Source organism: Gorilla gorilla, chromosome 15 (genome assembly GCF_029281585.2).
Source record: "Gorilla gorilla gorilla isolate KB3781 chromosome 15, NHGRI_mGorGor1-v2.1_pri, whole genome shotgun sequence".
Lineage (NCBI taxonomy): Eukaryota > Metazoa > Chordata > Mammalia > Primates > Hominidae > Gorilla > Gorilla gorilla.
The window spans coordinates 67,821,788-68,398,503 of NC_073239.2; the positions used below are offsets into that span (position 1 = coordinate 67,821,788).

Below are 576,716 nucleotides of genomic sequence, written 5' to 3' on the forward strand. Positions count from 1 at the left end.
CTACATATGATTATTTTAAAACTCCTCTCTAGGGGCAGGTTGTTCCTTGCATGCTAAGCCAGGCCATGTGAAGATAATGAAGTCCCGCCTCAGGCTACCGGACACCGTTTGTACCATCAGGCCAGCCTGTCCAAGTCTCCTGGGGTCTTTGCCTGCTTGTTTAAACACTAAAGGCCAAGATGAAAAAGTACACTAATTTCAAGCTGTGCTGGGAGCACATATACACTCGGACATGAGCAGGGGAACTGAGGAAATGAAGCTGCTTTCAGGACCATCTTCGGAGATTCTCTAAACGATGAGGAACAGATTAATTCAAACTGATGGCAGGGATTCAGAAAGCCCAGAATTACAGACCCGTCATCTTTTAGGACTGAAAACCAGTTCCTGTTTACTTTATCTACAGCTGTGACTTTTTTCCTGTCTTCACAATTTCTTCATGTGCGCTTGCATTAACGGGAAGATATTTTTACATCATCTTGCTTATCTTTTATAATAGCTTTTCCTGTTGAACTTCAATAGGCTAAAAATTCAGTGTCATTATTTATCCTAAGACTGAAGAACTGCACATCTTGGAAACGCCCTTACTCTGAATTTATTAGAGGGGCATTTAAAAAAATAAAGAGAAGTCAAGAAAATAAAATAATCTCTGATTGGGAGGCTCTCCCTGCCTCTCTGTCTCCATAATCCTAAACCAGCTGCGGTGTTCCCAGATCACAAACGTTTAGGCTTGTGTCCACTGTAAAGGTTGCTTCAGAATTTTCTACCTGGATGTCTGTATATCCAGATATGAAATGACTGGACACTGTAGGTGGTGATAAATTCTTCCACCCTGATTACTCATGAAGCAGAAATAATTAGTGCCTACCTAACCTGTGAATAACTATTTGAATTCTGCTATTTTCAAGGGTAAGTGGAAGAACTAGTAACCCAGTTTATAACTACCAGTTGGCCCGATCACCTTTGCCTCAAAGACCTGCCCCTTGGGATGCTGTGATAGGTTTAGTTTTTGCCAAGTACCAGTGCTATTTGATAGTCTCACCTTGCCTGCTCTTTTGTATAAGTGTAGCCCATGCTGTGCATTGCACGCAGTGGGTACTCAATAAATACTGAATGAATGCAGCTTATCATCCATCATTTGGTCTGTTTCGGTCTCAGTTTCCTCTATGTAAAGTGAGATTATTAGCAAATGAGTGCTTATGTATTTTGCAGCTTTAACATTCTATGGGATCTCTGGATAGCCATTTTAAATTACCTCGTATCTCCAAGGCTGTTTCTAAGCAACACAGTAATACTTCCCTGGAATCCTTGCCTGACCTCTTCAGCCCACACAGGTGTGTCTCACTGGGCCTTCTTATTATCTGGTGGTACTCTCAGGTTGTTATTTAGCTTTTCATACATGTAGGTCCTTCCCTTGCAATTAGAGTGTAGGCTTCCAAAGCTAGATACTATATAAAATATACAAATAAAGACATATCACCCAAAGGCTTAATCTTAATGTTTTCTAGAGGGAATCAAGATAAATGTCAAGTCTGTGGTTAGGGAAACTTGGTGTATGATGATCCTGTTCTTCAAGATAGGGAATTCTGCAAGTGGTACAGGTTTGGAGAAGGAAGGAGAGCAGATGACTTTAGTGAAGTGCCACATTCTATACCTTTTTCTGGGAGACTCTCAAAGATCATTAAACAAGAAAAGATTTTGAGATATGAAATCTTGGCCAAATGAACATATTATTACTGTGTTTAGCCCAGAGCTTCTCAAATGATTAAACATAGTGTTGATCTAAAGAAAGAAACTGAGGCAAAATTAATATAGGTAGTGAGTTTATTTGGGCCAAGTTTGAGGAGTGCAGCCTGGGACACAAAGGAAGTGAGAAGGACGAATAAGGAGAGGGGGCAGTTACAAAGGTTGTTTGCAGGGGATTCTCATTGGTTTACAGAAGTAACATTGATTAGTGATTAGCTATACATTGTTGAACTCTAGGGTATGAGTTACGGTGTCCAGCATGTGGGATTGTTAGGTTAATTTATGGCTGCTTAACATCACTCAGTGTAGAGCCCACATAGCAAGAAGAGATTACTTAGCTCAAGGGAGGAGTGAGAGGTGACTGCTGTCACATTTCAATGCCTCACTGGGCCAGATAATTCAAAGGGGCTCATACTTCTCAGATAAAAAGTTTCCTTTCTTTCCCAATAGCTTTTAAAATTTTTATTATTTTTTTAATTGAGACTGAGTCTTGCCCTGTCACCCAGGTTAGAGTACAGTGGCATAATCTCGGCTCACTGCAACCTCTGCCTCCTGGGTTCTGGCAGTTCTCCCACCTCAGCCTCCTGAGTAGCTGGGATTACAGGCATGTGCCACCATGCCTGGTCAATTTTTTTATTTTTAGTAGAGATGGGGTTTTGCCATGTTGGCCAGGCTGGTCTTGAACTCCTGACCTCAAGTGATCTGCGCACCTCGGCCTCCCAAAATGCTGGGATTACAGGTGTGAGCCACCGCGCCTGGCCTCTTTCCCAATAGATTTGGAAATCCTGGTGTATACAACACAAGAAGAGAAGCAGAGCTAGGAAGGAACCCTGAGAACAGCTAACTTTTAAGGAATGGCTGGAGGAATTTGGAAAGTAATACCCAGAGAGGTAGGAGGGAGTTGTGACTGCTGTGGTTTAATCCCAGCTCAGTTCTTCCATAGATATTAGGAAAACCAAATCTCATGTCTTACTGTAGAACAGCAAGGACCCTATGAGCCATGTCTGGGAATGTGGAGAGCTCTTTGGAAGAAACAGCGTACCCAATGTACTCAAGCACTTCCAGTTTCAACTGAAAGGGGCCCATGACATTATCATTTTCTCTTCTCAAAGAAACCACCCCTTTAGCTAAAAGGAAACCCGTATTAACACTCTCAATTCTAAGCACATGAGAATAATCCAACAGCTACTCTTGAAGCTATAATGAATTGTCTTAAAATTAGATCTAATATAGAGGAAGACAATCCAAAACTAACAACATAGAAAAATAAATATTCTGAGTGAGTTAGTTACATCATTCTTTCCCTATCGTCTGGGACTGGACTCAAACTTCCCTTTAATGGTTTATTTCAATCTCAACAATATTAGATTAAAAAAAATTCCTACCTGTGCATGGAAGGCTGAGAAAGGGTAAAAAAGGTACATGGTGCTTATGTTGGTGGGATTGTATAATGGGGTAGCCACTTTGGAAAACAATTTGGCAGTTCCTCAAAAAATTAAACACAGAGTTACCTATATGACCTAGTTATTTCACTCCTAGTTGTACAATAAAGAGATATGAAAACATAAGTCCACACAAAAATTTGTATGCAAATATTTATAACAACATTATTTATAATAGACAAAAGGTAGAAACAACCCAAATGTCCACCAACTGATGAGTGGATAAGCACAATGTGGTATATCCATACAAAAAAATATTATTCAGCCACCAAAACGAATGAAGTATTCACTGAGATAGCACATGGATGAACCTTGAAAACACTATACTGAGTTAAAGAAGCCAGACACAAAATGCAACATATTGTTTGATTCATTTATATGAAATGTCCAGAATAGGCAAATGCACAGAGCCAGAAAGTAGATTAGTGATTGCTTAGGGCAGGTGAAGGGAGGAATGGTGAGTGCTAATGGGTATAGGATTTCTTTGGGGGCGTGTGATAAAAATTTTCTAAAGTTATTGTAAATAATAGTGATAGATGCACAACTCTGTGAATATACTAAAATTACTGAGTTGTATACTTTAAAATAGTGAATTTATAGTGTGTGAATTTTATGTCTCATAATGCTTTATTTAAAATAAAAGAAAACACAAGAGGGATGCATACTTTCTTTTCAAGATATCTAGGTCTTCAACACCCAACTGCCTTATTACCAGCAGTTTACCTTCACAGTTGTACAGCAGCTGAGAGGTGGTCAGTCTTATTCCTCATTCCCTGTTTTTCCAGAATAATTTTAGGTGGTCAAATTAATCTGTCTCCAATCAAGATTTATTTTTCTGCTAGTGCAAATAACATTCAACTGTTGGTTTCTGATGTATTTGTACCATCAGCTTTGTCTTAACATTTATACAACATGACATAGGACATGTTCATTTATATAGTTTATCTGTACATTTCTTAGGTCACTTTTCAAAAGTCAGGTTTGTTGAGGTATAATTCATATTCAGTCAAATTCACCTGTGAGTTACATGCATTGGCGGATATTTATAGTAACCACCACCACACTTGAGATGTTGACTATTCCCATCACTCTAAAATGTCTCTTCGCACCCATTTGTAGTCAACCTCCCCTCCCCACCTCCAGCCCCTGCTATCCCCTGATTTAATCTCTACCCTTAAGACACTTTTCATTTCCTGTTCTGTGTTCTCATGGTTCATCCTGAAATTAATCTCTACCAGGTGGGATCCTGATTTGTATCCCTGCAGTGCCCAAGGTGGTACCTGGTACCTAAAAGGTGCTCAGTAAATGGGTGCTGAATAAATGAATGCATATTTTGTTTTTCAGGTTCTATCAAATCATATTGGAGACTTTGTTCTCTGATTTCCAGGATGTGCCATTTGAAAGGGGCTATTTATATTGGGAAAGACCTTCTTGCAGAGTCTTATGCAACCTTTCAAAAAATGGGCCATAGTGATTTCCAATTTCAGAGATTTTTGCTGAGCATTTCAAACATATCCCTAGACTTGGGGCTTACAACTTTGTTCATCCAGCAAGTAGATGGAAATATCCTCTCTCAACCTGAGCAAGTAGATGGAAATAGACTCTGGGACCATATGCGGCTGTTCTTCTCTCCTCCAACCTCTCCTCCCCATCTGTGATCCCTCCATCTCCACTTGGCATGGCCCCAGAGTCCCATCCAGAGCTTCCCTGAACAAGTTCTGGGAGATTCCAGACCAAGTTTATGAAGAACTCCAAGGGTAGAACCGACATCTGCTTGAAGCTTTCTCATCATGCAGGTTGTGGCTCTGTGAAAACCCACCTGCTGCTGGCTCATCAGTCAGGCTTGGATCCCATTGGTCCTTTCTGAGCTAATTCCTCTTCTATCTTGATGTGTGTGAATCAGAAACTGAACATTCCAGCCAGGTGTGGTGACAGAGACCTGTAATCCCAGCACTTTGGGAGGCCGAAGTGGGAGAATTGCTTGAGGCCAGGAGTTTGATAGCAGCCTGGGCAACATAGTGAGATCTCATCTCTATACACACAAGCGTGCGCACGCACACACACACACACACACGCGCGCGCGCGCGCACCAGGCATAGTGGTGCATGCTTGTAGTCCCAGCTACTTGGGAGGCTGGAGTGGAAGGATTGCTTGAGTCCAGGAGTTCAAGTGAGTTCAAGTACAGTGAGCTATGATTGCACCACTGCACTCCAGCCTCAGTGACAGGGTAAGACCATGACAAGAAAGAAAGAAAGAAAGAAAGAGAGAGAGAGAGAGAGAGAGAGAGAGAGAGAGAAAGAAAGAAAGAAATAAATAAATAAAGAAAGAAAGAGAGAGAGAGAGAAAGAAAGAAAGAGAGAAAGAAAGAAGGAGAGAAAGAAAGAAGAAAGAAAGGAAGAAGGAAAGAAAGAAAGAAAGAAAGGAAAGAGAAAGAAACAAAGAAAACAAACATTCCCAGAGCAAGTATAAGAGTATTAACAGGCAGTGAACAAAATCCCCCTTTGCCCTGACAGTTCCATGAAATGAGCTAGTCCTCAAAGAAAACTTCCCTTTCTTGAAAAGTATGGGTATTTTCCCCCAGACCGTCTTACTATCTTCAAGCAGATGGGTTTCCACGCACTTTCTGGTGCTGACAGCCCCCTGCTGTGCCCTCTGAACACAGACACTACGAAAAACCCATTTCACCTCTTAAGATTTGCACCTTGCCTCCAAGATGAAGCCTTGATGCTGGCATCCGAATGTATCCAAATAAAACCTAATTCCCTTTCTTCCTCCTTTGTCCCCACACACGCAGGCCGTGGCTTCCCTAGAGCAGCTCTGGTAGACAGTTCCTGCTCCTAGGAGACAGTTGCACAATGTAAACCTGCACCAAGATGTAAACCTGTACCAAGGTCAAAGTTTCAAGGTGTGAACTCCTTGGTACAATGGTGAGGTTCTGCTACATGCTGCTACGTAAACAAAATACCGAAAAGGTCTTAATTTTTTGCTACATGGAGTAATTGTGTTCATAACCCCACGTGGACAGACAAATCATTAGTAAATCAAAGGGAGCCAAAGAAATTCTTTCTATAGTAAAGGTGACAGGGTGGGGGGCCGTGAGGATTTTGGGGGTGGATGGGGAATTGGAGACAAGGAGGCTTCAGAGAAAGAGAAAGAGAAAAAAGTGAGGTCCAAGTAGAGGAAAGTTTATATTCTTCATGAAAATCAAAAGCTGCGGCTGTCAAACTTTTGTGTTAGTAGTGCCATGGTGAAAACATATTTTACTGCGTTGTGCGCGCCTCACACCCGCACACACACACAGAAGTATAATGGAAATCAATTTAAAATAAAATGTTGCATAGCTAGCTATAAGCTTAGGACATCTGTGTGTGTGTGTGTGTGTGGCCGCGAACAGCCTGACCCGGGCGAAGCGCACCCTCGGGCCGCGTCTCCCCCGCCGTACCAGCCTGCCTGACCGCGCGGAGGAGGAGGGCGGGCGCGATGCCGCCGGGGCGGGAAGGTCGCGGGCGGCTGCTCCGGACTGCAGCTCCCGCGGCGGTGGCGGCGTCTCGGGACACGGCGCGGGATGGACGCGCAGGACTGCCAGGCGGCCGCATCGCCCGAGCCGCCCGGGCCCCCAGCCCGTAGCTGCGTGGCCGCCTGGTGGGACATGGTCGAGCGCAACCTGCGGTGAGTACCGCCCGGTCCACCCCTGGCCGGGCCCCGACGGCTCGGGCTGCGCGGGGATGGGGCAGGGGGCCAGGGCGCGGCCGAGGCCGCAATCCCCTCTGCTGGCCCGGGCCCAAGGCCCAGCATTGTGGCTTCCGGGGCACCTCGGCGGCCCCCTGAGAACTCTAGGGCTCTTTGGTTGCCCTTGGTATCCTCAGCCTCAATCCCAACCTGGACCAGCGAGACTCTCAGGTTTGGTATTTCAGGAAGTTATAACTTTTGGGGGCTTCCGAAATACAGATGCCAGGGAGATGGTTGAATTCCTACACCAATCTCCATTATCTGACCATTTTGCTAACATACAAGATGGATCTGAATGACATTAGTAATAGTGACAATAGTAATATATGTTGTAATCTTGGACGGGATCCTCTTAGGTCAAGGGCCTATCTGTGTAGGTGGAAAAAAATCAGAAAATCCCTGCCTAGTTCCCTGAGTGTGAACTCCCTGGCATGTATTTAAAGAACACACCTCCAGTATGCTAAAGATGTACATAGTGTGTTGAAACCATAACTTGGCATTACCTGTGCCAAGTTCTTATGTTGTTTAAGTCTGAAATGTATCAGTGGGTGTTTTGGGTTTTGTTTCTGTTTTCTTCCTCCCATGGATCCTCGGTTTAAACAGTAATCTTAAATTACCTGAATCCACCAGCAACATATTGCCAGTCTTGTTTGCACTGAAGCCAGGTATTGGTTGGAGATCCTGGACCCAGGACACGTGGGTATTTCATTTAGTTTTGTTGGTGTGGGAAGGTATTGGCATTTTTACTTCCCTCTTTCTATTCCTTTTGTTTAATTTGTGCTGATTAGAAAATATCCAAAAATTACATCCAGACACAGGAGACCTCACTTTGGAGTGCTCAGAGTGATGATGACAAACAGGGATCTTTTCTCTCTCTCTCTCTCTCTTTTTTTTCTTTTTTGAGACAAGGGTTTCACTCTGTTGCCCAGGCTGGAGTGCAGTGGCACAATCTCGGCTCATTCCCAGGGCTCAAGCGATCCTCCCGTCTCAGCCTCCCCAGTAGCTGGGACTACAGGCACCCGCCACCACACCGAGCTAATTTTTGTATTTTGTGTAGATACGGGTTTTCACTACATTGCTCAGGTTGGTCTCAAACTCCTGGAGCTCACAGGTTCCACCTGCCTTGGCACCCCAAAGTGTTGGGATTACAGGTGTGAGCCACTGCACCTGGCCTCTTTTCTCTTCTATTCCTTTTTATTCTCATTGCAGACAACAGAGTGCTGGCAGCTCTGCAGGGGCCCAGTCACCTAGAACCCATGCCTCCCAGCTCTGGGTTGGATCTGAACAGTGCCAGAATGTCCTGATTGCACTTGTCAAACTGCATATTAACAGGACTTCTCTCCCAGATGTGGTGATTCTGGGAACATTGACATCTAATGTTTCTCACTTTGATGGTCTCTGTGGAATTGATGGCTGATTATTTAACATTTATTTGGCAGTAAAGGGCATTTATTAGGCAGAGAATCAAAGTTGCATGTCATACTCATAGAGAATAACCCACTTTGTTGATAATGGAGTGGGAGATAGGGAGTTGGGGACCATCTATTACTTGCCTTACTAATTAGTGAAAAAAGTCTCAAGAGACACTTCCTGAAAGAATAAAATACTAGCGTATGTCTTCATCTGAGCAGAAGATTATTGGCTACCATAAGATGTGCTGAGGCTGAGGTCCAGACCCATTTCCACTATCCCAAGTCCTCTTTGATTCTTGGAGCCGGGTTCATTTAGGTGAGCAAACCTTCATGGAGGGCTTGCCATGCCCCTGGCCCTGATCATGGCACTGGAACTAGTGGGATGTGTTGTGAGACCCAAGAACATTTCATCATATGATTTTTTCAGTGGCTATTTTTTAATGCCTTGGGAATCTAGTTATTTATTTTACAAAAATTTTTATCGAATCCAGTTGCTGCTTAAGGTGGGTGGGCCAAGGAGAGTAAGTCTCCACTTTACAACTGGTTTTCTTTAAATTAGAAAAATGAGGCCAGGCATTGTGGCTCGCGTCTGTAATCCCAGCACTTTGGGAAGCCAAGGCGGGCAGATCATGAGGTCAGGAGATCGAGACCATCCTGGCTAACACAGTGAAACCCTGTCTCTACTAAAAATACAAAAAATTAGCCAGGCGTGGTGGCACATGCCTGTAGTCCCAGCTACTCCGGAGGCTGAGGCAGGAGAATTGCTTGAACCTGGGAGGCGGAGGTTGGAGTGAGCCGAGATCGCACCACTACACTCCAGCCTGGGTGACAGAGCGAGACTCTGTCTCAAAAAAAAATAATAATAATAAAAGAAAAATGGAAAATGTGCTCCAGAAGGAAGTTGGGGGAAACCAAAGGTTTATTTTCCTCCTCATTTCCCCCATTCCACCCCAAGTCATTACAGTCCTAGATAGTGCTCAGAAAATGTGCAGGAGTAGGCTGATAAATGTGTTCATTCTTTCCACAGCGTTGGTTCTTTATTATCTATTGGACAGTATTCTAGTCTTGGTCACACAACAGTAAATAAAACAGACAAAATCCTTGCTCAGTGGAGCACACATTGATTCATTTGCAATTGTAAGTAAAAAAAAGAAAATGAAGTCCTTCCTCTTTCCTCTGAAGCTACCAATAAATGTTGCTTCCTTCTCCCTTACAAAATAAATGCACTCTCTTTTTATTTTCAACCTATGCGTCAATATTTACTGAGCTCAGCCCTGGGCTAGACAGAGGGAAATGTAAAGGAAGCATTCTATGCCATGTTGTTCTTGTTGTCTGTGGCCTGATAGAGTGGAGAAGACAGGGCTAATAATGGGAAAGCCATCAGAGAACAATTCAAGGCCAGCCGAGGCCCCATTATTATTTGTGGGAGGAAAGACAAGAGAGGAGAGGTCACCATGGAATGATCTCTCCAGGAGACTTTGACAAAAAAGAGATACTTCCATGGGTGTGAAGGAAGAGGGGATTTGGTTGGGAGGGTGTCTCCTAGTGCTTGGTGACAAACACATGTCGACTGAGTGAATTGGCACACAGGTTGAAGGTACCTGTCTTAATATTTGAAATAGTAAATGTAGTTAGATTTGGGCTTCCCAAAGTTGGTTTGCAGGAACCTCTGAGCATGAGTGATTCACCCTGTAGCAGCTCAGACTCCACCAGCTTTCACCAGTAAGAATCATCCAGTTAGGTTCTGAGTCCCCTGTGGGACGCTGTGCGGTTACAGCTGCAGCTGATCAAAGGGCAAGTGAAAGAACACCAAAGCACCAAGGTGGCCGTTTGATGTGGCTGGCCGTTAGCGGGGATTGGGCTGAAACTGCATCCTCCGCTCAAATAAGGTCTATTAGCCACTGGTGACTTTTGATCCCTTACTGATCTAGGGGAAGTCAAATTGACAACCCCTTAGTTAAAAGAAGCTGCTTTGCATTATTGATGCTCTGAGGATCTGGTCACTCTGTTCTCTTCCCACAGTGCATCTCAGAGAAGTGCCTCGAGCTATTTGAGAGAAGGATTGTGTATGAATTATTCCTTAAAAAACAGACACACATTTCCCTCTACTGCCTCTGCTTCCCAAGCAGACCTTCAAAACATAGCTTAGCGGGAGACTACCCTGCCTACCTTCAAAAGACAGCTTAGCGGGAGACTAACAGGCAGGGTGGAGGTGAGTGAGGGGAGCTTAGAAGGAAGCCAGCAGGAGCCAGCAGCTGGAAGGAGGCACAGTTCAGCCTTGGGTTCAGTTCTGTCCATTTGGGCTTGATCTGTGGCTCAAAGTGGCTTCTCTGGGTTTTGATTTCTTATCTCTAAAATCAGAACAACAATGTCTACTCCTTCCTGCCGCCTTCATGGCAGGGGTGGTGGGGTGCTATTTTAAAGTATTATGAAACAATCATTTTCATTTCTTTCTTGCTGATTTTATGAGTAGGCAATTGCCAGTGTATGATGTATTCAAAAATCTATCCATTACCCTTAGCCCACATATCTTTTCCACTTCTTGCAGAACTGCTGGAAATTCATCAGAGATTCATTATCTTCTCTCTTCGTGCCTCTTCCAAACACATATAAGTGCTCTGATTTTTAAGTCATTAACACTTCAGGGGGAATTAATTTTTTTAGAGGTCTTTCTTTGATGACTTTGTTATCAGAGGGCTCCTGAGAATACAGGAGCAGGAAGGAGGAAAGAAGAAAGGACGGGACCCTGCTGAGAGGGCTAAGGTGCAGAAGGAGATCTTAAAACAAGATTGTCTATGAGCAGAATTTTGCCAGAGGCCAGCTTTGTTCCTGGGGTTCATTTCTGCTTACATGGATGTCACCAAGACTGTGACATCCTGGAGATCATTATAAGACTACGGGATCAGACAGACCTGGGTATGTGTGGCTCTGCCATTCATTGACTTGTGACCTTGGAAAGATTACTTAACTTTCCAGTCTCATTTGCAAAGCAAAGGTAATAATTATCTTCCAAAAATGCCTCTGGTCTAGCATAGAAATCAGGGCAGGGGAGACAATTTATCAAAAATGCTTTCCAGCCCCTCAACCTTACCATTTGATTATATTAAACAGTTTTAACAATGACCTCTTACAACGTGGAAAGGGACTTACTTAATGGATAATGTGGGCAAAAACTGGAAGCAGGAGGTGATGACATTGACCTCCTGTATCCCTCACCTCTCTAAGACCCTCACAAGAGAGGTGGCTTGAGACAGAGGTGTCCTTAGTGACCCCTCATGGACAAATCGTCACTTGTGTGCTGACAGCTCCTGATTGCGTGGTTTGTGTCACAGGCAACAATAGTGTAGGCAAGATGTGCATGCGCCCATCCCACTCCCTGACCAGGCTCCAGCCCTGTGCCTCATGGGTCCGTCTCTTCCAGGGATCTCATCTCAGAAGTGGGGTCTTCTAACACTGGCTCATTTCTTCCTAAGATACGTCCAGAATACAGAGGATCTAGGGATTATTCCCTCACTGCCTGAGACTAATGATAACAATAGCTAACACATATAGTGCAGAATTGTGATATAATTAAAAACTGCAGCAACTGTTAAACTGTCTGAATCCTGTTTACTGGTGACTTTGGGGTCCAGCCTCAGCCTTCTATGGGGCTACAGTAAGGGACCAAACCTGGCTGTGGTGCGAACATATCCCTTCCCCTCCTGTCCCTGCCATGTCCTGGCTTTTTCAGCTACTGGTTGGGGCCCTGCCTTATTACTCTCCTTACCTGGTTTCCCCTTAGTCCCAGTCTTGACCTGCCGTGTAGATAATTCCTTGTCATTGTGTAAAAGATTTTGCTTAAATGCCATCTGACCCGGAATTCCCAGTGTTAGTCTCTGAAATTTGGGGGCGGATCACCTGAGGTCAGGAGTTCGAGACCAGCCTGGCCAACATGGTGAAACTCTGTCTCTACTAAAAATACAAAAATTAGCCAGGCATGGTGGTGGGTGCCTGTAATGCCAGCTACTTGGGAGGCTCAGGCAGGAGAATTGCTTGAACCCGGGAGGCAGAGGTTGCAGTGAGCTGAGAACATGCCATTGCACTCCAGCCTGGGCAACAAGAGCAGAACTCTGTCCAAAAAAAAAAAAAACAAAGAAAAAGAAAAAAACAAACCAAGACAAATGGATTAATTTCTAAAACCTTGTGTGTTTCCCAATATCTTGCAGATATTTTCCACACTCCTGTTCAATGCTCAGAAGAAAAATTGCTGCTCTGTATGACAGCTTTACTAGTAAATCCTTAAAAGAACACGTTTTCCTTCCTCTGATAGACATGCTAATTTATTTTAATTTTTGTAAGTATGGACCTTCCATAAATTTGCCTATATAATTTTTCCCAAATAAAGACCTCAGTACCCTTAAAGTTGTGACGTAGTGAAAAGACATGTCAGCTGTAAAATTGTGGTTAGACTGAAATGGTCTGAAACTTATTTAATATTGACTTTGAAGTCTAGCAGGAATCCTTGCAAACTGTTGGGAGTAAAGAGAGATGCATGGCCTTGTAGGTGGGGGTTCCATTCACAGTCCTTCTAGTTCTTACCTGCTTGCCTCCTGGTAAGCAGGTAATTCTGGACATTTCTTGCCTTTTTGCTGATGATTAGGTTTCACCGAAGTAGCAGAATACTTATTATTTTCTTCTAGGCCTTTTTACCTTCTTAGGGGAATGGTCTCCGCTGCTTTTAAAAAGCTGGAGACAAGGATAAGGATTGAATAACTCTGTTTCTCTATTATGAGCCATCACACTGATGCTATTTTAAAATCTAGCTTTTAGGTTTTTGTTTTTTGCCCCTCCTCTGCAGGCTAGTCCTAGCTGATAAAATAAAATGCTCTGCTAGGAGTTTAGTGTAGTAGCTTGCAACTTAGAAGCCTGTTAACCTATGTAGGCTAATTCCTTTCTTTGATTGTGATTAAAAGGCATGGAATTTGATTCTTGAAGTTGATAATGATTTTTACTTTCCAGTCAAAGCCCCATTTCTTGTGGATTTAAAGAAACCGGAGTTAAAGATTCCTCACACAGTGAACTTCTACCTGAGAGTTGAACCTGGGGTGATGCTAGGGATCTGGTGAGTGCACGGATGGGACACCGGGTTGCTTGATGGGGCAGGTGTTCCTGTTAGGACTCAGAGGAGCAGTGCTGTGTTACCTGCCCATGGAGAGGTCGGTGCTCCTGGAGGCTGTTTCCTACACCTTCCTCTTCTGTTGATTTGCTTGATTTTGCTTTGGAGTATAGACTTTTAGGTGTTGCCCTTGGCTTCTGGCCTTACCCATCCCTTCTGCCTTATTCCATACCACCCTTGCCTTCATGCCCTTAACTCCAGACACACTGTCCTCCTAGGACATGCTCTGCCCTCAAGGCTTCCTTCTATTTCTCAGCTCCCTGCCTTCCCTCTTCTTGCCTTGCTAACTGTTTACTCATCTACTGGATCTTACTTTAATTGGTAATTTTCAGGAAAGCCTTTCCTCACTGTCCGTTTTAGGTATGTGCTGTCATGGCCATCTGTGCTTGTCCCTTTTGACAATTATTCCCATTGTCATGAAATAAATGTTTGTGTGATGATTTGGTTAATATTTGTCTTCCTTATAAGACTATAGCTTCAGCAGGTGATAGACTTTGTTGGTGGGTTTTCATTGCTTAGCACAATGTTTGGCACATAAAGGGCATTCAGTAAATATGTCAGATGAGGTCATGAACAGTCTATTGTCTTACAATGCTAACCTTAACATTTCTTCTGTTTAGTTGTAATACTCATTCTTGGCTGCCAAGTTTCCAGTGACCTGTTTTCTATTTCATCTCCCTGAGTTCAAACCTTTGATCATAAAATGTTTAGGACCAACCCATAACTTCTTCCTACTCTGCAGGGTACAGTTCACCCAATAGTGTTGGAATTTAGAAATCTTTTTATTCTTTGCTTTTGCCCCACTGGTCCTTGGTTTGGTGAGTCAGCTATCTCATCAAGATCAGCTCATCCAGCAGGCAGCAGTGCCTATATTTGGAGTACAGAGGCCCTGGGGATGATGGCAGACTTTCTGTCCTTAAATGATGGAGAGGACAGAAGATTTGTCACCCTTAGCCAGTTCTCCGCATCCCATGGTGACATGTCATAAGGCAGTGTTTGCATTTGCAGCATTCACTGGTTTTACAAAGTGGAGAAACTGGAACTCACACAGATGTTTAAAATCACAAGGTTACTTGGTTTCTGGAGCAAAATAGTTTAGTGTTTTAGTTCTTTTCTCTTACATAAACTGGTTTCTCTTTAAATTATTTCCTACTTATCTCTTCAGCCGAACTCATGGCAGATGGTAAACATCTATTATCTTTTACTTGTTTCCCTTTTTAAAAAAACAATTTCAATGGGCTGTACCTAAGAACTGCAATCTTGGAAAATTAGCAGGTGTAGAAGTCAGAAGAACGAAAACAGTAAGTCGTTAAAAGGCATTGTCTCTGTGCATGGGGACATGGGGTAGGGCAGTTGTGGTTCTCATCATAAGACTTTTTGTGGTGTTAGATTTTTATTTTTGCCATGTGCATATATTACTCAGATAAAAAATTAAAATATATGTATATATATCATAAGGAGACTTTCAGCCTTTGGAAAGGATGGAGAATTCCTCTTTGTACATTTGTTTAAACCTCCCTTGCTCTTCAGGCACACAGTCCCCAGCAGCCGGGGGGAAGATGCCAAGGGGAAGGACTGTTGCTGGTATGAAGCAGCCCTTCGCGATGGGAACCCAATTATTGTTTATCTTCATGGCAGTGCAGAACACAGGTCAGTGGCTCTGCTTACACATTTTTTTTTCAGGAGATTGAGAGCATTTCAGCCCCATGGGGGAATGAAGAAGGACAGGGCTCTGTTTTTAACTCTGTAGGCATGCCTTCTCATATTTCTTCTCCTTTGTTGAAATCTGAGGGTGTTCTGGCAATAAGCTTCACTTAAAAAGATTATTGTATATGTAGAATAATGTGGATCCCTAACTGAGGAGAAAAGAATAACTCTTCCAAAAGTTGGATGTTGATTTCAAAGAAAGTGATGATTCCTTTGCTCCCGAAGAGTGTCTGAAATGATGGATCGAACCCATGAATGACAGGAAAGGGAATAGGCACGCATTATGGGGGAAAGGAAGAGCCATTTCCAGATCAGAGATTTTTCAGAACACTACAGTGGAGAGTCCTTTATTTAGCTTTAATGTTATTAGCTAAAAATATGACTCCTTAAGAGAGGTCACACGGAATTCTGACCACAGGTACTGGGAACCGTCTGACTAATTCTAGAATATTTACACCTCAGCCCATTCTCTGTAGTCCCAACCTCGCTTTGTAACAAAGAACGTCTCCCAGCAGTCTGGCTCCCCTTCGATGTGCTGTCCGAGCCTTTTTGGGCCTGTATAATTATGTTGGGTGATGATCATCGGCTGTGACTGTGCCCCTTCAGCTTGGGGCAGGGGCGATGTGCCTCAGAAACACACAGATCTCCACCATCTTGGGAGGAGCACCTGCCTGTGACTCCCTTCTTCCCTGTCTTTTTCTGGCAGGTGACTCGCCTTTCTCAAGACTCGACTTTTCTCAAGGGGCTTTTTTGATGTGTCCATTTTAGAGCCACATTTGCTGAAATTTCCTGTGAAACCCAGCATTTTTTTTTTTTTACATTTCCCCTTCTCCTAATTATTTATTCCTCCAACCTGAAAGAGAAAGGTGTGAGATCAGATACCAGCAGCACGAGAGTGATTTTTATTGAATTTGTTATCATCGTTCCTAATTCTTGCTTTTCTTTTTTTTTTTTAACTTCCTTCACAGGGCAGCTTCACACAGACTGAAGCTGGTAAAGGTATGTCTGAAGAGGCCTCAAAGCACCCATTTCATAAGTCTGTTCGATATGTCATAAGATTTTCCTCAGGCCCTCCGCGTGGTTGTTTTTTGAGAGGTCTCCAGGGTACTGGTCAGGGTGGGTTGTGGTGTCTGGGGCTCAAAGTCCCACGGGTGGACTTCTGCTCCTACACTGATCAAAACAGAACCGAGCTTCTCTAGGTCCCAAAGTACCTTCGTGAAGTTAATAACCTCATTGCCAAATGGAGGTGAAGACATTTTTATTTGCTTTCTCTGAGGGCTGGGGGATGGGTTGAGAGAGTTTTTGTTGTTGTTGTTGTTGTTGTTTGAGATTCTGTTGCCCAGGCTGGAATGCAGTGGCATGATCTCCACTTACTGCAACCTTCACCTCCCAGGCTCAAGCGATTCTCCTGCCTCAGCCTCCCGAGTAGCTGGGATTACAGGCACCAACCACCACGCCCGGCTAATTTTGTATTTTTTAGTAGAGACAGGGTTTCAGCATGTTGGCCAGGCTGGTCTTGAACTCGTGATCTCAGGTGATCCACCCACCTCCGCCTCCCAAAGTGCTGGGATTACAGGCGCGAACCACCTCACCCGGCTGACATTTTTATTTGCTTTCTCTGAGGGCTGGGGGATGGGTTGAGAGAGTATTATTAAGGTGCAAAATGTTCACTCCTTTTAAAAGAATCAACCTTTTTAGTTTCTAGTGGTTATAGGCTAAAGACACAGAATGTCTGCTTTTTTTTTTTTTTTTTTTTTTTTTGAGACGGAGTCTCGCTCTGTTGCCCAGGCTGGAGTGCAGTGGTGCTATCTTGGCTCACTGCAAACTCCGCCTCCTGGGTTCATGCCATTCTTCTGCCTCAGCCTCCCAAGTAGCTGGGATTACAGGCACCTGCCACCACGCCCAGCTAATTTTGTTTTTGTATTTTTAGTAGAGATGGGGTTTCATCGTGTTAGCCAGGATGGTCTCAATCTCCTGACCTCGTGATCTGCCTACCTTGGCCTCCCAGAGTGCTGGGATTACAGTCATGAGCCACTGCGCCCGCCCAGAATGTCTGCTTTTAAAAGGCATTCAAGGCTGGGTACAGTGGTTCACGCTTGCAGTACCAACACTTTGGAAGGCTGAGACCTGGAGTTCAAGACCAGGGTCTCAACTTAATGAGACCCTGTCTCTACAAATAATTTTAAAATTAGCTGGATGTGGTGGTACTTGCCTGCAATTCCAGCTACTCAGGAGGCTGAGGCGAGAGGATTGCTTGAGCCTGGGAGTTTGAGGTTGCAATAAGCTAGGATTGTGCCACCACACCGCAGCCTGAACGACAGAGTGAGGAGACCCTGACTCAAAAAAAAAAAAAAAAAAAAAAGTCATTGACACCCTGGCTTCAGCCCATGTAAGGCTTTGTAGAGTAGCATGGTGGCCACACTTGCTCTCCTCACTCCCTGCTGCATGACTCTGGTTTGTTGGGACAGCCCCTGTGTTTCCAGGTATGCAGAAGATGGCAGGCTTTCCACTTAGCCATATCTGCCTCAGAACCGGTTGAACAAGCCACCTGTTTATCCTCTTCCACCCTCTGGTTAGGTAATCTCCGCTGCTGGTGACCGGCTGGTGACCACAGGGACTTGGTCTCTCCTCCCACATGCTGGCTCCCACTTTGGAGTTCTTTCCTGATCAAACAATATTAGTGGGGCCCAGAATCCTGGCAGTACCGGTATCTCCAGTGCTTTCTTCATCCTCTCTCCCCTGTGCAGACAGGAAGCTCCTCTCCTGTCCCCTCCCCTCATCCCCTCAACACTGCCTTCTCAGAGCCAGTGCTTGTAGAGTGGCAGGGGGCTGGGTGCAGTGTTGCCCAGGAGTACCATGTTTATTCATTTTTAGGTTTGCTTTCCCCTCTGCACCCTGCCCTTTGCATTCCCCACGTGAAACGTGGTAAAGCTAATGTCCGTGAGAATGTGCGTGCTTTTCCCCTCCCACTCAGAGCTGTCTCAATGTTGCCAGAAAGGAGAAGAGCTGTAGGTGTGAAATGCAGCCAGGTGATCCTTGTGGTAGTTAGGGTGGGTGGGGAAGGAGAGTGGCTGGTATGGCAGGACTTTGCCCCCAGGCAGATCGTGGGCATCAAGTGCCAGTGCCATCATTGCCCAACAGGACCAAACTTCCTTAGCCCTTCCTTTCCTCCTCTGGATAGGTGATTTCTTTAAAACAATAAATTTTCATTATTAAATTTTCATTCATTCATGTATTCATCACTGCAACAGACTAATACAGCTATTTGCATTTATTTGCATTCCCACCTAGTTTTTACTTCTCCTTATAAAAGGCTTTTGTTACTATGATTGTATCTATATATACATTTATGTTGTGCTCTTTTACTTCACACTGTTTTATAGACATTCTTCCATGTTTTCACAGTCATCATAGTTAGCCAGTTTAAAAGGTTATGTCATTCTCCATTATATTTATAAGCAATTGTTTACTTAACTATTACACTGCTATTGGATATAAGATTTTTTCTCCCTGCATTTGCTTTAACTAATATTGTTTCAGAAAACTATAAACATCTAGATTTTTCTTCTTTCATGTCTTTTTCCTAGAAATGAATTCTTAGGAGTAGGGTTTGTTGCAGTTGTGGTTCTTGGGTTGTATTGCCTAGTGGTCCTTCAACACGTGCTGCAGCACACATGCATATTCCCATTTTCCTGCATGCTTAGCCGCCATGTGTCCTGGCTAACTTTCTTGGAGGGAATGTAACAGATACGTAAAAGGTATATTTAGCTCCTTGTTGTTAGTTTAATTTGTATTTACAAGTTCCTAATGAGGTTTTGCCACCCGGATATAAAATGCAGTGGGAGGAAGCACAGTATTTGGACAGAGGCAGACCCAGGAGTGAATCTTGGTTCTAGTTCTAGCCAGTTGGGTGATCTTAAACAAGTTACTTAAGCTCCGCAAGGCTCAGTTTATCTGTAAAATGGGGATAATATCTACTTTACAGTACAGTTGTGAGGATTGAATAAAGTTTCAAAAGTGCCTGCACAGTAAAATTTTGTCCTTTTTTATCTCTCTTTTCTTTATCTATGATTGTATTTCTTCCTCTTTTTTTTTTTTTTTTTTTTTGAGACGGAGTCCCTGTCACCCAGGCTGGAGTGCAGTGGTGTGATCTTGGTTGCTCACTGCAACCTTAGCTTCCTAGGTTCAAGCGATTCTCCTGCCTCAGCCTCCTGAGTCCTGGGATTACAGGTGTGCACCACCACACCCAACAATCATTGTATTTCATTTCATGAAAAATTATGTTTTCATAGTCTCTCCTTCTTTACCTACTAGAAGCTTGGCAGTGGTCTCATATATTACAGTGATCTCTTTATTTTTATTGAAATTAACTCTTTATTCATATTTAATATAAATAGCTTCCCCTTTTTGATTGCTTCTACTACAACTCTGTGTAGTTCTTATTCTCAAGGAATTTTTGAAAAGAGACATTTATAGACCTAAAGGAGACTATTATTGTTTCTCACTTTTCAGAATAATATTTACATATGTAAATGTTAAATAACTTGGCCAAGGTCACACAGCAGGTAAGTGGCAGAGCCAGCGTGAGACCCTGGGTGTCTGACCCTGCTTAGCCTTCCTGCTCTCCGTCTCTCCCACTGAGCCTCGGCTTCTCAAGTTGGAAGTCAAACACCAGATTTCAAAAATACATCTTTCCCACCTGTTAAACTTGTGTGTATGCTTTGAACATACAGATACCTAGAGCATCCTAGAGATGTTTCTGACAGTGCAACAAACTTTCTTTTTAATCTTCATTGAATATAAAATAATAGCTGTTTTTCTATTAAAACAGCTGAGTTTTAATAGCTCAGAGTTTCTAACAGTGCAACAAACTTTCTTTTTAATCTTCATCGAATACAAAATAATAGCTGTTTTACAGAGTTTCTGACAGTGCAACAAACTTTCTTTTTAATCTTCATCGAATATAAAATAATAGCTGTTTTTCTAGGTTCTGCAGTTAAAAAAATACTAATGAACAAGTTAAAATTACCTTTGAAAGAGCCCTCCTTGTGATGTGATATGGATAGATATAGGGAGGAGAAGCCTTTTCTGTTTTCATCTTCTAATTAAAGTGATAACAGCTCCTTTGTTACCTAGGTGCTGAGTGATGGTGGCTTTCATGTCTTGTCTGTTGACTACAGAGGTATGTGTTAAGAACGGTGTACAAAGATTTTTCAGTAAGCAGGGGGCCTCTGATGACCCCTCATTTTGAAGGCAGTGATACTGTGTTTGCCTTTTCTTGCTGCCAGGATTTGGGGACTCTACGGGTAAGCCCACAGAGGAGGGACTGACTACGGATGCCATTTGTGTCTATGAGTGGACCAAGGCAAGAAGTGGCATCACTCCCGTGTGTCTCTGGGGCCACTCTCTGGGTACAGGGTAAGTGAGATCTGCAAATGTGTCTTTAGGCAGGTCCTTGAGGCTTTAGTGTCCTATCAAAGGCAGCAGCCAGTAGTGGAGGGAGCACTGAGTCAGAAGACAGGGACTCTTTGCTTATCATTTTCACACACTAGAAGTGGCTGAAGATCTTGCCATCTTACCATGCTATTTGTAAAACAGAAGGTCCCTTCAGCTCTACGGTTATCTATTACTTTGAAGTCCAAGTATTTCTGAGGGTTTTAAAGGAAAGGATCCTTGGCCAGGCGGGGTGGCTCACACCTGTAATTCTAGCACTTTGGGAGGCTGAGGTGGGCCGATCACTTGAGGCCAGGAGTTTGAGACTAGCCTGGCCAACATGGCCAAACCCCGTCTTTACTAAAAATACCAAAAATTAGCAGGGCTTGGTGGTGCGTGCCTGTAATCCCAGCTACTCAGGAAGCTGAGGCAGGAGAATCACTTGAGCCCAGGGAGGTAGAGGTTGCAGTGAGCCGAGATTGTACCACTGCACTCCAGCCTGGGTGACAGAGTGAGGCTCTGTCTCCAAAAACAAAAAAACAAAAGAAAGAAAGAAAGAAAATGACCCCCTTAATATAGGGCCTGTGGAACCCTTTGAAATAGTGTGCAAATTTTGTGTCTATATGCATTTTTCTAACCAGAGAGCCCAGAGGTTTTATCAGATGCTCATACCAGAAGTTGCATTTTGTACTGTTATTGCTTAACACATGTACTAATTTTCATTGCTTTACAGAGTTGCAACAAATGCTGCAAAAGTGCTAGAAGAAAAAGGTAATATAAAATGCTTAAGTGGTATAATTTCCCATCTTCAGATGGGAAAGTAAAAACAGTCAAGAGACTATTGTGTACACTTTGAACATACAGACACCAAAAGCATCCCAACTTTAGGTGGTTTCTGGCAGTGCAACAGACTTTCTTTTTGATCTCCCTTTAATATAAAACAATAGCTGTTTTTTCAGGTTCTGCAGTTAAAAATAAATATGAAGGAACAAGTTAAAATCACCTTTGAAAGAGTCCTCCTTGGCCGATGCGGTGGCTCACGCCTGTAATCCCAGCACTTTGGGAGGCCGAGGCGGGTGGATCACGAGGTCAGGAGTTCGAGCCCAGCCTGGCCAAGATGGTGAAACCCTGTCTCTACTAAAAATACAAAAATTTGCCAGGCACAGTGGCGGGTGCCTGTAATCCCAGCTACTTGGGAGGTTGAGGCAGGAGAATTGCTTGAACCCAGGAGGTGGAGGTTGTGGTAAGCTGAGATTGCCACTGCATTCTAGCCTGGGTGACAGAGCAAGAGTCTGTCTCAAAAAAAAACAAAAAAAACAAAAAAAACAGAGTCCTCCTAGTGATATCATATTAATTTAAATTACAGGATAAAAAATACTGTATCATTAAATGATACACAGAACTGGCTTTCTGCAGCCCTTCTTAGTAATATTTATGTCAGGTTTTCTCAAAGTGATCTAACTGTTAGTATCAGAATCTTCGACCCTAGCTGATTTGAAGAATTAGAATCTCTGTGAACAGGGTCATTTAAAAAAAATTAAAATTAGAATTTGCTCCTTATATAGAGATGCTATATAAATGCAAATATTCATTACCCTAATGCCATACAATTTAAACATTTACATTACAATTATCTGCTTTTGTGTGTGTGTGTTTTGCTCATCTTTGTATGGCTATTTTTGATTAAGGGCTACACGTGGTTTATGGAAAATCATAGAAATGATTTGAGGTTTGAACTGATATTATCTTCTTCCAGATATAATTTACTCTTCTGAAAGGCAGTTATGGTAGGGAGAGATCACCTTAATCTAATTAGAGATTGAGCTGATCTGAAGCTGGTCTTCAGTCTTTATGATGGCTGGTCTATTTCTAGTTCACATTACTCCTAGACTGTAGTTCTTTGAGATCACAACCAAAAGCCTGAGAAATGTACTAGGGTCCTCTTTTTTGTCAGATCCTGAACTCTAATTGCTGTCATTTGGATTTTGTCAGAATGCTGAAAGTTTTGTCTCGTTTCTGATTCTCTCAGCCACCACTATAGCTTTCAACTGAGTTGAGGGAAAAGGCAGCTCAAACTCTCTGGACTTCTCTCTTTTGGTATTGGTTCTGTAGTTTCTCACTGACCACTAGCCCCCATATCCTTTCAAACATATACGTATATATACCTTAACCAACCACATCTTTTCTAATTGTTCTTAGAGTCAGTGTTGACCAAAACAACCTAGTCAGCCTCTGGCACATTCTTAGCAACGGACTGCATGGACTGCAGAAAACCATCTTCCTGTAATACTTTGCTTTCTTTTTTTTTTTTTTTTTTTTTGTGGCGGAGTCTTGCTCTGTCGCCAGGCTGGAGTGCAGTGGCGCAATCTCGGCTCACTGCAACCTCTGCCTCCTGGGTTCAAGTGATTCTCCTGCCTCAGCCTCTCGAGTAGCTGGGACTACAGGCGTGCACCACCACGCCTGGCTGATTTTTGTATTTTTAGTAGAGATGGGGTTTCACCATGTTGGCCAGGATGGTCTCCATCTCCTGACCTCGTGATCCGCCTGCCTTGGCCTCCCAGAATGCTAGTATTACAGGTGTGAGCCACCGCGCCTGGCCTTGCTTTCTTGTTGTCCAAGCCATGATGACCTGGTTGTGTTCTTAGAAGAAGGTAGTGGTTTTCAGTTATCATTATGTGCACAGAAACCTCTTGGGGAGGGGAGGGTGGAAGCGTGTTAAAATGCACATTCTCAGCCCTCACCCTGGAGAATCTGACTCATAAATATGAGGTGGGGTCCAGGAATTTGCATTATTAATAACCTTCACAAATAATTTTGATGCACATACCTCATGTACAAGATCTTGAATACCCCTTATCTAGGAAAGATGGTATTTGAATAGGGGAGTTACTGATTCCTTTCTTTCTTTCTTTCATTTCAAGGATGCCCAGTTGATGCTATTGTCTTGGAAGCTCCATTTACCAACATGTGGGTTGCAAGTATCAATTATCCCTTGTTAAAGGTGAGACTCTGATTCTTCTTTACAAGGGATCAAAGTAGGCTATTTTGATACAGTGTAGGCTATTTCTACACATGTATGTTTATTAACAGTCTTCCTTTTCTTAAGTAGTTTTATATGTTTTTAAGTTATTCTAATCTGAGACAGTTTATTAACCAGTTACCACAAAAGGGAACCCATGGCTGTTGGATTTGATATTTCCTTCACTTTCTTCTAACGATATCTGTTTTATAATTTTGTAGTAGATAGACTTGCCTTAAGTTTATTCTTTATTTTTATTTTCTTCTTAAAAGTGAAAACAAACGTTTCATACATCATTTTTGAGCCCTATGAATGTCATTTGAATATCTTTCATAACTTTATCGTAAGAAAGTTTCTAGAGAATTTAAGAAAGCTGCGAAATACTTTTACACAGTGTGCCAGATGAAGACAAACTTTCTAAGAAAATAAGTTCTAAGGCCGGGAGTGGTGGCTCCCACCTGTAATCCCAGCACTTGGGGAGGCCGAGGTGGCTGGATCACAAGGTCAAGAGATCAAGACCATCCTGGCCAACATGGTGAAACCCCGTCTCTACTAAAAATACAAAAATTAGCTGGGCGTGGTGGCACGCACCTGTAGTCCCAGCTACTCAGGAGGCTGAGGCAGGAGAGTCGCTTGAACCCGGGAGGCAGAGGTTGCAGTGAGCCGAGATCACGCCACTGCACTCCAGCCTGGTGACAGAGTGAGACTTCGTCTCAAAGAAAGAAAAAAAATCTATTGTGTAGACTATCCTAACTTTATAATCTTATTCTATACCTAATGCTCAATTGTTTATAGTTGTACATACGTGTAAACGTTAGCAAATGAGAGGCGGGGAGAGAGAGAGAGCGAAAGTCTTAGAGGGATACATGGCCTCAATTTAAAAATTATTCTACATTGTTGTTTCATACTGTAAGACATCTTGGAGTATGTTACTCTAACAACTTTAGGAATTTTTTTGTACAATACGCCATCATAGATAGAATTCCATCATACACAGAATTTCTGAAACTCACTTAACTATTTTCAGGGAAAAGTAGCTCACCACTTCCTAGGACAGCGAGTTCACATAATCACATACTCTTGAAAATGGCTTTAATATCTAAGTTTAACTTAATATAGGAATCCCCTCTACAATGCAAAATACTGAATGCTGAGTAATTTAAGATATAATAAATATTTTCAATTGGTTCTAGAAACTGAACATTCATTTTAATATAATATAACCATTAATTGCATATCTATCATATTACTCTAAGTCACTACCAATAAATTCATTAAATTGTAGGTATGTAACATAAGTCAAATACAATCTTTTTATTTAGTTTGTTTTTAAAAATGTGTTAATGTTGAAATTTAGCGAAATAAGGAAAATACATGATTTAATGAGCAATTATAAACTGAACACCCATGTAACTATTACCTACGTCAAGAAATGAGCATCACCCACACTCTAGAAGTCTTCTGTATATTACTTCCCAATCCAGTAAGCCTTATTTTAGATGTAATCCTTAGTCCTTAGATGGAATTCTTAGATGAATTTTACGGTAATCATATCTGTGCATTTATTTATAGAGTTACCACCTGTACATGCATCTCTGAGCAATATTGTTTTGTCTGTGAACTTTATATAAAAGTAAAATTATATAGAATATATTTTATTTTTTTCACCCAACATTATATTTGTGGGATTGTATTCATGATGTGCATAGTATAGCTGTAGGTTGGTTATTTTCATTGCTATATACTATTCCATTGTATGTACATACCAAAATTTATTGATCTATTGTGTTGTTTATTATATTTGTATTACTTTCAGTTTGGGGAAATTAACAATATTGTTGTTATGAATGTTCTTGAACCTGTATTCTGTAAACATGTACAAGAATTTCACCGGGGTATACCCTAGGAGTGGAATTGTGGGGTAATAAGGTATCCATATGGCCAGCTTTAATAATTATAGTGCAAGTTTTCCTAAATGACTTTACCACTTTACTCTCTCACCAATCCTGTATGAGAGCTCCAGTTGCTTCAAATCCTTGCCCTCATATTGATATATCAATATGGTTGTAATTTGCATTTCCCTTATAACCAGTGAGGTTGGGCAACTTTTAATATGTTTATTAGCCATTTGGATATCATCTTTTGTGAGGTACTTGTTCATGTCTTTCGCCCATTTTTCAGGTAGATTTTATTTCTTTTTATTTGTTGAATTTCTTCATAGATGCTGGATATGAGTCATTAGAACATTATTTGTATTGTAAATATATTGTATTATTTTGTTTTGTCTTTTCACTTTCTTAATGATATGTCATGATAAAGAGACGTTTCTTTTTTTTGAGGTAGAGTCTTGCTCTGTCGTCCAGGCTGGAGTGCAGTGGCGTGATATCGGCTCACTGCAAGCTCCGCCTCCCAGGTTCACGCCATTCTCCTGCCTCAGCCTCCCGAGTAGCTGGGACTACAGGTGCCCGCCACCATGCCTGGCTAATTTTTCTGTGTTTTTAGTAGAGACGGGGTTTCACCGTGTTAGGCAGGATGATCTCGATCTCCTGACCTCGTGATCTGCCCACCTCGGTCTCCCAAAGTGCTGGGATTACAGGTGTGAGCCACCGCGCCCGGCTGATAAAGAGAGATTTCTAAATTTAATGTGGACCAATTTACCAATATTTTTCTTTATGGTAACTTTTGTGTCATTTATAATAAAACTCTGCTTACCCAAAGATTATCAAGATACTCTTCTATGTTGTCTTCTGGAAACTCTATTTTACCTTTTACATGTAAAGTTATAATCCACAGGTTTAGATTTTTGTATGGAGGCAGGGGTCCACACGAACGTCTAATTGGTCTAGAGTCATTTATTAAATGGACCTTCCCCACCACTATGCAGTGCTAATGTTTGCATATATCAGTGTCTATACATATAGAGAGAGGTCTGGTGGTAGGTTCTCATTTCTCTCCATTGTCTATCTGTCAATCTTGATATACTATGGTCTTTTAATTACTATAGCTTTATAATATGTCTTGATATCTGGTTGTATAAGTTCCTCAGCTTTGTCTTCTTATTCAGGATTGTCTTGGCTATTCTTAACGCTTTGCATTTCGGTATACATTTTGAAATACACTTGTCATGTTCTACAGAAAACTTGCTGGGACTTTGGGATTGCATTGGATCTATTTGGGGGACTTGAGATCAATTTGGGGGACTTGGTATCTTTCTAACATTGAGTCTTCAAATTCATGAATATTGTGTTTTATTTATTATTTATTTATTTAATTTTACATTTATTTCTCATTTAGGTTTTGTTTAGTTTCAGTTTTGGGTCATATTCTCCTAGAAGCAAAGCCTGAGACAGAGATTTGGTGTGTTTGATTTATTGAGGAAATGTTCTTCAGGAAAAAATCCAAAAGGGAATGAGGGTAGTAGCACTGGAAAGGGGGAAGAGCAGAACAAGGACGTGACCTCAGGCAAAGTCTAGCTTTGGCCTGATTCAGGCAGGGTGCTAAGCTTTGAAGCAAAGGGCCTGTTGTTTCTGCCCTCCGCTAAGGTAGCCAGTGGAGGAGGGGCGGGAGGATGGCGTAACCTTTTAGGAGTGATGGCTTCTGTCATCTAAGAATAAGGAGAAGCAGCCAACACTCACAGCAGAAGTTAATTAATTTTGTCAGTCTTTTCAAAGAACCAGCTTTGACTTTATCTTCTGTGTTATATGGTTTGTATATTTTTAATTTCTGGTTTTACCTGTATTGTTCCCTTTCTTATATGTTCTTTGGATTTAATTTGTTGTTATTTAAAAATTTCTTTAGGTAGTACTTAATACCATCTAATAATTTATTTTTACTATTTTTTTTCTAATTTATGTACTAAGGCATACTTCACCTAAACCACACTTCAGCTGCAACCAAATTTTGAAGTGTGTTCTAATTATCATTTAGTTCAAAATATTTTATAATATTATTGTGATTTCCTCCTTGACTATATGGATTATTTAGAAGTATGATTCATAACTTCTATGCATTTGGGCATTTGATTATGATTTTTATTGATTTTTACCTTAAATCTCTCAAGATCCAAGAATATGCTGTGTATGATTTTAATCTTTTGAAATTTGTTGAGACTCGCTTTGTATACTAATGTATGGTCAATTTTGGCAAATTTTCCGTATGCTTGAAAAGAATGTGTTCTGCTGTTTTTCATGCAGTGTTCTATGTACGTCGATTGAATTGGGATTATTAACCATGCTTAAATTTGTCAGGCCTCTGAGCCAAGCCAAGCCATCACATCCCCTGTGACTTGCAGGTATATGCCCAGATGGCCTGAAGTAACTGAAGAATCACAAAAGAAGTGAATATGCCCTGCCCCACCTTAACTGATGACATTCCACCACAAAAGAAGTGTAAATGGCTGGTCCTTGCCTTAAGTGATGACATTACCTTGTGAAAGTCCTTCTCCTGGCTCATCCTGGCTCAGAAGCTCTCCCACTGAGCACCTTGTGACCCCCACCCCTGCCCACCAGAGAACAACCCCCTTTGACTGTAATTTTCCATTACCTTCCCAAATCCTATAAAACGGCCCCATCCCTATCTCCCTTGGCTGATTCTCTTTTCGGACTCAGCCCGCCTGCACCCAGGTGAAATAAACAGCCATGTTGCTCACACAAAGCCTGTTTGGTGGTCTCTTCACACGGACACGCATGAAATTTGGTGCCGTGACTCAGATCGGGGGACCTCTCTTGGGAGATCAATCCCCCATCCTCCTGCTCTTTGCTCCATGAGAAAAATCCACCTACGACCTCTGGTCCTCAGACCAACCAGCCCAAGAAACATCTCACCAATTTCAAATCCGGTAAGCGGCCTCTTTTTACTCTGTTCTCCAACCTCCCTCACTATCCCTCAACCTCTTTCTCCTCTCAATCTTGGCGCCACACTTCAATCTCTCCCTTCTCTTAATTTCAATTCCTTTCATTTTCTGGTAGAGACAAAGGAGACACGTTTTATCCGTGGACCCAAAACTCCGGCGCCGGTCACGGACTGGGAAGGCAGCCTTCCCTTGGTGTTTAATCATTGCAGGGACACCTCTCTGATTATTCACTCACGTTTCAAGGGTGTCAGACCATGCAGGGACGCCTGCCTTGGTCCTTCACCCTTAGCAGCAAGTCCCGCTTTTCTGGGGAAGGGGCAAGTACCCCAACCCCTTCTCTCCTTGTCTCTACCCCTTCTCTGCTTTTCTGGGGGAGGGGCAAGTACCCCTCAACCCCTTCTCCTTCACCCTTAGCAGCAAGTCCTGCTTTCCTGGGGCAGGGGCAAGTACTTCCCTCAACCCCTTCTCCTTCATCCTTAGTGGCAAGTCCCGCTTTCCTGGGGCAGGGGCAAGTACTTCCGTCAACCCCTTCTCCTTCACCCTTAGCGGCAAGTCCCGCTTTCCTAGGGGGCAAAAAACCCCCAATCGCTTATTTCTGCACCCCAACCTCTTATCTCTGTGCCCCAATCCCTTATTTCCGCACCCTGACCTCTTATCTCTGTGCCCCAATCCCTTATTTCCGTGCCCCAACCCCTTCTCTGCTTTTCTGGAGGGCAAGAACCCCCCACCCCTTCTCCGTGTCTCTACTCTTTTCTCTGGGCTTACCTCCTTCGCTATGGGTAAGTTTCCACCTTCCATTCCTCCTTCTTCTCCCTTAGCCTGTGTTCTCAAAAACTTAAAACCTCTTCAACTCACACCTGACCTAAAACCTAAATGCCTTATTTTCTTCTGCAATGCCGCTTGACCCCAATACAAACCTCACGGTAGTTCCAAACAGCCAGAAAATGGCACTTTGAATTTTTCCATCCTGCAAGATCTAAATAATTCTTGTTGTAAAATAGGCAAACGGTCTGAGGTGCCTGACGTCCAGGCATTCTTTTACACATCAGTCCCTTCCTAGTCTCTGTGCCCAGTGCAACTCATCCCAAATCTTTCTTCTTTCCCTCCCGCCTGTCCCCTCAGTCCCAACCCCAAGCGTCGCTGAGTCTTTCTAATCTTCCTTTTCTACAGACCCATCTGACCTATCCCCTCCTCGCCAGGCCGAGCTAGGTCCCAATTCTTCCTCAGCCTCTGCTCCTCCACCCTATAATCTTTTTATCACCTCCCCTCCTCACACCTGGTCCGGCTTACAGTTTCGTTCCGTGACTAGCCCTCCCCCACCTGCCCAGCAACTTACTCTTAAAAAGGTGGCTGGAGCCAAAGGCATAGTCAAGGTTAATGGTCCTTTTTCTTTATCCCAAATCAGATAGCATTTAGGCTTTTTTTCATCAAATATAAAAATCCAGCCCAGTTCATGACTTGTTTGGCAGCAACCCTGAGACGCTTTACAGCCCTAGACCCTAAAAGGTCAAAAGGCCGTCTTATTCTCAAAATACATTTTATTACCCAATCTGCTCCCGACATTAAATAAAACTCCAAAAATTAGATTCCGGCCCTCAAACCCCACAACAGGATTTAATTAACCTCGCCTTCAAGGTGTACAATAATAGAAAAAAGTTGCAATTCCTTGCCTCCACTGTGAGACAAACCCCAGCCACATCTCCAGCACACAAGAACTTCCAAACGCCTGCACTGCAGCGGCCAGGCGTTCCTCCAGAACCTCCTCCCCCAGGAGCTTGCTACACGTGCCGGAAATCTGGCCACTGGGCCAAGGAATGCCTGCAGCCTGGGATTCCTCCTAAGCCGCGTCCCATCTCTGTGGGACCCCACTGAAAATCGGACTGTTCAACTCACCTGGCAGCCACTCCCAGAGCCCCTGGAACTCTGGCCCAAGGCTCTCTGACTGACTCCTTCCCAGATCTTCTCGGCTTAGCAGCTGAAGACTGACACTGCCCGATCGCCTCGGAAGCCCCCTAGACCATCACGGACGCCGAGCTTCCGGTAACTCTCACAGTGCAAGGTAGGCCCGCCCCCTCCTTAATGAATACGGAGGCTACCCACTCCACATTACCTTCTTTTCAAGGGCCTGTTTCCCTTGCCTCCATAACTGTTGTGGGTATTGACGGTCAGGCTTCTAAACCTCTTAAAACTCCCCAACTCTGGTGCCAACTTAGACAATACTCTTTTAAGCACTCCTTTTTAGTTATCCCCACCTGCCCAGTTCCCTTATTAGGCTGAGGCACTTTAACTAAATTATCTGCTTCCCTGACTATTCCTGGATTACAGCTACATCTCATTGCCGCCCTTCTTCCCAATCCAAAGCCTCCTTTGAGTCCTCCTCTTCTATCCCCCCACCTTAACCCACAAGTATAAGATACCTCTACTCCCTCCTTGGCGACCGATCATGCACCCCTTACCATCTCATTAAAACCTAATCACCCTTACCCCACTCAACGCCAATATCCCGTCCCGCAGCACGCTTTAAAAAGATTAAAGCCTGTTATCACTCGCCTGCTACAGCATGGCCTTTTAAAGCCTATAAACTCTCCTTACAATTCCCCCATTTTACCTGTCAGTCCTGAGAAACATCGCCCATTCTCCCTCCATACCACCCCCCAAAAATTTTCACCGCCCCAACACTTCAACACTATTTTGTTTTATTTTTCTTATTAATATAAGAAGGCAGGAATGTCAGGCCTCTGAGCCCAAGCCAAGCCATCGCATCCCCTGTGACTTGCACGTATACGCCCAGATGGCCTGAAGTAACTGAAGAATCACAAAAGAAGTGAAAAGGCCCTGCCCCGCCTTAACTGATGACATTCCACCATTGTGATTTGTTCCTGCCCCACCTTAACTTAGTGATTAACCCTGCGAATTTCCTTCTCCTGGCTCAGAAGCTCCCCCACTGAGCACCTTGTGACCCCCGCCCCTGCCCACCAGAGAACAACCCCCTTTGACTGTAATTTTCCATTACCTTCCCAAATCCTATAAAACGGCCCCACCCCTATCTCCCTTTGCTGATTCTCTTTTCGGACTCAGCCCGCCTGCACCCAGGTGAAATAAACAGCCATGTTGCTCACACAAAGCCTGTTTGGTGGTCTCTTCACACAGATGCGCATGAAAAAATTTTGTCTATTGTTACTGGTTTTTTGGACTGCTTGCTTTTTCAGTTACTCAAAGAGGATTATTAAAGTACCTCATCATGATTGTGGAATGGTTTATTTCTATTTTAGTACTGTTAATTTTTGTTTTAATTTTTTTGAGGTTATGTTGTTAGATACATAAGCCTAATAATATTATGATTTAGTTTAGTTTTTTTTTTTTTTTTTTTTTGAGATGGAGTTTCACTCTTGTCGCCCAGACTGGAGTGCAGTGGCATGTTCTCAGCTCACGGCAACCTCTGCCTCCTGAGTTCAAGCTATTCTCCTGCCCTAGCCTCCCAAGTAGCTGGAATTACAGGCATGTGCCAACACACCTGGTTAATTTTTTGTATTTTTAGTAGAGACAGGGTTTTACCATGTTGATCAGGCTAGTCTTAAACTCTTGACCTCAGGTGATCCACCTGCCTCAGCCTCCCAAACTGCTGGGATTACAGGCATGAGCCACCATTCCCAGCCTATGATTTAGTTTTCTTATCTTCCAGGTGGATTCATCATTTTCATCATAAAATGTCCACCTTTTTTGTGATCAATATTGCTTCTTGACTTAAAGTCAACTTTGTCCAATATTTGTATATCTTTGTTTTGATTAGTGTTTGCATGGTATATGTTTTTCTATCACTTGATCTCAACAGGACATAAATAGGAGGTATAAAGTAACAACAGGGATTTCTACGGGTCTCTTTGGAATCAGTTTTGTTACTCAGAATCGAAAGGCAGCATGATGTTGTGGAAAAGAGCATGGGCTGTGGAGCCACTCAGACTTGGGTTCAAATCTGTCCTTGGCCACATACCCTTTGTGACCTTGGTAAATTGTTTCTCCCTAAGTTTTCCCATTTTTTTTACCAAGGGGTTGGCGAAGACCACTGCACAGGGTTGTTGTGAAGATTGAATTAAGTAAGATAATGTATGTAAAGTACCCAGCTGCTAGTAAGCACTAGACAAATACTTGTTCCTTTCCGTCCCTCTTTCTGTTACAAATTAGGCTACAGTGTTATGTATGGCAGGAAAAGGCAGGGAGAATTCAAGGCAGGGAGAATTACAGAAGAGAGAGGCTTTGCTCACAGGTGTGGCCAATGAAGACTTCACAGCCTATTGGACCTAAGCTGCTTTCTTGAAGGTGAGGGAAAGCAGTTAGGAAACAGAGCGAGGCACAGGTGAATGTCAGCTCAGACCCCTGGCAGGAATGGGGCTGTTCTATGTTATAAACTGCCTGAGAGTTAATAGAGGACTTCCACACAAGTCTTTCGCACTCGTTATTCTTTTAAATCCTCACAGCAACTCTCTGAGTTTGTCATCATTGCTTCCACTTAGAGATGAGAGAAATGGAGACCTATAGGTTTGCCTAATTGTCACATATCTTATAAGAAGAAGAAATGAGACTCAAACCTACATCTTCTAATTGCAGGCAGATAGACTGGAGTTGAGCAGGGTTTGGAATGAAAGATTGTGGCCAGATGTGGATGGGCTTGCTGTCTAGTTGTTGTTTTCAGTAGATAGTGTGGCATGCCCAAAGCTTTGTAACAGCAGATTTAATATAACTGGTATTTTAAGGATGTTTATCTGGTGGTGTTACAGAAGAGAGAGGAAGGTAGGAAGACCAATTAGGACAGCCCATTGCCATGGTCTAGGCTGGAGGGGAAGGTATGACCTGTGAGTCTCAAAGGGCACTCCTGGCTGGAAGGGAATGAGGAATAATGAGAGTAGATTGACCGGGGTTTGCTTTCTTCCTACTCTTTCAGAATTTGAGATGAATTGCTGAAGGACTTCTCTTACTGAATTCTCCTCAGGGGAGTCTTAATTCCAGGGGTGAGAGTACCAGAAGACAAAAGAGAAAACAAAACAAGAAATCTTGCCCTTAACATGGAAGAGGAGGGAGAAGAAAGAGAAGGAAAGGTTGTGTCAGGAAGTCCAGAGCACACCTGAATGCAGATCAGTTGCTATGAGACCAGGCCAAAAAGTTCAGGCCAGACAAATCCCACAGAACCAAGGAGATTCCAGCTGGGCACGGTGGCTCGCGCCTATAATCCCAGCACTTTGGGAGGCCGAGACGGGTGGATCACCTGAGGTCAGGAGTTCAAGACCAGCCTGGCCAACATGGCGAGACCCTGTCTCTACTAAAAATACAAAAATTAGCTGGGCGTGGTGGCAGGTGCCTGTAATCCCAGCTACTCAGGAGGTTGAGGCAGGAAAATCACTTGAACCCGGGAGGCGGAGGTGCGGTGAACCGAGATCGTGCCACTGCACTCCAGCCTGGCCAACAAGAATGAAACTCCGTCTCAAAAAAACAAAACAAAATAAAACCAAAAACCAAGGAGATTCCTGGGGGAATAGCAGGCCTAAGCCAGAACTATGAAGCAGCAATTTGTATTTAGTGGCACTGGCTTACCTATTTTATACCCATTTCCTTACCACATTCCCTAAAATGACATCAATTACTTTCTAAAATCAGAAAAATTGTATTTAAGTTTATTCTATTTAGAAAGTCTCTATTCTATTATTACAGTTCATAGTAGGAGACTATTAACAAATGACATTATAGCCATCGGGCAAGTTTTAATTTCTTTTTCTTTTTAAAAAATTGTGAAGCAGAAGTTTGTATTTATTGGGTCCAGCCTCCCTATTCTGTGCCTATTTCCTTCCCTTGGCCATGTCCCATTTACTACCCCCTCTACCCCTCCTCTCTCAGGCACAACACGAAAATGTATAGTACTTTGCTTATTTTTCCTCTTTGCAAATTTATTGCAAAGATTTGTAATCCCAGCACTTTGGGAGGCTGAGGCAGGCGGATCATTTGAGGTCAGAGTTCGAGACCAGCCTAGCCAACATGGTGAAACACCATCTCTACTAAAAATACAAAATTACCTGGGCGTGGTGATGCATGCCTGTAGTCCCAGCTACTTGGGTGGCTGAGGCAGGAGAGTTGCTTGAACCCAGGAGGCAGACGTTGCAGTGAGCCAAGATTGCACCACTGCACTCCAGCCTAGGCGACAGAGTGAGACTCTGTCTAAAAAAAAAAAAAAGAAAAAAAAAACCTTAAATCTGGGCCAGGCACTGTGGCTCATGCCTGTAATCCCAGCCCTTTGGGTGGTCAAGGCCAGAAGATGGCTTTGAGCCCAGGAGTTCAAGACCAGTCTAGGAAACATGGTGAAACCCCTTCTGCACAAAAAAATTAGTCGGGTGTGGTGGCACACCCCTGTAGTCCCAGCTACTATGGAGGCTGAGGAGGGAGGATTGCTTGAGCCCAGGAGTTTGAGCGCTGCAGTGAGCCATGAGCACGCCACTGCTCCCACTCCCAGTCTAGGCAACAGACTGAGACCCTGTCTCAAAATAAACAAACAAATAAATAAAATAAGTAATATCTGAAATTCAATCATACTAAGATGAAAATGACAGATAATAACAAAATGTACGCCAGGGATATTTGCACAATAGACTCATTTTGTCTTTAGCAAATATTTATCAAGTGTCTATTATGTACCAGGAACTTTTCTACTTTTTGAGGACACCACAGGGAATAAGAAAGTTGTGGTCCATTTACCTACAAAGTTCATATTGTTGATGGAGAAACAGATAGAAGATAAATACATTAAAAAAGAAATCCAACAGTGAGAAGTTCTGTGAAAGCACCAAAATAATGTGATGGAGAATGACTGGGTGGTGGGGGCAAGGTTTGATAGCTGGTTATGGAAAACAGCTCCGAAGAAATAGCATCTGAGCTGAGACCTGCCTGAGATGAAGCCAGCTGATGGGAAAATATAGAGATCTCAGGCTGGGGTAAAAGTAAAGACAAGCGCCTTGAGGTGGGATCAGGCCTGACATGTTCCAGAAGCAGAAGGCAGCAGAGCCAGGAGGTGGACAGGAAGGGGCTTAATGATAGGAGATGAGGCTGGAGAGGGAGGCAGGAAGCCGCCGGATTCTTCAGGGCCTTGGAGGCCAAGGTGACACGTTCAGGTTTAATCCAATTGCCTTTGGAGGGTGTTAAGCGAAAGAGTGCTACGATCTGATTTGCACGTTAAAATAATCATTCTGGTTTTCCTGTGGGAACTGGATTATGGAAGGGTGAAGGCAGAAGCAGGGAGCCACTTGGAATTGCAGCTTAGTATAAGCAAGAGATGAAGGGTGGCTTAGGCTAAGTGATAGTGGGGATGGGGAGAAATGAATGGGTTTGGGATATAGTTTTGGAGGCAGGATTCAAAGTTTGTGAGAAAGGTGCAATATTGCTCAGAGTTTTTATCCTTTACTCCTTATTTCCAGATAAAATGGATATTTCTAGGGCATATAAACTAACTTACATGTTGACTCTGTGAGTCAAAACATTGTAAAAGTGGATTTAGCTAGCATTCTATTTCTTAGATTTTGCTATTAAACAACAAATTTAGTATGTCTAGAGTGAGCATTGTTATATCTGTAATCCTGCGGTCATTGTTAAAAACTAAAATGTCTTTTAAGGCATTGGCATATTAAATCATATTCAAAAGTTTGTAATGTTCAAATTCTCTAAAATCAATTTTCTATGTATTGTATATTTTCATCAGAATTTTTGACTAATCAGAATATTCTGTCCACCAGCTAAACCAGTTATGTTCACAGTAGAAGCAATTTTTAGGTTTTGCATACCACTGCTTCTATATGGAGAAGTAAGAGTTAGTGGTGCCATTTGTAGGAAGTGAAAACAAAATGTTAACAATGATGGTCTATGATGGCAGAATTATGTGTGCTTTGTTTCTTCTACATCCCTTTCTTTTTTTCCAAATTCCCGACGTGCATTACTTTTTAAATCGTAAAAGTTTTTTGTGAAGTTTACCTTATTTAGAGAGTCACTACTCTCTGTGTTACCCTGGTTCATAGTGAAAGACTATATAACAAATGGCATAGCTATGGGGCAGATATTAATTTTTTTTCTTTTTTAAAAATAGATTTACCGGAACATTCCAGGATTTTTACGTACACTTATGGATGCCCTGAGAAAAGACAAAATAGTCTTTCCTAATGATGAAAAGTAAGTTAATGATGAAAAGACATGCATTATTACTGTATCCAAAGGATTCTAGGGGCAACTATCACGTGACTTACTGGATGGTAACATGAGACACCCTGAATATCATTCTTATTCTTAGAATATTGTTCTGCGCTTCTTAGATGGGCACTAAGATTTGGGTAAAGTATCTATGAATTTTTAGTATTTGCTATTTTCCTCATGTCTAATTCAATGACTTCACCAATTCAGTACTCTCTCTGAATTCATAAACGAAGTTGTATATCTATAGCCTATCAAGACCTTTTAAAGGGCTGGTAGTGTTAGCGTATGCCTATAATCCCAGCACTTTGGGAGGCTGAAGTGAGAGGATAGCTTGAGCCCAGAAGTTTGAAACCAGCCCGGGCAACATAGGGAGACATCATCTCTACCAAAAAATTTTAAAATTAGCCAGGCGTGGGGGCACGTGCCTGTCATCCCAACTACACGTGGGGCTGAAGTAGGAGGATCACTTGAGCCTGGGAGGTTGAGGTTGCAGTCAGCTGTGATTGTGCCACTGCACTCCAGCCTGTGTGACAGAGTGACATCCTGTAAAACAAACAAACAAACAAAAAACCAGCCTAACATTTCTTGAGGCATCTCTGACTTCTAGGCCCTTTTCCCCATATAATGAAAACTTGTCTACCATCCACCTTACTGATGTGACAGCAAATCCAATGACTAGAATTTATCAAGTTAGCCTGTTACAGTTAGCAAATTTAAGAATGCTTCCAAATAGACAGTTGTCAATATATTTTTCTATGTCAACACACTTGAGAAAATCCAACATTCTCAGGGGTGTCAGTGAGTCACTGTGGCAGAGATGGATGGGTATCAGAATTTTGGGGGGACAGGGAAGCATTGCTTGAGAAAGTAACTGGAGTGGGAGACAAGACATTCTTCATGCCATAGCCCTTTTGAATTAGCAAACTAGGGGGTTGACCGGGAAGCTAATCAGACCTGTTAACTGCGTGTCCATCCTCTACATTTATGGAGAAAAGTAAACAAATTGCTACAAAGAGGTCTCTGATTCTGTCATAGTTTTTGTTTTATTGAGGTTTTGAGTTTTGTTTTCTTTTTTAGTCTTTTAATAAAATATTTCAGATGTTACAAAATAGGTGGAGTAAAGAAGAATATAAGGTTCTTCTAACACTGTACAAAATCAGTGTTTCAGTGTTGTTGTTTTTTTTTTTTAGTATTTCCAAAAATCATGCAGAAGTAAATTAATTAAACAGCCAGTTAAATTGCATGAGTAAATGGGAGAGAGGGAAACTTGCATGGAGAAAAAAAGCTACTATGTGACTATGTGAAATTTTTAAATGTATGATATTGTTATTCCTTGGAAGGAAGGAAAGAAATTTCTTGTAATTTAGACAGGCCTCATGTTTTGCTAAAGCTCTAACTTAGAAGAGGAGAAATCTCAATGTATAATTCTTTAACTGAATGCTTTTCTTCTACTTGTCCCTAGTGTTAAATTCCTTTCTTCTCCTCTTCTCATCTTACATGGAGAGGATGACAGGACAGTGCCTTTGGAGTATGGGAAAAAGGTAAACTAAGGGCTCAATGCTGACTGAAATATACTATACTCATTTCACCTTTTTTTTTCATTCAGCCAAACTTTGATTAGAGCCGAAAGGAGGGTCTCTGACATTATAGGAGATTCTCTACACCCCTAAATAGCTTCTATAGGTTTATAAAATGGGCATCAGCATCCTTGGCTACTTAGCTCAAAGGAGTGTTTGTGGCAGAGCCTGGCTCCTCATCTGGATTGTGTGGAGCTGCAAGTGTAGGGTATCCCAGGCTGCTGTGGGAACCTCCATGTCGTCTCTACTGTAGTGGCTCTAAAATGGAAGACGCAGACTTTTTCCTTTTAAACAAACTTCTACTAGAGTGGGTCCATAGCAATTCCTTGGCATTTTGCAGGGAGGTTCAAGCAGGGAAGGATGAGGTTTTATCAGTATTCTATATTAGCTGAGCAGCATTCAGATCTTTAGCTATAGAGACAGGCAACTGGGACATGGAGAGTTTTCTGTCTCTGACTTAATGGAACAAACTCCCCAAGTTAGCTCTTTCTGTACACTTTTAGGGAAATTGGACTAGAAAAATCTACAGCTTTGAATGGCCATCCTTTGAGTCTCTTTCTGTCCCTTGCAGCTCTATGAAATTGCACGCAATGCATACAGGAACAAAGAGAGGGTCAAGATGGTTATCTTTCCTCCTGGCTTCCAACACAACCTGCTTTGTAAAAGCCCCACACTGTTAATAACCGTGAGGTAAGAGTTGCTTTGCTAAATGTATGTTGCCCTTCAAGGCAATTAGGGCTGCTCTGGCTTACTTAGGCCACAACATGAAAATGTATAATATTTTGCTTATTTAGGTAGGGAAAGGGTGTGAGCTGATCTGGGTCCTTTTTCTACAGAGATTTCCTGAGCAAGCAGTGGTCATGAGTCTGGGAGGAGTGGAAATCTTCAATGAAGACTTGGTCCAAACACCACCTGTGATGTATATTGTTTTAATGTAAAATTGTACTGGGCTGGTCGGATGAGCTGAGGCCATTGACTTCTCTACAAATCACTTGCCATTTTAACAACAGAAAGTACGAATGTTAGGCAGTATGGAATGTTCTTATTTAGCTTATCATAATCTACTTTGTAAAACATGCTGAAACTTCACTGTGGAGAACCAGAATTTGGTAAAATCTAGATCCTATCTAAAAATATGTAGTTATCAAACATTCTGTGGATATTTGTGAATAAGGTAGTTGCTATGGTCCGAATATCTGGGCCTGCCCCCCCAAATTATGCTGAAACCTAATCACCAGTGTGATGGTAATAGGAGGTGGGACTGAGCTCTCATGAATGAGATTAGTGCCCTTATAAATTATGACCAAAAGAGCTCTTCACTCCTCCTACCATTTGAGGATACAGTGAGAAGCCTTCATCTATGAACCACAAAGTAGCCCTCATCAGACACTGAATCAGCCAGTGCCTTGCTCTTGGACTTCCCAGCCCCCAGAACTGTGAGAAATAAATTTCTGTTGTTTATAAGCTACCCAGTTTATGCCATTTTGTTTTAGTGGCCCACAGGGACTAAGACATTGGTCTTTGGTTTGGACTCAGATAGCAGTGTAAGAAAGTTGCTTCTACATAGTTAAGTTTTTTGTATTTTAGTTTAGTTCATTTAAATGGCATTTGAAAGTTCTAAGCAGTTTTCTAATTTTATGACTAGTTTTGGGGTAAATCCTAGCAGTAGCAAAGCATCACTAGATTTGCTATAAAATAAGTTTTAGCACTCATGTAGCCCTTGGAAATTGACACTTTATTTTTAAGCTCTATTACATATAATTTCCCTCCCCATTCCCAGAGATACTCAACTATTATAGATTATTAGCTAACAAAACAAAAACCAGTGAATGTTGTAAAAATGTTCAAGTTCAGTAAGAAGCTATGTTTTCTAGAGACATTCTAGAGTTCAATTTCCATTGACTTTGTTAGATTCATTGGATAGAGAAATCTTTAGATCTGAAGGTTCCACGTTCCAGATGTTTTGGGCATATTCTTTAATTGTTCGGTCACTGGAGAATTTCCCCGAGGCAGCTATGTTTTTGAGTACCATTGTGTTCCAGGCCTTTGGATTCTGTAAACAACATATGCATATACAGCCCAGAGTCCCAGTACGCAGTGAGCTTTATAATAAACATCAGCCAAGCACATCCAAACACATTTCATGAGGGAAAATGACAGGAATAAATTATAGTAAATTACAAACATTCTTGTTTGTCTGTTGAGAGGTAGAATAGAATGCACTTTTCTCATATTTAGAGTATAATTCTCTTAGGAATGAAAAAAAGGTATTTTTCACTCTAAGAGAAACCATGGATGTACATTGCCTAGTTGGCAATTCCTGCTATGGTTACAATGTTTTGGCATGTAAGCCATATTTCCCATGCTTTCTTATGAATGAAGATACTTCCCTTTAAACTATAGGGGAGGAATCCATTGTCTGCTAAATGCCATGTCAAGAGACTTATCCTATGGCTCATAGAGTTTGAAAAACACTACTCTAAAATGTTAGCTATAATGCAGGCAAACAATTGAATGAGAGGCTTTATTGACCTACTTAGCTTTTCTTGTTCTTTCTGAAGGTACGCACCCTAGTAGGCTTACACTGAGTCCCAACACTCCACTGGGGCTTCAAAACAGGGTCAATTGAGTCTTTATCCTTAATAAAAATATATCAAAATCTCATAATTTTTATATAAAAGAATATGATAAGAAGGAATTTATTTTATAGCCTCTTAATTTTGTAAGGAACTCTAAAAGTGTATTGGAAGTGAACAGAACATTATTCAAAAATGTTATCAATGCATTATAAATGCTTACAAGAAAGACTAAAACTACCATCATTCCTTAAGGTACAGCAAAACAGCATCTGAAATTTGTTTATTCAGACTTTGGAAGCTTCCTGTAATAAGAGGAGGATAAAAGCTTTCTCTCTTCATTTTCTTTAACTATTTAAATGGATAATGAATAGACTTCCCAGCCATATGGGTCATGTTTACTAAGTCTCAACAGTACAATCATTGTTAAGAGTAAAAAGCTGCAATTTGCACTAATGAACAAGAAAGACTGAATCAAATGCTGGGTTTCTAGATGAGCATCCTTTGGATTTGGGCCATAATTTTAACAGAGGAGACATTCACATTTATCCTTGCCCTTGTTCATATTTTTCTTTCCTGTGCTGTTTTATTGATCTGTCTTGAGGTGGCCATTCTCTTCCCTGTGTCTTTGCATTCTTGCGGCCTGTATATGGCTTTTCTCTCCAATGTACAGGAAGCAGGTAGTGAGCCCCTGAGCTTAGCTCTAGCACTGCCCTGCTTGTTTGTAGCCATTAACTTGAACTTATTCTGGTCTGTATGCCACTGGGGGACTGGCCATTATTCTATTAGAAGATAAGGGCTGTAAAGCAGCACAGGCGTTGAATGATCCTTTTTAAAATCCCAGTGGGACATTTAGGATGACTGTAGGAACTACCCTTTTATCTGCCTTGGGAAAGGAGTAGAAAGAAATGTTAGTAAAACCCACCCTGGAGTCTTGGCACAGAGCTAGCCCCCTCCAGTATCCATTCCTCTAGGGTATCTGAAATTCACTAAAAGTCTCTCCTATCAGAGATGATCAACCTTTTTACATATTTACAAAACACAGCTAGAGAGTTGTTTGATAAAGCGTATAACTTTGCATGCGGAGGCTTATTCACATGGCTGTACCCATCCCTTTTTTTTCCCTCAGTATAGTGTTGTCTTCCTTATTCTTTCTTTTTTTAAAAATTCAATTATGAACACCTTTCTCTTTCTACAAATTTATATTCTATTGATACAGCCCCCTCCATGAGAAGTCCAGAAGAGGTACCTATTTTGCAATTTTCAGAGAATAGGGGTCAGTCCTTATCTTAAAAAACCATGGTTTAGCCTTAGAATCATCATGGCAGGTTTCTCAAATACTGATGACCCCACCCACTACTGGGAAGGAATCTCTCAGTGCGGGGGCTGGCGTCTGTACTATGATGAAGCTACCTTGGTGATTCTGATGTGTACCTCTGGTTAAGAATCTCGATGTTCAACAGGCTCCTTGAGGGAGGGGAGGGAGGGAGAGACCTCAACTTTGCTCATGCTGTGTTCTCAGTGCCAGCACAGTGCCCGGCATAAAAAAGACGCCTAATGCCCCTCTGAGGCTTTATTTCCTTAGCTTCCAGGACATGTCTGCTACAGAGTGGGTGCTCAATAAATATTGAATTATTTGTGACTTTTAAAAAACTTGGATATTAAAAAATTTACAACTGGCTGGGCATGGTGGCTCACACCTGTAATCCCAGCACTTTGGGAGGCAGAGGCGGGTGAATCACCTGAGGTCAGGAGTTCTAGACCAGCCTGGCCAACACGGTGAAACCCCATCTCCACTAAAAATACAAAAATTAGCTAAGTGTGGTGGCACGTGCCTGTAATCCCAGCTACTTGGGAGGCCGAGAGGTGAAGGTTGCAGTGAGTCAAGATCACGCCACTGCACTCCCGTCTGAGTGACAGAGCGAGATCTGTCTCAAAAAAAAAAAAAAAAAAAAAAAAATTACAACTCCTGCTGAAATGTCAAATCTCAACCTTGGCCTGAACTTGGGAAAAGACAAGGTTTTTTTTTTTTGTTGTTGTTGTTTGTTTGTTTTTGTTGTTTTTTTTTTGATTGCTTAATGGGGATCTGATATTACATGGGGATCTGATATTTGCATTTAATTAAAAAACCCACATTTTAATGAATCATAGTAAACTGGTTTTCTTTATAAATCTTGGCAATTTACTCACCATGTACAGCTGACTCACTTTATCTTGACACTTGACATAGGCTTCATAGTCTGCAAAGACTTTAAACCTTTTATTTTGTGAGTGGAAGAGGAAAAAAACAGTCAAAATCTTCATTAATAGATATATGCTAAAATTCCATGTAAAATCATCTTTTGCTTAATATCAGGCATGGCTGATTTACCAAATTCATATTTCTGTTTGTAAGACTTTTAACCAGCCCTCAGCCTTCTTATGGTTCTCACATGTGAGAATGTCATCACTTGGATGCATTTGGAAGTTGGGAATATCAGTGGAAGGAGAAAAAGAGAACCAGATTTGTGTGTGTTATTCTTAAACCTTACTGGCATCGTTGGTGGAGAATATCTAACTTTTTCCCCAAGCCTAAATTACCTGAGCAGATCACGCTAATCTATGCTAATCTACATGAGTGGGTTTAAGTTGGTTTAAGATTGGTTTAAGATTTTCTTGTTGGTTTTAGAGTTGGTTGGTTGAAGATTTTCTTGTCCCCCTTTCATGATCCAAATAGCACCATCTTCTTATGGGAACTCACCTGTCATGATAAAATAGCATGTTGATGATATCTTTGAAGAGGTCAGGCTGCTTGGGAGAAAAAAAACCATTGTCAATTTGATCAATGACCAGCTTCAGCTCTGGAAGTGCCTCATAGTATTCTTTTGCCTCGTACCTGTGGGGTAGGGGTGGGTGGGTGATAAAAAAAAGGCTCTGTTATTGTGTTGTGTGATTAACAACACACTAGACACTGCATTCACTGTGAAAAAATACATTCAGAAATACTAGCATTCAAAGAAGTCATTATAGATTTCACCATGAGTATATATAATTTTAACTAGATCTGTAAGTTTTTCTTCCTGTAAATTTGATTCCTTATAACCAAAGACACTAAGAACAATAGATAATGAAAACTCTAGTCACAGATCAAGAGTCTGATGTGGTAGAATACAGCAAGGTCCATTTCAAAGCAGACTTTATGGCTTTAAATGAACATTGTATTAAGTAGATCAGTTGCTTTTTGGATCCACAGATTCTCAAAAGTTGTTGCTACTGAGTGAAACTGACTTCCAAGGGTCAGGAAGTATATTCAACATCCTCCAAATGTTACTTCTTTGGGCAGTACTCTTTATTTTGTGCTTGAACTCAGGTTAATAAACCCATCCAGATATTAAGTGAAAATAAATGTTTCCAATTACTTCTGTACACCCGTATCTATTCTCTATCACATTTTAGTGCATTTCTTTGATATCTTAAAGGAGCACTAGATCATGATTTAAATTATAGGCAACCTTCCAACTAGAAACTGGTTCATCTTTTGATCAAAGTAAAAATCATACATATGGAGGAAAAATAGCTCTTTGAGGCCAGCTCTGCAATGGCCGATAACAAATAGCAACTCCTCCATGTGTCTGTACTTTTATTTGCTGGGTTTAATAATATTAATCTGTGGCCAGGAGGCTCTCCTGCCTCATCGTGGGGGATGTTCTGCTGCCACCTCTTATGTGATCCAACTTCAGTGGGATATCGGTGTGGGCAGGAAGCCCTCTGAGGTCACATACCTTCTAGGGGGGAGGGGCGGTCCTGCCTAGCAAAGAGAAGCTATTCTCTTACCCTTTCTTGTCCAAAGCAGCCACATCATCTATCCTCATGCCAAAGATGAACAGGTTCTCTTCCCCGGCTTCTTCTGCCATTTCCACATTGGCCCCATCCATGGTCCCGATAGTTAGGGCCCCATTTAGCATGAACTTCATATTGCCTGTCCCTGAGGCTTCGGTGCCTGCAGTGGAAATCTGCTCTGACAGATCTGTGGCTGGAATGACTGCAAGAAAGGTAAGTTAAAATTAGTAATTTTGTCTGTCTAGATCTGCTTGTATTGTATTGAAGCATTTATTAAGTTGGGCTGTTTTGATAATTAAAGTAATACATGCACATTAAGATAAACATTCAAATGGTCTAGAAGGCAGATCACACTCTTTCCCCTTGACTCAGGCAACCACTTTTGTCCATTTTATATGCTTGTATCTTTCTCGAGCTATAAACTTTGAAGAGTATCTACTGACTGTGACAAACATTGATACTACATTTCTCTTCTTCCTTTTATTCCTTCCAATTTTTGTTACGGTTTTATTTTTATTTCTTCTACTTTATAAAATATATTGAAATTTTTCTTTTTTTCTTTCTTTTTTTTGGTACAGGGTCTCACTCTGTCACCCAGGCTGGAGTGCAGTAGTGCAATTACAGCTCTCTGCTGCCTTGACCTCCTAGGCTCAAGCAATCTTCCTGCCCCAGCCTCCCAAGCAGCTGCAACTACAAGCGAGCACCACCACGTCCAGCTAATTTTTTAAAATTTTTGTATGTATGGGGTCTCCCTATGTTGCCCAGGCTGAACTTCTCTCTCTTGATCCATAACATTCAGAGTGTCCCTCCAGGACTCCTCTTTGGCAACCTGAGGAGACTGGATTGTCTGCATTCCTTCTACTTCTCACCTCCTTCCTTCCACTTTCCCTGCAGGGAAATAAGCCACACGTAATTGAGGTGTGCCTGGGGCTAGACATCTAGCCTCTGACCTTTCAGGCTGATTTGCACGCAAATTAGAGCTGCCTGAAGCACTTCCTTTGACTACAAAGGTCAGGACCACTTTTCTGCTTTACTGTGAGAGCTTATTTGTGGATTAGATGTATCTTCTTTTGCATCCCTAGGAACCTGGCTCTTTTCTCTTTATGCAGAGAGTTCTTAAACAGTAACATCAGAGGACCTAAAAACACCACAAAAAGAAAAAGCTCCCTTTCTACCTTTTCAGTTTGGGAAGTGGGTGAATACACAGTTGGGCATTTGCATGTGGATGGTGCTCTGTGAGCTTGTGACCCAAATAACCAAAGGTCCCAGTGGAAGAGAAAGGGACACTGGCTTCTTGCCCATCTGGCTGTCCCCATATGGGAGCATCATGCTTGATGCTGAAGTGCCCATGTGAGGCACATCTAAGCCTTGTGCTTTGGCAGCCTGACATCTGCCCTCATTTATTATTGCTACAAGAGCAAGTGACAGCCCTTCTTCTCACAGGGTGACCAAAGGAATATCTGAACACTGGGGATTTGGTGTTCTCTTGCAAAACTGGGGCTGGGAACTGAAGACCTTTCCTCTATTTTATAGAGCGGGTTCTGAATGATGCTGAAACCTCAGGGTTGCCTCCCCCAGCACATAGCTCTCACTGGCTTGGAAGAAAATGGACTTGCAAGTATAATCCTGTGATACTGACTCCAGGACATCAATTTCATTGTGACTTGGGTCACTTTAAAACCTCTTACTGTAGGCCCTTATTCTGCACAAGAGTGACACCTTCTATCCTAAGTTACTAGCTCCTGGAGGTTGGCTGCCCCATCTTTCATACCATGTAATCTCTAGAGTTTGCCCTGGCCCCTGCATATTTTGCAATGAGGGTAGTACCTTTTTCAGCAAGAGATACTCTGTAGTTCTCCAAGAAGATGACTTTCAACTTGCTTCCAACCATAGGGTCATTGTTCACCACATCTGCCACTGAAGTGATCAGCTTTATGATCATTTTGGCCATGTGATATCCTGGGGCAGCCTTGGGGAAGAAGGTCAAACGCATTGACAGAAGGCAGCCATGATGAAGTAGAAGAATGGCAAGAGATTAGAGCCCTCAAGTCCCCATTGAATAGATTCAACTTACTTTACCACCAATGATAACTGTCCTTGGCACGAATAACTTCTTAGGGTCTTTCTTAATGCCTGAAAAAGATGGAGAAGTGGATGAAATGGAAGACAGCTGACGGTCAGGGCAGTGAGACCTATGCTGAGTCTGCTGCTTCCACCTGCAAGGGGGCTTGTTGGCTACAGGGCTGACTCACGGTTGTACATCGTGATCACATGCAGACAGTTCAAGAGCTGTCGCTTGTACTCGTGTATCCTCTTCACCTGGACATCAAACATGGAGGATGGGTTGATCTTCACTTTGTACTCCGTCTCCAGGAACTGAGAAAACTTCAGCTTATTCTCCTGTTGAGACAGTGCATGGTGCCAGAGCTCTTTTGGCCTAGAAGCATTGGGTGGTCCGGTTTTTCTTTTTTTTGAGACAGAGTCTCACTCTTTTGCCCAGGCTGGAGTGCAGTGGCACGATCTCAGATCACCGCAGCCTCCACCTCCCACGTTCAAGCGATTATCCTATCGGGGATTACAGGTATACGCCACTACTGCCTGGCTAATTTTTGTATTTTTAGTAGAGACGGGGTTTCACCATGTTGGCCAGAGTGGTCTTGAATGCCTGACCTCAGATGATTCACCCTCCTTGGCTGCCCAAGTGCTAGGATTACAGGGATGAGCCACTGCGCCTGGCTGGGTGGTCTGTTTTTAAAAACTACAGGATAGGCTGGGCGTGGTGGCTCATGGCTGTAATCTCAGCACTTTGAGAGGCCGAGGCGGGTGGATCACTTGAGGTCAGGAGTTCGAGACCAGCCTAGCCAACATAGTGTAACCCTGTCTCTACTAAAAATACAAAAATTAGCTGGGCGTGGTGGTGGGCGCCTGTCATCCCAGCTGCTTGGGAGGCTGAGGTGGGATAATCGCTTGAACCCGGGAGGCGGAGGTTGCAGTGAGCCGAGATCGTGCCACTGCACTCCAGCCTGGGCAACAGAGCGAGACTCTGTCTCAAAAAATAAACAAACAAAAACTACAGGATAAACTCTCACAGTGAGTGCCCAGGAGGGGACCCACACCTGGAAGGCTCACCTGCTTCACCTTGGCGAGTTCTCGGAGGAAGACATCATCACCCAAGAAGCTGTGGAGCTTTGTCAGCTGGCTCAGGTCTTTCACATAGTCTTCTCCAATTTTCTTTCAATTCAAAGGAAAAGGTGACTTCAATTTGGGGATGGTAATCAAGTCCAAATGGGCAGTTTCTGTCAGTATTTCTCTCTGTCACCTACCACAGTGTAGTTCACATATCACACAGAACATGGGATAGTTTGACTCAAAGAAGAGTCTATAAAGTCTATGTGGGAAGAACACTTTTGCTAGTATCTTAAATGTAGCTTCAGCAGTTTTTAAAAATTATTTTTATTTATTTATTTATTTTTATTTATTTATTCATTTTTTTTGAGATGGAGTCTCGCTCTGTCGCCCAGGCTGGAGTACAGTGGCACGATCTCGGCTCACTGCAAGCTCCGCCTCCTGGGTTCACGCCATTCTCCTGCCTCAGCCTCCCGAGTAGCTGGGGCTACAGGTGCCTGCCACCACACCTGGCTAATTTTTTTTTGTATTTTTAGTAGAGACGGGGTTTCACTGTGTTAGCCAGAATGGTCTCGATCTCCTGACCTCGTGATCTGCCCTCCTCGGCCTCCCAAAGTGCTGGGATTACACGCGTGAGCCACCGCACCCGGCCTAAAAATTATTTTTATTTTTATTTAATTTTTTTGGAGACAGGATCTCACCCTGTCACCCAGGCTGTAGAGCAATGTCGTGATCATAGCTCACTGCAGCCTTGACTTCCTGGGCTCAAGCAATCCTCTTGCCTCAGCCTCTGAATAGCTAGGATTACAGGTGCATGCCACAACACCTGGCTAATTTTTTTTTATTTTTGTAGAGACGGGTGGTGGTGGTGGGGGTGGGTCTCATGTTGCCCAGGCTAGTTTCAAACTCCTGGCCTCAAGTGAGTCTCCCGCCTAGGCTTCCCAAAGCACTGGATTACATGCATGAGCCATTATACCCGGCCAGCTTCACTGGTATTAAAGTGTTAAAAACAGGAAATCTACTTATAAGAGTGACCAGGAACCCAGGTTCTGTTAGTTATTTATATGAGCTTTATTATCCTCTTTTTTTTTTTTTTTTTTTTTGAGACGGAGTCTCGCTCTGTCGCCCAGGCTGGAGTGCAGTGGCGCGATCTCGGCTCACTGTAAGCTCCGCCTCCCGGGTTCACGCCATTCTCCTGCCTCAGCCTCCCACGTAGCTGGGACTACAGGCGCCCGCCACCACGCCCTTATTATCCTCTTTTACTAGAGAAAACCATCTTCTATGTGAGTGTCCTATGAATACTGTTAGCTGCAACTAGCTACATAATTTGCAGGACCTTTTGTTCAAAAATTAAGAATTTCAAGATGACGGCTATGTGTGATGGCTCATGCCTGTATTCCCAGCACTTTGGGAGGCCAAGGAGGAGCAGATAACCTGAGGTCAGGAGTTCAAGATCAGCCTGGCCAACATGGTAAAACCCCGTCTCTACTAAAAATACAAAAATTAGCTGGGCATTGTGATGTGTGCCTGTAATCCCTGCTACTCGGGAGGCTGAGGCAGGAGAATTGCTTGAACCCAGGAGGTGGAGGTTGCAGTCAGCAGAGATTGCACCACTGTACTCCAGCCTGGGTGATAGAGTGAAACTCTGTCTCAATAATAATAATAATAAATAATTTCAAGATGACTACAGCAGAGAATTAAACCCAGCATGGAGCCCTGTGTGACTGCACAAACCACATGCTGAGGAAGCCAGCCCTGCTGCAGACTGGATTTACAAGTTACAAGTATAGTCATATGCCTCTTGCATTCGAGTCAGGCCTCCTTTCCTCTCAGCACTTCCCAGTTACCTCTGCTATGAGCTCTGCAAGTCCTGGGTTGCAGAGTAGGAGCCAGCGCCTTGGAGTGATCCCATTGGTTTTATTCTGAAACTTGTCAGGTTCTAGCTCACTGAAGTCCTTGAATCTGGAGACGGAGGAGACACATCACTGAATTTGGCTGAAACGGCAAAGGGTCCTGCATACTGGACGAAGTTCGGAGTTATATTCAAGAAGCCAAGTGCAGGCTTAGAAAGGTTAAATAAAGGTGGAGGGACAGGCTGACAGTAGCTGACAGCCTGACAGCCATAGCTGTCATTTAAATAGAACTTCATTTGCAACTCAAAAGAATTACCAGAAAAATTCCAAATCTAGTCACTTCCATCTGACTTCTTCACACTGACATATATACTACACTTTCAGTAGAATCGTTTTTGGTATTTTGTTTGTTTGTTTTGGCTCCTATGTCTAGAATTAAGATGGCTCTGAGAGGAAAGCATTCTTTTCTTTCCTTTTCTTTTCTTTTTTTTTTTTAGAGAAGAGTTTTTTGTATAGAAGAAAATACTTTCAAACATTTGAACAAGGCCTTTCCTCATCCCTAAGTGCAACCCTGCATTTAGTAGCATCATTCCATTAATGGATCAGTGTCAGACCCACTGCCAGAGTAATGGAGGCTCACACTTTAGTCTTCACGATGTCTGAGTGGATTTTAGCCACGCCATTCACAGCATGGGAACCGACAATGCAGAGATGGGCCATGTTGATCCTTTTGCTTCCTTCCTCTTCTATCAGAGACATCCTTCTCAGACGGTCCACATCTTTAGGAAACAAGGCCACAATTCTCTAGCCAAAGGAAGAGAAAGCCCTTGCTGGTCACTCAGGTTTAATGCAACATTGGGATAACGCTGTTCATGTCTTAAGCAAAATCTTCGGTGTACTCAATATAAACTTCACTACCACGGGGAGGGGTTGAGTTAGCTCTACAGAGGTGCCATCCCTCCATTTCAGCACTTTCAAAAAGCTGCCTTTGCTGGAGCCCCATTCGGACTTGAGTACTTTTGCTGTATCAATGATTGAAAGATGTTTGGTAAGAGGGAACACTGTAGCCATCTGTAACACCTTAAGACCTTATGCTCATGAACAGAGAAAATCTCTCAAAATGACTTACATCTAAATGCTTCTGATTTATCTCATAAATGATTTCCAAATGTCGAGGGAGCAGCTTCTCCACCAGGTCCACGGGCCAGCGCTCCAGGGCTTCTGGGAGCACTGTGTGGTTGGTGTAGGCGAAGGTCTTCTCGGTGAGCTCCCATGCCTGGGGGAAAGGAAGGAGTCAGCTGCTTGCCCTGAAGGTGGGCACCCCACTGCACGGGCCAAACCCTTCTTCAACCCTGCCCTGTCTGCAATAGGACAATTCCAAGTGTGCATAGTCAGAGCACTCAATTCCACTAAGTTCCTGAATAGTCCAGATAATAGAAACATGTTCTGGGTGTGAGGGGGAAGCCATTTGTAAAGCTACTGGTGAAACTTAAGACAGCATTCTGATCAATCTATCTACTATCCTTACGTGTCTTTCACTTATTAAATACACAAAGATTGAGGGATAAAAACGTAAATAGTGCTCTCAGCAAGTACAAAGTATGTAAAATGCTGACTTCTAAAGCTATGGGGACACTCAATTAGCTGTCTTCTGAGGTTAGATAATTTAATTTTTAATCTTTTTCAACACAAAAATGGTAAACACAATATAAGCCTTAATACAGCTATTGATTTGTGTCCCATTAGGAATGTACTCATTTATTTTATAGTCTTACTCCCTATAAAACTCTAAGGATGGAAAATGTCAGCGTCAGGGAAAATATACCTTTAACTGTTGAAAGTTAGCAACAATAACTTACTTTGAAAAACTAAAAAGGGAGTTTTTGGCAGTCTTTCAACTGCAGCCATTCTGGTTAATTAAAGGAAAAAGAAGCCAAACTATCCAGACCTTGGACCAGGGCAGTTTTTCAATATCCACAAAAATCCTCATCAGCTCAGGGATCGCGAGTGCAGGGTGAGTGTCATTCAGCTGGATGGCCACCTGGGTGGGGAAAGACATCAACATGAAGGCAACGGGTGGCTCAGGGTCTGGCTTCTTTGTCCTAACACATCTGGAGAAAGCACTGGATGATATGCCCACCTTCTATGAAAGGCTTGATGCACACTATTTCTGCTCAACGTTTTTAGCACTGAGAGAGAGGAATTAATCTGATAGGAAATCCCAGTCAATCCCTCAGTGGACCCTAACTGCATCCACAGACTAAATACTTGCCTGATCCGGGAAGGCATCAAACACAGTTCCTGCACCACGGGTGGAGCCAAACTTGGAGGCTTTGAAACGGCGGATGATATCTTGCAAGGTTGCAGCCACCACAAAGTATTCCTGCTTCAATCTTAGCTCCTTCCCTTCGAAAAACTTCAAGCCAGAGAGATAGAATAAAAATGGTTCATATTGTAGGTGTGGCCAAAATGTGACTGGTGTCTCCTGCACTGGGAACTTTAAGACTAAGGCCCATTGGACATCTGCTGAGGGGTGGTGGTTTGAATGCCAAACTGTGAGCCTTTGCTCTTTCCTGAGACCCCATGAAAATGGCAGTAAAAGGATTCTCTAAAGGCATACAGATAAAAGATAAAGAGGTTGGGATAAAGACAATAGCAACAACCTTTTAGAGGCTGAAAAACAGATGCATGAGCGGTAAGTGATTCAGAAGATCCAAGACAGCCAAATCCTGACCTGGTAGTGGGGAAAAGCCAAAAAGCAACTCAGTGTGTACATTGGAGCTCCCCAAGGCTCAGGAATTGGTAGTACCAAGTACTCGGAAGCAGGGAAGAAGTGAAGGAAAAGGTTAATGACAGCCTGAGGACACTTGGCCTCCGACCTTATCCCCAGTTCCTGCAGCTGAGCACAACCAGCACATGACCACCCTCCTCCTGGCAGGCAACGTATCAGGAAGCACTGGCAGCCACGGACCATGTGGAGAACCACGACTAGCTGAGAATGCCCTACATGACTGCGAGACAGGATTGCAGCCAGGCCATGATGTGCAGGGTGGAGGCCTTAGAGGCCATGATGGTGGCCAGCTTCCAAGTTCCTCCCACATAGATTTGCTGTCGGTCACCTCAACCGTGTAAATGTCACCAAGAAATGGTCCTGACCCTGAGCCATCACACTTCGATTTTTATAGATCACGGAGCTGCCCTGTCTTTACCTGGTCGTAGAATTAAAAACTGTAACTTCTATTAAAAATGTGAGCCTTGACTAATATCCAGAATCTACAAGGAACTCAAACAAATCAGCAAGAAAAAAAAATCCCATGAAAAAGTGGCAAAGGACATGAATAGACAATTCTCAAAAGAAGATATACAGCCAACAAACATATGAAAAAATGCTCAATATCACTAATTATCAGGGAGATGCAAATTAAAATCACAATGAGATACCACCTTACTCCTGCAAGAATGGCCATAATTAAAAAGTCAAAAAACAATAGGTGTTGGCACGGATATGGTGAAAAGGGAACACTTTTTACACTGCTGGTGGGAATATAAATTAGTACAGCTACTATGTTAAACAGTATGGAGATTCCTTAAAGAACTAAAAGTAGAACTACCATTTGATCCAGCAATCCCACTACTGGATATCTAGCCAAAGGAAAAGAAGTCATTATGTGAAAAAGACACATGTACACACACGCGTTTATAGCAGCACAATTCGCAATTACAAAGATGTGGAATCAGTCTAGGTGCCCATCAACCAACAACAATATGTGACATATATATACCATGGAATACTACTCAGCCATAAAAAGGAACAAAATAATGTCTTTTGCAGCAACTTGGATGAAGCTGGAAGCTATTATTCTAAGTGAAGTAACTCAGGAATGGAAAACCGAATATCGTATGTTCTCACTTGTAAGTGGGAGCTAAGCTATGAGGATGCAAAGGCATGAGAATGATGTAACGGACTTTGGGGACTTGAGGGATAAAAGACAATTTATTGGGTGTACACTGCACAGGTGACAGGTGCACAGGTGACAGGTGCACAGGTGACAGGTGCACAGGTGACAGGTGCGTAAAATCTCAGAAATTACCACTAAAGAACTTATCCATGTAACCAAAACTACCTGTACCCCTAAAACTATTAAAATTAAAAATTTTAAAATGATGAGCACCCCACCCCCCAAATGTAAGCCTTGGACCAGAGTCTTATTAAAACTAATGAATATGAGCATAGAGGTCTGCATATAGAATATCTGGGGCTCTGAACTCCCTAATACTTAAAAGTATAATCACTGACCTATGCCAGGGCTATGGCCAAGTTGAGGAGAAGAATGAATTTGTTATTGTAATTACAGTACAAAAGGATTTATCAGCTTACTCTTAAAAACAAACAAACAAACGAACAAAAACATGATCCTGAGAACTCCCTTTTACCCAACAAATCTAGTCAACTTTTTACCCCATGCTAACTTAGTATATATTGTCAGTTACTGCAGACGATTATTTCCCAGTAAAATTAGTTTTGGTCCTTACTGAAGACAGGAGGATGAATTTCAAGCCCCTGCAGACCGGGTTTAGGTTGGCAGTATGGTCCCAGACTTGGAAGAACTCTTCCTTTGACCCTGACATAGAATAACTTTTTGCTTTTGGGTTAGAGATTTCTCTGAAATGTACTGAAGCCACAATGTTTTCCACAAAGGAATAATAGCATATACCATTAGGTTCCTAAAAATGCTCCAGCAAAATCCACATAATCATCTTCCCTTCTGAGAGATTATGATTTAACACCAGGTGGACATCTGGTATTAAGGACTATTTATGTCCTAGTCCCCCTAAGATCCTTGTCTTCTGCCATCTTTGTAAAGCAGAGTGCTAATTTTATTGCTTCTGAGACCACTTTAAAAAAATCATTACAGCTTCATGAAAATGATTTTACCCATAGAGAAGTTTAGAGTTACATATATTTAAAACAACTAAGAATCAATAGCAGTTATCTGAGATCCAGTTCCAAGTGGTGTGTGTGTGTGTGTGTGTGTGTGTGTGTGTGTGTGTACGTGTGTGTTTTGAGAGAGTCTCACTCTGTCACCTAGGCTGGAATGCAGTGGTGCAATCTCGGCTCACTGCAATCTCTGTCTCCCAGGCTCAAGCGATTTTCCTGCCTCAGCCTCTCCAGTAGCTGGGATTACAGGTGCCTACCATCACACCTGGCTAATTTTTTTGTATTTTTAGTAGGGACGGGGTTTCGTCATGTTGGCCAGGCTGGTCTCGAACTTCTGGCCTCAAATGATTTGCCCGCCTCAGCCTCCCAAAGTGCTGGGATTACAGGCATGAGCCATTGCACCTGGCCCCAAGTGTTTTTTTTTTAACTAAGCTATATTTACAATACAATTAGAATAATTGACTATAAGAAAAAGATACAAGTCAGTGGCAGAAGAAACAGATGTTTGTTCATGGGTCTGCCCCAGGGTCTCTGACTCCATCTAGCATCAGGGCAGAGGACCAGAAAGAGCCTAGTCAGTGAGAGAAGAGGCGAGGCAGAAAATATTCAGTGACTTCTGACTTTGCAGATAAAATTTCTATCTGGAAAGGAAGCAGTGCTTCACCAGTGATTTACTTCATCTCTTATATCCAGGTTTTGTTTTAAAACACATCTCTAGAACTTCCCAATTAGTGATGGGGTCACTAATCAAGGGCAAAATACCAATTCTGATTTCATGCACTATACAGATTTGTTTTCCTTACTTGGTTGGGAGGAGAAATCTACACAATTCAGGAAGAAATACGGGGCTTGTTCTGCACATGGAAAAACATCAATATTAAATGTGTTTTATAGGTTACTGAACAGGCTCTTGTGAAATAAGCTGCTTCTGTTGCCACTAAGAAAGCAACCTTGATCACTCACATTGTCATTGGGATAGAGGACCCGGGAGATGTTCTCGGCCAGGTTTCGGTCCAGCACAGCCTGAATGTAGTCTCCAACATTAACTAGGGGAAAGTTAGAGAAACAATAAATAGAGAAACCAGCCATTGTTGTTGGAAACCTCTTGATCTCACTGGCTTTTGTGCTGTGTGTCATGTGGGATTCCTAAAATTCCTAAAAATCCCAAAGGATTTCAACACACCGTCATGCTGGACTTCACATGAGAATTGCTTTAAAAATGCCCTCCCTACTTCCTCCATACAACGCCTGCTTAGTCACTGAAGTTCAGATCAGAAACTCAAGGCTTTTTTGTTTGTTTCAAGCTCAATTTGGTTCTAACTACCAATCAAAAAGATTAAGCACACGCATAAAGAAACCAAGGCCTGTGCTGTACTCACAGTCTCTGAGGTTAAAGTCATTTGGTGCCCGAGCAGACCAGAGGCGCATGGTGTTGACAGTGTTATTCATGTAGCCGGGCACCGGGGTGTCATATGGCAGAGCCAGGACCACCTGTGGGATTAAACAGAAGCAGCTGCTCATTGTTTCCCAAGTGTGATGACATAGGTTGAACAAGGGGCTGGGAGACTGCAATGGAATTCTATTCCTGGCTCCATTACCAACTTAAATTGTGTGAGGCCTAAATGAAGAAGAGGGTCTCAGGGCTGCAGAGGGTATTAGAGGAACATGTGGTTCCTCCCCCACCTGGTACAATCTAGTGACTGAAACCATCCACACTGATGGTCCATTACAGTATTTCTATGTTAAATCTCCATGTGCCCTTGCCCTGATATAAATGCAGTGGAATGGAATGATATGGTATTGGTATTCAAAAAAGTTTATCTTTTTTTTTTTTTTGAGATGGAGTCTCGCTCTGTTGCCCAGGCTGGAGTGCGGTGGTGCAATTTCGGCTCACTGCAAGTTCACACCATTCTCCTGCCTCAGCCTCCCGAGTAGCTGGGAATACAGGTGCCCGCCACCATGCCCGGCTAATTTTTTTGTATTTTTAGTAGAGACGAGGTTTCACCGTGTTAGCCAGGATGGTTTCGATCTCCTGACCTCGTGATCCATCCACCTCGGCCTCCCAAAGTGCTGGGATTACAGGCGTGAGCCACCGCACCCAGCCAAAAAAGTTTATCTTTCATGTTTCAGATAAAGCCATTGCTCTAATAATAATAAAATATGATATGCAAACAAAGTGACAATGTGAATCTGTACCCACCAAAAAATAGCACTTAGAATATGTTTTGCATAGGTTTTTTAGTGATCTGATTTCAAGTATGATGAAAATAAATGGAATAGGAAATTTATGAAGCTATAACATCTCGTATAATATTTAAAATGCTATGCTAGATTTTTAAAGTTGCATAAGGAGTTATTTTAGTGATTCCTACAGTGATCTGCCAAATCAGCTGATAATTAGCTGAGTTGAGTCTAAGAGGTAAGCTTTGGAAAATCTCGCTTGATCTTTGTGACAGTCACTGAAATAGAGAAGAGGAAGATTAGCTATGTTTCACAGTGCATCGAAAATTCAAGTGAGAAATCATTCATTTTTATTCCCGGCCTCATCAGAGTCAAGCTCGAAGGAAGGAGAATGACAGAATAATTGAACTGGAGGATGCTGGATCTCATTTAGTGCAACCCACTTATTTTGGACATGAGGGAGCTGAAGCTGAGAGAGAAGTGACTTGCCCAAGGTCACAGTCATGGCAGGATTGAAACCTAAACATGCATCTCTTTAATTTGGTCTGCTGAATTGTGAATGAATGAAGCATTATGGCCCATATCAATCACATATATTCAGTCATACTTTCATGATCACCGCGACCTCAAAGTAATAAATCACCCTCATTTAAATATCTTTCATTAAGAGATAAAAGTCTCTGGACTTTTAAAGCAAGTTGTAATCAATCAGGGGAAGTCATTTTCAGGCTGGGATTGAGTCTCGGTTCAAACAAGAGTTTGACCCTTCTGACCCTTGAAGCATAATTAAGGCAGCCCAAGAAGTGCACAGCTTAGATCTTCTTTCAGAGAACCTCAAAGAGAACTTGCTCCCTCAGAGCTCACACCAAAGCTGCGCTCTCTGGGACACTCCATGTGGCTGGGACACTAGGGCCGAGACTTCTCTAATGGGCAATCTTTAGTGTCAGGCTCCATCAGCCTGGCCACTTGCTCAGAGTGGCACTGTGGTCTGAGGCTCTCCCTGAGAATGCTGCTTCTTTCCCCTTCACTTTTCACAGGTGGCACACCTGTGTCACAGTCTGAAGCCTTCCCACCTCATCCTGCTCCCTCTCCCCTTTATCTTTCATAGGCATCCCCCAATATGTCACTTGCACTTCTCATTCTCTCTGGTGTCTGTTTCCTAGAGGACCTAAACTGACACGTGACTGTGTCATTTGACTTTATTGGAAGCCATCCCATGCATGCACAGAGCACATCTGGACTCATGCTCTGACATCACTGGGTACCAGTTTGGGGTTAATTCATGTGATGACTTCAATCTATGAAGCTAAGTTACACGGCTTGGGCCAGCTCACTTTTATTACCTCTGCCCCCTAACCTTGCCTCTGTGGGCTCAGAAACACACACTCTCTCTAACTGAATTTCTGGATACATTATGAAAGTATCTAGAGGTGCTTTGTAAATACAAGTTAGCTCAGCAGTGGGACCCACAGTGTAAATAAAATGCTTCCAGGATTGATTGTGTAAACTGCAAACTTTTATTTTTATTTTATTTTATTTTATTTTATTTTTTTTGAGACAGAGTCTCACTCTGTTACCCAGGCTGGAGTGCAGCGACATGATCTCAGCTCACTGCAACCTCCACCTCCTAGGTTCAAGCGATTCTCCTGCCTCAGCCTCCCAAGTAGCTGGGACTATAGGCATGGGCCACCACTCCTGGCTAATTTTTGTATTTTTAGTAGAGATAGGGATTCACCATGTTGGCCAGGCTGGTCTTGAACTCCTGACCTCAGGTGATCTGCCCGCTTCGGCTTCCCAAAGTGCTGGGATTACAGTTGTGAGCCACTGCACCCAGCCAGGAATGACATTTCAAATTATTCAATTTTGCTATCAACACCTTAATATAAAACCAAAGAGGTAAGCATGCTGGTTACTATAGAACTGACAATTTTCTGGCAAAAAAAAAAAAAAAAAAAAAAAGAACTGACAATTTTCTGGCAAAGCTGGTTGCAAAATGACCCTTATAAAAGTCACTCCTCTCTTGGCCTCAGCTCCTTTGTCTCCAAAATGATGGGGCTGCGCTAAGAGAAGTAACAGATTTATTTACAAAAATACATTCTATTATTCAATACACGACATGCCCTATACTCAATATCACCACTATATGCTACATAGTCAATGTATTATCTACTGTACTAAATACTATACAAAACGCTGGCTATACGAGCACTCTGAATACCTGAGTGTCAATCCACTTGGTCCCGGTGTTGGTGTGTTCTACTTTTCCATAGAAGTGCACAGGCAGCATGAATTCTGGGCGGGACTTCTCCCAGGGGTTTCCATATCTGAGCCAATCATCTGCTTCTTCTACCTGCAAAAGGATACAGTATTGCTTAGAATTTGTTTGTCAGGAAATATGAACCTAGCACTTCAATTATATTAAATTTAAAACATCTTTAACTGAAACAACTTATGAATACTGAGTACTGTTTTGTAACTTTTTTACAGCCTACATCAACAATAATAATACTTGCTAATACCGCTCTAAATATTTTATATGTATTACTGCATTTAATCCTCACATTATATCAACCATATAGGAGGGAACTATGATTCCTCTTTTAAAGATGAGGAATTGTAACTGCTCAAGGTCAAATAGTAAACGGTAGAGATAAGATCTCAAGGTCAAATAGTAAATGATAGAGATAAGATCTGCCCTTAGGTCTCTGTGTTCCAGAGCCTCTGTCTTAACATCTGTGAATCCAATTGTCCAGCTTCAGCTAAAGACAGAGGCCTTACAGGGATGTTTATCGTTGGATACCTGGGCCTGTTGAGTCCTACACAAGGGGTTCAGTCAAGATTCTTGTGGCTAGAATATACAGAATCAGTTAGAAAATGCTACTTACAGAACACTCTTTTAATCAAGCTTATTGGTATAGGTACAGAACATTATTGCATTATGTAGTCTTTGCTTATCTTAATCCTTATGTAATTTTGATTTGATAATGAACTATAGATTATAGTTTATTTTAAAAATAACATATTCTAAGAGGTAATGAACTTATTTTATTGACAATTTCAATATTTTCCTAGGTATTTATGTCAATTTATAACAAAATATTTCTTATATACGATTTTAAACTATGGTTTCTATTTAGGATATCCTGGACATCAAATACATTTTCATGTGCAACAAACAAACAAACACATCAAAATACGAACACCACCACCACCAAACACATTGGAGGGGGATGTATTTTTAAATTATTGAAACCTTTAAAATATGACACATACAGTTGTGGATTGCTTAACGACAGGGATACATTCTGAAAAATGTGTTCTTAAGCAACGTTGTCATTGTGCAAACATCACAGAGTGCACTTACACAAACCCAGATGGTGCTGCCTACTACACACCTGAGCTATATGGTATGGCTTCCTGCTCCTAGACTACAAACCCGTACAGCACGTTACTGTGCTGAATACTATAGGTAATGGTAACACGATGGTGTTTGTGTATCTAAACACAGAAATAGTACAGTAAAAATTCAGTATAAAACATAAGAAATGGTACACCCATAGGGGGCAGCTCCATTACCATCTTATGGGACCACTATTGCATATGTGCTGTATTGTTGACTGAAATGTCATTATGTGGTGCATGACTATACATTAAAAAATGGAATTGTGTTCTAGCCAGAAGGGGGTAAAAAAAGCAGCTTTGTCAATGAGATCATCTCCAATACGGTTATTTTACCTATTTGATACCTCATATTCACCTCTTAGAAAACTCAGCTTTAGTTTTAGAAGATACTGCTTAAGAATTACAACACAATGTTGGACATCTCATGATCACCTAAACATGAGTGTAATGCCTGTCTCAGGAACAGTGTGAAGAGATAAAAATAAACACAGCCACTATCTTTTGAGAATTTAGACTAAACATTATTGTCAACAGCCGGAGAAATGAATACAAGGTCACTTATTCAAATTTTGATAGTGTTGTTTATCAAGAAAGCCAGTAAGCTTCCCACTAATATTAACCACCAGTGTAATGATGAATGGAAATGGGACTCATAGCAACAACATCTTTAGTTAGAAGAGCTAGGAGTTAGAGAGCCACTGGAGGAAGGAGGAGGTATCAGATGCAAGATGAACCCTAGGGAAGGCTGGAGAGAGACCTGAGCTCATCAGAAAGTCACATCTTCTTAAAATGCAGATTCTCAGTAGGTCTGGGGAGGGGCCTGAAATTCTGCATTCCTAATAAGCTCCCAGGGGCTCCTGATTCTACTGGTCCCTGAACCCCACAAAGAGCAGCCAAGAGCTACAAGGCAATGTAAAGTCAATAACTGTAATCTGTAATTCAGAATTAAAAACTAAACTTCCGCTATCCCAGTCATAAGAGAACAAAGATAAAATTTTTTTGAGGCAGGAAGGTTGCTTGATCCCAGGAGTTTGAGAGCAGCCTAGGCAACATAGTGAGAACCTATCTCTAAAAAAAATTTTAAAATTAGCCAAGTGTGGTGGTGTGCACCTGTAGTCCCAGCTACTCAGGAAGCTGAGGTGGGAGGATTGTTTGAGCCCGGGAGGTCGGGGCTACAGTGAGCTGTAATCATGCCACTGCACTCCACCCTGGGTGACAGAGTGAGACTCCATCTCAAAAAATAAAGTAAAATAAAATAAAATAAAATAAAATAAAATAAAATAAAATAAAATTTTAATAAAGAAACAGTTGAAATTTGCCAGTTGACAAGAAGCTTGTTAAAGAGTCCATTAACTTGGCCAGGCGTGGTGGCAACGCCTGTAATCCCAGCACTTTGGGAGGCCGAAGTGGGCTGATCATGAGGTCAGGAGTTTGAGACCAGCCTGGCCAACATGGTGAAACCCCGTCTTTACTAAAAATACGAAAATTAGCCGGGCATGGTGGCGGGCGCCTGTAATCCCAGCTACTCAGGAGGCTGAGGCAAGAGAATCACTTGAACCTGGGAGGCAGAGGTTGCAGAGAGCAGAGATTGTGCCACTGCACTCCAGCCTGGGAGACAGAGTGAGACTCTGTCTCAAAAAAAAAAAGAAAAAGTCCATTAACTTGGGTTCATAACTAGAAATGCTATAATAAATAAAATGATGACATCAACAAAGGATCAAAACATCTTGACTTAACAAAATACTTTATGCTGCACTTAGGCAAGGGCCAATTTTGGGTTTTAAAATACTGAGCAATGTGAACACTGCTTCCTGTAACAGGAAAGAACCATAGGCCTGTTTGCCTCGTTTCAGCACGCAGGGCTGTTGTAAAACCCATCTGAAGGTATTGTATGAAATAGGAAGACGATGAGGCAGAAACAGTTTTCCTCTGAAAACTCATGACCACGGGAGAACCGATGACATATTTTTTTGCTGAGAAATGCAGCAGGATGATATACTGTCCTGCCCCCAAGAAGCCTGAAATGCTCAGATAAGAGAGGATGGGCACTGAACTTCCTCCTGTGGGCTCAGTCCCTGACTCCTGTGGAAGTCAGAGGTTGCATTTACTCTTTTTATTTTTATTTTCATTTTCTTTGAGACAGAGTTTTGCTCTGTTGCCCAGGCTGGAGTCCAGTGGCACAATCTTGGCTCACTGCAACATCTGCCTCCCAGATTCAAGTGATTCTCCTGCCTCAGCCTCCCAAGTACCTGGGATTACAGGTGCCCGCCACCACACACAACTAATTTTTGTATTTTTAGTAGAGACGGGGTTTCACCACGTTGACCAGGCTGATCTTGAACTCCTGACCTCAAGTGATCTGCCTGCCTCGGCCTCCTATAGTGCTGGGATTACAGGCGTGAGCCACCACGATAAGCCACATTTGCTCTTTTGAGGGTACACTCTTACATGAGATTCTTAATGCCATCAAATGTTGGTTGAATTTTTTTCCTGCCAAGTAAATGATTGGTTTTAGCTTCATGGGGCTAACAACTCGTAGGATAGTTTATCTGCTTGCTGTTCTTTATTGTGAATCTCCCGCTGATTCAATAAAGAGTCGGTGAATAATTCTATCAGTTTTATAAGGCTTGTTTTTAAGGTAGATTGAGAAACAAGTGTTTCATAACAACAAGTTGACCTGAGTAGATGTGAGGAGGAGAGAACTATCCCTTGCTGCCTCCACTAAATCTACAGAAGCTGCAAGATGGTGATAAACCTTCTCTCTACCTTGCTTTCTTCCAATGAATTGACAAATTGATCTGTAAATTTAGGTTTCCATGTAGCCAGTGATCCCCAAATGCACTAACATGCCAATCATATGAAGGGGTAGGGGTGGGGGGCCAAGGTGGGAGAACTTTCATCTACATCCAAGTGAGCTGTCAGAGCTGTTTCATCCCAGAGGCTGCACGGGGCTGAAGAAAGCACGCGTGGATCTGTGGAGTAAAAGAGCCAACCTGGGTGCAGGTGGCAGCTGGACTAGGCATTTCTTTAGAGGAATGACTCAATGGAATCTGTCCCAGCCAGCAGGGATGGAGAGGTCAGCCCAGGGGACTCTGTCGACTGAATTCTAAGAAATGCTCTTCTCTGCACCTGTGGGATACAGAGTCCACAAAGAACCAGTGAACAGTCATCAGGAGAGCCCATGAACTTGGCTTTCTGATGTTATAATAACTGATAAATGTTTCTGTGGCACACCAAGAATTCCACAATGATAATTAGAAGCTTGCTGGGTAATGTGAATCACGCATGACTGGCTGTCACGAACTTGGTGTGGGTGCTAAGAGGCAAGAGAAGGGTTGCAGAAGCCACTTGGATCCAGCTCCGAGATACATACTGTGAGTGCCTTTCCACCCGGGTCTTTGGTGTGATTGTGAAACTTCTGTGAGGTTGTTGCAATTGTCTTTCTCCCCACTTCCTCCTAGGGGCCAGCTATTTTCATAGAGGACTGTTACTGCACTCCCCATGAGAGGAGATGGTAAATATAGAATTTTAGCAATACAATTATTTTCCTCAGGGGGTTCATGATGAACACTCCACACCTGCAAATCTTCCTTGAAGAGACTCAAAAATTAAAAGCCCATCAACCTTTAAAAATCTTCCCAGCATGTGGAATTTTCATCAGCCTTCTCCAAATCTGCCTTTGTAAGAACAGTGTTACGTGTGAGTGGGGGCATGACTATACTCTGAAAAGGCCTGCTGCTTTCTTGACAGATGCTTTTTGCTTTTTATGGAAATAATTTCTTTTTTATGGTATGATATATTTTATGTTTGACAGTTAAATCCCAACCCAGTAAACAATGGAGGTGGTAAGTAAAATTATATACCCTTCTGATTCAATTTCAAGTCATAATGAAAGAAGTGATGATGGTTGATAAGGTTAGCTTTGGAATTTATTTTATTTTATCTTATTTTATTTTATTTTATTTTATTTTATTTTATCTTATCTTATCTTATCTTATTTTATTTTATTTTTGAGATAGGGTCTCACTCACTTGCCCAGACTGGAGTGCAGTGGCACTATCTCAGCTCATTGCAACCTCCGCCTCCCAGGCTTAAGTGATTCTCCTGCCTCAGCCCCCAAGTAGCTGGGATTACAGGCACGCGCCACTAACTCCTGGCTAATTTTTGTATTTTTAGTAGAGATGGGGGTTTCACCATGTTGGCTAGGCTGGTCTCGAACTCCTGACCTCAAATGATCCACCCACCTCGGCCTCCCAAAGTGCTGGGATTACAGGCGTGAGCCACTGCACCTGGCCAGCTTTGCAGTATTTTGAATGAGCAAAACCTATTTGGTCTTTCTTTATTTTTCTTTTTAAAGAACACTGGAATACATGCTTTCTTGGTCTGATAGGAGAGAAAGAGATAGTTTCCTGGAACAAAGATCATTTAAAAAGAGCAAAGGTAGGTGTGATAACAGTGACCCTTCATAAAACGTAAGGGGAAAATATACCTGAGACAAAAAAAAAAATTGAAATTTGTTTTCTGAGTTTCTTTTAAATCTTCCATCTGACAGTAGTTAAGAGATAAGAAACGAGATCCTTGGAAATTCTGGTGTATAGTGAGTAGCACACGGTATCCTTTTCAAAGGCTAAAATTAGATACCATGTGTTGTTTGGTTAGGTTGTGTCAAAGTGTTGGTTGTCCTGGACATGCTTGCTAAATAGGCTCTCAACACGGAACTCTAGGTTACTCCACTGGGGAGAGGAACAACCTATTTCATTTTTATAACTTTTAATGATTACAAAATACACATTATTTATGGAATCTAAAACATGTAGAAGAGTAAATAGAAGATAGTATATATATTTCTTACAGAAAATGAGGTATGTAGAAGAGTACATAGAAGACAGTAAAAGTTGCCCATCTTCCAGAGACAACTTCTGTTGAAGCTTTGATGTACTTTTTTCTAGCACTCTTCCTTTATCTTTCTGGCCTTCTCTGGGTAGCTGAGGTTATATTACCCTTATAACTCTATATCCTCTACTTATAGGTAACACAATGATTTCCTATTTTGTTAAAATTAATTAAAAATATAATATGAATGGCTTCACTAATATTTTATTATAGAATTGCACAATTTATTAAAGCATCCTCCTTTTCTTAGGCAAAATTAGCATTTTATTGTGTGCTTACTAATATTAGCATTGTATTGTGTGCCAGATATTTTACATGTTTTTATAATAATTCTGTAGCGTTTGTATCTCCATTTTGCCATTGAGAAAACTGAGGTTCAGGGAAGTTTGGTAACCTAATTGAGGCAGCATACCTCATAAAAGTAATCAGGTCTCCTAAGCTGACATTAGGTCTCAAATGAGAAATTAGGACCCAGGCTTCTCTTCTACAAGATGCTGCCTCTCAGCTTTTATTTATTTGGGGGTAGCTAAAGATGAACAGCTCTGGTCCTTAGCAAAATGTGGAAGTTTGTCTTCCACTCTATCCCTAATATTCTCCTGAGCCTTTTTCCTTGGCACATTCTCTCATCAAACCAAATTTTTTAGTTCCTCCCTTTTTTGGTTCACAAAGAATCCAAATACTGAGGGAAGGGAAAGAGGGCAGTGGTGACACTAAACTCATTCTCGTCGGGTCATCTTCTTTTATCCTGGCACAGCCTAGGTCTCTGCATCCAGTCCCTGAGCGTTCTCTTGTTGGACTCATCTCATAAGTGTGGGAAAGGCTCAGAGAGCTCAAGGTTTTTGGAAACTGAAGATATATATTTCTGTCAATGGTGTAGGTATGAGACAAAAATAGGGAGAGAGAAAGCCTAAATCACACTTAGTATTAGCAAAAACTGTCCACACTAGGGCGACTGTAGACTCAAACAGTTACCAGAGATAAAAAAAAAATAAGTACCTAACAATCTGGTTTGATTATATAAAATAAAAGTAGTGTCATTTGGATAGATTTGTACAAATTTCTATGGGGCAGTGTAATTATACATATTAAATGCGTGCCAGATTTATTTGCTATAACAGTTAACAACACTGTCTGATTTCATCTTATAAAAAAATCAGGACACTTGGTTTGTATCTTGTAACCATGGCATATTAAAGAAGGCAAGACTCTGAGTGTAGAATAGAATACTGAATGTGGTCCTGGGAATCTGGGGATACAGACATGTATTGGCCAGCAGTGTGATCTGAGGTAACTTTACTTCCTCAGAGACTCAGTGTTCTCACCTACAAAATGGCAATGTGCTTCCTATCATCAAGGGTTCTTGGTTGAGATCATGAGTCAAAGATGTGCTCCTCCATTATGACTGCTGCAGAGAATGGAACATCACACATTGTAGGTGCTCCACAATCAGGCAGTCAGTGATAAATATTTTCAGAGCACCCTGTGCGTCAGCCACTGCCCTCAGTGCAATGGATCTGGTGATGAGTGATACTGGAAGGCTCTCTGTTCTTGGGGAACATACATTCTGAAGTGGGAAGATGGATAGATAGAACTCACTGATACCAACCAAATGCCAGAGAAATTAGTACAGCTCGATGTTAAAGGTCCATATATTATAAATCATCCAGAGCACCATGAAAGAGAAGTACTTTAATGACAAAATTTAAAAAGATGGCTCACACACCTGCCATCCATCTCGGATCTTCTGATTGAAAATCCCATATTCATACCGAATGCCGTATCCATAGGCTGCAAGTCCCAGGGTTGCCATGGAATCCAAGAAGCAGGCTACATTCAACAGAGCACAGGCAAAAGATAGAGTCATTAAGCTGAGTCAAAATTTCCAGTCTTTCCCTAAAACACATGGCAGCCACAAAACATTGCTATATGAAGAACCACATTTGTATTCTAAAGCACAGATACTACTGTACAATGGGTATTGATTTTTAAAAATAACTCATTTCTAATTATAAAATTAATACTATAGAAAAGTTAGAAAATGCAAAAATGTATAAAGAAGAAAATCTCATCTATGACCTCACCATCTAGAAATAACTATTGTGTACATTTTGTTTGAGAACAGATAAGGAAGCCAACCTGCACCAGATAATGTCGATTATTGTCCCCACACTGCCTTTTCTAAGGGAAGCTGTCTCTATCCTCCCCTAAGACTCACCCCACTGGAAAAGACAGTCCCAGGAGAGTATAACTTATATGTGTCCCATTCCCTTCCAGCAACTGACTGACAAGATATTCTGTGGCCAGCTCTGTTTCTTCCTGGCTAATGGAATTCCACTGTTGTTCAGATATTAGGTGATCATATGCTTCAGGGAGGCTGAACCAGGAAGTGAATCTTGCTCGATTGGTCTAATCTGCTAAGCCAATCATAGCAATTGTATTTCCTTCTCCATGGGCACACGATGACATTCAATCAGATGAGAGGTGCTAGAAAGTCTGTTGGGTATAGGAGAATTCTGGGAAAGATTTTCCTTGCTGCCACTGTCTTTTTTCCATGAGGGGAAAGACAAAAGGACCAGAGACCTGGAGTCCTGCTATACTCCTGCTGCTGAATAAACCAGTCTTGGAATGGCCTTACTTCTGGAGTTCTTGTTATGTGATAACACATGTCCTTTTTGATTGAAGCATTTTTGCTAGGTTTTCTGTTATTTAATGACAGGGCATCTGATCCAGAACAGTTAACCAACAGGCTGGGTAAGGATCTGTCTTGTGGCTGGATGAAAACTAAGGTGTTACACTAATCAGGTTGTCCCTCCCAGGAATTTAAGCTGAGAAATATACACAGAATGAGGAAGTGTACAGTAGGAATTAAAACTGACAAGATATTAAAAGCTGTAGATCAAACAGAAAGGGACTGAATGAGGTTGGTGGTACAGCCCTTAAAACAGAGATCCACAAACACAAATGGCCTAGGCTTTCAAGTTTTTCTTACATCGCCAATCCCTGTGCTCACATATGGCCTGGCTCTGCTCCCACTCCTGTTCTCTTTGAGCTGTGGCTCTTCGGCTTTTCCTGAGTCCTGATCAGATTATCTTTAGAGGGGGTCCCAACTTAGATGAGATCATCTAATGAGAATTCTCAGCTTCATCAGCCTCTTCACTCTGACTTCATCAGTCAACTCAAGGAGCGATGTCATGAATGTCAGACACAGAGTTAACCTAGCCAACAAAGACTGAGGGCTCGGGCTTCACATAAAAGGTAGGCAGGCTGGTTCTTATTCTCAGATGTGCATCAGCACTGCTGGCCTTCCTGCAGCCCCATAGAAAGCCTACTAAATTGTCTGATAATTAACTTCACAGGAAGGTGGCAAGTATCCCACAGGCATTGTTTTATTTTGTTTTGTTCATTATTAATGGCAATGTTAAGGCACACTGTGACTAATGTACTAAGGATGAAAAAAATGAAACAGATGCAAATGGCTTTCTAGTAACTTGAGTGTATGCAAAATCAGAAGATTTTTGAACAATTTCTAAAAGAGAGGAGATAATTATTTTTCATAGAATACAATCTGATACATGTGTGGTAGTACATTTTTATTATTAAATTTAAATTTCACAAATAATACATTAATGCATCTTCCTTAAAAATATTAAAAGTTACAGACAAAAAAATTTATTATGCCAGCATCCCCTTTGATCGCTATCCCAGTTCTGCACTCCTCCCTACAGGGGGTCATAGGGAACAGTTTTGTATTTAAAATTCCAGACCTTTTTTTCTACATATTCACATTATATACATATGTACACACACACATATATACACACACACACACACACACACACACACACACACATATATGTCTGGAATATATATCTTCCAGATCTTTTTCCTATATATTTACACACACACAGACACATACATATATATTCACAGAAAATATTTAATTTTTAAAAAACAAATGGTATCACATTGTATGACTTTAATGCAATTTGATTTCTCTTTTAATTTGGAGATCTATCTAGGAAAGTACATCTAGGTCAATTTTGTTCTTCGACAATCAGTGTAGTACTTTTATAAACTACACTGTAACAATTATTTTCCCCACATGTCTTCTTATGTGTGTGCTTCTTTAGGGTAGATATCAAGTGGAATTACTTGGTTATAGAGATGTGTATTTTCTAAACTAATGGAGCTGATATTGTATTTTTAGTGCTTTCCTATATATTTGCTGAAAAATTATTCCCTGAAAAAAGCAAAGAACTCAAATTGTATCCACACACAAAAAGGACATTATTAACAAAATCATACCAATAATATTAGTGTATCATTGCCCACTAGTCAATCAAGCAGTCAAGTGCACAAGGCAAGACAATGGTTGACCAACTGGGGTCATGCCTCTGACCTGGAGTCTACCACTGAAAAAATAAAATAAAATAAAACAACAGCAACTTAACTTAGGTCATGCCACACAAGGATGTGAATTGAGAAGCTTTGAACAAATAATAGCGAAGTAAAGGCACTACTTTTGACCTAGACGTACTTTCCTGGATAGATCTCCAAATTAAAAAAGAAATCACATTGTATTAAAGCCATACAGTGTGATACCATTTATTTTTTAAAAAATTAAATATTTTCTGTGAATATATATATGTGTATGTGTGTGTGTGTGTGTATGTGTGTGTGTGTGTGTAAATATGTAGAAAAAAGGTCTGGAAGATATATATTCCAGACATTTACATGTGTGTGTATGTGTGTGTATATATATATGTGTGTGTGTGTTTGTGTGTACATATGTATATAATGTGAATGAATATGCAGAAAAAAGGTCTGGAATTCTAAATACTAAACTGTTCCCTATGACCCCCTATAGGGAGGAGCACAGAACTGGGGTAGTGATCAAAGGGGGTGCTAGCATAATAAATTTTTTAGTGTGTTAACATTTAACATAATCTTAAGTGCATAGGAAGGATCTGGTTAACTGAGTTTTAAGCAGTGTCTCTTTTGTTCAAGTTCCCGTCTCTATTATTTGTCTAGAATTGATCAAACCAAAGTGCAAACTCAAGAACAAATACATCTACAACCAGGTCATACCTTGTGCTTCTTCTAGGAAGCCTGCCTGGTTCTTCCAAGCATGGTCATGCATGGCATCTGAGATGTCTTCAATCGGCCAGACAATATAATACACTCACAATGTCACTTACCAGCAAGTCTCCCAAGACCACCATTGCCAAGTCCAGCATCTTCTTCAATTTCTTCTAACTCTTCTATATCCAATCCAAGCTGGTAATGAAGGGAAAACAATATTGGAAGCAGATAAAAATTCAGGCCATTCAGAGGGACAGCCATTTCCTACAGCTCTGGGTAAAGGTATTCAGGTTTAGCTGTGTACCTAATCTAGCGTCAGCTCCCTTGCAGCTTGTTCTGGCATCAGATACTGACTGCAGAGACAAACTGTATGAGATGGTGCAGCTGCAGCATGGAGAAAAGTGTAAGCTCTAAAAGTCCATTATTGACTCTGTTACTTCTTACATGACCCTGGGCAAGCTACTAACTCTATGCCTCAATTTTCCTATTTAAAAAAGTGGAGGCTAACAGTACCTACCTCACTGATGATTGCCGTGAATTAAATGAGATTATACAAACAAAGCATTAGAACTATTCTTGGGCAGATATCCCTCAATAAATGTTAGCTATTATCATTAAAAAAAAATTGTGTGTGTGTGTGTACAGTAGGGTTAAAACCTCAGAAACAGTCCAGTACCAAGCTGATATTAATTGGACTGAGGGATTTTGAAAATGACCAAAAGGTCTCAGGTCAGACGTTCCAGAATGGACTAAAGTTCATCTTTTCATGACCACAGCATATTTACTCAGTAGGGTCAAAAGTTGTTAACTCAAAACCAGTTAGTGGGTCACTGCCCCGGAGACCTGGGTCCTGACAGCAGGCAGGGAAACCGCAGTCCTGCAATCCAGCTGGATGGGGTAAAATCCTTTACTTTTCCCTGGGGTGGATAAGAGGCTGTGGGAAGCCAAATAGCAACTGTGAACTTGGGCACGGATGGGACTGATTGCCAGCCAGCTCCCTGCCCCAAAGTGCTGGGGATCACACAGCAGAGTCCGCAGCACCACTGGGCACTCGTGACAGAGCTCTGCAGCCCTGGAGATCACACTGGATTGCTCATTTTTACAATGAAAGAATTGTTGGTCAGGCAAATGACTTGTTCCATCCTGACTAGATGCTAACCTAGCCCAGGCATGGCTAAAGGTGGCCTATTGTGAAACAACCGGGTTCTTATCTGAAGTTAGGCAACCCATGAAACTGGGTATTTTTTTTAAATGGAAAAATAATTTGCACATTTGAAGACATATGTGGAAGATGCACCAGTGCTTGAAGTTGTGCCTCAGTTTCCATGGAGCCACCTGTTTGGATTCCTACCTGTCACACAGGTCTTGACAACTGTATCTTATGAGTTCAACCTTGGTTATGCTTCTGTTCAGTGTTAAAGGGTCTTTCAAATTTGCTCTCTGCAGATTAGAGCTTACTAGGTTCCTGGTGTAAGCCAACTGCTGGTGCTAACACTCAGAATTTTTAAATTCTAAAAACGTAAGTCTAAAGCGTGATATATGCTGGCACGGTGACTCACACTTGTAATTCCAGCATTTTGGGAGGCCAAGGTGGGTGGATCACCTGAGGTCAGGAGTTCGAGACCAGCTTGGCCAAAATGGCGAAACCCCATCTCTACTAAAAATACAGAAATGAGCTGGGCAAGGTGGTGCATGCCTGTAATCCCAGCTACTCAGGAGGCTGAGGCTGGGAGGTGGAGATTGCAGGGAGCCGAGATCGTGCCACTGCACTCCAGCCTGCGTAACAGGACGAGACTCCGTTTCAAAAAAAAAAAAAAAAAAAGTATGATATAAATTTTGAGCAAGTAGACATGGATCACATCACCCTGCCTGGCTATAGGCTACTCCAAGGGAGAGATGTTATTTTCAGCTGATATTAGGGGAAGGAGAGGGAAGGGACATGGAGAGGACCTGCAGGGGTTCTTTCACAGGAAATACTCCACCTAACCCACATGTATTTGAGTTAGCTATGACCTGGTTGTAGACGTATTTGTTCTTGAGCGAAGGACACATGAGGGGACAATCCCATGGCAAAGGAAATGAAAAGTTTGAACAGTCTCTCACTTAGAATGTGTCTTTGCAAATACACATTTCTCCTTTCAACCACATCAAAAAGGTTAAGGGCTACCTGTTTTGGGTATGAAGGTGCCTGAAGCTCAGGAAAGAAAAAGTTAAATATATTCATGAAAACAACTTAGCACATTAGGGTTAAGACTTCAAGCTTCTCCTTTAAGGAGGAAGTGTATTTTACATCTCATTAAGCAACAGAGAAAGTATGACAACAGAATTTTTAAAGCTGATCATTTTCACAAATTGCCTTGATACATGAATAACAAAGTTTGATCATTTCTTAAAAATGAGATAGAAGCCCAAAGTAAAGATTGTGATTCTGATAGCAGAAGACTCAAGTACTTTTAAAAGGCTTGTTCAGACACTAATTTCTGAAATGTAATTTGTGAGGAATGCTGTCAAAGACTTTGATTGCAAAAGAAAATTCTCATGAGTCATAACAAGTTATCTAACTTTTTCTGGCTGTTCCTCTTAAATGAGAGATTACCAGTGATGTATATTTCTAAAAGTTTGTAATAGCCACATCTATAGAGGCGATTTTTCACTCTTATTTTACTTTATTTTTTTTGTGCAATGTCCCCAAGTTTCCTGAAGCGCACATGAAATTTAAAGAGACAGGATGAGAGAAATCTAGGAACAATGTACCTGGTAAATGGCCTCATCACAGGCATTTTGCAGACCGAGGTTGATCATGGTGTTCTGTAATGTTCGGCCCATGTAAAATTCCAGAGAGAGGTAATAAACCCTCTGAAATAAAGAAAAGAGAGATAATGTTTCCCCTAAGAGATCAATCTTACTTAATATAAAAACACAAGGTCATGTGTTAGGTCACCAATAAGAAACAAACAGGCAGGACTATGTCACCACAGGTTCGAATGAGACTCCTGTCAGAGGTGTTTGAACCAAAGTGACTCCATCTTGAATAGGAGCTGGGTAAAATAAGGCTGAGACCTACTGGGCTGCATTCTCAGAAGGTTTGCCATTCTAAGTCACAGGATGAAACAGGAGGTCTGCACAAGATACAGGTCACAAAAACCTTGCTGATAAAAGGTTTTCTTTGCCTCCTTTTTAATAATTCCAAATTAGCATGGACTTAAGATATTTAAAAATATTTCAAAATCTTTTCTTTTTTTAAAGACAAAGTCTTGCTCTGTCACCAGGCTGAAGTGCAATGGTCCAATATCAGCTCACTGCAACCTCCACCTCCTGGGTTCAAGAGATTGTCCTGCCTCAGCCTCCTGAGGAGCTGGGACTACAGGCATGCGCCACCATGCCCAGCTAATTTTTCTATTTTTAGTAGAGATGGGGTTTCTCCCTGTTGGTCAGGCTGGTCTCGAACTCCTGACCTCAGGAGATCCGCCCAACTCGGCCTCCCAAAGTGCTGGGATTGGAGGCGCGAGCCACTGCGCCCGGCCCCTTTACTTTCTTAATAAACTTGCTTTCACTTTATTCTATGGATTTGCCTCAAATTCTTGTGCGAGATCCAAGAACCCTCTCTTGGGGTCTGGGATGGCGACTCCTTTCCGCTAACACTCCTATAGAGATGTATGAAGGACTAAATAAAAGTGTTACTGACAACAGGTTTTGGCAAAGCACTATTTTTGGTAAAGTAATTCAGTATTTTTTACCCCCGGGGAGAAAAAAAGCAAACTCATCTAAGTAGATTGAATGTTTTGCGTTTTTTCCCTCTCCTGATCATGAGCCTCATGAATAAAGCATAGGTTTTGGACAAACAGAAGTCAGATGGCCATAGCTCACCATTCATTAATAAAATATTTATAGGGCACCTTGGTGGGTGCTGGTAAACTGAGTTGGCTATGACTATCTGAAGTCATCCAAGAAACACAAAGATTAACTCCCACACACCGCATGGGTAGAAAATATTCCTCCTTGGCTGATTACTGTAAGAAATTTTACAGTTTTATTAATTAATTAATTAATTAATTAATTGATGGATTGATTGAGACACAGTCTCCCTCTGTCCGCCAGGCTGGAGTGCAGTGGCGCGATCTCAGCTCACTGCAACCTCTGTCTCCTAGTTCAAGCAATTCTCCTTCAGCCTCCTGAGTAGCTGGGACTGCAGGCGCCTGCCACCATGCCCAGCTAATTTTTGTATTTTTAGTAGAAACAAGGTTTTGCCATGTTGGCCAGCCTGGTCTTGAACTCCTAACCTCAGGTGATCTGCCTGCCTTGGCCTCCCAAAGTGCTGGGATTACAGGCGTGAGCCAAGCGCCCGGCCTACAATTAATTTTAGAATCAAATTTTTCTATAAAGTCTATTTACTGGCAAGTTCCTTATGAACAAGAAGACTACCTAAGGTTTATTGGTGTTTGTTCTTATTGAAATTGGAAATTTCTCTATTGACTTAGACATTATTTGCCTTTGACATGGTAAAAGTCAGGCAAATATCATCAGAGTTGAAGGTGAGAGGTACAAAGTTCAGACCTGCTGAAAACCTTCTTTATATACAGCACAGTTTACTAATTAAAAAAAATAGCACCAGTGAGTAACTTCATTGCCCCCTTTTACAATATCTTATTCTCCAATCATTTATCCTCTCTTCTCTACTAGACACAAAACAAAATGGCAAAAATCTGTAAATGCACCAATATAGTTACCTCAAATTTTAGGGATTGCCCCATTTCCATAAGATAAGAAGTAAAAAAAGAAAAAATAATAATTTGGCCAATCAAAAAAAATTGTGAATAGAATTCAGTATAATAAAGGCCTATTATCATATTTAACATACTAGTTACACATACATATTTAAAACAAAATATTATTTGAAAATGTCAACTTGGAAATTTCATTCTTTCCCATTTTCCTTTTATGAACAATTGAGTTCTAAATTTCACAACAAATGGTCAACATCCATGACCTAACGGGCCACCTAACACTGCTTTCCAGAACACATCAACTTCGTTTTCATCCAAGTTGTTTGAATGTCTATAATGCTGTTACTAGAACCCTCACCAGCTATTAGATACCTTTGAATGATTGGATAAAAGTACCTTCTCTGGGGCAGACATAGGCAATGGATGGTGCTCTAGTACGTGATGACTGCTGTCACAGGTAATAGTATCTTAAGCCACAAATACCCATTTGCACAGTATTACCCAGTTTAAAAAAATCCTTCCGTGTGTATTTTCATTATCTCTATAACCATGATGTTTTGCCTTTTTCTTTTAAGTAATCTACAAAAAGCTTGTTTATATAGTATATATTCCACACTTGCAATTGTGAGGTTATACCCCCAGGAATAATGACTACATCTGTATTAAATTTGCCTCCTTTTTAATGATTCCACATTAGCACGAACTTAAGTCTTCTTAAAAATATTTCAAAGTCTCTCTTGAGAAATATGTGGTTGCTCAGAATAAAGTAAATGAGAAAATACTTCCTTGCATGACAGACTTTATAAGGACAGGAACGTAAGGTGATTCCCTGTTTTCTCACAAATAACTTTTTAGAGGTAATCTCTCCTTATATTTGGGAATATATAAGACTTCAAAAAATAGATCTTGGCCATACTCTTACTTACTGGTCTCTAAATATTTGTTACATATGCCTGATAGTAAAATATATGAGCATCTCCAATATACTTTATAAATTACACGCATGTACCATGATTACTAGTATTTTATGTAAAAGGTGGATATTTTCAAAAGGCTTGTAAAATAAAATAAAGAAGATACAACAAATATTTTTAAATTGTATGTTTTATTTTTATCCCCAGCATTAGTCAGAGGGCTTGGGTACTTCTGGAAAGACCTCTGGAACACCTGTCAATAAACCTGAGACTTGCAGGACAGGCAAGAGTTGAGCATAGAAATGTGGTAGGAAGGACACTGCAAGTGAATCGGGGGCCCAGAGTGGAGATTGGTTTGTTGGGAGAGCAAGGTGGGTACAGAGGGTAATGGAAGATAACAAGGGAAGAACAGGCCCACCTGGACTGAGAAGTGCTTTCGAATACTTGCTTAAGTTCTATGGCAGGCAAGAGGAGCCAATGATAACTGAGCAGGGGCAAGATGTGTTGCTTTAGGAAGCTTGAGCAGACCACAATGCACAGAATGAGATGGGATCATATACTCAAATGCCTTCAGGAGCTAGGCAGAGAAAATAAATGTGTAATTGAGGTCACATAAAACAAAGAAGAGTACTGGGCTAATAAATGGAGTGTGCAAGTCCTGACCACAGGCGCTAAACATTAAACTCCTGAAAAATGTCTTGGCCAACAAAGTATGTCTGCTATCCTTATTCAGCCTCAGGCTGCCAGTTTTACCACCTCTGGAAAGCAAAATAACCACATGAAGTCAGTTGCAACAAATGGGTAGCTAGAGCCTCACCAAGGCAGGAAGAGATAATGGAGGAGAGCCCATCATTCAAGGGAACCTACAGAAATCAACAGAAATTGGCAAACAGTTGAACGGCAAAAAGTGAGACTCAAGTTTGCGTCTGGATTGTCAAGATGACAATGGCATGAAAACAAAAAACACAGAGGCCAGTCGTGGTGGCTCATGCCTGTAATCCCAGCACTTTGGGAGGCCGAGGTGGGTGGATCACCAGGTCAGGAGTTCGAGACCAGCCTGTCCAAATGGTGGAATCCTGTCACTACTAAAAATACAAAAAGTAGCTGGGCATGGTGGCATGTACCTGTAATCCCAGCTACTCAGGAGGCTGAGGCAGGAGAATCACTTGAACCCGAGAGGTGGAGGTTGCAGTGAGCCGAGATTGCATCATTGCACTCCAACATGGGTGACAGAGTGAGACTCTGTCACAAAACAAAACAAAACAAAACAAAACAAAACAAAACAAAACACAGAAGATAGGGCAGGATTGGGAGAAATAATGGTTTGAGTTTTTAACGTGCTGAGTTTGAGGAAATAGGAAGATATCGAGATATGTTCACTAAACACTCAGAAATGTACGCATAGAGTTAGAAAAGGAATTCAGACTAGGGATCCATATTTGGGATTCATCTGCACAGTTATTGGAGAGCAAGGGAGGTGGGAGAGGAGCTTGGACACACCTACTGGCTCTACTTTATGAGGGCAGGAACCATCCTGTTTAGACAGACGACTGTGATGGAGTAGATATCTGATGAACACGTGTGGAATGAAACATGTTCATTGTTGTATCCCCAGTGTATTGCTATCAGAATTTACACACGTCGGAATTCCTGGCTTATACCTGCACTCACGTAGAAAAGGAGAGCCCAGTGAAGAAACTGGCCGGAGAACCAGGAAAACCATAAAGCACAGCATAAGCCACCGAAGGAAAAACATACAAGATTCTCTGGTGCTCTATGATGCTAAATGCTACAGAGGCGTGAGTGTGTGTTTCTAATATATGCTCAGTGTCCCACCCTTCCGCTTAAAATTGTTAAAAATAATTTTTAATGAGAGGCGCAGTATGGTGCACTTAGTAGCATTCCCTTTGTGTAAATAAATTTTTAAAAGATAGTGGCCGAGTGTGGTGGCTCACACCTGTAATCCCAGCACTTTGGGAGGCCAAGGAGGGAGGATCATTTGAGGCCAGGAGTTTGAGAGCAGCCTGGCCAACATGGTGAAACCTTGTCTCTACTAAAAATACAAACTTAGCCAGGTGTAGTGGTAGGAGCCTGTAGTCCCAGCTACTCGAGAGTCTGAGGCAGGAGAATCGCTTCAACCCTGGAGGCGAAGGATGCAGTGAGCCAAGATGGCGCCACTGCACTTCAGCCTGGGCGAGAGTGAGACTCTGTCTCAAACAAAACAAAACAAAACAACAAAACAGTAAATATATGTATACATAAAGTGTTTTCTAAGGTGCATTTAAATTTTTAAGGATACATTTTAGCAGTTGCTACCTTGGTGGAGGCTTAGGTCTTTGGGGTGAAGAAGAGTTACTTTCCATTTGAAAACTGTTACAGTTGCAATTTCTTACTATGAGAATTTACATTCATTTCCTTTCTTAAAAATTCCTACGGGGTTTCTTGGGCACTGGGATTATAGACCATTTTTTTTCTTCACACCTTTACATAATTAAAAAGTTCTAATAAATGTTTATATATATTTCCCACTGCCCCTGGGATGTATCCCAATCTTTTATTCTTTCCAATATGTCTCCACCTGGCTTCTCCAGTTTCCTCTCCCAATACAGACTCACACCCGCCCTCACTCCAGCCTGCACACAATCCCTCTCCCTGCCATGTCCTCCCCAGTCCTTCCCCACTGCCTCTCGCCCTCTTCGCAAACTGTCAGGCAGAGATATTGTCCCTCTGTAGGTCCAAAATCACCCTAAGGAGGTCTCTGCTCCCGCCCCCACGCCGTGTATGGAGGTGGTCCCTGACCAGCCTTCCTCAGCAGCTCTGGGGGCAGGCCTCAGGGGTGGAAGGGCTAAGGGTGGGGGGAGTGTGTGTCTTCGGGAAGTACGAGTCCAGGGCATTGCCTGGCCCTGGGCCGCCTTTGCGAAAGACTCACGGAATTCCAGGAGCTACATCCACTCAGGAGAATGGGTGGGCGGCGCTCTACGCTTGGAGCGGGACCCTGCCCCTCCTCTGCACCACACTTAGCCACTCCCAGAGGCCTGAGCCTTACGACGTTTTCCCAGCTCGGCGTTTGTCTCCCCTCCCAAAATACCAAGCTCCAGCAAGGCAAGATTTTTGTCCCTTTTGTTTAGGGCTGAGTGTCCAGGGCAGAGAACAGTGTCCGGCAAACAGGAAAAGAGGCCCCCGTCACCTCTTGATTAAATGCTGAGAGTCAAAGTTCCAAAAAAGTTTGTGAAGCGGACAGGCGAGAGGGGCCTGGGCTTTTGCCCACCTGGCGGTTTCCAGGGGCGGACGGCACAGTGGTTTGGGCGGGACACTGGCGGGTGGCACCTCGGAGACATGAGTTCGGCGTCTGTGGGGAGGCCGAATCTGTCCCACAGGCTGCCCGCCCACAGCCTAGACACGTCTCCTCTGGACTTCGGGGCAAGGACCGGGTGCAAGGGACCACTCTGAGGGGTTCTCCACCTCGTCCCGCCCGGCCGCGGCCGGAGACTCCGACTCCGGGCTGGACCCCGGCCCGCCGTCCCGCCCCCGGTTACCTTGGGGCACTTGTCGTAGTAGTGCTGCTGCGTGCGGATCCAGCGCCCCACCAGGTGGTCGCGCACCGTGTGCGCCAGCGCGAAGTAGTAGTCGCGGGTGGTGGCCACGTTGCGGTCCTTGACCAGCGTGAAGTGCAGGTGCCGGTTGAAGCTCTTCTTCAGCTCTGCCACGTTCTCCACGCCCACGATGCCGCGGATGCTGATCTGCCGCCGCTTCTCCTGGTCCGTCAGGGGCTTCGCCATGGCTGGGGCGGCGGGCTGCGCGGCGGGCTGCGCAGAGAGCTGGCTGTGCGGCCGGAGGCGCTGGGCTGCCGGGCAGGGGTGGAGTCCGCCCCGCCGCGCCAGCAGCTTTCAACCAGCACGAAAGTTTGGGGCCCGCCCCCTCGGGCGGTGCCGTCCCGGCTGCATTCCCACCGCGTCCCGGCCCCTGCCCCAGGCCGGAGGGCAGAGGAAGTGCCCGGCCCCTCCCGGGGCTCTGGGGCCGCAGTGGGCTCGGGGGTGGGAGCCGAGGTCCAGGCGCCGGCGAGACCCCTGCCAGCCCGGGACCTGGGCTCGGAGGCTCCCTTCCGGATTTCCAAAATCTGCGGAGGCAGCATTTGTCCCGCCTCTCCCCTCTAGAGTGTGGAGACAGGAGGACGTCTGTGTAGGGAAGCACGTCGTTGGCAGACTGCTGTTTTGCCGATGTTTATTTGTTGTGCCATTATGACTGTTAGGATTTCTCACCTGGAGTGGCTTCCGCCATAAGCGCCGGGATCGGGAAGGACGGCACGTTTGACTTCTGTTGTCCCAACCTCACTTGCCAGCCCTTGGCACCGCCCCAGCTTGGATCCTCAGGGCGCCTCTGTTATTTTCATTCATTTTTTTGAGGACTCCAGGGTTCAGGTTTCTTAACTCCTGGACCAAAGTTCGCCCGCTCGTAGCACCCTGTCGCTCATCCTTAGAGGCAGGTTACTAAGAATCAGAGTAGGTGAGGTGAAGCTCTAGGCTCATTTTGCGGCAGGGGCTTTTACCTTAGGCTTCTTCTTCGAATTACGTTTTAACTGCAGTGGAGGGTGTGGGGGGAGGAGGGGGAGAAAACAGAAGGGTATGTGTGTGGAAAATGAAGGGATTACTCACTGGACTAGTTGCCTTCTTTACAAAAAACAACCCAGTCTGTGTTACTGTGCGGTACAGACTGATCTTTGCACCTCCACTTTGGGTGGTATTTGAATATGCGTGTTTATGTGTGCTTAAACCTTGGTAAAGGCAAACACTTGGCATTTTAGGATGTCAGAGGTTTTTTCTTCCTCATTAAGTAGTATTAATATATTATTTTAGAAACAGTCCATTGCCAGACTTAAGTTTTCTTTTTCCTTTTTCTTTTCTTTTTCTTTCTTTTTTCTTTTTTTTTTGAGACGGAGTCTCACTCTGTTGCCCATGCTGGAGTGCAGTGGCGCGATCTCGGTTCACTGCAAGCTCCGCCTCCCGGGTTCACGCCATTCTCCTGCCTCAGCCCGGCTAATTTTTTGTATTTTTGGTAGAGACGGGGTTTCACCGTGTTAGCCAGGATGGTCTCGATCTCCTGACCTTGTGATCCGCCCTCCTCGGTCTCCCAAAGTGCTGGGATTACAGGCGTGAGCCACCGTGCCCGGCCAAGTTTTCTAGAAAAATCTTAGTATACTTACATTAATATATTTTGCTTTTTATAATAAACCCAAGTTGATTATTTTGAATTCACACATGGTGGTGGTGGTGGTGGGGGGGGGGGGGTAATGGATTAATTGATTCAGACCAAATGTGACTCTCACCATAAAAGTGAAAGCTCAAAGCTCATAGTTCTGACAAAATTTCCTGAATCCTTGTCCTCCCAGATTCTGAAGTTTGGACTTGAGCTTTTGGGGCAGAGACTGAATTGGGCCTTATGCAACTCTTGCAATACCGATGACCTGCAAAGGACAGTATTTATGGAAGAGATGAGCATTAGAGTTTGGATCTGGATGGGGCCACAAATACCCTGAATTAAGAGTGGGAAGGGGGGGCCCAACAAAATCATTGATCTTAAAAATAAGTAAGGCCTGTGGGGTAAAATTTGAAATAAAGCAGAAAGATAAGGTTCTTTGATTATTATATAACTTAAAAAGTGTTTATCAGCTTTGAATACCCCCAAGATGGTCACAGCATTAAGCCAGTTATGGGTCATTCGTATGTAAGTGTGAAATTAGTCACTCAGCTTTAACAGCTGGATGAAAAATAGGGTAGAGCCTAGGATGAGGGAATACCAGGTCTGAGTAGGTCTTCCTCCCAAAAAGGTCTCTGAGCAGGAGAAGGCATCATAATGTCTGGGCACTGGGGAGTGAATAATTAGGGGGCACACAAGAAGGGATGAAAGACACCAAAAGCAAGCTTACTCGGTTTCTTAGTTTTGCTTAAGACAGTTTCAAATAGATGGCTCCCAGCTCCGCTGTCTACTTTCCTGTAGTAAATTCTTGTTGGAAACTCAGGGTAATGATGAACTAATGAACACACTATTCTTGATTCACTATCCAGTCGGTGAGCCTGCACCCCCGACTTGAACAATTCTCTATGCAGAAAAATCATGAACTATAGAATGCTAAATATATAGAGTATGGGGAAAAACCATCCATCTCCATGTTAAAAAGAACATGATGGAACCAGGTGGTTTAGGGTGCTCCATAGACCCAGTCTTAAACGACAATGAATTACATTGCAAGACAGTTATTCCCCTTTCACTTTTCTTTAAGTCTTTCTGGAAAGTCCTTTGTGTTAACATGTTAGCATTTTTAAATCCATATTTTTAACAGAATGCAGGTACAGACTCTAAAAGTTCTTGAAGTTTTAGCATCTAACTAGAATTTAATACAATTATCTTCCATTTATGGTAAATGATACTTTTTCAGTTGACATTCTGATATAAACTTTGTTTCATCTGCTTGTTCTGTGCTAGTCTAGGACACTGAGGCCTTGAGAGGTTAAGTTACTTGACTAAGAAAATTAATATATTTAAAAACCTTTCCTTTAGCCTCTCTTGACCAGAAAGAACCAGAAACTATGGATCCCTGAAAAAGTATCAGATTTCAGTGGCTCACGTGTTTATAGCAGCCTTACTCACAATGGCCTATATTATTCCTGCTTCTCATCCACTGCTTCCCCATGGCTGCTGTAACGAAATGGCGTTTGTAAATAGCTGAACAAACAGTCCAGAACTCACAGGACAAGTGTAAAAAAACATGAGAAAGTAGTGTGTTAGCTCGGGTCTTCAGAGAAGCAGAAGCTAAAGCAGGATTAAACATGTTAAGATTTTTTACTGGGGTAAATGCTTGTGGGAGGGAAAAATAGGGAGTGCTAGCCAGAGAGAGCATCAGACTGTGATGCGAGTGTGACCTAGAGTGAAGGGGAGAGAGAGGGAAGGGTAGAAGGGCATATCTCAGACAGCCCTGTAGTCCCAGGAAGATCCAGCAGTGCTGCTGGGCAGTTCTGGAGGGCATCTGCTGTCAGGAGTCCACGGTACTCTGCTCGGTCATTGGTGGGAGCATCCTCCCGGAGGCATGGCCTCTGCAGGGCTATCTGGAGCCCTGGGTCGGTTATGCTTCCTGCAGCTTGGGGCATCTATGAGGTCCTTTCTAGTGACCACCACAGGAAGATATGAGATAAACAAATACAGGTTAATATCCACTATGTTTCAAAGCAGGGCCTATTGTGGTGGCATACCACTTTCAGATTATCAAAATGGCAACTAGCATTTTCCAAGGACTCTGGCAAGGCCTATAATGTGCATTACCTCATTTAATCTTCTCATCAGCTCTGTGGGACAAGTTCTGTTTTTCTTTCCATTTCACAGATGAGGAAATCGAGGCTTAGAGAAGGTGAGTAGCTTGCTCAAGATCACCTCACCAGTAAGTGATGGAAGAGGTTTTCAAATCCCTTAATGTTGTTTCTCCTCCCCTGAAACAGGATTTGTGATCTGTTAAGTAAACCTGAATTCTGACTGCATCTCAGCTAACCTATTACCCTACTCACTTGGTTTGTTTTGTTTTGTTTTGTTTTGTTTTGTTTTGTTTTGTTTTTGAGGTGGAATCTCGCTCTTGTCGCCCAGGCTGGAGTGCAATGGCGCCATCTTGGCTCAGTGCAACTTTTGCCTCCCAGGTTCAAGTGATTCTCCTGCCCCACCCTCTTGAATAGCTGGGATTACAGACGTGTGCCACCATGCCTGGCTAGATTTTGTATTTTTAGTAGAGAGGGGGGTTTCGCCATGCTGGTCAGGCAGTTCTCAGACTCCTGACCTCAGGTAATTCACCCGTCTCGGCCTCCCAAAGTACTGGGATTATAGGCATGAGCCACCGCGCCCGGCCTGTTTTGTACTGTTTATTGGTTTTTGACCATCTTCTAATCAGTTCTGCAATCCAGGGAAATGCCAGAGGTCCACAGTGGCCCCACAGACAGGTCACTAACAGTCTGGAAAGGGATGGTGTAAAACATGGGCTGAGCTTTATGCTCAATGAGGGAATTTGAGTACACTGCACTCAGCATATTTAATGTATGAATCTGTTAACCAAGGTTGTTATCCAGGCTCCGCTGTTTCACATATTTAGAAAGATGACTGAGGGCCAGGTGCGGTGGCTCACACCTGTAATCCCAGCACTTTGGGAGGCCGAGGTGGGTGGATCACGAGGTCAGGAGATCGAGACCATCCTGGCTAACATGGTGAAACCCCGTCTCTACTAAAAAATACAAAAAAAATTAGCCAAGCGTGATGGCGGGCGCCTGTAGTCCTAGCTACTTGGGAGGCTGAGGCAGGAGAATGGCGTGAACCCGGGAGGCGGAGCTTGCAGTGAGCCGAGATCGCCACACTGCACTCCCAGCCTGGGTGACAGAGCGAGTCAATCCTGAGCCAAAAGAACAAAGCTGGAGGCATCACACTACCTGACTTCAAACTATACTACAAGGCTACAGTAACCAAAACAGCATGGTACTGGTACCAAAACAGAGATATAGATCAATGGAACAGAACAGAGCCCTCAGAAATAATGCCACATATCTACAACTATCTGATCTTTGACAAACCTGAGAAAAACAAGCAATGGGGAAAGGATTCCCTATTTAATAAATAGTGCTGGGAAAACTGGCTAGCCATATGTAGAAAGCTGAAACTGGATCCCTTCCTTACACCTTATACAAAAATCAATTCAAGATGGATTAAAGACTTAAACGTTAGACCTAAAACCATAAAAACCCTAGAAGAAAACCTAGGCATTACCATTCAGGACATAGGCACGGGCAAGGACTTCATGTCTAAAACACCAAAAGCAATGGCAACAAAAGCCAAAATTGACAAATGGGATCTAATTAAACTAAAGAGCTTCTGCACAGCAAAAGAAACTACCATCAGAGTGAACAGGCAACCTACAAAATGGGAGAAAATTTTCACAACCTACTCATCTGACAAAGGGCTAATATCCAGAATCTACAATGAACTCAAACAAATTTACAAGAAAAAAACAAACAACCCCATCAAAAAGTGGGCGAAGGACATGAACAGACACTTCTCAAAAGAAGACATTTATGCAACCAAAAAACACATGAAAAAATGCTCACCATCACTGGCCATCAGAGAAATGTAAATCAAAACCACAATGAGATACCATTTCACACCAGTTAGAATGGCAGTCATTACAAAGTCAGGAAACAACAAGTGCTGGAGAGGATGTGGAGAAATAGGAACACTTTTACACTGTTGGTGGGACTGTAAACTAGTTCAACCATTGTGGAAGTCAGTGTGGCGGTTCCTCAGGGATCTAGAACTAGAAATACCATTTGACCCAGCCATCCCATTACTGGGTATATACCCAAAGGACTATAAATCATGCTGCTATAAAGATACATGTACACGTATGTTTATTACGGCATTATTCACAATAGCAAAGACTTGGAACCAACCCAAATGTCCAACAATGATAGACTGGATTAAGAAAATGTGGCACATATACACCATGGAATACTATGTAGCCATAAAAATGATGAGTTCATGTCTTTTGTAGGGACATGGATGAAATTGGAAACCATCATTCTCAGTAAACTATCGCAAGAACAAAAAAACCAAACACCGCATATTCTCACTCATAGGTGGGAATTGAACAATGAGAACACATAGACACAGGAAGGGGAACATCACACTCTGGGGACTGTTGTGGGGTGAGGGGAGGGGGGAGGGATAGCATTGGGAGATATACCTAATGCTAGATGACGAGTTAGTGGGTGCAGCACACCAGCATGGCACATGTATACATATGTAACCTGCACATTGTGCACATGTACCCTAAAACTTAAAGTATAATAATAATAAATAAATAAATAAAAAGAAAAAGAAAAAAAGGAAAAGAAAAGGAAAGATGACTGAGAACCCAGATTTATTTTACTTTTGAATTCCCTTAGTGTCTGCAGACAATGCAGCTGGCTGCATTGCCGTCTCTATAATTGGCTGTGACAGTGACCATTTACTCGTTACCTGAGTATATTTGGCTTGTCTTGAAACAAGCGGATGTTCCTGACACTTTCAGGTCCTGTCATATTTGATTTGCTCATTGATACAGTAGTTTGAATTCTTAGGCATAGTCCAGTGGGAGTTCCTGAAAAGATGCAAATACTTCCAGCCTATCTTCTTCCTCTCCCTCAAATCACTGACAGCCTTCATATGCCTATTGTGGAGTATGCTGAGATTGCAGAATCACTTAGTGCCTTGATTTCAACTTCTGCAAAGTAAGGACAAAGATCTCTGTCCTTCTCAGTCCCTAAAATGGCTAAGTTCGGCTGAGTGCGGTGGCTCACGCCTGTTATCCCAGCACTTTGGGAGGCCAAAGCAGGTGAATCACGAGGTCAGGAGTTCGAGACCAGCCTGGCCAACATGGTGAAACCCCATCTCTACTAAAAATACAAAAAATTCGCTGGGCATAGTGGCGGGCGCCTGTAATCCCAGCTACTCGGGAGGCTGAGGCAGGAGAATCGCTTGTACCCTGGAGACGGAGGTTGCAGTGAGCTGAGATCGTACCACTTACTCCAACCCAGGCAACAAAGTGAGACTCCGTCTCAAAAAAAAAAAAAGATGGCTAAGCTCAAAAGAGATATGAGTGGAGAAGTGCCAGGAAATGGTAAAAGCATTATTAAGATGGAAACTTCTGGGTTGGGATTATATTTTGACATATTAACCAGTGTTTTGATTTTCTCCTGATGGTTTACTTTTTCCCTATCTCCCTTGGGGAGCTGCTGTAGCACCTGAGGTGCTTATAATCTCTGAGGAAGATGTGAGCCTTCCTGGTTTTGAACTCCAAATTAACATTCAGGAGACACATTAAGAGTGAGGGCAAGGGGCTGAGGAGAGTGGGGCAGTAATGAGAAGATGGCATGGAGGTGTGGGGAGTAGAGACATCACTGGTCTTGGAGTCAGGATCCTGGAGCTGGCTTGCTTCCTTGATCAGGTAGCAGAAATCCCAGGCAGGCTGAGTATCTGAGAAGTGCCCAGGACTTTGCTCTGCTTCCTGAGAAGAGCCCAACGAGGAAGTGACTGCCTGGAGGGTCTCAGTAGTCAGGGCTTGGACAAGGTTCACAAAGGCTCCTCATCCCCAGGGAGGTGCAGGGCAGCCATTGACCAAATCCCCAGCGCTGAAGACTAATTCAGAGAATACCCAAGGGAGAGGCATCAAGGCTAGAGACTTCTCTCCACCGGCTCCTGCCACCAGGGCCTTAGCACAGGGAACCCCTGCTGAGGGGTCCTCAGTTGAATAGACTGGTTGACTGAATTTGAGATCAAAATTCTTCCCTGGAGGAATGAGAGCTCACATTAGAAGTTAAACTGAAACTGTTACAGGCCAGGGCAAGGTGATTCACAGCTGTAATCCCAGCACTTTGGGAGGCTGAAGCCAGTGGATTGCTTGAGGCCAGGAGTTTGAGACCACCCTCGGCAACACGGCAAAACCCCATCTCTACTAAAAATACAAAAATTATCTGGGTATGGTGGTGCACGCCTGTAGTTCTAGCTATTTGGGAAGCTGAGGCATGAGAATCACTTGAATCTGGGAGGCAGAGGTTGTAGTGAGCCGAGATGGTGCCACTGCATTCACTCTAGCCTGGCAACATAATAAGACTCTGCCTCAAAAAAACAAAACAAAAAAAAGCAGTTAAACTAATACAAAAAATATAAAGCTGCATGTCAGGCCTCTGAGCCTAAGTTAAGCCATCATATCCCCAGTGACCTGCACGTATACATCCAGATGGCTTGAAGCAACTGAAGATCCATGAAAAAAGTGAAAATAGCCTTAACTGATGACATTCCAACATTGTGATTTATTTCTGCCACAACCTAACTGATCAATGTACTTTGTAATCTCCCTCACCCTTAGGAAGGTTCTTTATAATCTCCCCCACCCATAAGAAAGTTCTTTGTAATTCTCCCCACTCTTGAGAATGTACTTTGTGAGATCCACCCCCTGCCCCCAAAACATTGCTCCTAACTCCACCGCCTATCCCAAAACCTATAAGAACTAATGATAATCCCACCACCCTTTGCTGACTCCTTTTTCAGACTCAGCCCACCTGCACACAGGTGAAATAAACAGCCTTGTTGCTCACACAAAGCCTGTTTGTGGTCTCTTCACACGGACACATGAAACACTGCATTCCTTGCATATCTGAGTTTATACGCTGTTTGTATTTGCATTGCCCACTGGAGTTATTACTAATGCAATAAGACATGTTCCAGAAAAAGCTTTCACCTTTGTTTTTTGTTTGTTTTGAGACAGAGTTTTGCTCTTGTTGCCCAGGCTGGAGTGCAATGGCACAATCTTGGCTCACTGCAACTTCTGCCTCCCGGGTTCAAGCGATTCTCCTGCCTCAGCCTCCCAAGTAGCTGGGATTACAGATGCATACCACCACACCCAGCTAATTTTTGTATTTGTAGTAGAGATGGGGTTTCACCATGTTGGCCAGGCTGGCCTTGAACTCCTGACCTCAGATTATCCACCCACCTGAGCCTCCTAAAGTGCTGGGATTACAGGCGTGAGCCACCGTGCCTAGCCAAGCTTTCACCTTTGTATGGGAGCAAATGAGGAGAGTAATTCTGGACAATTTTGCAAAGAGATATGAACAAATCCTGACCAAGGAAAGGAAGTGAAAAGTGTGCTAAGCACAGGGTTTCAGCAGATAATCATGATGCAATGTGCACAAGGGACAGCCTCTTTGCTGCCTTGTCTCAGGGTCTTTGTCATGCAAACCCTCCGTTGAGCCCACATTTTGACTTGCCCTTTGTACATGATTGATTAATTGCAGGCTTTAACTACATAAAACATATAGGCTTCTATTAAAAATATTATTGAATTTTAGAGTTTTGTTCCCTTATGGGGGTAAACCTAAGGAATCACAAACCCCAAATTCTCAAATGCCAAATACTTTAACTTCTCTAAGCTGTTTATCCATCGTTAAAGTTCTAACTAGTAAGGTGCTTAGATAGTGAAGGATAACATGTGTTAGCTTAAAACATATAGAAATGCCGGAAGAAAATAACTTCCTTTCACTTAATATTTCCTAGGATGGAGGCTGGGAGTCTGATGATATACTGTAGGCTGATCTCATATACAAATGAGGGCTTTTCTTTTTGCATTTCTTGTATTAAATAGATTATAGTTCATTGAGCATAGCTTTGCATAGCATAACCTACCTCTGTTTTTCAAATTCAATGTTTCTAATTTATTGATTTATTAGGAAAATATTTGTTAAGTACCTACTATGAGTCCAGCATTGTGCTGGACACTTAACAGTGAACCAAACTGACTGTAGAATAACAAAACACCTTGTCTCCCCAGGATCCTATCTTCTGAGAACCACCCTCTTCTCTTTATCTTCCTGCTTCTGGTCTTACCTTTAAGTACAAGTCCCTATACTTACTGCAGGAATGGCTGTTTTACACCCTGACCCAGTTTTTACAACCATGACTATAGGACTCCTGTAGGGTCATGAAAGAAGAACTGGGCATTAGCCAACTTGGGATATCAACAATGTGATCACTGAATGGGTACTCACTGTGTACAAGGTACTGTGCTCGCTGCTAATGGTAAAACAATTCAGTTCATGGCATCTGCCTTACCCAGAACCTTTAAACTACTTCAAGGCACCATATTCGCATTAAGGTACAAGGCAGACTATGCTAAAGAAAAAACAAGTAGCCCAGATCTTAGGTGGTATCTGAGGTCACAGGAAGAAAAGAACATCTTGCATTTGTCTAGAAACCAAATGATAACAGCCATTTCTCTATCTTCCTAGAAGTTCCATTTCCTTCTCCACCTTATTGAATGATAGTTTCTTAGTCATTGAGTCATAATACGTTTCCAGCTTAAGATGAAAATGTAAAATTTCTCCCCACTCAGAATTTTCATTTTATGTTTTTTAGGGAGTTGATGTGTGAATTGCAGAGACAGGCTGATACCAGCAGGTGGAAGAATTCACCATTTGAACTCCACATCATAGGCTAGTGAATGGTTCAGCAGGATGTGACTGCAATTTTAATCAATGCTTCATTTCCCTTTCTTTGTTCCAGATATTTATGCACCAAAACCCGTGAGAAAATGACCCATAATCTGAAGAAGATAAATAAAAATGGATTATTTTTATCACTCTAGACAGAGCATAAAGAGATGGCATTTTCTCCGTTTTAAAATCTTAGATGTAAATACACTGAAATCTAAAGAAAAAAATTATTCTGATAAATTGGAGAAATTTAAAAATTATAAAAAAGTATGGGGTTTCAACATTCTTATGATAGATTTAAAGAACACTCAAAGTTTGATGTGCTGGTGGCTTGGGCCTTCCAGTGAACCACATGAGCTTACAGGATTAGGGTCGTGAAGTAGAGGGAGCGGCGTTGGGGTCCAGCACAGGGTTTCAGGCCTGTCTGGGCACACCTGTGAACTGGTAAGACAGGCCTGGGCAAACTCTATGTGCCTAGGAGAGGTGGAGCCATCTGGGAAAGATGTCAGATCACACCCACTGCTGGGATTTAGATGTATGCGGGCATGTCTAGCAAGCTGTGAGGGCTGAGAAGCTTCCTGGGTGAGAACTCACCCTAAGGGCAGGAGTCTGCTGATTCACTTCACCCAGGAAGAAGCCTTAGTTGTCAGAGGGGAGCAGTAAGTATGACTATGGCATGGTAGCAGTTTCTGGATTCTGTTCCCTGGTCCAGCTACCTAGAAGCCTGTATACCCTGTGGATGTAGAGGGCTGTCAGCAAACCCTGAAAGAATTTTCTCACCAAGCTTTGTAGAAAATACTCAGACTCAGAAACAGCGTCATACCTTCTAACTGGAAGAAGTGAGTCATTCTCTTGTATCTTAGAGGAGGATCTGGATGAACTGTGATGACCAGTGGGGCAGGGCGTGGCCAGCAGGACTGGGAGCAGCACATGGAGACACCTCCTGGAGACTCCTAGAAATACAGGACATGATAGTTAGAGGTTTGGTGAGACAAATGGGAGTGAGAACTACTGGCATTTGTGTTGGAGTTAATGGAATGCCCTCTGATTCAAAGACTCAGGGGAACTGGAGAGGTATGCATCTCTCTTTCACACATATTCACCACATATGCACATCTCACATCTCATATATGTGTGTATATGTGTGTGTGTGTATATATATATATATATATATATATATATATATATATGTCAAGTTATCAGAGTTTTCAAACATTTACTAAAAGAACTTTATTTTTTTTTCAAGGCAGAAGAATTTTTGTTAGTACAGAACAAAATGGAGTCTCCTATGTCTACTTCTTTCTACACAGACACAGTAACAATCTGATCTCTCTTTCTTTTCCCCACATTTTCCCCTTTTCTATTCCACAAAACCGCAATCGTCATCATGGCCCGTTCTCAATGAGCTGTTGGGTACACCTCCCAGACGGGGAGGCGGCCGGGCAGAGTTGCCCCCCACCTCCCGGACGGGGCGGCTGCCGGGCGGAGACGCTCCTCACTTCCCAGACGGGGTGGCTGCCGGGCCGAGGGGCTCCTCACTTCTCAGACAGGGCGGCCGGGCAGAGACGCTCCTCACCTCCCAGACGGGGTGGCGGTCAGGCAGAGACATTCCTCAGTTCCCAGACGGGGTCGCGGCCGGGCAGAGGCGCTCCTCACTTCCCAGACTGGGCGGCCGGGCAGAGGGGCTCCTCACATCCCAGACGATGGGCGGCCGGGCAGAGGGGCTCCTCACTTCCCAGACTGGGCGGCCGGGCAGAGACGCTCCTCACTTCTTAGACGGGGTGGCGGCCAGGCAGAAGCTGCAATCTCGGCACTTTGGGAGGCCAAGGCAGGCGGCTGGGAGGTGGAGGTTGTAGCGAGCCGAGATCACGCCACTGCACTCCAGCCTGGGCACCATTGAGCACTGAGTGAGCGAGACTCCGTCTGCAATCCCGGCACCTCGGGAGGCTGAGGCTGGCGGATCACTCGCGGTCAGGAGCTGGAGACCAGCCCGGCCAACACGGCGAAACCCCATCTCCACCAAAAAATACAAAAACCAGTCAGGTGTGGCGGCATGCGCCTGCAATCCCAGGCACTCAGCAGGCTGAGGCAGGAGAATCAGGCAGGGAGGTTGCAGTGAGCGGAGATGGCGGCAGCACAGTCCAGCCTCCCCTCGGCATCAGAGGGAGACTGTGGAGAGAGAGGGAGAGGGAGAGGGAGAGGGAGAGGGAGAGGGAGACCGTAGAGAGAGAGGGAGAGGGAGACCGTGGGGAGGGAGAGGGAGAGGGAGAGGGAGAGGGAGAGGGAGAGGGAGACCGTGGAGAGAGAGGGAGAGGGAGACCGTGGAGAGAGAGGGAGAGGGAGACCGTGGGGAGGGAGAGGGAGAGGGAGAGGGAGAGGGAGAGGGAGAGGGAGAGGGAGAGGGAGAGGGAGAGCTTAAAAGAACTTTAATAAATGATGTCTTTTTATGTGTGAGCTCTTTGTAAACCCTCTTTTTTGGAGAGGGTAATATTTTTCTATCAGTAAAACATACTTATTAAAATGTGTGGAAATCTTAAGTTTGTGTCACAATGAATTTCTCCAAATGGATGATGACTCATGTTCCGTAGACAGACTGAGCTACAGAACATTACGAGCAGCTCAGAAGCCCCTCCTGTGCCTGCTTCCTGTCACTCTCTCCTAAGGGTAATTGCTACCCTGATTTCCAATAAGGCAGATTACTTTTGCCAGTTTTAAACTTTGTATAAATGGAATTATACAGTATGTCTCTATTTGTCCGACTTCATTTACTCAACATTGTAAGTTTCATTTATGTTCTTGCCAAATTTCTTATATTTTCATCATTATGTAGTATTCCATTATATTAATGTAGCACATTTTTTTTTTTTTTTTTTGAGATGGAGTCTCACTCTGTTGCCCAGGCTGGAATGCAGTGGCACGATTTTGCCTCACTGCAACCTCCGCCTCCAGGGTTCAAGCGATTCTCCTGCCTCAGCCTCCTGAGTAGCTGGGACTACAGGCGCGCACGCCCAGCTAATTTTTTGTATTTTTGGTAGAGACGGGGTTTCACCGTGTTAGCCAAGATGGTCTCAATCTCCTTTCCTCGCAATCTGCCCGCCTCGGCCTCCCAAAGCACAATTTTATATATCCATTTTGCTGCTGATGGACATTTGGGTTGCACCCAGTTTGGGTTTATCATGAACAAAGCTGCCATAAACCTATTTGTACGTGTTTTGTTTTGTTTCAAGACAGTCTCATTCTGTTGCCCAGGCTAGAGTGCAGTGGTGTGATCTCAGCTCACTGCAACCTCCACCTCCTGGGTTCAAGCAATTCTCATGCCTCAGACTCCTGAGTAACTGAGATTATAGGCATGCACCACTACATCCAGCTAATTTTTTGTATTTTTAGTGGTGATGCGGTTTTACGAAATTGCCCAGGCTGGTCTTGAACTCCTGGGCTCAAGCAATCCACTCACCTTGGCCTCCTGAAGTGTTGGGATTACAGGCATGAGCTACCATGCCTGGCCTGTATATGTTTTTTATTGCATGCATGTCCTCATTTCTGTTGGAAATATAACTGCTAGATCTGATATATAAGTTTTAATGCATTTTCTTCTGTATGTGAAAAATGTTGTTTGGGTACAGATGTACTGTTCTTTAGAAGTAAAGTATTTGAAGTAATGAAGAAAGTGAATTTGACTAGAAATCCAGAAAGAAAGAGGGATGACATTATTTAGAGTAGCTGGGTACTGATAATTTTATTTATGTATTTATGTTATTTATTAATGTCAAATCTTGATTAGTTATCATAAGTTATAATAAGTGGTAACAATGTAAACCATTTCATTGCTCATGACAGATATAAAAACTTGCAGGATAGTTTTTTACTGCTATCTAGAATCTTTTTAGAATGCCTCATCCTGCAAACTAATTATTAATATTAACCCCAGGACAATAGGCTTGGAAAGTAATTTTTAATTAAAAGATTTTCTTCCTATCTGTGCAGATGGTTAAAAGCTGATTGTGGCACTCATAGTTTGTAGCCTTTACCACTAGAAACCAGGAAAAATCAGTGAATCTTCTAAATTTTTATTTAATAAGTTGGCAAGTTTGTTGTAAGCATTGACCACCGTGTTTCATGAGCTTAAGCTATGAAGACTGAATGAAAAGGAGCAACACTAAGTCTGGGTCCTAAGAAACAAACGTTTTGTGATGTGGACCTCACTCAGAATGTCTGTGGCTAAAAATATCCCTGGGGGGTCAAAGTTATCCAGTGGATCTTGGCTCAACCTTGCGGATTGGGCATCTAATCTACAGGAGCATCGTTTAGCAGATTTGTTAGAAACTAATATTTGTTTTATTTGTTTTCTAATAATAAAAATAGAATGTGTTTATTCTAGAAAATTTGGAAAGCATATACAAATAGAAATAAAAATTATATGTAATAACATCATCCCTTCTTAATATTTTGGAGTATTTTTTTCAGTTTTTAAAGCACCCCTTTTTTTTAAACAGCTCATTTGTTCAACACATATGTTTCTGAGAACTTCTTGTGTATAGATGGCAAAACTGAACAGAACCAGAAATCCTGCAGTCCTTTATAGGGTCTCCAAGACCATAACTTATACAACAGAATCCAGAACAACTCTAAGGTCAGTGGTGGTAATGGAGAAGCTGCAGAGGGGGATCTCTGGGTGACTGTAATGAAAAAGAGCTAACATAGCAGCCCCGAGACAGCAGACCTCAGAAAGGCCTACTTGCAAGGTTGACCCATGCCTAGCATCTGGGAACTTGGCTTTCAGGAGTCTTCCTACCATTCCGTAATTGATAAGGATGGTTTACTGTGCCTAGACTGTTTGTACAAACAATATGGTTTATGCTGAATACCACTGTCCTGCTGGAAGTCTGAAATTTTATATGTGCTAGGCAGAGGGTTTCTATGACCAGTCCCCAATAAAAACCGTAGGCTCTGTTAAGTGCATCCTGTGCCATTTTACTGGGAGGACCCTGGAAGCTTATGTCTGGTTTCCTTTGGGCTTTGCCCCATGCGCTGATTTTGCTTTGTAGCTGATTTTGCTTTGTATCTGATTTTGCTTTTGCTGGTTTTGCTTTGTGTCCTCTCGCTGCAAGAAACTGTAACTGTGAATACATTTACTTCTGAGTCCTTTGAATCCTTCTAGCAAATCACTAAACATGAGGGTGGTCTTGGGGGCCCTTGAAATGATGACCCACTAGGAAATTAAGTTACCAGATGAGTCATTACCTCTACTTTCACAAAGGCCTTTAGGATAAAGTTGGGCATATAACTCTTTGAGTAGGAGAAATATTAGAGGAAATGTGTTGTTTGGGCATTGGTTTATTCACAATCAACTCTGCCCATATTGGCTTACTCACCAATCCTCAAATCACTTAGTCTCAATCATACAAGCACTTTTCACTTAAGACTGACACTGGTTTAGGCTGGGCACAGTGGCTCACGCCTGTAATCCCAGCACTTTGGGAGGCTAAGGCTGGCAGATCATGAGGTCAGGAGTTCGAGACCAGCCTGGCCAACATGGGGAAACCCCGTGTCTACTAAAAATACAAAAATTAGCCGGGCGTGGTGGTGCACACCTGTAGTTCCAACTACAGGAGGCTGAGGCGGAAGAATCGCTTGAACCCAGGAGGCGGAGGTTGCAGGTGAGCCGAGATCGCACCACTGTACTCCAGCCTGGGTGACAGAGCGAGATTCCATCTAAAAATAAATAAATAAATAAAATAAAAAAAAGACTGACATTGGTCTATATAAATTAAAGAAGGCTTTTCAAAAACTTGGCAAGGAGGGAGGTAATGGAAGAGAATAATCTCACAGAGCAGGAAATGCCTTAAAATTGGATATCAGACATCCTTGCACCCAAAGTCCATTAGACAAACACTGTCCAAGGGAATTCATTACTGGCTGTTTCTTTCCTTGGGTCTTACTCTGCTTCCATGTTTCTACTGACCATCGTTTTGGAGCAGAATGGCTTTTACCATGTCCTCTTGTCCTGAGAACTCCAACTGCAATCTCTGAGCTTGGCAGGAGCAAAAAGGAGTACCTTAAAATGAAACCAACCAGGCCGGGTGCAGTGGCTCACGCCTGTAATCCAAGCACTTTGGGAGGCAGAGGCGAGTGGCTTGCTTCAGCCCAGGAGTTCAAGACCAGCCTGGCCAACATGGTGAAACCCCGTCTCTACTAGAAATACAAAAAAATGAGCTGAGTGTGGTGGTGGGCACCTATAATCCCAGTTGCTCAGGAGGTTGAGGTACCAGAATCACTTGAACCTGGGAGGCAGAGGTTGCAATGAGCCAAGATTGCACCACTGCACTCCAGCCTGGGTGACAGAGCGAGACTCTGTCTCAAAAAAAAAGAAAAAGAAAGAGGAAAACAACCAGCCTCCATTCCCAGATGCTATCTGCACAAAGATGAATTACTGCACAGAAAAATTTAGTTCCGCATTATCTCAGTCATCTCTGCTGAGCTGGGCTGGGGTTTTCCTTTTGCATAATCAGAGGTTCCATTAAACATTTTAAAAACAAAAGCAGGCAGGGAGAAGAAAATAAGCAGTTTTTTTTCTGAAAACACCCTTCTAGTGTTCTCAGTGCAGCAATGGCTGGAACTTAAAAATTCCCATCCTTCTAGCCATTTTACTCTCAACTCCCCTCTTTTGTTCTGCTACACCGAGAAGCAAAATTTTTGTCCTCAAGAATGTGAGCAAAATGCCCTGAACATGGCTGACCTTTGAAGATCTTGCATTTCAGCCCTCAGATGCAGCAGGCACAGTGTATCCACTGCCTCCAGCCATGGTGTCACGGAGAGGGACAGTCTTCACTGGATATGAAAAGAGAAGGCAGGGTGCCCTCTTGGCTGCAGCAGATATTCTCATAGCTGCCTGGGTATTATTTTGTGCAGGTCTACATTTCTGAGCTGGCTGTTGATACTGGAGTGACCCAAGCTCCCTTTTCTCTCCTTCCCAGGTGACCATGCTTCTCTGTCCCAGAGGGTGCAGCCTGTTTATTTCAACAAATTCCCTTTGCACACAGTTCTGTTTTGCAGTCCAGCCTCCTTTATGCTGACATTGATCTAAATGCTTTTTAGGCACTAGTAGGGACATAAGTGACTTTATTTTAAATGCTAATCTGCTGACTAACCCCAAGTCTGGGAATGCCTCCAAAATGTCTAGGTGATGTATTAGTGTTTATGTAGGAACAGTTATTCATTGTAAGTTTCCCTCAAAACAACCCTTGATAATGTTGCAGAAATCATAGGCTGTGATGCTTATAGCCACCTACATATTCCTTCCAGAGTATAGATACTTTTTCCTCAAGATACACATCCTGGGTCTGGGCGATTGCAGTGCAGAGATTTACCTGTCTTGTAGCCAGCTGCCGAAGACCAAGCTTCTGTTTGTAAGTTCCCCCCAATAAATCAATTTATTTTATTTTTATTTTTTGAGACAGAGTCTCACTTCATCACCCAGGCTGGAGAGCAGTGGTGCGATCTCAGCTCACTGCCACCTCCACCTCCTAGGTTCAAGCAATTCTCCTGCTTCATCCTTCTGAGTAGCTGGGACTACAGGCACGTGCCATCATGCCCGGCTAATTTTTTTATCTTTATAGAGACGGGGTTTCCCCATGTTGGCCAGGCTGGTCTCAAACTCCTGACCTCAAGTGATCTGCCCACCTTGGACTCCCAAAGTGCTGGATTACAGGCGTGAGCCACCATACCCAGCCCCCAATAAATCACTTTATATCAACAGACTGAATTTGTCTGCCTCATTCTTTGGTGTCTTGGCTCCTTTGGCATTTGGGGTCCACTTTGCATTTATGACCCTTTCATATATGCCCTGTCAAATGGTTGACAGGATTTCTAATGCTATTGAAACTTCTAAATTTTAAGAAGCTCAAATGGGTTTCTTAGTGGGAAGTTGTAAGAAATTGTATTAGAGATTATTACCTTGATCAGCAATGACCTGAACATTGAAGACTGGGAGATTTAACTGAGAAAACAGAAAAGAGATTGAGCTGAGGATGGCTCTGGAGGCATGGGGTAAGCTGCAGTATTGGAAGCTTTCCACACTTCGGATACTATATTCCTGGTGAGAATTTTCGGGCACAGAAAGTAAAGTGAGGGGGTGCCAGAGAGGCACCTGGCTTACTTGGGAGCTTTGCCTGAGGTTGGCCTTGTTCACTGTCCTCCAGGACACTTGGTGGGGACTAAGACCCTACTCACAAGAGTCTCTTTTATACCATCTTGGTGATCCTCTGGGAGGGCCAGGGCCAGCTTGCAGGGAGACCAGTTCTCTATCAAAATTTCTTCAGGTCCTGGACATAAACCATTTCAATCTATTCCAGCAAATGGGGGAGAAAGACTGATTTCCCTCTCCTCCAAAGCCACTCTTTGATCCCAGTTGATAACATCTTCTTTAAGCCATACATGCCAGTGTAGTGAGCAGATGGAGCTGAGAAGCATTGCTCAGTATTTAGTATTAGAGGTGTGTGCATGGGCAGTTGTGGTTGGTTTGTTCACGTGCACATGGAACAGCTTACAGGGAACAATAGGTGCATGGAGTCATATTGAAGAAGACATGGTCTCTGCCTCCAGGTAATGCATATTCACATAAATTACTGCTAAACACAATTTAAAACTTGAAAATCATTCAAATCTATGTTTGAGGACCCACAAAATACACACAAAACTGGAATTTTAATTTGTTATTCCAAATCCCAAGTGGAACAGCTTTGCATATGAGGACGGAAGGGAGTTGAGCAGCTCGCTGGGGAATGTGTGGATTCGTGCTTCTCTGCTATGTGGAAAGTATGGTTAAGAGTGAAGGCCCCAGGGCTGGGTATGGTGGCTCACTCCCGTAATCCCAGCACTTTGGGAGGCTGAGGTGGGCGAATCACCTGAGGTCAGGAGTTCAAGACCAGCCTGGCCAGCATGGCGAAAACCCGTCTCTACTAAAAATACAAAAATTAGTTGGGCATGGTGGCGGGTGTCTGTGGTCCCAGCTACTTGGTAGGCTGAGGCAGGAGAACTGCTTGAATGCTTGAACCTGGGAGGTGGAGGTTGCAGTGAGCTGAGATCGCGCCACTGCACTCTGGCCTGAGCGACGGAGTAAGACTCTGCCTCAAAAAAAAAAAAAAAAAAAAGAGTGAAGACCCTAGAACCGACATGTAAGGGTTTAAATTCCAGCTCTGTCAGTTACCAGCTGTGTGGCCTTGGGCAAATACAGAAACTTTATTTGCTATAGTTTCCTAATTTTTACAATGGGGGATAATGGTAATCCAATGACATGACGTTGTTGTATAAATTAAATGAGTTAATAAATATGAAATGCTTCAAATAGTGCCTGACACACTGAGCACTCCAGTAACAGTAACTGTTACTATTAATACCTGCCCTAAGAACTATCGGTGGGAACTATATTCCAGGACTATAAATCTTTTTAAGTTACTCAAAATCAAAACCTGTTGTAAATCATTTTACCCCTCCACATCCTCACTGTGAACGTAATAGAAATGTATGTTTAATTATATACTGACCATTCTCCATTGCAAGCATAAACAGCTTAAACAAGAGGAATCTCCGTGAGCTCCTCCTGCACTAGACACAGCATATTTTCTAACTTAATCCTCACAACCACCTTAGGATATGGATATTATTATCTCTAGTTTATGATAAACTAAAACTATTGTTTAAGGTTAATTACCTTGTCTAAGCTCACATCTAGTAAGTGATTGACCTGGGCTGGGAACTGGGTTTTTGTGACCCCAGAGTCCACGAGACAGATTTTCAGGTGAATAAGATTCAAAGAATTAAAAAAATTTTGAAACCAGTTGTGTAGATCTTTATATCAGAAAAAAATTCCCAGCTCAGTTTCTGGTAGCTTAGAGGCAGCAATTTCTTGTGTTCATTTCTTGGGAAAGACGTGTCAAGTCAAGTTGGCTGTGGTCCCAGTTTCTACTGAGTTGTGGAAGCTGTGTTGTTTTTTGAGCTAGATCAGCTGTGAGCATTTGACATTCTGAGGCACAAAGTCAATATAGAAGAGAACCTCCCCTCTCACTGTTTATTCTCTGCTACGACTGTAAATGTCTCCCAGCTTTCTGCCATTTCCAAAGCATTTACTTTTGTTAAAAAAAAAAAAAATCCCAGAAATTAAAGGCCCAGACTAAACAGCATTTATTCATTTAAAACATTACGTAGATATAACCTGTTGCTTCACTTTGCTTAAAACCCACCAGTGGCTTCCTGCTACACTTGGAATAAGCCCAAATACTTCATCATGGTGCAGGGGACCTTGCTCATTTTGCTGCCAAGCCTCCATCCCTACTTTTCTAGAAATAGCACTCAAATTGGATTCAGTGGCTGGAATTCTAAGTGGTGATGTCCTGCCTTCCCTCAGCTAAGAGGTAGACCCAGGACCCAAGCAAAACCAGACACCATCTTTCTGGAATTAAATCTTGAGCAGTGAGACAATAAAATGAGGATGAGCTGGAGCTTTTGCGCCCCCTTGGCAGTCTCTGATAAGACCCGATATTCATCAGTTCCTGCTACCTTGATCCCCAGAGCTGCCCTCGTTCCCATCTTTCTGGGCTGCCCCATGTCCTTCTCGCATATTCCTTCTATGCCTTTAGGTCAGCCACAGTCAGGTTGGGTGTTTTTGTAGCCAAAGATTCCTACCTGGCACACCTGCCTGGCAGGGTCTCCCTGCAGTGGTCCCTCAGTGTCTGCGGGGGCATTGGTTCCAGGACCTCCCTGAGATACTGAAATTCACAGATACTCAAGTCCCTGATATAAAATGGTGTAGCATTTTCATATAACCTCAGCAGGCTGGGCTCTCCACCCTCCTTCCTCTCACTGCATGCACCTCACCCTCACTAACTCTTTGACTTACTGGGCTTGTTCCCGCCTCAAGGCCTTTACCCCTTCCCTTGGTCTTGGCTTCTTCAACCCAAATATAACCCCTTCAGAGAGGTAATTGCTGACTTTTCCATATCTCTCTATCTCATAGCCTGTTGGATTTCCTGTGTTGTATTTATTGAGACTTAAAATGATTTTGATCTTTACTTATTATTTCCCTATTAGAATATCAGCTCTAAGAACGTAGGGACCTTGTCTATTTTATTCACTGGTATTCCCAGTAATAGCATTGTTACAACAGTATTTATCACTTAATAGGTGCTCATTAAATATTAATCGAATGAATGGGTGTGTCGTCTGTGGTACATCCTATGTGTAGCAATCATATGTCATATAACCCACAGGTTAAGAGCCTGTGTCTTGGAGTCAGTCTATTTGGGTTCAAACCCTGGCTGTCATACTTGTATACTGTGTGACTTTGGGCAAGTTGCTTAACCTCTTGTGCTTCAGTTTCTTCATTTCTAAAATGGTAATAATAAAAATGCATAAGTAAGATGAAGGGTAAGTAAGATGATTCACAAAAAGCCCTTGGTACATTGCCTGGAAAACAATAAGATTCAATATTTGGCAACCTACATTATTAGAGCACGGTTGTCTCTCCGTATCTGTGAAGCCTTGATTTCAGGACACCCCTGGGATACCAAAATTCACAGATAGTTAAGTCTCTGATATAAAATGGTGTAGCATTTGCATATAACATATGCAAATCCTCCTATATACTTTAAATCTCTAGATGACTTATAATACCTATGCAATGTAAATGCTTTGTAAATAGTTGTTATGCTGTATTGCTTTTATTTGTATTATTTTTCTTGCTTTTTTAATTTCCTTCCCAGTATTTTCAACCCAAGGTTGTTTCAATGCAACCATGTGGAACCTGCGGATATGATGAGTGATTGGATTTCTCAATTGTAAGAAGTTCTAGTTAGAGATTGTATGATGCACTACTGGCTTAATAGTAGCTCTTTTGGCCGGGCATGGTGGCTCACGCCTGTAATCCCAGAACTTTGGGAGACCGAGGCGGGCGGATCACCTGAGGTCAAGAGTTCAAGACCAGCCTGGCCAACATGGTGAAACCCCGTCTCTACTAAAAATACAAAAATTAGCCTGGCATGGTGGTGTGTGCCTGTAGTCCCAGCTACTCAGGAGGCTGAGGCAGGATAATTGCTTGAACCCGGGAGGTGGAGGTTGCAGTGAGCCAAGATCACACCACTGCACTTCAGCCTGGGCAATAAGAGTGAAACTCTGTCTCAAAAAAAAAAAAAAAAAAAAAAAAGGAACTGTTTTGGAGAAGACCAAAGCCAAGTTCAACATTTAATATATACCACTTGGAAAAACTCTACTTACAATAGCATGCATTATCTGCCACAATACATGCTACTTTGCTCTTCAGACTAACAAACACAATTGGGGCCCCAAATACCTCTGCATCAAGCAGGGCCACTGGCAGTTATATGTAATGTAATGATTACCCTTGCACGAGATCTGGACCTTGCTAGCATATTTGTGAGGCTGCAGAATAATTTAAAGAATGCAGTGGGATTATGTGTGTGTTTTTTTCTTTCTTTCTTTTTTTTTTTTTTTTGCATTTCTCTTTTGGCTATTTTGTTTGTATTGCTACTGTTAACTGAATTATAAATAATAGGAAATAAAGAGCTTCTGGGAAGTAGCTGGAAGCTTTTGACAGATTTAGACATCTGAATGATAGCTCTTCACATATCAGTTGGTCCCAAAAACTTTTCCTAGATTTCAAAAATTTGTGATTTGTTCTCAGCATCTTGACAATTTTATTAATTATATTATCCAGTGTATGACTATTTCAATTGTATATTATCCAGTGAATGATTATTAATTTTATGCATGTACAATATATTTTTTCATTTCTATACTGCATTATAATGGAATCTTTTAAAAGACCTTTTAAGTGATAATTAAGATGTGAATTTAAGTTTATCAACTTTCAAAGGAAATAACAAGTAACAGAATGATGAAATTGTTAGCTGGTGTAATGCCTCTGTGACATAGCTGAATTTCTGCTCTGCCCTAACACTGCTTTGAGAAACAGGATGCTTGCAATAAAAAGTTCCCTTTGTAACCAGAACAGTTGAGACTGGTTAGAACCAAAATAGCTGAGCAAATGACTTCAGAAAGAACTCGGGCTTCATTATAATCTCATTTCCATGCTAAATGACACTCTGACCATCACCATAACAGTGGACAATTGCTAGGACAATGACCAGAAGAAGCTATAAAAGGACAAAAAAGGAGGAAGGCATCACTCCAGTTCTGGGAAGTTCACTGACCATTTCCAGAAAAGACCTGAGTCTTCCTCTTTTCATTTTTCTTTCTCTTTTTTTTTTTTTTTTTTGAGACAGAGTCTTGCTCTGTTACCCAGGCTGGAGTGCAGTGGTGCCATCTGGGCTCCCTGCAACCTCCGACTCCCAGGTTCAAGTGATTCTTCTACCTCAGCCTCCCAAGTAGCTGGGATTACAGGTGCGTGCCACCACGCCCAGCTAATTTTTGTGTTTTTAGTAAAGAAGGGGTTTCACCATATTGGCCAGGCTGGTCTTGAACTCCTGTCCTCGTGATCCATCCGCCTTGGCCTCCCAAAGTGCTGGGATTACAGGTGTGAGCCACCGTGCCCGGCCCCTCTTTTCATTTTTAATGTCCATCCTCTTAGTTAGAAAAACTCTTTATTTTCACCCCTCACCCCTCACTGGTCAAGAAGTTGATTTGTGAGCCATGCTTCCACTTCTTAATTCCATGGCCATTGAATAAAGCCTGCTCTACTTGACAATTTTAGTTTTGTGTATTGGCTTCATGACACTGAACATGGAAAGACTTCATGTTTTGGGGGATCCACTTTGTTGGTTATAAGATGATGCCCCCCATCTTAATGTTTTTCCAAATGTGTAGGCAATAAAAACTTCACTGAGTATACACTACCCACTCATTCCTTACCTCTGGGCTGTCAACTCTAGACACACATTAGAATCACCTTACAAATTCCAGATTCTCAGGCTGCATCTTAGACCAACTAAATTAGTAACCTGGCATCAGTATTCTTTCCTTTTTTTTTTTTTTTTTTTTTGAGACGGAATCTCGCTCTGTCGCCCAGGCTGGAGTGCAGTGGCGCGATCTCGGCTCACTGCAAGCTCCGCCTCCCGGGTTCACGCCATTCTCCTGCCTCAGCCTCCCGAGCAGCTGGGACTACAGGCGCCCGCCACCACGCTCGGCTAATTTTTTTGTATTTTTAGTAGAGACAGGGTTTCACTGTGTTAGCCAGGATGGTCTCGATCTCCTGACCTCGTGATCCGCCCTCCTCGGCCTCCCAAAGTGCTGGGATTACAGGCATGAGCCACCGCGCCCGGCAGCATCAGTGATCTTAAAGTTCCGCAGATGATTTCAGTGTGCAGAGGAGGCTGAGAACCACCACTCTATCAATGGCTGAAGAGTTTTTCTTTTCTTTTCTTTTCTTTTTTTTTCTGCGACAGAGTCTCGCTTTGTCACCAGGCTGGAGTGCGGTGGCACAATCTCAGCTCACTGTAACCTCCACCTCCCGGATTCAAGCGATTCTCCCGCCTCAGCCTTCCGAGTAGCTGGGATTACAGGCATGCACCACCACACTCGGCTAATTTTTGTATTTTTAGTAGAGAGGGGTTTCACCATGTTGGCTAGGCTGGTCTCGAACTCCTGACCTCAAGTAATCCACCCGCCTTGGCCTCCCAAAGTGCTGAGATTACAGGCGTGAGCCACCGCTCCCAGCCTAAAGAGTTTCTTTTGACATGTGTTGTAAGATGTGTCTTGATTTGAGAGATGTTAAGGTGTAAAAAACAAAACAAAAAAACCAGCTGGGTCTGGTGGTTCACGCCTTTAATCCCAGCATTTTGGAAGCCCGAGGCAGGAAGATCCCTTGAGACCAGGAGTTCAAGACCAGACTGGGCAACATAGCAAGATTCCATCCCTACAAAAAATTTTAAAATTAGCCAGTAGTGGTGGTATGTGCCTGTAGTCCCAGCTGCTCAAGAGGCTGAGTCAGGAGGATCCCTTGAGCCCAGAAGTTTGAGGCTGCAGTGAACAATGATCATGCCACCGTGTGCCAGCCTGAGTGACAATGTGAGACCTTGTCTCTCAAAAGAAAAACACAAAACACAACCCTTGCATCTGAGAAATAAGAAAATTGTAATTGCTATTATTAGTCTAGCCCTAGAAGGATTCAGACCATGAAAAATATCATCTTGGGTCAGATCAATTTTGTGGGACAACTGATGTTCCTTAGTTGTTCTCCTTTTACAGTGCCTTTGACATTGTTTACTAGGAGTGTACCCCAGGTATTATAAAGCTTCCTTTGGTTACTGCCAGACACCTGGCAAGAGCTTAGAAATGAAGCTTGATGCATAAAGAAAAAAAAAAAGGAAAAAAGGGAAACAAAACAAAAAGCATGGTGTGTGATGCGTGTGAATCTCCTGGTCACTGGGTGCACCCTTGTATCCTGTACCCTTTTGGGCCCCTGATTTCACATCCCAACTCCCCTTGGAGTTTGAGGTCAGCCTGACCAACATGGAGAAAACCCGTCCCTACTAAAAATGCAAAATTAGCTGGGCTTGGTGGCACATGCCTGTAGTCCCAGCTACTTGGGAGGCTGAAGCAGGAGAATCGCTTGAACCTGGGAGACAGAGGTTGCGGTGAACCGAGATCATGCCATTACACTCCAGCCTGGGCAACAAGAGTGAAACTGTGTCTCAAAAAAAAAAAAAAAAATAGACTCAGTGTTTCATCTGATTCCTTGGGATTCTCTCTTTCCCCATCCCTAAGGCAAGGAGAGCAGATGCTCAGATTCTCTTAATATCAAAGCAAAGTGTCCCCTTAGCTAGGATGACAGCTAGCTTAGCCTCAGCATATGTGTTAATTCTTGGTCTGACTTGAAATCTTGAAGATGTGGAATTTGATAGTGGCATGGAGGTTTGGCTGGACCTCAGAAATTTTAAAGACTGAGTGATTTCATTCCTATAAAGAAATTTGTGGTTTTCTGCTGGTATATCAGGTCTTAATACAACACTACACCTAGATAAAGTTTGCATATTCTGCAAAGCCTGTTATTTCTGCCAAAATGCCAATGATAAAATCAACCTCTTGAGAAGCTACAATTAACCTTCATCTAGTCATCATTTCAAGCCTGCCCAACCAACAAGCCTGCAGACATATTTCTTCACATCTCAGAGAAACAGTGCCCACTAGGCAATTAGGAAAATACATTGAGATCACATATGAAAATCAGCATTATGGCAGGAACAATTAGGATCCTCATTTACTGCAGGTGATTTGCTCATTTTAAACTAATTAAACTACTAGGTTGAAAACACAGTTCAGAAACAGAGTGTAGAGTAGTTCATATTTAATACCTCCATCTTTCCTTAAAAATTGTTTGTTAAATGGCAGCCTAACAATAAATCAAAAAGTCAATAAATCTTTGCTACTAGAAGTGGGTTTAGATAAGATAAAGATGGGTCCATTTAATTAGGGAAGAAAACAGATGGCTGTGATGTATGAACAAGGATAATACAGGAGGGTTTAGAACATAAAATATAAGTTGGAGAGGAGCTTTAGAAAATTGAGAAGCTTATTACATCTGGACAGGTTTGGGGAAATAGGAGCAGACTATTATGAGTAATTTGATGGAGGCTGGAAGGAGAGAACTCATGAGACTCAGGGTCCAGTCCAACATGGCCCCACAGTGACCGCATTACAGCACAGCCCTGGCAAAGGGTGGCATCCTGCCTGATGGGGCCTGAGACAGCGCTCCTGCACTGTCCATGTACTTTGCTTCCTGCTGAGTGATCCTTGAGTGTTGTCACGGAATTTTTTTTGTATTAAGATATAATTTACATGCCATGTAATTCACCTTCTTGAAGTATATATTTCAGTGGTTTTTCGTATATTCACAAGATTATGCAACCACCACCACTATCTAATTCTGTACTGGAAATTTGATAAAATGTTGATCCTTTTTCTTTTTTCCCAGTGGCCCAAACATCTATTTCTGGTTTTTTTTGGGTTTTTTTTTTTTTTTTTTTTTTTTGAGACGGAGTCTCGCTCTGTCACCCAGGCTGGAGTGCAGTGGAGTGATCTCGGCTCACTGCGAGCTCCGCCTCCTGGGTTCACGCCATTCTCCTGCCTCAGCCTCCCGAGCAGCTGGGACTACAGGCGCCCGCCACCATGCCCGGCTAATTTTTTTTTTTTTGTATTTTTAGTAGAGACGGGGTTTCACTGTGGTCTCGATCTCCTGACCTCGTGATCCGCCTGCCTCGGCCTCCCAAAGTGCTGGGATTACAGGCGTGAGCCACCGCGCCTGGCCACCACACATCTATTTCTGTAGTTTTTCTTAGCACAGCCATGGTAGGGTGAAGAAGTAACAAACTGAAAGGCCCAGACTGAGGTTTCTGTACATCTATTTAGGTGCTTTTGTTGTTCACTCATATTCAGTGCTCCAAATTCTGTGTTTATCCAAAAAGTTGGTTCTTCAGATAAACACAACATTTAGGTAGCCTCAGTTGTATGTGATGTATTATGTCAGATCCACGCTTCCCTAAACATCAGCCTTAGTGGAAATGGCTAGCACATATTTTGAGAAATACATACAGGTGTCTTTAGTGTGTTCACATAAATCATAAGGTAGTGTGACCAGAGAATTTGTTTATTATAGTTCCATTGATTCATAATCAGAAATCCGGATTCAACAGCAAGCCCTCCTTTCTTCTCAGTGAGTTGAATAAATAGGCAAAAGATTAATGCCTACAGTAGAGGGAGGAATAAAGGGACCTCATTTCTAGAAAATAAAATTTCTTGCAAATCACTTAATCACTCCTATAAGGAAATATGAGGAATTAGAAGTTCCATTAACTTTAGTACCACGAGAAGAGTAAAACATAAGTAATGTGTTCCATTAGGTAGTAAACAGAAGAGCAGAAAACCAGAACAGAGATGGGACCAACAGAGGAAGAAGAAGAAAGTATCATGGTAGTGGAAATGATGGCACCAGCGGCCCATCTGGAGCCACTGCTGCAAAGACTCTGGCTGCAGGGGGCAAGGTGAGCCTGGGGCTGTCTGCTCGACAGAGCCAGTAGGGGCCGGGAACAGGCGAGAGCCCTGCTCCCTATTGAGCTGGCAGGGCGAAAGCCCCATAATCCCAGGCGCAGCTGCGGCAGCCCAGCCATAACTCTGGACTTGGGCATCCCTGTGCTCTTGGGGGCCTGGGAAGCTCCCCTCCCCCCGTAGGCTCAGAAGTACCTGCTCCTGCTCCTTGGCCTCTCCCTGCTCCTGGTGCCCCCTCCGGGGTGGAGCAAAGTTGTGGTCAAGCCTGGGTGCTGTCGGAAACCCCCCAGGTGTGTGTGTGCTCGGGACAGCACTGTCACACCAGCCTTCTGCTGCCTCAGCCCCCTCTGGACTTTGGGTGCTGATGAGCATGGGAGGGAGGCCGAGGTGGAGCCGAAGATAGCCCAGTGCAGGCCTGCAGGCACCCCTCAGCACAAACATCCTCGGTACTGTGGAAGGCATGTTGATGGCGGCAGGAAGAAGTCATGCTCCTGGACAGAAAAGGGCAGGTCCCTGGTGAAACCCCTACCTTCAAGCCAGGGATGGCCTGAAGCCTGGGTGCCAGGCTGCCAGTTCTGGGGTGAGTCCGTGGCCCAGAGTGAGAACTGATGATGCTGTTTCCAGGCCCATCCATGCCTGCCTATGGATCATTCAGTACACACTTCCTTCCTTCTGAGCCCATAAAAACCCTGTGCTCAGCCAGACGTCGACACTACCAGCTGCAGGAAGGAGTTACCCACTCTGGGTCTCCTCTCTGCTGGGGTCTGCACAGACATCAAGGTGACCTGTCTGTGGAGGGAGCTACCCACTTCAGGTCTCCTGAGAGCTGTTCTGTCACTCAATGAAGCTCCTCTCTGCCTTGCTCACCCTCCAGTTGTCCAGGTACCTCACTCTTCCTGGATACAGGACAAGAACTTGGGACCTGCTGAATGGCGGGACTGAAAGAGCTGTAACACAAACAGGGCTGAAACCCTCAGCCACCCCCCTCAGCTCGCCATGTTGCAGGTGATGAGAAGGAGAGAAGAGCTGTGGCCCTTCTGGGAGCCCATACCTAGGGGCTCCTGGAGCCAGGGCTGTGACACCCTCTTTGGGGCTCTGTGGTTCCTGGTATCTCCAAGCTTCCGGGTGCCACCACATACCCTTCAGCCAGATGCATGTTCCTGTAGTGGAAGCTGTGTGCAGTACATCTGGTCCAGCCACAGCCATAGCCTCTTACAGAGCCAACAACTTTGCTGGTGCCTGGAGCTGCCTGCCCTGCCGCAGCAGCTGGCCTGCCTGGCTGTGTGAAGTGGCCAGACCCAGAGCTCACTTCCCCACACAACCCTTGCCACTCCGCACCTGACTCACCCTTAGCAGGTGTGGGATCCAGGCTGGTAGTGTGAGCCGAGCGCAGCCTGCCAGGCCGAGTGGGCAGAATGAGCCCAGTAGGTGCAGGCAGTACTCAGGCAGAAGGCGCTGCCAGCCATAGAGGTTTTTGGCTGGCGAAGTGACACCCCAAGGATCCCGTGACAGAAAGAGGAATGTGTAGAAACTGGAATCAACGGAGAGCAGCAGCAGCTACCAACTGTGTACTATTCCACTCTGTGAGGTTATAACTCAGACCATATATTTGTAGGTAATGTTTTTCCTTTAATCAAGAAACAAACCATTTTTTTAGTGGCTAACAACAATGTTAGGTAGATGAATAATGTTGTAATTATTGTTTTGCCATTCAAAGAAATGTTAAAGGAGCTAGGTTTGAAAAAGTCAGTGACACTCTGTTTTGCAGTACTATAAAATTGCAAGCCAAATTTGTGGCTTTTTAAAAATAAAGTAGGCCAGGCTCACTCACGCCTGTAATCCCAGCACTTTGGGAGGCCGAGACGGGTGGATCACAACGTCAAGAGATCAAGACCATCCTGGCCAACATGGTGAAACCCCGTCTCTAATAAAAATACAAAAAAATTCGCTGGGCGTGGTGGTGTGTGCCTGTAGTCCCAGCTACTCGGGAGGCTGAGGCAGGAGAATTGCTTGAACCCAGGAGGGGAGATTGCAGTGGGCCAACATTGCGCCACTGCACTCCAGCCTGGTGACAGAGTGAGATTCCGTCTAAAAAAAAAAAAAAAACAGAAGTAAATCCCCAATACTTGGAGGCAGACCCCAAACATCTCCACTGGACATTTCACATCAGGTTAAATTTCATATGAGTAAAACCAAAAGGCAGTGCCACATGCCCAAGGAAACAAGGGAAAGAATACATGCTCTCCAGAGCTCTGGGGGCCTTTCCAATGAGACCTTCCTGAAGAAACATTGCTCTGACAAAGGTGAATTGTCATCCACAATAGATAAGAACTAAGAAATTCTAGAGACATTTTATTCTCTCATAAAAATCATTTATTGGCACACCAGAAATGACAATTTTTTCTAGTATAGTAGTTGTATGCATCTGTAATTGCAATTCAGTGTAAACTACGTTACAAGTCACTAGAAATCTAATTAGCAGGATGAATTTAATAAAGAACAAGAGGAACTATGAGTCTACCACGGCCCAGCCATTGAGTCTCATTGGAGAGTAAATCAAATATCAAACTAGTGTTGCCCTGCAACAGTTTTTCTGTAGCCAAGAAAAACCAAGACACACATAAACAGGATAGCACCCATTCCATAAATTAGGTACACTTAACTAGAAAAAGATTGTAACTGATAGAAATAATCTAAATAAAGTAAGCACAAAAGTAAATAATTAGCTATTTACATATATTCCTTTTTGCCAAAACTTTAATTTGTTAGCTTTCCCATCCTATCTCTTCCCTTCTATTTGTTAATCTTGTTTTTTCATGGTGAATTTCTTGGCTCACTGAAAAATATTTAGACAACTAATTAGAACTTCTTTCCGGGTCCTACCTTTCCTAAAACTTTATGACAAACTAATGAATTTCAAGGGTAACCTATGTAAGTCTATCTCTATATAGAAGTAAGATGCATTATTATTCTGCTATCAGTCATAGTAATGACATACAATCCCATGTTTTTCCAAACATTGTTTGGACTACTCCAGAAAATTAGGCTGTGAATGGCAGCAGAGTGGATGGATTTTTCATTCATAACAGGCACAGATAGTATATATGGAGACAAGCATGTTTATCCTGAGAATGTGAATGCTGTGGGCTGCAACTCAAGATCTCCCATTACTGAGAATGGGTCCTTTGCCCTCTGGTCACTCTTTTTTTTTCAACTGTCAATTTTTAAGGCGTGGTATCATAGCAGCATCAGCAAATAAGAATGCTGACATCATTTCTACCAAGAAGGGCTCTGTGATGAGTGGCAGCAGGTACCATAATTAAATAGCGCAGCTGAAAAGGCATTGAGTTGGTACATTTCTGGTGCTATGGCCAGAATGTGTGGATTTTTAGCATCATTCTAGGAAGCCTGAAAGATCTTGCCCATGAGTCTCTTTGACCCTTGCCCATTTCCTTTCTAGTGCATATGACCATTTATAATTATTTTATTTTTGCTTTTTCTCCTACTGGAATATAAGCTCCGAAGGGCAGAGACTATGCCTGTCTGTTCACCACTGTGTCCCCACAGTGTCTAGAACATAATGTTCTAGTGTCTTGAACAGTGCCTGGTCAATAGTAGGTTCTCAATTAAAAGCTTTTACTAAGTAAACAAACCAAATCATTAAGTCCCCTGGTTTGCCTGTGTCTTAGAGACTTTCCAATTTTATACAGTGGCCAGGGTTCTGGCCTATCCTAATTATAGAGCCATCCTAACGATCCTACCCTGATGTGAACCTGTGTAGCGGATATTTTTGTGCTTCAATGAGTAGTAAAACTTCTCAGTGATAGATTCATTCTCCCAAAGCTTAGCTCTGCAGAGCTAACGCTACAGGAGAGGTAAGAGGGCAAGAACATTCTAGGAGGTAAGCTGTATGCTACAAATTCAGCTCATTCTTCCCTACCTCCCCCTATAACCTTATTGTTTGACAGAAAGCTTAAGAAAAAATGTTAGCAAGAGAATTTTCTCCTGGCAGTGCCAGTCCAGTAAGTCACCAATAACCTGATCAGAAAAGAAAGAAAATATAACTCACCTACATAAAAAATTAAGTTAAATAAAAGCAAAATCTGGGAGTGGGAACCAAGTGACTTGGTGGGCTGTCTAGGTCCTTTGTTGGTTAGAATTGTTGGAGATGGAAGCGGAAGCAGGCATGACAGCAGAGGAGAGGTTGAAAGGGAAAAGGGCAGAGCTGTGGGTGTGAAGACTGCAGAGGACCAGCTTTTCTCTCCTCCTTCTCCCACTCCTGCCAACTCTGCACCCCACCATGGCTGGCTGAGCTCCTTGCTGTGGCTCTCGCAGGCGGAGGTAAGAACAGGCAGCTGGCGCCTCCACGGCACATCCTTAGGCTATTGATGCTCTGCTGGAGTAGAAGTCAGGGACTGGGAGCCCGGTGTGCAGCGTGACCTGGGGAATGAGACTGTGAGTCCTGAGAGGCATCGTGCATCCCCCTGTCCCTTTACACAGTGTACCGTGGGTGTGTCCCTAACTCAAAAAGTGTTCTGTTTGCTTCTCTTTAAACATCTAGGCTAGCAGGTATTAAACGGAATTCAAGAAGAATCCTGCCTATGGTAAGAGGCTGCTCACCATGGCGGGCTCTCAAATCCTGGTGACATTTGATTATATGGTTCTTAGTCACCTGCCTATTTTAAAGGATTCCGGGGAGATTGTGTTCCTTATAACTGAAGACACAGGCCTTGGTTTTCAGATAGAGGAGCCTACTGGTCACACCACAGTGACCACTGCCAAATCCATGGATAGAGGACAGATTCGCAGAGACAGCACTTCCCTTATTACTTGTCCGCCAGTTATTGTAATTAGGGCAAACATTTCTTTCTGGGGTCGCATAGATGATTGCCAGTTGTGAAAAAACATGGCATTATACTATTTCACCAATTTCTGTGTATCCCCAAACCTCGATGGATAGCTATGGATAAAACTAGAACCATTTCATGCAGTTCTTGTCCCTGTCTTCTCCAGCCCAAGAGTCTTTATCAATAGAAAATCAGAAGGTCCTGAAAACCCCTGAAGAGCCTCTAGTATAATATTCTTTGAAAGGGAAATGGCTAATGTGAAAAACCTTGAATGGGGTTTTTCTGAGACTCGCTTCTACGGTAATTTATGGTTTTCTTTCTTAAAATGTAGAGGCTGAACTCTGAAAGATTAGATTCCAGCCTTCTAGAAAACCCCATCTCCTTGCAGGAAGAGAGAAGGGCAGGGGCTGCTAGTTTGCAATCAATGTTACTGCACATACTGAAACACAACAATGAATTTTGATAAATAGTTTCCAAGGCTGGTTCTGGATAGGGCAAAAGTCATCAGTAATTCTCAAGCCTTATCTCAAGACAACCATTTGTGGAATGAGGCTCATAGTTGTTAATGAGATGCCCAGCTCAGGAGGGAAGTGAAACCCTAAGTCCTGACAGCAGCTGGCAGGGCACAGCTCTTCCCCCATGCATGGCTCTGGTCCCCCTTCCAGGCCCCAGCCCAAGAGTCTCTCCACCATTCCTTGCCCATGCAAGGCCCCTCATGCCTTAGAAACTGTGCACAGGCTGTTCCCTCTGTCTGGAAGGCTCCACGCAACTCACTCCCTCACTCCTTTAAGGCTCAGCTCACCGGTAACTGCGATAAGCCCTACCTACGCTGACCATCCTACTTAAGACTGCGGCTGCCCTTCCCAACCACAGTACTCATGGGCCCTTGGTCTTTTCTCCACTGCACTAAACGCCTTCTGACACACCATCTGATTAACATTGTAATTATGCTTATTATTTATTGTCTGTCTCCTATCACTAAGATGTGAGTTCTATGAAGGCAAGATTTTTATCTGTTTTTTTTTTTTCACTGATGTATCCCAAACACTTATAACTGTGCCTGGCACATTAAAGGCATTCTATAGATATTTGCTGAATGAATAAATGAGAAGCTGTTGTTTTATTCTATAATAAATAATAATTAACTAAGTTGTAGGTAGGACTATGTTTTCTACCCCTTAGGACCTAACAGAGCCAAACAAGAGTGCAGAGAAGATGCTCAGATTTTCTGATAACGATACTAATGCTTCAGTCTTACACCCTCACCTCTTCTCAGGCACTCCTGAGCTTTGTTAAGTCATTCCATTTGTTTTCATGCCAGTTGGTTAAAGGCTTTCATTTCTATTTAGAGGTGAAACTAGAGCTACAGAGATGATCATTAGCCAACCATGAAGAGAATTCTAGTTTCCTATGTGCTATTAACTGGTCTGTGTCCAAGTATAAAGAAGGTGCTTATGCTTGGCGTGGAATAATATAAGTTGTCAGCGCTGATCCCTTTCTCTCCTCCTCTCCTTCATGTCTTGGTCTGAGCCTTACGCTGTCACCTTCCCTCTCTCCGGTTGGATTGAACGGCCCTGGGCAGCCTTTGAACCGGTAGCCAGCAACAGCTGTTTAACCTCAGGGGCAGGGTGCTTACCTGCACGTTCCTGTTCAGGCTGACCGCAGGGAAGAACAGGCCCTCCACGTTATCAAATGCTATGGGACCTTGTTGTTCATCGTTGATAAAAAATGTCAAGTTTTTTCTATTTAAGTCGAGGAGGACCCCAATTGTGGCCCCTTTTGTGATCCCTCCCTCAGTTCTGTAGGAAAAGAGAAAAATTGGGGTTCATTTCCTTGTGGTCACTCTAGAAGCTCCCCCCTTTTGTGTGGTGAAACCAGTGTCTTGCAACCTGTTTATAATCATCACTACCCCAAAACCTTTTCCCTAATCATCCCTTGCACATAAATTTTAATACCGCAGATATACTGTATACCTGTTGGTACTGTGTGTATATCTGTGTTTTATACATAACAAGAGTATGATTTTTTGCTCCCTCCCTGCCACCATCAATTTTCACTTCCTAGGGGGAGATATCTGCCCTTGTGAGTCGTTCTGCTGTTGCTGAGAGTGAACTCATTCATTAGGGTCTCTACCACTGAGTCACAGCAGTAGAAAACCAAACATTAAAGACTAGGCAAAAGTCACCTTTGGGCTATCAGAGCTCTGACTCTAGGAATATTGCACACTTTGTATAAATGGTGTGAATTAAATATCATTAAATACAAAGTGACTTAATTTGAAAGTCAAAATAAGAAGCACTTTGGTTGCACCTAAACCACACGCATGAGAAATTGGATTTGGGGCCTTATGTTATCCATTAAACAGAAAAACTCATTCCAGAAGGATAGCAATTTTTTGGCTTGTTGCATTTGAATTAAGAACTTAGAGGCTGTCTGTGAAATGACAGCACTGAAGAAGAGGCTTCTTCTCTGTACAGTGAAATAATTATACTCTGAGATGTAGTGATTTTAAGGAACCTGCATACAAATGCCATTTTACAAAGAATTGTGTCTTATGCTTCAATTGATGGTTTCACAAAATGCCATTAAACATGGATGATCAGATTTGTCCTTCCCATTTTTTTGAGATCTAGCAATATTGAACTTCATCCTCATCTCAGCAGAGCACAGGAATTTGTGTCATTCATTTCCTCTTGCATGCAGGATACAGACTGTACATAGTCATTAAAAGACAGGTTTACAAATTGCCTCTTGCTACTTCACAGGTTTAACAATGAAAGCACAAGTGACATGCAGGTTGCATGCAAGCAGATGTGTTCAGCATTAAGAATGTGTTTCTCTGCATAGTGTGATGGTTATGTCATTATTCACTCCTGCACTTCAAAACAAAGATGCTAAAAGGGAAAAAGTAAGTGTGGCATCTGGGTGATAGCACTGAGAATCTATTGACAGAGAGTTCCCCAAAATGCCAATCACTGAAGATAACCACTTATCTACATCCAGTAGGATTTGCTTTCATGGTGAAATGGTGTGTGTGTTCACTTCAAGTGACAGCGAATAATACACACTTGAATGCTATAGAAGCTATCCAAGGGAAAAGGAGGCTTTAGGAGTCTACAGGCTGGGGAAGGGTCAGTGATGAGCATACAGAAAAAGATAAAACAGTGGGGTCCAATTATCCTACCAATGTCTGACTTGCTTTCCCTTTGATCTGGTTGAACACTACTGTATTTTTTTTTTTCTCAGAGACACTAATGAGAATGTATCCTGGGGAAATCCTGGAGCATAAGGTGGACCAGGGTCCACAGTAGAAATTTCTCTGCCTAGGAAATTTGTGAAAAATACATTTGAGGAACACAATCAAATGAGAAAGGAAATCCATTATAGTATGTGTTCAATTATAATGATCTATATTTTGGTGGTAGAAGAAAACCTCAAGGAGATTACTATATTTCCTTTCCTTAGCAAACTGGCTGCTCTGGATTAATACAGTAATAAGAGAGTTCTCTCTAAGTAGAAAGCCATTCAAATTGGCATCCATAAGCTTTAGTTTAATAAATCGTAATAAGAACAATGGCTACTATTTTCAGGTGCTTCCAATGTAAGGCATTTTCACATATTTCATTTAATCTTCAGAAGATTCCCACAGGGAAAAATTTTATTGTACTAATTTGATGGATTTGGAAACTGAGGTTCAAAAAACGAAGTAACTTGCCCAAAAGTGCTTTTCTGATAAGTTGTAGGTCTGGGTGTTTCAGCATCCTGGATCGTTTTCTTATAATGGATATCCATTGGGATTCTTAGTTTCCAGCCATGGGTGAAATACAGCAATGAAGGGAGTAGGAAAGTACTCAAGTCTCTATCATTATATAGAAAGTAAACCACCAGCATGGACTCAGCTGAGGCTCATAGATTGCCTGTGCTACTTAATGTAGACCACCTGCTTGATTTCCTGAATGTGGTCTATGTAATAGGTTTTTGAACTGGGGCTCTCACTCCTGATCAGAAGCCAACGTGAAGAAGGCTTGGTTTGGGGGCTGCAGGGTACCTGTTGGTGTGCGAGTTGTTGTGCATGAACCAGCTCCGGTTATTGTCCACATACATTGCCCAAGCTTTGTCGTCTTTTCCTAACATCACATCCTTCATCACGTCCATGCGAGCCACGCCAAAGGCAGGATCAGGGTGGTTGTCATAGCGATCTACCGTGAGCTCCCAGTAGTGGACGCCCTTGGAGAAGCCAGTCTTCCCTAGCACCACCCGGTCATCATAGCTACTACAGGTCACTGTCAGGTTGTCATTGGAGAGGATGATGTCCGAGTGCGCCGAGCCAGGGTCGAAAGCAAACCAGGCCACTGGGAACAACAGAAGGGAACCAGGTTATTAAGACAGACCCAACAAGCTCAGCACCATAACATACTCCTGGGCGGGTGAGGAGCGTTGTGTAGCGTTTTCATGCTGCCATGCAGGAAGGAGGCGTCCAGGGCCAGGGCAGACAGGGGCACGTCCTGGGAGTTGGTACTCTCTGCACCAGAAGCAGACGGAGGACACACGACCGATTCAGCAGGGGTTACCTGGCTCAGACTGCACTCCCAACCAGGTGATCCGGGAGTGAAGTGGCATCGATTTTGGAAGGTGCAAGTCCCTTCACCTGGTGACTGGCAGAACAGTGCACCAGAGACATAAAGGGAGAGGGGATGCGCTAAGATGCCTGTGTAACCCCTGAGGCAGGGAGGCTAGGAGCTAGAGTCCTAGATGGAGGAGGGATAAAACACATGGAGTGAAATCAGGAAATATCCCTTCGGCAGAAGTGCTAACATCTAGTCGCTTTGAAGTTTTCCTTGGCTCTAGTGAAAGCTCACAAGCTGCGAAGCTATAAGCAACATAAACTAATATTCATGAGTGATTGTGACTTGCATGTAGGACAGGTTGCTGTCTGCATAACTTAAAAAACACAGTTTGCGTGCTACTCCTGAAACTAACACGTCAGAAATTTTGCTGGAGCAGTAGGAATTTTGGACATTAGGTGCAGATAGAATGATGTCTTTGTACGCATTGTTACGCCCCAAGTTCTAAATGCCACCTATAAATATCCCACTCGAGAGAGGTAATTGCTGATTTATTGAACCTGTGAGACACCTCACATGCACTTTGGTCTTTGCTATTTGGTAACAGAATAAGGTTATTCCATACCTGCCAACAGCTTTTTAATGTCAACTGTTGTCATTCCAAGTGAAAGGCATGGGGGAGAGAGATAGGAAGCAAAATTGACATGGATAAGAAAATGTGTCTCTCTTGATAAACTAGTACCCCAAAAGGACTCAATTTAAAATGCCACATATACTAAACAGGTGCTCTCTGACTTGTACCTTTACCTACATTTAGTGCTCATAAAGAGTGTTTTGCATTGATGTATATGAAAACTGGGGGAAAAGTAAGCTTTGAGGCATAACATTAAACACTACAGGCATCTTTTCCATTTTTTAAGAGTTTGAGAAACTGCTATAATAGGGTTAGAATGACAATTAGACAATTTTATTGACATAAGACAAGTTGCCGCCATTTATTTTGTGAAGGAAATTGAGCACACCAACCACGTAAGTAAAAGATAATTACAATAGGTATACTTGCCTAATTGAGAGTAAGGTGCAGATTGTGTCTCAAAATTGCATCCTATAAAGAGATACTACACATCAACGCTATGAAACAACAACCAGGTTGATAAAAATTACTTGTATACACTTAAAAAGCACCAGTTGAATATAGATACCAGAGGCCTGATCCATGAAAAAACAAAGCCCTTTTTATATTATTTACTTTGAAGAGCCTCTCTGCTCTTTCAAAATGAAAAGCACATCTTTTTACCATTTAATAAATCCTCCTCCAATTGATCCTAAACTCTGTAGCTGAATTTTTCATCTTCCAAGTTCAATCTTTTCCTCTAAAGTTTCCACAGTAAGAAGGCTAGCTGTTTTAAAAATGGGGAAAATGTACTTAATTGCAACGGAGAAATCACTGGATTTTGATAAAACTCTGCTCTCACTATTCTATGCACTTCTAACTCTGGTTATGCCAAAAGGTCTTCATTGTGACTTGAGCCCAAATTAAATATAACTAAATGTGTAATGTAATCCATTTGTGAATACATACATCTTATTAATAATTATTAATAATGACATGACGAATGTGTTAAAACTGCCTTCCTTTCCTTCTTAGGAGACAAGATCCTTCTCACCTGAGGGAGGGGAGGAGGGATGGTAGGAGTGAGTGTGGTCTCAGAGATATATTGGAATCCCCTGTGGAACTTTTTCAACCATCTCCCTTCCCTAAGATTTGGATACCTGTACCCCATGAGAAACTACATTGTGTGGAGGAAGACTGCCTAGTCTTAAAATGTTCAAAAGTGTGTGACCTACAATTTCCAGTGGTTTCGAGGACTGATCTAGAAAATGTGGTTTTGATGAGCAATGGGGGATAAAGAAAGGATCATTTTATTTTCTTTTCTATTTAGTAAGGCCTTTATATGCTAATTCCTAAAACATTTGCAGGATAATGTGCTGACTTAAAAGAATTTTACAAGAATTAAAAAAGCAGCTTACTATAAAAAAGGACTAATGGCTGAGTTAAAAACAAAATATAAAAATTATGATCTTACTTTTGGTTAGTTTGCTTTTCTCTGGGATGAATTCACATGCAAAAGAATCATTTCCTCCCATCTCATGGCTGATTTTTATGTTTTGTTTCTATCAATTATCACTTCAATTCCTATTCATGTGTTAGAGCATAGTGAGTATGGAACACCTGGAGTTTTAAAACTGACTCTCATATTCAGCTTGGAAATAAGTTTGTAGAATCTGAACAGGGCTTTAAAAACTTTTAAATGAATCATGCCTTGTGCAACTCTTTTTCAAAACAAATATTCTGAAATCTTTTTACACTACTTTATTATCGTACATTTAAGATTCAACAATACAACTAGAATAATGCTCTTAAATACACCCATCAAATATCCCAAAACTCACATTTCATTTTATTCTTGAGACAACGTACATTACAAAGACTGTAACAATATTTCAGTACATTAGACACAAGGGAAAAGAGTTTCATAACAAAGCATGTTGGGAAGCCATAGTGCACAGAAAAACAATAAGAAACATAAAAGCACAAAGAAAAATGTCATTTTAAAGACAGCTTGAAGTCCCTGCATCCTTTTTGCACTGTCATGCTGTGGCCTTCTTCATTCCAGAATGTGGGATGAGCAAAAAGAATAAAATAAAAACCAAAAGAAACCTTTGGAAATGTGAAATGTGCATCATGTGTATCCATGATTACAATATAGTCCTGAAGAGATCAAATAGGTCTGCATCTTAGATATTTTAACATTCTATTTGCTAGGCAGTGTTCGCTACAAAGGAACACAAGTCTAGCTTTGCTGAAATCAGCCTTAGGCTCTGTCACAACCAGCTTGGCTGTGGGAAACTTCGAGGAGTCCAGACTTTTTGATTACTCAGATCTTTGGTCATTAGGCATTAGGAGTTAAGGGTTTCTAATTCAGCTAGCAGTGATCCCACCCCGTTGCTAGGAAAACACTCAGCCATGAGCCCCACTGTCCTAGCAGTGAGCACAGGCTTTTGCAGAAAATGCTTTCACTTTATGCTCTCTGGATTGCCTGCTTTATAGGATGCTTTCTGCTGTTGGTGTGTTTTTACTTTTATTGTACTTTGTCAATAAAGATCTCTTGAGTCTATGTTTAATCAGACCACTCCAGGCTGGATGCACTGATCCAGTCTCCCAGACACTGCTGGTTTCCTGGATACAGAAGGGCTGCAAACCTCCACATTATTGCCATGGCCGCCACTCAGCCAGCGCCTGTGCCGTGCTATGCCACTGCATGTGATGACAGAGCGGGTTATCCATGGTGGTACCAGCTTGTGCAAAAAGAATAACTTCACTCATCACTTTCTGATGCCGTAATACATAGACCACAGCTCCATGGTTGCTCCTTCCACCACACAAACAAGAACGCCACAAAGCTCCACCATCCCGATGCTCCTCATACGGAAAGCAGGCCACAGACAGAGACTAGCTCATCCCCCTCACCACGCACATGAATGGCAAGAACAAGACACGCGTTTCAGAGATGCCTTCAAGGCACAGAGATCAAGGGGAAAGGTCTGAGGAGCTCAGCTCACCCGGTGCATTGAGAGACTGTAAAGAGGAATGCAAGCTCAGCTGGTGGGGTGAGGATCGGAAATCAAAGTAGGATCTCCCGGGGAAGCTGGGTTGTAGATTAAGGGTGGAGGAGAAAGGACTCATTCTACGGAGCGGCAATCTTTCCGAAGGCACTGGAAAAGGGAGGGTCTGTTCTTCTGAATCTGTGTCTAAATGTAAGATCAATGCAAACTAGAGATCAGAAGTCTGCTATTATGTCCCCGTGCACGGTTCCCCAAGACCTGCCTTAACAATGCATTCATACAAAGCCTCATCTTTCCCACAGGGTGCCACACTCAGGCATTTACAAAACCAATGTGCCTGGGGGCAGGGAGGGAATTTTCGGCAGATCAGGACCCAAGACCAGAGGACACCTCGAACAACAAAGGCAATTGTTGTCACTTTCCCGATTTTTAGTGGTAGAAAATTGGAAGGTTTCCTTTTAATTAGATAAAATATTTTTAGAATTGAATGTACAAAATGTAAAGGCAAATTTTACCTATTGATGACCAAGAGGATATTATTTTACCCCCTTCAGTTGTCCTGGGAGTTACTACCTATTCAACAATGGCCTCTTAAAGGGTTTCTATTTAAGAGATGGTGATTTTTTACAAACTGTTTCCTATTCCATATTTTCCCATTTCTCTCCTAATGTATATTTTTCTATTAGATGGATGAGCTGATTTTTTATACTAGCACACTCCAGACTCTATCTTTGAACAGGAGAGGAAATGTGGTGTGGTCTAAGGAAGACAGGGCTGGACAAGTAAGCAGGGAAGGAGCCTTACCTTTGTTTCTGAATTATGATCAGACTCTAGGGATGTCACTTGACCATCTCTGTTTCTCTAATGATAAACAGACTGTAGGCAGTGGTGAGGTGCATTGGTGGCAAAATATCTGTTTCTGTTCAGATAGTCAGGTTTGGCCTGAAGATAATTATTATATCAGACTAAAGACTTAACAATTATTTGATCTGGTTTTAGAAGGGCATGAGTTAGTTTCTCTGAATTACTAAAATTGCTCCTTTCTATTTTGTCAAACAATAGCTGGTTCTATGCACGGTGTGGTCTAGTCAGAGGTGGATCTTTCACCAATTGAAGCCTTCTTAACATTCAGTCTAATAGCAATAATTTAGGAAATACAGATGGTAGGAAGGTAATATTCCATGTCCAAAATCTCAAAGGAACTTTCTTCTCATTGAAATAATAATTTTGTTTCTGTGACCAGAGGGTATTTCCGTGAATTTTTTTCTGGTTTGAATCAGTTAGCAGCAATTCTTTGCTGGACATAGACTTCTATCAAAATGCTATTCGCATGTTGAAGCAAAAATAACTGGAGTGTGTGTGTGTGCAGAATATGATCCTATGTGAAGAGCTCAGAACAAGGGCATTGGCAAGTTTTAATTTAATACCTCCAAGAGTCAGCCTCTGAACTTACAATATTAAAGTTAGCTTTTCAGGCTTTAGACTTATCTGTAGGGGGATGACTTTTAAAAAATGAAAGTATAAACCAGATCTCAGAGAAAAGGAATTGCTATTTATGGAGTCAAGACTTTGTGTTCCCACTAAGAATACATTTTTCTCCTACCTAAACTTCATATGGTTTGAATGACTTAATATCATGTATTATCATTTCTTTCTTCAGATATGATAAATCAAAAATTATTTGTTATAATCATCTTAAGGGGAAATTAGCCTTTGAGTATAATAGAAAAATTCAAAATACAACACCCAAGCACCACAAACTGGCATGGGTTTCTATTATGGAGCGAAGGCATTTACAACTATATTTATATCAATAAAATATTTTATTTATTTATTTATTTAGTATTATTTATTATTTTTTGAGACAGGGTCTCACTCTGTTGCCCAGGCCAGAATGCAATGCCACAGTCTCATCTCACTGCAACCTTTGCTTCCTGGATCAAGTGATTCTTCAACCTCAGCCTCGAGAGTAGCAGGGACTACAGGCATGAGCCATCACGCCCAGCTAATTTTTCTATTTTTTGTAGAAATGGGGTTTTGCCATGTTGTCCAGGCTGGTCTTGAACTCCTGAGCTCAAAGTGATCTGCCTGCCCCAGCCTCCCAAAGTGCTGAGATTACAGGCGTGAGCTACCACACCCGGACTAAAATATTTTTTTATTAACAAGAATTTGCTTGGAAATGTATTTTTCACTAGGTGTGACAGTCAATTCAGTATATTGAAAATATTTGTTGCTTTAAAATTTAATGGAAAGGACATATAAAATAATATGAATTTCAGAGAGCATTGAATTCCCAAGCAGTTATCTGAAAACCAGTGAAGAGATGTTTACTGAACACAGACCTTGGGTAGTGTATCCAATCCCATCATAAATTGTACTCACCTTTTCTATTCTCAGCACCAAGAAGAACTTAGAGTAGGTGATGGCACCCTTTATAGGGTGGGGACTGAGGGTAGCTACGGTTATTCACGGGATTAGTAACTTGGCACTAAGATGGTTATGGCTCTTCCTATCCTTCCATGTGGATCCATTGTTTACTGATGACCCAATTTTCCTTGACTCCTTTCACTCTAATCAGGCAAGTTTATTTAACATCCATAGTGTACAACCATTTCACTTTTGTTTTTGAGTTTTTTCCCCATCTATGACCTCCCATTACCTACCAGCTGGGCTTTTACTGTATTTTCTCTAAGTAGCTGTTAACAACAACAACAAAATCCTACCTTGCAATGAGAACTTTTCAAATGAATTACAAGAGAGAAACACTTTCCAACTGATCCCAGCTTAGCTAAACAAGCAATTCTCCCTTCATGCCCTTCCCCATGGGCATGTAGTGCACATGCTGGGTCAGCTGCCTGTAAGTCATCTATACCACTTCACATTACCTTAGATTTCAGGAGTCTTAGAGGGAAGAAACTTAATATCATCAGAGGAGCTGCCATCAAGCTTCCCCTTGAAGTCCCCTGGGGTGAGGAACTCATTGCTTCCAGCCAGCTCCCTCTAGTTGGCAGTTATTGCTTATATTGGTCTAGACATACCTCTTTGGGAGCTCCACTCTCCAATTGTAGCGTTACTATCTGGGGCCACATGGAACAGATCACTAGTTCTTCAAGTATTTGAGGCCAGTCACCAATCCTCTTTAAATCTTCCCTTTTCTGGGCTAAATAGAGTCAATGTCCAACCATTTCACTATGTATGGATTCCAAATCCTTTACTCTCCTGGTCATGCCCTCTGGACACGTTCAAAGGCATGAATCAAAGACAATATGACAACATTGAGAACAGTATTGCCACTCCCTGGTTTAGCCGAATCACACTTAACACACATTGAATGTGCACACACCTACTTAAGTGTGTATTCTGCGTTATGCCCATGAGATGCAGGAAGAAGGCACACACTACTTCCTCACCTCCCCTTCAAAACACAACTATGGAGAAGGCTTCTCAGCCATTCATATTCTATTATTAAGGACTAAGAGGAATGAGGTTGTCATTTTTTTTTCACAATACATGATACAAAGCTATGTTTCAGGTCACAGCTAATATGCAGGATAATAATTATTATTAATTTTTAACTTTATAGATCACTAGAGAAAAATGAGGAGCTCCTGAGGAGACTTTTAACATCACATCATATTTCATCACATGCAGGAATCCCGTGTGGTTGCAGAGCTTTGCTGAATGAAAGCAGTTTAGCAGGAAAGAGCAATGGAAAACAGTATGTCAATGGCCAAATGTGGTGACTCTAGGCATAACTATAACTCTAGGACGGGACTGTGTTCGTAACGAATACGTATCAAGATATGCTTTCCATCAACTCTGTCAATGACCATCATTTTCCTCTTGCTCTTTCCTGGACTTCTTTCCCGGACTTCTTTCCCTTCCTCACTAGGATTGGCTGGAGTCTGGAATTAGGGTCTAGATAAGGGCAGAGACCTCCGCTTAAAAAAAGCAATCAAGAATCAACAAAGCAAAGATTGGCTGGGGACCACTTGTATTATTGACTGAGAATATCTAGGTGATGTACTCCTGTTTGGCCACCATATATTTCTTTTGTTTCTTTATTTCTTTTTTAGAGACAGGGTCTCACTTGGTCATCCAGGCTAGAGTGTAGTGGTGTTGATCATAGCTCACTGCAGCCTTGAACTCCTGGGCTCAAGGGATCCTCCTCCCTCAGCCTCCTGAGTAGCTGGAACTACAGGTGCATACCACTGCACCTGGCCAATTTTAATTTTTTTTTTGTAGAGACAAGGTCTTTTTATGTTGCCCAGGCTGGTCTCAAACCACTGGCCTCAAGCAGTCCTCCCACCTCAGCCTCCCCAGTGTTGAGATTACAGGCATGAGCCATGGCACCCAGCCCATATATTTCTTTTATTTGTTCATTAGCCAACGCTATTGAACACCTGTCATGTGCCAGACATTGCAGTAGAATTGAGCAGTTGGGAAACATAAAGTTGGCAGGAGACTCAACCATAAGAAAAATAATAATTTAGAGAAAATCAGTGTCATATATTATTGATTGGTTTTTACACTTCTGGGGGTGGAATTTCTTGACTGACTCCAAGGACAGAGTACTAAAGATTTTTGCAGATGTTGTAGAATATTTGAAAAGGTAGCCTTTGGGGTGTTATTTTTGGAATCTAAAGAGGAAAAGCAAACAGATTGTGGTTGCTTATGGTAGTGTATACTAATCCAGTGTCCTCTGTGTCCTGGTAGAAGTCTGGGTTGTCCTCCTGTCTGGCAGTGAACAACTTCATAACTTAAGCAGCCCTTGAACCCAGGTCCAATAAGATGGTTGTATTTTGGAGCACGGTAAGGCAAAACATGTCACTAAGAATTGTACGGTGTTAAAGATGAGTTTCAACTCAATTATAAACCAGCTGTAAAATAATTTGCTTTTGTTGGGAAGATTTTAAAAGAGACAAAGAAATGAATGAAGAATGAGGCTGTTTTCGTAAATGGTCTTATAAGCAGCCAAAGTCACAATTATGTCCAACTGGTACATAATTTATAATAAAAGCGTTCTTAAGTGTGGCATTTTAGGCGTTCTTAAGTGTGGCATTAATTGCAATTGAGAAGTGAGAAACAAATCTGTTTTGAAAACCTTCTTTTAGAAGAATGAAACAGCTTTTGCCACCCCAAGGACAGATGCATACTTCATCACCAAGTTCTCCACTCCAATTTAGAATACCATGGCATTATTTATAAGGAACTATCATCAGAGGAACTGAAAATTCCTGTATTTCAATTACATACAGAGGATTCCAAAGAATGAAACTGCTTTCCAGAGTATCAGTTGCAAAGCACACTTCCCAGAACCAAAAATAGGGTTCTGAATCTCAGTCCTATGGAAAAATGCAAGAAATTCCCTGGGATATCATGCATGTGTCAAAATTTAAAAGAACAAAGTATCTCTCTTTTCTGGGCTCTGAAACCTATCATTATGCCTCTCACCTTGGATTTTGTAAAATTTACCCAAATATGGTCAGGTATGATTACCTACCTTGAGAACTTTGTCCTGGAAATGCATATTCTTCTAACTATTTTTGGAGAGGCCCAGATGCTCTGGGTCAGGAAAAGCAGAGACAGAAAAACCATCTTTCAGTAGACCATATACATTTCCTTATATGATCCTTTATCAATCATTTTCTATTAGTGTTGAATTTTCAGTATCATAGGCATAACTTTAAGACTCATTATGACCCTTGGAGGAGGCAGGAGGTATCTAATGCTGCTTCATAGCATTTTCTGAAACAACTTTCAACAGCAGTTTTAGAGAGAGAAGCCACAAAGGTACTAATTGTAAAGACTCAGAGGTCCTCAGCTCTAAGTCCATGGTTTTAGAGATGAGAAAACTGAAGTCCAGAGAGGCTAACGGACATATCCAAGTTACACCACAGCTGTGGAGGGATACAATAGAGACTCAGGTAGGATCAATTCCTGGAGGATAAAATTTTGGGGTGACAAGACTATTGCTGCTCCTTTGTAACCTAGAAATATACAAAAGGTAAAGCTTATGCCACTGGCCCCAGGGCACATTTCAGTGGTCTCAGTGGGGACCAAGGTTTGTGTAGAGGACCTAATAAACCTCAACTGTGTTAAGGATACATCTTTTCTTCTCTAAATAGAGTGTTTAGTTTATGTAGTGGTTAGGGATTGGAAAGGCACACACATCACTGTCCTCCTTGGAATTTTGGCTAGAGGGATTAGATGGGCTGAGGTGTTCCCTGTAGTTGTTCTTCTGACAGGTTCTTTGTTCCTCACAAGGTTACAGCATTTCTGGAGGTCTCATCACATCAGGGTGCAGTACTTATGCTGGACCAAAATCACTATTAAATATGAGCAAAGGAGCTGGGCACGGTGGCTCATGCCTGTAATCCCAGCACTTTGGGAGGTCAAGGCATGAGGATCGCTTGGGGCCGGGAGTTTGAGACCGGGCTGGGCAACATAGTGAGACCCTGTTTCTATGGAAAAAAAAAAAAAGCCAGGTGTGGTGGCATGCCTATAGAGCCAGTTGCTAGGGAGGCTGAGGCAGGAGGATCACTTGAGCCCAGGAGGTCAAGGTTACAGTGAGCCACGATCGTGACACTGCACTCCAGCTAGGTGACAGAGTGAGACTCTGTCTCTGGAAAGATAAATGAATGAATGAATGAATGAATAAATAAATAAGTAATTGCAAAAAGATTCTGGAGAGATGCATGAGGCCAATTTGCATTCAGACAAATGGAAGCATAAGTTTGTATTTTGTCTGCACCATTACATCTTTTCTGGGTGGTTTCCTTCAATGCACAGAAGAAGGAGCCACTGCAATGAAAGGGGCAGCGTGATGCTGAGAGTCTAATCGGGGAGAAAGACATTTTAATCTTTATGAGTAACATTGTCTAGGCCCACTTTTTAGAAAGCAATTTTTAAGATGTAGTTTCAAGAATCCCAACCTATTTGTCATTACATAAAACAATCCTGAAAAATGCTGGGTAGATGGCTTGAGAGCCAGCCCTCTTTTCTCTAATTATCACTGACTACCTTCTCCCCATTTTCCCTCACAGTTAGGACAGGCAGGGCTGGAAAGCTGCTGTGAATAAATGGCTCTGTGATGTCAACCCAAGCAGGGCTCTGAGTGCCAGACCTCATTTGGTAGTAACTTTCATTTGGTAGTATCAGAGCCTCAGAGATGTAGCTCTGATATTCCTTTTCCTTCCCGGGCAAATCTCGTCACTGCCAGCCAAGAGTATCCACTGGTACCAGTGGGGGAAGGGCCTCTCTAGGTGACCTGCTCACCTGGGATGGGAGGGAGCTGGAGGAAATTTTTGCAAAGACATGAAAATGAGCACAGGACCTGATATAAAGAGTTTGGATATTATGCTGGAAATGACGGCCACTCCCACATCTTCTTAAAGCTGGAACGCTACTCTTTTCAACAAGACTCTTTTTTTTTTTTTTGAGATGGAGTTTCACTTTTGTTGCCCAGGCTGGAGTGGAATGGTGCGATCTCAGCTCACCGCAACCTCTGCCTCCCAGGTTCAAGTGATTCTCCTGCCTCAGCCTCCCAAGTAGCTGGGATTACAGGCGCCCGCCACCACACCCAGCTAATTTTGTATTTTTAGTAGAGACGGGGTTTCTCCATGTTGGTCAGGCTGGTCTCGAACTCTTGACCTCAGGAGATCTGCCCAACATGACTGCAAGTAGTAAAGTCCTCCTTCTGGCTGGGATTTCTGGATGAGCATATGAGGCAGCTACACAGCGCTGCTTCATTTTGACAAGGTGTTTTCAGTCACCTTGCAGACAGACTTTGGATAGTTTTCCCTCTCTTTCTTTCCATTTGGTTGAGGGCAAATAGCACTTTTCTAATGTTAGCACCACAGCGGACTGTGCTGAGCATTGGCGGCTTAAAGTCCTGGATCTGACATATTATTATACTTAACCTCTCAGCAGCTCAGTTTCCCATAAGTAGAGAAAGATGACAACAATAATACCTTCCTCATAAAGTATAGTACTAAGAATAATGGGCCATCTAAAAATGTCCACATCTGAATCCCCAGAACCTGTGAATATGTTATTATCCATGGCAAAAGGGACACTGCAGAGGTGATTACATTAAGGATCTTGAGATGGGGGGATTATACTGGATTATCCAGGTGGGCTCGAGGTAATCACAAGGGTCCTTATCAAAGGCAGGTAGGGGCTACATGGTGGCTCATGCCTGTCATCCCAGTACTTTGGGAGGCCAAGGGAGGAGGATCACTTGAGGCCAGGAGTTTGAGACAAACCTGGGCAACACAGCAAGACCACATCTCTACAAAAAATTTAAAAAATTAGCCAGACATGGTGGCACATGCCTGTAGTCCTAACTACTCAGGAGGCTGAGGTGGGAGGATTCCTTGAGCCCAGGTGTAGGAGGCTGCAGTGAGCTATGATTGTGCCACTGCACTGCAGCCTGGGTGACAGAGTGTGACCTTGTCTCAAAAAAAAGGAAGGTAGAAAGGTCAGAAAGAGATTGGAAGATGCTACATGTCTGGCTTTGTAGCCACAAAGTCTATCTAAATAGACTAAATAGATAGACTTTGTCCTACAAAGTCAGATGTCTAGCCCCTACCTAAATAGACTTTGTAGGCAGAATCTACTTAGATAGGAAGAGGGAAACTAGAGAAAAATAAACAGAAAATGTCCTATCCTGTTCTCAACCCTGTATGATTTTTTAAAACAGGAGTACAGCTTGTCTCACACATAGCATAAACCTTAGAACTCTGTGTATTAAGATGGCCTTGCTGTGTAATGTTTTCAACAGATACTCTTTTGCAGATGGTTTCAAAGACTGTGGCACAGCCATGATGGCTATTAGATGAATTAATTTAAAGATACACATGACCAAGTTTTGGGGCTTGGGGGCCTTATTTTAAAATTTCATTAAAATTCTTAATTGCTTACAGTTATATTTCATCTTAAGTCAGTGTAATTTGGTTTAGATGTGCAACTGGCGTTTTTTCCATGGGTGTCTTTGATACATCTCCAGGAACTTTGCTTTCAGAGAACTAACCACACTTGGACTCATATAATAATGCATTCTCCTTTCCTTTTCTCTGTCTCTTTTTTTTAAGATGGGGTCTTACTATGTTGCCCAGGCAGGATTCAAACTCCTGGGCTCACAGGATCCTCTCGTCTCAACCTCCCAAGTATCTGGGATTACAGGCATGAGCTACGGCACCTGACTCCTTTCCTTTTCTCTTAATAGCATGTTCTTTATAATTTCCATTGAATTTAATTAATTTTCATTGTTTTCCTAATTCTCCTATAAAAATTTTATCTTCCTGCTAATCCCTTTTCCCTTTTTTTCAGTGTTTATCACAATGTGTAAAAATGGAACTGTGTATATGTTTATTTCTCTAAGGCTTGTTTCTTTTTCTAGCTTGTAAACTCCAGGACAGTAGGGATAACGTCTGTTCAACACTCTATACCCACAGCCTAGCACACAGTGGTCACTTATCAAGCACTGCCCAATAAATAGATAAATTTGCTTTCGAAGAAAAAACCAATCAAAATTTATAGTAATGTAGACATTTGATCTCCCCTGCATAACGTTACCTTTAGATCAGCAAAAGGTTTTGTGAAAGCTCACAGAGTACAAAAGATGAGCAATTTAAACCCCAGACTAAATGCATGTGATTACAAGTTAGACTTGTTACCGCATATGAAATTTTACCTTTCTGTGATACAGAATTTTTGTTTTGAAGTTTGAAAAGAGATTAACTCTTGCTAAGAAGAAGGTGAAAGATTTTGTTACACTAGAAAGCCAGAACGCACCACCCCACCACCCCCAATACCAGCAAGAAAAAAAAAATCTCTAAAGCAAACCTTTCTGGAAACTGTAGGAAATAAGATTAATAAAGCATAAGTGCAGTGAATGTACCAAAACTCTGTTAATAGCATTTTTCTCACTGATTTCTAAAAAACAAACAAAAAAGAGATAATTATTTAATCCTATAGGCTTTGTCTATTGTTACAGATTGATCATATCTTTTTTTTTTAAATAAGCTATTCACTATATTTTTTCTTGCTTTCTAAATCTTGTCTCACTGAATGTATTAGAATGAGGGAGAAACAAATAGAACAAACCAAAGTTATGGAGAAAGTATGTGTGTGAACTTTATTTCATCATGAGAAAATTACTTCTGTGCAGTAACAGAGAATACTGATATCTATATGATGATAGGCTTTTCTTTGTATTCAGATACATACCTTATATTTGTACACAATATATAAAATTCATGGAGGAAATTAATTTCTACAGTACAGTTTCTTTGTTGGAAGAGAACTTGTTCCGTTTGTTTCATCTAGAAAATGACCCCCAGTTCTGTGACTGTGGTACCAAGGATCGCAGTTCCAATCCTGTAATTTATTAAATTAGACACCATAATCTTATGAACATTAAAATAAACTGAGGCGCTACATCCTCCTGCAGGATGAAACGAGAGACATAAGTGCTCAGGCTGTTATGCTAATAACTGATTTTTACCAGAATAGTATGATTCCCATGATGTATTATGAATAGAAATAGTTTTCCCGCAGATCTGATAACACATATTAGCAACATTGCTACAAATTTCTCTCTGCTCTGCAGGCATGCACTTCACTCTTCAATCAAACCACCTTGTACACACATGGGAAATGAGGCCATCACCAGTAAGGGCCTTCTGCTTTGCATCTAGGAAAGACTCTTGGAGGGCTTTAGCAGTTAGTATGGTATTTTGAGAAAAGAGGCAACTGCTCTCAAACTGATAGGTCATCCCTGAGAGAAGGTGCTAAAATGATAATTCTGGGGGAAGCTGTAGCTACCACATCACTGTACTCCAAATGGGAACAGGTCATGTGGGCATTTTCCCTCAGCATATCCTTCTCTTGGAATAGCATCACTCAGACTGACAACTGCTCCCCAAAGCACTGTTTTCACGGCTAGGGGCCTTTCATCCTTGCTGTAGGATTCAAAATTGTGCTTGTTTTTAACCATGTGAAGCATTTTAGGGTGACTGGCACATGTTGAGGTTTGTGGGAAGTGGGAAAAAAACACCACCATAGATAGTTCTTTTAGCTAACATCTTGAACTTGAACAAAATCAACATAATAGTTCTGCAGAGGGAAGTTATGGAGAATCCCGGTGAGGTGGGGGGTGATTTCTTTGATTAAAATGACACCCCAAAGTGTCAGAATGCTTTGGCACCAGCCACAAATACCTCCTTGTAGGTTTAATTTCATGTGTCTTGCTTACTCTTAAAATGAAAATGTTAAAAGCCTCAGAGGTTATGTCTGGCCATCAAATTCAAGCCTCTCATCTGAGACACATTACTTGTCTTTGATGACCAAAATATTTAAAGTATAGCTAAGAAGCAAAAATTCTCTAGAGATGAACCTTGTATGGTGGCTCTAGGTAGCCTAGCCAAGACTGAAGGGACTGGCAAAGATGAAAATGGCGGGTAATGCGAAGTTGCTGGTCTCTTCCTGTTTGGTGCCCACAGGAAGTCTCAGTCCTGGTGCTGACAGCCTCCGCTTTGGGGATGATATGGAGGCAGTCTAAGTGGGTAAGCCAGGAGCAGCCAACAGGCCCTCTCTGAACAGCTCTAGCACCCCACCACCCATTTGAAACACATTCAGTCATACAAATCCACAACTGGAAAGAACCTAGGTCCCACCCTCAGAACAAGCAAGTACTACAGAGTAATTTAGAATCATCTGGGCAAAACTGGCACATGATGTGTATCGGTGGAGAATGGGAGCCTGCTCTAGAGCCTAGATACATTTGTCTTACACACCAGGGGCACATTCAGGCCTTCATTTTTCAGCTTCTTCAACTGCAGCTTATTTAGATTGTTATCAAAGGAAGCCGCCGGCCCAAGCCATTGGAACTGCCGATGTGGAATCTTTGGTTTGATCACATCCACATACCATAGGCTCTCTAAAGGCAGGAGAGGAACAGCGGCTCTGTGCAGAATGCAGAGCAAGTCATGGAAACACTTCAGGAATGTGGGCAGTGGTGGGGTTACCTCCGGGCTTGCCAGCCACTTTAGATGCCACGCAGTTCTCGCTCTGAGGGATACTGCTGAAGGGCCTTACCCTCAGACGTTTGGAGGACCAGGGTCTTGCTGTACGGGCTGACTCCTGTTTTGTTGAAGGCCTTGACCCGAGCGTTGTATGTGCTGTTGAAGTGAAGACCATCCACAGTGCACATTGTCTCCTTCCCCACATACACCTCCTGAGAGTCAGCAAAGAACAGGACAGCACTTAGCCTGCACCCTTTTGAGGGGCGAGGGAGGCAGTGTCGCTCAGTGGTTAGGAGCAAGAGCCCTGGTGTCATTCTAATCTGGATTTGAATCCTGTGAGATATTGGGCCATTTAATTTACCTTTTTAGCCTCAGTTTCCTAATCTGTAAAATGGGATAATAATATCCACCTTATGAGGTTGGTGTGAGGATTACTTAATGTTGTATATGCAGATTAGCATCATGCCTTGTATTTAGCATGGGCCAGGCAGCCTAATGAATGGTAGTTATTAGCAGCTAGGGCTTAAAAAAAATAAAACTGAGTGCTTATAGTTCAGATTACACTTACTAACTTGGGATTGGTACATTATGTAGCCCCTACTGAGCTCCTTATCCATCAGTATGGTTTGTAAAAATCATGTTTGAAACCATGAAAACAGGAAGGTGGTCTCTATCCTATGTTTAGAACTCCGCTGATAACTTCAGAACTGTCACAAAGATTACACTTCAAGCCACGGGGGATAGGTTTTCATCACAGTACAGAGGGAAGGGGGAGGAAACAGGGAAAGGAGGAAGAATGACATTTCAAAGGCTTAAAATAAATCCTAGCATAATGCGTCTTTAGCATAGGTTAGGCATTTGCCTCCCTCTTCAGCTGTACACATTGCAAAATTATGCTGATGTAATGAATAAAAATAATTTGCATTCAAAGCACAGCCTTAAAATGACAACTCTCTGGTAGGATACTAAGAAGACCACGGCCTTGGATCACCCATCAATTCATTACTCCTGCTGGAATAACAAAAATTGGAATATTATGTCCTCTCATTCAGTGCTTCTCAAACTTTACGTGCATATGAATCACCTGAGGATCTTGTAAAAATGCAGTTGCTGATCCAGTAGGTGTCTGGGGTAGGGTCTCGATTTTGCATTTTTAACAAGTTCCCAGGTGAAACCAATGCTGCTGGGGGAGGACCGCACTTTTGAGTAGAGGAAAAAGTCAAGACAAAATAAGATAATTATTTAAAGAATTGGGAAAACCGGGAGAGTTACTTTCCCAGGAGAAAAAAAAGATAATAAAGGGAAAAGAAAGGCCCTGAAAATGACACAGGAACTGAAAAGGCAAAGTCAGGAATGAGAAACTGACAAATAGGATTTTACACACACACACAACACACACACACACACACACTCACACACTCACACACACTGCAAAAGACATGAAATGGAACCTGAGGCCCTTATCTTAGAAAGAAAGAAATTAGATTTTATCATGACAATAAATCAACATATATATAAATAAGGCTTCTCTATCAAAAGAGAGAAACTTTGTCCTTGAGGAGAATTGTAGAAGACACGGCCCCTGCTCTCAAGTACTTAAACCTAGTGGGGGATCAAAAACACATTCAGGAAAAGGGGGCCTTGAGAGGCTTTGCTCTTGAAAGCCAGTGGCTCAGGTTTGGCTATTGGTGACCAGAAGAAAGCCTCATCCTCACGGGCCTGAGGTTTTTTTAGACAGGGGTCTCCTCTTCATCAGTGCAGGAACTGGCCTCAGTCCCCAGAACGGCTGCTCCCTTAGGAAGCTCCAAGCATCAGAACTTCCAGGCAAGACTAGGGTGGAGAGGATGGAAAGTAGGGTGGCAGGGAGAGGATGGATGAGAATGAAGCTCTGTATGAGAGAAGCAGACACATGCCGGCAGGTGGTGGCACATGAATCATCAACCTGGTGGTACCACAGCCGTGTCTTACCAGGAGGCCATTCTGTCCTGCCTTCAGAGGGCAGCATGAGCTTCTGCATGGGGATAGGGCTCCCTCGCCTTGGGAAGGTAGCAATCTTCTGGTACCAGTTCTATCTGGTGAAAGGCCCAGAACAAAACTATAGAACTGGGGAAACCTTTGCTAGAAAGGCTGCTTAGAATAGGGAAGCTATAACAGGAGACCATGTCAATTAAGAGGAATGCCAATGAAAGACATTAGAAGCTGTGGATTGCAGAAATAAATCTTGGACAACGGTTAATTATATTATTAGCAATAAGCAATGATGGTAATAATAATAACTAATAATGAATGCTTGCCATGTTCTAGGCAGCATGCTAAGAATTTTGTATGAATTATCTAATGGACTCTTAGCAACAAAGCATGAGATTCACGCTATTGTTATCATCCCTCTAGTTAATAAATGAGGACCTGAAGACTCAAAGGGGTGATAATTAGGCATTGTCCACATAGCTAGGGTGGAGGAGACCAACTTGAATGCAGGCAGTCTGACTCCAGTATGTCCTGTCTCTTAAGAAGGGTAGGGCAGTTTCAGAGACTGCTCCACCCACCTTCATGGTAGAGGGAGAAAGCAGGCTTCAGGTGAAGGGCAGGCAGGCCCTGCCAGGATGGTCTGTCCCCAGGAGAGACGGGGAAGCCAGCCTTGAGACTCCCTGGCAGGTCCTCTGACAGAGTCACTGCTTTGGGTTAACAAGTATGTAGTGGGCTGTCTACTGACCCGGAATTGACCACCGTTGCCATCATCCAGCTCCAGAATGTATCCATCGGCGGGCACCGTGGACAGAGGTGGCTGTTTCCAGGACAACGTAGCGCTGTTGTTGTGGGTACAACATTCCTCCAGCTGTAGGATAGGGGTTGCTGGGACTGGAGAGGAAGCTAAACAGAAATTAGTGTAACTCTGGCTTCTGTTAAGCTGCAGACATTCCAGTATCTTAGAATGACAAGCATCCCCCTGATAAACACGTGGTTAGAAGTAGCCAGAATGGGGTGCACAGGGGAACTGAACAGGATCCTTCACAGAGTCCCCAGGAGTCAGACTGGCTCCTGATTTGCTGTGAGGCCATTTTCTAAGCGCACAGTGGCCCTTTCCACCTTCATTGTGGCGTTGGAGGGGAGACAGGCAGATTCACAGAACTGTGTTCTCATCCCCTTGAGCATTGAAGACATTATCCCTAAAGGAAACGTTTTACATGGAGGCTGGGGTTCCAGTCCAACCCACTAAAGCATATTTAACTCATAACGTGCCTGAAGCTGTGCTAATAATTTTTTTTTTTTTTTTTTGAGATGGAGTGTCGCTCTGTCGCCCAGCCTGGAGTGCAGTGGCACAATCTCGGCTCACTGCAAGCTCCGCCTCCCGGGTTCACGCCATTCTCCTGCCTCAGCCTCCGGAGTAGCTGGGACTACAGGCGCCCGCCACCACGCCCGGCTAATTTTTTTGTATTTTTAGTAGAGACGGGGTTTCACTGTGTTAGCCAGGATGGTCTTGATCTCCTGACCTCTTGATCCGCCCGCCTCTGCCTCCCAAAGTGCTGGGATTACAGGCGTGAGCCACCGCGCCCGGCCGCTGTGCTAATAATTTTATCATAAAACTTATTCTGAGGTTGAAACCCAAGTTAATAAACCAGAGACTGCCTATTCTGAGAAATAGCTCTAAAACCACTACATTTCCAATATTCCATCATTTTTTTTAAAACCAGTGATTCTACTCCAGGTCTTGTGCACATAAGTAGCTACAACAGTGGATTTTTGAAAATTTGGATCCAAGTGAGATCACAGTGATCTCTCTGTTTCAAAACTTCCGAGGAACCTGATGTCATTCTCTCAAGGTAGCTATACCTCAAAAACAGCACTAGGTCAAGTCTACTCATTTTCAGGTATAGAACACCCACTGTGAGCCTGGTACGTGGACTAGGGGCCTGGAGCATGACAAGGAGGCTCAAGATGTCTTTGCAGCTGCGTGAGAGTCTGTCATGCTGTTACGAGTCATAACACCACCCTCCACATTTTATACTGTGACTCTTTTCTAGTACTTAAACTGCAAATTAGTTGAGCCTTCAGACACACATAGAAATATTAGTTACTGAATAATCCCAGTTCTTCATATATAAACTTAATATATGTAGTTGGGAACCATGGTTTTGTGTGTGTGTGTGTGTGTGTGTGTTTCTTTTTTTTTGAGACGGAGTCTCGCTCTGTCGTCCAGGCTGGAGTGCAGTGGCACGATCTCGCCTCACTGCAAGTTCCGCCTCCCAGGTTCGTACCATTCTCCTGTCTCGGCCTCCCGAGTAGCTGGGACTACGGGCACCTGCCACCACGGCTGGCTAATGTTTTTTTTTTTTTTTCTTCTTTTTGGTATTTTTAGTAGAGACGGGGTTTCACCGTGTTAGCCAAGATGGTCTCGATCTCCTGACCTCATGATCCACCTGCCTCGGCCTCCCAAAGTGCTGGGATTAGAGGTATGAGCCACCATGCCCAGCTGGGAACCATGTTTTTGCCAGCTGCTTAAAAATTTTTTTTCAGCACCAAAACATTGATTTATTACTATTATTACTTTAGTACTTTAATAACAGGAGAGAACAGCTTGGACCATATCCAGGGACATTTAGATGAACAAATGTTCATAATGGAACACCTGGTATGCTGTACCAAAATTGGACTCTGTGTCTTGTGCACTGAATTAAATCTATGCCTTGTCAGTCATCCCAACCAAAACAGTGTTTAATTTTACAGCAGTTTAGAAAACAGGTTCTATGGCAGATAACCTAGAAAACAAAAGCAGTGACTGTAACATAAGAAATGAGAAGGTGAAGCCGGTCAATTGTCGTATACTTAAGAAAACACTGTGAGACATTACAATAAAACCATGTCTGAGCTACTAAATCAAACATAGCTAAATCAAAATTAGTGCCTGTTAAAACTGCAGGCAATTGGTTTAGGAGAAGAAATCATGTTTTAAGCTTCAACGGCACAGGGTTTGGATGAAATCTTATCAAAGAGCTACAGCTACTACAGGCTCAGAAGCCCCAGAAATCCAGATTTGGAGGAAAGGAAATAAATTCATTGTCTTGCTCACTAAATAAACTACAGGACTGGTTGGAAAGAGGACACAGAAGACATAATGCCTTCTAATGAGAGTATCTAAACATAAATAGGCATCACCCAGGAGTCGTAATTGCAGGATTAACTTTAGGTCATTGTAACTACTAGGGACTTTCCTTTTTATTTTAAATTTGTTTTCTTTATTAAAATACATTTTAAACATATTTACTATGGAAGATAAATATAACAAGTTTTGGGAAACCATTCTTCAAAGGGCTTGTAGAGACATGAAAGATTCCCCCCGGGGGGTATTTATTCTTAACTGTCCTTATTAGTTAGCGCCCACCATGAAACAATTCCTTATGCTCTTATTTCATTAGCTCCATATTAGTCTTTCTTTTTTCCTTTGTTCATGTTTCAGGTAAGTCTACATTTCATCAATTACAAAAATCAAAGAATAAGATCACAGATGGTTTCAACTTAAATCATGCAAATGCTTACAATGTCTCTGATAAGAAACTCAAATGTACCTGTGTAGACATAGGTATAATTAAAAGAGTAACTGAAATACATGATGTCATGTGTAATTAAAACATCAGAACTTAATTTATAAGCCCTTGGTGGATACAGTTTAAAAGACCAAAAGGATAAAAAAAAAAAAAGGCTAGACTCTCAATAATCTTCAGATCTTGATATTGTCCCAGATTTAGACAAATTAGCAAATGGACAAAAAGTCAAAGGGAGTGGAGAGGAAAAAAAAGAAAGAACTAACCCAGAGATATTTGCATCTGCCTGAATCTATTCCTCCATGTGCTGAGAATTAGTTTTCCGTTTTCCTTATTTACCCCCAGTGATGTTGTATATAAAAGGTAAATGTGCCAAAATTACAGCCTCATTAGCAGAGACTCAGGCTGACATTCTAGAAAAATATATTTTATAGTGGGTGTTATGTTATCCTATTTAACTTCATTAGGCACAAAATAAATGGTCTACTAGAAATCCAAAGTACTTTCCAATTAATCTATCTTTTATGGTTTGGAAAAGGATAGCATTACAGTTTCTGGACTGAAATCTAAGGAAGAGCATTGTATTTTACTGGAACTCCTGTTATTGGGGCTGTCATAGCTATCTTGATTTTTACACTTTCATGATCATTCTGGGGCAGCTTTTGTTTTTTCCTTAAGAATGAATTTCCCCTGACCTGATCAGGGTTCCAGCATTTATCCTTCCTTTAGCCTGTAGAATCAAGCTTTAAGCTAAAAATTCTTCTCTTAAAATACAAGGGGGCAGCTATTCTCACTGACTTCCTTGAAGAGGTCTGGCGGAGCTGTGGTTCAAAATTAAATTTTCCAGTAGCAGCTTCTTATACCAATGTTTTCAAATGTCTTCCCTTTTTAAGGCCACTCTATTTCAAATTCTATCTCACATTTTATTTGTTTAATTTTTTTTTTCACTGATCTTTCAGATAGTGAACACTCACAACCATCCAGAATTCCTCTGTGAAAGTACACAGGAATGTGGCAGGGACAAGTGAGAAGAGAAGCTGGGCTCCCAACCTCAACAGGGAACACTAATCATAAGGGATGCTTTCAAGCACTTTACTGAATGCCAGAGAGTGTTGTGAGAGGTTTACAGGTATTCACTCATTTAATTTTCACAATAATCCTATAAAGAAGGTATTGCAATTATCTTTATTGTGCAGCTGAGGAAATGGAAACACAGTAAGGTTTTACAGCTAGTAAGTGGCAGGACTGGCATCTGAAGCCAAGCAGCCTGGCTCCAGAGGCTGTGTGCTTAGCATTGCATCATACTGCCCCTCTCCAGTCCGGTGTTTAGAAATAGTGTACTGGAGGAAAGTCTGCACGTCTAATTCCCAAAGCTTCTTTCTGTTTCCTATAATGTGAACAATAAAGATTCCCCAAATAGAGATTCTACCTTCACAACTATGTGGTTGGGAATGCAATTTTACTGTGTTATCTTCTCTGAAGGCTCATTTGTAGACTGTCATTCCCCTTTATGGTGGCTGAACAATACAAATGGCATCTGAGGAAAGTTTAGACTTTAGCAGAACTACAAGCTGTTTCTGGAAAGCTATTACCGGTACACTGTTAAAGATAACCCTGAACGCATGTTTTGAGTCCATGCATTTCAGGCTATCAGCATTAACAGATTACATGCAAGTGTGTGTGCTCATTCCATCCCCGCTAACCCTCTGGCAGCTTTCCCCCTATGATTTATAGGGGACTCTATTCAGATCACACTGTCCTTGCCCATGACCTTGGTGCATACTCAGGGCTCTTATATTCAACTTGAGTCAATAAAAATAAATACACCCTTAGGTGAGTAGAGGCACTTAAGGGGATTAACAGCCAATGGTCTATGTGCTAAAAAGGCTTGGTGAACTGTTAGGTCATTGTTTCGTCCTGGTTCAGAATGAACAAACTGGCATTTCACTTCAGTACCATGACTCATGAATCTTGGGATTCTTTGTGTACTTAGACAATTCTGGGTTAATATTTATTGGGGGAGGAAGTAGGTATCTGAAATCTATTCTCAACCAAACAGTAAAGCCCTTGGCTGACTAGGAGAAGACTTAAAATTTCCTTCCTATGACCTGGAAAAGAGCTGATTATACAACCTTAGAATTAAGTGGAAAATGTTTTTTTAATTACTCTCTAATAAAAGTAGAAGACAAAACGTAATATGTTGTTTTCTATAAAAGGAAAGTCTGAAAGATCAAACGCCACTTCCAGTTTTCTGGAAAGAGGGTAAGATGATTTTCTAATCAAAATACAACCAGAAAACGTGCCATTACAATTTAGGGATATTTGAAAAAAGGTACCAGCCTTCTCCAGATTGATCCCATTGCTTGAGGGTGGTGTGGAATCAGAATGGGTCAGTTAAATCCTTAGCTAATAAGAGAGTAAAACTTTAGATAGTGCATTCTTGCTGAATAGCAGCTGGTCTGAGTGAAAATATGTAAAAGCCAACTGCAAACCTACTTTCTTTTTTATCAACAACAACAACGAAAACAACGGCAACAATAATGGCGTCTATGATGAGCTTTTGAAACCAGAGATGTTTGATAAAATTCTGAGTCAAGAAGTAAACAGATATTTTAGTTATGCTTTTGAGTCAGAACTTTAAATGCATACTTTAAGTAAATTTGAAAATATTTTAACTCCCTCCTGTAATCAACTTAGCACAATTAGAAAATACATATTGAATTACATGTATTGTTAGTTTCACAATGGACGGATTACTTTAATACCACTCCAAATGCTACTTCTTTCTTTGAGGTGCAGTTTCTTGACATATTTTTTACTGACAAGGTGTGAAAGGGCAATTTATTAAACTGACGAAGAATATCTTTAAAAAATAAAAAGATTAACGCCACAACAGGAAGAGTTGTGTATATATTAACAGATATTACAGAGGCCAATAGAAGTCTGAACTCCAGCCAATCAAGTTCTATTGTGTCATGACCTTTGGCTTTTTCTTTCCATCGCAAGCATCTGACAGATGAAAATTATTCAGATTCTAAAGAAGCCTAGGCTCTCACTGAATTAATTAAACTCAATGAGCACAAAGCAAAGCATATAAATTAACCAGGCAGAGTGATAATAATCAGAAGTAAATTAAATTAGACAAAGTGTTAAAAAAGAAAATGAAAATGGAAGACTATAATCCAGTATTATACCAAATGGCCTGTTAGGTTAACTTCATGAATCATTGTTCTGGTTTTTGTGTGGTTTCAGATGGATTTGTGCTGGGAGAGGGTTCTGTGTTTTGGCCCTGAGAATACTTGGTATTCTCTGCTGTGTGTGCAGACTTGAACAGACTGGACAAACAGCCTTGTCCCTCTTACTTTTGTGCGCAGTCCTAAGTGGCCAAGTGACAGTGCTTTAGAAATGTGGTCTGTGATGCAGAGAGCATGAACTCGCAGTTCCCATACCCAGTGAAGGGCCTGTTCACTCCAGCTCAATCTTTACCATCCTGCCAACTGGCCTGGACTCCACCGTGGGCAGATGGACATGACTCAGGAGGGCAATGAATGGGGGAGGAGAGGATTTTGACAGATGATTAAAGCATTTCAAAACCCTGAGGCTTTTACCCTCTAACTGCCTCCTCCTCCTGCCCCCTCACTGAGGCTAATTGGGTTAGCTCATTTTTTCCTCTTTCACCAAAAGCCTTTCTATTGCTCTTTTGTGACATATTTTTTCCTTTAAGCTACTTGTGACATACCCTTCAGTGATTTTTATCTCATTGAAAGAATTGGGAATAGAGAGAGGCTGATCCAGGGGGATTTATCTGGGGCTCTATATTTTATTAAGGATGGGTTTATTTTACAGGCTACCACACTGGTATTAAAAATATTTTTTTAAACAGCAAGAAAGAATTTCTGCAACAAAAATGTAGATTTGTTAATATTAAGAGATGAATTCACTTATTCCCTGAAGAAGTGGCTCAGTGTGGCACCAGCTTTACAGCACAAACTAGAAGTTGTAGGAGTTGGTTCTATAGCCATGCTCCCTGACTTTGAATCCTGGCCTTGCCACTCACTAGCTGTGTGAGCTCAGGCAAGTAACCCAGTCTTCCTGTGCTCCAGTTTCTTCAACTGTCTACTAGGGTTACGAGAATAAAATGAGTTATACGTAAAACACTTTGGAGAATGTCTGGTTTGGTTAGCACTCAATAAATGCTAAACATTTTTCTTACTGTAACAAAGCATACTTATTTCCAATCTATATACTACTTCAAAAATTTATGAAGCCATCTTCCCAAAGCAACACATATTAAACCAAAAAAAAAGGACAAAATAAGAGAGAGCAAAAATCCATTAAAAGGCTGAGAGATGTACACATACCAAGTACAGGAACGCATTTAACTGCATCATGTGGACCCTAAGTAGACAGCCCTAAGACTCACCGGCTTATATAATCTCTCTTTGATAAAAGCATGCAGGTAGATTTTTCTTAAGAAACAAACCTTTTAAAGCACTGAATGCTAAGAGTCATTTACTATACGGATGCTTAAATCAGGAGTTGCAAAGAACAAATCAATTTCAATTTAAAAAATCAGCAAATGACAAAACTATAGAGATGGAGAAAAGATTAGGGGGTTTCCAGAGATTAGAGTTGGTGGAGGGGAGGGCTATGACTTTAAAGGGGTGGCAGGAGGGAGGTCTTCATTCTGTATCCCGATGCAGTGGTGATTATAGGAATCTGTACATAGGATAAGATGGCATAGAACTATACACACACACTGTTAAGTGTCAACTTCCTGGTTTTGATATTATATTATAGCTACAAGATGTAACCATCAAGGCAAGCTGGGTAAAAGATGAACAAAACTTCTTACTATTTTTGTAACTTCTTGGGTATTTCAAAACAAACAGTTAAAAAGAAATATTTTTCAAATGGGTATTACACTGCCATAAAAATGTTGTTGCATGGTTGGCTTGAGTTGTTATTTTTCTTTGAAAGAGCTGTTTTCCTTAAAATATTTTCAGCCCCCACCCAAAATCTCAAAGAGACCTTGCCATATCCCTTAATCACATAATCAAATTTTAAAGTTTATATCAAATTTCAATTTTCCTTCCAGGCTTGCATTTTTCTGCCAGTATTGGCAGGCCAACTGTGATCCTCTCAAATTCCCACTGATCCATGCTCAACCATTTGCTTACTATCTCTATCCATGTGGAAGCAATCATTTCAATTCTGGACTCCCCTGATTTATATCAATGTTTCTGGATTCCTTTCCATACCCAGATTTTATTTATGTATTGTGATGATCTCTTTCTCTCTCTGCTTTCCTCTTTTTGTGTCAGCTGTTCTCTGGTGCTGAGCACTTGAAATCTCTAAGACTCTCAAAGAGGCAAGCATTGAGTTGATCTGAATTTATCCAGCTTGCTGAAAGGTAGGTCACACATTTATAAGGATACATTTTCATTACATAAGTTAGAAGCCACTCCAGATTCTTGTAACATTAGCCAAAGGGGTACTGATCCTGCTTCAAGCACCAGCATCCACTCAGGATGTTGCTCTCTGACTTGGGGGATGCAAGGACATACCTTTCACTTGCACGAAATCAAGCTGGTGGATGGATTGCAGCAGAGGGCTGTTGTCCAGACTCAAGTCAAAGTCCGTGGTCATCCTTGGAGTGAGTGTGCCTTTACCCCACTGATCCTCAGTCAGGTGCACTCTTCTTATGAGGGCGTCAGAAATCTAATCAGATAAGGAAGACCACAGCCTAAGAAATACACCACCACACTTGAAACACAACACTGCCCCTTGGGTCTCCAGGAGCATTATTCCCAAACTGCCTTGAGGACTCATACCCTGACTGCCTCAGTGCTGTTGGTGAGGAACACCCCATTAGGACTAGGGTGACTCATAATTCATCAAGCAAATCTGAACACTTTTGTGAGTTGGGGGGCACTATAAATAATTAGCAGGTGTTAACTGATTTATTAGACAAATCTGAATATATGATCATGCTATTTATGACAGATTTACTAAATGCCAACAATTTTAAAGGATGATATGTTGGAAACTAGTTAATTTCTATTAGAATCAATAGCTCAACCCTTCTAATTTAAAGTGTGGGTATCCTATCAAGACTTGGAAATGAGTTTCATAAAATAGTTTAGTGAGGGTGCACATGGAATTTCTCACATTTTAAGCACATCATCTTCATGTGATTATCACTGTATTCCTTGGTAGAAATCTCTTTCATTTCTTATGTTCAATCTCTTTCTGTCACTCTTGGCCAGTTTAGTAGAGTGTGACTTGGAAGAGATCTACATGTTCCTTAACAAAAGGTTCCTTATCATTGGGATCAAAGCTTAAGTAAAACCCAGCTTACACCATAGCATCTCACTGAAACAATTAACACTGAAGAATGAGAAATCTCTGCGTTTGAGAAATCACCGACTTTCTGGCCAGCAGAAGGTGTCAAGAAGGTAGACATCTTACAAACTTAGACACTTAGACATCTGACAAAACTGCCCAAGAGATATTAATGAATAAGGACCGAATTCTTGGGCAAGGCAATAACTCCACTTTGAAAGAACTTACAGAGAATTATGTTTTCATGATTAAACAAAAGAAGAAAAAGAAGAAAAAAAAAAAGAAAAAAAAGAAAAAGAAAAATGTCCATGCACCTCTCAGACTTGTAGTACATGGTGCCAGAGACTTCCAGGAAGTCAGCGGAGTTTATTTAGCTGGCACGTACTTCCATGTACACTGCAGTGTGAGGTAGGTTCTGTTATTGAGGGACACAGGCCCACCCAGGGCTGTTGGAAGCCTGACTTAAGCATCCTAGACTATGTCCTATGGGACATTTAGAATCTGACGCAGAAACTAGTTAACTCTTACCTGCAAAAAGCCACTAGGATCATTTTCCTTAATCACCTCCAAGCAGTACTCCATGAGACCTGTGGTCTGGCGCAATTTCACTGTGCAGTGAGAGATCTGATCTCGAACCACCTAGGATTAAAAAAAAAAACAACAGAACAGTCCAAGATGGCAGAGGGTAGAAGAGAAGCAAACTGGACCATTGGAAAGCTTCTTCAAACCAGAATCCATTCCATTCTGGAATGGAACTAAATTTATGAGAATATTTTCTGGCAGTGTCTGCTGGGGATAAGGGCTCTGGAAGACAGATGGGATAAGATTATCAAAGGAAATTGGTAACAGGACCCATCAGAAGGGAAGGCAGGTAGATCTTGGAACCCTAGATCTGGTGACCTTGGTGCATCAACGAACACCTTCCAAAGGTCACTTTGCCCTGCACTTTTCTGTGAAACTGACTCTGCTGAGCGATGTTTGCTGGGGGTCTGTGGAGGAGCTATAGTTCCCCAAGATGCGGCTGCAGCTGTGCTTGGTGACACTGTCCACCTTCAGTGCCCTCTACTTTACTTGTAAAGAGCAGACATCACCATCTGAACCCAGTTCCTTTCCCTTCCTGCCCCTCCCCACAGCCCTACAGTCAATTGTTCTGCATCTTTTTCCTTGCGTGGATGGTGGGGGACCTGGAAGGCCAAGGTGGAGCTTGGGAGAGGTAATGAACTAATGAAAAGCTGAAGAAAGAAGACGGATGCAGAATTAAGTTTTAAGAATAACCCACTGAAACCACTGTCTCATTTGGAGAGCAGTTGTAAAGGCTGCTCATTTGCCAAGCTGTGAGTCTGCTTTAACCTAAATAGGCATCTCTCTGAGCAAGTGGTTTCTGCTTCTAAGAAGCTGTCTGTGCTTGGTGATGAATGCATGACATTCCTTGAAAAGTTTTTTTCTTTAGAGGCATTTGTCATATGTGTCCTCTGCTCAGTAACCCAAATCTTGAATGCCTATATATTTTATTTCCAAAGATGGGGTCCTCCCATGTTGCCCAAGCTGGTCTTGAATTCCTGGGCTGAAGTAATCCTCCTACCTCAGTCTCCAAGTAGCTGGGACTACACTGCAGCTATCTTTGAATGGTTTTTGAAGCGTAGAATTGAAGAAGGGTTTTCCAGGAACCATAACTACTCACATCCCCAATATTTATACTACTTTGCAAAAGCCTAAAATATATCTAGTATTTTGGATTTTATGGATAATAGCCAAAAGAGAATCTAATAATAATTATTTTAAAATGTTCCTTGTTCCTTCTTTTCATTTTTGGTTATAAATTTATTTTCCATTAATATTATTTCATCCACTTTCCAAAACAAACAGGAAATAGATGAGAAAAAGCAAATACTCTTATCATTCTAATGTAAATTTTTAAAGTACTTTGACATTTCTTTTTAGTTTTTCTCTGGAATCAGACTTATTTATCATTGCAGTCATTGTATATGACAATTTTACCTCCCCTTTCCCCCAACTTAATACTGTATCACAGGCAGTTTTCATGTTGCCACAATCAATGGTTACAAAAATATCCCATTGAGTGGGTAATCTTAATTTGCTTAATCATTCCTGTTCTCTTATTATTGGGCATTAAATTTCTATCTAATATTTTGATAACTCATTCATTCATTATTTCTGATTTTTTTGTTCTTAACGTGTTATTGTGGCAAAATATACACAGCATGACATTTTCCACTGTAACCATTTTCAAGTGTGTAATTCCGTGGCATTAAGTACTTTCACACTATTGTGCAACTATCACCACCATCCATCTCCAGAACTTTTTCATCTTCCCAAATTGAAACTCTAAACCCATTAAACAACATCCCCATTTCCCCTTCCTCCCAGCCCCTGGCAACCACCATTCTACTTCCTTTCTCTATGAATTTCACTATGCTAAGAACCTCTTACATAAGTGCAATCATATAATATTTGTCCTTTTGTGACTGGCTTATTTCACTTAGCATAATGTCTTTGAGATTAAACCATGTTGTAGCATGTGTCAACATTTTCATCTTAAGAACAAATAATACTCTGATGTATGTATATCACATTTTGTTTATCCATTCACCCATTGATGAATACTTTTGGCTACTGTGAATAAAGTGATTATAAACACGAGTGTACAAATATCTTTGTAAGTCTCCGCTTTCACTTCTTTGGGGTATTATACCCAGAAGTGGAGTTGCTGGATCATGTGGCAATGCTATGTTTAATTTTTTGAGGAATCACCATACTGTTTTCCATGGCAGCTGTACCATTTTACATTCCCACAGCAATGCACAAGGGTTCCAATTTCTCCACATCCTCACCCACACTTATTATTTTCTGATTTTTAAAAATATAGCCATCGTAAATGTATAAAGTGGTATCTCACTGCGGTTTCAATTTGTATTTCCCTAATGACTGGTGATGCTGAGCATCTTTTCATACGTTTATCGGCTGTTTGTGTAGCCTCGCTGCTAATCAGGTCTTTGCCCATTTTTAAAATTCGGTGTTGTTGTTGTTGAGTTGTAGGAGTTCTTTATATATTCTGGATATCAATCTCTTATCAGATATATGATTTTCAAATATTTCATACTGTTGGGTGGGTTGCCTTTTCACTCCTTGTGTCCTTTGAGACACAAATATTTCCAACTTACCTATATTTTCTTTTGTTTCCTTTGCTCTTGGTGTCATATCTGAGAAATCATTGCCAATTCTAGTGTCCCAAAGGTTTCCCCCTGTGTTCTCTCCCAGGAGTTTATAGTTTTAGGTTTTGTATTTAGTTCTTTGATCTGTTATGAGGTCATTTTTGGATATGGAGTTAGGTAAGTGTCTAACTTCATTTTTTTTTTTTTTTTTTTTTGCATGTGGATATCCAATTTTCCCCACACCACTTATTAAAAACACTGCCTTTTCCCCATTGGATAGTCTTAGCACCTTGTGAAAAATCATTTGAGCAAGTATGTAAGAGTTTATTTCTGGATTCTATTCTATTACAGTGGTCTATATATCTGTCTTTATGCCAGTATCCACTATTTTGATTATTGTAGCTTTATAATAAGTTTTGAAGTTAGGAAATGTAAGAACTTCAAATTTGTCCTTCTTTTTCAAGATTGTTTATTTACATCGCCCAATTTTCTGATAGATGATTTGTTACTGTTTTTTAACTTTTAACAATAATTAAAAAGGAAAATAAAATGTGGGATTTAAAATCTCTTTATTGTCACTGGTGAAAGGAACCAACTCTGATGGAAAGATTATTTTTGTGAGTTTTGGGGTGATCAAATTTAAAATTCACTGGTTGATTTATTTTCTTCTGACATCCAGTATGCCTGACAACCACCACCACCATATGTTGGTCTGGGTTCAATGAATACAAATTATTTTATTTTTTATTCAGAAAATAACAGGAAGGTTAGGCTTCCATTTCTTGGGGAGGAAAACCCCACAAGTAAAACATTTAAAAATTAAAGAGAGGTGACCCACAGCTAATATGCTATTCCCCTCTGCTGTATGAGGCTGAACTAACTTGTTTCCAGGATGACATTTTTATATTTTGGTAGCCAGTGTATTGGTGCTGCCAGGTAGCAGACACCTCCACAGTCATCATTTCATTATCCAAATGACATCTGCCCTTGACTACAGGTACTGGAAGTCCGAATAATAAGGACAGATCAAATCTGAGCACTATAACCCAGAGTCAGTCTGCTTTTGAGATAAAATAGACTGAATTGTTGTGTTTCCTTTCCAGAGGATTCAGTTCAATGATGCATTCATGTACTGAAATAAATACATTACTCAGTCCTCATAAAATTCCACATTTGCTTCTATAAATTTCCTTATCAAGCATGGTTTATTGGGTGCTGAAGGAGCTATCTGAGTGCTGGGGCTCTCTGCTGACTCTTAAGAAGCTTAATTGTTGCATTGCCAAAGAGCCGGGGAGTTTCAGCAGGGGTTTGCAATTGGCTCCTGCATTCTATGACTCAAGCTCCTTGGAAGGACTCAATATTCTTGAGTTCCTGGCTCTCAACCCCTCACTCTTGCTACAGTTGATTTTGGTCCACCTTTTTTACATTTTAATCAACCATTCACAATGATCACAATAGCTTGTGATAAAATCACTGCGAAAAATTAAACTATGGGGTTCCCAAAGAAGCATTTTGGGTGCCCTGTAATTAACTTAGAGTTTCTGAATTAATTTAGCAAGATTTCCCACATTATAGACATCAGGCAGATTATCTTAAATCAGATCTTTTAAGAGTATAAATACTTTCTCTCCAGTTGTCTTTATCAACTCTCTTACTTGCTATCTTCTTTAACTTGCGTTACTCATACCACATTTTGTGCTCATTTATTTCTACATTGAGTTTTTCATAGAAAATGATTCCTGGAAGCCAGGCCACCTCACTGTTGTCTTTGAATGACACATTTCCGTGCTTTGGCTCTGATGTGCCAGAGAACCCCTTGGCATCACGTGTGCAGTGGGCTGGATTCAAGAGGTCCTTTTCTCAGGGACAGGGCAAGTTGCAGGAAGGACACAAATAGGGCCTAGGAGAACAGTCTTCCTGCTTTCATCTGCACTAAAGCCTAAACCAGCTCCCACAGGACAGTGAATTAATCTGTAGTCCACAGTTTCAGAGAAGGCTTTTAAAATTTTATCAGCGGAGCCACCATCTGTTCTGGATGGCAAGTGTCTATTGATCATTTGAACAGTTTTATTTTGTTAAGTGGCAAATTTATAAAGGTCATTTCTTGGGTCAGGATATGACACTGATATCTACTTGTTAAAGGAGAGTCTGAAGGACTGTTGTGTCCCTTTGAATTCTCAGACATTGTCAGTAGCACAGAGCAACTCAGGAGAGAGTACACAATACACAGGTAAAATTTTGTCCTGCCTGTTCACAATTACATTCCCATCACTAACAGAGCAATCTCCTTCCTCCAGGCAGTTCATGTGACACAACCAGAAGCAAGACCTGAGGTTAATTAGGAGAATTTCATTCTTAACCCAACCACGACCTTGACACCTTCCCCCACCTCCATTTACCTCTCCATTTTACATGTGGTTCTTTTAAAATTTTTCTTTATCTTTTTTAAATAAATGCTTTTTTCTTTCTTTACTTTTCTTTCTTTCTTTTTTTTTTTTTTTTCTAGATAGGGTCTCCCTCTGTCACCCAGGCTGAGTGCAGTGGCACACTCACAGTTTACCACAGCCTCAACCTCCTGGGCTCAAGTGATCCTCCCATCTCAGCCTCCCTGGTAGCTGGGACTACAGGCACATGCTACCCCACCTGGCTAATGTGTATATTTTTGGTAGAGATGGGGTTTCGCCATGTCATCCAGGCTGCTCTTGGTGTCAAGTGATCCTCCTGCCTTGGCCCCCAAAGCATTGGGATTACAGGTGTGAGCCACCACACCTGGCCAGTGCTTTTTCCTATAGTACTCTCTCTCATCATAGGTTTTGATGGGATATCACTAATGAACTGCAGCCTAAGTAAACACTAACATTCTTTCTCTACTATTTCAAAAAGTTCTTTCTTAAATATAAGCTATGCCTTCCCATTATAGTTTAAAACAATTTCCCCCAAGCATAAGGTAATCCTTTAATCCTTTTTGTTTAAGGTCTGGTACAGTTGTCTCCTCAGTATCTCTGGGGGATTGATTTCACGATTCCCTGAGGATGCCAAAATCCACAGATGCTCAAGTCCCTGATATAAAATGGCATGGTACTGGCATATTACCTATGCACATCCTCTTATATACTTTAAATCATCTCTAGATTATTTGTAATACCTAATACAATGTAAATAGGTATTATATTGTATTGTTTAGGCAAGGGCAGGGGTCCTCAACCCCCGGGCCGTGGACTGGCACTGGTCTGTGGCCTGTTAGGAACTGGGCTGCACAGCAGGAGGTGAGTGGCGGCCACCTCCTTTCAGATCAGCAGTGGCATTAGATTCTCACAGGAGCAGGAACCCTACTGTGAACTGCGCATGCAAGGGATCTAGGTTGCCCACTCCTTATGAGAATCTAATGCCTGATGATCTGAGGTGGAACAGTTTCATCCCAGAACCATTCCCCCCCACCCCCTACCCCCCTGCAGCTCTCTCTCTCTCTAAAAATAATATTAATAATAACATCATATCATTAATAACACAATAACAGTAATTATGTTATTATTAACATATTAATTATATTAATACTAATAACATAATATTAATTATTACTAATAACATAACATTAATGATACTATGCCATTTTATATCAGGGATTTGAGCATCTGTGGATTTTGGTATCTGCAGGGAATCGTGGAATCAATCCCCCAGAGACACTGAGGAGACAGTTGTACTCCATGGAAAACAACTGTCTTCCATGAAACTGGTCCCTGGTGCCAAAGAGGTTGGGGACCAGTGGTTTAAGGAATAGTAAGAAAAAAGTCTGTACATGTTCAGGAGAGACTTTTGTTTCCAAATATTTTCAATCCATTGTTGGTTGAATTCATGGATGCAAAACCCATGGATATGGAGGGCTGACTGTACTTTTAAGATGCAAGTTTGAAGTGTTTGTTCTCCATGCGTCCTTTTGATCAGGAGGGAGTTTCTATGTGTCCCATTGTGTCCTAAAGCATGATGACCAACTGATGCTTTGAATTAACTGTGTGAATTAAAGGTGAAGTGCTTTGGCTGTTAGATCTTTCTGACAAAATAAAGAATTCTCTTGTTTTTTCCAAGAGTAGAACATTATCTACCATTTCATTGTCACGTTCACTAAAACTTACAGCATTTAACTTAAAAAAGAGCATTTTAAATTTCTCACATGCCACCACTCTCCCTCATAGTTTAAGGCAAATATTTTCCCCGTTCTCTTGATACCACCTTCTATACTAATGTTATTGATTTACCCACACTGGCAACTAATCACTTCAAAGGCAAGTCTGAGGCTTTGCGTTTTTAATCAAGAAAAGGATCATTTAGGCCTTTAAATAAAACACACACCTGTTTTTAGGAAGTCTTGAGATTTTTAACAGTAAAGCTGTGAAATTTCTATTCTAGAAGTGTGAATATCACCAATGCCTTACCAATAAACATGGAGTGGAATATGCAAAGCATACTCTTAATGTATAGAATACTGTATCCCCGTACAGAGAAGTTAATAAAAGAAGAAATTCAAGACATTGGGAGAGAGAAGCATATTGGGCAGTCCCAACCACACAAGAGAACATTTACCACTGAAGGTGGGTTGCAATAAGAGTGAAGCAGTATGATGTTTTGTAGCATGTGAAGAGTAGCAAGGTATAGTGGATTACTCCATCTCCTCAAAGTATGAGTTAGGTGCCTTCTGGAGATAAGAGATGTCACCCATATCTGGGTTGAAGCAAAGAGTACTAAGGAAGCTCTGAGACTGACTTTGATTGGCATTGCCAAAGTGAGTGGGGGGGCTGTTCAGGGGTGTGATTTCTAACCTAGAGGAACTCCAGCTGTGTATGGGGCTTCCTCGTGATTCCATGGGTAGCCTGGGCACCCTATCCCATACAGTCTCTCTTGTGATTTTTGCTCTTATGTGGTGGGAAGCAGAAGACTGCAAAATATGCCAAATGAAACTCTGAAAGGAATTCATCATTCATCATGGGCTTGTAATCAATCATAATTGTGGTTAAATAATTAGAATTGGCTTCTACAGACTTCTGCTGAGGGCAGTTGAAAGCTTCAAGTTGTTCCAGTGTGCCTAATTTTTCCAAATGTCTTCATTGTAATGGAATAACTGAGTTCTTTGTCATTAATTTTACAGGGATTGAGGTGGTTCTTGGCTTGAATTAGTTGCTTTTTTTTTCTAGTAATGACTGTAGCCAGTCAAATAGTATCTAATTATTTTTAATATTTTGTGAGCTGGGATGGCCTGCCTGCCTGCCTGCCTTCCTCCCTTCCTTCCTTCCTCCCTTTTTTCTTTCCTTCTTTCCTTCCTTCTTTCTATCCTTCCTCCCTCCCCCCTTTCTTTCTTTCTTTCCTCTCTCTCATCTGAATCAAAGGATTATTTGCCTGTCATAAAACGATGGCAAAATAGCTGCAGTAAGCAGTTCATATGCCAATAATATCCGTAATGTAAATTTGTGTTCTTAATATGTGATATAATTAATTTTTGGCAAACATAATGGGATCATAATAGGCAATACATGGTAAATAATAACAAAGATAATGGTGAAAATAATGATAATTATTCTAACAAAACTCATAGATTACACTAGGCCTCAAAATCAAGCATTCTACAGATAACTACAATTGGCACACGGAGGCCCTCAGTAAATATTAATATGAAGACTGCGCAACATGGTAAGCTTTATCATCAGCCCTCAGCATCCTTGCTGAGTAATTTTGTTGGTATGTTAAATTTACCAACCACACATGGAAACTGAAAACTAGAATTTTTCCCCAGAATCATTTGGAATAACTGTAACATTTTTTTTCTTTCAGATTATCTTAGAGTTCAAAGGTAATCAAGAAAATACATATCGCCTCTTACTATTCAATGTGTGAATTCATTCTAAAATATTAGAGAGAACACATTTAAGACAATTTCAGGGTTATGTCAAATTGTGAATGTTACATAAACAAAAAATAATTTTCAGATATGTCTTTAGGCTTATCAAGAGAAAGTGGCATATGTAAAGTTTCTGAAGAAAGCATAGATCTCATTAATGGCACAATTTAGTTTAAATGTTGTCATAAATTCCCTGTGAGGAGCACAGATAGGAAATGTAGGCTTTCTTCAGCTAAAGCAGACCTGGGAAGGATGTTAACACACTGGACAGACCGAGACAAGAAACCTGGAGGTCCAGTGTGCTCTGCTGACTGTTGGAATACTGCCCAAGTAGTTCCAAATATGAGTTAGTAATATTTTTATTGGAAGCTCAAAAACACTTCTTCCCTCAGTAGCTTTCTGACATTCGCATTAGTTCACCACATTCTGAAAATAGATATTTGGCTCCCAGCATCTTATCAAACCACAGAGTAGTATTAACTATAATTTACATTTCAAAGAGTTTTCCTCAAACATGTCCACATCTGCATATGTCTCAAAAGCTTTTTTGCTTTTTTTTTAGCTCATCAAACTTTGTGAACTATTTTATACAATGATCAATTATGAATTCATGCCACTAAAGAATCTCCCAGGTTCATGGATAATAACACCAGTGTATGAGCTAATTCTAGACTATGAATTATGGTATCATAGAAAACAAGCCCCTGGAAACTCTTCTTCAGGGTGTTGAATGAAGCCATATTTCCAGTCATTCTCTCTCAATCACAACAATAACAGTTAATATACATTAAAGATTATACTAAGTGCTTTGCAATGCCCTATGAGGTACCACTTCCAGCCTTATTTTACACACAGATGAAATAAACTTTTGAGCCACAGACTTGCTCAAGATGAGAAACCTAGTAAGTGAGAAAGTGTGTCCTCTCACCCCAGCCTCTGTGACACAGAACCTGGGCTCTTTACCACTCAGTTCCATCTTGCCTCAGAACCAGAACTATTAAATCTGTTCAAGCAATCAGTGCTTTCAGAGAGGGACATGAGTAGATTATAAAGACTGTGTAAGTACACACTCACTTTCCAGCATTCCTAGTTTTTTGGATTGCTCAAGGAGAGAGAGTTGCCCAAAAAATACACACACAACTCCTCTCTTTGTCAGCAAAAAGCAGGCCCTCAGAGAACTCAGTCAAAGGGAAGCGGAAGAACATAAGATTATCCCTGCAGGACAGTGAGTGATGGGTTAGCCAACAAAGATAGAAAGAAGTATTGTGCTTGGCAAGTGATGTCTATAAAAGGCCAGTCTTTTCTCACAAATCTGAGTAGCAACAAGAGTGACAAGAAAGGGAAAAGGCAGGGGGAGAGGAGAGCAAGCGAGCCGTGGAGGCCTGTATCAGTGGTCATGACAGTGTGAGTGGCACTGGTGGCTGTTTTTGGAAGCAATGACAGATATAATCAGCTGAAAACAGCAGAAAAACAAATCACTCGAGATAGAAGACAGAACAGCTTTGCTGCTGTGGGGGACAGCCAGCCACCTGTCTCTGGTTTCTGCAGTCCTTTGAGGTCTGGGCAGGAAACTCCAGCCTGGGCAGGGTGGAATGAGGGCAGGCAGCTGCCTCTGCTCAGCAGCCCCCAAATGCATCCGCATTCCCTGCTGGGGCAGCCTAGCCAGTACAGATGGACCATCAGAGGAGGGAAGAGGACATAGTCACGCGATGTGGCATCCCAGCGATGCGTGAAAGCCATTCCTGGGCAATGACATCTGCAGCCACAGCACAGTCCTTAACTGATTTTCACACAGTCCTGTTCTGCAGAGGCAACACTAAGCAGGAGGGCAACGGGGCTTCTCATGCCTTCTGCCATTCTTTGATAGGGATAAATGATGCATTCTCAATCATCAAAAAATTCCCCCTCCAGATTGCTGCCTTTATGTCTCTCCCATATAGAAAGGCTGGAGTTGCCCTACCATCACCATGTGACTGTTGCAAACTGTTCACCATATTCTGTTAAAAAGTGCCAGGAAGTGTTCGCAATGTTTCAAAAAAGATATTTCCATTAAGAAGAAAGTTAAAATGTTATGGCTAGGTACTTAAATAGTTGTTCCACTATTTAGCGGGGAAAACTGTTCAGTTTCATTTCCCAAAGACATTTGTGGTTTTATTTTATACAGTTCTATGTGATTTGAATGATATTTTGAGGACTGCTATAACAATAAAAGTTTTGGGTTTCTGAAGGGTGCTCAGATTGAAGGGCTATAGTGACAGTTTTTTAGCAATGTTAGGCCAGGTGCTGGATACAGAAAACATCCCTTGGTCCTCAGGCCTAACCAGATGGAACAAGACCACAGTGCACATGTGCTAATCACCCACTTCTTCCCTGACAGCTTTGCCGATTCCTGCAGGTAGGAATGTAAGTGGTCATTAACACACACTTCCTACAATTTGGACTGCTCAGGTGCCAGCTCTTGAGGTACTCTGTGACCATTTTAACTGCAAGTAATTTTGCCCTGTCACAACTTCTATGACACTGGGCACCTCTCTCCTGGAAGCCCACTCTGTACCTATGTTGGAGTCAGCTGTGGGTATAGCTTATCTCTTCCATTGAACTGTAAACTCCATAAGGGCAGGACTCCTTCTGAACCACCTTCATGTCCCTCCCTCCTCCTGCTCCCCTGCCAGCACTATGAGCATAAGATCAGACCTCATTTCTTCCTTCATCCTAATACCATATCAACACTGCACACCACATACCCACCACCCACCAGTAGCCACTCTGAAGCCTGCTGGCCACATGTGTGGGCCTCAGCTGATTGTCTACTGCTGGACCCCTTCTGGTTTGCTCTTCCCATCCATTCATCCTTCCTCTCACATCTTGTTGCCCTGCACCAATGGGGTGATAGATGGAATATTAGATGTCTCCTGGAGGACCAGTCCTGCCAATAGGGTCCCATTCTAATAGCCAGTTGATTCCACCATGTCATGACAAAATTCTTTACAGCTTCCAACTGTAAAGTTCACTTGAGAAGTTAAGACAAATCATGCTCATTTTCTAGAAAGTACAGATTCTATTTTTCAATTCAAAAACACATTTTTTGCCTGTGTATGGCCACCCTATCCAAAATTTCCACCCCTATCCCCAGTACTCACCATCCTCTTTTCCTACTTTTAGAATTTTTCTTAGCACTTTTTACTAATATACTCCATATTTTACTTACTTATTGCTATGGTTTGAATATCTCTTCCAAAACCCATGTTGAAATGTAATTGCCATTATAAAAGTATTAAGAGGTGGAGCCTTTAAGGAGTGATTAGGACATGAGACCCCTGCCTTCATGAATGGATGAATGCTATTATCTTGGGAGTGGGTTAATTGTCATGGGAGTGGGCTCCCAATAAAAGGTTGAAGTTTGGCCCTTATCTTCCCATTTCCCATGCTCGCCTGTCCTTCTGCCTTCTGCCATGGGATGATGCAGCATGAAGGCCCCACCAGAAGCCAACACCATGCTTTTGGACTTCCCAGTCTTCAGAACCACGAGCTAAATATAATTCTATTATTTATAATCACCCAGTCTGTGGGATTCTGCTATATCAACATAAAATGGAGGAAGACACTTATCTTGCTTATTATTTATCCCTCTTGATAGAATATAAGTCCCATGAAGGCAAGAATTTTGATTTCTTTATTATTCCTGTGTCCATTGCAGTTCCTGGCCGAGAAAAGTCACCCAACAAACATTATTTGGGTAAATGAAGGAGTAGGTAGTGAGTGAAGGGAGGTGTCTGTTCCTTTCTGGCCAGACCACTGGCTACCCAAGGCTGTGGGCATCCTCTCCTCCTGTCCATGGGAAGGAATTCTCCCAGCCTGTCCATCATGCCCCTCAGGAGCCTGGCTTGTTGGCTTTCTGCTCTTCCCATGATGCAGCACTCACCTTCAGCTTGTGCTCATGCTCCTTGTTGACGCGGGCCAGGAGCTGGGCTTTTCTTCTGTTGAGGGCATCGATGAGGGCATCACATTGGGCCACCAGACAGGCTTCAAACTCCACACTGTTCTCCTGTATAACAGAGCACATTTCTCAACTGCAAGCTGCTGGGTGCCTCAGGCTGCCAGAGAAAACAGAGCTCCCCTATCCTGCTGAAGGGAATGAAAAGGAACTCTGTCCACAATGCACATTTGGTAATTTTAAAAAAATAACTGGATAAACTTTATTCTACAGTGGTCATGTTTTGCTTTAAATTTAGATTAAAAGGGATAAATATTTATCACTTAAATTTATCAAAAGGAAATCATCTCCACAATTTGAATTCTATTAAGCAAAACAAAGCTTTAGTTCATAGAGTTGTTTATGAATGTTTTTGAGGGCCACATATGTTCAGCTATGTATGGTGGAAGCTGGCATTCAAAAAGGCAATGAGGAGGGAGTGGGGCATTGCTGAGGCATGAGAAATCATTAAATTCAAAGGAATAAAGAAGAAAAAGGATGGCACTGTCTTCAATATTAACAATAATCCAATGAGAACAGAAGTTTATAAGATACGAGAATAATGGGTAAAAGTACTTGCCCCTTTCATTAAGGAAAGCAAATAGTAGGCAGATAAAAACAATCAATGTGTGTAACAGGAATCACCCTGCCATAAAAATCAGATATGACCCAACACCTTGCAGGGGAAAGGCAACTTCATACTAAATGAATTATAGCTTCCCTATGATGTTTAAATTAAATGCTGGATATAACCTTTTTATTTGATTTAAATCTGTACATGCCATAGACATTTATTTTAAGCAATTCTTTCAATGAGTTATATGCAGTTATTAAGGATAAGCCTTTCAATGAGTAATATATGCAATTTTGATTCTTAACTCATAATCTGAAAAAAGTAATTTACAGTAAAGGAAAGCTAAATACTCACATATACGTTAGTAGTACTTAAAAAACACCACCCAGTTGAGTAAACTGTAAACTTTTGGGGCTGGCAAGAAAGGCACAATTTAAATTTATTTAAGGCACAAATTTTAATTTATTACCAAAGTCATAAAGAACTGTGTCTTTTTATATAATAATCAACTGGTAGGCATTTAGTAATTGTTTTCAAATGCAAGGTCTTCGTATAAGGAATGCATTAGTAATTGCTTGAGCAATGCTAAATTTTGGCTTTCACGGCAATTGCTTTTGAACTCTCAGAGAAGGCCTTTGGAAAACATCATTTAAGAGCTCTCTATGCCACATGCAGGGTAATATTGGAGGGTGGGGTGAGGGGAAACCTTCTCCTTGTAAGCTCTGTCACTGATTTAGAGCAGAAAGAAAGCTTTGCTCTGATGAAGAGGCCCGGGCAGAGGCAAGCCTGGGGCTGCACATTTTATGCCAGCAGAGTAAAGAAAGAACTGATTGATAAACTCTATTGCTTTGGAAAACAGAAGGAAGTATACAAAACTGCTAGGCTGTTAGGGAATCAAAAGTTTAACATGGGCATGTGTGCCAAAAAAAGGCAAAGAAATCAGTGTGTAATTCTTTGAAAGGGTGGCTTACATTTAAAAATCCATTTCTGCCTTAACATGGTTAAATATGAACTTAGTCAATTTACTGGAGGCCAGAACTAAGGTTATTTCTGTGAGGCAAACCTCAAAACATAAGAATGCTAAACAGTACAGAGGGTCATTATTTTACTGTCTTATACAGTTTATGGTTTTTCTCCTTCAGCTATAGTGGAGAATTTATGAGCTCTTAAATGCTGGTTGAATTGCTGGTCATTGTGTCTAGATAAAGCAATCTGAAATTATAGTTGCCAGGGCATCATGGTTGAAAAATATTTAAATGTCTAAGCAGAGGAGAAGCATTATTGTGGGTCAGGGAGGAAGAAAAGAAGAAAGAAAGGCAGAAAGGGAGGAAGAAAAAAGAGGAAGAAGGAACAAGGGAGGAATGAAAAAGAAAAAAAGGAAGGCAGGAAGGAAATGAAGGAAGAAAAGAAGAGAAAACTGTGGCCTGTTACCACTAAATGATACAATTATTACAAGGTGTTTTGGAAACCTACAAGGCTTTACAAAGTCAACAATAAGGACCCTGAGTTTACAAAAAAATAGGCCTCTTTCTGAATATTCAGTAGTAGAGAATTAGGACCTCAGTGTGGAAGACAGGAACCAGTTGGAAAATCAGGCTGTGTTTCCGGCTTGTTGGCAAAAAGTAACTACCTCAAGAAGGGGTATGTTTGAAGTTGATCTCTATGTGTGTTTGTATGTAAAGAACAACAACAACAACAAAATAGGAATTTTCCCACAACACATAAAAATAAAAGAGGAGAAGGAAACTCTCCCGCCACACAGTTACATATTAACCGGCGGGTTTCCTTGCGTCCCAGGTAACACCCATACCTGGATCTGCTGGACCATGTTGCGGAGCTGTACCAGAAACTCCTTGGCTTCTTTGGCCCTGTCTGACAGTCCGTTCAGCGCCTGGGAGAGCTGGCTCTGCAAAGACAAAGAAGGAAGCCATGGAGCTGTAATCACAGGATACACCAACAAGGCCACACAGGTGTTTTCAGCGAGACTCAAAACTGAAGAGTCATCAACCTCCTCAGATTCCTCTTGTCTGAGGTTGGACCTTTTTGCTGGCATTTGTACAGGTAGATTCTGGTGTCGAAACTCCCTGTGCTCCTGAGTAGTTTCTCCTTGGAAGCAGTGAACACTTCTGACCACAGCAGTCAAAGGCCCTCACCAGCTGATATCAACCTAGAATTTCTTCATCTCCTCCTTCATTGATTAATTAAACAATCATTTATTGAATACATATTTGCTAAGGACTAAAAAAGCAAAACAAAATAGTGAGTCAGATGATCTAATTCTTATCAACGTTACTTAGCACAAAGGGCTATTGGTCTGGGATTAGGGCAGAAAGAATAAAGAACAGGATGAAGGAAGGGGTAGGTACTGGTGTGATCCTCTGGGGCCACTTAAATATAATCACAAATTCAATGGGCAGGATGACATTCCACTCCTGCCTCATCCGTGTCCTCTTCCTTCTCCCAAGTACAGCCCTGCTGCCCTAGCACATTTGTGTCCTCTCCCCACTAGCCTCCGACACCAAGGCTTACTCTCTTTCTTTCTTCCCACACCACCCCATCCATATGAGGAGGCAGTTCTGCTGGGTTGGCAAGGTGTCCAGGTAGGTACTCGCTCTTCCAGCCTCTTCGTCCGCTGGGGAGGCCATGGTACACAATCCTGACGGACGAGCCCTAAGTGGAAGTCTGCTGGGGACTGGAGGGGTCTGAGAAAGCTTTTGCTTTTCTGCTGATACGGAACCACTGTGATTGATGCAGTCTCTCCACTGTGGTTCCTGACTTTAGGATGGATGTGATGTCTTCTGGCTCACATGAGGAGAAGGCCAATAGGGTATGGGTGGAGGGATGGGAGGGGAAGGAGCTAGGTTCTGATGGCATCTTTGAGCAGCTGAGCCAACACCTGAAACCTTCACCACTAGCTTTCTTGTTATGTGATAAAAATTAACTCCTATTTAAGTCACTGTTCTGGAGTCTTCTATTGCTAGCAGGAATTTATATCAAGTATCACTGTACTTGATACAAATTCCTTCCCCTCCTAGCAGTCTGGGTATACCCTTCCGTACCTCAGGTACAGAGACAGACTCCCTTTCCTGCACTGTCTTCTTTTCAAATTAAAGCCTATTCTCCTTGCCAACACAATGATTCATCTACCCTTTCCTTTCTGTAAAAGGACAGAACCTTAAAATTATATCTCTTGGTGCTGTGAATGCTTTTCTCTTATATTTGTCTTTTAAATACAAAGTTGGGCACTGACTCTCTAAAAATATGCACACCAAATGCTTGGTTGAGGCAATGTGGGATGGTAGAAAGAATACAGACTTTGAAAGGGTGCAGATTCTCGCTCTATCCCCTATAAGTGTGACCTTGAGAAAGTTACCTTTGTCTGAATTACTCCAGTGGAAAAGGTGGGAAGAATAGTAATACTTTGTAGTTGGGTTATTGTGAGGATTGAATGCATTAATGAATGTGAAAGCTCCTGCTAGTTAAGGGGACAATTCTGAATTCAGAAATGCCGCCAGTTACTGGCTGTTCAACCCTTTATACATTGTTTTACCTCATCCATAAAATCAGAGGAAGAATACTATTCTTGGGTTTTGTGGGCATTGCATAAGATACTATATCTAAAGCCCAGAACCCTTTTACCCTACTGGTGCACAGTGCATGATGCGTGCTTAATAAATGCTGGCTGTTAACTTTTTTTTTTTTTTTTTTTTTTTTTTTTTGAGACAGAGTCTCACTCTCTCACCCAGGCTGAAGTGCAATGGTGTGATCTTGGCTCACTGCAATCTCTGCCTCCCAGGTTCAAGCGATTCTCCTGCCTCAGCCTCCCGAATAGCTGGGATTACAGCCGTGTACCACCACACCGAGTGAACTTTTGTATTTTTAGTAGAGATGGGGTTTCTCCATGTTGGCCAGCCTGGTCTCAAACTCCTGACCTCAGGTGATCCGCCCACCTCGACCTCCCAAAGTGCTGGGATTACAGGTGTGAGCCACCATGCCCAACCAGCTGTTAACTCTTATTTGTTTTCTTCATTCTTGCTCACACAAACACCTGCTGACTGGAGGGATTCACAGGACAGATTCCTGGAACAGGGTCTGTTGGAGAACATTTTCGATCACCTGTACTTTGCTCTATGTATTCAGGCTCCAAGAGGCAAGACCAACACAACTGAGTAAGATAAAGCTCAAAGTGAGCCTACAGTTGCAAAATTCTTTATGATTGGGTCTCAGCTACAACATTATTTGGAGTAAAAGTTTCTCCTCAATAACTATTAATATTTCCAGGAGCCCAAGGGATAAAGGAGGGAAAAACGGTCTCATTTGGAAGAGCAGGCAATAATATGAGAGGCATATTTTAAAGAAGAAATTTTTTTTCATTGTTACTTTAGAACTCATCTTTTTTTTTTTTTTTCCTGAATGAGTAAAAGTTTGCTGGACTACCATAGTTTTCTTCCTCTTTTTATTATAACCTATGTTTAGTAACCACATTTAGATGTTTCAGTACAGAAGCAAAATTGATTTGGTTACACAGAAGTGAAGCTGCCTGGTGTCTTGTATTCCAACCTTGCAATTAATTGTGTCTGTATAAGACAGACTTGATACCCACAGATTTTTTGACCAGTTGCTGCTGTATACTTAGAAATACAATCATTCCTAGTAGTAGACAAAGAGTTTTGGCCCCATCTAGTCCCAGGATTTTATATGACAAAGCAGTAAGTGAACTGCAAAAATCAATTTATTTCCAATTTCCTCTTTGTGTTTATGGTCCGTCCCAAGAATGCCTTCTACCTGGCTGATGATTGTTCTGGTATTTGATAAAAAATTGCATTATAAGATAAAGATCTAGAAATCATTCTCTTAAGCTTTGTCCACTTGTAGAAATTGAGGAGACAATGAAAAATCCTGGAAAACTATCACTAGAAAGTGCTCTTATTGTAAGGATTTATATGCACATTGTTTTTATAGGATGGTATTTTGATCACATTTATAAGCTCCATCTGATGTAGAAGAACATTGTTATTGACTGATTTTGTTTCCCAGATGCATTTAAATTCCTACTCTGTGCTAACAAAGATGTTCTGTATTCAGGACCACAGAGCAGTGCTGGAAATTTATGACCAGAACAATGAAGATGCAAATATGTAGTATGTGTTTTCATCACGGCATCTTTGGCGGTACAAGCAGCCATTTAAGGGAGAAAGGTACGTTCTAAAGCTGTTTATAATGCCTAAGCAGTGACATTCAGATTTCTTGGATATTTGTTTTCTAGGTTACTGAAAAGGTGTCACGATCTGAAGGTGAATGAGAGGAGAAAAATGATGCAGCTGAAGCCCTGATCTCCAGTCAAGTTGTTCTTGGCTGGGAGCATGCTGAGAATCACCGAGGTCTCCCAGAAAGATGACAAGTTGTTCAAGCCTGGAGGAGAGAAACAAAGAACTCTGCCTCCTCCTTCCCTCCTTGCGTGGCTTTCGTTCTCAGCTTCCACCCTGACCCTGGCTCCCCTTGCCTCCCCAGGAGGGAGAGATCAGGCACTTACCCTGGGAGTGACTGTGGAGGACGTTTCAGGACCTACTTCTCACGCTCAGCAAATGGGTAATGCAATACAATCCATCCCGCTCAATGCCTCACTTGCCCAAGCTGCTGAGCGTGCCCAGGCAGAAGACAGTATCTTCTTTCCATTTCCCACTGTAAACATTCTTCACGTGGCCTTTTCCCCTCAATTCACCACAAATATTGGATAGAGATAAACTGGGACAAATGAAAAGAAGCTTTCTGGCTGTCTCGGATCTGAAGTTACAGGCACAGGATGGGTCAAAAGGGTCACTCGAAGAGTTGGTACAAAACAGATGAGGCGGCAAACAAGCACTGGCAGCTTGATGGCTCAGAAAACGACCCAGCTGCCTCCCCGGGCGTGGGGCACCTTCTGGTGCTGTATCACAGTGCATGCCATTCAGGCACCGCAACACCACTGGGCCCAGGAGCCAAAGCCCACTCTCGCTCCTTCCCAGGTACAAAGGTAAACACAACACTCAGGAAAAAAGTGATCATTGATGCAATGGGACTTTGAGGGAAGGCTGCCAAGGAGAATAACAGTTTTTCTGATGAAATATTGATCTCTGGGTCACATTGCTCAGCAATTACTCATTGCCGGTTACTCAGTACATTGCTGACATAGTACAATCAAAAAGTGTAAGCAAGAAATTCTAATAATTGTAAGCAAGAAATTCTAATAATTGTAATACATTGGTCATTTCTTATGAGCCAGGAACTCTGATGGGTGCTTTCAATGCAATCCCAATCACCTCCCTGCCATTTTGCAGAGGTGCCGAGAGGATACCCCTGAGTGAAGGTTTCACCACTCACATACGGAACAGCTGGAACACAAACCCTCATCTGACGGCAAACTCATGCTCTTTGCTCCAGCCTCCCAAAAAAAGAGAACTCTCTCACCCTCACAGGCCAAAACAATTGTTTAATTGTTTAATCCACGGTGAGAGCATGTACAACCAGAGAAGGTGAGAGGATGACTATGATTGATTATGAGGTGGTCTGATTATGCTTAGCAGCCAGATAGTATGTAAATTACAGCATGACTAGTTAACCTACGAAACATTCAACTTTTTTCCTGCATGAAGTTTTCTGGTGATTTTGAAAAAGTCCCCTAAGAGAGGAGTCTCATGGAGGAGGGAAGAAGCTTTGGATTCAGGTCCACTGACAACTTTGTCAACTACTGGCCTAAGATCTTGGGCAGAGATTGGGTGAAGTGGGAATTAAGTAAAGGAAGGAGACCTCACAGAGTGACTGGTACTTGGGGAACCATCAAGCTGAGCTGTCCAAGGGTCCTGATTCCCCTTCTAGGAAACGTTTCTATTCCTCCTGCTTGCACCTTTAGTGCCTGCAAGAATGGATCCCTTTTCTGGTTTCTCTGGTGCTGGAAGATCCTGGATATACCCCAACCCCAGTTCACTATAGTCAGATGGACAGGAATCCTCCAAGACCAGCTGGTCTGCAGATGCCAATTTATCTCTAAGCCCAGCAAAGGGCTGGCGCAGTGAACAGGCTATGATTTGCAAAAGAGTAGCTGGGCCTGGGAATGGAAGCACACAGTATAGGGACAAAGGATGTGTGTGTGTGTATGAGTGTGCATATGGTGTGTGTGTGTATAAGTGTGCATGTGCCTGTGAGTGTGTGAAAGTCTATGTGTATGTGGATAAGAATGTGAGTTTAAGAGTGTGTAAGTATGTAAGAATGTGTATGTGTATGTATGTGATTGTATGTGAGATATGTCATCAGTGGAGTATGGGGAGGCTCTTGGCTTTGGGGGAGGCTCTTGGCTTTGAGCAAGGCTGGTATCAGAGGAATCTTATGGGTAGGGATTTGCTCCATTAAACTGCTGCTTATTGTTAATTGGTTATAAGAAAGATTCGAGGCCGGGCATGGTGGCTCATGCTTGTAATCCCAGCACTTCGGGAGGCCAAGGCGGGCGGATCACTTGAGGCCAGGAGTTCAAGATCAGCTTGGCCAACATGGTGAAACGTTGTCTCTACTAAAAATACAAAAAGTTAGCCAGGCATGGTGGCGGGTGCCTGTAACTCCAGCTATTCAGTAGGCTTAGGCATGAAAATCTCTTGAACCTGAGAGGCGGAGGTTGCAGTGAGCTGAGATTGCACCATTGCACTCCAGCCTGGGCAACAAGAATGAAACTCTTTCCAAAAAAAAAGAAGAAAGAAAAGAAAAGAAAGAAAGAAAGATTGATCCTATCCTTGACCAAGTTATAGCCAGGGTCCTCTGAGCCCTCTTCTTACCTAGGCCTCAACCTTGGCCTATAAAGACTTGAAGAAACACACAGTTTCTAACAACTCAAGGCTGAATTCCTAAGATGACCCCAGCCTCCCTTAAGGTACCTGTCTGAGAAAATTCAAGGCTGCCAAAAGAATTTGATGTTGTTCTATTGAACACCTGAAGAAAGGGACTCTATCTGCCAGTCTCTGTGAGAAGGTAGGGGTCTAACTTCAACAAGCACAAGTTAGCAAACCCAGATGGATTTCATACAGACTGATTTTCTCCTTCCTGATTTTTGGAATTTTTTCACTTCTCTAACTCTGAGCCCCTGCTCAACCCCTTTCCTATTCCCTCATTCCCCTTGTAAAGTGCCCAGTCACCTCTGTACAAATCGAAGCTGAGTTCAGTTCATGATGTACTCTTTTCCCTGTTGCAATTGTATACTGATTAAAATCTGTCCTTTTTACGCATTAAAATCTTTCCTTACCAGTTTAACTAGTGTCCAGCTAGTTAGTGACAGTTGCTAGCCCTGCTGCTGACCCAGGGAGAGCAGGGCAATCTCTGGGCAATGAGCTGACCCTTCAGCAGGCCAAGGTTACCTTGAAGGATAAGTGAGGGAGCACATCACCAAGGACGCAAATTCCTCCACCTAAGCCAGCACATCTCTCATATACTAAACAAATCTCACCATTTTTATTGTGAACCTGACTCTATGAGCCATGTGGAGGGCAGAAAGGAGGAGGGCTCTGTGCTTTTATTCCAACACACTGTTACATAGAATCCCCTTTCCCATTCTTTGTTGTTAGACTTGCATGCCCCACCACACAAATATTCACACCAAAAGCTAATGCATAGTGACATTTACCTCTTTTTAAATAATAATTTAAGTCTAAACATGCTGTTTCATTCTTTGAACCACAAAAAATGTATCAGACATGCCATTATTCCATCAGATAGTAGGAATTGGGCCAGACAGAGCAATGGGGACCAACATGGCATTGGAGTTAACAGGATAGACTTCAAAGTCAGACGGACTTGAGTTTCAGTGGTGGCATTTCACTAGTTGTGCGATCATGGACCTATTACCTAACTGTAGTGAATACTGTGGTGCTCTACCCAGAATATTCTCTCAAAGACTATGCATCCTTCTCCCAGCTGCAGGGAATATCAGCTGTTGATAGATTACCCTAGGAATTGCTCTTGGCCACAGGGAACTAACTGCCTTACTGAAAGCTATGTCCCCTTCTGGGGATGTCCCATGGCAAGTGAATGGCTGGGGCCCCCTTGCTTCAATTTTGGACAACCCTGAAGAACCATCCCAGATCTAGAACTTGTAGTAGGATTGGTTGAGGCCATTGCAGGTTAGCTTCAGCCTCAGTTCAACCCTGGCTTCCTCACTTCCAGGTGGATCTACCAAGAGCACACAACAACTAACTATCTCTCAGAGTCTGTGTCCAGGGAACCCAGTCTAAAATACTAAGCTTCAGTTTCCTCATCTGCAACATGGGGATAATAAGAACCTACATCCTAGGAATACCATGAGGATTACATGAAATCATGTATATAAAGTTATACGCAATGCCTAGCATATTGTTAAAATTCAATAAGTAGTACAGGTTGAATATCCCTGTTCTGAAAATCCAAAATCTGAAACATTTCAATGAACCTTTCCTTTGAGCGTCTTGTCAGCACTCAGAAAGTTTTGAATTTTGGAGCACTTCAGATTTCAGATTTTTGGATTAGTGATCCTCCACTGGTAAGTATAAGGTAAATATACCAGAATCTGCAAAACTCAAAATCTGAAACACTACTGGTCCTAATCATTCTGGATAAGAGATACTCAACCAATGTTATTTTTATTTATTTACTTATTTATTTATTTGAGATGGTGTCTCGCTCTGTCGCCCAGGCTGGAGTGCAGTGGTACGATCTCAGCTCACTGCAACCTCCACCTCCCGGGTTCAAGCAATTCTCCTGCCTCAGCCTCCTCCTGAGTAGCTGGGACTACAGGTGTGCACCACCACACCTGGCTAAATTTTGTATTTTTAGTAGAGACGGGGTTTCACCATATTGGTCAGGCTGGTCTTGAACTCCTGACCTTGTGATCTACCTGCCTCGGCCTCCCAAAGTGCTGGGATTACAGGCTTGAGCCACTGTGCCTAGCCCAATGATGTTTTTATAGTAAGAATAAAGTTAAAATATACATACATAAATCACGAAAACACTTTTGTCATACCACGTCTTGACTGAGGGTTTGGTCAATTACAATTATTCAAACAGTGGGGTAGACTGTAGTATTGTTCAGAACAATTTGCTCTGGTCCCATTTTGTCACATGACTTGCAGTGCCTCCTGCAGATGGAGCATGTGTCCCTACCCCCTTGTCATCCTTGGCCATACGGCTTGCTTTTTAGCCTAAAAAGGCACTGTGATTTTCTGCTAGCTCTTTTGCTCTTCCTCTTTGTCACAAGAATCAGTGGTGTGCTGATAAACCAGCTCTCAAAAAACAGAAACCAAAACAAATTTTTATTTGTAGAAATCATCTATTTATTTTAGAATATTATAGATCAGGCAGATAAATAATAAGCAAGAATACAGGTTGTCTGAATAATCCAATTAACAAGTTCAGTTGTATTTATATGAATGTATTCCAAAGGTTTATATTATGCATATTCTCTTTATATTATACATAGAAGAGAATATACCCATTGAATGTTTACCAAAAGCTATCATATACATGTATCTGTCCACAAAATAAGTATAAATGCTAAAGAATAGAGATTCTGTGAACTAGATGCTCTGACCATAATCTATTAAAACTGGTAATCCATGACTTTTCAAACTGGTAATCCATGACTTTTCAAACTGGTAATCCATGACTTTTCAAACTGGTAATCCATGACTTTTCACTTCCTCTTCAACAGGCCACCTGAATTTTCCGAATTGTTTTCCAGTTTTTGGCTTCTAAGGCTTTCTTGGTGGTAAAGCCCACCTTGATTACAAACAGTCATCAACAGTGAGAAAAAACCACATTTGTTTAACACACACTTAGATAGCACTCTATGTGCCAGGACCACTTCTAAGTGCTTCACAAATAAACCCAATGAGAATTTAGGCCTTAACTAGGAAAAGAGCAATAAGAAGTTTTTGAAAAAGGGTCCCTTCTCCTCCACATACTGATAATTTTAAGAGGTAAATTTTAAAAAATGAGATTCCATTCTTTGCTTATCAGATTACAAAAACAAAATACAAATGAAAATATTTAGAGTGACATACAGGAAAGAAGTACACTCATCACCTTCAGCAGGAGTGTGCATTGGATTGACCACTCAGAAGGGCATTTTGGGAGTATGATTTTTTAAATTCTCTAAATTTGAAAGTTTAACGCAGTTTCACCTCGGGAAACAGGAATAATCAAGAATGTGTTCAAACCTTTGCTACATGAATTTCATTTCAGCTCTTTGCAACAAGATGGAAACAAACTATTCTAAAATAGGAGATTAATTAAATAAATTATAGAGACCTATACAGTGACTTACACTACAGTTTAGCAGTTAATAGCATGGATTCTGGCCCCAAACTACCTAGTTCTGAATCTCCGCTGTGTTTCTTAACAGATTTGTGACTTTGGACCACTTAACTTTCCTTTCCTTAATTTTTCTTGTCCTATTCTATCACCTATAAAAATTCTGAATAATAATAGTACCCATCTTGCTGGGTTGTATATGTATAAAGCCTGGCAGGCCACCCTGGCACATAGTAAGTGTAATCTGAGTATTATGTAGCAATTGAAAGGGGGTAGTAACATATTTAGTCATATGGGAAAATATTTATAACACATTAAGTGAAAAGAACAGATTTCAAGATAGCAATAGATATATGACATGACAAATTTTGTTGACATATAGAGACATGCATTATCTCCATATAAATGTATAAGATGTTTCAAAGGATACACATTAAGGGTTAATTATCAAGGCTATTCGTAGTGTATTTCTGGTGAAATTCAGGGCTTTTTTTCTTCTTCTTAAAGTTCTTTTGATTTTCTGATTTTTCTGAAATGAGAATGTTCTGCTTTTGAAATAAAGAATAAAAAGTCATTTCTTGAATAAAAAAGCCTTATTGACTGTATAGATCTAAATGGAAACTTGAGGGGTGAATAAGAAGTCTATCCTTTCTTAGCACTAATATTTGAGTCTCTGAAAGAGTGCAGTCAAATAATTTTTATATGAAAAATATTTATCTGATTTTTCACTTTAATACATACATTTCTAATACCATGTTTTAAATTATTTAGTGAAAAAACACTATTTGTAGAACTGAAATTTTCTATCTAAAGAACTGAAAATAATTGGATCTCAAAACTGTTTTGCTTATCTTAAAACTGTTCCCTGGTAGTTTCAGACAAAGGAGAACGCTATACCACCTGGAAGAACATGGTGGCCCAGTGTGGACGTGAAGGCAGCCAGAGAGATGTGTAGAGAAAACAGCTTTCTGGAAAAAGGACTCATAGACTGCTGGTTAGGGCTCTTCGAAAAGAGAGGGTAGCATGTGCAAAAAGGAGATCTATTCTGTAGTCCATCTCTGGAATGTAAAATCCAATATTTACACAAAGGCTTAGCCCAAGGAAGGCATATTTTTGATCCTCAGTTGTAAATACTTGGTAACTGCCTAACAACGCACATAAAATGGTTTAGAATACCCACAGAAAAGCATGCTCCCTGACAGAGCCTTGTGCAGAGTGGTAGTGACTTCACAGCCTGTATCTTTGCCACTGTATTAGTTTCATGCCTTCAATCACAATTGCTTGCAAGAATTCTATTGCCTCCAGCACTCTAGGTAAAAGCCACAGAGACTTGGCAAATCAATTTTCCCCCAAGAAACGATGAATATTGTGTGAGGCAGCAGTTTCTTTTTGCCATGCCCTGAGGCAAAAAGTGGCTCTTCCATCTCATTGCAGTGAAAACCTGCCATGTTGATGAGCCAGCCCACAGCACAAAAAAGCCAACATCTCTTCCATGTTAGCAACGTCATGTTGGTAGTGTAAAATCAACTATGTATTTACACCATAGAAATTGGCAAACACTACAAATAAGAATTTGTTTTTGTTTTTTTTGAGAGCCGGTTTGTCAGCACACCACTGTATATACTTCAAGCTTGTCTGACTCGCCTTATTTTGTTATTGTTCGTTTTGTTTTGTTTTAGGCTTTTAGCAGCTTGAAGCCATGGATTTCAGTTTCTGTCTCTAGTGATAAGTGGAAAAGGGGAATGGGGAAAGGGGCTTTACCAGCTTAACCAGAAACAGAAACTAAGAGCCCATGCCAGTATTCCCTCCCTTGGACAACCCTAAATCATCTCTAGATTACTTATAATACCTAATACAATGTAAGTACTATGTAAATAATTGTTACACTATACTATTTATGGAATAATGACAAGGAAAAAAGTCTTGACATGATCAGTACAGGCTCAATTATTTTTTTCTCAAGTATTTTCGATCCAGTGTTGGTTGAATCTATTTACGCAGAACCCATGCATACAGAGGGCTGACTGTATATCCTCTCTCTCACTCTCTGGTATAACTGCCCATCATTTATTTTAAAACTAGATTTGTTTTTAACTTAATCTGACAGTTTTTCCCCTTATCACAGGGAAATTTGGGCTATCTACATTTATTGTGTTAACTGACATAGTTGGCTTTATTCCATCCATATTGTGTATATTTCTAGTTGTAATAAACCATTTTTTCTTTTTACCTTTTATAGGTTTATATTTCCTTTAATAGCTTAATTCCAAATTGCCAGTTAATTTGGATATTTTGCTATGCTTCTCCATTTTGCAAACTGTTACCTTACTATCTTTCATCCCATGTAAACCAAGATTTGTCCATGATTAAGTCAAAATTAAATAACTGTGATTCCCCATCACCTCACTACGTTCCTCAAAATGCTTTACTTACTAGTTACTATCTCTTGGAAATTAAGAAGCGCCATCCTAAATAACTCCAAGATCAAATAGGAAATTAAATGTATAAATTATCTAGCTATTAATACAGAGAGCCACTTTATACAAATGTATTGCTTTTAAATATGATTGCGTAGGTTAGCTAGGAAACCCAAGTGTAACATGGTTCCCACTAGGAATACTATTCTTAGATAGAACTTGGAAAAACAGGAAAAATTATTTCCCTTTTCCTTATCCTGCATGCATGACCTAGACCCCTGATAAAAACAAAAACAAAAACAAAAACAAAAAACCTCTCAGCCTCTCATACACTTTAAAAGCTAACCCACAATGGTGATCAGATCAGAAAAGAAAGAGGGGGCTTTTTTTGCACTTAAGTGCATACATCCAGGATGGCTCTGGTGGACTGTTGTTAAGTTCTGAACATCCAATAATTTCAGGGTGTCTTTATTCCAGTATTAAGTTACAAATTTCATTTGGAAATTATTAATTAATAATGAAATTTATAACTTAATACTGGAATAAAGACACAGAGACTCTTTGGCTCTTTAAAAAAATTTTTTTCAAGAACATGAAAGCAACTCCTGTATCTAAGATTAAAGTCACAAGTTGCCTTTAAACTTTACTGGAAGATAAATACAACCAGCGGCGTTACCATCTATTCCTTAGCCTGCAGGACGCCTTGGGAGGGTAAAAGCCGTTCTTGTTACATGTACACCATTAAGCAGCATTAGTACATGTTCACTTCAAGGGAGCACCTGTGGCTCAGCAGCAGCAACACTGAGAGTCAGGTTCAGCCAATGGAATCAGGGTGACTGGGTTCAATCTCCTGCATGTGAATTCTGCTTCTTGATGCCATAGGCAAAATAATGGTCCTCTAAAATGTCCAGGCCCGAATCCCCAGAACCGGTGATTTTGCAGATGTGATTAAAGTTATAGACCTTGAGATGGAGAGATTATCCTGGATTATCTAGGTGGGCCCAATTTAATGACATGAGTCCTTAAAAGCAGAGGAACTTTCCTGACTGTGGTCCAAGGGAGATGTGATGACAGAAGAAGGATCAGAGAGAAGCCACATTGCTGGTTTTGAAAATGGAGGAAGGAAATGGATTCTCCTTTAGAGCATCCAGAAAGGAACTCAGCCCTGTTTGTTGGACTTCTGACCTACAGGAGTGCAAGGTAAAAAATCTATGTTGTTTTAAGTTGCTAAGTTTTTTGTACTGTTTCATGGCAGCAATAGAAACCTAACACACCTGAGAAGGCAGTTGGTTAAGAGCTGGATGCTTACCACCTTTGGCGGTGGTCGGATTGCTTCACCTGATATTTTGTAAACCTGTTTAGAATATGCATCTCCTGGTCTCCTTTTAAGTTGGAGAGAGGAAAGCCTTAGAGGAAAGGCAAAATGACCACAAAGAATAAACAGAATCTGGCCCACTGCAACAATGTGAACACATTTCAAGGTTGAATTAAGGAACAAGAATGGGGTATTCAGTTCTTTTCATCCACATGTGAAGTATGTAAAGCATCTGACCACCTGATGAACTAGGAATTCTGTGAGACGGAGCTGGTTCAACAGCCCCTCCTGCCAATCACCAAGAGTGAAGCTTCTCCGTCAGTCTGGAATCAACTACTAAGTTTCAATAACATCTTAAAAGTAGGGACAGGGAGGAGATTTTAGGTTTCTTCAGAGCAAGTGGCTATTGTTCGGTTCAGAAGCCTAAAGTGATGTATGTTTTGGATACTAAAGTGGTCCATTCCAGCTTAACTGTTCTTATCATCAGCTAATGTCTTCCCCTGAAATACCAGCTTATTTAAACTTTTACTTTATATTAGAAAAAGCTACAGTTTTCTCAAAGGCATGGGGTCATTAGAAATGACTGGGAAATGTTAATCACAAGATCTGAATTTAGAAGGCCTTACCAGGCCTTTACAACACCGATGCAAAGATTGGCACAGCTTCTTTAAAAACAAAGGGGGGCACAAGTGAGAGACCACTACCCAGTAGTGGACTGACAATTTGGAGTGCTGGTCAGCACATGGAACATCTAGACCCTCACATGTTGCTAGTGAGAGAGTTAAAATGGTAAAACCAATTGGGAAAACTGGCTCTTCCTAATAAAGTTAAACATATCCCAACTCTATGTGATAGCATATGTCCACGAAAGACTTGCATACGATGTTCATAACAGTTTTATTTATAATAGCCCCAAGCTGGAAACAGCTCAGATGTCTACCAACAGTAACATGCATAAATAAACCGTGTGTATTCACGCGATTCAATACTGCTGAGCAACAAAAAAGTGGAAGCTAATGATACATGCAAAATGTGAATGCTTTTAAAAACACTATGTTGAGCAAAAGAAGCCACACAGCCAAATAGTACATGCTGTATTTAAATGAAGTTCAAGAACAGTTTGATGGCGATGGAAGGAGGCAGCAGGTTGACTGGCAAGTGTCATGAGGGGATTCTCTAAGGTATGGAATGGCCTGTCTCTTGATCTGAGTGGTGGTTACACAAATAATTTTTTTTAAGTTTATGTAACTGCAAACCTCAGATTTGTATATTTTATTATAAATTATATTTTTAAATAAACTTTTTTTTTTGAGGCGGAGTCTCTCTGTCACCCAGGCTAGAGTGCAGTGGCGCGATCTCAGCTCACTGCAAGCTCTGCCTCCCGGGTTCACACCATTCTCCTGCCTTAGCCTCCTGAGTAGCTGGGACTACAGGCGCCCACCACCACGCCCAGCTAAATTTTTTTGTATTTTTAGTAGAGACTCTAAATTTTAGTTTAGAGTATTTTTAGTAAACACGGGGTTTCACCGTGTTAGCCAGGATGGTCTCGATCTCCTGACCTCCTGATCCGCCCGCCTCGGCCTCCCAAAGTGCTGGGATTACAGGCGTGAGCCATTGCACCCAGCCAAACTTTTAAATATATAACAGGATAAAGTATATGCAGATAAAGTCTCTTTATTAAGACCTCAACTGTGCAAGAAAAAGTAAATATTTCCTCGGATGGTCTTATATTTTCAGTTGGACCTCTGAATTTAAATAGATATTCACAAAATCCTCAAGCCATTTATAATTGACCAACAGAAATAGTTGACTGAATTTTCTTTAATATTTAATGCTGGGGCCCCTCACTCAGAGGCTGTTACTGCATTTGCTGAAGACTCTACCATCTCTCATGCCCTTCTCCTCTGGCTATGTTGTCACCTTTTCTTCTGTTGCCTGTACCCGGCAGCACCCGACATCTAGTCCCATGGTAACTGCCTACTCTGGTCTGTGCGCCCTCCCACAATGACATAATTTTATTTATGCCTACTTTGAGAAGTGGCAATTCCTCAGAGGGATCAGGAGTGACTGGAGCCCTGGAGTGAGGGATTGGACAACATGTATCCTCTGCTCATACTTTCACCCACTCTGAGAAGTGTCCTGCTTTTTAGAAAGATTCGAATGCCGTAAAGCTTGTGGTACACATCTCCCATTTCTAGTCAACTCATGATGCCCTAAGTTTTTAAGAACTTGTGTGTAGATGTGCATGGTTTCTTTACTTTGATTATGAGTTTGAGAAGCGTGTGAACCTTTCATATTAATGATGAACCACAGATTCCTTCTCTGTTAGTACTAACATTACATTTACGAAGCCTGAATTTAAATGACCCTTAACTCTTCCGCTTACTACCACTGCTTCAATTATTCTGAAAATAAAATACAACCTTATTCTAATATCTGATCCTTTTCACTGGCAAAGGAGAAACTCTCTGAGAGATCTCAAATAGCTTCTATAATAGATTTAGGTTTTTTCATACCTAGTGTTGAAAGGCTTATTAGGATTCAGTACTTATAGGTCAATTTCCTTCCACAACAAAATTAGTAATAACTGTCAATATTATTCAGAAAAATGAATTTAAGCCACGTCTGATTTCTTTTCACCCTTTCCCTCAGCATCATTGTCAATCCATTTCCATGCAGTGAATTGCAGCTCCAGCCTAGGGAAAATAGGAATGGTTTCCATGACAACAGTTTTCTCTCTGCTAGTTAGAATCTAAGATTTGACTCCCATGAAAATAAATCTCGCCATGGGAATTAGTTGATTTTGTAAATGACAAAATAACTGTGCAATCATTTCCAAAGAAAAGGCTGTGATAAGCTTGCACATGCAAGGGCGGGTTACACAAGGTGATTGCTGAAGCTGCCGCTAACATCACACACCCAGAACAAAGTGCAGGGAAATGCCTGCTTTGACCTGCAGCCCACTCTGCTCCTCGCCCAAGTGTGAGCCCACAGCCTGGCCCTCTTATGAATGTCAATGATGTTTCAATCTCAGGTGTAGGGAATAGGTTTTAAAGCATCTCATAGCAAATGACAAGGATTAACCCCCAACTGCCTTTCGCCTGATTTCCAGCAACATTAGTTCCTTGAAAAGATGAGACTCCCAGAGCAGTTCTTAAGGCAGCCAGTATGGTATGAATTTAATTTCTCATTATCTATTTCTCTGTTAAGATTAGGTGCTGCTATTGTACAATAGCACTCTTTTCTCTTTACTATTATTTCTTCTTCTGAGTAATCTGTCTTATTTTATTGCTTAAAAATACATAGAACCATTTTGTTTTAAAAAAATTTAAAGCCTAATATGATGTTAAGTGTTTCAAATAATGTTTAATAAACATGTTTTCCCAATAACATTTATGTAAAGAATAATGCCCACTTGTAAGAAAAAACTGCTATCAATCTAGTGGTACAAAATTAATAAACTGAATTCCATGTAACCTTGTATCGCCGAATCCATTAAGCCAGGGTTTTCTTCTGAACAATGTGGCTCACTGCTGGAGCAGGAAGCTCTGTCGGAGTGAGGTGGCGTCCTCAGCACAGGTCTGAGGGGGATGAGTGCATAGTTTTGAATAAGGATGTGAATATTCAAGACCATGATGCAGGCCCTCTGCAAAATGCAAACTTGATAGCTAAATCAACTCCCTCACTCCAGCATGATGATGCATTATGCTAAGTGAGCTGGTTTTTCAAAGCCGTTGCAAGTATGTGACAGAAATCCCTCAAGACCCAGCCTGTCATTGTCCCTACCCAGCAGAAGATAGTTATGGCCAAATCTGGTAAAGCCTGCATCTCCATTTTGTGCACTTCCCTTGTCCCCTCAGCCTATCCTCTGGTGCCAGTCTCCTCTTCCTTCCTCCTCTCAAAGCTTAGGAAGGATCTGAAACCTGTCACTTAAGAATGATTGGCCAAATACCCCATTCTTCTTTCAGTGAAATTCACTCACATTAAAATTTTAGCTAAACCAAAGATTTCCCTTTTAAATCTTTTATTTCTAGTTGTAAAGTGAAATACTTTGTCTGTAATTAAAGAAGTAATTTTCATTAATGTTGAGAAGAGTGGGAACAGTTTTGGTCGGCAAAGGGAACCTTAAAATGACATTAATTTTACCCTGATGTTACAAAGGTAAACCCAATATTATCTTTTTAGGATGAAGTCTCTCTTTTCCCATCCCTTACATTGAACATCTTCTTCCTTGGGGGAAGAGCATCCCTCTAAGGTCACTGGAGGCTTAGTCCTATTTGCAGGTAGGGGTGGAGGAACTGGTGTCCCTTCTTCATGAGCTTTGCCAGGACCCCAAGACCAACCTACTCTGGTACACACCTGCCTCCTGGCAGTTCCTCTTATTCCAGATCCATTCTCAACCTTCCCTGGGTAAACACAACCTCCCCTGCCTCCTTTAACCTTCGTTCTACTCTGTTCTAGGAATGTAGGTATGTAAATATACACACATACATACATGTCTCTATATATCTATTCCTGGCATAAAATGTTATCCAAGCTGGTGGTTAATAATGTTAATAGCATAACTTGCTTATAAGAGGTCCTAAAATGTATACATGATATAGTGTTTCTTCCTCTGAATTTCTAAGAATGTTGTTATTGGACTGCTTCGGTTTTGTGACAATTGTCTTCCCAAATGTCTTGTACTTAGAATATCACCTTTTGCTCATTTCTATTATATATTTTGAATGACAGAACTCAGATATGCTAATGGCTAATTAACTGGAGTTACGTATAAAAAGAAGAGAGGAAGAAGGAAAAATGGGGAAGGAAAGAAAGCTCAGAGTGTATAGACTCTATGGCCTTGAGAGCAGAGGGCAGCTGAGACATGCAGCCGGAGGAAGGAGTTTCCAAAGGGGGTCGGCGGGGAATAGTGGGAAGAATGAAGGGCAGAGAAAGGTCAAGAGATACACAGAGAATGGAGAACAAGTTGGAATCAAATATTAGGCCAGCTGGGGTAGTGCTGAAATGCCTGTTGGCCCCATAAACACACTTAAGCAGTTCTATCTACAGCCTATCTGTGGCCCAGAAAGCTAATTAGTGTGTCCTCACCTAGGACCAACTCTGAGGGACTAGGGGAGAGTGATGTCACAGAAGTTTATATGAAATTTGGATGGGAAACTAAATATTAGGATTCATGACCTAGAGAACTTTTATCCCTTTCTATGGGATATGCACAGAGTTAACAGAACTGTGCAGCTCACTAATTATATGAATACTTTTTAGTTCTCTAGCAGCAGAATGAAACTGAGAAGAGGTGGTAGCCGAGATATGTGTCAATGTAGGAATTTTCCAGAATTTCCTTTCCAAAGGCATAGGGCAGTGGTCCTGTTTGGTTTAACATTTTTATTTTAATGCAGTATAGAAAGCTTAAAGCTCAAGAGGCCAAATACATGCGCATACATTTAAATTATTATTATATTAAATCTGGTCATATTGATTCTTACTGAATCAATGCATATATTTAAGTTAAATGACATATTTAGGATCCAAAGAGATTCTAATAGACTGGAGCAATGGTCTAAGTTGAATCAGGTTACGTGTTCTGTCCATGATGAAATTAAATTTTTAAACAATTTTTAATTTGTTTTTAGTTTTTAAAAATTTAAAAAATTTGCACAAGTACTAGATTGTAACATGATTTTACAGAAACATGTAAGAAGATTTAGTGATTTCAAACAGCAGATTCAACAGGGGTCCACAGAGTGATATGGATGCAGAAAAAAATTAGGTTGCACTGATGAAGGAGATATCCTTTGGAAGGGTCAACAATCCAAATTGTTCCAGGGGCTACCAACTGCCTTCTAAATATCCAGGAAGAAAGCCTCCTCTTCTTCCATCCTAACCCATCCCTATATTATTCCAAGCAGCAATGTACCTGGCTAAAAATAATTTCTGAACCTCCTCTGCAGCTAGGATTAGCCACTGAAATGTAGATGATGTTTTTGAGAGGGGTTTCTGAGAAAGTCCTTTAAAGGGAACTGATTCAGATGGGTGGTGTTGGTGCCATTTTGGCCTTTCCCCATTTTATTCTTTCTGCCCTCTGAGTCATGGCCTTAATGACTGGAACTCAAGCAGCCATTGTGAACCATGAGGCAACTTAGAGAGTGGAAACTTCAGGCCAAGGATTGTGGACCAGGAAGAAGTAACCTAAGTCCCAGATGACAGTGCGGCCACTGTATGCTGACTTCCTTTCACTGTATTTATATTATGTGAGTGAAGAATAAATCATGAGTTTAAGCCAACCTTGTTTTGTTATATGGCTAAACCTAATCTAACTTGTACAAGAGGCCAGTAAAAAAATGAATGAGATGGGCTAGATAAATAACTGCCACTCCCACCACTCCCTATCATCTCCACTAAGTGAGAGTTTCTGTCGGCAGTCATTTTTGTTTTGTTTTTTTCTTTTAAGAAAGAACAATCCAGGCTATCCTAACATCAGCCTAATATTATAGCTGTAGTATACCTTAGGGTTGGTGAGGATGGTGTTGAACTGGAGAATTTATTTGTCTAAGAGGGCGGTTGGTTCTCAACTTCTGTTGATTGTCATGTGAAAATATGGAAAAAAAATCAAATACTGCATAGTCTGACATTGTCGGGAGCTGTTCAAGACTCATTTGTGGGCTTGCTTCAGCCTGCAAGCCTCCAGCTGCTCAGCTGGTGAGCTGGCATCTGTGATGAGAAATCAGAGACTCCTTCCCCTGTGAGCATCATGTCTGGTCCTGGAGATCCTCCTCTGAGAGGAACTGAGACATATGGGACAGAGTGAGATATCAGAGTCATCTCTAAATATTTGAAGAACACAAAATTTATCTTGTGTGTCCCTGTGAGGGTGACACTCAGACACATAAAACAATCTTTCTTATGACAAGACAGATTTCATTTTAATGTAAAATAGAACTTTCACCTTTTAGAGCTGCCAGGATGGGCTGCCTGAAGAGGGGCTGAGTCACCTGACCCTGGAGGTTAGGGACAGGATGTCAAGTTTCAGTTGGAGTATTGTAGAGGGCATTTAAGACCTCACTGGTGTGGGTTACCTGGAAGGTCCCTTCCAACTGGTTGTCCTATGATTCAAGGAACAATGTAGCATAAATCCACATTGGTAAAGAGTAAATGTGAGGTTACTGTCATTATTGTGGCATTGTTTGCTTTATCTTTAATACCTTCATTAAAAGTGAGAGGGCAGATCTAGTAATCTGGATGTTTGTCAGAAAAAGGAAATTCAATGGCCCCAATCAGATTCTTCTATGAGCTTGATTATAACAAATAGGTCCATTATTTGTAATAAATAATTTTTTTCATTCACCTTTCTTTGGTCATTAAAGGCAGACCTCAATTCAAGTGCAAAGAAGCAACAGCATGCACAAGGAGGCATGTTCATGGATTTTTTGTAATGGTGAAGAAAATCCAGGAATCAACTTCAATTCCATCAACAGAAAAAAAAAGATAATAAATTGGAGAATACCCAAACAGCAGTTACAGCAAACGAACCAGTGCAACACACATTGATGTAATGTATAATACTTGAAAATACAATGTTCGTTGGAAAAAAAAGCAAATTGCAATATGATAGGTAAAAATGCAGGCTTTGGAATGACCGCGTTTTAGAAATGCAGGACAGTTTAGTAGTAGCCAGGGATTAGGGATGGGGACAGGGGTGATGGGGTGGGGGTTGAACCAGGTTGGGTGGGCTAGAGAGAAGTAGGTGTGGTTACAATAGGGCAATGCAAGGGACACTTGCGGGGCTGGACCTAGTTATTATCTTGACTGTGTGGTGGCTACACAAACTTACACAGGTGATAGAATCATTTTGAACTCTCTCTCAACACACACATGCAAATGGGTACAAGGAAAATTGGGAAATGGGAATAAAATCAGTGTGCTTTATCACTGTCAGTATCCAGCAATATTGTTACACTGTAGTATGGTTTTGCAAAATGCTACCACTGGGAGAAACCGGGAAAAGTGTCGAAGGGATTTCTGTACATTAATTCTTATGATGGCATATGAATCTACAGTCATCTGAATTCAAAAAGAAAGAAACACCACTTCAAATGTGAAAAGCCTGGAAAATACTCTTGGTCTTCTATTCTATAATGGAGAATTTTAAAAATTTCATTCTCAGAGAAAAATAAGGTGAATTTCATTAACAAAATGACCTTAAAAGCCAAGGATAAAGAATGCAGACTTTGGAACCAGACTCCTGAAACTAAATTCTGGCTTTCCCATGTATTACCCGTAAAACCTTGGGCAAATTAAAAACTCTATACCTTCATTTCCTTCTTAGTAAAGTGGAATAACAACAGGATCCACATCATGGAGTTGTGAGGATTAACTGGCCAATATATGTACAATGTTTTCAACAGTGCTTGGCACATCTTAAATGCCAGGAAAACCGTTGGCTCTTATTATATGAACATTATAAAGTTTGAAACAGGTGGTACTAGAATATGGAAACATGTATGTATAGTAAGACTGTAAAGAAATGCATAGGAGTGATAAACATAAACTCAAGATAGAGTCACCTTTGAGGATGGGGACGGGGATACATGGAGTGTCATTTATCTGCACAGTGTGTTGTTTCTCGAGTCCTGTGACGGTATCTGCCTCTGCTTGAGCTGGGGTTGACACTTGTGTTTACCATGAAGGTCCTATGTGGCTTTAAGTCTCTGGGCCTTTTAACATTCTGTCCCTTTTTTCCTAGAATTCCCTTTCCCTGTCTTCCCAGCAACTCCAATGTCATCTTTCAAGCCCTAGCTCAAGCATTACCTCCTCTGAAACTCTGTCCTTGACTTGCCCCACCCCAGGTAAGACAGTCAGTCATCACTCTGACAGCATCTGGGCCACAGCATTCATTTCATCATGGCTGTTTCCCACTGGAGCTCCTTGAGGAAAAGGACAGGTGTGTGGACCCATAGGTGACTTTTGAGGAATGAACACAGAGCTTAGAAAACCATTCGGTGCAATGAGGACACCATAGGACTGATTTGCTCCCAGAGATATTATAAAGTTAGAAACCAAGAGAGGACACTCTGCAGCAAGTTATTTGACTTACCTCTGAGGTAAATGTTCATGATGCACCTAACACTTGCAAAGCAGTGATCCAGACTCTGCAGTACAAAGGTAAGTAGGATAAGGCAACATACCCAAGGGAGGTATGGTCTAGTACAAGAAAGAAATGCATATAACAATCTGTATCAGGTAAAAAAGAAAATGGCCAATGAAGAGGTGCCAACCCAATGCTATGGGCAATGCATCTTAGAAAACAAGAACAAAGCTTTCAATTGGGGGAACACACAACTTTTTAACACAAATTTATACTTCATTCACATTAAAAGAACAATCCATTTTTAGTATAAATATTCTCATACAGTTTATCTTTTTAGAAACCTCCTTAGCAGTGAGCCAAGTTCGCACCGCTGCACTCCAACCTGGGCGATACTGTGAGACCCTGTCTCAAAAAAAAAAAAAAAAAAAAAATCCCCTTACCAAATCCGTTAAGTGCATAGTAAATGCCCGCCTTTAGGTATGTAAAAGTAATGTTTTTGGCTCTAATTAATAGCTTGCTCCAAGGTGCCATTTCTTAAATTCTACTCACACAAGACTGTTCTCAATGTTAGAACAATGAATATACAGCCACACCAAGTTAAACCCCCAACTATCTGAAAGTGCAGAGGTTTTCAGGGTTAAACAGTTTCCTAAAAGCTTTGGGAAAACTCAGTGCACGGGCAATCTCTGCCTTGTGAATGTCTATCTGTACAGGCTTTAGAGGCTGTGCTGATACCATGTAGCTCTGTTCCTGAGACCAGTCCTGACAGTTCTCAGCTTACAGACCCTGTGGATAGGAGCCACATTCATTGTGACGGTCTAGGAAAAGACAGTGAGCATGGTATCAGGATGCTGAGTAAGTGTTTCTTTATGCTTTCTTCTTGATGGAACACAGTTAAGAAAGTTCATGTGTTTGTCTGCCTGTCCATCCATCAAATCCTGAGTGTGTCCTAGTGAAAGTCATTGGTTAATTACTAGGGACATAAAGGCCAATATGACCCAGACTCTGCCCTCAAGAAGCTGGGGATCCAGAAGAGGGGATAGGCACATAAACAAATAAAAGTGTTACTGTGCTTTCATAGGTGTGTGTCTAGGGTGCCGTGTAATCAATGAAAGGAAGCACCTGGTTCTACTTTGGGTGGGGTGGTTTAACAAAACATCCCATCTCGGGGGCCGGGCGCAGTGGCTCACGCCTGTAATCCCAGCACTTTGGGAGGCCGAGGCAGGCGGATCATGAGGTCAGGAGATCGAGACCATCCTGGCTAACACGGTGAAACCCCACCTCCACTAAAAATACAAAAAATTAGCTGGGTGTGGTGATGGACGTCTGTAGTCCCAGCTACTCGGGAGGCTGAGGCAGGAGAATGGCGTGAACCCAGGAGGCGGTGCTTGCAGTGAGCCGAGATCGCACCACTGCACTCCAGCCTAGGTGACAGCATGAGACTCCATCTCAAAAAAAAAAAAAAAAAAGGAAACATCCCATCTTGGCCTTATCATTTACATGAACATAGTTTAGTGTAACCACCATTATGGGCTTTTCTTGTTCTTTTTCAGACGGAGTCTTGCTTGGTCACCCATGCTGGCATGCAGAAGCGCAGTCCCGGCTCACTGCAGCCTCTGTCTCCCAGGTTTAAGTGATTCTCCTGCCTCAGCCTCCTGAGTAGCTGGGACTACAGGCATGCGCCATCACACCCAGCTAATTTGTTTTTGTATTTTTAGTAGAGACGGGGTTTCGCCAAGTTGACCAGGCTGGTCTTATTTTGTTTTACAGATTGAAAAGATTATACCAGGTCTCACTGTGACTTGCAGTACTGTGAATGCTTCTTAGCAGTTAGGGTCTGTGCGTGCAGTGGAGTCTTGCCTTACCTAATCCTTTCAGGCACATCTACTACAGGGCTGCCACGATTGCTCAGCACAACTCAGGAATGACTTTCAGAAAGAGTTACCATCCATTTGTTTGTTCATTCCTTCACTCAACAAATATAGTGTATGTGTAAGTGTAATAATATATAATATAGGCCGGGCGCAGTGGCTCATACCTGTAATCCCAGCACTTTGGGAGGCCGAGAGGGGTGGATCATGAGGTCAGGAGTTCAAGACCAGCCAGGCCAAAATGGTGAAACCCCGTCTCTACTAAAACTACAAAAATTAGTTGGGTGTGGTGGTGGGTGCCTGTAATTCTAGCTACTTGGGAGGTTGAGGCAGAGAATTGCTTGAACCCAGGAGGCAGAGGTTGCAGTGAGCTGAGATTGCACCACTGCACTCCAGCCTGGGTGACAGAGCGAGACTCTGTCTCAAAAAAAATAAAATAAAATAAAAATAAGAAGATTATTATTATTTATAATAATCTGGGCAGAGGAAATGGCTCTGGTATGTGTAAAAGGTGACAAAAAATGTGTGGCTGGAGGGGTTGGGTGCGTTAAGAGTGGAAAGAAAGGAGTTCAGAGTGACAAGCTAAATCACACAGGGATTTGTAGGCAAGAAATTTTGGAAGTAAATGATGCAGAGCCGTGAGACAGTTTTTAGTGGGGGATTGATATTGATCTGATTTACTAGTTACATACAAAGAGTATTAAATCACCATATGGCCATAGGACACCCGTCTTACAGAAGACTGTATTTTCCAAAGATGGCCATACCTATGTATTTATCCCTTTCCAAATGTGCCTGATATGGTTTGGCTGTGTCCCCACCCAAATCTCATCTTGGATTGTAGCTTCCATGTGTTGTGGGAGGGACCTGGTGGGAGATAATTGAATCATGGGGGCAGTTTTCCCCATACTGTTCTCATGGTAGTAAGTAAGTCTCATGAGATCTGATGGTTTTACAAGAGGAACCCCCTTTCACTTGGTTCTCATTGCCTCTTTGCCTGCCACCATGTAAGACATGCCTTTCGCCTTCCACCATGATTGTGAGGCCTCCCCAGCCATGTGGAACTGTGAGTCCATTAAACCCCTTTTTCTTTATACATTACCCAGTCTTGTGTATGTCTTTATCAGCAGCATGTGAACAGACTAATAAAATGTCTTGAACAATGTGACCCTCCAACAGCAGAGGGTCTATGTTCCCCTTCCTCAAAACTGGGCAGTGGCTTGGGACTGTCCCAACCAAAAGAATATGACAGATATGATCCTATGTGCCTTCTGAAGCCAGGTCATAACAAGGATACAGCTTCTGGCTGGCTTCTTCTCCCTCACTCTCTCTGTTTTTCCCTCCATCCCCCTCTCCACCCGTCTTCCTTTCCCTCTCCTTTTCTCCCTCCCATTTCTTCTCCTTGGATGCTCCCCATTGGATCTCAGCCAGCACCAACCACCTTGCCAGCCAAGTGAGTGAGCCACCTTAGACAGGGATTCTACAACCCTACTCAAGCCTTCAGATAACTATAGTAGCAACTGGTATCTGAATGCAACCTCACGGGAGACTGCAACAGAACCACCAAGCCAAGCCAAGATGCTGCTGATTCCTGGGCACAGAAACTGTGAGAGATAATGAGTTGTTTTTAGTTATTAAGTGTCTGAGATCTAGATTTCAGGAAGGCTTTGTAGTTCAAGGTAAGGATCTTAGATTTAACTCTAAGCATGATGAAAAGTCATTGCAGAGTTTTAGTAAGGAATTCATATGTTCTGGTTCCCCAGTTACAAAAAAATATTATCATACCCAGATAACTATAGGAAACCTTCGTTGTTCCTGAAAATTTCCTATATCTTTTGTCTTTGCAAGAAAGGAAGAGAACAGTGAGAGAGGGGAGAGAAAGAGAGCTCAAAAGACACAGATTGAAAAGAGAGCAAGGAAGGAAGAGATGAGACAAAGAAGCAAGAGCAGTTATTCTTCATTCCCTCTCTCTTTGGCCTGCCCAAGGACCCTCAGAGGACCTGTGATCCTCTTAGCCAAAACTAGCACTGTGGAGAAAGGGTGGAAGAGGAATTTGGGCCAGGTTGGGTGAGGGCAGGCAGTCTTACCTCATAGGCCTTTGCTACATGTTAAGGATGGGAGATTTTTACACAAAGAACCCAGGAAGAGATGCATTTATATAGCTTGCTATTGTGGGTGTAATTAGCAGAGGAGTATAATGCAATTAGCTATTAATAAATCACCCTAAACTGAGATTGATAGTGAGCTATACCATGGGATACCCAAAGAAAAAGATGGAATAGGCCGGGTGCAGTGGCTCACACCTGTAATCCCAGCACTTTGGGAGGCTGAGGCGGGCAGATCACTTGAGGTCAGGAGTTCAAGGCCAGCCTGGCCAACATAGTGAAACCCCATCTCTACTAAAAATACAAAAATAATCCAGGCATGGTGGCATGTGCCTGTGATTCCAGCTACTAAGGAGGCTGAGGCGAGAGAATTGCTTGAACCCAGGAGATGGAGGTTGCAGTGAGCCGAGTTTATGCCACTGCACTCCAGCCTAGGCAACAGAGACCCTGTCTTGAAAAGAAGAGAAGAGAAAAGAGAAGGGAAGGGAAGGGAAAGGAAAGGGAGAGGAAGGGAGGGGAGGGGAGGGGAGGGAAAAGAAGAGAAGAGAAGAGAAGAGAAGAGAAGAGAAGAGAAGAGAAGAGAAGAGAAGGGAAGAGGAGAGGAGAGGAGAGGAGAGGAGAGGAGAAGAGAAGAGAGAAAAGAAAAGAAAGGAATAGTCGAACCATCCAGACTTAGGATCTTTTATATGACAGGCACAATGATCCAGCTACTGGATTCCATTAATATCATTATCCGACTTAACATTAAATTAATTATCTCAATATGTATTTTTCCAAAATCATTAATATGGGGGAAAAAGACCTATAAATAAATGTTGCAGAGCAAACTACCAACTCCCTATCACTTGAGGGGACGCCTTAAAAATAACAAAAGAGTCAAGGTCAGCGAACATAATAAGAAATTACTTTATAGTTAGTAACACCTCTTCCAAAACCTTTTTACCGCCTATTGTATATCTGTAGGAATTCCTCTTTTCCTGGGAATTAAATTTGATTATCAACAACCCCAGCCCTTGGAGTTATTTATTTTTGGCTATTGTTGCTATTAGCATCATTTAATTTATGTTTAATCCCTATGGATTTGATGTTAAATGGGAAGGAGACAGTGATCCTGATGGCCTGAAGCAGCACAGTCTGTCTGACATTTCATCTTTTCAATGATATGAGCCTCTGATTTAAAGTAGGAATTCTGATGCAGGCAGAGGCGGCCAAAATTCTATAACATTCAGTTTAGCTGCAGGCACCATGCATGCAGACCTCATTACTTACACAGATTCCTTTTTAGCCCCCTCTTTTTGACTCCAGACACAGACGTCATTGCCCATAAATCACTAGTTGTTGTGAATTAGAGTTTGGTAGGTCTCCTCACTTTACTGGTGCACTATACGAGCCCCATACCTCATTGCTGCCACTGATGGAGAAAATTTGCCATTAGGCCAAGCATGGTGGCTCATGCCTATAATCCCAACATTTTGGGAGGCTGCGGTGGGCAGATCACTTGAGCTCAGGAGTTTCAGACCAGCCTGGGCAACATGGTGAAACCCTACCTCTACAAAAATGTACAAGGACAACAGCCAGGTGCGGTGGTGGGCACCTGTAGTCCCAGCTACTCCAGAGGCTGAGGTGGGAAGATCATTTGAGCCCAGGAGGTGGAGGTTACAGTGAGCCAAGATTGTGCCACTGCATTCCAGCCTGGGTGACAGAGAGAGACCCTGTTTCAAAAAAAAAAAGAGAAAAGAAAAGAAAAAGAAAACTTGTCATTTTACTATCTATAGAGTAAAAACAAAAGAAAAACTCAAAAAGAATCTTAAAAAATGTCTTACACAGAGCACTTTTATTTCATATTTATGAAATGCTTAATTAATGATAATAAAATGAGTTTTATTTTAGGTCCTCTCACAGTATTTATCAAACCTTAAGAGTCCTAAGATGAGTCAGTGCACACTCATGATAGGAGATGCTTCAACTCAAATGCAGAAAAGTTCATTCAATACTCAGTTTGTATCAGTTTGTAGTTCACACTCTGAGAATGTCTCAGACACACAAGCTCAACTATAAAACTGATCAGAACAGGTATTCTTATGGATGGTAAGAATTACAAATTATTGCCCAAAGAAAAGACTAACTATAAAATGAAAAGAAATATATTATGGGTAAGAGTGAATCTACAATGGTTTTGCTGTCTTAAAATCACTAATAAAGCGTGTTATCAGTTTAATCAGCTATCATCTCTAAAGATAGATGAGTGGCCAACATTAACTTTTAAAATTGATTATCTTAAAACTTAGTAATTGAAGTCCAGAGGCTATCACAGAATTAATCTTTCTTTAGAAATCATTTTGACATCATTAAAAAGTTAAAAAAAATTTTAGAGACAAGATCTCACCAGGCTGGCCTGGAGCTCCTGGGCTCAAACAATCTTCCCACCTCAGTCTCCCCAGTGGCTCGGACTATAGGTGTATAGCACCACGCCCAACCATTGACATCATTTGAGAGCGTGATTTATGACTTATACAGAGGAGAAAGAATTGAATCCTATTTATACTCATTTGTTGTTGTTGTTGTTGTTGTTGTCCAGGCTGAAGTATAGTGGCTCCATCTTGGCTCACTGCAATCTCTGCCTCTTGGGCTCAAGCCATACTCCCACCTCAGCCTCTCGAGTAGCTGAGACTACAGGCGTAGGCCACCATGCCCAGCTGTTTTTTGTATTTTTTTGTTAGAGATGGGGTGTCATTATGTTGCCTAGGCTAGTCTGGAACTCCTGGGCTCAAGCAATCCGCCTGCCTCAGCCTGCCAAAGTGCTGAGATTGCAGGAATGAGCCATTGCGGCCGGCCAATGCTCTTTTTTGTTTTTTTTAGAAGGAGTTTCGCTCTGTCGCCAAGTTGCAGTGCAATGGCGCGACTCACTGCAACCTCTGCCTCCTGGGTTCAAGTGATTCTCCTGCCTCGGCTTCCTGAGTAGCTGGGACAACAAGCGTGCGCCACCAGGCCCAGCTAATTTTTGCATTTTTAGAGACAGGTTTCACCATGTTGGCCAGGATGGTCTTGATCTTGACCTCGTGATCCGTCCGCCTCGGCCTCCCAAAGTGTTGGGATTACAGGCGTGAGCCACCGTGCCCGGCCCTTATACTCATTTTTATATTCATTTGGTTTATTACTTTGAAGTTATGATATTGTTATTTCATTAAGTCTAAAAGCCATCAACTGTAAGACACACCATTATTTTACATTCCAATAAGAAATAAAAGCACGGCCAATTGAAACATGAAAAAATGTTTTCTTATCACGTTGATTACAAGATATATCCTTGTATTCCACATTGATTGCAAAGATTATAAAATGTGTGTGGTAGGTAGGATAATGGCACCCCAAACATCATGTCCACATCCTAACCCCTGGAACCATAAATAGGTCACATGGCAAAAGAGAATTAAGGTTGCAAGTGGAATTAAGGTTGCTAACCAGTAAACAGGGAGACTATCAAAATGTAATCACAAGTCTCTTAAAAGTGGCAGAGGGAGGCAGAAGAGAGTCAGGAGGGGATGTGACTATGGATGAATGGTTAGAGAGAAACAAGTTTGCTGGCTCTGAGGATGGAGGAAGAGGCTATGAGCCAAGGAATGTGGGTGCCTTCTAGAAGGTGGAAAAGGCAGGAAAATGGGTTGTCTCCTAGAGCATTCAGCTCTACTGACACCTCGATTTTAGCCAGCAAGACCCATGTCAGACTTTTAGCCTACAGAATTGTAAAACAGGATAAATTTGTGTTTGTTCAAGCTACTAAGTTTCTGTGATCTGTTATGACAGGGATAAGGAAACTAATACAATGTACATTTTAGAACCCATGAATACAATATAACTTGCACAAATTTGAAGTTACAATATTTATGTTTTACTAGATATATAAATTCATGAGCTTTATTAAGCTATTATTCATATAAATGTTTTAGAGAATCTTGAAAAGTATAATGATGCAATCCTCTGCCACAGAAGACAACCTTCATCAGAATGTATAAATTCAGATAAGTATGTCCAAAAACTAACCTCACTACTCAATACTTCACCCATGTCTCTGATGTTTACTTCACTTCTATTTATTACAGATGTACAAAAGCAGACCTCTACAATGGTACAAAAATTATGCATATGGATTAATAATCTTTGATAAGAAATTAGAATAAGAAATTCAAATATTCTAAAACTTGTAAAGCCTCTGTAACCAGACCAGAAATTGGTCTATAATCAGCAATTCTTTATCCTGCAAGAGAATGAAAAATATTAATTGGTATTTATTTGTTTTTCAAATTAAAAAAATAAATTCATCGTGTTAACTGTGGGTCCAACCCACTAGAAAGTAAGTCTATACAAACATATGGTTTGCAACTATACTACTAAATACAAAGGTGAATTTCTAAAAACAAAACAAAATAAGCAAGTTCATCATGAAATAATCCCCAGTGGCAGATATGCTATGCTCTAGATCCCAGAGCTCATAATCTCAAATATAAAACCTGACATTCAACAAATAAGTCCAACATTTTCCAGGCAGTTTGGAAATGTCACTTCACATGTGCACAGTGAGCTATCCATCAGAGGGCACCCACTCTGAATACAAAATGAATGACCCAGGCAGGTGGTTTGCGTCAACAGCTCAGCAAATCATCTAAGAAAACTATTCTTTTGCTATTCTTAGGCCATTATCCTTACTCCCAGTTTCACAATTCCAGGATCATAATTGCAACTGGCCCAAGATCTTGATATGTCTGTCTGACAGTTTTTCTTCTTATATCTTTGTTTTCTCTATCATTGCTGTCTCATCACACAAATACAATTTGCTGGAACCTTTCCCTTATCTTCCCTCAAATCAAAGGTCACTGTTTCCAGCTTCTGGAATCATGAGGCAGATATTTATTAAGGCAAAATAGAGATTTCAGGCAATATCTTGTACCTGTTAATATTCATCTGATTTGGTTTAGCTTCTGCCCATCAGAAAAAAGAATGAATAAATGAACCCATCTCCTATTCATTAACAAAATCATACTGGAGCCTTCTTTTTGAAGCATTCATTTGGGTAGCCAGCATAGGCCCTCAGACATATTATATCTGCATGGCCACAGATGCTGTGCTCTCAGCTCTCCAATTCTTATTTTCATCACCCTAAAACCCCACAATTCTTTGGTAGACATTGCTGCTCACTATTTCAATGAGAAGCAGATTATCTGAGTGGCTATTGAAGCAAATGACTGAGCTAATGAATTGTTCTATTACTGCTATTAGCCTGATTATTATGAGTGCTGCTTTTTACAGAATTAAAATGCTGCTTTTGTCTCCTAAAATAATCCAAATTACCAAATTACCAAAGTAATTTACAGATATTTCCTTAATTTTCTTCAAGAAGGTTATAATGGAAGTAATATTGTGTACTCTTGTATATAAAAGGATTTGTTTTCTGGAAGTCACCATAATTAGTATTATTAAAACTTGAATTTCCTATCTTTTATAGTATATTATATCTGCTAAAATAAAAGGTACTAAATTGAAAATAATTTTTTGTCATTCGGCAATTTTCTAAAAATTTTTAATCTTTAAAATCTGCTTGCCAACTATTTATGGTCCACCCGAAATATGAAATACATAGGCAAAAATATTACTGCACATTATAAATTTCAGAAGCCATGAAAATCATGTTTTATTTTCTTCTCTATTTTTGTGGTAAAAATCAAAATCATGGCCTTTTAATCTGAATGTATTCATCTTTCTCTAGTAATGTAGCCTATTGACTAGAAAAGTAGGTCAAGCTTATAAAATCCCTATGTTTTGATTTTTGAGATGAAAACATTCATATAAGAAACAGGAGGTAAGTGGAAAAGATGTCTACAGAGCCAAGTCTGTACACAAGTTTATCCACTAAAGATCAGTTAAAGACAATTTATTGAAAGGATAGACTTTTGGGCTCTTATTCCAAGCCAGTTTACTCTGATTTTAAATTAAATTCTAACAAACCTGATTATTTAGCTTCTAAGTCTTCAACTGATTGAAAGTAATGCTTCTATAAACAGATTATAGTAAGCTGACAGCCTATCAGTAACTGACAGCCTATCAGTAAAGAGACTGAAAAACAAATGAAAAATTAAAGAAAAGTCCCATGGTAATCTAGCAGCCTAAGCCAGCACTAGTCAGTCTCCCAGAGTAGTCCTGAGAGTGTCCCTGCATTACAGGACAGCACAATCATGGAACTCAGAGCCAAAACCTAAGTTCATTCCAGACATGACCCCTTATTATCTGAACATCCTTGAGCTAGTTACTCAGGTGATGTGAGGCTCACATCTACAGAATGGAAAAGGTATTTCTGCCTTGCCTACTCTAACGACATTCTTGGTTGGGATGCCTAAATGAGATCTAGTAGTATTAGCTAGGTCATTGATTCAGGTACTTGTGAATTGTCTTCACCCAGAATAAAGACTGCATTTCTTAGCTCCTCTTCAGCTGGGTGTGGCCCTGAAACTGACTTCTGGCCATTGAGATGTGGAGTGGGGAGTGGTACATACATCCTCCAGGCCATACCCTCCCGTCATCTGCTCCCACTGTGGTAGTGAGAAGGCCACTGGGGTGGTGCGCTGGTGAGCCACCCTGGGCCAGAGGATGGCCCCAAGACCACAGCTGCCTAGACCTCCAAGGATGGCTTCAACAGAACAGATATACTCAGCTGCCTTTTACGTGAAAGAAATAAATTTCTATTACGTGTAAGCCCCTTCAATTCAGCTGCACATGGTGTGACTCACTCTATCACACTAATTCAAAATGACAAATGCTCTGAAGATTATGGATGGGATTTGTTATAAGCTTTTGGAAGAATAAGAAAAATATTGCTGATTCTTAAACATAGTGAGTTACATTCTTAGCTCTCCACATACAAGCAAGAATTCTCATGTAATGTTTTGCATTTTTCTTCAGGGACTATAGAAGGAAAGAAGGGTTGCGGAATCTTGGGCTGACTACACAGTTTCTCTAAGTTCTTTAGGGCAAGTTAGAGAACAGGCCTGTAAAGGAAGAGCTAATGAAAGGGAGGCTTAGTCTGCCAGGCCTACGACCAACCCCAATATCAGCACGAGCTTCCCTGCTTTGCCCACCTCCACAATGGTCCTGGGAAATCAGTTCTTTCCTCCAAGGAGGGAAACAGTGAAACACCGATCGGAAAACAGAGGAAGGGCAGAGATTTTTCATTCCCCCAAACAGCACTTCAATAACTTTCCCTCATGTTACTATGGTTACCACATGACTTCTGAATTAGTTTCTACAGAAACAGCCATTGTGGAAGCAGATAGGCTAGCATTTACCCAGGTGCCTTCATTAATAACAGGAAATGCAGGGCATCCATTAAAATATACAGATGATAGGGTAGTCTATTCTTTCAACATTTACTTTTTTTTGTATTTGTTCACCAATTTTCAAATTGGAAGCATAGCATTGGGAGCACAATGAAGAGAATGAAAAAACAAAACAAAACAAAACAAAAAAACCTGCTTGGCTGGGCACAGTGGCTCATGCCTGTAATCCCAGCACTTTGGGAGACTGAGGCAGGTGGATCACGAGGTCAGGAGTTCAAGACCAGCCTGACCAATAGGGTGAAACCCCATCTCTACTAAAAATACAAAAATTAGCTGGGCGTGGTGGCATACACCTGTAGTCCTAGCTACTTGGGAGGCTGAGGCAGGAGAATCGCTTGAACCTGGGAGGCAGAGGTTGCAGTGAGCCAAGATCGTGCCACTGCACTCCAGCCTGGGTGAAAGAGTGAGACTCTGTCTCAAAAAAAAAAAAACAAAAAAACAAAAAAACTAAAACAAAACAAAACCCTGCTCTATTCTTCTACTAGGAATATCTGACCATCAGTGAAACTTCTTTAGAATATTGGCTACTACCACGGCCCTAAAACCAGGTTGCAAATAATGCATTAAATGGAAAATATGATACAAATTGTTTCTTAAAAATGTGTTTTATCCTAATTTTAAGGTTTCTGTAGGTCATTCATTCCAAAAGTAGATTCCACCAAACTGGGAGTCACAGATAAATCACCTCCTGCCTGTAATACTTCAGAATTTATAATGGGCTTTCTAGCTTTCTGTTGTTTCTTTCCACAGACTGTAGTTGGCTTCTAGGATAATATTTCAGAAACAGCATTTTCATCATATTATTTACGTGGTGAGAATCTCAACATTCTTATTTTGTAATTGGTCAATTCTTACCACCTTAGCCTAGCTGTCCAAGTCTTATATCAGCCTAACTTCCTATGACCATTTAGCTAACCCTTTACTCCCTCAGTATTCCTTAGGGCAGCATCCTAACATTCTCTCCGTATGTCATAATTTTCTTATATTTATACAACCACACAGTATGTATTTTGTGTCAGCTGCTGTCACTCCACATAATGCATTTGAGACTCATTCTTATTTATTCTCTTATATTCATTCTCTTTTTATACCTCGTGATCTGCCCGCCTCGGCCTCCCAAAGTGCTGGGATTGCAGGCATGGGCCTCTGCACCCAGCCTACATTCATTCTCTTATAAGAGGCAGATTGATTCTTACATGATTGCATATACCATGACAGCATTTGTATTGCTGAATAGTATTCCATTAACTTTATGAAAAATTGTCAGCTTTCCAAAAATCATTTTATTTTCCCACTAGCAATGGTAGAAAATTCTAGTTACTTCACATTCTTTCTAACATTTGCTACTGTGAGTCTTTTTCATTTTAATAAGTTATATAAAATGGCATCTTATTATGGCTCTAATTCACATTTTCTCGATAAACAATGATGTTGAGTACGTGTTCATGTCCTTAATGGCATTCCTACATTTTTTGTGAAGTGTCTGCTCGAGTGTTCTGTCATTTTAAAAAATTGGATTGTTGGCTGGGTGTGGTGGCTCATGCCTGTAATCCCAGCACTTTGGGAGGCCGCAGCAGGTGGATCACCTGCAGTCAGGAGTTTGAGACCAGCCTGGCCAACCTAGTGAAACCCTGTCTCTACAAAAAATATAAAAGTTAGCTGGGCGTGGTGGTGGGCACCTGTAATCCCAGCTACTCAGGAGGCTGAGGCAGGAGAATCACTTGAACCCAGGAGGCGGAGGTTGCAGTGAGCTGAGATCACACCATTGCATTCCAGCCTGGGTGACAGAGCAAGACTGTGTCTCAAGAAAAAAAAAAAAAAAATTGGATTGTTGACTTTTTAATGTAAGGATTTACATATTGAATTTAAGTCCTCTGATACATGTAAAATTTTTTCCTAGTCTGTATCTTGATGATTTTTAAGCTGTAATTTCTTTATTTTTTTGTGGTTAGCACTTTTTGTGTCCTGTAAGAAATTTTTGCTCATTCCAAACTGAAAATATATTCCCCTATATTTTCTTCTAGGAGCTTAATGATTGTAGCTTATACTTTTAGGCCTATGATCCAATAAAAATTAATGTTTGTGTATAAATTGAAATAGAAGTTGAGGTTCTTTTGTTTTTTATTATGTATTCATTTATTTTTACATACACAATCCAGTTGTTTTAGCAGCATTTATCCTACTCAGGGTTCTGTAAGCTTTTTGGATCTGTGAGTTGAAGTAACTCTTCATCTTTGGAAAATTCCAAGCCATCATATCTTCAAATATTTCTTCTGTCTTATATCCCCTCCCCTACTATTGCAGGACTCCAGTGATATGTATGTTAGGCCATATGATATTATCCCACACGTTTCAGACCATCTATTCTGTTTGTATTCACTTTTCTTTCCTCTTACTGCTTCAGATTATTTCTGAAGTGCGTTAGATTATTTCTTCTTAAAGTTCATTGATTCTTTCTGCCGCTATATCCAGTCTGCTATTAAGTCCAATAAATAAATTATTTATTTATGATATTGTGCTTTTCATTTCTAGTATTTACATTGGTTCTTTTTATGGTTCCTCTCTCTGCTGAAATCACTCAACTGTTTATGCATGTTATTCAACTTTTCTACTAAGTCCTTTAATATACTTACTACATTTATTTTGAAATGCCTGTCTGTCTGATAATACCAACATCTGGACCACCTTTGGGCATGCCATGTAGACTGCTTTGGTCTTGATGAGGTGGTCATATTTTTCTCGATTTTTTTGTATGTCTCACAACTTTTTATTGTATACCAGAAACTGCACTGTAAAGAACAATAAAAGTACCAGTTTCACTCATGGTGGAGTAGCCTTTACTGAAATAACCCTCATATAAGTATCAATTATAAACCCTGGGGAATATATGTAGATATTTGAAAACTATTTGAAGGCATTGGAGAGCAACCCAAATCAGGCATAAATGGAAGAAATTATATGTAGATCTATGTTTATAGGGATTATTTTGGGGGGGAGGGATATCAAGGATAGCCAGGAAAACCTGAAGATTTATTGGCCAGTGGTGAGGGAAGGCAGAATTTTAGCTGCAAGACCAGCTGGAAATTGAGAGGGGAATCCTTGAAATCTATATTTAAATTCCACCTGAAATGCTTGGCTAATCCCTGAACTGTGGATGCATGGGAGAGACTCCAAGGAGCTCAGCAGAAAGAAACAGCTGTTAACAGTAAAATAAATAAGCAGAGATATCTGCATCTGCCAAGTGAAGAGGAGTTAGAGCTTGAGTCCTATCAGTATGAATTACTTTATAGATACCTTGGAATTTCCAAAATCCACCCTAACAAAGTAGAATGCTAAGCCACATGAGATATGTGGAGAAATAGAAAATGAAATCCATAGTTTAAAAGAAAAAAGGAAGAAAAATCAAGCAACAGAAACACCCTGAGATGAGCCAGATGTTGGAATTAGCAGGGAAAGGCTTCAAAACAGCTATGATAAAGATGTTCAATGACTTAAAGGAAAAAATGATCATCATGTATGAACAGATGGGGAATTTCAATGAAGAAATGAAAGCTATAAAAAAGGCATCAAATGGAGATACTAGAAGAGAAAAGTATATCTATAATAAGCATCAATTTAATGGGCTTAACAATATACTGGAGTAGGCAGAATAAAAAATTCTGAAGGCATCAATAATAATTATTCAATCTGACGGAAAGAGGAAAAAAGTTTAAAAATGAACAGAGATTCAGTGGCCTGCAAGAAATAATTAATCAGCCTAATATACATTTAATTAGAGCAGAACAAGGAAGGGAAAGCAAGAATCATGCAGAAAAAAATATTTGAAGAGATGGTAGTAAAAATGCTCCCAAATTTGGTTAAAAAATTATAAATCCAAGAAGTTCACTGAACTCCAAGCAGAATAAAATTTTCAAAAAACAGCAGAACTACACATACATATGACAGTCAAAGTCCTAAAAACCAAAGATAAAGATAATATTATGAAATTAGTCACAAAAAGACATATATACAGGGGAGTGACACTATAAGTAACAGCTGACTTCTCACCAAAAACAAAAAAGGAAAGATGGTAATGGAATCAAATTTTTAAAATACTAAAACAAAAATAAAACTCAGAATTTTACATCCAAAGAAAATATCCTTCAAAAATTAAGGGAAAAGAAAGACATTTTTAGATAAATAGAAGCTAAGACGACTTGTTTCCAGGAGATTTACACTACAGGAAATGTTAATAGGAATATTTTTAGTGTCAAGCGGATTGAAACAAGATTGCAACTTGAAACCACAGAAAGGAATAAAGACCATCTGAAATGGGCATAAATACATATATGTGTGTGTGTGTGTATAATATATAACAGATTGTATAGTTTCCTTCCTTTATTTAAAAGGCATATGATTATTAAAGGCAAAAATTATAGCACTATATTATGGAACTTACAACATATGAAGATTTCATATATATGATAACAGCACAAAATTAAAGGTGGGAGAAATAACTGAATGGTTGCAAGGTTCTGATATTTGATGTGAATGTTAGCTGTAGGCAGACTGTGATCAATTAAGAGCATAGACTGCATATATTGACTATGATCGATTAAGAACATATAATCTCTAGGGCAGCTAGAATAAGTACTGTAATATATAAAATACTGTAATAAATAAAAATTGTAACTAAATACTCAATAGATAAATTATAATTAAATAGTAAAAATTACAAACAAGCAATAAGCAGGTGGAATAAATAGAAAAATGGTAGCCTTAAATCCAACCTTAGCAATAATTATATTAAATTCAAAAGTCTAACTACTCCAATTAAAAGGTAAAGACTAGCAGATGGAATAAATAAGTCCCAACTATAATTATCTATAAAAAGTGTATTTTAAATATAAAGAATCAAAAGTTAAAAATAAGGGGAAGAAAAAGGAAAGGATATAATAAAGACTAGAAATCAATGAAATTGAGAATAACAGAAATATTTCAAAGTTGGTAGTTGGTTTTCTGAAAAATACTAATCAAGAAACAAAAAGAAAATACACAAACTACTGACAACAAGAATGGAAGAGAGGATATCACACACAAAAAAAGTCCTATAGATATTAAAAGGATAATAATATTATTAATAGCTTTATTACAATGAAATCAACAACAGCCTAGATTTTAGAAAGGCCAAATTCTTTCAATATAATGAACCAAATGGAGACAAGAAGCAATATAACTTCTGAATATCCCATATCTATTAAAATATTGAAATCATTATAAATCATAATAAATCATAAATTATATCATAAATCATAAATATTGAAATCATTATAAATCATAAATAAAGCTTAAGGCACAGATGATTTTACTGGTGAACTCTGACTGGCCCCTCACTTTGGGCCACTGCAGCAGGCTTTATGATCCAGCCAGCTGGCTTTAAAGTCCTTCAAAACCTAGGGAATCAAGAAGTTAAGAAATTCTTCTCAATAATATTAACAATATAAAAAATAGCTCAACATTTTGTGGGCTAGTTTCCTCAGAGCTTTGTGTTACAGTAGGATCCATAAATTTAGGGATTACATATATGAATCCCTGTGTGTATATGTACATGTGGGCACGTGCATATTGCTTCAATATATGTGAAATGTTCCAGGAAAATGAAATCAGCCTCTTTAAGAAGTCAACTTTGAAACCGTTGAATGTCAACAAAGGTGGAAAAGCTGGTGTTGAGTACATTTTACTGGCTGCTTGGTAATTCCAGTTGCTCTTTAGAGAGAAGGCTTTGGTAAAACCAATAGTCCAGAAAATCCTCCTTGATGGATAATGGATGCTTAAGAGAGTCCAGGAAGTGCAATGTATGGGGCAGTCACAATATGTCATCTTCCAGCCAAAATCTAGCTACATGGAACACAAAGTCAAGGTTCATTTCTGAAAAGGGACAGGGAAAAATAAAGACAAATCCTGAGCTAAGTGGAAGAAGTAAGGACACACATTTTTGCCCTCCTTTGACAAGTGTAGACAGTCTAACTGCTGAGTTGAGATGAAGGTTAGATTTAAGCTGATGAGGGTTTTAACATCAAAGCGGCCGTAGAGGCCTGGAGTTGGGATTCACTTCATGAGCATGAGATTTTAAGACAGCATTCAAATAAGTGGCTGCTACCTTGTTCTCAAAGGGAAAACAGTTTGATTAAATAGCAATCATTTCACATTAGCTTGGCTCCTTTAAGCTGCTATGCCTTTCAGAGTAAAACATAAGGCCCACTTGAAGGGGGTGCTTTGACATTTATAAGTGAGTTTACACAACTGAAATGATTCAAAGAGTTTGTTAAAGTGAAGGGTAAAGAATTTTGACTCTTTCCTGATTTTTCTGAGCCGTTAGCCCCAGCATCAAATACAGGGCCTGTGCCATCAACTTCTTTATCACTTACTGATTATTTTCACTGGCGTGCAAGCAGGCCTGAGCATCTCTTTTAGAAGGAAGGAAGGAAGGAAGGAAGGAAGGAAGGAAGGAAGGAGGGAGGGAGGGAGGGAGGGAGGGAGGGGAGGGGAGGGGGAGGGAGACAATTTTCCTTTTCACCATATCTCCTCCAGTTACTGCCCCATTTCTCTGTTCTTGATGGCAAAACACCTTTAAAGCCCTGACTAAACTCAGTCTCTGTGTTTCATCTTTCATTCTCTCTTCAACCAATTCCCGTCAGACTTTTCATCCCCGTTGCTTCACTGAACCACTCTTGGAAAGGTTCTCATTCATCTCCATCTTCGCAAACCCAAAGGTCAGTACTTTGTCTTTGTCTCATACAACTTCCCAGCAGTCCTTGACACAGAGAACATTCTGCTCTTCTTCAAACTCCTTCACTAGGTTCTGGAACACCACATTCCTGATTTTCCATCCTGTGTCACTGGCTGTCGCTTCTCAGTGTCTTTACTGGTTCCTCACTTGGCTCAACCTCTATACTCTTTCCAACATGCTCTTATCCCATGGCTTCGAATCATGTATATGAACTGTTAAAAGACAAAATTACAAATCTAGTTTAAAGATCTTAACTGGCTTTTAGTCACGATTCTGGAATTGAACAGCTCTCCAAATCAGAGCACGTTCAAAGCACTCCAGTCTGCTGCGTGGTCGGACAGCATTTATGGACAGAAAATGGAAATGAGGTGCAGAAAACGGAAGTGAGGTATAGAGATAGCTCCACTGGTTGCAGCTCGGCGTTTGCCTTATTTGGACACAGTTTGAACAGGTGGCCGCCTGCGATTGACTGAAGCTCTGCTGTTGTGATTGGCTGAGACTTAGCTATTTATTACAAAAGTATACTCTTAAATTAGGCTTTCAGTTAGTTTACGTACTAAATTAGTCTGCAGTTCCTTACATAAGGACTCATGTATGGAGGCGTCCTCAGGCCAAATTTAGTTTAATTTAACAGGACTGATGACTTCTAAATTTATCACCCACATCTGACTTCTTCCTTGAGCTGTAGACCAGGGCATTAGATTTTGTACTCTCCATCTTCACCTGTATGTCTATGAGCACCTCAAATTTAACTTGGACAAAAAAGAACTATTAATATTTCCTCCCTCAACATGTTAAACCAGTTCCCTCCTCAGTATTCATCTTAATACATAGTGCCATTATTTAGCCCGTTTCTGAGGCCCCCTCCTAGTAGTCATCCTTGATTTCTCTCTTTTGTACTGTAAGTATCTTCCAAATATAAGAGTTTCTTACCATCTCCACTTCTAAAATCTTAGTCCTAGCCACCATCACCTCTCTCCTGGACCACGACAACAGCCTACTAACTTCCACAGTCTGTTCTTGCCCTGACAGCCAGAGTACTCTTTTAAAAATGCAAATCAGATTACATCATTCTCCTGCTTAAGACACTCCCATGGCCTCCTACTACAACTAAAATAGCATTCAAACCCTTTGCCAGGATGTACGTAATTAGACCCCCATCTATCTCTCTGACCTTATCTCTTACCATGTCTCCTACCTCCCACTTTGCTGTAGCCCACTGGGCTTCTTTCTGTCCCTTTCATTCCTGCCTAAGGATCTTTGCATGTGCTATTTCATCTGTTCGGCTGGCCCTTCCTGCAGATCTTCACAGAGGGCTGCCCCTTCTTATCACCATTTAGGTCTCAGTTCAGTGTTCCTTCTCAGAGAGGCTTCCCCTGACCACCTGAGACAAAGCAACCTCCTTACCACTTCTTTCCAAACACTCTCCATTACATTCTACCATTTACTTTTCCTCATAGCACCAGCCCTTACCTGAAAATCTACTGTTTATTTTATTTTGTGTTATGTCTATTTCTTCCAACAGAATTAAGCCCCAAGACAGCAGAGACAGTCTTGTGTATTGTTGTATGCCAAATTCCTAAAAATTACTGACACATAGCAGGCATTCAATTGACACTTGCTGAATACATGAATTAAAGTTTTCAAACTTTAATGTGCATCAAAATCACCTAGAGAGCTTATTAAAACACAGGTTGCTGGACCCCCAAACCCAGAATTTCTGATTCATAGGTCTGGAGTGGCTCCTAAGACTTTGTATTTTTAACAAGTTCCCAGTTGATGGTCTGCAGACCACATCTTGAGAACCACTGAACTAGTATTTACTAATTGCCAAGTATCTTCTTAGCACTATGCCAGGACCGTGGGGATGAAAAAGGAGTAAACACCTGTGTCTGGCCCCCAGTAAGCTCACACTCAAAGCAGAAAAATAAATAGTATATGTATTTGGTGTGCACCAAAAACAAAAACAAAAAACAAACCCAAATCAATATATGTGAAGTGTCAAGTAGGCAGCACAGATTACAAGATCTGCAAGATCTCACAAGGGGAAGATAAAATAAGAATAAATATCACATGACATTTATTAAGAGCTGCCTGTGTGCTTGCAACGTGCCAAGTACTTTATGTGGAAAACATCAGTTAATTCTCACCACAACCTTGTAGATGTTATTTTTATCCCTGTTTTACAGATGACAAAAATGGGGCTCAGAAAGGTTAAGGAACTCCTTAGGAATTTTAACATCAGTGTGCATACCTTGGAGCCTAAGCTCTTGGCCAGACACTGTTTTGCCACTATGGGTGGGTTATGAGTTGAGAAGAATAAGGATGTAAAGTTGTGTAGAATTAGAAGAGGAGGTGTGATGAGGCCAGCCCATGTTGCAGAACCAAGGTTTAAACCAGGCACCTGGCACTCTAGAGCAACTGTTCTACTGCCATGATGTCTCTTCTGATAAGCTCCTGAATAAACTGTTGGATCCTTAGCAATGATTTGTTAAGTGAAGCATTAATTAACATTTTTGAAAGAGGGTTGGGATGGAATGAGGTTGACAACATGATTTTTAAAAAGTGTCTTGAAATATCATTTGGCAGTGATTAGTCTGATAGAATATAGAAGAGGGAGATGAGTGTGGGGTGCCAGTTAGGAGATTATTTCAATAGTGTAGGTGAAAGGACATAGGGGACAATGGTAAGGATTTTAATAAGAATAAAGGAAGAATTGAATGTGAGAACTGATAGACTCTAGAAATGGAATCAGTCTGAGAGAGTTGGGCCTTCTTCCAAGTGCATGGATATTTTCCTTTCTTAGATTGATTCCATTTCCAGAGCCCATGCAGCAGTCTCCAGCAGTCTCAGGAACAGAGAAAGATGAGTCATAAGGTGCCCTTAAGTGGTTCATCTGTGTTAATCTAGACCACTGGTTCTCATCTGGAGGTGATTTTCCTCCTAGAGGATATTGGCAATGTCTACAGGCAATTTTTTTTGTCACAACTCAGAGGTGAGTGGTGTGGTGTAGGGATGGATACACAGGTATCTAGAGGCCAGGGATACAGTTCAACATCCTACAATGCATAGGGTGGCTCCCTAGAACAAAGAATTACCCATCCCCAAATGTCAACAGTGCTGAGATTGAGAAACCCTGCTCTAGGCTGCACTGAGAAACTGCAAATCCGAGGCCCTCGGGACAAGCCAGGCATGGTGAAGGCATGTGTTTGATTTGTTTCATGGCATTGTTGGTGTTTTTAATTTAAAGCAACACTTAAAATCAGGAGAGGTCATATCAGAATGATGCAAATGTCAGATTTCTCTTGGAAGATCTGCCAACCCTGTGCCCATATTGCACCAAGGCTACACTGGACTATAACTGACCCCATATTCCTTGGTTTGCCAGTCTATGCCATTTGCTGCCCAATTACTGAGAGCAATCTTCAGCTGCCATTTATCTTTGTTCTTATCTTTCTCAAGGTGGAAAAATACAGTCAATCTCTATTATTTGTGTATTCTGTATTTGCAAATTTGCAAACTTGCTAAAATTTATTTGTAATTTCCAAATCAATACTCACAGCACTTTCATGGTCATTCACAGAATGGCAAAAAAATGAGTTGTCCAATGTGTAACTTCATAGCTGAGGTTGATCAGGGTGATGCTCCTTGTTTCAGCTCTAATTCAATAAACAAGTGTACTTTTCATGGTATATTCAGTGTCATGTTTTTCATTTTGGTGCTTTTTGGTGGTGCATTTGCTGTTTAAATGGCCCCAAACACAATCCTTAAATGCTGTCTAGCATTCCTAAGCACAAGAAGGCTGCAATGCTTGGGGAGAAAATACATGCATTAGATAAGCATTGTTCAAGCATGAGTTATAGTGCGATGGCTGTGAGTTCAATGGTAATGAATGAACAGTATATATTAAACAAGGTATCTTTAAACAGAAACATACATAAAACAAGTTCATGCATTGATTGGTTGACAAAAATTTTGTGACCAGAGGCTCACAGGAACCTAACCCTCTATTTCCCCTAGGAGCAATATTCAGTATTCATTAATACAGTGTTCTTGGTGACTTAATAGAACATAACTACAGGTTGAGTATTCATTATCTAAAATGCTTGGGACTGACTGGAAGTGTTTCAGATTTCTTTCTTTTTTTTTTTTTTTTGGATTTTGGAATATTTGCATTATAATGGTTCAGCATCTCTAATCTGAAAATCTGAACTCTGAAATGCTTCAATGAGCATTATCTCTGAGTGTCATATTGGTGCTCAAAAAGTTCCAGATTTTGTAGCATTTTGGATTAAGAATACTCAACCTCTACTGGGAATAACAGGGATTGACTGCATGTCTTTTACAGAAGTGGATAAACCAAAGATAGACTGAGGGCCACATATTATTAGAAAAATGGCACAGTGTATTTGTTTCTGAAGGTAAAAACTATTCCTGTTATTCCTGTGGACCAAATATGCACACCTTGCTTGTATCATCTGGCCCCTGTAGGCATTTGACTCACATTCCTAGACGTTTTCTTTCTTTCTTTCTTTTTTTGGTGGAGATGGGAAGCATCCAGAACCAAAATAGAAAATGATGAGTCAGAGATTCAGAGACCGGGGACTACCATATAAGATAATGTAAATGATCCTGGAAAAAGGAATACATTTACATTTCGGGGTTTTGGTGGACTGATGGGGATGACAAAATAAGAATCCTGTCACCTAAGAAAGGGGAGGCGGCCAGGCACAGGGCTCACATCTGTAATCCTAGCACTTTGAGGCCAGGGTGGGTGGATCACCTGAGGTCAGGAGTTCAAAACCAGCCTGGACAACATGGCAAAACCCTATCTCTACTAAAAATACAAAATTAGCCAGGCATGGTGGCACATGCCTGTAATCCCAGCTACTCTGGAGGCTAAGGCAGGGGAATTGCTTGAACCCGGGAGGTGGAGGTTGTGCTGAGCCGAGACTGCACCATTGCATTCCAGCCTGGGCAACAAGAGTGAAACTCCGTCTAAAAAAAAAAAAGAAAAAAAAAAGACAAGACAAAAGAAAAGAAAAGAAAGTGGAGACAAATAGACTTCACTTGAAATGCCAACTCTGATACCTGGGTACCAGTTGCTCAGTGTGCTGTGATAAAAATTCTGAGCTGCAGCTGGGTATGGTGGTTTACACCTGTAATCCCACCACTTTGGGAGGCCAAGGTGGTAGGATGATCGCTTGAGCTCAGGAGTTCAGTGCCAGCCTGGGCAACACAGTGAGACTTTGTCTCTACTAAAAATAAAAAAAAATTTAACCAGGCGTGGTGGTGTTTGCCTCTAGTCCCAGCTACTCAGGAGGCTGAGGTGGGAGGATTGCTTGAGAGCGGGAGATCAAGGCTGCAGTGAGCTGCAGTCACACCACTGCACTCCAGCCTGGGTGACAGAGCGAGCCCTGTCTCAAAAAATAAATAAATGAATAATTTTTAAAAAAGAATTCTGAGCTGTATTTGGGTCACACCTGGAGTCAGTGGGAAAAGTGCCATCACTGACAGTGCTGTTTGCTATGGGCCCAGAAGAGAGGGGTGGTGAGGTGCTATACATTTGCCAATCCCGGACTCAGCAGCGTGAGGGAGGAGCATGAAGGAGTGGCACAAGGGAAGTAGAAGGCAGGGAAGGGAAACTTTCCTTCCTTCCTTCCCAGTGTTCTCTGGGCTGCCCATGCTGTGTGCAGCAAAAAGGCACAAGTGGCAGGACTGGGCCACCTGGGCTTCAGGGAAATCTGCCAGAGCCTTCAGGAGGTTCCAGGAATAGCCTCAGTTCTTTCTGGAACATTCCAGGAAATGTATTTCTTTTTTTTTCATAGGGAAACTTAGCTCTCTCTCCTGAAATTGTGGTCGTAATACTTTATCTTATTATTTTATTACATTAAAAAAACACTGAAGGAAGGGAAAGCAATTATGCTTCTATGAAAATCCAGCCATCCAACGAGAGTTCCTAAACCTCTGAAATGTGAACTATCCTTTAAAGTAGCCTACTTTCTTGCATAGAATCAGTTATGGATTAACAGACTGCATCCAGGTATCTAAATATAAATTTTTAAAATAAGACAGCTTACACAATACATAGGAGGAATTCAATTTTAGTGGATAAGGTTTTTAAAAAGAGACTTACCAATAAAAAACAAGTTTTTTCTATTGAGAAAGTGGAAAGGAAAAAGAATAATCACTCCTGGAAACTTTCTAAAATTCATGTTTAATATGAAATCACAATTACATTCTTGAGGTTACTGAGTTTCAATTTATTACTTTTTTTTTTTTACTTAGAGACTATTTGAATAGCTCTTACTTTCATTTAAGAAAGAATTGTTCTCTTTTGAAAATCTATTTGCATTCATACTGTTTGCACTTAAGAACCTCTCTCCCTAAATTGCTTTATAATATTTCTAAGTGAAGCTCTGAAATATGCACAATATCTGACAATGATTTGATAGAGAGCAATGTACCATGTAGGAGATGATTTGCACTGAGAAAAAAAATTACAAGAGAAAGCAGAAGTGATAAACTGTTTCTGATTAGTACCTCTGGCTCTCAAGACAAAACCACAAGGAAAAGGCAGCTTATTTCAGAATTAATGTTATATTTATTATTTTTTTTGGCAGCTCAATGGAAAAGTGGGTAAATGACTTAGCAGACACCACACCAAAGATGATATTCAAATGACTGGAAAATATAAACACATGCTTAATACCATTAGTTATCACAACACTGTGATACCACTGTACACCCACCAGGATAGCTAAAATGAAAAGACAAATAATAGCAAGTGCTGGTGAGAATGAGGAGTACTACTGGGAGAGATGTACCATGGCACCACCATCATCTGGTAACTTTTGCAGGATATACTAACAGAGCATTTGTGTACCTGAGCACCCACTGATTGCCCTCCTAGGGATACAACCAACAGAAATGCTTACATTTATGCACCAAAAGACAGGTGCTATAATGTTTATAGCTGCACTACTCTTAGTAGCTCAAACCTGGAAACTATCAAAAGGCTCACCAATGACAGAATGGATAAATTGTGAAACATTCATAAAAATGGAATACTATACAACAGTCAGAATGATCTAAAGCTATATGCAACAACATAAGTGGATCCAAAAAACATATCTTTGAGCAAGAGAAGCCATGCATAAGAGTGCATACTGTATGATGACATTTATATGAAATAGAAACATAGGCAAAGTTACCATGCTGCTAGAAGGTTATCCTTGCCAGGAGTGTGGTGTGGGTGCTCTGGACTGGAAGGGAGCATGCAGGGGGCTTCTGGAGGCTGATATTCTGATATTCTGTTTTTCTGATTTATTGCTAATTACACAGGTGTGATCAGTTTGTGGAAATTCATTGAAATGTACATTCATGATTTCTTCACTGAAAATTTCTGTAACGTATCTTTTTTGTTGTTTTTTGCAGCTGCAGGCTTACATCATTTTAGAGATAATTTTAGAAAACTTGCAATTTGGCAGTTCCTCCCATAGGATATACAGCCAAAGAACTGACAACAAGCAGTGGTATGCTGGGGCTGGCTTGTACTGACTTCCAAACGTCAAGGTCAGCAACCTCAGGTAGGTAGCCTGAAGGCAGCCATGGAAAATGCTACAAATCAGAGCTTTCCATGTTTGCCAGCACACCACTGAATAGCAACAGAGACAAAAACAAAACAATCACTGAATAATAGTAATGATCATAACAACAAAACCAAACATCTGCATTTAAAACTCTAATAGCTGGGTGCGGTGGCTCACGTCTGTAATCCCAGCACTTTAGGAGGCTGAGACACGAGGATCACTTGAGCCCAGGAGTTCAAGACCAGCCTGGGCAACATAGCAAGACTCCGTCTCTACAAAAAAAAAGTAATGGAAAAAAATTGAAATTCAAATAATAAAAACAATGAAAATAACAGTATGTAAATAATGGTATGTAAAAATCTAACAATCACTTGACATTGAAGAATTTGGCATGTAAAATGAATAATACTGTCTTCCCCCAAGAAGTTTAGCACCAAACTGGCTCTTGTCCTGATATAAGGAATTCCAGGCCAGGCTTACATCCCAACTCAGTCCTCAAAAGCCCTCTCTTGCAGAATGAGAAGGCACAAGCATATTCACCCATATTCACCCATTTTGTTTTCACCTTCCATCTCTCTCAATCAAATCTTACTTCTCATTTTAGGAAGTAAATAGTCCAAAATGGCCTTTTAATTACTCTTTGATCCTTCCACCCCACCCTGCCCTTTTCTTTCCTAGCAAGGAAATGACAATGAGTGTGTCCTATATACAAGGGTGATTACAGATCCACCAGTGGGCTCTTCCGCCCAGGATGAGGGGGGCAGAGCTCGAAGCTGGTCAGTGTGTGTTCTCCTCTCTCCACTTAGCTGTCATTCCACCCTGTGCTTTTCTACCTCCCTCTTACAAGGGGCCAACAGGGCTGTGGAGCCCCAGGGCACTTCCAAGGCATAGGTAAAATGAGGGGAATGAAAGATGCCGCAGCTACACGGTTCATCTCCTTTTGATCTCACAATGTTGAAGCCCCAACTGAGAAGCTTGAAAGAGGAGGGAATTTAAAGTGTCTCTTCACAAAGGCACAAGCAACAGGCAGCGGACATTTTTATCCAAAGAGACTCTTGTCAGGAACTGAGTCAGAGAAACATCAGTAAGTCTGGATCCCAATTAAATTTGCCGCTAACTGGGACCTTAGCTCTCATGTAATCCTGCATTCTTATTTTATACACGAGCTAGAGGTGCAGAGGAGTTAAGTGGGTCGCCCAAGGAGGTAGGCACAGGATCCAAATAGGGGCCTCAAATTGCATCTCCAAGTTTGTCTACCCTATTTGGCCACTGCTATTCTAGGTTCCTTGATGGAGCCCCACTCCCACGCCTACTCCACGTTAATGTTCTGAAATTGGGATGTACTTCGTAATTATTTCATGTAATTCTTTTTCTTGTTTATTGTTTTTTTCTTTAAAAAAATGTTTTAAAGTCTGTTAGTAACTCGTCGGTGTACTGGAATCTAGGTAATGTGGATTTGCAACATGTATTTACATTTGAAAATTATACACCAAAGATTTGTCTTTATTAAAAATATCTCTAGGACATTTACAATCCAATCTAGTTTACACAAAGTTTTCGGGAATTCATACCCACTGAGGGCTGCATTTCGGAAGCACTCCTGTGCAGCTTGTTGCTTGTCCACCATTTTTTCCCGCTCTCCTTGAAGTTATGGGCTAAATTCTTTGCAGACTCCCAGAGGTGAGTGAGAGTCTGAAGGCCTTGAAATAAAATGGAATTAAAAATGGCAGCAGGGTGCCTGAGCTGCTCTACCTCTCAAAACTTCCCAAGGCGGAGAGTGGGTCTGATCGATCTGAATTTCTCATTGCTCTTGGCCACCTTCTGACTAACCCAACTTCTGCCTTTGTTTGGTGTAAAACCCACTGAATGCAAAAAAATCGTTGTGGGCTCTCTTGCCAGAGAACATACAACCTTAAAGGTGATTACACAGGAATTCAACAAATGTTTCATTAAATACACCTCTATTTATTATTTTAATTTTTTTTCACTGCTATATTCCCAATACCTACAAGAGTACTGGAGCACCAATACAAATGGCTGAATGACCTTTGAATAATAAAAGATATTGTTATTAAATACCTGCAAATGCTGGGCAACTTTTCAAAGACTATCTCATTGATCCTGCTCTATAACTGTAGGAGGTGGTGTGTTGCCTGTTTCACAGATGAGGAAACCGAGGTACAGATGGGATAAATAACTTACCAAAGACACACTCAAGAGGAAGAAGTTGAGATTTTCAGGCTCCAAAGCCTGGGTTCTTTCTCAGAATGTACTGGTCTCCCTTTTCCAAAGAGTAATAGGTCCTCAAGTTGAGGGGTGACTCTAAGGGACTGTCAACCCCTTGCTAGAGATTTTGTCTCCCTGACCTCCTTTCCTCCATTCCTCCATTCCTGCTCTGTGAAAGGCACTGTGTCTTTGGCTGCTTGACTTTCCCTCGTTCCCAGGGGAGGGACCCACATGTGAGGGGAAGCAGCCGTAAGCATTTCAGCCGTTCTTTCCATGCTTTAGATACCCCTCTATCTGTATAGATACACAATCATAGTAAAAACCTGGGTTTATTACAAAAGGCTTTCTCATACATTCATTCTGTCATCCAGTCCTCATCACCACCCTGAATCTAGTCAGAAATTACTAGCACCATTTAACACGTGCCAAAAACTCACATTAATTAGGAGGTTATTCTGGCCAGGCTCTGTTTTAAGGGCTTTGTGTCTATCATTCCTTTCATCTTCGCAATAATCCTTGGTGGATGGTCTGATTATCTCCATTTTCCAGATGAGAAAACTAAAGCACAGAGAGGTCAAATAACTAACCCAAGTTCACAGCTTACCACCGTCCTTCCCACTGCAAGATACAGGTCCTTATTCCTAACCCCTCAGTTGTGTTGCCTGAATAGCAGTAGACCCTGGAACAGATTCTAGTTTTCCTGACCCTATACTGCCCAATGCCATTTGGGCGGTCCCCACTATGGTTTTATTAGGAGAAGGCCTCTTCAGACGCATCTAGTCCTCTGGCTCCAACTCTCATTTTAGCGCTTGCTATAAAAGGGCTTAACAGAGACTGGTTAAGCCCTTTCTGCCATGCTCATTCTATTTCCTGTTTCTCCTAGTTTACTGTCCATTAACTTGAATTTCTGCTGTGCATCTTGGGTTCTCCTAACTTATGTACGGTGTCAAAATGCTTGTCATCCTTTGCAGTTGGCCAACAAGCACTGATTTGTCTACAATGTAATGGCATACATATTCAACTGCTTTTAGGAGCTGGGAGGATGCAGCCTCATGTTTCCCATAGGTGACACAGTATAGGTGACACAGTGGCCAAGATAGGGTGTTTTAAGGTTTGAGGTAAGGCGACCATGAGCTGTCAAACTTAAGTCTTGGCCCTCAGTCTCATCTCCAATTCTGGTTTTTTGTTTTTTGTTTTTTTTGAGACAGTGTCTTGCTCTGTTGTCCAAGCTAGAGTGCAGTGGCACAATCTCAGCTCACTGCAACCTCTGCCTCCTGGGTTCAAGCAATTCTCCTGCCTCAGACTCTCCAAGTAGCTGGGACTACAGGCCCACACCACCATGCCTGGCTAATTTTTGTATATTTACTAGAGATGGGGTTTCGCCATGTTGACCAGGCTTGTCTCAAACTCCTGTCCTCAGGTGATCTGCCTGCCTCGGCCTCCCAAAGTGCTGGGATTACAGGCATGAGTCACCACTCCCGGCTGTCCTAAACCAATTCTAATGAGTCTCCCTGTTAAATCAACATTCCTGGTGGAAAAGACACTGATATGAAATCACATCTCATAGCATAGTTCATATAGCAAGTCTTGTTTCAGCAACAGCTGCTCCATACCTTGGTTTCAATACATTATAAAAACCAGTTTTTCTCAGAGGCATCATGGAATTACAATAGTCACACACCATTATCTGTGTAACGATTATCCATTCTTCTTTCTGGGCATAGAAAAGCGTTTTGGTTATGCAATCAAACTAGAAATCTCCCTCACTGTGTGAACGACCCAATTGAGCAACCAAGTAAACCTGAAGCTCTGTGCCTGCTGAACAGCTCATGGTCTTATCAATGGTCTTATCAGATGAGCCAGTGGTCTCATCACCAGTATCCTGAACTCGAATCAACAACAGTAAGGGCCTCACTCAGCCTATGTCAGGCCTTGAGGTAGTTACAGTGAGGACGGAGCTCTAAACACAGATCTAAATTCTTTAACATGGTTGGGAAGATAAAAGAACAGTAGGACAGGAAGGAATGTAGTGGGTATATTGTGCCACTGATAAATATGATTTAATATCTAAAGAAAATTATGAGATATGAACAAATACTAAATGAAATTAATTTTCAAATCCAATATTTATACAAATTTTATAGTAACCTTTTCAGATATACGAATTAAATAATTTCTCTAAAAACACTCTTGGATTCACAATAGCCAAGATATAGAAACAACCTAAGTGTACATCAACAGACAAATAAATAAAGAAAATATGGTATGTATACATATATAAATACATATATACACAATGGAATGTCATTCAGCCTTAAAAAAGAAGATCCTACCACTTGCCACAACGTGGGTTATGCTAAGTAGATGAGGAAATTATGCTACGTGAAGTAAGCCAGACACAGAAAGAAAAATATTATATGATATTTACTGTACAACATACAACGATATTGTACGATATTTTAAAGTATTACTTACGTGGAATCTAAAAAAGCCTAATATACAGAGATAGAGAATAAAATAGTGGTTACCATGGTGGGGAGAAATGAAGGAGATGTAGGTCCAATAATTCAACGGAGGAGATACGTAGGATAAACAGGCCTGGAGGTCGAATGTATAACATGAAGACTGTAGTTAATAATATTGTATTGTATTAGGGATTTTTGTTAAATAAGTAGATTTTAGCTGCTCTTGTCACATACAAAAAAGCAACTAAGTGAGATGATAGACATGTTAGTCTGCTTTACTATAGTAACCATTTTTCTATCTGTATCCCATAACATCACATTGTAAACCTCAAATATGCACAATACAATTTATTTTAAAGTAAAATAAAATAAAATGCTCTTGATTAATTTTTGATGGCGCTTTCACAATAATCTTTTGTACATATAGTTTCAGAAAACTTAATAATAGACACTAATCCAAAAGCCTTCATAATATGCAAATTAAATAATGTGAATGGAAAATTGATGACTTTGTTCTTGTAAAAGGGAACAGAGGAATTTAGAGAGTGAAACTATAATAATAATTGAACTATTTGGCTCCACTCAGAAGAGAATAATTGGCCAATCTTTGGCTAGCCTCCAAATTGAGTAACAATCTCTGACCTACTAATTCACTCCTTCCCTGTTTTACAGATGGAATTCATAAATTATTCTTTACTTCCTGCCCTCAACGTAAGTAGAACTTCCAGGTTCTACTAAGTATCTGTCCTATTTCATTTCCATGGTGGCTATATGTCAATGGATTCTGTGTTTACATATAGTTTAATCATTTTATGGCATGTTTCAAAAGAAAAGATTATGTGAGTGCATTTTTTATATAGCCCAGATGTGTATGTAATCTTATTTTGACATTACAGGTTATTGAGCAAGTGCATTACAATAATCTATTGTTAGGATCAGAGCCAGCCCTAAAGCTGCTACACATGAGGTATAATTCAAGGAACTGTCAGCACTGGGATCTTCACTGGGAATGATGCCAGGGCTGGGCAAGTCAATGTCAGGCTGGAGGTAAAGGGTACACACACCAGGTGGACTAGGTAGAGAGACTTCCTCAGTTTGTGGTCAACGACCTAGAGCTAGATGAAAAGACTGTACACAGGTCAGAACAAGCCATAGAGATGACCAGGAGGGAAGGCACATACCTTGGAACCAAAGCTGTGCTTGCAGACAGGAAGGCAGAAACTCTAGATACACAGGAGACTACAGAGGGAGAATGAAGGAGTAGAGAGTGCTAGTGGTAAGATGCCAAAAAAAGCTAGCAAGTAGTGCAAATGAATGGGGAGAGGAGCATTTTGCCTCATTCCAGAAACTTCTTTTGTGCTTTTTGCTAGGGTAGAAGTCAACCAGACAGCCAATCCAAGGGGACAGTCACACTGCTATGTGTTTTCTGTGTGAGAGGCATAGCAAAACTAAACATCAACAATTTTTTTTCCTTTTCTAGACACATGTGGAAACTCCTACCAATAGATTGATCTTTGGGGCAAAGGTAATGTCTATCGAAAGCCAATGGTAAAAAAAAAAGAATATATTACTTATAATGAGGGAACATTCATGTTATAGTATAGACATATATAACTTCCCCTTAAAGAGAGAAAACAATGTTAATGTAAACTTTGATAGTTGTAATGTGGAATATAGAAAGAAAATGTGATTATGGGTGTCTGAGGGCATGGAAGAGTCCCCAAAAGGGAGAATAGGTGTTTCAACTGAGTTTTATTGAACACACACACACACACACACACACACACGGAGAAACAACTAAAAAATGAGTCTTTGGATGTTCAGAATTCTTAATGTAAATAATAAAAAAAAGGGGTCTTGGCAATATGTACTGTGTCACTTGGGTGATTTAATGTTCTGGGATTTTTCTAACTTTGCAGAGGGTTGAGCAAATGATCTTCAAGATCCAGTGTCCCAATTCTATCCATTTATAACTCTCAACTGAAGTGGGTGGCCACCTTTTTGACACCCGGAAGTGACTTTTTTGAATACTGCCGTGGTAACCCTTAGGAGCCAAAGATGACAAGAACCTTATGATATTATACTGAGGTAGACTCCATTTCCAAAGCCAGAAGTGGAAGTTGGGTAAGGAGGAGGAGGAACAGCTGCTATATCCAGGGACCCTGATAAAGAAATGATTTCCTCCTCCTGCTTTTGGACTTTTCCATGTTTCCTGTTTGTCAAAGCCAATCTAGATGGACTTTATCCAAGTTCTGTCTCAGAATTGGCTTATTTTGAGATATGATGCAAAGAATTTGCAGTAGGTCGTGATAGGCCAGTCTTGATAAGATTTCCTCCCACGCAGGTCTGTGTCTGCTTTTTTCCTCCTGTGAGTGTCTGAGAATTGAGAGGCTTACACCTATGTCTCTTCCATTTTAAAAGTGAATAAGTACCCTGCATAAATAACTCTTATAACTCAATAATAAAAGACAGACAACCCAATTAAATGAGAGCAAAGACTTTAAATAGACATTTCTCTTAAAAAAGACATAAAATAGCCAATAAGCACATGAAAAGATTCTCAACATCACTAGTCATTAGGGAAATGCAAATCAAAACCACAAGACTTCACCTCACATCCACTAGAAAGACTATAATAAAAAGGACAGACGATTACAAGTGTTAGTGAGGATGTGGAGAAACTGGAACACTCATACACTGCTGGTGGGAATGTAAGATGGTATAGCTTCTTTGGAAAACAGCTGGACAGTTCCTCAAAATTTTAAATATGGAGTTAGCATGTGACTCAACAATTCCACTCCTAGGTATGTACTTCAGTGACTCCAATTTACCGACACCCCTAGGCGTCCTGCAATTCAATCCTATTCTGACACAAACTACCAGAGTTAGACTCCACAGCTGTAAAGGATCAGTCCCACAGGATTGCCCTCACTTCAGATTCCAGTTGCCAAGTCCTGGGTCCCCAGGCTACCTGAACTTCTTTCTGACTTGATTGCAACCTTGGATCATCCCCTTCTCACATTTGATAATTCACTAGAATGACTCACAGAACTCAGGAGAACACTTTACTTATATTTACTGGTTTATTATAGAGGATACAACTCAGGAACAGCCAAATGGCAGAGATGCATAGAGTAAGGTACTGGGGGAAGGGTGGTGCTTCCAAACCCTCTCGGTGTGCCACTCTCCCAGCACCTCCATGTGTTCTCTAACCTGGAAACTTTCCAAATCTTGTTGTTCAAGAGTTTTTATAGAACTCAATCTCCAGCCACCCTCCCTGCCCTGGGGGTCAGAGGTCAGTGGGTGGCGCTGAAAGTTCCCACCCCTAGAGCTCACATTTGGTCTTTCCAGTGACCAAAAGATTCTCAACATCACTAGTCATTAGAGAAATGCAAGAGTTCACATTTGGACTTCACAGTGACCAGCCCCCCTCCTGAGGGGACCTGGGGGCCCACCCTGAGTCACCTCTGGTCAAGACACTTCTAACTCAGGAAATCCCAAGGGTTTTAGGAGCTCTGAGCCAGGAACCACGGACAAAGACCAAATATATTTTTTACTATATCATGATACTCAAGGTAATTGAAAACATGTCCACATAAAAACTTGTATATGAATGTTCATAACAGCATTATTAGTAATAGCCAAAAAGTGGAAGTAACCCAAATGTCCATCAACTGATAAATGGATAAACAAAATGTGCTATATCCAATACAATAGGATATTAGTACAGGATAATTAGTCATAAAAAAGAATGATGTACTGAGGCATGCTACAAGGTGGATGAACTTTAAAAAACATTATGCGAAGTAAAAGAAGACAGATGCAAAAGGCCACATATTTTATGATTCCATTTATATGAAATATCCTGATTACACAAATCCACAGAGTCAGAAAGTACACTAGTGGTTGCCAGGAGTTGTGGGGTTTTAGTGGTGACTTAATAGTTGAGGTTTCTTTTTGGGATGATAAAAATATTCTGGAATTAGATTCTGTGCTGGTTGCACAACTCTGTGAATGAATCTAATTAAAACTATTGAATTACACACTTTAAAAAGGTAAATTTATGGTATGTGAGTTACATCTCAAAAAAAAAGTGATTTGTTGTTCCCATATAAGAGCAAGCCACCTCAACTTTGTCAGGAGGAGTGTGACCAAAGCTATATGTAGGATCTCTTCTGTGCAGTAATGGCAGGTATAGTGGTTAAGGCACAGAATACAGAGTCTGGCTCTTTAAGGGGAAAGCTTGGTCTTGGCACTTGTGAACTGTGACTTTGGGTTTCTTGGTTTCTTAGTCTCAGTTTTCTCATCTGTAAAATGAGAATAGTAATGGTTCTTGCCTCATGGAGTTGTGGGAATTCCCTCAGTTAACACACAGAAATTACTTAGATCAGTGCCTAGACCACTATGTACTTGGAATATAACAGATTCCTACATCTTGCTTCCTTTGATAGACTAGAACTCGATACTTTTCTCATGAAGTGAATCTTTGTCTAGTTTTCTAATACTTTTTGAAATATGTGTGGGGTTTAAGTAGTTTATTTGAAATCCTTAGTTTTTTAATTAATTAATTAATTAATTTATTTAGAGACAGGGTCTCACTTTGTCACCCAGGCTGCAGTGCATTGGTATAATCATGGCTCACCGTAATCTCGAACTCCTGGGCTCAAGTGATCCTCCTGCCTCAGGAAGATCCTCAGTAGCTCGGACTACAGGCATGTGCCACCATGCCCAGCTAATTAAAAAAAAATTTTTTTTTTAAAGATCAGGTCTCAGTATGTTGCCCAGGCTGTTCTCAAACTCCTTCTGCCTCGGCCTCCCAAAGCACTGTGATTACAGGTGTGAGGTACCATGCCCAGCAGGGATCCTTAGTTTTAAAATACTTTGCAGCAGCATTCTTCACACGTCTGTGGAGTTAAGATGCTTGCATTCATTGGTTCCTATTCAAAAAGTAAGAGAAGGAAATCTTGGAGTTACAAAATGGAGAGAGATGGTGAATTCAGATCTGGGCATCCTGAATGTGAGGGAGTTGAGATACATATCCAAGTGGAGATGCCAGCGAGCTTTAGGGTTCAATGCAAAATGTTTGATTAGTGGCTATGACCTCAATAACAAAAAATGTGAACTTCTGACATTTTGAAATACATTTTAACCAAAATAGTATTTAGTGTGGTACAATGGACTTGAGAGTTAAACAGGGTTCAAGCCCTGCCTTTGTCAAGCTATATGATTCTAGGCCATCACTCAACCCCTTGAAAATAATAATAGCAATCTCAAAATGTTGTGTTAATGTCACATCAAATAATGAATGGCAAGTAAACAAGAACTGAGGGTATTCTAAATATTAGAAGCCTTCATTTTCTTTTTAGCTTGATAGTATTTAAAAATATATGAGAAATATTTATGTACTGATTTGACAATACCAACAGTTTTAGTAAGAGTCTTTATATCTAAATGCCAAGAGCTTACTATCAATTCAAACTTTTCCACACTTTTTTTAAAATATATATTTAGTGACCAGAGCAACCAGAAATCCATGTCCTAGTTCAGGTGTAAATATGCCATTTTTGAACCCTTGCTTATTGAGCTTGGTGAGGCCAGTCTGGAAATTCAGGGTTCACACAAGTTCCTACATTCCAAATTTCTTGATCCTTTAAGTAAAAAGTAGAGAAAATTCTATTTAATACTGAATAACGTTTTAGTTCCATCAATGATAGATACACTTCCATAATGGCAGAAGGTAGCCGGATGACACAAGGTAGTGTGTAAACATCATTCAGCTTCATACTGCATTGATTATGTGCTGAAAGCTGTTTATCATATTTCCTTGCTAAGTCTTGGCTAGATGACTGATGGTCAATAAAATCAATAATAACTGTTTGTTAAAAGCACCATAGATTTATCTGTGCCATGTTAGACTTACTAGATTGGATGAATGTCCAGTTTTACATTTGATTTTATGTGACTAATGCTCTTGGGATAACATTATTCCAAGATAATGGGACAGCATAAGTGACACCATTTTATTAGTTTTATGAATTGATGCACTTCATGATTGCATAAATATCAGCAGTGCTAGGTAATGGACTATATATATCTAGTAAAGTCAGCTGTTGATTTTTGCACTGATGAAAAGAAACTAAAGTACAGACAATCAAAAGAGGTAGATTATGTCATAGAGTAATTTGGCTTTGGATGAGCTGGGCTTACAGTTGAGCCTGTGTATATTTGACCACCCAAGATTTTGCCCTCTACAAAATCACAAAGCCTGTTATAAAGACCTGCTCTAGACAGAAAGTGTTTAATTCCCTATATTGCCATTTACTCCTCTCTGCAACCTGCTTTGTTCAGAGACTAATAATGCCTTAGACTGATAGACAGCGCAGGCCAGAACAGTGTTATTCTCTCAGGCTCTCCTGGAGCATGGGAGTAAGTGATGAATATTTGGTGCCACACAGTTACTTCTTAAAGTGCAGGCTGCAAGCAAAGTAAGAGTAAGAGGAGATGAGCAAAAACCTCAATAAAGCTGAACTGATGCTACCCAGCTAGAAAGTCAGTGTCACATGAATAAATCAGCGGTGGATGAGAATTAACCATCTACGTGTACTCCTGACAGAAGGTGGCTATTCCCGCACCAAAGAATAATGTTTAGCATTCTATTTCCAAAGCCAGCTCTTTAAAAGGAACAGTTTCTTCTTTGATCGGAACTGTTAGTATAAAACACGCAGTTCCGCTTCTATGCAAGGCTTATGAAAAACAGTTTTATTTGGCAGTGTTTAAATCCATTCTTAAACGATATTCTCCTCGGTTCACATATTCCTTTTTATATGGTGAAAGGTGGATCAGCTTTCTATTCTGAACTGGAATACACATATTTTCTTTTAACCACATAGGCAAAAGATAAAAAAAAAAACTGAAAATAAACAGATACTTGCTTACAGATTTAAACATGTTTTGTGTTTTCAAAAATGGACTTATAAATGTTTAGATGTGTAGAAATAAAGATACTTAAAATGCCTATGGATTTTTATTTTTTAAATCTACTTATTAGTTTATGGTTCTTTTGGTCTGTAATTATTAAAATCTACTTATTAGTTTATGGTTTTTATGTCTGTAAATTTTGGGATGCATTATTTTGTTAGAAGAGAGACAATGCTCCATGGTCGAGCTGGTAAAATCTTACTGCCTATTTGTTACTTAGTTCTGACAGAGAGGCAGGATGAACCCCCTACGAGGTAATTAGGCCTATGCCTCTGATGATCTGGTCTGTGGAATATTCAACATACTTGTCACCTCTTTCCTCCTGCACCACAATTTCTTTTCTAAATTTATTTTGTCACAAGGAATCTTAGGAGAAAAAGGACTCAATTTCTCAGTAATTTTCATACACGAGAACTAAAGGAGTCCAGCTATTTGTTATGTCATTGAAGTTTGTAAGTTCATAAAACTGTACTTTATAGGTATACTTCCTGGGCTTATCAGAAAGTAGAACAGAACAGCAGTTAAACATGTGAGCTGTAGAGTCAGACAGCCAGGATTCAAACTCTGACCCTGCCAATTACAATGGGTGTGACTTCATAATCTTCCTGTGTTCCAGTTTTCTCACAGGAAGATGTGTGGATTATGAAGATTAAATGAGAAAATGCTGTAAAAATCTTAGAGCAGTGCCTGCATGTAGTAAGTGCCCAGTACATTTTAGCAAAAAGTATAAAATACAGGCTTTCAAATTTAATGATTACTGTCAGGCTAATTTGAGAAATTTAAAATACCGGGTTATATTGCTAGTTATTAGTCTTCCTCTACTGATTATTTTCTTCATTGAACCAACCTTTATCTAACTTCTACTAAGTACAGAAACGGAGTAAAAGAAGATAGATAAGAAACTGTCTATGGCATTGAGTTATTAGGGTTCAGTGGAAGATTTCTCACAGAAGCAATTATAATACAGTGGGAGGATGCTCAGGGTTAGAATACAGATATGGACGCTATGGAGGAGGGTGAGGTGAACAGGTGACAGGGCTGGGAAGAGAGTCTGGGACCAAACTGTGAAGAGGAAGGGGATTGAAATGACCAGATCTGTTTCAGACAATCAGGTACAAGCAGGAATTGAAACCACGGACTGGATGAGTTTCTTGAGACAGGCGTGTTGAGGAGGGGGGAAAAGTAAATGATGTTTATTTATTCATGACTAGACACTCAAAAAAAGTTTTCTTGCTTTTTCAGCTTAAAATGAATCAGCCAAAATGAAGAAAACTCCCTCTCTACAGTTATTTAATAAAAAAGTGTCTGCAATTAAACACAGCTGGGGTGGGGGGAGGTGGCAGGCACTGCTGGTGCAGGTGTAATCTGGTAGGTGGGATAGCAGCATCAGGTTCCCGGTTGGCAGGCTGGTCTGGTCCACAGCTGTGGAGGCTGACTCATCTCAACTGGGTGTGGCCAGGTTAGTTGGTCTGGTGATCTGAAGGTTTGGTCTAAGAAACTGGGGGAGGGCAAGCCTAGTGGACAGGAAGGGAGGGGCTCTATGGAGAAAGTCAGAGGGTGTAAAGAAGAAAATAGCTAAGCAGGCAGATGGGATTGTGACTAGACCCATGGCCAACATGCTGCACTTTAGGCCTGGATAGTTTAAAAAGAAGGCAAAACCAGGGCCAAACAAAAGTGAAATGATGTCATGATGATTTCCCTGACACAGATGCAGTTAGAAAAAAGAAAACCTGCTGTTGGATATATTTTGCTTAGGTTTCTTGGGTAATCTCACTTGGAGTTAGGTCTCAGTTTAGGATAGGGGCCCAGTTTAGGGTTGTGAGAACACCCCAGGGGAATGATCTTGGCTTTGAGATGTCCTTTGGGCTGAATTAGATATGCTGCTTAACAAAACCTAGATGGTCTCTGATAGTGTAGGTACACTGTGGTGGCCATTTTATAGATAACTCTTGTTCTAAGGTTAAAAATTGACCCGAAATGTCCATATAAAAATATTAGCAAAACCTGGAATGCATTAAACAAGCATTTACTTCACAAGTTGTTATGCTATGTTGTCCCCAGAGCAATATTAAAGTTTTAAGCTTTTAATATTGTCTTTTTCTGCTCATCAAAAGTATCTTTAAAACAATCTATTTTTGTATACCACAGATTAATGAAAAACTCAATTAGACCAGTCATTTGGTATCATGTATACAAAACCTAAAAGTAGTCTAAAGTAGAATGAAGTGGTGGTTTTTTAAATTATATTACATTAATATTCCTCATGCCTAAAATCAGTTTTTGAGTTATTTACAATAGAAAGGTGGACAACATGTATTCCAGTCCATACATATAAATACTACAAAACTTATGTTAATTATTTTTACCTCTTTGACTTTTAATGTTTAAAAAATAAAATAAATTTAACTTTTAACATTTGCTTTAAGAATTAATGCAAGATTTAAGATTTAAGGATAGGTTTGCTGCAGGCATAGTTTTAGGTATTCTAATCTACATAGACAAGAAATGAATAACAATTACTTACTAACTTATTCACTAATAACTACCTGAACTAGTGTTCTCCAAACTTGTGTGGCACTCTAACAGAGTTTCCAAAGTTAGACAAATTTGGAAAATGCTACATTGAATCAAGTGGCTTTGTTTGTTGCAGGATGTGTATATATAGGCATATTGATACAATGTACAATGTGGACTACCTGCAGCCTGTTCAGAATGGAGAGTCTCAAACTTATTTAACTATGGAAAATTTGTGGGAACAGAGTTTGAGAAATGCTGACCTAGAGTATAGATAAAAAAAAAAAGAATTGTGGAGTGCTCATACACATCTTCAGAGGTTTTCTTGCCTTTGAAAACAAACAAACAAATTATTGGCAGAAGTTCGATTTCAGAACCTCCCTGTCTGGCCTAATGTTCTTAAAAGTGTCATCACTACATACATGGAGTAATTTCGAGTTGGTAAAAAAAAAAAAATCTCTTCGGCCTCTTTGTGAAAAACCTCACGATAAAAATAACTGAAGAAAACAACCAAAAGGCTAATAAAAGCTACCTAGTGGTGAATGGGTAGATAACATTGAATATGATATGATTTCTGCTTCATTGAATCAAAAACCGCCCCTCTATTTGTATTTATGGCATCAGAATGCAGCCTTCTAAACACAATATTCTAAAGACAATATCTAGGATGAATAAAAATTAGAATCTTAAAGTATTTACATGTGTTAATTCATATGCTTTTGTAAGTCAGGACTTCTTGGTTGCAAGTGGCGGGAAACCAACACAAACAAGCTAAAGCAAAAAAAAAAAAAAAAGACTCTCAGTGGACACTGACATGAATAAGTAAGAAATTAGATGCCATTATAATTCACTGAGATTCGAAGATTTGTTACTGGAGCATAGTCCAACCTGACTGATAGTGAGAGTGAACTTAGTTTCTAGCTTTATAGTTCCATTCTCCTTGTGAGTTGATTTTATTTCACTTCCCATGAAATCCTCTGAGATCACCTAAGTGGGTTTCTGATCCTTTCAATGAATAATCCCTGATAAAACTGATAAACAAATGATATTTATTTATAACTATTTGATTCTTAAACATTTATCTTGTAATAGGTTCTTCTATCCTTCTGTATGCCAAAGTTAAGTTGTATGTGTATATACACTTTGAAAAGTCCACCAACTTGTTTAGGTGAGGAAAGTGCAATTTATCATACTGATGGTAAGGACAAATGTTCCCTGTGCATTATTTTCATTACACAAGAACAGATGGCTGTGATAATTGTCTCTTACTTTATGCAAACTGTGATTTGACCTGAAACTCCAATTAATAGCATCTTTTCATGGCATATACAGGAGAAACAATTTCTGCTATTTCAAACTGGTAACAATATCTTTATTGGAGAATCTGAAAAAAAAGGAGCCTTATCAGCTATTTCAGCTTACTTAGAGAAAAACAGAATGCTTTTGTTTAATATATAAATCTTTGTATAGTATTCTTATTTCTTGAGCTTAATTCAACTGAATATTCTCTCTGGACCCATGAGGAAGAGTCTCACTCTTTTAGGCCACCTTTCAGAGCAGCTTTGGACTGTACCCTATGCTCTGAAAAGGATCCAGAAAAGTACCCCAAGTTGGGGGATGAGATTTTTACGCAGTAATTGTCGACTGGTGAGACATTGACTCTGTTTGACATGAATAGTTTATGGTTGTGTTGAACTGAAATTAGTAAATTATAAACATTTAATTTACCTTATCAAAATCCTTTCACAATTGTTTTTAACTCCCTTATATCTTTGTAGGTAGGAAGTACAGACAGGTGATGATACTTGCAAAAAGTTTCCTGCAAGTAAGTGGCAGCATTGGTTCTATAACCTGGATCTCCTGTTATCTAGTTCTTTCCATTATGCCTGGGTACAAAGAGGAATAACTGTCTTCTCTGTAACATTTTCCTTAATATCTGTAAAAATGTTTACATGGCACACAGAATGTTCTAATTGTACTAGAAGTAAATCAAAAGAAATGTAAAAACATGAACATATGCTGCCTGTTACATTTACCACAGGAATATATAGACTATATTGTGTTTACTGCTGACATATAGTTAACTGAATATCATTTTAGTGGCATTATATAACACATTTTGCTACATAAATATTTAATGAGATGCCACCATAAAGCTAAGCAGATATTTTTTTCCAGGATATTTTAGAATTGAAGGCATATTAACTGACAGTTTATTTTAAAATATTGTTTAAATTGCAAATTTTCATTTATAAAAACAAAGGTAAGAGAAAAATAACATTTGAGACAAGATTAAGAATGAATAGTGTTTAGAATAGAAAGGAAAAGAAAATCTTTGCTCAGTAGCATGAACACAAAATAATTGTTACAAATATATTACTGATTCAGTGACTTCATTTTTTTATTTTGAGACAGTCTTGCATCGTCACCCAGGCTACAGTGCAGTGGTGAGATCTTGGCTCACTGCAACCTCTGCCTCCCAGGTTCAAGCAATTCTCCTGCCTCAGCCACCCAAGTAGCTGGAACTACAGGCATGCACCACCATGCCCAGCTAATTTTTGATTTTTCAGTAGAAATGGAGTCTCAACATGCTGGTCAGGCTGGTCTTAAACTCCTGGCCTCAAGAGATCTGACCGCCTCGGCCTCCCAAAGTGCTGGGATTACAGGCATAATCCACTGCACCCAGCTCTGATTCAGTGACTATTGAAACCCCAGGAATTCAAGGATAATATGAGGGTTTAGGAATGTGAACTGCTTAAAATCACAAAGTAATAGTAGTGGTTTCTATTGCCCATTTTAAAGTATCTACAAAATCACTTTTTTGGTGTTATAATTCTTTTAACAAGTAAGTTGAATAAAGGAATATAGTAAGTACTGGCACTAAATAAAAACTGCTACCAAATATTTGACTTATAAGACCATTATTATTATTATTATTATTATTCATGTGTTATTATTTTTCATGGAGTTTTGAAGACCAAAAATATCTGAAAAACATTTTAATCTGGCCAGTTGAAAACTAGTGAATTTCAACCAGATGTTTTTAATACCACTTTAAAAATAAACTTCAGCCATTTTATTATATCTTGAGTGTGTAAGATGATGATTTATGCCTGTGGGAAATACTTATCTGCAGGACTTGCTTTATCAGTAGAAATGACTAATATGATAGAATATGAATGAAAACTTTTCAGGTCTAGTAATAACCTGTGTTGATAACTAACTGCCCAATTTTGGAAACCTAGTTAGTATAGTTCTCTGCTGTCCTATTTTTTCAGGGCATAGAAATTCTGGCCCATGAGCTTTTGTGGAGATAGAAGTACCATTAACTAAAACATAAACTATATGAGAAAACTGGCTGCTAACACATTAACTTCCTTATTAAGTAAATAAGGTGGGGGAGTAATGTTTGTTGTTCATCTAACAGATGACAAGTGAATGTTAAAATCTGTCATCCTTCTGTCTTATTTTTTTTCTTGGCAGTTTAGTAATCCTCATATTGACTAACAAAAATTATGTGTACTTACTCTTTTGGAAAAAATGTGCAAAAGATCAGAGAATAAATGGTCTTCTAACCTACTTATGTCATGTTTCAAGGGTTTTAACATTCTTTTTTGGCAGGTAGATATCTAAATCTCAACCCAGGCAGCACCAGTGTCTGTCTACTCATAATTTCTATTGCCAATAAAACAAATGATTTAACATTTCAAATTGACATGGGGCTTGACAGAGATTTAAAGGTTTCTTTTGGTCTTAATAGATCAAGGATAGGCTTGTCATAAAAAAATAATAATGTTGTGGTTTACCCATCCTAATTACCTTGTGGCTCTAAATTCTTTTTCCTGACAGAGTGATTAATTTTTTAGTTCCAAGGATACTTTGTAGGGCAATTCAACATGGACTATAATTAGCAGTTTAAAAGTGAAATCAAAATATGAATTAAAAACTAGCTGTGAACTCAAGTTTTGAAAACTTTCAAAATTAAATGTCATTTTCAAAAATTTAAATTTGACTGTTCTGAAAACAGTGGTGTGTGCCCAGTTAGGCTTCAATTTGTGCTAAATGAAATCTCCATCAGTACTAATACGATTTAATAGGTTATATGTGAGAATAGAATGACTGTAAACATGGATCACATTCAACTGGGTTAAGGAGTTGAGAAAACTTTCACTGATTGCTGAAAATTAATGACATTTTTTTCTTGCTGTAAACAAAATATCAATGTTCCAGCCTTAACTCCACGGTTGGCCACTTGCAAAAGCTACCCTTTCTAGTCTCCAAGGAATTCTGGGAGACTCTGAGCAAGGCCACAGCTGAGGCCTGGACACTATCTTCACTGCTCTATCTCATCCTTGGGTATGCAACTCAGTGATGTAAAGAAAAGCTCCTTCCAACCATCCTGAATCCCTGCTCTGCACTCCACAGCCCCAACTAAATGGATCATTTAAAAAATGAAAAGCAAATTCATGCACATCTCCTCAAGAGTTGTTCCCTTCCTTCTAAGCAGTGTGGGCATATTATAAGGATCTTCTTCCTCATGAGGCTTATTTCGTTTATGTCTGTGTGTGTACAGGGAGCAATAGATAAATACAAAAAATAACAATTAAAATATATAGCATGCCACACAGGGATAAATACTACCGAGGAAAATAAAGCTGAGAGGGAACTAGCGGGTGTCTGGGTGGGTGGCGCTGCAAAGATGATACCTGAGCAAAGAGCTGAAGGATGCAGGTAAGTGACCCATTCGGATCTCAGGTAACTGGGGAAGAGAGCTTCAGGCTGAATGAACACCAAATGCAAAGGCCCTGGAGTGGGGAAGTGCCTGGCGTCGTCTGAGGAACAGCAAGAAGCAGTGTGGCTGGAGCAGAGGGAGTAAGTGGGAGGCAATGAGGTCGAAGGGGCCAAAATGGAAGAGGTCATGTAGGACAGGCTGAGAAGCTTGGGAAAAATTGGAGGGTTTTGAGCAGAGGAGTGGCACGACATAATATGTTGCTAAAGCCTCTTCGTGTCTAGCCATGGTGGAAATATCATCAAAAGAGACTGGAAAGATAAATCTGGTAACAGGTGTCCCAAAGTTTGCACATATAACTACTGAAAGAGGAAAGGGCTTGAATTCTGGAGAAGTGGGTGTGTGTATAGTTGGGAGGAGAAGGTTTCCCTAGGAGATGCACCTGTCTGGCTTCCAGGCCGCGACTGCGCAAACTCCGGTCCTGACACTCTAGTCTCAGGTCCCAACTCCGGAAGGGTTCAGGCCCAAGCCTGCACGTCGCGTTGCCATGGATACCGCTGGCTGCCCTCTCTGGTCTGTCTTTTGAGCACGTGGCACCAGGACCCCGCGTTCTCTCCAGCTCGAGAGCCAGGTCTGGCCCAGAGCCGGGCTCATCAGTATTCCGCCTGCGGCGTCTCCCCGATCCTCCGCCGTGCCTCACCAGGTCCGCCTATCCAGCAGCGACAGACTCCCGCCGTCCGCGCGACCCCACCGCCCCGATCCCAGTCCCTCCCCGGGGGTTCGCAGCCCGCCCTGCCCTCGAGCGTGCCTAGCGGCCCTGGGCACTGGCGCGGCTCTACCCAGCTACGCAGTGCTTTCCCACACACTGGCCGCGGCCACTGGCTGCAGACCCGCCGCGGAAAGGGGGCGCCCTGAGTCCCGCTCGCAGGCAGCGCGCCCCGAGAGACCCGCTCTAAGGCATCCCCGCAACAACTCTGTGGGGGCATTCAACTCCTCCGTCCGCCGGTTAAGATTCCCCCATGCCTCCTGCAATGCACCAGACCAGGGAGGTAAACATCTAAGGCACCTGCATTGCGCCCCCACTGGGATGCGCTGTGCGCAAGAGACGGGGACCGTCTGCTGCAAAACCGGATGATCGGAGACGCAGGGAGTTAGGAGTGGGTTTTCTTAGGACTCACCTTATGTAGTTTCCACATGGCCCCCAGAGCCTTGACTTCGTGGCTGGAGTGTTTGCCCTCCTCCAAGCACTGGTAGCACACGGGCATCTTGCATTGCACGCAGTACATGCTGTGGTTCTCCAGCTCGTGGTCTGTGCAGGTGGAGACCTTGCGTGGGCTCAGCCTCCGGCTCACACGACCCTGGGCCGGGGGCACCAGGCGGTGCTTGGCTAGGGGCCCCCGGGGCGGGTGGCAGCGCAGGCGGCACGGATCGCAGTAGAAGACATCGCACTGTTCGCACATGACGGTGGCTTCCTTGGGCGCCTTCTCGCAGAGCTGGCACTTGAGGGCCGCGGCTTTGCTCTGCTGGTAGCGGTCAATTACCCCTTCCAGTACGCGATTCTTGGGGAAGCCGCGGAGCCCCCGGTCATCCAGGATGAGGCTGCGGTGACACTGGGGGCAGGTGATACAGGAATTGCGGGGCACCGGGGCCAGGGCCGGTGACAGGTGGGTGGCCGGTGGCGGCATAGCCGGGGGAAACACGCGGACGCCGTTGGGGGACTTCTGGCACGGGGTAGTGGGGGCGCTGGCGAACCCCCCGTAGGAGCCATAGCCGCTGTCCGCCTCGCTGTATAGGCTCATCTTGTCCAGGTCCAGATAGTCATAGTCGGAGACCCCGGAGCCCGAGGCCCGGTGGCTCTGGGGGGATTCAGACTCTGGGGTCTGCACCAGGATGTTGCGGGCGCACGCCTGACACAAATTGTGAGAGCAGGGCAGGATGATGGGCTCCCGATAGAAGGAGCCGCACACGGGGCATTTCAACTCCTCTTCCATCTCCTCCATGGGGACCGGTCTGGGAGGAGGCAGCGACGGCTGCAGCGGGTGCCTGAGCTGGCGAGGTGGCCGACGGGCCCGTCTTGTCCAGCACCCTGGCCAGCGGCGGCGGCTGTGGTGGTGGTGCCTTCCCGCGCAGCACTGGCGCGGACACCCGGAGAGGCACTAGCTCTGTGAGCCGCAGCCGCGTAGCCGCCGCGCCGCGCGCCAGCCCGGACCGCCCCTACCTGCCCTCCTAGTCCCGCCCCGGCCCATGAGCAGCGGCCCATTGGGCGGGGGGCAAGAGATCGAAGCTCTCATTGGCCACCAGACCCATCCGTCTCCTCGTCTCCGCAGGCCACAGGGGGTTCGGCAGAGTCTGAGGATAGGGCAGTCTTCGCTCGCGGCTGCATGATCTCTGAAGAGGGCCGGCGTGCGGAGGCTAGGGGACCGGGAAGGAGGAGTTAGGCGGGATGATTCATCCTCGCCCCGCTTCCTTCCGACCTCCGGTGCAGTCTCCCAGGAGCTGGGGGCGTGAGAAACCCCTCCCCGCAGCGAGTGGGCTGGCGGAGGGGGCTGGGGCTTCTCGCCAGCGTTTGCGTTTGGCTCCCAGCTCTGAGCTCAGCGCCCACCTACCGCGGGCGAGTGCTGCGCAGTACGGAGGACGCCCCTTCTCTTCCGCTGCTGGCAGCCTTCGCAGGCGCCTCACCCGGGCCTAGGCTTCTGCACGGCAATGGGGCTTTTCTCCTTCGTGAATACGCTGACGCCCGGCCCTGGAGCTCCCCCATCCCGGGAGTCTGACGGCGCTGGCGCAAGCCCTGGCGACACTCTTGGCTTCTTTCATCCTGCGTCCCTCGTTTCCTAAAGAGCATGTATAAAGTCGATTTCCTAGTGTCGACGTGAGATTCAACTGGGTAACAGATGGAAATTGTCAGCATTAGTCAGAATCTATGACCCCTTCGTTTCATGCTTTAAATTATAGCTCGGCCCAGAGGCCTCAGTGCCGTGGTGTGAACGTGCTTCCTTCCACGGATCCTTCTTCCTCCTCGCGGCCTCCCAAAGCACCTGGCTGAGCTTTTTCGAGGCCCGCTGGGCCTTTGGTTCGGTTGAGGCAAGAACAGTTTGTCTATTTCTGAGTGCCCGTAGTTTAGTAAAGCTCTGTAAATGAATCACTGTGTGACTGCGGAGTCTCAGTGTTTGACTCCAAACAGCATTATTCAACCCCACGTGCCCTGGGCATCTGCCATAGCTTACAGCATCGTGTGCCTTTCTGTTTCCTCCAACGAGGGGCATGGTGAGGCGGTGATTCTAGTGTTAGTCCCTGTACAAGGAGGGAGGGAGGGAGGGAAGAAGGGGAAGAGGGAGAGAGGGAGGAAGGAAGAGGGGGAAAAAAGGAAAGGCGGAAGGAAGGGAAGAAAGGGAGGGAGGAAGAAGAAAAGGAAAGGAAAATCTTTGAGTCAAATGACATTCTGAGGTAGTAGCATTTGAAATAGTACATAGCCGGCTTTTGCTGAGTGATTCATGAAGTAAAGGACAAAAACTCTTTGCAAGTTCTAGAAATGTTCCAATTTTCCACCTTCCAGACAGGAGATAACTTGATTATATGCAGCTATGTTGATAATTTAAAAGTACTTTATTGTCCAGAAAAAAAATGGACATTTTATAACACTGCCCTTGTAGAAATTGTCCAATAAACTAGGTTATCTTTTCAACACCTTTAGTTGCAATGAGAACAGTAGTTGATCATTGTGTGGGGGAATAAAGTCCCCATTGTTATTTAAAGCCATGTTAATCATAAATGTGACGTGATTCATTTTTAAGCTGGCTTTCAACTAGTTGAGACCAGAGCATCCAAAGGTATATGCACTCTGTTTACAGACATAGATAAAATTTCTTCAGGTATGGTTGGGACATTAGCTGCACTTGCAGGATACACTTAATTTATAGGTCCCAAGAGAAATTACTAATAATTATATTTAATATAGTATTAATTGAATTGTAATGAAAGTTAATTATTGAGACAATATTAGAAAGGAGTGTCCTTTTATGGCTTTTATATGCATTTGACCACAAGTCACAATATCTTGGACCAGCAAGGTGAGCAGCTGTTACACTTTGTATGAGTTTGAACTCTGCTTATGATAGTATATCATCTAAGAGATCTTATTAGCAGAAAGTTTATGCTTAGTTCAAAGTAAAGAAGAATTTTAGAGGATGTCTCATGGTGTAATGCAGTGTTGGGTTCGCAAAAAGAACAACACAGGTTTATAATATAGTCAATATAGAAAGATTTGGTCTATTATGAAGTCGCTTGAGATGATTTCATTGTTAGATCTGTTTGTTTAGGAATTAGCTAAATCAGTCAATCCTAGGAGAGCTCTTAAAATGACTCATTTGTTGAGAGTTCACCCTGTTCCAAACAGGGGATTTATTTATTTGTATACATTACTTGGTTAAATCCCTGTAATTACAAGAAGAGGTAGGCACAATTATTCCCATTTTACAGATAAATAAACTGAAGATAAGCAAAGACACTTAAGTACTCAAGGTCAAATATGGTGAGGCTGGGATTGGAACCCGGACACATATAAGTTTGTACTTTTGTTCATTCATTCATTCATTCATTCAACAAGTGCTGAGTTCTACTCTCTTCAAGATCTGAATGTGATAAGTACCCAAAATGTTCTTTGTTAACTTCTATGATATTCTGCTCACCTTCCCTGAAAGTTTACTTTTTTTTTTCCTTTTTGTTTTTTTGAGACTGGAGTCTTGCTGTGTTCCCCAGGCTGGAGTGCAGTGGCACAATCTTGGCCCACTGCAACCTCCACCTCCCAGGTTTAAGCGTTTCTCGTGCCTCAGCCTCCTGAGTAGCTGGGACTATAGGTGTGCACCACCATGCCTGGCTAATTTTTACATTTTTTTTTAAGTAGAGACAGGGTTTCACTATGTTGGCCAGACTGGTCTCAAACTCCTGACCTCAAGTGATCCACCTGCCTCAGCCTCCCGAAGTGCTGGGATTACACGCATGAGCCACCGCTCCCAGCCAAAAGTTTACTATTTTTCTTGAATCCATTTCTTTAAAATATTCTTGAAGGCCTTTGAAGATTTTCCCCTCATGTTGCACTGTTTGGCCATAATGTGCTTTATAGCCCCCCAGTGACTTATGTTTAAAAGGGAATAAAAATTGAAATGTAATTGATAATATTATAGAAATATTATACTATTGAGGGAATATCTTCTGTCTTCCAGCTGGTGATCAGTCCATGCCCTGAAGCACAAGGATTGATAGCCCTGTAATTTCATCATTCCTGGGATGACTGCAGATGTTCTCTTTTGTGTAAAGTGCCTAATTATCCTCTGAAACTTACTATTCACCCAAATTATGTTCTTTAGCAATGAGAGCAATTACATTTAAAATGCAATAACAGCTTTTGCATTTTTAAAAAAAGATAAATGTTTTTCTTTTTTTGATAAATGTTTTTCAATGAAAAATTGAGTTGCTTTCCTATTTGCTTTTGACTACAATGCTTGATTATTAACAAAACAGTCTCTGTGAGTCTAAAGAATGAACACAGAGAAGAAAGGTTTTTCTTTCTACATTCTCTCCTAGAGCAGTCTATCCTTAGTTGTGGGGAGGGGGGGGGGGAATCAGTGAAAGGAGCTGATCTTAGGCTCTAACATTTTAAGATTATCTGACATGTATAAAAAATATTTTATTAAGGTATTTGAATAAGGGTCTTGCTGCATGTGGTTTGTAAAAGTACATCACTTGAAAAGTGATAAATGTGATGTTTCTATTCTCAATAGAAATTCTGAAGAAACTTCTTTTATGGAATAATTTACCCCATTTAGTCCACTAATATTCAATTTTATACTTATAATTTTGTACTGTTCTTTAATAACATATTTATTGTTGATATTCTTTGGTAATTTAAATTATTTGATTATTATAGTGAATTATGAGCTTTTTCTCATTTAGTACTCCTGGAAGATAGCCATATTCAAATTCTGTAGTATTTCTTATTGTAAGTAATATATTACTGATGCTTTGGGAAGGGTAGACTGGAGAATCGGAGAAAATGAAGATTTAATGAATCCTATATGGAGGTAAGAGAGCTGGAGGATAAATCCAGAAGACCTAACTTGTGAATAATAGGAATCTCAGAATGAGGAAATAACACAGGTGGAGGGAAAACCACAGTTGGAAAACATTTCTCTGAACCAAAAAAATATATAAAATTACAGATTGAAAGGATTTTAGAATTATAGATGACATTAATGAAAAAAGACCCAGTTATATACAGACACAATTCTTAACTCAGAAGAAAAAAAAAAGATCATTTTACAAGCTCCCAGACAGAAAGAACAACTTAATTGTAAAGAAAAAAGAATCAGATTGGCATTGGACTTCTTTCTACAACCTTGCAGGTGAAAATAATGTGAAACAAATTCTACAGCCTACTAAAACTGAAAGAAGTCACCCTGTCATAGTCCGTTTTTGCTGCTATAACAGAATACCACAGACTGGATAATTTATAAGAAACAGAAATATATTGGCTCATGGTTCTGGAGGCTGGGAACGCCCAAATCAAGACACTGGCATCTGGTGAGAGCCTTCTTGTTGCATCATCCCATGGTGGAAGGGCAGAGAGAGGGCAAGATAGAGGGCAAGAGGAAGCTGAACTTCTCTTTTTATAAGAAACACACTCCCGCGATAAGAAACCTATTCCCATGGTAATGGCATTAATCCATCCATGAGGGTGGTGCCCCTGTGACCTAAACACTTCTTAAAGGTCCCAACTCCTGACGCCTTCTCACTGGGGATCAAGTTTCTAACACATGAACTTTCAGGGACGCAGTCAAACCATAGCACAGCTTAAATATTTTATAGCCTGCCAAAAGATCATTTGTTTGTCTGGTCAAAGAAGAATATTTGCAAGAATTTAAAGAATAGAGCACTCACACATTCCATCTGAGAAAAATACTTAAGAAGACTTTTAAATAACAAATAAATCTTAACAGAGTCCCCAGAATGGGTTAGGAGTGAGTGGGGACCTGAAAGCATCCTAAGGAGTTGATACTGGGGAGAAAGAAGAAATGAGAAAGGAAAGGTGGGAAATAAAATGTTTCTGTTGGAGGGATTACTTGGTATCCTTTTTTCTTACATAATATTAAAACATTACGTGTATTATTAGGCCTGGGAAAGGAATATAACTATTTATTTTGTGGAAAGTAAAATAGAACTTGCAAATTAACACACATTGGGAAAGTATTCTGTGAAACTCTATGATGACAATTTTTAAAACCTAAAGGAAAGGGATACTTTCTGCCAAAAATATATAATTGAATCAATCCCTCAAAGTAGAAAGATTGAGTAGACCAACCTCCATAAAAGGGATTTGAAAGATAATTTCAGATTTGTCATTAATAAGGAGAGGATGGTTGCACTGATGAGTTCTAGTTAAATTTTTTAAAACAAGCAACTTTAATGGTATTGAAATAATCAAAACTAAAGAAAAATATGGACTATTTCCAAGTCTATGAAGCCATCATAACTTTAATAACAAAACATGATTATATAGTTAATAGAGAACACACTAAATAAAAAACTATGGCCCAAAAACTAAGTGTTAGATGTAAAAGTGCTAAATAGGATGTCAGCAAATAGATTTCAGATTTGTATAACAAGATTAACAAACTATGACCAAGTAGGGGTTTTCCTACGACTGCAAATATAGTTGAGTATCAGGAAAACTATCAACAGAATTTATTACATGACAAATTAAAGGGGAAGAATTCCCTCTTTTGGCCACATGGGAGTAATCTTCCTTCCATCAATGACTAAAAAGCAGGAATAACTATAAGAAACAACCATTGTCAGACACTGGCAGGAAGTGTAGGGCTTTAATTCCTGGGAGAAGCCAACAGAGATGAGCCCTACCATCAGCCAGGATTTCTACCAGATGACAATTTCCAGGCTTTGGAACACAGAAGAGGAACCCAAACGAAGCTCACCAGTCTCCCCTAGTTGAAGAGACAGAGAATTTTGGGAAGGCCAAGAGAGCTAGAATTTGCAGAGAGTGAAGAGATAAACAGAGTTTCAGGTATCTGTGTGGGGATTTGCTTGGACTTTTGACTAAACACAATATGTGCATGTATAGGGTGAACCTCCACCAGATTGGACAGTAACAACTTCTGAGGAAAGAGCATTTATTGGAATTGTAATACCAACAATTCTAAGAGCACACACAGAACCAGGAATCATTCATATTCCCTTCAGCCAGAATGGAGAGAACTCACTGAATGTACAAAAATCAACTGTATCTCTATGTACTAACCATGCATAATGAGCAGTTGATATTAAAACTACCATTTACATTAAGAAAATTAACTCCACAAAATATGTGCAAGATCGAGGCACTGAAAACTATAAAACATTCCAGAGATAAATTAAAGATGACCTCAATAAGTGAAAAGATATACTATATTCAAAAAATGGAAAGATATACATCTGAGCCCCTGTCGGGTCCCCATCCCAGCAGTGTGAATCTTCTCCCAAGGGGACGCTGAGGTAGGGGCATGAAGCATTCCTAGACTGGGGAGTCCCACACGTGCCCCGGAGACAGCTGTAGCAAACAAGCTGCCCTCCCCATTCCTGACAACTTGGGCCTCAAGGATGGCCAGGGGACACCTGCCAGTCCAAGGCAGCTCCATGTTGGAAGCAAAATAGATGGAGGTGAAAGTGGAATGTGAGAGGGGCTGCAGCTCACGCCTTCCTCTTCAAGTGGGATGGAGGCAGGGGGGTCAGCCCTCCTCCTTGTCTCTCACCCACACAGGCCCCCCACCTCTCCTTCAATAAGCAGAAAAATATGCTATATTCAATAAATTGAAATATATACTTAGACTGAATATGGCTAAAATGGTAATTTCCTCCAGATCTATGTAGATTCAATATGCTTCCAGTAAAAATTTCAGAAGGTTTGTTTTTTGGTAGAAATTGATAAATTGATTCTAAAATGTACATGAATATGCAAAGAAGCTAGAACAGCTAAAACTGTTTTGAAAAAAAGATAATACTTGAAAGTCATACTAACTGATTTTAAAACTTATTATGAAGCTGTAGTAATTAAGGTATTGTGTTAATGACTTAAGGATTGACATATAGATCAATGAAAAAGAATAGAATCCAGAGATAGACTCACACATCTATAATCAATTAATTGTATGTAAAGATTCTAAAGCTGTATGGAAACAGCTATTAAAGTAAAAAATATACCCACTTTTCAACTCACCAATTCCATTGCTAGAAAACTACATTATAAAAAACATCAATATGTAAGAATACTTGTAGAAAGATGTTTATATTGTCCCCAAACTAGAAAAAAAATCAACTTCCAGTGATAGTGTCATCGTTGAATAGATTATATTGCATCCATGCCATGGACTATGATAAATCCATTAAAAATAATTAATTCATTAGCATTTGATTTAGAGGGATTTCCATCAAATATTGTTATTGGGAAAAATAACATACATAGGAGGGTACATAAGATAATTTCACTTTTGTCAGGCTGACAGTGCCCCTCCTTAAAACACCTCTATGTACATATGTTTACATATGATTATATGAAGATGTAGAAACTTATTAAAGCATGCTCACCAGGTTGTAAACCATGGTTACCTGGAAAAATCAGGGGGTGAATTATAGGTGGAGATGGAGGGGGTAGAGTATAAGCCGTTAAAAAGGTACCAATTTTATTTTACTTCCCCAGCATATGGGATATTTTACTTATGTAAACTAAGTTTATGAGTGACTGTATGTTCCTCTCTCCCTCTCTCCCTCACACACACACACACATACATGTCTATTTTAAAGAAAAATACCTAGAGTATGCTACTGCTGTTGTGTGCTTAGTTCTGTGTATCCATTAGGTCTATTTGGTCTATAATGTTAAATCCACTATTTTCTAACTGATATTCTTTCTGGTGTTCTATTCATCACTGATAGTGGAGTTATTGAAGTCCCCTACTACTATTGTATTGCAATTTGTCCCTTCAGAACTCCCAGTGTTTGCATTGTGTATTTTGGTGCTCTAATGCTGTGAGAACTGACCTTTTTATCCTTATAAAAATATTTTTGTTTATTGTGAGTTTGTGAATAATATTTGTGAATAAATATTTCTTTGCATATTGTGAGTTTTTGACTTAAAGTCTATTTTGTGTCATATAAGGATAGCCAGCCTGCTTTTTTTGGTTTATGACTTTCATTGAATAGATTTTTCCTTCCATTCACTATTAGCCTATGTGTGTCCTTAAGTCTAAAATGGGTCTCGTGTAGGCAACGTATAGTTGAGTTTTGATTTATATTCATTTAGCCACTCTATGTCTTTTGATTGAGGAATTTAATACATTTACATTTCAAGTAATTATTGATAGGGGAGAACATACTATTGCCATTTTGTTAATACTTTTTTGAGTTGTAATTATTTTCTCCTTTTCCTTTCTTGCTGTCTTCTTTTTTGTTTCATTGATTGTTTTGTAGTGATATATTTTAATTTCTTTCTCTTTTTCTTTTGTGTATCTTCTATATGTATTTTCTTTGTGGTTACTATAGGCTTACATGAAACATCTTATACTTATATTCTTTTTTTCTTTTTACTCTTCTAATTCAGTAACTTCAAATAACCTGTCTTTACACTGATAATTTCTTCTGCTTGAACAAGCCTGCTCTTGGACCAGTGTAGTGATTGTTTTCAACTTAGTTATTGTACTCTTCTGCTGCAAAATTTCAGTTTCATTCATTCTCTCTCTCTCTCTGAAAGTTTATACCTCTTTGTTGATATTTTCATTTTGTTTATACATTGTTTAACTGATTTCATTCAATTGTGTTCTGTTTAAGCTACCTTATTTAATACAGCTATTTTGAATTCTTTGTCACATAATTTATAGCTCTCTACTTCCCTATGGTCAGTTTCTGGAGATTAATTTAGTTCCTATATTTGGGCCATATTTCTCTGTTTCTTCATATGCTTGTGATTTTTATTTATTTTTTTTATTTTTTGAGACAGAGTCTTGCTCTATCACCCAGGCTGGAGTGCTGTGGCATGATCTCGGCTCACTGCACCCTCCGCCTCCCAGGTTCAAGCAATTCTCCTGCCTCAGCCTCCTGAGTAGCTGGGATTAAAGGCACCTGCCATCGCACCTGGCTAATTTTTGTATTTTTTAGTAGAGATAGGGTTTCATCATATGGGCCAGGCTGGTCTCAAACTTCTGACCTCAAGTGCCTCTGCCCACCTCAGCCTCCCAAAGTGCTGGGATTACAGGCGTGAGCCACTATGCCTGGCTGCTTGTGATTTTTTTTTTTTTTTTTTTTGAGACTTGGGAATTTAAAAAGCCAGCTACTTCTCTTTACCTTTTTTGAGTACCTTCAAGAGAAGCAGAGATCATCACCAATCAGCCTGGATCAGAATTCTGAGGGCCTCTCAATCTTTTTCTGGAGATGTGTCTTCTCTAGCCTTGTGCATGTAATTTCCCAGTTAGAGAGGTTTGTGAATTTCTTTTTCAGGAGCTTGTAGTCTCTTGCTATCTCTGGTGCCTGTCTGTTGTACTGAAGGTTACTGGTGCTGCAACAAGTTGCTAAGCTCTCCTTTGCTCTCTGTAGCTCCCAGGCATCCAAAGTATGCTATTTCTTTCACCACTCTGAGCCAGGTGAGACAGAAACCAGTCCCTCAGGCAGCCCCCACACCCTCTGCAAGCTGGAAAATTAGATGCATGTTGCACCCTTCTCTTTCAAACCAAGAACTGAGCATCATCTCCTGATAGCAGTGAGCTGTGCTGGCTTCTGACTGTGGTGCTGCAGATTCTCTCATGCTGCAGCAAACTTTTATTCACTGAGCCACTTTTATTCACTGAGTTCTATTTTATTCTCTGAGCTTCTAGGTATCCAGAGTATGCAGGTTTCATCAGGACTAAGTTAGGCAAGAAAGAAACCAGTCCCTTGACCAGCTTCTGAAAAGCTGGAACACTGCATGCATGTTCCACTCCCATCTTCTCTTTCTCTCCTGAGGAGAAACCACAAATTGGACACTTTCTCCCAGCTGTGCTGGGCTATGTCAAATTGGGTGAGGGGTAATTGAAGGTAGAAGGCAATGGCTTACCTTCATTTCAATGCAGCTGTTCTCAGCTTTGTGCTCACTTGGGGTACTCTGACTTCTTAACCAGTTCCTGGAGTTCCTGTAAAGACATTTTGGACTGGACATTCTTGTTAAGTCTCTTAACAAGGGAGTTACAACTGGAGCCTCCTACTCCACCATCTTGCTGATATCACCCTTCTTTTTTTTTTTTTTTCCAAGACAGAGTCTCGCTCTGTCACCCAGGCTGGAGTGCAGTGGTGCGATCTGGGCTCACTGCAACCTCCGCCTCCCGGATTCAAGCTATTCTGCCTCAGCCTCCTGAGCAGCTGGGACTACAGGTGCCCGCCACCACGCCCGGCTAATTTTTGTATTTTTAGTCGAGATGGGGTTTCACCATATTGGCCAGGCTGGTCTCGGACACCTGACCTTGTGATCCGCCTGCCTCGGCCTCCCAAAGTGCTGGGATTATAGGCGTGAGCCACTGCCCCCAGCCCACCCTTCCATTTTTAAATACAATTCAGTTTATTGTATTTCTAGCATGTATAATATAATTTTCCATTTTAAACTTTAAAAACATTTCTGGACATCACAGGATATATAACAAGAGTGCTTGTGTTCATTCAGGACTGTATAATATATAGAAAATATTCCTATTCATTATCTAACCTGTTACAATGTGGGAGGTAATCAACGCAGGCATCTTAGTTTTACAGGTGCAAAACTCTCATGACTTCTGTAAGGTTACATAGTAACAAGCAGAGCCAGGTCCAAGCCAGGACTTTTGACATGTAGTCGGGTTCTCTTTCCACTCACTGAGCTAGCAGAAAGACAAGAATAATTTTTTTTTTTTTTTTTTGAAATGGAGTCTCACTCTGTCGCCAGGCTGGAGTGCAGTGGCATGATGTCGGCTTACTGCAACCTCCACCTCCCAGGTTCAGGCGATTCTCGTGCCTCAGCCTCCCAAGTAGGTGGGACTACAGGCGCCTGCCATCAAGCCCGGCTAATTTTTTGTATTTTTAGTAGAGACAAGGTTTCACCGTGTTAGCCAGGATGGTCTCAATCTCCTGACCTTGTGATCCGCCCACCTCGGCCTCCCAAAGTGCTGGGATTACAGACGTGAGCCACCGCGCCCGGCCTAAAATTATTATTTTTTAATGGTAAAAAAAAGTTAATGAGAGAAAGAATAAGGTAAGAGAATTTATAAATATCTCAGACTTGAATATAAAGATTTATTTATTTATTTATTTATTATTATTTTTTTGAGCTGGAGGTCTTGCTCTGTCACCCAGGCTGGAGTGCAGTGGCACAATACCAGCTCACTGCAGCCTCAACCTCCTAGGCTCAAGGGATCCCACTTCAGCCTCCCACATAGCTAAGACTACAGGCATTTGACACCAGGTCTATCTAATTCTTTGTATTTTTTGTAGAGACAAGGTATCCTTATGTTGCCCAGGCTGGTCTCAAATTCCTAGGCTCAAGTCATCTTCTTGCCTTGGCCTTCCAAAATCCTAGGATTACAGGCATGAGCCTAAAGATCTTCAATGGACTGATTCTTTCAACTTGACCATTCCTTAAACAGGGAAAGCACCAATTGTGCTTCTAAAACAAGATTTCTCATAATCATATGAGCTGTATAATCTTGTGCAAGTCCTGTACCTTTTGGGTCTAAAGTTTCCAAGTCTTAAGAGTACCTAAATGGTTCCTCAGGTCCCTTGAAGCTTTGTCAATCTCTGACTTTAGTACGCACATTGTATTTCTGGGAATAAGGAGGAAGAGGAGGAGGAGAAGAAGGAAAATGAAGGAATGAAGAGGGAGGAGGAGGAGAAGGAACAAGAGGAGAAAGAGAATCTGCTCTGTAGTCTCCAAGGAAAAAATGTTCAGATTATTTTTCCTCTGGCCTGATGAGAATGAGGATGGGCTCTGGGGTCCACGTAGTGCTTGAAACATCTTGGGTACATTCTTGCACAGATGAATGGTCAGATTTACTTGCTAAGTGACATCTAAATAGGATAAAATAGAGCTCAAGCTCATTCAGGAGAGGAAAATTGCTAAAATATGGCTATAGTATTACTAGCCATTTTATTATTACTTTCTGTTCTTTGCTATAAATTTGTATTCAATTTGTCACGCAGTGAATATCTATGATTAAAAATAAAACCCAAGTTTAATATAATAAAATATTAGCTTGATAATGCAAGCAGATAAAAAATTAAAATACTTTTGGTATGGTACCTAATTTTTCACTAACACTTATATATTGGATCTTATTTGGTCCTCACTATCCTGGCAGTAAGTGACATTAAAGAAATGGAGGCTCTGACAAGTTACATAGTGTGTTCAGGGTCATGCAGACAACAGTGGAGTAGGCAAATCAAATTTGTAAGATAATTTTTGTTGTCATATTTTTTAGAAGTGGCATTCTACTATGTAACATTTTTTCAGCTTCAGTAATATTTATAGGGTAGTTATATAGTAAAATGAAATGCCAAATTGTATGAGATGGCTAATATTTACTATTCCATATTTCTCTTCCATGATGCCACTAATGAACATTATACTAGAATGCCTTTATGTAGATTTTTGGATAGTTTCATTTCATTGCTGGTTTTGGAACTCCTAGCTTTTTAAATTTTACTAACCTTATAATTTTACTTCTGATGAGAACCCGAATGAGAATGATCATTTTTCTTGCCCCAAATCCACAATTTAAATCTCTTTGAGTTGCTGACAATCATGTCTTAATTAATTCACTGCTGAATTATTTTATACCACCTCACAAATTTGGCTGTACATTTGGTTCTTCACTGTGACTCTCAATTCTCCTTGAATAACTCCTTGCACAGTATAGGTAATAAATAATTATTTATGGGTCAAACTAACATCCTCTTTTATATTCTTACAGATTCAAATTAACCGCAACATGAGGCTTTTATGCAAGTTTCTTTGTGGTTTTGAAAATAGCTGGTTCTCTAAAAGAGCAGTTCAAAGCACCCAAGTAAAGATCATATGGCCTTAATTTTTTAAAATAACACAATTCAACTTAAAAATACTTATTGCTCACTTTTTAATTATGAGATATATAATGAAGCCATCCCTGCCCTGTCAGAATTGCTTTATTAGAGAGTATAAGACAAGCCATTTATGATCAGAGTATAAGACCACGAGTGCCAGGAAAGGGGTCCAGAGTGTGGCAGGGGGTCAGAAGAGGGAAAGCAGCGCATGTGGAGGAAGTTCAGAAGTCTTCATGGGTAGGATTCAAAAGAAGGAGCTGGGGAAGGGAAAAATGTCTAGTAGGGCATGCAGTAAGCAGAGAAACTACAGCTTGGGGCTTTTGACCATGTAATGTAGTAAAGGGGCATCAGCCCTGAGTTATTATTTTGGTCATATATGGCACAAGATCATAGGGATGGTAGAAGCAGCTGGACTTCAGGGCAGAAACATGTCCGTGAATTTTAGCATCCTCTGACAGACTTGGAGTAACTCATTGCTAACTAGTGAAAATCTGATATTCTCCAGGATCTAAAGAGGGAAAAGAGGCTGGATGCAGTGGCTCACACCTGTACTTCCAGCACTTTGGGAGGCCAAGGCAGGAGGATCACCTGAGGCCAGGAGTTCAAGATCAGCCTGGAAAACACAGGGAGACTCCATCTCTATAAAGAATAATAATAATAAAATTGTCCAAGTATAGGTGGCACATGCTTGTGGTCCTAGCTACTCAGGAGGCTGAGCCAAGACGATCACCTGAGCTCAGGAGGTTGGGGCTACAGTGAACTGTGATCGCACCACTGCACTCCAGCCTGGGTGACAGAGCAAGATCCTGTCTCAAACAAAAACCAACCACAAAAAAAAAAAAAAACCATGAAAACAGGAACAAAAATAAACAGGAAAAAATGATCTTTAACAGTATGCTTTTTCATTACTAAAACAATATACATTCATTGTTTAAAAAGACAAATAATTTAGAATCAAGAACTAAAGTATTTTCACTTTTTTGGTACTATTCTCTTTTGGTGAAGAGGGCAGCTGAAGCAGGGCCAGATAGCATCTATTTAGGTTACTCAAATATTGCAGTCTTTGTTTGAGATCCTCCATTCCAGTTGCCACGTGTAGTGAAAAAAGCATCAATACTGATATCTGGTAGATCTGGATGTAAATCCACTGACTAGCCACATGAACATAGGTATAAATTTCATGAGGATTTTGTTTCGTTTGCTGCTATATTCCCAGTAACTAGAACAGTGCCAGGAACTTAACAAGTACTTCATAAATATTTGTTGAGTGAATTAATGGTGCTTTATGAACCTTCATTTTATTATTAATAAGGTGGGAAATATCCCCAATTCGAAGATTCGTATTGAGGAATTAAACAAGAAAATTATTGGGGAAAGCATCCAACACAGTTCATTTCACATACCAAGTTTCTAAAGACATGACTTTCTTTCCATCCTCAGATAAAGATTACACTTAACTATATATTTCAACAATTAATTCCTTTTTTGTTTTTACAACTATTGTGTTAGTCTGTTTGCATTGCTATAAAGGAATATCTGAGACTGGGTTATTTATAAAGAAAAGAGGTTTACTTTGGCTTATTCTTCTGCAGGCTGTACAGGAAGCGTGGCACCAGCATCTGCTCCTGGTGAGGGCCTCAGGAAGCTTCCAGTCATGGCAGAAGGCAAAGGGGGAGCAGACACATCACATGGTGACAGTGGGAGCAAAAGAGGCATGAGGAGGAGCAAGAGATGGGGGAGGAGGAGCCAGGCTCCTTTAACAACCAGCTCTCACATGAACTAATAGAGTGAGAACTCATTACCATGGGGAGGGCACCAAGCCATTCGTGAGGAATCCACTCCCATGACCCAAACGCCTTCCACCAGGCTCCACCTCCAGCATTGGGTATCACATTTCAACATGAGATTTGGAGGAGACAAATATCCAAACCATAACATTTAGTATCTGATTTAGTATCTGTAGAGCTAAGAACATGATGTTTTTAAAACATGGCTTGGGAAAACAAACCAGTATTGGCTTTGATGCTTTCTTTTTTTTTTTTTGAGACAGAGTCTTGCTCTGTCACCCAGGCTGGAGTGCAGTGGTGTGATCTTGGCTCACTGCAACCTCTGCCTCCCTAGATCAAGCGATTCTCCTGCCTCAGCCTCCCAAGCAGCTGGGATTACAGGCTTGCACCACCACGCCTGGCTAATTTTTGTATTTTTAGTAGAGATGGGGTTTCACCATGTTGGTCAGGCTGGTCTCAAACTCCTGACCTCATGATCCGCCTGACTTGGCCTCCCAAAGTGCTGGGATTACAGGTGTGAGCCACCGTGCTCGGCCAGCTTTGATGCTTTTTGCTAGCTCAGCTGAAGCCTGCCCTGTGTGAAATGGAGACAGGGCACAGAATGAATGGTGGGATGATGCAGTCATGCGCTCCTTGGTGTTTCTCTGGGAACACTAATGGGTTCACCTGTTTTCAATGACTTGACCAACAAATTCAGTTTACAAAGTGAAAACAGAATAGTTGAACAGGACTTGTCCATAGATATAGCTCAAGTTAGAAATCTAAGTCACATAAAGGCTAGCTTCCTTTATTCAATGTAGGTAAATTTCCTATACTGATAATTCTATAGAATTTTATAAAAATTCAGTCCAGGCCAGAATGGTTGCTCATGCCTATAATCCCAGTGCTTTGAGAGGCTGAGAAGGGAGGATCACTTGAGGCCAGGAATTTGAGACCAGCATGAGCAACACAGTGAGAGGTTTTCTCTAAAAAAAAAAGAAAAGAAAAGAAAAGAAAAATTAGCTGGGCATGGTGGCATACACCTGTAATTCCACCTACTTGGAAGGCTGAGACTGGACAATCGCTTGAGCCCAAGAGTTTGAGGTTGCAGTAAGCTATGATCATGCCACTACATGCCAGCCTAAGTGACAGAGTGACACCCTGAATATTAAGAAAATTCAACCCAACAAAATGTGTGCCAAGAACTATGCTAGATGCTAGGGATACAAAGGTGAATAAGAAATTTCATTTCTTATTTCAGAAATTTCATTCTGTTTTTAGATTCAGAATAGGATTTGCAAGTGACAAAGAAGATAGTGCACTGCCTCATGCCGGTCACTTGGCTTTTGAGACTAGCTTAGCTATGACATGCAAAGTGGTTGCTCTTAGGCTCATAACTAAATAGGCCTCTAAGTAGTAGAGGTTGGCTCAAACTAAAAAAAAAAAATCTCCACCAGAAATACCATTTGACCCAGCAATCCCATTACTGGTTATATACCCAAAAGATTATAAATCATTCTACAATAAAGACACATGCACACGTATGTTTTATGTTTACTGCAGCACTATTTACAATGACAAAGACTTGGAACCAACCCAAATGCCCATGAATGATAGACTGAATAAAGAAAGTGTGGCACATACACACCATGGAATACTATGCAGCCACAAAAAAGAATGAGATCATGTCCTTTGCAGGGACATGGATGAAGCTGGAAGCCATCATTCTCAGCAAACTAACACAGGAACAGAAAACCAAACACCACATGTTCTCACTCATAAGTGGGAGTTGAACAATGAGAACACATGGACACAGGGAGGGGAACATCACACACCGAGTCTTGTCAGGGGATGGGGGGCAAGGAGAGGGAGAGCATTAGGACAAATACCTAATGCATGCGAGGCTTAAAATCTAGGTGATGGGTTGATAGGTGCAGAACACCATGGCACATATATACCTATGTAAGAAACCTGCACATTCTGCACATGTATCCCGGAACTTAAAGTAAAATTAAAGAACAAAAACAAAAACAAAATTGGCAATGACCAATAAAAGCATTTCCTCTTTGAATAAATAAATAAATAAATAAAATCGCCAACCACTGTCATATCTTAGATAGCCAGTATAACCTCTGACCCTAGAGAAAGAGAAAAGTCCTGCCACATTGCAAGACCTACCACCATTCCCATTCAGAGATGATTGGCAGGGGTGTGTCCTTTCTTCTCCCCAGAGATTGACCGGGGAAACATCCATTCCTTTTAGGCGTGAGTCCACATCAGTCAGAGCTTTTAGACAGTCCAGATAGTTGATAGTACCTTTCCTAAAGTCTGGCTTATTCAGTTTTACAATACTTTTCAAAGACAGTACAGACTGGGGCTAAACTTAGTTTAAAATTTTCTTCTACTTATAACGGCAGACAAAGACCCAATACATTATGGAACAGAACACTGACCATCTCAACTGGAAATTTGTGGATTGTAGTTAACAATGAACAGGTACAGTTTTCCACCAAACAATAGGTGAGAATTTCTTTAGTCAGGTGATTTTCACTAAACAAAAGAAAGCTGATTTACTGATATTACTACTGCTAAGGACAAAATCCTTTCCCTTTTAAATGACACTTACCCCCATGCAAGTTTCCCCATCACCTGCTGCAGGGACTGATGAAGCCTCACATTATGAGTATCTGTGATTTGTCAGTGACTGCGGCCACTGACAGTGTAGACCTGAGTTACATTTTGGTATCTTCTTTGTCTCTTCGTCTGTTAATAAGTATCTACTAAATGCTTATAGGGAACAATGCTGCTTTTTCTATTTGCTACTTTTAATTTCATTTTTAATCTCTGCTTTTATTCTTTTATTTACTATTCTTGGGGAATTGTGTGATTAAGCTAATCATAAATATATGGTCTAGTATGTTCTTTTGTGTATACCATGTATAGATCTGTTCGTGAGAGCATATGAAGATTTTATCAGGCTCTGCAAGTGCCATCACAAAACATTCATGGAAGCTAGCAAGCCAGTAGTATTAATCCAAATTCTTATGTGAACCACTAGGAAAAAAACTGGGAGGATTAAAACATTATCAGCTTTTGTCTTCTTTTATCAGTACAGATTAAAATAATTTTAAAAAGAAAAACACACTGATTTGTTGATAAAATTGACTGATAAATTACAATGTGACGAAAGGAGAGACAGTCAGTATACTCAATTCAGTGATGTTGGGAATCACTGCATCAAAGACTATGGGTGTACACTTGCAAACCAAGTTTACCTGTGATTAGCTAAGGAGCCTAGGGAGTGAGGTCATCTTAACAGTCAGGAAAGCTTCTTGGAGATTGAAGGATGTAATACAAAGGAACCAAGTGTGGTCCTGTCTTCCACTCCCATGATTTCCCATGAGATGTAAATGTCAAGAGGCTCAGCTGAATGAACTAATTGATTTGTCATTAGTTATGAAAATCGGAAAACAAATACTGACATCTTTGTTGGGTTCAGAGATTTCGTGAGCAAAAATATATATGCAACCAAGATTTAGTTATATCATTTATAAAAACCACACATCAGCCTTTACTCTCTCCTGCTGGACAATGGGGTGATGTCCAACGGGAGCTAAGGGAACATGTCGTGGTGGTCATTCCTGTTCAGATGCAGATGTTGAGAAATGGTTTTCTGCAAGTCTCCTGTAAATAACCATTTACTACAGAGAATTTCACTTCAAAGGCAATTATCTTGTTTATATTCTTTTTGAAGAGGTCATTAATTACAAAATAAGTCTAGAAAAATCAAACCTTTGTCTAATTTTCTTTTGTTAGACTACATCTCCAAAGATTCTAATGCATATTCATTAAATTCATCATTGGGTCAATTCTAGATTTGGGGAGATGTTGAATTATCAGGCTAATGATAACTTTTTTTTAAGAGAGATGGTCTTTCTCTGTAGCCCAGGCTGGTATGCGGCATGACTACAGGCAAGGGCCACCAGACCCACTAATTTTACTAATTTTTGTAAAGATGGGGTCTAGCTATGTTGCCCAGGCTGGTCTTTAACTCCTGGAATCAAGCAATCCTCCTGCCTCAGCCTCCCAAAGTGCTGGGATTAGAGGAATGAGCCACTGTGCTTGGCCTAATGATATATTCTTAATAGCTATGCTCCAGAAACTCCTAGAGGCCTGATAGGAGAATAGGAGCCAGTTTTCCCCTCCTCTAAGCCTCTTTGCTCAAGATTCTTTGATCTGTGGCACCATGCTAGCAGCTGTATTACAAAGGATATAGGCAAGGGGGAGATCTTGAGAAGAGGAGGCATGGTGGGCTCTGAGTACCGGAGAGTGGAGGAAAGGGCCTGGCAAGAGGGACAACATGTGCAGAATAGAATATACAGCTACAGAATGGGTAACATTATGGACTCAAGATTAATGAATGGAGACATCTCTTGCCAGAGTTGGGAGAGACAAAGAAGAGACAGCTCATTGCCACTGGGAAGGAATGGCCAGGTATAGGCTGTCTGTGCACATCAATGATGTGACTCAGAAGGAAAGCTGTATCCAGTTTTATATTTTGATGTGTGCCTGGCTGGTTCAACCTCAGCTTTATGTCCATTTGTTGATAAAACCATGAGAAAAGTCTTAAAACATGCAGTGGATGTTAATATACTCACTTCTAAAATTCCAGAGCCCAGAGGCCAAAGCTGTTCTGTTCCTGCTTCCTGGGGCAGGGGGTGGGGTGGGGTGCAAAATAAGGGAACATGACATATTTATAATATATTTATAATGATTGTGTATAATGCCTAGTGGGTTATTAGCTTTCAGTAATCCATTTCATAATGTTTTCGTAAAACAGTGGGATAGGAGAAATAGTGTAAGTTTTAGTGATGTATTCCCTTCCCAAGTTGAAAGTTTTGGTTGCTAGAGAAATGATTTATTAGTAAAAGTAATTTAAATATCAAAATTCAAAGTGTTTATTTGAAATTTAATGTACCTGACCTGAAACCATAATTATTAGACACCTTTTCTCCAAGTTAAGACATTTACCTGAGAACCTATGTTTAACAGCCTTTCCTAGAAAATTAATTAGAAACAAACTACTTCCTTATTAGTGTGAATGGTTTAATAAGCTATTTTAAAATTATAATCATTCATAGTTCAATAAGTTTAAAATTCTTTTGTTGGTGCAGGCATTTTCTCACAGATTAGACTATTATCTGCCTCTTTTATTGTATGATGGGCTTTGCTTCTATTTCTTTCAGTATTCTTGTCTACATTCTGGATACCAAGGCCATACCTGTAGCTTTTGATAGCACCTGTATAGGAACTAAGGGCCCCTTAGGAGTAAAAAGCCATCAGCGAATTTGTTCATAACAGTAATTTGTTAATAAATATCTTTTAGTTTCTACCGTGTGAAGATAAGTGATGGTACAGAAGTACTGATTTCACCCATTTGTATCCAGTTAAAATGCTAACATAATAGTAATAGCAGTAGTAATGATGGTACTTTATGAAGAGCTAAGTGCCAGGTACAATGCAGGCACTGTGCTAACCAATAACGTGCATTGCCTCATTTAATCCTCACAGCCTCCTCATGAGGTAGACTTTATTGTCTCCATTTATAGTTCAGGAAACTGAAGTTCAGATAGTTAACTGCCTGAGATCTCACAGTTACTAAATGGAAGAGTTGGGATTCTAATGTTAAGTTTAACGACTTGTTTTAGTTGGCTAAGGCTGCCATAACAAAGTACCAAAAACTGGGTTCTTAAACAACAGAAACTTATTTCCTTGCAGTCCTAGAGACTAGAAGTTCAAGATCAAAGTATCAGCAGGGTGGGTTTTTTCTGAGGCCTCTCTCCTTGGCTTGTACATGGCCATCTTCTCCCTTTGTCTTCACATGAGCTTTCTTCTGTGCCTGTGTATGTCCTGATCTACTCTTCTTACGATGACACCACTCATTTTGGATCAGGGCCCACCCTAATGAATTCATTTAAGCTTAATTATCTCTTTAAAGACTTTATTCCCAAATACAGTCACATTCTGCAGTACAGAAGGTTAGGGCTTCAACATATGAATTTGGGGGAACACAGTTCAACCCATAAAAGTCCTTAAACCATGAAGTCTGTGTATTACCACTAAGAGGAAATATCAAGTCAGCTAGACATTTCCATTCTGGTATAAATTAGTTTTTCCCCAACTAATTTCCTGCAGGAAGATGTGGATGGTGAAACTTATGGAGAAACTTGGGGGCTCTGGGTCCTTTAGGGAATGAAGAAAAGCCACCAAAAGTGGGAACAAGGACAGAAACTAGAAGGACAGCATCTCCTAATTTGCTGTTTTGGGTAGGACCAAACTTCTGCAATTAAATTAAATACAGCATCATTTTCTAATTTTGTTTGTATATTTAATCTTTCTAGCTTCTCCTCATTTTTGTTCTGAAAGCATCATTGCTCTCCAACCAAGCTGGCAGGCTCCTCATCTCTTGGAAAAGGTCCTGAACAAATCCCATTGTAACTTGCGAAATAGGACCAAAAAAAAAAAAAAAAAAAAAAAAGAAACTAATAATCTGCTAGATTCTCTATCATTTAAAAATATTATTAAAAATTATAGACATCCGTTAATATAGATTGGAATCCAGAAATCATTCGTGGGTATCTGGAATGTTTAATAAGAATTCACAGGAAGCCAATCAACATCAGGGATGGTTTTTCCTTGTGAACTCCCAATTTCCATCATAGGTATTTCATCTAAAGGAATATATCAGAAAGTAAACCAGAGCACTGCTCACATCCTGCCTTCCAAGAGTTCTTATTTCTATAACCTTTTGGGAGCCAAAGCTAATGAAGAAAGCAGGGCCTTCCTTCTACCCTCATCTATCAAGAGCCAGATTCTCCCATTACTTTTTCTCTTCCTACGCCAGTGAGTTTGTCCATGGGGCATACTGCTGAATTTGCCACTTGTCTAGAGGCAAAATTAACTACCAATTTACTTTTGGACACTCAGCTCAATGTGAATAATCCTGTTTGACAGCCTGTTAAGTGCCTTCTGAGTCAGGAAGGGCTAGTACATTTCAGTTTGCACACCAACTCCAAATGATTGATGGGTAGTGACTGTCTAGGTAAGGGCAGTGTTGAGAAAGTTGTGAGGCCATTTTTTTTTAAAGAAAAAAATGCCATAATCAATTAGTGAGGTCTACCATGGGAGAGGGACTAGTGGCACAAATATAAATGATCTTTCATCAGTAATAAACTCAAAGCTGCAATTTATAGTGAGCTTACCCTGTGCCAGGCACTGGGCCAAGCCTGGTACATGCATTATTTCAGCGAATGTTCACAACTTTCCAGGGTAAGAGTTACATATCTCTATTGCAAGGATAAAGAAACTCGGGCACAGTGGGTTTAAATAAGCAGCTCAAGGTTATCTGCCTAGTAAGATTCAGAGCAGAGCAATCATCATATAGATTCTTGGAAAAAATGCACTGAATATGTGAATTCGGATTTGAGCTGAGGCTGCTGCAGGCAAGGCTACAGTGCTGGTATCACTGTGAGACTGCAGGGCATCACCAAGGACCCAGGAGGGGAACTTCCTTAGATGTGCCCTCAATACAGCCTTCCTAACTTGGAGCTGGCAGGCTTGTCTTCTCATAATTGAGTCCGCAGATACTTACTGAGCATCTACACTGTGCCAAGCATCCAGAATGCGGCAAGCACAATAGGGTTCCCTGTTCTTGAGGAGCTTATGCTCAAGTTGAGAGAGGCAGACAATAAACACATAAACAAATAAGATCACTTCAGGCCTAGATAAATGCTGCAGAGTTGCTTAAAGAGGGTTACTGGATGGGACCATGTGAGAAGAACTACTTTAGCCAGGGATGAAGAGTTCTCTGAGAAAGGGATCTGAAAGGTGAGAAGAAGGCAGTGTGGGGAAAATATGAGACAGACAGAAGGAGGAGCAAATGCAAAGACTCTGACACATTAGGACCTTGTCATGTTTGCAGGAAAAGGCTCGGTTATTGGCCATTCTCTCACTGTTATTTGAAGACTAAAAAGCATGGCCATGCTTCAGTGATTGTCTGAATTTCAGTGCCCCTGCACAAACTACTTGGTGGGGAAAATAGAATAAAGTGATCTTCCTTCTGTTTTTCTTTTCTCTCTTCCGCCCTGTAAATGTTTATGTCAATAAGTCAGTAAGGAGCCACACACATGCCCAAACCTTCAGCATTTTGAAGAATTAATTTGCTTAGGGAAGAATATGAACTTACAGCATGTCTTGTAGAGAATATCTATTGATAATATACATAATAGTCACACATCAAACAAACTAGTATTAGGGAGAATCCTTTCATTAACACAATCTAGAGAGTTTATCTTTGAACACTAGGAATAGGTTAGAAAACTCAAGAAAAAGTAAAATCATTTTCATGAGTTTTGATACAATCATCATATATTTCCCACAGAGTGGACTCTCCTTGTTCTAATCACATGATCCTTTGGGACAGGTGTTGTGAGGAGGACACCTCAGAATAAGGGGTATCATGCCATGACACTGTGTTTTTTTTTTTTCTCGGAGCTTTTTCTGACATTGATTTGAGATTGGTTTTCATTAGTTTATGTAATATTTTAAATGAAAATAATGTGCATGCATTTCATGGTTATTACAGTATAAATAGGACAACTATTAGCTAAAAGCTTGAATTAACCTTTGCAAAGTGGCCCAACAAAGCTTCCTCCTGAGACAAAACCTCTGGCATCACTGTCTCACATATCTACACTTATTTAATAAACATTTATCAAGTACACCCAAAAAGTGCCAAATTCTATGAAAGGTAAATAAAAAGCAGATAAATCATTGTTTCTACCCTTGAGAAACTTGTATTTCATTGGGGATAAATATTTGAAAGAGCTAAGGAACAAAGCTAGAGCAATTCAGAAAAAATAATAGGTAACTAAGATTTGCACAGAGCATCATAGATCATCTTCATATGCCTTTCTTTGTTTCACTTGCACAATGGTCTTTTGAGATAGTTACTGATATTATCCCCATTTCCCAGATGAAGAAACTGAAGCTTAGAGAGGTAAAATACACAAAACAACTAGTAAAGGCCAGGAGCAGGCACTGTAGTAGTTAAGAGCAAGGGCTCTGGGGTTAGACAGACTGAATTAGTTTTACAAACTTGGGTAAGTTTTTTACCCTCAGGCTCAGTTTCCCCATTTTAAAGGATAATAATGGTATTCACTTTCTCCACTGTTGTATTGAATGAGAAATCTATTGAAGATGCCTAGCACAGAGCTGGGACCACAGCATCCACTCAGTGAATGCAGCCCTTGTTATGAGGAAGTGGCAGAGCAAAGACTGGATTCCAGCATCTCTGCTGTCCAAACACAAGACCCTGCATGTCATGTGGACCCTAGCACTCTCTGCTTAGGTTAAAAACGTGGCTCAACCACTTACAAGCATGACCATGGGCAAGTTCCTTAACGGCTCTGTGTCTCTGTTTCCTCATTTGGGAAATGGGGATGATACAGTTGCTACCTCACAGGCTATGTAAAGATAGAGTGCTTTACTACACATAGAGCACTTAGAACAGTGCTTGGCCACATTAAGCTCCCTAAAGAACTTTACCATCAAGGATCAAAGATGCAGGTGGGGTGTGTTTAGGAAGGCTTCTTTCAGGCAGAGCTTGTCACTTATATCCTGATGGAACAAACGCCAACAGGAATTGAATCGGCACACCCTGCTGATCATTACCCTCACACAGTTGGGGGAGGCATCATGGCTAGATTTTGAAAACCTACCTCCACCGCCTCTCTTGCACCTGTCAAAGCTGCAGGGGCTGCTCAGCAACACATGAGAAATCCAATTTGCAATAAAATCATTTTTTCCAAATACATCTGTCTACACTTGAAGGCAGCAAAACACAGTTGAGAATTCGCAATCCTGCATAGAGGATATGAACTTGTCAACTTGTTCTGTCAACAGGCTTGATGTCTGAGCATTGTTGTCATCACAGAACCGCTTGTTATCTGCCAAGCTTGATTGTTTCCCTCTCAAGCGGGAATTGGAAGGTTCTCTAACAGGAGAAGAAAGCTTTACAAGCCCTGGGTATAATGCAAAGCCACAGCTCTTGACTTTGTAAAGTGGAAGGTTTAGTCTCTGTGTGCTCTTAGCTACGTTTTGCTCCATGGCCCTGAGAACCTTCCCCTTTTCCCTCTTCCCCTCCCCTTCACTTTTTATTCCCTTTCTCCCCTTCTATGAACCAGCATCTCTAATGGGGGCAGGAATAGGTCAGCTTTGTTTGCCACTCTGGAAACATTCATTAAATTAAGTTACCATTTAGAGTTTGTTTATCAGGTGCTTACTACATACATGACCTTGTTTAGTCCTCAAACAAGCCCTTAGAGGATTTGAACATAGGCTTACTTGATGAGACAGCCAGGAATTTGAAGCATGATACTTCCTCTGAGTATGTGCAAAGAGTTTGTCTTTCTTGCCTGTGAGTCAAGGGAACTTTGGTTTTTGCCATAGGGGACTGTATTTTAATTGTATTACTTACATTTTTGACAACTAAAAAGGGTGAAACATAAGAAAGTTGTAGATTAAATTTAAAAAGATGAGGAAATAATCCTAGCTCCAGAAAGTAAATGAGTTGACTCTTGTTGAGTTTATAAGTGTCATTCCAACAGGTTTCATTAAAATCCAACTAGGAAAGAAGAAGTGAACAGATCACTAGCTTTGGAGTCAGATTCCACATGGGGCCAAATTCTGATTCCATACATGGCCTTGGGCAAGTAATTTACTATCTTTAAGAGGGAGCAAGCCTGGTGGCTCATGCCTTTAATCCCAGCACTTTGGGAAGCCAAGGCAAGAGGATGGCTTGAGCCCAGGAGTTCAGGGCAGCCTGGATAACATAATAAGACCCTATCTCTTTAAAAAAACACAAACACAAAACTCTCTCTCTTTCTCTCAAAGCCCCTTGATTTTCTTGACTATAAAACAGGAATGATAATACCTCAGTTATAGAGTGGTCAGCTAACATATATAAAGCACTTGGTTCACGGTTAGTACTAAATTAGTCTATATTTTCCTCTCTTTAAGTTGTACCTCTCTTTAGCAGATACAGAAGGAGGAGTTTCTCAGCAACTTGAAGAACCACAACATAATGCAGTTTTATTATAAAAGAAACAACAGTCTTGCCATGTCCTCCCCAGACAAGTTTTAAAAAAAATCTATTAAAAAATTGAGACAGAGGAGACTAGGAAGGCAAAAATATATATATTTAATAGTGACATTCTACCATTAAGAAATGTGATTTTTGGCTGTCATTATAGCCTTTTTCAGTTTTGGTGGGAAACATTGCCAAATAAGAAAAAATTCCATATATGGCCTTGGGCAAGTGAAATGAATAGAATTTTTCAACTTCTTAGAGGACGCTCCTTTGACATGCAGTATAATTGCCGGAGGAAGTGAGTGCATGTTTTGAATACTGGTAATGACCCTAGTAGAACCAGGTCAGACCTAAAGAAAGCAATTTGAGCTTCGATCACTTTGCTCCAGAGGATTCTAGTTTCTTGTTCAACTGATGGTGTTTAGTGCTAAGGTGGACTATTCATCATAGCAAATAAATGATGCAGATTCAGGCATTTTCTGTTGCTTTGTTAGAAATAAACGGGCCATACTCACAAACCATTCGTTGGTATCCTAAATATCATAAAAAGTTACTTGGGAATGTTGCTTTTTTCCATAGACTGGCTTTGGGAATAGTTATTCTGGAAACTACTCTCTTAAAGTTGTTTAATTATTGGCACAGGTATAAGTGAAATAGCAATTAATTTCCTGGTGGAAACAGAACCAAACTTTAAGACAAAGAAACATTTAATAAAAGCTCAAGAACTATTTTTCTTTCTTTAGAGTACTGTTTAGCCCTTCTTCTTGGCAACTTCTGCCTTGTCAATTTTAGTAGTAACATATGGAGAAATTATCAAGTTCCATCCATTAGGTAAATGTGATTTATCCTTTGGTTTTTAACCAAATGGCTTGGTGGTTTTCACAAAGGGAGATGTTTTGTTTGTGTTAAATGACTAATGGTACAATTTGTTTTACATTATCAAAAAAAAAAAAAAAAAGGAGAGAAACTGACTTAAGAACTTGTTTGGAAAGGATTATTGAAGAAGTAATCCATCTTCACAGAATGGAGTGCCTGAAGCATGTGAAAGAAAGTCCTAATCATTCTCCCTTTGTTTTGGGAAATTAAAGACTATTTTTTAAAAAACAAAACAAAACAAAAAAAACAGAATACAAGGAAAAGACGGTTTCTAGACAGGGCTGTAAGCAGAAAGAAAAGCTGATGGATGTAAAAATTAAGGATTTAAAATAATAATGTTTGCATCCTTTCCTTTTGTCACATCTTTCTTCCACAGGCTTTTAAAATGTAAAAGTGAGGACAGTGGGTTACATTAATTTGTGTTTATAGCATTGTAAAAATGACTGAAATTTTTTCAAGATGAAAACAAAGCCATATTCATCTTGATCTGAACAGCTCCTGCTGTTTTTTTTTTTTTTAAATTCTCTTACCACTGGTAATTGATGGTGGGTCCACATCTTTTTCCTGTACTTGAAACCAGTTCTGTGTCAATTGAGGTCCTGAGTCACCGATGAAACTAGGATAGGATGCAAGAAAAAAAAAAAAGCCAAAACTGGTGACCTTAGGAAATCCTCTCCAAAGGTTTTTCTCTTTATTTTGCTCATAATCACTATCCTCTTGATTCTCACACTATTGAAAATAATGTTACTTCACTTAAAAACACCCAAAAAATTCCAACCACTAAATTCAGTCATCTCATAAAACATGTAATATTTGAATCCTTTATTCTTCAAAGGGATACATATATGTATGTACATATACAGTCAGCCCTTTGTATCCATGGGCTCTGCATCCATAAATTCAACCAACCACAGAGCATAAGTATTTGGGGAAAAAAATTACACAAAGTTTGAAAAAGCTAAACTTGAATTTACAATGCACTGAGTACTACATTGAATCCAGGCAAGTGAGGTGATATGTAGGCATTGTATTAGGTATTATAAGTAATCTGGATATTATTTAAAGTATACAGAAAGGTGTGCAATAGGTTACATGCAAATACTATGCCATTTTATACAAGGGACTTGGGCATCCTCAGGTTTTGGTATTCACAAGGGTCCTGGAACCAATCTCCCATGGAAAATGAGGAATGATTGTGAGTGTGTGTGTGTGTGTGTGTGTGTGTGTGTGTGTGTGTATTTGGCTCTCTGTTGCAAATAATGGAGGTAGATGAAAGAAGACTAAAATAAACAACTAAATTCTTGCTTTTTAAATCTAGGTTTATAGAAGATATAATAATTAAATTACCATAAGGACAGTAGAATATCCTGAACTTAACAGCAGATTATATTTTTAAAATATTTTAAAAGATAGATAGTGAATGTCATTTAATAAGCTCAAGTAGCTTGGAAATAAATACATTTTTTAAAAAGGTAAATTGGAAGTTATATCAGTTAGTTATTGCTGCGTAGCAAACAACTCCAAAATATAGTAGCCTAAAACAACAACCATTTATTATTTCCCATGAATCTACATATCAGTTGGGTGGGTCCTGCTGATCTTCACTGGGTTTGGCTGCGCAGTGTTTTGATCTTAGCTGGGGCTTATGCACTGGCTTGACAATTAGCTGGAAGTTTGCTGATCTATTAATGGCTTCAGCTAGGATGACTGGACTCTACTCCACGTATCTCATTCTCCAGAAGGCTTGCCTAGGCATGTTTTTGTGGCAATCACATGGTGGTCATAGAGAGCAAGTAGAAATATGCAAACTCTTCCTTCAAGCCTGTGTGTGTGTGTGTGTGTGTGTGTGTGTGTGTGTGTGTGAAATTTGCTACTTTCCTCCTGGCCAAAACAGGCTACACAGCCAAGCCCAGATTCAAATTGGGTAGGAACTACAAAGTTTCTAGGCAGTTACAAGGCCAATAATGCAATCAATCTACCACTGCAGGGTAGTTGGAGTGAGTGAAAATTGATATGGTGGGGAATATCTTAGCATCTACTAAAGAAATCATCAGGAAGATATGGAATGTCCTGAGAAGGCTTCCCAAAGGAAGAAAATGAAGGGAAGACCATTTCAGGTGGGAGAAAGATAAATTAAGGGAATAAGTCATTTTACTGGAGGTATAATCACTTATGTAACCAATTTCCAATTGATGGACATGTAGGTTGTTCTAAATTTTCTCCATTACCATCAATGCTGATCTATGCATCTAGCTAGCTAGTTTGCATATAAGATATATGAAATATTTGTACACACACACAGATACATCACGCGCCCATGATACGCAAATATAAATTCTTAGAAATGGAATTGCTAATTCAAGTAGCTCGTAAAATTTTATAGATGTTGTCAAATTGCCATCTAAACAGATCATACAAATTTATACTTCTACCAACAGTATATGAGACTTGTTTTCCTTATATTTACATTGGATTTTTATCAAACTTTTTAAACTTTGCCAGTCTAACAGGTAAGAAGTAGTGCTTGCGATTTTTATAAATATCTCTTCAGTTATAAGGGAGGTTAAACTATAATATTTTTGGCCGGGCATGGTGGATCATGCCTGTAATCCCAGCATTTTGGGAGGCTGAGGTGGGTGGATTGCTTGAGCTCAGGAGTTGGAGACCAGCCTGGACAATACAGCAAAATCCCGTCTCTCCAAAAAATACAAAAATTAGCCAGCAATGGTGGCATGTGCTTGAAGTCCCAGCTACTAGGGAGGCTGAGGTGGGAGGATGGCTTGAGCCCAGGAGGTGGACATTGCAGTTAGCGGAGATGGCGCCACTGCACTCCAGCCTGGGTGACAGGGCCAGACCCTGACTCAAAATAAATAAATAAAATAAAATAAAAATAAACTATAGGCCGGGCACGGTGGCTCACGCCTGTAATCCCAGCACTTTAGGAGGCCGAGGCAGGCGGATCACGAAGTCAGGAGATCGAGACCATCCTGGCTAACACGGTGAAACCTCGTCTCTACTAAAAAATACAAAAAATGAGCCGGGCGTGGTGGCAGGCGCGCCTGTAGTCCCAGCTACTCAGGAGGCTGAGGCAGGAGAATGGCGTGAACCCGGGAGGCGGAGCTTGCAGTGAGCCCAGATCGCACCACTGCACTCCAGCCTGGGTGACAGAGCGAGACTCCGTCTCAAAAAACAAACAAACAAACAAAAAACTATAATATTTTCACATATAGAGGACATCTGTTTCTTATGAATTGTCAGCTCATCTCTTCACTCATCCTTTAAAAAAATTAAGCCTAACTTTTACAGTTGTTTTGACTTATTTTTTAATCTATTTTTATTTCAATAGGTTTTTGGGGAACAGTGGTGTTTGGTTATAGGAATAAGTTCTTTAGTGGTGATTTCTGAGATTTTGGTGCACCCATCACCTAAGCAGTGTGCACTGTACCCAATGTATAGTCTTTTATCCCTCACTTCCCTCCTACCTTTTCCCCCAAGTCCCCCAAATCCATTGTATCATTCTTACGGCTTTGCGTTCTCATAGCTTAGCTCCCAGTTACGAGTGAGAACACACGATGTTTGGTTTTCCATTCCTGAGTTACTTCATTTAGAATAATAGTCTCTAATTCCACCAGGTTGCTGCAAATGCCATTATTTCATTCCTTTCTATGGCTGAGTAGTATTCCGTGGTACATATAGACCACACTTTCTTTATTCACTAGTTGATTGATGGGCATTTGGGTTGGTTCCACATTTTTGCAATTGCAAATTGTGCTGCTATAAACATGCATGGGCAAATATCTTTTTTGTATAATGACTTCTTTTCCTCTGGGTAGATACCTACTAGTGTGATTCCTGGATCAAATGATAGATCTACTTTTAGTTCTTTAAGGAACCTCCACACTGTTTTCCATATTGGTTGTACTAGTTTTACATTCCCATCAACAGTGTAAAAGTGTTCCCTTTTCACGGCATCCACGCCAACATCTATTTTTAAAAATTTTTTTTTATTATGGCCATTTTTTGCAGGAGTGGGGTGGTATCACCTTGTGGTTTTAATTTGCATTTCCCTGATCACTAGTGATGTTCAGCATTTTTCTATATGCTTGTTGGCCATTTGTGTATCTTTTAAGAATTGTCTATTCATGTCTGTAGCCCACTTTTTGATGGGATTGTTTTTTTCTTGCTGAATTGTTTGAGTTCTTTGTAGATTCTGGATATTAGTCCTTTATCAGATGTATAGATTGTGAAGATTTTCCCCCACTCTGTGGGTTGTCTGTTAACTCTGTTGATTATTTCTTTTGCTATGCAGAAGCTTTTTAGTTTAATTATGTCCCATCTATTTATCTTTGTTTTCATTGCAGTTGCTGTTGGGTTCTTGGTCATGAAATCCTTGCCTAAGCCAATGTCTAGAAGGGTTTTTCTGATGTTATCTTCCAGAATTCTTATGGTTTCAGATCTTAGGTTTAAGTCTTTGATCCATTTTGTGTTGATTTTAAGGTGAGAGGTGAGGATCCAGTTTCATTCTCCTACATGTGGCTAACCATTTATCCCAGCACCATTTGTTGAATAGGGTGTCCTCTCCCCACTTTATGTTTTTGTTTGCTTGTTTGAAGATCAGTTGGCTGTAAGTATTTGGGTTTATTTCTGGGCTCTCTATTCTGTTCCATTGGTCTATGTGCCTATTTTTATACCAGTACCATGCTGTTTTGGTGACTATGGTCTTACAGTACAGTTTGAAGTCAGGTAACGTAATGCTTCCAGATTTGTTCTTTTTGCCTAGTTTTGCTTTGGCTTTGCAGCTTTTTTTGGTTCCATGTGAATTTTAGGATTGTTTTTTGTAGTTCTGTGAAGACTGATAGTGGTATTTTGATGGGAATTGCACTGAATTGGTAGATTCCTTTTGGCAGTATGGTCATTTTCACAATACTGATTCTACCCATCCATGAGCATGGGATGTGTTTCCTTTTGGTTGTGTTGTCTATTATTTCTTTCAGGAGTGTTTTGTAGTTTTCCTTATAGAGGCCTTTCACCTCCTTGGTTAGGTATAGTCCTAAGTATTTTATTTTACTTTATTTATTTTTTTGCAGCTATTGTAAAAAGGGTTGAGTTATTGATTTGATTCTCAGCTTGGTTGCTGTTGGTGTATAGCAGAGCTACAGATTTGTATACATTAATTTTGTATCTTGAAACTTTGCTGAATTCATTTACCAGCTCTAAGAGCTTTCTGGATGAGTCTTTAGGGTTTTCTAGGTATATGATGATATCATCAGCAAACAGTGACAGTTTGACTTTCCCTTTACTAGTTGGGATGCCCTTTATTTCTTTTTCTTGTCTGATTGCTCTGGCTAGGACTTACAGTACTATGTTGAATAGAGGTGGTGAAAATGGGCATCCTTGTCTTGTTCCAGTTTTCAGGGGGAATGCTTTCAACTTTTCCCCATTCAGTATAATGTTGGCTGTGAGTTTGTCATAGATGGCTTTTATTACCTTAAGGTATGTCCCTTCTATGCCAATTTTGCTGAGGGTTTTAATCATAAAGAGATGCTGGATTTTGTTGAATGTTTTTTCTACATCTATTGAGATAACCATGTAATTTTTGTTTTTAATTATGTTTATGTGGTGTATCACATTTATAGACTTGCAGATGTTAAGCCATCCCGGCATCCCTGGTATGAAACCCACTTGATCATGGTGGATTATCTTTTTGATATGCTGTTGGATTTGGTTAGCCAGTATTTTATTGAGGGTTTTCGCATCGATGTTCATCAAGGATATTGGTTTGTAGTTTTCTTTTTTTGTTATGTCCCTTCCTGGTTTTGGTATCAGCGTGATACTGACTTCATAGAATGATTTAGGGAGGATTCCCTCTTTCTCTATCCTGTGGAATAGTGTCAACAGGATTGATACCAGTTCTTCTTTGAATATCTGGTGGAATTCAGCTGTGAATCCATCTGGTCCTGGACTCTTTTTTGTTGGCAAATTTTTAAGTACCATTTCAATCTCACTGCTTGTTATTGGTCTGTTCAGAGTTTCTATATCTTCCTGGTTTAATCTAGGAGGGTTGTATATTTCCAGGAATTTATCCATCTTCTCTAGGTTTTCTAGTTTATGTTTGGACTTTTAATTGCTTTCATTACGACCTTTATTTACTTTCATGTTTTTCATAGATATTTTATAATATTTTTCCTCTTTACTTCCAACTAACTAATCTATTGGTTTTATACTATGTAAATTGCTTATTTTATTCCTTTTAATTTTCTTATTTTATAATTATCCTTTTGGTTTTAATGTCTTCTCCACCTATCTTTGAACTTTTATTATTTGAGCCTGGGCACAGAAGCACAGGCTGGAGGCTGCCTCTCTGCAGTGGCCCTGTTTTCACCTCTTTTCCACCTTACTGAATCTCTTATCTGTTTATCTTCATCTTAGCTGCCTCAGAAAACTAAATAACTGACTTGGCCCAGGAGAACTCCTATTTTTGCTTGTATGGATGGTGCTCTTGTTATACTGAAATGGTGATAATCTTGATAATTTGCACTATCCAGAAACTATTTCCAAAGATTACTTATGAGAAGTAGAACAAGGTGATTGTGAACGAGAAAAGACATAGAGAATCTTTACTTAATACTTATACCTATCTGTGCTGTTTGGAATGTTTCCATAGTCGTGTAGTACTTTTATAAAATACACAAGTGAAAACTAGCAAGTTTTGTGTTCGCCATCATTTATAGGCAATGGCTATGGGACAAATTGTATCAACAACATGCCAAAGGTGAGATGGGAAGTCGTTACCCTGCTCTGGCATTGGTGAGGAAGCTGTTGATAAACAGTCCCAGGATAGCAACACAGAATGTCTATATCCAGGTGGTGGCCAGCAGTGGACAAACTCTAAGGTTACTCCCAATGACCCCTGCCTTCTAATATTCAAATCCCCTTCCTTTGAGTGTGAGTAGGATCTGCAACCTACTTCTTTTTTTTTTTTTTTTGAGACAGAGTCTCGCTCTGTCGCCCAGGCTGGAGTGCAGTGGCGCAATCTCAGCTCGCTGCAAGCTCCACCTCCTGGGTTCACACCATTCTCCTGCCTCAGCCTCTCGAGTAGCTGGGACTACAGGTGCCTGCCACTATGTCCGGCTAAGTTTTTGTATTTTTAGTACAGACGGGGTTTCACTGTGTTAGCCAGGATTCTCGATCTCCTGACCTCGTGATCCGCCTGCCTTGGCTTCCCAAAGTGCTGAAATTACAGGTGTGAGCCACCGCGCCCGGCTGGATCTGCAACCTACTTCTAACCAAAAGCATATGGCAAAGGTGATGGGATATCACCCCTATGATTACGTCATAATACATTAAAGAAGACTCCATGCTACTGGCACTCACTGTTGCTCTCCTACTGGCTCTGTAGAAGCAAGTGGCCATGATGTGACCTGGATATGAAGAGGGCTGTGTGCTGGGAGCTGCAGGCAGCCTCTAGGGGCTGAGGGTGGTCTTTACCCAATACAGCAAGAAACCAAAGCCCTCAGATCTACAGATGCAAGAAGGTGAATTCTGCTAACAACCTGAGTGAGATTGGAAGCAAATTTTCCCTTACTGAGCCTCTAGATGAGAACATAGCCCAGATGACACCTTGATTGCAACCATTTGAGAGCAGAGGACCCAGCTAAATGGTTCCTGGAATCATGACCCATGGAAACTGTGACATGATAATGTGTGTATGTATGTGTTAGTGTGCATGTTTAATTGCTTTATTGAGGTATAATTTGTATACTATATAATTCACCTATTTAAAATGTACAATTCAATGAATTTTAGTATATTCACTGAGTTTGTAAGCATTACCACAATCTTAGAATATTTCATCTCCTCCCAAAAAACCTCCACACACATTAGCAGTTACTCCCCAACTCCTCGGCCCTAGACAATTACTAAACTACTGACTGTCTCTATAAATTTGCCTTTTCAAGACATTTCATGTGAATGAACTTGCATAATATGTGGTCTTTTTTGATTGACTTCTTTCACTTAGTCTTGTTTTAAGCCCCTAAATATGTGGTAATTTGTTACACAGCATAGAAAACTAATACACATTCACAACAGTTTAACTCTAATATTTATTTCTCAATTGCTCCTCTTCCCTTCTAATCAGGGTCAAAAGAATCCTCCTCATCCATTGTGTCCCTTGTGAGAGCTGCTCATTTGTTAGAACTTTTATTTGTCATTCAGGATTCACATAAAAGGTAAGATCCCAAACAGGAGGGAAGCACTCTTCACTTCCATATCATGGATCTTTGTTCCTTTTAAGAAAGTGCTTCAAGGGTTTAGGCTGTGGCTGAGGATCCTATAATGTTTGTTTGGTTTCCCCAAGGACAAATAGAATGTTTACTATGATATTCAAATCTAAACCTTGACTTTTTGTCTGCTTGAACTATCAGTAACAGAGAGGTGTGTTACAGTCTCACTATGATTGTGGATTTCTTGATTCCTCCTTGTAAGCTTCCCCTTACCCTTCACTGTCCATCTGCATCCCTTATCCCTGAACTACCCTGGCCTATGGTTTCAGGTCACCTCTGTGGTTTCCAGTGACCCATTTTCTGGCACTTGGAGATGTTCCTGTTTTAAGAATGTATGAATTTGGCTTTGCATTTAAAATAATTTGTATTATATTTTATAAATCCTTTCTAGGCATTGCAGTGAGAGGGTTTTCATGTTTCTCAGTCTGCCATATTGCTGAAATTGGATCAGTCAAAAGTTGATTTTTCTAAAGTCCTAAATGGGACATATTTTCTATCCCCAGGTGTCTTATAATTTTGTTTATTAACAATCTTCTCAATGCCTCAAGGAGTCAGGTGTCATCTTGCAATCCCCTTCCTAACAGATCATCACTAGGCTCCGGCATTTGACCACAACTCACAAGATTCCAGACACCGCCTTGTGAAATGCCATCACTTCCTACCCTCAGATTCAAGTGCATAGATGAACACATGCTTACACACATGCATGTCTTCCTGCCCTCTCCACAGAGTTTCTGAGGGGGTGCCAATAGGCCAGAAACCAGGCAGTAAACTATGGCCACAATGAACCATGCTCAGTTCCCTGAGAGTGCGATGTTCCTGTGGATGTGCTTTGCACTTACTTTTCCCTTCTTGTGCTATTTTCCTTATTTCCACCTGGCAAACTCCTGTTCATCATTCAAAATCCACCTCAATCCATTCCTTTTGCAAAGCTTTCCCTGCCCTTTTATTGCTTTGCACATCCCTCTACTATTGGATTCATTATACTATATTTTTGCATTTAAATGTCTGTCCACCTCATCAGCCTATGAGCTCTTTGTATCTCTAATGCCTGCCATGTTGCCTGACTCATACCAGGTACTCAACTAATGTTTATTGACTTTAACTTATCAGGATTTCAGGGTGATATCAGGGAAATGTACTGACACTGACTCCCAGAATTGGGTTTATTGGCAATCTACCCCTGGACCTTGAAATCTGAGAAAGTGACACCGGTTATACCTTCTCAAAGGCATTAAAAGGGGGAACTTGGGCCGGGAGTGGCGGCTAATGCCTGCAATCCAGCACTTTCAGAGGCCGAGGTGGGCAGAGCACTTGAGGTTAGGAGTATTACACCAGCCTGGCCAACATGGTGAAACCCTGTCTCTACTACAGGCCTCTTCAGGCGTAACCCTGACCCATCCTTCCTTAGTGGGTGGGGCTTCCCTGCAGGATCTCCAATAATTCCAGCCAGAGGCTCAGGGACAGAATTCAGATCTCCCTGGGCCTGAGCCTCTAGGGGGAAGGGTGGCCACAGTCTCTGCAGACTAGCAGACCTAACCACTCCTCCTGGTAGTTCTGAGGAATCTGGGCAGACCAGATAAGTGGGTTTCCCTCCAGTGAAACATACCCTCTCCACCAAGGGACAAAGTGCTTCGTTAAACGAGTCCCGCTCCCCATGCCACCCAACTGGGTGAGACCCTCCAACATGGGTTGTCAGACACCATATACAGGAGCAATCCTAGTGGCATCAGGTTGGTGTCCTTCAAGGTCAGAGGTCCCAGAAGAAGGATCAGGTACCCATCTTTGCTGCTCTCTAGCCTCCTTGAATGACATCTCCAGGCACAGAGCAAATCAGATTAATAGGGCCTGAAGTAAACCCCTAGCACAGAGCAGCAGCCCTACAGAAGAGGGACAGGACTATTTAAGGAAAAACAAGCAGAAAGCAACGATAGCATCATCAACAACAACAAAAACAACAAAAAGACCCCCAAAAAACCCCATCCAAGGGTCAGCAGCCTCAAAGACTGAAACAAGACAAACTCACAAAGATGAGAAATAATCAACAAAGAAAATGCTGAAAACCCAAAAGACCAGAGTGTCTCTTCTCCTCCAAATGATCGCAATGTCTCTCCATCAAGGGCACAGAACTGGACAGAGGATCAGATGGACGAGTTGACAGGAGTAAGCATCAGAAGATGAATAGTAAAAACTATGATGAGCTAAAGAAGCATGTTCTAACCCAATGCAAAGAAGCTAAGAACCTTGATAAAAGGTTAGAGGAATTGCTAACTAGAATAACTAGTTTAGAGAGGAATGTAAATGACCTGATGGAGCTGAAAAACATAGCACAAGAACTTCATGAAGCATACACAAGTATCAATAGCTGAATTGACCAAGTAGAAGAAAGGATATCAGAGTTTGAAGACCACCTTACTGAAATAAGACATGCAGACAAGAATAGAGAAGAAAGAATGAAAAGGAATGAGCAAAGCCTTTAAGAAATATGGGACTTTATAAACAGACCAAACCTATGATTGACTGGAGTACCAGAGGAGATGGGGAGAATGGAAACAAGCTGGAAAACACACTTCAGGATATTATCCAGGAGAATTTCTCCAACCTAGCAAGACAGGCCAACATGCAAATTCAGGAAATACAGAGAACACCATTAAGATACTCCATGAGAAGATCAACCCCAAGACACATAATCGTCAGATTCTCCAAGGTTGAAATGAAGGAAAAAATGTTAAGGGCAGCCAGAGAGAAAGAACAGGTCACCTAGAAAGGGAAGCCCATCAGACTAACAGTAGACCTCTCAGCAAAAACTCTATAAGCCAGAAGAAAGTGTGGGCTAATATTCAACATTCTTAAAATAATTTTCAACCCAGAATTTCATATCCAGCCAAACTAAGCTTCATAAGCAAAGGAGAAATAAAATCCTTTACAGACAAACAAACGCTGAGGGATTTCATTACCACCAGGCCTGCCCTGCAAGAGCTCCTGAAAGAAGCACTAAATATGGAAAGGAAAAACTGATACCAACCACTGCAAAAACACAACAAAATATAAAGACCAATGACACTATGAAGAAACTCCATCAACTAGTGTGCAAAATAACCAAATGGCATCATGATGACAGGATCAAATTCACACATAACAATACTAACCTTAAATGTAAATGGACTAAATGCCCCAATTACAAGACACAGACTGGCAAACTGGATAAGGAGTCAAGACCCATCGATGTGCTGTATTCAGGAGACCCAACTTATGTGCAAAGACACACACAGACTCCAAATAAAAGGTTGGAGGAAAATTTACCAACTAAATGGAAAGCAAAAAAAAAGCAGGGGTGGCCAGGTGTGGTGGCTCACACCTGTAATCCCAGCACCTTGGGAGGCTGAGGGGGGCGGATCACCAGAGGTCAGGAGTTCGGCTCATGACCAGGCTGGCCAACATGGTGAAACCCCATCTCTACAAAAAATACAAAAATTAGCTGGGCATGGTGGTGGGCACCTGTAATCCCAGCTACTAGGGAAGCTGAGGCAGGAGAATCTCTTGAACTGGGAGGCAGAGGTTGCAGTGAGCTAAGTTCATGCCACTGCACTCCAGCCTGGGTGACAGAGCAAGACTCCATCTCAGAAAAAAAAAAAAAAAGCAGGGGTTGCAATCCTAGGCTCTGACAAAACAGACTTTAAACCGACAAAGAACAAAAAGGATAAAGAGGGCATTACATAATGGTAAAAGGAACAATTCAAGAAGAAGAGCTAACTATTATAAATATATATGCACCCAATATGGGGGCACCCAATAAAACAAGTTCTTAGAGACCTACAAAGAGACAGACTCCCACACAATGATAGTGGGAGACTTTAACACCCCAGTCAGTATTAGACAGATCAACAAGACAGAAAAATAACAAGGATATTCAGGACTTGAACTCAGCTCTGGATCAAGTGTACCTGGTAGACGTCTACAGAACTCTCTACCCCAAATCAACAGAATGTACATTCTTCTCAGTGCTCATGGCACTTATTCTAAAATCGACTACACAATTGGAAGAAAAGTACTCCTCAATAAATGCAAAATAACTGAAATCGTAACAGTCTCTCAGACCACAATGCAATCAAATTTGAAATCAAGATTAAGAAACTCACTCAAAAGCACACAATTTCATGGAAATTGAACAACCTCCTCCTGAATGACTCCTGTGTAAATAATGAAATTAAGGCAGAAATCAAGAAGTTCTTTGAAACCAATGAGTACAAAGAGACAACACAGCAGAATCCCTGAGACACAGCTAAAGCAGTGTTAAGAAGAAAATTTATAGCACTAAATGCCTACATCAGAAAGCTAGCAAGATCTCACATTGACACTTTAACATCATAATTAAAAGAGCTAGAGAGGCAAGAGCAAACTAATCCAAAAGCTAGCAGAAGACAAGAAATAACTAAGATCAGAGAAGAATTGAATGAGATAGAGACATGAAAAACCCTCCAAAAATTATATGAATCCAGGAGCAGGTTTTTTATTTTTTAAAAATTAACAAAACAGATAGACTGCTAGCTAAACTAATAAAGAAGAAGAGAGAGAAGAATCAAATAGACACAATAGAAGATGATAAAGAGGATATCACCACTGACTCCACAGAAATACAAACTACCATCAGAGAATACTATAAACATCTCTATGCAAATAAACTAGAAAATCTAGAAGAAATGGATAAATTCCTGGATGCATACACCCTACCAAGACTAAATCAAAAAGAAGTTGAATCCCTGAATAGACCAATAACAAGCTCTGAATTTGAGGCAGTAATTAATAGCCTACCAACCAAAAAAAAAAGCCCAGGACCAGATGGATTCACAGCTGAATTCTACCAGAAATACAAAGAGGAGCTCGTACCACTCCTTCTGAAACTATTCCAAACAGTTAAAAAGAAGGGACTCCTCTCTAACTCATTTTATGAAGCCAGCATCATCCTGATACCAAAACCAGGAAGAGACACAACAAAAAAAGAAAACTTCAGGCCAATATCCCTGATGAACATAGATGCAAAAATTCTCAATAAAATACTGGCAAACCAAATCCAGTAGCACATCAAAAAACTTACCTGCCATGATCTAGTTGGCTTCAGCCTTGGGATGCAAGGCTGGTTCAACATATGCAAATCAATAAATGTAATCCAGCACATAAATGGAACCAAAGACAAAACACACATGATTATCTAATAGATACAGAAAAGGCCTTTGATAAAATTCAACATCCCTTCATGTTAAAAACTCTCAATAAACTAGGTATTAATGGAACATATCTCAAAATAATAAGAGCTATTTATGACAAACCCATAGCCACCATCATATTGAATGGGGAAAAGCTGGAAGCATTCCCTTTGAAAACCAGTACAAGAGAAGGATGCTCTCCTCTCGCCACTCCTATTCAACATAGTATTAGAATTTCTGGCCAGGAAATCAGGCAAGAGAAAGAAATAAAGGGTATTCAAATAGGAAGAGAGGAAGTCAAATTGTCTCTGTTTGCAGATGACATGATATTATATTTAGAAAACCCCATCATCTCAGCCCCAAAACTTCTTTAACTGATAAGCAACTTCAAAAGTCTCAGGATACAAAGTCAATGTGCAAAAATCACAAGCATTCCTTTACACCAACAATAGACAAGCACAGAGCCAAATCATTAATGGAGTCCCATTCACAATTGCTACAAAGAGAGTAAAATACCTAGGAATACAGCTAACAAAAGATGTGAAGGACTTCCTCAAGGAGAACTACAAACCACTGCTCAAGGAAATAAGAGAGGGCACAAAAAAATGGAAAAATATTCCATCCTCATGGATAGGAAGAACCAATATTGTGAAAATGGCCACACTGCCCAAAGTAATTTATATATTCAATGCTATTGCCATCAAACTACCACTGACATTCTTCACAGAATTAGAAAAAACAATTTTAAATTTCATATGGAATCAAAGAAGACCCCATATAGCCAAGACAATACTAAGCCAAAAGAACAAAGCTGGAAGCATCACACTACCTGACTTCAAACTATACTACAAGGCTACAGTAACCAAAACAGCACGATACTGGTACCAAAACAGACATGTAGACCAATGGAGCAGAACAGAGACCTCAGAAATAACACCACACATCTACAATCATCTGATCTTCGACAAACGTGATGAAAACAAGGAATGGGGAAAGGATCTCCTATTCGGTAAATGGTGCTGGAAAAACTGGCTAGCCATATGCAGAAAACTGAAACTGACCCCTTCCTTACACCTTATACAAAAATTAACTCAAGATGGATTAAAGACTTAAATGTAAATCCAAAAACCATAAAGACCCTAGAAGAACACCTAGGCAATACCATTCAGGACAGAGGCATGGGCAACGACTTCATGACAAAAACACCAAAAGCAATTGCAACAAAAGCCAGAATTGACAACTGGGATGTAATTAAACTAAAGAGCTTCTCCACAGCAAAAGAAACTGTCATCAGAGTGAACAGGCAACCTACAGAATGAGAGAAAATTTTTGCAATTTATCCATCTGACAAAAGGCTAATATCCAGAATCTACAAGGAACTTAAACATATTTACAAGAAAAAAACACAACCCCATCAAAAAGTGGGCAAAAGATATCAAGACACTTCTCAAAAGAAGACATTTACGCAGCCAACAAACATATGAAAAAAAAAACAACTCAACATAACTGATCATCAGAGAAATGCAAATCAAAACCACAATGAGATACCATTTCACGCCAGTCAGAATGGCAATTATTAAAAAGTCAGGAAACAATAGATGCTGGCGAGGCTGTGGAGAAATAGGAATGCTTTTACAGTGTTGGTGGGAATGTAAATTAGTTCAACCATTGTGGAAGACAGTATGGTGATTCCTCAAGGATCTAGAACCAGAAATACCATTTGACCCCGCAATCCCATTACTGGGTATATACCCAAAAGATGATAAATCATTCTACTATAAAAATGCATGCACATGTATGTTTATTGCAGCACTATTTACAATAGCAAAGACATGGTACCAATCCAAATGCGCATCAATGATAGACTGGATAGAGAAAATGTGGTACATATACACCATGGAATACTATGCAGCCATAAAAAGGAATAAGATCATGTCCTTTGCAGGGACATGGATGAAGCTGGAAGCCATCATTGTCAGCAAACTAATGCAGGAATAGAAAACCAAACACCGCATGTTCTTACTCATAAATGGGAGTTGAACATTGAGAACATATGGACACAGGGAACAACCCACACCAGGGCCTTTTGGGGGGTGGGGGTTAAGGGGAGTGAACATAGAGGATGGGTCAATAGTTGCAGCAAACCACCATGGCACACGTATACCTATGTAAACCTGCATGTTCTGTATATGTATCCCTTTTTTTTGTTTTTTTTTAGAAGAAATAAATTTTAAAAGAGGGGTGCTGGAGGACTTGGCAGGAACATAAAATATCGTGCAGCCATGGTGGAGGAAAGTTTGATGGCTCCTCAAAAAGTTAAATAGAATTACCACATGACCCAATAATTCTATTCCTGGATATATACACAATGGAATTGAAAGCAGGTGCTCAAACAGATAGTTGTACACCAATGTTCACAGCAGCATTATTCACATTCACCAAAAGACTGAAACAATTCAAATGTCCATCAGTAGAAAAATGAATAAACAAAATGTGGTATATCCATATAATAGAATATTATTCAGCTTTAGAAAGGTCTAAGATTCTAACACATACTACAACATGGATGAACCTTGAACAGGAGAATAGGAGATACGCATACACACACACAAACACACACACACACCGGACATTTATTGGAGGAAGTGGCACATATGATTATGGAGGTTAAATCTTATGATCTGCCATCTGCAAGCTGGAGACTGAATAAAGTCAGTGGTGTAATTCAGCCTGAGTCCAAATGCCTGAGAACCAGGGAGCTGACCAGGGGAGCAATCCCAGGGCAGAAGAGGTTAGATGTCCCAGCTCAAGCAGTGAGGTAGGAATAAAAGGGTGAATTCTCCCTTCTTCCACCTTTTGTTCTACTCAGGCCCTCAATGGATTGGGTGATGCCCACTCACGTTAAGGAAGGCAAACTACTCTGCTGAGTCCAACAATAGACTCAATTCAAATGCTAACCTCAGCCGGAAATACCTTTGCCACACATCCAGAAACAATGTTTAATCTGGGTAACCTGTGGCCTGCTCAAATTGACACATAAAATAAACCATCACAGGAATCAAGAGAAAAAGAAACGTCCTCTTGTTGCTTTTTCTAAAACAAATTCCGAGTCAAAGAAGGAACATTACTTTGTGGCATCTGGATTAGCTCTTAGTATTTCCAAGTAGTACAATAATGATTGAATCTGTTTTGTGATTAGATCAGCCACTCTGCATTTAGAAGCTGGTAAAGGTTACAGTACAACAAGAAATTTCAGCCAACTGAGCTAAACATACAACAGTGATGGCTTATGCCTGCATTTCCTGCACAAGCTAGAAAGAAAGGGCCTAAGCCTTCTTTGTTACAGTAACTTGAAGACCCGGGTCTGGGAACTGCCTCATCTGACTTGCCTCTCCAGAATTTCACCAGATAATGCAAACTGATGGAGGTAGTCAGAAAACAGACTGAATCTGTCTTCATTCGGCATGTGTTAGACAGAGACAGCATATGGTTGCATTATAAACTCTTGAGACAGATTTGCTTCTGGAAACCTTTCATTGCCCTACTGCTGTTGCCATGTCAACTGCTAGGACTTTCATTCTGTCTTGGTCCTTCCTTCAGCACTTGACCACTGGGGTGTGACTTCTGTTGAGCACTCTAGGAAAGCTCAGTTGCGACTACAAAGACTGCGTTGCAGTTTATGGGTGTCATAGGGGAATTGTATCCTCTTTTTGCTGCTCGGGGCAAAGTTACTATTTTGGGTCTGAACCCTCTCTCTGTGGGTGCTGCTCAGAGGATCTGGGTTGTTCCCTTCAGGCTAGGTGATTACATAACCTGGAGGTGTGACGGGAACTGTTCCTCTTCCATTGTGTGACTCCTACAGTGGAAAAATAATTACAGTCATGGCGGTGAGTAAGTAGGTGGCAAAGCAAAGAACTGAATGATGTGCAACTACTTTCTGCTCTAGTGTCATGCGACAGTCTTGTTTTCAGAGAGAGGCTCTCAAGCAGTGGTGTCTTACAATGCTTCAGGATGGAAGCAACAGCCAACACTGAAGAGTTTCAGGCAACAATATAGAAAATTTTGCTTTCAATTTCCAATTGCATTAACCTAATTGCCTAGGTTAGTGGATTAAATAGACAAGCTAACAAATCTATTTAAAAATGTTTTTAGGCTTTGTTTTAATACAAGACATTTTTAGATCGCGTTATGATTCTGACAATTTTCCATGCTAGAGAACTACTGTTCACTAGCTCTTCTTTATAAACAGAGATAATTTTGTGAGAAATTAGAAGTAAATCCTTATATTTAAAATGTCTGTTTTCCTCATATTTTAATTATTTACATAATGAAAATTCATAGAACTACATAAAAGGTACTGGGTCTGGGGCTGGTCAGATCTCAATGTAGTAAGAACAAATTAGTTTTCTGCATAATAAAGGCTTAGGAATTTGTAATTCATGGCCATTATCACTCTGCTGGCCTTCATATTTTTGCATTGCTTATCACAGTATATTAACAAATATTCATTAAATCCTTGTCAGCAAAATCCAGTAAAAGATTGATATCATCACTGTCTTACCCATTTTGTCAGAGGACAGAAATGAAGATGAATTGAGTTTATTCTTTCCTTCCTAGAGGAATTTGGCTAGAATAATAATTCACTTGGCTAAAACTGGCTGGAAAACATGGGAGGGAGAAGAAAAAGAGGCTGGAAGGGAAGAATAAAGCATATATATTTTTAAATGTTAGTTATATTCCAATATGCTGGAGCTTTGAAGGCAAGGCTCTTGGCTTCATCTTGACTTTCGATCACGTTCTTCCTCTGGTGACTATGTAAATGAATTCATAATATTTAACACATCTCAACGCACGTGCCCCTTCTGTTTTCTTTGCACCACGTTGTAGATCTGCTTGTTTGTGTTCTCTCAGCCAATATGAGGCATTTGCCTCAAATGCCATAACACCAATGAGTCCTTTGATCAGAATGGAAGAGGAGGGAGCCCAGAGGCACAGACATCCTGGCCTCAGGGAATGCTCAGCAAGGACTTCCCAGAGTCCCTGTTCCCAGCCCAGAGGTCACTTCACCTACTCCATAATGGACCTTCCATTATGTGGTCCCTGGGAATGAAGGCAATGCCCTTTAAAGCAGCTGCCATCATTTACCAATTCATCAAACCCTCTAAAGTCACCATGGTTCTCCCTGGTTGGCCTTCTTCTTTGAATTCAAGTTTTTGTTGCTGCCGTTGTTCGGTAAGCCTTTATTAAAGATGTTTTTATTACAGTCTGTATTTGAGTAGAATATCTGTTTTGAAATTGAAGTTTAATTTCACACTTTTCTTAAAACATATATTGACACAGAAAAGATATGTATAGATGCATGCGCATATGTAGCAGGAAGAGCATTTGCTATTTTGAGGCTTGACAGAGAAATTAAGGAGGTGCAGGGAAAAGAGAAGGGAGAGAGGTCTCTTTATAAAGAGTGGAGAGAAAGAAATCAGGCCTATCAAGGATGGCTGGTGACTTCAGAACCAGTCATGTCTGAGATATATATATAATCATTCACACGGTTCAAAAATTAAGAATTGAAATCTTCCTCCCACTCGTCTCCAATTCATACAGACCACCTCTCCAGTTTTCCCTATTCTATCAACAAATATTATTATTTTCTCAAGAAGGTTTCCAGAGTTTCTCTGTGCATATACAAATATGAATAAATCTATTTATGTATTTGTTCATTCAACCAATTACCAATTGTTCCAGGCACAAAACAAAGCTCCCTGACCCCAAAAGATTACATTCTAGCTGGAAGAGACAGATGATATACAACAAGTATAACAAATTTGAAAATAATATTTTCCATTAGATCAGTGGGTCTCAGGAAGAAAAAAACAGAAAACGTAAGGAAACAATCAGGATGAGGAGACTGGTTGCTGTTTTCAAGATGGCAGTCAAATGAGGCCTCATTGAGAAGGTAATATGTGAGCAATGACTTCAGTTGGGAAATGACTATGGGCTGGGGAAAGTTTTTTTTTTTTTTTTTTTTTTAATAGATGGGAGTCTCACTCTGTCGCCCAGGCTGGGGTGCAGTGGTGTCATCTTGGCTCACTGCAATCTTCCCCTCCCAGGTTCAAGCAATTCTTGTGCCTTGGCCTGCCCAAGTAGCTGGGACTACAGGTGCTCGCCACCACACCCAGCTACTTTTTTGTAGTTTAGTAGAGACTGGGTTTCATCATGTTGGCCAGGCTGGTGTCAAATTCCTGGCCTCAAGTGATCCGCCCACCTTGGCCTCCCAAAGTGCTGGGATTACAGGTGTGAGCCACCGCGCCCGGCCGGGGTGGGGAAAGTTTAACCCCACTCATAATAAGGAAAATGGTTTTCACCTGTGTTTCCTATGGGCACAGTGGTATTGATGAAAAAAGCCTAACTCTGTAAAATATTTAAAGAGATTTATTCTGAGCCAAATATGAGTGACATGGCCTGAGGCACAGTCTCAAGAGGTCCTGAGAGGAGGTTGGGTTACAGCTTGGTTTTATATGTTTTAGGGAGACATAAGATATCAATCAACACATGTGAGGTATATATTGGTTTGCTCTGGAAAGGCAGGACAACTCAAAGGGAGGAGGTGCAGGAGATAGTGCTTATAGGTCATGGGAGCATTCAAAGATTTTCTGATTGGCAATTGGTTGAAACAGTAAAATTATTATCTAAAGACCTGGAATCAATAGAAAGGAGTGTCTGGGTTAAGAAAAGGGGTTGTGGAAACCAAGGTTTTTATTATGTAGATGAAGTCTCATAGGTGGCTGCCCTTAAAAATAATAGATGGCAAATGTGTCCTACTTGGACTTTTAAAAGGTGGTAGACTCTCAGTTAACCTCTTCAGGACTGGGAGGGGCTAGAAGGGGAAAGATCTAGTTATGTTATTAGAGATTCTTTACAGATACAAATTTTCCCTTACAAAAGATGGCTTTACAGGGCCATTTCAAAATATGCAAAGAAACATATTTTGGGGTAATATATTTTTATTTCCTTATCTGCCATGTGATACTAGAGGCAGGTTGGAACTTGGTATCTTATTGCTACAAAGAGTCCGCTTTGTCAGTCTGAAGACCTGTTTTTAATGTTAATGCTGGTCAATTGTGCCTGAATTCCATAAGGAGGAGACCTCCTTTCCTTCTCATTATGGCATAAACTAGTTTTTCAGGTTTCCTTGGGTCCCTTTGGTCAAGAGGAGGGGGTGCATTCACAATCAGTTAGTTGGGGGGGTTGGAAATTTATTTTTGGTTTATAGTGGCATTATAAATTACACTGGATGGCCCACACACAGAACTGGATACACGTATTCCCCTCCATCAGTGCTCCTCAGGAAAACAACCTCTCTTTGTTGGCATCTCATCAATGTCAACAAGGGGGACTCACATACATTATGTCGTTAAATGTATAACTTTTGTCCTCTAGGAAGAAACCAGAAGAAGCTGCTGTAGTTTTACTTTGGTGACATTTGTGAGGCAAAGACAAAGCAGCATCTAGAAGGGGCAGCTTGTTCCTTTGCTTCCAGCAGCAGTGGAGGGTGGGGGAGTCACTCTAACTCCTCTCATTTATTGGGCACTTAATATCTACCAGGCACACTGCTAAGGATATGATCTCATTTGTCTCTACAACAACGCTGTGTTGTTGTGGGATAAGAATTTTTATTCTATTTTGACAGATAATAATTTATTAATGTTATAGGTAAAATGTTAGACTCAGGTTATGGAAACTGGCCAAGGTCACATAGATCCCAAGTATCCAGTTCTGAAGCCTGTGGTTCTGGAGTGGGATGGACTCATTGTAGTCCTTGCCTTTCAAGGCAAATATCAGGCAGTGGGGTATCATCTGCCTTCTGCTGTTCATGATTGGAGCAGCCTGGTAGTGGCTTTGAGCAGCGCAGGTAAATATGTATGCTATCTCCCAGGAGGTCATGCTGTGGTTTCTCACAGAATCCATGATACCTGGCATTCAGTTTGATTTTTTTCCCCTTCTATAATAAAATACCATATCAAGTCCACTTCTGTCAAATGTCCTCATTGGTTTCACATCTTTAAGTCTACCTGTAGATTACTAAGGCAGTTTCAAAATTAATCACGGGATTCTCATATGAAACTCACAGTCATTGTTTTGTCACTTTTTACTATAAAATAGTGCAGTGTCTCTTATCATTTAAAAGTTAATGGTAACTCCGTGCAGTTTTAACAATATATCTCACATGGCTTCCAGAACACTTGTTCAGGTTACTAAATTCCTTGGCTTGTTGCTGACAGAGTTTACAGAAAAAGGAATAAGTTTTTAGTTGAGCTGATCTATTTTAGGACAAAAGGGAGTGGATCTTACATACACTAATGTTTACTTAAAATTATATCTCTAGCCAGGTGTGTGGTGGCATGTGCCTGTAATCCCAGCTAGTTGGGCAGCTGAGGCGGGAGGGCTGCTTGAGTACAGGAGTTCAAGGCTGCAGTGAGCTATGATCACATCATTGTACTCCAGCCTGGGAGACAGAGTGAAAGACCCTGCCTCAAAAAAAAATCATATATATATATGATAGTCTCATCTCAATCTGAATTCTAATTATTCACTAAAAGTACAAAGTACATCACTCTTTTGGGATAAAACCCATTCCTATGCCAATGCCAGAGTGAGTGTGACTGGAGCTGGATTGTCAATTCTATAATTAAAACGTCAATTTTTTGTTCTTTAAAAATGTAGTTCTATTTCTATTCTTCTATTATTCTCTTTGATTCTCAGAAAGCAAGAAGAAAAATAAACTTAAAGTTTGTACCCTTGATGAAGAATTGACCCAAACACTTCTTTCTGTTGTTGAAGATGAAATGTGCCTTTTGTATTTTAGTTATTGAAATGTCAGCCTTGGAAGTATTCCATTTTTTAGAAATTAAAGGTCTCAGAAGTTGCTCAATTAGGATCCTTTTATTTGTGACTGATTTATTAATCAATTACAAATGTGATTTAAAAGACATACTTTTGAGATCTATTAATTTGTTATTTATCAATATAATTCATATTTACTTTTCATTTTGAGATGTTTTAACCGTAAGTGATGCTGACATAGGAATGATATAGGGGAGACAGGGATAGAAAATAAATGTCTGACATTCTGATGTGTTTTTAAAATTAATTGGAAGCAGTATTCAGAAATATTCTCTAATTAGCTGTCAGCTTTCAGCCTGCATTCTGTAGCAATCTTTAATTTGACATCCAAAGATACTTCTTTATAGAAGAAAAACACAAATCATAAGTATAGATCTACCTGGTACTTTCTGGAAATTCTTGTAAGCTGCCAAACGGTTCTATTCTGGAACACGAGAAACAAAACAGCAGAAATCACTTATGTCATTGCAAAAACAAAAAACGTCTTTGTTTTACTATCACCATCATTATCATCATTGACTCTGAGTTTAGGAAAACTTTGTTTTCCATTGGCTTTAGGTGTACCTTTTGCCACATGTCCATAGTAGATGCTCGATAACCATTTTTTGAATGAATGAATGAATGAGATGTTTATGTTTATGGCTGCAGTGGGCCAGAGTTGGAAGATCTTAAACATTTCTGAGCTGTCACATGAGTCAGCACTGCAATACTTGTGCTAAAGAGAATCTTTCAGAGTTCATCTTTTCCTAAGTTGTCTTCTGCATGAATCGTCCTAAAGTTCTTCCAGACACACTGGGACTCCCAAATGCCTGTGATGTAAGGCCTCTGCAATGTGTGAATGTGTAGGAAGTGTTTTTAAGATTTTCTTTCCCAATCAACTTGCTTTTTGGCAGATGACACAATTAAGGTGCAATATGTAGGTGGACATTTGCTAAATTATAAAATAAAGGAGGCTAGTGGGTGAGTGCAGAGGCAATGACACTAATAAAGTGGAGAAGATAAGAATCAGATAATTAGAAAAGGCAATTTTTTTTTTTTTTTACAATTTATGAAGAGCCATGAAATGTTATACTAACAGAAAGAATTAAGCAACCAAAAACATATACCAGCCCTCTGCAGGAAGGGGAGACTACAAAGATTATTTTATTTTATTTTATTTTATTTATTTATTTTTTTAGATGGGGTCTTGTTCTGTCACCCAGACTGGGGAGTGCAATAGTGCAATCTTGGCTCACTGCAACCTCCGCCTCCCCGGTTCAAGCGATTCTCCTGCCTTGGCCTCCTGAGTAGCTGAGATTACAGGTGCACACCACCATGCCCAGCTAATCTTTTTGTATTTTTAGTAGAGACAGCGTTTCACTATGTTGGCCAGGCTAGTCTCAAACTCCTGACCCCAGGCAATCCGCCCGCCTCGGCCTCCCAAATTGCTGGGATTATAGGTATGAGCCATCATGCCCGGCCAATAATTTTATTTTTGACCTGCAATTTTTATACGCTCTTCTACCAACTTAATCTCTCATTTTCTGATTTTTAAACACACACACACACACACACACACACCTGTAAATATAAAAGTATAATGTTGTAAAGCAAATGTGATTTATAAAACAAAATCAGTGCATGAAATACCTTCTGAATACAGAAATACAGTTTAGAAAAGTTCAGTTTGTAGAGGATTTCATATGGTGACATTCGGCAGTTCAGTCCCAAGTCATTTTACCAGGGAGCACAATCACCGTGAATTTAGCAGCAACTACACTGCTGTTTTGACTCTCAGCCTTGAAGACCAGTGCTTGGTTTTGTGCATGCACCAAGAATGAATCCATCTCTTGAAGGCTGACTTACTAGAGACTGATCAGTAAAATCAAACTGCCAGTTTGTTTGTACAGTTTCATGGCACATAAAACTGTTACATCGGCAAGAGTCCTCACATCAACATGACTAGCACATTCTCTCGCTGTAGAAGACCAAGAAAAGAAGTTAGGCCAGCCCTAGAAGGCTGTATGATGAACACGGACTCAGGATACAGGAAGTGAGAGCAGCTGAGTGGCTGAAGGTATCAGGCCTGAGGTGGCCAATAGATGCTCCCAGGAGCCAGACAAGTAGGAGAAGTGGGTGAAGGTACCCTCTGAGGGCTTTGGACAGGCAGAGAGCAGTCTGCAAGGGACAACTGTTATTAATTCTGATTGTTGCTACAAGGGAATAAGGGTTTTTTCAAGTAAAGTAATAAATGGAGAATCTGATATAAAACGTTTTCATTCAAAAAACATTTCCAGTGTGGCTGGGCACCATGGCTCACGCCTGCAATCCCAGCAGTTTGGGAGGTCAAGGTGGGCAGATCACTTAAGGTCAGGAGTTGGAGACCAGCCTGGCCAACATGGTGAAACCCTGTCTCTACTAAAAATACAAAAAAAAAAAAAAAAGAAAAAGAAAAAGAAAAATTAGCTGGCCATGGTGGCACACACCTGTAATCCCAGCTACTTGGGAGGTTGAGGCATCAGAATTGCTTGAAACTGGGAGGCGGAGGTTGCAGGGAGCTGAGACTGCTCCACTGCACTCCAGCCTGGGTGACAGAGCAAGAATGTCTCAAAAACAAACAAACAAACAAAAAATGTCCAGTGTGAAAGAAAAAAACCAAGGCTACAGTTTTCCAAAGTGGAGGCAAGAGATTGTGCAATCCTTTCACAAAGGTCAAACCACAAAATGTTCTAATAGATTTAAATAAACAACCAAAGTCAGTATCCACCAGCTTTCAAAATCCATCAGTTGGGAGTGCCTTCATTAACTAACCAATCAGAACTGGTTTGCAGTTTAGGATTTCTGCCTAGCCAATGAATTGCCTATGGAAACAATTTTTCATGGAAATCCCCTATAGAAAACCTCTCCTGCATTTGCCTTACAAGACACTATTGGAGGCTGCCCTGATTCAGTGTACCAGAATTGCAATTCTTGGTTTCCCAAATAAATGTTATTTATTTTGACCTCATGTTGATCTTTTTTTTTTTTTTTTTTTTTTTTTTTTTTTTTTTTTTTTTTTTTTTTTCTAAGCTAATGTCAGAAATGGGACCTGAAGTGATCTTACTCAGTGGTCCACGGACCAGTGTTCTATAAAGTACGGTGAAGTCCACACAACAAAGAGCCACTTGTACTCTCTGCTTCCTCGGATCACAGGCTCCCTTGCTCATGAGTCCTCTCAGGCTCTGGCCTCCTTCCCTTTGGTTTTGGTCAATGCCTTTATTTGGGAATCTGAGAACGGTTGTTCCATCTGTGCCCACAAAGACTTTTAGGCTGTGCAAGAGTTTTCCTCGTTTATCAAGAGTTTGCCAATATTTATGTTTTCCTATTAGTGAGTATTATTATTATTGTTATAAGTATGGGATTCTTTAATTCTAAACCTTGTAATGATTGTTCCCCTTCTGGAACTCCTGCTGGTTTTATGTTAAAAAAATTATGAACACTGAACCTGCATTTATCTAGAATACTGGAGCTTCTATACAAAAGATGCTTTCAAATTACAACAGCCAAAGTACAATTCCTTTGATATATCAAAACTAGATTGTCTCCTAACTAAATTAGAAGACCAATGTTCTAAAACAAAACAATCTGAATGGGGTGCATATTTTAATTGACATTTAGAGGTGTCCAAACACATTCAGGACTCTAAAAATTGCCTCTCTTCAAAACACAGTCTCTAAACTCACAGAGGCTAATAAAAAATTAAAAAAGAAAGAAAATGTCTTCGAGGCTCAGATTTCTTCCTTCAACTCTCATTCCCTGACTTCTTTTTCTACATACTGGACTTGTTGAACTTCCTTTCTATTTTTTGACACTGAAGCTTCTCTTGATTCCCTTGTTTATGTTAAACCTGTTCAAATTCATCATTTCAATCTCCATCCACATAATGAAGGCACTCACAAATATTTCTTATATACCCTGGACAAAAGTCAAACTTAGGGATATGGCTAAAGAGTTTCCCAAGGCTTCTGAGGATCCTTATAAATTTGCTAAGATTTTCAAATTGTTATCCATACTTATGAACCTAGTTTCTCTGACCTTTATCAATTAATACATATGCTTATTGAAGAAAGTCAGGCACAATATTGAATAGCAAAAGCAGGCTGGAACAATCCTTTAACAAACCTCCAATGCAGTATGCCTCTTGATAAGCAAAAAGCCCAGGAAAGAATCAAAACTTTATACCAAGCCATTGTTTTAAGTATTCCCTAAACCAATAGACTGTAACAAGAGTCAGGCCTACACCCAAAAGGAAGGTGAGGCAGTACATGACTATTACAACAGACTTGAAATAGTTTTCAAGAAAATCTGAATGCTCCCCTTGGACACTGAATCTACCAAACTGGCTTTTAATTCTATGTTCATAAACGGCTTAGATGAAGATCTTCCAATTCTAGTTAAACAGGGTTGGTTTAATTGGAAATAATGCCCACCTCTGATTTAGTTAACCTGGACAACCAATTATCCCAAACAATTTCTAAGATCAATAATGTGAGGCAAATAAGATAATGATGCTACAGCTTTAGCAGCTTTCTACCTTCATAATAAAAGATAGCAGTCTAACACCAGAAAATCAAATCTTAAAGGGGTCTGTCACTGTTACAAAAAGTGTGGACATTGGGAAAAAAATACGTACAATTAAAACCTGTTGAATAAACCCTTAATAAGCTGGCCTCTATGTCCCTTATGGACTGAGGGTACTCCCAGGAAAGAAGGTGATCTTTCAGATCTTGCCTCTTTATCATTTGAGTGAAACTTTCCTAATGATTGGAAAGAAGGTTCTCACTGTCCTTTTTGACACTGGAGCAACCTTCTCTGTGCTTACTCCCACCAGCCTCAAGCAGCCCCTTCCTTGAGTACTGAGTACTGAAAAAATTCAAATGGCGGGAGTTTCTAATGATTATTAACACTTTACACATCTTTACCCTTGCTTTTTCAATTGGATCCTCTCTGGGACAGTCATTATTTTACACTAGTTCCCTCAGCCATAGTTCACTTACTTGGAAGGGACTTAGAAAGTTTCATGCTGCCATTTCCTTTTCTGAAAAGGGGGAGATAATTTTTGAAATCCACTCAACCCCCTCTTTATTTATTAATTTAATTTAATGTGTTCAGAGACAACATCTCACTCTGTTGTCCAGGCTGGAGTGCAGTGGCATGATCATTGCTCACTGCAGCCTCAAACTCCTGGGCTCAAGCAATCCTCCCACCTCAGCCTCCTGAAGTAGCTGGGTCAACAGGCATGCACTACCACACCTGTCTAATTTTTAAATTTTTGTAGAGATGGGGGCTTGCTATGTTGCCCAGTCTGGTCTTGAACTTCTGGCCCCAAGTGATCCTCCTGCCTTGGCTTCCCAAAGTGCTGGGATTACAGGCATGAGCCACTGTGCCTGAGCTAACCCCTGCTTTTACTAATAACAGTAAGAATTCTTCAACATCTTGGGGAATTTCTGCCCTTAACTTAAATAACGAAGATACTGAGTTTTTCAAAAGAGTTTCCTGAGGAACTTTGGGCTAAATCAATAACAAACATTGGATGAATCCATTTGGCTCCCCCATTAAAGATTCAAATGGACCCAAAGAACCCCCCAACTAGCCAGATAATACTCCCTAGGCCTTGAAGCTCTTGCAAGAATTAAACAAATTATAAAAGAAAATAAAGCCAATAATCTTATAATGCCTTGTACTAGTCCTGTAATACTTCTATCCTTCCTGTAAAGAAACCTCATAGATGAGGATGAAGATTTGTACAAAACCTAAGAGCCATTAATAACAATGTCACTCCTTGACACCATGTTGTTCCAAACCTGCATACCCTCCTGGCTTGACTTTCATCCCCACAGATGGTTAGTTTTTTCACAGTGATAGATCTTTGTAGTGCTTTTTTTTCCTTTAGCATTCCCGTGTGTGCTGATCATAATTCTGAAAGACACAATCTCAAATGCCATAGCCTGAATGTTGACATTCTGAAAGATCAAAATCCCTAAAGTTTAAAATCCTGAATGTATAAGGTCCTGCCAAGAAGATTAAAATCCTGAGTGTTGAAATCTTGAAAACCAAATTCTGGGGAAGATATTAGTTCTTTTCTGGTTGTACACATTATGTTAATTGTGTCATATTAGGTAAAACTATTACCTTGTTATTGTCTTTATTTGGAAATTAGGTATGGTTTAAGGAGATACATACGGGTGCCAAGTTGACAAGGGGTAGACTTGTGGACTTAATCTTAAGTGTCAACTTTACTGGGTTAATGAATACCTAGAAACCTGGTAAAGCATTATTTTGGATGTGTCCATGAGGGTATTTCCAGCAGAGATAAGTGTGTGAGTGTGAGTGGACTAGGTGGGGAAAATCTGTCCCCAGTGTTGATGGGCACCATCCAACTGACTGGGGGCTCAGAGAGAACAAATACAGAAGGTGAATTGGTCTCTCTCTCTCTCTCTCTCTCTCTCTCTGAAAGCTAGGACAGACTTTTTTCCTGCTGCCTTGCACATCAGAATTGCAGGTTCTAGGATTTACATCAGTAGCCCCTTAGGTCTTGAGGCTTTTGGCCTTGGACTGAGTTATACCATCAGCTTCCCTAGTTCTGAGGCCTTTGGATTTGGACTGAGCCACACTAATGGCATTCCAGGGTCTCCAGCTTTCAGATACTCTGTTGTGGGACTTTTCAGCTACCATAATTGCATGAGCCAATTCTCCTAATAAATCTCCTCTCATAAGTCTATATATACATATCCTATTGGTTCTGTATTTCTGGAGAACGCTGATTAATACAGATTTGATGTTGGGGAAACAAATAGCATTCCTTCTTACCGTGTATGCAAGAAATCTGTGAAATTGTTCCCTTGCCAAAAAGCTATGATAAGTTTAGTGTATGAGTCTACTTCATGGTGAAAGATAAAGTTTAAAAGCTAATTATTATTGGTGCTGCAAAATCAGAAAGCATTTAGTCATAATAGCCATGCAATAACCAGGCTTTCAAATTTGTACAACCACTCTCCAAATACAAGTGCAGCAAGTGTTTTGAAGGTCATAGAAGACATACAAACACAGGGAAAATTATAAGAAATTTCCCGTCAGATGCTCTCTCTCACCACTCCTATTCAACATAGTGTTGGAAGTTCTGGCCAGGGCAATTAGGCAGGAGAAGGAAATAAAAGGTATTCAATTAGGAAAAGAGGAAGTCATATTGTCCCTGTTTGCAGATGACATGATTGTATATCTAGAAAACCCCATTGTCTCAGCACAAAATCTCCTTAAGCTGATAAGCAATTTCAGCAAAGTCTCAGGATACAAAATCAATGTACAAAAATCACAAGCATTTTTATACACCAATAACAGATAAACAGAGAGCCAAATCATGAGTGAACTCCCATTCACAACTGCTTCAAAGAGAATAAAATACCTAGGAATCCAACTTACAAGGGACGTGAAGGACCTCTTCAAGGAGAACTACAAACCACTGCTCAATGAAATAAAAGAGGATACAAACAAATGGAAGAACATTCCATGCTCATGGGTAGGAAGAATCAATATTGTGAAAGTGGCCATACTGCCCAAGGTAATTTATAGATTCAATGCCATCCCCATCAAGCTACCAATGACTTTCTTCACAGAATTGGAAAAAACTACTTTAAAGTTCATATGGAACCAAAAAAGAGCCCGCATCGCCAAGTCAATTCTAAGCCAAAAGAACAAAGCTGGAGGCATCATGCTACCTGACTTCAAACTATACTACAAGGCTACAGTCACCAAAACAGCATGGTACTGGTACCAAAACAGAGATATAGATCAATGGAACAGAACAGAGCCCTCAGAAATAACACTGCATATCTACAACAATCTGATCTTTGACAAACCTGAGAAAAACAAGAAATGGGGAAAGGATTCCCTATTTAATAAATGGTGCTGGGAAAACTGGCTAGCTATATGTAGAAAGCTGAAACTGGATCCCTTCCTTATACCTTATACAAAAATTAATTCAAGATGGATTAAAGACTTAAATGTTAGACCTAAAACCATACAAACCCTAGAAGAAAACCTAGGCATTACCATTCAGGACATAGGCATGGGCAAGGACTTCATGTCTAAAACACCAAAAGCAATGGCAACAAAAGCCAAAATTGACAAATGGGATCTAATTAAACTAAAGAGCTTCTGCACAGCAAAAGAAACTACCATCAGAGTGAACAGGCAACCTACAAAATGGGAGAACATTTTCGCAACCTACTCATCTGACAAAGGGCTAATATCCAGAATCTACAATGAACTCAAACAAATTTACAAGAAAAAAACAACCCCATCAAAAAGTGGGTGAAGGACATGAGCAGACACTTCTCAAAAGAAGACATTTATGCAGCCAAAAAACACATGAAAAAATGCTCACCATCACTGGCCATCAGAGAAATGCAAATCAAAACCACAATGAGATACCATCTCACACCAGTTAGAATGGCAATCATTAAAAAGTCAGGAAACAACAAGTGCTGGAGAGGATGTGGAGAAATAGGAACACTTTTACACTGTTGATGGGACTGTAAACTAGTTCAACCATTGTGGAAGTCAGTGTGGCGATTCCTCAGGGATCTAGAACTAGAAATACCATTTGACCCAGCCATCCCATTACTGGGTATATACCCAAAGGACTATAAATCATGCTGCTATAAAGACACATGCACACGTATGTTTATTGCAGCACTATTCACAATAGCAAAGACTTGGAACCAACCCAAATGTCCAACAATGATAGACTGGGTTAAGAAAATGTGGCACATACACACCATGGAATACTATGTGGCCATAAAAAATGATGAGTTCATGTCCTTTGTAGGGACATGGATGAAATTGGAAATCATCATTCTCAGTAAACTATCGCAAGAACAAAAAACCAAACACCGCATATTCTCACTCACAGGTGGGAATTGAACAATGAGAACACATGGACACAGGAAGGGGAACATCACACTCTGGGGACTGTTGTGGGGTGGGGGGAGGGGGGAGGGATAGCTTTGGGAGATATACCTAATGCTAGATGACGAATTAGTGGGTGCAGCGCACCAGCATGGCACATGTATACATATGTAACTAACCTGCACATTGTGCACATGTACCCTAAAACTTAAAGTATAATAATAATAAAATAAAAAAATTAAAAAAAGAAATTTCCTGTCAAATTATTCAAGCATGTGCAACTTCTGATCCTTCTCATATAGCGCCAATTTGTTATGCTATATATTTCATCTTCACATCATTTTTAATACTGGAAATATAAATGGTATAAAGACTTTTAGAGCATCCTAATTGGTTTTATTCAATTTTTGCAAATTTGACTCCATAAACATGCATTATCACAATGTTGTGCATATATATAGAAATGTTGAAACTTCCTCAATAAATGAAGAGATGTCCTTTTGGTACACCTGCATTTGTGAAAGGTTAAATTTCTTGATCTTGACTCTCTGGACAACAATCTTAGTTTCTGATTGATCTCATCAAAAAACTTAGGTTGTCTCATCACAGTATTTCAGATGTCTACAGTTATAAAATTGAGTGCACACAGTTACCAACCATAGTGATATGCATTTATACATTTTGCCTTTTGATCTATTTTTTAATGAATATGGTTCATCTGCTCTTAACTATTATACCCATGTAATTGTTGTTAATGTACCTGTTCATACTTGGAAAATATGTGTACTATTATATGATTGCTATTTTATTGTGTGAACTAGCATATGACGTGTTCTGTCTTGTTTTTATGTTTCTCAAATAAACCCCCTTTTGGATGCCCCATTCTCCATAATGTGCTTATTTCACATTGCATGCTTGTATCAAAACATCTCATGTACCCCATAAATATATACACCTACTATTTACCCACAAAAATAGAAAATTAAGGCCAGGCATGGTGGCTCACGCCTGTAATCCCAGCACTTTGGGAGGCTAAGGCGGGTGGATCTGAGATCAGAAGATGGAGACCATCCTGGCTAACACAGTGAAACCCCGTTTGTACTAAAAATACAAAAAATTAGCCGGGTATGGTGGCAGGTGCCTGTACTCCCAGCTACTCGGGAGGCTGAGGCAGGAGAATGGCATGAACCTGGGAGGCAGAGCTTGCATAAGAACGCACCACTGTAATCCAGCCTGGGCAACAGAGTGAGACTGCATCTCAAACAAAAAAAAAAAAAAAGAAAAGAAAAGGAAAGAAAATTAAAAAAATAAAATCTAATTTAAAAAGTACATAAATGTATTTTTAAAAAATTTTAAATTTATTTCTTCCGTAATTATATTTTTGGTATTTTGATCTTTCCATATTTCAACATTCAGGATTATGACATTTGGGATTGTCTTTTCGGATTATGACCCAAACCCTTCCTTTTATTTACCTTCATGTGTGAAGAACAACAATATACCTGGAAAATAATGCCCTAAGAATATACTGAAAGCCTCTCTTTTTTTTTTTTCACAGAGACTGAAGACAGATTTAACAAACATGTCTTTCCCTCAGGTTTGACGCTCTTGCAGTATGTTGATGATGTTGTTTCCCTTCTAAGGAGGCTTATGAACATGATAGTGTTCATTCCTTAACCTTCTAGCAGACAAAGGCCATAAAGTTTCTACAGAAGAGATTCCAGGCTCATGTTAAATATTTAGGATTTTTAAGATAAAAGATATTATCTTGGATATCAAGAATTTCTCTTAGATCCTGACAGACTAAAGGGTATTTTAAACTTTCCTCAACCTCAGACTAATATACAATTTACGAGAGTTTTGGGGCCTAGCAGGTACTGTTGAAACTAGATGCTTAATTTTTCCTTGATAGGTCAGACCTTATATGCCCTTCTAAAACTTGACAAACTAAATCTCCCAGACTATGAAGAGAATGCTTGTATAGCATTCTATCAATTAAAAGAACTCCTAAGTCCTCCTGCCTAGGGCACCTCAGTTACCAGCTCTTATTCTCTCTTTTTGTGCATGAAAGATGTCAACCTAAATAACAGACAGAGATAGACTCTTTAAGAGAAAATAATATTTATTTGAGAATGGGCATCGTAATGAAAATACAAGCTATAGTAAACTATACCCTGGGGCAAGGAGAAGTTTTAAAGGCAAAATAAGTAGAGTTATAAAAATTGTTTTGAAACAACAATCCTTGGCTACAAGGATCAGTAACCAGAGTGGCATTAGTCCAAGGCTGGACAGGCAGTTGCTGGGTAGATATCCTCGCAGAAGTAATTTTCTGTGTGTGAAATTGCACACACAATGAGATGAGATTTGGAGGGAAGAAAACAAGGTTGTAGTTTTTGTAGAGTCTTTTATGATAGTTCTTGTTATCAAGCATTCATGCATGTGAGCTCTTCATGGCCTTCCCTAACTTCATTTGTCAGAGTTTTAACACAAGTTACTCTATTTTGATTGTGATTTTACATTTTACATTTCCCCTTTAGATTGAGATCTTTTCCCAAAAGCATCACTGATGAATCATTCTGTAGTTAGATTTCCATTATCCTTTGGTGCTGGAATACATCAGTCCCAGTTTGTTGGTCTGGTCCTACATCAGAGGGAGTGACTAGTAACATGGAGTAAATGTCAAAATCCTTTTAGCCACATTTGAGCAACAAGGTAGGTTTGGAGGGAGTGGCTTTCAGGTTCAGTCTACCTAGAGTCCATTGTTAAGTTCAATTTTGTCTCTTCTGTAGGCACTGGCTATCATCTCAAATTGCTGGTCCAACATTATTCTGTTAGGAGCTGTACTTCTGCAGAAATTTAAAAAGGAACAGTGTTATGGTTTGGATGTTTTGTCCCCTCCAAATCTCATGTTAAAATGTAATCCCTAATGTTGGAGGTGGAGTATGATGGCAGGTATTTGAAATGAGGGGGTGGATCCCTCATGGACAGCTTGGTGCCATCCTCACAGTACTGAGTCTTACTCTATGAGTTCACATGATTTCTGGTTGTTTAAAAGAGCCTGGAACCTCCTCCTCACTCTCTTGTTCCCTCTCTCAGCATGTGACATGCTGGCTCCCCTTCACCTTCTGCCATGATTGTAAACTTCATGAGGCCCTCACCAGAAGCAGATACTGAAGGCATGCTTGCACAGCCTGTAGAACTGAGCCAATTAAACTTCTTTTCTGTATCAATTACTCAGCCTCTGGTATTCCTTTATAGCAATGCAAATGGACTAACATAAACAGGTTTTCTTAAAAAAGAAAACATAAAGTAAAATTACTAGTAGTATGAAAATCTCAGTTTGCATAGTGGTTTTTAGCCATGAACCTCGGCTTAAAGGCAATTGAATGAATAAATCAAATAACCATAGGCAACTAGGTGAAACCTGTTGTAATTATATGACCTGTTTTCTTATTTTGTGTATGTGGGTCACCACTTCTCCAGACGAATTTATCCAGGTACAGCATGTAATATTAGCAGTATCATAGACATTTTCTTATTTAACAAACAGGTAATATAGAACAATTTTATCATCCAGTATCCCATGACTGGGTTGAATTAAAGCAGAGAGTGAGCAACAGTCATATTAGGGATATTGCCAAAGTTGCCCACTAGGTGGACTAAAGGATCTCTTAGGTCAAGGTCTGTCAAATGTCTAGCATAAGCTACTGAGTGAGAAATTTCAATTACACTATTTTCCTGCCAAGTGGAAAAAGTCCTACCTTTTACCATTAAAAGGGATAAGAGTCTCATTACAATATGGTGTCTTGTTGCAATGTCTTAGGAAAAGCTGTTTATGGCAGAAAGCCATCAACTTCCTGTTCTGGTTTGCATGTCTCTGGTTATGGCATTGGGTCCCTAGTTATGGCATTGGGTAGTTTGAACTTTCTATGTGGCCCATATATCAGATGAGATTTGTTTCTTAAAAATTATCTACTCTCAGCCTATAGGACTCCAGGAACAGAGAACATTTCCATTGTTAGTGATATTATGGAAGAAAGTTGGATTGGAGGAACATAGAAGAATTCAGGATCCAGTCTAACCTACAGGTAGATAATGAAAAAAGCAATACAGAGGGCTGCAATTTAATAATGGGTGTATTATAGCTTTTTGGGGAAACATACAACTTTTCTCTCCACAGTCTTTTTGATTTCTACCAAAGATAATAAGAGTGATGAAAATTTGTAAAATAAGTTGAGTCTCACTGATTTTGGTCTGATTATTTCACAAGTGCAGCAGGACTAGTAATTCATTACATAAGAATTTTAGATTTAAAAACGTCTCAAGGCTAATAAGGCAAACCAAAGCAGACTTCATATTTTACCTACTGTCTTGAGGTTCCTGAGCCTGTTAGAAAGTGACCATTTTTACTCACTCACCATAAGGCTGAGAACCCTTGAAGCCAGGCATCCTATGTACATTCTCAAGTATGACATTCCAGTGAAAACCTGGGTAATATAAGCAACATTTCCAATGCTAGGGAGGAGACTTTTATTGAAATTATGCAGACAGTTGTTTTACCATAAAAATAAGAATACTCATGAATAGTATCCAGACTTTGGAGGGATCAAGTAGGAGAAGAAGTAAATGCTTACACTTTTGTTCATATGAGTATACTTTACCAAATTAAACTATAGATAGCTTAAGATAAAAAGTTTTATTAAGCCTGAAAAACACTTAGTAAAGAACCAACAATGTCTCAAATAAAAGTCATAAAACATTATCTTTATCAGTTATTCAATCTCATGTAATTTTTGTTTTGCTTGATCCTAATTAGCAGCTTTATAAATTCATCAGTTTCTTCATCAGAGTTCTAGAAATTTGTTTTAGTCCACTGATCTTGAAGTTACTGGAAACCTATATTTAAGAATACTTGTTAGAGCCTTTTCCATGAATCTGATTGAAAGTGCTTTTAAAGAAGAATTGAAACTGTGAATGACAGAGACTTAGAATAGCCATGATTAAAAATTTGATAAAAGTGTATTATAAATCAGCAATTGATATGGAAATTTGGTTATTTCTGTGGTATACAACATTTTAACACAACAACTGAAATTATGACTGACACCATTAGATTTCTATGAATCTATATAATTTTTGAAATAATATACCTATAAATGTAACTGAAAAAAGATCTAGCATCATTGATCATTTGACGAGGCTTTCAATATAATTCAACATCCCAAATAAGCCTTATTTAGTACAATATAATTTTTTTTTTTTTTTTGACACACTCTTGCTCTGTCACCCAGGCTAGAGTGCAGTAGCGCAACGTTGGCTCACGGCAACCTCTGCCTCCTGGGGTCTGCCTCAGCCTCCCAAGTAGCTGGGATTACTGGCATAAGTCACCAAGCTCGGCTAATTTTTGTATTTTCAGTAGAGACAGGGTTTCACCATGTTGGCCAGGCTGGTCTCGAACTCCTGGCCTCAAGTGATCTGTCTGCTTTGGCCTCCCAAAGTGCTGGGATTACACGCCCGCGTGAGCCACTGTGCCCGGCCCAATATCTCACTTTTATGAGCCTTTAAGAAGTTCTGGGGCCTCTGGAACATCCCAAAGTTAGTTCAAAGTCAAAAAAGACTTAATTTAGAACTTGATCCTTGGGAAGCCTAGCAAGGATATCAAAAGATTCAAAACACTTGATCAAAATAGGAACACAGTTCACTGTGAAATAATAGTCACTTATTTAACCAGAGTGGTAATCAAAGACTTCAAAAGTTATACAGAAAGTTACATAGATGTAAAAACAAAACAAAACCCCTTAACTCTTTCAAAACTCAGTTTTCCTAAGTAATCACAAAACTAATAAAGACAACATGAAACACAGGAAATTATCTTGATAAAATGTAAAATTTTTGTTTCTTAGACCAGTTACCAAAAAGGTAAAGAAAGCCTCCTGCAGTGTGATGGTTTCTCCTAATGGAAAGCCCGTTTAGCTAACCTGGAGGTTGAACCTGATGAGAAAGTACTTGAATTTAATCAAACACAGGAAGAATATGTGCTCAAGGCTATGAGTGTACCCCATATTATAGAGGAATGTAAATAAGAAAACTAGTACCTTGAGCAGGAAAATACATGGCTTTTAGTAAGAGTATGGGAAATTTCCTGGTTACATGGAACAATTTGGACACATCACGAAAAGCCAAGAGTATAGAATCAAGTTATACTGGAGGAAAACATTGCTCTAAATTGTAAATCTCAGTTCAGATGATTGAAAACGTAAAGAAACAGATTTCAGAATTAAATCAAAACCTCTTGCAAATTTTACCAAGAACAGATCAATTCTTCAAGGAAACCTTCTTGTAACATGGAGAACCACATTTTAGTTTTATATCAGTGTATTTTTAATATCAAAGCTCAATCTTTTTTTTTTTTTTTTTGAGATAAGTTCTCGCTCTGTTGCCTAGGCTGGAGTACAGTGGCATGATCTTGACTCACTGCAACCTCCACCTCCCAGGCCTGAGGCAAAAGCGATCCTTTCATCTCAGCTTCCCAAATATCTGGGACTACAGGCATATGCCACCACACTGAGCTAATTTTTTAATGTTTTTGTAAAGATGGGGTCTCACAATCTTGTCCAGGTTGGTCTTGAACACCTGGGCTCAAGTGTTTCTCCTACGTCAGGCTCCCAGAGTGCTAGGATTACAGGTGTGTAATCTCCACCCAGCTTCAAAGATCAATCTTTAGAAAGATACAAATAATTTCCTTCTAATTATAGCTAACTTGATCATGCACAAAAGTTATTTCATAAATTCATGCTTCACAAGCCTTTCATGGCTTACTCAGACCTTCCACAACCTACTTAGGCCTTCTGCCTTGTCCTATACTTCCTCTTTCTTTTTTTTTTTTTCTGAGATGGAGTCTAGCTGTCTCCCAGGCTGGAGTGCAGTGGCGCGATCTTGGCTCACTGCAAGCTCTGCCTCCCGGGTTCACACCATTCTCCTGCCTCAGCCTCCCCAGCAGCTGGGACTATAGGCGCCCACCACCACGCCCAGCTAATTTTTTGTATTTTTAGTAGAGACAGGGTTTCACCGTGTTAGCCAGGATGGTCTCGATCTCCTGACTTCATGATCCGCCCGTCTCGGCCTCCCAAAGTGCTGGGATTACAGGTGTGAGCCACTGTGCCCTGCCTACTTCCTCTTTCTTAAATAATCAGTCATTTTACTTTAGGAGAAAAAAATTACTTTCTTTTTCCTCATCATTTTGAAAACTATTCTCTTTTTAACCTTCCTCATCAAAAATACATGTTCATACTTAATAACTTTCTATGCAATGCTCCTTCCTACTTACTGATTCCTTTCTAACTTGTTTCTCTTTTTCTTCCTGCTGTAGTTTGAATGTTTGTCCCCTCCAAAACTCATGTTAAAACTTAATCCCCTATGTGTTACTATTGAGAGGTGGGGTCTTTAAGAGGTGATTGAGTCATGAGGGCTCTTCATCCATTCACGGATTCATGGGTTAATCATGGGAGTGGACTAGTGGCTTTATAAGAGAGAACTGAGACAGCATGCTTAGCCCCCTCACTATGTGCTATCCAGCACTGCTTTGGGACTTTCCAGAGGGTCCCTACTGGCAAGAAGATACTGACCAGATGTGACCCCTTGACTTTGGGCTCCTTGGGAGTAAACTTATTTTCTTTATTAATTACCCAGTTTCAGGTATTCTGTTATAAGCAATAGAAAATGATACTAAGATACTTTCTAAATTTACTTTTTTGAAACAACCTTAAATAATGTCTGAATTTAGAGAAAATTATACTTCTCAATACAGCACACATTTTTATGCCTTTCTTACAATTTTTCTTACCAAAAACACATCTTATTTTGGGGACATATTTTGTACACAGAATTATATACATTAATTAGAACTTTTAATTCTCGGTTACCTTAATTTCTAGCAAAAACTTAGGAAGTAAGCAGTTCTGAACTGTCTATTACATATCAGTATTTTATAGATGAGAACCATTTAATAATTTTTAGAAACATGTTTCACCTAACATAATTTTTATGTGTATTAATAGGCCAAAATACATTTAGTTTCTCTATGAAATTCAAGAAGCCAAGAACAAACTTACATTTATGTCCAGCAATTTGTTTCAGTATTTTATCTTATTTGAAAGTTATCCATACATTTAATGAGTATCTATTACTTAATTTAATATCACATAATTTTAGGATTTCAAATTATGTGAAAAGTTTATTTATAAATATTTATCCCATGTACAATTATCTAATTTATTCATTTTTAATAATTATACCAGATTATGAAAATTGAGCTATTAGATAAAGCTAGTCATGATTTCAAGTTATTTCCTAGTTAACCATTTTTACAGCATGTGACTGTCAGGTGAATCATCTAAGTAAGAACCTTAAAATTAAATATATAGGTATCTTGCTGATAACTCAGAAAATACAGCTGTGTTCATTATACCGACAATATTAAATTAGTCTTATCAAAGACTCACACAAAGATCATTGTGTTTTTAGGTTGGGTTTACAGTTTTAAGACCTTAAAACATCCAACAGAGACAAATATGATCTTACCAGTAAACCTAGGTGAAAATGTATGCTGACAATTCTGAAGACATTTCTATTTTTATTTTATCAACACATTTAAAACCAGATTATTTATCAAAGATTTACGTAAGTCACATGAACTAAAATGCATTTGGGTTAATTACTATATATTTTAGCAATTTATATGAGGACTCACTTATTTAAGCCAATCTGAATAGAATTCTGTAAAGGGATTTCCGGCTGACTACACCAGATTCTACCATATAGACACACCATACAACATGATACATATACATATGTGTAAACACAGCTAAACACATGTACACACAAAGATTATATAGTTTTCCTTTTAGAATTTTAGTCATGATACAGTACAACACGGTAATATAAATTCACTAGTATAAAAGGAGAGTTGGATCCAAATTGTGTTTTTGACAAAACGGGATCCCTTCACATGGCTAAACTTTACTTGCTCTGATAGGTAATATTATGAAGGCTGTGGACTAAAATGTTGGGTAAAGTAATTTGATTAAAAATATATATATTTTACCCTCCCCACTCCCCTTTAGTTTTAAATGAGATTAAGGTTAAATTTTCAAATATTTACATTTTGTCTAGCTCTGGCTGAACTGTATAAAAGAAAACAAAAGCCCCAAGTAGTGTTGAATTTTTGTTATGAATTTATATTTTGTTTGCCGAGTTGGTTTGCTTGATTAGTCAATGAAGGCATGGAAGCATTTTAGAAAGGTATTTGCAGTTTTTCGTTTTGGCTTTTTCTGGCTTCTGCATGACAGGCAAGGTAGTTTTTATGCTGGACAAAGATATTATTGCTCTAAGCACAAGATTTTGATGTATTGTTCTGACAGCCTAACTTTTATAAACATTTATCAAGTTATTTTCTTTTACATTACCAATCCTTCAATTAGCTGTTCTATCACCCTAACCAACTGTTAGCCAGGCAAACCTACATTTACATTTCCAAAAGAATGACTCAGGTTTCTAGGATGTTGGTTACCAGGGAGTTTTTGTAAATTATAAAGCCATTAATTTGAAAGTCCTTTAAGATTTTATTTTTCTATCTTGCCTGGAATGCCATAGCATATCTTGATACTAGCAGAAAAGTCATCAGATTCAAAGTTGGTAGAAAAAAAAAATAGAGAACTTAGAGGGCTCTATATGTTAGCTCTAAAATTAAAGTTTCTAATCCAATTCTAAGAAAAACAGGCTTGGGGAGTTCAAATGATCTCCATAATGGCCACTGATTTAAAAATTTGCCTGAAGAAAAGTCATGAGGTGTCCCAGAAAGCTTGGCATGCCTTAATGTTTGAAAATCCCATTCCATTTCTTATTAATCTCTTAAGAACAAAGAAAATCCTATAAATCCTATCAGAGAATGTCAAAAGTTTGGACCAGTGTCTTAGATGGTGACAACCATCCTAGTGGCTTTTAGCCAGCCATCATGCGCCCATCATTTAGAATGCTTTCCCCCTACCCTCTTTCAGCAGACATCTGTCAGAAACAAGCAAGGGAAAACAAAGTAAAAGAGCAAATCATTTACAGATGCAAGTAACCAAACCAAAATGAAACAAAAATTAAGACCGCTCACAAAAACTTTAATCCAGACATGTAGGCCAAACAAAATATTAAACTACATGCACAGAAAGAACCAGAAATGAATTTGCCAGAAAGACATGCCTCACAGATGGAATGTAAATTCTGCAGAAACCAGAAGGGCACTTGTCTCTACAAGTGACAAGAAAGGGCTTGTCAGAAAAAACCTTTACAGTCCCAAGAGGAAGGCATGGTCCTTTTTTAAGAAGGCAGCCTTAAAACCAAATCAGGTCCTGAATAAAGTCAAAAGAACTCACCAAAAAAAAAGGAGCCTGAGAATCTGAGAGGAGATTCACAGGCAGAAAAGGCAACTTCATGGAAGCAGAGAATGCAGAGGGCTCAGTAAGTAGTGCACTGTATTACAGTGTACAAGGTGAGCTTACTTTGGCCCCGCTTCTGAACACTAAATGATGTCAACCTAAATAACAGAGAGAGGCTCTTTAGAAGAAAATTATACTTATTTGAGAATGGGCATTGCAATGAGATTATGTATGCATAGTAAACTATGTACATATTTAAGGAGGTGGGGGTGAGGGGACTTTTTAAAGGCAAAATGAGAAGAATTACATAAATTGTTTTGAAACAAGAATCCTTGGCTATAAGGATCAATAGCAAGGGTGGCATCTTCCAAAGGTTGACAGGTAGTTGCTGGGCCGATGTGCTTGCAAAAGTATTTTTGTGTGTAAGCTTGCAATAACCTTTGTGTAATGTTGTGGATTTTGCAGTCTTTTGTGACAGTTCTTGTTATGAAGCATTAGTGCATGAGTACTTTCCTTTCATGGCCTTCCCCAGCTTCATTTGTCAGAGTTTTAACACAAGTGACTCTATTTTGATTTTGACAACTTTCACTAAGACAATGAAATGAGTTGGATGTTCTTACCCAGAAACATGGAGATCAATACAGACCTGCTGGCTATTAGAGCCAGCAGTTACTTTTAATAGATAAGGGGCTTCCTCCCTGCATGAGAGCTATCTAAGCCATCACGGTTTTAACTAAATCTATGGAAGAGATAGTCATGGGCTCTCTTCTTACTATCTATGTTCCTCATGAAGTAGAAGCATTACTCAACTCTCATCATACTTAACATCTTTCTGCAAGCAGACTCACTACTTATGAGATCTTGCTCTGGATTTGTCTTTATATTATTCTGTGTCATGCAATAATATTAATCCAGCAACCCTCCTTCCCCTACCTGATGATGAGACACCACATGACTATCTAAATCTAACTGACCAGCTACTAAAACCTCGAGTTGATTTACAAGAAGCCCTTATACCAAATGCAAAACTTTCATGGTTTAAGATAGATCATTTATGACAGACAATGAAGAAAAATATCTTGCTGAATATGCTACTATCACCTTATACTGAAGTAGTTGAAGCAGTCCCACTGCAAATGACTAGTCTGGCCCAGCAAGCAAAACTTTATGCCTTAACCAGGGCTCGTATTCTGGTGAAAGATAAAACTGCAGATATTTACTCTGATAGCCATTATGCCTTTGTTGTTGTTCATGATTTTAGTATGCTTTGGAAACAGCATTTTTAACCTCCAAAGGAAACAAAATTTAAAATGAAATTTTTATCAATAATTTATTAGATTCAATTCAACCTCCCTCTTCCTTGGCCATCATCAAAATTTCTGGGCACTCAAAATTGGATTCTGATAAAGCTAAAATGAAAAATTTTATTGGACTCATAATGGTTGCATTTTTTGCCCAGCATAAAATTTATGTGGTATGGTCTCAATAATAAAGTGGTATTACCAGAATCAATGAAAAAAAAAATCCCCACTCAAAATGATACATTAAATGATTCATTGGGCAACTGATAAACTTGTTAAGTTTTCTAACATAGTATTGGTGGGGAAATATTACAATGACAGCCAAAAGGCCACAACTGTCTTGTATTGTTTGTCCAAAATTCAACCATGGAAAGACAAGTCAGACAGTTCCAGGTCATTTTGGCATGCCTAATGGACCCTTTGAGGTTTAGCAAATAGACTGCATCCAGCCACCTCTCTCTCAAGATTCTAAATAGGTTTTTTTTTTTTTTTTTTAGAACGGAGTCTTGCTCTGTCGCCCAGGCTGGAGTGCAGTGGTGCGATCTGGGCTCACTGCAAGATCTGCCTCCCGGGTTCACACCATTCTCCTGCCTCAGCCTCCCAAGTACCTTGGACTACAGGCGCCCGCCACCACGCCCAGCTAATTTTTTGTATTTTTTAGTACAGACGGGGTTTCACCGTGTTAGCCAGGATGGTCTCAATCTCCTGACCTCATGATCCACCCGCCTTGCCCAAAGTGCTGGGATTACAGGCGTGAGCCATCGTGCCCAGCCAATATGTTTGTTTTGATTTTTTTTTTTTTTTTTTTTTTTTTTTTTTTTTTGAGACAGAGTCTCGCTCTACTGCCCAGGCTGGAGTGCAGTGGCGGGATCATCGCTCGCTGCAAGCTCCGCCTCCCGGGTTCACGCCATTCTCCTGCCTCAGCCTCCCAAGTGGCTGGGACTACTGGTGGCAGTAACCACCACGCCCAGCTAATTTTTTGTATTTTTATTAGAGACGGGGTTTCACAGTGTTAGCCAGGATGGTCTCGATCTCCTGACCTCGTGATCCGCCCGTCTCAGCCTCCCAAAGTGCTGGGATTACAGGCGTGAGCCACCGCGCCCGGCCGGCCAATGTGTTTTTGTTATGATTTGTATGTCTTCCTATTGGGTAGAAGCATTCCCTTGCCAATGTGCCACTGCCTCAGCCATTTCAAGACTATTAGAAAAGATTATTCCTCCACAGGGCATACCTTCAGAGTTACATACTGACTGAGGAGCTTACTTCACTGGCCATGTCATAAAACAAGTCTGTGAACTCTGGTCCATATTACAACACTTTCGTTGTACCTACCAGTTCCAATCTTCAGGATTGGTTGAAGGAACAAATAGCATTATCAAAACTCAGCTGGTAAAATTTGTGGAAGCACTGAAGCTGTCTTGGCCAGTGGTACTTCCTCTGGTCCTATTAAATCTAAGGTCTGCACCTTTTGGAAAGTTGTTACCTTTTAAAATTATCACTGCATGGCTGATGCATTTAGCCCACTCTGCTTTTAATGTTAAGTTGATTAAACCAGGCATTCTCCAATATCGTAACGGAATAATTAAGGCTATAGACATAAGCCATACCTTGGTAGAACAATATTTCCATAGTAAACTCCCAGGAGACAAAGGCACCAGACATCATACCCTTCAGCCTGGTGATTTGTCTATTAAAAGAGGTATTTATAAAATAATTTCCTTCAACCTTGATGGGAAGGGCCATATCAGGTACTCCTTACCAATTCCTGCACTGTCAAACTGAAAGGCATTGACTCTCAGATTCGTGTTCCTCATTTAAAGAAAGCTCCTACACCTGCTGGAATTCAGAAACAATCGGAGATTTGAAGCTAAAACTGACCCAAAGTGAAGCAGATGACAGCTGAAGTTGACTGCTTACCCAAGACACCTGGACCAGACCTCTGTATTATTAAGCTCCCTGAAATATTTGGCCTCTTATTTGTTGCTGTCTCTATACTCTTGGTTTTTGCCTTTTAATCCCTTGCACAACAGAGTTACACTGAATTATATCTTGGCTGAGCAAGGAGGTGTTTAGATTGTAGCCAATATCTTCTGTTACACCTGGATAAATACTTCTAACAAAGTAGAAACCAAATTGGAAAGATTTGTGCACATGTTAATTAATTAGCTAGAATACTCACCATTAAAGTGTGTGGCTTTTTTATCTAGTCGGTTGACTACCTTCTAAAGTTAGAAGTGGATAAATTTCAGTCTTCAACTTTTGTTACTCACTATTGTGGTTATTGTTGCTATTGTAATATTTAAGTTACTTATGTTACTTCTTACCCAGGTTTACTTAGAAATAAAAGTTTAAACAAAGTAATAGTTGTTTAGAAGCTCAACATGATCAATTAAGCCTATAATTCAGAAAAGACAGCCAACCTGACAACTTTTTTGGGGGACCTAAGAAGTCTTGAGAGCTCTCCTCTCAAAATCTCCTCGTTACTCAGATGTGGCCCATTGTAGCCTTACACTCCCTTAGAATGTGAATCTCTTCCAGGGAGAAACATGATTCCTGGGACAGGTTATCCCAATGACAAAGAACAAAATTAAACTTGCCAACTGATCTGCAATGCTTTCTGTAGAAATATCTTGATTAAAAGGAGGAAATGTGAAAGAAAATGAAGTAACTAAGGCTAAGGCTTTCTAAAGTGCAGTTGGCAGATTGTGAGAGGATTGCACTCATACTTGCTAAAGGTCAAACCACAAGATGTTCCAATAGACTCAGATTAACACTGCCCTTCAACATCTCTCAGCTGGGAGTACAATGGCTAACCAATCAAAACGGATTTGGGATTTAGTATTTTTGGGCCTCTGAAAACAACTTTTAGTGAAAATTCTCTATTTAAAAACCTCTCCTGTTCTTGCTTTATGAGACATTGTTCAGGGCTGCCCTGATTCAGTGTACAATGCTTTGTTTCCCAAATAAATGCTATTTCCTTTGACTTCTGTGCCAGTCTTCTTAGCTAACACCAGTTAATTTGATTATTAAAAAGAAAACCTACAGGAGTCAGACAAATCCATCCGTGAACTAGGTTAGGTGTACAGTGCTCCAGTTTGTAACTGTTGCCTTGAGTTTCCAATAGCTTGATGCCTCTGGCTCACAGGAAAAAAAAAAAAAAAGGTCTTGCTATAATACTGTGAGCAGCCTTTAAAGCTCCTTGTCCCTTAAACAATGTTTAAATGCATAAAGCCAACACTTCCTTAGTGACACTCATTTTCCTATGTTTCTATGTTTTTATGATGGACCAACTTTGCTCCCTCACACACATCCTCACATACTTTGGATGAACACATTGTTTAGGTATTATATTTATTATTTTATTGTCCATCTTGCTGACCCAACAGCTGTTCTGTCTCTAAATAGATTTGCATTCTCAGCTCTGATTGCTACCTACTGATTTCATGGTTTAACTCTCATTTCTCTTGCTTTTAAGTTCCAGGGGGTCAAATCACTGTACCTCCATGAACTGACAATATTGCCTGGTAAAATGTAAGCCTTTTTGTCAAAATCATAATTTATTTTCAGTTCTGCCCCTTTGACCTGGAATAAACTATTTTTCCTACATTTTGATAAAAACAATAATCTCCCAGTTGGCCTGTTTAAAATAGAACGTATTAAATGGGCCATCTGTATGATATCTGTATTACAGTTTTGAAAAAAATAATGTTTGAGAACTGTTTAGGATGAAATAAACTGCAGAAATGATTCTTAATGCTTTTTTTGTCTAATCACAGCTGGTTCATTAGATATGTTATTTTTAAAATCAGCCGCATGGTCATAGAAACATTTTCTTCTCAATTTGCCACACCAGTAGGCATATGGTGCTGATGCCGGCATGAAATTGAGGCAGTGAAGCCTTGAAAAAACCCCATAACATTATGTTTTACTTTGGGTACTAACTTGAGATTAAGCAGCTGTTGAATGAGTGAAGGGGGCATTTTAGAGACAAATTTTATGGTCTGGACTTTAAACTCTGCTTAATGGAATGGAAGGTTCTGTCCTTTGAAGTGCACCTATTGGGGCATCAGGTCTGGATGGCACACTCACTGCAGCCAACGTAGCCTGTGCTTCATGGTTCCAAAGAGAAGCCAGCTCTCTGAAGAGAAATCAGAGGATGTTTCATTTTGCCAGTCTGATCTTAAAGAGGCACTGAGATATTTGGTATTCAGGAACATTATATCTGGCACCTGGCCCTGAAGTTTCAGTTTACTTAAACAAATGTATGATAATGAATTTTTATAAAGGCGAATACCTTTATAATGACCACCCATATCAAAAAACAAAACATTGCCTTTCCTTCAGAAGCCCTTCTCATGCGCACCTATCCCAATGATGATTTTTACTTTCTTTCTCCGATTACCTTTATAGTAATTGCTGCTTTAAAAATACTTTTATCATCCAATTGTGCATCCCTGAATATTATGGTTTTAGTCTTGCTCATTTAAGAAAAAAGATGTATTTTAAGTTTTAATCTGATCATCCACTTCTTTTCCTCATATACATATACATATACATATACATATATATATATATATATATATATTTTTTTTTTTTTTTTTTTTTGAGATGGAGTCTCGCTCTGTCGCCCAGGCTGGAGTGCAGTGGTGCGATCTCGGCTCACTGCAACCTCCACCTCCCGGGTTCAAGCAATTCTCTGCCTCAGCCTCCTGAGTAACTGGGATTACACACCTGGCTAATTTTTTGTATTTTTAGTAGAGATGGGGTTTCACCCTCTTGGCCAGGCTGGTCTTGAACTCCTGACCTTGTGATCCACCCAACTCAGCCTCCCAAAGTGCTGGGATGACAGGCGTAAGCCACCGCACCGGGCCCTTTTCCTCATATTTTATCTGGGTTCTTGGACCTATAGAGTTTCTCACAGTCTGGATTTTGCTGATTGCACAACTCAGGATGCAATTCTGTCCCTCTGTCCTCTGGTATTTCCTGAAGGAATCAATGATTTGGTACACTGTAACAGTCTGAAGGTAATCAGTTCTTTTGTAGATATATCATATGAGCTCACAGATTTAAGCATATTTGATTAGCTACTATCCATCAAAATTACTACTAAAATTACTATTACCATTGAGCTCCATCTTTGGTCAACAAGATCCATCTTTGGCCAACAAGGTCCATCTCTGGCCAACAAGAGCTTAAGTTGGCTCCTGAGCCTTTTTAATGTGACTCTAGTAGTCTTTGATAACTTCTTTGGTACTTGGTACACAATATATTCCAGGCTCATTTTATCACTTTCGGCCTCAGACCTGGAATCTGCCATTTCTTCTAGAAGCTCTGGTTTCCTTTAGTGAGAAATAGTATTTTAAGACCACAATTTGGGTACTAGCGATGCCCTTCCTTCTAGGTTGGTCATTGTCTCTAGGCCTTCTCTGTCTCTACTTGTCTCTCTGTCTCTATGCATTTATTTATATTTACCTATGAATATAATCTGTATATGTTATATATAATATGTAAAAATATATATTTCTAAATCATTTTAAAAATAACTTGCAAACATCATGACACTTCATCCCAAATGATGTTCTTACTGAAATTTCACCTGTTATCATTTACAAGAAATTTAACATCATCTGATAATATAAACATCTATATTTAAAGATCAATATTTACATCTCCATTATCCCCAAAATGGCCTTTACATGTATTTTTTAAATCCAAGATTAAATCCAGGCTTATGCATTACATTTGATTGTTACACCCTTTTATTTCTCTTTAATTTAGAATAGTATCCACCCCTCCCCACCACACACCTTTTATCTTCTCTGACACTGACATTTTGAGGAGCATGAGCTGTTGTCTTTCAGAATGTGCCACAATTCTGGATTGGCCCTTATGATTACATTAAAATTAAACATTTCGACAAGAATACTGCCTAGGTGATATTGTGTATTTCCCTCTTGTAGTATATAAGGAGAAGGCAGATACTATCAATTTGTTCTTTTATTAGTGAGAAACAGTTTGATCCCTTGATTAAGGTGTGTCTGCCTGATATAGTCATTGTAAACCTCTTTTTCTTTTTTAATTAAAAAAGAATCCATGTGATGATAATTTCAGATAATGTAACTACCTTATTTTTCAAACTTTCACCCAATGGGTTTAGTGTCTTTTTCTAATCCTTACCTAAATCAATTATTCTATAAATGTTGTAGAATGATTTTCTAATTAAATCATTTCTTCTATCTTAATTACCTTTCATTTCTGTGTAAAGAAGACCTTTTCCGCTTTTCCCTTTTTCTATCTCTCTGAGTATCACTGTGGGTATCACACATTTTAAAATTTATTATATTACTCAAAGTGGCAGCACCTTCAAGCTGGCTCCTTTAAAGAAAAAGAAATATTTTGTGTACTTAGGTTCCTTGTCACAATTAGAAAGGCATTTTATAAAATCTATGGAAATACATACTCTAAGGTCACACACCACATTCCAGTTTCCAGGACAGTGACCAGCATCCCGTCACTTTTGTTAAAATGAACTAAACTTGCATGTGCCTGAACCATGTCCCTTCTTGGTGGAAGTCTGGCCAGCAAAGAGCATTGCAAGTGGTTATCTAATAAAAGAGAGGGTGGTATGGTGATTCTCAAATCAGGCACAGCTTGGTCCTAGTGCTGCTTCTATCTTATTAGTAACTTTAAGGACATAGGAAATGATACAACTTCTCTGAGTCTCAGTTTATTAATTGTTTTTTAAAAAAAGACATATGATAGGAGTGATTGTGAGGTTTATCGATCACCCCATTCACTGGAGGCATTCAGTAAATGATAGCAAACATAGAGCAGCCAGAGTTTGAAACGATGCAATGGCATGAAAATCTACTTATACTCCTGTTTTTTTTTGTTTTTTTTTGTTTTTTTTTTTTTTAGTCTTCTTGCAGGGAGAAAAGACTCACTAGGGAAGAAGCCTGCTCTGGGGTGCTTCAGAATATAAACTTGGGGGAAATCCATCTTGTTTTATCCCATCAATGACTGAAAGCAGGGGTTCTGATTTGTGAGTGGGATATTTTTCTGTCCAAAAGAAAATGCTTGTCTTATCTCTGGGTTTTTATTATTATGGTAAAATATATGTCACATAAAATTTTCCATTTTAACTATTTAAAAAGATATAGCTCAGTGGCATTAAGTACATTCCCACTGTTGTGCAACTATCACCACCATATATCTCCAGAACTTTTTCACCTTCCCCAACTAAAACTCTGTACCCATTAAACAATAACTCCTGAGTCCCACCTCCCTCCAGCCCCCTGCAACCATCATTCTCCTTTCTATCTCTGTGAATTCACTACTCTAGGTAACTCACATAAGAGGAATCATAAAGTATTTGTCTTTTATGACTGGCTTATTTCACTTAGCATGTTGTTAAGGTCATACATGTGGTAGCATGTATCAGAATTTCTTTTCATTGTGGTAAAAAACAACATAAATTTTACCATCGTAACCATTTTTGGGATGTACATTTCAGTAGTGTTAAATGTACTTACATTGTTGGGAAACATATCTAGAAGCTTTCCATTTAGCAAAACTTAAACTCTATATCTACTAAACAACTCTTATTTTACTTCTTTGTCCAGCCCAATAACCACCATTATACTTTCTGTTCTTATGAATTTGACTACTTTAGATACTTGCTATAAGTGGAATCATACAGTCTTTGTCATTTGTGACTAGGGTATTTCATTTAGCAAGTTTAATCTATGTCGTAGCATGTGACAAGATGTCCTTTCTTTTGAAGGCTGAATAATATTCCATTGTATGTACATACTACATTTTGTTTATCCATTCATCTGCTGATAGACATTTAGGTTGCTTCTAATTCTTGACTATTGTGAATAGTGCTGCTATGAACATGGTTGTACAAATATCTCTTCAAGCACCTGCTTTCAATTCTTTGGGATATATACCCAGAATTGGGATTACTGGATCATTTCCTTCCTTTTTAAGGCTGAATAATATTCCATTATATGTATACATCGTATTTTGTTTATCCATTCATCCATCAATGAATATTTGTGTTATTTCTACCTCTTGCCTGCTGTGAATAATGCTGCTGCTATGAATATGGGTGTACAGATATGTTTCTGGATTCTTTTTTGAAGAGTGCCTGTGGCTCCCTGTTCATTCATTCATCATATCCATATTGGCCTATCCTAGCACTTATCCTATCCTAACACATAGTTGAACTCAGCTAGAAGCTATTTCTTTTCAAGTTCCACATAGAGCAAACATTCTAGATTGAGTCCTAATTAGATAGCTCCATTGGAAAGGTGCTGTTGCTGCTTTTCTTTGACAACTTTCTGCTGCTACCACCTGAGGTTTGCTGGAGGCAAGAGAATGAGGCCTTCTTTATTGTGAAAAAGACCCTAGATTCACAGTTGTTTGATGCTGTGAATGCTTTATTCCTCTGCAAAAAGCCTCCCATACACAGTACCACAAGCCCTATATTCTCCCGAGTTGGGAGAAGCAATTTCCTCTACCTTGCGAAAGAAGAGTAGCCCTCTTTGCCAATAGATGACACGAAGACCTGAGATGTAAGATGATGCTTGTCCTTTTCCAGATCGACCCCCACCTTCTATCATTACCACTGGATTAACAATTAGAATAATCTCAGCACAGCCCAAGCAGTCCCTGCTGCAGGAACAGCCAGTTTTCTTCTGAAAGAACTGCAGGATCTTACCAATATGTACTGGCAGGAACCTGAGAACATATGTGGGACTGGATCTTGACAGTGTTGGACAGAGTAAGGTGGAATGTAAAGTTGTATAGAGGGGCATTTATTGACCTGGGAGCACCCTCCCATGACTCAGGATTTAACTCCCTGGCAAGGACATTTAATAGGTTGCTGGCCAAGTTCTTTGGTGCTTGGACATGAAAATTTACAGTAAAGGAGACAAAGTATGGAGAAAAGAGTAAAAGGGCACATCAGAATTGGTTTATTGCATGATATCAGAGAACTTAACAAATACCTATGTTCCCCAGGAAGGTCCAGAAGACAGTCCTTTTACTAAGACAACAAGGAATGCCCCAGTGAGGGAGGTACTGACACCACTGAGTAGTCAATGGTTGCTGTCTCCTGTAGGCTTAAGGACCATGCCCCTTTAGCCCATCTGATTCCAGCACAGACTCAGTATTTTTGCCTTAGGACATTCTCCAAAATTTGCTCATCCTGCATAGATGAAATCTAGAAGCATGGGGAGCTTAATGTCTCAGGGGACTGTGATGGTTAATATTATGTCTCAATTTGACTGGTCTAAGGGATGCCCAGATAGCTGGATAAATGTTATTTCTAGGTGTGTCTGTGAGGGTATTTCCAGAAAAAATATAGCATTTGAACCAGTAGACTGAGTAAAAAGATCCACCCCCACCAATGTAGGTGGGCATCATCAAACCCACTGAGAGCCCAGATAGAACAAAAAGACAGAGGAAGGGTGAATTCTCTCTGTTTCTCCTTGAGTTGAGGCATCTTCTCCTGTCCTTGGACATTGGAGTGCCTGGTTCTCAAGCCTTCAGACTTCAATTACCTTACACTATCAGCTTTCTTGGTTCTCTAGCTTACAGACAGCAGATCATGGGACTTCTCAGCCTCTATAATTGTGTGAGCCAATTCCCATAATAAACCTCCTTTTAAAAGCATGTGTGTGTTTGTATATACATATATACACTTATATACAAACTATATATATGTGTATGCATATTTATAGACACTATATACAAACTATATATATGTATATATATTTATATACAAACTATGTGTGTGAGTGTGTGTGTGTGTATATATATATATATATATATCATTTGAATATTTGTCTCCTTTAAATCATGTTAAAATTTGATCTCTGGCCGGGCACGGTGGCTCACGCCTGTAATCCCAGCACTTTGGGAGGCCAAGGCGGGCGGATCACAAGGTCAAGAGATAGAGACCATTCTGGCTAACACGGTGAAACCCCGTCTCTACTAAAATATACAAACAATTAGCTGGGCGTGGTGGCGGGCGCCTGTAGTCCCGGCTACTCAGGAGGCTGAGGCAGGAGAATGGTGAGAACCCGGGAGGCGGAGCTTGCAGTGAGCCGAGATTGAGCCACTGCACTCCAGCCTGGGTGACAGAGTGAGACTCCGTCTCGGAAAAGAAAAAAAAAAAATTTGATCCCTAATGTTGGAGGTAGAACCTGGTGTGAAGTATTTGGGTCATGAGGGCGGATCCCTCATAAATAGCTTGGTGCTGTCCTCATGGTAATGAATGAGTTCTCCGTCTATTAGTTCCCAAGAGAACTGATTGTTAAAGAGCCCGGCATCTCCTTCCCTCTCTTGCTCCCTTTCTCACCATGTGACACACTTTCTACCTCTTTACTTCCCACCATGACTGGAAGCTTCCTGAGTCTCTCCCCAGAAGCAGATGTCAGTGGCATGCTAGTTGTACAGCCTGCAGAACCATGAGCCAAATAAAACTCTTTTCTTATAAATTACCCAGCCTCAGATATTCCTTTATAGCAACACAAATGAACTAAGAACACACACAACACACATAAACAACACATAAACACACACAGATACACACACACATGTAATTTTTCCCCCTCTGTTGGTTCTGTTTCTCTGTTGAACCCTGACTAATACAGGGGCTAACTTCACTTTTCAATGAATGAGTAACAAGTTAGATAATAAACTCCCCAGTTTCTCTGTTCTTCAGTGGAACATTCTGAGGCACATTCTCCACAGTTTCTTTAAGGGTCTGTGGTGGGACTGAGTCCCTGATGTCCACAGCAGTAATAAGTCACCCCACACTGGCCTTTCTCCTGTTCTGTCTCACACTCTTAGCGACCTCACTCCTGTTCCCTGGGATCTCCTCCCAATTTAACTACCATACCTCAGTCCTTCTCTAGGTTTTGCTCTCAGGAGAGCCCAAACTAAGGCTCTTCTGAACTACAATTTCAAGTTACTAAAATTTGTGTCTGGATAGCATGGTATGCTGAATACCCATTAGCCTATAAAGATATGCTCATTCAGAAAACATATTCTAGCCTAGCATTAACTGATTAATATTAACATTTTCAAAACTCTACAACCCACTCCCTCTACTTCAAATCCATTTAGAGGAGAGGCTGAATTTTCCCCATATTTCCCCAAAGTTCTGATGGAGTACTTGATGGCAAAGCCAGGTAAAGCTTACAATATGTGTGAGCAAATAGCCAGAACTACAGTATTTCATAAGGAGTGACTGTTACTAAAAGCAATAAGGGGGACCTAATTAGAGAGCTAGTGCAACTGGCAGTAATTGCATTTTCTCATGTAAGCATCTTAGCACATCTAAGTGCTTAGCCTTAATTCTCCACACTAACTCCCATTAAATGTTTGTACTGTCCTTTGCTAACACCCACCTTTCCTAAGTTATTGTCATGCTTATTCTGTAGCACTATTTTCATTCTGTGAAACATTAGCTGGTTCTTTTTCTCCCTTTTATCAGGGAGAAATTTTCATATATTTAGGTCCCAGATCTTGAAATGTTCTTTCTCTGGTAGACTCTAAGCCTTGCTACTTCATTTGAAAAGCTTCCAAATCCCATTTCCTTCACAGGTCTTCTCTCTGAGGAGCATGATATTGCACCAACTCCAGCCTCTTTAAATTCAGAATTCCTCAGAGATCTTCTTTCCCAACCTCCAATGAGGGCAGCTCTTGGCAGGCACTGAGGTTCAGACTGGTTCCTCAGATCCCTCTTTGTCCTTTACACCTCTCCACAAAGCATGTGGCTCTTCAGTTGGAAATTCCTTGACATCAAAAAATAATGGCTTTGTAATTCAATTCCTGGCACAAGGACATGCATGGAGAAACACTTAATAGAGTCGTTTTACGATGATTGAGCCAGATGTAAATGCAGAGAACACAGTTATTTTGCTTTGAGTTAATATTAGAAGGCTCAGTGAGCAGGTTCACGTGGCTATAATATAAGTGCTATACTTCACAGCACTTAGGAGCCAACGGTAATTTAAAAACACACAAACAGTAAGTTATATGAGGTGGAGAGTCACAGAACCAACCACATTCCAATATAATATTGAGTGTTCTTTGGGGCATAAAGCATAGTAATATCCTAGATCCATTACCAGTGGTATTCCTTATGTCTATATAGTCCTAAAGGTCTATAAAAATGATGGCATTGGGTAGGAGATAGGTCCACTATGCAAATCCAAGAATATTAAACATGGACAGGATGATAGGGATTATCTGATTCAGCCCTCTGATTGTGCATTTGTGGACACTGTCATAAAGAGGCTTGCTCAATGCACACAGGTAGTTAGTGGAATAGTGAGTCTTCTGACTCCTAAGTCTGTGTCTTTCCAACAACATGCTATGTGGATGTGGGGAGTGAGCCTGTTGATTCTTTTCAAACTGCAGACTTATCAGGAAGCCAGGAAGCACTTCTAATCTAAGGACCTATATAAAGGAAAAAATTATAAAATGAAGAGTAAAGTTTTATATATAAGAATATTCAGGCCAGGCAAGGTGGCTCACGCCTATAATCCCAACATTTTGGGAGGCCAAGGTGGGCAGATTACTTGAGGTCAGGAGTTTGAGACCAGCCTGGTCAACATGATGAAACTCTGTCAGTACTAAAAATACAAAATATTAGCCAGGCTTGATGGTGCACAACTGTAACCTCAGCTACTCGAGAGGCTGAGCCAGTAGGATTGCTTGAACTCAGGAGGCAGAGGTTGCAGTGAGCCAAGATTGAGCCATTGTACTCCAGCCCGGGTGACAGAGCAAGACTCTATCTAAAAAAAATATATATATATATATTCATTATGGGCTGTTTACAATAGCTAGAAATTATCTAAATGTAGACAATAAAGTAATAGTTAAGTAAATAATGGGATAATTATACAATAGAATAGTGTGCAATCATATAAAGTGCTCTACTAAAAAATCTTAATGCCATAGGGAAAGCAGAATACCAAATTTGTATATGTCATATTACCTTAACTGTGTAAACATATATATATATACACATACATAGGAGAAAACAGACAGAAGCATACTGTTTTCAGTGTGCTTACTGAAATGGTAACTGTGATAATTATGTATCTTTGAGTGCTGAAACTAGGTGGTGATTTTTATTTTTAAAATAACATTCACACAGTTACCATAATGATTTTCCTACAGGAAAAAGAAGCAAGTAAGATAACCTAAAATATACTAGTAAGAGTAATCAAATGATATAAATTTTTACGTGAAAGACAATTTTCAATGACTCTCTGTCAATCTTTGAACAGGGGGAGATGCATTATCAGGACAAACCAGACTCAATCATAGCAATGTGCTACCCTGGATTTTTGACATGTCAAGTACAAATGATATAACATCAGAAAACATCAACTGTATTTAATTTGTGTCTCTGACAAGAAAGCTATTAAACTTTCAAATTTTCCTTTTTTCTTTACTTTATGACCAGCATTATTTTTCCTGTTACTTAAAATTTATTTATGAACTAAAGGTTATTTTAATTTTGTTTTTTGTGCTGCTGTAAAAATCATGGTCATTGTGTTAGTTTGAATCTTTTGAGATTCAGGTGTCAAGATTAGATGTGCAAGATATTTATTGAGGTAATGCAGGCAAACAATAAATGGAGAGAGCAGGAGTGGGCAGAAAGTGCCTTCAGACAGAAATAAAAGTCTGACCCCTGTGGCAGCAAGGCCATTGGGCAGTTCTTAAACCAAAGTACCCACTGAAAGACAGACTTAGTCCATTTGTGCTGCTATAACAGAACATCTGAGATTGGGTAATTTATTAAAAAAAAGGAAATTTATTTCCTCATGGTTCTGGAGGATGGAAAGTCCAAGATTAAGGCACCAGCCTCTGGTCTCTGGTGAGGACCTTCTTGCTATGTCCTCACATGGCAGAAGAGCAAAAGGGAGCAAACCCACTCCACAAGCCCTTTTTATATGGCCCTAATTCAATCACAAGGGAAGAGTCCCTCATGACCTAATCATCTTGCAGAGGCCCCATCTTCCAATACTATCATCTTGGTGATTAGGTTTCAATATTAATTTTGGAGGGGGCAGCACATTCAAACCATATCAAGAACACTGTGTCTCACAGGAATAGAATTGTATGTGTGTCTCCATTGTGGTCAGTCATTGGCTCAGGGCAGCCATGGGAATTGTCCCCTTGGTACAAATGATGGTGGTGCATTCAGAAGGTCATTCAATAGGGCCACAATAAATTATGTCCATTACATTAGGATATATGAGTGGCACAAGTTCAGGGTTATCATAGTCATAAGATGCACATTACAAGAAGACAGATAGATGGGTAGTTCCATAAGCCTTTGAAACGCAGAATGAATGACCTTGACATTTTCTTCAAGTTCATTGCCATATGCTGCAGTGCCAAGAGGCAATGCCTAGAATAACTTGGAATGAAGCATATTTGAATTTGTGAGCTGATAATGTATATCACTTTAAAATCACCTCACAGATACAGAAATAGTTATTGTGTGCATATTTAATCTCTCTAGATGAACTTCGGCTGGGGACAGGCAACTCATCTACTCTAATGTACTTTTGTTTTTACTAATTCCCTATTTCAGGTAAATGTAATGAAGATAATAATATATTGTAAATGAGATATCAATTCAGGACATTTCACAGTACTTCCTTTGAAAATATTGGCTCAACAGAAACTATAATTACTGGGAAGCAAAAAATGTAAAGCTGCCATACAAACTGAAGTGTTTCTACTATTTCTCTGAGGAATTTAATCAATTCAGTCAAAGCAATCAACAAAACCAGTTGTTTATTATTATACATGCCAAATCATTTAATGACTAACTAGGTTTCTTCAGATTTAACTGACTAGATGTTGAACTGCTGGGATAACATAAACCAACATGCCCAAAAGGCTCTTCAGGTTGCAAGACTTCAGAAAATTCACTAGAGCTAATATTAATGAGTAAAACCCCATCTTCTCTCAATTATTTTACATTGGAAATAAAAACACTCTTGAATTATTAAATGGTCAAAACAACCAGCGAGGCTGGATAATATCATACATTCTTATTAATTTTTTTAAGTTATCTTGCTCTGAGGGGTGACTATATTTTTAAATTTTGCCTCTGGGATCCACTTTATTAGGATATCTTTGTGTTTCTGGGACAGAACAGACCCTGTATGCTCTGCTCGTGGTATAAGCTCACGACTACTTCTTGATTTGATTTGTGTTACTCTAGAAAGACAAATGAGGAACCAGACTATTTCAGTCTGTGATTCATTCTCAAGTCAAGTGTGGTTCCTGGACCTAGCAGGAGCAGCATGCTCCTGGGAACGTGTTGGAAATGCAAATCCACAAGCCCACCTCAGACCTACCGAAAGTGGCACTTTGGGGATGAGGCCAGCAATATGAGTTCTAACAATCCACCCAGGTGACTCTGATGCATGCTAGGAGGAGGTCTGGCTGACACCACTCCCCATGGTGTATTCTTCAGAAGGGTATTCTGTGGCATATTAACACGTGTCACACAATGAAGGGGTTCCTCATTTGAATACGTTTGGGAAATTCTGAGATAAAAAAGTTAAATAGAGCAAATGGACCACACTCCTCCACAGTTTCCCTATAGGTTATCATATACAGATACCGGTTTAATGTCCCACAAATAGGATATCCCATGCTCTTTCTCCAAAGAGTCTAGTTCTCCATCCCTCTCAGCTATTCAGAGAGAGAAATAATTCTCCTTCTTTCAGTACAGAGTCCATTTTTTTCCACCCAAACATGACTGACAGGGGGAAAATTCAGTGTGGTTTGATGCCTCATTCCCCCTACTGCAAGGCAATCATGATAAGAAATGGGCAACATGTTAAACAAAGTCTGAGTTATTCAGTCTTAAATAATTACCCCTTTGGGACAATATTCAACTTACTCCACATATATATTTGGAGAAAAGACACTTCTTCAAGGACAAAGTCTTGCTAAAAACATAGCAAATTCCTATTACTAAACCGAATGAAAACATCTTGGTCTGAATCATCTATATTTGTATTATTTCAGTGGTTCAGGGCTTTCCCAAAATTACTGTGGGGTCATTTGCTTTCCATCTATCTTCAATGTAAAACCTAACAAGGACTTGCCTACAGAATGGATTCTAGTTTCCACTTTAGCACACAGAAGTAGGTGATGAACCCCAGGGTGGTAGTTTTTCAGTTTCAGTAACTTGCGCTGCAAACTCTACCACTAACAACAGGAAGAAGCTGCAGGCAACTTAAATTATACTGGTTTTCTACTGACACAGGGGATACTAAATAAGACTTAAATGAGTTCAAATTACTTCTTCACTTAAGAAAAAAATTTTAATATACTCCAATGCTGTAAAATTTTAGTTTAATTTAATAATGAAAAATAGAGAATTTAAAAAGTTCATTTTTGGTTAAATATTGTACGCCAGAGAGCAGGAGGACAAGCATGCAGTAAAGGGGATTATTCCAACCTCTACAGAAACAACATTGCATTTTTTGTTCGCCTTTGCCTGGGTCAAGATATACTCCCATACAACCAAGTACAAACATCTAATGGCCATGTAGAGAAGAAGCTTTCCAAAAACTCAGACCCTAATGAAAGCTGATAAAATCTGGGTGAGACAAAACTTAGAGAATAACTCAAGCATGACTTCAGACTTAAAACCTCTTAAAGGAACACGTCAAATTATGTCAAGTTGCTTGTGTCCAGTTGTAAGGAGAACAACTCAGTGCTGTAGGAGAAAGGGCACTAATTTAAGAGTTGTTGGCATGGCAAACAATAGATGATGTCTCATCCCTTTATATCCTATAATAAGTGTGTGTCATCCCAGCCTTTCCTCTAGTTCCTCTGACTCAAATTCATGTATTGTTTAAAAACTTACTAAAATGCACTGAATCAGAGCACTGCAGACAATAAAAATAGAGGCAGTTTTTGACGCCAAGCCAAATAATTTTGGCATTTATTCCCAATATGCATGTAAACAAACTGTCAGGCACCCTTATGTACGAATGGAAAATTATTCATAAAGGGGAATGATGACTGAGGTTCTGAGAACAGTTACCACTGCAGGGAATTAATTCACTGACGCATGTTGTCTGTGGAGGGCTGTTCCTTCATTTAGTGTCACATCACATTAGCAAACATTTCATTTCATGTCGTACACCACTAAACACAAAACTCTATGTAAACCACCATAATTAAAACCCAAGTCTTTCAAAACAAAAACGTTAAGGCTCTCTAATGTTCTGTTTTTTCTTTCTCCATAAAAAAGGAGGGAAAGAGGTAGGATTACTAACCTGAAAGCTGGGAGGTCAGACCTTAGAAAATGGCCATCAATAAGGCAGTCACATCTCTTAAATAAGGGGCGTGATGGAGAGATAAAAGCAGTACAACTGGATTTTAAATGTGTTAATATAAACAAAACAAAACAAAAGTTTTGTTTTGTTTGGATGAGGGGTCATAGATTCTGATTAATTCTTATAGAAAATCAGAAAATCAAAGTTTTAGTTGTAGCAGAGACCGCTAGATACCCACAACTATGTATCCTCCCCATTCTATAGTCATATGATTTGTAACTGGGTACATGGCCTTCAAATTTGTCTATATATTCCAGGATCCCTTATAAGCCAAGTGTGGCCTATGACTAACTTCTAGCTGTAGGGATGGATACAGAAATGATGTGTGCATCTTGCAGGGTGTGCCTCTAAAGAGAAGGGGCATGCTCTCCACTTCCCCTTCCTCCTTTTCACTGACTGAAATGTGGATGAAGATGTAGATACACATGAAGGCAGTACCTCAGTGACCAGGACCAGGAAGAAAGGATCCTGGGTTCTAGGACCATTGCGTTGCCATAGGAACCCTGACCACTCACACACAATTTAAAAAACCTATTTTTATAAAGTCATAGTATTAGATTATCTGTTATTGAAGTCGCATGCATATTCTAATAAATACAAGATACGTTTGTTAAAAATGAAGGATATAAGTCTTCTAGTCCTGTATAGCAATGGTTGGTAAATTATAGCCATAGGTCAAATCTGGCTAATGCTTGCTTTTGTAAGCAAAGTTTTACTGAAGCACAGCTATGTTCATTCACTTATGTATTGGCTGTTTTCCCACTATAATATCAGAGTTGAGGTGTATCATGAGAACACACTCACTATCGTGAGGACAGCACTAAGCCATAAGCAATCCACCCTTAAGACCCAAACACCTCCCACCAGGCCCTGCCACCAACATTGGGGATTGCAATTCAACATGAGATTTGATGGAGACATATATTCAAACTATATCATCTACCAAAGAACACAGGCCAAGTTCAACAGAATGAGATCAAGTGCTTGGAAATCACCTAATGAGTATATGGTGTCCACGGTACTCTTACATTTGTTAAACAAAAATTAACTGTATGCTCAAGTATCTTATGAAATTCTTACCACTGGAGAAATACAGAGAAGGGCCCATGATTCCACTTGTGGGTAAAGGAGAAACACTCATCCTTTGGGGCTACCCAAGGACAGAAACAGTGAAGAGATCTTTAGTCTTTGGGCTTCTCTGGGTGTATTCTGTTTGTGTGCAGCCCAAGGGAGCCTACTATATTTTTATTACTCACTCCAGTCTTGGTCATACCTTCTTTCTGGGGCATTTGGTGGACTGTCTCTCATTGCCAGGACCTGTTATGATGTCATGCACCTCAGCCTCAACTACTTTTCCACAAGACTACACAAATTCTTTAATTATCTACAGAGCCTACTAAGAGGAGGCTGACATGAACTGAGCAAGTGCTGGGCAGGCACAATGAGGGGGATGAAGATGCAGAAATGATACACTGACTTTCTTCTCATATCCCCATGGAATTAGAAATATTTCTTTTCACTTCCAAAATTGTGAATAGAGTACCACTCTTTTAAAATTCTTATTATTAAAAAAAATTTTTTACAGGCAGGGTCTCACTCTGTGGCACAATCATAGCTCATTATAACCTCAAACTCCTAGGCTCAAGTGATCCTCCCACCTCAGCCTCCCAAGTAGCTAGAACTATAGACACATGCACCACACCTGGCTAATTTTTAAATAATTTTTTGTAGAGACAGGGTCTCACTATGTTGCCTAGGCTGATCTCAAACTCCTGACCTCAAGTGGTTCTCCCACTTTGGCCTCCCAAAGCTCTGGGATTACAGATGAGAGCCATCTCGCCCAACCAATCAACACTCTTTAAATCTAGAACCAGGGTTGATCCAGAGCCAGATTTTTTTTTTTCTGGGATGTTATAGGCTATACTTCCAGTAACTGGTCTTATTAACAGTTCATTAAATAAATATTTCCTGTCACCTGTATGTAAGCTATTGTTTTAGGTACTCTGGATTCCAGGATGGATAATAATGTGTCCTCTGCCTTTGATGAATTTACATCTAATAAAGAGGAAAAAATTCAAGGATAAACTACCCCCCTTTCTCCCCTTACCATTTTCCCCTAATGCACTAATATAGACAAATACTACGCAAAATGGTATGCCAACTATCGGTCATCAAATTTGGTTCTACAGCTATTACAATACTTACATTGGAGTGGACCCTAGAGACTATGAGTTCATTTCTGCTCCTAAAAATCAACTGCCTTTGAAAGCAAAAGGACAGAAAATAAAGGTCTGTATTAGTTTGTTCCCACATTGCTAAAAAGAACTACCTAAGACTGGGCAATTTATAAAGAAGAGAGGTTTAATTGACTCACAGTTCTGCATGGCTGGAGAGGTCTCAAGAAACTTATAATCATGGCAGAAGGCAAAGGGGAAGCAAGACGCATGGTGGCAGGAGAGAGAGAGCAAGGAGGGGAACTGCCAAACACTTTTAAACCATCAGATCTCTTGAGAACTCACTCACTATCACGAGAACGGCATGGGGGAAACCCGGCCCCATGATGCAGTCACCTCCCACCAGATATCTTCCTCAACATGTGGGGATTACAATTCAAGATGAGATTTGGGTGGGGACATAGAGCCAAACCACAGTAAGGTTTTTTGCTGATATAGGCTAAATCCATTTTGCTGATATCTGAGTATTACCAAAATTTGGGGGTAAAGAGAAAATTTAGACTGAGTTTTTTAAAAACTCATTTTTTTGGTGTGTCCCTTAAAATTACTATTTAATTTGTGCTGGTTTTTTGAAACAGGTCTAATATTTTCTGCAACCCAACACATACTGCCCGAGTAATACACTAATGAAAAATTGCAATATTGCAGTATGGAAGTGACTTGAACTCAGTTTTCACCTATTTGTTTCTGGACTACTAATGGCTTTCTGAAACCAAACCAAAACAAAAACACTCTATTTTTAAACTTCCAATGAAAGAAAGAATGGTTAAGAAAGTTTGGGGATCAATTTTCTTCTCCTAGAGAGGCAATTTTGAGACCACAGTTTTCATTTACCACTTTCAGAGACATTTTACCACCACAAATGTGTTTCATGCATAATAGAACCACATGAAAGTCACTGGAGTTGTGGTTGTCCCTTTGCTGGTAACTGCCAAATCTGGTCATCAAAGAGTTGCATGTTCTAGGACTGGCCTTAGGCAAAATTACCAAGTAGGTATATAGTTTGTCTTTGACACCTCTCACTTCCTATTTTCAGGTGTCCTTCTACTCTTTCTGTAGTTACCCTTCTCTCTTCTTTAAAAAAATCAGTTCCTCATGCTCAATTCTCAGCCTCACTCCCACTATATTTTATGATCCTATAATGCAGGGGTCCCCAACCCCTGGGCCATGGACTGGTATTGGTCCATGGCCTTTTAGGAACTGGGCCACACAGTAGGAGGCAAGTGGTGGGCAAGCAAGCAAGGCTTTATTTGTATTTACAGCCTCTCCCCATCACTCGCATTACTGCCTGAGCTCCGCCTCCTGTCACGTCAGCAGTGGCATTAGATTCTCATAGGAGTGCAAAGCCTATTGTGAACTGCACATGTGAGGGATCTGGGTTGCATACTCCTTATAAGAATTCAATGCTTGATGATCTGTCACTGTCTCTCATAACCCCCAGATGAGACCATCTAGTTGCAGGAAAACAAGCTCAGGGCTCCCACTGATTCTACATTACGGTGAGTTGTATAATTATGTCATTATATATTACAATGTAATAATAATAGAAATAAAGTGCACAATAAATGTAATGTACTTGAATCATCTTGAAACCATCTCCCTCCCCACAGTCTGTGGATAAGTTATCTTCCATGAAACTGGTCCCTGATGGCAAAAAGATTGGGGACCACTGCTGTGATGGTTAGTGTATGTATCAGCTTGACTGGGCTAAGGGATGTCCAAATAGCTGGTAAAATTATTTCTTGGTGTGCCTGTGAGGGTGTTTTTGGAAAAGATTAGCATTTGAATCAGTAGACTGAGTAAAGAAAATGCCCTCACCAATGTGAGTGGGCATCATCCAATCTACCAAGGGCCCAAAGATAACAAAGAAACAGAGGGAGGGTAAATTACTTCTCTCTTCTTGAGCTGAGACATCCATCTTCTCCTACCCACAGATGTTAGAGGTTCTAGGGTTTTCAGACTCCAGGACTTACATTAGCACCCCACACCCCAATCCCAGCCCAGGTTCTTAGGGCTTAGACTTGGACTGAATTACATCACCAGCATTCCTACTTCTCTAGCTTGCAGATGGATCATGTGACACATCTTGGCCTCAATAATCATGTAAGTCAATTCCCATAATAAATTATCTATCTATCTATCTATCTATCTATCTATCTATCTATCTATCTACCTGCCTACCTGCCTATCCATCCATGGATACACATCCATGTGTGTGTGTATCCTATTGGCTCTGTTTCTCTAATTAATCTGTAATACAGACCTCATAAGTTGACAATCATTGCCACTTGTTACTATCAAAATCTAGCTTTTTATGTCACATTCCCTTAGAGCCTTTTTTCCTCCAAAACATTCCTGGAGCTAATCTGCTTAAGTAGATTGAGTTAATGTATTTTGACTGTTAAATGTTTTAATGAATTACACTGGTGGCTTCACTGTGTGTTATTTTGAGGTTATAACTTCAGGTTTCTCAAAAGTTAATATAATAACTGGCCATGTGAAGAATAATTTTCATCTTTTCCTGACTGTTGAACAAAAGTGCATTCTTTTGTTGCCTACATATAATAATCTCTTTTAAGAATTTAGTACCGGAAAAATCTCTCTTTCCTAGGACTGGCCTCAGGCAAAATTACCAAGTAGGTATAGTAGGTATAGACAAACTGATGTCTTTTCTTTTAATAGGTGATAATTGTATAATAAATTCTAATAATAATTTTATTTGGCCAGCTTCAGGAAACTTAGAGCTCAATTAATGTTTAAGCATAGTAATAATATTAGTCTGAGTTCAGGGCATATTTAACTCTTTCTGTGGTGTCTATACTAATGGTCTAAGGGTAAAGATCTTTTTAAATATGGGCTACCTCATGTTTTCTTAGAAGCAAACAAAAATAAATATAGATTTGATTCTAAAATATTACTCCTTGCAGAAGCATATTCACAATTTTCTAGAATCATATGGAAGCAAATTATCCCAAAGGAGTGGTTACAATGACAACTGAGACATGAAAAGGCCTTGGGGGGATTATTTTCATAGTCTGTTGGTGTCTGCCAAATTACACTCTTAGGGAGTTGCTTTTATAGGCCCACCTTTAGGCCTGGCCCAGGAAGACAATCCCTGTGTTGGTTGTGCTAGGGAGAGGGAGTTTGGTGAGCTCCTCCTGGTAGCTGGCATAGCAGCTTGAAAGAGCTATTCAATAGAAGATGAGAAGCATGTCAATTTGTAATCTGGTCTAGCCTAGAAGGTTATGCAGGAAGACCCCATGAAGGGAGGGGGTGAGAAGGAACTTATCAACAAACTCTTCTGATATAAATATTCAAACCTAGTTTTCATTGGTCTAAATGCTATTTTTGTTTCTGAAATGATGTCCTGTGGAAAAAAATCAGGGCAACTAGGGCATGCCTGTGCACACCTGGGATTTTATAAGAGTTCGAGTTCTAAGTAAAAGTTCCATTTCTTTTATTCAACCACCTACCCCCCAACCTAATTCCCATCTAGTTCCCTCTTAACTTAGAAGAACACCTTCATTTAAAGAGAACCTTCACTGTGGATCTCCTTCACATGATGTAAAATGGCCTCTTTTAGAATTTAATTCTGCACAGCTGGACAAGCAAGGGGGGCGATGCAGGTTGCCACAGAAACTGCTGTTGGTGCTGGGATTCTTTATACTTTGTTCCTAAAAATAAGATGTGAAATGTACCGAGGGTGTGATTAGCGCAGCACAGAAGGGAATTTCTAAAAGGAGAGCCAAACCTCCCGCCCCCATAGGAACGGGGGTGTTCTTCATAGCTGGAGGACAGGACATAAATCCGGGAGCAGATGCTCAACACGGTTCCTCCCTCAAAGGTGCAGGGAAAGACAAGTGGGAAAAGTGGCTTTTAAAGAGGAAAACCATCTTCCATCAAGCAAAATTCATATAAATTCCAAGGTTGAGATGTCCTGAAATTACCCAGGAAGTAAATAGAACTGTTCTCCCCAGCCTACAAAAAAGCCACAGAAATTTGGCAAGGACACTACATCAGATTATTGTAGTCCAATATCCAGCCCAGCACAGGATCCTGTCACATTCCACTTTGGCCAGATGGCTCCCTGGTCAGCCTGGACATATTCAGTGACCTTCACTTTTTTTGGGGAACATGTGACAACTAGAATGTCTCTCTAAATATTGTTGGAGTCTGCCTTTCTGTAAATTCCACTTATTTGCCCTTGTTTACCTTCTGGGGCAACAAAGAAAAGTCAGTTGTTATATTATTTGGCTGGAATGCAGTGATCTTGGTTCACTGCAGCCTCTGCCTCCCAGGTTCCAGCAATTCTCCTGCCTCAGCCTCCCAAGTAGCTGGGATTACCAGCATGGGCCACCATGCCCAGCTAATTTTTGTATTTTTAGTAGAGACGGGGTTTCACCATGTTGGCCAGGCTGGTCTCGAACTCCTGACCTAAGGTGATCTGCCTGCCTCGGCCTCCCAAAGCACTGAGATTATAGGCGTGAGCCACCACACCTGGCCTGTTTTTTTTCTTTATACTTCTTCAAGGTAGATGTCACTTTTTTTTTTTTTTTTTTTTACTTAATATGATAATTCTTTACTTAATACCAAAATGGAGCAATTGGTCTAGGGTATCCACTTGCAATTCCGGGAGCCTGATCAAGCAGACAAGTCAGTTTCATAGATCTTTGGCTTCAGTGCAAAAGCAAACACCATTAAAGCTTTATCTTTTCATGGTTACACACAGAAAATTCTTACGTGTTTCCCAAGCAGGGCCACGTGTGTGATTCAACATCTACTATGTGCCAGGCACTGTACTAAATGCATACATTATTTTATTTGATCTGGTTACATGAGGTTACCTTTGACATCCCCAGAATTTTATAGAGGAAGTTCAATTCAGTCTGAATGGCAGCATCCTCATGGGTGTGTCCACCAAGTAGAGTGTCAAGGGCGTAGACTTGCTAAATCAGTGATCTTGGATAAGTTATATAATTTCTTTGAACTTCAGGTTTCTCATTTCTAAAAACTGGTATAATAAACTCTCATGAGTTATTAGAAGTAAAGAAAATTATATGCTGAAAATGTCAAATGTATAGTGGGTGCTCAATAAACCCTAGCTCTCTTCTTCCCTTCCCTTGTAATCCTATAGGTCTCCCACTACTGTTGTATAGCAGAGCTGTCAATCAAATGTCACCTCAGAGCCATATGCAAGCAAGCCTGGAAAAACTACCTGTACAGGTATTAAGAGTCAATCTGAGCAAATAAACCATTAAATGAATAAACCCCTTTGTAAGCAGAAAATAGTGAAGTGATATGGGCTGCTAACATGAAAGAACTTACTTCCCCCAAGGAAGTGATACCTAGATCTCATTAACAATTAAAATGAAAGAAAAAAATAGATATATACATACCATCAAGGAAAAGGTTGAGACAGACTTGTGTTAAGTCCGGAATTCCCTGCTGTGACTACCACCTCCCACCCCTCTATCCTTCCCAGTCTTCAGTGCCCCTCACCTGTTCTTTATATCCCTGGAGGACATAAAGCCCTTTAGTTCTTTTGCCCTCATTCCTTCCTGCCCAGATGGACCTCATAGATAGTCTTTCAGTGAGACTCAGACCCCTTTTCTCATGGTCATCTCCCTCCCTAATCCCTAACTCCGGATAGACAATACCACCACCACCCACCTCCCTATTCTGCTGATAGTTCACCTCAGTGTTGGTAAGATGATAAAGGAAGCCTGGGAAGGAAAGGATATCTCTTGACCTTCAAGGAGGCTGAATAAATATAAGTTTTCAGGGATAAGATTGGTTAGGGCCTCATTATTCTTATATAATTGTGAAACTTGTATAAAATAATATATATGTATACATAGCAAATAAACTTGGGGTATCTATGTAGCACCAACTTATGTGGGTCACCAGGTTGTGCAATGAGGTGTTGCATGAGTGTGCTTGATTGGGGGGACCTCAGTCACTTGCTGGTGCCTAGTTGCATAGGAGGAGATGGGAAAGAGTCCTGGCTTCTGTCATGGGAAGGCCAGGACTCACAAAATAGGTAATTCTTCACATAGGAAGGGCATTCCAAGGTGTAAGGCAGCCAAAAATATATTAATCATCTACCCCATAGTGCCTTGAATAAAGTGTCTTTTTCCTCCTAACATTTCTAAATCCCCTCCTCTTGACCAGGAAGTGGAGTGCCTGAATACTGCAGCTACTAAGAAATTTTTAGAGTTCAAACAACCCTCAGAACTTTCCAATTCTAGAGCAGTTTTTACGCAGTGATTTAGTAGGACACAGGCAAAGGTAACCTAGCCCATTTAGCTGCTATAAGAAGTAATTAGCAACTTCAATTATGCCAGAGTCCTTAAATGGACTTCAGGCTCTTCCATGTCTGCCTCGCCTCACTTTTTTTTTTCAAAAGTAGTTTTGTTTTTCTTCTTGTTTTTCCTTAAGGGCCTAGTGATAGCTATCTACTAATAGTAAAGTTTCACTTTTCTTATCAGTTGATATTTTACTAATTCACAAATTCATCTAAAAAATATATAAGTGGGCCAGATGTGGTGGCTCACACCTGTAATCCCAGCACTTTGGGAGGCCGAGGTGGGCGGATCACTTGAGGTCAGGAGTTTGAGACCAGCCTGGCCAACACAGTGAAACCCTGTCTCTATTACTAATACAAAAATTAGCCAGCCCTGGTGGTGGGTGCCTGTAATCCCAGCTACTCAGGAGGCTGAGGCAGGAGAATGACTGGAACCCGGGAGGTGGAGGCTGCAGTGAGCCGAGATCATGCACCACTGCACTCCAGCCTGGGCAACGGAGTGAGACTGTCTCAGGAAAAAAAAAAAAAAAATATATATATATATATACACACACACACACATATATATGAATGAAAGAACCCCAAGTTAAGGTACTATCTATAAAAGCTCATTGGAAAAAAAAAGTGAAATTGTTATAATGCACAATATTACCAAAGTATAACAAAATGAGATTTATTAACAAATTGCATTCTAATAATATATTACATTAGTCAGAAATTTGTAGATACACCACACTTCCAGAAATCTGACTGAGTTCATTTGGGTTCTCCAGGGGCAGGCTATTCAAGTGCAGGTAGTTTATTTGGGAGGTGAAAGGAGCACTGATAAGAGAGTGAGGAAATGAGACCAAGAAGGGTTAGGTAGCCAATACAGGGTGTGTTACCACACCAGCTATCTATGTGGGAGGCTGAGCTCAATCCCACTGCCACCGGAGGACCCTTAGGAGCCAGCATAGATTCCACTCCTCAGAGTTGTCCCAGCTAAAGAGTGAGGGAGGACTTGAGGGCTGCTCCTGCGGGTGTTAATTTTCAGGCCTGCTGACTTCACAAAGTGGGTTCCAGCAGCAAGAGTTCTTGCCCTCGGATAAAAGAAGATGCTGCTGGTTGGAAATCATGCTAGAGTAGACTGGTGAGGGTCTGCAACCATGGTTTCCTAACTGACCCAAGCCTCTTAACACTTGACCTACATAAGATTTGACCTAGTAGTTAGTCTCTTTATCTGCTAAGAGAACTATTTGGATCAGATGTTTTCTAAAGTTTCTGTGATTGTCTTCAGATTCCTCATTTGCTTGAACTCCCTGGATGGAGTTACATGCTTATTTCTTGTTACTATTATAACATAAATGAGATGTCTAATGCTTCTGCTATGTAGGAAAATTAAGTTCTAGGATATATTTGTGATATGTGGTATCAAAATCTCTGATTTCCTTTTTTGGGGTGTTATTACTCTACTCTGGTACATTTTATTGCAATAGTTTCCTAAAGCCACGAATAAGAAAAGATGTTTGTTACATATCTACAGAAGCTTATTTCAGAGAAGATGGATACAGGGGATACTGCAGAAGCTTCTCTCCTTAACAAAAAAAATCACTCTGAGCCTATGGCATGAATATGAAGTGCAGATATAAATGCTTGTCCAATACTCTTTCTTTGAAGACAGGATGTTAAGTTTACTACAGTCTTGTTCTGATAAGCATCTGATCATGGTTCTTGAGATTGAAGATATTTTTGCTTTGGAGCTGGGGCTGGCATGGCCACATGGTTTCCTTCTGATGGGCTTTGGCTCCATTCCGCTCCTGCTGAGCTGGTGACAATGGCTGTGTCCTCTCCTATGTGGCTGTATCTTCCTTCTACTCTTGGCTTCTTTCTCTCTTCCTCTGTCCTCTCCCTTTCTTGCTCTCTTTTCTCTTCCTTGTATTTTCTTCTCTTCTGTCTTCTTGGTTTCTCCCTCTTTCTCTCCCTCTTTTTCTCCTAGGTTTGGGACACTTCCCTAGTCTGTTTCTCTCATCTCTTATCAGTTAATTTTGGTCCCCATAAAATTAGGAAGAACCCCCAGCTCAGTGCCAGTTGTTTTTATCTGGGTTACATTCTCTTTTCTGGGTAAAGTGGTTGGGATTGTTCCATGGCTTTAGAAAAATAAGCAGATGAGATTTTTTTGGCTTCTCTTCTTACCTATGGTTGCCATATTTAGCAGATAAAAATACAGGACACCCTACTAAATTGTAATTTCAGATAAGCAACCAATTTTTTTACCAAAACTATATCCCAGATATTACATGGGACATACTAAAAAATTATTTAATAAAGTGAAGAGTACAATTACTATTGTGGTAAGTTATAGAATAGAAATTTAAAAGCTACTACTAAAGGCAGTTCTCATCCATCATATACAGTCTTTGTGATTAACTTGTATGTGATTACGTTGAGTATTTTGATATGTACTTAAGGAGTTCTGTGTGGTGTTTGTTATAATGAGAATTTAATATGTCTCATATACTGGTACACAATGACAGTTGGACAGAATGACAGTTCTGTGTTTCTCTATTTTTCATTACATCTTTATCACTTGGGCTTAATTTTAGGGACATAATAATTAATGGTGTGGTAATTCTCAAATTCTGCCCTCCCAATCATTCTTTCCTCTTGGCCCGTCCCTGTCGTGGATGATTCTAGAGAGAGCTATACATGAAAGAAAAAAAATAACAAATGGAAAACAAGGTAATACAATCTCATTACCTGTGACAATGTCCCCCTGTTGAGCCGTAGTAAAGATGGCATGGACCATGTGGTTTAGGTTCAGGGACTGTGTGAGGCCCCTACTTCCCTCTGAGTGGTGCCAAAATGTGAATAGAGTGAGGAAGACATCCATGCAGGAGAGCAGACCTGGCGTGAGGTATCAGAACCTTAGCAGCATGAGGAGAGCATCCATTTGGAAAGAAGAAATGGGGTGGGATATTATAGCCCAAGTGGAGTGAGGCGGATATCCACAAAAGATAGGGGACAATAGCAGCAATGTGAAATGTTACATACAGGGAAACTGACCAAGTAAATAAATGCATTAAGGAGAATGGGGCCAGGTGCGGTGGCTCACGCCTGTAATCCCAGCACTGGGGGAGGCCGAGGTGGGTGGATCACTTGAGGTCAGGAGTCTGAGACCAGCCTCGCCAACATGGTGAAATCCCATCCCTACTAAAAATACAAAAATTCACCAGGTGTGGTGGCGCACACCTGTAATCCCAGGTACTCGGGAGGCTGGGGCAGCAGAATTGCTTGAACTCAGGAGGCGGAGGTTGCAGTGAGCTGAGATTGTGCCACTGCACTCCAGCATGGGTGACAAAGAGAGACCTTGTAAAAAAAAAAAAAAAAAAGGATAATGGGAGACAGGGAGACAGGTTTCTCACTGTTGGAGATAGGAGATATAAATATGAAAAGGGAAAACACTTGAATGAGCACAGTGGTGCTCATGGTGTTGGACTGGAATCAAAGATATTGGTGTGAACTCATGAATTTCAATAAATATAGATGAATATAGAAATATACATGAAAATGAGAATATATATATATATATAAAACGCTAGCTTGGTCCATTGAGAGGGCATGGGAACAAAAATGTTCTGGGAAGGAGGTATGTGAATGGATCTATTAGAGTGGGAACGAAGTATGAGATCTTTGTCCACCAGACAACACCCACTGTAGAAGAAGCATTAATAACCACGTGGACAGGATGACTTGGCCAGTAGATGTCAGCCAGCTTCTGTCACCAGCCATCCCATTTGCTCAAGAACAGGGTAGTCATAAGCAGAGATGGATACTACATCTAGGCCCAATAGCAGATAAAGCCTTTCCTGTCACTGAATGTCTGACCTTCCAGCAGAGAAATAAAAACTGATCCCCTGACATCGTACCAAGCACCTGATAGCAAGGTGATTCCATCAGACACCTCCTACTCAAAAAAAGTCAATGATTCATCCTGATCAGGATTGGTGCATAATGCAGGTATGGGTTTGCCTTTCCTACCTACAGTGTCTCTGCAAGCACCACTAACTGAAAGCTCACCACTTGTCTGGCATCTTGACATAGGATCTAAAAAACACCACCTTGGAATACGCAAACCCTTTACGGAAAAGAAGGTGTGGTAATGGGCGCCTGAACATGAGATCCACTGGTCCTACTGCATTCCTTATCATACAGAAGATGCCAGCTTGATAGAGCTCTGGAAAGGACACTTAAAGGTACAACTCATGTGCTAGGTAGTAGGTAGAAACCTTGTGAGAGGGGTACTATCCTTCAGGATGTGTAGACAGCTTCAATAGCCAGTTTAAGGTACTGTGTCCCAAGCAAGTAGACTACCTGGGCCGAAGGACCAAGGGGTAGAAGTAGGAGTAGCACTTCTCTCCATCATTACCAGTGATCTACTTGGGGACTTTGTGCTTCCTATTCTCCCAGCTTTTGGGCCTAGAAGTCCTAGTCTTCATCAAGAAAACATTTCCAACAGGGGTACATCAAGATACCCACTACACTTATAGCTGTGGCTGCCACCTGGTCATTCAAGGCTCCATGTGCCAGTAGACTAGCAGGTACACAAAGGAGTGCCCATACTGCCAGATGTAGTTGACTCTGGTTATTATGGGGAGGTAAGCCTGATGCAAAATGGGAGCGCAAGGAATATACTTGGTGCTCAGGTGATCTAATGAGGCATCCCGTGGTTCTCCTACGCCCAGTTTCAACTGCAAACGGGCAAGTGCAACCATATACTGATAAGGCACAGTAAGCTGGGGCCCAGCACCTCAGTGATGTGGATCAGGGCCACTCCCTCCTCGCTAACAAGCCAACTAGACTAGCAGAAGTACTAGCCAAAGATGAGGGGAATCTAGAAAAGGTTGTGAAGGATGGTGATAATGAGTATTGATTATAGCTTGGGACCAATTGCCACAGCAGAAATCTACTTTCTTCTCCTGACCTTCCTCTTGGAAGTTTCCCCAGATATTGTGACTAATTAGAATCCTGGAGAAGTTGTATCTAGATGGAGTGGGTTAAATGTGGAAAGCCAGTGGATCTGTGCACAGCACAGTACAGACTGTTGTAGATGCTGCTGGTGTTCCACCCAGATGACCTATACCTGACCTGTGCACAAGGTCACCTAGCAAGGTGATTCCATTAGGCACCTCCTACTCGAAAACAGTCAGTGATTCATCCTGATCAGGATTGATGCATAATGCAGGTATGGGTTTGCCTTTCCTACCTACAGGGTCTCTGCAAGCACCACTTGTATCTTCCACCTCCAAGTCCGAGGCCTAGGATGTTTGGGAGGTTTTATGCTCCCCTCCCAAGGGTGGACAACGACGGTCTGTCACAGGAAGGACAGCTCTGCACTGTGATTTATGCCCTAGAGCATCCCTTCCAACATAGACACACACACACACACACACACACACACACACACACACACACACTCCAGTGGATCAGGCCAAGGCTAGACTTTACCAGAGACCATTACCATGCTCGGTTCCTTCCCCTTCCCTATTCTGCCTCTCTCATCCCTTACAAGTTTTTTTCCTGAAGAATATTCACTAATAACACACATGCCCTAAACTCTCTTACAGGATCTAGTCTAAGGCTATGCCATTGCTATTTCTCTGGGAGGCATAAAACAATTTTCAAGTTTACTTAGACCAACTGGAAGACTAATTCAACAATGGGTGGATTTCAGAAGAGATGAAAATCCTATAGTACATTTAGGGGAAATAAAAAGATTTCTCCAAATAGAAATTTATGATACTGAAGTACTAATTAAGACTAAACATGGAGAAAAAAGATCCAGCCTCAGTTGATTTCATAAACCAAACATTAATTAGCAGTGACAGTGCTATTGTTAAAAGCAGAAGTACTCTGAAGAAATATAATGTCTGAACAGCCAATAAAAAGTCTTCCATTATTTTCTGAATTGGTCAAACTCTTAATATAGTAGTATATCCTATTTGATAAAAGAGAGTGTGAAGAAGGCTGGGCGTGGTGGCTCATGCCTGTAATCCCAGCACTTTGGGAGGCCGAGGTGGGCAGATCACCTGAGGTTGGGAGTTCGAGACCAGCCTGACCAATATGGAGAAACCCCGTCTCTACTAAAAATACAAAATTAGCTGGGCGTGGTGGCACATGCCTGTAATCCCAGCTACTCGGGAGGCTGAGGCAGGAGAATGGCTTGAACCCGGAAGGCAGAGACTGCGGTGAGCTGAGATCACACCATTGCACTCCAGCCTGGGTAACAAGAGGGAAACTTCGTATCAAAAAAAAAAAAAAAAAAGAGAGAGAGAGAGTAAAGAAACTAGACCATGTGGGGCACAGCAACACAATTGATTAAAGTGCAAACAGTAGGTTCTATGTGCAGAAGATCTTTGAGAGGAGAAGCATTTTATCATTGACATTGTTAGGAATTGCTGGTGAATGCTGATAAAAAGTAGACTGATTTTTAGTCAATTATATGATTGTTTTAAAATTCTCTACAGACAATACAAGTTCCTACTGCCTGTGCCCACAGAGACTGCTCCCTGCTCTTTGCTCTTGGTATAATACAACAATGATTTTCTCACCTGACAAAAGACTGGAGAAAAGTAACAAGAATGTTTTAGAACATTGCTATGCAAGGCAGGGTCTATGGACCGGAACTGGTCTGTGACAAGGTAAGTACAGAAATCTAGAGTAACCTCTTAGGCATTTTTTATAGCAATTTTATTTTCCTGATATCCAGTATCACCTTCTAATAATTCATTTCCACTGTATTTTATAAAATCTACTGGGCTGTGACAGAAAATTTTAAGAGACTGCCCTTCACCATGAGTATTTTGAGAAATATTAGTTTATAAGTGTCCTGTTGATACACTCTGGAGTATCTTGATCAAACAAGATTGTGACATCTCATGAATCTATGAATCTGAAAACATACCAAATGGCTAGGCTTGGGAAAAGAATGGACTAGATGTCACCAAAGCTGGATATTAGAACATAGTGCTATTACATTAGGACAATTTTAAACATCTGATTCTATCCTGGGACAAACTTATTATGGTTCTCCTAGAATAAAGCTCGTTAATATTGAGGAGATAAAGATGTGAATTTCCTTTCCTGAAGGTAACAGACTGAAATGTGAACAGTGCTCACCTTGAATTCTTTCATAGGGTAGAATACGGGCAATTGGAAGGATGCCGTGAATATAATTAATAATATATGGATGACTGTGTGCAAAAAAGAGTAGGAGGGATTCACTGTTCGATCCCAGAGCAGTGATAGCTGGGCTGACTAAGACAGTATATAATGGAAGACATTTCTGACTGAAATAATTAGGGGAAGAATGAAAACGTCAGTCTCTTACTGACAAGAATTTCTTTTTACTCCAATTTTAGTTAAGACTCCCCCCTCGGTTCTTCTGTCATTTGAAGTTTTCTTAAAGTAGTTTGGCATTTCCTTTTCAAAATGCCACCAGTCATGATTCAGGTAGCAATTTAGCTTCACAATCCTAGCTTTTTCTGTGTTAGAACACAGTGTAGAAAGAAGGAATATTTATCTCACAGGGGATTTTAAATCTGTGACTTAAAAAATTCTACTATAGATATTACAGAGTATAATTATTAGTTATCTTCAACTTCATTATTCATCCATTCACTTCATACTTTATGGCGTAATAGGAAATAATCTTTTGGCATATGAATAGAGTAAATGAATAGAAAATAGACTGGAATAAATTTAAGTCAGAGGAATGCAAGATATTCTTGCCTATGGGGGGAAAAGGTTATTTTTTTTCTTTTTGAATCTATTATGTTTGAAAAACAGTCTAAAAAACATCCATTGTTCAATTCATTCCAGCAGTCAATGAAGCTAAAACACATAGATATATCAGTGTCCAAATGCTTTATTCTTACAATGTTTCTTGAAAACACAAGCATGTTTTACTGTTTTCTTCTTTTACTATTTTTTTAAAAAGACAGATCAGAGATATTTCTTAGATTACCACAGGCTCTATAGAAAACATTTTTGATCCAATAACCCATCATCCAATCTAGAGTTCTGCCTATAGTCAAATGGCTACTACCAACCAACAAATATACTATCACATGTTTAATAAATGTACAAAAAAGCCCTAATATTAAATATCTATCTCAGGACCTTGTTCAACATCAAGTTCCACTAAATAATCAGTCTTGCCTTTTTGAAATTCTTTATATGTCGTATTTGAATTTTTCCTGTAATCATTTAGCCCCTCTTTCTAATAGCTTCATAGCGTATAGGTTCTTTCAATAATTACTTTGGAAACATTGGACAATGTATGAGACTCACAATCACAACTACTTGGTAGTTTTCTGATTGAACTTGAAACTTGCTGGATTTTTCTTTTCTCAACTTTTTAGATTTAGGGAGTGCATGTACAGGTTCGTTACAAGGGTATATTGTGTGATGCTGAGATTTGGGGTACAATTGAACCCATTTCCCAGGTAGTGAGCACAGTACCCAATAGGTAGTTTTCAACCCTTGCCTCCCTCCCTCCCCACTCTAGTAGTCCCCAGCGTCTACTGCTCCTATCTTTATATCCATGAGTACCCAATGTTTAGCTCCCACTTATAAGTGAGAACATGTGGTATTTGGTTTTCTGTTCCTGTTAGTTAACTTAGGATAATGGCCTCCAGCTGCACCCATGTTGCTGCAAAGGACATTGATTTCATTATTTTTTATGGCTGTGTAGTATTTCATATACACACCACATTTTTTCTGTATCCAATATACCATTCATGAGTATCTAGGTTGGTTGGTTCCATGCTTTACTATTGTGAATAGTGCTGCGATGAACACATACAGGTAAATGTGTCCTTTTGGCAGAACAATTTATTTTCTTTTGGATATATACCCAGTAATAAGATTGCTGGGGTTGAATGGTAGTTCTAAGTTATTTGAGAAATCTCCAAACTGCTTTCCACAGTGGATTAACTAATTTACCTTCCTACTAACAGTGTATAAATGTTCGGTTTGAGATCTTTCTGACTTCTTGATGTGGGCGTTTAGCACTATAAACTTTCCTCGTAACACTGCTTTCTACATCCCAGAGCTTTGGTATGTTGTGTCTCTGTGGTTTTTGTTTTGTTTTGTTTTTTCGACAGAGTCTCACTCTGTCACCAAGGGTGGAATGCAATGGCACGATCTCGGCTCACTGCAACCTTTGCCTCCCGGGTTCAAGCGATTCTCCTGCCTTAGACTCCCGAGTGGCTGGGACTACAGGTGTGCACCATCACACCCAGCCAATTTTTATGTTTTTAGTAGAGACAGGGTTTCACCATGTTGGCCAGACTGCTCCTGAACTCCTGACCTCAAGTGATCTGCCTACCTTGGCCTCCCAAAGTGCTGGAATTACAGGCATGAGCCACTGCACTGGGCTGTGTCTCTATTTTTACTCATTTCAAACAATTTTTTGATTTCTGCTTTAATTTCATTGTGTACCCAAAAGTTACTCAGGAGCAAGTTGTTTAATTTCTGTGTAATTGTGATTTTGAGAGATCTTCCTGGTATTGATTCTATTTTTATTCCACTGTGGTCTGACAGTATGTTTGGTATGATTTCGATGTTTTTGAATTTATTGAGACTTGCTTTACAGCCGAGCATGTGGTTGATTTAGAGTATGTTCCATATGCCAATGAGAAGAATGTATATTCTGTGGTTGTTGGCTGGAGTATTCTGTAGATATCTATTAGGTCCAATTGGTCAAGTGCCAAATCCAGAATTTCCTTGTTAGTTTTCTGCCTTGATCTGTCTAATGCTGTCAGTGGAGTGTCGAAGTCCCCCACTATTTTTATGTGGCTAAGTCTTTTCATAGGTCTATGGGTACTTGATTTAAGAATCTAGGTGCTCCAATGTTGGCTGCAAATACATTTAGAATAGTTAAGTCTTCTTATTGGATGGAATCCTTTATCATTATGTAATGTCCTTCTTTGTCCTTTTTTACTATTGTTGGTTTAAAGTCTGTTTCATCTCATTAAGAATAGTACCTCCTGCTCTTCTCTGAATTTCATTTGTACAATAGATCTTTCTCCCATTCTTTACTTTGAGCCTATGGGTATCATTACATGTGAGATGGGTCTCTTAAAGACAGCAGCCATTTTTTTTATCCAACTTGTTACTCTGTGCCTTTTAAGTGGAGCATTTAGATCATTTACATTCAAGGTTAATGTTGACATGTGAGATTTTGCTCCTGTCATGACATTTTTAGCTGGTTACTTTGTAGTCTTGATTGTGTAGCTGCTTTATAGGGTCTTTGGGCTATGTACTTAAGCGTGCTTTTGTGGTAGCAGGTATCATTCTTTCATTTCTATGTTTAGAACTCCCTTAAGGATATCTTGTAAGATTGGACTTGTGGTAATGAACTCCCTTTGTATGTGCTTATATGGAAAAGATTTTCTCTTTCACTTATTAAGCTTAGTTTGGCGGGGTATGAAATTCCTGGTTGTAATTGCTTTTCTCTAAGGGTGTTGAAAATAGGCCCCCCATCTCTTCTGCCTTGTAAGGTTTCTGTTAAGAAGTCCCCTGTTCCCTGCATTCCCTTTGTAAGTGATCTAACCCTTTTCTCTGTCTGCCTTTAAGATTTTTTTCTTTTGCTTTGACCTTGGAACATCTGATGACTATGTGTCTTGGGGATAGTCATCTTGGATAGTATCTTGCAGGGGTTCTCTGAATTTGTTGAATTTGCATGTTGATCTCTAGTGAGACTGGGGAAGTCCCCTGTTCCCTGGGGTTCCCTTTGTAAGTGATCTAACCCTTTTCTCTGTCTGCCTTTAAGATTTTTTTCTTTTGCTTTGACCTTGGAATATCTGGTGACTATGTATCTTGGGGACAGTCATTTTGGATAGTATCTTGCAGGGGTCTCACAATTTATTGAATATGCATGTTGATCTCTAGTAAGATTGGGGGAATCTTCATGCAATATATCCTCAAATATGTTTTCCACATTGCTTACTCTCTCTCCTCAGGAATGCCAATAAATTGTAGGTTTAGTCTCCTTACATAATCCCATATTTCTCAGAGGTTTTGTTCAATTTTTAAAGTCATTTTTTCTTTATTTTTGTCTGACTGGGTTGATTCAAAGGACCAACATTTGAGCTCTGAAATTTTTTCCTCAGCTTGGTCTAGTCGGTTGTTAAGGCTTCCAATTGTATTTTGAAATTCCTATAGTGAGTTTTTCAATTGCAGAAGTTCAGTTTGGTTCTTTCTTAAAATGGCTATGTCATTTTTCAACTCTTGGATAGGTTTACTGGCTTCCTTGGATTGGGTTTCAGCTTTCTCTTGAATCTCATTGAGCTTCTTTGCCATCTAGCTTCTGAATTCTATGTTTGTCACTCAGAAATTTCAATTGGGTTAGGATCCATTGCTGGGAAGCTAATGCAATCCTTTGGAGGTAAGGAAACACTCTGAATTTTTTAACTGCTGTAGTTCTTGCACTGATTCCTTCTCATCTGAGGGTTGATGTTTCTTTATCTTTTTGAAGTTGCTGTCATTTGGATGGGGCTTTTTGTGTTATATTCTTTTCTTTCCTTGAGGGTTTGACTGTGGTGTGTACTACGTATAGTCAATTGGCTTCATTTCTAGGGGATTTCAAAGGGCCAAAGCTCTGTATGTGTTCCTCAGTTGTGGCTAGTTTCCTATACTGGGTTTTGCAGATGTGTGCTGAAGAAATTTTTCTTTGGTGGTGTAATTCAGGCTGTGATCCTAGAGATGGTGCTTAGGAGGGAGTGCAGGCAGACAGGTGGCTTTTACTCAACCATGAGCTTCTTTTATATTTCAGTGCCTTCGCAGCAGTGCTCTGGGGAGAGGGAGACAACAGGAGGTGACAAGAGATAACCTCCTCACCAAGTCCCTTTCAGGGCCTTGGGCAAGTACCTTCCAATCATTGGTGCTGCACCCACATTTCCATAGCCCCAAGGGAGGCCGTGGCAGGCTATACTCCCCAGTCCCTTGGTGGTGGCCTCAGCCAAAGGTTAGGTCACCAGAAAGCCTGCAACTCCCTGGGGACCTGCTGTTCCTCTGTGCCTGGCAGAGTCATAGCAGGTTGTGGGGTATGTCTGTGGGTGGTGTGGTGATGCAGTGGGTCAAGGGTGGCAGATCTCTGGGCAGGGTGGTGGTGCTGGGTGTGTAGCTAGTGTGGCGCCCATGCCTCAGGGGTTTTTTGCCCAGCAACAGCTGTGGAGCCCTCCCAGTTCACACTGCCCTGAGCAGATCTCCCTCCAGTGTCTGCCCCAGGAGCAAGCCCACTCAGCTAGATTTGCAAACCCTGAGACTTCTGTGGCAGACTATGGGGCTCCCTTGGGCAGAAGCTGTAGCTGGTCAATAGGCTACAACCCTCCCAGACCGGTCTTGCAAAGGGAAAGATGCCCAGCTCCTGTGCTGGCTCATGAACCTGTGCCTCACTCTTCTCAATATTCTGAGAGTGGGGGCTCCTCCCCAACTTGAACTCAGACCACAGAGTTCAGCTTGATACCCCTGGGCAGTGTGCTAAACCCTGCAGGGTTGGGACCAGGCCCATAGCTTTGTCTTCTGGCCCCTTGGGATCGAGCACCAGTTGTGCTGGGGGTGCCAAAATACTCCCAGGCCACTGGCAAAACACTCAGGCAGAGCAGTAGGGGCTGTGCTTTGTGTGCCTGCTTACAGGAGGGCGGCCAGCAGGCAAGGGGGCAGGCAGATCAGATATGCCTTGGTCCCATGGGAAAGGCAATCCTGCCTTCTCCCAGCCCAGCAGTCAGCAGGGGCTAGAGCCTCTCAGAGCAAGATGGAGAGCCCTGGGGGATGGGCGCCTGTGGCTGTTTTGCTACAGCTACCCCATATTTGAAACCTTTGTTGGTTTCATGTTGCATGTTGTGCATGTTGTGCATGTTGGAGCTCTGTGCATGTTGGAGCTCTGCCTCTGCCTACTCTCCAGGCAGTCTCCTTGCCAATTCGAATGTCTGTGGGGTTCATGGGATCTCTTGGAGCTAAAATCCCAGAGTTCCATAGTGGGAGTGTGGTGCCCCAGAGGTCCTTTGCTAACCCCTTCCTTAGGACCTGTTCAGGTATGGGAGCCAGTCCTGGCATTTGGCAATTCCGTGCAGGCTTCCCAGCTTCCTTATTCTTCAACCTTGGTGTCTGCATTGCCGCTCTATGAACTTTCAGTGTTTTCTCTCAAAAGATCCATTTGAAGTATGATGGTTTATTCAACATTTTGTTTCCTGTGGATGGAAGAGGGGTTTCCTGGCTGCATCTAGTCAGCCATCTTGTCCCTCTCCTCGAGATTAGACTGGACTTTTCTTACCCCTCCATATACCACAGGAGGCAATGCAGGACTCTCCTGACTGAAGCAAAGCAGAATCTACAGGGGAAATGGAAGGAAATAAAGCAGGTGGAGGAGTCTCCTGGGAGTTTGTTCCCTATGGAAATGTTTTAGATCTCCAAGGCTTCCTATTTGTAATCCAATTCCCCCCTGTGGCTAATAATTTCTGGCTGTTTATTTATTATTTCCAGAGGGAACATTACCCTTAACAATAAATACCATACTATATCAGAAGAGAGACCAAATAAAAATGGCAAGTGGGTGAATGTAGAACTTACCAACTCACACATTAATTATCCCTGGTGAGATGAAGGGTGGGAGAGCTCAAAAGGCTTTGCAAAGCTAAATTTCAAATGGCTGGTAGATCCCCACAGGCCTTGCGAGGCAGAGGGCAGAATGGGGAAGAAACTATTGCATATTGCTTTTATTATATTTGTAAAAAATGGAACCGTCTGTATTAGGAAATTTTGGAAAGATATTAAAAATCTAAAATTTTATGTTTCATAAATATAAAATAAAAAAAGAAATCTCATTTCTTTATAAAAATCTCAAACAGAAAGACATGCCAATGGAAAATTAAAGTTTAATCTGTATAAATTTCCTTTGTCATTTAAGGAAAATTAATGATTGAGCCAGTCCACGCATTTATCACATTTGAAGTCTAAAACTCTTTTTCCATAACGAGAAAGAAATACTCATTTTTCTTGGCTAAACCACTTTGAATAGAGTGTACTTTTTAAAAAAATCAGAAATTCTGGACTCTGAGGCATAGTAAGCACACTGGTGATCAGCTGTTACTGTGCGCGTTCTTCGGTTTCAACAGTGCTTGACTCAGCAGCCCTCTCTCGCAAAAATGGGAGGAAACATGACCTTTTAAAGCCATGGTAGGAACAGTGTGCCCCTCTGCCTCGAATGAGTATGTTCCAGCAACCAGAATGCACATCAGAGGGCAGGGAGGCCAGAGCCCATCTGCTGCTCTGGTCTGGAAGGAGCCACGCCACAGGCAGGTCAGGAGTAGGGTCAGATCTTGTGGTGAAGAACAGTCCAGTTCCATCCCCCACCAGAACTAATTCCCCATTACTCTCGACTGCTTTTAATATCATGTGAACATATGCTGTGTCAGAGACCACATGGGCGGCTAGCTGTGGCAGGCAAGAAGGCTGTGGCAAGAGGAGGTGAGGGGGAAGTGACGAAGGCTTGTGTCTCCACTCTGCCCAGGAAATATGCCACCAGGTGCCTTGTTTTAGACAGAAAAAAAAAAAAAAAAAAAAAGAAAGCCAACTGTTTTTCCTACTCTCATACTCACCACACAACATACTCTCAATACTTCACTTCTAAAACCAGATGTGTGGCTTTTTCCCCACTTACCAAGAAATTGTCCAGTGGACACCACCTAGGTGTACAATTCATTCGGACACTAGCTACCTGGAGTTACAGTCAGATCCCTCAGGTTAAGGGCTCAGTCCCACAGGACTGTCCCCTCTTCAGATGACAATCCTAAGTCTGGGTCCCTGAAACTTCTGTCCAGCTGGCTCTAATTAGGGTTCCCATGGCCTGCTTCTTGGGTTCAATTAATTTGCTAGAGCAGCTCACAGAACTCAGGGAAACCGTTTACTTACATTTACTGGCTTATTATCAAGGACATTACAAAGGGTACAAATGAACAGCCAGATGAAAGAGATGCATAAGGCAAGGTATGAAGGAAAAGGCAGGAGTTTCCATGCTCGCTTTGGATGTGCCATCCTCTAGGCACCTCCACCTTTTCAGCAACCAGGAAGCTCTCTGATCTCTGTAATTCAGGGATTTTTATGAAGGCTTCATCATGTAGGCATGATCGATTCACTCAGTCTCCAGCCCTCTTCCCTCTCTGAAGGATGGGAAGGGGGACAGAAAGTTCCAAGCTTCTAATCAGGCTTGGTTTCTCTGGTGGATGGCCCCCATCCAGGAGACCTCAAAAAGTCACTTCCTTAGAACAAAAGACACCCCTATCACCCAGGAAATTCCAAGGGATTAGGAGCTCTGTGTCAGGAACCAGGGACAAAGAGCAAATATTTGAGTAAAAGATGCACCTAGCACCACTATTGCTTGGGAAATTACAAGGCTTTAGGAGCTCTGTGCCAGGAACTGGGGGTAGTGACCAAATATATATTTTTCTTGTTATTTCATAGCCCTACTCATAAAAATGGTGATGGGCTCAGCATTTTCTATGTTCAATATCTGATGCAATATTAGATACACCCATCTCTTGTGATAGCTCAGAAGTTACCACTAGTATATAGCACCTCCTTACTCCTAAAACCCAGCTTCTGGAGTAATTAAAACTACCATGTACTTAAAGATGAATTCAGATGCCTCAATTTTTCTAAACTTGAAGGTTCTAGGTGGCTAAGAGACCTCCTTTTGGTGGATAATTTTTTTCTTTCAGATTTTTATTGTTTGTTGTTAAATACACTGAACACATACAAGGGATGGCTATAATTTATCTATGTTGGAAAAATAAAAAAGCTACAACTTACTTGGTTATGGTCATTTGAGTACAAAGAGCCTGATATAAGTATCGACCCTAAGTTTCCTCACCTATTCATCTCACACTCATGTTTCAATTTATATTGGTCCAGATTTTCTTTCCTGAATTTTAATATTCACTGTTTACAGCTGTTCCACTGATTATCTCTCATTTGTTTCCCAGAAGGCATGTTTTCTCCAAAAGTACCTCATAAATCACTTTTTCCCATTCTCCCATTCAGGGAGGATATGTTCTTTTTAAAGGATAGATATGGTGGCACAATTTGTTCTCAAATCCAAATGATATAAAATTGTCTCTGAGCCACTGCTCAAATTTCTATTTTTATATCTCTCCCTGCTTTTGTAAAAGATACCTCCTCTGAACACAACTCAGATTTCTGTTCTTTTTGGTAACATGTATGCAACATCTTCAGTTTTTTTTTAAGAACTATTTTTAGTTTATCTAATTTTAATAATCCCTGTGTTTCATCAGGGGGAACCAGAATTTCTGTTGAATCATGTGCCGTAACAAAGGAGTGGGTAACAAATCCTTAAAACGTTATTTTACTTCTTATGAATGATAATGATCTTGAATGTTGATTATCGTCATAGGCTATTGCTCAAGAGGATGCCCAACTTATTTGCTGACAGATTGTGGCATTTTATGAAGAGGAACAGGTGTTTAGCTTAGGGGTTGGGGTTTATTTACCTGGGGAGTCACTAATGTGCCAACATCCCTCATGTAGGCTTTTTGTAGATGAGGCCTCCCCTGGGGCACTGTAAGAACTCCCCTTCCCTCTAGTTCTGGGAAGGGCTCTTCCCACGGAATGTGGCTGCTCCCTCCCTTCTTCTCCTTTCCCTCCTCTTCCTCTATCCCAACTGCTGCTGCCTGAAGGTCTTGACTGATTCTGTCTTAATGCTCAGACTGACCAAATTAGAACCAGGAAGCATTTGAGCAGATTAATAAAATATCCTTCCCAACTTGCCCCCAAGGGTCTGATTCCAGCTCTTGTGCCCTTTTTGAGAGGAAAGCCCCAGACTATGACTTGAGTTTTGAGATGGAAGTTGCAATAAATGTTCACAAATCAACAATGTTATCAATGATGCGTCTGGTCTCTAGGACTATTAGCACGTTATTGCAATTCATCTGTTTAATTCCTATGAGAACTGGAAAAGTCTGACAAAGGAAAACACAGAAGATGATACACTGTTTTCATATAAGACTTCCTTCATGGAGAAGAGATTTCTAGTTTCACTGAAGATTACCAAAAGCTATCAATTTATTATAGATCCAGTTGTATCTGCTGCTCAGTTTATATTTCCCAACCTATTTCCAGTGTCCAGATAATATATTCCCTCTGGGAAGGAAACTTATAATCCACATACAACATTTCCCTCTGGTACTTGTAAAGTGTTTCCTTCAGTTTCTGTCAGCTGTATTTTAAGATGGGGAGCACTACTAGTAATTTGGAGCTTGTCTGAAAGATGTAAGACTAGTAGACAGATCACTCAGATAACACAAAACATAGTTCAAAAAAGCAGATAATGGCTGTCTACACCTACTGCCCTCAAAAATACGAACAAGAACTTCCAGAAGACAGAAACATATCCAAAGGAAGTCAAGACAAAGTAATGCATTTTGGATATATACTACCTTCATGAAATGGAATTTAATTCTGGTAATACTATAAAAATTTTCAGGTTAGAATGGAAAAATCTTTTACTAAAGAGACAGTCTGATCTTTGGGAGATGCGCTTTTGAGTAGAATATTATTTGTTTGCATTATACTTCATGGAGAGGAAATCTGACATTTTGAAAGATTAATATCATTGGATCTTCAGGCATAAAAGAGAAATAACAGGTTGTCTAAGTGAATGGAAAGCATAAGCTCCCAAATATGACACACTCTAAGTCTCATTTTGACGCACTATAAGTTTCACAAAAAGTATAACAGGTTACAGATCTACGTTTAAAATTTCAGCTACACATCATACTGGGGAGCTATTTCCTATAACTATGGTGTTAATACATTTCATGTTATGTATTAATCAGTGACACCTTGATGTGTCAGGGAGCCAGCTGTACCCAGCAGGTTCTCACAACCTAGCAGATGGCCCAGGGTTCAAACATACTACAACACCTGTTCTTCAGGAGACTCCTAGCCCAGGCCTTTTCCTTAAACTCAAAGAGCTTTTTTTTCAACTATGTGTGGAAATAATTCTATTATCTTATATTACACAAGAACAGAATTTGTATTTCAGGTTTCTGTTGGTGGTTGGGAAGGCAGGGATGAAAAGGAATATTTTTGAGCCCACAGTAGCAAATAAATGGAAGTAAATATACGTGTAAGGAGAGAAAGGGAAGGAAGGAGACAGAGATATTTGTGGCCTGTAAGCAATGAAACCAGGGGCAGGACCAATACAGCTGCCCTCTGCTCACTGCACCATCTACTTTGCAGCTGGGACAATACCAGGGGCTGCACAAACAATTAACTTACTGCTGCAGAGGGCCACTCATGAGCCAGGTGCTGAACCACCTTTAACCCAAAAAGCAACCCAATTGTCCCAGAGGATGGATTAATGCCAATCCCTAATCTATTTAAGATGATTTGGGCAGCAAAATCTTGAGATAAAATGTTTATTTTTTTTATTTTAAGGGACCAGATCATTAAGAGAAAACTTTTGTCTTTGAATTTCATTTCTTTATCTACAATTATCTGATGGTACAAGATTTCATATTTAGATAAGTTAGTACCAGTAGCATAAATAAAAGAGCTGGCTATAGATTCCTGAACTCTTGATCACAAAGAGCACTAGGAAGGTCAATGAGGATTGTGGCAAAAGTCATGTGCATAAAAATCCAATGGGTAGTTCTCTTTACATTTTAGAATCTATAAAGGACTCTGTTCACTAAAAGTGTAATTATCGGTAAATGAACTGTAGCAAGTCAGTATTTTTATCTACTTAACAGCAACTCAAAATTCAGGTGTTACTGTTACTTTGAGTTAGGGCAAAATAGTAACCTATAATTTTTTTAAAAATGCAACCAAGACATTATAAAACTAAATCTCAAAGTTCATCATTAAAAGGCAAATTAATAAAAAGTGAATTAGGCCACATGAAAGAGGGATTTCTTATTGTAAAATGAGCCAAAGCAAGTCATTAAATTGACAAACAGGATGAATATCTGATTCTGAAAACCAGAGCCAGTTTGATAACAATTAGTACATTACTACATAGGAAAGCTCTTGACTAGGCATATAAAATGGAAGAAGGGCCAAGATGAAGAGTTTCTAGAATTGGGGGCAAATTAAAACCTTAGTAAGTCCTTATATTTGCATACTTCTTCACTGAATAGTCCACTGCTATTGACAACTGCTTGAAGTTACTTAATCTAATATACTCTCTAGAACATTTTCTAAAACCTTTTTAGTAATCTTTGGGTGGTCTTGGAAGGGCAACATTGCTTGAAGGAAGCAGTTCCTAACTGAAGCTTTGACTTTCTAGAGCCAAATGGGGCATATGAGAAACTCAGTGCACAGAAGGAAGACTCTGCCTGTGTTCAGCACAGCCTCTTCAACACTCTTGCTGCCTGCCTGCCCTCAGGTGGATCTGCAGAGCAGGGACCAGTTGAGGGCTGGGCAGGCTTACTGCTCAGTGCTGGGGATCCAGTGCTACATCAGATATACATAGTCTCAGATCAAGTCAGTAGACATTAGGATGAAAGAAAGGGGAACTAGAATAATTTCCAGTTATTCTCCTATTTTCCCACACTCACTGTTTTAGGTTTGGGGCTGCAGGAAGGGAAAGAAGGGGAAAAGAAATAGAACTGAAAGAGAAAGGGAAGAAAGAATATAGAAATGAAAAATGAAATAAACACAACTCAGAAGTAATAATGGCTAATACATCTTGAGAATTTACTCAAAACCATGATGTTTTGTTTACACACACATGCAAAACATATGTACATGTTAATATATATATTATATATTACACATTTATATAACATAGATATATTTAACTTTTTTTAAGGATGATAAATACTAAAAACACTATGAGCACTGGTTTACTGGTAAAAGTTTAACAACCAGCTCTCAAAAAAAAAAAAAAAAGCCTGATTTGTAGTGTTTGCCAATTTCCACCATTGCTAGTTTCAAGTTACCAAGCTGATGTCACTGAACATGGGAGCTGGGCCAAGATTCACAACAGCCCAGTAAGTAGCTCACCATTATATGCTATTTGCACTACACACATACAACAGATATAAATAACCCCAAAAACATAGATAACAGTAAAATATAGTCAAATAATTAGGAAATAAGTTTTGAGTATTTATTGCCTTTAATTTGATATAATTTAGTAAATTGTATAATAATTTAAATTTTTTAAAATTCCTGAAAATTTAACAATTGGTTTTTGCAAATAGTAATAAGCCCTCATACCACTGCCTATAAAATAAGTACTATTATTATCCCCATTTTACATTAAAAGGAAACTGTGGACAAGAGAAGTTTAGGAATTTGCCTAAGATACGATAATTTGTGAATGGTGGAGCTGGGATAACAAACTCAGGCTCCAAAGCTGTTCTGCTACTCTGATGGAGAAGTATAGACTTAAAACAGGTCCCAGTGACTGAATTCACCTCTGTTTACATTCTAATTACTAGTTGTGGCTATTCTGGTGAAGAGGGTAGCTTTACGGAGAGGTGGATGATTCTCTAGCCTGGATGGGTAGAATGCTGGTTAGAGACCCTACCAAGCTAAAAACGACTGGTGCTTCTCTCCATGTGTCCCAGGAGGAAGCTGCATCTGAATTCAAGCTCAATACGCAGAATCTTATTGAATATACTTTGTGGAGAACACCAATGTCAATTTACTTTTCTTCTTAAAGTTATCATAAGATGTCATTTCTGGCTAAGATGAGTGAATTGAATGAAACTTTTTAGTCACTGGGCTGAATCCATATTTTCTCCAGAATCCCCATAGAGATTTCTGAGTGGGTCATAATTCTAAATGAGAAAGACACAATATTCAGGGGAAAAAATGTTATCATTCAAACAAAGTGTTATCTATGAGAGTTAACTGGTCATAACTATCACTAACACTACACTGACAAATAGCAAATTACTTTCTGTCATGACTTTTAGCAGTTTTCATTTTATGTATGTATTTTGAAATAACTATTATTTGAAAATTTAGAACAGAATAATATATATCCTATACATCCTATAAATTAATTCATCCTATATGAATTAATTTTATGTTTATAACCTATAGTTTTGGGCTGCATATTTAGAAATTCAAGCAAGTAAAACAATCCATATTCATTTTTGACAAAAAATGAAAATCATTTCAAAAGTCATTTAAAGCAACTAAATGTATAAAAACACTAATTGCTTGGAAGCTAATTCATTTGGGTTATGAATTTACAAAGGTTGTGCTTCCTGTGGCCTCCATGGTAACAATAATAAAACAAGTTAATAGAATTAAATTTACATTCAATCAGTTTCAAAGATTAAAAAGTTGATGGATATACTGGAATGTAATTTTTAATAACCAAGTAAACCAATTACCAAATTCAGTGCTAGGCACACGCGTACTTCACAGCAAAAAAATAAAAATAATGTTTTAATCTATTTAAAATATCACTGAAGAATTCATTAATACATCTGCTTAATGAACCTATACAACCTCATTAATTTTCTTGTTCAGTTTTTCCTGGAGACAATTCTATGAATGAATGCTGGCCACACTGATCACGAGTTCACTGCCTGCCAGAAGTGGAGTCCAGGTCATGCTAAAGACAGTGGGAAATAGGAATCAGAGGAGAGCTTGAAAAGATAGTGGTGGAACTCTTACTATAGGATTTGGGAAGTAATTTCAGCAGAGTCAGGAAAATCTGAACCCCTGTTTCAGCTACTACATGTCCATTTTCCATCTTTCATGCCTATACACAACTCTTGTCAGCCCCTAAGTCCCTCAGAGCAATGTAACATTTGAGACCTGTCAGTAAAAGACTTCAGGATAATATACTCTAAAGGTTCAAAGATTAAGAGTGGTAGCAGGGCATGGATGTGGCTTGAAAATCCTGCAGCCCCAAACCCAAATGACTTCCACATAAGGAAGATATGAGAGTTGCCTAAGGAACCTCTTCCACAGGACAACTACCACAGGCTTGGCAAGAACTGCTAGAGGTCCAACAAAACCTTTTCCTTTACCTCCTGGCCACATAGCTAAACAACATTTAACTGCCTCCCTTGCACATGACTGAGTTATGACCAATAGAATGAGGACAGAACCATGTCAGCCATTTCCAGGTCTGGAAGTTTCATAAAAACTTCCTATGTGATTCCTCTTCTTCTTAGACCCCATTCGCCAGCTGGATGCAGAGGATCCAGCAGCAAACTCTGATATCCTTAGCAGATGGGCTCTACTACCCCATCTTTTTTTTTTTATACTTTAAGTTCTAGAGTACATGTGCACAACGTGCAAGTTTGTTACATATGTATACATGTGCCATGTTGGTGTGCTGCACCCATTAACTCGTCATTTACATTAGGTATATCTCCTAATGCCATCCCTCCCCCCTCCCCTCCACCCTACAACAGGCCCCTGTGTTCAAGTGTTCTCCAAGTGTTCTCATTGTTTAATTCCCACCTGTGAGTGAGAACATGCAGTGTTTGGTTTTTTGTCCTTGCAATAGTTTGCTGAGAATGATGGTTTCCAGCTTCATCCATGTCCCTAAAAAGGACATGAACTCATCATTTTTTATGGCGGCATAGTATTCCATGGTGTATATGTGCCACATTTTCTTAATCCAGTCTATCATTGATGGACATTTGGGTTGGTTCCAAGTCTTTGCTATTGTGAATAGTGCAACAATAAACATACATGTGCATGTGTCTTTATAGCAGCATGTTTCATAATCCTTTGGGTATACACCCAGGAATGGGATTGCTGGGTCAAATGAGATTTCTAGTTCTAGATCCTTGAGGAATCGCCACACTGTCTTCCACAATGGTTGAACTAGTTTACAGTACCACCAACAGTGTAAAAGTGTTCCTATTTCTCCACATTCTCTCCAGCACCTGTTGTTTCCTGACTTTTTAATGATCGCCATTCTAACTGGTGTGAGATGGTATCTCATTGTGGTTTTGATTTGCATTTCTCTGATGGCCAGTGATGATGAGCATTTTTTCATATGTCTGTTGGCTGCATAAATGTCTTCTTTTGAGAAGTGTCTGTTCATATCCTTTGCCCACTTTTTGATGGGGTTGTTTTTTTCTTATAAGTTTGTTTGAGTTCTTTGTAGATTCTGGATATTAGCCCTTTGTCAGATGAATAGATAGCAAAAATTTTCTCTCATTCTGTAGGTTACCTGTTCACTCTGATGGTAGTTTCTTTTGCTGTGGAGAAGCTCTTTAGTTTAATTAGATCCCATTTGTCTATTTTGCCTTTTGTTGCCATTGCTTTTGGTGTTTTAGACATGAAGTCCTTGCTCATGCCTATGTCCTGAATGGTATTGCCTAGGTTTTCTTCTAGGGTTTGTATGGTTTTAGGTCTAACATTTAAGTCTTTAATCCATCTTGAATTAATTTTTGTATAAGGTGTAAGGAAGGGATCCAGTTTCAGCTTTCTACATATGACAAGCCAGTTTTCCTAGCACCATTTATTAAATAGGGAATCCCTTCCCCATTTATTTTTGTCAGGTTTGTCAAAGATCAGATGGTTGTAGACGTGTGGTATTATTTCTGAGGGCTCTGTTCTGTTCCATTGGTCTATATCTCTGTTTTGGTACCAGTACCATGCTGTTTTGGTTACTGTAGCCTTGGAGTATAGTTTGAAGGTAGCGTGATGCCTCCAGCTTTGTTCTTTTGGCTAAGGATTGACTTGGCAATGCGGGCTCTTTTTTGGTTCCATATGAAATTTAAAGTTCATATGGAATTTTCCAATTCTGTGAAGAAAGTCATGGTAGCTTGATGGGGATGGCATTGAATCTATAAATTACCTTGGGCAGTATGGCCATTTTCACAATATTGATTCTTCCTACCCATGAGCATGGAATGTTCTTCCATTTGTTTGTGTCCTCTTTTATTTCATTGAGCAGTGGTTTGTAGTTCTCCTTGAAGAGGTCCTTCACATCCCTTGTAAGTTGGATTCCTAGGTATTTTATTCTCTTTGAAGCAATTGTGAATGGGAGTTCACTCATGATTTGGCTCTCTGTTTGTCTGTTATTGGTGTATAAGAATGCTTGTGATTTTTGCACATTGATTTTGTATCCTGAGACTTTGCTGAAGTTGCTTATCAGCTTAAGAAGATTTTGGGCTGAGACAATGGGGTTTTCTAGATATACAATCATGTAATCTGCAAACAGGGATAATTTGACTTCCTCTTTTCCTAACTGAATGTCCTTTATTTCCTTCTCCTGCCTGATTGCCCTGGCCAGAACTTCCAACACTATGTTGAATAGCAGTGGTGAGAGGGGCATCCCTGTCTTGTGCCCGTTTTCAAAGGGAATGCTTCCAGTTTTTGTCCATTCAGTATGATATTGGCTGTGGGTTTGTCATAGATGGCTCTTATTATTTTGAGATACGTCCCATCAATACCTAATTTATTGAGAGTTTTTAGCATGAAGGCTGTTGAATTTTGTCAAAGGCCTTTTCTGCATCTGTTGAGAAAATCATGTGGTTTTTGTCTTTGGTTCTGTTTAGATGCTGGATTACATTTATTGATTTGTGTATGTTGAACCAGCCTTGCATCCCAGGGATGAAGCCCACTTGATCATGGTGGATAAACTTTTTGATGTGCTGCTGGATTCAGTTTGCCAGTATTTTATTCAGGATTTTTGCATTGATGTTCATCAGGGATATTGGTCTAAAATTCTCTTTTTGGTTGTGTCTCTGCCAGGCTTTGGTATCAGGATGATGCTGGCCTCATAAAATGAGTTAGGGAGGATTCCCTCTTTTTCTACTGATTGGAATAGTTTCAGAAGGAATGGTACCAGCTCCTCCTTGTACCTCTGGTAGAATTCGGCTGTAAATCCGTCTGGTCCAGGACTTTTTTTGGTTGGTAGGCTGTTAATTATTGCCTCAATTTCAGAGCCTGTTATTGGTCTATTCAGGGATTCAACTTCTTCCTGGTTTAGTTTTGCGGGAGTGTATGTGTCCAGGAATTTATCAATTTCTTCTAGATTTTCTAGTTTATTTGCATAGAGTTGTTTATAGTATTCTCTGATGGTAGTTTGTATTTCTGTGGGATCGGTGGTGATATCCCCTTTATCATTTTTTATTGCGTCTATTTGATTCTTCTCTCTTTTCTTCTTTATTAGTCTTGCTAGTGGTCTATCAATTTTGTTGATCTTTTCAAAAAACCAGCTCCTGGATTCATCTTAAAGGAAGGAGACAGGTTCTCTGACTGCCCACATTGAAGGCTGTTATCCAACCCAGAATATCATCATTAGACTTTGCACGACAGCAAAAAGTAAACTTCTGTTGTAGTAAGCCACTGACATTTTGAGATTTGACTGTCACAGCAACTAGCGTTACTTATCCTAGTACAATGAGGAAAGGGAAGCAGTTTTACACAATATGAAAAATTTTTAACCTTTATACCTTTGCTAAGGCTGCCCCCTTTTTGTTTAAACTATTTTCAACAGAATGAGGGCTCTTGCTACTTATTAGATAGCTGAAGAACAGCTATTTTTAGCAGGAAAACAAAAGACATTAAGGAGGTTCAGAGGAGAGTAAGGTGCAGACAAACATAAAATGTCTGACTCTTGATGATTTTATTGTATGATGATACACATACAAATCATGTAAAACCTAAGTACGCAGGCAGTTATCATTTTGTAAACAATAAAGGGATAGAAGAGAATATGACCCAACAGAGGAAATAAATAGGATAAAATAATACTGTACAGGATTACATTCTACAGGCACACCATTTTAAATTACAAAATTAGAAGAGATTTCTTTTAACAATTATTCTGATAAGAAGCCTCTCAAACTTGCTATGGGTAAATATAATTTCTTTTTTAAAAAAGGAGTCAGTAAACAACATACGAATTAATCAATAAACTGACAGTAAATAGCATTAAACTGCTAATCCCTAACATGTACTTCTATAGCCTAAGGAAAAATAATATTAAAAAGTTACTTGTCAGTAAAATTTCCAATCAGTGTGATAGCAGTTTTTTAATCTAAAATTCCTAAGATACTGGATTCTTGAATGTTTTATTCATTTATTTTTGTTCTGTTATTCAGAAAAGTACTTAGTTATATAAATTCACAACTTATTGGCACATCTAAAACATACAGCCATACCAAACATTTAAGTTTGACTAACATAAAGTGTGCATATGTAAAAGGAAACCAAGTGGAAGAAAATTATTTCTGAATTGTCATTTAATTCTATTACAATTTGAAGATGTTAATGAAAAATTGAAAAACCACTAAATTATAATACAAATAAGTTTCATATTTAATAGCCAACAAACTCCAATATCCAATGAGCTACTAATTTCAATTTGAATCTGTTTACTTCTCTATTTTAAAGCATGGTTTTAAAGATTTAAAAAGCTGATGTTTCACACCTGTAATCCCAGCACTTTAGGGGGCCGAGGCGTGCGGATCACGAGGTCAGGAGTTTGAGACCAGCCTGACCAACATGGTGAAACCCCGTCTCTACTAAAAATACAAAAATTAGCCAGTCATGGTGGGGCGCGCCTGTAATCCCAGCTACTCAGGAGGCTGAAGCAGGAGAATAGCTTGAACTTGGGAGGCGGAGGTTGCAGTGAACCAAGATCGCGCCATTGCACTCCAGCCTGGGCGACAGAGCGAGACACCGTCCTAAAAAAAAAAATACAAAGCTGATGTTTTTTGAAAGCGTCTTCTAAACTAGAAAGCATTATATGAATATAGTGTAAGATATCATTCAGCACTTCAGGAGGTCGAGGCAGGAAGATTGCTTGAGCTCAGGAGTTCGAGGCCAGCCTGGGCAACATGGCAAAATCCTGTCTCTACAAAATATATAAAAATTAGCCAAGCATGGTGGCATGTGCTTGTAATCCCAGCTACTCAGGAGACTGAGGCACAAGAATGACTTGAACCCAAGAGGTTGCAGTGAGCCATAATCGCACCACTGCACTCCAGCATGGGAGACACAGGGAGACTGTCTCAAAAAAAAAAAAAAAAAAAAAGGTATCATTCAATCTAGATGATTTAGGGACAATTTCATAACTTAACATGTAATAAAGATAAATGAAATATAAACTTCCTCCTTTTACCCCACAGTCCTACCTTCACATCTGGGAACATGAAGATTTTGAGATGTTGTTTCATTTATTCAAATAACATCTGTGTAGGTGTGGCAAATTACCTACTCACTCCTTCTCACTTAATTTTTTTTCCCAAAAGAGAGAAATAGAAAGGAACCACAAGATAAAGATACCAAGTAAATCTTTACCAATTAACAAAATGAGAACTAGCCCTGTGAGATTTCCTAAGAGTCACATAGTCCTGCGAAATTTCTACACGTTCACTGCCCTGTTTCACATGTATAAAACAGTCATATATTGGCACAAAGCTTCTTTACATTAACCAGTTTTGTGTGTGTGTGTGTGTGTATGTGACGAGTCTCGCTCTGTCACCCAGGCTGGAGTACAGTGGTGCGATCTCAGCTCACTGCAACCTCCACCTCCTGGGCCCAAGCAATTCTCCCATCCCAGCCTCCCAATTAGCTGGGACTACAGGCAAGTGTCACCACGCCCAGCTAACATTAACCAATATTATCTCCATAATCTCTCAATTTTTCCATTATATTGTTAAGATAGCTATTAAGTATTATTTAGGAAATAAAGAAAAACATCTTTTTGTTATTGTGGATGCCTCTGTCAGCTTGAAGCTTTAGAATATGATGTACTTTTCTGAAGATGAGCACACTGGACTTGTTAAAACTAATTTTTTAACAGCTCTGTCATTGTAGTTTATTTTATTTTTATATATGTACATTGACACCATCATAATATTGTTCTTGCCAATTACACTGTTGCAGGGATCTTTAATTTTTTGGCTAGAGAAAGATCAATGGGATAAACTGGCTTTCACCGATGAATTATCTCTTACAGGCATACAAACATAACGGAAAGACGTTCTGAGGGAATAAACATGATGATTAGATAAAAGACGAGAAGTTGGCCTATATAACTGTAAAGACCTTAATAAACTCTTTGTTTCATAAGGACTTTAAGGATTAAGCTCATTTATATTACATGACATTGACAACATGACAATATGCCTGAAACCAATACATGTCTAACATTAATTCCTTCACAACATGGTTCAGCCTTCCAAAAAGAAAAAAATTAAAAAAAAAAAAATGTTCCCAGTTCTGAGTCTGTGAAGTGAGGTTGTTAATCACTCAGGCTCTGATGTCCATCAGACCTATTTTGAATCCAGCCTCTGCTACTTATCAATGACCTAGGCACTATTTGACCTCTTCAAGACTCTGCTCCTTCCTCTGCATAATGAAGATTAACAGTGTTTGCCTCATCGGGCTGCAGTGAGGATTAAACAGCATAATCTATGAACACCTCTTAGTCTGTTGCTGGTACATAAGAAGCACTCAGTAAGTGTTCCTGGTTTATCTAGTGTTGTTGTTTTTGTCATCATTATTACTATAATACAGCCAATAGTTCAAATTTGCTGATGTCAGAACCATGAGATACTAGTGCAAATGTATTTATGAAGTCTATAATGTGATTTTTAAATTTTTCTAAAACCTGTTTCCCACTGAATTATTTTAAAATAGTTTCTCATTGTAACCAAAAGAAGCAACCTCTGCCACCTAGTGGCTCCTTAACACCAGTCAAGAAAAACATAAAAAGACACCAGAACAAAACACAAAAAACAAAATCCATACTTACTTTAAAAAAAGAACCCATGCTGTAGATAAAAAGACGCAATACATGAAAGAAAAAATATAAATTTAAAATAATGAAATCCTATTATTTTCTCCATAGTATTATACTGTTCAAATTGCATTTGATTAATTCTTAATAGCACCCCTGCAGAGTGACTACGAACTTTTTTTTTTAAATTTCCTCTATTTTTGTTTGTTTTCTTTTTCTTTTTTTTAAAAATTATACTTTAAGTTTTAGGGTACATGTGCACAACGTGAAGGTTTGTTACATATGTATACATGTGCCATGTTGGTATGCTGCACCCATTAACTCATCATTTACATTAGGTATATCTCCTAATGCTATACCTCCCCCCTCCCCCCACCCCACAACAGGCCCTAGTGTGTGATGTTGCCCTTCCCGTGTCCATGTGTTCTCATTGTTCAGTTCCCACCTATGAGTAAGAACATGTGGTGTTTGGTTTTTTGTCCTTGCGATAGTTCGCTGAGAATGATGGTTTCCAGCTTCATCCATGTCCCTACAAAGGACATGAACTCATCATTTTTTATGGCTGCATAGTATTCCATGGTGTATATGTGCCACATTTTCTTAATCCAGTCTATCATTGTTGGACATTTGGGTTGGTTCCAAGTGTTTGCTATTGTGAATAGTGCCGCAATAAACATACGTGTGCATGTGTCTTTATAGCAGCATGATTCATAATCCTTTGGGTATATACCCAGTAACGGGATGGCTGGGTCAAATGGTATTTCTAGTGACTACGAAACTATAGCTTTTAGGCCACAGTTAAGTTCCTTGGTTTCTTCAAGTCAGAGGTGATATAATGATTTTATCCTTTATGCTTTTAAAATACAAATAAAAACATACTGATGTAAAAAATATAGAGAGTGGTCAAGGGCCTTCTATTTGTTTCTTGGAGGGTCAGTACATGTTTATTTTATTGTTATTATTTAAACTAAATACATATGTTTACATAAGAATGAATGAAATTTGCTGGACAAAAGCAGTAAGAAGGGTTGTCTAGAGAGAGGGAACATTGGATGTAAAGACAGATGTATCAGTCAGGTTTCTCTAGAAAAACAGAACCAATAGGATGCACGCATATATATGTACATACATATACATATACATATACATATACATATACATATACATATACATATACATATACAGATAAATCTTACAAGAAATTGGCTCAGGTAATTACAGAGTCTGGCAGATCCGAAGATCTGCAGAGTAAGTCAGCAAGCTGGAACCCAGGATAACTGATAGTTTCAGTTTGAGTTCTAAGGCCTGATAACCAGGAGAATTGATGCTGTAGCTCTAGTCAAAAGGCCCGCAAGGCTTGAAACTGTAGAAGAGTTGATGTTACAGTTGAAGTCTGAAGGCAGAAAAAAATCCTATTTTCTAGTTGGAAGTCCATCAGGCAGAGAGAATTGTTTCCTCCTCAGGCAAGGGTCAGCCTTTTTGTTCTATTCAGGCCTTCAACTTATTGGCTGAAGCTTATTCACAGTGGAAAGAATAATCTGCTTTACTTGATCTACTGATTTAAATGTTAATTTCACCATAAAATACCCACAGAAGCACCCAGAATTATGTTTGAACAAACATATCTGGGCATCCCATGGCCCAAATTGGTACACAAAATTAATCATCACAGCAAAGGACCTGTAATGGCAGGTTCTGGAACTTTCAGGAAGCGCCATGTTTGGGCTCTAAGGTTCACAGGTTAGGGGAGTGGATAGAAGGTGTATTAGTCTGCTTCCACACTGCTGATAAAGACATACCCGAGACTGGGCAATTTACAGAGGAGAGAGAGGTTTAATGCACTCACAGTTCCATATGGCTGGGGAGACCTCATAATCATGGTGGAAGGCAAGGAGAAGCAAGTCACGTCTTACATGGATGGCAGACAAGAGAAGAGAGCTCATACAGGGAAACTCCCATTTTTAAAACCATCAGATCCATGAGAGTTATTCACTATCACTAGAACAGCATGGGAAAGACCTGCTCCCATGATTCAATTATCTCCTACCAGGTATCTCCTACAACATGTGGGAATTCAAGATGAGATTTGGGTGGGGACACAGCCAAACCATATCATTCTGCCCCGGCCCCTCCCAAATCTGATGTCCTCACATTTCAAAACTAATCATGCCTTCCCAACAGTCCCCCAAAGTCTTAACTCATTTCAGCATTAACTCAAAAGTCCATAGTCCAAAGTCTCATCTGAGACAAGGCAAGTCCCTTCTGCCTATGAGCCTGTAAAATCAAAAGAAAGTTAGTTACTTCCTAGAAACAATGGGGATACAGGCATTGGGTAAATACAGCCATTCCAAATGAGAGAAATTGGCCAAAAAAAGGGGGCTACAGGCCCCATGCAAGTGTGAAATCCTAGCTGGGATTAGAGGGATGTGCCACCATGCCTGGCTAATTTTTTGTACTTTTAGTAGAGACAGGGTTTCTCCATGTTGGTCAGCCTGGTCTCAAACTCCCAACCTCAGGTGATCCGCAAAAGTGCTGGGATTACAGGCATGAGCCACTGCACCCAGCCAAGGCGGTCAAATCTTACAGTTCCAAAATGATCTCCTTTGCGTCCATGTCTCATATCCAGGTCACGTTGATGCAAGAGGTGAATTCCCATGGTCTTGGGCAGCTCCACCCTGTGGCTTTGCCAGGTACAACCTCCCTCCTGGCTGCTTTCATGGGCTGGCATTGAGTGTCTGTGGCTTTTCCAGGTGCATGATGCAAGCTGTCAATGGATCTACCATTCTGGGATCTGGAGGATGGTGGCCTTTTGTCACAGCTCCACTAGGCGGTGCCCCAGTAGGGAGTATGTGTGGGGACTCTGACTCTACATTTCCCTTCTGCACTGCCCTAGCAGAGGTTCTCCCTGAGGGCCCTGCCCCTGCAGCAAACTTCTGCCTGGACATCCAGGCATTTCCATACATCCTCTGAAATCTAGGCAGATGTTCCCAAACCCCAATTCTTGACTTCTGTGCACTCGCAAGCTCAACACCACATGGATGCTTGAGGCTTGCACACTCTGAAGTCACAGCCCAAGCTCCATGTTGGCCCATTTCAGCCATGGCTGGAGGGGCTGGGATGTAGGGCACCAAGTCCTTAGGCTGCACACAGCACGGTGACCCTGGGCCTGGCCCACAAAACCACTTTTTCCTCCTAGGCCTCTGGGCCTGTGACGTGAGGGGCTGCTGTGAAGACCTCTGACATGCCCTGGAGACATTTTCCCCACTGTCTTGGGGATTAACATTCAGCTCCTCGTTTCTTATGCAAATTTCTGCAGCGGCCTTGGATTTCTCCTCAGAAAATAGGATTTTCTTTTCTATTGCATTGTCAAGCTGCAAATTTTATGAACTTTTATGCTCTGCTTCCCTTATAAAACTGAATTCCTTTAACAGCACCCAAGTCACCTCTTGAATGCTTTGCTGCTTAGAAATTCCTTTTGCTAGATACCCTAAATCATTTCTCTCAAGTTCAAAGTTCCACAAATCTCTAGGGCAGGGGCAAAGTGCTGCCAGTCTCTTTGCTAAAACATAACAAGAGTCACCTTTGCTCCAGTTTCCCACAAGTTCCTCATTCCTATTTGAGTCCACTTCAGCCTGGACTTTATTGTCCATATCATTATTAGCATTCTTGGCAAAGCCATTCAACAAGTCTCTAGGAAGTTCCAAACTTTCTCACATTTTTCTGTCTTCTTCTGAACCCTCCTAACTATTCCAACTTCTGCCTGTTACCCAGTTCCAAAGTCGCTTCCACATTTTTGGGTATCTTTTTAGCAATGCCTCACTCTACTGGTACCAATTTACTGTACTAGTCCGTTTTCACACTGCTCATAAAGACACACCCGAGACTGGGCAATTTATGGAAGAAAGAGAGGATTAGTGGACTTACAGGCCTCTGCAGAGGCCTCACAATCATGGTGGAGGGCAAGGAGAAGCATCAGATTTTTAAAACCATCAGATCTCGTGAGACTTATTCACTATCATGAGAACAGCATGGGAAAGACCCGCCCCCATGATTAAATGACCTCCTACCAGGTCCCTCCCATGACATGTGGGAATTCAAGATGAGATTTGGGTGGGGACACAGCCATATCAGAAGGGTAGGTGAGGGCCAGATTCTCAAAGGTATTGAATGTTATGCATCTGGACTTTAAACTGTGGACTATTGGGAGCCACCATAGTTCTCTACAAAGGAAATTAGATGGTGATAATAGAAAATATTGATAAGGACAAAAGCTGCCATTGATTAAGTATCTCCTATGGGCCAGAAATATTTTTGTTTCCAAATACTATCTCAATCCTTACAGTAACGCTTGAAACTTTTGTTTTACTTTATTTTACCGTTTAGGAAACTGAGGCTCAGAGGAGTTAAGTAACTTATTTGAGGTCACATAGCCAATAAGAGAGGAAGGCTGGATTCAAAGATGACCTATCTCTAAAGCACATGTTCATTCTAGTAAACCAGAAGGCCTATGCCATGCTTGTTGATATGGTCACATTTTACGACAATAAATAATGTTCTCTTATTTTGATTGTTTTGAGAATTAGGGAACATATTTTGAGGGGTGAACATTGTTTCTTAAAATATTTTTGTCTACCACTGTGCACAGTAAGTGTTCAAATGCTTTCTGAATGATTCAGTGCTGTGTGCCAGCTTCCAGGAAGGGTGGGTGGAAGGTATTAAGCCTTCTCAGATGGAATTACACTTTCATCTAGTTGCTCATAATTGCATGAGGAAGCAATATTTGAACAACTCTCTCAGGATTTGTGTGCTACCATACATTAATAAATAATGTGTATTGAGTATGTGTTATAGATATTAACTCATGTTAGCCTTATAATAAGCCAAGACTGAAGCACAGAAAGATTGCATAACTAGTCTAAGATCTCAGTCTATTCATTGATAGAGGCAAGATTCAAAGCCAAGACATTTGACTTTAGAATTCCCACTCCTAAGCACTTTACTATGCAGTTCCACTGCACTAGACTGCCTCTCAGTGAATATTTGTTATATCCCATATGATTTAGCGGGGCTGTCATCTCCTAGGACAATACTGGAGACACCAGCAGCCTATGGGCAACACAGAGAGAAGAGAGAGTTTTGATTCATGCTACTGTGCTCTGGGGCCTACAGCCATTGGGTGAGTGGGGGCTCAAATTCAGTCTATGCTCTGCTAGCAAAGTGCTGTGCTCTGGCCACTGTTCTTACCAAATCAGGTGCCCTGCAGGGCTGCCTCTGCCATGAGGAAAGAATGCCCTTTCCTAATTTATATGAAGGTACCATACAGGCAAAGCAGCCCTGCATGCGGATCTTATTTGGCAGGGGCAGTAAGGGGCAAAAGGAGGGGACAGTAAGAAGTTAATAACCTTATAGGAGAACCTCAAAAGTTGGAGAGTTCATAAAACATGATCCTCGGCTTCAGAGATTGACCTAGAATGATCCAGCACACTGTTCAACCACTAAAGACTCAAGAGTCAAGTCTTAAATAATTTAAAATGACCAGTTTATAATATATGGTTTTCCCTGAAAACTGCTTGTCTAATAAGTGTTATCCAAATTGAAAAAAGTTGGAAAGGTTATATTAATATTCCAATTTGTCTGAAAACAGAAATAATCATAACTAGAATACAGGTAGGAGTTAATTTAGGAGATTCTCATAATCCTGCATTGGATTATATGGGCAAGCCTGAATTTGAAAACAAACAAACAAACATAAAACTTTAGCAAACCATGATTATTTATTAAGACTACCATTATTATTTAACTGTTGCAAATTTTCTGCCTTGGTACATTCCTTGAACATCAGCCATTAGATGTGTACATCTGTTAGATATCAAATGTTAATGTAATAAGAGTCAAATATGTAAACAGCTTGTGGTCATGATGTTCACTTCAAAATAACGCTGAAATTCAAATAACAGAATAATGAAGCAAAGAAACAGTTGGGAACATGTAACTTATCCAGAACTGTTTCTAGCTAGGACAAGATTCTTCAAGGTGTTCTTTTACTCCAACCCCTGACCTATCCATCAGATGCCTGATTCCTGACTACAATTTTCTTTTTTTTTTTTTAATTGTTATTATACTTTAAGTTTTAGGGTACATGTGCACAATGTGCAGGTTAGTTACTTATGTATACATGTGCCATGCTGGTGTGCTCACCCATTAACTCGTCATTTAGCATTAGGTATATCTCCTAATGCTATCCCTCCCCCCTCCCCCCACCCCACAACAGTCCCCAGAGTGTGATGTTCCCCTTCCTGTGTCCATGTGTTCTCATTGTTCAATTCCCATCTATGAGTGAGAATATGTGGTGTTTGGTTTTTTGTCCTTGCGACAGTTTACTGAGAATGATGATTTCCAATTTCATTCATGTCCCTACAAGGGACATGAACTCATCATTTTTTATGGCCGCATAGTATTCCATGGTGTATATATGCCACATTTTCTTAATCCAGTCTATCATTGTTGGATATTTGGGTTGGTTCCAAGTGTTTGCTATTATGAATAGTGCAGCAATAAACATTTGAGGCAGGCACCGTTGCAGAATCTATCTTTAAAAGGTTCTTTCACTGTGTATTTCATGAATAAAGTGAAATGACTAATTAAAAATGATCAGACTCCCACTATGCAATGAGAACTTAAAGTCTATTAAAGTTTTAATTTGACTAACACAAACATACACCTGCATGGTAGTTGATACTTTTTAAATCTCCCTTCTCCCTTTGTGTTGTTTGCATCTGACTTACATTATACTCTCTCAGAGGTTATTGTGTTCTAACTCAATGGACAACTCTTCAGAAAGCATCACTCTTTTGTCCTGAGGAAAGCCTGTTTATTTGGTTGGAAAAGACCAATTTTTAAGGAGGGCCATCTGAAAAAAAGAAGTCACTTATAGGAGATAAATCCTTCCCTTGCACTTCTCAGTTTCATTTATTATCAGAGCATGCCCAACTATAGCTACATCCTTACAGCTCTTCTTTTAAAAGCATTATTACTTACTCTTTGTAAATGACAAAAGTATCATAGACATGTGAGATATTAGGTTAGTAAGGGGATGATGAGGATGATGTTGATAAAGTCAGAGAGCATTTATTGAACTCTTGTGATGGTGTGGATCAAGCAATGGGCTAATTTACATGCATTATTTAATTTTTAAACAAATATGTATGGAGCACCGACTGTAAGACTGGCACACTTCTAGGCACTAGAAGTGATGAATGAGACAAAGTCCTCATGGAACTGACATACTAGTGAAGGAGGGCAACAATAATCAAAATTAGTAAACAATTACAGTTATCCCTCAGGATATGCATGGGATTTGTTCCAGGACTCCCTCAATACCAAAATCCTCGCATACTCAAGTCCCACAGTCAACCCTGTGGAAGTTGGCCTTCCATGTATGCAGGTTTTACACCTTGCAAATAGTGTATTTGGTTGAAAAAAATCCATATATGTGTGGGCCCACGCAGTTCAGACCTGTGTTATTCAAGAGTCAACTGTATATAATAAAATACCGGGTAGTAATAAGTGTTATGAATTTTAAAGAATGGATAAAGTAATGAACGGAGTAGTCGGAGAACTCTGAGGAGGTAAAATTTAGGTAGAGACTTGAATGAAGTGAGCAAATGACCCATGAAAACATATAGGGAAAAACATTCCAGGCACAGAGAAGAGCAGGTGGAAAGGCTGAGCTGGGAGTGGCTTAGACAGTCTGAAGAACAAGGAGGCCACTGGATGGAGCAGAGTGAGGAAGGGAGACATTGAAAACAAACAAGATCAGCATGGTAGTTACTTGCTAGATCAGGTTCTGCTATATCTTAAATTTCTAAGTCTGATGGGAAGCCACTGGAGAATTTTGAGCTGTGAAATAACATGATCTGGCAGAAAGGATCATTCTTTGTGTGCTAACTCATTTACTTCTTTAAGCAAACTTACGAGGTGGATCCATCATTTCCGTATAACAGATGAGGAAACTGAGGATTGGAAAGAGTAAGTAGGTAGTGAAATCAAGATTGGAAAGCTGTTCCATCTGACTCTGGAACCAGACGCTTGACCACCAGACTTAAACTAGCATGACCATCAAAATGGAGCTGTTAGGTTTAGTAGCCAGTTTCCATGATGGCCTTCAGTGATTTATGTCTGCTTGCATCATATGCTTGTGTGGTCTTCTCCCACATTAAAAACGTGTAATTGTTCAGACCAATAGGACTGATGGCAAGTGGCTTCTAAGGCTAGTCCATAAAAGACATTGCAACTTCTGCCTTGCTCTCTCAGATGGCTTGCTCTGGAGGAAGCCAGTCATGAAGTCCTCAAGCAATCCTGAGAGAGAGGCCTATGAGGAAAGGTGCTGAAGCTTCCCACCAACAGCTCCCACTGATTTGCCAGTAGTATGAGATCCACTTTGGAAGTGGATCCTCTAGCCTCAGTAAAGCCTTCACATAACTGCATCCTGACTGACATCTTGGCAACAACCTCATGAAACACTTCAAGCCAGAACCACCAGAAATTAAGCCACTCCTGACTTACTGACACACAGAAAGTGTGAGAGATAATGTTTACTATTGCTTTAAGTTACTAAATCTTGAGAGAATTTGAGGCAGCAATAGATAACTAATATATGAAGCTTTTGTAAAAACAGATGGCCCTTATACTATTGGGTCCAAATATTATATACAATGGGAATACTAAAAATCTAAAGCATATTGACTTGTTGCCTTTTTTTAAATGATTAAGTGGTCATTTTCTATACTTATTGAATTTCCAAGACATCTATAATTAACATATGTAACTATAAATTAATAGGCAATATTGTTCTTTATTAACTGCTAATAATCATGGACAGGGAAACAGTACTATCCATGGCCAGATGTGCTCAGATAATGATCCCTGTCCTGGTCCAGTTCAAGCATTTCTTGTCTTGGCTCTGCATCATTTATCATCCACTTCTATGCCTCAGGCCATCTGCATGGGGAGAGCTGCTACTTGTGCCAGAGATTTTAATGCTATGTGCACACAATGCTCGTTCTCCTGAAACTGACCAGACTTCATAATTTAATTCTGATGTCTATAACTTTAGTTTTCTTCCTGCTTTTTTGACAATTACAATCACACATATTAAACTAATCTTGAGCTCCAAATCCCTGTAACTTGCCACATAATTACAGCAGTGATTTAGTAACCTTTCAGATGGCCAAATGTTGTTTATATACTTTAATTCAGGGTTTTAAATGATAAGATCCGTTTCAACAGCTAGATTTTTCTCTAGTTATGTTTAAAAATTTTATGCATGAACAAGAACATTATAAAATATTTAAAGCTTCTTTGAAGTTAAATTTTAAAGCCAATCTCATAAATTCAAAATGACCCTTACTTTTGCCTTTCTGAATCTAGATGGGAGAGACTAGTCAATAATCCTAATCTTGGCCTATGGAGCTGTGAGATTGTCTGAAGAGCCATGTCCTTTTGTGATGACACATGGCGTCATACTTCTCCAGTTGTGTTTTGTTTCTAGTCTTAGCGATAGTCTTTTGCTGCCACTAACTATATATATGAAAGAATTTCTTTTCCAAGCTGATATACAAAAGGCTTTCCCCTTTCAGGATATCAGTGATACTGTTTACTACAATATCTGTGAGATAATATCTTTTCTCTTATTCATCTGTAATTATAAACATACATGAAGATTTTTTCGCATATATGTTGGAAAAAGGTCCCACTTTTCAGTTCATTCCATGTGATAAAGTACCTAGAGTAGGGTTCCAGAGTGTATGAACTTTTTTTTTTTTAATTTGAGACAGGGTCTCACTCTGTCATCCAGATTGGAATGCAGTGGCACGATCTCGGCTCACTGCAACCTCTGCCTCCCAGGCTGAAGTGATTCTCCTGCCTCAGCCTCCCGAGTAGCTGGGATAACAGGCACACACCACTACCGCCCAGCTAATTTTTGTATTTTTAGTAGAGATGGGGTTTCACTGTGTTGGCCAGGCTGGTCTTGAACTCCTGACCTCAAATGATTTGCCTCCCTCAGCCTCCCAAAGTGCTGGGATTACAGGCATGAGCCACTGCGCCTGGCCTGTATGAACCATATTTCTAATTCTTAAAATATATTGCCAAATTATTTCCAAAAGTGCTGTTCTGATTTATCAGGCTAATAGTCATGCTTTGTTTGATGACTAGTGTTCCAAGTATCGGTTACCTTCTAAATTTTAAAAACTTAAAAGGTAAAAGAAATCTATACTTTCCATTTATGTTTATGTTATAAATATACAGAAAAATTTCATTACATTGACTTTATATATGTATGTATATATGACTTAATATATGTGTCTGTGTGTCTGTGTGTGTATACATACAGAGACATTGATGTCTGTTGAGTTAAGCACATAGAACTTCTATGTTTTTATGTAATCTTGGTGTCTCTAACTCTTTGGGCTATAGATTTAATTGGCCTGCAGAATCTGGTAATACCAATGACCTATAGGTACTGAAGAAACAATGATAAACATGATAGACACAGTTCATAATCTGGAGTCACAATCCTGTGGGGGAGACACAAGTAAGTAGGCAAATACAATACAGTATACTAAATGTGAAGTTAGAAGTTCAGGGTTCAGAGAGTGTACCAGGGAAGACATCATACCCAAACTAATTGGCTTAAGAAAGACTTTCTGAAGAAAGGGATATATAGGTAAAATCTGAAGATTGAATAGTTATGTGGCAATGAAGCAGGGCAGTTGGGGAATGAGGGGAGCCGTATACCTTCCACAAAAACCTAGAAGAGAAAATATAGCTTGGTCAAGGTACTGTAAGAAACCTAGTATGGCTTTATCAGACAGTACAAAAGATGTCAAAAACTGAGGCTTGGTCATTAGAAAAGGCCAGATACAGTATGATTTTGGAGACTATATTAAGAAAGTTGAACTTTATGCTAAGGATAATAGAAAGCATGTTACCTAGCCATTAAACAGTTTTAAGTAGGGGATGACATGGTCAGCCTTGTGTTTCAGGAATACCACTTTGGTTTTAGACAGGAAAATATACTTGGTGAGCTGGGAGGATGCAAGTATAAAAGCATTGAGACTAGTTAAGAACCTTGCATGTTGTAATAATCCACATGAGACAAGATGATGGCTTGGGTTGGGCTTCCAGATGGCAGTGTGGACCCACCCCAGCAAAACAAGCATAATTGGTTGTATGAGTTTGCTGGGGCTGCCATAACAAAGTACCAAAAACTGAGTGGCTTAAACAACAGAAATTTGCTTTCTCATAGTTCTGAAGGCTAGAAGTTTGAAATCAAGATTTTGACAGGGTTGGTTTCTTCTGTGGTGTTTCTTTTTGGCTTGTAGATGGCAATCTTCTCCTTGTGTCTTCACATGGTCTTCCCTCTGTACTGTACAAATCGGTTTTCTAATTTCCTCTTCTTACAAGGATACCAGTCATTCTGGATTAGGTCTCACCCTAATGACCTCATTTTAACTTACTTGACTCTTTACAGACCCTATCTCAAAATACAGTTACACTATGAGTTACTAGAGGTTAGGACTTCAACACACGAATTTGGAGGGGGCACACAACTTCATCCCATAATACTGTTGAAAACTATAAAAACAAAAACAACCATCTAAAGTCTGTGGAAATTGTCCTAAGGGCATACAGCAAATGAAGAAGCTTTTTTTTTTTTTTTCAAGAAAATCCACTAAAACTGAGTAAGAACAGTAACAGTCTATGGCATCTGAGCCATACACTTGATTCCTACCCATCTTCCTCACCCCCTGAGCTCATCTTGGTCAAAACTCTACTCTGGGTGAGTGTGACCAAGAACATAGGGCTCCCTGTCTCCTCAGCTCTCAATCAAGAGAGGCAATTTCTCACCAGGAGGAAAAGGCCACCAGCATTTTTCATCCATTCCAACTCTGAGTTGCAGAGGCTAAATTCCTGGTAAGTGTGGCCCCATACAGGGGACAAAAGTTCTATGCCAGGTGCAGCAGAGTGAGAACACTGGGAACTCCAATCACCCTTAACCCAGCTTGCTCATATGGCAGAGGTTCCACTTCAGAAGCAAGTCCAGAAGATCAGGGCCTCCTGTTCTACCCAGTGCCCAGAATAATAACTAAGCAATTTTGCCCATGAGGAGACGCAGTCCATAAAAACAGAGAGCCCTGAAGCTCTCCCCAGAGGACTTACTTTTATTTGAAACAGAGTGTGGGTGACGGTCAAGCCTCGGGTTACTCTAAAAAAAAAACAATAGTTTCCTGTAATAAAAAGCAACGAGCTAAACCATACGCTAGCTAGTTTACCAGAGAGAACCAGGGAAGGAGACAGCTAAGAAGAGCCCTCTTGAGGTTAGAGGAAACCTCCAAGACTGGCCTCAAAAACTACCAATGCCTGAATTTTATTGGATTAGACTGTGGAGCAATTTATGCCCCAGGGGGTATCTTCTTAAACAGAGAAATCATCCTACACTTAGTGTAGCACAACAGCTAGAGGTAACACCAAATGAGACAGAAAGTTTAACAGAGAGATCAAGGAAAGAGACAGTCAAAGAGAGCCTTGCTAGAACCACTGATATCCCCTGGTGACGGTGCACATGTCCAAGGCTGCACTCTCTGAGAAATGGGAGCAGAGGCCTTCTGCTACTGGAGAAATAGACTTCACCAAAATAGCCTAGCCAAGTCACTAAACAAACCACAATCAAATAAAAACAAAAGACAAGTCCAAACCATATAGAGGGAATCAGTACTCAGAATTGCTATAATGTATTACCTAAAATGTCCAGTTTTCAATGAAAAAATTGTCATGCAGCGAAATAGCAAAGTATGACCCATAGATCAGAGAAAAAAGTAGGCAACAGAAACTACCTGTGACAGAGCCAAAATGTCAGATTTTACAAAGATATCAAAGCATTCATTATAAACATATTCAACACACTTAAATAAATCGTGCTTAAAGAACTTAAAGGAAGGTATGCTGACAATGTTGCATCAAATAGAGAATATCAATAAACAGAAATTATTTTTAAGAGGCACCAAATGAAATGTCTAGAGTTAAAAAGTACAATAACTGTAATAAAAAAAATCACTACAGGCGCTCACCAGTAATTTGGAGGCAGAAGAAAGAATCTGTAAACTTGAGACAGATTCACAGAGGTTATGTAATCAGAAGAACAGAAGAAAAAAGAATAAAGAAAAATGAGCAATAAATGTGGGACACCATTTAGTTTACCAACATATGCTTAACGAGATTATCAGAAGGAAAGGAGGGAGAAAGGAGCAAAAAATACATGGATTTGAAGAAATAATGACTGAAACCTTCATATTTTCCAGAAAACATTAATCTAAATGTACAAGAAGTTCAACAAATGCCAATAGGACAAATGCAAAGAGCTCCACACCCAGATACATCATAGTAAAAATGCTGACAAAGACAAAAAAAACTTGAATGCAGCCACAGAAAAACAACTTGTCACGTACAAGTGAACCTTGATAAGATTATTAGATACCTCTCATCAGAAATAATGGAGATCAGAAGACAGTGGATGACATATTCAAAGCACTGGAAGAAAAAACTATACACCAAATATCTTATATAGAACAAAAACCATCTTTCAAAAATGAAGGTTAAATGAAGACATTCCCAGATAAACATAAACTGAGAAAAGTGGTTGCAAACAGATCTTCCTTATAAGAAATACTAAAGGAAGCTTCTCAAGTTAAAAGCAAGTGTGCCTAGATGGTAATTTAAAGCCACAAGAAAAACAAAGAGAATGGGCAAAGGTGATTATGTAATTATAAAAGGCAGTATAAATGTATATTTATTTTCCTTTTGTCTCTTAGCTGATTTAAAAAACAATTGTATAAAACAATTTTTTACAATTGCATTGTTAGGCCTATAACATACAGAAATGTAATATAATTAACAACAGCATAAAGGTGGTGGGTGGGAGCAAAGTTGTATTGGAGGAAGGAAATTATACCAGATGATAATTTAAATCCACAGGAACAAATGAAGATAACCAAAAATGATAATATGAATATTAATATAATAAACACTAAATATATACTTGTTCTTGTTTCTTTCCTCAGCTTCTTTATTAAACATAAAAGTACATAAATTAATAATTATAACAATATATTACTGAATTTATAACATAGATACAATATATAACAATAATAACACAAAAAGTAGAAAGAGTAAACAGTTACATAGGAGTAATGTTTCTGTATCCCACTAGAATTAAGTTAGTATAAATCTGAAGTAGATTCTGATAAATTAATATATATAGTAAACTTTAAAGAAAATGCTAAAAAAACTTTCAAAATATACACTATAAGAAATTCTTATAGGATTAAATGTTATACTAGAAAGTGTTTATTGTAAAAGACAGCAGTAAAGGAGGAATAGAGGAATGAAGTAGTCATAAAACATATAGAAAACATAAAGTAAAATGACAGAAATCCAACCATATTAACAATAACATGCCGGTTGTGTTAGCTAATGCCTGTAATCCCAGCACTTTAGGAGGCTGAGGCAGGCAGATCACTTGAGGTCAGGAGTTCAAGACCAGCCTGGCCAACATGGTGAAACCCCATCTCTCTAAAAATACAAAAATTAGCTGTGCATAGTGGCGCATGCCTGTAGTCCCTGCTACTCGGGAGGCTGAGACAGGAGAATTGCTTGAACCTGTGAGGCGGAGGTTGCAGTGAGCTGAGATTGCACCACTGCACTCTAGCCTGGGTGACAGAGCAAGACTCTTTCTCAAAAAAGCCAAACAAACAAACAAACAAACAAAAAAACCAATAACATTACCAGTAAGTGGAATGTCCAGGCACTCCATCCCGGACAACAGAATGAGACCCTGTCCCCCACCAAAAAAGAAAAAAAAAAGCAAATGGATTAAATATGTAATCAATCAAAGGGCAAACATTGTTAGACTAGGTAGAAAGAAATAAAAACAAAAACAAAAACCCTCAAGGTCTAGTTATATGCTGTCTACAGGAGACACACTTTTCAGATTAAAAAATACAAATGGTTGAAAGTAAAAGGATGGAAAAGATATATCATACAAATAGCAGCAATAAGAAAGCTGAAGTGGTTACGCTAATATCAGGCAAAATGACTATAAAACCAATAAAAAATTTTAGGTATAAAGAAGGAAATTTTATGATGAGAAGGGTCAATCCTCAGGAATATATAACAATTATAAAGATATATGTCAGAGCCCCAAAATACCTGAAACACAAACTTTCAGAATGAAGAGCAAAATAGACAATTCAACAATATTTGGAGAACTTCAATACTCCACTTTCAACAATGGACAGAACAAGTAGGCAGAATATCAACAAGAAACTAGAAGACTTGAACAACACTATACACCAATCAGACCTAACAGACATCTAACTATAGAACACCCAGTGATGGAAGAATGCAAATTCTTCTCAAGTGACAGAATATTCTCTGGGATAGGCCATATACCAGGCCATAAAACAAATCTCAATAAATTTTAAAAAGATTGAAATCATACAACGTATGTTCTCTGACCACAATAGAATGAAATTAGAAATTAATAACAAAAATAAATTTGGGAATTCACAAACATGTGAAAATGAAAAACACACTCCTAAATAGCCAATTGACAAAAAAGGGTATCAAAAGAGAAAATTAGTATATGCTTTGAGATGAATGAAATGATGACACAACATAACAAAAGTTATGGGATACAGCTAAAGCAGGGTTGGGAAATTTAGAGCTTAAACACATACATTAAAAAAAGAAGAAAGATCTCAAATCAATAATCATAACTTTCATCTTAAAACAATCACGGTAAAAGGGGGCATAAACCCAAAGCATAAAGAAGAAAGGAAATAATCAAGAAGAGAATAGAAAAATGGTAGAGAAAACCAACAAAACTAAAAGTTGGTGCTTTGGAAAGGTCAACAAAATTGAGAAACCTTTAGCTATACTGACTTTGTTTTGTGTTGCTATAACAGAATACCCGAGGCTGGGTAATTTATAAACAAAATAGGTCATGATTATTAGCTCGTGGTGCAAATGGCTGGGAAGCTCAAGGGCATGGCCCTGGCTTCTGGTGAGGTCTTCTGTGCTGGGTCATAACATGGCACAGAAGGTCAAAAGGGAAGCGGACAAGTGCAAAGAGAGAAAACCTAAGGGGTATCCTGGCTTTATAACAACCCATTCTCAAGGGAACTAATCCATTCCCAAGAGAACTAATCCAGTCTCATCAGAGTGAGAACTCACTCACTATGAGAACAACACCAGGGCCAGCACTGAGGCTATCACCTTTACTTGGGAGGCTGAACTGGAGAAGCACTTGAGACCAGGAGTTTGAGGTTGTAGTGAGTCATGATTGCACCATCTCTCCCCAGCCTGAGTGACAGAGAGATACCCTATATATTTTTTTTTAAAAAAGAACAGCACCAAGCCATTCACGAGATCCACCCCCTTTATTCAAATCCCTCCCAATAGGCCCCACCTCCCAACACCATCACATGGGGAATCAAATTTCAACATGAGTTTTGATGGAGACAAACTCAAACCATATCCAAACCATAACACTGACCAATAAATAAAAGAAAGAAGACTCAAATTACTAAAACCAGCAATAGAGGACATTAATGTCAATGTTACAGACATAAAAAGGATTATAATACTATGAACAACGTTAGGCCAACAAATTAGACAACTTACATGAAATGGATGTATTCCTAGAAAGATGCAAACTATCACAACCAACTCAAGAAGAAATAGAAAATCATAGTAGACTTATAACAAGAGATTGAATTAGTAATTTAAAAGCTACCTATAAAGGAAAGCCCAGGCCTAGGTGACTTCACTGCTAGACTCTATCAGACAGTTAAAAAAGAGTTAATACAAATTCTTCACAAACACTTCCAAAAAATAGAAAAGGAGGGAACATTTCCCAACTTATTTTATGAGGCCAGTTATATCCTGATAGCAAAACCAAAGACATTACAAGAAAACTACAGACCAATATCTCTAAGGAATATAGACGTAAAAATATGCAACAAAATACTAGCAAACTGAATGTGGCAATATATAAAAAGAATTATACACCATGGCTAAGTGGGATTTATACCAAGAATGCAAGGTTGATTTCATGTCCCAAAATCAATCAATGTAATACACTGTATCTTTGGGAGGCTGAGGCAGGCAGATCATGAGGTCAAGAGAAAGAGACCATCCTGGCCAACATGGTGAAACCCCGTCTCTACTAAAAATATAAAAATTACCTGGGCGTGGTGGCACGTGCCTGTAATCCCAGCTACTCGGGAGGCTGAGGCAAGAGAATTGCTTGAATCCAGGAGGCGGAGGTTGCAGTGCGCTGAGATCACACCACTGCACTCTAGCCTAATGACAGAGCAAGACTCCGTCTCAAAAACAAACAAACAAACAAACAAAAAAACCACACCATATCAATAAAGGACAAAAACCACATGGTCATTGCAATAAATGCAGAAAAAGGATTTGTCAAAATTCAACACTTCTTCAAGATAAAAACAGACGACCTTCTAGGAATAGAAGGAAACTTCCTCACCTGTATAAAAGGCAACTATTTAGAATTCACATTAACATCATACTTAGTGGTAAAAGACAACGCTTTTCTCCTAAGAACAGGAACAAGATAAGTATGTTTGGCCACTCTTGCCATTTCTATTCAACATTGTAATGGAGGTCTAGTGTCTTAGCTTGGGCTGCCATAATAAAATATCATAGACTGGGTGGCTTAAACAATAGAAATTTATTTTCTCACAAACTTAGGAAGTTCTCATTGTACTCAAGGCAAGAAAACTCTGGACTAGGGTGTTGGCTGTTGAGACGGAAATTGGTGGTCAGATTCAGGATCCGTTTTGAAGGTAACATTTACAAGATTTGCTCATGGGTTACAAGAGGTGAAGAGTGAGAACAATAAAGAATTAAAACGTACATGTTTGGCTAGAGAAACCTGGTGAACCTCGGGGCTCTTTAGTGGATGGAAGACCAGCAGAGAAAGAATCAAGAAGTATCTTTTTTGGCCGTTTGATGTTTGAGCTTCTGAACCCCCAAAATCTGAGACAGGTCTCAGTCAATTTAGGAAGTTTATTTTGCCAAAATTAAGAATGCGCGCCCATGACATAGCCTGAGGAGGTGCTGAGGACATGTGCCTAAGGTGGGTGGAGCACAGCTTGATTTTATATTATATATTTTAGGGAGACACGAGACATCAATCAACATATGTAAGATGAACATTGTATTGGCCTGGAAAGGTGGGACAACTCAAAGCAAAGGCGGGACAAACTCGAAGCCAGGAAGGGGCTTCCAGGTCATAGGTGGGTAAGAGACAAATGGTGGCATTCTTCTAAGTTTCTGATTAGCCTTCCAAAGGAGGCAATCAGATATGCATTTATCTCAGTGAGAAGATGGATGAGAGGCAGGTTTGCCCTAAGCAGTTCCCAGCTTGACTTTTCCCTTTAGCTTAATGATTTTGGGGCCCCAAGATTTCTTTTCCTTTCACCAGCTATTACGTACCCAAGAGATGTTTAGCAAGGATTTGAATACATATGCCTGTAGTTCCCAGAAGGATCAGAGTCTGAATGATATACAGTTGAATACATATGTCTGTAGTTCCCAGAAAGATCAGAGTCTGAATGATATACAGTTGAATACATATGCCTGTAGTTCCCAGAAGGATCAGAGTCTGAATGATATACAGTTGAATACATATGCCTGTAGTTCCCAGAAAGATGAGAGCCTGATGATGTGAAGAGAAAGGTGGCGGGAGATGGGGGGCGGAGGGCAGTAAAGCATCCTGGGGATGCCGATGTCCGGAAGTAAAGGAGGACCAGCCAAGAAGTTTGAGAAGAATCAGCTAGTGTAGGACAGAAAAAAAAGCGAGCTGCCCAGACAGCAAGATAGTAAAGTGTTTCAAGGGTGTGGTAGAATGGGGCTAGGAGTCATGCTAGATGCATTGAGAAGAAACAATTGGGATTTATCTTGCAGGTCGCTGGTGTCCTTGAGAGGGCTATTCAGTGGAGGGGTGGGGAAGAGGACTAATTGGGGTTAGTTAAGTTGAAAAGGTGAGGTAAGATAGTGGCAACTATTTCCTTGAGACTTAGTCTCTCTCTATAGCCCAGATTGGAGTGCAGTGGAATGATCTCGGTTCACTGCAACCTCCGCCTCCCGGGTTCAAGCAATTCTCCTGCCTCAGCCTCCTGAGTAGATGGGACTACAGGCGCCTGCCACCACGCCTGGCTAATTTTTGTATTTTTAGTAGAGATGGGGTTTCACTATGTTGGTCAGGCTGGTCACAAACTCCTGACCTCAAGTGATCCGCCTGCCTTGGCCTCCCTGTTTTGCTAGGATTACAGGCGTGAGCCACCACACCTGCAACTATTTTCATTTGACTGATGGGGCAGTGCACATTTTGGTTTGCATTTGTATTTACGAATGTTTGAGAGAAAAAACTCAAATATGTTACAAGCCTATGTGTCTGGTTCCATTTTGAAGTACTGACCTAGGATCTCTGTACCTACTGAATTTTTTTTGAGAGATAACATACACCTGAAAGTGCATAAAGTGCACTGTCTTAAAATGTACAGTTTGATCCTTTTTAAAAAAAAATCATATACGTACGCCCATGTAACTACTGTTCATATCTAGATGTTGAACACCTCCAACACATCCAACATAACCATAATGTTCCTCTGCACCTTCCCTGTCTATAATCTCTCAGAAGTAAACCAATATTCCGACTCCTATAAAATCCATTAGCTTTACTACATGTTTCAAAGAAAACAAATGAGAACTCTGAAGGACATTTAATTGGAAAACTGCTTTAGCACATTATAAACTTACCAATTTGCTTGTAAACGCTAACTATTTGGCGCCAAAATCCTGGGAGCGTCTTTTAAGCCGTTCTTCCTCAAAGCACCGCCCCACTTTTTACACCACGCCTCCTTTTGCTCTGTTCCTTCCCCCACAATATTGGGGCACCCTAGGCGGTAGAAGAAGCCGCTTTTCTGTCATGCGCATTGCGGAGAGGCGTTCTTCCCTCTTTCCCGACTTCACCACTCACTGGGATCAGACCCCTGTCATGCGCAGTGAAAGTCCTCTAGACAGGCGCTCCTCGCAGCACCGTAGTGCGCTTGCGCTGAGCAGCCCGCGAGGGCGGAAGTGGGAGCTGTGACCGGAGGGAGGGGCCGCCGCGCTCGTTGTGAGGTGGGCAAGCGGCGGAAATGGCGCCCTCCGGGAGTCTTGCAGTTCCCCTGGCAGTCCTGGTGCTGTTGCTTTGGGGTGCTCCCTGGACGCACGGGCGGCGGAGCAACGTTCGCGTCATCACGGACGAGAACTGGAGAGAACTGCTGGAAGGAGACTGGATGATAGAATTGTGAGTGCGGGGCGGCCGGGGTCCTACGTCCGTGCCTGGACACACGACTTCACCCCACACGTTCCTCGTGCAGGTCGCAGGCTCCCCAGGACTGCGCCTCCGAGTTGCGGAGCGAGCGTCCCCGACTTCTGCAGCTCCCCAAACTCCTGGGATCTGCTGCCAGCTTGGTCCCACCCCCTCGTCTCTTACCCGTGAATGTTAAGTTTCTTCTGGCGTGCACCCTCGTTTCGTTTCTTGGGTTGTGGTGCGCCCAAAGGGTTAGCGCCAATGCGAATTCTGACATTTTTCATGACTTTGAGGATGCGACTGGGGCGCGGGGAGGGAGGTGTCCGACTAGTGTCTAAGTAGTTAAAGTGATTCTTCACAGACTTCTACACTTATTTTCACCACATTTTACATAAGAGAATATTGAGCAAAATCTCTCCTCTCGTTTTGTCTGTCCTTAAAAGATAGTCTGTTTATGGTGTTGGAATTTGGGGCTTTTAAGCTTTTTTTTAATGGATTAGGTACGTTTCTTTTTTATTGTAAATACTGAGTCAATTCAAGTTGGGTTATTTTTAAGTTTTCGTTTTCTCTTTTTGCCTCCTCTTTTGCTTTCTCTTTTTTTCACTCCTCATCTCATTTTTCCTTTGGGTGTCTTTGTAGTGTAGAGAATACCTTGGGTTGTGACTCCTAGGTTTTTGTAAATGGTATTACATTAAAAGATAATGTATTAATGTATACACTCTCAAGAGCGCCAGGTCATCATTTATTGCTCGAACGAAATCATGTATTTTGTGTGGTGATTTCAATTTAATAATATCTGTTCTGCCGCGGTGGGAAATAAAGTATCTGCCTTTGCTTTAGATGCTAAGTCGTTGTTGATGGTGGTATTATACATATTAGCAGTATTTACTGATAATAGTAAAAGCATGATTATTGAGTATTAACAGTGTACTGGACACCACTAAGCACCCTTTACACGCATACCATATTTAATTCCCTACAAATTCTCTATGACAGGTGTTTTTCACGTTTTACAAATGAGTAACAGGATACCTAAATACTTTAGTTAACCTATGCAGATATTGCTGTGCTGGCTTTCTTTGGGTCTTCAGAGTAGGCATACAATAATTGTTGTTAGAACACCTTCTTCTTTTAAAAGGTTCAGCTGGAAGTGGCGTACGCTACCCAGGAGATTGAGGTATGAGGATGACTTGAGCCCAGGGGTTCAAGAGATCCTGGGCAACGTAGCAAAATAAATAAGTAAATAAGAATGAAAAGACAACAGGGTTCAGGTGAGTGTTTTCTTGTGTCACGAATACAACAAGGGTTGTCAAGTTAAGGAGGCCAGTGAAAGTGACATCCCCAAGGGAGAACCCAGAAGGCTAAATCAGTAAGTCCTGTGTTATTTTTTAAAAAAACAAAACTGGCCGGCGCGGTGGCTCACGCCTGTAATCCCAGCACTTTGGGAGGCCGAGGCGGGTGGATCACGAGGTGAGGAGATCGAGACCATCCTGGCTAACACGGTGAAACGCCGTTTGTACTAAAAATACAAAAAATTACCTGGGCGTGGTGGCACGCACCTGTAGTCCCAGCTACTCGGGAGGCTGAGGCAGAAGAATCGCTTGAATCTGGGAGGCAGAGCCGAGGTCGCACCACTGCACTCCAGCCTGGGCGACAGAGTGAGACTCAATCTCAAAAAAAAAGTAGAACATTTATATGGAGGGTAAGATAAAGGGAAATTTTCATAGTATGCATATAATCTGCAATTCTGAAATGAATTTTCATTCAGGCACCATTGAAAGCTTCAGGGGAGAGGAACTGTGACACTTTTTCAGTCATCATCATGAGTAACTTGTTTTAGATCGTGCCTGTAAAATAGTGTTATAAGCAATATATTAAGCAATAGTGATCGTGTGTGTATATGCAAAATACAGTCAAGTATTACTCAAGGATATTTTTTAACTCATTATGGTCCAACTATATAAATACAGCAATCAGAAGTAGTATTAAGGAGAACAAGACTAACAAAACATTGAGTATGAGGTAAATCCACATTGGAGCATCTATCTGAAATTATGCTATAGAGGAGTAGTTTTTCTTTTTCCTTAAGTAGAGATTCTAAAGTAAGTTTTTAGAAAGCAACTGACAGCCTGGGCAACATGGCAAAAACCAGTCTCTACAAAAAAATACGAAAAATTAGCTGGGCGTGTGGGCAGGCATCTGTAGTCCCAGCTACTTGGGCTGAGGTGGGAGGATATCTTGAGCCCGGGAGGTTGAGGCTGCAGTGAGCCCAGATGGCGCCACTGCCCTCCAGCCTGGGTAACAAAGCGAGACCCTGTTTCAAAAAATAAAAAAGCAACTGAGCAACAAAACGAACCTGAAAAAGAAGGACTCTAGTAGTTTTAGTAATAGTCTGCTCCTAATTACAAGTGAATTATCTACAGTAAATCCATTTCTGCTCAGAAGTTTTGTCATGGAGATATTTTCATTGTAATACGATTTATTGTTAGGAGCTTGGCTTTTATACTACCAGTTTGTCTTGTTCTACAATGTCTATTTTAGGAGTTTGGTTTTCATAAAACAAGTGAAGAAAATGTGAAGTGCAGAAAGTATAGTTTTGTGTTTAACTGCTTTAGGCTTTATTCTTCCTGGTTCTGTTAAAAAAAAAAAAAAAGAACAACCCTGTGGTGTATTATAAGATAAAATACAATAAAGTGGAAAAATAAGATCCTCGGGAGATAATACCAGAGGAGTAATTTAAATGCTAATATGCTTGCATTTGTAAATCCAAGGTCTTGGAAACAGGATGACCTAACTGGCCAAGAGTTTTGTTTGGCCTGCTTAGTATTTGTGTGTGGGTTATTTTTTGAGGTAACATTCTCATATAAAAATGCAGCTCTCCATCTTCTTTTAAATGTGAATAGCCAGCCTTAGTGTGCCAGCATCCTTTGTGGCAATCCTACTTAATAATGGTTGCCACTTTAAGATGGAATATGTGCTTTCTTATTCACCACAGCCCAGGACACTTCTATTTTTCCAACACCTTGCATTTGTGACTCTGCATTGTAAATTATTAAAATTGGTAAGCTCTAACTTTGGTCTTGAGCTTTCTGGTGGCTACACCATTAATAGAGAAATGCAAAAGTTTTCTAAAGAGCTGTTTTGCATGTGAAAAAATCCTGTGTCTTATTCTCAGAATTTTATTTGATTAGCATCATCAGTTCATCATTCTCGATTCCTGGATTGTTAGATCTACCCTTAAAAGTTTTTCATCTGCATAAAATTAACCACCTTATCATCTTCAGTGTTTTCATATGAAATATTCTTCATAAATTATACATTTAAATTTTTTATCCCAAGATAAATGGTCATACTAAAGTGCTTAACTTTTTTTTAAAAAAAATCTGTATTTCTTAGTTATGCCCCGTGGTGCCCTGCTTGTCAAAATCTTCAACCGGAATGGGAAAGTTTTGCTGAATGGGGAGAAGATCTTGAGGTTAATGTTGCGAAAGTAGATGTCACAGAGCAGCCAGGTACTGTAAGTCTTTGGTTAGTTTTGTTTCTTTGCTGTTTGGGTTGATATATTTATCCTATTTTCTACATTACATAGTCTTAATTCTACCTTTCTTTAGGTTTTGAAAACCTACAGTCTGCAGCTAGTTAACCTGACTTGTCCACCTCCCTGCTGGGGGCTCAGTGTGCAATGGTTGCAAAATGGAGATTCCCTGGTTGTGTATACACCTGATTTCTTGAATGTGTTGCTTTAAGGGTTCTTGAAGACATTACCCTCTTTTTATTCTTGCCCATATAACTGCCTCTGATTTGTTGTTCTTTGCATCCCAGGCCCCAGACTAGTATGTAAGATGCCTTTGAGAAGTCCTAGAACACTGTGGTTCAGGTGAACATTGGCCAAGCCACATTTGCATCCATACCAGGCTTCAGAATAAGGAGCATGTGGTTGAGTGTTTTTCTGGAGTCAAGGTCACGTTCCCTGACAAAAGAAGATCTGAATCTCTGAAATTGAGTTTTAAATTTAGTACCTATGATTTGAGGATGTGGGCTCCTAAATATAAAGCCCTCGTGGTTGTGAGGTCAAGTGCACTCCTGACTTGGTCCCTGGACAAGTGGCAGGTCCTGCCCTTAAGGAGATTCCTTCCACAGACCAATCTCATCTTACCGTTCTCGGTAGTCACACTACCCTTGGATTCTTGGCTGTCCCATCCCAAATGGTAATAATAAGTAATATTTATCGAGCGCTTGCCTATTATAGCACTCTTCCAAATATCTTGTGTTTATTATTTAATCCTTATACAACCCCGTGAAATATGTAATGTCCCCATTTCACAGATAAGAAAACTGAGGCACAGGTCAATTCTCTGTAATATCAGTGCTTGACACATGGCTAACAATAAATGTTAGCTCCTATTATTTTTGCCTGTCTCATGAAAGATTCATAGTATTTTCCATTTTTAGCAGCACCATAAACTGCCTTTGTTTGTTGAATGTCAAGTGCAATTCCATTGGATTTTAGATCTAAGACCCTATTACCTTGTGCTCTCCCATGAGCACAAGGTGCTCTTATTACTAGTAGTCTTAATTTTGACAGTGATATAAATGATGAAGTGTTTTTATTTAAAAATGTATTCAGTACTCTAGTTCTACATACTTTTTAACTGAGATAATGTGCAGTATTGTGTTTTTTAAAGTTGCTTTAAGTACATAATTCATTTTTAAATTATGTATTACAAAGCTCAACTATTAGGTATAATTTCATGTTCTTTCCTATTAGTATGTATTTAAATAATTCAAAGTCACCTTTTAAGTAGTCAGTGATTGGCCTATGTAAAACCTGCTGTGTGTTCTTTATTTGTAGGACTGAGTGGACGGTTTATCATAACTGCTCTTCCTACTATTTATCAGTAAGTATTCGAAGATTCTAAATTATGGAGAAGGATGCATTATAGTGTAGTCAGAAGTAGTAGGCCTCTGGCTTGGATCATGTTGGAAGAGCTGAGGTAATCTCATATTCAGCAGGTATTTTAGAGGGCTTGTTTTGCTTAGTGTTATCCTAGGTGCCTTTAGGTAGTTGAGTGATGTGTGAAACAGTCTCTGTTCTCAAAGATTTACAGTTGTTTTGGAAAGTGATGTTCTTGTGAAATGGTGTGATCCTGTTCAGCGTGTTAAGTCATTATGCATCCAAAGTAGTGGTGAGTCCTGTAGGTAATTGGATAAAGGAGAAATCACAGTTACCTGGATTGGTTCCCAGAGAATATGGGGTTTAAATGAAACCTTGGAAGTAGAATTTTAAGAGTGGAGCATAAGCATTTTATTGTGAGGACAATCTCATAAACCGTCATTAACAGGAACATGTTATGTCCAAAAAGTAGCTAAGAAAGTGCTGTTGTACAGCCTTGGGTAGAGTAATAGGTGACAGTTGGGTAATAAATCAGAATGAGCAAGATTATGTAGTCTTCAGTGTCAGGTCTGTTAGTTTGACTTTATCTTCTAAATTGAGGGTATGAAATCTCAAGTCTGTGTACCCTAACATCATGTAGCTGTTAGGTTAAATACCAGGAGGTACTGAAAATAAGTTGACAATTCTTTGTATTTGTAGCTTGCTTTTCTTTGCCCTTTTTTCTTTTTTTTATGTTTTTAAAATTCACCCCTACTCCCTTCACATCTACGTAAATTTCTGTTCGCTGTCTCCATAAGTGCTTCTGTCCTGCCCTTCTCATTCAGTCCTTTTCCCCACGTGCCCCTTCAGTCTCTCCCTTTGCTTTTCACTTCTTAGTGCCCTGTGACCTTATTTGGAATTTCCTGCCCTTTTTCTTTCAGTCAAAATTGTTTACCATATCCTTTCTCCTATTTCCTGCCTGTCGAAATCTTACCTATGCTTCAAATAATAGCTCAAATGACACTTCACAAAAACTTTGTGTTTTGGGGTGGGGGGCTTCCTCGTGGTTTTTACCTCTGAGTGGATAAAGGGTCCCTTAACCCTACTTAACAGGTCCCTAGTAGGGAGCTGATGAGTTTTTGCACTTAAAGATGTTGGAGCCAAGAGAACATTTATGACTCTGACAGAACTTTCTACATTGGGAATGGGAAGGAGGAGGTGGATCTAAGGAAGGCTGCAAAGCTGACTAAAGTCACTGAAATGAGAGGAAGGGAAGCACCGTACCAGACGCCTCCAGTGATTTAAAGCAGGGTGCCTGAGGTGATGCTATTATAGCCAAAAGTACTAGAAAAATGCCTTAAAATTTTAAGTTATAGCTTAACAGCTAATAATTACTATATGCCAAGCACTATTCTAATAATTTTTATATAATTCTTTTTATATGTGTATTACACATAAGGCTTAAAAGTACTTTTCTGAGATTTATCTACTTACTGTATTTCATAGTTTCATTACTTGGAAGAATAACAGTAATTACATTTTAAGGCTTATGATTTTAAAAAAATGTAACCTCATTGTTAAATTGGGGGCTAAAATGTCATTAGTAGGTAAATAGTATAATTTGCTATTAATACTTGTACATTGCTAATGCTTTTGAATGTTAGAATTGACTGTAAAGTGAGGTGAAAAAATAGCAAAATAAATATTTAATTATTTCTCAGTGCTGGATAATATTTAATTCTGATTCTCTTTAGTTGTAAAGATGGTGAATTTAGGCGCTATCAGGGTCCAAGGACTAAGAAGGACTTCATAAACTTTATAAGTGATAAAGAGTGGAAGAGTATTGAGCCCGTTTCATCATGGTTTGGTCCAGGTTCTGTTCTGTAAGTATGAGGGCTTTTTCTCTTACCCATTTCATAATTAATTGGAACAGATAATTATATTTTATGTAAAGCATTCATACTCAGTTTGTTTCTTGAGCAGTTAAGGTATATCCACATTTATTACATGTTTGATTTTTTTTTTTTTTTTTTTTTTTTTTTTTGAGACGGAGTCTTGCTCTGTCGCCCAGGCTGGAGTGCAGTGGCGCAATCTCGGCTCACTGCAAGCTCTGCCTCCCGGGTTCATGCCATTCTCCTGCCTCAGCCTCCCGAGTAGCTGGGACTACAGGTGCCCACCGCCACACGTGGCTAATTTTTTTGTATTTTTAGTAGAGACGGGGTTTCACTGTGTTAGCCAGGATGGTCTTGATCTCCTGACCTTGTGATCTGCCCGCCTCGGCCTCCCAGAGTGCTGGGATTACAGGTGTGAGCCACTGTGCACGGCCTACATGTTTGATCTTTTTAGTTTGACCTTCTAAGTCAAACATATTTTCATGCTTCTTGAGTTAGAGAAGGCATTTTATAGAAGTAAGTTGTACACCTTTTCAGGAATATTTTAGCTTGCTAGATTTGGTCATATGTATCATCAAAAACTAAATGCCCCTAAGAGTCTTCACACTGTAATGGGTAAAGCTATCACTCGAGTGTAATAATTTGAATGAGTAGGCTCAAACTTGTACTCATGCTACCTCCAGACTTCAATTTGTTTTTTAATGTTCTGTCTCCATGGAGACCGTCAAAAATTGCCGATACCAACTAAATTACATAAACTTCAGCTCTTGATGTCAAGCAACTGAATTGTTTGGTTGGTTATTCCACCTGTCTGATAACTTCTTATATGAATAGTGTGTATAAATGGTGACCATAATAGCGTGCCTAAGCACTGAGCTTTATAGATATCTAGAGGGTAGATGAATTTCCTCGTAGCAACTGGCTATGGAGTGATAAGGATTGGAAGTAGCAAGCATGCTTTCTTTCTGCTTTGCTGTTGGAGTACAGGGCCTCACTGGTCATGTGAGAGACCTCTGGGAATAGTGAGTTTTGCTGAGGTCACCATGGACTGATCCTGTGTGGCCATCTGTCTCTTCCTATCCTCTCACCACACTTACCTTTGGAGGATAGGGAGTTGGGACAGTAGTCACATAAGAGAAAAATGCTCTAGATTCTGTGGATGGGAGAAAGATTAGCCCTGTTAACACTCACCCATGGAACTACCATGCCCAACTCAATTTTGGATCCTACTGTTCCTGAAATAAATTACTGCAGACTACAGTGAGGCTATACAGTGCTTTATGTTTCAGTTCCTTGTTTCTCTTCTCACTTGGCTTTTAAACAACAGAAGCAACATGATTAAAATACCTTTCTGTGTTGAACTAAAAGTATAACTGATTTTTGTTCTCTGAAATCTCATCTCATAAATGAATCTTGTTCTTCCAGTAGAAGAAAGTAGTTGCTTGTAAGTCTATTTTCAAGCAGCTACAATTGGGAACTCGCAGACCTTTCTTATTTCTGAAGCATGCCTTTTTAAAACTGACCATTTAATTATGTAAAATACTAATTTTTGCTTATATGATGACTTAGCATTTATTTCCTATGTAATAATTTTGTATATCATTAAATGATGTCAAACTAATACTCTTGTAAATTTTAATTAATTTCAATAAAAAAGAGGGATAGTTCTTAAATGGAAAGAATTGGCTTGACAATTGTTTCCAGTCCTTCCTTTAGCCTCCCTTTGGTCTTGCTTTGAAGGCTTTTAAGGGTGAGTAAGAGTTGCCTTTTCCAACTGGTTTCATGGAACTTGTAACCCTTTACTCAGTGTATTGGAGAAATCATCAGATGAAAGACAAAATATTAACATCAAAATAGTGGGAGAAAAGGAAAAAAATACTGTCAAGTATTTTTATTTATGAGGCTGTCACATGGTAGTGTCAATTTAGAAACAGTTTTCATGAACAAGGCTTATTACAGGCATGAAATCAGTGATGTATCACTAGTCTTGATTAACAGCAATAAAATCTGTCATATTGGGGAAATTATAGAGTAGAAAATAGTATGTATAGACAAATCTGTGTATGTTACTCAGTTTTTTAATCATCTCTTTTATTTTTAGGATGAGTAGTATGTCAGCACTCTTTCAGCTATCTATGTGGATCAGGGTATGGACTAAAATATTTTTATCTTAAACATTTTTACCACTATCACTTTAACAAAAATGAACAGATTTTTAGTTTTTTTTTTTTCTTTTGATTTTAGACTTGCCATAACTACTTTATTGAAGACCTTGGATTGCCAGTGTGGGGATCATATACTGTTTTTGCTTTAGCAACTCTGTTTTCCGGACTGTTATTAGGACTCGTAAGTATTTCATTTTTGGAGTGCTAGGAAGAAAGATATTTAAAAATGTGATTATTTAAAATAGTTACATTAGCTGTGGCATATATTCTACATTCAGATTTCTTACAATGTTTATTTTTACAGTGTATGATATTTGTGGCAGATTGCCTTTGTCCTTCAAAAAGGCGCAGACCACAGCCATACCCATACCTTTCAAGTAAGTATATTTTAAAATGTTTATTTTTTATTCACGATAGTCCTATTCATTACTGTAATCACAATCACACATTTCACAGGTTGCTCTTCCAGCTTAGAATTCTAACTGTGGATTGTTGGTCTTTATCAGCTATGGCATAAAGGAAGGTAGAGGAGATGTATATTTCATATAAGAATGTAGCCCAGTGGATTTTGGAACATTGTTATTTTCTTGACTCTTATATTATGGGGAATTTTAACATTGCATATAGCATGTAGCTATTTAATAATATTTATTTGGTGTCATTTTATAAGTGGAATATATTCTACTCTTGAAGTCTTTCATTAGTATACTGGCCGCCACATTTGAAGATTATTCTTTGAATGCCAGCCAATTGTAAGTTTTTTCTGGTAGGATATTGGGAAAAGCAATCCCTATAGTTGATTTAGGATGCCACTGACACTGAACTGTACTACAGAACAATTTAAATAATTACAAGCATTTACCACTCTTGTAATTGTACTGTTAATGGAAGCATTTATATTTGCAGTTCTTAAAGAACTTTTACTTATCTGTTACCTCGTTTGCTCTTCAGCAACTCTGTAGTAGAGTGCATAGGTGTTACTGCTCCCATTTTGTACTTGAGGAGACTAAGGTTCACAGTCACACAGAAGTGACAAAGCTGATTTTAACTAAATCAGACTTGTGGCCTGATATTCCTTCATTTATTATGTCTTTTGTTTGTTTGTTTGTTTTTGAGACGGAGTCTCGCTCTGTTGCCCAGGCTGGAGTGCAGTGGCGTGATCTCGGCTCACTGCAACCTCTGCCTTCCGGGTTCATGCTATTCTCCTGCCTTGCCCTCCTGAGTAGCTGGGACTACAGGTGCCCACGACCACGCCCAGCTAATTTTTTGTATTTTTAGTAGAGACGGGGTTTCACTGTGTTAGCCAGGATGGTCTCGATCTCCTGACCTCGTGATCCGCCAGCCTTGGCCTCCCAAAGTGCTGGAATTACAGGCGTGAGCCACTGCGCCCGGCCATGATGTCTTTCTTAACTTAGCTTATTGAGATCAAAATTTCCGAAATGAAGTCTATGGAGATTGAATTTATAGTGTACCTTGTCCTTTCATACTGGTAGGTCATCTTTTCATTTCTTAGATAGTTGCATTGATACTAAAAAGGACATGCATAGGGGATGGAATCATTTTATCCAAAAAGGGCCACTGATGTCTAGGAAAAAAACGTAAGCACAGATTACTTAAAAGACAAGTGTATTGTTAGGTTTAAGGTTTTTGAAGTGAAATGAATATAAAATGTTTACTCCCCAACTTTTAAATTGTGAATAAAATGTAAGATCTAATTTAGTAGATACAAAAGATAGATATATAAAGGTAGCTATACCGATGGTCCCTGACCTACAATCATTCAACTTAAAATTGACTTTACGATGGTGCAAAAGGAATATGCGTTCAGTAGAAACCGTACTTTAAATTTTGAATTTTGACCTATTCTGGGCTATTGGTATGGAGTACTTTTGTGATGCTGGGCAGATTAGGTTAGGTTAGGTGTATTAATGTATTTCAACTTATGTAAGGATAGGTTAGTTGTATTAAATGCCTTTTTGACTTATGATATTTTCAACTTATGATGATTTATCAGGGTATAACCCCATCATAAGTCAAGCAGCATCTGTATTATGTTTTTTTTAATATATTCTGTCTTCACCCTCACATAAATCATATGGCCGTCAGAAAATCCGTAGTGTGGTAAGTGTGCAACTAGCATTGGATCCCATAAATGTACCAAAGTACCTACTAAGTCATGTGATGTGCAGGCTGTTACTGCCACTGTTGCCAGGTCGTCCTCCCGTCTCCCAAGAGTTTACTTTGGGAGTCTGCATAGATTGATTTCTCTGAGGATGTAGGTGTTGGAGTCTGAGTCATCTTACCACTTAGAGCAAACTTGAGAGTGTCTGAGACTTGCCCGAAGAACTTGTTCAAACAGATTGCTGATTCCCCACCCTGGGTTTTGGACTCAGAAGTTCTGTATTGGGGCCAAGAATTTCCATTTCTTAAAATTCCCAGGTGAAGTTGATGTTGCTGGTCTGAGGACCACTATTTGAGAACCCCTGTCTTAGAGAAAGTGGTTACCAATGGAAAAATCTATAGGCCCCGGGGCCTGAAATAACTTGTCTTTTGGTGTTGACCATACAAACTTTTTAAAAGAATACTGACTCTGATAGAATCCTTTCGGTGCAATATTGTGGAATACGTAACTGGTATACACAAAGAGGTAAGTGTTCTCAAACAAGATGGGTAAGTCAGTGAATAGGCACAATTTTAGAAACTTTAAAAGAGTTGAACCTAAGGAAATGACAGAGGTAATACTCTACCTCTTTTAGGAAGTTACAAGGGAATTCATTTCTTGGAAATGAAATTTTTAAAATGACTTGGCTAATTAATGTCAAGCTACTGAAGTTTTTCTGTCCTCTATTATGATCCACAGTAAAAGTCACTAAAGAAATCTTTACCTTTAAATATCTGTTAATTTGGAGGGATTGAAAGGTATAAAGTAAAGGGTTTTTTGAATGCTTTCCAAATCATTCAAAAAGAAGGCAAGCATGGTCTCTGAGCCAGAGAGATCTGATTGGGCATCCCAGCTCTACCACTTAATAGCAAAGCAGTATGACAGACATTTTTTACCCTCTGAGCGTGTAACCTCCTTTGTGAAATGAAAGTAATTAAATTTGCCCCTTTGGATCATTATGACACTTAGGAGATAGGTATGTAATGCTCACCTTATCCTAGTAACATATAATAAGCATTCAGTAAGCACTATGCATATGATTATGTAATTTATTTTTCTTTAGTAATACAACTGATATTAATCCAGACTTTAAAGTGATATTGCCATGCCCCTTCCGTAATGGAACACATGATTTGAATTGTTTTTCAGTATGTGTGCTTGTCTTGATTTTGAGTTGCTAGGGTTGCTAAGGAAACCCAACTCAATCTACTGTTAAGCAAAATTGGAATTTATTGGTTTATATAGGGATGAATTCTGAGGTCAGGGTTGACTGGATCCTTAAGGCTCAAATGATGTTGTTAAGATGCTGTTTCTGAGTTAACTCAGTTCTCCACACCTTGACTAGTTCAATTCTCAGTTGAGTGCTTTTTAGAATTTTTTATTTTTTATTTTTCTAGTTTTTTTCTGCTCACAAGGACATCTGGATCAATTTGGCCCTTTCCAGTCACTAGCATAAGGTGGTTAGAGAAAACCATAGTCACAATCTAAGAATAAGAAGGAAATTCATTTTTTTTTCTACACCCACCTATTTTTTGGAGAAATTCTGGTACACTCTGCTTGTGTAAAGGTCTCACTTTTTGGAAACCAGGGTTTCTCAGCCTTGACACTATTGACGTTTTTGGCCAGATGATTCTTAGTTGTGATGGACTGCCTTTTATACACTGTTGAATATTTAATAGCATTCTACTTGCCAATAGCACTGCCCTTCTGAGGTGTGAAAAAACAAATATCTCTAGACATTGTTAAGTGTTCTTTGAGGAGGGCGAGAACTTGCCCTTGGTAGGGAACCACTGCTGTAAACTAGTATTCACCAGGACCGCCTGGGGTGTGGCATAGAAAAGGGGCTGTTAGCCCAAAATAAAGATGGATGCCAGGCAGACTAAACAACAGATGGTTCATTGCTGGTAATTTTTCCCCATGGTTTGTTCTGCCTTATTAACCCAATCCTTCCTTGCGGGTGTCGCCTCCCTGGCCCCACCATTCTTGATTGCCTAGGATTGGGGGCAGTCTGAGATCATTGAACAGAGTAAAGCTCTTTGACCCAGTTCTGTCTCTTGTATCTCACCATGGTGTGCTCTAAGCTTAAGTTAACTAGCAGCTGGCCATATAAAACATCGAAAGGGTGTGTATTTATTCATTGAGATGTACACTTAAGATTTGTACATTTTATTCTTGTAACTATGTTGTAATAAAATCATATATATGGGGGATGAGTAAGGGGAAGCACATTTATAAGACCAGAAGAAGATATGGACAGAAATACAACCTTCAACTGCAAATGTGTGATTTCTGTTCCCCTGGGAACTGAAACAAGAATACTGTTTAAGTTTTAGTATACTTGTTGACCAGAAGTTTAATAGCGAATTAATATGAGATAGTTTTTTTTAAAAGGCAGTCAAATTTAGCAGTGGGGGTTGTGTATCACCATTAGTGACAGTAATAGTAAGTTCTGATAACCTACTACCATTGGACCAACCAGTTTTTTTTAATGCTGTACATTTTCTCACAACTTCCATATTCACAACATTAATGCTGATTCATTAATTTCAGTTCAGTTTATAAATAGGTGGGTAATTAGAATGACTTTGATAACTAAGATGGCTCAAACAATTTTTATTTTTATAAAATTCATGGTTTTTTTGATCTTATCTTGAATAACTTTTTCCTTTTGGAAATCCAAACATGATAAATTTATGCCAAAGCGGTTTTGGGGCATATGAGACATTGTATCTTGATTTTACTCTAAAGCAAATCTAATACATCAACAAAAATACATTTTTGGTCTTTGTCTTTAAGAAAAATTATTATCAGAATCTGCACAACCTTTGAAAAAAGTGGAGGAGGAACAAGAGGCGGATGAAGAAGATGTTTCAGAAGAGGAAGCTGAAAGTAAAGAAGGAACAAACAAAGACTTTCCACAGAATGCCATAAGACAACGCTCTCTGGGTCCATCATTGGCCACAGATAAATCCTAGTTAAATTTTATAGTTATCTTAATATTATGATTTTGATAAAAACAGAAGATTGATCATTTTGTTTGGTTTGAAGTGAACTGTGACTTTTTTGAATATTGCAGGGTTCAGTCTAGATTGTCATTAAATTGAAGAGTACATTCAGAACATAAAAGCACTAGGTATACAAGTTTGAAATATGATTTAAGCACAGTATGATGGTTTAAATAGTTCTCTAATTTTTGGAAAATCGTGCCAAGCAATAAGATTTATGTATATTTGTTTAATAATAACCTGTTTCAAGTCTGAGTTTTGAAAATTTACATTTCCCAAGTATTGCATTATTGAGGTATTTAAGAAGATTATTTTAGAGAAAAATATTTCTCATTTGATATAATTTTTCTCTGTTTCACTGTGTGAAAAAAAGAAGATATTTCCCGTAAATGGGAAGTTTGCCCATTGTCTCAAGAAATGTGTATTTCAGTGACAATTTCGTGGTCTTTTTAGAGGTATATTCCAAAATTTCCTTGTATTTTTAGGTTATGCAACTAATGAAAGCTACCTTACATTAATTAATTACAGTTTTCTACACATGGTAATACAGGATATGCTACTGATTTAGGAAGTTTTTAAGTTCATGGTATTCTCTTGATTCCAACAAAGTTTGATTTTCTCTTGTGTTTTTCTTACTTACTATGGGTTACATTTTTTATTTTTCAAATTGGATGATAATTTCCTGGAAACATTTTTTATGTTTTAGTAAACAGTATTTTTTTGTTGTTTCAAACTGAAGTTTACTGAGAGATCCATCAAATTGAACAATCTGTTGTAATTTAAAATTTTGGCCACTCTTTTCAGATTTTACATCATTCTTGCTGAACTTCAACTTGAAATTGTTTTTTTTTTTTTTCTTTTTGGATGTGAAGGTGAACATTCCTGATTTTTGTCTGATGTGAAAAAGCCTTGGTATTTTACATTTTGAAAATTCAAAGAAGCTTAATATAAAAGTTTGCATTCTACTCAGGAAAAAGCATCTTCTTGTATATGTCTTAAATGTGTTTTTGTCCTCATATACAGAAAGTTCTTAATTGATTTTACAGTCTGTAATGCTTAATGTTTTAAAATAATAACATTTTTATATTTTTTAAAAGACAAACTTCATATTATCCTGTGTTCTTTCCTGACTGGTAATATTGTGTGGGATTTCACAGGTAAAAGTCAGTAGGATGGAACATTTTAGTGTATTTTTACTCCTTAAAGAGCTAGAATACATAGTTTTCACCTTAAAAGAAGGGGGAAAACCATAAATACAATGAATCAACTGACCATTATGTAGTAGACAATTTCTGTAATGTCCCCTTCTTTCTAGGCTCTGTTGCTATGTGAATCCGTTAGATTTACAGTATCGTAATATACAAGTTTTCTTTAAAGCCCTCTCCTTTAGAATTTAAAATATTGTACCATTGAAGAGTTTGGATGTGTAACTTGTGATGCCTTAGAAAAATATCCTAAGCACAAAATAAACTTTTCTAACCACTTCATTAAAGCTGAAGACCAGTATGATTTCTGGTTGCTTTTTGAAGGTATGCTTTATTACTTTGTATTTAACGATGTTCGGATGAGTAGTTGTGTGTTCCTATATATGTACTTGATATGTGTAATCAAAAGACTGCCTTCTTTTTCTATTGAGATGTTTAAGGACAGTAATGCTCATTAATCAAGCATTTTTTTTTTTTTAGTGTTCTAGTATATGTGACATTGCCAATTTTTTTATTAGAAAATATGTGACCAGAAAGATTCTATAGAGTAAAAAATCAAAGCAAAACAAAAACCACAAAAAGACCCCTGTACTACAGAAAATGTAAAGTTGGCTGAACAGATAGGGTCTTGAAATTTCAGGAAACATATAATCTCACAGTTCTTAAAGATTGTCACTGTAGACATCTGAGTAATTAATTTTCAGTTAGTAACAGGCTTATAGAAACTCTTTGGGATTATTTACAAATGGTTTAGGAAAGAATAAGGTATAGTAAAAGTAATATCCTGGAGAATTCTGGGCCACCTACCCACCATAATCAATTTAGCTCTACTACTGAAGTATTGTAAAATCTGATCTCTAGAGGAAAATACAGTATCCTACCTTATGTTGTGTAAATACTTAATGATTATCAGAAAGACTGAAAAAAGTTTTAATGAAGAATTCTGGCTACATCTAACAGCTGCCATTTACCAAGTACCTACTGGAGCTTTGTTGTTTTCTTGTATTTATTAATTTAGTCCTAATGACAACTGCAAGACGGGTAAGCATTGCACATCTTTCAGGTGAGTCGTCCCAGAGGTGTGGTACAAATAGGTAAAATTTGAATCTAATTCTTGTTCCAAATCTTTTTTTGTTTGTTTTTGTTTTTGTTTTTTTTCTTCAGTGTGGGTACATGAAATTCAGCAATCTCTTATTTTGGTCTTTTTTTTTTTTTTTTGACACAGTTTCACTCTTGTTGCCCAGGCTGGAGTGCAATGGCATGATCTTGGCTCACTGCAACCTCCACCTCCTGGGTTCAAGCAATTCTTCTGCCTCAGCCTCCCAAGTAGCTGGGATTACAGGCATGTGCCACCATGCCCGGCTATTATTTTGGTCTTAAAATTTCACTCCTATCAGAATATAGGAGTGAATAAATGCTATTCATAAATAACCATAATTATTCAGTATTTGCAGTCTCGTGATGTTGGTTATTGCATAAAGTAAGTTATTGCAGTAAATGATGCTTTAGAAAGCAATTTTCTCTCATCAGTTTCATCCTTATTCAGCCTTACACAAAAAAAGGCATAGTTCTGGGCTTAATTGTGATGTAATTAAAATTATTGAGTGAACATTTTGGCTCATATTTTATGACATTGTAGTTCCTCCCCATGGTCAATTTAAGGTAGAGTTCTTACAATATATTACTTTCAATATAGGTATTTTATTAATAAGAATTTATTTCAGTTGGACTTATTAAATGAGTGGTTTTGCTGAGTGTATGAGTCTATAAATAAAATTTTAATTGAACATCATTGGAGATTTAGATATGTTGGTACTGCTTATCTAGCAACTTTTGTATTTGTGAAACCATTAAAACTAGAGTAACAATAAATTTAAGTTGGAATTTTGATAATATGTAAGTAGCAAAGTCAGATTATATATTTGAACAAGTATAACATATCCCCTTTTCTCTTATTTATTTATTTATATTTTTGAGATGGAGTCTCACTCTGTTGCCCCGGCTGGAATGCAGTGGCATGATCTCGGCTCACTGCAACCTCCGCCTCCAGGGTTCACGCCATTCTCCTGCCTCAGCCTCCCGAGTAGCTGGGACTACAGGCGCAGGTGCCCACCACCATGCTCGGCTAATTTTTTGTATTTTTACTGGAGACGGGGTTTCACCATGTTAGCCAGGATAGTCTCGATCTCCTGACCTCGTGATCTGCCCACCTCGGCCTCCCAAAGTGCTGGGATTACAGGCGTGAGGCACTGTGCCTGGCCTTTCTCATTTATTTTTAACTGACAGGAAATAATTGTGTATATTTATAGGATACAATGTGATGTTTTTATCTGTGTACATGTAGAAAGATTTGACCAAGTTAATATATCCATCACTTCATCAGTTTATCATTTTTTTTTGTGGAGAAAATGTTAAAAATATAAGTTAGCTATTTTGAAATATACATTATTATTAACTGTGGTCACCATGCCATGCAATAGATCACTAAAATGTATTCCTGTGGTCTAACTGAAACTCAGTACTGTTTGATCAACATCTTCTCTTTCTCCATTCCTCCCTTACTTCCCAGCCTCTTGTAACCACCTTTCTATTGTTTCTATGAGATTAACTTTTTTAGGTTCTACATATAAGTGAGATCATACAGTATTTCTTTCTCTTCCTGGCTTATTTCACTTAGCATAATGTCCTTCAATTCTGTCTATGTTACTGCAAGTGACAGAATTTCCTTCCTTTTTTAAGGCTGTGTAGTATTCCAGCATGTATACTACATTTTCTTTACCCGTTCATTCATTGACAGAAACTTAGGTTACTTCCCTATCTTGGCTACTGTGAATAATGCTGAAATGAACATGGGAGTGCAAATATCTCTTCAGCATACTGATTTCAGTTCCTTGGATACATATCCAGAATTGGGATTGCCGGGATACAGGGTATTTCTGGTTTTTTTAGTTTTTTGAGGAAACTTCATACTATTTTCCAAAATGGCTGTACTAATTTACATTCCCACCAAGAGTGTACAAGGGTTCCCTTTTCTCAAAATTCTCACTAATACTTATTTGTCTTTTTGATCATAACCATTGTTAACAGGTGATCTCTGATTGGGTTTTAATATGTGTTTCCTTGATATAATTAGAGATGTTGAGCATTTCTTATATCTATTAGCTATTTGTGTGTTTTGAGAAATATCTGTTTATCTTTTGCCCATTTAAAAAAGTTATTTTTCTTAATAACGAATTGATTTATTAATAAATCATTAGAAATTATTAGACATTAATAAGAAATTATTTGTAAATAAATAGAGTTTAGTTCCTTATATGTTTTAGATATTGGCTCTTTATCAGTTATATGGTTTGCAAATATTTTCTCCCAATATATGGATTATGTCTTTTCCTGTGCAGGAGCTTTTCAGTTTGATGCAACCCCATTTGTCTGGTTTTGCTTTTGTTGCCTGTGCTTCTGGAGTTCTGTTCAAAAAATCATTGCCCAGATGAATGTTGTAGAGCTACCAGTAACTTTATAGTTACAGGTCTTAGGTTTAAGTCTTTCATCCATTTTGAGTTGATTATAGTGTGAGATAAGAATTCCATTTCATTCCTCTGCATGTTGGTAAAAGCACTTATTCCAAACACCATTTGTTGAAGAAACTCTTTCCCATTGTGTGTTCTTGGCATCTTCTTTGGAAATCAATTGACTATAAATACTTGGGTTTATTTCTGTGCTATCTATCCTATTCCATTGGTTGATGTGACTGTTTTTATGCCATTACCATACTGTTTTGCCTTTTTGCTTTACATTTTCATGGAATATCTTTTTTCATACCTTCACTTTCAGTCTATATATGTGCTTAGAAGTGAAGTCAGTCTCTTTTAGGCAGTATGTAGTTGGGTCTTTTTTTCTTTTTTTTTTTTAATCCATTCATCTGCTCTGCTTTTTGATTGGAGTGTTTAATCCATTTATATTTAAAGTGACTATTGATAGGTAAGAACTTAATATTGTCATTTTGTTAATTGTTTTCTGGTCAATATTGTGGATCAGTTGTTCCTCTCTTCCTCTATTGCTGTCTTCCTTTGTGGTTCCTTGACTTTTTATAGTGGTATGCTTTAATATTTACTTTTTATTTTTTGTATATCTACTAAGGATCTTTGCTTTGTGGTTACCACAAGGTTTGCGTAAAACATACTAATAACGGGCTATTTTAAGCTGATAACACCTTAATTTTGATCACTTGCACAAATTACACTTTTACTCCCTACTAGTGTTTTTGTTGACATGTTTTATATATTTTATAGTTTGTGTTCCTTAAAAAAACCATAGCTAGAATAATTTCTTAATAGTTTTGTCTTTTAGCCTTTGTACTAGATATATAATTGTTTTTTATACCACCGTCAGAGTATGAGTGTTCTGAATTTGACTGTATACTTTTACCAGTGAGTTTTCTATCTTGATATATTTTCATGTTGCTACTTAGCGGTGTTTTTTGAAGAGTCCTTTTGGGATTTCTTGTAAGGCAGGTCTAGTGGTGATAAATCATTAGCTTTTGTTTTTCAGGTAAAGTTTTTGGAAGACAGGATTGCTGGGTGTAGATAGTATCTTGGTTGGTAAGGTTTTTTCCTTTCAGCTTTTTAAATATATCATCCTATTTCCTTCTGGTTGGCAGGGTTTCTGTTGAAAAACCCAGTGATAGTCTTATGGGGCAGCCCCTTTGAATGTAGCAAGTCACTTTTTCCTTGCAGCTTTCAATATCTTCTCTTTGTCTTTAACTTCTGAACAGTTTGATTATAATATGTTTTGGTGTTGGTCTCTGGATTCATCCTTTTACATCATTGAACTTCCTGGACCTGGCTTTCTATTTCCTTCTTCAGACTTCGGAAATTTTTTACCATTATTTGTTTGAATGTTTTGTCCCTTTCTCTCTTTTCCTGGCACAATGATAATGCATAAATTCTGCTTGATGATGTCCTGTATGTCCCTTAGGCTGTCTTCACTCCTTATCCTTTTTTTTTCCTCTCTTCAGACTGAATGATTTCTAATGACCTGTCTTCAAATTTGCTAATCCTTCTGCTTGATCTAATCTGTTGTTGAACCATTCTGTTCATGAGTTTTTTTAGTTTAGTTATTGTATTTTTCAGCTTGATGATTTCTGTTTGGTACTTGTTAATATTTTCTATCTTTTTATTGAATTTCTCTCTTTAAGAATGGCTCTCCTTACCTTGGTGAGCATCTTTATGACTGTCCTTTTGAATGTTCTGTCAGGCAAATGACATATCTCCATTTCCTTAGGGTTGGCTTCTGGAGATTTATCTTTTTTTTTTTTACTTGGAATACATTTCCCTTTTTCTTCATTGTCCTTGATTTTTGTGTTAGTTTTTGCTCATTAGATAAAAGAATCCCCCTCCAAGTCTTGGTAGACTGGCCTCATGTGTAGATGTTCTTCCTCAGTCAGCCCCATCAGAGATTCTAAGTGCCTCTAAACTCTTTGTGCTTGTCCAAAGAATCTTTGTTCTTAGTGGGCCCCAAGAAATTAGAGAGCATCGAGTCATACTATTGCCTTGTGAGAGGCAGGATAGAAGGCAGTCCTTTGGAATGCAACTGCAGAGGTTGGAGTGTGAGATATGATTCAGTTCTTCCCTTGCAGAGAAGCTGAGAGCCAGAGTTTATCTCTGACTCTTTCTACCTTACATCAAGGACGGGTCAGAAGCAGATCCTTAAAGTCTTGTTCAGGTTGTGCACTTTGAACCTGGGGAGATAGCTGCTGAACGTACAAGTTTAAAAGTCATCTGTTTGTTCTCTATGGTCCAGAAGACTCAGGAATACAGAGCTCTGTCAGTTTCCAGAACTAGGTGATGTAGGTGCCAGTAAAGGCTTGAGTGAAGGCTTTACAAGTTGGGGTGCTAGATGCATGTGGAAACTTTCCACAGAGTTTGCAGGTTGGATCTGTTGTTGGAACAAGCCAGAGAAGATGATGTTGGGAGTGCTCACTCTCCTGTTAGAGCAAACAGAAGTTTCACAACCTCCTAGCAGGGGTAGACTTTTCTGGAGTTGTCACTGAAGTAAGCCAGGGAGGAAGGCAGGGAGTGTCTGCTTTCACTTTTATACCTAGAGAGGTACCCCTTGCTGGTCAAGAAGGTGCAGGGGATGCTATCGCTCCCATTCTTGCTGGCAGAAGTCTCCAACCTCTTTCCCTGGAGAGCTATAGCAAGTTAAGGAAGGTGACATAGGGAGTGCCATGCTTCCCGTTTAGACTTGAAGAGATTCATTTATTTATTTATTTATATATTTTTTGAGACAGGGCCTCACTGTTGCCCAGGCTGGAGTGTAGTGGCATGATCATGGTTCACTTCAGCCTCAATGTCCTTGGGCTCAGGTGATCCTCCACCTCAGCCTCCCGAGTAGCTGGGGCTACAGATGCATACCACCATGCCCAGCTAAATTTTGGGGGGTTTCTTTTAGAGATGAGGTCTGAACTATGTTGCCTAGGCTGGTCTTGAACTCCTGGGCTCAAGCAATCATCCTGCCTTGGCCTCCCAAAGTGCTGAGATTATAAGTGTGAGCCACCACACCTAGCCTTATTTATATATATATTTTATATATTTTATATATATATATGTTTTGGAGACAGGGTCCTGCTCTGTCACCCAGGCTTTAATGCAGTCGCAGCTTCGTAACTTACTGCAGCCTCAAACTCCTGGGCTCAAGTGATCCTTCTGCCTCAGCCTCCCAAGTAGCTAGGATTACAGGCACACACCACCACACCCAGCTAATTTTAACATTTTAAGTAGAAACAGCATCTTGCTATGTTGCCCAGGCTGGTCTTGAACTCCTGGTTTCATCCTCCTGCCTCAGCCTCCCAAAGTGAGGTTTATTCTTTATTTTGCTATGTAGGTTACCAGGTACAGGTTTGTTAGAAGCCAGAATCTCAGGGAGCTGCTGGAAAAGTGTGTGTTCAAACCCTTTCAGGAACAAGTTGGGAGCTGAGCTGATCCTGGGGACTGCAGCAACTGGGAGTGTTTGTTTGGTTCAAAAGCCCCCTTTGTTGTTTGTGCTTGAGGGAAATCTGATGCCATGCCCTCCTGTTTCCCAAGCAAAGTAATTTTAAGTGTCAGACTTTAAGGCAGTGACTGTAAATGTTGAGCACATGTGGTATAAGTCTCTCACCCATCAGGAAGAAGCTAGGAGTTGGAGTTTCCTTTCTGTTTTTAAGGTGCCATGCTCACGGTAGGGTTAGTGTGCTGGTGTATCTCCACTTTTCCTACCTGTTTTGATGTGGATATTTTCTCAGTCATATGGTGTGTAGGTGTCTTTCAGCTGGATTCTGGCTTTCTCTTGAGAGCTGATCCATGTGTAGGTGTTTACCCAGTGTGTCTGTGGGATGAAGGACAGTCAGGAGCCTTCTATTCTGCCCTGTTGCTGACATCATTCCCCTCTCTCTCTTTTAAAGTATTGTTTATTTTGATTCATTAATCACAAATGGTGATAATATCAGTATTTTGCCTGGTAATGAAATCAGCTTGTATCTTCTACCCACTTGGGTGTGACATTACTTTTAAGCTTGTTTTCCTAGTGGTATTATAACTCAGACTGGTTGTGTCCAAAACATGAGAAATGAAAACACCAGAAGTAAATTGACCAAATAGAGGTTTGACTTATCTGAAACTTCTTTTAAATGTAAATATGATTAAGAGTCGTTTTAAGTTTTAAGTTCAGTGGAAATATACTTAATTTTTAAGAGTAACTTAAGCAGTGTATTTTTTTCAAGCCTTCCTATTTTCAGTGTTTTTAATAAAGCAGGTCAGAAATAAGGTTACCTGGTGGATTAGAGTATATCAGTTCAAGTCCTTAGGATGATTCGGCATATTGCTACCTGGGCTTTTATTTATTTATTTATTTCTTTGAGACAGTCTTACTCTGTAGTCCAGGCTGGAGTGCAGTGACGCAGTCTCACCTCACTGCAACCTCTGCCTCTTGGGTTCAAATGATTCTCCTGCCTCAGCCTCCTGTGTAGCTGGGACCACAGGCGTGGACCACACCTGGCTAATTTTTTTTTTTTTTTTTTTTTTTGAGGTAGCAGGGCATTCTTAAGAAATGTTCTCTAAACTTTAGATATCTCCCATCTTCCACAGAATCAAATATACATTTCTTAGTTGGAAATTTTAAATGTTCTTAACTATCTGCCTACCATCCACCTCAGTTAATATTCTTGAGACCACTTTAACAAATCAGCTGTTCAGTGAATGTTCCTCACATTGTCTGTTGGTTCATAAGTCAGCTGAAATCCATTTAAAGTCCTTTCCGGCCCACAAGTATAGGTTTTATCATCCTCTGGCAGTTAAGTCACATTTGTCTTGTAATGTTTCTTCTCTTGCATTTATTATACCAATTAGCTAAGTGACATTGAGCAAAGACCATACATCTCTTGTCCTCAATTTATGTGTAAAATGATTACTGAACTTTCTTCTCTACCTTTAAGAAGACAATTATTAGATTCATACTTGTCTCCAAAACTTGACTGTCAGCTCCTTGAGGCCTGAAACTTGTCAGTTTGAAACAAACTGTAGTGATGTAGTGGGAGACTTCCGAGCATTGATGTTCACATTTGTAAAACGAAACAGGTCACTAGGAAATAATCACACCCTGAGTCTGCTGAGAATGGGGAGCCAGAAATGAGAAAGGCTGCCCTGCCCTTTACTCTCATAGACAATACTGTTGTGTTGTGTCACTGTACTAGCATCATCCCATCCTTCACTGCAAAAGCCAGATTTTAAGTCCTCCATCTGTGTCTCCCCTGCATTCATATGCTTCAGGGGCAGTTGACTCCATCTTTGCCTGCTAGATTGAGTTTAGATTATGAACACACATGCTAATCCAATCCAGCAATTGACATGGTCAATGGATATGTGCTCCAAATAGAGCCATTGAGATGCTGCGGTCTTCTGGCAAGGCCTCTTAAAAATGAGACTCAGAAAAGAGATAGTTCTCTCTCTTCTGGAGTTTGGCATTATCTGAATGTGATGCACAGAATTTTGAGGTCATCTCACAGCCTGAGGATGAAGCCAATAAACAGGATGGCAGAGCCAAGAGGATCTCAGAAAAGCAAAGGGAAAGTCCTGGTGTAATACCCCTTACCTCTGGACATCTTACTTGAGATAATTTTTCTTACTACCTAACCATTTTGAGTAAGACTTTTCAGTTGAAATTATGAGCATGGCTGTTACCTCTCGACTTTGTGAACAATGGTGTCTTGATTTGACTTAACCCAGTTCATTCCATATGTATTTCATTATCTGAGAATGCTTATTTCAAGCCTATGGTTTACTTCTCTCACTGTGACATTCCAAGGTTAGGGGGAACAAAGAGTACATGTATGTGGTAAAAAGTAATTCTTGGGCCAAATCAGACACAACAAACACTGGGTAATGAAAGGTGAAATGAGTATAGTTTTCCTTTCAGGGATCTATTTTTTATTATAGCTCATAATTCATTACACTAATGTTATGCTCTGTAAGCATTAGAGATGAAATCCTGGAAGCTAAAAATAGTATATATTGGGTTCAAATATAGCTGTTTAGTGTGAAAGCAGGCTTTGAACCTAAAAGAGCCTTGCTTGACTTGTTTAATAGAACTTTTATATTTGGATTTTATGTTTAGTGAGCAAATTCTTACAAATCGTTTTGGACAGTTACTTTAGTTGTCTTCTGAGAATGGGAACAATATAAGTTTGAAGGTGGTAGAGAGGAAATATTTTGCTATTTTGTTTCCTTTGAGGAGGAGGAAGGAAAGGATGAGAAATGTTTATGTTATCACGAATGTTTCTTAGTCTAATGTTTATAAAGGTGGGTTGCAGTTGAATAAGACTACTGCTTAATAGTCTGTAACTTGCACTATAACTGGAACCATTTTTTAAACTATTATTTTGTAAACCTGTCAAGAATGTGATTCCTTTTTTTTTTTTTTGATGTGATTTGCAAGCTCCTTGTCAGTGCATGCTTTGACACCTTACTGCTGGAGAAGCCAAACTGCTTGAGAACTTTTAGTAATATATTGCATATAAACATTTTTAGTTACATTCAATATTAACACGTAAATTCAGATTGTTAAATGGTCCCAGTTTTCAGGCTGATTTTTAGCTGAGTACGTGCAAACTGCATAAAATGATCTGTTACTTATTCTCATCTTGGATATGAGTTTCCAAAGAAATCATAGTCCACAAAAATAGGGCATTGTGGTATATTTTTATTAATCCTTCAGGCAGTCCTTTATTCTAAGATGATATCTTTCTACTTCTTAGTGTTTCTAAAATGAAAAATGATAGTAATTTTTAAAAATGACCTTAGTAAAGTTAGAAGTTGACAGTTTCTTGTATCTAATATTTGGAGGAGAATGTTACTGGTTTATAACATTTTGAAGTCTGGGAACAACACGTCTAGTGGGAGATGAATAAACTGAAGTTTCCTCATTAGCTCATTTAAAGGCAGATAGATAGAAAGCAAGTATTAGAATCTCCTCCCAATCAGTAGATGTCTTCATCCTTCACAAAGTTTTGTTTGAGTGGAGTTACTGGAAGCCATGCTATGTGATACAACTGTAAAGTTAAATGCTCTAGTCACATTGTTAAATAGAACTCATTTTTGATCAAAAAGGGCTATTGACTTAAGAGATCTATCAGGTGACAGTTTGTATTATTGTGACACCCATGCCTGTAGTAATTTCATTACTCTTTGTGTCTGTGTTAAGAAAAGATAGACTCACAAGGTGAATGATTATCTTGGCATTTTAGTTACATCAGTGACACTTCCTCCTGTACATATGGGGAGATCAGATTTAATCTGATGCTTGGCACTCACTAAGGAAGAAAAAGATCAGTTGGGTTACTGAGAGTTTTTGTTTTGTTTTGTTTTAGAAGCATCATTATAAAATTTATCATAGCAAGGAGAAGTGTCCAAATTCAAATGGAATCATATTAGTGTCTTGGCACTGTCATCTTAATAAATTCTTGCTGAATATATTTTTTCATTCGGCTGTTTACCACTGATCTTGAGTTAAGCCACCAAAGAAGGCCCCAATTGTGCTAGTTATCCAACTTTGCAAAAAACGTTTTTTTGAGACGGAGTCTCACTCTGTCACTCAGGCTGGAGTGCAGTGGTGCGACCTCGGCTCACTGCAGGCTCCGCCTCCCGGGTTCATGCCATTCTCCTGCCTCAGCCTCCCGAGTAGCTGGGACTACAGGCGCCGGCCACGACGCCCAGCTAATTTTTAGTATTTTTAGTAGAGACGGGGTTTCACCGTGTTAGCCAGGATGGTCTCGATCTCCTGACCTCGTGATCCACCTGCCTCGGCCTCCTAAAGCGCTGGGATTACAGGTATGAGCCACTGCGCCCGGCCACAAAAAAACAACTTTTAATAGAATATTTTCCATTTTATTTCATCAATAATACTGTCTCATGATCCCCATGGATTTCCCTTATCTCTAATGTGAGATATTGTAAAAACCTTTTGTTCCCCGCACACACCTGTAATCCCAGCACTTTGGGAGGGTGAGGCAGGTGGATCGCTTGAGGTCAGGAGTTTGAGACTAGCGTGGCCCACGTGGTGAAACCTCTTCTGTACCAAAAATACAAAAATGAGCCAGGCGTGGTGGTGTGCACCTGTGGTCCCAGCTACTCAGGAGGTTGAGGCAGGAGAATCGCTTGAAGCCAGGAGGTGGAGGTTACAGTGAGCCAAGACCAGACAACTGTACTCCAGCCTGGGCAGCAGAGTGAGACTCCGTCTCTAAAACAAAACAAAACAAAAAACCATTTTATTCATGTGTATGTTGCTTTAGGGTTTACAAAGGGCTTTCATGTTCTTTATCTCATGTGACTCTAACAACAACCTTTATTAGTAGATGGTGACTGCATATTTTTTGTTATTATGAATATTATTATTATTTTACAGATAAGGAAACTGAGAGGCTAAAAGACTTGGGTGAGGTTACACCATAAGTAAGTGTTGGAATGAAGACTTGAACCTAGGATCATTAACTTGAGTAGAGTTCAATGTTTCTCAAAATATTTTCTGTAGAAAACTAATCCCACAAGATATTTATGAGGACAATGCTCGTGGTCAAATGAGTTTGATACGTATGTCAATACAGTATGTTCCAGTTGGATGTTTACAGTACCTTTTACCAATAAGACCAGTTTACCTTTGTTCAACCTGGTATTAATCAAGTTTGTTTGAATGTAGAATCCGTTTTGAAAGCAACAACTTTAAATATCCTAAGAGATCAGTATTTCTTAAAGTACACTTTGGGAGAATGTTAGTGTAGTAACTTCTCCTATGCTATGCTACCCTAATCTTGCATGGGACTTTTCTGTATGGCACCTTGTACTTTAAACTTCCTACTCTATTGTAAAATCCTGTCTTCCTGAAGTACACCAAAATAATCCTATTGATCACTACATTGACAGCATCTTGGTAATGTCTTAGAGGGAGAGCAAAGGCAGGATATTTTGGGTTCCTTGGGGCTCTGGCTTATAGTGGGTCTTTTCATTTGGGGGCTTATGCTTAGACAAATTTGTGGATAGGATTTGAAAGTGAATCTTGGCCAGGCACGGTAGCTCACGCCTGTAATCCCAGTACTTTGGAAGGCCAAGTAATCCCGGTACTTTTCGAGACCAGCCTGGCCAACATGGTGAAACCCATCTCTACTAAAATTACAAAAATTAGCTAGATGTGGTGGCACATGCCTGTAGTCCTAACTACTTGGGAGGCTAAGGCTGGAGAATCGCTTGAACCCAAGAGGCAGAAGTTGGAGTGAGCCGAGATCGCACCACTGCACTCCAGCCTGGGCAACAAGAGTGAAACTCCATCTGAAAGGTAAAATAAAATAAAAATAAAAAAGTGAATCTTGAGAAGTAGACATTCATTGCTGTATTCTGAGAAAGGAGTATATACTTTGATGAGGGTAAGTTCAGTAGTTTAGTGTTCAGATAAATGATTATGATATGTTCAGTAGTTGAGTGTTCAGATAAATGATTATGACTATGTCTTGAAATGAACAAATAAAATTATTTGCAAATTTACCTTCCTGGGTAAATTTCCTAGAATATTAATGCTATATGAATGAAGACAGTTGTTGATATTGACGGTAAACAGCGTGGGTGCAGATGGTTTCAGCTTTTAGTGTATCCCCTTGTAACATAATATGAAATATATATTTGGTCTTTGGCCCCCAGTTCCTGACACAGAGTTCCTAAAACTCTTGCAATTTCCTTAGTGATGGGGTGATAGGAGTATCTTTTTTAATCTTATTCCTTGTTCTTGACACAAGAGCTTCTCAGAAACTTGCGATCTCCGGAGTGAATGGTGAGTGTCTTTTTATATTTTCATGAAAAGAGTGGTGCTAAAAGCCCCTAAATATTATAGCTTCAGGATAGGGACTGGTTACCAGGGGAATCAACCTTGTGATTAGAGGACTGAAACTTCGAACCTTTCTCCCGACCAGTGATTGAATTAATCATACCTATGTAATGGAACCTCCTTAAAAACCCTTAATAAAGGGGTTCTAGGAGTTTCTGGGTTGGTGAACACATGAAGGTGCAGGGAGGGTGGTATGCTTAGAGAGCACATGGAAACTTATATCCCTTCCCACATACCTTGCTGCCCGATACCTCTCTTCTCTGGCCGTTCCTGAGTTGTATCCTTTATAATAAGCCAGAAATAATAAGCATTTCCTGAGTTCAGTGAACCATTCTAGTAAGTTATTGAACCTTAGGAGGGGTTCATAGGAACTGCTGATTTATAGATGTCAGGAATATGGGAGGCTTGGATTTTTGATTGGCATTTGAAGTGGGGAAAGGGAGGCAGTCTTGTGGGAATGAGCCCTTAACCTGTGGGGTCTGCACTGTCTCTGTATAGTCAGTGTCAGAATTAAATTGTAGGACACCCTGTTGGTATCCACAGAGAACTGGAGAATTGCTTGGTGTGGAAAGCTCCCATACATTTGATGTCAGAAGTGTGAATATAGAGGAAACAGTTTTTCCTTTTCACCCCCTTATTGCCATTCTTTGGCCTGAGCTGATGGATTCACTACTGGGGATGTGATCAGTCTAGATCTTCTCTGCTATATATAGTCTCTTGGTCATGTATCATTTCCCAGATGGTTGTTTCAACATTCAAGTGTTAGGTTTTTCTGTTCTTTTTGTTGGATGATCATTTGTTTAATCATGTGGTAAGACAACAGTTGGACAGCAGCATTTAAAACTTGAGGACACACCATCTGAGCCCCTGTAAATAAAATATACCAAGAGAAGGATTATGATCAGTTTGTTGTCTTCCTCTAAGCCGTGACTCAAGAGTGTCCAAATTAAGCTAGAAGAACAGATTTTATCTCCTATATAATGCGGAGATGCAGTACCAGGTATGGGATTATTAGTCAAATCATAAAGTTAATTTTATGATTTTTTGGTTAGCTTACCAGATCTTTTTAGTATTGTTAAAGATGCCAGAGACATCTGCAGGGCTATAAGCACACCATTTCCCCCTAAAACAGCATGTTTTCTCTCAAGACACCAGTATTATAACTAATGGGCTCTTTTTGAGTTCCATTTTCTGAACCTCTTGGGCAAAGAGTTCTATAGTTGTGGTAGCATTGTTTATTATAGATTTCCTGCTTTTCTCTGAACCATAGCATGCCGGAGCCTCTCTACCTCTAGGCCTCTTATAAAGTGAAGAGGCTTGAAGACAGCAGAAAGCAATCCAGAATTTGAGTGATTAGGGTTTCGATTCTCAAACCTTTAAGACCCACTTTTTCTTCTTTCATGAAGCTATCTCTTTTTCTAAGAGGGTAAATTGATGAATCAAAACAGATCTTGGATGATAACAGGGACTATCCTGAGGTTAGGAGTTTACCAAAGTAACAAGCCTCTGTCCGATTTGCAGGTAGTAGCCAGTAGGTTTTTGTGTTACAAATCCACTCACTGGTGGCCACTCAGTCATCCGTTTTTGGTCAAAATACTCCTGTGGGTATTGTCAAATCCTTTTGCTATGCTTTGGGGCCACTTATGAAGAGTGGTCTGGCTCCAGGCAGTGAAATTTATGGTGTCAAGACTATTAATTAGGTTGTCCTAAAGTGAAAGAGAAGTAGTGTGTTTTACTTGTCAGATTGGGTAAAGTGAGATAGTCTCCAAATATGCATAATCTGTTCCCTAGTTCTCTTTCAAGCTTTCTGTCTGTGAAAGTTTGTGTACAAAAGCTAGCTCCCACAAAAGGTCCCAAAGGTCTCAAGCATAGTTTTGGTGGAGACAGGAACATTTTGTTGTTTTGTTTTGGTTTTTGATAGGCTATTTATCCTTATATTTTACCCAGAAAATCATTTGATCTCATTACAAGGAAATGGAACCAACGGAAGCTGGGTGGCTCCTCCAAAAGGAAAATGTATATAATCCCAACTCTCAGTTTGAGTGTATGCTTTATTTAGCTAATTCATGAGTAAATTGTTTCTTTCGGAAGACCAAGTCTTTGGGTTTCAGGTTGTATGAAGTTTGTTTGGGAGGATTTGGGGGAAAGGCTGCTCATACCTATTGATAAGACTGGATGTTTAGCATGAGTTCCTTGTAATACTTGGTCCTGTCTGCTTGCCAGTTGTGTCTGGAGTCTAGAATCAGATGTAATATTCCTAGATGCCTGGGCAGGCCTGTATTTACTCATAAAGCAAGAGTTGATAGACTCCAGTGGACTCATTAAAGCTTATGGGAATATCTTAGACCGTAGAACTTTGAGAGTCTCTGGGAACTTGGCAAAATTGAGATTCAGAGTTATATTTATTCTTTACCTTTCTTGGATATTGGGGCAATATAGATAGGGAACTTTCTGATTAAGTGGAGGGGCTTTGCAAAGCTCTTTAATAACAATCCTAGAAAAATTGGGGCCCCTGCCACTAGAGAGATGTTTGAATTCCACAGGTTGGCAATATGACATCAGATAATATTTTTTCTACCATACAGCCATAGCTCCCTAGCAAGGAAAGGCTTAGTCTATCCTGAGAATAAGCAAACAGTGGACAGGACATATTAAAAACTCACTGCAGGATGTACTTGTATGAATCCATTTGGAGGTGCACAAAGAGGACCTTTGTGGTTTTGGGGTTTCATGGGTGCTAGGAGCTTAGCAAAAGATGCCTGTCTTCCATAGTGACCAGCCAGAACACCTCGTTTAGCATTTGTGTTATCCCTTTTTGGGATGAATTTCAACCTTGATAATAACTACCACCTTAGGAAGTATTAGAGCACTTAAAAGTTGTTTTAATCTGCCAATCTTAATTGGATTTCCTGCTGATGTCAAAATCCTGTATTGTAGCCAAAGCATTCTAAAATCATGGACTACCTGCAAAAGCATATCCGCTATAAGTGTATATATTAAGCTCCTTTATTGCTAAATAACCAACAAGCTAAGCAATAGGATTTCATAGGAGGTAAGCCCACTTGCGAGAAATGTGTGTTTCCAGAAAGCAACAAAGGTTGTATAGCATGGGACACCTTCAAGACTACCATCAGAACTGTAGACTTGGTTTTAGGGACACCGTTAAACTTGATGATGCCTCATACTATACAACTTGCAGGCTTTATAAGGGCAGAAGGTTTTACCAGTAGTAAAGAGAAAGATTGTAGTAAGCCATTGGCATCTAGAAATTCATATGGGCTTGAGTCAGAACATTAAAAGCTTGTTCAGATCTTTCTTGTACAAATAGGCACAATGAATAGGCACAATGATTTATGATGAGAAAACCCAGAATATGATGTTGGTGAAGAGCACAACTTGGCTTTTTTATCACAGAAATAGCCATGACAGTATGTAAATGAATGAGTGTTGCTATATTACAGTAATACTTTATTTACAAAACAGGTGGCTAGACATGGGCCTTACAATGAAATGTATTTTCTCTTTCTGAAGAATTTACTCCTTTAACATTTATTGTGGTTACTGATACATTTGCAGTCATTTCTACCGTCTTACGTTGTGCTTTGTAATTGTCCTATTATTTATATACATATTTTTTCTCTTGAATTGTTGGAGAATTTTTTTTCCAATTTTTTAATTAAAACTTTTTTTAGAATTCCATTTTCCCCCTTATTGAAAATGATGCCATTTTAATTTTTTTGTGGATCTCTTAAAGTTCTAACAAGCATATTAATCACTATTTTTGCCTACCTCCTAATTTACATGCTATTGTTTTTATTTCAATTCTCTCTCTATATAAAATATATATTTGTTTAAAATATATTTTTTAAAATTATATATTATAATTTATGTATATATTTGTTTTGGTTTTGTTTTGAGATGGAGTCTTGCTCTGTCACCCAGGCTGGGGTGCAGTGGCGTGATCTCAGCTCACTGCAACCTCCGTCTCCTGGGTTCAAGTGATCCTCCTGCCTCAGCCTTCCGAGTAGCTGGGATTACAGGTGCCCAATACCACACCTGGCTAATTTTTGTATATATATATGTTTTTTTTTTTTTGAGACAGAGTTTCACTCTTGTTGCCCAGGCTGGAGTACTGTGGTGCTATCTCGGCTCACTGCAACCTCCACCTCCTGTGTTCAAGCGATTCTCCCTCCTCAGCCTCCTGAGTAGCTGGGATTGCAGGCACCCGCCATCTCACCCCGCCAAATTTTGTATTTTTAGTAGAGATGGGGTTTCACCATGTTGGCCAGGCTGGTCTCAAACTGCTGACCTCAGGTGATCCTGCTGTCTCGGCCTCCCGAAGTGCTGGGATTACAGGCATATATTTTCAGTAGAGATGGGGTATCACCATGTTGCTCAGCTGGTTCTCAAACTCCTGACGTCAAGTGATCCTCCTGCCTCAGCCTCCCAAAGTGCTGGGATTACAGGTGTGAGCCACCACACCTGAGCCTAATTCTCTATATTTTAACCCCACAATTTAGGTATTACTATTGTTGGTGCCTTATGCAGTCAATATTAGTCTAGATTCCCCTACTTATTTTGCATTTATTATGCTCATCATTGGTTCTTGCATCATGGACCTTCTTTTTGGGCTCATTTTACTTCTTTCTGGAGCAGACCCTCTGAAGTTTTGAAGCCAGTCATTAAACTAACTTTTTTATATGCAGTCTGTCTTTTGTTGTTCTGTAGTGTCTAGGTGTAATTTTTTTATTCAATCTTTTTAGGATTCATCAGGATTCTTGAATCTGAAGATTTTTGGCTTTCAACAGTTTGGAAATTTTTCCACTATTATATCTTTGAATATTGCCTCATTCCTGTATTCTCTACTAATTTCTTATTAGAGGTATGTTAAACATTCTCCCCCTGTCCCCAATATTGATTAATTTTTCTTTTATATTTTTCATCTCTTTATTACTCTTTATCCTAAACAATTTCTTTAGAACTAGCTTCAAGTTTATTATTTCTTCAACCATGCCTAATCTTTCATCTGTTTATTGAGTTTCTAAATTCAATGATATATTTTAAGTTTCTAGATGCTCTACATATGAAATCTGCCTTTCCATACTTAAAGTACTATCTTTTTATATTTAAATATGTTCAATGAAATTATCTTCTTTATTTCTGTATATGTAGTCACGGTGAGTCTGATAGGGTTGTTGGTGTTCTGCTGAGTGTCAGTCATGTTAATTTGTCTCCTCTTGTGTGTACAGGTTTTTGAGCTTGACTTGGTTTGTCATCTGCATAAATTTTTGGAGACCAGACTTCAAGGTGTGTTCCTCTAGGATTTGTACTTATTTCTACCAGTCACTTGGAGGTGTTTTAAATTCTCACCTTGGGGTTTTTCATACCTAAGGGTTATACAAATTTTGCCTTGGTGTGCAGGGCCAGTTTGTGGATAGAAACTCATGGAGGAAATTTTTTTCTCTTTCTTTTCCAGAGCCAAGGCAAAATAGGCACATTTTTTGTTTGTTTGTTTTGCTATCTCCGTCTCTGGGGGATATTTCCTGGTTCCACTGAGGGAGTTGCTGGTGGGTCTCATCTGACCTCTCTCTTGCTAGGCTTTTCCTCCAGTGCCTCTGTTTGTATAAAGACCAATGAACTAAAAGACCCAGTCCATCAGTGACCAGCAGAAACTCCGTGGTAGCTGTTAGCTCTTAGACTTGGCTGCTTCACTGGGTTCAAGTTTTTCTTCATTTTTAGCTTTGAGGAGATTCTCAAATGCGCAGCTGTGAATTTAAGGAGATTTAAAAATTTTTTACCCAGAACTTTTAGGCATCTGTCCTAGGAGTTTTTCTCAAATTATTCACTCCACTAAATTGCCTGAAACAGAAGTACTCCTCTGTTTTTTTTAATTTTTTTTGTTTTTTTAATTTTTTTTTGAGACAGCCTCTCACTCTGTCACCCAGGCTGCAGTGGTTCAATCTTGCCTCACTGCAACCTCTGCCCCCCATGCTCAAGCGATCTTCCCATCTCATATGAGTAGCTGGGATCTCAGGCACGCACCATCACACCTGGCTATTGTTTTGTATTTTTAGTAGAGACGGTGTCTCACTACATTTCCCAGGCTAGTCTCAAACCCCCGAGCTCAAGTGATCTACCCGCCTCGGCCTCCCAATGTGCTGGGATTACAGGCATGAGCCACTGTGCTGGGCCTACTCCTCTGTTCTTTTTGTATTTTTGGTGTATACTTCAAAAAATCTTTTCACTATGACTTTAGTGGTGTTTTGGAAAATTAAAGATTAACAAAAAGCTTTTATTATTGAAGGTCGTTCAAATATTGGGGCCCTCTTTATACTAAAGCACAGGGATGATGATGTCACAAACACAATTGAGTTTAAGGTTATAGCTGCATCCAGAAATTAAGTGTGATGCTTTTTTCCTCCCTTTTACTATCGATTATTAAGTTGCTTGGGTTTGGCAGCTCAGTCTGTGTGTGTTAGGGTGTGTTCTTATATCATTTCACTCATTTAAACTGTTATAACCAATAGCTTCAATTGATACATTTTACTCACTTTAGTAAAAATTTAAAATGCTATAAAATAAATATTGCAAAGTTATAAATGTTGGGACTTCTGAATATGCTTTCCATGATGTTAGTCTTAAAAGGCAAGAGAGTGACCTTTTTATGGGGCAGAAGATAAATTGCAGAGAAAATGCTTGAAAGCTATCATATGAAGATCTTATTTAGATAAAAGTGTAAGTTGTGCAGCAAAGGACAATGTAGTTTATTAAGCTGGTAAAAATAAAATTTCTTTTACCTGAAAAGGGCACGTTTGTAACGAGTTTTATACCTAATTTAGGACTGACTCAGCAACAAATTCTCAATCAGTATGGTAAAGTACAAACCTTATTTATTTGGGTTGAACAATAGAGTAGGGAGTTCTGAACCTGTGATCTGGGCTTCATAGGACCTAAGATCCCTGAAATTATGTGAAGTTTTGCAAATACATTTATATTCATGCATTTTCCTGGGACCAGCCCTCCTTGGCCCTCACTCCCCCTTTGGCCGGGTACACTTGTGCATTGTTTGAATTATATGGTGCTCCTGGCCTTACTGAAGTGGGGTTTACTATTTGAGAAAACATTTTAGAAAATGTTAAGCTTGCATCTCATAGTTTGAGAAACTGTAAAAGATAAATGGAAACAACATGATTTGACATATTGAGGAAACATGCCTTATGGGTTTGGGATTTAGAAACTCAAGTCGTCCTTATCAGGTGCATTAAATATGGAGGTGAAGAAAGTGAACTCATCTGAGTCAAACAGTGTTTTTATCCTTTTCATTTACACTAAAATCCTTTGTGTGTGTGTTTACCATACTTTGGAGGGGCCATTCACTCCAGGAGAAGAAGCCCTTTTGCCCAATTATTACTGGTTGAGGGTGTCCCGGTTCTTGGTGTCTTGAACAAAGAATTGGACAAAATGCACAAAGCAAGGAAAGAATGAAGCAACAAGGGCAGAGATTTACTGAAAATGATACCACACTCCACAGGTTGGGAGCAGGCCTGAGCAAGCGGCTCAAGGGCCCAGTTACAGAATTGTCTGGGATTTAAATACCCTGTAGATGCTTCCATTGGTTACTTGATGTATGCCCTATGTAAATGAACAGGCTAAAGTGAAGTTACAAAGTTATTTACTCTGTGTATGCCCTATGTAAATGAAGAGGAAATTTCCTGTCTTAGGTGGAGTGTTTCCATTTGATTTAGTTCTAGGAAGTCCTTAGGTTCCCTGCCTCCAGGCCCTATTCTCCTGCCTCACAATTATCCTCAAAACCTTGCCTGATTCCTTGAAGCAGATTTAAGACACACTATGCTTAGTGGTTGACTATTTCCAGCTGATTTTTCAGAGTAGCAAGGAACTTGGAAACTGGCTATCTGTAGTCTTACTTCATAATTCCTATTTTTTTTTCTTAAGTAGCTAATAGATTTTTTTTTTTTTAAAAAGAACAAACATCATAAAGCAAACCTGGGGAGAAAAAAAGCAAAAAGTTTTGTGTGCAAATTACAAAATAATATGATTGCAATTGGTTTAAGTTGTTAGGCAGCTGTTTTGTCAAAAACTAACAATAGGGCTGAATTTATTTTTGTTAACAAATTAGAGTTTTGCTTTGATTGTGTTTCTTTTAGGCTTCTCTGCTTTTTTCTTCCTCGCATAAGTGAACCAAATATTTTCTCTCTGATATTCCACAAGAGAAATCTCTCACTTAAAAAAAAAAATTGTAGGACTTGTCTTTCATATAAAAAAATCTGAAATACATCTTTTTCTGTTCCAGGTCAAAATGATTTCATTTTTCATCTTTGTTGTTGACTAATGGTAGACTTCTTGTAGGAGCTTACATGCATAAGAAGTTTTTGAGCAGTGCTCATGAAGTCTTTTGTTAGCCTTTTTTTCCATGTGTCATAAAGTAAACCCAACCTGATTTGGTTCCTGAGCTCTCTTCATGGGCAAAGAATGCCATCTTTGCTTGTTCTATCTGGAATGATTGGCCTATATCTGGTATAGATGGTTCACTGTTTAGAATTCTCTTTTGCAGACATTTTTATGAGTATTTTGTGAATTTAATAATGTACTCCCACTGATTGGTATCTGTTCCATATTTGTCCTTAACAAGTTTGTCCTGAAACTTGTCCTTAAGGGCAAGCTTGTATCTTTTTCTTGGCTTGAGTCTCTATCGTCCTCTTCCCACTTCCTACAACCCCCTACCGTCCTCCAAAGCAGAACAAGCTTGCACAACTTGTGGCCTGCCGGCCCCGTGAGGCCCAGGGCAGCTTTGAATGTGGCCCAACACAAATTCCTAAACTTTCTTAAAACATTATGAGATTTTTTAAAATTTATTTTTATTTTTTAGCTTATCAGCTATCAGTAGTGTTAGTGTATTTTATGTGTGGCCCAAGACAATTCTTCCAAGTGGCCCAGGGAAGCCAAAAGATTGGACATCCCCTGGTCTAGAACAAAGGCTAATGAGCAAGAAGTTTACTTGGTAGTGATCCCATTGTGCTAAAGTGAGGGATCAGGGGAATTGAACAGGAAATGGCGGTGGTGGTGGGTGGGGTATACTGTGATGTGTTATTGAGCTGTTAAATTGGATGATTGATACTCAATGTTTGTGGAATCTTCTTTTAAATGTGTCTCAGAACTGTTTGCTTGGGGAACAAAAGGAAGAAACATGTATCTATTGACATCTGTCTGCTATTGCTTAAGTCTGTCCAGGCAAGCATTAACTCCAAGGAGTGAGACCGAAAGGATTTGCGCCTCTCATTTGTGGTACTTAAGAGATGTCCAATAAAATTTTGTGGACTTATTAGGACCAAGCTCAAATCTATGTGCATTCAGACTACTTTACTGACTTGAAAGTTACAGCTCTGAAAATAGAAAAAGCACAAGTAGCACATTATTATTTCTATTTTTCCCAAATCTGCTAAACAAATAGGTTATATTTTATGGTGTTTTAAGCAAAATATTGTTCTGGTTTCTGGTGTCCAACATTCTTCCTACATAATTTATACGTTAATATCTGTAGAACTTCAGTAACAGTAAGCTCTTCCACATGGCCACTCCCTTCAGAAATGTACCACATAGCAATGTTTTCACCTTATGGAACCACTTTTTTTTTTTTTTTTTGAGATGGAGTCTCGCTCTGTCCCCCAGGCTGGAGTGCAGTGGCACGATCTCAGCTCACTGCAACCTCTGCCTCCCAGGTTCAAGTGATTCTCCTGCCTCAGCCTCCTGAGTAGCTGGGATTACAGGTGTGCGCCACCACGCCCAGCTAATTTTTGTATTTTTAGTAGAGACGGGGTTTCACCATGTTGGTCAGGCTAGTTTCGAACTCTTGATGTCGTGATCCACCTGCCTCGGCCTCCTTAAAGTGCTGGGATTACAGGTGTGAGCTACCATGCCCGGCTGAAACCACTTTTTTCCCTTAGCTTTAAAAAAACTTTTACTTGGAAATATGTATAGACTTACAGAAAAGACTTCTAAAAATAAGGAAATTAACATTGACATCATAAACTAATCTGCAAACAATTCAAATTCTAACAATTTCCCTACTAATGTCTTTCTTCTGGTCTGGGATCTAACCAGAATTCCACAATACATTTAGTTGTCATGTCTCTGTAGTCTCTGTAATCAATCTTTGTCCTTCATGACCTTGACACTTTTGGAGAGTGCTGGTCAGTTATTTTGTAGACCGTCCCTCTGTTGGGGTTTGTTTGTTGTTTCCTCATGATTAGAGTGAGATTATGCATTTTTTGCAATAATGCCACAGAAATGATGGTATGCCCTTCTCAGGGCATGATGTCAGGGAGTACATGATTTCAAATGTCTTATTACTGGTGATGTTTACTTTTTTTTGAGACAGAGTCTCACTCTTACCCAGGCTGGAGTGCAGTGTCAGGATCTCGGCTCACTGCAACCTCCACCTCCTGGGTTCAAGCAATTCTCTTGCCTCAGCCACCAGAATTACAGATGTGTGCCACCATACCCAGCTAATTTTTTTTTATTTTTAGTAGAGATGGGGTTTCACCATGTTGGCCAGGCTGGTCTCGAACTCCTGATCTCAAATGATCTGCCCACCTCAGCCTCCCAAAGTGCTGGGATTACAGGCGTGAGCCACTGTGCCTAGCCTAGGTGATGTTTACTTTGCTCACTTTACTTAGATAGTGTTTGTCAGGTTTCTGCACTATAAGGTGACTGTTTTTCCCTTTGTAATTAATAAGTACCTTTTAGGGAGATACTTTGACACTATGGAAATATCCTGTTTCTCATACTTTTGTCCACTAATTTTAGCATCCATTGATGGTTCCCTGCAACAGTTATTAGCTATGATATTTGCTTAGTAGTGATTATTTATTTCCATCATTTCTTCCACTTTGAATTCCACTTTCAAATTTATTGATTTGAAACGCTAATTTATTTTTTATCAATTTGGACTTACGGGCATAATCTATTACTATCATTATATATATTATTGCTCAAAGTGTTTCCACCTTAGCCATTAAGAGGTCCCTCTAGTTAGCTCCTATATCCTTTTTTAGCTACCCCTGTCATTTTTTGAGCACTCCTTTTTGGCATCAGAAGCTGTTCCAGGCTCATCTATATTTTATGTTCTAAGCCTGAAATCAACTGTTTCTCCAAGGAGCTTTGGTTCCTTATATTATAGACTGGTATTTAGAAACCAAGATCGTAGAGCTAGGTGTGCTCACTGCTTCTCAGAAGACATTGGAAATGTATGTATGTGTATTAACCCATGTATACACACATATATAGTTATTTTGGTTTTTCTTTTTGTAATAGTCAAAATACTTACGATAGCTCTTTCTATCTCACCCTCTTCATTTGTCGTGTTATTCATCTGCGGTACAATTAAGTTCACTGGTTACTGTTTATTCTATTTTGGGTTGTCCTCACATCCTGGTTTATTTATTTTGGGGGTATGTAAAACATTACATGATTTTAAGAGTCAGAATTATTTTAAAAGGTATACTTAGAAAGGTTTTACTCCTCCTTTATGACTATTACTCTGTTTCTTTTTCCTATTCCCTTCTGCCCTGTTCCCACTTACTCTTAACCAGTCTCATTAATTTATGGTTTATTCTTTTTTTTTCTTTTTTTTTTTTTTTGAGATGGAGTGTCACTGTTGTTGCCCATGCTGAAGTGGAATGGCATGATCTTGGCTCACTGAAACCTCTGCCTCCCAGGTTCAAGTGATTCTCCTGCCTCAGCCTCCCAAGTAGCTGGGATTACAGGCACCTGCCACCATGCCTGGCTAATTTTTTGTATTTTTAAAACACAAAGCATTTTTAGTAGAGATGGGGTTTCACTTTGTTGGCTAGGCTGGTCTCGAACTCCTGACCTCATGATCCGCCTGCCTCGGCCTCCCAAAGTGCTGGGATTACAGGCGTGAGCCACCACACCTGGCCAGTTTATTCTTTTGTACAAATGAATATACATATGAAAGAAAAAAATATATATATTTACATTCCTTTCTGTTTTGCATGAAAGGTAGCATACTATAGATACTCTTTCACATTTTGCATTTTAAATTTAATGTGTCCTGGAAATCACTCAATGTAAGTTCATAGAGATCTTCATTCTTCTTTATAGCTGTATAGTATCCCATTCTGTTGGATACATTGTAGTTTATTCAACCACTCTTATGTATGAACATTGAGCATCTAGGTCGCTTCCAATATTTTGTAATTACAATGCTGTAGTGGATAACCTTGTGCATATTAATTTTGTATTGTTGGAGGTTTAACTTCAGAGTAGATTCCTAGAAGTAGAATTGCCAGGACGAAAGCTAAATGCATCCATAATTTTTACTAAGGGTTGTTAAATTTCCTTCCAGGAGGGCTCTACCAATCTTCATTCTCACCAGCAATGTTCAAGAATATTCTCCCACAGCCTTGATAACAGAATATATTGTCATACTTTTTAATTTTTGCCAATCTGATAAAGAAGAAATGGTATCTCAATGTTGTTTTAATGTCCATTTTTCTTTTTTTTTTTTAAATTTTTGTGACAGAGTGTTATTCTGTTGCCCAGGCTGGAGTGCAGTGGCATGATGCAGCTTTGAACTCCTGGACTCACGTGATCCCCTATCTCAGCCTCCCAAATAGCGGGGACTACAGATGCGCACCACCACACTCTGCTAATTTTTAAATTTTTTTCTGTAAATGTAGAGTCTTGCTACGTTGCCCAGGCTGGTCTCAAACTCCTGGGCTCGTGCAGTCCTCCTCCCTCAGCCTCCCAAAAGACTGTGATTACAGGTGTGAGCTACCATGCCTGGCTGCATTTTTGTAACTATAATATTTTTTTCATATATTTAAGGGCCATTTTGTGTATTTCATTTTATATATTTTTGGTTCACTTGTCTGTTGATATTGGGTTTTTGGTCCTTTCTCCCTTGATATTCAAAAGCTCTTTACATATTAGGGGTATGTCTGTTGCAAATATTTTCTCCTAGTTTGTCAGTTGTCTTTTGACTTTGTTTATGGTAATGATGATGTTGCTGTTTTACCATGTGTTATATTTCATTTTTATGTGGTCAAATTATCTTTTTTTGCCTCTATTTTAAGTCAGTCTCTACACTGAGATCAGAGAGTAATTTACTCATGGTTTCTTCTAGTAATTGTATAATTTTATTTTTTGTACTTAGGTCTCTGGTACATTTGGAGTTTATTCTTTTGTATGGCATGAAATGCAGATCTAATTTTATTTTATTTTTTTCCAACTGGCTACCCAGTTGTCCTGACACCATTTATTAAAAAGTACATCTTTGCCCCAGTGGCTTGAGATGCCACTTTCATCACATGCTAAATTGGACGGAATCACCTGTGAAGTTCCCTTTTTGCTATTTTTACTTTGTCATGGTGTGATTTGTCTTTTGCTATCTGTTCATTGCCTGTGGTGACAAATGTTTGTTCTTCTGAAAGAATGGTTAATTATTGCAGCAATAATCTTGAAAGCTAGAGCAATTTACCGTCTGGCTCTGTGTTTATAAAACACTGTTACCCAAATTGAACCCACAGCTCTGAGATATTACTCCTTCTGTCTAAATGTTATCAGTGTCTGTTCTATTGTAAAATCATTAGACTGAAATGAAGCTCTTTAAAATTAGTCTCAGTTCTACTTTGGAACCATTGTACTGAAACCTTGGAGAACAGTCTTATGAGAACTGGCTTTATTCATGTTTATTGTCTTTGACTCCTGGACTTGTTTCCTTCATTCAGCTGCTAGATCTAGGTAGACAAATTGTTACATCAGACTATTGTCAGAGTAGATTCATTAGAATAATAAGGTAATTTAACTTTCATGTGCACCTATATCCAGAGTACAAAGTTGCCTGGCAACAATGATGTCCTCATTAAAATTCAGAAAACCTCAAACAAAGTCCAGCCATTATTCTTCTAGAATGAATTTACATGTGAAGGAACACCATCTTACAGAATCCTCCTGTTTTCAGAATGAATAATTAGCTCTTTAGAGAAATAGATTAATAAAAACAATGCAATATTGTACCGTTTCTCCATCTTATAAGGCCAGTCTTAAGTATTTGATTAGTGCCATAGAGCTGACTTTGCTTGCAAAGCACCCCCATTTCTTGGGCTTCAAATGTCAGAGTATGTGGAAAGTGCCAGAGGAATTTTAATTCATTGCCTTTATTTTGTCTCTCTTTTAAAATACTTATTTCAAAGTGATGAAGAAAGGTGCCGGTAAAAATGAAGCCATGGCTTCTATTACGATTTTTTTCTTTATAGTCATGTTATTCATACCTTTGCCCTCTAGAGGGAGCAAGAAGGTTATAGTTGTTAAGTAGTCATAATTCCTGAAAAAACTCAAATCTTACCTCCCTTACCTCCCCAACCCAGATGGAAATTTGTTTCAGTAGATGGGGCTATTTCCTTGGAAATAGTATTATTTATTTCACTCCTCAAGCTCCCCACTGTGGTCCTTTTCCTCCATTAAGGTAGAGAGACCTGTAAGTTCTTTTCTCCCGATTCCTACCAGCAACAAAAATGTTAGAGAACATGGCCAAAAACTAAGCCATAGTTTAATTTGACTAGTTAGAGAACCAACCCTCCAGGTGGCTTCTGGGCTGAAAAGTTGATGTATCACAAGATCCTTCGTTGATAGAAAAGTCCAAGCTATTAGAAAATGCTGTTTCTCATTGGTCTCCTGCTTCACAGGAAGCTTTCTCCGTGACGACTGGTCCCAAATAAACACTTACAACTTTATCTGAAACAAAAGCCTGTACAATAATGATGACCTAATTTCAACGTATACATTTTCTCTCTCTTGTGGTTATTGGTAAATTCAAGATGGGTTTGTGGTGCCTGATTCTGGATCTTAAATGTTATGCTGAATCTGAGAGCTTGGCTTGGGGGAGGTTTGGGAGTGGTTGGGTTTTTTCTTCTTTGGCCTGACATGGGCTGGCCTATGGAGGATTTCAGCCCCGGTGCCTTCCATGCACAGAAGAAACCTTTCTTCATACTGTACAGTGGGCTTGACGTACCATCTGTATGCTGCTGATTCCCAAATTTTTATCCTCATCTCTGACCTCTCATCAGAGTGGCCTGTTTCATATTACTTGAATATCTCGTTGGAATTTCAAATTTAATAAGTTCAAAACAGAATCCCTGACTTTTCCCACTGCACACCAGTTTCTTCCCCAGGATTCCCCATTTCTGTAAAAATGGACAACCAACTGTCTATTACTGACTTATGAGTCATTTTTGGTTCCTCAGCTTTCTTCACCCCTACCATCTAATCCATCAGCCAATTCTGCTGGTTCTACCTCCAAAATATTTCCTCATCCTGCCTTCTTTTACTTATCTCTCCTACTCTCTACTCTACTTCCAACAGGTATCAAGCTATGGTTATTTCTCACCCAGAACATTAGGATAGCTTCTTAGCAGATGTAATGATGGTCATGGTTTGGAACAATTTCATGTGCTTTTCTCTTTTTCCTGAATATATCTGCCTCTGAGATGAGATAAATGAATGCAAACTAAAAGGAAGAGTTAAGATTTGGCTTCTGACATTCAAAAATGGGGTTCTGCAGAAAGACAGTAGGCTTAAAAACTAGTCCGTGCAGGGAGAGAAAAGATTTTTAAATGTTTTTATTTTTTATTTTCGTAGCAAGGAGTAGGCCTGGAAAATTAGACTGTAAATTTCTATGATAACATATATTAATAGAATGTTTATTCTATTCACCATTAATGCTCAGTAATGAGGCTGCGGTTCAGAAGATGATGACTATGATAATGAAGGCTGCACTCCAGCCTGAATAGATTTTTGGAGGAGGAAGACAGAGAGAAGAGGGTCAGAAGAGGTAGATGGTGAGTTCAGCACTCTGATCTTCCTTTTGGTCTTAACCCTGGAGAGTGGGAAGTCTGTTAAATTCCTAAAGGGAAATGGGGCAGAGAGGTTCCTTCCTTGCTTCCAGCCTGGGACACTGGGAAGAGATCATCTGGAAGCTCCTTGAGGGACCTTCTTGGCAAACCTGGAGGGTGACCACATGAAATCAATTCAGAGATGTGGTCAGAGAGAGTGATGGTCTAATTTGCATCCCCAATACTTCCTGTGTTCTCCCAAGACATGAATGCAGACTTGAGAGCTGACAAGGCCTACACAGGCCTGTTGAGATAGGGGATTTACAGAGACTTAGAGGGGTTTGTAATGCCCGTGAGAGCTGAAATGAATGAGGCTGTCATACAAGGAGTCACTGGGTCCAACTGAGCTGAAAGGGAGCATAGACCAAGATGCCTGCCAGCTGCAGCCTCAGCCATAGCCCCTAATGACACCATTGAGGGCTAATCACAAGGGGAATAAGGCACATTGCTGGGGAGCCAAAAGACCCTGCATGGTTTTGAGGACTTTTACCCCCCAAATCTGCAAGGTCATGTACACTTCTTTGCCCAGCACTGTCCTGGGGGCCAGGGATGTTGCTGAAATCTAGAGACTAAGTATGTTTAACCAAAGTGGCCGAGTTTTACCTAAAAGAAAGATTTAAATTATTGTATTGATCTAAATGTTATCCCCTGCTTTTTTGTTTTTCTATAGTGCATAGGAGCTAGCAAGCAAGAATAGATCAGATCTAGGCAAAGCAGAAGTGTAATTTCTCTGCACATGTGAGTTCTGGGGTGAGTGCTGCACTGGTTGCTTCCTGCCTCCACCCTTACCACTACTGTAGTACACACACAGCAGGCAAAGTGGTCTTTAAAAGTGAGATCTGGTTCTATGTCCTATCCCAACCTTCTAAAAAAACTTCCTGTTGGGCACAGAATTAAATACCAGCACCTCACTATGGCATAAAAGGCCCCACATGATCTGGGTCCTATCTTCTGTCTGTCACATCCTATACCTTGTCTAAGAAGCTCCAGCACAGTGGCCCCTCTACTCCTTGAACAGGCTTTGCTATTTCCTATTGCAAGCTTTTGCACTTGGTGTTTATGCTGATGCCTTCCATTTGCCCTTCTAGACCTAATCTTCAGTCTTTCTCATCTTGTTCTGTGTGCCAGTAGGCTGATGGTGTGAATTGCATCGATGAACACTCTTGCTTCCTGACTTCCTGTTGGAATTGGCCAATGGGAAGCACTAGCAAGAGATCAGAGAGAGTGAGGAGGAGATATTTATTCAGGGTATTTACCACCCCACCCCTGCTCCTTCCTTGCTGGCTAGTCACCTGAGGATGGTTGCATCCCTTTACCAAAGGCCACAGCTCCTATCAGGGGTCTTCTCCATCTTTTGGTAGCCACTCCTCCCTTTGTCCCTGCAGGCCAGGGGTGCTCAGGTTCCCCCCACTTTTGGTAGCCCTGGGTAGCTAGTTTCATTAAGCTCTGCCTGCACTTTTGCACATCATCCCTTGTGAGTGTCTTCTGCTTCCTATTAGGCCTCAGCTGTCACATTGCTCCTTCTGTAGGCTCTCTGCATGCTGGTTCGTTCTTTTCCTTGAGCTCAGCTCAGATGTTACCTTCTGAGGCAGGAGTAAAGGGAGGGAAGAAAGGGCCCCCCGACTCCTCCTCATCTCCCTGCCCACTCCCATGTCCTGCTTTATGCTCTTCACCTATTTATTTATTTTATTTAACATCTTTTACATTGTGGTAGGAATACTTAATGTGAAACCTACCCTCTTGCCAAGTTTTTAACAGTGCAATATAGCATTGTTTATAATAGGCATAATACTGTACCACAGATCTCCAGAACTTTCTTATCTCACGTAACTGAAACTTTATACCTGTTGAATAGACACTCGCTATCCCATCCTTCCCTCCCCGCAGCTCCTGGGAACCACCATTCTACTCTCTGCTTCTATGTGTCTGACTATTCTAGATACCTTATATAAATCGTGGAATTACGCAGTGTTTGTCTTTCTGTGACTCTGGCCTTCACCCTTTTTTTTTTTTTTTTTTCGAGATGGAGTCTTCCTCTGTCTCCCAGACTGGAGTGCAGTGGCGTGATCTTGGCTTGCTGCAACCTCTGCCTTCCAGGTTCAAGCGATTATCCTGCCTCAGCCTCCCGAGTAGCTGGGACTACAGGTGCATGCCACCATGCCTGGCTAATTTTTTTTTGTATTTTTAGTAAAGATGAGGTTTCACCATATTGGCCAGGCTGGTCTCAAAATCCTGACCTTGTGATCTGCCCACCTTGGCCTCCCAAAGTGCTGGGATTACAGGTATGAGCCACCGCGCCCGGCCCCTTCACTCTTTTTAAGAACATATTTTTAATTTCTTGCATTGAAATCATAATTTGACACTATTTTTTGTTGTTGTTTTTACTTGTCTCTTTTAACTGGACTGTAAGCCAACAATAGAAGGAACCTTTTGTGTTTCACTCACTACTGTGTCCCCAGTGCCTAGAACAGGGCGTGTACATAGGAAGCAGGAAATAAACTTTTTTTAAAAGAAATGAATGGGGAGCTGATTTTTCATGCCCTTGAGAAGCCAAGATCTCGAAGCAGGCATATGTGGGGGTGTCAAAAGCAGGTCAGGAGGTCGTCTCATTTCCTTGTACTTTCGTTGCATCAAGGTGCTAACACTGCTTCTCAGGTACCATTTGTTAACTGAACCATCAATGCTTAGGAAGTAGAAAGGAAGAAATGAAATAATTATGTTTCAGATTGAGCCCTTTTCCTGGAAACTTGGAAGAGTGTTCCATACCATCCAGTCTTTCTGTCACTTTTACCTATTTCAGGTGTGTCCAGTCTCAGCTGGGAATGGAAGATGCTTTGCATATCTTTAAAATCTTCGGGCCATAGAGTTGGGGAGAGTACAGAAAGAATACCACAGAACTTTTACGCCAGAAAATGGCAGGTGCTCCGAGGGCAATGTTGGAATGCTTGGAGTGCATAAAAATACCAAGGTGAGTGCCTAGTGGAGGGTTCTCAACATTAGACCTAAGTCATAAACTCCAAAGGTTGTTTTCAGGAATCTGTACTTCTAAAAGTTCTGAAGATGCATCTGGGGCCAGGATGAGGGCCACTGGTCTGACATAAAGAGGATGGGCTCTGCTTAGTTCCATAAATTCAGGGAGTTAATTATGTTGTTTTAAATTTCTTATACCATTAGCACAGGGCTGATGAGCCGAACACCTTTTATGTTTGAATCAATAGATGTTTCTTCCCATGTCTTTGGGAATATTTCACAGTAGCAGTTGGGGTCTTAAAAAGTTGGCATTTGAAGGCTAGTGTTATTTTTTGTTTATAAAATAAGAAATTGATCTTTGGAAAGCAATTTAGCAATCTTATTTGGCCACAGTGGCATTGAGACCACTCTCTTTCTCCCTTTAAGGTTCATTATAACTCGAGTCCATTGCATAAAGCTCTTTTTATTGTAAAATGAGACCCCCATCAGGATCCTATAGACAGTTTTATTTCCTCTTGTTGCTTTCGGTACTCCCATACCATATTTCTGTAAAGGGCAACCTTACATTGAGTTTGGCATTGCTGGGTAGGCATTGCTGTCTTCAGGAGCCTTCTTCAGCTCATTTCTTTTTTGTTTGTTGCTCATAAAATAGCAGGCATCTGTGCACCAAGCTGATGTATTCATTGGTCCATGTACCTTTTAGTCCTTGTATGCACATTTAGGTTGTACAGACTTACAGTAATATTACTGCTAGAATTCTATTATATATCTCTTCCATTTATATTATGCCATGAATTTTTTTTTTGGAGACAGGGTCTTACTTTGTTACCTAGACTAGAATGCAGTGGCATGATGATGGCTCACTGCAGCCTTGACCCTCCCAGGCTCAAGCAATCCTCCCACCCCAGCCCACCAAGTAAGCTAGAAGTACAAGTGTGTGCCACCACGCCCAGCTAAGTTTTAAAAATTTTTGTAGAAACAGGGTCTCACTGTGTTACCCAGGCTGGTATTGAATTCCTGGTCTGAAGCAGTCCTCTTATTTCAGCCTCCCAAAGTGCTAGGGTTACAGGTGTGAGCCACTGCTCCTAGCCCAAGTATTTTTCAGATCAACTTTACTGAGTATAATTTACATATAATATTAATAAACTAGTACAAATGATTGTACAAGTGGTTGAGGTTTTACAAATGTATTCATCTTGTAACTACTACCAAAATCAAGACACCAAATAATTTTATTACCCCAGAAAGTTCCCTCGTACCCTACTATGGTTAATCTCTCCTTCCATTTTTGGCCCCAGGCAACCACTGATGTGCTTTCTGTCACTACAGATTAGTTTGCATTTTCTAGAATGTCACACAAATGACATCAGACATAGTTATGATTTTGTATCTCAGTTTTTTTGCTCAGCAGAATATTTTCACATGTAAATATTTTTCATTTTGCTCATCTTTTTTCCATACCTAATCTTTCTACCACTATCACCATGACTGCTTTTTTTTTTTTTTTTTTTTTTGGAGACAGAGTCTTGCTCTGTCACCTAGGCTGGAGTGCAGTGACATGATCTCAGCTCACTGCAAACTCCGCTCCCCAGGTTCAAGTGATTCTCCTGCCTCAGCCTCCTGAGTAGCTGGGATTACAGGCACGTGCCAGCATTCTCAGCTGATATTTTTGTATTTTTAATAGAGACGAGGTTTTGCTATGTTGGCCAGGCGGGTCTTGAACTCCTGACCTCAGGCCTCCCAAAGTGCTGGGATTACACTTTGTTGCTCATAAAATAGCAACAAACTGTGCCCGGCCACCACTACTGCTTTCTTAAATCAGATAACTTAAGCTTGATATGTATATTTCCAGCCCTCTATCAATATTCCTACAAACATATACACATACAAGGGAGCCTAGGTGATTTGGCCTGTAAAAGTCATCCTTACAAGATACAAAATAAGATGGCAAAGGGAGGGCAGAGAATGGATTTGGAGGGGCAAAGGGAAAATAATCAACAGAGGTAGGTAGGTATTTCTGTTTAACAGATGAGAAAACTGGGAAACTCAGAAGGATCCTACAGTTAGTCAGTGGCAAACCCAGCATTCCAACACAACTCTTCTGACTCCAAATCTCATCTCTTATTTCCCTCCAAGAGGGTTTTTTGCTCCATAAAATTTTGAAGGCCCTGAGGGCAAAGAAATGTAGGACCTGGAAAAAAGATAATGTTAGTGATGAGGATAATGATAATGATGATGATGGTGCTGATGGAGGTAATGATGATGATAGTGATGATGAAGATGGTGATGATGGCAGTGATTATGATGGTGATTGTGATGGTGGTACTTTAAAGCAGTGATCCCCAACCTTTTTGGTACTAGGGACCAGTTTTGTGGAAAACAGTTTTTCAATGAACCAGAGTTGGGGATGGTTTTGGGGTGATTCAAGTGCATTACATTTATTGTGTACTTTATTTCTATTATTATTGCGTTGTAATATATATGATCAAATAATTATACACCTCACCATAATGTAGAATCAGTGGGAGCTCTGAGCTTGTTTCCTACCACTAGATGGTCCCATCTGGGAATGATGGGAGATAGTGACACCCAAAGTGTGTTGGTTATGTCCAGTCTACTCCATAATCTCGTTTGGGTTGCTGTCACTGCAGAAAACCCTGCTTCACAATGATAGAAAGTTGGAAATGGAAGGAGGATTTTCAGTGCTTTTATGGCAATCTCAGGACATTCCAACTTGACTTTAATCCAAAAGATACGGAGATTTGAAGTTGTCTCAGATGTGCTTTTAAGGCCACCAGATGTAGCTTAATTGTCACTTGCCACTCACTGATTTGATAGGAGTCTGCAAGTAATTGATTTATTATGGTCTCTGTGCAGTCAAACCTCTCTGCCAATGTTAATCTGTATTTGCAGCCACTACACAGCGCTAGCATCACCACCTTAGGTTATCAGGCATTTGATTCTTCTAAGGAGCATGCAACCTGGATTCCTCACATGCGCAGTTGACAATAGGGTTCATGCTTCTGTGAGAATCTAATGTCGCAGCTGATCTGACAGGAGGTGGAGCTCAGGTGGTAATATGAGCAATGGAGAGTGGCTGTAAATACAGATGAAGCTTTGCTGGCTTGCCCCTCATTTCCTGCTGTGCGGCCTGGTTTCCAACAGACCATGGACCAGCACTGGTCCATGGCCTGGGAGTTGGGGACCCCTGCTTTAAAGAACACCCAGATCCAGGGAAAGCTGAAGGTAACAGAAAATAAAACCCCCCTTTCCACAGTGCTTTCACCTGTTTTTTTCTCATTTCATCCTTACTACCATCCTGTGTGATGTGTATTATGATCATTCCCATTTTAGAGAACTTGAATCCAAAGCAATTTTTCAACAATGAGCAAGAGAAGCAGGTGATAAACATTTATTCTGCTTTTTATATTCCTAGTGTTTGTAAAAATCAGTTCCAAGTCTTTTAATGGCACGTTAGGCTTTCAATAAATTTGGTAAAAATCACCAATTTTTCATGCTTAAAAGCAAATTTTGTTCATGCCAAGTTACTGCTAAACTGTTGAGAAGGAATGAATTGAAGTATATTAACTTAGAGGGATTTCAGTTTTATTGTCACTATTATCTTTAGATGGGGAGATGAAGATGCAGATAAAGGCATATTAGTAGGTCCCATTTTGATTAAATATATGTTAAACATTCCTTCTTAAGCTATGGTGACCAGCCAGTAGGGAGAAAGAAGTCAGGGGGTTTCTTCCCCCACCTCTGCCCCCTTCCCTCCTTGCTTGGCTGGGGTTTAAGCAGATGGCCACAGATCCTGCTGGGCAGCCCCTCTCCCACAGCCATGTCCCTAATGGCCCTGACAAGGTTCCCATAACATCATCCCTTCTTCTTGCCCCTTAGACTTAGGGGCAATAATTGCTTCCTGCTGTTCCTGGTTGCTGATTGTTTTACCATTCCCTTTACCCTGCCCATTACTAAGCTGATATTGCTCAGCTCCTCACCACCCTTTTTTATGCCCTGCTTTTTGGTACTGGGCTGTGATGTTCCAAAAGACATCCCTCTTTGTCAGCAGCTCTCTGTCGGTTCTGCCAATATAGGGTGCTGTGGGGAGCCTGCAAGACTGGAGGGAGGAGCAGGGACCCACTCCTCCTTTTGCTTGTGCTTCCTCTTAGACTCTCCTCAGCAGCCATCCTTCCCACAGCAGCCTTGAGATGCAGCCTCCTGTGTTTTTCTGGCACTCTCAGGGCCGTCCTTGTGCTTGCTCTCAAGGACCTGTAATAATCGGGCAGCCCCTCTTCAGAGGCCTCAGACCCACATCTGCTGCCCTGCTCTGAGCTTCTGGGTGACAACACTAAGCTCTTCCCTTTGTTTCCTGGCCCGAGTGGTGCTAGCCTGTCCTTCACAGTTGCTTTTCTGTGTTACTTTTATGATTCCTTTCACATATTCAGATCTCCAACCCCTTTCTTTTTTTCCTTTTTTTATTGTGAAAAACACATAAATGTTACCATCCTAACCTTTTTAAGTGCACAGTTCAGTGGTGTTAAGTAGCTTCACATTGTTGTGCATCTAATCTCCAGAACTTTTTCATCTTACAAAACCGAAACTCTCTACCCTTGAAACAGATCCCCATTGCCCGTCCCCCAGCCCCTGATGACCACCATTCTACTCTGTCTCTACGAATTGACTACTTTAGATACTTCATATAAAGATCTCCAATCCTTTCTTTATATTTAATTCACCTTATTAAAATAATCAGCACAGTTTTTGTTTTCCTGATTGGACTCTGACTGATCCATCTCTGTAAATAGTCCTTTCTTTAAACAATTTTCACTTAAACTCTTTGAATGGCCATCTGATCCCTGCTGGGACCGCAGCTGATACACTATGGAATTATTCGGGCGGTCAGATGAAGATTAGGTTAAAATAATAATAAGGGTAAAAACCCTTTTAACTAAAAAGCACTATATATTATAATTCATAGTAGTAGTAATTTAAGTGAGGCCACATCTGAGCTTCCCCTGCAGGGCCTTGAAACACTGACATCCAGAGAAGAAGAAGAATAAACAAGAAAGTGGCTGCAATGCCAGAGTTTCAACAGATCCTTTGTGGCTCTAGAACTGGAACTCTGTCTCCTTTTCTAAGACAGGATGTGGGGAGTCTTATAAAAAGCTTCATATTTGTATTCACAAGTTAATGTGGGAAAGAAACCAGGATTTCTGTGTCCTTAAGTGATACGGAGACTCTGGCTCCAGCAAGACAAGGCTCCGATCCCAGATGTCAGTCCCCAGCGATTCAGAGACACTTCAACATCCTGACTTCAAGTGAAAAATCAGGTTGCTTTTCGAGAGTTGTAAAAGACTGGAAACTCCCTGACCACTCGCCAACTCACAAATGCCAGAAACTCTGCAGCCATAGCCCTGGCCAGAGATTTTTCTGGCAGAGTGGGGTCCCCTGACCTCTTTAAGAGGAGCACTGCTTTCTGAGGGCTCAGAAGGCAATCTGAGGCTCCAGAATCTTGGCCAGGGGCTGTGAAGAGACAAGTGGAGCACAGGGTGGGGTATGCAGGGAGCAGGGGGTATCATGGGCGGGCCCCTCAGGGAGGGCCGTGGATTATTCAAAAGTGCCCTGGCCTGCTGTGCATTCTGGAGGATATTCACCATCAACCCTGCCAGGAAAGAAGGCCTCACAAAACACCAGGTCTGAAGGAAGGATCAAGGAATTTCTTTGACAGATGTTAATCAAGAAAACCTGAACACCAAGGGAGGCTATTGCTTCCTCCTGAAACTATTTGACTGGCTTGGTCTCTTTGTACTTGGGTGGGACTAACCATGAGAAAAAGCTCAGCTGTGTGAGTTTCGTGGCTCAATGTTATGGGGTACAGACGTGAGCTACTCCTCTAATGTCCAGGAGCTGTATCAATCCCAAGAAATGACTTGCAATATCCTGCGTGTGTGTGTGTGTTGTCAGGGAGGGATCTGGAACAATTTTCTGGGGCCTGTAAATGTAAGCTGATTCACAAGATGAAGTGCCCCCTCCCTGCCTCTTCCCCCATCCTGGAATTGAGAACGGCTCTAGATTATGAGGCAGAGGAGGCTGGAGCAATGACTTCCCTCCCGGAATACCCGACAGTACCCTGCCTAGCAAGCTTTGTGTACTGTCTTTATAGGAGTACTTACTAAATTGAACATATAGAAGCAGCCTTCAACTTTTAGGAATCCACATACATTCCTCCCATCCAGAAGGTTAGCTTGTGATGAGAGATTCTTTTGGGGATCTCATTAACAGTTTCTTCTGTTTGTGGGATGGCTCTTCCCAAAGGGGTCTTAAAATCAGAGAACAGGCCTGGCGCGGTGGCTCATGCCTATAATCCCAGCACTTTGGGAGGCCAAGGTGGGCAGATCACGAGGTCAGGAGATTGAGACCATCCTGGCTAATGCAGTGAAACCCCGTCTCTACTAAAAATACAAAAAAATTAGCCAGGCGTGGTGGCGGGTGCCTGTAGTCCCATCTACTCCAGAGGCTGAGGCAGGAGAATACCATGAACCCGGGAGGTGGAGCTTGCAGTGAGCCGAAATCACGCCACTGCACTCCAGCCTGGGCAACAGAGCGAGACTCCTTCTCAAAAAAACAAAACAAAACAGAACAACAGAGAACAAGATACACAAGTTTGGGAGGCTAAGTGCTAATATTGGTTTTCCTACCAACTCTGTTTTGTCCCAGTTACATCATCCACAAATTCATAGTCTCTCCCCCTCTCTACTACTCAATAAAGTTATTATGGGGAATTGTGATTAAAAAATGAGAGGAAGGAAATTTGTAAACTCAAAGTTGTAGTATTAGTATAGCTAGATGAAATAGGAGTTGGTTCCCCTTCCATGTTATTAGCGGAGAAAAAGAGACAGATTGAGGGAGGAAAAAGAGATGTAGCAGGATATTGTCATTAACATTGTAGCAAACTAACATGACATACTGTTGGTGAGTAGGTAAGAAAGATAGCTCTGAGTCCCTCACTTTAAGACACGTAATGGAAAGGATTCAGAACATTGCAGGAAGTGAAAGGACTATTTGATTCATCATTATCCTATTCTTAGTTGGAATTATTTTCCTCTTCATTTTAGTTATGACCACGGGTCAGCCAGAACATTAAGACAAGAGCACAGGGTTACAGTGTGGGAGCCCTATTTAATTGATTCCAGAATGCACATCTGTCACATCCCAACATCTCTGGGGATCAGCTGATGGTGTTGGTCAGGCTCTGTTAATAATGTCATGGCAGTTGTTAATAATGTCATGGCAGTTCACACTGTCATCATGTCAATTGAATTAGATGCATTGTTGATGGTATAGGTGTTGAATTTAATTGCGTTTAGAAGATCCTCAAAAAATTATACTATGATTTGACATTAAAATGAAAAATTACCTTGTGTGCAAAAAGGCGTAGAAACAGAGCAGCAGGACTTTAATTTGATATTAGTGAAGCAGATACGCACAGTTGGAGGAATGAACACAATAGTGCATAATTTTTGCAAAGTAACAACCGAACTGCTTTCTGGAGCCTAAGAGAGGAAGAGCCATCCCTCAAGTAGAAGAAACTGTTAATGAGTTTCACAGAGGGATTGGCCATCACAAGCCCAGTCGAGTGACAGCAGAAACTGCTGGCACATCTTGGATGGATGAAAGAAACGTCAAAGCAATCAGAGGCTTGCATGACTGGATAACTATAGTTAAAGCAGTGTATCATGTCATCTAAAGGATGGTGTTGCTCCTGGTGACTCATAAGATGTGTCTTAGGATCAATGGAAAATGGTACAAATGTAAGCTTATAACATTCAGGGAGCTACTACCATTTTTAAAGGAAAAGGCAGACAGACCTAGTGCCTCTTTTGCTGGTGGGCTTAGTCTTTTGAGAATCAGTACAGAGGTCGGCACATGGCTGATCAGGGACTATGTGCCTGTGGTGCTACTTGCCCTAATGACTCAGAACACACAGGAGATAGGACAGGTCTCAAGAGTGTGGAGGAATAGAGCAAGTGTCCAGGACCTGTCCTCCTTCTAGACATGTGAATGTGAGATGGACAACGGATTTTTTTTAAAAAGAGTACAGTTCTTTATTTAAAGAAAGAATTTGCAGTTTTGGAATGCTTCTTATAAACCAGCAAAAACTAACCCTAGATTTTAAAAAAGCCTAGCAGTTTCAGCACCCTACAACAAATATAAAACGTTTTAAAGTAAATTCAACTAGTAAATATTTAATCATCTCCAAGATTATACCTTTAAATTTACGAAGCATGATTATTTTATGAGTATATTAAATTCTGTATGATGAATTTTTAATGTCCCTAAAATGACAAAATTACTTCAGATTAATAAAAGGACCAGAAGCAAATATTGCATATATCTATTTTATTTCTGCCAGATTTCTATTAACAATCAAGACATGAGTAAAAAGAATATTTTCAAGCTTTTGTCCTCATCCATCCCATCCCATCCCCACCTTGAATTTCCTCATGTGTGGATAAACCTTTCTAGACATTTCAGATTTTTAATTCTTCAGTATGTTTATGATCATTCTTAATCTTGGCCCCATTGCCAGCGTTCCATGGATAGGCTACAGGGAACCCGTGTACCCTTGAAATTATATAAACAATCCTGAGCACTGTGTGCATTTTGGTGGTGGTGGGGAGAGGTATTCTGGTTGTCATATATTTCCTAAAAGTGCCCATATTTTAAAGAATGAAAGCATCCATTAACCACTGTTGAGCATTTTGGATTTGTTGTGACTTGGTCCTTGGCCCCTCCTAGACGTAAAATGGGAACTTTTAGTGAGTAAGTATTCTGCCTTAACAGGAGGCTGCGTCTAGACCCAGCAACAAGGGAGAGGGAGATTCTTGAGCAACAAGACACCCGGGAAATGGCTTTGTGATTCCGTCTTGGTTTTGGGATTTGGCTGCCAATATGTCCCTGCTCTTCCTCAAAATAAACAAAGAAAAGCCCCTGCATTCCTGTGCCACCCAGGTTCAATCTGGAACTTTGAACTTTGTTTTTTTTTTTTTAAGTGACAGAAACCAGGTCCCAATCCTTGAGTTTTCCTCTCCCTCTGACGGGGTCAGAGATCTCCAGACTGTGATATGGATAAGACTGGGGGAGGCTGCAGGGGCAGCTATCCAGGCCATTCGCCACTGGTGGTGACCGTTACACTCTAATTTAAAAATGCAAAAAAAAAGGTCAGGTTGAATGGAGTCTCATTGAGTTCCATGGAATTCCTCTACCTCATGGGCCTGGCATGGCCTAAACTGATGGTCAGCCTCTGAACATCATAGGCTGGGCCGTGACTTGAGAGTCAAGACGTTTCAGAGTAGCAGGTATCAGCGTTGGAGATGTTTGTTAAAAAATCTCCAATCCTTGTTAAAAACAAGCATTTGTTTTTGGTGGAGAGCTTGTTAAAAACACAGGTTCCTCAGATCACCCCCAGAGATTCTGATTCAGTAGGTCTAGGGTGGAATCCTGGAATTGGCATCTTTAAACCAACATCTCCAGGTGATTGTGAGAAAGGGGCTGGAAAAGGTTTCGGTATTCCACGTGTTGAGAGCCTGGATGAAGAGAAGGACATCTGGGCCCTCAAATGTTCTGTCTTTCATGTGTTAATTCTGTTGGGTCTGAGTCCTCTCCTTATCTTCTGGGAATGGCTTAAGAGGGGAGCCCTGCCCTCCTGAAAGGGCACTGCCGTGCAAGATGAAACATCTCAGCTAAAACCATGACCGAGAATTGTCTGTCGGGGCTGTGTTTTTCCAAGCCCCTGACCCCAGCAAGGCTGTGCTTTGATCTGAAGTAGAGAATGTCCAAAGGTAGAAGTTTCTGTGGGCTTCAATCTTAGGGGAGGCAGAGTGGTATGGTGGAAGAGCACTAACCTGGGAGTCCTAAGTCATTCATTCATTCACTCATATACTTGGTTGGTTACCGTGTGCTAAGTACTGTGTTAGGTGCTGGGATTCAAGGGTGAACAAGACATAGTGCATGCCTTCATGGAACCTTCACACTAATCAGAGTGAAAGACTTTCAAAAATGGTTCTAAAGTTTCTACAGGGATGGGGATTGGGACTTTAGTCTGGTTTTGAGACAGAAAGGGAATGGCAAAGAGACTTGACTTAAAGGTGATCTTATATTGCAAAATGACTTGTCTCTTCTCATGTTAACTGTTTATTTGGAGTGGATGATGATGAGGAAGAACCGATGGAGATTGTTGAGCAGTCAAAGATGCTCCCTCACGGCCCCCTTCTGCAGTCCTGCCACATACAGCGTAACACCAAGCTACCCCTTGGTAACACCAAGCTACCCCTTGGTGCCACCATCAGAATAAACAAATCATTATTTAATTCATGTAGTCAATCAATTGATTAGTTAATGACAGTTGAAAGTGCTAAGAGGCACACAGCATAGTGGGAGCTCATCAAAGGACACCCAGTCTAGGGCAGGGCATGAAGCAGAGATTTCTTAAACAAGTAACTTTTAAACAGAGACCAGACATAACTAGTAAGAATGGGCATGGAAGGTGGTGAGAGTGTCAAGGCCTGGCCAGGGCAGCATAGAGGTGAATGTCACAGTGAGTTTAGAGAGAAGCAGCATAAGATCCTACAGGGTCTCAGGGATTTTTTTCTTCCCACTTGCTGCTTTGTGATCTTGAAGGAGTTTCCTAATTTCCTCATCTGTAAAATGAGGGACAGGGCCAGCTCAACAAGGTAGCAGCATGGATTAAAGCTGCTTTGTAGAATGTAGCTGTACAGAAACTGAATTACTGTGAGTGCTCAGTGTCTGCTAGCTCATATTTAATTCACCTGAAAATGATAGAATGATTTTGGCAGGAGCCCAGTCGAGATCTCCCTTGGCTTTTCAAAAAACCTCATGGTAAAGGGGAGGGAGGTGAGTCTGTCCTGGTCCTGATGGCTTTGCCTGTTCAGCATCTTCTCTGGGCTTAGTCAGAGGGGGCATTTCCTCCAGCAGGCTGTCCCACTTCTGGAAAGAAGCCGTTTTTTCATTTTCTGGGTGTGCTACTTCTTTCATTTTCTTTTGTGATTTCTCTGAGTCAATGAATTCTAGCTCCTCCCCCTACCTTTTTTTTTTAAAGTAAGTTTGAGAATAGCAACCTTTGGTTAGACAAACATGCGTTTTTTATAACTCAGTAAATCTATATTAATAGAATATGCAGAGATTGATGCATCAACATGACATTTGGTGGTGTCACAGATGAGGAATTGTACCTAACATTTATTTAAATTTCATATATCAAATTCCATGTGGTTCACAAATGGCCAGTGGAGATTCTTTGAAGAAATGAAGATCTGTCTGCTCTTCACCCTCACCTCTCTTCATTGTCTCCCTTTTAAGTTTGGCAAACACACACATGCAGCATTTCTAAACTGAACCTGGTTATCTGCCCTAGAGATATTATTTCCAGCACTACAAGAGTTTATATAACACCTCTCTTCCCATGCACAGATGCATTCTCACATTAGCACTTCTCCTTGATTCCATATGTGTTTATAGAAATTTTTTTGAAAGATTTATCTGACTTAATGAATAAAAGAGGCATAGGAAAAATCTCTGGGGCCCTGGGACCTAACGTTGGCTTAGCCACTTGCTAGCTGTGTGACATTATGTGGGATGAATTTGGCTTCAAGTAACAGAAAACTTGACAAGTGGAGTCTTCCATAAAGAGAGATTTATTTATGTATATTCCATAACAAGAAGGCTGAAAGTAGGAAATTGCTGGCTTGATTCAGCCTCAGCTGAATGGTGTCCTCCAGGACCAGCTTCCTTGTGTCTTTCCCTTCTACAACCCTCAGCATGTAGCTGTTTTAGCCTTACTCTTGTGGCTCTATTGCCACAAGATGCCCACCTCAGCTCTAGAGCAGTGTTTCCTTTAAGGCAGGACAAACAGGGAAGGTTGATGTCTCCATGCATGCCCCTCTTTACTGAGAAAGCAGATTTTCTTTTTTTTTTTGAGATGAAGTTTCACTCTTTTTACCCAGGCTGGAGTGCAATGGCATGATCTTGGCTCACTGCATCCTCTGCCTCGCATTTTCAAGTGGTTCTCCTGCCTCAGCCTCCCAAGAAAGCAGAAGATTTTTAAGAAACCCACTCAGCAGATGCCACTGGTCAGAACTGTCATGTAACCACTCCTAGCTGCAAGGGAGACTGGGAGGATATTTAGCTTTTCCATCTTGTGAAGTGGAAACTAGCATGACAGTAGAGGTTGGAGCCTGTAGGATTAGTCAGTAGGTAGCATCTGCCACAGTGTCCTTGGACAATTTACATAGTGTTGGATGTCAGTGACCTGATAAATTGGGGTGGCTTGACCAGAATCTAGATGACCTCTGGGGTTCCTTTATTTCTAAAGCAGGACTTCTTGGGCCTTAAACACATGTACAAATCACCTGGAGATCTTGTTACAATGCAGATTCTGGTGGTAAGGGGTACAGAACATGCATTTCTAATAGGCTCCTAGGTGTTGGTGATGCTGCTGGACCATACTCTGATTTGCGGGGTTCTGAAGGTCTACAAGTTGTTAGATATCTTTCTGCTTTTCTCATTAGACAAGCCAGCTTAAGACAAATGCCAAACAAAGCCCTCGAATTTCCCAGTATGACTTAGAATTCACAGAAATTTTCTGTCCATCAGCACATGTGCACATTCCTATTTTTTTTCATCATCTGAGCCTTTGTGTTAAGGAGATTATAAGTAGTTAGGAAGTAGGGAATAGGGAATTACTTCTCTAACTTAATTCTCATAACAACCCTAGATTACTCTCATCTTACCAATAAGGAATTTGAGAATCAGAAACTCAGGGAAGTTACTTTCTTAAGGTCATATAGCTAGAAGATGACAGGGTTTGGATGATAATAACCGAGGTCTCTGATTTCAAAGTCCATGTTTTTTTCCACTTAATCATGCTGACTCTTGCAGAGGCCTGCACATGAGAGACCACAGAATGAATACAAGATAGGTCCCAATGGAGTGATGATTGTTACAAACCTGTCCATGCGAATGTAGCTTGTTACAAACCTGTCCATGCTAGCTAATCTCCCTTCACCCCTCCATATCCATTCCCCACCCTTTTCTGTATCTCCGGGTAGGCGGGGAGGGGACTGACCTCTCCCTGGGCTCTGGCCTCCAGTTGGGTCTGGCTAACAGGAATTGCCTACAAGAGATTGTGAAGCATGGAAGAGATAGAGGCTGGGGTATTCATTCACCACTTTCCAAATGGTTTGGCAGTAGTGGTGTTTCTCTATGTCAAGTCCACAACTTAGGAGGCCTCTCTGATGGCTCTCATTGGTGTCTAGTAGTAGGGAGTAGTTACTCCCTCTCTTTATCCCTTTAAGCCTGGGTGATAACTGCTTCCTCTGTTGCTAGTCCCTGGGTGACCTGCCATCTCTTTTTGGTTCTCTCAACCCTGCCCACTCCTCTATAAATAGTCTTTGATTATCATTTTTAGGTGCTGCCTGTTTCCTAATAAGGCCGTGACTCACTCACTCATTTCCTAAAGAATGTTCAGGTAGAGGTAGATACTGTTAAACTCTATAGAAGGAGGAGGTTGGGAGGCCCCAACAGTCAGAATATGGGGAGAAGTTAGGGCTTCAGCTTGACTTTGACACGTGGGGAGGATTTGCAGACACAACAGAAGGAGAACATGCCAGAAGAATATCAAGCAGAGCAAAAATTAAAGGGATGTGGGGATCTAACTGCACTTTGGGATCAATAATAGGTTGCCTGCAGTGAAACCAAGTAAGGGTGGGTTATAGGAATAATAATGCTAATGTTATTAAGTGCTCGAGTTAGTGTGTGCTAAGTGCTTTACTTGAACTAACTCATTCCATTTTCAACAGTCCTGTGATCTTGTTTTTGAAGAGGAGAAGGAAGCTGAGGTAGAGAGAGGTTAAGAACCAGTCCCAGGTTACCCAGCTCCTAAGTGGCCAGGATTTGACCCTTTGTAGTATGGCTGTGAGCCTGCCCTTTGACCCACCATACTGTGCTGAAGCATAGACCTCCAGAACCCATTGACTGTTTTGGAGCAGGGATAAACTCTGAAGAACGTGATATTTAGGAGAGGGGAACCTGGATGTGCTGGATAGAAGGCATGCGGGGAAAAGCTGGGGGAATCTGCGGCTCTCTCTGCAGGGCATTCAGTTAGCATGCTCCACCTCCCATGAAATGCAGGGGAAAAGAGGCTCTCAGCCACGTATCAATCAGATGGGATTGTCAGCTGCAGAATGATGAGGTTTATACATTTGGAAAGGAGAGCTTTATTTCTCATAAAGGGTTGCAGCCTGCAGGTGGCTATTCTGACAGGCTGGAAAACACAGCCTTTGGCCAGAAGCCAGAAACAGATAATTCAAGGGAGGGGCAAAGGGAACAGAAATTTATGCTGAGTGGGGTGGCTGAAATACATATTTAATAAGCTGTAGGAGGAGTTATAAATATGAAAGGAAAAACATACACATGCACAATTGAACTTCATGCCTCTCCTTGGGTCGTATGTTCAACAAATGGCTGTGTTAGCGTGATCTGAGGGTAGAATTTTCAGCCCTCTGGCATCAAAGGTGAAGCATTGGACACAAAAATCCTCAGTGCGCATCCCTGTAGACTGGCCAGAACCACTCTGTGGTCAGAAGGAATGCTGGTCAGTTGTGTCAAAGGCACTAAATGGGAGGGGCAGTCACGGGGTTGGTTGAAATCAATGGTGGAGCAAGCCTTTCCCAAGGACTAGTTTCTGTTTAACCCTTAGGAAAGAAAAGCAAGGAGGTATAACTAGGCTTGTCCAAACTCCCAATCATGGCTCGGAACTCAGTTTTCGAGGTTTCTCTGTGGTCCCCTTGGCCAGGAGGGGGCCTGTTCAGTCAGCTGCAGAGCTTAGGATTTTATTTTTATTTCTCAGGTTCATCTGCCCTCTTCTGGGTGTGACTATGGAAGAGCTGTCTTTTCTTTTCATATGCCCCGCATCAGAATTCATGTTCCTTTATCTGAGTGGCAGGGAAATGGAAAGGACCAGAGTCAGGATGGCTGGGAGTGACAGCTATTGCCAGGTCCAATTAACAAAAGGGCCTGGAGGAAGTGGCTGCCCCAATCCTGGCAGAGCCCATGTGTCTGCAGGGTCTGTGTTGTCCCTGGATTTTGAGATGGCCCCTTAAGTATCAACATAATTGTTTTTGTTTTTAATTCCTCCGAAATGAATTTCTTTAGCAGCCAAGTAGCTCCATTTAGCCAGTTTGTTCTCTTTCTGTTTTCCATGTGGAAATGTAGGTTAGGCTGGGCACAGTGGCTCACACCGGTAATCCCAGCACTTTGGGAGACCATGGCAGGTGGATCACCTGAGGTCAGGAGTGCAAGACCAGCCTGACCAATGTGGTGAAACCTCATCTCTACTAAAAATACAAAAATTAGCTGGGCGTGGTGGCATGTGCCTGTAGTCCCAGATACACAGGAGGCTGAGACAGGAGAATTGCTTGAACCCCAGAGGTGGAGGTTGCAGTGAGCCAAGATCGCGCCACTACACTCCAGCGTGGGTGACAGAGTGAGACTCAGTCTCAAAACAAACAAACAAAAAAGGAAATGTAGGCGAACCTGAGTTTCCTTTTCCTCATCTCCATAGCATTGGTTGTAACCCCTATCAGACTGTACTATGTGCCTTCATGTGCATTCCTGTCATGGAGAGCACCCAAAATAGATATTCACAAATACTAGTGGGAATTGCTCCTTCCTATTAATCTATCTTCCTTCCATTGAAAGTCATTATGAAATGATAAGCGTGTTGGACAGAGTCCGTCCTCCCCTCCCCTCCCTCCCTCCCTCCCTTCCTTCCCATTGTGAAAAATTCCAAACAGACATAAAAGATAGTGAAATATACCATCATCATCATCAAGACTTAGCAATGCTCAGCAGCTTGCTGTATTTCATTTATTTTATTTTTGCTAAAATATTATAAAGCAATCCCAAATATCATACATTTTATATCAAATACTTCAATGTGCATATCTAGAAGATAATGTTTTCTTGGCTGGATGTGATAGCTCATGCCTGTAATCCTAGTGCTTTGGGAGGCCAAGATGGGAGGATCACTGGAACCCTGGAGTGCAGACCAGCCTGGGCAACATAGTGAGACCATGTTTCTAAAAATAATAAAAAAATTAGCTGAGTGTGGTGGCACACTGATATGGTTTGGCTGTGTCCCCACCCAAATCTCATAAATTTTAGCTCCCATAATTCTCTCATGTTGTGGGAGGGACCCGGTGGGAGATAATTGAATCATGGGGGTGGCAGTTTCCCCCATACTGTTGTCGTGGTAGTGAATAAGACTCACGAGACCTGGTGGTTTTATAAGGGGAAACCCCTTTCACTTGGCTCTCATTCTCTTCTCTCGTCTGCTGCCATGGTGAGGCATCCACAGTCACGTGGAACTGTGAGTCCATTAAACCTCTTTCTTTTGCAAATTGCTCAGTCTAGGGTATGTCTTCATCAGCAGCTTGAGAACAGACTAATACACACTTCTAGTCCTAATTACTTGGAAGACTGAGATGGGAGGATTTCTTGAGCCCGGAGTCTGAGGATGCAGTGAGCTGTGATTATATCACTGCACTCCAGCCTGATCAAGACCCTGTCTCCAAAAAAAAAAAAAAAGAAAAAAGAAAATAATATTTTCATAACATAATGTCATTAATACACCTAAAAAAAATTAACAGTAATTCCTTAGTAGTAAGTAATACCCAGACCATAGTCGCATGTATTCAATTGCCAGCACGGTCTTTTTATAGTCGATTTGTTCAAATCAAGGTCTAAGCATGGTAAGTAGCACAAGAGAGAACAGCTAGCTGGGGCCCCGTTTACAGTTCTTAGAGTGGAATGCAGGAATTTCTTTGCCTAGTGCACAATGAGTCAGTTTTACTGATAAAGTGCACCCTGACATTTGTGGTTTTGACTGTCTGGAAACAACTTCAAATGTACATGGCATTTAGCAGTGTCTGCTGAGGCACAAAAGTGAATCCTAGGGACTCCTGAGGCTGTGTCTGGGAGGGAGTGGTTCAGCTAGAGAGTAAACCTAGCTGAGAGCTGGCACTTGGCTCCTCAATGATGCTTTGTTCTTCTCTTTTCTTATTCTTCCTTGATTTGGGATTTCACAGACTTGTACAATTAAAAAGTGGAGTTTTACATAGAATTATTAATCTTTTATTTTGCTAAGTAAGGACATCAGAAAAAAAATCTTGGCTGGGTGCGATGGCTCACGCCTGTAATCCCAGCACTTTGGGAGGCCGAGGCTGGTGGATCATCTTGAGGTCAGGAGTTTGAGACCAGCCTGGCCAACTTGGTGAAACCCCGTCTCTACTAAACATACCAAAATTAGCCAGGTGTGGTGATGCATGCCTGTAATGCCAGCTGCTTGGGAGGCTGTGGCAGGAGAATCACTTGAACCCAGGAGGCAGAGGTTTCAGTAAGCTGAGACTGCACCACTGAACTCTAGCCTGGGCGACAGAGCAAGACTCTATCTCAAAAAAAAAAAAAAAAAATCTATCACCATTGTTTCTTAAAAGAAAGGATATTTTAATACTAAACGGGTAGAACTGACATGATTTCAGAATAATGGAGCATCTATCCCAGGAAGTGATTATTGACCACCTTATCTTGACATTATATATGTTCTGTGGTTCTAGTTTTGTTATTTTGTCATGGATTGGTGAACAACATTTTGTCACAGTTTGGTATTTGGGAAGCATTCCTCTACCCAAGATTGCTTAGATAGTAAAACTTGTGCCGTGATAAAAATGTCATTCTCTTTTGAAAAATAGTTGAGTGGGAGAGGAAACTTGTAGTAAAAGTTGAAAATGAAGTTAACTTGTGATGTAGAGATAGGCACAGAGATGCTACTGTTTTGATCTGTGATTTAGGGGCATAATGGGAGCAGGTACAAACATTTCCATATTCTCATATAGATCTGCGATTAGATCAAGGATGTCAAGAATTATTCTCTTAAACTTATTAGGCTTCTGATCCAACTTCTTCTTGGCTACCAAGAACTTGCATTGTTCTTGCTCACATTTCCAAGCCCACATGTCCTCCTTGTCCTGTACTCACAGCCTAATACCAGCATTAAGCGGATGACCCCCACATTTGCATCTCTTGCCCACTCTGCTCTGCTGAGCTTCAGACCAGTGTATCCAATTGCATTCAATAACAGCTGCATTCAACAACAGGGAACCGTTACTCTGCTTCCTCATTCTGGCTCTTCCTCCTCTCTTCTCTATTGTGCAAAATGGAGACTTGCTCATGCCAGAAACCAGGACCTCTTGCATCCATATTCACCCCTCTAAGATTTTACTTCCAAATATATTTCAGTCTATTTACTTCATGCCATTACTATCCCTACCACTCCAGTCTAGGTCACTGCTACCTCTTGCTTGGGCTTCTACAACAGTTCTTCTTACTCCACCATCTCTACACTAACCCTACCAGTCCATTCTTCATACAGCCAGAGTGACTTTCTTAAAATGGAAATTGTGTCACATTGTACCCCCTGTTTAAAACTCTGAGGGCATTTGAGATAAAATGAAAAAAAAAATTAAGAGAGGGTCCAAGGCCCATGTGGCCTGCCCATTACCCAACTTCAGTCTCATCTCAAGCAACTTTCCTTTTCATCTACCCTGCTTGATTGATACATCCTGGACTTTGATTTTCTTGAATACTCGAAACTTTCTGATTCAGAGTAGGGAAGACATGGTGTTTCTTCTACTAGAAAGTCCTTCTCCCTACCCTCTCCGCTGTCTGTCTCTTCCCCCTCTGCATTGTAAGCTCCCTGAGGACAGACCCTAGACTATTGTGCTCATTAATGAATAACCAATATCTATTCATAATAGCACAGTCCTTGGCAGAGAGTAGGTGCTTGCTAAATGAGTGAATGACTATTCCAATTAATACCAAACTTCCTTCATCCCTATAGAAGGACAGAAAGGAGAGGCTGAATATATTTGAAAAAGAAACAAGACCATATTTTTGCTGGGTCAGCCAAATTGATATTGGGTATTCAGGTGAATATTTATCTGTGTCGTTATAATGACGGACCTTTCTGTGAAATAAAGTCAATCATATTTAAGTGGGTGCTATGATCAGCCCCATTTTGTCTGCGTTACAATAATTGCCAAGGTTTCTATAAAACTTCTGGAAAGGGTGACCCCTCTGTCGTGATAAAGTGCTAAATCTGTCCATTATAGACAAAGATCTATAATATGTCCATTAAAAAACACTAAGTACCTTATTAGAAAAGACTAAAATCAAATACATGGAAAATGGCCCCATAACTTAAGCCCACACTTTTATTACAGTTTTTAAAGAGAAGAGTCAACATATTTGTAGAACCATTTCCTATAATACTTTTCAATAAATTATATAATTTGCACTTTTGCTTAGCGGAAATGAAATGTGTTCTGAGAATTGTAAGCCCACGTTGAGCTCCTCTTTTACTAATTCCCTTTTAATGCATCATCTCAGTGACTCACATTTAGCACCACATCTTATTGGCTAATTATCTCTACTTTTCAGTTTAGCATCCTACTTCATGCTAACTGAGTCCTTACTTGTATTTTGTGGGTATGATTTATCCCAACTATACTGTAAGCTTCTTGTAAACAGGAGTTCATGTATTTTTCTACTTCTGCATTGTAGTTACCCTGTGTAACAATAGGCAAAGTCATAGAACAGTGAAAAAAAAAAAAAAACCGACATCTCAGGAGCTTCGTTTCCTACTCAACCTGCATGTCCAATATGGGTCCGCAGGGAAACTCTGACACATCCATCACCCTGATATTCACCCTACTAAGAGTTGTGTTCTCCCAGGGACCCAGGCTAATGAAGGCTTTGTCTTGGCACTTCTTTCCCTGATCAAAACAACACTGAGGAGGAAACATGACAAACCCCATAGCTGGATTTTATAGCTCCTGCCAGTGTGTAATACGTATCATTCCACATGCATGTCATTGGCTAACACAAGTCACACGGCCATGCCTAACCTCAAAAGTGGTGGGCAAATGCAGCCCTATTGTGTGCCAGGAAAGAAGAGAGTCAAGAATACTGGCAGCTCTGCACTCATGATTCACATTCAGTGCTGCTCAGTTCCAGCTCATGATGGGATTTCTATCATAACTTGTTTCACTGAGGTTTGGAAATGCCTGAAGGAATATATGTGGGCTCAAGGTAAAGAGAAGGCAGTTACTGGTTGAAAAGAAGAAAGTGTGGCTACTGTGTGTTTGTACTCTTTCTTGTTTCAATTTCTAAAATCTGGAAGGGAAAGCCCTAAAGAATATTTCAAAATAAAGGACCCACATGAATACCTGCCTTTATGTAGCCAATAGGTGTGTACTGACTAATCATCTGGTATTCCACTTGACCTAGTCAACATTTCTGCCAATGATTTGCATGATTGCAGATGTTGACATGCAGAAAACATTTGCATACTACATGAACCTGGAACCAAATTACTGGAATGAATAATTTGGGTGATAGAATTATGATCCAAAGCTGGGATCATGGGCTGGAATAATGGGTTCACTGTAAAGGATAAATTTGTGATGTTTGGGTCTAAAGACCAATTCAATTACAAAACTACAAGATGGCAGAGCTTTGAATAATAGCATATGTGAAAAATCTTCATGATTTTATGTTGACATGAATTGTATTCTTATCTGATGGTGGGATATGGTGAACAAATGAATTAAAGGAATGTCTGTCTGCATGGGAACATGACACCCAGGCCCAGGAAGGAGGGGCTCATGAAATCTGCTCAGGCATTGTGCAGAGCCTTGAGCTAAGTTTGGCCTGTCAGTGCTTGAGGGACCTTGACAGATGAGCCTGCCCAGAGGAGAGTAGTGAGGTTACCAATGGAATGAGAACACTCAAGGAGCAGATGAAGGGGCTAGGCCAGCTTATCCTAGAGAATAGAGAGACTGGATTGGGGAAATGTGGGATGGGAAGGGCAGTCTTCACATACTCATAGAGCTACCAGGTAGAAGAGGGAATAAACTTTGTCTTGCTGTGGAAGGCAGAGCAAGGATAGATCATAGCACTGATTTTGACACAAAGGAGAACAGAACTCTGTGAAGTCCATGTCTGTGTTATTCTGTGTTCTAACCGAACTCTGTGAAGTCTCAGTTAAGTTTCTTGTATGTTATGTCACAGAGAAGATTCATGAATCCAGAGAGTAGAGTGACCAACTTCGTTTACCCAAGACTCAGAGATTTTTCTAAGACTTAGAATCTTCAGTGCTAAAACCAGAAAAATCCCAGGCAAACCTGGAAGAATTGGTCACCCTACCAAAGAAGTTTGCTTTTAATGTTATCTAAGGTCTCAGCCCCCTCAGAGATTCTATGATTTCTAAGATAGATATGTTGATTTTCTCAGAAAAATTTCAGGTAAACGCAGTGATTCTTATACAATACTTTTGGTTCTCAGTCCCATGCTAATTTAATCACGAAAGACTTACATGTATTTTGAGCAATTATTCCACATTTGTGTTTAAGATTTGATCATTGCCAGTAGATTCATGCCCTACAATTGTATCAAATAATCAGGAGAATATTTCCCTGCAAGTCCAAAGTCATTAATTACATAAATGAACATTTTAGAAATACAGAACTGCACCTTTCTTAAGAAACCACAGTGGGTAATTTGATTGTTTGGAGTGCTGTTATCCTTAGATGAAGCTTTATGAAGGTGAACAGCAGAACAGTCTGTTCCATCAGAATGAAATTTCACTAGGCTTATACACAATGAAAGAGCTATTTGTGTTCAAGACATCCTAGTAGAAACTTTGTTCCTTTCTTTTAATCATTTATTGTATATGGGATTCTGGAATAAATTTATTAAATCAATCTGCAATCTTGAAGATTTGTTCATTCTTTGGGGTTCAATGTTTGTGTATTTAGGAATAAGACCTTCACAAAGAGGTTTTGTAGTTTTCCCTTGGTATTCTTCTTGGTAATATGCCACCTGGCCATTCTAACTGTTCAACTTCAATACAACCATGCGATGGTTTATTGAGGTCTGCCAACTTCCCTAAGCCATTTCCCTTATAGCACACTTGACAAAACCATGTTAATAGAGTCCTACGAGATGAGAAGTGTAACTGGTGAATGGGCTCTATTTTTTAATCTAGTTGGTGATTTATGGAGAAGAGAAAGAGACTCTTCAAGTTTCTGCCTTTCCATCTCATTTCAAGAACAGAAATACGTCGAGGTAAGAGAAGCATGGCAAGGCTATTGATGTGGCTTAAGGGTAGTGGCAATAAAAAGAGTTTTGACTGAGAGGAAAATAGTGGGAAACAGCTGCTCACTCAAGCCCACTCCACCACATGCTCCCTCCTACTTTGGTTTGGCTTCATGCCTTCTGGGAATTTTCCTTGGATCATGCATCTGACTCTTCTCTCTGCTGTCACACAGCATAACTCTATTCTTGGATCTGTGTTGTTCACTATAGTTATTGATGATAGATTTACTATAAGGCCAGGAAAAAAACCTTGTTGTTCATGATGAATAAAGCCCCAAATGGGTACAGTCTTGGACATTCTACTGCTTAAATTATCAACCATGCAAGAGAGGTATACAATTGTCTTAGCTTCCTGGCTGTATCACTCTGTGTACTGTGGCTATGGTAGCTTTGGAAACTAATTGGAAACAGAAGCAATGCAGTGTAGGATAGTGACACATCCCTGAGAAGATCTTATACGAAGAAGAGATGCATTTGTTACTAGAATCTGCAACCCCCCTCACAATCTCATCTATCTATTTTCACAAGTAACACTCTGGAATCTCAAACTGAGTGTGGAATTGTATGCTTACCTTGTATGGCCTTTCACATTGATTTGAAAAGGAAGTCAGGACTGAGTATTTTTAGTGGACACTGCAATTTTGATCCAGAATATCTTAGCTTTTTATGAATCATTGCAATGGTAAATATTGGAAATCCATTGTTCAAGTTCAGAAAAAGGCTCACCAAAGGTAAATAGCATGTGTGCTCATCAATGATAATTAGCTTGCTTTTATTTAGCTATATTCCAGCCATGTTTAAACACCCATGGGAACGTGACTGCCCTTTTCTGGGATTGCATCTGAAGTTATCTACATGGATAAAGGTGGATTTCCCCCCCTTCCTTCTTGGTACTCATTTTTCCTGGATTTGATCTTTTTCTCACACTATCCACACTGAGGAAAGGTGAATATCTCCTCAGCATTTCCCATGATTAGGATGAAGATGATACTTGATTGTAGAACAGAAACCTACCCTCAAGAGAGAAGCTGGGAAAGAGGTTTTGAGAAATAATTTGCTTGTGCAGGAACAAGAACATGGAGAGACTTATGAATGTTAAGTCAGAAAACTCACTGTGATGAGAATGAAGTGTATAAAGTAACTTAGCAATGTCAGTGATGCAGGAGAAGCTGTAGAGTGGGCCAGTGGTGTTGCTCCCGGGATAGACCTTTTCATGGACCTGTCATGCTGGACTGGCACTGTGCACACTGCTGCTCTTGCTGTGCTATCCTGCGCTGAATACATTGCGGTCTCAGATTTACCGTGACTGCACTTTTCAAAAAATAGTGTTTGAAATTTATGAAAATATGAAAATCTGAATGTTACTAATTGGATTTATACTGCTCATCAAGAGATTCTTCTTCACATATACTCAGGGCATTGCTGAACTGAGGTATCACCACCTTTCTGCCCAGTCACTTTCCATGTTTGCTAAGTTCTCCTGTAGGCTGCCCTGTCAATGTGACGCTTATTGCACATGGCCTATGTGCCACCCTTCCTGTCACCTTCAGTTTATCCCATGCTTGAATTGCACTATCATGTTATAAATCCATCAGAGAGTTCTTGTTTTATTCAAACTGGTATCAAAACAAAATTATCTACAGGCAGCCAAGCCAAGTTTTTCCTTTACTTGCTTTTGAAAGACTTTATTTTTTTATTTTTATTTTTTTCATAAATTTTTCTAAACTTTATTCTTTTTCTATTATTATTATACTTTAAGTTTTAGGGTACATGTGCACAATGTGCAGGTTAGTTACATATGTATACATGTGCCTTGCTGGTGTGCTGCACCCATTAACTCGTCATTTACATTAGGTATATCTCCTAATGCTATCCCTCCCCCCTCCCCCCACCCCACAACAGTCCCCAGAGTGTGATGTTCCCCTTCCTGTGTCCATGTGTTCTCATTCTTCAACTCCCACCTATGAGTGAGAACATGCGGTATTTGGTTTTTTGTCCTTGCGATAGTTTACTGAGAATGATGATTTCCAATTTCATCCATGTCCCTACAAAGGACATGAACTCGTCATTTTTTATGGCTGCATAGTATTCCATGGTGTATATGTGCCACATTTTCTTAATCCAGTCTATCATTGTTGGACATTTGGGTTGGTTCCAAGTCTTTGCTATTGTGAATAGTGCCGCTATAAACATACGTGTGCATGTGTCTTTATAGCAGCATGATTTATAATCCTTTGGGTATATACCCAGTAATGGGATGGCTGGGTCAAATGGTATTTCTAGTTCTAGATCCCTGAGGAATCGCCACACTGACTTCCACAATGGTTGAACTAGTTTACAGTCCCACCAACAGTGTAAAAGTGTTCCTATTTCTCCACATCCTCTCCAGCACCTGTTGTTTCCTGACTTTTTAATGATTGCCATTCTAACTGGTGTGAGATGATATCTCATTGTGGTTTTGATTTGCATTTCTCTGATGGCCAGTGATGGTGAGCATTTTTTCATGTGTTTTTTGGCTGCATAAATGTCTTCTTTTGAGAAGTGTCTGTTCATATCTTTTGTCCACTTTTTGATGGGGTTGTTTGTTTTTTTCTTGTAAATTTGTTTGAGTTCATTGTAGATTCTGGATATTAGCCCTTTGTCAGATGGGGAGATTGAAAAAATTTTCTCCCATTCTGTAGGTTGCCTGTTCACTCCGATGGTAGTTTCTTTTGCTGTGCAGAAGCTCTTTAGTTTAATTAGATCCCATTTGTCAATTTTGGCTTTTGTTGCCATTGTTTTTGGTGTTTTAGACATGAAGTCTTTGCCCACGCCTATGTCCTGAATGGCAATGCCTAGGTTTTCTTCTAGGGTTTGTATGGTTTTAGGTCTAACGTTTAGGTCTTTAATCCATCTTGAATTAATTTTTGTATAAGGTGTAAGGAAGGGATCCAGTTTCAGCTTTCTACATATGGCTAGCCAGTTTTCCCAGCACCATTTATTAAATAGGGAATCCTTTCCCCATTTATTGTTTTTCTCAGGTTTGTCAAAGATCAGATTGTTGTAGATATGTGGCGTTATTTCTGAGGGCTCTGTTCTGTTCCATTGATCTAAATAATAATGTACAGAATTTAGTTATAAATTTAATTATGCTAGGAGAAATAATCACCAAGTTACTGTTTGGTGTATAACATTTTCCCTCACGACATCAATCAGGTGCCTGAAATAAACAGCTAACAGCAGCCCACTTTTTTTTTCTTTCTTTCTTTCTTTTTTTTTTTTTTTTTTTTGAGACAGAGTCTTGCTTTCTTGCCCAGGCTGGAGTGCCGTGGCATGATCTCAGCTCATGGCAACTTCTGCCTCCTGGGTTCAAGTGATTCTCCTGCCTCAGCCTCCTGAGTAACTGGGATTACAGGCATCTGCCACCATGCCCAGCTAATTTTGTATTTTTAATAGAGACGGGGTTTCACCGTGTTGGCCAGGCTGGTCTTGAACTCCTGATCTCAGGTGATCTGCCCGCCTCGGCCTCCCAAAGTGCTGGGATTACAGGCATGAGCCACTGCGCCCGGCCTCAGCTCACCTTTTTATTTATTGTATGAGTTTTTTCTGTCTTTCCTATAGAATTTTCAAGCTCTTAAAACAAGTGCATGCTTCATGTGACCTTTTCGTTGAACCCACAAAAATCACTGCAAATGCTGTTTTCTCTTAGGCTCTAAAACTTAAAATAGGGAAATGAATCTGAGGCAGTCAACACAACTGGGATGCTTCCTTTAAAAAAAAATTCTTACACACTGCAAAAGATAGGCATCTCATCTCATTTGTATTTAACATCATATATGATATGCATAGATATATAGATATAACTTACACAAAGATAATTCAATATATATGCTTTGAATAATCCTACTGATTGGTTGCCTTCTTGCTTAAGTAGTCATTGCAGAGACAGTAAGGTTTGCTTAACCTGCCTCTTTGGCTGTGGGGGTGGGGGTGGGGTTGTGTGTGTGTGTGTGTACATAAAGAGAAAATACAGCTTTGGGAAGAGACCAGTCTTTCACTATAGTTGTTTGGAATGTAATGAGCTGGTATATTCCTTAACATAAAGCCACCACTATGATGTGCTATTCTTTACCATGTCCTAAGATGGTTGTGTTATAAACTGGGGTTATGGTATATTGACTTCATTCCTTATAGCTAAATCATTAAGGATGATAATTAGCATTCTTTCCATATGTGTGCAGATTACAAATTTAACCTGAGATGTGTTTCGCCTTCAGACAAATTACTTTTGGGTCCACAAAAGAATTTCTTCGTTGTTTATTTTTAAAAATTATCCTGCCTTTTCTTTTTAACAAGCAAATGTTTATCGGACACCTCATTTGTAAAGTCTATAATAAACAGTGGGAGGGAGGGAATCTCTGTCTTTAAGGAACTTATTATTTAGTGGAAGAACCTAAAACCCGTTAGTTGTGGTGTGCTCATTAAGTTTCCACATGGGACAAAAATATACATTGCTGATTAATATGCCAAGGTGGTATATATTTAGTTAGGTTTAGGTCATATGAAAAGTTTGGTTATACATCCCCATTGGCATATACACACATACACATTTATTTAGATCAGTGGCTTTCAAGCATGTTTTCTCTCCTAAAGTGGCAGAGACTCTAGCCTAAGTGAGGGAGAGGCAGGATTCTTACTGTTGGCCCTCTTTATGCCACCTCCTCTCTTCATGCAATAGCCTTGAGCATGACCTGAAAATTCCTGATTCAGATTGTTTGATATGCAACAGTGTGTCTTAGAACATTAATTATTACAACTGTAGTCAATTTCTACAAATATAACTCAATATACATGCTTTGAGTAATCCTACTGATTGGTTGCCATGTTGATTAAGTAGCCTTGTTTCTAATGACTTTGCAGTTTTTTCTTAATTCAGGCCTTTCACATCATTCACCCTCTTAGTCAACCATATACAGTTTATAGCTTCACTATAGACATTTTCTATAACCAATTTGTCTCTTTGGCAATACACATCTTATTGATTTTCTAAGTAAATATCTGGGCCTTATCACTTAGGATCTCATCACTTTTCATCGAATTATTAGGATAACCTCTGCACTAGCTTTCTGCCTTTATTCTTGAAATTGATAGTGAATTTATTCCTTTCCACTTTGTTACCAGAGGGGTATTCCTGAATCATGAGTCATTTTTTGTTCTTCCCTGTTTAAATTTTAGTGAGTTGCATGGTCCTGGAGATAAAGTTCAAACCTCCTAACGTGGCATACCAATTTCGTCCAGTTCAGCTTATTGAATCTCTGATGAGATCCCCTAGTAATTCAGGAACCAGGTTAGAGATGGGAGTCCTTCCTCCAACCTTGTCCTCTGCCTCGTCCCTTTAAGTGTGTTGAGTTTTTTCTATTATAGCACCTCAGCACCTCATTGCCTTGGTACAGGCTGTAGCCTCTGCCTGGCGCAGCCTTCTGCAAGCTTCAATAATTCCTCTTTTTTTTTTTTCTCCCAAAATTCAGCTTAAGTTTCACTTATTTTAGAAACATTTCATGATTGTTTCCAGACTAAGATCTCTTCTTCTGTGTTCCCTCTCTCCACTGAAGCTATATCCCAGCATATACTTTTGTTAGAATTCTATTGCACTGATTTGTAACAATTTTCTGTCTCCTCTCATAAGAATGTGTTTATTTGATGGCCAGGACTGCATCCTGTTCATGGTTGTATTCTCTGTACTATATCATCTATCAAGGTGACTTGCCTAAGTATTTTATTTTAAAATATGTGAATTTGAGCCCCTCTTAATATTGATCCCGTCTGTTATGGACTGAATGTTTGTGTCCCCACAATTCATATGTTGAATCCCTAACCCTCAATGTGATGATACTTGGAGATGAGGCCTTATGGAGGTAATTAGGGGTAGATGAGGTCATGAGGATAGGGTCTTCATGATGGGATTAGTACTCTTACAAGAAGAGACACCAGAACACTCTCTCCCTCTCTTTCTCTGCACACACACTGAGAAAAGGCCATGTGAGGACACAATGAGAAGGTGGCTGTCTGTAAGAAGCCAGGAAGGGAGCTCCCACAAACACCCAACCATGTTGGCACCTGATCTCAGACTTCTAGCCTCCAGCACTATAAGAAAATGAATTTCTGTTGCTTAAGCCACCCAGTCTATGGTATTTTGTTATGGCAGCCCCAGCAGAATTATAAACCCTCAGGGGAAGAACTGCTTGTTTATCATTTTGTTTACTATCTTTATGTTAGATTTCTAGCTCTGGAAAGTATTCCCTTTAGTTCTATGGTAATTCAACATTTAACAACAGGTTTTTTAAATTAAAAAAAAAGTAGTACATGCTTGATATACAAGATTTGGGATGCACACGCACACACACACACAAACACACACACCTCACAATGAAAACATCACCCATAACCCAACAGAATCACTGTTAATATTTGTGTTTGTCTTCTAGTATATATAATACAGTATGTATTACACACATACGTATTCCACAAAAATAAGATCATACTATACTCCAAAGCAGTAAATATAGCTTACACTTATATACTTATATGGATGTTTATTTTGTTTAGCGTCACACGGTGCACATTTTGCTATGACAGTAATTACTCTTCTGCAACATTATTTTGGGTATACAATTTTCCATCCAATGAATATATAACTCTACTGTAGATGTAATTTTTGGTCTGTATTCTTCTGAGATATTTAAACATTTATTAGTTTACTGGTTCCTCCAATCCAAGTGTTTATTACTCCCTCAAAGTTTACTTAGTTTCTTATAGTTCAAATATGGCAACTTTTCACAAGAGTATCACAAAGAATCTTAAAAATCATTTATTCATTCATTGATTGATAAATATTTATTAAGTACCCACTGGGTAGTAGGAACTGTGTTTGTATTTCTGGGGAAATTCAGTAATATATAGCAAGAATCCAGAAAATATATGTGGTGTTTGTTCTAGTTATTGTGCTTTTAGAAATTTATTGCTAGGAAGTAATTGTATATGCACAAACAGACCTGTGTACTCAGATGTTCATTGCAGCATGTAGAGCAAAGGAATGGTCATGACCTACATTTCCAACAGTGAGGAGATATCTGAAATAATTGTGGCCCATCCATATGGTAGAATGTTTTTCAGCCATTAAAAATACCCTTCTCAGAGAGTATTTAAGAATGTGGGAATTGCTTAAAATAGAATGTTAAGTGAAAAAAAAAAAACAGGTTACAAAATTATGTGTATAACACGTGATCCCTGTTTTATACAAAACAAAACAGAACAAAAACTATTTATAGAAAATAAAATACCGAAATATGATTTGTTTTCTCTAATAGCTGGATTCCTGCCTTTGTGACTAAAAAATGTTTTGGGCAATTAAACATGTTTGACATGGTTTATTAATTTCAGAGATATGGAGCACCTTTTATTAGAATTGTTTCATTTTGGTGAAGTGAAATGCTTCAAACATCGGTTGAATTCTCACCTTCATAGTGATACCAGGGATGTTTTTGGAGTGTTTTTGATGAAAGGAAGCCCATCAAGGAAGCAGGGGAGGCATCACCAATATACCCTCAACACTTGTTCTTTAAGACTCAGCCTAGCAGTCAACTCTCCTGGGAAGTTTTCTCTGCATCTTATCCTATCACCACAAATGCAAATCCAGTATACTGTGTTACTATTACACAGTGTTGCTATTGTTTGTTTCTTTTCTCTCCTGGATTGTGCTGGAGCCTACCAATGTACTTGGTTTATAGTATTCAGTAAAATGTTGAATGCATCAATGAGAAGTGAATGACTAATCCAATGCCAACATTGCTCAACTACCCCTGAAACCCCTATACCTGAGCAAACCAAAGCCGGTATGTTGGACTTGATGGAGTGATATCAGCCTTGCTTAATAGAGAAGCAGCTCAAGTCAGGATATAGGATGGACTGTGTCAGTACGACCTCGGTGAATGTTTTTCATGCACTCCCCCGACATTGTTCTCCCTGGCTGGCTCTTGTATGATTATATTAGCTCTCGCATATCTGAGGTGAGAACTGTTAAGCAGCAAGGAGGCTGCCTGCTATGTGGTTCAGCATCCGACATTATTTGGTCCTAAGCTCTGTGATGGAGCTGATCTGTTTCTGTATACTGAACTGTCTTTTTGGGGTGGGTTGGGGGAGGCTGCTGGGTTCTCAGACCTCAAAAGCCTAATAAAAGAACAACCATACATTAAAAGATATCAGGGAAAGAGGGCATTGTTTCTTATGTGGCAGCACAAAAGATGGGCTCTGGGCTAGAAGGAGAGGCCCTGCTAATAAAGAGCTAGCCCTGTGAGGGCTCTGGTGCTCTTCTTGTCGTATAAAAAAACTGGAATCCCTGAGCAGATGGCTGAAGCACAGGACTCTTTCTGTTAACTTCAAATTCCCTTCCTATGGTGTAGGACTCATTCATAGGAGATAGGTCACATTCTGGCTCACAATGCCATGCCCATAATTCCTGCTGGAATCAGTGGGAGCTGTGGGTCCACAAGCTGAGGGCAGTCTGGTTTCCTTTGATAAGGAGTGTAGAGTGTGTGTGTGTGTGAGTGTGAGTCTGTACGTGATAGAGAAACTGTACATGTGTCAGGGGAGAGAGAGGGAATGAGAAATATTGAGAATTGGCCTTTTCCAAGAGAAAGGATTAAAGACATCCCTTTCTGTTCTGGGATGGCCCTTTCTTTACTGTTATGAATAGCTCTACTAATAGAAAGAATTAACAAGTACTCCATCTGTCATAAATCCCATTTAATATTCATGCCCGAAATAAACTGAGTTCTTACCCTAATCTGGCTTGCTGACTGTTCCTTCTCAGCCCCAGGGAAAGGATTATTCCAATGGGATCACTTCCAAATATTTGGAGAGAAGGGGGTGGAGGTAGAGAAAATGAAAAGGCTGATTCTGCCTTCCAAGGAGTTTAATTAATGCCGCTGCCTTCTAGCCCTGAATTGTCTTGTGGCAAATGGCTCATCGAATTATCTGAAGCATACCACCTCCTGTTAACAAAGGTCATTTAAGGTCACCATGACTGGCTTCATTTCTGAAGTGTCTCTTCCTACCATGCCTGGGCAAATCTCAACTTCTATTTTGTTTCCTGATAGGGCTGCCTTTTCTGCATAGGATTTGGAAAGACTCTTCTATTTAATATTCAGTTTTACAGACCATTGCCAAGAAGCTATTTAAATTGTCCAGACACATAACTGTACATATTTTCTGTTTTATATAGGGGCTCTTCCATGAAAGGTAGCAGAGAATTCAGTATTATGATTTGGCAAAACCTAGTTGACACAGATGTGTTGCCAGTACCCTTGGGCAATGCAGGACCCATAAAACTGTGTCCCAGGTGTGGCACCCCACTCCCACCTCAAGTTGAACCTTAGTGCCAAGAACTCACTCTCTTAATTGGTATAACTTTACAGCAAATGTTGATATATTATAGGGCAAAAGGCTGCACCTTGTTCTTCTTTAAAATTATTTCAGATATCCTTGTTCCTTTGCTTTTTCATGTTAATTTTAGAATCATACTATCAAATTTTAATCAAAATTATTTTGGGTTGGATTGCATTTACTGAATTTATAGATTAATTTGGAGAGTTGGAGTTGTCCTTTATAGAGTCTTGAGTCTTCCCATACATGATATATCTCTCCATTAATTTGGTCTTATTTCATATCTTTCCATAAAGTTTAATAATTTTTCCCATGAATGTCCTGGACATATTATTTTAGTGCATAACTCAGTGCCTGCTATATAGTAGATATCCAGTAAATTTTTACTGAATAAATATGTTTTGTTGCTAGTGTGAATGGAATAAGAGTTCAACATATGTTTGTGTATTGATTTTTTTATCTAGGAACCTTTCTGAAGCATGTTTTTCTATTTTTTTTTTTTTTTTTTCTTTTTGAGACAGAATTTCACCCTTGTCACCCAGGCTGGAGTGCAATGGTGCAATCTTGGCTCACTGCAACCTCTGCCTCCTGGGTTCGAGCAACTCTCCTGCCTCAGCCTCCCAAGTAGCTGGCGTAGCACTGCTACGCCAGGCTAATTTTGTATTTTTAGTAGATACTAGGTTTCACCATGTTGGCCAGGCTAGTCTCGAACTCCTGACCTCAGGTGATCAGCTCGCCTCGGCCTCCCAAAGTGCTGGGATTACAGGTGTGAGCCACTGTGCCCAGCCCACGTTTTTCTATTCTAATAATATGGTACATTTTCTTGGATTTTCTGTGTATATAATAATTTGGCCTGAAAAATCAGAGGTTTGTTTTTTCTTTCTAGTCTTTATGCATTTAGTTTTCTTTATTGGCTTATTTTATTTGATATAATTTCCAGTACAATGTTGAATAGAAATGATGATAGAGGTATCCATTTCTTTTCCTGAATTTAATGGGAAATTGAAATCTCACTATAATATGTCTGCTTTCAATAGATGCCTGTTATCAAATTAAGAAAGTTCCCTTGTATTCTAATTTTCTAAGTTTTTCATATCTTAAAATCATGGATAGGTTTCAAATTTGATTAAATGCTTTTTTAAAATATGCTTGATTAGATGTGCTAACATTTTACTTAGTGTTTTTGGCATCTGTGTTCGCTTGATATTCATTCTTTGGTCACAGATGCAAATATTGGTGTTATAGCATAGTGGTTAATAGCGCATGCTCTGAAGTGAGACTGTTCAAAGTTTGAATTCTTGTTCTATCACTTCTGACTACTAACTTGAGTAAATTACAGACATTCTTTATGACTCAGTTTCGTTATCTCCAAATGCAGTTAATAATAACACCAACCACATAGTTTTCTTTTTTTGAAGAAATTAAATGATATAATCCAAATAAGGCCGGGCATGGTGGCTCATACCTGTAATCCCAGCACTTTGGGAGGCCAAGGTAGGTGGATCACTTGAGGTCAGAAGTTCAAGACCAGCCTGGGCAACATGGTGAAACCCTGTCTCTACTAAAAATACAAAAACTAGCCAGGCGTGATGGTGCACACCTGTAATCCCAGTTACTCAGGAGGCTGAGGCAGGAGAATCACTTGAAGCCAGGAGGCAGAGGTTTCAGTGAGCGGAGATTGTGCCACTGCACTCCAGCCTGAGTGATAAAGTGAGACTTAGTCTCAAAAAAAAAAAAAAAAAAAAGAAAAGAATAATCCAAGTAAAACTCTAAAACAGTTCTCAGTGCCTTGTTGAACATTAAATGTATGTCAACTCCATTTTCTTCTTCCTATTACTATTATTTCTCAGACTCCCCTTGTTTAGTTTTGGTGCCAAGGTTATAATGGTACCTAAAGGAGGATTGAGAGATTTCTATTTTACTTTTCAATATAGCTTATATAAAATTAAGATTTTATGTTTGTTGAAGCTTTGGTAATACTCATTAGTAGAAATCATCTGGCTTTAGGAATTTATGTGGATAAAATTTGGGGATAGTCTTTAAAATTATAGACTTACTTGTTTTTATTTCTTTTTGAGTCAATATTGGCAAATTTATCGAAAAATTATAAATTTATTTCTCAAAATGTGGGTTCATAGTGTTCACTTAAGATTAGTTTTGAATCCCTAGTTCATCTAAAATGCTGTTCTCTTTTCTATTGCTACCATTGTCTAACTTGTACAATCTCCTTTCCTTGACCCATCTTACCGGAAAATCATCTATTTAATTTTCCATTTCAGAAAAAGAACTTGGTTTTATTGTTCTTTTCTATCGTTTCTTCCCTTGTGCTTTTTATTATTATTATTATAATTATTATTATTATTATTATTTTGAGACAGGGTCTCGCTTTGTCACCCAGACTGGAGAGTAGTGGTACCATCTCGGCTTACTGCAACCAACCTCCACCTTCTGGGCTCAAGTGCTTGATCCTCCCACCTTAGCCTCCTGAGTAGCTGGGACCATAGGTGCATGCCACCATGCTCAACTAATTTTTTATATTTTTGATAGAGATAGGGTTTCACCATGTTGCCCAGGCTGGTCTCGAACTCCCGAGCTCAAGCGATCTACCTGCCTCGGCCTTCCAAAGTGCCCTTATGTTTATTATATGCATCCATCTACTTTCTTCAAGTTCCATCTTTCTCTTTCTAACTTCTTGAATTGAATGCTTAGTTCGCCTTATTTCTAGTTCATTGTGATACATATATATATATATATATATGTACTTTTTACTTTTAATACTACTTTAGGCATATCATACAAGTTTTGACATGTCGTGCTAATAATTTCTATCATGAGTTGTTAGCTCACAAGTTATTTGGAAATATGTTTTCTTTGTGTGGCATCATGGAAATATGTTTGATCTTTGTCCTTGTTTTTTGACAGAGCTCCTGAATCTCTTATAATTCTCTGAGTGATGGGGTGATAGGAGCATATATATATATATTTTTTTTTTTTTTTTTTTTTGAGATGGAGTTTCACTGTTGTTGCCCAGGTTGGAGTGCAATGGCGTGATCTTGGCTCACTGCAACCTCCACCTTCCGGGTTCAAGCAATTCTCCTGCCTCAGCCTCCTGAGTAGCTGGGATTACAGGCATGTGCCACCACACCTGGCTAATTTTGTATTTTTAGTAGGGACGGGATTTCTCCATGTTGGTCAGGCTGGTCTTGAACTCCCGACCTCAGGTGATCCGCCTGCCTTGGCCTCCCAAAGTGCTGGGATTACAGGCGTGAGCCACCACACCAGGCTGATAGGAGCATATTTTGTTCTAACGAAGTGACTCTTGGTTGGGCCCTTAGATCACTTCAGGATGGGGACTGGTCACCAACCAGAAAACTTGATTAGAAGCCTAAAACTTTCAGCCCCACCCCTCAACCTCCAGGTAGGGAGAAGGGGCTGGAGATTGAGTTAATAATTGATCACTCCTTTGTGATTTAACTTCCATAAAAAAATCCTAAACAATGGGGTTTGGAGAGCTTCTGGGTTGGTGAATGCATCCATATACTGGGAGGGTGCCACATCCCAACTCCACAGGACAGAGGCTCCTGAGCTTGGGACACATCTGGACTTCACTCTACGTACCTGTTCATTTGGCTCATTTGTACCCTTTATAATAAATCAGTAAGTGCAAGTAAGGTGCTTTCCTGAATTCTGTGAGCTGTTCACAACCTGAAGGAGGGGATTATGGGATTCCACAACCTTGTAGCTAAGTCAGATGAGGCATCAGTAATCTGGGAACCTCATACTTGTGACTGATTCGTGGTACTGAGTCCTTAAACCTTTGGTGTCTGATACTAACTCTGGTTAGTTAGTGTCAGAATTGAACTGAATTGTAGAATACCCGGTTGGTGCCAAGGAATTGTAGAATTGGTTGTGGGTGTGGAAAATCCCCTACACATTTGGTGTCAGAATCTGTTGATGTCAGGCGGAATAAACACCTTTCATTTGGCATGAGTGTTCCATTATTTGAAAGTTATGTTTTTCTGCCTCATCTCAGAATTCTAAATGTCATATAGGTCAATATTGATTATTATAATTATTTGAATCTTCTATGTCTTACCAATTTTTGGTCTAGGTGACTCGCTTTCTGACAAAGATGTGTTAAAATCTACCTCTGTGATTTTTTCATTTTTTCCCCTTATAATCTTGCAGCCTTTTGCTTTATATATTTTGAGACCACATTGTTTAGCATAACAGTCAAGGTCAGTCTCTCTTCCTGAAAATAATTTCCCTTCTCATTTAGTGTGTTTAATACTAATAACTCTGTCTTAAATTCCATTTTGTCTGATTATAATAAGGCTCTCCTAGCTTTCTTGCACTTACTATTTGCCTGGCGTATCTTTTTTCATCTGTACCTTGTAAATATCATACAGTTCAAATTTCAAAAATTCCAGTCTGAGACTATAACCAGTGGTTTTAATTTTTTTACATTTATTACTAGTATATTTGGATCTATTTCTTCCATCTAATTTTCTGTTTTTGCATCATTCTCCTTTCTTTTTGCCCTTTTGGTCCATTTGAGTTTTGTTTTTCCTCTTCTTTTTCTAGTTTGGGAGTTATACTTTTTATTTCTATTGTGATAATCTTTAAATTCTAAATTTAAATTATAGTGATAATCTTTAAATTCTTGTGACTAATACTTGACTAAGTTTAAAGTTAATGTTTCCCAAGCAATGTGAGGACTTCCACTTGTCTGTTCAGCTTTATTGAGTTACACCTGACAAACAAAAATTGTATATGTTTAAGGTGTCCAATGCAATGATTCAACATACATACCCATTGTGAAACCATCACCAGATTCAAGTGAATTAACACAATTTGTCACCTCAGAGTTACTTTTTTGTGTGCTGAGAACACTGAAGTTCTTTTCTCTTAGCAAATTTTAAGTATACCATACAGTATTATTAACTATAATCACCATGCTATGCATTAGATTCCCAGAACTTATCCATCCTATAATCGAAAGTTCGTACCCTTTATTTTACCATCTTCCCATTCCCTGCCCATCCAGCCCCTGGAAATCATCATCTACTGTGTGCTTCTATGAATTCAACTTTTTAAAGATTCCACATATAAGTGAGGTCTTACGTGAGGTCATGAGTGAGTATTTTTCTTTCTGTGTCTGGCTTATTTCACTTAGAATAATGTCCTTTGGGTTCATCCATATTGTTACAAATGGCAAAATTTCCTGCTTTTTTATATTCATATGTGTATGTGTGTGTATATATATCTAAAATGAGATATTATGTATACATACATGTATATAATGATGCTATATATACCTATATATGAAATTTATGTGGAATAATTTAGATATACCATTATATATATGTAATTTATATATATATATGTAATTTTGTGGATTATTTCACATTTTCTTTATCCATTCATCTGAGCTTACTTTTTAAACTCAGCTCCTCTTCCATTTCCATGTTATTAGTGACTACTATTGTCTTCTATCTAGTTCTAACTTCCTCATTAGTTGTCTGAATTATTATTATGCTTTGTTTACAGTTTCCATTTATCATCATATGTACTGATATTTGTGTTCATCGTTGCATCTTGCTTTTTACTTCTTTGTTCTGGACTAAATTTCCTTAATGAAGTGTATTTTTAGTAGGTATTTCAGTGATGAATGGCAAATTCTCCTTTCCTTTTTCCATAAACATCTTTACTCTCCTCTCTCGGAGTTTTGTTGAGTTAGGTGTTGTATTCTAGGTTGACAGTTGTTTTCAAACAATAGCATGAAAATACAATGTGCTTTTCCTGTGGGATATTCTGTTGCTGATGGGAAGTCTACTGGGGATCCAGCTGTCATTTTTTTGTTGGCAATTTGTTTCTTGTCTTTGTTTGCTTTGGAGATTTTCTGCTGTTTTTGCTATTCTGCAATTTTACCACAATGTGTCTAGTAGCAGATTCAGTTTCATTTAGCCTCTTCAGCATTTGGGTACTTTTTCATTTTGAGGAATTACAATTCAGTTCTGGAAAAATCTTAACAATTGTCTTTTCAAATATTACCTCACCCTCATTCTCTCTTTTTTCTCTTTTTGGAGATTTATTTTGGACTTTCATACCCTAGCCTTTATATCTCTTAACTACTTTCATATTTCCTATCTTTTTATTATTCTCAGCTGTATTCTGCATAATTTCTTTAGATCTAGTTCCCATTTATGTAATATTCTCTTCAACTCTGTTTAATCTGCCACATACTTTGATTTTCTAATTTTATTTTATTATTATTATTATTTTTGAGACAAGGTCTCACTGTGTCACCCAGGCTGGAGTGCAGTGACATGATCTCGGCTCACTGGAACTTCAGCCTCCTGGTTCAAGTGATTCTTATGCCTCAGCCTCCCAAGTAGCTGGGATTGCAGGCATGCACCACTACGCCCAGCTAATTTTTGTATTTTTAATAGAGATGGGGTTTTGCCATGCTGGCCAGGCTGTTCTTGAACTCATAGCCTCAAGTGATACACCCTCCTTGGCCTCCCAAAGTGCTGAAATTACAGGTGTGAGCCGCCGTGCCTGGCCTTGAACTTCTAATTTTAAGCACTATATTTTTCATTCCTATAAATTCTGCTTTTTAAAAATCTGTCCTTTTTCATACTTTTATTATTATTTTTTAACAAAGTTTTAATAATTTTAAATATACACATTTTTTAGTCTGTTTCAGTTCTCTTCTCTCCCAGTACTTGGAATGATAATTCTCTCATGTATTAATTACATCTGCTGGCATTCCATTCCCTCTTGGTCCTTTATTCTTGTGTGTGTGTGTGTGTGTGTGTGTGTGTGTGTGTGTGTGTATTGTAATACTTTATTTTTAAATAGAGTTCATTATCAGCAGGTTTTTTTTTTTCCTTGTGGGATTTCTGTGTTCTCAGTTGGTTTAAGTGTCCCTCCAAGAAATAGCTTACACATGGTTTCCGGAAAGTTCAATATTTCTTGCTATTGGTTACAACAAAGAGGATAGAGCTAGCAGCCACTGAGAGACAAATCCCAAGTGAGCAAGGACAAAATGAATGGAGCAAGGACCTAGAGAAAGTGAGAAGCTAAAGGATGAGGAGCCCAAGTATAGTATAGCTTTATAAAAAGGAACAGGAATATGTCTTTCTTTTCAATAGGAGGGAAGGTAAAACTGTGACGAAAAACACAGAAAATTTTGAGTAAAAAACTTGAGAGAAGCCCCAAGAAATGATTTATTCTTCTTAGAATGACAAGAGATGAGTTGTCTTTGCAGGTAAGGCAGTCAGATAGTTATGTGTCTGAGGAGACTAATGCTGTTAGAAGTGCTGAAGGGCAACAGGAAAAGTTAACAGAAAGGATTGTCAAGAAGGAGGGAGGGCCCAGCCAGGATTTAGAGAAAATAGACTTGTGGGATACAATCTATGTGCTTTGGTGATTTTTCCCACACTACTTGGCAGCTATGGATAGAGGGAAGATAAGTATGGGTTTGCCAGATTCGATGACTGACAATCCAGCCATAGGAGGCAGTTTGGGAGTGAGCAATTCTAAGATTCCTGCAAAAGCCCTATTTAAATCATTTCTAATGGATTCCAGGCTGGGTAAGGGGCAAAAGAAGCCAGAAAGACTCTGATGAATGAGGAGACAAGAGAAGAATCTAGAAAATGGAGACTCAGTGAAGGTGAGGACAGATCAGCAGGGATGAGAGGGCTGTGGGGTAAGAAGTGCAGGAAGTGAGGTCAGGAAAGGGGATTTTCCAGCTTGAGCTCTTGGCCATGGAATAGTTCCCAGGGCCAAGCATACCAGTAATTATTTGTGGCTCAATTATTTCCTAGATCCTTGCTATCTGGAGGAAAAGTTAGTGGCTCTGAGCTGCAGCATGGGGTCTCTCAGCTCCAACTTTCTATTGTAAAAAGTGAGAATGTCAGCCTTGCAGAACTATTATCCTACTTTAAAAAAAGATACATATTAGGTACTCAGCAGTTTATAACATCTCTGGTGATTGTGTCTAAAATTATCATATTCTGAAGCCATGAGGGGGTCTATGAAGGCAAATATTTTAACATCACTTGAGGACTTTGAGCCCTATTTCTTCAAATGCTTGCCCATGATTCCTGGAACCTTTGCTTTCTGGTTGAAGTCTTGGTTTAGCATGTGCAGCAAATAAAACAGAACACAGCCACTCCCTGAGAGCATCCCCACCTCCCCTCTCCTCTCCTGTGACTTACGTTTTCCTCAGTGAGCTGGCTGCCACCTCTGCAGCTGCCCTTTGAAGCATTTCTCCAGAGTGGTGACTGTCATTAGCTGTGCTGCGGCTTGGCTGTTCTCCCTGCCAACTGTGGTTGTGTCTGCCCTCACTTTCCATAGGACGTGCTGGCAGGCTTGGTGCTTTACCAAATCACAGCGGCCTTTGTGGGTCTCTGTCAGCATTTCTTTCCTTTTGCTTTCTTTGTCTATGTTGTTTCTAGAAGGGAGCAGAACTTGGTTGCTGAGTCATCACTGGCTGTGATGTGGGAAGTCAGAACAGTTCTTTACCTTTTGTTTATTTGTGATCTCCTCCCTCTAGAATGCTGAGAGTGTTTTGAAGGAGAAGATTCATAGGAAGAAACAAATTTAACCAGGATAATAGGTTGGGATGGGACACACTTCCAGTCCAATCTTGCTGTCCACTTGGTGGTAGGGAGGGGTCAATTCACTGTGCTGTTTCGTTGGGACTTACTTTGGCATCCTCATGCTGAGTTAAGTGTAGAGAACACAGTGATGGGATTGCATTAGCCTCCAAAAAATGCTTACTTGTGACTGGCCTACTTAGAAAAATGGAGTGGAAAAAAAAAAAAAAAGGAATGTTTTGATGCAGAAAGAAAAATAAGGTAGTAGAAGGTAGAAATAGAGAATCACAGTGAAGGACCAAGCAGATGGGCTGTATCAGCTCTAAAACGTCCCTGGACTGTGTTCTTCCTGGCCATGTCCTGGATTTTCCATTCTTGCTGACATTTCCAAGTCATAAATCAAGGAGGAATACTCGAAGAGCCTTACGATTTCGTTGAAATGTGAGCAGCCAGGACATCCTCTGGGTGGAGTAGGACTTGCAGGTGCTGGAGGTGGGCGGGCAGGACATGAGTTGAACAGCAGGCAGGGATATTGGGCACGGTGGCCATTGCCCATGGAGTCCAAAATGTCACCTTTTTATAAGAAACTTTGGGATTTGGGCCTATGAAGGACAGCCCAGTGAGTCATTTCTCCTGGGCTGGGATGGGAAATTACTAGTTTTTGGTCTTATGATTGTGAAAGTCTGCAGATGTGCAACCATAAGTCTTTTTTATTCTCCTTTACTCTGCCTTTTAAAAGTTTACAGTTAACAAAACCTTCCCTATTCTGCCCCAAGCGGATCAAATCCTTTTTCTCTCATCTGACTCCATTATAGTCTTGAGAACTAGCTAGGCACTTTTCAGATTAAGAAGCTATGTCTTGCCCAAATTCCTGTCCTCGTGACAAGTTTTCCCCAAATCTAGGACCAATTCCTGATCAACTGCTTTACATATTCAGATCAATGATGGCTTCAGTTCTGTGCATATTCTAACACTTGACATGGACATCTATCTTAAGGGCTTAAGGACTATTCTTTTTTTTTTTTTTTTGAGACAGAGTCTTGCTCTGTGGCCCAGGCTGTAGTGCAATGGCATGATCTCGGCTCACTGCAACCTCCGCCTCCCAGGTTCAAGCCATTCTCCTGTCTCAGCCTCCTGAGTAGCTGGGATTACAGGCACCCACCATCACGCCCAGCTAATTTTTGTATTTTTAGTAGAGATGGGGTTTTACCATGTTGGTGAGGCTGGTCTTGAACTCCTGGCCTCGTGATCCGCCTGGCTTGGCCTCCCAAAGTGCTGAGATTACAGGTGTGAGGCATCGCGCCTGGCCCTTTAAGGACTATTCTTAATTGCCTGATGCCATAGGCTGTGGGTTGTGACTGTGAGATAGGTACTGTGCTAATCTCTAGACATTCATGATTTTGTTTACATTTTACACCCCTGTGAAGTAGATATTATTATTCTCATTTTATGGCATAATAAAATGAGGTTCAGAAGAGTTACATAAAGTGACAAGAAGCTGGTAGTAGCTGAGCTAGGATTTGAACCCAGATCTATCCTACCTCAAAGCCTAAGTGCCTAACCAGTCTGCTGGAGACTCAATCTGGAGTCCACGCCCCTGTCACCCCTAGATTTTATGTGACCTTTTGTACATGTGTTTTTCTGGGAAGAGGGATCCTGGTCTATATCAGATTTTCAAAGGGCTACGATCCCACAAAGCTAAGAACACTGTACTTAACTATTAGAGTTGGTGGATCAGTTAGGATGCTCTTGGTTGCAAACAAAGCAGAACTGAACTCAAACTGGCTGTGTCAGTGTTCACGCACAGTTTAATCAGGATTCCTGCTCTGTTTCTCTGTAACAGTCCTGGCTTCATCCTCCTCGTGTGTAGGCTTTGTCCTCAGGCTTCCCTTATTGATAGCAAAATGCCTGCAACAGTTCTGGGTCCAATGTCTGCACACACAGGTCCAAAAGAAGAACCAAAAGAAGGTCCAAAGGAAGAACATTTCTCTCCTCTCTACTGTCCAACAAAACTTGTGGGCTTCATTCTTGGCCATGGGGCCAAGTGAGATCCTGTGCCCCTGTCTTGAGCAGTCATGGGAACTGGGGGACGCCATGCAAGGGTTGGCTGCAGCATGTATTCCTTGTGTATTCCTGAATCAATCACAGTCTTAATGAGGATAAGATTACATTGAGTGCCTTAGGCCACTGCAGCGGGGAGTAGGGTCATTTTTACCTCACTGACATGGCTGATTCCTAATGGTCAGGGGAGAGGTGAAGTGGATGATGGGCAGGCATCCAGCAATACCCAAAATAGTTAGTATGCTTCCTGTGGCAACTCAAAGATTTTGCAACAATCTCCATATCTTAATGGGACAAGATGAAAGCAAATGCGGCTTCTAGGAGGAAGCTTTTTGGCATTTCATTGTTCTCTTTGATTTGAAGAGTTTAATATGCTGCCTTTTCTCATCCCCAATCAGAGTCTATTTAGTGAGGCAAGATGTCCCTACCAATGAAGAGATATTTCCTTTAGATGCAGTTCTAATTAGAACTGCCGCTTCTGAGAAACACTTTCATGGCCTGAGTTACAAACTCCTCTGGAATATTTTCCTCTTGTTTAAGAATGCATAGTCTCAGAATCCAAGGGTGGCTGGGAAGAGGAAGAGCAATTGAAAATGAGAATGTGAAAGAAGACAGAAGTCTTTTTTATGAGAACTTAAGCAGAGTGATGACTGCATGTGTCTGAAAATATAATTATCCTCTTTTGTTTGCTTGATAGAGTTTTGATAGACAGAATCTTGACAGCTCTGTTATGAAATGTTAAAATGTAATTTAGGTTAAAAATCTTAATTATCTTAAATTATAGTCTGAAGTCATGTTCTAGACTTTGATCCTTTTATCATGTGTGACACAGCAGAGGCTGCAGGTGCAGCTAATCCAGCTGCTGTGTTTGCATAAAAGTGAAAAAAGTGGTTGATTGGCTCACTGGACACCCTTGGAAGGGGTATATGTGTGCGTAGAAGGAAACCAGTGGGATTTGCCTTCTGCCCGGCAATCCCTAGATGATGCTCTTAACTTTAGAGCAGAGGAGCATTGTGGGTACTTATATTCATTAGAGAATAAAGCCCGAGCTCCTTAGTGCAACATTCAGGCCCTTAAGGACATGGTCGTAAACTACCCTTTCAGGATCAGGGAGACATATGTGCAGTGAAGAGGGTGTGGGCTTCAGAGTCAGACACTAGTCTCCTACCTCCCCCCACTGACTTGCTAAGCAAACCAGGATTTGCTATTTAAGATCTCTAAGCTTCAGTTTCTTCTGTTTACCGTATATGCAAAGAAGACACACTGACCTTCCTTGTGGAGTTGAATCACCACATCACTCCTCTGTACTCTCCCAGATCTCTGCTTCCTCTCTCTTCCTCTCTCCCTTTCTTACATTGTATTTTTCTTTCATGTGGCCTCTCTCTCTCTTTCTCTCTCTCCCCCGCCAATCAAGGAGATGGAATGTTCATTAGGGACATGGACTGCATGTCCTCCCCTCCCTTTATCCCCTAGTCTTAGTACAGCAATTGGTCACATGATTAAGTGCTAGATACAACTTTGCTAAAATGAGTGCTCAACAACATCCTTCATCATCCGTTTGACCTTCTTAGCAAATGTCAATTAAAAAATGAAATACCGAAGTGAGTCAGAAGGAGAGAGGGCTGGTTGAGATGAGACATAGCTTTGTATAGTGGGTGCTGGAGTTTGACCCAATGGGTTTAAGTTCTGGCTAAATGATGACCTTGGGCAAGTTACCATTCTGTGCTCAGTTTCCTCTGTAAGATGGGGATGACAATAGACCCTCTTGAGAGGGTTGCTATGAGAAAAAAATGAGATAATAAAAAATATACTTAGGAGAATGAGTACTTAATTAACATGACCTGTTATTGTTCCCCCAGAAGATTAGTTCTGCCAGGTAAGAACTCGACTGTACACTCATGAAATTTGAGGCAAGTCTTATTCTTTCATGAGATGAAAACTGAGCAAGAGCAGAGAAATCCTTTTATGTCTTTCTCCTCACTTTGTTCAAGGTGGGGAACAAGATATGTAGGACTATAGGATGTTTCCTGTAGACAACCTGAGCATTACTGAGGGAGAGAGGGAGTGTGTGAATCTTGTGCCCTGGCCTGACCACACGGCTGCCTATTTCACCATGTCAGGGGGCTGCCAGCCTCTGAGGCATTGTCCCTTTTGACATCTTCAGAAGCCACCCATCATGAAGACTAAATTCTACATCTGTCTTCTGTAGAAAGCAGAGTAAAAAATCAACATATATTAGGCACTTATTGCATACCTATTATGACATAGACAATCTCATTTAATTCTCACAATAATCTCCTAAATTAGTTGCTACCATTATCTCAACCTCACAGAGGAGGAGACTGAAGAACAAAGCAGTCAAGTACACTGCCCAGGGTGTACTGGTTAGAAGTGGTAGAGGCAGAATTCGCATCCACCCCTGGCCCTGCTGCCTCCTCTGCTCATGATATCTGTGCCCCAGGGTTCCAGATGGGACCATGCATCCACGACATCCACAAGGCTGTCCATTCCTACATGGTGCTCTTCTCTTCTGACCTCCTAGTGAATGGTGATAAAGGTTAATGACTATTTGGACTTTAATGTGTGTGGCTATTGTTTCAAAGGGAGAATCATGATTTAAAAGAGGCTTAGGAAGGCTTCATGAATTTAGTTGTCAGAAATATGACTCTCCCAAGGCTTGGGGTGAGTTGAAAGAGACCTCAACACAAGCCCATTAGCTTGATGCAATGTCCTGCTTAGGGCTTGCAAGAGTCCAGTGTAAAGGCAAATGAAAGACCCAGGTGCAAAAATGGGTGGGCATGTGTTTCCTTTCTTCCATCAGATTGGGCGTCCTTGCTCCCAGTCTTTCCAGATGTTCTTCCCACTCCTCAACTGCTCCTGGCTCAGAAACCCTGCACACCTGGAAGAAAGTGAGAACCAGTTTTTCAATAAACAGCTTGCACAGACTTATTGTGAACCCCGGGTGGAATCAAGCATCGGAGGGAGAAGAGAACGTGGTAAGTTTTATTACTCTACAGAGCACTTGAACTCTGCCTTCTTAGAAGAAATACCAGTGTTCTGGGGTATCTCTTGTGCCCAGGAAGCTGATGGGAGCATTCATTGCCTCAGTTAGGGGAAATCTCCAGAGAATATTTCTCATTTGAAGTAGAGATTCTAACTCATGCTTAGAGGATCATTTATACAAGATTCTTTTGGGAGCCTGGTTGTTTAACATCTGCTTTAGGGCAGGAGTATTTTTCTAAAAAAATACTTTATTTCTTTCTTATTAACAGTTGTCTACCCTACAAAGTTCCCATGTGCAACCAGGATGGGTCTTAATAAGGCTGCAAAAGTTGTTGTGGAAATCCATTTGGCCTCAGGCCTCTGTATATGGCATGCTAAGACACAGAGAAGAATTACTCAGCCTGGGTGCCAGCTGAGATGCTCTACCCAGCTCTGCCCTGCCTTTTTGGAAGCTTTCTCTGTTTCCTTACTTTTGACATGTGGGGTTGTAAATTTGAGAGCTTCCTGAGATGTCAGCCATGAGAAGCCAGATCTGTGTAATGCTACCTATGTAGTCTTCCAGACTTGAAAATAATCAGACGTATAAGTATTTGAAAGGCCAAACAAGGAAAACTATGAGCCAAAGAAAGACTGAAACAAGATGTGACAAGTCTCATGTAAATTGTTCATAATTCTGTTCTGATTCATAGTGGAGTTAAAATAACCTGTAAGCCCAACACTGCAGCTGGTTAACAGAGCACTGGTGTGTTTGTTTCCTCCAGTGAGGGCAGGCCAAGTGGAGGGCTGTGGGCGGGAGATCCCTGCAGATAAAAATGACTCTTCAAGGCCAAGTGGCCTGTTGGCTGAGGGTCTCAAAGATTTGGTAATCAGAGTTGGAGTATAACCAAAGAAGAGGCTGAGGAAAATCTGGATAGACCTTTCTGGGGGTGGTGGCCCCTTCTTTGCCTTTGCCCCACCCATTGCAGATTGTCTCTGGGAAAGCAAGTTCCCACAGCCCCGTTTTTTCTTCAGAGTAGGATTGACAAACTATCTACTTTAAGATTACCTAGACCACTTATTAAAATGCACACTTCAGGCCCTATTCCACGAAATCAGGAACTTTGTCTGTGCAGCTGAGAAATCTACTCTTCTAGAAAATACCCCAGATGACTCTCGGTATTAAAAGCTTGAAAACCACTGCTAAAGCCTAATAGGCAAATACTTTCTTGGACTCCAGCATAATCTAAGTTTTTCTTTAATTCAGGGAGAGAAGGATCTGTTATGATCCAGATTGGACATAAATGGGCAAGAATTTGATGCATCCCAGCATAGTTACTCAGTGTTTCAAAAAACGAATTAGCAAGTGTTTAAGCACTTTTATCATAGGAGAGGAGCTCAATAATGTTTGTTTTGCTTGTTAATTTGCTATAATGTCACCAGGGAGAGACACTCAGGCCATGTGGCAGGTTCTTGCCCTCAAAGAACTTCCGCTCTGTAAAATCCTGTGAAGTAACATATAATTAAGTACTAAATTACCTGGTAGGAAAGTTAAATGTTAGGTAAAAACCAAAGCCTGGCATAATCAGGAGAAGCTTCATGGAGGAGATGGGACGTAAGCTGAATTGTGAAGAATTGGTAGTTGTGGGGACCTTGAGAAAGAGGAGAGGAAGTTGCCGGCAAGAGGAAAATGATGTCCAGAGGCCTCAGGTGGGAGTGGGCTTGGGAGCTGGTGCTGCACCGGGAAGAGCAAGGTGGCTAGTGTAGAGGGATGATGGGAACTGGGAAAGGTAGGCTAGATTGCGAAGGACCTTAGAAACCAGGCAGAGAAATTCAGGCAAGAAAAGAGAGCTCCTGAAGCTATTGAAGGCCATGGGGTAGCAAGGATCCCACTGTTCCACAGTCCCCTCAGGGCCAGAGGAGTGCCCAATGCTGAGTGCCACTCGCTGCTAGTAGGGAAAGTGCTGAGACATCAGACACATCTGGGGAGATTCAGCATTGGAGATGGGTGGCCAGGGGCAGATGGGGCAACAGAGAGCAGGCAATTCTGGGGCTGCTGGGCCCTGGCTGGCAGGAGAAAGGGGCAGCAAGTCAGCCCGGGGTGGCTGGAGTCAGATACAGAGTTGAGTCAAGGTCATGGGCTGTGGAATCTACAGTGGAGAGGGCCAGAGCTTCATAAGCAGGGCAGGAGGCCAAAGCAGACACTGAAGCTAGCAAGTAAGGGAAGACTTGGCACTGTGGAGTCTGAGGAATTAGTCTGATTATCCGTGGTGAAACGAGGCTCATGGGATATGCTCTTTGGAAATTCCAATAAAAAATCTGTGCTGGGCATTAAAGGACCATCTCCCATTGCGTGGACAAAGAGCTGTGGGTTATACTCAGGATTAGTTTCCCCACATGGCAGGCTAGCCTGGCCATTCTACAGTCTGCCCAGAGCTGCAGTGTAAAGAGGCATTAGACGGTACATATTGTTGATTTCCAGGAAGTTACACTGCCCTACTTTAAGGTGATGCTCATTAGTCTGCAAACCTGGATGCTGAAGAAATCCATGTCATAGAAGGACAGAAATCTTGTATCCTGTGCCAACTCTAATTGTTTGGTGGTGATTGCCTGGAGTGCTGGGGCTAGTCTGGGTTCTGTAGGAAAAAAGGTACTGATTGGTTAATGATATGTGCCATGGATGTGTGTGTGCGTGGAGTGGGAGGAGGTAAGTGAATGAGTGAATGATGGCACCAGTACCACCTATTTACTATGTCTGATTTGATCCCAACCTCCTGATCTCACAGGTGAGGAAATGGAAGCCCATAGATATTAAAAGTGTTATAGTGGTCACAGGACTCAGGGGTAGATCTGGGAGACAGGCTGAGACTCCTGGTCTAGTGTTTTTTTTCCTTTGGATCAGAAAGCCTTCCAACCCTTCCACTCACCATGGGGCTGTCACACTGACTTCATTTTCCCAGTCCCACCCTTGGCTTCTGCTAGACTTTGCATTAGAAACTTGGCCACAGAACTAATTTGCACAATGGCTAAACTTGTTTCACATGTGATCGGGACTCTTGGGGGAAGGATTCTAGGAAAAGAAATTGCAGATTGATTCAGAATTCCTGAGAGCTGGAAAATGCCATTAGGTAAGGGGACGGCAAGAGTTGACTGAGAGAGAGAGGGAGGAAGATTACTGTGGAAAGGTTTCATGAGGGAAGCAGCAATAGATTGTCACTACTTTTACAGAATTGAAGATGCACAAATTGAAGTTGGAGATTGTGGCTGCCCAAAGTGCAGAGTGGGCACACTGTGGGGAGGAGACAGCCTGATGTTTATTGAACAGTGTTGGGAGAGGTAATGTGCGGTTTTGGAAGGCATGTGGACAATGGGGTCACCCAAAGCCCAGCTCTGCTGAAACAAAGTAGGCCCACAATAAATGTTAGCCAAAAAAGCCAGCTGTGCTTTCAGCATTTCATCCTCCCAACTCCACCTTGAGAGTGGATATGATTAGCCCAATCTATACCAAAATAGAAAGTGGCTGGGGTCTCAGAATGGCTAACGAACTCATCCAGGTATGCAAGTGGCTGATCATGTTACAGATTCCAAATCCCATTCTCTTTTCCCTGGTAGTGAGAATGTCTCCTGAGCATACCTGCTATTTAAGAGAATGAAAAGAGTTTTCTCTTTCTGCTTATTACCTTGCTCTTGGATGGAAAACAACCAGCTTCTAGTCTATGGGACAGGAATCTAACTATTCTGAATTCCTAGAGTAGAAATTAGCTCTGTGTGTTGTTCTTGAGTTGTATGCATGTTTTATTGAGGAATTAACTTCATAACAAAAGAGTATGATTGGAACTTTTATAATTGCACCTGTTACTTCTATTATTGAACTTCTCTCCCTCCCCTGTTTTATTGCTAAAAGAATCAGTGATAAATTATTTGTTTGGAGAAATGTGCAGCCTGCTGAGTCCAGACTGCCCTCATATGCTTTTGGTATCTAGACACATAAACTGTTGTTATTTGAATCTGTTTAAAGGAACTTCCAGCACATGCCCAGGCAGGGCCTCAGGGTGGGCGGAGCTCAGGTGGACTGCTGTCTCCATCAGGCTAATCACAGGGCAACGTGGCTCCCATCTTACTACTAGCTTCAGAAATTAAACCTACACTTCCGGGGCCTGGTTGAAAACCACTGACTCTTCTGCCAAGCAGGAGCTGTGCCCTCAGGGACCATCTGCAGAGGTAGTGTGGCCAATTATGGGCATTCAAAGCAAGCCAACTGGTTTAAGCCATCTTTCGCTGCCAGTGTTGGCTGCTGGCAACAAAGCCAGAATCTGGAGGATGCTGGAGGAAGAGTCATCCCTGAGGTCTCTCTTCAGTCTCACAACTGCACTGTCTCTAATTTAATGTAGTCTGAGAGTCTCACAACCACACTGTGAGCCATGGAGCATCCGTTGATCTCATTGAATACATGAGGAAACCAGGACCCAGACCTGTTATGTGACCTGTCCAAGGTCTCCTTGATCCTTAACAATGAAATGGAAACCCAGCTTTTACATTTCTTTAGAAATACTTATTTAAATGAAAAATATTACATTATTTTAATTATGCTGCTTCTTTCCGAAGAGAGATCATTATAACACAAGTGAAAAAAAAAAAAGAAATTTTTAATACTTCTCTGCTTCCTTTTTTTGGAGGGGAAGACAGCAAAATTATGACAACCAAAAAAACTTAACTACATGACGTTTCAACAATTCCTACTGTCTTGCTTAAAAGACTTTGCAAGTGTTACATATTTTTGCTTTTAAAACACTGAATCTAAAAGTCTTTGCTATTATGATTTTTAAAATTTTTATGTACATATTTATTGGGAAGTAAGCTCATAGTAAAGAGCTTAGAAACTGCTATAAAAGTAGAAAACAAATGCCCTCCTAAAGTAAAAATTCAGAAATAACTATTTACTTTCCTACACTTCTTCAGGTTTTTCTTTTCTATGCCTACATATGTTTCTTAAACAAAATTAAGATTTTGCTGCATACAGTTTGGAGTCCTAATTTTTTTTTCCACTGGAGATTATATCATCCTATTTTTGTAATATTAAGATTCAAATGTATTATTAATTTTTTAAATTGCAAACAAAAATTATATATATATAGTATATAACATGATGTTTAGATAGATATATATTATGGAATAATTAAATCAAATTAACATATCTATCACCTCACATACTTATTATTTTTGTGTGGTGAAAACACTTGAAATCTACTCTCTTAGCAACTTTCAGTTATACAATGCATTATTATTAATTATAGTCACTATGTTGTATCAAATACATTAATTTTAATGGCTGTGTAATATTTTCCCATTCCCTTCTTGAAACATTTTCTTCTTGGCTGCTGGAACATTTCTTTCTTGGTTCTCCTCCTTAGAATCTTCTAAGTCTCTTTTGTAGAGCCTCTTCATCTCTTCTCAGTCTCTAATAGCAGGAGGTGCCCCAGAACTCAGTCCTGAGGCCTCAGACCTCTCCTAGTCCTTCTCCATCTGCGTTCACTTGCCAGGAGTGCCCATCAAGCACCATGGCTTCAAATACTGTCCACCCATCCCCAACAACTCCCAGATTCTGTCTCCAGCCTCAACTTTCCCCCGAATACTGCCTATTTGACATCTCCACTGAGATGATTAATGACATACTAAACTTACTGTGTCTTAAGCTAAACTTCTAATGAACCTGCACTCCATGTTCCCCTTCTCAGCAAATGGCAACTTCATCCTTGACCTCAAACCTCCAGGCCTCAAACCTCATCTGAGGTCTTCTCTGAGTCTTTTCTCTTACATCACACATCCAGTCCTTCACAAAACCTGCTAGTCTCACCTTTTGAGTAGTTCCAGAATCAGATACCATTCCCATCTCACCTTACCTTCCCTGCAGCTGCACTGGCCCAAGCCATCTTCATCTCTTGGTTGGATGATTTCAGGAGCCCCCTGAGGGGTCTTCGCCTGGATTCCATCCTGGTCCCGCGACAGTTTATACTCAACAAAGTAACCAGATAATGTTATGGATCTGCTCAAACCCTCAAAGGCATTGCAATGTCACTGCCAGTAAGTGTCTCTATCTCCCACCGCTGCCTCTATCCCACACCCCTCTGGCCCTTATCCACTCTGCTCCGGCCACACAGGTGTCCAGCTTCCTCTCCCTTTGGAACTTTGCTTTGCTGTGTCCTGACCTGATATGTTCTGTCCCCAGATGCCTGCCTATCTTGTTCTCTCCTTGCTTAAGGTTCCTGTTCAAATACCATCTTACCTGTGAAACTCTCTATGTAGTCTTTATAAAGAGCAATCTCTCTACCCAATACTCCTTTCCCTGCAATCTTACCTATTTTAATTTTTCTGCATCTTGCTTTTTCTGTGTGGCGTGTATATTCATTTCCTAGGGCTGCCATAACCAAGTACCACAAACTGGTTGGCCTCAAACAACAGAAATTTATTCTCACCTTGTTCTGGAGGTCAGAAGTCCGGAATCAAAATGTCGGCAGTGTTGGTTCCTTCTGAGGGTTCAGAGGGAGAATGTGTTCCACGCCTGTCTCCTAGCTTCTTATAAATGGCTGGCAAACCTTGGCATTCCATAGCTTGTGGATGTATCACTCCAGTCTCTGCCTCCATCTTCACATGGCCATCTTCCCCCTGTGTCTCTCTCTTCTTATAAGAACACCAGCCATATTGAAGTAAGAGCCTATTCTACTCTATTATGACCAATTTAATGTAACTGTTTACATCTGCAATGATCTTATTTCCAAATAAGTTTACATTCTGAGATCCTGGGGGTTGGACTTTAACACATCGTTTTTGGAGGACCCATTCAACCCGTAGCAGCATACAAAGTATTCACTAGTTGATTTCTTTAGTACCTGTCTTTACCCACAAAAACATAAGCTATTTCTGTTCACTGATGTATCCTCCATGACTAAAATACTTGGTACAGAGTAAGCATTCAGTAAATACTTTTTAAATGAATGAATAACTATGGAAATCCCATTTTCTAATCTTTTCTAAACACCTTGCTAATGTAAATACTGGTATAGTGAAAGTTTTTATGCATAATTATTCACCTACATCTTGGATTGTTTCTTTGGGATATGTTCCCAGAGATAGATTCAACTCAATCTACTACCCCTTATCCTAGTGCTGGCCTGTGCTGCATGAATAGGGAAATCCTATTCATTCAGATGTTGCTCAAACGGAATTTGTGGTGACTTGAAGGAAAGGGTGACCTGGTTCATCTTTGCTGTTTGTTAAGCAAATTAAGGGTGGAGTCAAAGTTTTAGTGGGCAGTAACTCAAATCCTAAAGATTATATGTGGTTATATAACCTTTTTTCCTATTTAAGAATTGGTTTGCCTTTTCCCCAAGTCTTTGCGTAACTTCATAGTTATATTTAATGGCCAGTATTAGAAAATCTTATTTCACAATCTGTTATTATTGGGCATTTAGTTTCTTTCTGATTTGGGGGTATTATAAATAATGTTGTAACGTCTATTTTCAAACATATATTTTTCCCCTCACATCAGTATTTTCTCTTTAGTGTAAATTCTTAAGAATCAAAGACTCTCAAAATGTCCAAGCGATTAAATATCTTTATGGTGTTTGATATATTTACTTCCTTCATTTGAATCACATGGGCCGAAGGGTATATCCATACATTTTTTAAAAGACATTTTACTTACACATTCATCTTTTAAGAAAAATGGCCCAACTCTTTTTGCCAGTATTGTTATAATCATTAGTTGGTTCATGTTCATTCTTTCTTAGGGAGTGGAGCTTCCTGTTAATTGGGTACCACCTGCAGGACCTGGGCCAGGCTCAAAGCTGAAGGCAACTCTGTGTGGACTGGCTATAAGGGAGCCAATCACCCTTGGGAGGTTGGCAGAGACTGTGCCCATTAAATCCCTCCATACCATGCAGTGCTGAATGGCCCAATCAAATCCTCTATTTAGAAGAATATATATCAGATGATTAAAGAGAAAGCTGATGACTCAGCTTTAGGCTGTTGTTTTTTCTGGAGCAATAGTGAGAAAATATCACTGGTTGTTTACGATGCTGGCTGCACATTTTAATGGGTAAACCAATGTCCCTGAATACCTACACTGCTGATCAATAATGCCTCCTTTTGCTGGCCTTTCCCATGGTTCTTTGAAATAAACTTTTATGTTGGTTAACAATTTGTGCATATTACTTCCTTGTAACCCTGAAGGAATGACTAGTAGAGCCAGTACAATAGTGCTTTACAGAAGGGAGTACCCCCTGATAATCCTGCCAGTGGTAATGCCTATAAGCAGCTGGGTCCCAAATTCACCAATTCCGAGAGTTGTCACTAAAACTTCTTTTTTGGGCAGGGGGATCAGGTTCAACATGATGTTGATTTTTTTTTTGTTATTAGTTAGAAAAATTGAGTACTTAAATGGTCCTTACTTATTTTAAGCCAAGTTCACTAATAGAGAAACTGGCCTCTGGAAAATTGGCCTTTAGTGTTGACTGCTAAGTAATGTTCTTCATTTACTGGGGGAATTCATCAATATTGACTTCAAATTATTCAACAACGAAATCATAGATTTACTGTAGACACAGTAGTCCTCAAGCTTACAGAATTTGGGAGCCCCTATTGTCTACTTGAAACTATCATTTTGTTTCTGTCATTCGCATATGTACAAGTCATGGCTAACTTGATTGCTTTGGTGTTTTCCCAGGTAATATTGACTCCAATCCAGAAGACAGTCATCAGTTAAGTAAATAAAACAGGAACAGAACATTGGTACTTACAGTAGGCATGATTTTAAGATAAACCCCAATGAGTCATACCCTTGTATAATCTCCTCCCCTTGAGTGTTGTTGGAGCTAAGGAGTTGCATTTAGTGAACAGAATATGGCAAAGATGGTGGGATCGTCACTTCCGTGGTTACGTTATTGCTATGTAAACTGCCATTATAGCAGACTGGAAGGATTGATTCTCCTTTTGGCCATGAAGTAGTGAGGTGCCATGTGACAAGAAACTGCAGGCAGCCTCCTGAGTCTGAGAGTGGTCCCTGGCTGACAGCTAGCAAGAAAACACGGACTTCAGTCCTCCAGCTTCAAGGAAGTGAACTCTCTGAAATCACATACACATGGAAGAGGACCCCAAACTCCAGACTCCAGAAAAGAATGCAGCTGTGTCGACACCTAGATCACAGCCTTGTGAGACCCTGAGCAGGGGACCCAGTTAGGCTGTGCCTCAACTCCTGACCTGTAGAAACTGAGATGGTAAATGGGTGTTGTTTTAAGCCACTAAACTGGGATGTGTTATGAAATGACAGAAATTTAATACAGTCTCCGTATTCAGGGTGGAGTGTAAGAGAGTGTGTTTAAATCTCAGCTTTGCTACTTATTAGATGTACAACCATGGCAAATTACTTAACCCCTCTGAATCTGTTACCTTTATGGTAAAATAGGAACAAAAATTATACCTATTTCAGGATGATGAAGAGGGAATGAAATGGTACACGTTGAGTCACTTAACGTGGTACCTGACACATAGTGACTTCTCAATACATGTTTTTCATTGTCATCAGAGGTTGGACATTTTAAATTCCATAATCCTAAATGTTTTTTTCATTATTTTTTCTATGTTGCTCATGTTTTGAAGATTTTCATTTATCGTATTATCTGATTTTATTTATTAAGTAATCATTCATTTTCATTTCCTCATCTATTTTTTTTCTTTTCTTTTCTTTTTTTGAGATGGAATCTCGCTTTGTCACCCAGGCTGGAGTGCAGTGGCGCAATCTTGGCTCCTGAGTATCTGAGAATACAGGCACATGCCACCACACCCAGATAAATTTTTTGTATTTTTTTAGTAGAGACAGGGTTTCACCATGTTACCCTGGCTGGTCTCGAACTCTTGACCTCAAGTGATCCACCTGCCTTGGCCTCCCAAAGTGCTGGGATTACAGGTGTGAGCCACTACGCCCAGCCCTCCCCATCTATTTCTAATTCATGACCTACATACAGCTTCTGATTAGCTTGGGGTATTCTTAATAGATTAATTATAATTAATGTAGTTTGGCTAAAAGCAGACATTTAGTGTTATAGTTAGTAGAATTTCCCTTAACTTTTGAAATATAAGAAATGAATTGTTGAACTTTGCCAGATTACCATTTGGAACCACAGTGTTAGCTGATTGATGGTAAATAGGCATTGGGTGACTTTCTGCAGCTAAGCAAGGCAATCATGATTTGCCTTTATATGCCAGCATATTTGCTCAGATATTGCTGGATGGGTGAGAATGGCTGAAAAGAAAGTTGTTAGTTCAAGTGAAGGAAGGAAGTGCCCAGAAAGAAAGAGAAGATAAAATATTAACATTATTTAGGTACTTAATGGCTGGGAATTAACTTATGAATCACAAAAGTTTTAGGAATTGTTGTGCAATGTCAGTATTTAAATTATGGTAAAATGAATAAGTATGCTTCATTTATGTTGTGTTTATAGTAAAATGCTCTTATTTTGTAATTTATTTTGTGTATAATAAAATAAGAGCATTTTAATCTAAAATTATAATATTTGAAGTATGATTGCTACTCTTTCATTAGTGCTTTATTTCCTCTTTGAATATTATCTAAAATATTGCATTATATTATGTTATTAATATCAAGGCCTAATGTATTCAGTTTCTAGATGAACACTTTTCAAGTTGATTACAGACTTGATAGGGAATTATATTTATTTAATAGAAGTCTCTTTAAAATTCTGAGAAACAAGAAAAAGCTATGTTATAAGGAACTAGTTCATCTGCTGTAAAAGTACACTGACATTTTAAAGTGCAAAAAACCAAAATACAGCTTAAGAAGTATGTCTGAAAAGTTGATGTTAAATAAATTAGATTTTCCAGGTTATACTCTATATACGCCCTGAAAAAGTTCTGCAATACAACGCATAGAAAACATACACATACTCACACAACAGACACATAATACATAAAACACCCATAGTGCACACATGCAAAACACACAAATGGCAACCCCTATAAGCATATTAAGGTCTCTGAGAAGTCCTATAATAGAGACCTACTAAGTTTTGTTTAATCACGTGCTTCTCCAATTGATCTCAGAATCCTTCCCCCACCATCACAGGTAACCCTGATTCCTGATGACTTTGTGTTCCTTGGAACACACTTTATGAATGACGGCTCTATGAGATTTTTCCCAAGGAAAACTATTACACAGGAGAAGTATAAGATGCCCTCAACGTTTATGGGTAAAAAACAGATACCACCATTAAAATAACCCATATATCAGAAACAATACCTCCAAATTATGTGAAGAACATTGAGAATTCTTGCAGGGACTGAAAATCTTTATTTCCTTCTGGAATCCAGGTTCTTTCTTTTGGTGTTATGTACAGATAAAGCCAGGTCTATCTGCAGGTGATCACTGTGCTGCTAGTCTCTGTTCACATTGGTAGAAAGATGTCGTTGGGTAGTAAAAGATGGTCATCTTCCTGCAAAATAAGTCAGTAACCCAAGGGTGAAAGCTGTGTCTCCCCCACAAGTTCTATCAGCATCTTTTGACTTGACAGCACAATTGGGAGCCTTATCCTTTCTGCATTCCTGACACAGATGACCAAAGGCCAGTCCTTAACAACTTGTACCGCTCTCTCTGTTTATTCCATAAAGAGTGAAAAAGGAATATATTTCCACACTTTAAGACTATATGGTGGGGCATTTGGAGGGTGCTTACTCTGATAATTAAAAGGATTTTATCTTCATAAGGAAATCGACATTTGCTGTCAGGATGCCAGACAACAATTCTATAGAAGCTTTTCTCTTTTTTTATGATTGATATGGTTTGGCTGTGTGTCTCCACCCAAATCTCATGTCGAATTGTAATCCCCATATGTGAGGGGATGCTCCTGGTGGGAGGTAATTGGGTCATGGGAGTGGATTTCCTCCTTGCTGTTTTTGTGATAGTGAGTGACTTCTCACGAGATCTGATGGTTTAAAAGTGTATGACACTTTCCCCTTCACTCTCTGTCTCTCCTGCTCTGCCATGGTAAGATGTGCTTGCTTTCTCTTCATCTTCCACCATGATTGTAAGTTTCCTGAGGCCTTCCAACCATGCTTCCTGTCCAGCATGTGGAACTGGAACTGTGAGTCAATTAAACCTCTTTTATTCATAAATTACCCAGTCCCAGGTAGTTCTTTATAGCAATGTGAGAACGGACTAATACAGAAAATTTGTATCAGGGAAGTGGGGCATTGCTTTAGAGATACCTGAAAATGTGGAAGCAACTTTGGAATTGGGTAACAGGCAGAGGTTGGAACAGTTTGGAGGGTTCAGAAGAAGACAGGAAGATGTGGGAAAGCTTGTAACATCCTAGAGACTTGTTGAATGGTTTTGACCAAAACGCTAATAGTAATATAGACAATAACATCCAGGCTGAGATGGTCTCAGATGGAGATGAGGAACTTATTGGGAACTGGAGTAAAGGTCACTGTTATGCTTTAGCAAAGAGACTGGCAGCATTTTGCCCCTGCCCTAGAGAGTTGTGGAACTTTGAACTTGAGAGAGATGATTTAGGGTATCTGGCAGGAGAAATTTCTAAGCAGCAAAGCATTCAAGATGTGACCTGGCTGTTTCTGCAAGTGCATGCTTATATGTGTGAACAAAGAGATTATCTGAAACTGGAACTTATATTTAAAAGGGAAGCAGAGCATAGCAGTTTGGAAAATTTGCACCCTGGCTACATGGTAGAAAAGAAAGACCCAGGCTGGGCACAGTGGCTCACACCTATAATCTCAGTACTTTGGGAGGCTGAGGTGGGCGGATCACCTGAGGGTGGGCGTTTGAGACCAGCCTGACCATCTTGGAGAAACCCCGTCTCTACTAAAAATACAAAATTAGCCAGGTGTAGTGGCGCATGCCTATAAGCCCAGCTACTCGGGAGGCTGAGGCAGGAGAATTGCTTGAATCCAGAAGGCAGAGGTTGCAATGAGCTGAGATCGTGCCAATCCACTCCAGCCTGGGCAACAAGAGTGAAACTCCATCTCAAAAAAAAAAAAAAAAAAAAAAAAAAAAAAAAAAAAAAAGAAAGAAAGAAAGAAAAGAAAAAAAAAGACCCATTTTCTGGGAAGAAATTCAACCTTGTTGCAAAAATTTGCATAAGTAAAGAGGAGCTGAATGTTAATAGCCAAGGCAATGGGGAAAATGTCTCCAGGGGATTTCAGAGACCTTCAAGGCAGCCCTTCCCATTGCAGGCCTGGTAGCCTAGGAGGAAAAAATGGATTGATGGACCAGGCCCAGGACCCTGCTGCTCTGTGCAACCTTGGGACATGGCACCCTGTTTCCCAGCTGCTCCAGCTCCAGCTGTGGCTAAAAGGGGCCAAGTTGCAACTCAGGCTATTGCTTCAGAGAATGCAAGCCCCAGGTTTTGGCAGCTTCCACATGGTGTTGGGCCTGCAGGTGTGCAGAAGGCAAGAGTTTGGGAGCCTCTACCTAAATTTCAGAGGATGTGTGGAAACACTTGGATGTCCAGGCAGAAGTCTGCGGCAGGGAAAGAGCCCTCATGAAGAACCTCTACTAGGGCAGTGTGGAGGAGAAATGTGCGGTTGGAGCCCCAACAGAATCCCCACTGGGGCACTCCCTAGTGGTGCTGTGAGAAGGCAACCATCCTCCAGACCCCTGTAGGGGTGGGTTGCCCCTACACACCTGTGGGTCTTTCTCGTAAGGTGGAACGAGAGACTTAGGAAAGAAAAAGACACAGAGACAAAGTATAGAGAAAGAAATAAGGGGACCCGGGGGACCAGCGTTCAGCATATGGAGGATCCCGCCAGCCTCTGAGTTCCCTTAGTATTTATTGATCATTCGTGGGTGCTTCTCGAAAAGGGGGTTGTGTCAGGGTCCCAAGACAATAGTGGGGAGAGGGTCAGCAGACAAACACGTGAACAAAGGTCTTTGCATCATAGACAATGTAAAGGATTAAGTGCTGTGCTTTTAGATATGCGTACACATAAACATCTCAATGCTTTACAAAGCAGTATTGCTGCCCGCAGGTCCCACCTCCAGCCCTAAGGCGGTTTTTCCCTATCTCAGTAGATGGAACATACAATCGGGTTTTACACCGAGACATTCCATTGCCCAGGGACAGGCAGGAGACAGATGCCTTCCTCTTGTCTCAACTGCAAGAGGCGTGCCTTCCTCTTATACTAATCCTCCTCAGCACAGACCCTTTACGGGTGTCGGGCTGGGGGACGGTCAGGTCTTTCCCTTCCCACGAGGCCATATTTCAGACTATCACATGGGGAGAAACCTTGGACAATACCTGGCTTTCCTAGGCAGAGGTCCCTGCGGCCTTCCGCAGTTTTTGTGTCCCTGGGTACTTGAGATTAGGGAGTGGTGATGACTCTTAAGGAGCATGCTGCCTTCAAGCATCTGTTTAACAAAGCACATCTTGCACCGCCCTTAATCCATTTAACTCTGAGTTGACACAGCACATGTTTCAGAGAGCAGGGGGTTGGGGGTAAGGTTATAGATTAACAGAATCTCAAGGCAGAGGAATTTTTCTTAGTACAGAACAAAATGGAGTCTCCTATGTCTACTTCTTTCTATACAGACACAGCAACAATCTGATCTCTCTTGCTTCTCCCCACAGACCCCAAGATGGTAGATCCACTGACAGCTTGCACTATGCACCTGGAAAAGCTGCAGGCACTCAATGCCAAGCCGTAAAAGCAGCTGCAGGGGTTATACCCCAGAGCCACAGAAGTGGAGCTTCCCAAGACCTTGGGAGCTCACTCCTTGCATCAGCATGCCCTGGATATGAGACACAGAGTCAAATGAGATTATTTTGGAATGTTAAGATTTAGTAACCACCCTGCTGGGTTTCATACTTGCGTGGGGCTTGTAGCCCCTTTGTTTTGGCCAATTTCTCCCTTTTGGAATGGAACATTTACGCAAGCCTGTATCCCCATTGTATCTTGGAAGTAACTAACTTGTTTTTGATTTTACAGACTTATAGGTGGAAGGGACTTGCCTGGTCTCAGATGAGACTTTGGACTTGGACTTTTGAGTTAATGCTGGAATGAAATAAGACTTTGAGGGACTGTTGGGAAGGCATTATTGGTTTTGAAATGTGGGAAGGATATGAGATTTGGGAGGGGCCAGGAGTGAAATGATATGGTTTGGCTCTGTGTCCCCACTCAAATCTCATAGCGAATTGTAATCCCCACATGTCAGGGAAAGGGCCTAGTGGAAGGTGATTGGATCATGGGAGCAGATTTCCCCCTTGCTGTTTGACATTCCTGCTTTCCCTTCACCTTCTATCATGATTTTTGTAAGTTTCCTGAGGCCTCCACCCATGCTTCCTGTACAGCTTGTGGAACTGTGAGTCAATTAAACCTCTTTCCTTCATAAATTACCCAGTCTCAGGTAGTTCTTTATAGCAATGTGAGAATAGACCAATACAATGATTATCTGTTTATTATCTAAAATATGCAGTCCTAATTAAACTTTCTGTTTATATTAACCCTAATATTTTGATCTTCATTTTTTTAACTTTGTGAACAGTAGAGTTTTATCCAAATGTGAAGTTTTATACCTTCACAGCTATCACTCCAATGAAGATATTTATTCTATTAAACAAAACATTTTAAAATGTTTTAACATATACAAATATATTTACAACATAATCTGCCAACTAAAGACTCCAACAAAGTTTACAGTACCTAAAACAGAATATAGATGCCTGCAATAGTTTGCAGACTGATTTAGTTCACAGTTACATCTATTGCTTTAAGAAATACCATTAATACAAATGCATGATTTACAGTATTCCCATTACAGCAAGAAAAATTAGATTTATAAAGTAAGATGTCCTTTAGGCATTTATTATGCCAAGTATATCAAGTATTTACTTTTTTTTTTCTTTTTTTTTGAGACAGGGTCTTGCTGTGTCCCCTAGGCTGGAGTGCAGTGGTGCAGTCTCAATTATGCCAGGTACTTAAATGATTATTCTCATTATGACATAAGAATAATGGTCTTTTAGTGATGAAAGATAAATTGTATTAGCTCAAAGACCACTGAAGAGCTTCCAGGAGGTTCCAAAGTAAAATCTGGCTATTCTTTATGTGAAATAAATAGAATAGCAGCAATCTCAGTGTATTCCTTAAACATAAACCAATGTGATTCCATTTATGTTCATTGGGCCTTAAGTAAATGACTTGTTACAAATAAAAATCAAATTTTAGAAACTAGTTAATACCACTGGTCTAAGTTTGCTTTTTTGGTTTTTTTTTTTTTTTTTGAGACAGAGTCTCGCTCTGTCACCCATGCTGGAGTGCAGTGGCCCGATCTCAGCTCACTGCAAGCTCTGTCTCCCGGGTTCACGCCATTCTCCTGCCTCATCCTTCCAAGCAGCTGGGACTACAGGTGCCCACCACTATGCCCGGCTAATTTTTTGTATTTTTAGTAGAGACAGGGTTTCACCGTGTTAGCCAGGATGGTCTCAATTTCCTGACCTCATGATAGCCAGGATGGTCTCGATCTCCTGACCTCATGATCTGCCCACCTTGGCCTCCCAAAGTGCTGGGATTACAGGCGTGAGCCACTGTGCGAGGCCGTAAGTTTGGTATTTAATTGCTTGCATATGTCTGAGACATTTTACCATGAAGTACATATTAAAAATTAACAATTATTTCTAACTTATACATAAGCCAAAATGCTCACTCTTTTTTTTGTAGGAAAGTTAGAGATTGTATATTATTGAAAAAGTTCATTTTCCAGGGCTTCAAAATGACCAGGGGAGTCAAGAGACGCTATCATGGAATCAAACAATGAATTTTTGTATTAACCTATGTGTACATTGACTATTTCACATTGACTAAGTTGCCTTAGCTAGAAAAACAAGGTTCTGTCATTTCTTTCCTGATCTTTTCCTTTCCTTCCTTATTCACCAAGGAGGATGGCCCAGCAGCAGCTCAGCCTACGCTTTTTAACTCACCTTCTCTATACCCTCTACCCAATGTCCACATCAACCAAGGATCCCTGAAGGATTCTTTAACAGCACCAATGTACTGACCATTACTCTACATTTTTCTAGATGGCTCTGAGGTCCAAGTAAAAGATAATATTTGCAACCAACTCACTGGAGTTGACCATCAAAACTCTTTTCCAGGTAAGGTCTCCTTCATTATCTGAGGCAGAAATTTTTTATTGCTTTCTATTCCAATTGAATTAAGATATGACAATCTTCCCATGTACATCAAAGATGACTTACAGAATTTCCTGGTGGGCTATAAGGTGGGAGTCCATCACCAACTAAGATTTCAAGATGGCATCCATAGATGAGCGCATCGGTTACAAACTGTATGGAAGAGAGCTTTTTCCTACCATAAACATTTTTTTCTTCTCAAAAAAGAGTTTGCAATTTGCAACCAAATGGACTGGAAAATCTGGCACAAAAGTCCTGGGCCTTTTCCACAAGTGTCCTGTCTGCTTTATTTGGGGCCATTACTTTGACCACTATTTCCCAATGGGTTTTGTAATGTCATAAGTTAACAAAAGACCTGTGCAAACAGGATACAGCATGGTCTGATGCTCATAGACTTTTCTGTAATTACAGGCACACTCAGGCATCACAGAAAATAATATGTATTGTGGAATCCCTCACTTGATGAATAATCTAGATGATCAGAAATGTGGCACTATTTTGGCTTTCAGGTGGAAAAGCACCCTGAATCCAGCTTCCTGCTATGAATGAATACTGACCTTGGGATGGTGGAAATGGATTTTCGAGATAAGTAAGTATGGCCATATTCTAAGGTTCCTGGAATCAACTGTGTTCCCTTTAGGTGGTGTGGGATTTTGTGCATGGGACTGGGTATGCCTATGTGTGAATCCAAGTGGTGTGATTCTGAGTGTTTGTGCATGTGTTCTTGGCAAAATGCTCACTCTTACCATGGAAGCAAAACTCACTTCTGAAAATAGCCTACTCAAATAATATGTAACACATGGAGCTTTGAGATAGACTAAGAACATGCTCCTATGTTCTATGGATCAAAATGCAAAGGTATCTGTACATATGTAAATGAAGACATTTTCGTTAATTTGGGATATATTGATATTACATAACTATGTGCGTACCTATATAGACCATAAAACAAATTTTGACAATGTTTCTAATGACAACATACTTTCTAAGCCCCAAATACTGGACATAAATATGAAAATGAGTTTTTCTGTTTTTAAATACAGTTTTTAAGTGGAAAAGCAAAACCAACACTCTCCGTTGTAACATGTACTGGCCTTTAAAAGGTTCAGAGTCAAAAACTTCTGGTTGTTCCCCAATGTGATAAAACACATAAGCTTTCTCTCTCTGGTGAGGAAGTCTGATCATCTCTAGTGTTTTGTCTTAAAAATTGCTTTCCAGGATAGGTCGGGCGCAGTGGCTCACACCTGTAATCCAGCACTTTGGGAGGCTGAGGCAGGCAGATCACCTGAGGTCAGGAGTTCGAGACCAGCCTGGCCAACATGGTGAAACCCCGTCTCTACTAAAAATACCAAAATTAGCCGGGCATGGTGGTACCACGTTTCTCAGTCCCTAGAGCCTTTCTTTCTTTCTTTTTTGTTTTTTTCAAGGAAGCGTTTTGCTGTGCCACCCAGACTTGAGTGCAGATTTGAGACCATGGCTTACAGCAGCCTCAACCTTTCCTGGCCAAGAGCCTTTCTTTTTTTTTTTTCTTTTTTTTGAGACGGAGCCTCGCTGTGTTGCCCAGGCTGGAGAGCAGTGGCGCCATCTCGGCTCACTACAAGCTCCGCCTCCTAGATTCAAGCCATTCTCCTGCCTCTGCCTCCCGAGTAGCTGGGACTACAGGCGCCCGCCACCACGCCCTGCTAATTTTTTGTATTTTTAGTAGAGATGGGGTTTCACTGTGTTAGCCAAGATGGTCTCGATCTCCTGACCTTGTGATCTGCCTGCCTCGGCCTCCCAAACTGCTGGGATTACAGGCGTGAGCGACTGCGCCCAGCCACCAAGAGCCTTTCTTAGCACCAACTGTTTACATTGTGTACTGCCCTTTAGCCTTTGCGTTTTGCAGCCTAATCCAAGCCAACTGCTGAACGAGACACGCGTCTCCGCAGTCTCCGAGTCTTCATGGCTTTGGTTGTTAATCACTCTCAGCAATAGCCAAATCCCTTCCTCCACGTTGGTCTGTTCTCCCTAACTGAAAATGCAAGTGAAGGTGGACGGTTTGCCGTTCTGAGGAGCCCCTTATCAGTAATAATGTAGCAACTTCAGAAAAGTTAGCTGAGCAGCCTAGAGAAATAAGCAAAGGCCAGAATGTAGAAAGCCTTGACTCCATGCTGCTTCGTGAGAACAGGGGTTCTTAGACCTATCAGAGCAGCAGCACCTTTTGACAGCGAACGCTTTCCATCTTATCAAAGGTGGTGTCACCTTTCTTCAAAGCAATGCGGCTGAAACTCTCGACCAAGTTCTCCGCAGCTTCTTCATCTTGCGGATCTTCTCGCCCGGCTGCGGCTCAAAGAGGTGGCACCTCTGGGCAACGCAGGGCCCCGGCAATGTCCCCAAACTGGTGGAGAGCAGGCGCGCGCCAAGGCCTGCTCCTCCTCCACGCGCCTTCCGCGGCTCAGGAGGTGGGGCGGTGGCGTTTTCCTTGGTGCCAGGCCTACGTAAGTTTTCCTTAAGGCCTAACTGATAATTCGGCACAGGAAGCCTGTATTGCTGAAATTAGAACAAAAGGCCTATGTACCTTAATGCATTCATATTTCATATTTTAAATAAAACCATGGTTTCCCACAGAGTGACTTCTACTCTAAGAAATGGGGCCAGGAGCGGTGGCTCACACGTGTAATCCCAGCACTTTGGGAGGCTGAGGCAGGTGGATCACTTGAGGTCAGGAGTTCAAGACGAGTCTGGCCAATAGGGTGAAACCCTGTCTCTGTTAAAAATACAAAAAAAAAAAAAAAAAAAAGAAAAAAGAAAAAAGAAAAAAAATAACCTGGCGAGGTGGCGGATGCCTGTAGTCCCAGCTACTCAGGGGGGTGAGGCACAAGGACCGCTTGAACCCGGGAGGCAGAGGTTGCAGTGAGTCGATATCGCGCTGTTGCACTCCAGCCTGGGCGACAGAGTCAGATTCTGTCTCTAAATAAATAAATAAATGTATGTATGTAAAGAAATGTAATATCCTGGCAACTTCTAGATAAGCTTTTTATTAGTAAATTACCTATTTATTAAGGTACAGTGAAGGAAAGAACTTGCTAAAAATTATTTTGATTCGGTTCACTCAATATTTGAATACATGCAAGACATTTTGCTATGCATTTTGCCTTTTGATCAATAAGCAAGAAGTAAATATATATTTTCATCCTTCCGGAAAAATTTTCACCCGTATTTGATGGGTATTTGTAGACTGAACATGTGCCAGAGCCAATCTGTCCTTTCTTCTTAAACTCATAGGACTAACCAGGCTGGCAAGTGGTAAATGACACCAAACTAGGCTAGATTCATAGGAATTTAAAAATGTCAACGGACAATATCTACTCAGAAACAGATTTTCTTAAAAAATGAAAAAATTTCTTTATCACCATGCTGAGTTGACATATTACCATCCTCTTCTAACCTTTTTTTTTTTTTTTTTTTTTTTTTTTGAGACGGAGTCTTGCTCCGTCGCCCAGGCTGGAGTGCAGTGGCGCTATCTCAGCTCACTGCAAGCTCCGCCTCCCAGGCTCACGCCATTCTCCTGCCTCAGCCTCCAGAGTAGCTGGGACTACAGGTGCCCGCCACTGTGCCCGGCTAATTTTTTTTTTTTTTTTTTTTTTTTTGTATTTTTAGTAGAGGTGGGGTTTCAACATGGTCTCGGTCTCCTGACCTTATGATCCGCCCACCTCGGCCTCCCAAAGTGCTGGGATTACAGGCGTGAGCCACCGTGCCCGGCCCTCTTCTAACCTTTTCATTGTAGCATCTCGAGTTGAAACACCAGAGCCAGCAGTTTGAAATACACATATGGTTTAGGAGGCTGTGTTGCTATAGGACATTTCTGACCTATCAATGGTACAGAGACAGGAACTTCCTTAGCTCTTTTGCCTGAGGTCATTTGTAGAGACTCAAGTCTCAGTGATGGGATTCGGAGGGCTGCCGGTTAATTTTCGAGAGTGGGTTGTGATGGTTATGTTTATGTGCCCACTTGGCCAGGCCATGATATTCAGTCAAGCTTTCTAGATGCTTGTGTGAGCTATATTTAGGTGAGGCGAACATTTAAATCAGCAGACTTTGACTAAAGCAGATTGCTCTCCAAAATGTGGTGACCTTCACCCAATCAATTGAAGGCCTTAAAAGAAAAAAGGCTGAGCTGTTTTGAGGCAGAGGGAGTTATACCAGCAGGCTGCCTTCCAACTTGAGATGCAACATCTTGTCCCTGGGTCTTCAGCTTGCAGGCCTACCCTGCAGATTTTGGACTTGTTAACCTCCATAATCATGTGAGCCAGCCAATTCTTCAAAATCAATCTGTCTCTCTCTCTCTACACACACACCCACCCACCCTTTCAGTTCTGTTTTTCTGGAGAACCCTGACTAATTGATGGGTAGCCTTTAATACGCTTCATTGTCAAACCCATGAGCGGCTTCATAAAAACAATCTGGGATGGCAAGGAAGACTTTTTTGGCTTGGTTCCCAAATTTGGCTTTGACCTTTGCCTAGACTTTGGCCCCTGAATTCCCCCCCTGAAAACCCTGTGACTGACCCTCAGGACCCAGCTGTCTCTGCCTCTTGAATAACACGCCAAGCTCCCTTACATAGAGCTGAGTCTGAGCCACTAGGCATTTTTCTCTCCAGCTAAAATTACACGGGACTCACTCCTAACTTTGCACAATTTAAGAATCGATTCAGAATTTAACTAGTGAGCATGTCTGAGTTCCAATATCATACAAGGTTAATTCATTAATACTTGAAGATTCAAACAGCATTTTCCTGTACTTGCCCTTTTCAACTCACATAGAGGTGACCCTGTTCTATTACAGTGCCATTTTATACAATTTTGGTCCATTTCTGCTCATGCTTTCCACTACACCCAATGCTGGAGAGAGGACCTATAAAACACTAACCCATGGCGTCACTTGTGTAAATACCGTAATCTATGTACATGATCCAGCTGTGAATGTTGGTAATAGTCATAATTATAATGCTCATATTTACTGAGTGCTCACTATGTGCCAGGCATTACTTTGTAGGTACTAAACCCTTTAATGCTCACACCAATCTTAAATGAGGTAGGTGCTATGATTATCCCCATTTTATAGATGAGGAAATTAAGCCACACCCTCAATGGCACCATAAATAGTAGATGACCCCTGAGATTGTTCAGCTGCACTGACTGGCAGCCATTCCTGATGCTCTGCTGCTGGCCTTGGGAATTTCTCCTTCTGCTTCTATCCACAGGGGCACACAGCATGGCAATCCCCTAATCCTGCCTTTGAGGATGCTACCCTGAGAAGCAGAGCCTATGGCTCTTTGCTTCCCACCAGGGAGCAAAGCTCTTCAGTCTTAGATTTTTTTCTGGCTGATCCTCTTTTCTCAGGATGCTGCGGCTTCTGTTCTAGTGTCTAATTTGTCATCATTCCTTTTTTTCCTGCTCACCCCAACATGTGGCCCCTACTTGTTTTTGTGTTATGTTTCTGTGCCCTGTCCCTTCTCCGGAGGGTCTCAGGAAACATCCTGGTGGGCTCAGCATGCTAGGGGCTGCTCTTCACCTTCTCAGCTCCTTTTTGATGTAAACTGTACTGCAAGACTGAGGGCTTTGGATAGTTGAGGCTTTTTTTATCCATACGAAAAATACACTGACTCACCTCTCCTGACTTGTACATAAGATTATCTTGACTCTCTTCACATATCTTGTTCCTTAACCGAAGTCCAATACTGCTTATTTCATTTAAGTATGACTTCAATGAACTTCTTAATTTGAAGAGTTGTAAGTTCTCAGTGATTCTGGTGAATGTTTTCTTAACTTTGAGGTGACTGTCTTCTCTTCCTGTAAGTCACTGAAGAAATCTTCTTAAAGTGAAACAAGCCTTTCTGCATGTCTCTCTTTGGAGCAGACTTCAACTGGCCCCTTAACATGCCCCTCCTTTGAGCAGAGGCACACTTCTTCTCTGTGTGTCTTTGTATCCCCTTATACACCAGGAATCCATGGAGCCCATCATACCAGGTATCCATGGAGCCCATCATACCAGGTGCCCATAGCATGGTAACTAGGAAGTAGCATAAAAAATATTGCCCTACGAAAAAGGAGAGCTGTTACAACCCAATTCATTAATTCCTGCTAGAATTGAAGGGTTAGGTCCTGCTAGACCTGGGTAGATTGGGCTGTCACTGTCGGGAGGCAAGTATAGGCAGGAAAGAGCTGACAGAGTAGGTCTGAGACTTCAGAGCAGAGCCCTACAGTCAGAAACAGAGGTAGTGGCTCCTGGTGGCCTCTGGCACAGACACTGAGGAAATAATGGCCAGGTTGGAGCCAGGAGAGGGACGGGGGACAGAGGTAGAGAGCCAAGGGAAAAGCTGGATGTGGGTTCAAGCGCAGGCTACGAGACACAGAATTATGAGGCTCAGGGACATCTATGCTGATACTTTCTCAGAGAGCAATGGCTTTTCTGAAGTGACAGGTTGACCCCCATTCTCCAAGGATTAAAGGGTCCCATTGTCCTGGAGCCAGCATGGGGGGCTCTTCATATCATAAGTGATAGTGCTGACAGCACGTTTATATTATTTTCTTTAGCAGGAGTTTAGGTGTTCCCAGAACACTGAATTGAACTAAGAGCGAGAGAAAGAGAGAGAGAAGTGAGTGAGATGCTGTTGAGTTGAGGTAACCTATCTGTGAAATACATATTTTAAAATTTAGCCATTTAAAAAGCTGATTGTCTCCTTAACATTCCATTTAGGAAAGGAAGGGGATCTGTCTTACGAGTCAGATATTTCAGTTTAGCCATCTCATTTGCTATTCCTCTCACAGTAGAGGAAAGCCAAGTGAGTTGCGTAAATGGAATAATTACATTTCCTATTCCTGGGCGACACATTTGCCAATTCTTTCTTAATAGCATTAGAGCCAGGCACGGTGGCTCAGGCCTGTAATCCAAGCAGTTAGGGAGGCTGAGGTGGGAGGGCTTGAGCTCAGGAATTCGAAACCAGCCTGGGCAACATGGTGAGACCTTGTCTCTACTAAAAAAATAGCTGTGCTCAGTGGCACAAGCTTGTGGCCCCAGCTACTTGGGAGGCTGAGACGGAAGGACTGCTTGGGCCTGGAAGGTTGAGGCTGCAGGAGCTGTGATTGTGTCACTGCACTCCAGACTGCACGGCAGAGCGAGACCCTGCCTCAAAAAAAAAAAAAAAAAAAAAAGCATTAGAATAGATAGATTCAGGAAAACCCCCTGTGTACATGCAAAAGGTAGTAGTTGTTAGCATAACTTAAAGCATAGATCTCTGGACATAATGAAAAAGATGCCACACTCGTCCACAGATTAGAAAGATACATATGTAGAGAAAATGATTTTTGAGCCTCCTTTAAAGATACTATTCCAACTTAATTCATAAACATAATGATAGCATTCCTCGCTTACTTTACAGCTACTTCATCATTTTGTCCCATCTAGAGAAGACTCATCTCTGATAGGATAACTCTCATTTATCTCCTGTGTGGCTGGGACTCCCACCCATAAACCTGCATAATTAGAGGCCTGCAGGAGATTCACATACCTTCTCTTGGTTTGTCTTTTAAAAACTCCCATTTGTTCAGTTTCCCTGGCACATCATACATGTTCTTGCCTTCCTTTCCTTCTTCTCAGGCCCCCAGGCCACTACAGCACATTTTCTAGAACTTTCCTGAGATATAATGCCTTTATCTAAACACTCTGTGGCTGAGTTCTGGTAAATAATGACAGGCATGTGTGGACTTGTGGGCAGAAGTAGGTTTTGCCTCTGTGCTTTTTCTCAGTGGGAAGCCCAGGAGGCTGGCCCTGTTTCAACCTCCAGATCTTTCTTTTTATGAAGATAATGATGATCACAGAGTCATATTATTGGCCTCCCTGCGGGCACTCAGAGGCAGCCAGCCCAACGCTCTCATGTTTCTTTGCCTTTCATTTGAAAACAACATGTAGGGGCACATAGACAGGGTCAAGATAATTTTAAAAGAAGAATTATTGAATTTAATTAGATAATACTTCATAATAACATACTTGGTTCATTTGCACAGGGTATGGCAGCATGCAAAGGACTTCCACATGTATGATGCTATATAGTACTTGAAACATTGGATCTGTTTCTTTGCTGATTATACAAGTGTTAAAGCAAATGTCTCCCTCTGTTTCTGTTAAAAAAGTGACAGAAATGGAATATTTGCCATGATCACTTTTGCAGATACCATCCTATTTTCTTGCTTTTCAACGCAGACTAAATTCTTCCTCAATCCAGTGCTCCTCCAAAGCCCCTTGTTCTTCTTCTTTTATATCCTAGCATTTAAGCTAAAATTAGTATTCATGGCCATATGCTTGTTAATTCCCTTTGCATGAAGGTGCGTTGTCGGCAATCTGTGCAGATCATTCTTTAGTTTGGACTTGCAGCTAGCAAACTCTTGGAGCAAGAGCCAAGCTCAGGTGGGCTGGCCTAGAGGACATTGCTTCCTCTTCTTTTCAGCAACAGCTTGCATCTCACACAGTCCCCCAAGAAGACTATTTGATGAAGTTTTGGCATGTGGAAAATATAAATACACTTTGCAAAGTGGTATAGACAAGCAGAGATTTTTCTGAACTAATATATAATGAGAAAATAACATTGAAATGGGAGCTGAATCCCCAAACCTGCATTGAAGAATGGCTTTATTTTTTCCCTAAGCCTTCAAAATACTGAGGTGGGTTGCATACCAATAGCCCTCAGTGGGCTATGCTGAGGGAGAATAGGCTAGCAAAGTAAGAAACAAAATGTATCATTTTAACAAAAAAAAAAATCCCCTTTTATTGACTATGACATACATACAAAAAGATATGTTATGCATATGAGTTGTGGGAGCACGCGCGCGCGCGTGTGTGTGTGTGTGTGTGTGTGTGTATTTCCTAGCTCTGTTCACTGAAAAGGTTTAGAAACCACGACCGACCCAGTAGCAGTGGGCATCCCTTGTGCCCAGGTGTGGCTTTGAAACACCATTTTTCCACTAACGAAAACTAGAGAAAATGCTATTTCTAGGTTTGGGATGGGCAATGTACAAGATGTGTCTGGAACACCTTGCCATACCAGGTAATGAGGAAGCTCTTGAAGACCACCAGGATCATGTTGAAAACACTCAGGGGTCACCTTGAAGAGGCTTCCACTGGCTGATGAGGGGGAAATTTGAGCTTCAAAAAGGATAATAAATGTAATCATTATGAAACCCATCAAATTAATTGAAATCCATGACTTCATAATGATACCTTAAAAATTGATCTCCTTCAGAGCATAATAGGGAAATAATCCATTTTTTGTGAAAATTAGTAAATGAAAAGAAAGAATCAAACATTTATTCTACTTCTGCTAAGTGAACATGCCACTGAGTAATCAAATAGTAGATGCGGGAAAGTATATTTTTAGAAAAGTGTTCCAGTGACAAATTAATAAATGGAAAAGAAATGATAGAACTAGAATGTTACCATTTTGCAACCCCCTTTGAATGAATAGATCTTGGCATCAAGCATCAACAGCTGCTATTATCACAACAAGAGAAACAACCAGACACTGCATGTCTCATGATGAAAGAACAAATCACCACCTAGAATCTTGCCAAAAGTTCAAACCTGAGGCTGACCAAGTCTCTGGATCCAGCTCCCATTTGCAGGAAATATAGAAGACAGAGGACAATCGGTATACAATCAGCAAAGGTCAAATGATGGGAGGTCTACCAGTCAAGTCGGAAAAAAAGAAAGGGATGGAGGAAAGACCCTGCAGACTATAAGAGAATTAAAAGACACGTCAAATTTACAAATGGGTAAAGCTACACTATAGTGTTTAGGAATGCACTCCTAGATAATAAAACTACAAGAAACACAAGGAATGGTTACTTAACACTTCAGGGCAGTGGTTAGCTTTGTGAGAATGAAGCCATATTGAGCAGGATGAGACACACAAGGGACTTTGGGGGTGCCGTGCAAAGTTCCATTTCTTGACCTGGACAGTGGTTTCTAAGGTGTTCACCTTTTAACAATGAATTGAGCTATGAATTCACTTTGTGTGGGTTTCTTAATCTGTGTTTTATTTTATAATGGAAAGCGTTAAGAGAGTAGAAGAAAAGAAGAAGACCAATTTTGAAATTTACATTTTATGAATGCCATAAAGGGCTTAACTAGTGAAGAGCAGTTGCGTCAAGACATTATCATGGAATGGTAATGAGCGTGAGCTCTGAGCCACCCTGGTGGGGTCTAAATCGCAGCTTTGCCACTTATCAGCTGTGTAACCCTGGGAAAATCACTCAGCCTCTCTGTTTCAGTTTTCTTATCTGTAAAGTGCATGTCATAATAGTTCCCACTTCATAGTGTCATTATAAGATTTACATGAGATGATAACGTGAACATTGAGAATACTGCCAGGCATATAGTAAGGGCTCAGTACAGCTATGTTGTTCCTTCTTACTTCTTGCCTTTCTCTCCCATTCATTTTCCTCAAACACTGTAGCATTATCTCTTTCTTAAAATCCTGTGGAGCAGGGTGAGGAATCCTCTACTAGTCCTAGCCTGTGTCTCTCTTGTCCTTCTATCCTCTGCTCCTCATTCTGTATTTAAATACCCCCAGGGAGAAATCTGAAAAGACAGGGAAGGAAAGATCCCAGCTGGGCACTCAGAATCTATGTAGAGATGAGAGAGAGGGAAAGGGACTTTTCTTGAATCCACAGCACTTAGAACAGTGCCTGATCCAGAGCAAGCATGTAGCAGACATTTGCTGAAAGGATGAATAAAATAACCTGTAGAACGTGATTTTAAAAGCACTGCTCAAGGATTTCTCTTTTGGATAAAGAGTTTGAAGCAGTCCATGGCTTTATTTTTGCCTCGTCCTGCCTAGCTGTTTTTCTTCCCTGCTGCCCCATTTTGGTGTTCATGTCTTAGTATGAGTCAAATAGTCTAAATGTAGTATCTGTTGGCAAAACATACATATTGCGCTTGTTCTTTATTCAGAAAGCCACATGTGGACTCCAGCCCCATGCCTACCAACCGTCTTGTCACTGTCACTCGGAGCTCCTTCCTGCCCAGCAGATGTGTCCACCTTCTCCTTCTTCCTCTAATGTTCTTCCTGTCATTGTTCCCGTACGTGACTCCCTCCCATCCTGTGTTCCAGTGTAGATGAGCCCATTGCAGCAAAGCCTTTGTGTACCAGCCTCTCATAGGTAAATTTCCCCATCCACTGCTTGTTTCCTTCCTGTTTCCTTCAAAGCACTTACCATGTATCTACCCATGGATGAATATTTGTGGAGGAGTCCATGGCCTTGACAACAAATGACCAAACACACACTACAAGAATGGAAGCATGAATGCGAGGTGACTTGTTTCTCGTCTCCTCCATAGCTTCCATGAAGGTACTGTGACTGTCGAGTTTACTAGTTTCTAGTTTTTAGTGGGTGCTCGATAAATACTTTGTGAATGAATGAATAAACAAATAGATAAAATGTGAAGCTTCAGGCTTGGGGTTGGGGAGGGTGGTTCTACAAGACGACCTATCAGAGTCTCATTGTGAGGTGGAGCAAGGAGATGGGGATTCCAGGACAAGGAAGTAACATTCACAACCTTGAGGAAATAGGCAGTTTTCCCTGAAAGATCTGCTTATAATGAGGGAGACCACCCCATACCTTTATTCAGAGATGGGCTAGAAGGCAGGACTCAGGAACAGGAACTGAGCCTACAGCCAAGGTCAAGGGCCTACGATGGTGAGCAGGATTGCTGGGCCTATTGTGCCCAGTGGACAGTCTTTAAGATGCTGATTCCAATGGGCATTTTGAGGTTTCTGAGAGTGAATGATGACTGAGTTCCATCAGGGGACTCAGCGTGGCCTGTCACTGACAGGGTGCTTCAGGATTCGGAGTGGTCCATAACTATAGACAGAGTATAGCTAAAAAAGCCTTGAATTTGAACCTTAGTTTTGTCACTTACCGTGTTATCCTGAGCAAGTTTTTAACTTCTCAGTGACTTGGATTCATTGTTTATAAGATGAAGATCAAAGTATGTACTTTCTGTGGTTGTCATGACAATGAAATAAGATCTTTTCTGAGGTAAACTGCCCCATCCAGTATTGCTCAAATCTGGTTGTGCATTAGAATGGTTCATGGGGAACTTAAACACTGCACACACACCTGGGCACAACTGCAGCAGATTCAGACTCAGTAATTCTGGGGTGGCCTCCAATCATCTGTGGTTTGGGAAAGCTTAGAGGTGACTATGCAGCTCAGGCAGAGTTGAGCAAGGTCGGATTGGTGTATATAAGGCAACAAAAGATGGAAGTTTTTCCAGCTACCTCCTCTTCTGCTGCCACTGCCTCATCTTCTTCTTTCTGATCCTTTTCTCCTTTTTTTCTTCTTTGTTATTGGGTGTGAGCATAAGTGGACAAAGTCACATGGTACCTGGAGAAGCAGTGGCATTAAAAACAATTAAAGACTGATAATGTCCACATATGACGTTGATTCCAGCAAATGACTAGATAAAAGCTATGAGAATTGAGGTCTTGATGCTAATTAGTCAGCTTTGAATATCTGGAACAGCAATTGCAAAGGTGTGAAAGATGGTACTGCCAGTACCTCATTTGCATAGAATGACTCTTACACATGCCTTTCCGGTTTTCCTATATTTAAAAAAATTGGCCGGGTGCAGTGGCTCACACCTGTAATCCCAGCACTTTGGGAGGCCGAGGTGGGTGGATCACAAGGTCAGGAGATTGAGACCATCCTGGCTAACATGGTGAAACCCTGTCTCTACTAAAAATACAAAAAATTAGCTGGGCGTGGTGGCAGGCGCCTGTAGTCCCGGCTACTCAGGAGGCTGAGGCAGGAGAATGGCGTGAACCCGGGAGGCAGAGCTTGCAGTGAGCCAAGATCACGCCACTGCACTCTAGCCTGGGTGACAGAGCGAGACTCTGTCTCAAAAAAAAAAAAAGTACTTTCTATTAGACAGTTTCTGATATTCTCAAACAAAACATAACCATTTTAAAATAAAGATTGTAGAGTGGTTTAATTTTCCTGCGTAATGAAAATTTACTGAGTACTTTCTGAGTACATAGCATTGGGCTAAGGACTATTGACGTATGATTTAATTCATTCATTTATTCAACATGTGTTTATTGAGCGCTGCTGTAGGTGTTAGAATATAGTAGTGAAAAAAACAGATAAAAATCCCTATGCTATTGGAGCTTACATTCTAAGGGGAAGAGACAGGCCATAAAAAAGTAAACATAGTAAGAAGTAAATCATAAAGTGTTAGAATGTGATAAAATGTTACTTAAAACTATTTTAAGTAAGATGGTTAAGGAGACTCATCGAGCAAGTGCCTGAAGAAGGAGCAGGAGTTTTACTATGTGGATACTGGGAGCCTCACATACAGGCAGAAGGACCAGCCAGTGCAAAGGCCCTGAAGTATACAAGATGTATCTGAGAAACAGCAATGAGGCCGGAGTGGTCTCAGCGAAGTAAAGTTGAGGACTAGGGAATGAGGTCAAAGAGAAAATGACCTTGTAGGTCATTTTGGGACTCTGGCTTTTACACTGAGTGTGATAGAAAGCTACTGGGGTGTCAGGGGCAGAGGAGGTATAGGATTCATATTATAACCAGATCACTCCGGCTGCAGCATTGAGAATAGATCATAGGAAGGCAAGGGTGCAAGGGAGAAGGATGCAAGAGAAGAGGCTCTAGTGGGAATCCAGGGAGAGCCCCAGTGGCTTAAACGAAGATGGTGGCAGTGGACATGGAGACATGTGAATATATTTTAGAGAAAAATTCAGCAGGATTTCCTGATGTGTTGACATGCGGTATAAGAGAAAGTGTGGAATTAGTGACTCTAACGCTTTTGTTGTTATTGTTGGGTTTGGTTTGGGGTTTTTGTTTGCTTTTTCATTTTTTCCTGAGCAACTGAAAGGATAGAGTTATTTTCCAGATGGGAAGATTGTGGGTGGAAACTGTTTGGGGAAGAATATTAAAGTTTGCTTTCGGTGACTTGAGTTTGATCCCCAAGCGAAGACATCCAGGAGGCGCTGGACCTGAGCATTTGGAGTTGGGAGAGGTATCTGGGCTGGGGGGGCATACGAGGGACCATTGGGGTACAGATGGTGTTAAAAGCCAGAGACTACATGAAATGGGTGAAGGCGGGGTGCAGATGGAGAAGTGAAAAAGTGCAAGGACCAAGCTCTACGGCACCCCCAGAGGTCTGGGGGACAAGGAGGGATCAGCAAAGTAGAGTGATGAGGAACTACAGGTGAGGTGAAAGGAAACTCAGGGCAATGTGGTGTCCTGGCAGCAAGTGTGGTGAGGATGGTGAGGAAGAGAGCAAGGAGGCCAGTACCAAATGCTGCTAGGGGTCGAGTTAAAGGAGGACTGAGAAGTGACCATTGGATTTAGTAATGGGGAGGCCATCTGTTACCCTGACAAGAGTAGAGGTGTTAAAGCCCACTTGTATGGGTTAACAGAGAAGGGAAGGGAGGAACTGGAGACAGAAGAGAGGAACAGGCAGTAGTTCATAGGGAACTGGGTCAAGAGGGTTTTTTTGTTTTTCATTTTTTAAGTGAGAGTGATAATAGCATTTTTGTGTGAAGATGAGAATAATACAATGAGAAGAGGAATTGTTGATGCCAGAGAGAAAGCAGAGCTGCTGGAGCAATGCCCTAGAGTAGGTGGGATGAGATGGGATCTATATGCAGGTGGGAGGTTGGCATTAGATGGGTACACAGACAGGCCAGCTATTGTATCAGGTGGGAGGTGGCACATGTGGGTGATGATGCTGGCAGGGATAATGAATGGTATGAGTCTAATGATTTTCCTGATGGCTTCAATTTTCCCTGTGAAATAGGAAACTAAGAACTGGAGAGAAGATATCAGAGGCTTAAGGAGAGTGGATAAGGTATTATGTGGATGTCTAGGAGAGTGGGAGAGTCCATAGACCAGGGAAATGAACACAGTTGCCTGGTTGCACCAAGCACTCATGATGTTCACTATCACAAACATAAAGTGGGATTGGTGCATGTAGTTAGGAGTTTTTCGCTAGCCACGTTTGGCTGTTCGGGTGCAGACACAGTTTGCTAGATTTAAACAGGGTTCAGGTGTTGCCAAGTGGGAAAGCTACAGAGAGACAAAGAAATAGAGATTAGATGCAAGGGGGCCATCATGATAATTGCCCAGGTAATGAAAGGAAGCTGAAAAGGGAAGATAGTGAGGGTCAGCAAAAGGTGGTGGGATCAGTGGATGGGCGCTGCCAGTGGGTTGAAGGTGGTGGGAGCAGTGATGGGGCTCCCAGTGGGTTGAAGGTGGTGAGAGAAGAGGATGGGCACTCCCAGTGGGTTGAAGGCTTGTTGGAGTTGGGACACTGGGTGGTATGAACTGGAGAGTCAGGAGGTAAGTGATCAGATGCTGGGATGGATGAAAATGAGAATATGGATGGCAAGGTGGTTGTTCACCCCCAAACATGGCTGGAATACATTTTTTTTGTTCCTTTTTGCAGTTAGATATGGCCAATGCTTAGTTCTGGCAAAGGAAATGTGGATGGAGATGATGTGCCCAGTTTCTAGGCCTGGCCCATAAAAAAATCATCTCATGCAATTCTATACCCTTTTTGTTTTCTGTCTGCCACTGAATGCAGAGAATCCAGCCAGGACTGTGAAGCCCCAGGGAATGGCTGCACTTCAAGTCAGAAGGAGCCTGGGTCCCTGAATCATCATGTGGAAGGCTCTCCACCCAGTTCAATGGTGCAATGGACCACAAGCAGGAACTTAATTTAGAATGTACTTATTTTGTTAGATTTTGTAATTAAAAAATGGATCCCACTCTGACTGAATCAGAGATGTTGAAGTCATTGATCTGGGAGGGTATGTTCCTGGGAGTGGGTGGCTGAGGTGAGATTTCAAACAAGGTTGTTGAGGAAGAGGAGTTCAAGTGACTGAGAGGACATATTGTTGGATAAATTGTGCGTGTGTGTGTGTGTGTGTGTTGAAATCACCAAGAATAGGGAAAGAAGTGTATAAGAGAGTGTGGCAGTGAGCCCAGAGCTAAAAGAAATCATGAGCAGGGAGTAATTCACGAGCAGAAAGTAGAAGCAATGAGAGGCAGTTAATGAGAGAAGCAGCTGAGGGATTTTAGCAAGGGATGGGGGAGGATGGTATGGAAGCAGTATCTGGGGGCCAAGAGGACGCCGCCCCATCTCCAAGCCCAGTGGTCAGGAGAATGAGGGGAAAATGTCAGCGCAGGAGAGGCTACGAGGGAGGAGGAGCAGCATCGGCAGGAGGAGCCCCAGGTGAGAGGGACATTCAGGGAAGAGACTGCAGATTACAGGGATTTTTCTAAAGAGGGTTTCTGAATCCAGACGCACATTGGAGGACTCTTGAGATGCTGGGGTCTTGTGATGGGAAGATGGAGACAGAATGAAGGATGTGTGGAGCCCTACGGGGAGGAGAGAATAAAGAAGTGGGGTGACCTGGGAGCCTGGGATTCTTGTGACCATGGACACAGGTATCAAAGGCATGATGCAGTTAGCCCTGGGGAACCTGAGGCAGGTGGTGGTGATGAGGGGCAGGGAGCAGTGGTGTCTGGGACTCAGTCTTGGCTGCTGTCACTGGAGGCAGTGAGGCCTGAGACAAATGGGATTAGTCCCACTTTAAGACCCTTCTCTGAGCCCATAGGCTTCTTCTTAACCCCTATTCATGGAAGGAAAAAGGTAGGACATGCGGTTGATAGATGTGATTAAGATGTGGATTCTTAATCACATCTACTAGCTTCAGCTGTCCTACTCTTGGGACGCTCGCTTTTATACATAGAGAAAATATGTGCCATTATAACTGTGCTTCAGTGGGCAAAGTAGAGCAGGCTTCATTTAAAAGGCTGCTCCATGCCTCTGCCCGGCTGCCCTGTCTGGGAAGTGAGGAGCGCCTCTGCCCGGCTGCCCCGTCTGGGAGGTGTACCCAACAGCTCGGAAGAGACAGCGACCATCGAGAACGGGCCATGAAGACGATGGCGGTTTTGTCGAAAAGAAAAGGGGAAATGTGGGGAAAAGAAAGAGAGATCAGATTGTTACTGTGTCTGTGTAGAAAGAAGTAGACATAGGAGACTCCATTTTGTTCTGTACTAAGAAAAATTCTTCTGCCTTGGGATGCTGTTAATCTATAACCTTACCCCCAACCCCGTGCTCTCTGAAACATGTGCTGTGTCAACTCAGGGTTAAATGGATTAAGGGCGGTGCAAGATGTGCTTTGTTAAACAGATGCTTGAAGGCAGCGTGCTCGTTAAGAGTCATCACCACTCCCTAATCTCAAGTACCCAGGGACACAAACACTGTGGAAGGCCGCAGGGTCCTCTGCCTAGGAAAACCAGAGAACTTTGTTCACGTGTTTATCTGCTGACCTTCTCTCCACTATTATCCTATGACCCTGCCAAATCCCCCTCTCCGAGAAACACCCAAGAATGATCAGTAAATACTAAAAAAAAAAAAAAAAAAAGGCTGCTCCATGTTCATTACAGAAAACAAAGTCAATGTGCTGTTGACATTATTGCACATGACTGCACAGCTGTGCACAAGCTCCACCCACCAGGTGAGTCTTACCTCTTTCCCTAAGTCCTGGTGCCTTGCTTCTCAGCGTGGTCCATGGGCCAGCAGCATTGGCATCACCTGGATGCTTGTTAGAAGTGCAGGATCTCAGCAAGACCCAGACATACTGAATCCGCATCTGCATTTTAACTAGATCCCCAGGTGATCCTTAGGCATGTTAAGCCTGAGGAAGCATTGTGATGCATTTCTTGTTATTAGTAGGAACAAAGCAGGTGCCTCCAAGAAGAAAAAGGCAAATGAAAGAAGCAGCTCCAGGAAAGATGACAATGTTACTCATCAGCCTTAAAATTCCAAGTTCAATGCATTTTTTCCCCCTAGTCCTGGCAGTGTATTGGATTCATGTGAACCTCATTAAAAATTAAAACAAACAAGTTCTAACTTGCATGACTCCAAAAACATTTCATTGTTTCTTTAGGGAGAAATAGATGAGAACAGACAAAGTTGATTACACAGAATAAGGACAAAACAACTCTGAACTTTTAACCTGCATGAGTTGTCAGTAGAATCTCGGAATCATAGAATTCCAGAGTTTAGAGCAGTTGGCTCAACACTGGCTACACATCAGAGTCACCTGGGGAACTTTCCAAAAAGTACAAAATATTAGTGCTGAGCCCCAATCCCAGATATTCTATCTGAGGAAAGAAACGGGCATCAGGTATTTTTCAAAAGCTCTCTGGGTGATTCTTACATGCAGCAAGGATTGAGATTCACTGGTAGAAACAAGATGCAAGACACATATGTGATTTAAAATTATCTAGGACCCAAATTAAGTAGGTAGAAACAAATGAAATTAATTTCAATAATGTATCTTAACCCAATATGTCCAAAATATTATCATTTGAAATGTAGTTAATATAAAAAACTAATGACTTTTTTCTCAGTAAGACTTTAATATCCAGTGTGTATTTTACACATGTAGAACATCTCAATTCACTTTAGCCACATTTCAAGGATTCAATAGCCACATGTGGCTAATGACTGTCATAGTGGACAGTGTAGTTCCAAGTAATAACAGTAATGCTAGTCTATGAAAGATAGGTTTCCACCTCTGGAAAACAAAATGATTGCCCATTTAAAGTAGAAGAGCCAGTTCAGAAGATAATGAGATGTAATTCAGTATTATTTCTTGCTTGCAAACAGCCTCTTAAAATCATCGTGGAAGTTCAATGAAGAGGTAAGATTTAGAAAGTTTGCAAAATTTCTTCCAAAAAGGGAAATGTCTGGGATTTACATGACAGAGGCAAACCCTTACGTGATGCTATGTTAAGACATGTAAATGAATACTGTGCTGAGTTTCTCAGCAACCTATGGTGTTGGGAAGGGCTGATCTTCTGATTTTGATCTAGGAAAAGATAGGAATATAGTCAATGGCTACATTTTCTTTTTCTCTCTTGGAATCAACCATTATAAAGAGCAGGCATCTTTGGGAATTTTGGTGTCTGCACAGCTGAATCAGCATCAGAATCTGGAATGTGCGAGGATAACATTCTGTGGTTTGGCATTCCTGTCTCAATTCCTCCACTTCTTAGAAAAGAAGCGTCACTCACTGATATTCTCCCAAACCAGCTGTTGAGTATAATAAAGACCTTCCTCTTAGTATTAACATTACATTGTATTCTTAGGATCTAATTTTTACCACGTTATTTTTCCCTAAAGAAATTAGAGAAATCACTTAGCCATTGGCATGTGTTAACTGTAACCAGGTCATGGAGCTCTTCTGAGCCTGAGGCAAATAAACAGAAAATCTTAGTGACATGTGCTGAGAACTAGGTTAAACAAATTTCTCAGGATGGGTTGCAGAATAGTTTGCTGGTGCTGGCAATGAAGTGTAGAGGCACTTAGGAGGGATGGTTTCTCTCGCTTTTTACCAAAATATCTTTGCTTCCCTCATAAGCCACTTTCTTCCGAAAGCCAACCGTGTTTTTGTTTGTTTGTTTGTTTGTTTGTTTGTTTCTTGAGACGGAGTTTCGCTCTTGTTGCCCAGGCTGGAGTGCAACAGCGCAATCTCGGTTTACCGCAACCTCCGCCTCCCGGGTTCAAGCAGTTCTCCTGCCTCAGCCTCCCGAGTTACAGGCGCGCTCCACCACACCCGGCTAATTTTTTTTTTTTTTTAATTTTTAGTAGAGACGGGGTTTCGCCATGTTAGCCAGGCTGCTCTCACACTTCTGACCTCAGGCGATCCGCCCGCCTCAGCCTCCCAAAATACTGGGATTACAAGCGTGAGCCACCGCGCCCGGCCCCGACCATGGTTTTATAAAGAGAGAACATTGAAAACATAATTGGTCTTTGGTCTATCTAGTTTCTCCATTTTGTACCCTTCTTTCACCTTTGCCAGTAATACTCTTTTCTCTCGGAAGGCCCTGGAATGTTTCTCTAGTGTCAAAATTCATCCCAGCTAAGACTTGTGAACTTAACACCAAAGAGTAACCTGTTTATATCACAGTGCAAATTACACAGAACTATCACTCTTCCAGTGCTTTTGTGATAAAGAAATAAAGCACTATCAGAAGAATACCGTGCATCCGCTAGGTAGTGAAGATTTTTAAAAAGTGGGCACAAAATTAGAGCAAATGGAACCCTGAAACCGCACTACATAGGCAAATAGCTGAGTACAGATTGAAGTTAGAGAACCCTCGAGGGGCTAGGTATGAGTCTGCAATTATGATAGGCGGCCATCAGGGGGCATTTCAGCGCCTTGGTTGTGTGGCCAAAGGATCAGGTTTACCATAATCAGAGAATAAGGTAATTTTTACTTCTTTAAAATAGAGTAGTTTAAATAAAATTATCAATTAGGGTTTAAAGATGATTCATATGAGCAAGTTCTTAAACCAAAGCCAAGGAAAAAGTGCGCTACCTGCCTCACTATGCGGTTTTCATAATTCAGGGTAGCCTTGCTTATGGCCCTAAGATGTAATAATCATGTTCCTTCTCACTCTGATTTCTTATTTGGGAACCATATTCTTTTATTGGGTTAAGGGAGAACTTTTTCTTTTTTTTTTTTTTTTCTTTTTTTGAGACGGAATCTCACTCTGTTGCCAGGCTGGAGTGCTGTGGCACGATCTCAGCTCACCGCAACCTCCAACTCCCTGGTTCAACAGATTCTCCTGCCTCAGCCTCCTAAGGGAGAACTTTTAAAGGGGATTTTCACAATTTCAATAGCCCAGCAGTATCCTCTCACTCTCCTTTCCTTTTCCACTGCTACATGGAATGGAAGGAGCTGCTCGCTGTGTTAAAATGTGGAGATTATTTTGTAAATTTGAATATGAAGAGTAAGTGTCTTAAGCCATTCTCTCATTTTTATAAAGAAATAACCTGAGACTGAGTAATTTATAAAGAAAGAGTTTTAATTGGCTCTTGGTTCTGCAGGCTGTACAGGAAGCATAGTGACATCTGGTCCCGGGGAGGCCCCAAGAAGCTTACAATCATTGTGGAAGGCAAAGTGGGAGAAGGTACATCACATGGCAAAAGCAGGAGCAAGAGAGTGAAGGGTGAGGTGCCACACACTTTTAAACGGCCAGACCTCCCAAGAACTCACTCATTATCTCGAGGACAGTCCCAAGGGGATGGCACTAAACCATTCATGAGCAATCCACCCCCATGATCCAGTCACCTCCCATCAGGCCCCACCTCCAACACTGGGGATTACATTTCAATGTGAGGTTTGGGCAGGGACCACATCCAAGCTATAACAAGTAGTTACTTTAAAAGAAATGAAGTAGTCTTAGCTGATATCTGCAAGATATTAGAAGGGCTTTTCAGGTCAAATTACTCTGAGGTTCTCAAGAGAGAAGTCTGACACATATAAGATAAAATGTGTGAGGTTTAATCCATCTGAAACTCTACAGTGCTCCCCTTTGCTTAAAGATTAGGTATAGATTATTCCATCTAATATGAATGAGTGTAGGACTCACATAGTGGATTAAGTTAATGCTGAGTGGCAAGGTAAAGACATAAAAATAAATCTTAACGTTTGACTCAGGAGATTGCATTTAATTTGGCAGCTAGTAGGAAACCATTGAATGTTTTTGAGTAAGAGGGGTGGCATTCATGGAGTAGTGCTTTAGTGTCAGGGGAAACAGAGAGGACAGAAAAAGCTCAAAAGCTTGGTGGAAGTGGAATCCATAAAACTAGGTAGCAGATCAAATGTAGAGACTAAAGAAGAAAGATGAGTTAAAGATGACTCCGATGATGAGTAGGAGGATGATAGTGTCCTGAAAGAATAGGGAGGCCAAAAGTTGGAAAGAAATATAAACTTGACCTTCAACATGCAGAGTTGAGTATCAGATAAAAATGTGTATGTGAAGTGCTTTGGAAGGTGCACAGGATCATTGTCATGTAATAATACCTTTTAGTAAACACAGGCAAGTATTTTATGTGTAGGATCTCAGATATAGGCTGTGCCCCCACTGTCAGGAAAATGACCCATAAGTACAGGAGAAAGAACTTCAGGGCAGAGGAAGACTATGTCCTGAGCTTTTGTTTTGTTTTGTTTTTAATCAGTTGGGGCAATGAAAAGAGGCAATGAGAAAGTAGCAAAGAGAACATAACAAGTGAAACAACAGGAGGTCACTCTAAATAGCCCAACGACTTGGAGATGACACGCTTCAATGTGGTAGAAAAGACAATGGGCTTCAAGTAGGACTGGCTGATTTCAAATTCAGACTCCACAAGTTAACTAGCTGGCTTATTGTGGGCAACTTCACCTCTGCATGCTTCAATTTCTCTATGTGTAAAATGAGGCTATTTAAAGTATCTGCTCATAGAGTTATTGTGAGGATTAAGGGAGATCATACTTGAAAGTGCTAAAAGTAGTGCCTGGAACACTGCCACAACTCAAAAACTGTTAGCTGTCAGCAGTAGTATCATGGAAGTTAAATCAGAGAAAAAAAAATTTAACTATTATTTTAGGTTCGGGATACATGTGCAGGTTTGTTACACAGGTAAACTTGTGTCACAGGGTTTGTTGTACAGATTATTTCATCACCCAGGTACTAAGCCTAGTACCAAATACCTATTTTTTTCCAAACTTCTCCCTTCTCCCACCCTCCATGCTCCAATAGGCCCTAGTGTCTGTTGCTCCCCAATTTGTGTCTGTGAGTTCTTATCATTTAGCTCCCACTTACAAGCGAAAACATGTAGTAGTTGGTTTTCTGTTCCTGCATTAGTTTGCTAGGGATGACAGCCTCCAGCTCCATCCATGTTCCTGGAAAATACATGATCTCATTCTTTTTTATGGCTGCATAGTATTCCATGGTATATATGTACCACATTTTCTTTATCCAGTCTACCACTGATGGGCATTTAGATTGATTCCTTGTCTTTGCTATTGTGAGTAGTGCTGCAATTAGCATATGTGTGCATGTGTCTTTATGGTAGAAAGATTTATATTCCTTTGTATATATACCCAGTAATGGAATTGCTGGGTTGAATGGTAGTTCTATTTTAAGTTTTTTGAGGAATTGCCACACTGCTTTGCACAATGGTTGAACTAATTTACACTCCCACCAGGAGTGTATAAGCATTCCCTTTTCAAATCAGAGAAAATTTCAAGGAGGTGGTCGATGATGCCAAACTTTTCTTAGAGTGGTGATGGTGGAGGGCAAAATTTGTGTTTAAAATATGAAATTTCAATGAGAAGATTAGGGTGATTGCAATAGCAGTAACAACAGGAACAATAACTCACATTTATTTCCTTCCATGTGGCCTTCTGATTGAATTTGTTATACGTTGGGGAAATTATTTTCAGTCTTCCTCATGCACATGAAAAAAGTCTGACAAAAAGTAACAATATGTAAAAGAGTAGGTGTTTAATATTTATAACACTAAGTAGCACATTTGCTTTCTCTCAGAAGAAAATTTAACGGTATAATTTGCCAAGAGGAGGTAATCTAATTATCATGTCCACCCTGAATAGCATACTGCCATGCCTAGGAACTGTGCTGGTGAACATTTAAAAATATTTTCTCAGTGCACATCTTCTAAACACTGTGTACTCTGCTATAATATACCCTACTATAACACTTTCCCTAGGATTTATACTGGGTATATGTCAGTGATTTAATTACATTTTTTAAATGGATGCTATTTTTAGGATCCTCCTGAGCCTTTAAATTCTAGTTGACTATATATTGTTTAATACCATTTTAGTCAGTTCTCATGCTGCTCTAAGGATGTATACCAGACTGGATAATTTATAAAGGAAAGAAGTTTAATTGACTCACTCTTCCACAGGGCTGGGGAGGCCTCAGGAAACTTACAGTCATGGTAGAAGGGGAAGCAAACATGTCCTTCTTCAAAAGGTAGCAGGAAAGAGAAGAATGAGCGAAGGGGAGAAAAGCCCCTTACAAAACCCTCATATCTCATGAGAACTCACTCACTGTCACAAGAACAGCATGAGGGTAACCGACCCCAGGATTCAATTATCTCCCACCATGTCCCTCCCACAACACATGGGAATTCAAGATACAATTCAAGATGAGATTTGGGTGGGGACATAGCCAAACCATATCACCCACCCCTAACACCCCTGTTTGCTTCTAGACCTATAACAATAGACTCAGGTCCCAGCAGGCCCCTAGAGGTGAGGTTCAGAGTGTGACCCATGAGGAGGTGCACTACGCTCCAAAATAACTGCTTGAGTTTTCTAATTTATGTAAGCAGAAATCTGGAGAACAGGAATGGGAATGGATATTAAGGGTGTGGGGTAATGGTGGAAGGAACATAAAGTTGGATCAGGCTGAATTTATTGATTTGGGCCCACTAAGCAGGGATTCTACATTTAATGTTGCAGCTTGGGGAGTTAAAAAAGGTTCTAATAGTTTATTTGCTTCGTTAGCTGAAATATGGATGAAAAGATGGCCCACTGTAAGTGACCTAGAAATGCCTGATCTCCCTTGGTTTAATGTAGAGGAAGGGATCCAAAGGCTTAGGGATATGGGAATACTAGAGTGGTTTAGTCACATTAGACCTGCTCATCCCAGCTGGGAGAGTCCAGAAGACATATCCTTCACTAATACCTTGTAAAACAAATTTGTGAAGGAGGCATCTGCTTCCTTGAAGAGCTCTGTGATTGTTCTCTATATGCCAGATCTCACAGTGGGAACCGCAGTCACAACTACAAAACTGAAATACAATGGGAATAATTGAATCCCAAGGTAGCTGGGGCCAAGTGGCAGCCCTCAACCTTCAAAGGCAAGGTGGACATAGCTACTGTAATGGACAACAGAGGCAAAGCAGCAATCAGAATAGTCTGACTCATGTAGAGCTCTGGCATTGGCTAATTAATCATGACGTTCCTAGAAGTGAAATTGATAGGAAGCCTACTGCATTCTTACTTAATCTATATAAGCAGAAAACTTCCAGGTTGAGTGGACAAAGACTAATTTGAATTATAAAATCAGAGAATCATGGCCCCTCAATGAATTCCAAGACTTGAATGAGTTTACAGACCCAGAACCCCTTGAATGAAGGGGAGTCTGGATCCCCTTGAGGAAAGACCCCACTACACCACTGATAATTTATGCTGTTAATCTTTCTCCCATCCTTCCACAAGAGACCTCTGGCCTTTTACCAGAGTGTCTGTGCACTGGGGAAAGGGGAATGATCAGAACTTTTGGGAACTACTGGGCACTGGCTCTGAGTTGACGCTGATTCCAGGGGACCCAAAACGTCACTGTGGTCCTCCAGTTAAAGTAAGGGCTTATTGAGGTCAGGTAATTAATGGAGTTTTAGCTCAGGTCTGACTTACAGTGGGTCCAGTGGGTCCCCAGACTCATCCTGGGGTCATTTCCCCAGTGCCAGAATGCATAATGGGCATAGACAGTCTGTCATACTTAGCAGCTCACAGAACCCCCACATTGGCTCCCTGAGTGGTAAGGTGAGGGCTATTATGGTGGGAAAGGTCAAATGGAAGCCATTAGAGCTGCCTCTACCTAGAAAAATTGTAAATCAAAACCAATATCGCATCCCTGGAGGGACTGCAGAGATTAGCGCCACCATCAAGGACTTAAAAGATGCAGGGGTGGTGATTCCTACCACATCTCCATTCAACTCTTTTATTTGGCCTATGCAGAAGATAGATGGATCTTAGAGAATGACAGTGGATTATTGTAAGCTTAACTAAGTGGTGACTCCAATTACAGCTGCTGTATCAGATGTGGTTTCATTGCTTGAGCAAATTCACATATCTCCTGGTACCTGGTGGGCAGCCATTAATTTGGCAAATGCCTTTTCTCCATTCCTGTCCATAAGGCCCACCGGAAGCAATATGCCTTCAGCTGGCAAGGCCAGCAATATACCTTCACTGTCCTCACTCAGGGGTATATCAACTCTGGCTTTATGTCATAATCTTGTCTGGAGAGATCTTGATCGCTTTTCCCTTCCACAAGATATCACACTGGTCCATTATATTGATGGCATTATGGTGATTGGACCCAATGAGTAAGAAGTAGCAAACACACTGGACTTATTGGTGAGACATTTGTGTGCCAGAGGATGGGAAATAAATCTGACTAAAATTCAGGGACCCTCTACCTCAGTAAAATTTTTAGGGGCCCAGTGATGTGTGGCCTGTTGAGATATTACTTCTAAGGTGAAGGACAAGTTGTTGCATTTGGTCCCTCCTACAACCAAGAAAGAGGCAGAGCGAGGCCTCTTTGTGGGCCTATTCGGATTTTGTAGGCAACATTTTCCTCATTTGGGTGTGTTACTCTGGCTCATTTATTGAGTGACCCGAAAGGCTGCCAGTTTTGAATGGGGTCCAGAACAGGAGAAGGCTCTGCAACAGGTCCAGGCTGCTGTGCAAGCTGCTCTGCCACTTGGGCAATATGACCCCCCAGATCCAATGGTGCTTGAGGTGTCAGTGGCAGATAGGGATGCTGTTTGGAGCCTTTGGTAGGCTCCCATAGGTGAATCACAGCAGAGGCCTCTAGGATTTTGGAGCCAGGCCCTGTCATCTTCTGCAGATAACTACTCTCCTTTTGAGAGACAGCTCTTGGCGGGTTTACTGGGCTTTGGTGGAAATTGAATGTTTGACTATGGATCATCAAGTCACCATGCAACCTGAACTGCCTATATGAACTGGGTGCTTTCTGACCCATCTAGCCATAAAGTGGGTCATTTACAGCAGCATTCCATCATCAAATGGAAGTGGTATATACATGATTAGACTCAAGCAGGCCCTGAAGGCATGAATAAGTTACATGAGGAAGTGACTCAAATGCCTATGGTCTTCACTCCTGCCACCCTGCCTTCTCTCCCCCAGCCTGCACCAATGGCCTCATGGGGAGTTCCCGATAATCATTTGACAGAGGAAAAGAAGACTAGGGCCTGGTGCACAGATGGCTCTGCATAATATGCAGGCACCACCCAAAAGTGGACAGCTGCAGCACTATGGCCCCTTTCTAGGACATCCCTGAAGGACAGTGGCAAAGGGAAATCTTCCCAGTGAGCAGAACTTTGAGCAGTGGACCTGGTTGTACATTTGAGTCAGTGGACTGGGAGAGGCAGACCCACCCTTAATCTGAGTGGGCACCATCTAACCACCTTCCAGTGCAGCTAGAATAAAGCAGGCAGGAGAAGATAGAAGAGCAGACTTGCTGAGTCTTCACGCCTTCATCTTTCTCCTGTGCTGGATGCTTGGGGCCCTTGAATATCGAACTCCAAATTCTTCAGCTTTTGGACTCTTGGACTTACACCAGTAGTTTGCCAGGGGCTTTCAGGCCTTTGGCCACAGGCTGAAGGCTGTGCTCTTGGCTTCCCTACTTTTGAGGTTTTGGGACTTGGACTGATCCACCACTGGCTTCCTTGCTACTAAACTTGCAGATGGCCGATTGCGGGACTTTACCTTGTAATCGTGTGAGTCAATTCTCCTTAATAAACCCCCGTTCATATATACATCTATCCTATTATTAATAGTCGGTCCCTCTAGAGAACCCTGATTAGTACAGTGGGTGGTGAGGAGAATCAGCATTGCCTTGTCTGGCAACTGCCTCAGGGGAGGCCATCACTGTTGCCTCAGGCAGCTCAGGGTTTATCTCCTCAGATAAAGGTGGAAAGGCTGATGGCAGCCTGGGTGGAAGAAGGGATGTGGTCACCACTGGGGGTGGGGAGGCTGTTTCCTCTGGCAAAAAAAGGCTCATCAGAGTTTACAAGCTCAGTGTCCCCAGCTTCATCATGGTCCTCCCACACATCCCCATTCCAAGTTGCAGGGTCCCATTCTTTTCCAATCAATACCCTCACTTTGACAGTAGACACCTGGTGAGACAGAGTGCACCTTTTGGTCCAGGTCAGCCACTTGCATGATAAGAGCTTGTGTCTGATTTTCCACATTTTCAGTCCTTTGTCTATAGGAGATAAGACTCACTCAGGGCAATTCTACGATAAGCTGTCTGCAAGCTGAGGAGCAAGGAAGCCCGTGGTGGATCAGTCCAAGTTCTAAAACCTCAAAAATAGGGAAGCCTATAGTGCAGCCTTCACTGTGGCCAAAGGCCTGAGAGCCTCTGGCAAACCAATAATGTAAGTCCAAGAGTCCAAAAGCTGAAGAACTTGGAGTCTGATATTCAAGGGCAGGAAGCATCCAGCATGAGAGAAAGATGAAGGCCAGAAGACTCTGCAAGTCTGCTTTTCTATCTTCTCCTGCCTGCTTTATTCTAGCTGCACTGGCAGTTGATTGGATGGTGCCCACCCAGATTAATGGTGGGTCTGCCTCTCCCAGTCCGCTGACTCAAATGTTAATCTCCTTTGGCAACACCCTCACAGACACACCCAGGGACAGTACTTTGCATCCTTCAATCCAATCAAGTTGACATTCGATATTAACCATAACAAATAACAAAATCTGGTTTCTTGGAGTATGAACATTTACTGTTATAGTTTGCTGGACTTGCTTCATTTAGAAAATGTAAAACTAGGCTGGTCATGGTGGCTCATGCCTGTAAATCCAACACTTTGGGAGGCTGAGGCAGGAGGATCACTTGAGGCCAGGAGTTTGAGACAAGCCTGAACAACATAAGCAGACCTTTATAAAAAATTGCCGGGCATGGTGGTGCCCGCCTGCCATCCTAGCTACTCAGGAGGCTGAAGCCAGAGGATCGATGGAGCCCAGGAGTTCAAGTTTGCAGTGAGTTATGATTGTTTGCACCATTGCACTCCAGCATGAGTATTAGAGTGAGACCCTATCTCTTAAAAAAAAGGAATTATACTATTACCATGCAATAAATCACTGTAAGCAATTTGGTATATTTTTTTCAGACTTGTTTCCATATATTTCTTTTTATATAGTTGTAATCATTCCACACATGTAATATTGGCACTGTTCTTTAATATGAAATTATTAATAACTTTTATTTTACTACATGGTCTTCAGAACCATGGCTTTAATTATTATATAATAATTAATTATTATGATATATATTATATATCATATGTATATCTATGATATAGATATATGATGATTTACCTCTTTATTCCCTTCTGACTGAACATTAGTTTCTTACTTTTTTACTATTAAAATGGCAGCATTTAGCATATTTAAGTATGTAGCTTTTTCATATTTAATATTTTTCCGTACACTTAGAAGGTTAGCTGAGGATTAAAGGGCACAGGCATTTTTATAGCATTTGGTAAACAACGCCAAATTATTTCCCAAATGGACACACACACACACACACACACACACACACACACACAGACACACACACACAAATATGTGTTTATGTAAGTGTATGATTTTGCTAAGAGAAAAAAATGCCTTGTTTTATTTTGTATTTCTCTGATTTCTTGTAGGTTTGAATATTTACCTAATTGCATCTCTCTGATGTTGTTCGCTTGTTCAGCTCTTTTGTGTTGGTCTGTTTCTAGGAAAATGATTCTTTTGTTTAAAGTTAGTTTAAGATGGTTACACTAAAGTTAGATTATTTATTACTTTCTGATACTCCTCTGCCCCACCAAAATATGGACTTCAGTCTAAAGATACGCTTTTGCAATGCAACATTTTATCAATGAGCTTTAAAAGGGCTTAATAATGTTTGTACTCAAACAGAATAAACCACCTGAAATACTTCCTTAAGAAAATCCCCAGAGGTCCTTAAGAAGAGAGAGATCTTCAAGAAGTAAAGCTTGAGATAATACACGAGCAGCTCAAACTACTTACAAAAAATAGTGGGGCAATTTGACATCATTTATTTAAAATAATTAGGTATTGATAGACATGAAAATCTAAACGCAAGATTCCTTAGCATCTCATACTTACCAGTTTCTTTTCCTTCCATGAAAACTGCACTTTCTTTCAAATGAAAGCACAGAGGGAGAAAATGGAAAGTCTGGGGGAACAGCCAATGACCGGTGAGTGTATTGAAAGTTCTAGGATTTGCTGCCTCCTGTGTTTGACTCATCCATTACATACCTCTTGCCCTGGTGTATTAATCTGTCTGCAAGGAGCAGAAACCAATTCTAGCAAAAAAGCAGGGAAAAGAGAGAAAGGAGAAGATGTGTTGGTTGAGTATGGAGTTATCTCAGGACTTCAAGTTGAGGATGAAGCTTGGCCCCAGGCGGACAGTCAGGGATGGGGGTCCTCAGGAATGCCTCTTTTCTCTCAGTCTCTGCCTCCACTCCTCTCCCAATGCCAACTTTATTCTTTTGCTTAAGATCTTTCAGTCATGGATCCAAAATTCCTAGGAAAGGAGCTAATTGGCCTAGCTTAGCAGAGGAAGCTACCCACATCCCAGTCAACTACAGCTGTGAGGTCAGGAATTCCACAGTATGGAGACATGGTATTTCCTACTACACTTATTTGGGTGGTGTGTGAGTAGGTAGAGGCAGTTTCTAGAAAAAGGATGCTGAACAAAAAATTAAGCAGCATGCTTACTATGCTTGCTACCCTATTCTCCTTTGTACCAGCTACCTGCAACCTTAGCTCTGCTGGACCTCTTAAGGTGCTCTAAGTTGTCCATTCCTCCAATAAGCTACATATTTGCACTTCAAAAAATACGCACATGATATGCAATCTTCTTTTTGTATGTTTATGTTCATGTACAAACAACGTATTGTAAATGCCTATGTGTTTATCATATATGTGTATAGAGACAAAGAAGTATTTCTTCAATTATGTTTATGAGAAGTTTCTAGGGAAAAAAGTAATGTTCTCTGGTCAGATAAGTTCTAGAAGCACTGAGCTAAACAAAGATATACAATTTCTTTATAGCATGACTTCTCAGGTTTAGTGGGCTAATGGGTACTACATATTCATAGAGAGAGACCATTAGATTTTCCCTAAACTTATTTGAATATATGTATATATGTGAGTGTATGTTTATATATTTTTTAATTTGAGGAATATTTGTAAATATATTGGTTATTATGTAGAATGCGATTTGGGAAATGTTGGCTTGGGTTTGAAGATAAGCATACATTTCCCTTTGAAAAAGTAAGAGACAAGTAGATTGTATGCAAAAAGACATGAAAATGTGTTAGTATAAAAGCTCAGAGGGAGAGGCAAGTGGAAGAAATAAGCAACTTTGGAAAAAACATTAGCCAGGGGAAGACATGGGATTTAGCCCTTCCATCTCCCGCTGACTTTTCAAGACCTCCAGTAACCAATGGACTCTGCTTCCTCTAGTGTAAAATGTAAGATTAAGCCATTTTCTTTTTGGAACACCAACTGTATTTTTCATGGTGTTTGTATTGATTTATGAAATACTGTGCCTCAGAATTTAGCACTCTTTGGAGTATGTTTCTATATAAGTTTAAGATCCAAATCTAGTTCAGAAACAGCAATAGGTCTAGCCACTCTCTTTAACTAAAATTATTGTATCATTATAACTGGTAACTAGATTGTCAACATTTTAATTTCTCTTTTCTTTTTTTCCCTGTACCAGATTCTTCCTTCTAAACCAAAAGCAGTGTTTTTTTTTTTTTTAATTAAAGCTAACATTCCATGAGGCCAGCTGACAATGATGTATAGAACTTTTAGATATCTTTTTGTTTGTTTGTTTTTGAGACAGAGTCTCGCTCTGTCATCCAGGCTGGAGTGCAGTGGCACGATCTCGGCTCACTGCAAGCTCTGCCTCTCAGGTTCACGCCATTCTCCTGCCTCAGCCTCCTGAGTAGCTGGGACTACAGGTGCCCACCACCACGCCTGGCTAATTTTTTTTTTTGTATTTTTAGTAGAGATGGGGTTTCACTCTTAGCCAGGATGGTCTCGATCTCCTGACCTCGTGATCTGCCCGCCTCAGCCTCCCAAAGTGCTGAGATTACAGGTGTGAGCCACGTGCCCAGCCAGAACTTTTAGATACTTTATCATACCTTAAAAGAGTTTGACTAAGATTGTTTGGTGAGGACAAAACAATTATCCATCCAACCACCATTTATCATGCCCTTTCTATGAGCCTGGCTCTGTTTTAGATGCTCAGGCTGTGACAGTGAACAAGACAAAGCCAAGCCCTGCCCCATGGGTCTTCCATTTGAGTGTGCGTGCGTGCATATGTGAGTGTATATGCATGCGTGTGCATGTGTGTATGTGGACTGAGTACAATAAATATATAACAATGTCAAATAGATAAGTGCTGAGAAGAAAAATAAAGCAGGCTAAAGGGATAAAGAGTGATTGAAGGTGCTGTGTTAGAGAGGGTGGTCAGGGAAGGTCTCTTTGTTCAGATATCTCAGCAGACACTTGGACTAAGGGAGTGCTTCACGAGGCTTTGTAAAAGAAGAGAGTTCCATCTGGAAAGGCAAGTGCTAATGCCCTGGGGTGTTCATGTGCTGGGTGTGTTGCAGGAGCAACAGGGAGGCCATAGTGGCTGGTGTCCAGTGATGAAAGGGAAGGGAGAGATGGGAGAGGAGTCAGAGCTGTAGTGGGGGTGAGAGTGTGTGTGCGTGTGTGTGAGTGTGTGTGTGTGTACATGGAGGGGGAAGGGGACCAGACAACAAAAGGCCTTGTTGGCTATAGGAATAATTTTTTATTTTATTCTAAGTGTGATGGGATAAAATAACCAGAATACAAAAGAGCAGGAACAACATCATCTACGTTCTTTTATTACTCTTTCATCTCAATCATTGTAGCCAAAAAATTCTTACGTGAAAGGAAATGAAACATTTGCACTATCTGGCAATCACTTTGAGAGAAGGGACACAAGGAAATAGCAGTACTGCATGTGGGAGAGCCATGATGAACAGGCCCTTTTTAAATGGGAAGGGCACCACTGCTGCTTTGGGGTTCATTTGTTGTCTATAAATATCACTGTTAATACAACCCATTAACTTGGTGACTGGGTGAAGAAAGGCAAGTAGCACCAGGTTGGAACTGCCTGCTGGTGAGTCAGAATGCTCTGTTCCTACTTGTGTGCCTTAGGTGAATGGAAAGCTATTTGTAGGTAGAGGCATGCTGGCACAAGCTGGGAAGACGCATAAATCAAGTGACACTCAAGGCTTACTTGTGTCAGAAGCAGAGAGAGCTTTTACTGTACCCTCAGAAATCCACTTAAGATGTAAAGAGATTAGGTCAGAGGAAGTAAACAGTCCTCTATCTTCCTTGTAATACACCTATTAGGTGGATTTCAAGCAGGTTGCTCTGGCCTGACTCCTGGGAACATCTTTTTTAATGGCATTTAGAAATGTAACAGGTTTCAGGTGCCAGGGCCTGACAAAGTGGCTCCCCAGTTGCTCTGAACTTGGTAGCTTTAAATTCTAAGTCTGGCTTTATCCCCCGAGGACTCTACGTATGAGTGAGACCTATTATTTCCTCTCTTCTTTTTCACCATCTCAGGTGTTGGAACCGGAATAAACCTGCGTTCCAGTTGTAGCTCCAGAACTTGGTTGTCATGTGTCCTAATTAGCAAGTACATGATCTTTCCGTGCCTCAGTGTCCTCATTTATAAAATAGGGACAATAACACGTAGCTGTTGGGTGAGGATGTAAAGTGCCAGCGAAGAACCTGGCACTCAGAAAGCACTTGAGAAATGCAATAGATCTTGGAGTGCAATCAAAAGGGATCTGAGCCTCCTGGAGCTATCACTTGATGATTAGTTGACTTGAGGGTCATTTTTACACATTGTTGGCATTCAAAAAATTGAAATTCAGCTATAAAATATATGTGGTCCCTATTTAAGCTTCATCTAGATACTCTTCCACTCTTCCCTTTCCTACAATCCTGCCCAGTCACAGAAAGGGAGAGGAAGCAAGACTTAGTAACCACCTACTGCAGACAAGGCGTTTTACATTATCTTGTCTCACTTGATCTTCATAACATTTTTAAAACGTAAGTGTGTATTATTATCTTCACTTAATGATTAAGAAAATAGAGCTCTGAAAAGCAGAATTAAGAACCTAGCAACTGACAAAGTGGCAGAGATGGAGTATCAACCTAGGTTTGCTTGAATCCCAAACCTGAATTCCTTCCAGGACCCTGGGTGACCTACTGAGAGCACACTACCATCAGCAAATAGAGTGCTGCACCAGAAGAATCTCCTGAACACAGAATAACAAGGGAAACTGGAGCCAGGTGAATTTTACCCTTCTGGCCTAGTCTCTGCATCTCACTGGACTATGTGAATAATCAATGTCCCCGAAATGGGGCCAGTCCTTTTGTGAACAGTTGATATAAATCTATCCTTAGGCAACATGAAGCAAAGATACTTCTGGCCTATTTTTAAAAATCAGCTCCCCTGCTTGACAACCAGTCCTAGGGTCTTATAGCCCTTATAGATGTCCTCATTTTGAGCCTCAGTCCCCATCATGGGGGGCCACCATCACTCTTATAATAGCTCTACCCAGATGTGAAGACAGATCTTCAATCCCACCATAGGCTTCTCTTTTATGGAATGACTAACCTTTAGGTTCCTTTAGGTTTCTTATACGACCTATTTCCTTGGCCTTTTAATACTTTTCACAACTGTTTTCTGGACACTTTCCAAAGTTTCTGCTACTTGCCAAAGTTACTGAGTCAAAAAGGAGACATGAATTCTAATAGAGCTCTGAGAAAAGCTGAATTTAAAGGACTTCCCCCGCCCCTATCTCACATGCTTGCCTCCCGCTTCCACACCCCCGGGGTGTGCTCGGTGTCTATGCTGCAGCACTAAAGGATCAAGTCATTTTCCCCGTGGGCGAAGAAATGCCAACTTTGAAAAAAAAAGCAAAAGACAAAAAACGATAAATTAGGAAGCCGGGGCTTCTGACAGTATCTGATAGAGCTATTGTTGCTACTATTGTAATGAACAATCCTAATATATACGCTTTTTAGTTCTAAGAAGGAACTTACATAAAAATGAGTATGTTTTCCACTAGCATCAAGAGCTCACAAAGGATACCAAGGAAATGGATCAATTAAATGCCCCTTATTAATATTCTTGACCTAAGAAAAGGAAAATCCTTAGTTAATAAACAACTGGGAAGATACTCATAGCAGGCAAGCAGATAAGATTAAAAAAATCTTTACAGCACAAACTGTTTCAAAGTTTTAAGTACCAAGATTTGGTCTGTCTTTATAACTTTTGGGGATTTAAAAGGAATTACTTGGAATAAAGAAAGAAGCAGCTGTTGCTTTTAAAAATACTTGCTCACATATATCTAGCCACAGGAAAACATGTTCATAATTTGACATTTGAAGTTTCAGTATTTGATTTGGTTAATTATTTTGAGAGTTATCTTTTCATTAAACGTGTTTCAATTCAGTTTGAGGATTAGAAGAGCTTTCAGAATTCTTACATGTGATGTCTTTGTTGCATCTTTGATCAGTGTTTTTTTTCCCTTGAAAATATATTTTCTGGTTTTAAAGAGTCAATGAAAAAAATGAATGATTCAGTTTGCAGAAATTTCGTATCTAACAAATCGATCAAAACAAGCAGACAAATCTGGCTACAAATCCTGTCTCCCACACTGGCAAACAGTGGTACGTTGAGAAAGTGATTTAACTCTCTGTGCCTTAAGTTTCTGTGATGACTAATATATATGCAGGTCTTAATATGGGCTTGGAATATGATCACAGGTTAGAAAACATTTGTGTCCCTTACATCCTTGTCAACTTCTATTTGTTCAGTTAATTTGAATTCTAATCCAGTCCTTCAAAGTATTAGTTATCTCACCATTTTAACAATCTCATCATTGATAAAAGCATTTAAAATGTCATTTAAATTAACAAACCTTTTGAAAGTCCAACTGAAATGCTGCTTATAAAAGCAAATTATTTTCTGGCTTTTGTTTTTCTGACTTTACCTGGAAAAAGTCTTTATTATTTCTTCACGAACCTTACTAGCTTGTAACATTTCCACTCCTTGTAACATTTAGGTGTGCCATAGGTCTATGTTTTTTGTCACCCAGCATGCCATAATTTTCATCTGTGACATAAGCATTCCCCTATCACATGTGCACCCCTTACTGCCCTGTGGTTCCAGGATAGTTATGGTTGTTTTTAATAAGAACTTCTATTTTCCTGACTTTATTTACCCATAACATTTTTTTCCTCTCATACAGCTTTTTTTCCTCCCTACAATTTTCTTTCTTCTCTTTTTTTTTTTTTTTTTTTTTTTTTTGAGACAGAGTCTCGCTCTGTCCCCCAGGCTGGAGTGCAGTGGCGCGATCTCGGCTCACTGCAAGCTCTGCCTCCCAGGTTCACGCCATTCTCCTGCCTCAGCCTCCTGAGTAGCTGGGACTACAGGCGCCCGCCAGCACACCCGGCTAATTTTTTTTGTATTTTTAGTAGAGACGGGGTCTCACTGTGTTAGCCAGGGTGGTCTCGATCTCCTGACCTCGTGATCCGCCCGCCTCGTCCTCCCAAAGTGCTGGGATTACAGGCGTGAGCCACCACACCTGGCCCCAATTTTCTTAAGCCAACTTAAAAATTAGGAAACATTGATATTAAGTTTCTGACTTAAAAAATTGGGGGAGTGGGCAAATAATACCAATTTTCAATTTTTCTCTACTAATGGGGAGAGACGAAAGTTACCACACTCTGTGGTAAACTCTTAGTTTGGTGACCCCCAATGAACCACAGCTGTTGGAGTTCTTACCCTTGTGTAGTCCCCTCCCACGTGGACTCTGGGCTTGATCATGGAGCCATCTTTGGCCAATGGGACATTTGGCAAGTATGATGCAAGGAGAGGCTTGATAAGTGATTTCATATTGAGGCTTGTTTTCTTGGAATATTTGCTCTTGGGAACTTGTGGCCATCTTGTCAGAAAACCCAAACAGCCACATAGATGGATCTATGTGGAGGAGGAGAGAGGTCCCTGGCCAACAGTCCTAGTTGAGGTCCAGCTGACAATACAAGCTTGCCAGTCTTGCAAGGAAACAATCTTGAAAGTGCATCCTCCATCCTCAGTTGAGCTGCCTCAGCTGATACTATATGGAACAGAGACAAACTGTCCCTGCTGAACCTTGACCAAACTGCAGAACTGTGAGCAAATAAATGATTGTTGTTATTTTAAGCCGCTATGTTTTAGGATGGTTTGTATGTGGCTGTAGACAATGGAAGCATAAAATCACTCTCATTCCTGACCTTAAGTGCACAATCAAGAGAAACTGGCAGCAAATTGACAGTACTATGTTGATGCCAGATCAATATAATTCTCCCCCACCTAAGGCATAATTAGGTTGAGAACAAGGAGGGGTCTGAAGCTCAGATGAGCATCAAATGGCACTTTTCTAGTAGGAAAAGTTTTAATTATTTCATTCCTCCTTTTCTTCTTCCTCCTCCTCCTTCTCTCCCTTCTCTTTCTTCCTTTTTGACACATACTCATCAAGCACTTGCAGTCAAGAAGACAAACGCTAGCTCTGACAGAGCTTGTTTATCTTCCTACCATTGTTATTCTTTACCAGATGTCATAATCTGTGACAGATTGAAGTGTGGCTTCCTCTCTTGTCCATTACACAATGCTAAATTGTTGAAAAATGACCAAAAGATGGTTAGCCAAGTAGGAGGAACAACTGGGACATTAGCTCATCTTCAAAGAATGACTGATACAGATGAAAGAAGAGATGAGATTATATGTGCTGCATTCATACTTACCTGGTTAATTCTTCCCAACACATATTATCTAAGGGTAGAAGAGCTCTGCACCCTTTTTTTCTTTAGTGGGTGGTGTGTCTCTCAACAGGTGTCAAAACTCCAGACTTTCCTGTAGAATGTTTCCTGGCTCCCCCTTGCTGGAGGGCACGGTTCTTTTCAGCACTCATCAGATTTATGAAGCCTCCGCATGTGCTGCATCCTCCTCGCTGTGTGAAAGAGACCGTAGATTTTAGAAACTGGGGCTAAGTCTGTTTCTCCCTGCTAAGGAAAAAATCAAATGGGCAGTAGGCTTCTGGTTCCTTTTATGCTAGCAGCTGACAAGAAGACAAGTTTCAGAAATCCTGCAAAGGGAGGAAAAAGTGGAGGAGATTTGTTGTAATATACTTTGTTTACTCCAAAGCAGAGGAATCACTGGTCATTTCATCAGGCAATTGAAGATGAGATGTTTTCCTTTTTAATCTGTAGAGAGATAGTGCAATGTAATAGTTGTAAAAATAGGCACTGGGGTCAGACTGTTTTGGTTCTTAGTGATCTTCTGCATTTACTAATCCAATGACCTTAGTCAAGTTGTTTAATATCACTTGATTGTCCAGATTTATAAAATGAAGAAAATAATAGGAATCACCTTAGGAAGTGTTGGAAAGAGCAAATGTGCATAATAAATTAGCAATAAATATTAACTATTAGTTTTAGCTAGTCTGTCTTCAGAAACTTAGCATTTTCCTTCCACTCATTGAATGTATTCTTAATTCTGCAAAACAGGAAGGATTATTTTAACTATTCTATGGACAAGCTGTTTTGGATGTATTCTATTTTAGTTTTCTCACAAGAAATGTAGCTGCAAATTTGAAACCTCTAGCTTCAGAAAAACTTTATTTAACCTAAAAATATTATAAAGCTCTATCTCATGAGCCTTTTCATTTGTAAGCATTTAAATAATCTGTGTAGTCAAGATTTTAAAGTAATACATATCCCTCACAACTCATTACAGTATATAATGTAATACTGTATACAGTATATAAGTAAGATTTGTGAAGTAGCTTTAAGTCATCTCTGCCTGTGGAAAGTTTTTGATCACGTATTCTTTTTGAAAAAGACCATTCACTATGGAGAATTAGGACCACTATTATATGTTCAATCTTCAAAGAAGTTCTATGTTAGGACTTTTATTGTCAGGTCAGCCAAGTTCATCCATATGCACACGCTTTTATACAATAGAACTTAACAAATACTACATTTCCTTTTTCTTTCTTTTTTTTTCTTGTAGTGAGAACATTGAACATGAGATCTAGCCTCCTAACAAAGTTTTAAGTCTACAATACAGTACTGTTAACTAAAGGCACAATGTTGTACAGCATCTCTAGAACATACTCATCTTGCATCACTGAAACCTTATACCCGTTGAATAGCAACTCCCCATTTTCTCCTCCCTTCAATCCCTGGCAATCAACATTCTACCCTCTGCTTTCGTCAGTTTGTCTATTGTCTTAGTTCATTTTCTGTTACTTAGAATACCTGAAACTGGGTAATTCATAAAGGAAAGGAATGTATTTCTTATAGTTACGCAGGCCAAGAAGTCCAAGGTCAAGGGGCTACATCTGGTGAGGGCCTTCTTGCTGGCAAGGACTCTTCTGCAGAGGTAGTGCAGGGTATTACATGGTGAGGGGGCTGAGTGTGCTAGCTCAGGCCTCTATTCTTATAAAGCCGCCAGTCCCACCCCCATGATAACCTATTAATACATGAATGAATTAATACATTCATAAGGGCAGGGCCCTCATGACTCAGTCAACTCTTAAGGAATCAATCTCTCAATACTGCCGTATTGGGGATTAAGTTTCAACATGAGTTTTGAAGGGAACAAATAATCGGACCATAGCAGTTCTTTTAAATATCAAATATAAGTTAAATTATACAGTATTTCACTTAGCATAATGTTTCTCTAGGTTCATCTATGTTGTTGCATATTGCAGGAGTTCATTCTTTTTAAAGGCTGAATAATATTCCATTATATATATATACCACATTTTCTTTATCCACTCATCTATCAGTGGACACCTGTGTTGCTTCCACCTTTTGGCTACTGTGAATAATGCTGCAAGGAACGTGGGAGTACAAATATCTCTTTGAGATCCTACTTTCAATTCTTTTGGGTATATACCCAGAAGTGGGATTGCTAAAACATATGGTAGTTCTATTTTCAATTTTTTAAGGACCCTTCTTTCTGCTTTCCCTAGTGGTTGTACCATTTACACTCCTACCAACAATGCAGAAGAATTCCAGTTTCTTTACATTCTCACTAGCATGTGTTATCTTCTTTTCTCTAATAGACATCCTAACACTCTAATGAGGTGATGCCTCATTGCGGTTTTGATTTCCATATCCCTCATGATTAATGATGTTGAGCATCTTTTGTTTGCTTGTTTGTTTTTTGAGATGGAGTCTTGCTCTTGTTGCCCAGGCTGGAGTGCAGTGGCACGATCTTGGCCCACTGCAACCTCCACCTCCCAGATTCTAGTGAGTCTCTTGCTTCAGCCTCCTGAGTAAATGGGACTACAGATGCCTGCCACCACGCCCAGCTAATTTTTGTATTTTTAGTAGAGATGGGGTTTCACCATGTTGGCCAGCCTGGTCTCGAACTCCTGACCTCAGGTGATCCACCCGCCTTGGCCTCCCAAAGTGCTGGGATTACAGGCATGAGCCACTGCACCCGGTCAAGCATCTTTTTATATAACTGTTGACCATTTGCATGTCTTCCTTGGAGAATGTCTATTCAAGTCTTTTGCCCATTTTTAGTAGGGTTATTTGTTATTATTTTATTTTATTTTTTGCTATTCAGTTGTAGAAATTCCTTATACACTTTGGATATTACAGTAATCCCTTATCAGATATATGGTTTGCAAATATTTTCTCCTATTCTGTAGTTTGTCTTTTCATTCTGTTTCATTTGCTACGTGAAAGCTTTCCTTGCCTTTCCTTTCCTATTCCCTCTCTTCCTTCCTTTTCTCCTTTTCCTCCTCCTCCTTTTCACTCTTTCTCTCACTATTTCTCTCTCTCTCACTGAGACTTGCATCATTTTCCTCCTGATATACTTGAGACTGCTGAGTTAGGTTTTGTGTGTGTGACCTAGAACAAGTGGCAATGAAAGACATCTAGGTAATCTATAAACTTTACCTTGTGAAATGGGAGCTTGTCCCCTTCTACTCTCCATTCAAACAATGTTGTAAGGGCTGGGGTGGAACTTTCTGAGTGTCTTCCATCCCCCTTTCTTTTGGTCATTGATGTTATGGCCCATCATTGATCTGGTTTACTTGGTTAACTTAGTTGATCACAAAACTGTTAGGAAGGCCTCATGCCCATTAGGATGGCTAGCCTAAAAACATAAAATAACAAGTGTTGGCAAGGGTGTGAAAAAATTGGAACCCTTGTGTACCGTTTATTGGTAGGATTGTAAAATGATGTAACTGCTATGGAAAACACTATGGTGAGTCCTCAAAAAATTAAAGGTAGAAATACTGTATGATCCATCAATTCACCTTTTGGGTATATACCCAAAAGAATTGAAAGCAGGGTCTCAAAGAGATGTTTGTACACCCATATTCATAGCAGCATTTTTCACCGTAGCCAAAACGTGGATGCAACCCAAGTGTCCATTGAGGGATGAGTGAGTAAACAATATGTGGCATCTACATATGATGAAATATTATTCACCCTTAAAACAAAGGTCATTCTGACATGTGCTACAACATGGATGAAGCTTGAAGACATTATGCTCTGCGAAATAAGCCAGCCACAAAAGAACACATATTATATGATTCTCTTTATATGAAATATCTAGAGTAGTGAAATTTATAAAGACAGAAAATAGAATGGTGGTTTCCAGGGCCTGGGGAAAGATGGGACTGGGGAGTTATTGTTTAATGGAGGCAGAATTTCAGTTTGGGAAGATGAAAAGATTCTGGAGATGGATAGTGGTAGTGGCCGTATAACAATAGGAATGTACTTAATACCACTGAACTGTAGGCCTAAAAATGGTTAAGATGGTAAATTTTATGCTACGTGTATTTTACCCCAATACAATTTTTAAAAAGATAAAAAATAATAAAACTGTTTGAAAGTCTTGTTTTGTTTCTTGCTGGTTGGAAAAATCCTTGTTATAATCCTAGCACCCAAGTTTTGTAATATTGTTTTAGGCCCAGCTATTGAAATTGGTTTTCTTGAGCATTTTTAAGAGAGAATTAAGGTAAGGACTAGACCCAGTTAATTTTATTCAAATAAGGAAGTGGAAGAGACATGGGTGTCTACTTCTAGATACCAATAAAACTTTAGAATAAGTTGGCCCTAAGTAAAGCTTTGTTGTGTCTCTGTCTTAGAGATATAAAAATGAATCTAGAAAAACAAATGACACCAGATGTTTCTCTCAAATTGGTTGGTATCAAACACCATAGGTTTACCTCACAATGTGGACTCATTCTGAGAGCTGAGAGCTAAATGTGAAGCACCTTAGATATACATGCACACACACACACACGAACACACACATGCACACACATGCATGCACACACACACACACAAGACCCACACACTATGTAATTAGAAAACTGTGTTCCATTTTATAACCATAACCAGTCTTCATCAGTTATTTCCACATCAGAACCACTCAGTGGAGATTTGCCTGTTCGGTGCCTGATCTTGATGTTTTCTAGTCCTAATCTTTCCAGCAATGGGCCAAGTGTAGGTGCCAGATAATAGCAGAATCAGAACTTCAAATACTTGTTTTGACCAGAGATACCTAAAAGGCACAAATCCTGTTTCGTCATAGGTCTGCTCAGAGGGCTGTGCCCAAGCAGTCAGTGAGGGTCCTGGGATGTTTCTGGCTTCCCATACATGAGAGGCGTCCTGATACTAGCAATGAACTGAGTCCTGGAGTCTGGAAAAGCACTTTATATCCTCAGTGATCAGGTGAGAAATGGCCAATTGATGGTGCTGGAAGGTGAAGATGTTTAATTATTTCCATGACGGTTTATATCAATATTTAACAGAAATATGCCATGGCTCATTCGATGTGAAGTGCATGGTAAAATGATGGATTTTTTTTTCTTTTTAACTATCTAATAGTCTATGAATTTCCCCCCAGGAAAGAACTGTCCAGCTTAGTACTTAGCACAGTGTCTTGGCAGCAAGTAAGCACAGAGCTGATTGCTTGAAGGAATGCATGCTCTGTCCAAAGCCTCATCAATTATCACCTAATAAATGTAATAATTTTTGTGATGAAGACTCGTAAGTTCTGATGTTGGCAGAGAATATATTTCTAGAGTAAATCTCAGGATATTCCTTCAGAGTAACGTGAGGTCCAACCCAGCTATGCTTTTCTGCTCTCCTGGGATCCAGTGAGATGTTCCCCTGGGGTGTGGAAATCTAGGTTTCCTGGATATGGGAAGGTTTGGAGGAGACACTCCAAGGAAGATCATTGGAGAAGGGTGGAAGGGGCCACTCCAGAGGCCTGAGATCATGGCTAAGGGTGGTCCTGGAAAATGCTCCTCTTATCAATCATGGTAGCTATTACAGGGATGGATATTTGGTGGAAGAAAAAGCAAGCAAGTGAAGAAACTTGTGTTTACCTCTTCTATGTGACTCAGAAGTCGATCCATAATTGACATCTGTGAAAAAGAGAAGCAAAGCACCTCCTCCTTTCAGGACCACCTTGAGAAAAAAAAAAAGAGGTGTTTTTAGCTTCCTCTTCACCTTTTGTCTTTTGTATATAATCTAGCCTTTTCATTGTATAGATGAGGAAACTGAGGATCAGGGCGGCAAAGTGACTTCTCAAAATTATCTAATCAGTGCAGGGCTGGAGCTAAAATCCAGGGCTCCCAACTCTGCAGACCACCATTGTTTTTATGACTTTCCCCTCTGTCTTCTACCTAGTCCTCTTTTCTCAGAGCCTCCTCTCCTAGCCCCTCACTATTATCATAACTACAATTTATGGAGTGCTCACTATGTCTGAGGCACTGTACACTTTCCATGTATTTTGTTTAATCCTAGCAGCTTTATAAGGTCGATATTATGATAATCCCCACATCATGGATGAGCCTGTTGAGGTTTAGTAGCTTACTTGGGGTTCCATCACTGGTGGTGATTCATGAATGAGCCTGTCGAGGTTTAGTAGCTTACTTGGGGTTCCATCACTGGTGGTGATTCCAAAGCCCATGGCCCAGCATTCCCACAGAAGACTTGATTTGTTTGTAGTCTCTATTCCTCAAGACTAGGAAAGTTACAGGGCTCATTTTTTTTTCCTACTATCAATAATTCATGTTCAAGTGTCAATAGCCTGTGAATTACTTTGCTAGGGCTGCCATAACAAGGTACCACAGACTGGGCAGCTTAAATAACAGAAATTTATTTTCTAATAATCCTGGAGGCTAGAAGTCTAAGATCAAGGAGTCCCCAGGATTGTTCTCCTCCAAGGCTCCTGTCCTTGCTTTGTGGATGGCTGTCTTCTTCCAGTGTCTTCACACGGTCTTCCCTGTGAACAGGTCTGTGTCTCAATTTCCTCTTATAAGGAGACCCATCATATTGGATTAGGGCCCGTCCCAGTGACCTCATTTTAACCTAATTACCTCTATAAAGACCCTGTCTCCAGATACAGTCACATTCGGAGCTACTGGGGGTTAGGACTTCCATGAATTTTAGGGGGACACAATTCAGTCTACAACAGCCTGATATGTTGCCCCTGGCAAGAGTATTTTTATTTTGAAAGAAGTTTCTTAGGTACAAAAACGCATAAGTCCAAAGGAATAACCTACAGTAGGTGTTCCAAACACCAGACTAATGTAGTACATACTCTGTTAAAGGGAGGTGGGAAGAATACAGGTTTTACCTTCACTTTCTACAATATTGGCCAATTCTGACTCTCAGATCGTATGTGTGAATTCTCAGGTCATTTTCAGAGGCTTCGATTATAGGAAGAAAACAAACTGGTGGTGCCTATTCATCAAACCTCCGTTGACACCTCACATTTCTAATAGTCATCCCTTTTGGAAAAATCTGTAATTCTCACAATTTAATGTAATTAACAGCTATTTTCAAATTTCAGAGGTGCCTTGGGTGAATTCCCAGGGTCAATGAATGACACAGCCCCAGAGCCATTTATTGTTAGCTTGGGAGCTATTTGCTTGGCGTGCAAATAATTCCCTGGCTCCTGACTGAAGAGAGGCCAATTTCTCTTTCTCAGGAAGGCCCTCAAGTTCTGTTTATAAATCCTCTTTTGTCATAAAATCCAGACACAGAGAGCCTGCTGTTGCACTCTGGCTACTTCCTGTAGTGAAGTAAAATCAGGGATAGGATTCAGGGACAGTTGATGCAACTGGACGTCTAAGCCCTGCCCACCTAGGACCCCCGGAATCAGGAGTCAATGAGGAAATGAGGAAGAGGCGCTGCAGGCTGCAGAGGATGGGACCTCCTGGGATCCTCCTTTCCTGAGGGACATGGGGCTTACACAGGGGCTCTATTGTTCATAAAAAGATGAGGTGCCAGACTCCTGTCCTGAGAAAGAGGAGAAGCCTCTCCCCCTCCCTTGCTTCCTGTACTCTCCCTCTTCTCTAGTCACCTTGGCATTTGAACTTGTCTTTCAGGTCAAGCAAGTTGGTGCAGATGGCAGATTATTTTATCTGACATGTCCAACCTGTGTCAAAAAGGTGTCTGTTTGGTCACATAAATGCTGCCTGATGTTGCCCTTCCCCTCATCCCCACCTCCGACTGTTCCCAAAGCCCTGGCTTTATTTTCTCTTGAAGAATAGCTGGATCAAAGTTATTACCTCTGATTTAAACCCATCCATAGGATGGCAAAACACTGAAAATGAAATCCCAACTCTTCCGCTAATTTGCCATGACCTGTGTGAGTAGTCTGACCTCGCTAAGCCTTAATATTCTTCCCTTTGTAAAATCATCTCTGAGTTCCCTTCTAACTCTCTGTGACTCTTAATAAGAAAGGAACAAAACATCTCACTACTGACCAGCAAGCTGAAGGGCTTGTGAGAGCGAGCCACGCTGTCTTTGACTCTGAGGGGCACTGCTGCGCTGCTTCCTTCCACCTCTTAGGGTGGGTGAGGAGGCAGAGGCACTGCATGCCATGTTCTCCCAGCCTCCCTCCCAGAGAATCCCCTGTGGGACAAGTCTGGACTTCACCCTGAGTGCTCCTGAAAGCAGGTCAGAGCCTGAGAGTGCAGGCGGGTGCGAGGGAGGGGAGGCTCCACACATTTGTTTTTGATCCTCAGAACACGCCAGATGGACTTAGGATAACTTGGGATCTGTAAGTGAACATTCTTGTCAGGAGGCCAAAAAGGACAGCGCCAGGCCCTTCTGGGCTAGATTGTGCCTAAGGGTGATGCTCCCTCTCCCAGGCTCGGAGGCCGAGGGCCTGCTCTTTGTTGCGAGGGGAGGCAGCTGTGGTGCAGAAAGCTACAGTGTTTGTATTTCCTACTTTTGTTTCTAGCTCTTAGGCACCCTGGCTAGCAAAGAATCCATCCAATCTCCCCTTCCTTCTTTCCCTTCCTTCCTGCCTTTTCTCTTTCTCTCTTCCAAAAAGGCATGTATTTTCTCTTTTCAAAGCCATAACAAAAAGGGATTTATTTTCTCTTTTCAAAGCCGTAACAAAAATGTTTATTGTTGTTTCTAAATAAAAGGGTGAAACCACAGTGAAAAAATGTAGTTCCTGCTTCATATAACATCCTTTCTCCAAAATAGTGATCTGTCTCACACTCCAAGACCCAGTAACTTTTGTTAGGTCGTCAACAACTGTTTAATACACATTATTCAGAAAGCCTGGGAAGATAAAGATTTTCATGTTATAGATTTTCCCATATACTTGAGAAATACATTCCACGGCCTAGAAATTTGTTAGGCAGGTATGTGCAGTCACAAATGTATACTAGTTTGTAAATAACACGAATATTTGTTCATGGAGGTGGAAGGGATATTTCACATGATTCATAACCATCTGGTTATAGAGCAGGAAATGAGGTGTTTGGCAAATATTCTGGGTTTTTTTTTTTTTTTGCCAGCGAATTATTTTTTTCCCCAAAGAAGTTAAACATGTGCTCCATGGCCTACGACCTGCAAGAGGTCTTGTACTGTTTATCGTGATAATCTGTGGGCTCCTGGTGCCTGTGCTGCCACGGAGCTGTACAGCCACGGAACGCAGCTGCCTGAAGTTAATGATTCGGGAGTCACCATCTGTGCTGAGTTCTGTCTCTTTGGCACATACCACACAGACACGTCCAGAGGTGAAGGCAGTACTTACACTCACAGATTAACATTCCTGCTCATCGGAACAACTTTCCAAGGAGAAGGCCCAGTTTTCTGAATATTAAAACTTTAGGTGAGTCATTAGAATCTCATGTTTGGGGAGTCTGTAGGCCAAATTAGTCAGCCAGACAGTGTGACAAGTTGGACATGAATATATGTAACTGGACGAGCTACAGGGGCCTTACTAATCAGTTAGCCAGAACAACCTCCTTTTTTTTATACGTGGATCCAATTTTCCAGTTCAGTTGTGCAGAAGGGGCTATTCTGTATCCCTGTGGTTAAGGCTAAATGTTAAGGCACACCATGTGAGGGGCAGGGAGGATTTATCCCTTGCTATAAGTGTTCTTAACTTACCCTGTGTGAATTCGCTCCTAGAAGTGGGTAGGTTGGGGTCCTGGAGACCTGGGCAGGGAAGATCTGTTCCTTGAGTTTGGTCAGTGAGGAGCAGAGAAGGATCTCAGAGGTGGTATCTGATCTGCAAGAGGAGACTGGAACATAGATCCACGCTGCCTGCCCAGTGAGCTGTCATCATAGAAGACTTGGGCAGAGAGGCTGAGTCTATATATATACATCAGGAAGGAAACTGAGGCAGAAAGACAGCATTCCAAACAGAGGCCAGGACGCATGCCCAGTCTGGAGGGAGTGCTCCTTCACAGGGCACAGCTGCAAGCCCTTTACATAAGGTATTTGTGGCTTCTGCCATAGGTGGAGAAGAAAAGGTTAAGATCAATAAGTTTGCTCAGACACCTTCCCTTTGACACCACACTATGGTAGGCAGGTACATACCTAGAGCTTGAGACAAGAGATGTGAAGTTTTCAGAAATTTGGAAACACTTGCAAAGTATATGTGTGTGTGAGTAGCAAAGATGATTTGTGGGAGAGAAAAACAACTTTTACCTACTAATCTTTTTCGCTTTTCTTCAAAAGTTAGGGGCATAAGTGTGTTGTACTTTGTACCTGCTTTGTTAATAAATTGGTTGTGTTTGATGCAAAGGTTGAACACCTGTAATCCCAAACTCCAAAATCTAAAATCCTCCAAAATCTGAATGTTTTGAGCACTGACATGGCGCCACAAGTAGAAAATTCCACACCTCACCTCGTGTGATGAGTTGCAGTCAAAACACAGTCAAAACTTTGTTTCGTGCTTAAGATTATTTAAAATATTGTATAAAATTATCTTTAGGCAATGTTTATAAGGTGTATATGAAACATAAATGAATTTTTTGTTCAGACTTGGGTCCCATCCCTGATATATCTCAGTATATATAGTCAAATATTCGAAAACCCAAAAGTATCCAAAATCTGAAACACTTCTGGTCCCAAGCATTTCAGATAAGGGGTATTCAACTTGAATTTAAAAGTGTGAAGTCCTTGAAAAAAAGTTTAGAAACATAGACAACAATTTTTTTTGTCTCTAGAACCAAAAGGGGGAAATGTCTTAGGAGAAAGTTGTTATACATATTTACTTGGATATACAAAAAAATTATAAAAGTGAAGATTTTCTTCTCAGCATTAGAGCTGGTTAAGTGCGTATTTTGAAACTAGTCATTTAATGCTTCGGTCTATTTCCTTGCTTCTGACATAGAGATATTGGTACTTAGGTTTAAATTACACGGGCCATTTTGAGAATCACTGCACCTCCCCACCCACGATCCCCTCGCATGAACACATAGAGGAGGCTGTATTCATTTCGGTGCACATGTTCCCAAGGTAGACGTCATGGTCTTCAGACAAGGCAAAGCCAATTTTCTTTAGCTCTATTCTTGGTGGTAAAATGCTCTTAGCAACTTACTCAAGAACAATAGCTATGCAATTTTTCAAAGAACTTTCTCTCATCATCTATATAAGAAAAATATGTCAATGTCACAAACAATGTTAATTAAATAGCCAATATTTATAAGCTGAGCAAATTGCATGGTTTTTTTGCATATTTCACCATCTCACTAGAAATCCTTAGATTATGAAAAGTACACTAAAAAGAAGTCTCTAACAACCAGGCTTTTGGAACAAAGAAATAATGATAAACCTAATTTCCTACTTTCATTCAAAAAATTACACCCTGATATGCTAATAATCCTCTCTGAAGACAGCAGGTAAACTAGAAAATTGGGAAAAAGAGTCTCAACCAGGGACAATAGATTCCATAATTTTTTCACTGGTCTCCAGGTTTTCCTGACTCCAAATTATCCTATCCACCATCACCAAAGAGAGTGCCCCAAACCTAGATCTGCTCACTCCTTGGCTCAAAACATGTCAGCAGATTGCCAGTGTGTACAGAATAAAGCCCAACCTCCCTGGAATGGCCTCTAAGTCTCTCCAGGATCGGGCCCCAGCCTGATGCTCCAGTTCTGTTTCCCACACACTTACTGTCCCCACCCCACATCGGCACACCCTAAACTCAGCAAACTGCTCACTGCTCCTAGCCAAGCCCTTTTCCTATGTGTCTACCATTGCTCATGAGCTTTCTTCTGTTGATACCCTGGCCCCAGCTCTGCTCTTGGAAACCTTACCCTTTCTTCATTCCCTGAGTCAGAATTTACCACTCCCTCTTCTGCCTTCCTTAAACATTGCATTCAGCAGGTCTTCCTTCTCCTCCCCGTCTATCTTTATGCATGTCTCACACTTGTCTGCCAGGCTACTGCATTAAGGGACTATTTGTAGTTAATGGTTCACCCATCACAGTTACTTGAAAATATTAAGGGCTCAATAAATATTAAATCTACTACTTTCCTCTCTAGTAGACATTAGCCACCATCTGAATGTGCCCCATTTTTCGGTAGATACATGAGTGCCTAGTAAAACCTCATTAATCTAGATTAAATTTGGGATATATCATCTGAGTTAGAAAAATATCTGATTATTAGAATATTGTTTCCAAAATATAACTTTATTACTTTTGAGTGCCTGCAGTTATGAGAATTAGGCTGAAAAGTGTTGTTCTTCATTGAATTGATCCTGAGAAGGATTTGAAATTATTATATCGCAATAGGCTTAGCAGTACCTCCTCTGTGCTTCAAATTTAGTTAAATTATTGATACATAAGTGGGTGCTTCCAAAGTGTTTCTCTCTATCTAAGAGAGCTGTTTTCTCAGTATTTTTATTCTGGTTGTATTTATATTATTGATTGACTCTCATAGAATAAACTTTAGACCAGCTCTTGTCAAAAGTAGTGAAATCATTGAATTGACTTAAGTAGAAATAAGAGGTTTTGTTAGATAAGGCAAATACAGGCGAATAAGAAAGTGAGAATTTTTGAATTTATTTTTTCTTTTATGCTTCAATGTGCAGAGAATGTTGTTGTTTTTTTTTTAGTTAGCAAATATTCCTTTTTTAAAAAAAGTTTTATTTTTAATCGGCAAAAAATAATTGTATATATATATATGGGCACAATGTAATGTTTCAATACATGCATACATTGTGGAATGATCAAATCAGGCTAATAAACACAGTCATCATCTCAAATATCTATCATTTCTTTGTGGTAAGAACATTTAAAGTCCTCTCTTTTAGCTATTTTGAAATGTAAAATGTATTATTATTAACTTTAGTGACCATGCCATGCAATAAGTCACCAGAACGTATTCCTTCTGTTTCTGTCTAACTGAAACTGGTGCCCTTTGACCAATGTCTTTCCTTCCCCATCTACCGCTCTACTCCCAGCCTCTGGGAACCATTCTACTCTCTACTTCTACTTTTTTTAGATTCCACATGCAAGTGAGGTCATATGGTAACCGTTTCTCCATGCCTGGCTTATTTCACTTGGCATAATGTCCTCTAGGTTCATTCATGTTCATACAAATGACAGAGTCTCCTGCATCATTACTATTTTCTCCCCTAATATTTTACTCTTGTCCATTATCACCTAATTAATCAGTATTTTTATTTTTTGGCAACTCAACTTTATCCAGTCTTTCTAAAAATTTCAATCTGTTTTTTGGAGAAATAAAAATCTCTCTTTTGTAATTCCATTGGTGTATATACTATTTAATAAAAGTATATAATTACAATAAAAAACTATAACAGCATAAACAGGTTTGGGAACAAACACACCTGATTCTTGGTGAGCATAGAACTCAACTACTGGGAATAAACATGTGTGGGTTAATGAAAGACAGCCTACAGGCTGTGAGCACTCAGCATGCTGGGGCATTAGACAAAAGTTTATTATGTAAAGAATGGAGAGTTATGGCTAATCCAGAGGGCTATTTAGGTTTTAAAGAGCCCTTCTACTACACAGTAATTTATTTAGCCAATTTCCTAGGTTGAACATCTTAACAGTTTTTCTCCCACTCACTGTTGAAAGTAATGCAGCATTAAATATCTATGCAGATAATTCTTCAGCCACTTCCATAATTATTCCTAGAATTGGAACTACTGAGTAAAATTATATACATTTTGAAGACTTTAAATAGCACTTTCAAATTTTTCTTCAGAAAGGTTTTCCTGAATTTTTAAGTATTTTAAAACACAATTTAAAATAATGAGAGACCTTTTAATAGGCAGTCTAATTAAGCAACCAACTCCATTTTTCTGCATGTGGTAGGAATTTAAGTCTGATCCCTTTATCCTAAAACAATGACTTCACCTCTTCCAAGACATGGCAGAAAAACACCTTCCTTTTGTTTTCTGTGGCAATAGCAACAGTTCCATGGATGGAATTTATTTTTCATCCAGTAATTCAACCCATTTTGTTTTAGGATGTGGCTAGGAAAAACTGAGCCAAATATGCAAGATTAAGGCAACTTGATTTTTACGCTGTGTATACAGTTCTGCTTTGGGTTTGGCGGACACAAACAGTTTCCATGGTTTGGGAGTTTTTGTTGTAGCAACAAATTCCTTGGGCAGCAGTCTGAAATGCAAGGTCCCTCTGCAAGGAACATTTTGAACTCTTAGAGTAAAAGGATCAGATCAGGTGATATCTTGGATGGGTTCTCTGGAATGCCCATCCTAACCCAAGCTCAGGCCAAAAGTAAAACAGTCTTCAATTTCTCTGAAGACTTTTTCCATTGTTTGAAACTTCCCCGTGGGAGTATTCAACTTGCTAATGTCAACAGGGCTCGAATGGGACACTGACAGAGGCACGTGACTGAGACTAATATGAAATCACTATACTGTGATGAATTTAAAGAAACTGCTCTTCCCTGACCTCCTACCCATGTATTTGGGAAGAATAGGGGGTGCCCAAGAGAGCCAGACTTGTTCATCCCAAGAGTGTCTGTCAGGGGAGATCATGGCACATGAGGATTGAGAATAGATATTGGGAAACAGGCCGTGGAGGGAGTGCTGAAGATGAAGTCGAAACACTTGGCCCAGCCAGGCCTCCTGTCACAAGAGCTGGACAAACAACCAGAGCCAAGGAACTGGGCCAAAACAAGGGAATCTGAGTAACCAGGAAAGCTGGTAGGCCAGTAATATGAGGTCCAGGCAAATTCAGCGGAGACTAGATAATACTGTCCCTGGGGTTTTTGATATACTATTGGCAGATATCTGTGTGGATAAATTCTGTTCATATAAGAAGACTGGGATAAAAAGAATCATTATGGCCTTGAAGAGAATGCCTGCAAATGGCAGTAGGAAGGTTGGGGAGTTTATATGAACTCCAGGTTTTAAAAGAGACGTGAGAGAACAAGAAGGTCAGAGAGACTATCTCTGGCCAGGCAGCTATTTCACAAACCTTTATTATATGGTTTTGCTCTGTGTCCCCACCCAAATCTCATTCCCACGTGTTGTAGAGAGACCCAGTGGGAGATGATTGAATCATGGGGGAGGGTCTTTCCCTTGCTGTTCTCATGATAGTGAATGGGCCTCACAAGATCTGATGGTTGTAAAAACGGGAGTTTCCCTGCAAAAGCCCTCTCTTTGCCTGCTGCCATCCACGTAAGATATGACTTGCTCCTTGCCTTCTGCTATGATTGTGAGGCCTCCCCAGCCATGTGGAACTGTAAGTCCATTAAACCTCTTTCTTGTGTAAATTGCCCAGTCTTGGGTATATCTTTTTTTCTTTTCTTTTTTTTTTTTTTTGAGACGGAGTCTCACTCTGTCACCCAGGCTGGAGTGCGGTGGCACGATCTTGGCTCACTGCAAGCTCCGCTTCCCGGGTTCACGCCATTCTCCTGCCTCAGCCTCTTGAGTAGCTGGGACTACAGGTGCCCACCACCATGCCCAGCTAATTTTTTGTATTTTTAGTAGAGATGGGGTTTCACCCTGTTAGCCAGGATGGTCTCGATCTCCTGACCTCATGATTCGTCCACCTCGGCCTCCCAAAGTGCTGGGATTACAGGCGTGAGCCACCGCGCCCAGCTAGGGTATATCTTTATCAGCAGTGTGAATACAGACTGATACACCATAGGTAGGGGACGCAGGAAGGTTCCCAGAATCCCTCTTCAATTTCTTTCCCAAATGCTTACGAAGGCTTGAAATTCTCCGGTAGAAATTCACTGTTTTGGAAAGTATATGATGCTTGATGGTATTTTCAAAATAAAAGATAAAAAGTAGATATATAAACATGTCTAAGATAAAACAAATAAAAATACCATCTACCTGGTTTAAGAAAAATAGTTCATCCTTTAAGTCCTCTGTAGGACTCTGTGGGCTCTTCCTCTTTCAGAGAAAATTGTTATCCTGATTTTTGTGTCAATCATTGCCTTGCCTTTCTTTAAGATTTTACCTTTTACATTTATTGACCTATAAAACATATTGTTTAGTTTTACCTGTATTTGAACTTTATACAAATAGAATCAGACTATATTCTGCAACTTTTATTTTATTTTATTTTATTTTATTTTATTTTTATTTTATTTTATTTTATTTGAGACGGGGTCTCACTCTTTTACCTAGGCTGGAGTGCAGTGGCACGATCATGGCTCACTGCAGCCCCTACCTCCCTGGCTCAGGTGATCTTCCCACTTCAGCCTCCCTGGTAGCTAGAACTACAGGCATGCACCACTGTGCACAGCTAATTTTTTGTATTTTTTGTAGAGACGAGATCTTGCTATGTTGCCCAGGCTGGTCTTGAACTCCTGGGCTCATGCAGTCTGCTCATCTCAGCCTCCCAAAGTGCTCGGATTACAGGCATGAGCCACCATGCCCAGTCTTGCAACTTTTAAAAATCAATATTATGTACTAAGTTTCATATGTGTTTTTACAAGTACCTGTGGTTCTCATTTTATTGTTATATAAAATTGTATTGAATGAATATGCCACAAACTTAAACTCCACAATTGATAAACATTTGGATTTTTTTCAAGATTTTTGCTATAACTGAACAGTGCAGGTACAAATATTCTTGCGTGGGTCTTCTGGTGCAAGTATTTCCATAGGAGAGAAGATGTGAAATTACGGGACTTGTGAATCTCCAAATTTATTAGAAAGTGCCAAATTATTTTCCAAAGTGGCTGCACCCATTGGAACTTCTACCAGTGGTGCCTAAGTGTTATGTACCACATGTACATGTTATACATGTCATCACTGATTCTTGTTATTTTTAGAATTTTTAATTTTTGCTTTTCTGGTAGGCTTGAAATACTATTGCATTGTAGTTTTAATCTGCATTTTTCTTAATACTAATAAAATTGATCTTTTTACATTTATTGATGTATTTTCTCTTTTGGAATATGTTCAAGCTTTGACCATTTTTCTTTCTGTATTTGCTGAATTTATTTTTATATATTCCGAATATTAAAAGTATGTCAGTTGTATTTGTTGCAAATATTTTCTCCCAGTTGGTGACTTGTCTTTTTACTATATTTATGATGTCTTTCAATTTGTAGTACTTAATTTTAGTATAGTTAAAATTTGCCAAATTTCTCAAATTTCTGTTTTATGGGTTGAGCTTTTAAGTCTTCTTTTTAAATTTTTTCCTACGTAACAGTCATAAGATATTCTTCTATTTTTTTCTCTAAAAATGTTAGTGTTGTTGGCATTCTCCCTCAAGTCTTTGATTCACCTAAGAATTGATCTTTATAAAAGCCATAATGTGGAAATCCAATTTGATTTGTTTTCCTTATGGATAACCAATTGTTCCAGTACCATGTTTTAAAAGTCCATCCCTTCTTTAGTATTCTGCAATGCTTTCTCTGCCACAAGCCGCATGTATGCTCTCTATTCTGTTCTACCACTGACTCACACTCCATTGTTTTAGTTGATATACTGTATTAATAATTCTTTTTAAAAATTTTTATTTTAGGTTTGGCAGTACGTGCAGGTTTGTTATGTAGGTAAACTCGTGTCACCAGGATATGTTGTATAGATTATTTAATCACCCAGATATTAAGCCTAGTATCCATTAGTTATTTTTTCTGCTCCTCTCCCTCCTTCCACCCTCCCCCAACGTGTAGGACCCAGTGTCTGTTGTTCTCTTCTCTGTGTCTATGAGTTCTCATCATTTAGCTCCCACTTACAAGTGAGAACATGTGGTATTCGGTTTTCTGTCCCTGCCTTCGTTTGCTAAGGATAATAGCTTCCAGCTTCATCCATGTTTCCACAAAAGACATGATCTCACTCTTTTTTATGGTGGTATAGTATTCCATGGTATATATATACCACATTTTCTTTATTCAGTCTGTCATTGATGGGCATTTAGGTTGATTCCATATCTTTGCTTTTGTGAATAGTGCTGCAATGAACATTTGTGCACATGTGTCTTTATGGTAGAATGATTTATATTCTGGGTATATTCCAAGAAATGGGATTTCTGGGTCTAATGGTAGTTTTGTTTTTTGCCCTTTGAGGAATTGCCATGCTACTTTCCACAATGGTTGAACTAATTTATACTTTCATCAACTGTGTATAAGTGTTCCCTTTTCTCCAGCATCTGTTATTCTCCAGCATCTGTTATTCCAGCATCTGTAAGTTCACCAGCATCTGTTATTTTCTGACTTTTAATAATAGCCATTTTGACTGGTGTGAGATGGTATCTCACTGTGATTTTGATTTGCATTTCTCTAATGATCAGTGACTTGAGTTTTTTTTTTCAAATGTTTGTTTACCGCATGTATGTCTTCTTTTGAAATGTGTCTGTTCATGTCCTTTGCCCACTTTTTAATGGGCACTTTTATTTGTTTTCTCTTGTATATTTGTTTTCTCTTGTATATTTGTTTAAATTCCTTATAGATGCTGGATGTTAGACCTTTTCCAGATGTATGGTTTGCAAATATTTTCTCCCATTCTGTAGGTTGTCTGTTTACTCTGTTGATCGTTTCTTTTGCTGTGCAGAAGCTCTTTAGTTTAATTAGATCCCTCTTGTCAATTCTTGCTTTTGTTGTGTTTGTTTTTGGTGTATTTGTTATAAAATCTCTGCCTGTTCCTATGACCAGGATGGTATTGCCTAGGTTTTCTTCCAGGGTTTTTATAGTTTTGGGTTTTACATATAAGTCTTTAATCTATCTTGAGTAGATTTTTGTATATGGTGTAAGGAAGAGGGCTGGTTTCAATCTTCTGCATATGGCTAGTCAGTTATCCCAGCATCATTTATTGAATAGGGAATCCTTTCCCCATTGCTTGTTTTTGTCAAGTTTGTCAAAGAGATGGTCATAGGTGAGCGGTCTTATTTTTAGGCTATTCTGTTCCACTGGTCTATATTCCTGTTTTTGTACCAGTACCATGATGTTTTGGTTACTGTAGCCCTGTAGTATAGTTTGATGTTGGGTAATATGATACCTTCAGCTTTGTTCTTTTTGCTTAGGATTACCTTGGCTATTCATGCTCTTTTTTGGTTCCTTAAGAATTTTTAGTTTTTTTTCTAGTTCTGTGAAGAATGTTATTGGTAATGATAGGAATAGCATTGAACCTGTAAATTGCTTTGGGCAATGTGGCCATTTTAATGATATCGATTCTTCCTAGCCATGAGCATGCGATGTTTTGTATTTGTTTATGTGTTTTCTGATTTCTTTGAACAGTATTTTGTAATTCTCATTGTAGAGGTCTTTCACCTCCCTGGTTAGCTGTATTCCTAGGTATTTTAGTCATTTTGTGGCAATTGTGAATGGGATTGCCTTCCTGATTTGGCTCTCAGCTTGGCTGTTGTTGGTATATAAAAATGCTAGTGATTTTTGTACATTGATTGTTATACTAATTAGATCCTCCACCCCAGCCTAATTATTCTTCAGGATGGTCCTCACTACTTACATATGCATTTGTAAACCAAGCTTGTCCAAATATATACATAACCACATGCATACAAAAGGCAGTCTTTCAAATAATGCTTTGTCATTTTCTCTATGAAGGCCTTGTGCATCTTGTTAGATATATTGCTTTATATTTTTAATGCTATTATAAATAATATTGTTTAAAATCTCATTTTAGAACACCTTGTTGTTGGTGTTAAAAAATGCAAGTGATATTTACATATAGATTTTTGTATCAGACAAACTTGATAAACTGTTACTAGTTCTAATTATTTATTTGAGCATTCATTGAAACTTTCCACATGGATAGTTATATTAACTGCAATTAATGTGAATTTTTTTCTAAGTTTCCACATTTCCTAGGACTGACTAGAACCTCTGATAATAAGGAAAATGTATAATATAATTTACCATGTTGTATTAATTTATTTTTTAAAAATGTTAAAGTAATTGTGATTGTAACATCCATTTTATTTATTATTGTATTTGATTAGCTCATATTTTGTTTGGATTTTGCATCTTTGTTCAACAGTAAGATTGGCATGTAATATTCTTTTTTCATATTGTCCTTGCAAAGTTGGAATATCAAGGTAATGCTAACCTCATAAAATGAGATGGAAGGTATTCCTCTTTTTCAATATTCTGGAATAGTTTGTGTAATTAGAATTATTTTTTTCTTGAATGTTTGGTAATTTTTGTTAGTGAAGCCATCCAAATATTGGCTTCACTAACAAATATTACCAAACATTCAAAATTGGTGAAAAATAAAATTCCACCAGTTTTATTTGTGAAATTTAATTTTTTTCATGGGTATAGAATCATTGAATTTTTCTGTTTCTTCTTGGGTCCATTTTGGTAATATACATTTAAAAAGGAATTTGTCAATTTTTTCTTTTCTCATATGAATATTTATTACTGCTTTCTATATTTGGCAAGTAGACTTAAAAAATTCAGTTTAAAATATTTTTCTAATTTTCATTTTGATTTGTTCTTTGACCTATAAATAATTTAGAAGTATTTCTTAATTTCCAAACATGAGGATGTCATCTCATTATGATTGTATTGTTGATTTCTAACTTAATTGCCTCATTAGCAGAGAACATGAGATGTTCTTTATGGTTCATTTAATTTGGGTAATTATCATAAATGCTTTATGTATGCTTTGGCAGTTTGTGTATTTCAGTGAATTTTTCTACTGAGTTATCTTAGTTCTCAAATTTATGGGCATAAACTCTATAGCATTCCTTTATTGTTCTTTAGGTAGAAGACTATGGCTGCTTTTAATACTTTCTTTTCAATCTTTAGTGTTCTGGAATTTGACTAGGTTGTCTTAATCTATGGACATTTTAAAACTTATTTTAACTGGGATGTATAGAGCATTCTGAGTCTTCACATCGATGTCTTTTATTAGTATTGGAAAATTCTCAGCTATTCTTTTTTTTTTTTTTTACAAATACAATATCACTCTGTTGCCCAGGCTGGAGTGCAGTGGTACAGTCATGGCCCACTGCAGCCTCTACCTCCTCCTAAGCTCAGGTGATCCTCTCACCTCAGCACCCCTAGTAGCTGGGACTACAGACATGCGCCACCACACCTGGCTAATTTTATTAATTCTTTAATATTGTTTTCTCCTCATTTTCTCTCAACTCCTTACTGTCCTTCAGGAATACTGCTTGAATTTATGTTAACATATATCATAGTCTATATTACATAACTCTTAACTTCTCTTTTGAAATTTCTGTGTGTTTATTTCTATATGTTGTATTCTGGATAATTTCCTCTGATCTCTCTTCCAGCTTGCTAATGCTCTTTTCAGCTCTGTCAAATCAACTTTTCAGATAGGCTTAGTCATTTTTGTAGTCTCTTGCCTTTTACTCATATTACAATCCCTTTATAGCCTCTTCTTCATAATCGTTTTAGAGTCTCCTGCTCATATTTTTAAGGTTATCTTTTATTTCTTTAAACATGTAAAGTATTTTCTATTGTGTGTCCAATAATTTTAATATCTATATATTGTGTGTGTCTAATTTTCAGTTCTTTATTTTTCTGCTTCCTTTAATGGAAGCTTGTTTTCTGGCATTTGGGGAGTTTTTAATATGAGCTCCTATTTTGAAAACTTTATCTTTGGCAATTTTTTGCACAAGGATCCAAATGGTTTTCCTCAGAGAGGATTGATTTCCTTAGGTTCCTGGGCTACTACAAACTTCGAAGTCTTTAAAGTAAAAATTCACCTTGAGGATTTTTGGATATCCTAGGTAGCATGAAGGTATACAAAATCTATAATAGCTTTTGGCTAAGAATACTTGACAGGGACTTTTTCTCCTTCTCACCATCCCACAGTTTGAGAGAGACAGTTTTTCTCACATTTCACAGGGATGGGGGCAGGTTTATTTTTAGTCTACTCCTTAACTGAGCATGAACCTCTTGTAAGCATTCATGGGGGTCTCTCATTAGCCTTCTGACCCTCTGTGTGCAGATCTGTGCTTCTTCTTCGTCCAGTCCTTCGCGATAGGAAAACCAATGCTCAGTTTCACCTGAGTTGACAAATCCCTCAGAGCAAAAGCCAGCCTAAGTGCTCGACTTACCCTTCAAGACTCTTGTTTTAAATTAAGTTTTTTGCTTTTTTTTTTTTTTTTTTTGCCTCAGAGAATGTCTTGTTTTCTGGATAGCTCATCAACTATTCTAAAAAGATGCTGAAAGGTCTTTCATTCAGGATTTTTAGTTGTTTCCAGCAGTAGAATTGGTCAAGGTCTCTAGCCCACCATTGAGAAGTGGATATCATCTTTACTCCTCTAACTTCAGGCTTTAATTCTTGTTAAAATGCAAATGCCCATGCTTAAAAGCATGTTAAGGCAGTATTTCTTTTATTTCCTTATTTATTGTTATTATTTTTTGACACAGCGTCTCACTCTATCACCCAGGTTGGGGTGCAGTGGTACAATTTTGGATCACTGTAGCCTCAACCTCCTAGACTCAATTGATCCTCCCACCTCAGTATCCTGAGTAGCTGGGACCACAGGCACACACCATCATGCCCTGCTCACTTTTGTATTTTTCTTAGAAATAAGGCTCTGCCATGTTGCCCAGGACTCCTTGGCTCAAGTGATCCATGCACGCCAGGCTTCCAAAGTGCTGGGATTACAGGTGTGAGCCACCACGCCTGGCCCAACGCAGTATGTTTCACAGTGCCATCTTAGACCGTCTCCTTGAAAATCACCTGGCATGCTTGCTAAAATGCTGATCACAGGTCATATCTCAAACTTCTTGAATATAAATCTTGGGATGGAAGAAGAGAGAATTATTACTCAGTGTTTCAATGGAGAACTACTTTCTTATGTTGCTATCTGTCTTATGCTTTTGTACAAATTAGTTTCAGATCTTTTTCTGAAACAAATTATCCCAACAAAAAAGTTTAGGAATATTTGGTATTGGGAGGAAAAAGTCTTCCCAAAATTGGCATTAAAAAAATGGCTTTTCTCTGTAAAGAATCTAGCATTTGCTGATTCCGTGTCCCTGATCACTACAGTGTGAGTACTGCCTCCTGTTTTCACCTGTATCTATAGGTTATTTAGTCTCAAAGCCAGGAGTCAACTTGTTTTACTGAATTTTCTTCAGATTGCCCAAGGAATTGTAAAGGAGGCTCATTTTTCTGTCATACCTATGGAGAAACCATGGATCCTCAAAAAATGCTTACTTTCTTCTAGAAGGAAAAATAAACCTTTAAACTTTCATGTAAAAGTATGTTTGAACGTAACTCCAATTATTCTCTTAGGAGAAGTTCTTTGAAATGGATTTACTAAGTCAAAAGCCATGCATATTTTAAGACTCCCTGTCCCTTAATAAAAATAGCTTTATTATCCTGATTATTTAAAAAAGCAGCACATGTTCAAGGTCAGATATGTGAAAATACTTTAGAAAGATTTTAGAATAAATTAAAATTACCCCAAATCTACCACCCAAAGAAAATCATGGTCAAACACGTTCATACATTATATGTCTTGTCAGGCCTTTTTCTCATGCATAAATACTTTTTTATGTTCCAAAAAACAGAATTATTTTGTACATGCTGTTTTGTAGTCTGATTTGTTATTAACATTTATATCGTGGCTCTTTCTATATCTGTGTGTAATGTAATGTCTATGTGTAAATGTGAATTTTAGAAAACTGAACAGTATTTTGTCGGTGGTATACACTGTGTGCTCAGCATCTAGCAGAACATCTGATACTATTAATAGTAGGTTCTTTGTTTATTCATTTAACACATATTTCTGACCCCTCCTGCTGTGCCTGTAACTCCCCGCAGTTAGTTAACCCCTGTCTTTGTAGAAACGGCAGGCATTAGGCATTTATGTCTTATACCATGTGTTCCCTCCTATCCTCAGTCATTGTCTGTTGGATGAAGGGTAAGAAGAGGCCCCAAAGCAGCCACTCCACAGGCTGGCTAATGACCTAACGAGTGGTCTCATAAGCAAAGGCTGAGCTAGCTAATACAATTCAATTTCTTAAGAATTTGAATTCAGAAATGCTTAAGAGGGAGTTGGCAGCAAGAGCAGAACTGAAAAGTCATGTAACAATGCAAGACTGGAGAGATCATAAAGAACCAAATTTAGGGCAATATTCACCAAAAAAGCAGAAACTGGGAAGTAAGGACAAGACATGGAGGGGGAAGGAGATAACTGGTGGGGTGCAGAAAGAGGCAGTCGGTGGAGGGGAGCTGAGTCAGTTCATGCTTGAGCACTAAGCAAAATCCACACTCTCAGGCTGCTGGTCTCTCCCTTGGGGAACCTCCCCCTTACATTGGGGGCAGCACACTTGTAACCATTGCTTTATTGTTAGATTTCTGTTATATTCCATTTCCCTAACTCCACTTATCATTACAATTGCATGCATCAATCTATGCACCCATGGTTTGATAATTTGAATGAGTCTCTGTTCTCTGAAGCCTAAAGAATATAAATAGCACAATTGTTTTGATTTAGAACCAGGAGTTACTTAAGAGGGTGGATTTTTGGTTTTAAGTTTATAATTGGCTTGTGTGTATGTATGGAAATTTTTTGTTTAAATATCTTATTTCTAATTTCATAACAATATGATTAGGAAGGGTAACCTGTACAATTTGTGCTTTTTGGAATATGAGGTTTCCTTTGTGGCTGAGAATAGTATGCATTTTTACACATGCTAAAAGGAAAGCATGCTCAATTTGAAGGTATAACATTTTAAATTAACTTTATTAAATATATCATTGAAATACTATAAATCTTTATTTTTGGCTTCTTAATCTCTCAGGATCTAAAAAGTAGTCTGTTAAAGTCTTCACTATTGTACTGTCTCTATCTTATTTCCTTTGCTTCCAGTTGGCACGTTATGTAGTTTGATGTAATTTATTCCTTAAGTCTTTTTTCTACTTAACATCTATTGCTTTCACACTTTTTGTCGGAGGCTAACATGGCCACTCTGCTTTCTTTTTAAATATATATTTTTGATATATCTTTAGTCATCCTTGTATTTTTAACTGTTCTGCATTACATTTTTTGTTCAAGTGTGTCTCTTGGTGAAAGTATAGCGATTCTGTTGATAATTTTGTTTGGACTGTCATTCGAGAAAAATGACGTGATGAATCTCAATCATTTTAGAAGATTTATTTGCCACAAAGTTAAGGATGTGCCCAGGAGACAGGTCTATGCCTTTCTCTGAAAATGATTTTGAGAGCTCCAAATATAAAGAGGAAAGGGTGGGATATTGAGAAGTACACAATTTTCATGTAAGAGAGGGGGAGGGAAAAACAGTCATTCATGCTTTTGTCTGGCTCAGTGAATCTGCATTTTTTTACATAAGATAACATAGACAGGCCGGGCGCGGTGGCTCACGCCTGTAATCCCAGCACTTTGGGAGGCCGAGGCGGGTGGATCACGAGGTCAGGAGATCAAGACCATCCTGGCTAACATGGTGCAACCCCGTCTCTAATAAAAATACAAAAAAATTAGCCCGGTGTGGTGGTGGGCACCTGTAGTCCCAGCTACTCGGGAGGCTGAGGCAGGAGAATGACATGAACCTGGGAGGTGCAGTTTGCAGTGAGCTGAGATCGCACCACTGCACTCCAGCCTGGGCAACTGAGCAAGACTCTGTCTCAAAAAAAAAAAAAAAAAAAGATAACATAGACAAAAATGGGACAGAGTAACAATCAGATATGCGTTTGTGTCTGGTGGGCTGGGGTGACTGCACCTGTAAAGATAAGCTATTGATTTACATTGCCATAGTTAAAATTTTTTTTTTTTTTGAAATGGAGTATCTCTCTGTCGCCAGGCTGGAGCGCAGTGGCGTGATCTCAACTCACTGCAACCTCTGCCTCCTGGGTTCAAGCAATTCTCCTGCCTCAGCCTCCCGAGTAGCTGGGACTATAGGCACACACTACCACACCCAGCTAATTTTTCTATTTTTTTTATATACTTTTAAGTTCTAGGGTACATGTGCACAACGTGCGGGTTTGTTACATAGGTATACATGTGCCATGTTGGTGTGCTGCACTCATCAACTCGTCATTTACATTAGGTATTTCTCCTAATGCTATCCCTCCCCCTGCTCCCAAACCCACGGCAGGCCCAAGGGTGTGATGTTCCCCACCCTGTGTCCAAGTGTTCTCATTGTTCAGTTCCCACCTATAAGTGAGAACATGCAGTGTTTGGTCTTCTGTCCTTGTGATAGTTTGCTCAGAATGATGGTTTCCAGCTTCATCCGTGTCCCTGCAAAGGACATGAACTCATCCTTTTTTATGGCTGCATAGTATTCCATGGTGTATATGTGCCACATTTTCTTAATCCAGTCTATCATTGATGGACATTTGGGTTGGTTCCAAGTCTTTGCTATGTGAATAGTGCTGCAATAAACATACGTGTGCATGTGTCTTTATAGTAGCATGATTTATAATCCTTTGTGTACATACCCAGTAATGGGATTGCTGGGTCAAATGGTATTTCTAGTTCTAGATCCTTGAGGAATTGCCACACTGTCTTCCACAATGGTTGAACTAGTTTACACTCCTACCAACAGTGTTAAAACATTCCTATTTCTCCACATCCTCTCCAGCATCTGTTGTACCCTGACTTTTTAATGATCGCCATTCTAACTGGTGTGAGATGGTATCTCACTGTGGTTTTGATTTGCATTTCTCTGATGACCAGTAATGATGAGCAGTTTTTCATGTGTTGTTTGGCTGCATAAATGTCTTCTTTTGAGAAGTGTCTGTTCATATCCTTTGCCCACTTTTTGATGGTTTTTGTTTTCTGGTAAATTTGTTTAAGTCCTTTGTAGATTCTGGATATTTGTCCTTTGTCAGATGGGTAGAATGCAAAAATTTTCTCCCATTCTGTAGGTTGCCTGTTCACTCTGATGGTGGTTTCTTTTGCCAGGCAGAAGCTCTTTAGTTTAATTAGATCCCATTTGTCTATTTTGGCTTTTGTTGCCATTGCTTTTGATGTTTTAGACATGAAGTCCTTGCCCATGCCTATGGCCTGAATGGTATTGCCTAGGTTTTCTTCTGGGATTTTTATGATTTTAGGTCTAACATTTAAGTCTTTAATCCATCTTGAATTAATTTTTGTATAAGGTGTAAGGAAGGGATCCAGTTTCAGCTTTCTACATATGACTAGCCAGTTTTCCCAGCACCATTTATTAAATAGGGAATCCTTTTCCCATTTCTTGTTTTTGTCAGGTTTGTCAAAGATCAGATGGTTGTAGATGTGTGGTGTTATTTCTGAGGCCTCTGTTCTGTTCCATTGGTCTATATCTCTGTTTTGGTACCAGTACCATGCTGTTTTGGTTACTGTAGCCTTGTAGTGTAGATTGAAGTCAGGTAGTGTGATGCCTTCAGCTTTGTTCTTTTGGCTTAGGATTGTCTTGGATTTGCAGGCTCTTTTTTGGTTCCATATGAACTTTAAAGTAGTTTTTTTCCAATTCTGTGAAGAAAGTCATTGGTAGTTTGATGGGGATGGCATTGAATCTATAAATTACCTTGGGCATTATGGCCATTTTCCTGATATTGATTCTTCCTATCCATGAGCATGGAATGTTCTTCCATTTGTGTCCTCTTTTATTGTGTTGAGCAGTGGTTTGTAGTTCTCCTTGAAGAGATCCTTCACATCCCTTGTAAGTTGGATTCCTAGGTATTTTATGCTCTTTGTAGCAATTGTGAATGGGAGTTCACTCATGATTTGGCTCTCCATTTGTCTGTTATTGGTGTATAGGAATTCTTGTGATTTCTGCACTCTGATTTTGTATCTTGAGATTTTGCTGAAGTTGCTTATCAGCTTAAGGAGATTTTGGGCTGAGACGATGGGGTTTTCTAGATACACAATCATGTCATCTGCAAACAGGGACAATTTGACTTCCTCTTTTCCTACTTGAATACCCTTTATTTCTTTCTCTTGCCTGATTGCCCTGGCCAGAACTTCCAACACTATGTTGAATAGGAGTGGTGAGAGACGGCATCCCTGTCTTGTGCCAGTTTTCAAAGGGAAGGCTTCCAGTTTTTGCCCATTCATTCAGTATGATATTGGCTGTGGGTTTGTAATAAATAGCTCTTATTATTTTGAGATAGGTTCCATCAATGCCTATTTTATTGAGAATTTTTAGCATGAAGGCTGTTGAATTTTGTCAAAGGCCTTTTCTCCATCTATTGAGATAATTGTGGTTTTTGTCGCTGGTTCTGTTTATATGATGGATTATGTTTATTGATTTGTGTATGTTGAACCAGCCTTGCATCCCAGGGATGAAGCCGACTTGATTGTGGTGGATAAGCTTTTTGATGTGCTGCTGGATTCAGCTGGCCAGTGTTTTATTGAGGATTTTTGCATCAATGTTCATCAAGGATATTGGTCTAAAATTCTCTTTTTTTGTTGTGTCTCTGCCAGGCTTTGGTATCAGGATGATGCTGGCCTCATAAAATGAGTTAGGGAGGATTCCCTCTTTTTCTATTGATTGGGATAGTTTCAGAAGGAATGGTACCAGCTCCTCTTTGTACCTCTGGTAGAATTCGGCTGTGAATCCATCTGGTCCTGGACATTTTTTGGTTGGTAGGCTATTAATTATTGCGTCAATTTCAGAGCCTGTTATTGGTCTATTCAGAGATTCAACTTCTTCCTGGTTTAGTCTTGGGAGAGTGTACGTGTCGAGGAATTTATCCATTTCTTCTAGATTTTCCAGTTTATTTGCGTAGAGGTGTTATAGTATTCTCTGATGGTAGTTTGTATTTCTGTGGGATTGATGGTGATATCCCCTTTATCATTTTTTATTGCATCTATTTGATTCTTCTCTCTTTTCTTCTTTACTAGTCTTGCTAGTGATCTATCAATTTTGTTGATCTTTTCAAAAAACCAGCTCCTGGATTCATTGATTTTTTGAAGGGTCTTTTGTGTCTCTATCTCCTTCAGTTCTGCTCTGATCTTAGTTATTTCTTGCCTTCTGCTAGCTTTTGAATTTGTTTGCTCTTGCTTCTCTAGTTCTTTTAATTGTGATGTTAGGGTGTCAATTTTAGATCTTTCCTGCTTTCTTTTGTGGGCATTTAGTGTTATAAATTTCCCTCTACACACTGCTTTAAATGTGTACCAGAAATGCTGGTATGTTGTGTCTTTGTTCTTATTGGTTTCAAAGAACATCTTTATTTCTGCCTTCATTTCGTTATTTACCCAGTAGTCATTCAGGAGCAGGTTGCTCAGTTTCCATGTAGTTGTGCGCGGTTTTGAGTGAGTTTCTTAATCCTGAGTTCTAGTTTGATTGCACTGTGGTCTGAGAGATAGTTTGTTGTGACTCCTGTTCTTTTACATTTGCTGAGGAGTGCTTTACTTCCAACTATGTGGTCAATTTTGGAATAAGTGCGATGTGGTGCTGAGAAGAATGTATATTCTGTTGATTTGGGGTGGAGAGTTCTGTAGATGTCTATTAGGTCTGCTTGGTGCAGAGCTGAGTTCAAGTAGTGGATATCCTTGTTAACCTTCTGTCTTGTTGATCTGTCTAATACTGACAGTGGGGTGTTAAAGTCTCCCGTTATTATTGTGTGGGAGTCTAAGTCTCTTTGTAGGTCTCTAAGGACTTGCTTTATGAATCTGGGTGCTCCTGTATTGGGTGCATATATATTTAGGATAGTTAGCTCTTCTTGTTGAATTGATCCCTTTACCATTATGTAATGGCCTTCTTTGTCTCTTTTGATCTTTGTTGGTTCAAAGTCTGTTTTATCAGAGACTAGTATTGCAACCCCTGCTTTTTTTTTGCTTTCCATTTGCTTGGTAGATCTTCCTCCATCCCTTTATTTTGAGCCTATGTGTGTCTCTGCACATGAGATGGGTCTCCTGAATACAGCACACTGATAGGTCTTGACTGTACCCAATTTGCCAGTCTGTGTCTTTTAATTGAGGCATTTAGCCCATTTACATTTAAGGTTAATATGGTTGTGTGTGAATTTGATCCTGTCATTATGATGTTAGCTGGTTGTTTTGCCTGTTAGTTGATGCAGTTTCTTCCTGGCATCAATGGTCTTTACAATTTGGCATGTTTTTGCAGTGGCTGGTACCGGTTGTTCCTTTCCATGTTTAGTGCTTCCTCAGGAGCTCTTTTAGGGCAGGCATGGTGGTGACAAAATCTCTCAGCATTTGCTTGTCTGTAAAGGATTTTAGTTCTCCTTCACTTATGAAGCTTAGTTTGGCTGGATATGCAATTCTGGGTTGAAAATTGTTTTCTTTAAGAATGTTGAATATTGGCCCCTACTCTCTTCTGGCTTGTAGAGTTTCTGCCGAGAGATCTGCTGTTAATCTGATGGGCTTCCCTTTGTGGGTAACCCAACCTTTCTCTCTGGCTGCCCTTAACATTTTTTCCTTCATTTCAACCTTGGTGAATCTGACAATTATGTGTCTTGGGGTTGCTCTTCTCGAGGAGTATCTTTGTGGTGTTCTCTGTATTTCCTGAATTTGAATGTTGGCCTGCCTTGCTAGGTAGGGGAAGTTCTCCTGGAGAATATCCTGAAGAGTGTTTTCCAACTTGGTTCCATTCTCCCTGTCGCTTTCAGGTAAACCAATCAAACCTAGATTTGGTCTTTTCACATAATCCCATATTTCTTGGAGGCTTTGTTCATTTTTTTTAACTCTTTTTTCTCTAACCTTGTCTTCTCACTTTATTTCATTAATTTGATCTTCAGTCACTGATACCCTTTCTTCCACTTGATCGAATCAGCTGTTGAAGCTTGTGCATGTGTCACGTAGTTCTTGTGCCATGGTTTTCAGCTCCATCAGGTCATTTAAGGTCTTCTCTACACTGTTTATTCTAGTTAGCCATTCATCTAATCTTTTTTCAAGGTTTTTAGCTTCCTTGTGATGGGTTCAAACATCCTCCTTTAGCTCGGAGAAGTTTGTTATTACCAACCTTCTGAAGCCTACTCCTGTCAGCTTGTCAAAATCATTCTCCATCCAGCTTTGTTCCATTGCTGGTGAGGAGCTGCAATCCTTTGGAGGAGAAGAGGCTCTCTGGTTTTTAGAATTTTCAGCTTTTCTGTTCTGGTTTCTCCCCATCTTTGTGGTTTTATCTACCTTTGGTCTTTGATGTTGGTGACCATCATCATGGGGTTTTGGTGTGGATGTCCTTTTTGCTGATGTTGATGCTGTTCCTTTCTGTTTGTTAGTTTTCCTTCTAACACTCAGGTCCCTCAGCTGCAGGTCTGTTGGAGTTTCCTGGAAGTCTACTCCAGACCCTATTTGCCTGGGTATCACCAGTAGAGGCTGCAGAACAGCAAATATTGCAGAACAGCAAGTATTGCTGCCTGATCCTTCCTCTGGAAGCTTCATCCCAGAGGGGCACCCGCCTGTATGAGGTGTCAGTCGGCCGCTACTGGGAGGTCTCTCCCAGTTAGGCTACACAGGGGTCACGGACCCACTTGAGGAAGCAGTCTGTCCATTCTCCGAGCTCAAACACTGTGCTCAGAGAACCACTGCTCTCTTCAGAGCTGTCAGACAGGGACGTTTAAGTCTGGAGAAGTTTCTGCTGCCTTTTGTTCAGCTATGCCCTGCTCCCAGAGGCAGAGACTACAGAGGCAGCTGGCCTTGCTGAGCTGTGGTGGGGTCCACCCAGTTTGAGCTTCCATGGCCACTTTGTTTACGTACTTAAGCCTCAGCAATGGCGGATGCCCCTCCCCCTGCCAGGCTGCTGCCTTGCAGGTTGATCTCAGACTGCAGTGCTAGAAGTAAGCAAGGCTCTGTGGGCTTGGGATCCACCAAGCCATGCACGGGATATAATCTCCTGGTGTGCCGTTCACTAAAACCATGGGAAAAGCACAGTATTTGGGTGGGAATGTCCTGTTTTTCCAGGTACCATCTGTCGTGGCTTCCCTTGGCTAGGAAAGGGAGATCCCCCGACCCCTTACGCTTCACTTGTGAGGTGATGCCCCGCCCTGCTTCAGATCACCCTCTGTGGGCTGCGCCCACTGTCCAACCAGTCCCCATGAGACGAACCAGGTACCTCAGTTGGAAATGCACAAATCACCAGTCTTCTGCGTCAGTCACACTGGGAGCTGCAGACTGGAGCTGTTCCTATTTGGCCATCTTGGACTAATTTTTGTATTTTTAATAGAGATGGGGTTTCACCATCTTGGCCAGGATGGTGTCAATTTCTTGACCTCGTGATCTGCCTGCCTGTAATTCCAAAGTGCTGGGATTACAGGCATTAGCCACCATGCCCAGCTGCCACGGTCAAATTTTAACAGAAACACCTTAAAAGATCTTACAGCTCACTAGGAATTTCCTTGTGGGCAAAATATGGGGGAGTCATGTAGCTTTTCATCTTGTAACAATCTTCTTTAGGAACAAAATGAGGGAGGCAGGTTTATGTGATCCAGTTCCCAGCTTGACTTTTCCACTTGGCTTAATGAGTTTGGGGTCCCAAGATTTAATTTCCTTTCAGAAGACCTATCTGAAAGTCTCTGAAATTAGTAGAATGAGTTCAGACACTGTCTAGCCATCTCCAAGCTTATTTGATTTTCTTTCAAAGAATACCCACAAAGGTCTACAATCTCTTGTGTTGTTAGGTGTGGCCATGTGACTTCCTTCTCTTGTTAGGTGTACTTATGTGACTTCCTTCCCTCATTTGGTGTAGTCACATGACTTCCTGCCCTTGCTAGGTATAGTCATGTGACTTCCTGCCCTTGTTAGGTGTGGTCATGTGACTTCCTGCCCTCATTAGGTGTAGTCATGTGACTTCCTGCCCTTTTTAGGTGTGATTGAGTTCTGGCTAATAAAATATCGTGAAAGTGAAGCACATTCACTTCCCAGGCATGTGCTCTTTGGTCTGCATGTCAAGGCCCGAGGCAACCTTGTCACAGGTAAAGTAACAGATCCTTTATCTCTCAGAGTCCCTGAATAACTGCATGGAACAAAGACTGTATATGAGAGAGAAATATACTTCTATTATGTAAAGTCACTCAACTACTATTGTCACAGCAGCTAATATGAACTAATGCAAGACGTGGTTAAAAAATTTGGGCACTATAACAACAAAAACTAAAACATACAGTACTGTCTTCATAGTAGGAGAGCAGGCAGCCAGAAAACTGATATTGAGGGTTAGAGGGATGGAGACTTATGACTAGTAATGGCAAAACATTTGGGAAAATGTCAGTGATAACTTTTAAGTTAGACAAAATGCTTATTGGGCTTATAGTTCTAAGGAAAGAAATGGAATAAAAGAATGTTAGTACACTTGGCCCTCCCTATCTGTGGGTTCCTCATCCATGGATTCAACCAACCACATATCAAAAATACTTGGAAAAAAATGGAGGCTTGCATTTGTACTGAACATGAACAGACTTTTTTCTTATCATTCCCTAAACAATACAGCGAAACAGCTATTTACATAGCATTTACATTGTATTAGGTATCATAGTAATCTAGATATGATTTAAAGTATAAAGGGTGATGTGTGTAAGTTATATGCAAATACGGTACCATTTTATTTTATTTTATTATTGTTTTGAATGGAGTCTCGCTCTGTCACCCAGACTGGAGTGCAGTGGCACAATCTCCACTCACTGCAGCCTCCGCCTCCCGGTTCAAGTGATTCTTCTGCCTCAGCCTCCCGATTAGCTGGGACTACAGGTGTGCCCCACCACACCTAGCTAATTTTTTTGTGTGTTTTTAGTAGAGACGGGTTTCACCATGTTGGCCAGGCTGGTCTTGAACTCCTGAGCTCAAGTGATCCACCCCCTCAGCCTCCCAAAGTAATGGGATTAGAGACGTGAGCCACTGTGCCGGCTGTTTTTATATTCAAGACTTGAGCATCCATAGATTTTGGTATCCATGACAGTCTTGGAACCAATCCCCTGCAGATACTGAGGGACAACTGTACTGTATATGTGTTGACAGCAGCTACATTTTGCAAGACTTTAGGAGAAAGCACTTAAGCAAAAACTGACCAGCTCAAAAGCAGAAATGAAAGAAAACAGGGTTCAGGACTCTGAGGATTGAGGAGTAGGAAAAGCTGACTGCCACTGGATTGAAAGCAGCAGGAAAATAAGTTGAAAAAAGATTTTGAGAAGTTAAAGCCCTTCAAGACTCAGTCCTAAGGCCAAGACTTCATTAAGGGTGTGGTGTTCTGTCCCAAGCCTCTGCAAATCACCGCCATTGAGTTGAAAAAGAGTGGAAAAGAGTTGAGTGAGAACAAAATAAATTAGGCTTGATAATTATGTCTAGGAAAGAAATCTGGGTATGGTTCTGGATATAAGGAACTTCCTGGAGGCAAATCAGTTAGAAGCTATTAAGAATTGTATAGCAAAAGAACCGTAAGAGCCTGAGTGCTATAGGGAACCTCCTCTCTGATCTTAAAATAGAGCACTATAATTGAAGTGACACATCTGTGTCATGATAGAGCAAGCTGGGCAGAAAGGCCAAAGACTAGGGCCATGGTGAACCCCAGCTGGCCTATTTCCAGGCAGTCTCTGCCCTGAGTTTGGTAAAGCTGCTGCACAAGAGACCAGGTTTTAAACATCGTTGGCCCACACGTCAGGAAGAGTGCCACAGCATGAGGAAGGCAGCCCAGGCCTGCAGACTTTCCCCTTGCTCTGGTGGCACTTGGCCCCACACCATCTGTGTAAACCTTCTGGGTCATGCTGCGGATCTGCCATAGGAAGTAGGGTTCAGGGGAGCTAGCCTCATCCATCTCACAGCTGTTTCTCACCTCCAGCCCTTGGCCCTCCCAACTTAGGAGAGTTACTAAGGTTCCCTGAGGCTCACTTCCCTTTTTTATTTCTTTTCTTAAAACCTTTTTTATAACAGGTTTATTGAGATGTAATTTATATACCATAATACAATTTACCCATTTAAATATATATCATCATCATAAAGCTGAAATTGTTCCCTGAATTAATTCAGGGTGTATTGACATAGTTCTGATTGTTATTTCACAAAATGGCCTTTGAAAAGACTTTCCCCCTTACTTATCATTATCATCATCATCAACAGTAGCAACGGTAATGCTTTATTGAGCACTTATGTCATGGGCCAAGAATGGCAAATGGTATTTAGGAAATGATATTTATGTATTTTAAGTTTTCTTTGCTATAATTAGGAAAAAAATTAAACTAATATAATTTATTGAAAATTCCTTAATAAACAAGTACATGACTGATAAATAAACCAATAAATCAATACATTATTGATTACAAATTCAATGATTACAAATAAAAAATTATATGAAGGAAATTAACAGGGTAAAGTAAAAGAGGACAAGAGGGAGGAAACTACTTAATTAAAAAGATCTGGGAATAATTATACAAGGAGAAATTTCCATTTAATCATTTATTGCAATAAAATTGATTAGTAAGGTTTTAAAAAAATTTATATTGAACTCTTTTCATATTTTGGAAACATTTCAATGATGACCTGAAGTCAAGGAGGCAAATCAGTTTTCAATCCATTTGCATTCCCAGAGAAAAGACTTTTTTATGGTGCACAGGTGGGTCAACACCCTTTGGGTAAGGAGGTTGTGCCCTGGGATAGGATGAAGTTGTTAGTGCTGTTCACAAATATTGCCCTCTAGAAACATGGTAGGATTGTACTTCACTGCCCTTTTGAAGTTAGGCATGGTCACATGGTTTGCCTTGACCAATGAGATGTGAGCAGAAGTGATGTATGTCGCTCTGGGAGGAAGCTTCAAGAGCCAGTATGCTATTCGCATCTTTCCTTTTCCACCACCACATGAACATGGAAGTCTTCCCCAGCCTGGCTTCCTAAGTGGTACGGCAAGCTGACTTCTGCCAGCCTGCTTTGGACTGTAGTGTGAATGAGCTAGAAACCTTTGTTGTGCTAGGCCACTGAGATTCTGTAGTTGTGTAGCTTATTCTGTCTGTTTCAGCACATAAGTCTCAGGATATGGTCACTTTATAAGATCAAAATAAACCAGTCCTTTCTAGGATTCATTTCCTTCCCCACATCTCACAAGTCTCCAAGCTTCTAGTTCTCATGGCAGAGCCTCCCTAGCCATTTCCTTACATGGGGGCACCCGTCTGTCACTGTCTGAAGGATCCATGCACTGCAGCCTTCCAGGCCTGAAAGTCCCCTTGTCTTGGAAAGGGGCTTCTTCTCACCTTGCGTGTAGCTACTTCTTCATGTAGACTCTAAGTCTTAGGCTCTTTTGCATGGTGGTGTTACTATGACCAGTAGCATTTGCCTTGGGACAGGAACTGAGCTCCTGAGATGGCTCACCCCTTCTTTTTTCACTTTAGAGCAACTTTCTGTCTTCTCCTTCTCACCCTTTAATGGACACTGGCCCAGGTGGTTAAACTCGCCTGTCCCATACTCTTCTAGACAAGCTGTCCTGCTCCCATGTGCCAGGACTCTCTGGAAGGTTCTGCAGCTTGTCCCTGTCATCTCACTGAACCAGAGCATGATTCTGACCACACTCCTATTTCTTTTGTATCAGCAGAATTTTACCAGTTTCATCTATTTATCTGACATTTTTGTCCCCCCTTTTCATTCTTACTCCACACTTCTTAGGGCTTTAGTAATAAGGTTCCTTACATCTGGAGAGCTGGGCTGTTACTGTAAGTGGATATGTATCTAGCAGTCTCCTGGGGCTTGATATAGGAAAATTTAGGAAGTAAAATGTATAATTCTTGAATACAAAATGTCTACAACCTTGAGAAAGAACTTGTGTATGTGAAATAATGTGTGAATGAAAGAGTATTGCATTTGAGCATTGTATATACAACAGTAAATTGTATGTCATATGGTTTAGGCAACTGAAAAATTGGGCAGTAATTGATTAGGCTCAAACTGCATAGTGATTATTTTATTAGCAAGGTACATAAGCCTTGATGAGGTGTTGAAGAAAAAGACTGCTGCATTTTCTTTCTCATCCTCTCGGGTGTGAAAGAACAATAGTTAAAGGTGAAGTAGAAGGTAAAAGCCACTGATGAGATCAGCAGAAATGTGGAAATGGGACACTTTTGCTTCACTGGATGACAGAACCTGTACTGAGATGACCACCCAAGTTCACAAGTGGATACAGACAAACCAAGCATTTACTGAAACTGTTTTCTTGAGATTCTATAAGAATTATCAAGAGCACAAGTGAAAACCATGGCAAAATCAAATCCTTTAAATTCATATCCTTGATCTTCATTGTGAAGGTAGAGAGTGCCTTTTAAAGCTACAGAGACTACAGAAATTAAAGGCTGTGAATCAGGACGCTTCCGCTGAAAGGCAAATATAACCATTTTTGTTAGCCTCCTGTGGATACCCAAATATATCCCAGAAAATGTCCTCTCTTCTAAGGAGATGTGGCTTTTGGTACATCCCCCTCTTCAGGGAGTCCCACAGCATCACTGCAGCTAAACTCCTCCCTGTGGCTTTGTTGTTGTCTGAAACAGTGTTCCAAAGAGGAATTTCTGTCTCTCATTCTTGCAGATGTAAAAAAGTTGGTGTGTATTGTATGGCTATTTAGCAACAATCAACAAAGCTTATGGGAAAAGAAAAGGTCTCCAAGAAGGGGAAAGAAGTGTGAGAAAAAGCAGCTGTTATCACACTTTTATCTTTTCTGAGCCATTAATTTAGTTGTAGATTTCTCCAGATCAACTCCCTTCCCTAACTCTGCTCTAGTCACTCACAAGAGGACAAAAGGTCAGCAGTTCCTGTGAACACATGGTGCATTTTGACTTGGGCAGGACTAGCTTTCATACAAAAGAGCTGAGACAGGGAATTCCGGGTCATGGTTCTTTACCACCAGGGCCATTGCATCCACTTCAGCTCGGGCAGCATTTGCCCCCAGCCCTTTCCTCCTTTTGTCTCCCCAGGCTCCATCCTCTGCCCTCACTGGCACCAAGCAATGCTGCCCATGCTGTTGTGCAATGGACGGGACTTTGGCTGGGCTGGATGCTGCCACCCAATCTCATTCCCTGCCCTGGTCTTGGCTCCCTCCCTGATTATCCTCGTCCTTGAGCCCCTGAAGGGCTCTTTATTCTCCACCACCTCGGTTCACAAGCTGGACCTGTGACCCCCTGAGGATTCCCAGGACTGACCCTGCATGCCCCAGGATTCTATTTGTATGTCCATATATCCTGTGTCTTGTGTGTCCATACGTCTTCCATCCCTCTCCTTGGCAAACCTTGCCAAATGACCACCTCCATGCAGGTGATCCTCTCTTCTGAGCTTGTCAGCAACTGCTTGATATCTTCTTCTGGGTGCCCACTGGCTCCTCACCTGTAATATGTCTCAAACTCACCTTCTCTTTTCCAGTTCTCATATTCCGTTCTATCACTTCCTCCTGTTCAGGTCTCAGGGTCTTTTCCACACAGCCTCTTCTTCCTAAAATGTGTCCCCTTTCCCTGTCTCAGCCACATTCTGTATATGGCTGCAGTCTCCTCATCCCTCTAGGATCAGCAGAATGTTGCCTGCACAGATAACCTACCCCAGACCACCCTCTCTGAGTAGGTCTCTCCTCTTGTCCTCTCCTGTCACTCTGTGAACTTCCATCATGACACTTCCAACTACACTTGTAATTGTTTCATCTTTTCTTGTCTCTGGTCTGATTTTCTGACTATCCTCTATGCTCCGCCTGGCAGGGATGAAGTCTGTTTTTTTCAGCACTGAATACTCTTGAGTGTGATGCCTGGCACATAGCAAAAGCACAGTGATTACGTGCTGAATGAGTGGATGGATCTTCCTGGCCACCCTGCCCTGAACTTTATATATCTATTTTTTCCTCTTTCATGCTCTCCAAATCCAGTCTCATAATTGTTAACAATCTTGTTCAATATGGGCCCTCATTTTTGGATTCTTTTAATGGTTTCCTAACAAATGTCCCATTTTATTGATTCCCCCTGTTGTCTCTGTCACCATTACTGCTTGGTGACTTTTTCTTGAAGTGTTTGTCATAATCGTTAGTTATATTCAAAAACCTTCTACTTCTCTTGGAACTTAGCCTGGCAATCAAGATTTCCTGATTGTGTTTTCCATTCCATCCCCTCCAGATCCTCCACCTAGTCACGTGGTGTCTCAGCCTCACCATTTGCACTCTCTGACTGTGCCCGCGTCTGTGTGTCCTTCCCATCCACCTGCAAGCCCCACTCCCCACTAGAATTAGACCCTGCTCTCTCAGAAGTCTCTACTTTTGTCTATGTTCACTTACAACACATGACTTTCTACCTTGTACTATAGTTTTTTTTAATATACCCTCTATTTTCCTAAGCGGATGGCAAACTCCTCAACAGAGAAGACTATATGTATTTTTGCACTTTATTTACTCAATGCCTAGAAAATTTGGACTTAATAAATATTTGCTGAATGAATACACAAGTAATGTATAACCTTGAATGCAGATCAGCTACACTAAGTAGGATAAGAGATGCCAGGTACCGTGAGATGGGGGGAGTGGAACAGAGAGTGCAGAGTTTAAGACCCTTCTCGTTCTCTTCTCAGAGAGGGCTCACCTAGTGTGGAGAACTTTCTCTTGAACTCCAAGCTTCTCTGTTACCTTCCTTATTAGACCTTGAAGTGGCAGTGAGGACCCTGGCTCGCAGGCTGTTGTCAGTAATGGAATGGGTTCTGACCCCTGGCTTCACCTCCTGTTGTTTCACCCCACTGCATTAGCTTAGAGCTGACAGAGCAGAATTTGCCTGAGCCCAAAATGACCACAAGAAAATAAATCTGGATTGGAATTAGCCTACTGGAAAATGGAACAGTTACCAATTTTTCTTTAACTTTCTTTTCTCCCCTCCTCATCAGATATGAGACTCTAAGTCCTATTCAAATGGTAAAGTTAAAATAATTGCTTTCTGAGACCTAGTAGGTGTATTATTTATTTCCTTTAGGCTCAGGACCTTTTATTAGCACAACTTATAGCAAGGTGGAAAATCGGTTTATCTCATGGGCTAGTTCCAACTGTGGGGAAGTTCCCTAGAGCACCTTTTCCTCAAACTATTTATCCTCTTGTATACAAGTGTCATGACCTGTTACTGTTGTCTGCCATGCATGCAGGAGGAGGGAGGGGAGCACATACATTATTTATTTGGCATATGCCAGCCACTTTGCTGATCACCGTGCATATGGGTCCAAAAGAAAGAGGAACAATTTGGCTTCACGTAGCTCAGGCATTTGAGGAAGGCACACAATTAAATTATGAATGTATGAAGAACCTTATGGGAAGAGAAGCACATAGAACTTTGGGAATATGTGATTGAAAAGAAATGGGAAAACTTAACCCCTGAAGTAGTATTAGTATTGTCATCCCCATTTTACTTATGCAAACATTGAGACTTAGAGAAGAAAACAAATTTGTCATGGGTCGCGTGTTGGCTATAAGTTGCAGAATTAGGATTTTTACCTAAGATAGCCTTACTTCAAACATGCTGTTCCCAGGTTTTTCACTTCGTATAGAGATGTGAACATAAGCGAGCATGCAGTGGTATACTTGTTAGCTTGTGCTGTCTTGTGAAAGGTAATTGTACATTTTCAGGAAGTTTGCAAGCTTTCTGATGTTGTGCTGAACTTGAAAGCAGCCATGGTGGGAGTATCTACACCATAGAAATTGGCACCCACTATACATCAAAGATTTTTCTTCCCCAAAGACCTGGTTGTTAAACATTGACCAGCAAACAATGGATGTACAATACTACCACATTCTTTAAAAATTCACAAAATATAACTAAATTTTTACAAAGAAGTAAATCCAGTGGATGTGAACTTTTTGTGGCACGGGAATCATTTTGGGAGGTGGAGGCTTGTTAAAAGGAGTTTGGGTTCAGTAAGTCTGGGCTGTGGGAAGAATCTACATTTTAAAAAAGACTCAAAGTGAAATGAGAACACGCTTTAGGACATACCCAAACTTTTCAAGTGAGTATTTTCCTTTTTTTTTTTTTTGAACATTAAAGGTGCCAGGTGAACTTCCTAGGTCAGTGATTCCAACCCTGACTATGCATTAGAATCACCTGGGGAGCCAATACAAACTATCAGTGCCCAGGCTGCCCCCCCGACCCAATTAAATCAAGGCTTGAATCAAGGAATTGGTGTCACGTGCCCAACTATTTCAGCATTGCCATGTACAAGTGACTTCTGTGATTCCCGTTGTGCCCCTCCCACTTTTGAACTTGAGTGTCTACTGCAATGATCTCAGTCATTATATGCTGGGTATATGGGGCAGACAACTCCAGTCTCCAGGTTACAAGTCTTCAGATGAAGAGGAACTGTATTTAAAGAAACATACCTGATAGCTTCATATGCACCAAGACATGATTTAGAAGATGAGATCCTGGACCTCCAGTCTGAGCCTGTTGCTGTAATGAGATGAGAATCTTGGGGGTTGTGGGAGAGGGTGAATGAACTTTGAATGTGGCAGGAATATAAATAATCAGTGGCTAGAGGATGGGCTACAGCAGATTAAAGATGGCTACAAATTCTTTGATACCTCTCCCACTAGGAGGTGGGATTTATTTCCAATCCTTGTGGGTCTGGGCTGCCTGACCGCTTTTGCCAATAGAGAATGGCAGAAGTAACACTAAGTCTGGTCCTTAAAAAGAATGGCAGTTTCTGTCAGTTTCTTGAGCCCCAAGCTATCTTTACCATATGTGAAGACTATGAAGATATTCCCTGAGGCTACATGGAGAGAGAGAGGGGGAGAGAGAGAGAAGGGGAGAGACAGAGGGGGAGAGAGAGGGTGAGAGAGAGAGGGGAGAGAGAGGGGGTAGAGAGGGGGAGAGAGAGAGAGAGAAAAGAGAAGAGTGAAAAGAAAAGAGAAGAGGAGAAGAGAAAAGAGAAGAGAACAGGTGAGCTCAGATTCCCATTTGTTCCTATCAAGGCACCAAGCATGTGAATAAAGCATGTGAGTGAAGTCATCTTTGATTCTCCAAACCAGTTCAGCTGCCAGCTAAATGCCACCGAGTAATCCCAATTGACACCACAAGGAGCAGAAGAATCACCTGGTTAAGACTTGCTCCAATTCCTGTTCCTCAAAATTGTGAGCTCTCATGAAATGGCTGTTGTTTTCAGCTACTAAATTTTGTTGTGGTTTGTTATGCAGCAGTAGATAATCAGAACTCTCCCCCAGGTGATTCTAATGTGCAGCCCAGCCATTCAAAAACAGTTTCACCTGGGTAGTCATGAAGGTTTTTGTTTCCCTCTAGCCCTTTATCCACACATTACCAAACCATTTTCTTCTCTAATTCTGCAATTCCCTCATTGAACTTTGTCGAGCACAGGTATGATGGCTCCCTAAGTAAACTACTTTTATGTGGCTAAGGACATCTCATGCGTTTGGACAGAATGATCCGTTTCCCCCATTTAACATTCAATTAAGTGTCGTGGGCTTTTAAAAGAGACCAAGCACTGGACAGGAGTGAGGAAAACTTGACAAAGTCCCAGCTTTGACATTACTACCTCTATGACCTTGGGCAAGTCATGTATATTTTCCCCATCTTATTTTTAACATTTATAAAATGAGGAAGTTAGATTACTTGTCTCTCAGTTCCCTTTCACTTGTGGGACTTTGAGACATTGTAAGGATGTTGAATAGTAACTATCAATGGGGAGAAATTCTTTTCACAGAAAACACACAACTCATCAATTTCCTCTTGATTGCCCTGACTCAGTCTAGATTTATACCCACCACCTTGGGGCAAAAAGTTATGTCTACATCACTAGTAACATCCTCAGGCACTTAACTTCCTGAGGATGTACGCCCATTTTAAATGCACGAAGCTCAAGAAGAAAGAAAAAGAAATAAAATTGAATTCAACATGCATTCTTTCATTCCATAAGATTCAGTAGAGGCTTTGTGTTCCATGTGATTATGCCAGGCAGAAGATGTTCAATGCCATGGGCTGTTCCGGGGAATGAGAGATAGAGTAATGAAATTCATGACATGTAAGTTTGGATTTACAAGTCAACAACAAATCCCTCTGTGAGTTTTCAGAATTTATCCACCTCAATGTTAAAAGCCGAAAGAAAGAGTTCTTTGTGTATAAAGTGAAACCATACTCCATCCTAAGTCTTTAAATATAGTTGCTCACTTCCTTCAGCTCCTGTTAAGCACTGCTGACCTTTCCCAAAGTATTCTTTTCTGGCCTCCACTAATAGCAGAAGATCTAACCCACTGCTGTTAACAATACACATTACAGGGTTTTGAAAGCTGAAAGTAGTAGCTCCACGCAAATTGGAGTTGTTTTTTTAATTCCTTTATTTTGAAAGTTTAGGCATAATCTGGGGTAGAAGTTCATGTGTTCGTGGTAGTTAAAAAGTCAAGGTCAAACTCTACATGCCACAGGGAATCATAAAAAAAAAAAAAACAAAAAACAACAAAAAAAAAACCTCTGTTCTTCTCCGCGCTGTAATCAGAACCAAAGAATTCCCCAGTGAGAACATATCTCTCATCTTTCACTCAGAACAAAAAGCAGCAGTACAAAACATGAACTGCATGGTGTTTGCTAACCTTGGTGGCAGCTGCTAGCATGAGCATTACCATTTGTATTCAAGGGATCTTTTATTCCCAGTTGCATGAGCCAAGCCACAGGGCTTGCAAGAATGCTTGGGATGCTTCTTGTGGACTTAGGACACAAAGAATCTGTGGTGTGGCTCTGAAATGGGAACCGCTAAAGACAGAAGAACTGAAAGGGATGTTTATTATGTTAGTAAGGACATTGCTATTCATGTATGGAGTATGTATGTGTGCAGAAGACTGTGTGTGTGTGTGTGTTTATGAGGGTATGTATATGCTGATTTTAAAGTCTCTCTCTGTTTTTAGACAATTGAGGTTATTGTTTTCTATATATACCCAGAAGAGTGTCAAAATGGCTTAATGGGCAGTGAGCCATCATACCTGTGGTTGGCCAAGTTCAACAAGGCAATTGCAGAATTAAAGAAGGGGACTGTGTTTTTCTTATTAATGGTTAAGCCATTGCCCTGATAAGAGATTTTCAAAGTTTGCAAACAGGAAACTGGTCACCCAAGCTGGAAGTCCTTCTAAAATAGACTCCCTATTTCAGTCAGTATTGAGCAATTTTAGTATGCCAGTGGCTCTAACAGAAATTGTTTTCCATAAAACATGCAAATTGATATGTTTTCAACTCATTCTATCTCTCCTAAAAAGACTGCAGAAAAGTCACCCACAGTACTACCCGGTACAGAAAGGGAAAAGTTTGAAACATTTTTGTTTACATCAAAGTCAGGGAAACCATTTCATACTCTGAATGTTCTTGAGATGATTAATTCCTGCATTGACAGCACCTCTTTCTTAACCAAGGTTGCAGTGAAAGTGAACTTGAGTTTATAGTTCGTGGTCCATAACTGAAACATCGTAGATTTAGGTATACAGAAATAGAGCTGGTAATACAAACAAGACCTTGAATTTTACCCGAAGTCGGTGATAGACTCCCCTTAGCTATTTTCCCTTTATTTATTTTTTCCAAATTATAGATGAATTTATGAGGAGTTAAGGGTAAAGGGGACCCTAAGGATAGATCAATTTTCCTTAATCCCATGTAACTAACAAATAGAGGTCATATGCAAGTAGAACAGCTTTTAGGTGTCAGGCTAAAAGAGTTCTTGATGAGATTGCTCATGTGGAAAGAAAGTATCCCTTTTAAAGTCACCCACTTTGCAAGGGTACCATTGAGCTGTGTGTGCTAAATAAGGCTTGTGCAGTTACTGCATTACTTCCCTTCCAGCCCTGGAGACTACAAGCAAAGGAAGATACTTCCTTATTTAATTTGATAATGATACTAAATGAAACAAATAACAACAAGCTCTTTTGAGTTAGAGAATCAAAAGAAGACAAGATGTATTAATAGCAGAAAACATTGAATTAAGATACAGTAATGACTCTGTTGTTCAAATTGATCCAGCTCTTTATTTACATTATTGAAAAGATAGAGAGTAGCGGAAATGCTGCCTTTGGTGACAGTTCAACCTCAATGGATCAAATCCAGCTTCATTTCTGTCCTGACCATATACATGGAAGTGATGCCTAATGTAAGGCTCCCCTGGCAGTTCTTGTAATTTACAAGATTGATTTTTTTTTTCCTCTGAAGAGCTGTTAAATGTGATTAATTCAACTGAAACTCAGGAAAATTCCCTTTTTCTTTTGCAAACAGAGGTAGAGGAATTCACAATGATCTGGAACACAGAATCATCAGTCATAAGGTCAGTCCCCTGCTTTGACCTTTGCCAAATGGTGAGTTGATTGACTTTTCCCAGTATGAAACATGAGGACCAATGCCTGACACTCAAATGTGAAGATACACAGGGCCCATGTTAATTTTTAACTTTGTGATTTCTACACCAAACACAGGGCTTATTTTTAAGCATCTGCAGAAAATGTTTTTTATTGTCACAGGAAACCTAAAAATAACCATAACCTTGAATACTCAGATCGTTGAGCTTGATTAAGACACCAACCAAACTGCAGTACTGAGGTCATGGACCGCCTCTGGGAGGAATAGAATTCTATCTGCCCCGGGTGCTGGGTGTATGAATAGGGCTGAGAAAGCAGGCAAGTCTAAGGTCTCCATGGAGCTCAATCCAGGGGGCAGGGCCTATCTTGGGAGCCAGATGTGAAAGTTTCCTGTCCATTTCTGTTGTTGGCTTTGCTTTCATGAGCAGACAATTCACAACAAATGAAATAGAAATGGCCCTTAAACATGAAGCTTGTTCACACTCACTCATAATTAGAGGAATACAATTAAAACAACACTGAGATACCATTTCTTGCCTGTCGGGCTGGCAAAAATTAATAAATTTTACAACACATTCTGTTACATGCATTGCTGGTAGGATGTCAAGCTGGTACAACCTTTTAAAAGTGAAATTTGGCATTACTTTACAAAGCTACATGTGTGTTTACTGTTGGACTCAGAATCTCATTTTAGAAATCTAGCCCAAAATTCACTTCCAATGATATGACAGTACATATATACAAGATTGTTCATTGAAGCATCATTTGTAATTGCAAAATATTGGAATCAAACTAAATGCCTACAGATGGATGAATGATTGACTAAAACCATGGTTCATTTATACATGGAGTACTATATATCTGTAAAAAAAAATGAGGAAAGTCTCTCTGAAATAATAGGTAGTGATTTTCCAGGACAGACTTTTAAGTGAAAAAAGTAAAATGCAAAGAATATGTATAGTATACTATGCTTGATATAAGAAAAAATGGAATACTAAAAGCATATACACATATCTGCTCATTTGTGCCTAAGTATGCTATGCCTATTTACATACAGCTTCACTAATGGAATGTGTTGTAAAATTTGTTAATTTTTGCTAACCCGACAGGGAATAATATACAGAAAAAATAAGCCAGGGGTAATGAGATTAGTTACCTACAGAGGGTAGATGGAAACAGGGTGGAAAGAATGGGAAATGAGAACAGAGTGGTAGGAGCAAGGTATGAGCAGCACTTTTCTGAATATGCCTTTACTATGTAGCTCTGACTCTTAGAACTATGGGAATGTCCCCCTCTCCCATTATAATTAATTAAATTCAACCCAGATGCTGGGGGAACACCAAATAGAACACAACAGTAAGAAAAGTAGCATTAGAAATAGTATTTTGACTGTATGCTATAGCACTAAAGACTACTGTATGCAAGTATTATAAAATGAACAGTATGCAAATATCTTAATCTATTTGGTAAATACTCATGGGGATATGCTTTAGCCATTCTGAAGCTACATATCTACTAGGATTAAACAAATAAATAGAAACATTGTGAATAATGAGAGCCCCATTTCTCAAGTAGAAGAAATAAGTTAAGGAAGGGGGAGGAAGCTAGAATAAACCCTATAGTGTTAGAATAGGAGGTATCAGCATAAACTCATGATTTTTATTATGTACACAGATGGCATAAAGAAGGAAATATAGATGTATATATACATATGTAATATACAGACACATATTTCCTATACCTCATGACATCCCAGTAGCAATGAGCATGTCTACCACCTATATTTTGGTTGTTAAATGCCATTCTTCAATAAAAGGAACCAGGGTTCCTTGCAGAATTGGTTGACTCCCAGTGAAGTGATAAGATTAGTCTGGAACATCTTGTGATGCCAGAAGATAAGGAAGTACTCAAAACCTGATGGGGACATGCTGAAAGAATGTAAGAAACTTGAAGGGGTTCCTTTTGTAGTAAAAATTGGGACAATTTGAGCAACAACAATTTAAAAATTGTAATAATGAATTATACTCAAAATAAGTATCTATGGCTCTAAATTGATATAAGTAATTGAATGAATAATTAAGAGGCTGAGAAAGGACAATTCTTACAGTAGGATTCTGATTAATAAATGTAGAGGAAATTATTTAAATAAAAATTATTCTTAGGCAAATAGCAATAACTGTTCAGATAAGAACCATCATTGGGCACTAAAATTAATGAGCAAAAGTATAAGAAATAAGACTATTTGCATAGTCTTAAATTTTCTCTCCTAATTATTACAAAGGGAAAAAAATGTCTTTTTGGTAGAAAAACCTGGCATGCATCACCTTACCCAAGTCATCAAAGTTAATATCACCTAATATTGTGTATCTCTAGATATGGGACACTGAGAAGGGCACAACATCTCCTCTATGTTATTCTTGCAAAAAAGTATAATTAAGAGAAATTATCAGATCAAAATCTAGGGAGATTTTTCAAAATAACTGGCTAGTAGGCTTCAAAAGTGTCACCGTTGTGGGAGACAAAAAAGACTAAGGTGCTGTCACAAATTAGAGAACACTTAGGACACATGACAACCGAATACAACGTGGAATCCTGGATCGTACCAGTAAAAAAGACATTAGTGGAAAAACTGGCAACATTATTTCAATAGGGTCTACGGATTAGTTAGTGGTATTGTATCAATGTTAATTTCCTGGTTTTGATCATCTTACTAAGACTATATAAGATGTGGTCAAGAAAACTGGGTAAAGGATATCAGGGATCTCTGAACTTTGCAGCTTTTCTCTAAGTCCAAAATTATTTCAAAATTTAAAAATTAGGCTGGGCATAGTGGCTCATGCCTATAATCCTAGCACTTTGGAAGGCTGATGTGGGAGGATCACTTGAGCCCAAGAGTTCGAGACCAGCCTGGGCAACACGGCGAAACCCTATCTCTATTAAAAAAAAAAAAAAAAAAGAAAGAAACAAAGTGTAAACATTAAAAAGAAATAACTGGTAAAGAGGAACAAAGGCAAATACAAGTAAACATTTGTTTTTTATTAGAAACCTTAAGAGTCCGAGTCTTGAATTTTTACTACTGAAAACAGTACAAACTACAGATGAGCTTGGTTACTTGAATTCAAATCATACTCAAAACTATTACTAAATAGTGCTAACTAGAACCTGGGAACGGTAGAGGGAAGGAGAGATAGGGAAAGGTTTTTTTAACCAATACGAAATTACAGCTAGATAAGAGGAGTAAGTTCTAGTGTTCTATAGCACTGTGGGGTGACTATAGTTATTATTTATTTGATATTTTAAAATGGCTACAAGAGAGAATTTTGAATGTTCTCAACACAGTAAATGTTTGAGGTGACACTAATTACCTTGATTTGATCATTATGCATTGTATACAGGTATTGAAATATCACACTGTACTCCATAAATATGTACAATTATTAAGTGTCAACTAAAAAATTATTTGTATTAAGAAAACCCTCTTAAAAAATGACCCTGAGTTTTTTGCCTGCTTCCTGATGAGCGAGGAGACCCATGGTCTGGTTCTTGGACTTCCTTAGCCACATGGCCCCCAAACACCTGTCTCCACTCCCACCTCAAATGAAGAAACCAAGACCACCTCCTGTCCTGAGACCAGAGGAGACATTGACTTCTGCAGGCTTACTGAAGAAGGGAGAAGAAGAAGAACAAGAAGCAATTGAACACATTGATAAAGTACAAAATGAAATAGACGGACTTAATGAACAAGCCAGTGAAGAGATTTTGAAAGTAGAACAGAAATATAACAAACTCCGTAAATAATTTTCTCAGAAGAGGTCAGAATTGATTGCCAAAATCCCAGATTTTTGGGTAACAACAGTTGTCAACCATCCAAAAGTGTCTGCACTGCTTGGGGAGGAAGACGAAGAGGCAGTGCATTATTTAACCAGAGTTGAAGTGATGGAATTTGATGACATTAAATCAAATTGCCGAATAGATTTTCATTTTGATGAAAATCCTTACTTTGGAAATAAAATTCTCTCCAAAGAATTTCATCTGAATGAGAGAGGTGATCCATCTTCAAAGTCCACTGAAATCAAATGGAAATCTGGAAAGGATTTGACAAAACATTCAAGTTAAACACAGAATAAAGCCAGCAGGAAGAAGCAGCATGCGGAACTAGAGAGTTTTTTACCTGGTTTACTGACCATTCTGATGTAGGGGCTAATGAGTTAGGAGAGGTCATCAAAGATGATATTTGGCAAAACCTGTTACAGTACTACTTCGTTTCCAATATGGATGATGAAGAAGGAGAAGGAGAAGATGATGATGAAGATGAAGAAGGAGAAGGAGAAGATGATGATGAAGATGAAGAAGGAGAAGATGATGAAGAAGAGGAGGAAGGATTAGAAGGTATTAATGAAGAAGGGGACGAGGATGAAGGTGAAGAAGATGAAGATGATGATGAAGGGGAGAGAGAGGAGGATGACGGAGAAGATGACTAATAGAACACTGATGGATTCCAACCTTCTTTTTAAAATTATTATACTTTAAGTTCTAGGGTACATGTGCACAACGTGCAGGTTTGTTACATAGGTATACATTGCCACGTTGGTTTGCTGCACCCATCAACTCATCATTTACATTAGGTATTTCTCCTAATGCTATCCCTCCCCCGGCCCCCCACCCCCCGACAGGCCCCGATGTGTGATATTCCCTGCCCTGTTTCCATGTGTTCTCATTGTTCGACTCCCACCTATGAGAACATGCAGTGTTTGGTTATCTGTCCTTGTGATAGTTTGCTGAGAATGACGGTTTCCAGCTTCATCCATGTTCCTGCAAAGACTCTGTCTCCTTTTGAGATGGAGTCTCGCTCTGTCGCCCAGGCTGGAGTGCAGTGGTGTGATCTCGGCTCACTGCAACCTCCACCTGCCGGGTTCAAGCGATTCTCCTGCCTCAGCCTCCCGAGTAGCTGGGACTACAGGCAAGCACCACCACACCCGGCTAATTTTTTGTATTTTTAGTAGAGATGGGGTTTCACCGTGTTAGCCAGGATGGCCTCAATCTCCTGAACTTGTGATCCGCCCGCCTCAGCCTCTCAAAGTGCTGGGATTACAGGCGTGAGCCACCGCGCCCGGCCCCAACTTTCTTTTTAAAAAAATTTTCTCCAATCCCTGGGAGCAAGTTGCAGTCTTCCTTTTTCCCTTTATTTTCCTCTTGCACTCAGTCGCCCTGTACTTGAGGTCTCTTTTCTCTACAACATGGTTCTCAACTTATTTTGGGAGAAATACCTTGAGCAGAATACAATGGAAAAAGTGTCTCTACCCCTTTCTGTTCAAAATTCATTTTTATCTTTTCCTGTCGGAACAAAAACTGTACAGAATCAACACCACCGAGCTCTGTGGGAAAAAAGAAAAACCTGTTCCCTTTGCTCTGCTGGAAGCTGGAAGTTGTGAGGCCTCTGTGTAGCATTGCACAGAATTCTAGCTTCTTTTCTCTTTTCTCTGTACATTGGGCTCAGAGACTACACCATGTCTCTATGTGAATATGCACAGTTAGCATTTCCCAATATGCATCTGTCTACTTTCTCTTGTTTAAAAAAAGACAAAAAAACTTTAAAAGATGGAGTTATAGAAGGTGCAAAGGGTGGGTTGGTGATGTTTGGGTGGGTTAAGTGGGCATTTTCACAGCATGGCTTCTTCTTTGGCATGTTCAATTGTGATATTTGACAGACATCCTTACAGTTTAAGATGACACTTTTAAAATAAATTCTCTCCTAATGATGACTTGAGCCCTGCCACTCAATGGGAGAATCAGCAGAACCTGTAGGATCTTATTTGGAATTGACATTCTCTACTATAATTTTGTTCCTGTTTATTTTTAAATTTTCTTTTTGTTTCACTGGAAGGAAAGGAAAGATGATGCTCAGTTTTAAAGGTTAAAAGTATACAAGTTGCTTTGTTATGATAAAACTAAATGTGTACACAGAGGATTTGATGCTTTTCTCTCAGCATAGATATGCTTAGTATGACCTTCCAAGTTTGACTTGTACAACATCACTGTCAAACTTTGTCACCCTAACTTCATATTTTTTGATACACACTTTACAGGAAAACCTCAGGGCTATGTGGATTTAGTAATGGGATTTGAATCATTCTGTTAATATCTCCCTAGCTGGGAAACATGGGTACAATTTGCCGTTGGTTTCTGATAATATTCACATCATTTGGGATACCAGAATGCTCAATACTCAGTTCTCAGAACGTTGTGCCCTTGATTTTTAATCTCCAGGTGGCAGTTTTTAAAATTTGCCTTTTACCAGGATATAAAGTAATAGTGCCTGCCACCACCATCAAATAGACCTGGTGCTTTAATGCCAAGCTATATATGGGACAGTTGCTGGCATGTCTTCACTGGCTATGTAAAATGTGGCCAAGAAGATGGGCTCTCAGAGTAAGAAGTCTGTGTTAATTAGGAGTAACTGTCCCAGCTCTCTGGTATAAAGTTGTCAAATATGACTGTGTAAATCTGGGTGGGGTAATGGACTCAGCTCTGTCTGCTCAATGCCATTTTGCAGAGAAGAGGCGTAATGCGGAAGCTTTTTAATGTTGTTAAAGTATAATAGCTGAAATTAAATGCCACTTTTTCAGAGGAGAATTAATGGACAATCTGGTGAAATTCAAAGCTTTTTGATGTATAAAACTTGATAAATGGAACTATCCCACCAACAGGCAAAAGTGTAACAACCTATCTAGATGGATAGTACGTAATTTCTGTATAGGTCTCTGTTTAGTAAATACATCACTGTATAGGGATCAGGAATCTTGCTCCAGTGAAAGAACATAAAGATTTTTTGGGGGAAAGAATGACTCTAAGAGATTGGCTCATTTTTCCTCACCTGGTGAAGCACAGCCAGAAATAAGAGATAAGCCAAAGAGACATTTTATGCATATGTCTCAAACTCTATGCACGCAAGGCTCTTTGCTTTATTCCGAGTAGATACGTCAGTCTTTATTCAGAGCCTTTTCTTTCTTAATTCATGTAAAACTCTGTCAAGGTTGGCTTTGGGTTTTTAGTTCAGAAGAGAGTAATACTGCCTCAGACTATTATGAAGGCAGGTCCACAGTAAGTGACCCACTAATGTGTTCACTAGGTCACATGGTTTTGTAAAATTTCCAAAGGTAAGATATCTTAACCACAATTGGTTCAGACTGCCTGCTGCCACTCTGACTTGCCCTCCAGCACACATCACCTCATGTCAGATGGCATTGAGGAGGCTGTAGGCGTTTTTTGAGCTCTAGCTAAGTAGAAGTCAATTAGGGTTTGTTGGAATATATATGTATATTTTATAGTTACTTCTGTGTATTATTAAATTATTGCTAGCGTAACCAGAGTAGGACTGTCTTCCAGGAATATGCCCACTGTCCAATTTGGTATCTAATTTTGTATTTGTAATTTTGTATTTTTTTTTTAAGAGTCCCTCCTCCCAACAACCAACAATTGTCTGAGCTTCAGTTCCCTAAAATTTCGGATCCACCCTTGGCATTATGCTAATGTTTGAAGGAACAGCCAGTTAGAAATGTTAAAACAAGGAATTCAGCAGGAAAACAAACCCTTGTTAATTAGTGTAAACAAAAGATAAGAAAGCACAGTGCCTTTGATCTATTTAGCATGTGGATAAAGAGCTAACAAACTTCAGCAGATCCTGAGGCCATCACTGTAGTAAAGCATGTGTAATAATTGATGTTAGTAATAATGATCTTGAGTCATGAAGGAAAGCTTAAACTGTTGAATATACTTGTTAAAAATACAGAGAAATATATAATTCATCTTAGGAATATTTTCTACAAATGTTTAAAATAGAAATGTTGGTGCTTACACATTCAAATTTTCAATGATCCAGAAACATACCCAAGAACAATTAATTATCCAAGGGTTTAGCTGGCCTGGGTTTTATTCTGGTTTGGTTACCTAAAGCTGGAATGGTGGGTTATCATCTTTATTCCAAAAATCAGAGTAGTGTGCTGGACCAATCAGTTGAATCCAACTTCCCTTGTCCTAAGTGCACACGTTTAGCACATTTCTCAAAGAATCATCACCAGTGAGGTAGGCCACTCTTAGAAAGTGCTGGAGAACTGAGAATTTTGCTAAAGGTGTTTGTGAAGGCAGAATAGTGTCAAGGATGGGCTATAGGCCATAGAGCCAAGCAAATGTACTTATACTTGCTTAAAGAGAGAGAGAGAGGGGGAGAGAGAGAGAGAAGCTATAGTTGTTAACATTTATTGAATACTTACAACGTGTCAAGCACTGTGCAAAATATTGCTTCATATAAATCATGTGTCTGAATTATCAGCCTAACGACTCAATCAAGAAGCTATTTATTAGTCCCATTCTTCAGAGGAGGACATTAAGTCTAAGAAAAGTTAAGAAATTTGTCCAAGATCAGAGAGCTTCCTAACCCTGGCACTATTAAGATTTGGGGCTGTATAATCCAAGGGAAAGTTCTGCAACTTTTAGATGTTTAGAACATCTTTGGCCTCTATGCCTTTGCCCACTTGATACCTGTTGTGGCAAATAAAAATATCTTCAGATATTGCCAAATGCCTCCTTGGGATGTGGAATCATCTTTGGTTGAGAACTGTTTACCAGCAGGCATGGAGTCACTGCTACAAACCCAACCTCCACTGGTGCTCCTTCTGCAGCCAGAGGGCCGGACCTCCTCTCCGTTATGTGGACACATTGTATGCTAAGTAGCAGGCAGCCTTGCCAAATGCTCCACAACCTGGAACCGGACACAGGGAGGCTTTCGGGTCCTGCCCACATTTCCAGGCCCTGACACTTCTATCAGGCAATTGCTGGGCCACCCCTTTTGGAGAACTCCATATCCTACCAGAAATCTATAGAGGCTTGTGACTATTCTTATGCCTTCCCTCAGTTAGGTCCCACTTTCACTCTGCTTAGCATCCAATCCTCAGAAACTGAGGTTGAGAGTTGTGGCTGTATCCTACTTTCACTAAAGAAGGTGGGATTGTAAATTTCTTAATTTTCCATTCTTTTAAACTTTTATATGTCTTTTGGGAAGGGAATTGAACCAAAATACTTCTATTCTGTGATCCTTACTAGGAGCCTTGGTCCAGTTTTAGTTCCTGTGTCTCAAATCTGTGAGAGAGAGGGAGAGACAGATGGACAGAGAGAATGCAGGTGTCTAAATGTAAACCCATGCATGTAGAGTTTTAACATTAGCTACGCTTCTTCCTAAATTGACGTTGGGATGAAGCTCCAAGAAGGTACATAGAGCTCTTCTTAGAACTATAGAATTTCAGAAAAACATTTAAAAAATCTTGTTGTGGGAATAATATAATGATGCAAAATTCCTTTGAAAATTGCTGTAAATATGCAGTGACATTAAATGTGCTTGAAAATTATATACTACTTAATGACATAATTAATCTTTTATATCTGTTAACCGAGATGAATAAAAAAATATGCTGTCTTCTTTATTCAAACACCTGAAAAGTCAAGTTTCTTGACAAGCCTTACAGGCTTGTTATCATCTGTGTGTGTGCTCAAAACTTCGTACCATCAGATAGCCCAGGGGAGTGCCAGCAGTTG

General features: G+C 40.4%; 4 protein-coding genes, 3 long non-coding RNA genes, 1 other non-coding gene and 1 pseudogene across 12 annotated transcripts; 6 read left to right on the plus strand and 3 right to left on the minus strand.

Annotated features, from left to right (window-relative positions):
* Positions 1-6,628: 6,628 nt before the first annotated feature.
* On the plus strand, positions 6,629-39,757 carry ABHD12B (abhydrolase domain containing 12B). The gene is made up of 13 exons (XM_031001895.3): positions 6,629-6,854; positions 12,532-12,659; positions 13,325-13,427; positions 15,012-15,131; positions 16,157-16,187; positions 20,325-20,370; positions 20,477-20,606; positions 21,355-21,392; positions 23,543-23,622; positions 36,609-36,691; positions 38,175-38,253; positions 38,861-38,979; positions 39,126-39,757. Exons 1-13 carry the CDS (start codon positions 6,751-6,753, stop codon positions 39,151-39,153), a joined length of 1,089 nt encoding a protein of 362 aa, XP_030857755.3. The 5' UTR covers positions 6,629-6,750; the 3' UTR covers positions 39,154-39,757.
* A 246-nt stretch (positions 39,758-40,003) lies between these two features.
* On the minus strand, positions 40,004-79,927 carry PYGL (glycogen phosphorylase L). The gene is made up of 20 exons (XM_019010137.4): positions 79,335-79,927; positions 72,915-73,016; positions 70,277-70,355; positions 66,802-66,905; positions 59,002-59,133; positions 55,982-56,093; positions 55,566-55,648; positions 51,936-52,079; positions 51,612-51,704; positions 50,793-50,939; positions 50,304-50,467; positions 49,658-49,772; positions 47,814-47,915; positions 46,937-47,084; positions 46,759-46,817; positions 46,512-46,653; positions 44,679-44,886; positions 43,606-43,740; positions 43,056-43,122; positions 40,004-40,342 (listed from the first exon to the last, which is right to left on the minus strand). The coding sequence occupies exons 1-20, from the start codon at positions 79,575-79,577 to the stop codon at positions 40,178-40,180; spliced, it is 2,544 nt and encodes an 847-aa protein (XP_018865682.1). The 5' UTR covers positions 79,578-79,927; the 3' UTR covers positions 40,004-40,177.
* A 30,278-nt stretch (positions 79,928-110,205) lies between these two features.
* On the minus strand, positions 110,206-373,926 carry TRIM9 (tripartite motif containing 9). 5 transcript variants are annotated; one of them, XM_019009942.4, is made up of 16 exons: positions 373,714-373,926; positions 256,609-256,694; positions 239,301-239,376; positions 228,352-230,464; positions 160,226-160,321; positions 157,791-157,913; positions 145,337-145,447; positions 144,031-144,184; positions 135,637-135,794; positions 132,997-133,135; positions 120,892-121,080; positions 118,331-118,372; positions 117,893-117,916; positions 116,805-117,054; positions 114,339-114,501; positions 110,206-112,295 (listed from the first exon to the last, which is right to left on the minus strand). In XM_019009942.4, the coding sequence occupies exons 4-16, from the start codon at positions 229,171-229,173 to the stop codon at positions 112,233-112,235; spliced, it is 2,334 nt and encodes a 777-aa protein (XP_018865487.2). In that variant the 5' UTR covers positions 229,174-230,464; positions 239,301-239,376; positions 256,609-256,694; positions 373,714-373,926; the 3' UTR covers positions 110,206-112,232. The 5 variants fall into 5 exon arrangements, with proteins under 5 accessions (XP_018865487.2, XP_018865486.2, XP_018865488.2 ...); XM_019009941.4 differs by having other exon boundaries at positions 116,751-117,054; XM_019009943.4 differs by lacking the exons at positions 117,893-117,916; positions 118,331-118,372 and having other exon boundaries at positions 116,751-117,054.
* TMX1 (thioredoxin related transmembrane protein 1) lies at positions 373,869-389,834 on the plus strand. Its single transcript, XM_004055166.5, has 8 exons — positions 373,869-374,245; positions 377,648-377,763; positions 379,104-379,149; positions 380,879-381,007; positions 383,118-383,163; positions 383,261-383,362; positions 383,486-383,558; positions 388,139-389,834. The coding sequence occupies exons 1-8, from the start codon at positions 374,094-374,096 to the stop codon at positions 388,315-388,317; spliced, it is 843 nt and encodes a 280-aa protein (XP_004055214.1). The 5' UTR covers positions 373,869-374,093; the 3' UTR covers positions 388,318-389,834.
* Positions 377,881-378,015, plus strand: LOC115930647 (small nucleolar RNA SNORA70). Its single transcript, XR_004067268.1, has one exon. It is a non-coding gene; the product is annotated as a small nucleolar RNA SNORA70 (small nucleolar RNA).
* Positions 389,835-420,922: 31,088 nt separating the features above from the next.
* On the plus strand, positions 420,923-479,397 carry LOC129526654 (uncharacterized). The gene is made up of 3 exons (XR_008671366.2): positions 420,923-421,850; positions 467,057-467,231; positions 475,937-479,397. It is a non-coding gene; the product is annotated as an uncharacterized lncRNA (long non-coding RNA).
* On the minus strand, positions 478,629-502,287 carry LOC134757169 (uncharacterized). Its single transcript, XR_010130860.1, has 3 exons — positions 502,017-502,287; positions 496,380-496,846; positions 478,629-478,718 (listed from the first exon to the last, which is right to left on the minus strand). It is a non-coding gene; the product is annotated as an uncharacterized lncRNA (long non-coding RNA).
* Positions 483,157-484,995, plus strand: LOC101145287 (uncharacterized). The gene is made up of 3 exons (XR_008671367.2): positions 483,157-483,211; positions 484,314-484,388; positions 484,934-484,995. It is a non-coding gene; the product is annotated as an uncharacterized lncRNA (long non-coding RNA).
* A 68,339-nt stretch (positions 502,288-570,626) lies between the features above and the next one.
* On the plus strand, positions 570,627-571,609 carry LOC101145653 (protein SET-like; annotated as a pseudogene).
* The last annotated feature ends 5,107 nt before the right edge of the window (positions 571,610-576,716 follow it).

Bases quoted from the DNA above. Each gene is read 5' to 3' on its own strand.
- ABHD12B (XM_031001895.3), top strand. From the start codon at position 6,751: ATGGACGCGCAGGACTGCCAGGCGGCCGCATCGCCCGAGCCGCCCGGG. The intron at 12,660-13,324 runs GTAAGTATGGAC...TTTACTTTCCAG, and splicing joins GCTAATTTATTTTAATTTTT to TCAAAGCCCCATTTCTTGTG. The intron at 15,132-16,156 runs GTCAGTGGCTCT...CTTCCTTCACAG, and splicing joins CATGGCAGTGCAGAACACAG to GGCAGCTTCACACAGACTGA.
- PYGL (XM_019010137.4), bottom strand. From the start codon at position 79,577: ATGGCGAAGCCCCTGACGGACCAGGAGAAGCGGCGGCAGATCAGCATC. The intron at 50,940-51,611 runs GTCTGGATAGTT...CCTTTCCCCCAG, and splicing joins AAAAACTGCCCTGGTCCAAG to GCATGGGAGCTCACCGAGAA. The intron at 49,773-50,303 runs GTGAGCCTCCAT...CTCCGTCTCCAG, and splicing joins GACATCGTGAAGACTAAAGT to ATTCAAGGACTTCAGTGAGC.
- TRIM9 (XM_019009941.4), bottom strand. From the start codon at position 229,173: ATGGAGGAGATGGAAGAGGAGTTGAAATGCCCCGTGTGCGGCTCCTTC. The intron at 160,322-228,351 runs GTGAGTCCTAAG...TTGTCTTTGCAG, and splicing joins CCATGTGGAAACTACATAAG to AGCCAGCTCTCCCAGGCGCT. The intron at 117,917-118,330 runs GCAAGTATACCT...GAATGACAACAG, and splicing joins TGCACCTTACTCTCAATTAG to TTGACATTAAAAAGCTGTTG.
- TMX1 (XM_004055166.5), top strand. From the start codon at position 374,094: ATGGCGCCCTCCGGGAGTCTTGCAGTTCCCCTGGCAGTCCTGGTGCTG. The intron at 374,246-377,647 runs GTGAGTGCGGGG...TGTATTTCTTAG, and splicing joins GGAGACTGGATGATAGAATT to TTATGCCCCGTGGTGCCCTG. The intron at 377,764-379,103 runs GTACTGTAAGTC...CTTTATTTGTAG, and splicing joins AGATGTCACAGAGCAGCCAG to GACTGAGTGGACGGTTTATC.